This window comes from Artibeus jamaicensis, unplaced genomic scaffold (genome assembly GCF_021234435.1).
Source record: "Artibeus jamaicensis isolate MK-2021 breed Jamaican fruit bat unplaced genomic scaffold, CSHL_Jam_final contig_1998, whole genome shotgun sequence".
NCBI lineage: Eukaryota > Metazoa > Chordata > Mammalia > Chiroptera > Phyllostomidae > Artibeus > Artibeus jamaicensis.
Window position 1 is genome coordinate 3,679,669 of NW_026521407.1, and position 518,910 is coordinate 4,198,578.

Sequence of the window (518,910 nt, forward strand, 5' to 3'; positions counted from 1 at the left end):
GGCTCGGTCCCAGGAGGAGGGGGGGAGATGGCCCCGGGTTGGGCGGTGGGGGGCCAGTGGGGGGCTCGTGGCACTGCAGTGTCTGAAGGACCACGTGCACACCCAAGCTGGTATTTCACGCTGGTGATTTAGGGGAAAGGGCTCAGTCTCTCGAGGCTCCACCCACGGGCTCTGAAAAGAGGGAACAAGACAGCACAGGATGAGCTGACCTGCTCCCAGCCACCACCCAGGGGACGTGTTTGCACTCACTGAGAGAAGTGGGTGCCGGGAACTGTGCCGGACACGTGGAGGAGCGGGATATTTGTGTGCGCGCAGTGGGGGGATGGGGCATGGAGAGTTCCAGGGCAGCCTGAGATGGTCAAGGACCCCTGCTGCCTGGGGTGGGGGTGTGAGTAACAACAGCCCCCCCCCCTTGGAGGTGGCGACACGTTGTCTCCTGATTAAACTTGATTATCTGTCTGCTTTCTGGGTGCCTATGACCCCCACCTGCCCAGAAAACACTGTGTATGGGACGTGGGTATCAGACTGGTCATTTAGCTGGAAGGGGCAGCCCAAGCCACAGGCGGGAGCTGAGCGGCTGTGGAGAGGCAGTGCCCAGCTCGCAGCAGGCACCAGCCCAGACACTTAGTGCCCTGTTTACCCTGGCATGGGCGGCTGGCACAGGTGGGCCTCTCCAGGGAGCAGCCAGAGGCGTAGCCAGCGGGCCCACCCGGAGGCCAGAGGGAGATGGGAAAAGTCTCTGTGGAGCTGGGGGAGGGGAGCATGGAGGGGCCTCTAGCCCAGCTGCACACCGGGTTCTGGCACTGCAGCCCACAGGGCAGGTCCCCCCAAAGTTCAGGGGCCCCTCCGCTGCCCTGCAGGAGGAACTCACACCAGCCTGAGGCCCAGAGGGAGAAACTACCACTGCAAGGGTTCTGGAAGCTTCTTCCAAAGCTCCCCTCAGGAAGCAGGGAGGCTGGAGGTGTAGGAAACCCCAGGACCTTGGAGCCCCAGCCCACTGTGCCTGGATGTGTCCCTAGGTTCCAGGGACCCACTCTCAGCACCCAAAGGCACACGTGGCCTTACTTAAGAGACCACCATCACCCCCCAGTTAATCACTGTGCAGATGCTGTCTCCGCCTCCTTCCCCTATGTACAGACCTTACCCCTCACAACCGCCACTCCCAACACGCACAGAATCTTAGATGTGTCGGACACACAACTCTTCCCAGCTCCCTCCTTCCCCGCTTATAACCCACACTCCAGCAATGAGCTCACACCCATGCACGCACACACCGGGGGCACACGCAAGTCCTCTGCACCGTGCGTCCCCCATCTCGGTGGCACCCCCCACCCCCAAACCCAAGAGAGGGTCTAATGTTTCAGTCCTGAGTTCTCCCTGCCCCTCCTGTCTCTGTCCTTCCTCCCACCCCCTCTGCCAGCCCCTGGCCCCACTCACCTCCCCCTATTATCTGCCTCTGTCTCCAGTCTCCAAGCAAACTCTCAGCCGGGCCCCTTCTTGCCCCAGGCCTCTCCTCTCCCCATCTGTGCGCAGTGGGAACCTCGAAGTCAGAACATCTGGGCAGCTCCTGGCAGCTACCGCTCCACCGCCTGAGGGGACTGGGGGCTCCTGAGGAAAGGGAGCAGCAGCTGGCAGTTGCTCAGGACCTCGCATCCCCCTGCTCTCCATCCCCCTGCCCCCATGGACCTGGATCCCCCACCCTCCCCATTCCAGGCTGAGTCATCCGCACATCTGGAGCCTCTGCACATCTGGAAGAGCTGAAGCCTATGCAGACAGCTCCACGTGGACACCCCTCCTCCATATTCCATCTCACCTCCACCCCCCCTAACAGCTGGGGTCTGGTCCCTCAACTCCCACCTGGGCCAGGCCCTTGGTCACCTGGCAGGCAGGTAGGCACCCCAGTGACAGCCTCTGAGACGGGACATCCATCGGCCTCAGGGCCTCTCCCCAGAAGCAGTAAATGCAGCCACTGGGCGCCCACCGCACCGGGTGGGCAGGGCAGCGCTGGCCTTGGGGGAGGCCAGGCCCCAGACTGGGGAAGGCAGGCAAGCCAGGCACGGAGAAGGCAGTGGTTTGGCGCACAGGCAGAGTGAGTTTATCCTGGCACCTGGCCCCGAAGCCAAACATCCTCCTCTAACCTCGCAGACACATCAAAGCCGGCAGGGAAGGGGCCCTTCTGTAGAGGAAACCTGCAGTCCTGGCGGCCTGACAGCCTGGCTCGGGGCGAAGGACCACCCTGTCCCAGTCGGCAGCCCAGGCTTAGGCTGGGCACGGTGGTCCTGGAGGGGGTCGGCAGGACTACCCCACCCCTCGCCCCTGCCCCTTCAGTCCCCCCCTCCAGAGGGTAGCGATTTACCCTCATGGGGGTGGCACAGCTGGTGCCAGGACTTAGCTGTGGGTCCTAGTCCAGGGCTTCCTCTCAGACCTGCCCCCTCCTACCCTCTAGGCAGGAGAGGCTGATGCGGGGTGCTCGCTTTGTTCCCCACCTGGAAGTGGAGTGTGCACTGAATGGTAGGGGCACCAACTTCAGCCCCCAGGCTGGCTTGTTCAGCACAGGACCTGTGCACGTGGATGCGGGAGGGGTGGAGAGGGGAGGGGGCTCTCGAAGCTCTGGAGCCTAGAAGCTGATGTGGAGTCGGAAGAGAAGAACTGGGCTGCAGGCCACGGGGCCTTTCTCAGGGGACAGCAGGGGCCAGAGGAGGAAGAAGGGCTGCGAAGCGCTAACAAGGGAAGGAGGAGGTGCTAACAGGGCCACTGGGGTGAGGGGGATCCTGGAGCCAGCCCCCTAAAGGCTGGCCTGGAGAGAAAGGAGCTGGGGGGAGGCTGCCACATCAGCGAGGGGCGGGGGCTGCACTGCGTGCATATGCACAGGCCCATGTATGTGCACGCACGCAGACACGCTGCCACGCCCACACATGCGTGCATGCACACAAAGCCAAGTCTGTCCTCGGCTGGGGGCCAGATGATGTGGCTGTTTAGAGGAGCTATGATTTGCGGAAGAATGTGATCTCTGCCCGCCTCGCTTCCCCCGCCCCGCTGCTGGTAGTCATTCTTCGCCTGACTCCCAGGACCCTGAGACGGTCATGGTCACTTCAGGGACATCCCAAGCAGCATCTTCACTGCACTTTAGTCTGGGCCCCCAGGCCCTTCAGAGCCCCTCCCCTAAGTATGACCCACCCATGAAAGGGCTACCTGTTCCACTGGCTGCCCTGAACTCCCAGCTTCTTTGGGACTTGGAAGTTCTTCTTGAAGTCTAGCCACAGTCCGACGACATTTGGATTTGAGACAGAGGAACCCACAGCAGGGTGCAGTGGGGCCCTTTTTCAAGGGGCGAAGAAGAGCAGAAATAGAAAACAGAGGCCCCTGCGGGTCCTCAGCCCATTTCTTCTCTCTGGCTGCAGGGCCCGATCCAGAGTCAACAGTGAGGGGGAGGGGGAGACGGTGGGAGTGGGGCTGCAGAGAGGGGGAGGGGCCGGGAAGCCCTGGGGAGGAGGAGCCCCAGGGGGAGGGGACTAGGGCTGCGGGATTCTCCAGACCCTTAACCTGGTCCTGGCTCTGCCCCTCCCACCTGAGTTGTCCTGACTCTGTTCCATCGGCCGCCCAGCCAGCCAAACTCCACGGCCCAGCCTTCCCCCTGCCTCTCCCCACCCACCTCTCGGAGGTGTTTCCCTCTCCGCGCTGGCTGTGCCCCGGAAACCTACACTTTGGAAGGATAATGGCTCCCAAATGCCATTTTTGTCTCTGCTAAGCCTCGGGAGGGTGAATATTTGTTCGACTCCTCCAACCCGCTCATTAGGATAATAAGCTCCCTGCACTGTTAATTGGCAGGTGGCACGCCTCCCCCCCACCCTCTCAGCCCACAGGTTGGTGGCTCAGACCTGGGGTCAACTCCAGAAGTCACCTCACCACCCTCACACCCATCATCCCAACAATGAGGGGCCAGTGGACTTCAACTTCCAGAAGAATGCTGGGAAGGAGACTCAGACCCTGGTCCCATGCCCAAGAACTTCTATTGGCGACCCAGCATGCATCCCCTCCTCCCCCTGGAAGGTGGACAACGAGCCAAGCATTCCCTGCAGCAGGCCCCAGGGGAGTTGCTCGACCTCTAGGGAGCCATATGCCTCACCAGGAGGGTGCTGCACAGTTCGGAGCGGCAGGAAGCGGAAGAGCACTCCAAACACACAGTGGAGTTGGGGAGTCCACCAGTCAGGAACAGTGCCCCCTCACTGAGTGCTCCACTCTCCACCAAGCACTTTGGGAACTCATGCCCTTTCCTCCTGGGGAAATCTGGCCCCTGACCTCAGGAGGCCTCCAACCAGCTTCAAGTCAGTGACAACAGAGCCAGTGTTTACTTGGAACAAAGCACCATGGGGAATGAAAGCTGAATCAGAGCTGCCCCTGCAGCCTGGTGAAAACATGAGGACATGCACACACATCTTCTAGGGAGAGAGGCCCCGAGAAAACACCCGAGGGAGACAAGCAAGGAGGAGCGGTCACTTCTTGCAGGAAGATCCAAGTCCTGGAAGGCTTTCTGGAGGAGGTGGTATTTCAAGGAGCTGAGCCTTGAAGGATGGGGTGAGAATTTGTTAGGGTGGGGTGTGAGGACCTGTGTTCTCGGTGGAGAGAGCTGCCCTGGCTGAGGAAAGGAGGGAAGCAGAAAGGGTCAGGTGTGTGGATGGAGACCATGGCGGCAGAACAGAGAGTGCATTGCAAGGCCAGGTGCAGGCTGGTCATGAAGGACCATAAAGGTCTCCCTGAGATGGGACTTTATTAAGGCAGAAGTGGGGAGCCTCTGGAAATTAGGGAGCAAGAGAGTGACATGCCCCCCACATGGGCAATGGGGAGACTAGGCTGGAAGCCTTATGAGGATGGTTGTGACAGCCATGGGAGCCACACTGCATGGAAGCAGTGGCAATAGGGACACTTGTGACAAGCAGAGTTCCCAGGTCCCCTGAGTGCTCAGCCTGATGGAGAGGTGGGTGGGTACTCACCATGAGGCCAGCCCAGGCAGCCATCAGCAGGCAGTGGAGGAGCAGAAGAGGGGACAAACCAGAAATAGAGGGAATTGCTCAAATGTCTGGTCTCAGCACCACTGCCGCATCCACATCCAGTTCCCTGTGGCCTGGGAGGAGCAGTCAACACCAAGTCACGGACTGAGGTAAGTAAGTCACCGGTCCTTTCTGACCCGGCCCTTGGTGGGTGCAGAGCACTGAATGGACAGCAGAGGGAGGCAGTGAGCCAGCATTCTGGTGGAAAGCACCCTTCCTCTTCACCTGGCTCATGGGTCTAAGTGAAAGGAAGAGAAGGAGCTTGGGGCCTCTGAGCTATGCCAGGAATGAACCATTTATTGCACCCTATTATTAAATAACATTTATTTACCATGATTGTATCCCCGACACTGAGTGGCTTATTTCATTCCCATCATGACCCTGGGTGACAAAGTAGGTTATCCACCCTCGTGCCATTCACAGAGGAGTTTAGAGAGGCACAGAGAAGTTTAGTTTTGTGACTAAGGTCACACAGCACACCACAGTAAGTGACACACTGACACGACAGAACACTCTCCCTCCAGGCAGAGCTGGGCTAGAACAGAATGTTCCGTGGACTTTGAAATGAAAGAGCCCAGCCCAGAGCTGTAAGTCGTTATGGAAATTGGTGTCTACCACAGTGTGGTGGAGGCAGGCTGTTCCCCATCCAGAGCCCGGGCTGGGCTCAGTCAGGCTGCACTAGCTGCCCCGTGCTCCCCCCCCCCCCGCCCCCGCCACCCCCCATGAGGATTCCTCCATCCAGAGCAGCAGCTGCCTGATGAGGCTGCCTCTGGGTGTGAGGTCTCGAGACCTGTGTGGTTCTGGTCCTGACTCAGCCCCAGTGTCCCGTGTGACTTGGCCTTTCTATCCCTCTGAACTCCAGTTTGCTTCTTTGAGAAGGGGGTGGTGGACTAGCTGACCTCCCAGGCCCTTCCAGCTGGGCCCTTGAAGGATGCACTGACAATCAGCTAATCAGCTCCTTTTTCAGTGAAAGGGCTGAGCCACTATGAAGATGTTTGGACTTCGCAGCTCTTGGGAAACCCCAGATGGAATGTGGTGTTGAATCTAGAGGGGCTCACTGATGCATGAGGCCTGCCGGCCTCCCCGCCCCCCGCATGCCCAAGCGTACACATGCATGCGTGCAGACACTTCCCTCCCACTGCTGGTTCGGTATCGAACAGAAGATGCCGGCTCCATCTAGGGCCCTCCTGCCTTTACACAGGAACAGCGACCGTGTGTGCTCAGTCTGGGGCCCCATTGTCTGGGGACTCCACCCCCACCGGACCTAACCCACTAAGAATGCTGGGGCCCTGGGAGCCATGATGGGTGCTGACAATGGGGGCTCAGTGTTCTTGGCCTGGGCTGGGACCACCCACCTCCAAGCCCTCCCCCCTCCCCACATCTGCAGGAAGGAGCATGGAAGGGCAGTTTGGTGCATGAAAAACACTGGGGACCCAGAGGCAGGTCCCAGAGGCCCTGTGGACTCTGCCCCATGAGACTTGCTTTCCCGTTGGGGAGCTGTGGGCCAGCAGCTGGAGTGGCTATTCCCAAATATCTGTCCTATGACATTTTAGGGATGTGAGTAATCTCGCCAGGCTTAGCAAATAAAAATACAGGACACCTAGTTAAATTAAAAATTTAAATAAACAACAATACATTTTAGTATAAATATGTCTCACATTTTTTATGGGGCATATTTACGCTAAAAAATATTATTCATTGTTTCTGTGAAATTCAAATATGACTGGGTGTCCTGTGTTTTGCCTGGCAACCCTAGATCTGTGTCAGGTGGGCGCCAGAGACTTGGAGGGGAATGAGGCCAGCCTCCTGCCCTTCCACCCACCCCCAGGGCACTAGTGCCTGCATGGTCCCTTCTCCTCAGCTCTCCAAGCCTCCCAGGCCTACCCCTCAACCTCCTCCATGCCTTCTTCAGCACCCCCCTTTCACTCCCCAGCATACCATCTTCCCCTAAACTCACCCATCTCCCTCTCCTCTAAGGGCCGCACCTCTGTGGGGCTCCAGGCCTGGGCACAGTGGCAGGGGGTGTGGCAGAGATGAGCTCCACACGGGGCCTTGAGTGTTGACGCAGTGATGCCAGGGTAAGGATGGGAGGGCCTTGGGAGTCCAAGTTGGCAAGGACTTCACTAATGAGGCAGCAGAATGGGTACTGATGGGAGAAGACTCCGGCGCTCTGCACCAGGTCCCCCTTAGCAGAGGGGCAGGCTGGGTCCAGAGCCAAGTGCAGGGGCATGAGGGAAGAGGTGCCCCCACCCCATGCACATTCCCTTCTCCAATCTGTGTCACCAGGAAATTCAAATAGAGAGGTCATTCTCTAGGGCCAGACCCCAATTCCCCCTGGACCAGGAGACTGGAAGATTCTGTCCTTAGGGGCCAAAAGGGCCAAGAGATGGTGAGAAACAGAGAAAGAGGTGGGAGGGAGAGAGCAGGGAGAGACATACTGGGAGAGAGAGACCAAAAAGTTGATGAGAAAAACTAATATAGAGACACAGAAGCAAATGGAAACAGACAGAGGAAACCAGACTCCTCGCCTGAGAGAAACAGATTAATAAACGCAAGAAAGGAGAAACAGATGGGAAACAGAGGAACACAGCGGGAGACAAACAGTGGAGAAAGCGACAGGGAGAAACTGCACCAGGAAGACGGACTGGGGGAAAAGGGGAGGAGGCCAGGGAAAGTTAAACAAAGAACAGAGATAACGGCACTGGGAGAGATGAGTAACAGCGATAAAGAGGAAGTGGTGAGAGAATGAGATAAAGGGGCTGGAGGAGACGGGCAGTTGTTTCGTACTAACTTGGGGATATTTTCCAGTGCCACAGTCGGACTGAGACACAGCAGGAGCCGTCTGACAGCCTAAGGACTGAGCATCTACTGGACCCCTCCCCGCTTTTTCCAGGCCAAGGAGCAGCACCCATCCACCATCTATTTCCGTTGCGCTCCCTCCCCAGGCGTCGGGGCTCCATCTCTCCAGCGCCGGCAGTGTCTCCACTTGTCTCATCCATGTTCAGGCGTCTTGTTTTCATCTTGCGCCGATCACCCTCGATGACCGCCTCCCACCCCGCCCACCGGCCAGCTCCCCCGGTAGGGCGCTTGGGAGACCCAACCGCAGGTCCCAGGTTCCAGCCCCCACCCATCCTCTGGCTCCCTCGGGTTGAGCAATGCTGCCACCTGCCGGCCGGGCCCGGGAAGCACAGCACGCCTCGAGGGCTGGGGCGCGGCCGCCGGGGGTGGGAATCCCTCCCCCGCCGGCTAAGACCTCCTGCCCCGGGTCTTTCCAGGAACGCGGAGGGAACTGCTCGCCCGCGCGGCACCTCGCCTGGCAGCGGCTCTGCCCCACTTCGAACTCCGGGGCAAATCTCTGAACCTTGGTTCCTTAATTGCCCCTGTAGTCAAAAGGAAGATGTGTACCAACACCTCCTCCCAGAATGTCAAGGGAGGTAGGGAAACACGGTGGTACCAGGACTGTGCGCCTTGTTCTCCTTCCCCTGGAGTCAACCAGGCCGCCTTTTTCTTCCTTTGAAAAACAAACAAACAAAAAACCGGGGTGGGGTGGTGACCCCTTCTCCATTCAACCCCCTCAATCCACTCCAGAACCTCCTGCACTCAACCTCTGCCCGCCCTCTCCCCCACGGCCAGGTGGGACGGGACTTCCCTTCCTGGGAAGGGAGGTACCGGGGGGATCGCTCTGCCTGCACCCCCCGATCCCGCTGAGGGTCGCAGCACCCCCTCCCTTAAGCCTGGGGCCAGTTAGGGTTGGAGCAGTAGTTGGGGTTGGGAAGGGGTAGCTTAACAGTCTTGAACTGACCCCACAATTTTTTTTTTCAATTAATCTCTTCTATTTCTTAATGACCAAGTTCCCTCTCCTTCCCGGCTCCTCCCCGCCCCCAGTCCCGCCCATCCGGGTGCACAGGCTCCGCCCCCATCCCGAGGCGGGACCCCGTAGGTGGAGCGACGTGGGAGAGGTCGCGGCCCCGCCTCCCCCGCCTTTCCCCTCCTCTCCTCACACACGGAAGCTCAGTGGCCCCCACGCCAGGATGTCGGACGCCTGGGTCCTCAGCCTCGTCCCCACCTTGCTGCTCGGCCTGCTGGCCGGCCTCCAACAGGTGAGCGCTTGGGAGGTAAAACTATAGAAGTTTCGGGGCCCGACCCTGGTGGGTCTGGGGCCTGCTTCTGGAGCCGGGTCACGCCCTTCCAATGTTAGGATTTCCTCCTGACTACACGCGACTAGCCACTTTCTTTCTCGTTTTGCTGGGGAGGTAAAGGAGGGAGCCGTGGAGGGAGGCCCTGAAAAGACCGGGCTTCCTTCACCTTGGGGGGCCCGTGTGGTGACACTGGCTTTGGCCCACGACCATGTGTCACCTAGTGCCTGTCTGTGAGTAGGGACTTTGACCCGCATTAGATAGTCCTTCCCGCACCTTCCTCTCCTTCCCACTGCGTCAGAAAGTGGGACGTATCTGGGACCGAGGTCTGGATGTAGGCCAGCCTGTGTCCCCAGCTTTGTCCCCCCAGTGCTGGGTGACCTTGGGGAAGTCCTGGCCTTCTCTGGGTTTTATTTGCATGTGCCCTAGCGGAGAGGAGGCTCCTTAGGCCCTTTCTGGGATCTGGGCTGGGGTTCCAGCTGGTGGGGAGACTTGATCTGGCTGCATGACCCGAGGCTGGGGTGACCTCTGGAATCTGGGATGCTAAGAGTGGACAGGCATGGCCTTATCTCTGACACCTCCAGAGTGATAAGGAGGTTCTACCCAGCCCTGGGGCAGGAGATTATCCTGGAAACCATTGTGAGTCTAGAAGACAGATATTTAACTTCTGCCTGAGATCCAAGGGAAGCGCCAGGCGGGCCTCCTAGAACTGGGCACATTCACAGGACAGGGCTGCCTTGCCCCTGAAGCCCTGGTCCTCCTCAGTCACCAGGCCACCGGTTGGTGCCATCCTACGCGAGCATCCTCTCATTGATTCCTCCCACCCGCTCCAGGGGGCAGCTGCTGCTAGTACCCCCAGTTCACCTGTCAGTACAGTGTTCAGACGTGTCCTGGTTAACAACGGGGGTACGTTCTCAGAAACACGTTGCTAGACGACTTGTTGTGGGAACCTGTGGGGTCCACCTGCACAAACCCAGGTGGCAGAGCCTGCTACACACCTCAGGCTCTGTGTACACCTGTCACTCCGGGCCATCAGCCTGCACGGTGCGCTGCTCTGCCGACTCCTGAAGGCAGCTGTAAGACAACGGTGAATGTTTGTGTGTCTAAACGCAGAAAGGATACAGTCAGGATACAATATAGACCATTTAAAAAACGGCCCCTCTGTACAGGGCACTTACCACGAAGGGAGCTTGTCGGGTGGGAAGGTGCCCTGAGTGAGTCAGTGATGAGTGAGTGTGAAGACCTGGGACACTACTCTGGACTTTCTACACACTGTACACTTAAGCTCGCTAAATACTGAAAAACAACACAAGGTTAAATCAAGCACAAGAGAAAATAAGTCATTCGAGAAACGCAGGCCCCGGCCAGGTGGCTCCGTTGGTTGGAGCGCTGTCCTGGACACCAAAAGGTTGTGGGTTCGATCCCCAGTCGGGCGGGTATGGGGGTCGACCAACAGAGGCTTCGCTCCCTCACCCATGTTTCTCTCTCTCCCTTCCTGTGTCTCTAAAACCAATTAATGTATCCTTGAGCGAAGATTTAAAGAAAAAAAAAAGAAACCCACTAAGTGCTAGATGCAATGAGGCTGCTCTGGTGTAACACAGCCATGATTTGCGGCAAACTTTTGTACGGAGAAAGGATATACCCTAAGGATAAAAGGCGCGGTCTAGCGAATATCACTAACACAGCCCTTTTTTATGATTATCAAGTACAATGTGCCGGCCATGATTGCATGTGCTATATTTTTACATGACTGACAGCGGCAGGTTTGTTCACACCAGCATCACCACAAACATGTGAGTAGTGCCTGTGATGGCGATGACGTCACCGGGCAGTGGGAATGTTTCGGCTCCACCACAATCTTCATGAACCACTGTTACCTACGCGGCCCGTCACTGCCTGAAATTCATTTATGTAGCACGTGGCTGGGAGCTGAGCTTCCCCGACACTCCGCGGGACTCAGGCTCTGGACCAGCTCAGACCAGCCGGCCCTGGCATCGTGGGGCAAGAGAACCCGGGAGGGCTCCTACCCGTCCCAAACAGGAACTCTGCACAAACTTATTAAACCTGTTCGCACCTGTCCTGCTTAGCTGGGGGCCAGGAGAGGGAGGAGGGACAGGGTCTGAAGGGGCAGGGGCTGCCGCCAAGTGTCGACCCCTTGGTCTGTCCCCAGCTCTGCCGGGACCTGTCTGTGCTGTGTGGCCCTCACCCCCTCTGGGCCCATTTGCCCCAGGGATTCATCGCTGCTCCAGCCCCCACTGTCCGGGGCTTGTGAGAAGCTGGCACTCACATGGGACTGAATAGGAAAGGGGGAGTCAGCGCAGCCATTAATTGGCCGTTGGTGGAATTCTTAGCTTTACTGTTGTCATTAGCAACTGAAATGTTATTGAAATATTCAAGGAAAGGTCTAAAGATAGGGTGGCCCGCCCAAAGGTAGCTTCTTATTCTTGAGTGCCAGTTGTTTGTCCCGGGGAAGCTGTGCGGATAGATAACCTCCCATTCCCCACTGCACCCCCATCCCTGCATTCCTCCCCCATCCCGGCCTGGCCCCGGACCCGCCAGGAAGAAAGGAAACCGGCCAATCAATGAATCCATGAATGCTCATTGCCAGTATCGTTGGGTTTTCAACAGTAACGAAACAGACCCAAATCCCTGCCCTGTGGCGTTTACACTCTACCTCAGAAACACACAATTTACAAAATAAAGAAAAATGTGTAGTGTGTTAGATGTGGATAAGAGCTATGTAGAAAAATGAAGCACAGTGAAGGGAAGGGGAGTGGTCAGAAAGGAAGGTGTGAAGCCAGGTTAGCAGAGACCTGGCGGAAGATGTTCCAAGCAAGGCTTACATAATTGCTGTTAATTGGGTTAAATTCTGGACAGATACCCTGGGTGCCCCGCAGAGCTAGTATGGAAGAGGTGGGGAGAGAGGAGCCGGTTCCAGAGAGGAGGGTCCAGGCAGCCTCAAACAGAGAGGACCAGCCCCCCCACCCCCCCAGGCAGGGATCTGAATGAACAGGGCGCAGCAGACCAGGAGGGCCTGGGGGAGAGGGCCTGCCCCTGCATGCAGGTGTGAACAGCCAGGTGTGTTCAGGAAACTCCCAATGGGGGTGTGTGTGCCAGAGAGAGGGTAGGACGGCTGTCAGGGCCCAGGGAACCCCTGACAGGCAATTCCAACAAGGTTGCAGGCGCTCAGATTTTTGTGGGTAGAAACCTGTCTGCCATTTGGGGGCGACTCCGGTGGGCAGCAGGAGAGTCGCTGGCATCCTAGACGGTAGATGTCAGAAGGCATGAGCTTGCACACCTGGGGAGGGGTAAATATGGCATTGGGGGTATGGTGGGGAGCAGAAGGAGAGCTGGGGGCCTCCAGGTGCAGCTGGGGTTCCCATCACTGCCCCAGGGGACGCGGTGGGGTGAGGTGGAGAGCAGGCTTGCAGGGAGATGCTGCTCCACTGGGGATCTGCTGGTGGTCGGGTACCTGGGCAGCATCTGAGTTTGTGTCCCTAACCTCTGCCTCTTCCACAGGCTGCAGCCGAGTGTGGCCTCTTCTTGTAAGTCTGGGGGTTGGCCTGTAACTTCCAAACTCGGGAGGAGACGCCCCATACCTGCCCCGCCTGCCTTCCTGGGAGGGAGCACCGCATGCACCATCTTCCCCCACTCCCCTTCCCGCCGGACACCAGCCTCCTCTTCCCCCACCCGGAGGAGGAGACTCTGCCCCCTCCTGCTCCCCACCAGTCACCCCAGAGGGAGTTTCTCACCTGTGGTCCTTCCGAAGCCTAATCCCCTTCCTTTTCACTGCAGTCTCAGGCCACCTCCCCTCTGAGAGGACCCTGGGAGAGGGGACAATCTGGGTGCCACCTGAATACACAAATGCCAGGAAGCCTGAGCACAGTGAGGGGCGGAAGGGTGGTCTTTGCAGAAGAGTGTCCAAGTCAGCACTGGAAGTGCCAGGAACACCCTCTCCCGCCCCCTTCCTACCCTCTGGGCCCCAGCAAGGGCTCCTCCTCCTCCCCCAGCTCCTGGACACTCCCTTCGCCCCGTCTCTGCACCACTACACTGCCCCCCCACCTGCCCCTGCTGCAGATGAGGAAAGCGAGGACTAGGAAGGAGCGTAACTCGGCAGAAGTGCGCAAGGCCAGGAGTGAGGTGCACCTGGAATCCAGGTTCTGATCCCAGCCCCGGGTTCCTCCCACTAAGCCCAGAGGGCCCCTACCCTCACCCCACAAGGGGCACAGCTCACACCCTGCGTGCAGGGTGCGTCTTGAGGAGGCTGGCATCCTTCTGCCTCCCCACCTCGGTAACAACGGCCTCTCTCTGTCTCCACCCGCAGCGACTGCCCTGAAGGATTCAAATGCTGCGGTGACAGCTGCTGCCAGGAGTACGAGCTCTTCTCTGGCCCCTTGAGGTGAGCCCAGGGCCAGCTCCTCAGTGCACAGCCCCCCCCCACCCCGCCCGGGGGCTTGGGCCACACAGGACAGACTGGGCCTCCTGCCCTGGGGCCGGGGGCAGGTCAAGGAGGCAGGGAGGTGGGGCTGGCTGGCCTGCAGACTCAGGGTGACGCTGGCGGTTCCTCACCCAGGATCTTCATCATCATCTTCCTGATCATTATGCCCATCATGTGCATCTGTGGCCTGGCAAAGCACTTCTGCCGCAGCTGCAGAGAGCAGGAGCGGCACCCCCCAACGGTTCTCGCGGGGGCCCCGGAACGGCTCCCCAGTGCCCCTCCAGAGAGTATGGTGGTGTCCCCTTCTGAGTCACCACCCCCCTACAGTGAGGTGGGTGTCTGTGCTAAACCCTGCTCAGTTCCTCAGCCTTCTGCATCTCCCTGTTGTCTCAATTTTTAGGGCAGCAGTGAGAGTGGGGGGCCTCCTGGCCCCACGACGGCTCTGCAGCTGCATTGGCTCACCCTTTCCCTGGTGTACCACCGGCACATGGGTGGCAATGGCCGCTGCCAGGCCCTAAGGAGACTCTGTGTCCCCTGCGTTCCCTGCAGATTATTCTGAAGCCAGTCCTGAACCTGCCCCCCACGGATCCGCCCCCTCCCTACAGCATCAGGCCTGAAGAATATTCGGGGGTCTCCAGGGGCATCGACAATCCAGCCTTCTGAGCCACCTGCTACCTGGAATCCTGCCTCAGCCACCTCCTCCCTGACACCTCCTGGAGCAAGCCAGAGACACCTCGGACCCCTGAACCGCCTCCGCCCACCCTGCTACATCTCTGGCCTTTCTTGGATTTAACTTATTGCTTTTCCTGCCCCTGCTTCACACCGACTGTCTCTCTTGTCCCAGGGTCTGGGCTGGAGTGACAGTGCCCATCCACCACACTGCACCCCACCCCACCCCACCCGCCGCAGCCCACGTTAGAGGCTGCCAAGAGGAAAATAACATCAACAGTTGGAGTTGATGGACAGTAGAATGGGCTACTTTCAGGAGTGGAGAGAGCCCCACAGCTGGAGGTATACAAATCTCGACTGGATGGCCAGCTCTGAGACGGGAAGGGCGCTGCTATGCCTAGGGGAATTGGACTGCCTGAGCTCTGAGCCACCTCCAGCTCTCCCTGAATGGAGAAGACCCCATTCTACCCCACCCTACCCCCCAACATGTGTACTTACTAAACCAGCTGATTGCTGCTGAGAGTCTGCCTCTGGCTCTGTGGGGAGATCAGCCGGGGAGGAGGGAGGACAGGGAGGAGAGGAACTCGTCACAGGGACAAGAGAGCCCGGGAAGACAGTGCATCCCTGGGCCGCCCTCTGGGAGAGGATGTTTACAGGTACTTTGACCTCCTGTTCCCTGAGGTCTCTGGGTGCTGAAGAGCCTAGACAGGGAGGCAGGGATGGGGTGGGAGGGACCAGCGTGTGCTTCCACACCCTGCCCTCCTGCTGCTGCCCTGGGGGTGGGGAGTGGAAGGCTGGCCTTGTGTAGGGCAGGGCTCCTGGAAACCTGGATTAGCCCCACTCTGGAATCTCCTGGAGAGGAGAGGGCAGATTCCCCTTTTTCTTCCGGTCCCAGGTGGTTGGGGCTGCTGGGTTAACCCCAAAGAGGGAAGAAGCATTCAGCATTGCAGCAGAGTCTGCCCAGGGCACCAGGGATCCTGGCATTGTGCATGAAGAAAGACGCCCCCAGCTGGTGTCTTGGGGCTCAGGCTGGGCCCCTCCTTTGCACACCAACCCTGCCTTGCACTCACTGCTCCCCTGCAGCCCATGAGCTCTGGCCTTCCTCTGCAGGCAGAGGGCAGAGGAGCTGGCCAAAGCTCCTGGGAGGACGTGGTAGACCTGATGCTAGCCAGGATGGCTCCTGTAGGTCTCTCCTCGTCTCCTAGTGATACCCAGCCTTGGGGATCAGGACTCAGGCAGGTGGCAGGGGCAGGGGGGTGGCACGGCCAGCCCTCAAAAGGCCAGGGACAGGGGCTCTCTGGCTAAGGGTTCCTGCTGACACGGGTCCCAGAGGGAGTGAGGTGGTTACAGACAACACAGCCGATGGTAGGAGAATGAGACCAGTCACAGAAGTTTCAGGGGTTTATCAGGGGCATCACAGGGAAGGTCTGTGGGTGCTTTGTGTACACCTGGCCAGCTCCAGCGGGAGAGGCCCTCGGGCTGACGTGGCCCTTGCTGTGGCAAACTCCAGCCCCAGCAGGAGCGTGTTAAGCAATGGGCTTTGCAGACCTGGAGGAGGAGGCCGTCCGCAGCTCGGACTCGGCCTTCTTTCCGTCCGAGATGACACGGGGCTTTCAAATCCTCCTGCAGCTGCTGAGTGGCCTGAAGGCAGGTGGTCCCAAGCGTTGCTGGGACCTGGTGGCAGATATGGCCAGCCCTGTGGCTCTGTCCACTGTCAGTGGGAGTGGACATAGCGTGATCTTCCTGGAGAGCCACCTAGCAGTACGATGCCACGGATGCTCACAAAGATCCTACTATGGGTCTGGCACCGTGCCCGGCACTGGGTTTGCATTAGCATTTTAAATGCAGGTGACCAGGCAATTCCACTTCTCAGAAACCCCTCAGAAGTGCTCAAACACAACAGAGCTAAAAGAGGGGACCGTCACAGCACTCTAGCCAGCGGTCAGCGACCACTGCCAGGGGCGGGCGCCTGCCCCAGGCTCGTCCGTCTTGTGGATGCTGCACAGCCCCAGAAACAAAGACGTGCGTCTACACGCCAACCTGGAACCACATCCTTCATCTGTTATTACAGAGAGAAAGAGGCAAGTTGCAGAACAACAAACACCACACCACGCATGTTATACACGCATTTCCTTTGCGAATGTGTAGAGGTCTAGAAGGATAGTAAACCACGCTTGCCCACCTTCAACGGTGGTTGGCATTGTGGAATGGAGGAGAGGAGCCATGCTTGGTCTTTGTATTCCTACCATAAGCAAGCATGGCTTTTGCAAATTAAAAAAAAAAAAGATTTCTTTAATGGAAAACAAAGGCAGCTGGAGAAGCTGAGGATCAGGACTCATTCTGGGAACTTTGCTCGATTGCAATTCCTGTGTTATCAGCCCTGCTATGAGGAAGAAGCTGGAAGGACCCAGGTGTGTGACACATGTGACAGATATGTGACACCGAGACTAGATCCACAGTGGACCTGGGACAGCCCGGACAGGTAAGGGCCTGTGATGCCCATAGGTGAAACCTACAGAGGCCCATGACCAGCGCTCAGCATGTGTAGGATGTCTGGCTGGTTGGTCTGGTGGATACGCAACTTCACAATGACTGAGACTTCACTCCTTTCGCTTGGTTTAGCAGCCCAAATGCAAGGAGGGAATCAGAAAAGATGGAGTCACTGTGAACAGCTGAATGGGTACCTGAGTGAGCGAAGTAATACACCTGTGCAGGTCTGCTGGCAGACATCTGTAAAGATAGGCACAGCGTGGTTAACACCAAGGAGTTGTTCCTAGTGGCTGTGGACTTGAACATCAGTCTGCAGGGGACTGCCCAGAGGCCTGGGGAGTGCAAGAAAAGCTGTGAGGCATTGGGCATGCTGGGGTGCTGGGGGAGGGCCTTATGCTCCAGGGGCAGAGGGAGGGAGAACGGAGCTCAGCTGTGGTGGGGAGTTTGGGGGACCACACCCACGAGAATCAAACCTCACCCTGGGACTGGGTTTCAGAACTCCAGCTTCCAGCATTTTAGATTCTGCACCCAGCATCTCCTGGTCTGGGTTTCCTGTCTGTACAGTGAAGATGTTTTACCCCTTCCAGCTCTGGTAGGAGGTAGCTCTCCGGTTCCTGAGATGGGAGGGGCAAAGCAGGTCAGAGAGTTCATCCACTCCCCTCAGCCACACTCTCCAATGGATAGACCCGATCTTGTCATCCTGATCAGCTCAGACCTCTGGGGCCCTGAACATCACCTCTGACTCCGGTAGCAGCCCCAAGCCAGCAATTCCCGGAGCCCACTGAGACCTCCAGTGTTGGGAACCGCCCTGCCCGGTTTCAGAAACTATAATCCCCGGTGGCTAAGGCTGAGTAAAGGACCCTAGGACCATAAGCCACTCAGGAGACAAAGCTTATCTTCCTTGTAGGGGCACCGTCTCTGCCCCCTTTCACCTCACCCTGCTTGGCCCTGGGTGGATGACTGGTTAGCCAATGACAGGTAAGATTCCTCAATGGAGGGATGACCTAAGACAGGCTTGGTCATGAAGGGGCCCTCAGGGAAGGACTTAGGAGCTATAGAAAAAGGGGGTGTTAGACCCTCACCCCTTGGCTTTGACACAACCCTACATCTCATTCTGTCTGCCAGAAGTCTCCTAATCTCTTGGTTGCCTTACTTCCCCTGCCTGACTTAAGCCTGAAACAATGCTGGAGGTGGGTGTGACCTTGTGCTGAAAAGGGCTGGTTTCCCAGGGCATTCAGACCTAAGAAAGAATGCATAAAATCCTATGAAACCTACTTTGCTAAGAATGCCCTCAAATTTAAATGATAAGAGTCCAAGAAATCAGTTTGCTTCCCCAAAGTTTCATGGCCCTTTAGCTATCTGACCCTGATGAAAAATAGGCCCTCAGAGTTCTTTGAATGTTATCTATTGAATCATTACTGCCAACAATGATTGATGAGCTTTACCTATACGCCCTGTATTGGGTTGTCCTTGCCTGGACAACCCAATAAAAGCCTGTCCAGGCAAGGGTCAGGCTGGCCCTCTCTGTCACTGAGAGAGACGCTGTGTCATCCAATTTTCTCCAGAGTTCTATAGTTGTGTGAGTTTGTCTCGTCTTGTCCATAATGCTGCGGACTCTGCAGGCCGGTGTCCGCATCACTCCAGGCCACCGGCCTTAGCCCTGTCAGCCCTGTCCCCCCTGCCCTCCTCATCCAGCTCGGAGTCCTGTACCTAGCCTGATAATCCCCCCTCCCCCATGTCTAACTCCTTTACCCTTGTCTCCATCCATCACACTCAGCTGGCAAGCGCCAAACTCCAGTTGAAATCAACTTCTGCTCAAGAACTAGTGCAGCTGTGTGACCAAACTCACTTCAGAATCGAAACTGAATCCCGAGCAGGCCCCCATACCCCCATCACGGCTTAGCAGCTGTGCTCTTTCCCTCTGGAGAGAGACTAATTCACGCCTTCTGTTCTCTTTCAGTCTCCCACAGGCCCGACCTCAACTTCAGCTGGTGAAGGCACCACAGAAGTCAGAGAAAAAAAGTGGATGTAATTTCAAGAGAACCACTCAAACTGCCCCTGAGCCCCACCTCTGGTGGCAGTGGAAGCCACGTCCCACACTGCCAACTGGATCCCTCCCCCTTGAGCCTTCTGAAGACCTCGCTGGTGCAGGTACCTCTGTGTCAATCGTGCCCCCTCATTACTGAGCCTTCACCCTGCGTCCTGCTCAGGAATACACCTTGTCGCCCGTCTTCGAGAAGCCCTCCACTGACGCTGTCACTGCGTCTGCTGTCCCAGTCCCTCCCCCCCGGTCTTATTCCATCTGACCCCCCTCAGCTCTCTGTCCCCATCACGCCGAGAAGTGGCTCTTGCCCATATCACCAGTGGCTTACATCTTGCCGAAGCCAAAGCTCAACCCTCCAGACTCATTTGCTGTCTCTCAGTGGCATTTGACATACTTGGCTCCTGCCTCCTTCATGAAAAACTTTTTCCAGGGACTTGCCTGGTTTCCCTCCTATTCCTGGGCTGTACTTCCTTCGGCTCCTCCCCCTTTCCCTCCCCTCCACCAGCTCCAAACGATAGTTGGCGGGAGGCTTTGTATTTGGCTCTCTAGACTTTATGTTCATTCACTCCCCCGGCGGGTCCCGCCCAGTTCTGTGGCTTCATGGACCATCTCAAATCTTTATCTCCGGCCAAGATTTCCCCCTTGATCTCCAGACTAATATGTTTACCTTATACTTAACTACCTAGCACCTCCACTTGGATGCCTAAGGAGCATTTCACAGCCAAAACTAGGTCTAATTTCCCTCCACCTCACCCCAAATCCAGTCCTTCCCAAGTTGACGCATCATAAATACCTGGCACCACCAGCCAGCTGTTCAGGCCAAAAACCCCAAGTTATTCTAATTTCTCTCTTTCTCTCACCTCCTCGTCCTGCCTCCAAAATGGACTCTACTTTTCACCATTTCACGGTATAGCCCTCAGCGAAGTCCCCAAGAAGTCTAGCCTAGGCTCTCCTAAGGACATCCTAACTGGTTTCCTGTCTCCACGCTTGTCTCATCCTGCCCCCTGCAGTTCATCCTACGTACTGCAGCCAGAGAGGTTTCCCTACAGCAGTGATGTTCACTGTCCTGCAAGGGGCGGAGTGGTGCGCACCAGGAATGTTTAAACCGTGCAATGCCTGACTGTTTAGTCAGGGGCGCTGACCTCTTTTCCCTGAGATTGTCAAGTTAAAAAAAAAAGGGACAACAGCCAACACAACAATAGCCTTCCACTATGAACGAACTAAAATTATACCTGTGCTTACTCAGATTGGCAAAAAACCTATTTTCTGGTGTACCGCAGAATTTTAGTAACTCGTTTATGTGTGCCAGGAGATGAAAAAGGTCGAAAATCACTGCTATGAAGCATAGATAATGCATGTCATTCCCCTGCTTACAGGTCTCTGATGGCTGCCCAGGCGCTTGGAGTAAACCCCAAACCCCTGACCATGGCCCTCGGGACTTACAGGTCGCGGCCCCTCCTGTCTCCTCCCTGCTCACTGCATTCCAGCCACAGTGGCCTGTTCTCCAAGCCTCGGATGTTGCACGTCCGCCTGGCTTGGGCCTTTGATGACTTTTCTGCTTGGAAACCCCCCTCCCCCGCACCCCCACCCACCCACTTATCTCCCAGTATTCACACGGCTAACTTCCCATCACTCCAATTCCAGCCGCCTCCTCCATGAAGCCCGCCCTGGCCACGCTGCAGAGGGCAGCCCCTCTGGTCCCCACTCTGCCACCCGATGCTATTTCATTTTCACGCCAGCTCTGCCACCGCCTCATTTATTTACGTGCTTGCGTGCACACAGCCTGCTCTCCCTCTCTGGACCCATACTCCTCAGGGACAGGGATTTTCCACGGCCACTCTCTGGTCCAGGGTCAAGAACAATGCCTAGCACATGGGGTGCATCACTCTTTGTTGACTCACTCCCAGCGGCCGCCACCGTAGTCATGGCCACCTCTAAAGCAAGGCCCAAAAGTTCCTGCAAGAGAAACACCCAGGAAAGGAGTTTCTCAGGCCCTACAAACGCCCCTCAGTGCCATCTGTTTGATGCCAGTCCCTCGACCCAAAAGGAGTTGTTATGCTTCCTTGTCTTCCCTCCCTCCCTTCCTTCTTTCCTTCTTTCTTTTTCACTGACAACTAAGTGAGCACCTCTCACACATCAGGCATTATTCCAGGACCTGGGTAAAGGAGGCTCCCAAGACAGACACCATTCCTGTGCCTGCCCTTGGAAAGCAGATTTCAATCAAGCAATCGGACAGGGGAGCTGTGGTTGCTGCTGGCCTGGGCGCTGGGAAGAACTGCCCCTGTGGTATTAGAGGACTTTGGTGAGGCCGGGGAACTGCTCTAGATCCTGCCGGCCGACGAGGTCTGCCTGGTGGGGGACGTGGAGCTAGTGCCAGGAGGACAAGTAGACGGACATGAATGCACAAGGAGAAGAGAGCTCACAGCAGAGGGCTTAGCATGTGCAGAGACCCTGAGTATGCAAGGAGCTCAGTGGCTGAAAGACTTAAGGACACCCCTCCCTGCTTCAAAATCCCTAAGATTCTTAACGAGGGTGAATTCACTTCCTACGGCTGTCATAACAAATCACCGCAAACTGGCTGGCTTAAAACAACAGAAATTATTTTCTCTTGGCTCTGGAGGCCAGAAGTCTGCATCAAGGTGTTGACAGAGTTGGTTCCTTCTGGAGCTTCTGAGGGCTGCCGGCCGTCCTGGCTCAGGGCGGCCCCACAACCTCTGCCCCCATCCTCACATGGCCTTTGGCTCTGTGTCTGTGTGTGTTCTGAGGACGCTCGCTCTTCAAGGGGCTTGGGGCTCTCCCTGCTCCAGGGTGGTCTCACCTCAAGATCCTTACCTTAGTTACATCTGCAAAGGCCCTTATTCCAGATAAGGTCACTTTTGGAGGTTCTGGGTGGGTGGACCTATTTTTTGGGGGCCACAATTCAGTCTGCTACAGAGGATATGGCCCTACACATTTCCATCTGGATGGTACCTCAGAGACCCTCTGAAACAGCATAAAGGGTAATTCCTAAACAACTTCTTCTAGAAGATCTCTTTAATAAAAAATTTTAAAAGATTTTATTTATTTTTAGAGAGAGGGGAAGGGAGGGGGAAAGAAAGGGAGAGAAACATCCATGCGTGGTTGCCTCTTGCACACCTCCCACTGGAGACCCGGCCTACAACCCAGGCATGTGTCCTGACTGGGAATTGAACCCATGACCCTCTGGTTCACAGACTGGCACTCAGTCCTCTGAGCCACACCAGCCAAGGCTGGAAGATTTTAAAAGGGAGAGTTCGAATAAATTTGGGAAATGCTGCATACACGTCTCACAGTGGAAGATCACAGTTCACCCTAGCATATCAAAGGGTTCAGCATTCATCGTAAAGAAGCCATCTTACCGTGATTTAAGAAACCAGCTCTCTAGTTTATTTCACCAGAAAACCCATTTTCCTTCTCGTAATCCCTGTGGGATTATGCAGTCCTATCATCATGTAGAAATTAGAGAGAAATGCTTTGTTTTTTTTTTTATAGATGAGATGATAAAGTCCAGAAAAGAGAAGTGACTCATCTAAGGTCACAAAATGGGCAGAATCGGAATGTGGATTTAGAATTCAGTCTGGCCAAGAAGATAGAGATGGAATGGATGAGTGAGTGCCAGGGATGCTGCGGGGAGGGAGCGGGTGTGACCGCAGAGTAGCAGGAGGGAGATCTCCACGGTGATGGGGACAGGTTGGTACCCTGATTGCAGTGGTTGTTGCACAAATCTACACAGGTGATTAAAATAAGACGTAGAATTATATACCCACATTATACCAGTGTCAGTCTGGGGACTTTGATATGCTTCTCCCAACAGTTGCATCTTGTGAAATGTTAACTACTGGGTGTTGCCTAAGACTCAACCGTGGGAGAAACTGGGCAAAGGGGACTTGGGACCTCTGTATGGGCTTTGCAACTTCCTGTCAGTCTGTAATTACTTCAAAACATAACGATTTTAAAAAGTCGGTTAGTTTCCTGCCTCCAGGTTCAAGAGCTTTTTATGTGATTAAAGGTCAATAGAGCAAATTTAGTTTCCGTTTATGTGCCCAGGGCCCATGCAAAGCCCAGTCTGTTGTTTTTTCTGGTTTGCAGTTTATTTAAGCTGCAGTCATTTGAGTGTAGAGGCCTGTAATTAGCACACGTTCTGCTACAGTGGTGATTGCAAAGTTAGATGCGTCTTCTCCTGCCTTCACACCTGCCCGCGGCCTGTGGCCAAGACCCCTGAGCACACAGACACAGGAAGAGGACCTGGGCTTTTGAAATGACAGTTTCTTTAGTCATTTAAATGTGCCTCTGTGGGGCAGGGTTATATGTTTATGTTTATGTCTTTGACCAAATGTAAAATTTCTGTATAGAAACAGGCAACTGGGTAAATTTGGCTCAGGAGCCGTAGGTTGTCAACTTTGCCCCATGTTTCTTCTAAGAGTTTTATACCGTTAGGCCTTACATTTAGGTCTTTGACCCACTTCAAGTTCATATTGGTACAGAATGTGAAGAGTTCAAGTTCATTCTTTTGCATGTGGACATCCAGTTTTTCTAGCCTCATCTGTTGAAAGATGGTCCTTTCCACCTATGGCATGGTCTTGGCAGCCTTGTCAAAAATTATTTGACCAGCCCTGATGGGTGTGGCTCGGTTGGTTGGGCGTTGTCCCACAAGGTGAAAGGTCACTGGTTAGATTCCTGGTCTGAGCACTTGCCTGGGTGTGGCTTTGGTTCCCAGGCCCCAGTCAGGGAGTGCACAGGAGGGAACTGATCAGTGTTTCTCTCCCTCTCTTTCTCCCTCACTTCCCCTCTCTCTAAAACAAATATATAAATAGAATCTTCAAAGCAAATGATTTAACCACATATGTGACGGTTTATCTCTGGGCTCTCTCTTCTATTCCACTGGTCTAGATGTTTGTCTTTATGCCAACATTACACTGTTTGGATTCCTATAGCTTTACAGTATGCTTTGAAGTCAGTTAGTGTGAATCCTCCAGCTTAATTCTTCTTTTTCAAGATTATTTTGGCTATTTGGAGCAACTTGAATTTTAGGATGAAATTTTCTATTTCTGCAGAAAGCATCATTCGTATTTTGATAGGGGTTGCACAGACTGTGGATCACTTCAGGCAGTAGGGACATCTTTTTTTTTTTAAGATTTAATTTATTTATCTTTAGAGGGGAAGGGAAGGAGAGAGGGCAAGAATATTAATGTATGGTTGCCTCTCATGTGTCCCCTGATGGGACCTGGCCTGCAACCCAGGCATGTGCCCTGACTGGGAATTGAACTGTGATCCTCTGCTTTGTAGGCTTGTGCTCAATCCACTGAGCCACACCAGCCAGGGCTTTGGTACGAACATCTTAACAACCCTGAGTCTTCCAACCTGTAAACATGGACATGGGGTGTGTTTCCATTTATGCCGTCCTTAATTTCTCTTAGCATGCTTTATAGTTGTTTTAGTTATGTTTTATTGATTGTGCTGTTACAGTTGTCCCAATTTCCCCCCTTGGCCCCCCTCCACTCAGCACCTCCCACTCCCTCAGGCAGTCCCCGCACCATTGTTCATGTCCATGGGTCATGCATGTAGGTTCTTTGGCTACTCCATTCCCTACACTGTGCGTTACATCCCACGGTTGTGGTGGACTCCGGCCAGCAGAGTCTGCATGTCGTGACTGAAGATGAAAACAAGTGCACAGACTACAGCGTCCTGTGGAGAAAAGGGGAAGGTAAGGTACTCTCTTAAGATGACAGTCCTGTGGCCACTTCTCTCCAGGGGAGAGCGCTCCGACCTTGCCGGGACAGGCTTTTATTGCGTCTCTCGGGTCTTACATCAAAGAAGGATTTATTATCTATTACATGATAATAAATGAATGTTGTTGTCTACATTTTAGGCACAAGCAAGGAAACGAAAATAACAAACGCAGAAGGGAAAGGTGGCGAGCTGATTACGCTCCATCCTTGGGAAAGTTTATACAGCTTTGGAAATTACCTTGAAAACAGACAACAAACATCCACTGTTTCAGGCCAGGGCGAGGGAGTTTTAGCAAGAGCAAGCCAGACAGTCTGGATGCACTTCCTGGGCCTGGTTCCCACGGGGAAACCCGGTTTGAAGGTCTGGCTCCTGCCCACCACTCTGCTCCTGTCGGGTTTCCATTCAGGGCTGAGCCACATTTGCCAGACTTAAAACAAACCTGCTCCCTACACATGGTTATTCTATAACTACCTATTTGTAGTTCTGTTTTGTTTCAGATTTTATTTATTTTTAGAGAGAGGGGAGAGGAGGGAGGAAGAGAGGGAGAGAAACATCAAATCACTCAGTTGCCTCTCACACGCTCCCAACTGGGGACCTGGCCTGCAACCCAGGCATGTGCCCTGACTGGGAATCAAACTGGCAGCCTTTTAGTTCACAGGCCGGTGCTCAATCCACTGAGCCACAGAAGCCAGGACCCCATCTGTACTTCTTAAACCCCTCACCTCTTCACCCTTTGCCCCACATCCCACCCTGCCATCTGACAACCATCAAAATGCTCTCCATATCCATGATTCTGTCTCTGTTCTTGTTTTGCTTAGTTTGTTTTTTAGATTCAATTGTTGATTGATATTGCCATTTTAATGTTTTAGTTTTGATCTTTTTTCCCTTAAATAAATCCCTTTAACATTTTATATAATAATGGTTTAGTGATAATGAACTCCTTTAGTTTTTCTCTTCTGGGAAACTCTTTATGTGCCCTTCAGTTCCAAATTGTATCTTGACTGGGTAAACCAACCTTGGCTGTAGGTCCCTGCTTCCCATGACTTTGAATATTTCTTGCCAATCCCTTCTAGCCTGCAAAGTTTCTTTTGGGAAATCAGCTGACAGTCTTATGGGAACTCCCCTGTAGGTAACTAACTGCTTTTCTCTTGCTGCTATTTTGTACCAGTCTTTCACCTTCTTGGGTAACTTCAAACTATTCCTTCTGATGCTATTATTAATGGAATTGTTTGCATAATGTCTTTCAGACTGTTCACTGTTAGTGTATAAGAAAGGAATTGACCTTGGACATTGCTTGTAGCCATATTTTATTGGATATATCTCCCCAGGCCAGAAAAACAAAATAAAAAGTAAAGAAGTGGAATTACATCAAACTAAAAAGGTTTTGCACAGCAAAAGAAAACATCAACAAAATAAAAAGACAGTTCACAGAAAAGGAGAACTTATTCACCAATACATCTGATAAGGGCTTAATATACAAAATTTATAAAAAACTTAATACTGAAAAAACCCAAACAACCCAATTAAACAATGGGCAAAGGACTTGAAGAGACACTTCACCAAAAAGGACATACAGATGGCCAATAGACATATTAAAAGATGTTTAATGTCACGAGTCATCAGAGAAGTACAAATTAAAACCACAATGAGATACTATCTCACACTTATCACAATGCCCATCATCAGTAAATCACAAACAACAAGTGCTGGCGAGGACGTGGAGAAAGGGGAACCCTTTTGCACTGTTGGTGGGAATGCAGCCTGGTGCGGCCACTGAGGAAAACAGTATGAAGATACCTCAAAAAATTAAACATGGATTTGCCTTTTGACCCAGTGATCCCACTTCTGGGAATATATCCAAAGAAACCCAAAACAACTAATTCAAAAGAACATAAGCACCCCTATTTTTATTGCAGAGTTATTAACAACAGCCAAGATATGGAAGCAGCCCAAGGGTCCATCAGTAGATAAGTGGATAAAACAGCTATGGTGCCCTGGTTAGTGTGGCTCAATGAATTGAGTGCTGGCCCGCGAACCGAAGGGTTGCTGATTCAGTTCCCAATCAAGGCACATGCCTGGTATGTGGGCCAGGTCCCCAGGTGGGGGCATGTGAGAGGCAACCACACATCAGTGTTTCTCTCCCTCTTTCTCCCTCCCTTTCCTTCTCTCTAAGAATAAAAATATAAACTCTTAAAAAAAAAACAACTATGAGACACACAATAGAATAGTACTTGAACATAAAAAAGAAAATTTTACCCTTTGAGGCAGTATGGATGGACCTGGAGAACATTATGCTAAGTGAAATAAGCCAGTCAGAGGAAGACAAATACCATATGATTTCACTCGTATGTGAAATCTAACGAACAAACCGAACTAACAAGCAAAACAGAGACAGACTCATAGAGAGAGTGTGTGGATGGTAGGGGGTGGAGGGTTGGAGCAGAAAGAAAAAAGGACTCATGGACATGGACAGCAGTGTGGTGACTGAAGTGGGGAGTGCGGTATAAGGGGACTTAGTGGTAATGGAAAAAAATTTAAAAATAAAATAAAGAATGTAACTGATTCTAGTGTGTTCATTTTGTATCCTGCTATGTTACTGAATTCATTTAATAGTTCTAACAGGTTTTGGGGGTTTTTTTTGGTGTGGAATCTGTAGGGTGTTCCGCATATAAGATTATATCATCTGCTAACAGAGATCATTTTATTTCTTCTCCTCTAATTTGTGTGCCTTTTATTTCTGTATCTTGCCTAATTGCTCTCACTAGAACTTCCAGTACCGTGCTGAGTAAAAGTGGCAAAAGCGGGCACCCTTGCCTTGTTACTGATTTTAGAGAAGTGTTCAGTCTTTCACCACTGAACATGGTGTTCCCTGTGGGTGTTCAGCATACAGCTTTTATTATGTTGAGGTAGTTGCCTCCGAGTCTTCATTGGTTGAATGTTTTTATCATGAAAGGGTGTTGAATTTTGTCAGATTCTTTTTCTGCATCTAAAAAAATGATCATGTGGATGCATTTCTTTCTACTCTTTTCATGTAATGTATTCCACTGATTGGTGTTGGTATGTTGATGCATCCTTGCTTTCCAGGAATAAATCCCTCTTGGTTGTGGTATATAATCCTTCTGATATGCTGCTCTATTTGGTTGTCTAGTACTGGGTTGGCTTACAAAGTGTGTTTAGTTTTTTTTTTTCCATATGATGGTTCTAGCAGTGCTTAGATGTCTTTAATTTCATTCTAAACAATTTTGTTAGACTGTATTGTGACAGCCGTCATATCAGCATGTGTTAAAAAAGCTCAGCAACATTGGTGAATTTTTGTGCAGCCATTTTAATATTGAAGCTGGAAGAAGATATGCAACACTTTTGGCACATTATGCTTTACTATTTCTTTTTCTTAATATATTTTATTGACTACACTATTACAGTTGTCCCATTTCCCCCCCTTCACTCCCCTCCACCCTGCATACTCCCTCCCACCCACATTTCCTCCCTTTAGTTCATGTCCATGGGTCGTACATATAAGTTCTTTGGCTTCTATATTTCCTATACTATTCTTAGCCCCCCCTGTCTATTTTCTACCTAACATCTATGCTGCTTATTCTCTGTACCTTTTACCCCTCCCTCCCCTTCCCACTCCCCTGTTGATAACCCTCCATGTGATGTCCATTTCTGTGGTTCTGTTCCTGTTCTAGTTATTTGCTTTTGTTTTTGTTTTAGGTGTCGTTGTTAGTAATTGTGACTTTGCTATCATTTTACTGTTCATATTTTTTTCTTTTTTTCTTATGTAAATCCCTCTAAGATTTCATATAATAAGGGCTTGGTGATGATGAACTCCTTGGACTTGACCTTATCTGAGAAGCAATTTATCTGCCCTCCCATTCTAAGTGAAAGCTTTGCTGGATAGATCAATCTTGAATGTAGGTCCTTGCCTTTCATGACTTGGAATACTTCTTTCCAGCCCCTTCTTTCCCTTAATTAAGGTCTCTTTTGAGAAATCAGCTGACAGACTGATGGGAACTCCTTTGTAGGTGACTGTTCCCTGATCTCTGGCTGCTTGTAGGATTCTCTCCTTCATATTAATCTTGGTTAATGTAATTATGATGTGCCTTGGTGTGTTCTTCCTTGGGTCCAGCTTCCTTGGGACTCTCTGAGCTTCCTGGACTTCCTGGAAGTCTATTTCCTTTGCCAGATTGGGGAAGTTCTCCTTTATTATTTGTTCATATAACTTTTACACTTGTTGCTTTTCCTCTTCTCCTTCTGGTACCCCTATAATTTGGATGTTGGAATGTTTAAAAATGTCCTGGAGATTCCTAAGCCTCTCCTCATTTTTTTGAATTCTTGTTTCTTCATTCTTTTCTGGTTGAATGTTCCTTTCTTTCTTCTGGTCCACACCATTGATTTGAGTCCCAGTTTTCTTCCCATCACTATTGGTTCCCTGTACATTTTCCTTTATTTCACTTAGCATAGCCTTCATTTTCTCATCTAATTTGTGACCAAATTCAACCAATTCTGTGAGCATCCTGATTACCAGTGTTTTGATCTCTGTATCTGATAGGTTGGCTATCTCTTCATTGCTTAGTTGTATTTTTTCTGGAGCTTTGATCTGTTCTTTTATTTGGGCCATTTTTTTTTTGTCTTGATGCACCTGTTACATATGCGGGGCGGAGCCTTAGGTGTTCACCAGGGCGGGACGACACATCACTGGGTTGTGACGCTGTATTTGGGGCAGGGGTCCCAGAGGAAACAATGGTGTTTGCTCCACTCTCCAGATTTCAGTCACTTCCCTTGCTTCCCACAAGCAAAGTGGGCCCTTCTGGTGCTGGTTCCACAGTGGGTGAGCTTTTGTATGTTCTAGGACCCTGTGGGTCTCTCCAACAAACTCTCCTAGGAGGCCGGGAGTTTCTCCCACTGCCTCAACCCCCACAGGTGTTTTCAATCAGTGTTTTGCGGCTTTATTTCCCCGTGCTGGGGTCCTGGGTTGCTCTGTCTTTCCCGCTCCCCAGTTGCTTCTCCCGGTTTATCTGCACGTGAATATGGGACCACCCACTTGCCAGGTCCTCCAGCCGCCACTTTGCCTCGAGTCCTCTCTGCCCGGCTGCCCATTTCCGCCTCTCCTACCGGTCTGGGTGAGTGTTTCTTCTTTAACTCCTTGGTTGTTAGACTTCCATACAGTTCGATTTTCCGTTGGTTCTGGTTGTTTTTTGTTTTTAAATTGTTATCCTTTTTTTGGTTGTGTGAGGAGGCACAGTGTATCTACCTATGCCTCCACCTTGGCCAGAAGTCTCTATGCTTTATCATTTCAAGAGAGGTAAAAATGCAACTGAAATGCAAAAAAGATTTGTGCAGTGTATGGAGAAGGTGCTGTGACTGATTGAACATGTCAAAAGTGGTTTGCGAAGTTTCCTGATACTACTGATATTTTGGCCAAATAATTCTTTGCTGTGTGGCTGTGTTATACCTTGGAAGATGTTAAGCAGCACCTCTGGCCTCTACTCACTAGAAGCCAATAGTGGAAGATGGCCAACAGAGTAAAAAATATCCAAATCAATAAAATTATTAGAGAATATAAAAATGTGTCTTTTATTTCATGGAAAAAAAACCCGAATGGACTTTTTGGCCAACCCAATATTTTGTTGAGGATTTTTGCATCAGCGTTCATAAGGGCATCCGTTTGTAATTTTGTTGTAGTGTCTTTGTCTGGGTTTGGTATCATAGTAATACTCGCTCTGTAGAATGAGTCAGGAAGTATTCCTTCCTCTTCAGTTTTTTGAAATTTTTGAGGATTGACATTAGTTATTGTTTAAAGATATGATAGAATTCATCAGTAAACAATCAGCTCTGGTGCTTTTTTTGTCATATTTTTATTAGTGATTCAAGTTCCTTATTAGTCATAGGTCTATTCAAATTTTGTATCTCTTTGTGGTTTAGTGCAGGTAGGTTTTGTGTTTCTGGGAATTTGTCCTTCTCATCTAGATTACCCAGTCTGTTAGCGTACCATGGTTCCTAGTTCTCTCTGATCATCCTTTTATTTCTGTAGAATCAGGAACATGTTCCCACTTCCATTTCTGATTTGAGTCTTCTCTCCTTTTTCTTTGTTTACCTAGCAAAGTTTTGTCAACTCTGTTAATTTTTTCAAAGAACCAACTTTTGATTTCCTTGATTTTTTCCATTGTTTTTCTGTTCTGTTTCATTAATCTCTTGCTCTAATCTTTTTTAATTCCTTCCTTCTGCTAGATTTGAGTTAAGTTCTTTTTCAAGCTCCTTAAGCTGTGACTAAAGTTAGGTTGTTGATTTGAGATCTTTCTTGTTTTTTAATGTGTTTAGAATTATCAATTTTCTCCTTATCACTGCTTTTCCTGTATGCCAAATTTTAATATGTTGTGCTTTCATTTTCAGTCATCTCTATGTGTTTTCTAATTTTTCTTGTGATCTTTTGGTCCACTTGTTGTTTAGGAGTCTGCTGTTTAATTTCCACAAATTGGTGAATTATTCACTTTCCTTCTGTTATTGATTTCTAACTTCATCTCATTGTGGTTGGAGAAGATACTTCTAAAAGGTAGAAGAAATGCTATCTACCTTTTAACACTTATTGAGACTCAATCCATAATGGGACACATAGTCTAACACATACCCTGGATGATTTCCCATTGCACTTGAGAAAAATGTGTACGTTATTGTTGTTGGCCAGGGTGTCTTGTACATTTCTGTTGGATCTGGTTGGCTTGTTGTGTTGTTTAAGCACTATTTCCTTATATATCTTCTGTCTGGTTGTTCTATTCATTCTTGAGATTGGGTATTAAAGTCTCCAGCTGTTATTGTAGAACTGTCTGTCTCTTCAATTTTGTCAGGTTTTGCTTCATATATTTTAATAGTCTGTTATTAAGTGCATGAACACAGAATTGCTGTATCTTCTGGCTATACTGAACCTTTTGCTAATTAATATATAATGTTCTTTGTTTCTTGTAACCTATTTTGATTTAAAGTCTATTTTTTTCTGATATGAGTATAGCTACCTTTACTCTCTCTTGGTTACTATTTGCATAAAGTATCTTATCCATTCTTTCCATTTATTTGTGTTTTTGAATCTCTTGTAGGCAGCGTATAAGTACCTGGTGCTTTTTCATCCATTCGGCTGTTCTCTGTCTTTTGATTTGAGAGTTTCATCCATTTACATTTAAAGTGCTCGTTCATAAGAAGGGACTTGCTTCTGTCATTTTGGTCTTTGTTTTCTGTACATCTTACAGCATTTTGTCTGTCACTTCCTGCAATCCTGTCTTCTTTTGTTTTCAGTTGATTTCTTGTAGTAAAATGTTTAAACTCCATGTTAATTTCCTTTTGTGTATCCTCGATAGCTATTTTCTTTGTAATTACCATGGAGATTGCATTTAAAATCATAAAGTTATGGCACTCTAATTTGAATTTATATCAGTTTAACTTCAATAACATAAAAAATTCTGCTTTTTTTTTTTACAGCTTTGTTTCCATTTCTTTTGGTTGTTCCTGTCACAAAATCACATCTTTACACATTGTGTGTATCAGGCAATAATTCATTTAAATGTATTAGTGTCTTAAATTATGTAGAAAACAAGATATGGCATTATCAGCCAGTGTTACAATAATACTAACTTTTCAACTAATAATATTTTAGTGTATTTGTCTCTCTCTTTTTAAAAAAATTTTATTTATTTATCTTTAGAAGGGAAGGGAAGGAGAGAAACATCAATGTACGGTTGCTTCTGGTGCATCCCCTGCTGGGAACTGGCCTGCAACCCAGTCATTTACCCTGATGGGGAATCAAACCATGATCTTTTGGTTCACAGGCCTAAGCTCAATCCACTGAGCTACACCAGCCAGGGCTATTTGTCTCTTAAATCTTCTAGAAAAAAAAGGGAAGTAAAACCATTGTTACAATATTATTAGCTTTTACAATTGCCCATGTATTTGACTTGAGTAGGATCTTCATTCTCTTATAAGGCTTTGGATCACTGTCTAGTGCCTCCTGCTTCACCCAGGGGGACTCCCTTGGACGTTTTTGCAGGGCAGGTCTAATGGTAACAAATTGTCTCAGCTTTGGTCCATCTGGGAACGTCTTCATTTCTTCCTCACATTCAAAGGGAGGTTTTGCCACATAGAGGATTCCTGGTGAAAAGATTTTTTTTTTCTTTCAGCACTTTGAGTGTTTCAGCCCACTAGCTCCAGCCTCCCAGCTTCCCGATGATGTCTGCTGAACCCTATCGAGACTCTGTTGTGAAGTCACTTCTCTCTTGCTGCTTGAAGAATTTTGTCTTTGCCATTGTCTCTCAAAAATTTGGTTATAAATCTTCCTGGGTCCAGGTGTAGGGCTTTTGGCATCTTACTTGTTGGTCGAAACTCTGGGATAATTATATTTGTGTATTTCATCCCAGTGGGGAGTTTTCAGCCATTATTTCTTCAAATTCCTTCTGCCCCTTTCTCTCTCTTTCCCTTGCACACTCCCACAGTGCATCTGGCCGTCCACTCCATGGTGCTCCACACGTCTCTTAGGCTCCATTCATTTCTTCAATCTTCCTCTTTCTGCTCCTCAGACTCAATAATTTTTATTGTCCTACTGATTCTTTGTTCACTCATTCTTTCTTATGCCTGCTCAAATCTGTTTCTGAATCCCCTTAGTAAAATTTTCATTTTTTAAAAATATTTTAAAATTTATCTCTAGAGAGAAGGGAAGGGATGGAGAGACAGAGGGAGAGAAATATCAATCGGTTGCCTCTCGAATGCCCCCAACCAGGGACCTGGCCTGCAACCCAGGCATGAGCCCTGACCAGGAATCAAACCAGTGACCTTTCAGTTTACAGGCCAGTACTCAATCCACTGAGCCACACCAGCCAGAGCAAAATTTTTCATTTTAATTATTGTAGTTTTCAGCTCCAGAATTTTTTTTTGGTTTCTTTTAAGTTTTCTGTCTCTTTATTGATATTTCCATTGTGTTCATACCTCATTTTCTTGACTTTCTCCACATCTTCCATGAGCTCTTTGAGTATCTTTAAGAAAACTGTTTAAACATCTTTGTCTAGCCCTGGCTTGTGTGGCTCAGTGGCTTGAGCGTGGGCCTGCGAACTAAGGGATCGCAGTTCAATTGCCAGTCAGGGCACATGCCTGGGTTGCAGGCCAGTTCCCAGCAGGGGACACATGAGAGGCAACCATACACTGATATTTCTCTCCCTCTCTCCTTCTCTTCCCCTCAAAAGATAAATGAATAAAATCTTTTTAAAAATCTTTATCTGGTAGATCTGCAATCAGGTGTTTTTTCACAATTCCTGTTCTTATTCCCTGCCTCTTCCCTCCAGAACAGACCACAATTTCCTGTTTCTTTGTGTGCCTGGTGGTTTTGGTTGAAAACTGAACATTTGAATTTAATAATGTGGTAACCCTGGAAATCAGGTTCTCCCCCCTCTCTAGGGTTTGCTCTTTTTGTTATTGCTCTTTTCTTTTTTTCATTGTAAGTCTTCTCTGTGCCAAGGATCAGACTGAAGTATAAACCTCAGGTCTGCTCAGATTTCTTTCTGAGTCTGTGCTTTTCCCTGGGCATGTGTGCTCACCTATTCTCATTTTCTCTGTATATGCAATTGCTTTTGAATGTCCTGGTCTTCAATTCCTGCCTCTCAAAAGGCAAAAAAAGAGAGAGAGAGAGAGAAATGATGAAGGGAAAAGAATAGTGGTCCTTTAAATACCCTGAAATCCACTTCAATGACCACAGGGAAGCGCAAGGGGGCAACAAAAATGGCTCCCCCTCCCTCGGTCTCCACCTCTGAGATCAGAAGCAGCAGTCAGCAGTCAGAACACAGATCCCTGATATTTGGACAGCGGGGTCCTTTTTGCCCACTGTGGTTCTAGCAAGCTGTGTGCAAGCTGCGTGCAAGCAGCTCCAGAAGCATGTGCACAGCTGCCTGCCACCTGGCTGAGGGTGGGGGATGGGTAGCTGCTACTGTGCTCAGAGCTGAAATTCACTGAAAGTCACTGCGATTCACTGTCCTAGCCTTCCTCTGAAAAGCTGCAAGCCTTTCATAGACTCCAGAGTTCCAAAATAGTAACATCGGACAGATTCTGCAACTTCAGTTGTTGTTTAGATGGAGAGACAGGTTTATGGTGCTTCTTATCCCGTCATCTTCCCAGAATTCTCTCAGCAGGATTATATTTTAATTGTATTCGTTTGAGAAAACTCAATAATGTTAGCTGAGATTTGACCAATAATTTATTCGAAAACTTGCTGTAGTTTCCGGTCAACATTTTATCAGAACCAAGGAAGTTAAGAACTTTGATCAGAGGCTCAAACGGAAAATTTCACAATTTGACACAGCAATGGCAGAACTTACACCAACAATGAAACTCTGTATTTGTTATACTGCACAGTTTTTCCATATGCCCGGCCTCCTGGATTTTCTCGAAATTGTTTCTACCTGCCCCTTACCCCTATTCACATAAAGACTGTAAGACTGAGAACAGTCATTTTTCACAAAGTAGCTCTGCCTCTCTGGCCACAGCTGACTAGTTCAGGGCGGGGCCCTGATCCAGTGTAAGCCAATCAGAGCCCTTCCCTGAGACTCTTGGATGGGGAACTCAGTGAGTCTGTCTAATATGTAGACTGCTCAGGTAGCCTGTTAGATGGAGAGCCAAGAGCCTCTGGGGCCCGTGTTGGCTACTGTGTGAAAACAGTGGGGTGAATGAGAAGGAAGGAAGCCAACATTCCCAGGAAAGTGGACAGAGGAGACAGAGAGAAAGTCCTGACGACTGTCAAATACCCAACTCCTGAGGCCCAGCTGCCTTCCTGTAGCCTGGCTACCCCACCATTCTTTGGAAACCAAAAGCTAATACGTGCCCCATTTTGCTCAAGCTACTGTGAGTTAGTTGGTTTATTGGCACTTGCCATCAAAAGGGCCCAGAGTCACCTACTAAACCAACTCCCTCACTTTACAATGAAGAAACAGATTCTGAGAAAGGTTACAATTCCCCTTGGGCTGCAAGGTTAGTGACTGGCTGGGCTAGAACTGTCTCGACTGTTCCGGCTGCAGGGCCCATGTGTTCCAGCTCGGCGGCTGCCACTCAGTGCCACTCAGCATTTCCAAAGCCTGTCAGAGGCTTCCAAAGTCCTCGGCTGGAGGGAAATGCATCTGGGCCTCCCCCTGTCTACAAACCAAGGGGAAGGACGAAAATAGAAGCCCATCTGAACATAACTAGAGACCTGGGATGTGGGAGGTTGGCAGAGGAAATGGAGAATGGGAAGAACAAAGTCGGGCTTGTTCCAGGTGGAAGCTCAAAGGTCGCCACACTCTCTGTAACTGAGCCATCACCCGAGGCTGACGGGGTCACAGGAGATGTTTGCCTCCTTGCAAAACTCTCATGCAGGGTTTAGATGAAACTGAGCCAATAAATACCCTCCCAACCAAAGCTAAAGGGATGTCAGAGACCCCCTCAAGTGTCAGCTGGCTGTGGGTCCCCCAGCTGACTGAGGTCCCACCCCTTCCCTTTAACATAAAAAAAGATGGTTTGGAGGCAAGTCTCGATGCCCCTTCTGCATAGTTGTGCAGTTAAAGGTCCTGCAGCTGACAGTCTCCTGTTCCCTCACTCCACCCTACACACAACCCTTCTAACCTTTCCCCCTCTTCCCAAGCACCAGTGACGGAGTTGCGTGTTTCTGACTTACCCTGAAGGTTTGGAGTAACAGAGAGGGCTGATGGGCCCTGGCGGTTCTGTAAGAGTTTTGGTTCCTCCTGGGCCACATGTCATGTAAGGGTGAAAGAGTGTTCACTGCCATGTAGATGACTCAACAGCCCTGACTGGTGTGGCTCAGTGGGTGGGGCGTCATCCCGCAGACCAAAGGGTTGCAGGTTCCATTCTTGGTGAGGGTTCCAGGTTGGGGCGGGCAAGAAACCGGCGATCTATGTTTTTCTCCCTCTCTTCCTTCCTTCCTTCCCCTCTCTCTAGAAATAAATAAATAAAATCTTAAAAAAGTAAATAGATGATGATTCAATACCCTGAACAGAAATATGAAGCAAGATAGTACCTGTAGCCAAGCAAGAACTTGTCTCCAGGGCAACAGCGTTAGTGGGTCGCGGTGACCTACCACACTCAAAGCAGGTTTTACAACTCTGTGAGGCAACTCTGACAGACTTCCAGGAAGCAGTGGCTGGGGAGGGGTGGTGTGGCGAGCCCCAGGGTGTGGCATAGCTTTACCCAGAACGAGCAGAATCTCGTGGCCACCACCCAGAGACCCAAAAGAAACCACCATGACACCTTCGAGCCCATTCTCTTCATTCGCCCTCGGGGCCTCCCACAGTGAGCAGCCCCAAACCCCACCCGCTGCAGAGCCCGTGCAGAGGGCTACATCTCAAAGTCACACACGCTGTGTGCAGTCATCCCTGCCCTCCAGGCTGCAGCCTCTGCCTCCCCTGCACCCGCCTGGCCGGGCGCTTCCCTGGGCCCTGCCTGCCGCCGGGTTTCTCTTCCTCCCTTATGTTCCCAGAGGCGCCCCCAACGCCAGTCAGCAGCCCACTCTGAAGGGCAATTTAATTCTTTTCATGTAAGACTTTTCATTCGCCTGGGGGCTGGCCTTCCGTGAACAGGCATGCTCTTCAAGGTGTTTTTCCCAATCTGAAGAGTAACTGTCTGCCTGAGTCGGACCAACAAATACAATTCAGAATCCCTAGGAGAAGTTTTCAAATAGCAAAGAGTGTTCCCGCATCTCCAAAACATTCACCTGATCTGTGTGTTTGATTGCTCTACGACCCAGACCCCAAACTGGGACATATATTCTGCGAAAAGCACAGAATCTTCAACATCAGAACTGGCCTAGAAACAAGTATTGGCATCAATTCTAGTTTCCATATACCTTCTTCTCTGGCCTGAAATGGACCCATTCCTTGAGTCTCCTTTACCTGGGGAACGTGAGGAGTCCCCAGGGTAGCTTCTCAGAGCCTCCGTTGCAAGAGAAAACCCTGGGGAGCCCTTTGAATCCTAAGAATGAACCATGAAAATCCAAAGTTTAATGTCAGGAGTGCTTAGCAATCCCTCAGAACTCCTCAGGGACAAAGATCCGTCCCCACAAGGTTCCTCAGAGCTCCCAAACACAACCTGTGTGGCAGGCCACTTTCTTCTTTGCGGCTTCTTTCCTCTTTAGCTGCTATTTGGGACCAGCTCCACCAGGTCCTCTGGACCTAGACCCACAGGTTCACAGTGGGGACCGTTACCATCCTGGTCACGAAGGGTAGAAAGCTGCGGGCTGGCTCCCACCTGCTGCGGTGATCCGTGTCAGGGGCGAAATGCCCGACCTGTGACGAAGGCCTTCTGTTTATTCCTTCCTGACCCAACCAAAATCGCTCCTTGCTGGTCCTCGCTTCTTCACTAAGATTTAAATATTTACCTCCTTGATGGAGAAGAATTGTAGAAATGAATTTCTATAACCAGGAGAGACCGTTTCCACACACTGCCTGCAGCTTTGCAACAGGGCTGAAGGGCGGGCTCCAGACATGAGGTGCATGGGCTGCCGACAGCTTCCCGGACAGAATTCGGGGAGTCCGGGAGCTGAGGTGGGACAGCTATCACGTCTTGATTTTCACAAGATGCTCACAGAAACTTCCCTCCATTGCAAAGGGAAGCCACAAGCCCCGGCACAGTTGGTGTGGCAGTGGGCTGTCACACAGAGGCCACAGATGTCGTTTATCGCCTTGCAGTCGTCACAAATACCTTGAAATATCATTTACATTCAGAACTACTCTAAAATTCAGTTAATTATTAGACTCGCTGCTAGACCTCATTATTTAATATTTTTACAAAGAAGGACATGCATTATTTTACAATCTCCCCAAATATTTTGATCGTTGCGTTTTGTTTCCTTTATCCTGATGTCTTTTCTTTAAGACATTTAAAGGCATTTGTGCGTCATTCTGAGAAGGGGGCTGTAGACTTCCCCAGACGGCCAAAGGAGCTGAGGACAAAAAAAAAAAGAAAGAAATAATAATAAAATTGAAGGATCTCTGAACTCTGGGGAGAGGGTGCAGGCATAAGAATGTTTCTGGGAAGAAATTCTGCTTTTTCTTTTTAAAGCAAAAGCAGTTTGTCTGGAAGGGGCTCCTGCTTTTGCAAAGGCACCTCTGCGTTGTGATGAGGACGGCCCAGGAGGCCCACGCAGCAGCGCTGGCTCAGCTCCTGACACGCCTCCCCTCCTGGTGCTCGCCACCTGCACTGCCTCATCCGTCACGTGGCCCTCAGTGCACTCAGCCTGAGCTGTCACATTCCGGTCTCTTGTCCATTGCCTCCTGTCACTTGGTTTACAGGTATCTGTACATGGATGGCATGTTTCCTCGTAGGCTCCATCCCGTTTTAGTCCAGTGTGTGTCATTGTGGGTCACGAGTCCCCCACGTCAGCTGCGTGTCCACGTCTCAGTTTCACATGTGTGTTCCTTGTTCACTGGGTATGATTTCTCTCAGAGGCCCCAGTGTGTCTGACATGTAACCATCAGGGCAACCCAGGTATTCATTCATTCATTCATTCATTCATCCAGTTGTTCATTCATTCGTGATTACGTTCCTACCTCATGGCAGTCGCTAGTTCAGGCTCTGTGGGTGGGATGGTGAACAGACAAAAGCCCTGCCCTCACAAAGGCAGGACATTCAAGGCAGTAGTAAGAAGTCAATATGCAAGTGAACATTACTCTCATTCCACATAATAATAGGAACATAGTAAGCATAGAAATAAGTCAATAAGCACAATACATAAATAAGTGATATAGTGTGTTAGAAGGTGCTGCGTGCTGTGTGGAAAACGGCAAAGTGAGGGCATCAGGGCTGCGCAGCAGGTTCGACTGTAACGAGGGGGCCAGGTGGCCCCTTGAAGAGCCATTTGAGCAGAGACCTGAAGGAGGCCGTGAAGTGAGCTATGATATCAGGGGGCTGTGTTCTGGACTGAGGGAAGAGGGGGTGCAAAGCCCCGAGGCAGGAGCATGGCTGGTGTGTCGGAGGAACTCCGAGGAGGTCAGAGTGGCTGGGAAGGAGGAAAAGGCTCAGAAACAACAGGGCTGCACCCATCTCCCTCGGTATCAGTGAATTCAAAGCCTCCTCTTTCCCTCAACCTTTGACGTGGGTAGCACACACGTCTGTGACACAGAGTCTGGGGCCTGAACAACGGTCCTGGAAACCATGGCCCACTGTGGCCCAGGACCCTTTAATACATTCTGATGAATTTCATCTCAAGGAAAAAAAAAAAAAGCAAAACCCAACTCCTCTCTGCAGAGAGAGATATGGTGGCTGAGCCAGACAATGAAAATCGTGTCACCCAAGGAAAGCAGAGGGAGGTAGGAAAAAGGCCCCAGCTCTGCCACTTAAGTGGAGGGACAGTGGTCTCCATGTTGGGTCCCACTGAATCTGCTTCCACGAATGTGAAACAGGGCAATAACTGCCAGGACGGCGATGCTGGAATGCCTCCAGCCACAGCAGCCCGGCACACACAGCACATAGTCAACACCCGATTCCTGGCCCTGTGTGCCACGCCCTTCTCCTTTGACCCGGTTGTCTTGAAACTCGAGAGTAACTTTGTGGTTCAGCTCAGGTACTAGTAAGATTTCTGAGTGTTTTTTTGTTGTATTTTTAATCCCAAATTCATCCACTGAGTATACAATCTTCTGGGGGTGGGTGGCTGGGGAGAGCTGGAGCCTAAATCCTAAACAAATAAAAACGGTGTGAATTTGAACCGGCTCAGTTCATCTTGTAACCATTTGAAAGGACATGAAAAAACATTTACAAAAGCCCACTTGTCACCCTCAGGTGGCAGGAGCCTCCTCTGGGACTCTTATCCTCTGCTGCCATCGCCTGGAGAAAAGAGGGACTGCAGGGACACAGAGGGATGGAGACCAATGAGACTCAGCCCCTTTCTCTGCTGACTAGGAGACCTGGGCCTGCCCCGCTGAAGAGGGAGGTAGAGTGGCTCGTGACACTGGTTTCCTGGCCCATTTCAGCACCCTGAGGGGGCTCAATGTCAAAAGAGGGAGGTCTGACCATGACAGATCTAGCGTCAGCTCCTTGCACAAAAGAGAAAATCAAGAGCAAGGCAGTGTGCTTTTCCCAGAGGCCGAACTACACCTTCTGGACAGCGGCAGGATTTGAATCCAGAGCCCTGAGCTCTAGATCCAGGTTTGTTTTAGAGACTGGCTACTCAGAGTGCAGCCTGGGTGTCGCCTGGGAGCTTGTTAGAGAAATGCAGGCCCTCGGGCCCCACTGGAAACCTGCGGAACGGGCCCAGCATCTTAACTGATCCCCAGGCAGTTGGTATGTGCGTCAGAGCTTGTGATTTTTAAACACACTGCCTTCCAACCTCCAACTTCCCTAGGAGGGCTCATTAAAATGCCTTTACAGTATTTCCCCAAATGAAAAACACATTACATTTTCCCCACTTAGAACAGTCCTACAAGCTCACTATAAAAAAATTCAGGCAACAGAGGACAATTTAAAGAGGAAAGCAATAAACATTGTGGTATCTAAACATCTTCCTAAGCATTTCCTATGTGCACTTTTTTTTTTTAACACAAACCAGGTTGTATTTGTATTTCCATACTCTCTTGCAGCTTTTGCTTTTCACTTAAGATCTTATGGATGATTCCTCTTTTGAAATAATAGTTGCTCAATGAGTATTTGCTAGATGAAAAAATTGAGTGAAACAAGACATGGGTGTATCAGTTATCTGTTGCTGCATTACAGGTTATCCCAAAGCTTAGCAGTTTTTTAAAAAACAAACCTTTACGCCCTGGCTGGTGTGGCTCAGTGGACTGAGTGCCAGCCTGTGAACTGAAAGGTCACCAGTTCGATTTCCAGTCACGGCACATGCCTGGGTTTTAGGCCAGGCCCCCAGTTGGGGCCATGCAAAAAGCAGTCAATTAATGTTTCTCCCTTTTCCCCATCTTCTCTAAAAATAAACAGAATCTTTAAAACAAAACCAAATCTTTACTATTTCACACTGTTTCTGAGGGCCAAAATCTGGGAGTGACTAGGACGGGTGATTCCGGCTCCGTGTGTCTCACCACATCACAGTCAACCTGTTGACCAGGTAGGGTCACCTGAAGGCTGTGTCACCTCCTGCTCAGCCGTCACCATCTCTCACCTGACCTCACGCAATAACTATTTGTCCCGTCAGCTGTCCCCACAGCTCTCCCTACCCTCCTCTCAGCTATTTACCCATTTACCCGCCAGAGTGAACTTGGCAAAAGGCAAGTTCAACCCTGTTGCTCCTGCTTAAAAATCTATCTGTGGTTTCCCATAGCTCTTAGGATAAACTATAAAAAAATAAAACAAAAGAAGGTCTACAGGCCCTGGTGCTCTGGCTACTGCCTACATCCCCTCCCTCACCTCCTGGCTTTGTCCCCTCGCCGTCTATGGTCCAGTCACTTTCCCTGCCCTCCCCCTGTTCCAAGCCCTGTCCCTCCTGGAGTCCTCCTGCTGCTGGAAGTCCCCCAGACACATTCACGCATTTCTGTGTGTGCACACGCGCACACATGAGGCTACTTAGTAAACTGCTCCTCTAGCCTACGGTTCCCATCCCCAGGGCCTGGAGAATGGTGGGCCCTCGATAAATAGTTGTCAAACATATTATCTTTTATCCCTCATATTAGTGGCAAATATTTTCCCTGGACGGTAGTTTTCCTCTAACTTTGTTGATTGTTTCTTTAAAACTTCACAGGTTTTACATTTTAATGTAGTCAAATCAGACTGCCTTTCTTCAGGGATTCCCCTTGCTTTATGCTCAGAAATTTCCAGAGGTTTTACAAGAAGAGCAGGCGGCTTACACGGTCCCAAGTGTGAGGAGTTCAGATTGGCAGGAACAGGAAGCCGAGGGCCTGGGTGGAATCGGAAGGCGTTACGTATACACCTGGGCAGGGCCAGCACGGCGGCAGTGGAGGCCTGGTATTCTTGGCCTACCCTTTCCCACAGGGTGTTCACCACCTTCCTAAGGGGTCTGGAGAATTTTAACACGCTGGGACAGGCCAAGGGAAAGCGGGCCAGAGCCTACCACTTGCCAGACACTGGCTTCCAAGGTAAAAGTTAAAGGATGGAGTAGTAATGTTATCAAGCCCAGGCTCTGCTTGTGTGTGTGTGTGCACACACATGCACAGGTGTGTGTGGGAGAGGCTGCAGGCAGAGGGGCCAGTATCTGTGAAGAGCCCAAGGTGGGGTCTGTTCGGGTGTTCTTCACTAAGTCCCCAAAGGGGCTGCAGTCACCTGCTCTCTCATCCAAAACCCATGGATGGGTTGATGAGAGGCTGTTACTAACTGAGACACGTGGACGTGTCCCTGAGGGTCCTGGCCCAGCCTCAGTTTCCACAGAGGACAGGAGCAGCCAACTCTGGTCCTACCATGTCTCTCCACACACCTGCCAGAATGTGGGCACAGCGTGGGTACAGCACCTCAGTTGTCCCCAGAAGCCCATCCACAGGCATCTTTGGCTTGCTGGCTGATGGTCCCATCTGGGCCGTGAGAAGCAGTAGCCTTTGGTGTTCAGAAAAATACCTGTAAACTACAGAAGTTCAAGGGCAGAGTACAGCATGTAAGCTCATGGGGTAGGAATGTCAATAAAGGTGCAGCTCAGGCCTGTGCAGCCCTCAGCCTGGCAAGGTGACATTGGGAGAAGAGTCTCTGTCTTCTGGGGACAAGTCAGAATACATGACAATGTGACTGTGACTCCCAGGAGCCAGGGCCATGTGTTGAGCAAGCACTTTCCTTAACCTCAGGTGGTAGGCGTAACCTTATCCCACCTTACAGACAAGAACCCCGGGCTCTAAGATTCTGTGATTTGTCCAAGGTCACTCAGCTACACACGGGAAGATCCAGATCAGGACCCAGGTTGCCTGGCCCTAGAGCCCTTCAGGGGAACTGAGATGACTGGTGGCTTCCCAGACCCTGGTAGAGGGAAGGTGTCCGTGGGCAGGGGGTGGGCACACATGAGGCAGGACTGTGACCTTAATATCTGGTACCTGGAAGCGGGGCCTGATGTCAGGGGTTTTCATTCTGAAGAGGAAGAGCTACTTGGGGAGGCAGGGAGGTGTGAAGGCGGCTGCTCAGATCTTTCTCAGAAGACAAGTACTTCCCCTGTACCTTTGAAGAGCTGGAAAAGGGCTATTTTGGTACGAGAAGGACTGCGTGGACCCCAAATGAATGGCAGGGAGCTGGCCGGCTAGGTATGGATGGAGCCCGGGCAACCCTGCCACAGTGGCTCCTAGAAAAAGCCATTAGCTGCAAGGAAGGATGATGGGGTTTGGGACGTGTGACAGCTGGGACCAGGAGACTGTCCTGCAGGTGTGACCATGACGGGGTGCCAATCCGGGCTGTGAGACGAATTGGCTTGGTAACAAAGGATAGAGAGAATCACCTCCCCTTGCTTCAGAACCCCTGCTGCCTGCCTGGAGGAGGCGCCCTGGAATGTGGACTGGAGACAAACGTGCGGGGTGAGGCGGCTCAGGGAGGAGGCCGGGAGCCAGAACACAGCCTCTGCTTGTTAACTGCTGAGCTGTACCGTTCCAGGAAGCATTTGTGCGTCTGTGCGTTTCTCTGTGTTTATAAACTTCCCCCCATCCAAGCTGGAATCAAGACTTATTTGGCAAAGAATGTTGTCCTGGACAAGGAGACTGAGGCAGGGACAAGTAGGTGAACTTGTTTCTCAGAGCCCTTGATACAGCTTGTTTGTCCAAGGCTCTGGTATTTTTCTAAGATAAATAATTGGATTGTTGGAACTGTGAAAATGAGCACTTGGGCAAACTTTGGATCACTTCTAGCTTGTAAATCAAGGGGGGCGGTGTCTGTGTCAGTTCAAGATTGTGTATTATAACTGATTTTTAAAGATATTTTATTGATTGTGCTATTACAGTTGTCCTGATTTCTCCCACTTTGACCCTCTCCACCCAGCACCCCCCACTCTCTCAGGCAATCCCCCTACCATTGTGCATGTTCATGGGTCATGTGTACAAGTTCCTTGGCTACTCCATTTCCTATACTGGATTTTACATCCCCACGGCTGTTCTATAACTACCTATTTGTACTGCTTAATACCCTCACCTCTTCACCCATTCCTCCACATGCCTCTCCACCTGGCAACCATCAAAATGCTCTCTGTAGCCAAGATTCTGTCTCTGTTTTTCTTGTTTGCTTAGTTTGTTTTTTAGATCCAATTGTTGGTAGCTATGTATTTCTTCCATTTTATTGTTTATAGTTTGATCTTCAGTTTCTTAAATAAGTCCCTTTAACATTGTATATAATAGTGGTTGGGTGATGATGAATGCCTTTAGCTTTTTCTTGTCTGGGAAGCTCTTTACCTGCCCTTTGATTCTAAATGATATCTTTGCTGGGTAGAGCAATCTCGGCTATACATCTCTGCTTATCATGACTTTGAATGTCTTGCCAATCCTTTCTTGCCTGCAAAGTTTCTTTTGAGAAATGAGCTGACAGTCTTATGGGAACTCTCCTGTAGCTAACTAACTGCTTTTCTCTTGCTGCTTTTAAGATTATCTTTAACATTTGGCATTTTAATTATGATGTGTCTCAGAGTGGGCCTCTTTGCATCCATCTTGTTTGGGATTCTCTGTGCTTCCTGGACTTGCATGTCTGTTTCCTTCACCAAATTAAGGAAGTTTTCTTTCATTATTTTCTTCAAACAGATTTCCAATTTCTTGCTCTTTCTTTTCTCCTTCTGGCACCCCTATGATGTGAGTGTTGGAACTCTTGAAGTTGTCCCAGAAGCTGCTTATAAAAAATTAAATTTTTAAATTCTTTCCTTTTCCTTCTTGCTGTTCTGAGTTGTTTTTGTTTTTTTTCTTCCTTATGTTCCAAATCATTGATTTGATTCTCAGCTTCATCCACTTTACTGTTGTTTCCCTGTAAATTGTTCTTTTATTTTAATTAGTGTATCTTTAATTTCTGACTAGATCTTTTTATGCTGTTAAGGTCTTCATTAAGTTCCTTGAGCATCCTTATAACCAACGTTTTGAATTCTGCATCTGAAAGATTGTTTATCTCCATTTTGTTTGGCTTTTTTCCTGGAGTTTTGATGCGTTCCTTCATTTGGGCCATGTTTCTTTATCTCCTTGTTTTGGCAGCCGCCCTGTGTTTGTTTCTATGTATCAGGTAGAGCTGCTTTGACTCTGTGTCTTGGTAGCGTGGCCTATTATAGTAGGTGTCCTATAAGGTCCAGTGGCACAGCCTCCCCTATCACCCAAGCTGGGTACTCAAGGTGTGCCCTTTGTGTGAACTGAGTATACCCTCCTCTTCTAGTTGAGCCTTGGTTGCTGTTGGCAGATCAGTGGGAGGGATTTACCCAGGCCAGTCAACTGCAAGGACTGGCTGTGACCACTGACCACCAGCCTTCACCCTCTGTAGAGGATCAGCTGTGCAGGGGCAGGGTGGTGGTGTGATGTGGTCTGTAGCTGTCCACTGGGTGCACAGGCTCTGGGGTTTCCTTGATGATGCAGGCTAAGGTCAGCCCCCACCTGTGTTTCGTCTGGGGCCGCCCTTCCTGGGCTATAATGCAATCTGAGATGGCTGCTATTTGTGTTGGGTTTCAGTATTCCCAGGTGAAGCCAAACTGAATCTAGGCTGACTGCTGCTAGTGCCAGGCCTGGAGTTCACTGAAGCCAGGTGTTGCTTGTTTGAGAGGATTTAGGAAGTTGTGCAGCATGAGCCAAGACCAGCCATTCATATGGAAAAGCAGCTCGGGTGGGCTTGTAAGTGGGTGGGGTGGAGTCTCTGGGGATCTCCAAGGTGGGTCAAACAGTGTTAGCCAAGTTGATGGAGTCTCAGATATGATACCAGCTTGCTGGCTCCATGGGTCAGTCTGGGTAGATGTGGTTTCTTTAATTATGTAGTTGTCAGACTTCCATTCAACTAAATTTCTGACTGTTGTTCTATATTTTAGTTGTAATTTTGATGTGGTTGTGCAAAGAGGCAAGCCATGCCTGCCTATGCCGCCATCTTGACTGAAAGTCCCTATATAACTGATTTTATGATAAAGTTGGGGCTTATGTAATTGTGTGTGTGTGTGTGTTGAATGGTTTTCTTTGTAGAAAATAGACATGTAGTCAGGCACTATGATTTTTAACTAGAAGAGACTAGAAATATGACTGTGTATTAATAGAGTTGGTTTTTTTTTTAAATTTTATTTATTTATCTTTAGAGGGGAAGGGAAGGAGAGAGGGAGAGAAACATCAATGTATGGTTGCCTTTCGTGCGTCCCCTGCTGGGAACTGGCCTGCAGGGAACCTGCCTACAACCCTGGCATGTGCCCTGACTGGGAATCAAACCGCGATTGTCTGGTTCGCAGGCCCGCGCTCAATCCACTGAGCTACACCAGCCAGGGAGGAGTTGGTATTTTTTTAATTAATTAATAGATTTTATTTTTTAGATAAGTTTGAGATTTACAGAAACACCGAATGAGAAGTACAGGAAGTTCCTACACCTCCCGCCATCACCTCTCACACCCAGTGTCCCTGTTATTCATATTATTTAAGTCAACATTGGTGCATTATTTTTAACTACAATCCATAGTTCACATTGGGGTTCACCTTTTGTGTTGTGTGCATTCCGCGGGTTTGGACACATGTGTAGTGACCTGGATCTCCCACGACAGTACACAGGGCAGTCGCGCTGCCCTAAAAATCCCCTGTGCACAACCTATTATGAATAGATTTTTAAAAGGAAGATTTTAGACATAAGTGATTTCCTCCTCCACTTTCTTCCAGAACATAGAAGCTGAATTGTGTTCCTTCTCACCCCCGTCCCGCATAAACCCCACTCCATTCCAGGAAGCTGGTCAAAATGGTTCCTCACTGACAACCTCAAAAGAGGTGGCCAGGGAATGCTCGGCACCTTAATGCACGGTGGTAATGGGCGGACCCCTTCAGAATGGTGGGCACGGTGGTCCCTAATACTGTGATGGGAGATAACTACCCAAGGCCCCACCTCAGGGGCCCTGGCCCGATTCCACTCAGCTCATCCCAATGCCCTCACAGCTCGTGGTTGGAAGAAACAGAAACTCAATCTAATTGAACTTCAGCAGAGGCGGTGTAATTGCCCTACTGAGGACCATGCTTAGAGCTGGTTCTGCACCAGGGAAACTCTCAGTGGTGTCCGGCCCTTTGTGATCTGTCTCCAAAGGGCCCCTTGATCTTGCTGAGCCAATGACACCTTTCATCTTTCAATATTTGGAGGTTTGGTCTAAAGGGCTCTGCCTCCGGCTATACAAATACAAAGTCAGGTTCTCACCAGCCCCTCCAACTTTTTATGCCTTTTCTAGTTCAGGGTTCCCTCACCAGTTGCCTTGTCTGGAGGGGCTGGCTCCAGCACGTTATCTCCAAGGGTACTGGTGGGTTCTACCCTAGGGCTGCCAGCTTGCCCTGGAGATACACTGAACGGGTCCTAGTAAACCAAACAAGCAGGACACCTAAGGAGCGATCGTTCTGAAGCAGCTTTACCATGGTCTCTCACAGCCTCCCACTCCTACCCAGCCAGCTCTTCCCATCCTGGCCAAACACCCAGGCAGGCCCCCTGGAAACTCTGGTCATCCTTTCTCTAGTCCCTTCAAGTCACAAAACAGTGTCGCATTAGTCATTAAAAGGTCTAAACCACCAAATAATGGAAACGCTCATCTTCCTCTCAAGGAGACCTCTCTTTAAGTGGGGGGTCTGTCCCAGGAACAACGTGTGTCTAGAGAGAGACAGGGCTGATGACTTCTGCCGGCTTCGGGCAACGACAGGCTTCCTCCCCGTGTTGGGAGCGCTGCCCTCTCCTCTGGCTGCCTCGCTGGAGTGCTGCCTCACCAGGAGCGTGTCCCCACATCCAGAGGGCAGAGCGGCTGGGTCACTGCATCAGTGAGGTCAGAGCCTTCCTGCTCTCTTTCCTCCGTCTGTGCCTCCGAGCCGCACCCCTGGATGGGTCCAAGCCCTCTGCTAGCAGAAGAGAGAGGAAGGAAGGGCTTTGAGAGGTGTCCTCTCCGGAAGCAGATGCTGAGGTGGAGTTTGGCCTGCAGGTCATTTCTGAAGGGGCAGGCTAGTTAAGATCATGTGCTGGTTTGCAGGCTTTAAAAGAGGGCTCTGAGGATGGGGGTGCTGGACAAAACCACCTTCTGTTTTCAGCAGGATTCGAACTTGCAGTAAGGAACCTGGTTGCTTCTGGTGGCCACCTGGAGGGAGAGCCTGACTGAGTAGAGAGAAGACCAGCGGTGGGAAGAGAGGCACTGGTCCCCACCGCAGCCCCTGGGCCGCTGCGTTCAGTTCTACCCATACTGCACCCACACTCTCCTTCTCCATCTAAATCCAACTGAGTGAAGTTGTCTCCTATCGAGTGCGCAGAAGAGGGGGCTAGTGCTCCCTATCCCACCGCCTTACCGGGCATTGGCCAAGACTGGCCTGCGGCAGAGGGAAGGCTTCGGGCATATAACAGGGACAGTTAGGATTTGAAGGGTCCCAATCAATTACCATATTTTTCAGACTATAATATGCACACCCCCAATGAATTTGGGAGGAATAATGGTTGTTAATGCTGCTATTGAGTCCTATTCGCATTTGCATTGGTAAAATATTATGTTATTTGTGTTATTAAATATTTTTGCTTCAAAATTTTGCCCCTATTTCCCTCCTTTGAAATCTAGGTGCGTTTTATGGTCCGAAAAACATGGCTACATTGCATGACCCTCCCTCCCCTGCCCACCCCTGTTCTGAATGAACCAAATGAGAGATGGGCACAGACATTTGGCGGATGGCACTGAAAACATCAGCCTCACTGCGGTGGCAGCTGGAGGAGCTGAGATAAGCAACGAGAGCAGTTTCCTAACCCTGCAACCCAGAATCAGGCCAACTTTGCCCCCCTCAGTGGCGGTGCTAGACATGGTCCTCCCAGTCATGGACTTTCCTGGTGCCAGCTCCTGTGCTGAGGGGAGTGAGGAAGAGGATGGAGAGAGGCCAGCAGGTTCTCTGCAGCGAAGCTCCTTTCATACAGCAGCACCAACATCTCCCACTACCTCCCCTGGAACAAATAAAAACCCCAAGGGAGGGTTAAGTCTAAAGTCCAAAGCAGAGTTATGCAAACTCAGTTTCTCAGCCTCCGCACTGCTAACATATGAGACCAGGTGATTCTTTGTTGTGGGGCTGTCCTGTGCATGGAAGGACATTTATGTGCAATTCCCTAGCACCTCACCACCTCCACCTCCAAACAGGACAAGTGACAATGGCTCCAGACATTGCCAAAGGGCCTCTGGGGGTGAAATTGTCGCAGGTAAAGAACTGCGGTGTTAGTGGGTCAGGATAACAAGAAAAAACAGTTATCCTGATGCTCCAGCTGCAAGAGCTAGAAGAATGCACTGAAATTGGAAAGCAAAGGACCAGAGGCAAAAAGAAAGCGTGGGGAGGTGTATCCCAGAGACAGTTGGGGTGGTGAGGAGTTGGAGGTGATGCTGAGCCCCCAGGGGTTGAGCAGAGAGGAACAAATACAGTGAGTACCTGCGGAACCAATCGGGATGCTGGTTCAACAGGCTGCGGGGGTGAGTCTGGTGCTGGGATCACATACAAGGCATGGGCAGCTCTAGAGATTCCAATGAGGGACAGCGACGCCCGTGTGTCTGGAGAGGCGAGGGCAGGGAACAGCCTCTGGGCTTGAGCTGTGGCCTGTGGCCGTTGGCGGAGGAATGCAGCCACTGGTCCCCCATCCATCTGATCAGACAAACACCTGGCCTCCCCCTCCGCTCTCCTGATGGCACCTGCCAAAGGCCAAACCCAACTGGAAGCTGAGAGGAAAGGGAACCTGGTAGGTACAGTCCACAGGGTCCAGCTTCCCAGAGCACAGAGCAAGGCAGAAAGTGGGTCTGAGGGGCCGGTGGGGAGTGCCCGGCACACGCACCACAGAGAACTTTGCAGAGTTAGAAGCGATGGGTGAAATGTACCCAGAGCCACATGGACGGATCTCAGCAACTTGGTACTGGCAGGGGACAAATGAAAATCGAAATGAGAAATACAATCCAATACCATTTATGAGCATTTAAAATGTGTGCACCTGTAAAATTCAAAATACAAAATAGCAATACTCTTTAAAAAACTCAGTCACTAGCCCTGGCCATTGTGGCTCAGTGGCTTGGAGCACCATCCCGTACACCAGACAGTTGTGGGTTTGATCCCCGTGTGGGGCATGGATGGGAGGCAGCCAATCGATGCTTGTCTCTCACATCAATGTTTCTCTTTCTCTCTAAAGTCACTAAACATATGTATTTTTAATTTTTTAAAATATTTTATTTACTTAGTTTTTTAGAGAAAGGGGAAGGGAAGGAGAGAAGGAGAGAAACATCAGTGTGTGGTTGCCTCCCACGTGTCCCCCACTGGGGACCCGGCCAGCACCCCAGGCATGTGCTCTGACTGGGAATCGAACCGGTGACCCTTTGCTTCACAGGCATGTGAAGCAAATCCACTGTTCAATCCACTGAGCTACACCAGCCAGGGCTGTATTTTAAGTTTTTTAACAAGACTGACTTACTTGAATATTTGTGTATGGTGGGGAGGGGATGGGGAATGGCCAAGGGGGGTGTAGATAAGAAGAATAAATAATTACAAGCAAGACAGGAGCCCGCATGCACAGGAGATGCTAAAGCATCATAAACGGCAGCATACGGTTAACTCAGATTTCTACACCTGAAGTTGAAAAATGGAGAAAAACTAAAAAGGGAGGCAGGAGGGAAGGGTGGGAGCCAGCTGATCCAGAGCAAGGACGAGTGAGCCCGTGGGCAGGCGCTGCTCAGGAGAGCCCGGTGTCTGGTCCAGAGGGGCCCTGGCCTATTTGAGGAAGGAGGCATCTCGGCAGCTTCTCAGAACCTTCTTCACACTTTCATAAAAACAGGTGACACATCAGAAGATTGTACAAGCTTCTCATTTCCCGAAGAGATTCCAGAATTTTAAGGCCACTAAACTTGACACCTTTGATTTGGGAATGAATTCAAGTCCAAAGACCCAAATGGAGCCCCAGCTTTGCATCCAGCCGGGCGTGAATCATCCAACAGATGGTGGGTGCACATTTAGAAGGGAGCCCGGTGAGCCCTCAGCTAGAGAGGCCCCCAAGATGAGCTCTGCCGTGCTCAGATGCCTGCTGCCCTCTCTGAAATGGGCCGCGAGGTCAGGGAATGTGTGAGTGCTGTTCTTTCTGGCAGCAGGGACCAGTTGTGTCTCTAAAAATTTGAGCAATAAGGGGATGGATGGGGTGGAGGAAGCAGCAATTGGCAGAATAGGAAAGCAGAGGCTGAGGTCAAAGCTCAGCTTCTCTTCCCCTTCCCAGGTCTCTCACAGCTTTCCCAAGCACCCTCTTCTTGTCTCTGCTTCTCCGTCTTTGACCTTCCCAGGGAGACGATTCCATTCCCATCCAATGTGGAGGCTCCAGTTGGGTGGTATATGGCTCAGCTGCTATCAGCTCATGCAGGGCCAGCTGGCTCTCTTGATGCACGTGACTATTTTCTTACACATGGCTGGTGGCCACTGGGGTTTTGTGCCTTCCCAGGAGACTCGTGACAGACACCGCAACTCCTACTTTACTGGGCATCATCCTGCATTAGTCCTGTGCCACATGCCAGAACATCTCCTAAGTGATGCTGCCCACGCCGCTCCCCTGGAGACCCAGTTAGTACGGGCTGCTTGGGGGGACAGCCCCACCGATGGCCATGTGCCACGGCCTTCCACCCCTGGCCCAAGTCTCACAAGTGCACCCTCCCGGTCCCTGTCCAGGAGCGGAGCTCAGAAGCCAGACTTTTCTGCTCTAGCCCCCTGTAGACTAGAACCAGACCATTCCTGCTAATGTTTCACATTAGGAAATGCTCAGGTTTCATGGATTCCTACTCAAATACTCTCGTCCAAGCCCTCAGAGGAAGGAGAAGAGTAGAATAAGGCCAAGGCGATGGACCCAGAGGTGGTAATAATTTTGCTCAGCAATGCCCAGGATAACTTGGTGACCAGTGACCTTTTCACTGGTCTGCCTGGTGGGCACAACATGGAAACAAAAGGCAACCCCCCCCCAGGGGCACGGGGCTTGAGGAGCTTCCCACCCTGCCATCTGTGTCACCCTCCTTTAGGGCAGAGGACAGACTTCCAGAACCATGTTCAATCATGACAGTGAAGCTGTCCCCTTTAAGTATGGACTTGGCTGTGGTTTCCAAGTGGATGAAATTTAGGATATTAAGGAAGGAGCCTTCTGTTCTTTTTTTTTTTAAATATTTTATTTATTTATCTTTAGAGGGGAAGGGAAGGAGAGAGGGAGAGAAACATCAATGTATGGTTGCCTTTCATGCGTCCCCTGCTGGGAACTGACCCCTGCAGGGAACTGGCCTGCAACCCAGGCATGTGCCCTGACTGGGAATCGAACCGCGATTGTCTGGTTCGCAGGCCTGTGCTCAATCCACTGAGCTACACCAGCCAGGGCCAGGAGCCTTCTGTTCTTATTGTGCGACTGTGAGAGGTCCCTGCATCCGTGTCACCTGGCCTTGGAGGCTGTCTCTGTTGCTGCCCCACTTGCCAATCTTTCATTCTCTGGCATTACTGAATAGTGTGGATTGTACTGAATGTTTTGTAGAGAAAACTGAGCAGGAGGTTTTTATATCCCTTGCTCGCCCCATAGCAAACTCTTCAGTCTTCTTCTGCCACCCACGTCTTCTTTCTAGTCACTCAGGGCCTCTTCTGACCCTCCCCAGGCAGCTCCTGGCAGTGTTCAGCCCCCCAGTTCTGCTTCCTTCGTCCTGACTCCGTGCTGGGCCTCCCTCCAAGGCTTCCTTCCTTTTATGGAATGGTTTGGCTTCCCTCTGGGCTTCCAACCACAATTCCACACACTCCCCTTCCCATCACATTGCTCAGTAGACCCCATGCACCAAGACCAGCCTTTGGGCCTTCAGACAGCAGGCCTCTGATTGGCCAGTCATGTTCACGTGTCCATCTTTTGGAAGCATCACAGAATGAGCAGCTAAGCAAGGCCCTGGCTGAGTCACCCTGACCACCTCAGCTGCACTGTGATGGGCACTGTGATTGACAGCACCACCCACCCCAGAACTACAGGGAGCTGAGTGCATTTGCTCCCAAAGAAAAAGGTGCTGTTACCAGGAGAGGGCTGATGGGCTCCCAAAACAAAAGCTAGCCTAGCCCTTGAGGGTCCCCTTGGAAGTGGGAATAGGGTTGGGGGAGGGGAGGAAAAATTGCCCTTTTTCCTTTGTAACAAAACAAACATGTTTGGTTATTTTAATCCTGCATTGTCCTCTGTACTGGATCCTGTCACTTACAGTCAAAAGAATCTTGACTGTCACAGAAGCATTGCAGGGAGATGGGGTGGGTGGGGCAGGAAGTCGTTTTTGCATTTATTTTTAGTATTCACGTGTTTTGCCAAAAAAGTGTTTAGGAATTTTAAACTATTTTAAAGTTCATTTCTTTTGCAGGTTGATCTTGACACACATTTAAAGATAAGCTCTGAGTGGTTCCTCTTCTTTTCTCTCTTCCATATACAACTTTTGAATTACTTATTTGTGAACGTGACTTGTTAAAAGAGTTAATTTTGTGGTTTTTCAGGAGGTAAATGGGGCACGACTGACTGCCTGGTGACAGAGACATTGGCTACCTGCCGCTTTCCGGTCCTTGCCACTCAGACAAACTTGTCCTGACCTGGTCCCCACAAGAACGCTTCTTGCTTCCTCTGACGACCTTGCTTCTGTGGTTCCCTTTTAGCTTCCAGCGCTTGTCTGAGCAAGCCTGCTCTTTCACGGGCGGCTGAAAACACTTTATGAAGAGGTGCACTTCCCAAGGGTTAGTAACAGAAAGCACTGTGACAAAATCTAAGACGTGAATATAATGAACATACCATTGCACTTCCTGCTGGTTACTGAAGCAGACATTAAGCAAGACTCATCTTGACTCGTGCATTTAGAATGCACTGTCACAGAAAACTGTCTTTAAATGATAGCCCAAAAAATAAACATAAAAAGCCCCATACCATTTATTATTAATGTGATGCATGTTAAGTCTCTCGGTGGAATGCTAAAAAATGTGCCAATAAATTAGTTCAAGAAATGATGCAAAATTAAATATTAATAAAATGCTCAAACAAACACCAATTATACTGCAGTATAAACTTGTAAATATTTCCATATGTAATTCTAACTCCCTATTCAGGTAGTACTACAACCCCCCAAAAAAGAATCATCATTAATTTATATAGAAATCTTGTTTTTACTTAAAATGTTCCCATTTTAACCTCAGTTTCTATTTGTTTGTTGTTTTTTTTTTTTAAGACAGTAAGCCATGAATGTTTGCACTTGGATTCATAGGTCATGGATATTCTTTTTTTTAAAAAAATAGTTTATTTATTTATTTTCAGAGAGAGGGGAAGGGAAGGAGAGAGGGAGAGAAATATCAATGTATGGTTGCCTCTCATGTGTCCCCCATTGGGACCTGGCCTGCAACCCAGGCATGTGCCCTGACTGGAAATCGAACCTCGATCCTTTGTTTCACAGGCCCACGCTCAATCCACTGAGCTACACCAGCCAGGGAGGTCATGGATATTCTTTATGATGCAGGTGATAGAAAGCCCAATTCACCAGGCTTGAATGAAAAGGAGAATTTGCCTGCATGTTTCAATGAAAAGTATAAAGGAAATGAGGCTTCAGGCAAAGTTTCATGCAGCAGCTGAAAGGAAGCCACCTGAACCTGGTGTCTTTCTGCCTCTCCTCTCAGCCTTCTGCAGGGTCACCCTCCTCCTCCCAGTAGTGGATGCTGAGAGTGCGACCTCTCTATTCCGGTTCAAACCGCAGCTCTCAGTCCTCCAGCTGCAGGGAGAGTTGGCTGTTGACGGCTCCCAGCTGTCCTCCAGGCATTGCAGCATGTTAGCAAACACTCAGGCTTTATTTATTCCCGTGCAATGCTATCCCCTGCCTCGCCCAAGCTTACGTGGCCTCCCAATGACTGGTCCGTGCAGGGCTACAAAGGCTCAGCCCTCTTGTCTAAATTTGAGCCTCCAAGTCTAAACGGCCATCTCAACCCCAGAGCTCCCTCTAGGACCAGCTGAGGCCCCCAGTACAACTGCTTCACACTTCCCCTACTCCCTCTGCTCAATCCTGCTTTTCCTACCTTCTTACTGTTTTCCAAGACCGCTCTCATTCCCAAGACCACTCCCCAGTAGATTTCTGCCACGTAAATCTCCACACAGTCTGTTTCCCAGGGCCAGCTGTGACAGTTGGGGCTCGAAGTGATTTTAGGAGGCACTCTAAAAATAGGTGTTTGGAGCTGGACGGCAGAGCACCGAGAGCCCCTGGCGAGCTGAAGTGGTGCGAGTGTTAAAACTTGTGCTGGGGATGCACGGGGCGGGGAGACGAGTGGGAGGGAAGGCACTGGTGGAAGCAATTCCTAGACATCACGTTAGCGCAGTTCTGGGAAGCAGGAATATAAGGGCTGTGGAATCACAGGGGGGAGGCTACCAAGATCCTGAACCTTCGAGGGTGCCTATTCATCAACTTAAGGCAAAGTGTGAATGACTCCTGGGCAGCATGTAATGAGAGAGTCTCATATTCTGCAGCCGGAAGGCAGAAAAAAACAAGGATCGGGTCTGGGGCTTCACTGTAAGCGAATGGAGGGGCCGCAGCAGAGACGACATGGCCCCGAGGATGACCCTCCTCACCCACCCCGCCCAGGACTCACCGCCTTCCTCAAGAACGCCTGGGCCAAGGAGCCCATGCTGGCCGTGGCCCACAATGCTGCCCCAACTCAGCCCCTACAACACGTAGGCCCTCATGGTCTACCAGGCTACCCCCAACCCCTCCCCGGGGACTCAGGGAGGTTATGGGAACACGACCCACGTGCCCAGCTACCCCCGTGACCCCCAGGGCCCAAGCTTGGAGAACCTCCATTAACAGGAAGGAGTCTCCCTCACTGTGACCCCCAGTAAAAGTGTGAAAACCGGGCCCAGGAATAAAAAAGGGTAATGGTACTCCCGAGAAGGTCAAATTCTCAACCGAGACAAGTCAGCTCTGCCAAGGTCATGTCCCTATAGAGAAGGACCAGGACTCAGGCATGGGTTGAGCGCACCTGGGTTAGTGCACTCAGAAATCCTGAATCTCTAGGTTCCACTGAACCTGTGCAGAACTGCGCTCCCTCCCTGTTAAGAGCTAAAGCTCCCTCCTCCCGGAAGATGATGCAGGGAACGTCTGCTTGGCAAGACAGTATCCATCCCTCTCCTGGCCTCCAGACAAAGAACTAGAGTCAAGTCACAGCTTAACCCGGCCGGGAGGTACTGATCTGTGACTAATGAAGGAACAAGACTGTACTGCCCCTGATGGAGCTACAAGAACCTGCCAACGTGGCGTGGCTGTGGTCCAGGGAGCAGGTCTGAGACTGGATCTTGAGGATGAGGACCAAGGGGGCAGAACGTAAAGGTTGACTGGAGAGAATTTATTAATATGGGAGCACTCCCCTTCGGCACAGGATCTCACCCCCTGGCAAGGAGAAGGTGCTGGGGTGGCTCCCAGAAGCTGGAAATATCAACGGCCCAAACTAAGTGAAGTAGAAAAACCAGAACTGCCACAGCAGCGGTTGGAAGGAGGGACCACCAACATCTCTGAGAGCTGATTGTCAGCTGCACCCTCCGCAGGCCAGGCCTGAGGGCGGGAGGTGCCAACAGTGATGGGGATGCCAGCATCCTGGAGTAGCACGGGCCTGCTCCTCCCTTACTTCCTCCCTCTCCCATGTTTTCCTCCGGGCTAATGTGTGTTCGCACGTCCAAGTGTGTGAATGCATATACACACACACAGACACACACGAATGTAAGTTCCCCGAGCGCAGGGAGTTTTTGCCCATTTTATTCACCATGGCATCTTTGTTTGTATTATTTAAGACATTGTTTTCACTTGCAAACAAACACAAATTTATTTCCTCACAGTTCTGGAAATTAGATGTCCACGAGCAAGATATCAGCAAGGTCCACCTTTGTATCTTTCGTGCCCAGATCAGTGCCTAACGCACAATAAACGCTCAAGAAATTCTGTAGAATGAACTCAGATGAAGTGAATCGCCCTGTCCCCCCTTCAGCACAGAAGCCCATGCTTCTCTGTGCATCGTTGCACGTAAAGACAGCCTGCACGGTCCCCAGGCCACCAGCTACAGAGCTCAGCTAGGCTCAGTCAGGAAACCCAGTGACCTCTGTGAGGACGCAGTGGTCATCAGCGTGCCCTGGCCTCAGCAGCCTGGGGCTGCCAAATGGGCACAAGTCACAGGGGCTTCAGTTCTCATCCCACCCACGCCTCCCAAGTGCTCCCGGGGTCCCTGTGCCCACCCCGTGCCCCAGCCTCACCCCTGCCACTGCTCTGCGGTCTCCGTCCACCCACCACCCACTCCGTCACAGCCTGTCCCCATCCTCCCTCAGGATGACCCTCCTCATCTCCACCACAAAGTAGGAGACTGAGTTCCAACGACTAAAGACTTTACTGGAACTTTGAGGGGAGGGGAAGAAAGCAGAAAACAGAAGCACTTCCTACTGCTTCCAGACGGCCCTCGGCTGGGCCTCTGACAGCACCTGCCCTCAAGTGCGTGATCTGACCTTGGCCACCACTCCTACCTCGTTTCCTCCTGCTCCCTCCTCTTTATCCATCTGAAGGCCCCAGATACTTCTTCCTGCTCCAAGAATACTCCCAGCTTATTCCTGCTGCAGGACTTTTGCCCCCAGACCTTTGCCTTGCTGGCTTCTTCTAGTCTTTACTTGCCCTCCTAATGTTCCCCCAGGAGGCCTCCTACAATAGCCGCCGAGCCCCTCACTGTCACCTCATAGCACCTATCACTGTACGAATCACTCTTATTCATTTGCTTTTGCCTGCGTATCATCTCTCTTCAGTGGACTGTAAGTCCTGTGGGAGCAAGGGCTTCGTTCCACTCCCCACTGTGTCTCAATGCCTGGTGCATGTGTAATGCCTGGCACATAGTAGATGCTCAGTTGAAATCTACTGGATGTTGAATGTGGAACATCCTCTCTACCTGGAGTCCTGGTCCAACATCCCAGGGAGAGGAAAGGTTTCCCTCTTCCCAGCTTGAGGCCCACGTCTGAGGCTCTGGTGTTCTTTTCAGACCCAGCCCTGCCCATCCTGCCTGCCTGGGGGGACTACTGACTATCCTCAGGGGACACCACCCCCCACTGAGGGGGACAGTCTCATCCTTACCCCCAACCAGCCCTGATGGAGTTTCTCAACATCAGGACCTTTCCTAGCGATGTTCGTTTAGGGTCGAAGACCGTTCTGTGAGGGCATCAGTCAGTGGTCTGGTCAAGGTTAAGTTGCCAAATCCAGGATACTTTCTTTTCCTGGTCAAAGTGAAGACGGGATCAGGCCTGTGTGAGCTGTGTCAGAGCTTTGGCATTCCTGACCTGTGAGTGTGTGAACAACACACTCACACGTACATACACACACACATCACATGACACTCAGACCCCTGAAGCCCGTGCCGAGAAGCTCCCAGGCCGGAGACGGACGTCCAGTTCCATGCAAACGTGCACCCATCTGCATCTGGAAGCAGATTACTTACTTCACCTCTGGGCACAGGACGGTCAGCGACTCAGGGTCCTCCGCAGCAAGGACAAGTGGGGACTTGCTGGTCATTCAGCAAACGAACACCTCCTCCTGGTGTTCTGCCCAGAGTAAGGACCAGCCTTGGTACGGAGGTGAATTCAAGCATCCCCCACAACTGCTCTCACTTTTCTAAAGGTAATTTTTTCAGGTCCAGCCATCAGGGTTGCAGAAGGCCTCCTGGCCCCGAGGCCTGGGCCTCCCTGCAGGCCTGCGAAGAGCTTTTCACCTGCATTATCACCTCCAGAGCCCAAACACCCGGGAGGCTTGATTAACTGGGAATGGCACGAGCTGTTTCAGCCTTTCTATGATAATTTTTTAAATGTTAAAAGCATGGCAGATGACTCTTTAAGTGTTTTCACAATCGGAAATCAGAGGGGAGGAGAAAACCTTTTAAAATCTCAATCAAGCAAGAGTGGAACACGTGCCCCAGCTGCTGCAGCAATGCACACTGGTGGGGGGAGGGGAAGTGGGGGGCTGCAGGGGACCCGTGGGGTGTTTGCTGCCTAAAAGCGAGGGCCCAGGAGAAGGGTGACTGAGGAGGCCTTCAAGCTGAATTCAAAGGCGAGGCAGTGCTCACTAGACTGCAGCTGGCGAGTGGCTTAGGGGTTATGCAGGCTTGTGTCTCTTCCACCTGCCACTCCTTTCATGCAGAAGCGTCTGTTTTCAATGCCTTTAATGATCGGAAAACTGTATCGTGGTAACTAGGGGATTGGGTGGGGGTGGTCCAAAAAGCCTGGAATGTAGAATGTTAAGAACAGGAAAAAAAGTTGAGTTTTGTTTTTTAAAGATTTTATTTATCTATTTTTAGAGAGAGGGGCAAGGAGGGGGAAAGAGAGGGAGAGAAACATTGAAATATGGTTGCCTCTTGAACAGCCCCCACTGGGGACCTGGCCCATACCCCAGGCATGTGCCCTGACTGAGAATCAAACTGGCAACCCTTTGGTTCACAGGCCCACGCTCAGTCCACTGAGCCACGTCAGCCGGGGTGAGTTTTTTTGTTTTCAAGTGTTCAAGTAGACATAAGAATTGTGAGCAAAAATTAATTGGGAATTCCTGGCAAGACAATGATGTAGACACTGCTCCTGGGGTCTTGGGTTCTGCTGCCCCTCCTTCCTGTCCCCCCAGCACACTCCCAAAATGGGTAAAGACAAAAGGCAATGACTTACATCAGCACTGGACACTAGCCGTCCGCACCAAGGAAACTCAGTGCTTTCTGCCAGACGGTGCCCTGGCGCCTGGGGTACCAAACAGAAGGCGTCACTGAGAAAAGGCAGGCTGCTCCCAAGGGGTCCAAAGGTCATCAAGAACATGTGGGGCCCTGGCCAGGTCGCTCAGTTGCTTAGAGCATCGTCCCCATACACCAAGGTTGAGGGTTTGATTCCCAGGTCAGGGCAACATACAAGAATCAACCAATGAATGCACAAATAAGTGGAACAACAAATCAGTGCTTCTCTCTCTCTGCCTCCACTCCCCCTCTCCCTCTCTCTGAAATCAATTTTAAAAAATTAAAAGAGAAAAAAAAGAAATCATGACAGTCAGAGTCTCCCATGTCCCCACCCACCCTCCCCCACCGGTTTCTGGAGTGTGGACTCTGTTTGCCTTCCCGCTCCCACGAGCTGCCGAAGACACGCCCTTGAGACTGTGATGTGGTGAGACTATCTGGACTGGTTATGACTCAGTTAAGGTCCCTGCGTGCGTGACTCAACCCAGTTGAAACCTCTACATAAACTTTTAAGATTTGGTGGGTGGGTGTGAGAAAACTAGTCTTGCAGTCGCCTGAGACTGATTTATGAGTTCCCTTGCTTATTAACCTGCCACCTACCAATCTGGCTGCCCCTTTCTTCAATGTCTCTCTGCCCTCTGCCTACCAGGGTGGGTTTTGGATTTCACCCGGGGCAGCTCCAGGCCAGGGTTCTGGCCCGCCCCTTGGGCATCCGTCTCACCCAGCAGGCGAGGCCTGGAGGTCAGAGTGGCCTGAGGATGTTAGGGTGAGGGTGCACCCCAGGCTTCCCTCCCACCTCTGCATACCTGCAGCTTTCGGACCACCCCAAGTGCACTGTGGCTGCTCCACTGGTCCTGCCTGGGCACAGCCACTGAGAAGCCCTGAGAAGCAGCTGGTGAATCCATGAAGCATGCCACACTCCCGCCCAAAAAGAATTCCCCCCAAAACTTTCAGTAACTTAGTTGCAATAATTAAGTCTTCTTGAGAACTTAAAAATAATAAAAACTCCATTTTTTTTTTCTTTGCTAAAAATTCATCCGGGGAGGTGGCGCTAAATCTCCCCACACATGCTGCTCACCCCCTGCTCTCGCAGGGGGTGTCTGAAGAACTTGTTCCCTGCTGTGTCCTGTCAGTTTTCCTCCACTCCTTTGGTCTGAACCTCAACGGCTGAGAAATACTCAGGCAGGAACTTTTATTACCTCCCCTGAACAGGGCTTGGTTTTGTCCTGGCTTGAGTCGTTGAATAGGCGAATCGCTGCATCTCTGTCTCCTGCCAAGGGCGGGGTCATTGGAGACACGTGTCACAGGAAATAGGCAACTGGAGATGAACGTGTCAGGTTTCTCGCTGACCAAGGGGACTGGAGAATGTGGCTTTAGTTCCTTAGACAAATGGGCACCCTTGCGCTTTACCCTTGAACTAGACATATTTTGCCATCAGCCCCTGATACACTGCCCCCTGCAGGGCCAGGCTGATTATTGCCAGGGAAAGAGCAGCCCAGAAAACCCTTCCCCAGGAGCTGAGCCCCCACTCAGGGAGCAGGTTAAGACATTCTTCTGAGGAGGAGGTGACAGAGAGGCCTCCAGCCCTTCTGTGGTCTGAGTCAGCGCCACCCTCAACCCCACCCTGACAGGGAAAAGTGAAACCAAGGACATCAAGATTCGACACCAACAGCCACACTGGGCTGACTTAGACTTTCGTCTGGGAGGCGGTGGCAAAGGAAAGCTCATAGGAGCCTAACTGAGGCAGCTGCCTCTCTGTGGGGCAGGGTGGGGGAGGGAGGGTTCACTGCAGCACAAAAGTTTTGTTTCGTTTTTCAATCAGAACATCCAATTCAAATTCTCAATAAGGTTCCGGGGGACTCTGGAAAAGATCTAGAAACTAGAGGAAATCATACTAAAGGGGCAGAACTCTGAGAGCGAGATGTACAGCAGGGCAGCAGAAACCACAACAGCTGGGTTAGAAGCTGTCACGTCGGCTGTAAATACCAGGGAGGGCCCTGGAGGGAACAACATTAACAAGGGTGAAAACGATCCAGAGATGAGAGGCAGGCAGTCGGGCACAGGGGCTATAACCAGGGAATAACAGGAATTACGGAGAAGAAAGAATAGACACAGCGAAAGCAGTCATCCAAGCCGTAGGGGGGAGAGAACGTCCCGGCACAGAGAAAGAACTCGGCTGGAAACTGAGAGCATGTTCTGAGTCCCAAGCAAAGCTGATGAAAAGAGAACCACATTTAGACACACCATGGTGGAATTCTCAAAATGAAAGCTGTCAACATTTCCGAAACGCGTGCACACACACCCATGCAAACAGGGAACTGAAGGGAGAAAAAGATTTTACTTTTCCTCGCGTGACCTTTGCTCTGTTGTATTTAAACGTCCATATGCATTTCTCTTTTGTAATTTTAAAAACAAGCTTAAATTGGAGGGAGGGATGATAAAGAAAGACCTTACAGACACAAAAGAACAAAGAGCCAAAATGAAAATGACTGTAGACTTCTCACAGAGAAGTAAATGTCGATTTGTTTTACCTGGACTCACAGTTAAAGACATATTTTACTTGAAAAAATACATTTTACTTTGTAAATATATACTTAAACATGATAAAGGAGAAAAAATTAATTCTATGTCTTTTTGGATATTCATGATGCAATAATTAATTATCTTTACAACATTTGATGGACTTTAATATTTCCTCCTCTTGTCTGCATCATTCTATGTTTTCACAAACGCACTCATAGCCCTGGCAGGTGTGGCTCAGTGGATTGAGCACCAGCCCGCAAACCGAAGGGTCACCAGTTCAATTCCCAGTCAGGGCACATGCCTGGGTTGCAGGCCAGGCCCCCAGTTGAGGGTGTGCAAGAGGCAACCCGTTAATGTTTCTCTCTCACATCAATGTCTCTCTCTCTCTTTCTGCCTCCCACTTTCCTTCTCCCTCCCCCCCTCTCTGAAGATGAATAAATAAGGTCTTAAAAAAAATCCTTCTCAAGTACTGTTCTTAAATACATCATGTAAAAATGTCTATTGGGATATGAGAAAAAACATGCAAAAACCCCCCCCCTCACAACTGAGAAAAAAATTCAGCTTGAAGCACTTATTTGGTGGTTTAGGGAAAGAAGAACTTGCATGTATTCACAGAAGGATGAGAATTACTTAGCATTTTTTTGGAAATCTTCTGGCAATATCCTTTAAAAATTGAAATATGCATTTTATCCTACTCTTAGGAATCTATCATACAAAATAAAGACACCAGTATATAAGGATGTATGAACTAAGATGCTTCTTGCAGTGATATGCAGTGTTTGTATTTCATAGCTACTTTCACTTTGTTTTCATCTGCATTGTTTCACAATTTCTCATTTGTCAAGCGGTGTCTTCATTTATCTCTTTGAGCTTTCTTATTTTTAAGTGGTTGCCAGATTAGTTCCCAAATTAATTTCATCCGTGGGTTCATATTTCAGGTGTTCAGTTGCTTGGCTGTCTTCTTTAGCATTTGGTTTCCTCGTGTGCTTTAGAATATTGGTGTACGGGCTCATATGGCAGGGAGTTGATTCTTTTGCTTTGTGCCTTGTTTGGCTCTCTCTCCTTTCTTGTCTGGTGGATTTAATTTTGTGGTGACCACGCCTGTGCCCTAGTCCAGACTGGTCTTGTGATGACAGCTGCAGACCCGTGCTCTTCACTGACGTGGGGGTCTTGGAGACCCCCTCACAGCAGCAGCAGCAGATGTCTTGACCCAACTCTCAATGGCAAGGCTATCTTTCCTCTGTTGCCTCTTCAGTCCACAGTTTTGGCCATAGCTCCTGAGAGCTGGTCAGTTGCCATTTTTTCCCAGCCTTCTTTTTCAAGTGAGAGGTGGCCTCCTTCCGGTCCCTGGATTCAGCCAGGGAGTCTGGCTCCTTCCTCTACTTCATGTGCAACATTTTAGTTCCCACAGTCCCACAGGCCCTTGGCTTTGGCCCTACTCACCAATCTGCTTTCCAGTTAGTTCTCTTTCTTGTCCACTGAGAGGTTTATCCTGTTTTTTAGTCTGTTTCTGTCTTGTTAATGTCTTTTAAAACTTGTACTCAAATTGTTATGCATTTGGAGTGATGAGAGCTTGTCAAAGCACGAACTTTCAACCTTCCTCTCATTAGTGTTTAAGTCATTTTCTACTTTTCGCAGGTACTTCTCGACCTACTAGTGGAAGCAGAGTAGTAGATAGTATTTGGGGGGGGGCGGGGTGAAAGAGCTGAACGCTGAGAGTGTAACACTAAGAATTCAAGTGTGGGACATTTCGTCCGGGCTCAGTGGGCTGGGCAGGGATGTGAACCAGATCAGCAAGAGCCTGTCTGGGCCACTTCTAATTTTGAACTGTCTCCTGACGGCGACCCCCTGTGTCAGTAAGATGATTTGCAGGAGCAGAATGTTCTGAGCCCTGGGCTCTCCTGCAGTCCTGTTGGAAGCCCTGCTGACACCCGCTTTGTGAGGTGGTTGTGCCCACCACAGATTTTGTAGACAATGCAGAGGGCCAGAGAGAAAGCTAATACTGCATAACACGCAGGGGTGTCCAACCCATGGCCCAGGATGGCTATGGATGCGGCCCAACACGACTTCATAAATTTACTTAAAACCTTTTTTTTTCTCATCACTTTTCATTAGCATTTGTGCATTTAATGTGTGGTCCAAGACAACTCTTTTCCCTCCAGTGGGGCCCAGAGACGCTAAAAGGTTGGACACCCCTTATACCATAAGAGCTCTCAGCTGGCTACATAGAAAAACAAACAAGATGTGACCCTTTGGGAACAATTCATACTGTCGACATACAATATAAACAGAATAACAGAAAGAAAAATAAGAGAGATGTAGGTGAGTGCCTAAATTCTTCTCCATAAAAAGAGTCATCAATTTTAATATTGACTCAAAAACAAACAAACAAAAACCAAAAACAATAAACCCACACAATTCTGAATAGACAAACAACCAGGAAGGGGTATAAAAAAAAAGAAAGAGGGGGAGTTACCCAAAAATCAGCTCCTTAAAGGACTTCAGGGTTAGATGCTCTCGCTAGCGAGGCTTTTCTAATGTTTAAAGAACAGCAGTGCCTGTCATTGAATACATTGTTTCAAAACACAGAATAAAGAAAGAATGCCCCTCAGCTTTGGCTGGAAACTGGTACAAGTCTAATTCTCAAACCTGCCAGAAAAAAAAGAAAACGAGCAAAGGAAACCACAGACCAGGGTTTGCAGGCGCAAGTGTCTATAAGAGGCAGAAAGTAAAATAGAGGCTGAATGTGGCTGGGCGTGAAATTACAGGGGAAAGTGGAAGCTACAGGAAATGGAGACTGTGTGTCCCTTATTCAGGAATCCCCGGTCAGATGCTTCAATATCCTGGGCTGGTCACATATACAAGTCCCAGGGGGCACCAGTTTGCAGCTCCTGGTGTAGACGGATCTCTACTGTAAACATAGAGGTAGGAATCCTAAATAAAATACTGGTGAGTCCAACTCAACCTATATTACAATTTTTAAAAAATCTACTATGACCGAGTTACATTTACTCTTAAGGGTTGCAAAAAGGTTTTCATATATAAAAATTATTTTTAAAATTACCCATCGCCTCAATAGATTGCATCAGAAAAAAACCCATATGATCATTTCAGTAGATGTTGGAACTTAACCTTGCAAAGAGCGGAGGCCTGGGAATCCAGAGCTGAGTTGGGTGTGGGCTGGTGGAGGGTGCTTCAAAGGTAGCATCAAGGGGTCAGGGCAGCACCAGGCCCAGCAGACAGCCCTGGAAAGTGTCATTCCAAGGAACTGGACCAAGAAGCAGAAATGAGATAAAGATGAGAAGACAGAGCCTGGGGAGATGCTTGGAGGCACAGACTTGGGGCTTCGCTGCAGGGGCCTCCATGTCCTCTGTCCCGAGCCCAGGTTAAACTCCGGGTGCTGAAAACGCATTTAAAACATTCAGCATCCAGGCCTCATAAAACAGCTCTTAAAACTAAGACTCTAAGGACAATGTCTTCACATGAGAAAGAACCTATACAAAGCAGCTCACTTAAAAAAAAAAAAAAAAGCTTTCCTGTTCTGATTTTCCAAGGAGCCATTTTGTATTTTCAAGACTTTGTACAATAAAAAAGTGAGGGTGAGCACGATGAAAATTATAGGGGAACCTGGAGAGAAGAGGAGACAGTGAGAAGCAATGAACCTTGTAGTTTATATGGTCAAATCTAACTCAATATATTTATGTTGTACCTCAACAACAAATTTGGTTTTTAAAAGTAGTTAAATCTAAATGGATACTGAGAGAGTGGCTGGCAATAAAGTTCAATAAAGACTCCTGCACCTCTACTTCATACCATATATAAAAACAAATTCCAGATGGATTGAGATAGAAGACTTAAATGTAAAACTATAAAATAAAAATTGTGGGAAAAATATACGAGACCATAAACTTCCTCCAAGATCAGGAGATCTACTAACTGGGACAGAAAATGAGAAGCCATAAAACAAGAGGAACTATATTTGATTCCCTCTAAAGTGAAAAATTTTAGAAAGGTCTTATATCAAAGTGCAGTGATAAACTGAGGGAAATTTTAAAAGGGTGAAAACCTCTTCAAATCAATAAGAGACGGACAAATAATACAACAGCAATCCATGAAGGTAAATTCATCAAGTTGGTGAAGAGGCAATTCTGGCAGGAGCAAATCCGGTCAAGAAACCAGTCAACAGACACTCGCCAGCAGAGAACTGTGAGTTAAAAGACCAGGAAGGTCACTTCTCACTTACCAGATGAGCAGAAATTAAAAACAGCGGCAACACCTGTTATTGAAAGGGGTGCAGGAAAACAGTGCTCTCAGACATCGCTGTTAGAAATGTGCACTGTTACAACATTTTGGGGAAGCGTCCTGGCACTAGAACGCTTTGGGGAAGCGTTCTAGCTATTAAAATGAAAAATCCCCTTTGGCGCAGTAATCTCATTCCTGGGACAACGCGCTAGAAATACAGGCGACAGTGCATGGGGGCCTGCGGAGAACCGTGTTGACGACAGCCTCGTAGTGGCGGCCAACTGGAAACCAAGTGCACGGCGCCACCCAGCTTGGGGGAATTTCTAAGCAGGATGGAGAGCAGGGTCTGTAAACATGATCCGACTTTTTAGACGTAGTGACACCCATCCCCTCAAAAGGAAGAAGAAAACCTGTGTGTGTATGAATCGTTGGAGAAAGTGGTGGAAGGAAGGAAGTTAGTTAGGAAGCAAGCCAGCAAGATAGAGGCTGTTAACATGGAAGGGGATGGGAAATACTTGAAACTAAGTCTCTGTATTTGAAAACCATGTTGTAAGGCGACCCCAGCCATGCAGAGTTATGCAAACATATAGAGATGAGGGAGAGGGTGGTCATCAGAATATTGATGATTATCCCTGTGAGTGGGATTGCAGGTGACTTAATTTTTTCCTTGCATTTTTCTATGTTTTAAATGTTATGTAATGAGTATATATTATTTGTATAATCAGTGGAAAACAAAGCTATTTTCATAAGCGGTGGAGGTGGGGAGGAGGGTATTACCACGCAGAGGGTATCGGGTTTCTAAGGGGCCTGATTTAAAGAGCACAGAAGATCAAAGATCGATATTTAATTAACATATCAATTGCTGGCATATCAACCGATGTTTTCCAAATCCCTTAAAGTATAGGTTCGCTTAAGTAGCCAAACTGGCAGCTGAAACATTATTTACAATCCTCCCATTTAACTAGGGCTGAAGAATGGAATGATTACAAATACCAAAGGGGTAGGAGACCCTACAGGAAGTTTTATGTAAGCTGCCCCATCAGCTCTCTGGTACTCCTCGCAGCTTAGAATCCCCCTCACCAAACTAACCCGGCAACTTCCAAGCCCTCTCCTCATCGCTTTCCATTTTTTTTAACCATTTCTTTTTTCCAGACCTCTCTGGAATGGTTCTTAAAGTCTTCATTTTAAATCTTGAGTGTTGGTTTTGCTCTTCTTTTTACTTTCTTCTGGCGCTGGGTGGCTTCCCGCAGCTGGGCGTGCACCTTGCTTTGGGTGAGCACGGCTCTCTCTTCTCCCCTGCCTTCTCTCCATGCACCTCCCAGGTTCAGAGGGGGCTGCGGGTGCTCAGGCGTTGTCTATGCAGAGCTTGGACTTGCCAGGCTCTCAGATAACAATAGGGTTAAAGAAGAAGTTGGGCTTCACCTGCTCCTTCTTTCACATTTATTGAGTGTTGCTGGGTGTCCAATGCCAGGCTAAGGATTCAACAGTGAATGAGGTATGATCAGGGATCGAATGTGGGGAGGGTGCCATTGGTAAAGACGGGGATGGGGGAAACAACTTCTAGTATCTGGCCAAGAGAAAGAACAGTGTGCAAAGGTCTAGCGGTTCTCCAAGTGTGGTACCAGGTGAACAGAATCAGCATCACCTGGGAACTTGCTGAAAATTCTAATTCTCGGGCTCCACTCCCGACTTAACAAAGCTGAAACTCTGGGGGTGGCCCCGGCAATGTTTTATCAATTCCTTCAGGTGATTCTGACGCACCCTGGATTTTGAGAACCGTGGCTCTAATAGAGGCCTGAGTGATGATCTTTAGCTGACGGGCCGAGGAGAAAGGAGGCTTTGTGAGGGCCTCTGATGCCAGTCCACGGGGTTAGACTTTACTCCGTAGCTGCTGCCTCCAGGATCTCGATGAAAGCTGTGTCTGTGTCACTTACACAATCGCTCCCAACTCAGCGTTTCTGGGAGCTCTGGCATTCTCTACGCACCCGGGCGAAGACTGCACTGAGTTTCCCCACCCCCCGAAACACCAGGAGGCCCGCAGAAGAGAGGTCGGACTGCAGACCTCTCCCCACCGCGGAGCCACGGCTTTGCGATCCCAGAGGAGGTGAGCACACACAGGATCTGGAGAACCAACGGAGACAGGAAGGAAGCAGCCCCGGACGAAGCCGGAGTGCTGGAGGCTACAGCACCCTGCCCTAAGCCTAGCGCGACCCAGCCAGCTGCCCTGCGGGCCCAGACCCCGCCCCTGGCCTGAGGAGCCAGGCGATTTGGGACAACGGGTCCCGCCCACGGCCCCGCCTCGGCCCCGCCCCGGCCCAGAGCGCGCCGGCCCGCCTCCCGTGGGGGGAGCCGTCTCGGCCCGCACCCCTGCGCGCGCCGCGGCAGGGTTGCAGGGCTGGGCGCGCGCCCCGCGTCTGGGGCAGGAAGATGGTGGCGAGCGCGCGGGTGCAGAAACTGGTGCGGCGCTACAAGCTGGCGATCGCCACGGCGCTCGCCATCCTGCTGCTGCAGGGCCTGGTGGTGTGGAGCTTCAGCGGCCTGGAGGAAGACGAGCCGGGCGAGGTGCTCTGACGGCCGGGCAGGCAGGCGGACAGGCCAGGCGCGGGGGCGCGCGGGGTCCTGGCAGGGCTAAGGGCTGCCCAGGCTGGGGGAAGTGGGGCATGGGCCGCATGCGTGCCAGACTCTGGCAGCCACCTGGAACTGGGCATCCGACTCCTGGCGGCCTTTCCCAGGAGAACGTGAGGGGCTGTGCGCGGGGTGGTACGTGACCCGGAGGCCCGGACGATAGGCGGGCAGGAGGCCGAAGCGGGAGGAGCGGGTCTCGTTGGGGTGGTCTCCTGCCCCGGGTGCCATGAAGGTCAGGAGCCGGGAGCGGGGCCGGGAGGCGGGGCTGGGCCCGAGCCTGCTCCGTAGTGGGGAGCCCCAGGCCAAACTTTTTGAAGTTGGGAGGGGGCGGGGGTGTGCGCACCGTGGGCGGAGGCGTGAGGCCGGGGGACCCTCAGCTTCGGCGTCTAGAAGCGCGTGACAGGTATAGTGGAGGCTGGTGGTGGAACTCAGTCTGGCAACTGAGGGAGCAGGGAGTGAACCCAAGGGAAAGACCTGGAGTGTCTCTGAGGCGTGGCTTCCTCCATGCCTCGGAGCCAAACCAAGCCATGCCAGGGGTCTGGAGAAACTGCATGGGTCTTCAAGAGGAGATGCTTGAGGGAAATGAGCTGGTGAGTTGACCTCAGGGAACTAGGGAATTGGGGATGTAGACCCCTCTAGCTCCAAGGGAACGGGGACAGCAGCAGCTGCTGGTTTAGCAGAGCACCAGACCTGGCAGGGGCAGACCTACCCTGCGCACTCCGGGGTCCCTGCACCTGAGGGTCTGAGGTTCTGCTGCTCTAGGCTGACCATGGTTTCCGCTGGAGACCCACATATGTCCTCCCCAGTGTGGTCAGGAAGAGTCCAGTAGGATCTGGGGCTATCCTGGAAGGTCAAGGAGGATAGGCCAAATCCTGGCCCTAAGCTGTGGGCCAGAGGGCAGAGCTTCCCTGCGCCCGCCCCACACCCTGGGTTCTGGTGCCTCTAGGGCTCTGAGGCAGGCACTTGACTTGCCATGTTCTCTTGGCCCCTCCACCTGGCAGGGTGAAGGCCAAAGGAACCATGACGTCCACTTTCCCTTCGTGCATCTGGGCAGTCTGGGAGTTCTGGTGTGGGGCCTGGGAGGAGAGCTGTCGTCGCCTGTTTTGGGAGGACCTGGAGTCTGGGATGGTGAGGGGAGCTGGAGCATAGTCACGGGAGACCATAACTTGTGAAGGAGCTGAGGGTGGGGGTGGGGGAGGCTGTCTCTGTGAGGTCGGAAGAGTGAATTTGTTCTGTGGACCAGTATGTAGAAGCAAGAGAATGTTTTGGGTCCAGTGTCAGAAGACTCTGGGCAAATGAGACGTTCTGAGGTGGAATGAGCTGCCCAGGCAGAGAGGGAGCCCTCTGACTCCAGGGTATGTGAGCAGAGGCCAGTGACCTCCGAGGAGGGGCACAGCAAAACCTCTGAGGCTTCTCAGAAGCCAGGGGCCCCGAGCTGCTGCCTGACTCCATAGGCCTCTGGAAAGGCTGAGAGATTGTCCAGGCCTGGAGGCCCCTGCCGCCCTGGGGTGGGGAACTGGGGTGGTTGGGATCCCACCTTCCCACTTCCTCCTGGCAGTAACTGAGAGGGGAATACTGGGCTGGAATGGAAAACGATTCCTAATGATCCAAAGGCTGTGTAGTCCAAGCAGCCACCAGCGCCTGGACCCCTCGGGAGCCACCTCACTAGATCTCAGGGCTGCCAGGCGTAACCTTGGGCTCAGGAAGGTGGGTGCTGAAGTCCGACCACCCCACTTCACTGTCCTAAGTAGTGGTGTGACCACTGGCAAATCACCTGACCTCTCCATGTCCTCATCAGTATCTCCCCTCACGATGGGAATAATAATAGCACCACTCTCGTTGGTTGATTGTAAACATTCAATGAATGATGCCTGTGAAGTATTTGTGGGACTTCCTGGCATATGCTGAGCCATCGATAAATAACTCATTGTTATCTCAGCACTGCACATTGGGAGTGAGGATTCATTCATTCATTCATTCATTCATTCATTCAACAAATGTTTTAAGTTCTACTTGGTACCAGGCAGTGTGCTAATACTGCGCATACAGAAATACACAAATGGTTAGGGTCTCAGCCCACGTGGGCAGGCAGCTGCAGGGAGAGGCTGACAGTTCAAAGGAAACTCATTATAATAACAAGGGGGCTGATTTTGATCAGGGGGTCAGGGAAGGCTTCTGCAGGAAGTAGCATGTGAGCTGAAGGAGCCCGTCAGCCTGGGGAAGAGGTGGGCAGAAGGCCCCGAGTTGTATGGGTTCAGCTGCCTTTGAGGAGTGGAAGGAGGGTGTGTGGTATGTTCCATGGAAGGAGGTTTAAGAGTTAGTGCAGGCACAGTGAGAGGTGAGGGTTTTATTGGAAGTGCAATGGGAAAGCCCCCCACGGGGTTACGCGGCAATGGGATCAGATGTGCATTTACGACGCACGCTCTGCCCATCTCTGGAGGGGGATAGAGTGGAGACCAGGGATGATCGTTAGCATCCGGAGAGCCACTCTCTCGTTTTCAGTGCTTTCACAAACACTGCCTCACCACTTACTTTAAACTTGGCCTGAGAAGTCCAAAGGAGGTGGGGTGTGGGGTAAGTGGTTCTATGTCGTTTCCCCGGCTCAGAGGATTCCGAGGAGGAGCTGCAGAGCCAGGAAGGGACAGAGGACTTCAAACCTCCTCAGTGGGGAGGAGGGGGCCTCAGAGGCCAGAAGGCATCTAGGTCAGAGGACCAGTCCCCACCCTCAGTAATCAGAGGGGACCCTGACCTCTGGCACTCTGACCTCAGGGACAACTGGGGACAGCTCCTCTAGCAGCCATGCTGCAGCCTATACGAACATGCCTGGGTTGGGGCAGGGCTGCGGGCTGGCTGTCCACCAAGGACCCTCTTCTCCCCGCTGCCTCCTAGTCCCCCAGCCTCCTCTGGGATTGTCCTTCTCAGGGTCACTGCTCCGTGCTGCAGTGCAGGGCACCAACAGGCCCATCTCCTCCCACATCCTGCCTCCCACCGCAGCCAGCCTGGCCCTGTGCCCCGGACCCTGCCCTCCTGACCAGCTTCCTGACTCACTGATACTGGCTGCCACCCTGAGAGCCCAAAGCTCCTCTGCCGTCTCTGCCCACCTAAGCTCGAGGATAGCGTTCTCCGGTGTGTGGCCAGGTTGATGTGCACTCAGCTCCATGGAGCTGCAGTCACTGTTCCTGGGGGCTGCCCAGTTCAGGGCGCCTTATCCAACGTGGGCACAGCATGGGGCTTGCGGCCTCCTCCCCACCCAGCCCTCCCTCTTACAGGTGTCTCTTCTCGGACAGGAAAAAACCACTCCCAGCTCTCATTAGGTGCCTCTCAATAGATCAGAGGGCTAACTGGGTGCTAGGCACAAAGGGAATGGGTACTAGGGGGAGGGATGGGGCTCTGGCCCTAAGATGACTATCAGCCTGACATGTGAGGTGCCATGCTCCAACAGAGAAGAGGAAGAAGGTCCTAGGGGGGTGAGGGGCAGAGAAAAACCAATGCAACAGAGTCGAAGTGCCTGAGGGCCTGGGGCTCCTTCCTGACATTTTATTTGTCCAGGTCCTACTCCCCTTCCAGTGATGATAATGGTCAAGTCCTTGCCTACTCCAGGAGCTTCACACACTCATTCATTCAGCAAATATGTACTGAGTGTATAATATTGCCAGACATCCTTCTGGGCTCTCAGTAGCCATCGGTGGACAAAACAACAAAGAGCCCTGTTCTCATGGAGCCTACCTTCTTGGGAGGGGAGAGACACAGAAGAGTACATTTATAGGATGAGAGAAAGTAGTAAGTGCCATGGAGCAAATAAAGCAGAGGACAGGGAGGGCCGGCGTTTTAAACACAGTGTTAAGGTAGGCCATACTGAGAAGGTGCCGTGGGAACAAAAATGGAAGGAGGCCGGAATGAGCTGTGGGGACATCTGGGTGGGGATGTTCCAGGCCCGGGGCAGGCAGGAGCTGGAGCTAGTGAGGTGATCTGATTCCTGCTGTAGCCACCTTCTTGAAGGAAACCCCATCGGGATTTACTGGTGGGCGACTGGATGTGGGTGGGAGGGAAACAAGAGTCAAAGATGATTCCTAAAAGGTTTTGGCCTGAGAAACCTGAAGGACGGAGTCCGTTCGCTGAGCTGGTGGAGTAGGAGCCGGTTAGGGAGGAAGATCCGGAGTTGGCTTATGGACTCGTGGGCTTGACAGGGATATGGAGCTCCCCAGGGAGATGTTAGGAGGGTGGGCAATTAAAAACCTGAAGGTTCAAGGGAGCAATCCAGGCCACATGGAGTTCAGAGACTGAAGAAGATCCCCTACAGAGCCAGACAGGAAGGGCCCAGGGCAGCCTTGGGAGGTAAAGAAGACCCAGCCAGGAAGGCTGATGAGTGGCCATGAGGCAGGAAAACGGGGAGGCCATGCTTGAGGCCAGGTGTGGAGGTTCATGGGGGCCACTGTTGGAGCCAACTCTAGCTGCCTTATTTTGTGCCCTTCTCTGACACAGTTCCCTCCTGAATTTCACAGCTGAGGGAATGTGCTCAGAGCAGGTAGGTGCCTGGGGGCGTGGCCGAGCTAGGCATGGAGCCCTGAGGACTCCAGGGTGGTCACACAGTGCCTTCCGCTTCTCCTTCTCCTCCTCTGTGGCTCATCCACCAGGCACCAACCACATGTCCCCTGTGTGCCAGCTACTCCACTGGGTGCTGGGCACTGAGGAGGTGGGGCTGACGTGACAGTCTCTCCCCCCGCGGCTGTGTCTGCTAGAGGCATGATCAACTTGGTAAATGGGTGGGCTTCATGCAAGGGGATCTTGAAGAGTGGGTGGGCTTTGGTCAGGGAAGGGGGTGTCAAGAGAGGGGGACAGGGCCAGCTGGGGAAGAGGATGGGTATACATGCCTTTCAGGTGTGACTGGGCCACCTCTGAGAAGAAGCAGCAGATGCCAGGAAGCAGGTGTGGCAGCCAGGGAGGCCCACCGCCCAGATTCACCTTCCAGAGAACTCGCAGGGAGAAGCATTCAGTGGCCAGGCTTCAGCAGCGGGCACCTTCATGCTCTGCCTGGCCTTCGGGCCCCAGCCAGTGACGGGGCTCTCGCCCACAGGCAGTCAGTCTTTGCACCTGAGCCCCCATTAGCCAGCCGAGGCTCCCTGCACTCTGTGGTCTGCGGCTCTTCCTTCCTCCCCTCCCTGCTCAGGTGGCAGGCCGGCTGAAGGCTTTGCCTGCCGACTCCTGCTCCCTGTCGTCCACTGGTGGTGCCGCCACTGGAAATCCTGCACTTACCCTGTCTTGGTGGTGTCTGTTTCTGAGGGAACCCAGCCAGTATGGGGTCGCAGGTTTCACCTCTCTCCTCTCCACCAGGAAAGACCCCTTCTCTCAGCTGTGGTCTCAGTGGTGCAGCCTCATGGAAGTGTGATAGGCAGAAGAATGCTCTCCTGTCTCAGCTAAGCCCCGCTGGGAGTGGACACTTACGTCCTCTGCAGGGCCTCTACACCCTTCTCTTGTGACATGTGCGGACATTCGTTTTCACATCTGCTAAAAAAGAAAGTGGTGCTCACTGCAAAGCAGAGAGGAGACGCGCTACCCCGTGATCTGTGTGGTAGTGGGTGTGCTGGTGCCGAGGCACCGTGGAGGGAGGACGGGGAGAACTCCCAGCAGAAGCGCTGTTTGCTCAGAGTCCTCAGATGAACAGAACTTCTCTAGGTGAAGGGTCACAGGGCTTCAAGGCCCGAGGCCAGCAGGGAGCCAAAGGAGCAGGAAGAGAGTGATTGTCCCGGTGACCTGTGTCTGCTTGTCTTTTACAGAAAGGAAGGCAGAGGAAGCCACGGCCACTGGACCCTGGTGAGGGCTCCAAGGACACAGACAGTTCAGCCGGGCGGCGGGGCAGCGCCGGCAGAAGGCATGGGCGCTGGCGGGGCCGCGCCGAGAGCCCAGGTGTGCCCGTGGCCAAAGTGGTACGGGCTGTTACCAGCCGGCACAGAGCTAGCCGAAGGGTCCCTCCCGCCCCACCCCCAGAGGCCCCTGGCCGCCAGAACCTGAGTGGGGCCGCAGCCGGGGAGGTGCTGGTTGGGGCAGCTGGCTTTCCACAACACGGAGACACTGGGAGTGTGGAGGGCGCCCCCCAGCCCACAGACAATGGCTTCACCCCCAAGTGCGAGATTTTGGGCAAAGACGCACTGTCCGCACTGGCCCGGGCCAGCACCAAGCAGTGCCAGCAAGAGATCGCCAACGTGGTGTGCCTGCACCAGGCCGGGAGCCTCATGCCTAAGGCTGTGCCTCGGCACTGCCAGCTGGCTGGTAAGAGACAGGCATGGGTGGAGAGGTGGCAGCCCCAGGGGGTGACCTGGCAGGAATCCCACCCTGTTTCTCAAAGGAGGAAAGCTCAGAGGGGCCCACCTCCCTTGCTAGCTGGTAGTGATAAGGACTGGAAGTGGCAGAGGCGGTGAGGGGCCCCAGGAGCCCTGGGCTCTGAGTCTGGGATTCTTCCTTCGGAAAGCAGGCAGCTCCCTCGTCCCATCTGGCCTCCCCTCTGTGACCTAGGGAGGGGCCTCACGGGCGCCCCTGTTCTCCGCTCAGGTAAGATGAGCCCCGGCATCCAGTGGGATGAGGCCCGGGCCCAGCAGCCCGTGGACGGCCCCCCAGTGCGGATCGCCTACATGCTGGTGGTCCACGGCCGCGCCATCCGCCAGCTGAAGCGCCTCCTCAAGGCTGTCTACCACGAGCGGCACTTCTTTTACATCCACGTGGACAAGGTACCGTGTGGGTGGCCGAGGGGTTCTTCCAAGTGAGCAGAGTAGAGACCCAGAAGGTCACAGACAGACGGGGTTTCTGCCCTGTTCGGGTGGCCCCTAGTTAGGGAAACAGGCCTAGAATAGGGGAACAGCCAGCACAAGGTGACATGTGTGCTCTCCATTCCGTGTCACGTACACTCTTCCCTGGGGTGGGGTGGGGAGGTCATGTGCTGAGGGTCCACCTGTGGCTGCTGAGAATCCCCCACCCCCCACCCCACTAGCGCTCCAACTACCTGCACCGGGAGGTGGTGGAGCTGGCCCGGCAGTATGCCAACGTTCGGGTGACACCCTGGCGCATGGTCACCATCTGGGGCGGGGCCAGTCTGCTGAGGATGTATCTGCGGAGCATGCAGGACCTGCTGGAGGTGCCTGGCTGGGCCTGGGACTTCTTCATCAACCTCAGTGCCACTGACTACCCCACCAGGTATGGCGTGGTGCTCGGGACCTCCAGCTGGGAGGGGCCCATCTGGGTACTTGGGTTAGAGGGTCCTGATAGGCCCCTTCCCCTCCCTCGGGCCTTATTCTGAGATCCACACAATCCAGACATGGTCCCTTCGCCCTGGCCATGTTTTAGGGAAGGGAATGGTGAATGAAGATGGGGAGGAGGAGGAGCCAGAGGGGTATACTGGGGTGCTGGGTCAGCCAGCCAGAGGTGCAGGAAGGACCACCCCAGAGCGTCAACCTGGGGATAGGGCACATGGCCAGAGGCCAAGAGGTGAAGGTGAGGAGCGCTGGAGGGAGTCTGCTCCAGGCCAGTGGCTGAGTGCCAGTGGCCACACCCCATTCCCTCCCCAGGACCAATGAGGAACTGGTGGCTTTCCTGTCCAAGAACCGGGATAAGAATTTCCTCAAGTCACATGGCAGGGACAACTCCAGGTGAGGGGATGGGGGAAGAGGCCCTGACCCTGGGGTCTCATCACAGCCCTTCCCACACTGGGGACGTGGGGCCCCGCCCAGGGTTACGAAGCCTCCAGACCAATCACAGATGGAAGAGTGCTGGTTCCTAGGTGGATGGAACAGCCCGGACTCCACCCTACACAGCCTCCGGCCTTGGCCGGTCTGCTCCCCACAGGTTCATCAAGAAACAGGGCCTGGACCGGCTCTTCCATGAATGTGACTCGCACATGTGGCGCCTGGGTGAACGGCAGATCCCGGCAGGCATCGTGGTGGACGGTGGCTCCGACTGGTTCGTACTGACACGCAGCTTCGTGGAGTATGTGGTGCACACGGACGACCCGCTCGTGGCCCAGCTGCGCCAGTTCTACACCTACACGCTGCTCCCAGCTGAGGTGGGTGACCTGGGCCCTCACCCAGGCCCAGGAGGGAGCTTGGTGGGGTGCCCACAGCTCACCGTCCACCCTGTCCTGCCGCCTGTAGTCCTTCTTCCACACAGTGCTGGAGAATAGCCCGGCCTGCGAGAGCCTCGTGGACAACAACCTGCGGGTCACCAACTGGAACCGTAAGCTGGGCTGCAAGTGCCAGTACAAGCACATCGTGGACTGGTGCGGCTGCTCCCCCAATGACTTCAAGCCGCAGGACTTCCTACGGCTGCAGGTGCACCCCAGGGCTCCTGGTCACTGCCCTAGCTAGGGCCTCACCCCGGCCTTCTGCCAGGGTCAGAAAGCATTCAGGGTGGGCTAATCAGAGAACTAGGGGCCTTCTCCCTCGGGGTTCTTGGGGCTACTGTAGCAGCAGGAGAAGCCCAGAGGCCAATCTCTGGGCAGTGCTGGGAGGGGCCCCTCCCCTGCTGTGCTCTCTGGGACCTGCAGACCCCTTTAGCCTCCTTGCCTCTCCTGCTCCAGCAAGTCTCCAGACCCACCTTCTTTGCCCGGAAGTTTGAGTCCACTGTGAACCAGGAGGTCCTGGAAATTCTGGACTTCCACCTGTATGGCAACTACCCCCCTGGCACGCCAGCCCTCAAGGCCTACTGGGAGAATGTCTATGACGTGGCCGATGGCCCCAGTGGGCTCAGTGATGTCATGCTCACCGCCTACACCGCCTTCACCCGCCTCAGCCTGCGCCACGCTGCCACCACTGCACCCCTGCCGGCCACCCCACTCTGCAGGTGAGACCTCCTGACAGGTCCTCGGGGTGTGCTGACTGGGGGGAGAGCAGTCAGAAAGTCTCAGACATGCCCTGCCACCAGGGAGCCCCCAGTGTAAGGCGGAGGAAAATGCAAATAAAACAAAGATGGCAAGAGCCAGGCACACAGGTGCCGTGGGTGTGAGATTTGGGGCGAAGGAAGTACCTGGGAATGGGACTCCCCAGAGCCCGCTCCCTGGGACTCCAGACCAAATCGGATATGCTGATGGCATCTCCCTTTCTCCCTGCTGAAACCTTCTTAGGTTTGAGCCCAGGGGCTTGCCGTCCAGCGTGCACCTGTATTTCTATGACGACCATTTCCAGGGCTACCTGGTGACGCAAGTGGTGCAGCCCTCAGTCCAGGGGCCAGCAGAGACGCTTGAGATGTGGCTGATGCCCCAGGGGTCGCTGAAGCTGTTGGGGCGCAGTGACCAGGCCAGCCGGCTGCAGAGTTTGGAGGTGGGACAGGTCCTCCCCTTGCTTCCTCCTGACCCCCAGTAAGACTGAGTATAGTGAGAAGACGGGGCCAAACACTGAGGGAGGGGCAAGAACTGGGTTAGGCCTTTCAGGACTGAGTCCGCGGGCTGCTCCTTCCCAGGGACAGCAGCCTTGGCGATGCCTTGTGCGCATCCATGGGTCATCCCTGCGTGCACACTTGGAGGGGACCTCCCACCTGGGGTGCCCAGAGGACATGCCACAGTCACAGAGGAGACTGCAGTTCCACTGTACTGCAGCCTCGTCTTCTAGACTGCAAGGGTTTTCTTCTAGAGGGACGTGGACATTCCATTCGGGCTACTCCTGTCTCCAGGTCTCTCTCAGAGGCCTTCGCTTCGTGTGGGGATGTTCTCCGGGCAGGACTTTGAACCTTACCTCTGCCTTCCTGCCCCACCATTGCAGACCAGGTCAGAATGGGAGCCTAGAACAAATTCTAGTCCAAGATCTTCATTTTGGAGACGGGGAAACTGAGACCCAGAGGGAGACTGTGTGTAGTTCGAGGTCACAGTGCATTAGAGGCGGCATTAGAGTAGAGAGGAGGATTTTCCCCCAGGCTCCTGCCCAGCTGCCTCCCTCCCTACAGGTTGGCACCGAGTGGGACCCCAAAGAGCGTGTTTTCCGGAACTTTGGGGGGTTGCTGGGGCCACTGGATGAGCCTGTGGCCATGCAGCGTTGGGCCCGGGGCCCCAACCTCACAGCCACTGTGGTATGGATCGACCCCACCTATGTGGTGGCCACATCTTATGACATTGTGGTGGACACAGAGACCGAGGTCACGCAGTACAAGCCCCCACTGAGCCGACCCCTGCGGCCAGGGGCCTGGACCGTTCGACTACTTCAGTTCTGGGAACCCCTGGGTGAGACCCGCTTCCTCGTGCTGCCCTTGACCTTCAACCGCAAACTACCTCTCAGGAAAGGTAAGGATCTAGTTCCCAAAGGATGCCCAGAAGCCAGGGAGGTAACCCCAAGAAGCTGACCATCAGAGTTGATTCCCATCACTAGAGAAGGGGAAGGGGGAAAGTAGGGAACTTGACTGTCTGCCCTTTAGCATCCTAGGGCTGTGCTGAGTCAGGTAGACGCGGTTTTGCAATGGAGCTTTGACAGCTGGGCTGTTATTAGCAATCTACTTCCTGAGCCCCAGTCTCATTAAGCGTAAGGTAGGAGTAATGTAACTACCGGAGATCTTCTGGGTGCATGGAACACAAATCCACTCAAACTAGCTCAAATAAAAAAGGGGAATTATTGGAGAATGCAGGGCTGTGCCCCACAGATCCCAGGAAATGTCTCGAGCCTCACTGGAAACCAGCGGTGCTTTCTCTGTCTGGGGGCTTCTTGTGCATCATCCCATCTTCTCTCTGTGCGTTAGCCTCAGGCTCCGGCTTTTTGATACACAATGTATGGCCTCTTAGGGCAACAAGACTGACCGGGGCCTGGCCCCCGGTCCACATTCTTAGGACAGCAAATCTGACGGTATGGCCTGGTGGGCAAGGTCACGTGACCCACCACCACCCACTGGCTGAAGCCAAGGGAGCCTCAAGGCTGCAGGTGCCTCAAGGGGGGGGCTATGTCCCCCAAGTAACTAGTCCCTGGGAGACATTTGATATGAGTATGTGGGTAAAAGTGGCTGGTATGCAGTAGGTGCTCAGTAAGTAGGTACAAGTTTCCTTTCTCTGGCCACAGCCTATCGCAGAGAAGGTGGGTCAGAGTGGGGAAACCCAGAGGAGGACAGACCAGTGGGTGGGCTGCGGCAGACCCCGAGCAGGCAGCTGCACCCTGCTTTCCCAGGACTCACAGCCTGCTGGAGGGGATGAGGGAGGAATGGAGGTCAGCTTTACAGTGGTGGGCACTGGAGCTGAGCCTTGAGTAGGCTGGATTTGCCTGGACAGAAGGGTATTTTGAGGGAACAGAGTCGGTAGGTGTCTGATGCACGAGGGAAACGGTGGAGGGGCACAGGGTGCAGAGGGGTGGCAGGACAGAAGGCTGGCAAAGCAAGTGGGGCCCAGCAGCCGGAGGGTCTGAACAGGAGGCTTCCGATGGCTCTGGACATGGTTGAGAACAGGCGGGGGTGACACAAACCATTATGGGAGAGTTACCCTATTTTCTAAAGTGCCCCAAACCCACTATTCTACTTGATCCTCAAGTTGGGGATTCAGGGACGACTGTCTTGGTTTTATAAAACTAATGGTTTCAGAGGCACAGAAAGTTCTGTGGAGTAGCCCAAGAGCCCAGGTCACTCAGCAAGATGTGACTCAGCAATAGAGTTGGGACAGGAACTGGGGTGCCCAGACCTGACTCCCAGGGTGTGGTCTTCATGGAATCAGTTGGGCCGGGCGTGCTGACGGCATGATCTTGCACCCCCAGATGATGCCAGCTGGCTGCACGCCGGGCCCCCCCACAACGAGTACATGGAGCAGAGTTTCCAGGGCCTGAGTGGCATCCTGAACCTGCCTCAGCCAGAGCCCATGGAGGAGGCCGCCCGGCAGCACACGCTGCTTACGGGCCCCGAGCTCGAGGCCTGGACAGATGGGGAACTGAGTGGCTTCTGGTCTGTGGCTGGACTGTGTGCCACGGGCCCCTCCACCTGCCCTTCCCTGGAGCTCTGCAGACTGACCAGCTGGAGCTCTCTGTTCCCCGACCCCAAGTCAGAGCTGGGGCCTGTCAAAGCAGACGGGCGACTCAGGTAGCAGGGCCCCAGCAGCACCTCTGGAACACCTGAGGAATTGCACTTACAGACAAAGGAGGGGCATCCCCCCACCAACAGGCAAGGACCAGAGGCCCAGACAACACGCCCATCAGCCATAAGAACCTGCACAGATGGCAAGGAAGGTGGGCGCAGTATTTACAACTGCCGGTGGCGCTGCTGGGGACCAGAGAGGGGCAGGAATAGGAGGAGAAGGGCTCCAGCTTCCACACCCTGCTCTTCCAAGCCTTCTCTGATTTTTTTTTTTTAAGAAAAATGGGTGGTGTGGGGAGGAACTGGAAACAAAAGATGTGCAATAGGGCTCAGAGCAGCCCCAGGAAGTGGGCCATGGCTCTAGGGAGCAGCGGCCTGATGGGCCCATCTGCTGTTGCTCTGGAGGTGGGGCCAGCGTCTCTGTCCAGGGCATCATCCCTGGGCCTAGGCCTGTGTGCTCGTGGCTGAGGCTCTGTAAGTGCCCTGCCAGGCTCTGAGGCCCAGAGACCAGGTGATTTGGAGGAGCATTGCAGAGCTGGGCTCTAGTGGGACAGCCTCTCCTCTTGTAGCCAGGGGACCACAGAAGAGAGGGTGGGGCTGGCTCTAGGGCTTTCCAGAATGCCCTGCTCCTTGACGGGAAAGGCAGGGCACCAGGACCTACTGAGAACAATGCAGAGTCTCCCAGGTACCCAGAACTGCAAGCAGAGCCTTGGGCTGCTGCCCCAGAAGGGCAAGGCCGCATGAGCAGCATGGGAAGAAGACTCTGTCGGGGATCTCAGAGGAACCTGAAGCAGCATCGTGCCTGAAGCTCAGTGTGAAGTCTGAAATATGCAACAGAAGAAATAGATCTCTATCTCTTTAAGCCCAGCCTCTGCGTTTTCCCTTCTGGGGGTTGGGAAGCCCTCATTCTTAGGCCTTCATCTAAAGTCTTGGCTGGTACTTGGGCAGGCAGCGGTGAGGTAGAGGTTTCATTCCTAAGAGTGGCAACAGCTTAGATTCTACCCAGGAACCAGAAAGGATGCAAGAACTCATCTAATACAGCTCCGTCTTTTTCAGAGGGGTGGAGAGGCTCAGAGACGTCCTCGTTGCCACCTAGTGGGCCAGTGGGAGAGCCAGTTCAGTTCTCGAGCCCTGACCCAGGACTTCCTCCCCTGCCGCCAGGCCAAGGCAGATGTTGGCTGCTCTCTGGTGTCCCCAGTCCCACTCCCCCAGAATCCCTCCTCACTCTGCTTCCCACCCAGTCCTGAGTGTGGAGCACCCTCAAGAACAGAGGCAATCCCAGCTACAGTCTACTTGATTACCTTTGGAGCTTGTCCCTGTAGGGACAGGAGCAGCAGTGGCTTGGGTCCCTGGCCACTGTCCTAAGACCTGGGAGGGCCATGTTGAAAAGGGTCATCCACCCGCCCTCCTTTTCTCAAGGCCCTTTCCCCCTCCTGCTCTTCTGCCGTTGTCAGCCAGGGCTCTCCGTATCAGTCCTTCAACCTTGCGTCACAGTGCAGTGAGAGTGAAGGGCTCTCCGACCCTTATCAGCCAGGCACACTGGCCTGGCCAGCCCAGCTTGGTGAGCAAAGGGTCCTGCCCTGGCTGCCACGCGTCAAGTTTCCTAATTGCCTGGAGAGGGCACCCCTGACCACCAATAACGGCTTTGGTGTTTTCTGTTTGTTTAGCCACAGTGCTGACCCTGTGGGCAGTATCTCATTTAATCCTCAGAACCCTCTGAGGCAGACACTGTCATTATCTTCCTTTAGCATATCAGGAAACTGAAACGATGAGCCCAAAGCCACAGCCATTACGTGGTGGCAGCAGGTTTCGGATGGAGCAGGCCTCCATGCCCCTCTGCCACTACTGTCTGCTCCCAAGGGCAGGGACCTGACAGCAACAACTCCAGGAAAAGAGTGTTTGGGTTCAGGGGCTAAGGTAACGTTTTTTCTGGCCCCTATTTGAGTGAACGTCGGGAAACTCTGCTCTGGTTCTCTAGAATGTTTTAAAACATCAAATCCTAGGTAAATAAGAAGAAAGGTTAACAACTGGGTTCAGCATATGACAGCCAGACAACAAATATCAGAACATTCAGACTGCTAGCTAAGGGCACACAGACCGGCCTGCAGGCTTACCCTGGGCTGTGGCTATGCTGTGGTTGAGCTAGCACAAGTTTTGGGGCTTATTTTTTGAACTTGGGAAGGACGAGCACTCCCTGGTTCAGTCCCTGCCACTCCCACTCTGTCACAGCAGGTCCTAGTTATTCATTATTGTCACCTGCTGGAACATCTTGTATTTGTACTTTTAGCCCAGTAGACTGTGCTCTTGACTGAGAGTTCTGAGGCATAAAGTGGAAGGCCAGTAATGGTTGGGGTTCAAAGCTCTTGCAGGTGATTCTAATTTGCAGGCCTGTGAGACCTGTAGGTTGGCCTCACCCCCACTGCTCTGACGGCAGGTCTCTGAAAACTAGGGACCAGGCTCCACCACTCCCTCTTCCCCCATCCTCTCCTGTCCAGTCACTGAGGTGTCAAGTGCAGCCACTCCGCCCACAGTGTTTTGCAGCTCCATCATTCTGCAGGGTTAGCTCAGCCTAGAGGCTTGGGCTTTTTGAGGCTTCACTGAAGTCCTCCCCTGGCTGGGCCCCTGGGGTCAAGACCAGGATTCCAGCGAGGCTCAAAGTGGGGTGGTAGTTGGAGAAGGTTGGGCCCTAGAGCTGCATGATTACTTCAGATGGAGAAGGAGAGGCAGGGTAGAGATGCTTTTGTATTTTGTGGCCTGTGTGCCCAATTTCCAGGGCAACCACGGACAACACCGCAGTTCCATTAGCAGTCAAAGCCAAAACCAGACGATAGCCAATGGGCATATGGAGCCTAGTTACCTGGGCCAATGGGAAGTGGGGCAGAGTTGGCCAGGAGGGGATCTGGGATGAGAAGTACAGAGAGCTGAATGAATTGGAGCTCCCCTGGCTGGCTGGCGGCTTTAGCAGAAGCCAAGCCTGTTCTCGGCCACCCCGTTCTGAAGGTTTTAAAGGACCTTCATGGCTGCCAGGCCTGCAGAAGGGAGTGCCACCTATGGGACACTAGGTCATGGCATGCTACTGACCAGGGCAAACGGGTACAGGCAAAGGAGCTGGAGAGCTGCTCACAGATACCCCAGCTCTGAATGAGGCTGCTCCCCTGGGCCAGGATTCCTGAGTTGGGAGGTAGCCCTGGGCAGGGGGTTCTGGGGTGGGGCTGGAGGAGTCAGTCCTGTAGCCCTGCTGGCTGTTCTTGAGGTCACTCAAGGCCCATGCTCCTTCTTGGCACCCCGCTACCGCTGCTCCCCATGCAGAGATCATCATGGAAACAGTCTCCTAGCCACAGTAGGGGCCACTGATGGGTACCTACTGCTGTCCTGCATCACACAGTTGGGGCACTTGCACCCTTGGCCCCTCATCATCAGCCAGAAGCCCTGTTCATCTACAGGGTCACCTAGAGCCAGCCACTTGGAAGAATGCTATTATGGTCTTTGATCCCTGAGGTCCTTGCCACATTGGCACCAATTTCTGTGACGCCACAATCTATGACCGTGGGAGAGGGCTGGCACCAGGAATCTGAGTTCAGATTCTTGAATCCTCCTGCCTCCTTAGATCCACTGTTTCTAAGGTGCCTGCCCCTGTCACAGGGTCCATCCCGAGTCTGTCCCTCTGTAAACTCCCTTGCACACATCACTCCTCCCGTGGGCTGAAGAGACAGGATACAGCCATTCCACTCTCCCTCACCAATCTCTACCTCAGGGAGCTCATGCAGCAGCAAAGATCCTGCACCTCAGCTTCCCCTGCATGTGAAGCTGATACCGGCCCCGGCCAGGTTGTTCCTACCCAGCTTCTGGAGCTGGGATGGTGAGATGAGCTTGTACAGGAGGGCCTCAGCCTCTGCACGGAGTGGTTTCCTCCCTGGGGTTCATCCTGGCCGTCCTGCTACTGCTGCTGCACTGCCGTGAGCTCCAGTGTTGCCAGGTCCTCTACTCCCATCACTTCTTCCAGAGCCCCAGCCAACACACGTGCCCTGGCCCAACAACCCCTTCCTTCCATGCCCCTACCCCAATCCCAACAAAGGGCACCGGCTTTTGTTCAGTATGAAGGGGGCTTTGGAGTCGATTCTTTGGACTCTGCATCTTCCAGCCTGAGTTCCCTTGCGCCCTGGCAACAGTAGGGAAAGGGTTGATAACATCCTGGACAGCCTCCTCCCTGGCAAATGTTAAACAGGACCCAGTGCTGGGAGCTGCTGAGGAAGACAATGGTCTCTCCCTACCTCTCCAAACTGGAGGCTTGCCCTCTCCCCCCAGCTCCCAGGAGACAGACAGCCCAGAGCCTTGGCTTCTGTGTGAGGGGGGAGGTGGCGGCTAAAGTACTCAGTCCTCTCCCCAGGGCTGGGCAACACTCCGGATCCTGGGTACAGAAAGGAAAATAAACCTTCTGACCTGCGGCCTCCCCAGGCTTCGACCACCCCATCCCCCATGACCCCCAACTCTGGGGGTCACCCCGCCCAACTCTGGGCCCGGGACAACATGGAGTAGGGACAGGTTTTCTCACCCCCCCACCCCCAAAGGTCATCAGACACAGCTGCCAAATCGAGAGAATGAGCTAGTGGCCACGAGTGGAATCTCTTCACACCCCAGTGCACTTCAGAAATGCTGGGCGTCTGAACGTTGGGCCCCAGATTCAGTGGACGGAACTAAGGGGATGGGGAGAGGAACATGGAGACAGGAAGTCTGGGCTCTGCTCTCCGACTCTAAATCCGGAGCTTCATTTTGAGTCACCCCAGGACATCATGATCCCCGGGTCTGCCCCCCTCCCTACTTCAGCATGTCCAACAACCAGGACCACAGGTGCCGGTTGAGACTTCCTTCCTGGCCCTTCCACTGGAAGCCAAGCCTCTCAAGGTCTTGGGTGGGGCTGACAACGGAAGATGGCCCCCAGACCACTCCAAACCCAGACATGGCATTCCTGAAGCCCGTCTTTGCTGCCGTTCCTGGTTTGTGATAAACCGAGAACCAGAAAAGAATGTGAGCTTGGCGTGTTTCTCCAGGTGAGCAGGAAGAAGCCCATCTGTCACTCACTCTACTTATTGTTCAATTACAGAGTTCTGCATCCCCCCCCACTCCTCCACCCCCACCCCAGCCGAATCCCCCCTAGAAGGATCTCAGTGTTCTGGGACAGGCGGCACCTTTCTGCCCTGGACAGTGGAGACAGGAAGGGATCTGCCATGTGGCCATTTCTGGGGCTGCCAACCCAGATCCCTCTGAACGTGGTCCGAGAAAAGGAATGTGATAGGGGTGCTTCCTGTTGGCCCCTCCTACCTGCTCCCCGGCTCAGCTTCTGCTTCCCCCTGGGGGATGTTGCTGAAATAACCCCTTCCTCAGAGAAAGTCCTCTCTAGTCATTTGCTCACTCTAACAGGCCTCTTTCCTGCTTGGAGGTTCCCCTGGGTGTGCACTAGAGAACACAAAGAAAGACCAACAAATCAATAGGGAGCTCCTTCCAGGTTTGTCCCCAAATAGCACAGACTCATGACTCCAGCTAACTTTATTTTTGGCCTCAGGTCAGGTCTCCAAAGGGTTTCCCAGCCAGTCACTTCACAGACTTCTTCCTCAGGAGGCTTGTTGTCACCCCAACTCTTGACTTCTGGTACCACCTGCCCGTCCCCTGGGCTCCAGCTGTCCAAGTCTCGAGTATGAGCTCAAAGCATAGCCACCAGTTTGAAGGTGCCCTCAGGCTTGGCAGGAACCACATGGACAAAAGTCTTATAGAGCACAGCCCCCCTGGGCAGCCTGGTGACCAGATCCACAGCCTCCGAGTTGTTGGGGTGGGGCACGTAGACCTCTTTAGTGTAGCGGACGACCCCCTCCTCCAGGGCGTACAGACACTTCTTCTTCCCCAGGCCCACCTGCAACACAGACCTACTCAGCTGTGGGGAAGCCCGGGAGGTGGTCCGTCCTGGGGCCAAAGGGAGGGTTCGGAGAGGTCCTTCTCGGGTCCCTTTCCCACTGCTTGACACTGCCTTGCCTTCTACTTCTTTGCCGTTTCCATGACAGAGGAGGAAAAGAAAATGACAGCCAATCTAGGTGACTGCTCAGTCCCCAAGAGCTGTTAACTAGGACCTGCACCTGTGCAGCTGGCCAGAAGCCCCACTGGGCAGGTTCCCAAAACAGGCCCAGGAAAATACCCCTACTTAGATTTCAAAAATACTGGAGTTATCATAATAGACACTAGTTTAACACACATTTTCATTTATATAGTGATCTACCAAGTTTAGGCTTTAAGGAAAGAGCAGACCAAAGCTATATGGACAATGTATATGTGAAGAAAACAATAATGATATCAGGTGATACTTATATATAGTGCTTACCGTGGGTAAGCACCTTTTTATATTATTAACATATAATAATATAGCCCTTTTATATCCATCAACTCATTTATTTCTCATCTGTTTAGTAGGTACTATTTCTAACTGTTTTTCAGAAAAGAAACACGAGCAAAAAGATTAAATAAATTGTATGTTGTAAACAGTTTTTTAACTGTATATATTCTAGCTTTTTTCTTTTAGAATCTGAGGCTGGATATGTGACAGTTTTCATCCAGGCAGCCCAGCATCGTTTATTATTTCCCCGATTAAAAGGAAGGACTCTGGAGTCAGGACACTTGATTCAAACCCCAGCACTGCTACTTGTCACGTTTGATCTGGGCAAGTTACTTTACTTCACTGAAGCCTCAGTTTTTTCACCTGCCAAGCAGAGATATTAACAACATAATAGGGTTACCTCAAGGATTAAACAAGTGAGCAATTTGAAAGAGATTAGAATAATTGGAATACTCTAGCTCAGAACACGTTGGCTTTTATTATCGTTGTCATTATTTTAGCAAGTCCCAAGAGTTAACGCAGCCAATGTTTCAAGTTCTAAGAGATAAAGCTACATAAATACAACCAACTCACATACAAGTTAGTATTTCTGAAATTATAGTTTACAATCAGTCTTTCTGTTCCCACTAAAATTGCCCAAAAAGGGGTAGGGTGTGGGGGCATTGATAACAAAGGAACTAATTTTAAAGCAATGTGAAGAGTACAGTACAGACTTGTGTTGCTGAAGAACTTTCCTACGTCAGACAGTAATTTCCACTTGCTGAACTGGAATCCCTGCCTGGCATGGACCTAACTTCTGATATACACAATCAGTTCTACTGTAAAGTTCAAGCTCTCTTTCAGCCATCTAGGAACAACTTTATGCAAAGGAGGAATTCTCAGAAATAAAGACAAATGACTAAATTATCATCAGTTTCCCAGGAGTCAGGCATCTTTTCTCTAAGAAGTGGGGGAGTTAGTAAGAAAACCCAGTGCTACTCCAAGTCAAAACACAGGGATTGGAGAGTCAGGCAGACAAGGTTCAAACCCCGCTCCGCTACTCAGGCTCCTCCACTGTCTAAATCTCTGACATCCTACCTGTGAAACGGAGGTAACTGCCTACCTTGCAGGGAAGGAGCAAGGAGTAGATGAGATACCACAGGCACGGGAATCAGCACAGTGCTTGTTAAGCACCCCCAAAATGCAACTGTTTTATTATTACTACTGTGCGTAGAAGCATGGAAAGGTGGTCCCAGAAAAGAACGCGGGTGGGCAGGGCACAAAATAACTTACATGGGCACCGGGGTGCCAGCGAAAGTGGCGCTGAGTCCCCAGGATGTTGCCAGCATGAACATAGTGACCTAGGAGAGAAGTCCACGGTGCACTGACTACAGAGCAGCACAGCAAACTGCTAAGAAAACACCGTGGTGCCCACACTGTCCTGGCCCCAGTGTTGCACAGCAGCCCCTAGGCCTGCCCCTGGAAAAAACCAGCTCCCAGACAGCTCAGCTCAAGCAGAGCCGTCCCCAACCAGCAACCTCTTCTCTCAAGTCACACGCCCAAGGTTCACACTGCCTGCTCTTCCTCAGGCCCCCCATCCCACCTTGGTTTTATCTGACTCTTTAATCTGGAGCCAATGCTCTGGTGAGCTAAGCAGAGAGCACCCAGCTAGGTACTTGCATGCTTTTCCTGCTCTTCAAAGGAATGCCAGGGCACAGGATAGGGGTACAGATGGAAAATGGAAGCCACAGTATACCCTCACCCTCCATTTTCTTGATGCCAAAGCGTTTGCCTGGTGACTTTCCACCGAGGTTTTTGGAGCTACCACCTGTCTTCTTGGATGCGTATCTGACGGCAAGAGCTGCAGCCTGAGGGGGCTTCAGCAGGGCTGTAACTGCAGAGAGAACAGAACTGTTCAGGCAGACTCTTTCTCCGCCTCGGGGGGCCATGTGCTAGTTTGAGATGGGAGGAGGCAGTGGCGGGGGAGGTGAGGCAGCTCCGGGAATAGAATACCACCTAACAGCATTGGTTTTCAGGGAGTGTCTGAAGTCCTTGGCTTTCTCCCACAGCAGGAGAGAAGCAACTCGTTGTACTGTCCAAAAAGTAAGTACTGCATGAGATGTGTGTATGTGTGCTGTGTGTGGCCAGGGGATGAGGGGTGGGGCAGTAAAATATTAATGGGGAAAAAAAACGCCAAAACACCATGTACCTTGGGTCTGGCCACATTTAGCCCTGCTGAGAAGGAACAAACACCACAGGATGAGAAGCCAGCAAGAGGACACCACAGAACTGCTTATTTCAGCCTCACTCCTATCATGCCCTCAAGGCTCCCTGCACTGTGGAGGGGCCAGACCACAGAGCCCAGCAACAGGACATCCAGAGAGAGACTCCTGCTTTGGCCTCAGCCACCACTTCCTTAGCCTTCTACCCCTTCACTGAACACCAGGTACTTGTACACAACAAGGGCAGCTTCTCTAAGGAAGAGAAGGCTCTCACAGTATCGTGGCCATTGCAGGAGGCTGGGCCCTTTTTTCAGCAAGCCCACCACACGTGGGTCCAACCAAGAAAACGGGTACTCTGCCCTGTTAATCTGACCTCTCTATATTCATTCCAACGTGCTCAGTGGCATTTGTTTTAAAAAGGAAAGCAAACTAAAATTCATGCTAACCAAGATGGAAGTCCTTTGCTACACGACAAGCCCAGGGCTGGCGGTCCTTGTTTCCAAGTCTTCAGACACAGCCACAGTTAGTTCATCAAGGCCATGGCAGGTCTAATTGAAACCCTGTGGGTGTCTGGAGCCTGTAAGTTCAGAGTTCCCAAAGCATGAGTTTCTGAAGTTTTAGTAAGAACAGAGACTAACTAGGGCACAGGACCAGAGATAAAGACTTAGGCAGACAACACATGAAATGCCCAGTACGACAGCCTACCTGCATTTCAATAGCTCTTCATGTGTTCACTCACTCACATATTAAGCTCAGGAACTGGGCTTTTGCTTTACCTACATTATCTTATTCACAAATCTTTGCCGTCCACCCTACTCCTCAGTCCTCTCCCCTCTGTAAGTGATGCTACCGCGCAATTTGTCAGGCAGAAATCAGGGAGTCATTGCATATCCCTTCCCTTTACTCTCCTCAAACATCAAGTTCACCAGCAAGCTCTGTGGGTTCTACACCCAGAAGAGAGCTCAAACCCTTCCATTTCCCTCCAAGTTCACTGCCACTAACATTGTGGCTAGATCATCTCTCATTAGGGCTGGTGTTACAGCCTTCCATCTGGTTTCCTCATTTCTATTCCTATCCTCTTTAGGTTTACATAAGTACAAGAGTTTGCTTCTCAAAATTTAAACTTGAGTCAGGCCAAGCTTTCTGTCATCCTTCAGGTCTTAACTTAGATGTTACCTCCTCACAGGGCTCTCCTGGCCACCCAACCTAAACAAGACACACACAAAGACCAACGTGCATGCGCGCACACTTGCCTTCACAGCACCATTTTATTTACATGCTCGTTTATTGGGTTATCCACTAGAAAGAACTGTCCTGGGGATAGAGATACTATGTTTTCTCTTCTGCTGAGAGCCCCACAGTGTTTGGCACAAAGACAGACCTCAATCTGTTGAGTGAACAGATTAACGTTTTGAGCCCTGGTATGTCAATGTTAGTAACCTATATTTTTATAGATGAAAGGAGTTTATCATCACCAAGCCCTTATTATATGAAATCTTAAAGGGATTTAGCTAAGAAAAAGAAGATTAAAAGTATGAAGTAAAATGACAGCAAATTCACAGCTATTAACAACCACACCTAAAACAAAAGCAAACTAAGGAGACAGCTAGAACGGGAGCAGAATCACAGAAGTGAAGATCACATGGAGGGTTAGCAACAGGGGAGTGGGAGGGGGAGAAGGGGGGAAAGGTACAGAGAATAAGTAGCACAGAGGGTGGGGAGAAAATAGACAGGGGGGAGGTTAAGAATGGCATAGGAAATGTAGAAGCCAAAGAACTTACATGTATGACCCATGGACATGAACTAAAGGAGGAGAATGTGGGTGGGAGGGGGTGTGCAGGGCGGAGGGGAATAAAGTGGGGGGAAATGGGACAACTGAAATAGCATAATCAATAAAATATATTTTTTAAAAAAGAAGTGTGCAAACAAAACCAGAGAGGTGAAGCGGCAAGCTCATGCACCAATTGCTAGGGAAGCTGTGTTTCCTCCCCAGGCAGAGGAAGGACACGAGCTCCTAGAACCACCACCCACAGCTCTGCACCCTAGATGTCACGTGATAGGTGACAGCCGTCCCTCAAACTTCGTGGGCTCCGCACACTCCTCCCCACACCCCGCACCAGAGTTCCACGTAGGGAGAGGCCTCCATCCACGTTCCCTGCAAGGTCGCCATGCACCCCCACCACTCCGCCGGTAACAGCCCCACGCCCCCTTACCAGCAGCCCGGGTCCTCAGCGCCAGCGCCGCCGACGCCATATTTGCCGTACACTCGCTTCCGGTCTCAAAAATCGTCTGCTTCTGCTTCCTCTGCTGGAAGATCTACTTCCGGGTCCTGCTTGGCAGTTGAAAGAACGGCGGGAGAAGCTGCAGGTGAGCTGGATCTACCCATGCCGCTGCCGATACGGACGCGGCGGTCAGGGCTGGGCCGGCGAGGCTGGGTTTCCCTCCTGGGCACTGCTCCACAGGGCCTTGGTGGCCTGAGTGTCCTTTGCCACGGGGTGTGGATGAACCGAGGAGGGTTGGTGGAAGAGGAGCGCGCCCTGCAGGGCCCGCCAGTCCCACTCCCTAATTTTGCAGGAGTCTACCGAGGCCCTGCGAGGGTACAGGGATGAGGTCCCTCCCTAGTCATTGAGCCTACTTTATAGAGCTCATACTGTGTGCCAGATACTGAACTAAGCGCTTAGAAGATGCATGGTTTCTTTTGTTTCTCACCATCTTATAAAGTAGGCATTGTCATTATCTTTGTTTTGTTTTGTTTTACTAAAGAAGAACGTGAGGCCCAGAAAATTACACGGCTTATCCTGACTCACACCTCCAGTGTTAGTATGTATTTGTTCACTCAACTTGCTCACGACACAGCAATTGCACACCTAATGTACGTTTGCAAGAGAATCGAAAACACATCCACACAAAAACTTTTACATGAATTTAAATATTTTATTTATTTATTTTTACACAGAAAGGAAGAGGAGGAGAGAAACATCAATGTGTTGCTGCCTCTTGCACGGCCCCAACCCAGGACTTGGCCCACAGCTCAGACTTGTGCCCCGACTGGAAATCAAACCAGCGACCCTTTGGTTCTCAGGCTGGCACCCAATTCACCGAGCCACACCAGCCAGGGCAATGGCAGCATCATTCATAATAACCCAAAACGGAAACAAACCAAATGTTCAGCAAGTGATGAAAAGATAAACAAAATGTGTCATGTCTATGCAGTAGAGTATTATGTAGCCGTAAAAAGCAATGAAGTTCTAGCTAGTGTGGCTCAGTGGATTGAGTACTGGCCTGCGAACTGAAAGGTTGCCAGTTTGATTACCAGTCAGGGCTCATGCCTGGGTTGTGGGCCAGGTCCCAGTTGGGGGCCCATGAGAGGCAACTGATTGATGCATATCTGGCACATTGATATTTCTCTCCCTCTCTCGCTCCCTTCCCCTCTCTCTAAAAATAAAGAAAATCTCTTAAAAGAGAAAGAAAAGCAATGAAGTACTAAAACATGTTACAACATAAATGAACCTTGCCTGCTAAGGGAAAGAAGTCAGTCACAAGAGACCACATAGTGTATGATTTTATTTATTTGAAACATCCAGAACAAGCAAAAATAGATTTGTGGTTGCCAAGGGCTGAGGGGAAGGGAAATGGATGACTGCTTAATGGCTATGGGATTTTTTGGGGGTTGATGAAAATATTCTGGAATTAGTAGTGATGGTTGCACAACCATGTGAATATATAAAGAAACACTGTACTGTATGCTTTAAAGGGATGCATTTTAAGGCATCTCATTTTTTTTAAAGGATGATTTTTGTCATCTCCATTTCAAATGCAAAGATCAGTGTGAGGAGCTGGGGTGAATCTTGGTACTACTACTCCATTAGCATCTTGTATTATTAACCTCCACTTTGTTTATATCTCACCTTGACCTAGAAAGGATTTGAGACTACAGGCATAGGTGTTCTGAGCGCCAGGCTGAGTGTGTTGGGGACAGGTCTCATGTCTCTGTTTCTCTGTATTATATTTATCTCCATAACGCTTGGCCATAGAATACATCTAGTGGACTGAATTGAATGCCACAGCCTGTGTCTCGCCTTTCTTTGTCTTTTAGAGAATTAATTTGATATCACGCATTGATGGCTCTAAAGGAGTTGTCGCTCTCACTGGAATCCAGTGAGAGTGACTCTGAGGAGTTGCCCGGATTTACCTTTCTGAAGAAGAAACCATCTTCAACAACGAGGAAGCAGCCTCAGAGGAAAGAGAAGATTGTGTTGGTCAATACCTCAGATTCCGAGGCCTCCTGTCCTCCATCACCAAGGTTGAAAGATCCACCGCCTATCCCAGATACAGCTGAAACTGTCACACAATCACAGTCAGCCGGGGTGCTAAGCAGTGGAAGTGAGGATGAGGAGCAACTTATTCCCCTGGCCGAGAGGCTCACATGTAAGTTTTTGACCCACAAGCAGCTGAGCCCTGAGGACTCTAGCTCCCCAGTTAAACACATTCTGGATCATAAAAATAACGAAGGAACATCATGTGACAGGAAAAAACAGTGGTCTCCAAAGAGCTGTGATGTTCCTCTCTGTTACACCTCAGAGAGGTGTGCATCAAATAACAAGGACCCTGTGGTAGACAGTGCGTGCCATTGGCCTCCAGCCTACCGAGCTTCCGGCCCTCTCCAGAGCTACAACTCAGCAGTAACAAGAACAAATGCTGAGGTCCCTCCATCTCAGAAGAGAGCCAAGCACAGTCAGGAGGTCCAGAAGAGAGGCTCAAAGGGATGCCAGCCACGGGGACAAGCAAGCCAGAAGGAAAATGCCCTGACACAATTGCAAAGGAAAAAGAAGGCAGCACTGGTCAGCAGGCCGAAAACCCAGAAGCTGGAGGAGTGCTTGAAACACCTGGTTGTGGTGCTGGATCCAGGTCCTCCTAGCATCTGTCTTCACCTTGGGCCAGGGTGCTGCTTCCTGGGCCACCCCTGACCGCCCCTGTCCTGTCTGTTGCAGTGCTTCTACAGACGGATGGTGGGGGCCAGCTCCTCGGAGCGCTGCAGGCCATGGAGTGCTGCTGTGCGATTGAGGCCCAGGCCGTGCCGCGCAGCATCACCTGGAGGAGGAGGAGGGCTGGGCTGGCTGCGGTAGGGCTTTTCTGGCTCTGTCTGCCCTCTCCCACCTGCCCCCCTTATACACATCAGTCAAGGCCCTGGCAGGAATGCAGACCGTACACTCAGGATAATTTGAGGAGGATTTAATAAGGGGCTGTTTTCCAAGGCATGGGCAGAGTACAAGGAAACTACAAAGGACGATGCAGTATTTCAGGGTAATAACAGCATTAACTCAGGGTTTCTCCACCTCAGGTATTGTTGCCATTTCAGGTCATTCTCGTGCTGAGCTGTCTTGCGCATTGTAGAATGTTTAGCAGCCTCCCTAGCATCTACCCACTAGATGCCAGTGGCACTCCTCCCAGTTGTGACCATCAGAAATGTCTCCAGATATTGTAGATGTTCCTTGTGGGAGGAAAATCGCCCTGGTTGGGTACCACCAGATTACCGTAGCTGTTGCCATGCCTAGGCCTGAAGGGGTGAGGGGAGGAAGTGGTTACCAGAATCCAGGAGAGAAATGTAGAGAGGATCATCTTGAAAGAAGCTTGACCTCCAGCAGAGGAGTGTAGAAAATCCTAGGTGACCCTGTTGGGAAGGGGCCAAGGGAAGAAATACCCTGACTCAACTCTCCTCCTTCCCTCCAATCTCCTGCTGGTTTTTCCACAGGCCATTCCCAGCCGGAGAGCGTGTGGACACTGATGTAGTCTGTAGAGAGCGCAGGGTGGGAAGGGGTGGAGAGTGAGTCTGTGGGGCAGAGGGAATGGAATCTGCACAGGCTTCCTGATTCTCAGTGGGCCTTGAGAATAGGTGGGCTTGTGTTTGCATCAGAGCCTGTGGCTTTATTGCTATGACTCTGGGCGAATTATTTGATCACTTTGTGCCTCATGTATAAAATGAGGACACCGTTATCTCCCTTTCATTCCCCACCCCGCCCCCGTGTTTTGGGGACTAAATGAGATAACCAAGCGCTGAGCTCCTGGGTGGGCACAGGGTACATGTTCCCTCCCGGCCCAGGCTCCCCGGGGTACTGTAGCTCCTGTACCTTCCGTCCCTCTCGTCTGTGAATCCAAAATACTCCACCCCAAATTTTCAAGAGTCTAGATGAAACATTTTTTTTTTGCTCCCTTGTTTGATCTCATAATTTTCTCAGTCCATTTCAAGTCACTAATGTTCTTTTATTATCCACCGCCTTTGAGGTACAATATACCAAAGCTGAATAGTTGAGACTGGGGAGGGACAGGATCATAGGTTATTGGTTCTTGCCACCGTGACTTCATTCCAGAAGAAAAAGAATAAAGTGACACGGGCTAGGCTGATGGGGTTGAGTTCCTTCACCCAGAAGGTCTGGGTTTTGCAGGTGGTAAGCACCTGCTGACTTGTCTGCCTCTGCTGGGTTCTAGGTGCCCTGGCAGGATGGAGAGGAGGGCTGGGTAGAGGAGCCGCTGGTCCTGGTGCTGCTCTTGGCAGAGGCGTTTCTGTCCATGGTCCACAACTTCAAGCAGGTGGGCAGAGCTGGAGGGGTGGGCATTGAGGCATGGCACATGGGGGCGGCATTAATGCAGTTTCTGCCCCTTTGTGCAGGGAAGTGCAGGTGGCACTGAGGACGGGAGAGAAACACTTCGGGGCTTCGTAACTGACATCACTGCAAGGACAGCAGGGAAAGCTCTGTCACTGGTGATTGTGGATCCGGAGAAATGCCTCAGGTTTGGATTCGTCCTTGAGATTTAGCATCGAAAGGGGCAGCTCCTGGGCCATCAGGGGTGAATTTATTCATCCCAGATCTGGGTCCCTCTGCCGCAGAGCATCCTTGCCAAGCCCTGTGGGATGCTGTGGTCCAGTCTTCTCATGCTTCTTCTGCTTCAGCTCAGCCTGAAGGCTCCACCCTTCTTTGATTTCCTCCCCTGTTCCAGCACTCCAAATACACCAAGGAGAAGGAAGCAGGGAGTGGCAAACAGAGAACAGGCCAAGAAGAAGAAAACTAAACCACCAGAGGCCAACACAGGGCCCACGGTGTCCAGGGTAGACATAGAGAAGGTAAGAAATCCTGTTGTCCGAGGCAAGCTGGGCACCCACTCTGATCTAACCCAAGTTGCTGTTGAGAAAGAGTGAAGTGTCTGCCGGCCAGTACTCTGCCTTGGTACTGGATGGGAGAGAAGGAGCCAAACAGGAGCCCAGGGGCCGGGGCGCGGCCTCAGTGAACAGGGAGGGGAGAACCCCTTCAGACTAGTCTCACCTCCACTCCAGTCCCTCTGTCTTTGGGTTTAGGCGTTGGTAGATCTGCAGCTACACACGGATGCCCAGGCTCGAGTTGTGCAGAGCTGGAAAGAGCTGACCGACTTTGCATGCACGTTCACAAAGGCTGTGGCCGAGGCACCCTTCAAGTAAGTGCCCCAGCAAATCCCAGCCCCACTGCTGGGTCTCGCTCATCCTGTGCAGCGGTTCTAGGGTCCAGAGATGTCCCTTTCCCCTGAACTGCACTGTCAGTCCATCGTCTCTCAGGCGTGAAGCAGGAGCTGACCTCATGCTGGGGGGTCTGGGGAGAGCCCTCCGGCCCCTGTCCCTTTCAGATATTCTGCTTTAGCTTCTGTGTTTGTGTTCTGCCAGTTGGTGGCAGTCACCAGCTGGCCAAGTTGCCAGGATTCATTACAGGTCAGGTCACAGTGTGATAGGCTCTTGTAAAATGGAATTTTTAGCCTACTTAGCTCAAGGAGTGTTCATAGTCAGAATTTAAAATTAATAACTCAAAGACAATCTAGTCCAAGTCCCTCATCTTCTACCTGAGGGAACTGAGGCCTGAAAAGACTTAAGTTCCTAGCAAGTTGGAAGAAGTGAACAGATGTCACACTGCCAGGAACCCAGTCCCCAACACTTGACCCTGTGCGCTGCCTCTGTGGTTGATGAGCCCATCTCAACATAAAGGATTCTCGTGCTTTTCTGGTACCTTCTCTTTTAGTGAGAAGGACTAGATGTTGCTTTTAAGGGAATCTGCAACTAGTGCTGCTTGGGATCAAAGTGAGCAAGATAGAACGTGTCCACCTCTTCCAAGGTCACTGGAGGTAGAGGTTTAAGTCCCCAGTTAAGGGGACAGGTACAGGACACTAACCAGTGACTCACAACTCTTCATCTGTGCTGTTTACAGGAAACTGCGAGATCAAACTTGCTTCTCCTTCTGCCTGGAGAGTGACTGGGCTGGAGGGGCGAGGGTGGACCGTGCTGGCAGGGGACTTGCTCAGGTCTGGAGACGACAGATTCAGCAGCTGAACCGTGTCAGCCTGGAAATGGCCAGTGCCATTGTGGCCGCCTATCCCTCCCCACAGCTCCTGGTCCGGGTACGCTGCTCCAGGGGTCGAGGCCCAGGGCCCTGTGACCTTAGTGGGACTCCACAGGGTTTTCACGGGTAGCATTTGTGAGGGCCCGAGAGGGCCTTGTAGGTCAACAGTGCAGGTCTGCTGAGATTTGAGTTAACACTGACCCAGGGCGGGAGGACCGATTCTCGTTCCCTGCCCCAGCGGCACCACCCTCTTGTTCATAGATGGGGCATGACCGTGGATGGTGTGGTACTAAGAGATCATTTTCCTCTTTCAGGCTTATAGGCGGTGTTTTTCAGAGCAAGAACGCCAGAATCTGCTTGCGGACATACAGGTGCGCCGTGGGGAAGGCGTAACATCCACCTCCCGCCGTGTTGGACCAGAGCTGTCCAGACGTGTCTACCTTCAGATGACCACGCTGCAGCCAGATCTCTCTTTGGACAGTGCAGACTAAAGCGAGCCCTCGGGGACAAGACAAAAAGCTACAGATTTCCACCTCACCCACCTTGGGACATGACTACAGTGAAGGGATTGAAGTGCTTCCCGTAGCACGGGCCTGGTCAGGTCCGCCTCAGACTGGTAGGTGTCGCGATCTTTGCAGGTCTCCCTTCCTGTCAGCTGGCTGGGATTTCTGCATTTACTTTCACCAGCATTTGGTGCCCCACTCCTGGCAAAAGTCAACTGCCGTGCACAAGCCACCCCTACCCCAGTCTCTGCCCCAGCCAGCCCCCAAAACACAAAGGAACACAGACAGACTGCTCAGACACATGTTTAATAGTTGTAGAAATCCAAAAGAACCTTGAGTGAACTGTCCTCGGCGGACCGACTTTACTAGGCTGGGTGTGCACCAGCCTTGGACACACTGGGGCTGCCTCAACCAGCCGGGGAACGGGTCTGATCACTGTGCCGACTTCTGAATCTCAGTCTCATTTTATGTACTACGTGGTTAGTTTCAATAAAGCATTTGTACCAATGGCTCTGGAGCTTGGCGGAAGACTAAAGGAATGTGTAGTGATACCAAGGAAAGTGGGGGCCTATGCAGCAGAGCTATCCTTGGGGGAGAAAAGTCATTTCTTCCAATATCAGACAGTCACAAGTGGCGGTCCTATCCAACTGGGCCACTATGGCTTAGAAGCTGGACCCATCCTCTTTGTGTCTGGGTCATAACAGGTTCTTGCTCTCCTAGGCGAGAGGCGAGGAGCTCGCCATCTGACCTCAGTGAGTGAGCACTGTGACACGGCCATTCCTGATCCCTTCATCCCACTGTTGTCAAAGATGGAGCAAGGGAGGCCACTGAGCAAGGAAACACCCTGGCGGACAAGAGTGGCGGTCCTGCCCCTACTTGCACTAGGGATTACAGTCCCTGCCCACTGTCAGATGCCATGATGCTACCTGATGCCTTCCCTTCACTGCTTAAGTATAGCTCTAGGTCCAGAATCAAACAATCCTAAGCCTCAGTCTCTATGACACTTGAGTTTTCTGGTTGCCTTTGAGGTATTCAGTCACACTGACTATTAACAGCTGTCATAGACAGCGTGGCTTTGCAAAGGTCTGCCTTGTCTACTGGCAATGGGGGAGAGTTAGTGCTCCAAAATGGAGGTATTTTAGGGAAGCCACATGACTAGGTGCAGGACTGCACAGGGGCTGTCTGAGACCCTCATGGCTGTGAGATTTCTATGTGAGTCATAAATCTGTCTACATGAAAGATTCCACACTCTGGCTGAGATACTCAGTTCTGGTGTGAGTTCCATTCTCTTGGGACATATTAAGGAAGGCAAAATGACAGAAGAGAAAAAAAGGATACCAGACTGGAAGTCCAGCTCTCTCAAACTAACTGGGAAACTGTAAGCAAGTCATGGAAGGCCTCAAGTTCTTATCAGCAAGTGCTCTGTTGGACTGGACAGTCTTTAAGTGTCCCTTTATGAGCCTGAGGTTTTGTGTGGTCATCAAAATGAATGCCTGAGACCCTTAAGGAAATGTGTGCCCCTCCCCTCTGATTTAGGCTAGATTTGCTGAGTATGGTGTTCCCTAGTCCCCAGCAACAACCCGCTGCCTCCTGATCTGCCCTGGCTACCCAGGGAGGAATGAAAGAAAAGGTTTGTGACATACAAAACTATAAACGTAGTGACAGCTGACCGTTTAGTAGAAATGAGCCTTGCCTTCACACGGCTTTGTGTAACAACCAGAAAGGCTCTGCTTCTTCCCCTCTCCCCACCCCCAAGCCCATTCCTTTAGGCATGCAGGTTTTTTCCTCTCCCCACTTCCACTTCTTATTCCACCAGGGAGCCCTGACTAAGGAACAAAGAAGTCCTACAAAGAGGAGGTTCTCAAGTACCAATGAGCAGCCATTTAATGACGGCAGGTAGGTCTGACGCTAAAAAGAGGTTGTGTCCAGCAGAACCCAATTCCATAGGAATCCAAGCTCCAAGGCAGGGAGGCAGCCGGTGTTGAGGACATGCTCACTGCTGAGAATCGGTCTGCAGGACCCACTGGAGGATGTGGTGGCTGCGCAGGCCCCGCACCGCATTGTCGTAGACGGTGTTCACGCTGGCGCAGAGGGGCTGCTGCTGCAGCTCCGTCACCCGGCACACCAGCAGCCCGCCGGCCACACACAGCAGCAGCAGCAGCAGCAGCTTCAGCACAGCCCAGGACCGGGTGTGTTTCCGGGCCGGTGGCTTACGGGACCGAGAGCCGGACTTGGATTCTGGAGTGACAGAGTCACAGTAGACACAAAAGTTCAGTCAGTCGGAGGAGACCCACACGCCCTGCCAAGCTCTGCTAGCCTCCTCCCTGCAGGTGCACGCGTACCCTCTCCTTTAATGAAAGCTCCCCGGGCCTGGAGAGAAAGCTGTTTCAAGAACAGCTGAGCTCTTAAAAACTGTACCATGTGGAGACTGAAATACAAATGCCTTCTCCTTGGGTCTCAAGGGAGACACTCAAAACTGGAACTCATTCTGGACGTCTCACATTGTGTCCACAGTCCCCAGGGTCCTAAGTTCTCCTCGAAGACATGGTGATGGTCAGGCCCCTCGGGACCAGGGCAGGGGCTTGTCAGGAGGCACCGAGCGTGGACACCGAGCACGCTGCACACTTGGGGACACACCTTTGAGATACATTAATGTTGCTGATGTTACTATACAGGGTGGGGGCAGAAGTAGGTTTACAGTTGTAAGTAGGCAAAACACAGTTTATTCTTATAATATTACTAATTATCGTATTATTTTCCTTATGAACAACTGTAAACCTATTTTTGCCTCACCCTGTATAAGGTGCATGTAAAAAGCAACCCTAGAACACTATATACCATATTGTTAAAAGTGATTGCCATTTTCTGATATATAGAGAGATGACTTTTCTAAATTCTCTGCAAAGAACACGTTTATTACCTTTACAATTTAAAAAAGTAGTTTTTGAGATTTTTAGGCAAAATTTTTAAAACCCCAGGACCCACATGTTGAGAACTCGTGATCCTGTCAAGTCGATTTTCCCACTTGATCTTATCACTACTCTGAAAGGAGGCCCCTAGTTTTGCACAAAGAAACAAAAAGGTTGTGAGGTCAGGCAACTTGCTCAAGGCCAGTGAGGGGGAGCAGGGGAGCAGGGCCCTAGCCTGGCAGGTGACCCTCCCTCTGGGGCCCCCTTTGGCCCAGAGGGTGTACAGTCCTCCCCAGTCCATGCAGCCACTTCGCTACACAGATGCCACTGGACACACAGAGGCAAAACTCTAATATGTGTTTTCTATACAACGTGGCTCCCTGGTCCCCTGGTGTTTGAGTGGAGAGTGGTCTGCTCCAACTTGCAAAGGAAACCACAGGCAGTGCTGGCTTTGCTGAGACAGCCAACGCGCTCAGGACACCCCCAGTGCACTTACGAATGACAGGATGGGCTTTGAAGGGTGCGTGACCGTGTGCAATCCTCACCTTTCTTGGTGATTTCAGATTCTAACTCTCGTAAAGCAGCGCGACTCCCTGTTCTGATAATGCTCTCCGCCACGTCGGACCAACACCCCTGCACTTGTGGCTCTGGGGAAACACGCTGCTGGCACCTGCTCCCCAGGAGAGCTCCACCTCCTGGTAAGCAAACCCTCCGAGGTACTCCCAGGCCACTGGGTTTACCATATCTGACTAAGGGGTGCGAGCGCGCTCGCTCACTCATCCACGCCTGAACACGCATGTGAGTCTCCCCACTGTGCCCTGCTGTGGCCTTACAACCCGGGGGAAACTTACTTGGGGCCTGATTTGTTTCCTTCTTGGGTTTCTTCTCCTGCTCTCGCTTGGATGCTTTGAGGGCATCATACTCCTTTCTCCGGCGCTCCTTCTCTTCTGCCTTCTCCCGCTTCCGCACTTCCCGCTCCTGAGCCTCCTTGGCTCGCTGCTTGGCCTCCCGCTTCTTCTCGGCCTCTACACGAAAGTGTGCCCCAGAACGGTTTTTCCCCACACACCTTCCGCTGGGCTTCCCCAAGCGGCTGAAGGTGTGGATTCAGCCTCATTTTCCCTAGGCCATGGGTCACAAACAGTACGTAAAAGGAAGGAGCTGTGTTTATACCCCCCTGAGCCACTCTCAGAGTTTGCTGAGTGGACTCATTAAGAGGTTTCCAGCCACCAGCTGCAGAGAGATTGGGTGCGGTAACAAGAGGGACTTAAGACAGGCGTGGGTGATGTGCTGGGTGCTCCTCTAGAACTAGGTACTGACTCAGAAAGCACAGCAGCCGACAGCCTCATACGGCTCAGCTCTGAGGAGAAGAAACAATGGGGGTGCTGAGTCTATGGTGTTCCTATCCCCCCAAGCTGTGGAAAGAAAGGTGGCTTGAGAAGGGCCAGTAAGAAGAGAAAGTGAACATTCAAGTTCAGGGCTGGAGATGACGGACATGTTCTTCTGAAACAGTGAGACTAACAGTTTGTAGTGTCTACATTTAACTTGTTCCGATTTACTTTGCTGCTCAAGGACGTTTACATGCAGTACCTAACTCACAAATTACTGGATTCCAAAAATGCATTTCCAAATTAGTTATTTGGAAATCTGAAGTACATTCTTCCATAGCCAGAAGGCCACAAATGGTGGCTAAATGTCCTTTTAGGGGCTAAAAGCCTATTCGAACCATCCTGTAGCTGAATAGCAGCACTGTAAGTACGGTAGCTTTCCACTGCTTCTCTGTGAACAAACAAGCTCTAAGTCCCAGCTGGGCATGGAGGACGCCAGGAACACCCTACCCTCAGCCTTGGGAGAACATGCCGTCACGAAGTAAAAGCAGCAGTGGTCAGAGTAAACACGGCGTCACAGGAGCCATGCACGTCTAAGGGGCGGTCATGGCTCGGAGTTCTGGTCTTAGGGACTGCCCGCAATCAGTACCAACACGTCCCTCCTCCAACCACAGGAGTCCTCCAGTAAGGGGCTCAGGAGTCAGCCAGCCAGGCGACAGAGCGCCGGTGTGGCAGGCCTTATTCTAAGTGTTTGAGACACAGCAGTGAAGACAAGCCAGGTCCCAGTGCCTAAGTCACCTACTTTCTAGAGGAGACAAACAAGTGAACAAAGACTAAAAAAGACAGTGATGTGTGTCAGAAAATAATAGATGTGATGGAGAACGATAGGTGGGGTGGCTGTTCTTCTTCAGGTGGTTCGGAAAGGGTTAGGGGTTAACCTAAGGCAACATGTGAGCAGAGACATGAGGAATTACCCGAAACCAACCCTGGAAAGATCTGAGGGAAAAGGAAACCAGGCACAGCTGCAAAGGGGAGACTGTGCTGGGTGTGTGGGAGCGACAGGGGGGCCTGTGTGGGTGAAGTGAACCGAGTCCTCTGTGTGTGGGTATGAACAAGGCTGGGGAGCCTTGTCGGCCACATTACAGAGTTTGAACTTCATTCTGAGTTCAGCTGGAAGCCATTGAAGGGTTCTCAGCAAACAGCAGCATAATTGATCTGTTTTCAAAAGCTCTCTGGGTGCTGCGAGGAGAATGACTTTGCAGACAGGGCACGAGCGTGGCATCAGGACACTGTGGTAGGAGGTGCTACGGCAGTCCACAGGATGGAGGCCTCATTTCATGGTGGCACTGGAGGTGGAGAAGTGCGCACACATGGGACATGCCGACAGGCGGGATGGACACAGGGGTACCAGGAGAAAGGAGCCATGGACAGCTTTCTAATCTCTGGTTTGAGTAACTGCTGGGACAGTGATTTCCTGGAAGGAACACTGTGAGGGGCCGGAAGGGACGTGTTTTAGCCGCGCTTAATTTGAGATGCCTATTAATCCTCCAAGCAGACAGGGAGACGAGCCGCTGAACGTGAATGCGGCTCAGTGCAGAAACCAGGACGGGAGAGGGGTGCGTCAGACAAAGATGACGCTGCCTACTGCACCGCTGGTCACCGCTGCCCTGCCTAGCTCCTCTGCTGGATTCCAGCTCCTGAAGCAGAACCAGCTGCTGGGACCGGGACCCGGGGGATGACACGAGAAGGGACAGCCACCTACCTCGTTCTACTTCCAGCCGCCGCTGCCTCTCTCGCTCCTGGTCCGCCTGCACAGACTTCATGTGCTGTAACACCTGCAAAGGCAGCACGGGGCGCTCAGCCGACTCCGTGTGGCAGTGCAAACGCTCCTCCCAGGACCCCAGATCACCGTGGGCCCGGCAGCCGTGCAGAGTTAATGGAGTGAATCCTCTCAGTGGCCTAACTCAGTGCCAACCTTGGAGAAGAGTCTATGAGCCCGGTTCACTACAGCCGTTGGGGAAAAAAGTTTGTGAACGCGACTGGAATCTGTAAAAATCCTGCCATTTACAGTCTCTGATGTGCAGGATTTCACAGAATTCTCCCAGCAACTCCATGACAAGCAGGGGCACCAGTTCCCCCAAGACGTTTCCCTGACTTTCCTCCTTTGGCTACCTCAGGTTCTCCTCCTCCCGTCCTGGGGAGTTTTCTTATTTAGCTCAGTTGGAAGACTGGGAGTTCCCACGTAGGGACTACTGTCCCGTCTGTAGGCGAGCGCAGAGCTTAGCTCATTCTCAGCACTCGGTACATGTTTGGTGAACCATTGACTGGGTGTCCCTTTACACAGGAAGAAAACAGATTCTGGTGGGATGAACGGGCCCACGCCGCACGGTCAGAAAGCAGCACAGCTGGGAGCTCAGGTCTTCCGAGTTCCCAACCAGAGCCTGTTCCACTCCCTCGTGCAGAGGCTGGAGAGCTGGAGGAGGAAGGGCAGGGCCACTCTGCCAAACACCCACGACCCCCGGCACCCGAGCCCCACGAACCCACCTCCGCTGTCACGGCCGCCCTCTGACTGAGACAGCCTTGGAGAGTCTCCTGACGGGCACGGTGCAGGGCGCGTAAATGGCTTTTTTTTTGTTTAGGTCTGTTTGTATTTTTTAGAAGCTGGGATTCCTTAGATGTAAGGGACACAGCGTAAGCCTGGAGCTCAACACACTCCTGGCCCTGCTGCTTATTTACAGTGTGACCTTAGCTAGTGGCTTAGCCTTTCTGAGCAGATTTTCTCACCTGGAGAATGGAGATAAGGCTTCTCTGGCCTGTTACACAGATTAAATTATAGGACTTGTACTAGCTGCCTAACATAACCCTCGGCATTATAGGGACTCAGTAAATCCTACTGCTTTTTTACTTTATCTTCTTCACTGCATCAATGAAAAAGAGAGGAAAACCTAAACGATTTGAAATTATGAGAGCAAACTATGTTTCACTACCGCACTAGGGACCCTACAGGACAGACAGGTATGCAAATGTAATTACCTTACTTTGTGGACACATCCGTACCCATCGTGACAAGGCTCAGGGCAGACCTGCAAAAGGAGCTCCCTCCAAGAGCCCAGTTTGAAGCCACGAGGAACCCTGTCCTGTAACGCAGGAACCTAACCTCTCTGAAGGGAATCAAGTTTCCTAAAAATTGGCTTTTCAACAAGGAGTTATGGGATCTGGAAGAAGGGAAAGCATGATGGAGACAGGCAGCCCAAGTTCGAAGTCCCCGTGTCGCTCTGAACTCTGAATTTTAAATAAGCACCAACCATGCTGTTGGTTTTAGGGAGTGTACGGCCGACTACATAAAAAGCTGGGAGGTTTAAGAGACGCCCCTTCCCCCCACATCAGGAGTTACTTATCGGAAAACACAGCCAGCTCAGAAATGGGAGACTCCGCCAGTCCAGACCGTAAGTCCTCAGGGGCAGACTGCTCCCTCTCCCAGTCCACAGCAAACAGTAAGTGCTTGGGGAACACCGCTGCGCTAACCAGTTGTTTTTTAACAGGTGCTTTACTGTGTACCAAGATGATCAGTTTCTGGGACTAACCCATGAGCACACGAGATGAGACCCAAACTCGCTCCTGGAGACGAGTGACCTCATTCTGACGGATCCACGCCACCCCGCTGCAGTACCTGAAGGGGCGCTGCGGGAGACAGCCAAGACCCCGCAGGGCTGGCAGCCCAGCTTTGATGACCACACCCACAATGCATTGAGCTGCCGGGCTTTAGGAGGTTATGTGTCAGTGTGGCTAAAGACCTTTGCACTCAATAAAAATTGTTTGTGTAAGTCACAAATTATAACACACTAGAGATTTCATATGGTTCAGTGCAATACTTGTTGAACAAACACGTGGACAAGGGAAAGGCCTGTGCACAGGGAAGGTTTCTCATGTCAGAGAGGTGAATGCCTGCTCCCCAGGTCTCGAGGGCTATGAAGCACAGAAAGCATGTGGGGCAGAGGGAGAGCGGTCCATGGCAGCCACCGTGGTCTCTGAAACAGCCATTGCTCCTGAAGTGACATGTTTTCAGGACAGGATTTTCCTGACCACCGGCACTGTTCCCAGCCAAGGACAAACTGTCGCCTTGGCTACTTGGCTGTCTTGGCTTTGCCGTTGGTTTCTTGTGACAACGGGTGGCATGGATGATGCAACTATGGAAGGAGCTAATGATAAGAGAAGGGCCATGACTCTTGAGTTCTATGGAGACCCATCGTACACACGTTTCACTTACATTAATTCCAGATTTAAAGTTAAGTCCTTTTCATTCACCATGCGCCCTAAACATAGCCAAAGTCGTCTGGTGCTCAGCTGAAGCAGCAGCAATCCATTCTAAAGCCAGTGGGGAAAAGTGACTGCAGTTGGGAGTCTTTGACAGGGGGGTCTAGGAATGTTCTTATGGGCCTCGTGTGGCCTCCTCAAGGTTATTGGCAACGTTTGCCTTCCATGCTGCCTCTTTCCTCACGATGTCAAATGACTCGACTGAAATCAAATGCCAGATCTGCAAAGGATATGTCTGCTTATAGCTATAAACTCACAAATACTCACCAACACCTTTCTGATCAAAATTCCTACAACGGCTGTGACTCAGAAAGGCTGCAGCCCATAGCCCTTTTGTACCATTCAGGTAACGCTGGACAGTGAAATGCTGGACCTCGGAAGGTCCTGGTTCCTTAGGAACTGAAGTCCCGCAGCACGGCAGAGATGGTGCTGTTCTACTACATGCAAAGTAAACATAGGCACAAAGTCCCCTTACTTGCCAGGTTCAGAGTAGACGCGTATCACTGAGACCCTAGCGCTTTCATCCACTCGCAGTGACAGTGCCTTCAGAGGGAGAACAAGAGGAGGCAGAGGCAAGCCCCAGGAGAGTGCGTGAGGGAGACTCGGGGAGCTCCGCGCTTACCTTGCTGGCACACTGCTTACACTGCTTCTCATCCAAGCAGTCCCCTGCCACTTTGGCCAGGACAGGGTCCAGGGGGTTGTCCTTCAGGTCCAGCCACTTCAGGCTCTAAAGGGACAGAGAGGCTGGCTAAGCCTAAGTTCCCACGCAGGGTCCCTCCGAGAGAAACAACACGAGTAGGATGAGAGCCCCTGTGCATCCCAGCCGCAGGCAACGCCGTGTGGCCGCACCTCTAGCAGCCGGCCCTTTGCCACTCCGGGCCGTGAACGTCAGGTCATGAGTCCTTACCTTGAGCTGAGCGAAGCTGACAGGCAGGGTGACCAGTTTGTTGTTGAGGAGGTCCAGGTGCTGGAGGTTGACCAGACGGCCAAAGTCAGCCGGCAGTTGCTGCAGCTTGTTCTTACTCAGGTCCAGCTTCACCAGGTGAGTGAGGCTGCAGAAGTCCGACTAGGACCCAAGGAGAGAACCTCTGAGCCCGGGGCTCACACACCTTGATGGGGCAGTCCCGGACCCCCAAGTCGGAGGCCCCTGTGTGTAAATCCTGACTCTGCATGTTACCAGCTATTCTACCTCAGATGAAAATGGACACAACAAACATCACCCTTGGTGGTAAATAGTGAGCTGTGTCTGCAAAAGGCCAAGCACGAAGTAGGCACAAGGTAAGTGTGCATTGCTTCACCCACAGCTCTCCCCCTCACCTATCCCCCACATTGTTGCCGGAGCGACTGGGGACCCACTCCGTTCTCCCACATCACCCTTCCACAGGAGCTGTCAAAACACAGTGAGACCAACCATCTTCCTAAAAAGATCAAGCACCCCTTGAATCACCGGTGCTATTGTTATTTTTGTCGCACCCCGCAGAGGTGCCCACGAGTGTCCTTTACGTGACTGACGGAATGGGCTGAGGCCCACCCTACCCATACCCTGGCTCTTCTTCAACACAGGCCAAAACACCCCTCTTGTTATTAAGCCTCTCTCAGCTCCAATCTGAGGTGATGTTCCAGCTTCAGCTAACGAGGTACTATCTTGTTCTCTGGGGATTTATTTACAAACGCCAGGGGACCTGCACTGCAAAGGAAGGCAAGACAACTGAACTCAGACTGAGCAGGACACTTAGGAGTGCGGAGTGGCCATGTGACAGAGTACAGCAGGCGTCGGGTGGCCCGGAACTGCTGCCCTTCTCCAATTAGGCACAAAATCCCTCCTGGAAGAAGTGGGAGCTCAGATGCCTTTATCAGTGGTAGACATGGCCCTGAAGAGCGGTAGGACGACGCTAAGACAGTGAGTGAGGTCCAGGTGAATACTGGGAACGGACTAAGGACCCAGTAAAGAAACCACCAACTTCTGAGACTCACTTCCTGAGCCACAGCCCAACAGAGAATGGCAAGGAGTGATGTGGCCAGGGTAATGAATGGGAAAGGCGACAGCGACAACACACTCAGGCCTGACTGTGAGGAGCACTGCAATGGAGCAGAGAGCCTCTGCTTCCCAGCAGAGGCTGAAGGGATGAATGACTCCGGCGCCTACACAGGTGGAGCAAAAGGAGAACCGGTACAAGAAAAATCAAAAGGATTTGACCAGACTGAATGTGATGAGCAAAAAAAGATCAAAAGGATAATGACACAGAAGCCCTGTAAAAATCATACTTTTTCCTGTGCCCCATCAAACAATGCACAAGGAGGCTATTAAGAAACAGATTTCTCCCTGAAATGCAGAGCAGTTTATGAAGGTCTCCAGCCTCCTCTATGCAATAGAGAGGTCAACCAGTTTTCAACCAATAAAATAAGGCAGGAAAAAAAGACAAGCCCAGTAAGTGATTCAGCCAGCATCCCGTCGTTGACTTTAGTTTTCTGTTGCCTGACTTCCCCACTGCTCTGAAGAATGCAGCCCCTACCTGTGCTTCCCTTCCCAAGGAGACGGACCACCCTGCTCTGTCCCCAACACGTTCAGACATAACTGAAGCCGGCCTACAGGCCTACCCTAAAATTACGCATTATGACACAACTCCCCGAAACAGGAAGACGAAGCATCAGGGCTCTAGCAGGGATTGCGCTTGCTTGTCCGTCTTACCGGGAGAGTAGCCAGCTTGTTGCAGGACAGATCCAGTATGGTGGCCTTTGGAAGGGCAGCCTAGGAAAGGGAATGAGAACAAAACACCAAATCAACACATGGAGTGATTCAGTGACATCTGCTAAGGATGCATTTACCAGTTCCCATGATTAGGAAAGGCCTTTAAAAAAGGCACTGAAGTATAATGCTCCTAGGGATGGGAGAGGGAAAATGAGCTGGTCAACCACAACGGAGGAAAGAATGCAAAGAACAGGGGTTTGGCTGTGGAACAGCCAAGGAAAGAAAACAGATTCTTAGACATTCTCCCTCACACTTCTAACATTTTCTTTAGCACCCTTCCTAATTAGGTTTCAGGGCAGGGACTGTGTCTACTATAGCTTTGCAATTTCCATATTCCTTAGTGTGGACCATGTAGGCACTCAATATACATGATGGCTGATTCATGAGTGAACGAGTAATTGGATGAATGAGTGTCAGAGTGAAGGCAAGGCCCCTCCCCCCCATTCTTCTCCATTCTTCCTGGGGTTCAGGACTGGGAGCTCAGCAAAACTGACACTTTTTCTCCCTAGGGGCAATGCCGTGCTGACCAGATGCCTGGAGTGAACGGTGTCAGACATCAGGCCTAAGCCCGGGTGGAAACAAAGCTCCCTCCCTCTCCCTGGGGTGGGGAGGGAGCCAAATACTCAGTTAAGGTCCCTGGGCCAACCCACACTTTCCAATGGTCAGAAAGTCCCAGGAATAAAGTCTGACCACCTAGAAATGTTTTAGATATTGCAGGGGGAAGAAAGCCATTCTGCCGCCTCCATGTATCAGCATTTGCTACCCTCCAAATATTTCACATTACAATCTTACTGAATCCTCACAACCTCTACGAGATGGGAACTATTACCGCCGTTTTATAAATGAGGAAATCTAGGCATAAAAGTTAACTAGCTTGCCAAGGACACTCAGCTCTTAAGCAATGGAGTCGACATATTAACTGGGAATCCAGTGCTAACCTCCATGCTACACAGCCAAGGCGGAGGACAGACTGGGTCAAGTGCCAAAGGCAGTGAGAAAAGTCTACCTCACCCAAAGTGAGGACAGCGAGGAGGGCGCAGGTGGGGACCCCGTGTGGGGAAAGCAGGGGTGAACAATCTCACTCCACTTTGGCCACTAGCTGTGTAATCTCCCACGGGCCACAGGCCTCAGTTTCCTGGGTGGGACTGTGGGAGTAGAGGGGTTGGAGGGATGGACCCCGGGACTGCGGTGCAAGAGACCTTGCCAACCAAGCACTGAGACCTCACCTTCTTCAAGGACACCTCCGGGCTGAGGTGGCCAACGGGGATTGGTGGCTTCCTAGGAAAGCCGGGTTCTGGGCCACACCCCGGTTTACCCAGGCGCCTACCTCTCTCTCAGACCTAGTCATTCATTAATTTGTTCATTCATTCTCCGAATATATCCAGCAACCGCTCCGTGGACTCCTACCAGGGGTCGAGCACCGAGCGGGGCGCTGTGAAGAAACCCAAAATAGGACGCGGGGAGAGTCCCTCTTGGCCTGTACAAAGCCCAATGCTAGACAAGCGGCTCCGACTGACCCCTTTTTCTGGAACTGCGCCAAAGTGACACGTGTACATCCCAGGAAGGAACGCTGGGGCCGGACGCAGACTCCCCGGGGACTTGGTCCCACTCTCCCCCACCTTATTTTAAGACGTGAAAACAAGCATGAAAAAGGAAGCAGCCCCCGCAAGGGCCAGGTGGGCTGGACGCCTGGGCCTAGCGCCACTGTACTGACCAGCTCCTTGACCGGGACCTCGTTCAGGTCGCTGAGGCTCAGGTCCAGCTCGTTGCCGTCCAGCTTGTCCCGGAGATTCCCGCCCTTGCTACCGGCCTTGGTCATGGTGACGCCGGCTGAGCGGGTCCTAGCTCTGGGGCTCCGACCTGCAGGAGATGCCCGAGAAGCCGCTCCTCGGCTCAGCGGACTCGCACCCAACCGACCACGTGTGCGTCCTCCGCCGCCCCAGGTGCGAAACCTCCGCCGCTCAGCCGCCCGCCCGGCCGCACTCCGATCCCCGCGCCTTGCTCCCACCGGTGCGGCCGCGACGACGACGACCACTTCCGTGTCCACGTCACCTTCCTAGGCCACTGAGACGAGCAGGGCCAGAGTGGCCCTGGACGCTGAGGGAGCGCCCTCTCGCGCCTAGGGTTGCGCACTGCAGTCGCCACCAACACCGGAGAGGCGGGGCATCTGGGTTCCCTGGTGACTCTGGGGCACGCCCGGGGACGTCGTCGCTTCCCAGCCAAGAGGCCAAAGGGCAAGGGAATGAGAGCGGAAAGCTCTGGGCTGCATCCCAAACTGACCTTATGAGATCACCCCTATTCCCCTGGACTAGGAGCTGCAAATGTCCTTCAAAAGTGCTTCCTCTACTCTATTTAACAATCTCCAAGTTATCTGGAAAATTCAACCTCTGAATGCCCCTTATCCCCTCCTCATCGCCCCAGACTTTGTCCGGGCAGCCAGCAATTTGGGGCCGGGATTACCCTGAGTCTCTCTTCCTCTCATCCACCTCTACCCAGCTGCCCGGAGGATGTTCTAAAAATCTAGCCAGGGCCCTTCAAACCTCAGCTACCTCGTGGGTATGGATCACTCTCCCACACTGGGCCCTGCCTTCTTCTGTAGCCTCCTCACAAGCACGGGTCCCTGCCTGGGATGCAGCGTAGAGCTCCAGCAGGGGGCCTCCTCACCTTTCTCTCTCCTGCAAGGGCCTGCCTTCTCCGTGCACCGCTGCCTAGCTAACTCCCCCAGTCCTTCAGGGAATCTCCCCAACTACCCAGTGAAGCCCAGACTGAGTTAGGGGTCCCTCCCTGGGGCTCTGACAATGTCCTGTGTGCTGCCTTAGTATCAGAGGTGGTAGTGCTTGGTGACTAAGATAGGGCTTCTGTCACTAGACCAACTGGGTATTTTATCTTGGCTCTGCCCCTTGGTACTTTTGAAACCTTAAGCAATCACCATGCCTAATCTGTGGTTATAAAATAGTGCCTGTTTGGGAATGACTGAATGAGTGAAACACAGGAGGGGTTTGCACTGGCACTTAGTAAGAGCCCAGTAAATATCAGCTATAATTTGTAATCTGTCTTGTGTTATACTTATCTTTGTATGCTTCCACTCTGGATTGTGAGGTGCAGGGATTTTGTCTTTGGATCCCCACTATCCGAGTGTCTGATGCATGATAGTATCTCATTCAGGTGTCTGTTGAATGGATGAATGAAGCACTTCACCCACTCCAAAACTCAGTTTTCTCATCTTTGAAATGGGGATATTAAGACTTATCTCAGAGGGGAAGTGTGAAGACCAAAAGAAGTCAGTGCAAAGGTCTACTCATTTAATAAATTCTCGTGTGTACCCTTCCTGCCCCCAGAGAGTCACTGTGCTGAGCTTTGGGAAATAGACAAGGGCAATTGGGTAGCAAGACATTAGCCCTTGTCAATCTCTAAGCCCTGTAGCATGCATTATCTTATTTGGATGTACATCTTATTTTAATGTACATTAAAAGACTATGGGACGTATTATTGCGTATCTTCTTTTATGAAGGAAGAAGTCGGGGAGGAGGAATGCCTTGTCCTTAGTCATACAGCTGGTTGAGGGGCAGACCCAGATCTTTCGACTCCAAATCCTGTTTTTTCTCCCCACACCCTATTTTCCCTCATCCCCTCCCACCGGAGCCCGCAGTCAACACAAATAACTGCTGTGTAAGGGAGAAAGAACAAGGGCTCTAACACATACAGATAAAATCTGTGTGTAAGTGTTCAGGGCTGTGCAGATATACGTGATAATGTCACTTTGTGTCCTGATTTGCATGTGTTATTTCTCTTAAATCACAGCAGCTATTATCTCCGTTTAACAAAGGAAGTAATTGGGGATCAGAAAGGTCATCTACTTAACTGTTTAAGGACAGTCACAGTGAGTAAGTAAATGCAGTTCAAGAAAGGTGGGTCATACTGATATGGGAAACTTTGAAAAACCTCTGTTTAACCTTTAGTTGCCCAGGCCCCAGGCACCCTAGGAAGAATGATGGGGCTGTCTGGGATAAGTAAACAACAGTGCATTAGCTAGGACTGAGATTAACACCCCTGCTGTTAAAAACTGACCTTCGAATTTAGCCTTTGTCCTCTGCTTCTGCCCCATAGCCAGAACTAACTTCCGCATTCCGCTTCTGTATCCCGCTTTGCTACATAGACAAGAAGACCCTGTAAACTATAAAAACCCCAAGAATCCTTTGTTCGGGGCTCAGAATTTGGACACTGACTCCTCTGGGCCCATGCACGTTAAAATAAACCTCGTACTCCAGAAACCCTCGGCGTCTGGTTGCTTCATTTTCCTGCAACAATACCCACCATGGCAGGAAGGAGGAGCCTTGGAAGAAAGAAGAAACCAGAAAAGGCCCCACAAAGGAGGTGGCACTTAAGTTGGGTTTTGAAGAATGGCTCAGAGTCAGACAAGAAGAGACCCGCAGCCCAGAGAACGGAGGCAGCTGAGCGAGGAATTGACGGCAGCTGTTCACTTTGAGAAAGATTATTTTACATCCCTAAGGCTGTCAACCTGCATATTCATGAGACAGTGAAGCCCGTCATCTGTAGGCGACTTTTTCCTCGGGGATGAGAGCCTGGCTCGGTGGTGCAGCCCCCACACCAAGTGACCCCTGGTGCCTGCACATGGACGCTGTGTGAGGGAGCCCGAGAAGCCCAAGATCAGGACCAGGGTACGAGGCAGCTGTTCTTGGTCAGACCTTGGGCATCAGGTCGGCACTGCGTCTGCTCTAGTGCGATCCTGGCAAGTCTCTCCACCTCTCCTGTGTCTCCCTCTGTAAAATGGGGGTAATCAAATGGGAACGTGTGTCAGGGACCCACAGAGAGACACGTGAGGAGCCAAATAGCACTCTGCGGCCTGAGCCAAACTTCCTGAGGGCAGCTGGCCAGAGGCGGATTGAAATAAAGGCAGATTCGGGGGTCCTTGAAGACAGGAGCCCCCAAAGTACTTTTTAAAACAAAGGATCTCTATTTATAGAGTTTACTGAAAACAAACTTATGTATTTGCTTTAAATAAGTTCACGTGTAAAGTAATATGCGCTGTTCCTGTAAATCAGTCCATGCCCACGTAAGCTTCACGTTTAAAGCAATTACAATTAGAAACCCTCACAAGATTTTTGGTTTTGGTTTTGGATTTTTTCGAATGAGTTTATTTGAGTTGACTGATGGCAAATGCTTGGAAACAAGATGTCACACACTCCCTGTTTTGTTTCTAGAACGAGGTAAAAATGACCTTGAAATGAATATTAGAGGGGAGAATCAAATTAGTACGGAAGGATAAATGTACAATAATTGCTACCAGTTCATGAAATAGAAAAAAATTGCCCTGGCTGGTGTAGCTCAGTGGATTGAGCATGGGCCTGCAACCCACACGATCGCGGTTCGATTCCCAGCCAGGGCACATGCCTGGGTTGCAGGCCGGTTCCCTGTAGGCCAGTTCCCAGCAGGGGATGTACGAAAGGCAACCATACATTGACGTTTCTCTCCTTCTGTCCTTCCCTTCCTCTCTAAAAATAAATAAATAAAATCTTTAAAAAAAAAAAAAAGAAATAGAAAAAAATTGCCGCGCGCTCCTCCTGCCCAAGCAGATAGTAGAACTTATAATAAAATTCAAAATGTCTAGCATTGTCATGGTCAGGTATCGATGGCACAACATACAGGGCCTGGAAACAAATAACAAATGTATATGAATCCTTAATATATAATTAAGATTGCATTTAAAGCCAAAAGGGAAATGGCTGAATCAATCAGAATATGATTAAGTTAAGGATCTCGAGATGAAGAGATTGCCTGAGATTATCCAGGTGACCCTAACTGCAATCCCAAGTGTCCTTATAAGAAAGGCAGAGGCCCTGGCTGTTATGGCACAGTGGACTGAGCACTGGCCTGTGAACCAAATGGTCACTGGTTCAATGCCCAGTGAGGACACATGCCTGGATTGCAGGCCAGCTCCCCAGTTGGAGGTGTACGAGAGACAGCCAAATGATGTTTCTCTTTCACACATGGACATTTCTCTCCCTCTCTTTCTCCCTCCTTTTCCCTTCTCTAAAAACAAATAAAATCTTCTTCTAAAAAGAGAAACAGAAGGAGGGAAGTGGAGGGAACTTGGACACAGCAGAGGAGTCAGCGTGACCTGGGAGGAAGAGATGAGAGTCCTATGGCCACAAGCCAAGGGTTGCCTCACCTGAGAGAGAGAAGGAACAATTCTGCCTTAGAGCCTCTAAAAGGAAACAGCCCTGACAATAGTTGGAGCTTAGTCCCATAAGACTCAGTTCTTCTAATCTATCTCTAGAACTGTAAGCTGCTAAACTTTTGCTGCTTAAGCCACTGAATTCGTGTAATTTATTCCAGCAATAATAGGAAACGAACACACTACTCTTTTCTCTGGGCTGGGAGAACTTCTGCAACATGCCTAGGGTAGGTGCCTGTCCCCTGTGTCCCCTCTCCTGCAGCACTGGTCACACTGCCTGCCACCGTCAGTCTCAGGGTTGGTGTCCTCTCCTAAACAGCAAGCTCCCTGAGGACAGATGTCCTGTCTCATTCACGTCTCCAGACTAAGCACCCAGCATTGTGTCTGGTATTAAGTCAGCAATCAATGAATGTCTTAAACCATGAGTGAGGAAGGGAAGATAAATAAGATTCGTTCTGATTTATCAAGCCACTGGGTCTTTATCCACGACTTTCCAGTTAACCTTAGCTCTCATCTTCGACTCAAGTTAAAAACGAAATCATCCAAAGAAAGACTTTTGTCCCATATTCTTTCCGAAAGCGAGGCTTTCACAACTTCTGGCAGCTGCTGGGATGGTAGCCTGTTTCGTTTTCTGGTGTGAGGCTGTTGGCAGGAAAGGGCTGCTTGCTTAAGGTCACATCTGCCTGTGTCTGCCGCCGGTTATTACTTGTGATCAAAATAATTTCACTCTGCACAGCAGTTCAGAACACATTCCTTATTTCCACTTTCCATCTGAAAGTCAGAAACATTCGTTTTTAGAATGATTTTTATTAGTCTTTTTTTAATTTTTGTTTTGGCTACCGTTTGGGTTTCTTTTGGCACTGGATCTAATTGGCAAAATAGAAGTATTATATTCCAAGTCACTGTCATCTCTTCTTTCAAAATGACAACTTCCACCCTCATCTTCCTCTACTCTCTTTATGTGGCTGTCACAGTCTCTTCCCCCTTCCCCCACACCTCTCCTTCATAACTGCCATGTTTCTTATTACACCACTCCCTTCTCAGACATACAGTGAAGAAAATTCTTTAAAAGGGACATTTTTCACCCTGGCCAGGTGGCTCATTTGGTGAGAGCTTCATCCTGAAACACCAAGGTTGTTGGTTCAATCCCTGGTCAGGGCAGGTACAAGAATCAACCAGTGAATGCAGAAATAAGTGGAACAACAAATCAGTGTTTCTCTCTGTCTTTCTGTCAAAAAAATCAACTTAAAAGACTTATAAAAAAGTAAAAGTGGTGTTTTCCCTAGACTACTTAGAAACAGTCAATTACAACAGAGCTATGAACAATCAGATCAGAGGGTGGACATTTGCTTAAGGTCATTGAGAGAAAGAGGAGCAGAGCTGGATTCTTTCAAGACCTGACTCTGAGGCTGACTGCGGGCACGTGGGAGCCCTTTGCCCTCACTGCTTTAGGGCAGAAACCTCACAAAACACACTAGTCCCTGCACGCAATCAATGGTGCTACTAGGGTGCCTCCCTAGCCCTGTTCTGCGAGCCATTTTCTGTTATTGAGATAAAACAGACATAAGTAAAATTTACCATTTAAAACATCTTCAGTGGCATTAAGTACCTTCGCGCTGCTGTGCAACCAGCCAGCTCCAGAACTTTTCCATCCTCGCAAACTAAAACTCTGCACACACACAGAGCCGTGAGTCCCCAGGTGCCCTCCTGGCAGCCCCTGCCGCCTGTCTCTGTGAATGTGGCTACTCTGGCTCCCTCGTGGAAGTGGGACCACACAATACATATGTCTTTTTGTCTCTGGCTTATTTCACTTTCATATCATAGTGCTTTCAAAGATCACCCCCATTGTAGCAGGTGTCGGGATTGTCTTCCTTTCTAAGGCTGAGTAATATTCTATTGTATGTATACAGGATGGGACAAAAGGAGGTTTGCAGTTCTTCATATTGAAAATAACACAATAATTAGCCCAGGCTGGTGTGGCTCAGTGGATTGAGTACCAACCTGTGAACCAAAGGGTTGCTGGTTGGATTCCCAGTCAAGGCACAGAGCTGGGTTCCAGGCCAGGTCCCCAGTAGGGGGCGTGCAAGAGGCAACCACACATTGATGTTTCTCTTCTCTCTCTTTCTCCCTCCTTTCCCCTCTGTCTAATAATAAGTAAAATCTTTTAAAAGAAGAAAATAACACAATAATTCATACATAATAATACAAGAATAAACTGTGCATCATATACAACAGTAAACCTACTTTTGCCCTGTCCTGTATACCATATTTTGTTTATCCATTCATTGAAGAGCATCTGGGTTGTTTGTCTTTTATTTCTTTTTTCTTTCTTTTGTTTTTCTTTTTGAGAGAGAGAGGAAAGTAGGGAGAAAGAGAGGGAGAGGAACATCAGGTTTTGGGCCGGGTTCCCAGTTGGGGTCACATGAGAGGCCCAAAACCCGGCCACGTGCCCTGACTGGGAATCAAACTGGCAACATTTTGGTCTGCAAGCCAGTGCTCAATCCACTGAGCCACACCAGCCAGGGCTATCTTTTATTTCTTTTTATTTTATCTATTTTAGAGAGAGGAAAGGAGAGAAAGAGAGAAACATTGCATTCACTGGTTGATTCTTGTGTGTGCTCTGACTGAAGATGGAACCCGCAACCTTGGCGTATTGGGACAATGCAGTAATCAACGGAGCTACCCAGCCAGGGCTGTTTGGCATCTCCTGTTAATAGTATTGCTACGAATACTGTTGTACAAATGTCTGTGCGAGTTCCTACCTTCAGTTCTTTTGGGTCCATACCCCAAAGCAGAATTGCTGGATCAAGTGGTGAGCTGTTTTTCATTTTTTGAGGAACTGCCACACTGTGCGCCGCAACAGCAGTGCCATGCCACGTTCCTACCGACGCAGCGCACAAACGCCCCGATTCCTCCACACCCTCACCCCCATTTGTTGTTCTCTGCCCTTCTGAAGAGCCAGCCTAGTGGGTGTGCGCTGGTATCTGCAGTTTGGATTTGCATTTCCCTAGTGACCAGTGATGTTGAGCATCTTTTCATGTGCTCACTGGCCATTTGTATATCTTCTTTAGATAAATGTCTGTTCAAGTCCAGAGGGAATCATTTTGAACTATTTTAGACATTTCTGTTTTATCTTTGTTTGATATTTACTTCGAAACAATATACCTCTTCAGCCATTTCTTGGTTTTTCTGTTTGATAGGTAAAGATTTGCACTTTCATCTCCCCGACTCCTCCTAAACAGTTTTCTTGTTACTTTCTATATACACTGGTTGCCTTTGTAACTTTGAACAACATACTCCTTTATCTCATGTTCCATCCTTGGTAGACAAGAGTTCTTGGCCCCTTGATCTATAAGGTCAGGATGTTTGTCTCCACTCCCCACCTCCTGCCCCTTAGCTCTCAACTGCAGTCAGGTGTGACTTCCAGGTTCCTAGCACTTACAGTTTCCTAACTGTTGTACAAGGTAGTTGTCTGGACTTTTTTCATAGGTTGATCATAAGAATTTTTTAAAAAATCAGCCCTGGCCAACGTGGCTCAGGTGGTGGGAGCGTCATCCCAGGGACTAGAGAGTCGCAGGTTGATGCAGACACCGGCCCACAGTGCCCATGGTGTTATGGATGAGAAACAAGACATTCACACGGACTACCCGGTCCTGTGGAGGAAAAGGGACAGCATGGCTACTCCCTCAAGGGGGGAGCGCCCTGACCCTTGCCTTGACAGGTTTTTATTGGGTTTAATTCACGCAGAAATGAAGGTAAAATTCATTAATCATTATCAGGCAGTAAGGGTCAAACAGTAGATAATGTACGGAGAACTACAAGGGCCTATTCTGAGTCACGGTCTGTTAGCTAAAGGGCTATAAAACTACAGGAACAAACTCATTGCCTGCTCAGACCCTTATCATTTAATTGAGAGCATTCTTAGCAAAGCAGGTTTCACAGGATTTTATGTATTCTTTCTCAGGCCTGATCTCCTGTGGAGCCCGTCCTATCCAGCACAGGGCTGCACTGCCCTCTGGTATTGTTTCAGGCTTAAGTCAGGTCGGGGAAGTAAGGCAGCCAAGAGATTAGGAGATTTCTTGCAGATGGAATTGAGGACTGAGGCTGTGTCAAAGCCGAGGGGCAAGGGTCCATCACCCCCTTTTGCTGTAGCCCCCAAGTCCTTCCCTGGGGCCTCCACGTGATCATGCCTGTCTTAGGTCGTGTCCCCCTGGGGAATCTTACTTGTCATTGGCTAACCCATTGAGCATCGGGGAGCTAAGCAGGGTGAAGCAAAAGGAGCAGAAGCGGAGCTCCGGACAGAGAAAGAAGCTCTGTCTCCTTAGTGGCTTATGGTCTGAAGGTTGCTCACTCAGCCTTAGCCATGGGGGAGTTACAGCTTCTGAAACCAGGCAGGGCAGTTCTCAACATCTCCCCCCCTTTTTGTTTTTGAAGTCAATTGTAGCTGTCAAGCCTGTGAAACCTCCTATTTGCTGTTCCTGGATGCAATCACAAGAAAACAACTTCCATATACATTATTATAAAGCACAACTGAGGATTAAGACAAGGAGGAACCGGAGCGCTGCCATGACCCAAACTCCTAAATTCAGTCCATTGAAAAATGTTGCAAATGCAAGGGGACAAGAGTAGCAGGTCTGGTTACACTTCAATCCTTGGGAGAATTAGCACAGAATTCAGGAAGTTACTTTGAAGATATACAGTAAGTGATTTCTGCCTGAACTCAGGGTGAGAGAGTTTTAGCAAGAGCAAGTCACAAAGCAGCCTAGGTATAATGCAGGCCTGATTTCCCATGGGAGAACTTCTCTACAGGTGTGGTCCTGTGTGCTGACTCACCCCCCACTGGTTTTCCACATAGGTGTTGAGCTACACTTCCATGTCCCATGAAGTGGTTCCCTACAGCAGGTGTGATTCCCAGTCAGGGCACGTGCCTGGGCTGTGGGTTCGGTCCCCATTAGGGCATGTGCGAGAGGCAACAATTGATGTTTCTCATAAAACCACAGGGACCATGAACTGTGTGAGTCCTGCCCAGCGCACAGCAAATGTACTGGGTTCAGGCAGAAAGCACCCTGGGGAGCTATGAGAAATGGATTTGGTTGAAGGATAAGGGAGAAAGTTGAAGGACCTGGATGGCCCACGTGCCCTGTTTCCCATGCCTTCGAAGTAACCTGAGAATTCTGTTCAACATCTAAAACCAAGACTCAGGGACTTAACGCATCTTCACTATCCTTTCTCCCAGACTTCCCCTCCCATGGACCCATGTCTACTAGGACTCTCACAGCTTTGCAGAGATGAAAAATCATTTCTGCTCCTAAAAAAGGGTTTGCAACACCTAACACAAAGGAATGACTCAAAGTGTAGATACAGAAAGAAGGAGAGGATGGCGGAAGAAACTAACAATCACTGAAAACTGGCCGAGTACCACCAGTACTGTACCCCAACCCTCTGCACGAGGCTAACACTATTACCCGTGTCTTAAAGATAGATGACAACGAAGGCTGGAGAGGCTCCAGGACTTCCTCAAAGCCACAAAGCGAGGATGGGCAGAGCCTTGACATGTGCTCACTGTGCTCACTTTGGCCTTGATCAAGTAGCTGAACCTCTCTGAGTCTCAGTTTCTTCACCCATTAAAACACATACACATTCCAAGGCATGCCTAGTCCTTGCATGATGCGTGCACTGGCCTGCAGGGCCCTTGGCGTCATGAATGGAAAATCAAGATAAATTCACATGGACTACCAAGTCCTGTGGAGGAAAAGGGACAGCCTCAGAATGCCCTGGCTACCCTCTCAAGGGGAGAGTGCCCTGACCCTTGCCCAGAAAGGCTTTTACTGTTGTTTTTTTTTTTGCACAGGAGTTCAGGTACAACTTATTAATCATTGTCAGGCAGTAAACAGTAGATAGTACACAAAGAACTATTAGGGCTTCTTCTGAGTCAGGGTCTATCAGCTAAAAGGCTACAAAACTTTGGGAAAACAAACTCATTTTCTGCCCGGGCCTTTATCATTCAACTAAGAGCATTCTTAGCAAAGCAGGCTTCACAGGATTTTACATATCCTTTCTCAGGCCTGATCACTCGGGGAGCCCGCATTCCCAGCACAGGGCTACACTGCCCTCTGTCACTGTTTCAGGCTTAAGTCAGGCAGGGGAGGCAGATAGCCAAGGAATTCTCGAAGACTTCTCACAGACAGAGGATTCAGGCTTTGACAAAGCTGGGGGGTGAGGGTCCATCACCCCCTTCTCCATAGCCCCCCAAGTCCTTCCCTGGGACCTCCACATGATTATGCCTGCCTTAGGTGGTTCCCCTCTTGGGGAATCTTACCCGTCATTGGCTAACTGATCAAGCACTAGGGCCAGTTATGGAAAAAGGAGCAGAAGCGTTGCTCCTGCCAGGGGGATAAGCTTTGTCTCCTTAGTGGCTGATGGTCCAAAGGTAGCTCACTCAGCCTTAGCCATGCGGGGGGTGATTGAAACCAGGCAGGGTGGTTCCCAACACTTGCAGGGTGATTGTGTGGGCCAGACATAACATCCTTGAGGAGTCTGACTTGTGGGAAGTATCCTGAAACTGATGGCTGTGATTCCACGTGTGCATGTCTGGGAAGGCAGAACAAATCCAGTACGTGGGGAGCCAACTCTGCAGCAAAGTTCAAGGATGAACTCATTCCCCTCGTTCCCCAAGAATGGGCCTCAAACCAGCAAGGTAAGTGGAAGGGCCTGCAAGATGAGTATCTACTCCTTACTTCACAAGCCCAGAGAGGGGCCGTAACTTACCAGGGTCACCCAGCAAGCCAGTGTCAGAGACTGCCAGACAGGTGATACCTCAGACTCGGGGTAGTTGCCCTCACATCATGTACCTGGGCTGGGCTATCAGATGCAGTGAGGTCACTCCCAGAGTCATGAGGATGAGCAGCATAGTCTCCTTCCCATTTGAGCCAAAGTTCCCCGACAAGGACTGAGGTCTTCTCAGGCCAGATCCCACCCTGAGCTGTCCCTTCCGTCTGGCCCAACTTTCATCACCACCTCTGGGTCATGAAAAGAGAGGTCATCCTGCCAGGCCTTTCTCCTATTGCTCTCCCTCCCCCTTCTGGGGGAAGGGCCAAGACCCCCCCCAGACAGTGTGGACCTGGCACACACATGTGCCACTCTGGTGCCCCAGTGCCACCTTTTCCAGCCAGGACCAGAGATGGGCAGTCACCTGCCCATCCTGCAGCCACACCTCAGCTCAGAGGACCATAAACGGGGTCTGGAGTCAGAGTGAGTCGCCTTCCATTTGTACCTGCGGCAGCTCACAGACTGTGCCGGCACCGGCAGAGGAGAGATGGAGAAGCAAAGATTGCAGTGCGCCCTGAGACCACCTGCCTGCGCAGGTGGGAGGATGAAGGCAGAGGCCCAGGGAGAGGGATGGCAGGCTGCCCCACGGGAGATGGGAACACCAACTGGCCTCCCTTCCGAAACTCACGTGGGGCCTCTGCTGTTGTCCCAGCGCCCTTCCATCCCCACCCCTTCTCTGCTCTCTGATTCAGTTGGCAGGCCTTAGGAGCCCAATTCTGGGGGCGGGGTGGCGTTGGTTGGAGAGGTGACAGCACGTGACCCACTCGCCAACTGGTCTCGGTCTCATGAAGGGGTGCCTCACCACGGCCCCCGCATTCAGGCTCTACCGGCTCCCCTCTACAGAATTCAACACGATCATGAACCCCCAAACCCAGGTCCCTGTTGGTTGGGAGAGGAACTCGCCTCTGGCTGCAGCCAGGGGCTCTCGAATCCAGAGGGAAATCAGGGTAATCCTTTGAGGGTGGGAGGGGGATGGCCGCGGGTAGCAGAGGAAGGCTTTTGCCCCGCCCTGCCCCGCCCCAAACCGCCCCTGCCCGCCCCGCGCTTCACGCTCTCCACCCCCCTTGGCTCTCTTTAAAAGTTTTCTCGGCCCGGACACTGGCGTAGTGAGCCATGGCTGTCTCCGTCGGGATGCTGCGCCTCTGGAGACTGTGCGCTGGCCCTGGCGGGGTGCCAGGGACGCGCACTGCCCTCTCTCGGGGTTGGCAGGAAGCAAGGTTTCGGGGCGTCCGTCCCCTCAGGTACGGGGCCCGGGGAAGAGAGGGGCCCGGCCAGTCTCCAGAAGTGGGGGGTGGGGGGTGGTTCCTACAGGACTTCGTTGGGGCCCGATCCCACTCCGGCTGGGAGGCCTGCAGCTGCTGCACCTCTGGATGGCACTGGGGGAGTAGGTACTCCGCACCTAGCACACAGTCAATAGTAAATAATGGCCTAATTGTTGCAGATTGAGACTTGGCTGGTGGCTGGCAGTGACCCTGCACTGCTTCCGGGCTCTGATGCAACACTTTAGATTCTCAAGTTCGTAGGCACGCAGAGCGCCAGGAGCGTGGGCCTTTCCCGGTCTAGCAAGAGGGAGAAAGGCAGGAGCAAGGCCTTGGCTCTGGCCCCAGGGCACTGCCTCTGAGCTGGACCCCCTTCGGGGATAAACTTGGGGATTTTCAGCCCGGACTTGCCCATCCCGGCCACTAAACTCAGCAGTCTCCCCTCTCCTCATTACCTACTGACAAACACCGCTTTTGAGCCGTGCAACTTACTGGGACTATTTCCCTTTGTCTTCCGTGCAAAGGATGGGGCAGGGGCTGGAAGGCGGAGGGTGCTCTGCAGCCTCTGCAGCAGCGTAGCGGGAATAACGCTGCCTGCCCGTCAGATTGCTCCTGGGGAAGAGTGTCGCTTAGCAGAGCTGGGCTCCCACTGTTGTGTCCACTGATGGTGTTTACCTTCAGCACCTGGGAAACCTGGACACCACCGAACCTGCCCTGCCACACAGCTGCACCAGGTGCTCAGTCTGGGGTCAGCACACAGTTTTGGACACCAGATCTCAGAGCATGGGCCTGGGCATGGGAGAGGGAGGAGACATCCAAAGAGGCTTCTTAGCTGAGAGAGATAGTTGGTTTAAAAAAATAATAAAAATTTGGGCGGTGGGGATTGGAGGGAGCTATAATCTCCTCTTTTGGCTAAAATTCCAAGATCACAATGTTCTGAACTTGCTTCGAGGTCACTCTACCTAATTTTCTGGGCACATGCAGACTCGAGCCTGGTCAGTAGCTGGGATTCTGGTACAGGGAGCAGGGCTGTCTCCCAGCGTGGTCCCTCACAACTGCCCAGTGCCTCTCTAGGCAAGCTCGACCATTGTGCGCCCCCTTACCCTCCAGGCCCCACCACTGGGCCCCTGGGCGCCCTTTTATACTGAGAAGGCTCTAAGGACAGTTACCCACCAAAGTGTACAAGTTTTGTGATGCTAAATTAGGCCATCTCTGGATACCCAGCAACATTTCTGACCTTTGACTTTTTGTTTGTGTGAACCAAACAGGTCACTCTCCCACAACTGGCCTGCCATTTCAGGGTAAGGGCACCACGCCTCAGAGAAATTCCATGTCGTGAAAAAACCTATTTGTCCAGAGAGAGAAGATTTTGAAATCTTTTGACCTAATTCCTCCCCATCCCTGCCACTCCCACTTTCCCATCCAGAAACCCTCAGGAGTCTCAATCAGTCAACAGACATCCCTAAAGCCATCTGGGTGCTGGGGCTATGGACGCCGGTGGACCCAGTCCTCCGTGGATTTGCAGATTAGTAGGCAAAAACATAAATCCAGGTGACCGTGACTCAGTGTTCCAAGTCAAGCAATGTGCACATTCCTGGACTTCTGTCCTTTGCTCTTTGACCTGGTCCCCTACAGCCCAATACCCAAGCCAGTTAGTTATCAGATTTCCAATTTTACTTGTTAGAAAAAATCAAGGTTCCTCTTGAGTTACAACCCTGGCACTCTACCAATTTGTATAACCCTGGCTCATAACTTAAGCATGGTGAGTTTGTCACTAATGCTACCTACTTGACAAAGGCATGCTCTTCTCAGTCTTTCCTTTGGGTTAGGGTTGAGCCCTGACAACCTTCTGATGATGTCTGTGTAGGGATTCCAACTGATTTGAAAGTGGGAGAGGATCCCCTTCTCGGTAGTCTCTTTCTTGCACTTGCTTTTCTCTCCTGGCCAGTTGCGGAGATAGTAGTCTTGGCCTAGCCACAAGTCTAGTCCTTGGATCTTCTGGACACTCCTATCTCCATCAAAGTCAGGGCCGTCCAGAGCCCTTTTCCCCAGAATGAAATAAGAAGCTCTCCATTGCTCTCCAGATCTCCCGAACCACCAGCAACTTCCCCTTGCCACCATATCACCCCCTTTCCCAAGGAAGCCCCTACTCTGCTGGGGCTTCAGAGGGTCTCGGAAGGAGCAATTCAACACTGATGCCTTGATGAACTGGAGGTGAACAGGCTTCTCCAGATCTCTAACTGGGGGCCTGGTTGCATCCATCTGGGGCAGTAATTTCCAGCCGGTGTGCTGCAAGAATTTTTAAAAGATGCAATACCTGACTATTCAGTGAGGGGCACTGACCCCCTTTTCCCCCTTAGATCGTCAACTAGCAAAATGACAGCAGCTGAAGCAACAATAGCTGTCCAATGAATCAAAAGTATACCAATTTTTTTGTCAGATTGGCAAAAAAGATTTTTGGGAGGGATGCCGCAGAATTTCAGGAATTAGTGTATGTGTGCTGGGAGGTGAAAAAGGCTGGAAAGCACTCGCTGGGGGAGTTGGGGGCACTCGGAGCTGGGGAAGTTGGAGGGAGCAGTGATCAAGCCTCTCAGAACCAGGTATGATACTCAGAGCCGGGGCTCCAGGGACTTGGTGCCAATGGTTGGGGCAGAGAGTAAGTGGCCTTCATGGGCTGCTTGCCAAGGGGATAGCTGTAATTAGAGGGGCCATTATCAGAAACTATGCAATGCTACCCCTACTTGAGGGGATTGTATTAAACCAGGAAGTGTTTTGGATGGGAACCATAGTGATTACACAAGGTCGACTCTTCTCATAATTCCCCAAGGATGATTGACAAGTGATTTGGTAATGCTATCCCTATGCAAGGGATAGGGATAATGGTATCCCTTATACAAGGGGGTCCTGCACTCTGAATGGAACGATAGAAAATGAACTATAAACTTGGCCATTGCAGTCAGTGAATGGTACACCTGGTTTTAGTTATCCTTTCCTGCCTTGCACCAAGTAGGTGTACAATCTACTGTGGAGGGTGCAGTGGTGGATACAAACTTGTTTCACAGAGTTCTTTGCCTTCAAAAGCATCTGTGGGGAAGTCCAAAGACTTGCTGACTTAAGGCAGAAAGGGCACTGCTACACCATGGATGTCAACAAAGCAGGAGAAAATCTGCTTTGTAGAAATAGGCTTAGGAGAGGTGTCCTCAGGAGGCTGGCACCCGTCAGTGATAGGACTGTACTGAGTTTGAAGTATGAAGCCTACAGACTTGTATGAAACCTTGCTTACACTTGAACTCTTGAATCTGGGTATGAAGCCCTCCTCAGCTCCCCGAGATTATTTTACCTATTCAGTCTGCAGACAGAAACTTTAGAGCCAGACAGGTCCAAGTTCCAATGAACCACTTCTAGCTGGTAGCTTTGGCACTGAAGTTGAACTTGACCTTTCCAGTATGTCTTGTTGCAGTGAGAATTTAATGAGGTCATGTACAAACATTCTTAACCCTTGGCCTGGTGCCCAGGAGAGTTTCAGTTCAGTGCAGTGACCCCAAGGCCCACAGCTCAACAGCCTTGTCAGGAGAGGAGGAGGGATTGTGCAATCGCCTAGACCAGGGTGGAGCTGCTCAAGGTTGGTGGGAAGTGCTGTGCTTATGCTTACTGCTAGGATTAAGGGCTACTTTTTTTCTTTTTCCTGATTCTTGCTGCACAAATCAAAAACACTGAATGTCATTTCATTTGTTGAGTTGGCCTTACTAGGAAAAGTTTTAATAAATGACAGGTACCAGCAACTCATCTTGCCCATTGCCTTCCCTTCCTACATAAACAAGTTGTGTTTCTAACTGACTAAACGTGTTTTTCAGACCTGGCTGGCATGCATGCATCTCTTAGCATGGAGTCAGGTGAATGCAAGCCCGAGCCCTACCACTTCTAATTCAGTACGGCCTGGGCAAGTCACGCAGCTTTTCTGGGCCTCGGTGTCTTTGGGAAATAGTCCACTTCAATGAGAAACACACTCTACATTTCTGTAGACATTCTCTGATTCCTAAGGAGACTGGGCTTGGAACCTGATCCCTGAACCCGAGAGGGCTGTGGCTGAAGTGTGCAGCCTTCATACTTAAGTGAAGTGTTACTCTGATTCTCCTCTGTCCTCTGGGAGAGATTGCTGGTACCTGCCATTTATCAAGGGTTTTCACTCTAGAAAACAAAGATCCAGACCTTGTATGTCACTTAGTGATCCCATCAAGGGGCGAGTATCCTGAACCAGCCCTGACTCCTGACTCCTGAGTGCTTTTCCTGGGAGTCCCATCCAAGGGGCCCAAGGGAATGAATGAATGCCTCAGGAGGCAGCATGAATGCCTCCTGATCCCAAGTATTTCAGGCTTCTGAAAATGTCCTCTGTCTTCTTGAGTCTACTGGACTCAATAATTGTCTTCGTGCTTTCTCTACATACGCACAAACACACGTAAACCAACGATTTCATGCTGGTTGCTAAAAATGGAAGCTTCCATCAATGTCGAGTACCTTGGTGAAACCTTATTGAAACTCTGACCACTTGGGAGCTCTTTGTGCTCTGTGTCTTTTGCAGGCCGTAGACTCCTTTAGGGAGGCTATGTTAGGTTGGTGGTAAGATATGGGGCTTTATAGTACAATTACATACAGTAAAATGTACAAATCTCAGACGTACAATTTGGTGAACTTTAACAAACATCTGCACCCATTGCTCAGCACTCCAAGATACAGAACTTGTCCGCCACTGCAAAACAGTGCCATTCAAAAGAAATGTAATGTGAGCCACACAGAGAATGTAAACATTTCTAGCAGCCATATTTTAAAAGTAGTAAGAAGTAGGAAACTTCTTAATTAATTAATTTAATTAATTTTGATGGTATATTTTCTTTAACTTAGTGCAGCCAAAGTATCATCTCAGCATGTAACCAACCTTATAAAAATTGCTAGTGAGATATTTTACATGCTTTTTTTTCCCCCGTGGAATCTTTTAACACTTACAGGATACCTCAATTCAGACTAGGGTCCAGCCACATGTGATGAATGGCTACCATATATGATAGATAGCACACCTTTAGAAATTTCTCTCATGCCCCATTCCAGTCAATTCCCTTCCCCAACTGGAAGCTACCACTGTTCATTTATAATCTCCACAGGTTAATTTTACCTAGTCTCGAATTTTAGAGTATATACTCTTGTGCTTGGCCTCTTTTGCTTAGAAACCATGGGATGCTTTTGGAAGGAGCAATGACCTTGGCAAACATTCATGAAAGTGGGTTATACATTAAGTTATACATTAAACAGCTTAGCTTTCTTTGATTACTGTGGGGGAAAAGGACATGGTCTCATTTGCCCAATATTTTACCTCTTGCCTATGGCAGTAAAAAGGCAAGCTGAGCAGTGGGAGCCCCAGAATAGGTCTTGCAAATGTGTCAAGGGGCTGTCCCAGCCGGGAGCAACGGGACCGTATGGCTTCCATGCCCGCCGAACTGGGCAGCCCTGTTATATACCTTGTAGTCCCCGATATTATATACTCTAAGAACTTGTTTAAATTAAAGTTTTTATTTGAAGATATGAACATTCACATGCAGTTATAAGAAATAAGTTATAGAAACAGATCCCATGTGGTCTTTATCCAGTTTCCCCTAATAGTAACATCTTGCAAAACTGTAGCACAGAATTACAACCAGGGCCCTGGCTGGCGTGGCTCAGTGGATTAGCAACGGGACTGCAAACCGAAGAGGCAACCACACATTGATGTTTCTTTCCTTCTCTCCTTCCCTTCCTCTCTCTCTCTAAAAATAAATCAATTAAAATATTTTTTTAAAGTTTTTAAACTTTTCCCCAGACTCCTTCCCAAATCTTTAAGTTTTTTTTAAAAAGATTTTATTTATTTTTTAGCGGGAAGGGAGGGAGAGAAACCTCCATATGTGGGAGATATATGCATTGATCAGTTGCCTCTCACGCGCACCCACCTGCAACCTGGCCTGCTGCCTAGACGTGTGCCCAGACTGGGAACCGAACCTAGCCCTCAATCTGCTGAGTCACACCAGCCAGGTGTATGTGTGATTTATTTGACTTAGCATAATGTCCTTCCGGTTTCATCCATGTTGTCACAAACGGAGTTTGGCTATTTTCCCCCCAAGCTGGGTTAAAGTTAGAGAGGGAATTTATTGACTTTTGACAGTAGAAAATCCGAAGGTAGTTAGACGACTGTGTTTAGGGATTCAGCTGCCTCAAGATTAAGCTGGGTACTGTGACTTCTCCCTCTGTCTCCTTTTCTCTCCCTGTTTTTTTTCTTGTGTTGGCTTTCTTCTTCAGCAGGTTCTCTCCACGTGGTTGCTCTTGCAACTATCACTTCCGCAAACCCAAAGAAAATAGCGTTTCTGCTTCCCGGTGAGCAAAAATGAGTGCCCTCATTGACCCAGCATAAACAAATCAGGGGGCTTTGGCTAGAAATAAAATAAAGCTTATTCATGGCTCACAGGGTTTGCAAACTGGAAACACGCCTAGGCAATACACAGAGTGTTCTGAAGAGTGCAAAGCTAATGGTCCCTACAGTAAAGATTGAATTCTTGAGAAGAACCAGTCCTGCATTCTAAGCCTCTGGGTTGTTTCAAAATGGTAACCTAGATATCTGTCCAGTGGGCACATGAACATCCTTTAGTCCTTCGGGTGGTAACCAGAGGATTATCAATAGGGTATCTATATAAAACTTTAAGTTCCTGGGCTAGTTAAAGCAAGAATAAAATCATTTTGCCCTAACCAGTGTGGCTCAGTTGGTTGGGCATTGTCCCGCACAGCCAAAGGTCCCTGGTTTGATTCCTGGTCAGGGCACACACCTGCGTTGTGGGTCTGATCCCCAGTTGGGGCCCATACAAGAGGCAACTGATTGATGTTTCTCTCTCTCTCTTTCTTCCTCCTTTCCCCTCTCTCTAAAGAATAAAATAAACCTTAATAAATAAAATATTATTTTAAAGAATAGAATCCTTTCCTCATGCCTCAACCACTTGATTTCAGTAATTCAGCAGCTTGACTGAGGTGACTCCATTTTATTTCTTCACTAATTCCTCATCCTCTACAGTGTGCCTGGGAGGTAGGGATTTGGGGGGCACAGTGTTTCTGGAAGGGTGTCATGGTGACCACTGGAAACCACCTCAGCAGTTCTTTAGGTTTGTCAACCTGTGGACAGTCGTGAGTATGGATGCACAGGATCTTTAAGCCCCGCAAGTCTTGCCTGTTTTCTGCCCCCACACCACAGGAGGCACCTGGCACAGGAAGGCTAAAGCCCAGAGGATAAATCCTGTGTCTTATTTTGGATTCCCCTGGGAAGAAGGACTTGGATGCGGATGGTTTGTTCGTAACCCTAGGAAACAGGAGGGAGCGGGAGGAGGAGAGAGGGAGGGAAGCCAGCATCAGCTGCGTTATTGAAGTCCTCACCCCAGGCAACCAGGGTTTTGCTCCCTGGGACCTCGGGGAGGACCCAGCAGCCTCCCAGAACTGTCCAGCCACAGAAGGGGAGTCTTGAGGAAGTCCCTGAACACACAGACCCCCAAGGAACTGTCCCAGCAGCCAAAACCACAGAGACGCACTGAGGGGACATGACACGGGACACCAAAGGCACTTGTGACAGTCACTCACCCAGCCAGCAGCACAGCTAGGATGAGACCTCAGGCCTCCAACAGCAGCAGGGCGCCTGCTCACTGCCTGCAAGAGCTTCTTCAGCAGTGCCCCGCTCTGTGACTCATTCTCACCCCCAGCGCCAGTTCGTTCTGGGGTCAAGTGTGGGCCACCTCCTAATCTGGGGCATCGTGACCTGCCCTCCTGTGAGATGGCAGGGTTTCCTCTGCTCCCTCTTGGCCAGCACACATTTTTCTCAGGAATTCTCCCCCACAAACCATAAGCAGTGGTTTAGCAGCTGCAGAATTGAACCATCAGGATTGGCTCTCAGGGCCCACACCACCCAGTGGTGGCCCAGAGGTGGCCTAGGCGACTGGGATCTGGCACAGACCCTCTCTGATGGGACCGGAACCCCACTGCACTGCTTCATAGGCCTGGCCAGGAGCACCTGCCACTTAGGGCGAGCAGGTGAGCACACACAGTCCTCAGCACGCGATACCTGGACTTCCAGAGGCCTTTTATGGTTTTGTTTCTTTAATAATTACCGCATTTTTCGGATCATAAGACGCACCTAGGTTTTAGAGGAGGGAAAGAGGGGGAAATTTTTGAAGCAAAAAATGGGGTAAAATATTTAATACCATAAATAACATAATATTTCACCAGTGTAAACGTAAAGGTACATTTGGACTAGAAGATGCACCCCCTTTTCCCTCCCAAATTTGGAGTGCGTCTATAGTCCAAAAAATATGGTAAAACACTTAACTTTTGTAGGGCAGCTTTTGAAGTTACAGGATAACTGAGCAGGTTGAACTAGCGCTTCTCACACCTGCCCCACCCTGGCAGTTTCCCGTTGTTAACATCTTGGCATCAGTATTTGTTACAATTAGTGCATTGTCCCTGATCCTGGACTATAGTCCCTAGTTTAATTAAGGGTTGGTCCCTGTGCTGGACCCATCTATTTTGTGACAAGTGCCCAGGGGCTTTTCTCAAAGCCACGTGATTTGCCCTGGTTTCCTTTTCCAGTATGTTTGCACCAAGGCTCCAGGCTGCTGGCGCTGAGTGGGAACTGCAGAGGCCGGTTGGGGAAAAGAGCCTTCTCTCTGATTACAGACACGCAGTCAGATTCTGGTTTGGATCTCCCAAGGGTGAAGCCACCCCTAAGTTCAATGGCAATGGCTCCTGGGGATGAATGGGGTGGGTCCGCAGTTTCAGCAGTGATCCCTAAGAACCCACCTCCCAGCCGGGTGTGCCAGTTGGTGCTGGGGAGGCCTGGCCCCAGGCAGTGGGGCCCATTTCACCTCTCCCCACAGTTCCAGAGAGGTGGAAGACAGGGCCGCCCTGCCCAGAGGAGGCCTTAGCTACGTCCAGGGCTGCACCAAATCTCATCTGATCGACAAGACCATGGGACAGTGCCTGGCTGCCACAGCACAGAGGTTCCCAAACCAGGAGGCCTTGGTCGTCCTCCATGAGGACATCAGGTTGACCTTTGCCCAGCTCAAGGAGGAGGTGGGTCCTGACCTCAAACTCTTCAAGTGGGCAGGTGCTAGTCCCCAAGCTTCTCTGGCTGAGGGGGGCCACAAGGGCAGCACCTGGCTGTGGGGCAGGGAGCTGGGGATGCCTGGGAACCCCCAGAGATGTCAGGAGATGAGGACAGGGTTGGGGCAGAGGTTGCCCACATGCCTCCTGCATCAGTCACTTCTGGGGCTCTTACTAACTCTGCACATTCCATGCCCCACTCCAGTTCCACTGAGGCCTTGTATCTAGGTGGTTCTGATGTGAATGCCTGGGCTGAGGGCTGAAGTGGGCATCATGGCCCCTTCCTGTTCGCCCACACCTTACCCCTGTGCCCTGTTTCCACCAGGTAGACAAAGCTGCCTCTGGGCTCCTGAGTATCGGCCTTTGCAAGGGTGACCGACTAGGCATGTGGGGACCAAACTCCTATAGTTGGGTGCTAATGCAGCTGGCCACAGCTCAAGCAGGCATCATTCTGGTGAGAAGGGGCTGGCCTGGCACAGCTGGGTACGGAGGGGGGCATCAGGAGGGCATCATTCAAAGGAAGTCTGCTGGCCCCTTGGCCTCAGAATCAAACCAGTGCTTGCATGGGTATTTGGGTAGCTTTCTCCTGAAGCTACCAAGGAGGTCCAGAGGGGCAGGGTGCCACCTCGGTCTACACCATGTTTCTGTGCCTCCTGAGGGATAGAGGGGCAACGAGAGGGACAGGGTCTGCCCAGGACACTGATGTACCCTTGCAGGTGTCTGTGAATCCAGCCTACCAGGCCATGGAGTTGGAGTATGCCCTCAAGAAGGTAGGATCTCTTCCTGATCTGGAACAGGCTTTCAGTTGTCACAGTGGGCTAATGGGGTGAGGAGGGCATGCACAGCCAGGCAATACCCAGAGTCTGCCCCCTTGGACTGCGAGTGGGCAGGAGGAGGAGGTAGTCGGGCAGATGCAAGGCTGGTGTGTGTTAGGGGTGGCGGCACACGCATGTGTCACAGCGGTGGAATGCGAATGGGGGTTAGAGGCATGTGTGTGTTGTGTGTTGGGGTAGCAGTGCATGTGTGCTGGCGTTCAATCCACTGAGCCACACCAGCCAGGGCCAGAGAGAGCAACTTTGAGTGTGGACTCCACATCTCCCCAGTGTGAGGCTCTCTGCTGACTGGTCGGGTGGGGGGGGGCTCCCATTCCACAGGTGGGCTGCAAAGCCCTCGTGTTCCCCAAGCAATTCAAGACCCAGCAATACTACAATATCCTGAAGCAGATCTGTCCAGAAGTGGAGAAGGCCCAGCCAGGGGCCTTGAAGTGTCAGAGGTGGGGGTGTCCCTGGTTGGGAAGGGTACATTATGTGGCATCCTGGCTCCCTCCACTGCGACCCACCCCCAGGGAGGAGGCTGGTGTCTCTGTGCCCCCTCCCTCAGTCCCTGACTCTCTACCCTCCCTCCCCCCAGGCTCCCAGATCTGACCACACTCATCTCAGTGGATGCCCCTATGCCAGGGACACTGCTTCTGGAGGATGTGGTGGCGGCCGGAAACACAGAGCAGAATCTGGCCCAGCTCCGGTACACCGAGCAGCTCCTGTCCTGCTATGACCCTGTCAACATCCAGTTTACCTCGGTAAGGCAGGAGTCTCCATGACCCAAGCCCAGGGTAGCATGCTGACCCCTGCCTGCCCCTGTGACCCTTGCCCTCGAGTGAGGATACAATGGATGAGGTCAGAGTGCAGATGCCTCTCCTGGCCCTGGCCCTAGCTGTTCTCTATACCCTGGAAAACATCAGCAACGGGTGTCCTTGTCACATGCACCCTTCCCCCGGCCCTCTTGTCCCCAGCGCAGGGGCAGATGCACTGGGCCACTATAGGTCAGAGCTGGTGGGGCCTGCTCCCTCATTTAGCAGATGAGGAAATTGAGGGTCAGAAAGGGAATCTTCTCGTGAGCCCCGGAGTCCTCAGAGGTACTGGATAAGACTTTATCTTCCACACTTCTGATCTTATCACCTGGCATCGCACAGTCATGGAATGAATGCATGGACCCAGTCTCCTAACTCCTAGTCCCACAGTCACATGCTCCTCCCTGCAGTGGCCCGGGGGTGAAGGAGGTGGGGAGAAAGAGGCCAAGTGTTATCTGTTTGTCTTGTCAGGGGACGACGGGCAACCCCAAGGGGGCCACCCTTTCCCACTACAACGTCGTCAACAACTCCAGCTTGTTAGGCAAGCGCTTGAAACTGAACCTGAAGGTGAGGGGGGTGCTGGCTAAGACTTACTGGCGCCCTGCATGGGTGGGGCCTTGCTGGGCTCTCCCTGTTGGCCAGAGGAACCAGCGTCTGGAGCTTCTGGCTGCAGGACAGACCTAGCCTCTTGCCTCCCTCTCCAGACACCAGTGACGCCGAGGTTAATTCTGCCCGTCCCCCTGTACCACTGCATGGGCTCTGTAGTAGGCACAATGGTGAGCGTGCTACACGGTGTCCCCCTCATCCTGCCTTCTCCAAGTTTTAATGGCAAGCAGACTCTGGAGGCCATCAGCAAAGAAAGGTGGGCATCAGTGGGCAGCCACCTGCGGGCTCATAAGATCCTCCTGTTCCTCCTCACTCCTGGGACCTGATCCCTCTCCAGGATGTCTTCTTCCCCTGGCCAGGAGAAATGGAGACAGGGCAGTGGGGGACCCCAGGAGAGGACCAGTTCATTTTTCCAAAGAACTTCTCCTGCCCCTTTCCCACAGTTGCAGTCTTGACCCTTACTACAGGTTCAAGGTGGGGTGGCTGAGAAGAGGGAGTTCCATTTGACTTCCAAACCTGATTTTGAGATGCCACCCCTCCTTACACAGAGGCACCTTCCTGTATGGCACCCCCACAATGTACGTGGATGTTCTGAACCAGCCAGACTTCTCCAGTTATGACATCTCAACCATAAGTGCAGGTGGGATGGGGCCGAGGGCGGCCAGGCCAGGATTGGCCCGGGTGAGCTTGATATACACCCAGTCCTTTATTTAGGGGGCAAGAAGGTCACTGTAGGAACGTGGATGGGAGGGAGGCAAATTCCCAGCAACCCTGGGCAGCAGCCCAAGTGTAGGAACAGGTCCAGGGTCAAGGAAGACAGGGAATGTTCTTCCTTAGAAAGACCTGCAGGTAAAGGGGGTCCACTGGGCCTGGAGAAGGGGGCAACTGTGTCAGCCCTCTCTCTGATTCAGGCATCATTGCTGGGTCCCCTGTACCCCCAGACCTGATCCGACTCATCATAAACAAGATGAACGCAAAGGACCTGGTGGTGAGTGGGGGCTGGGGCTGGGGCTGGGGGAGGGAGGCAGGCCAGCCTGGGATGAGAACAGATGTGCAGGAGTGAGGATGAGCCCAGGCCAATCTCCAGAGCAGACCCTCTCAGCCCACCCATCTTCCAGAAAGCAGACTCGAGAAAATGCAATCTGGCCTCATCTGCAGCTGGCGAGTCATGGAGATAGTGCACACCGGGGAGTACCTATTATACATACACACATTTATACTTACAGAAATCTGGGGAAGAAATGCAGCATGGGGGGATATTTGGCAAAGCACCAGTATCCTGCTAGAGCATCCTGGCAGGAAGAGGCTGGCAGAGTTGGAGTACAGGCTTACGACCCTTCCCGGAAACAAGGGGCAGGGCAAGGATCTGGTGTTCGTTTCCAAACGGAAGGGTCAGGGGAGCAGACAAAAGGATGGCCATCCTGATGACCACCTGGTTCCAGTTCTGAAGGACTAAGGGGTCTCAGCAGAAGCTTCTTTGAGAGGAACCATGGCGGAGGGGCCAGGTGTGACGGAGCCTTCACTGTCACGTGGAGATGGTGGAGCTGGGTCCCTGCTGGAGTCCCGAGTCCCCCGGCCAGGACATGTCTAGGTGTGGACAGCTCTGTGAGTCAGCAGAGGCTGTGGAAGAAGGTGGGGTCAGAGGTGGAAAGGTCAGTAGTTTCTCCAACGGAAGGCAGAAACCAGTCCCCAGGACTGGCTGGATCAGGACCTGCGATGAAGCCGGGATCGCTGTCAGGGTTCCCATAACCCAGAGGATGTTGGAGAGGATGGTGGGAGCCCTGGGTGGTGTCATTCCCCCCTTTAGAAGGGGACCCAGGGCTTCCCCTCTGCTCCCTGCGAAACTGGAGGGTCTGCGTGGTGCCCTGCGGGGAGGGAGGACCCTGGGACACCCTCTTCACTTGCCAGAATCTCCACAGAGGGGAACGAGGACCTGCCCGCCCTGTTCCCACCTGTTTACTGGCGGTTGGCTTTCTTGGACCTCTTAGTGGGAAACTTGCAGCTGCGGAAGGCGTCTGTGTCACGGATGTGCTGGCCCCTGAACTTGGTGGGTGAGGCACAAGTGGCATCTGGGCGGGAAGCCTTAGCTTCCAGCCACCTGAAGAGATGGAGAGAAGCCGTGGCGGTGATGCGGGAAGGGACAAGGCTGCTATGGGGCCGGGACTGACTTGGCTGCGGGGTAGTCTGGGAACTGTCATGTTCATTTTATAAATGAAGGAACTCACAGAGCCCTGCGCCTATCCGATAGCGGGTGCAGGACAGATGTCCAGGACATCTTAGCACAGGGCCAGTGTGTCTCCACTGCATCACGGGAGGGCGAGTTCTGGGGGCAGCATGGGGGTGCACTCACCTCCGGAGTCCCCGGAGTTGGCAGGTACACTTCCAGGGGTTGTTGGTGAGAGTGAGGGTCTCCAGGTTGTCGAAGGGGAAGTTGGAAGGCAGCTGGTTCAGGCGGTTGTTCTCCAGATGGACATTTTTCAGCGTGGTCACACCCAGAAAGGCACCGTCGGAGAACTGGGGAGTAAGGTGGGCACAAGTGAGCACCCCAGGCGCAGCCTCTCCCAGCTCGTGGCCCCGGAGGGGCAGGGTCCTTCCCTGGGCGTACGCAGTCACACCTTGAGGAGTGTCACAATACGACTGAGCTGTCTCTGATGATGTGACACAGACAGCCCCGTTTCTGGGATAGCTGGTGTTTCCAACATGCAGGTGGGAGGACAAAGCTAAGTCCCTCGCCCAAGGCCACAGGAGGGAGTGCACAGTAGCTGCGGGACCACACCCAGCTCCTCTGCCCTCAGCACCACACTTTCTGCACAAACACTGCCACTGGGGAGGCGGCCAGAGTTTGGCCCCAGTGGCCCGAGCTGGCGCATGGTGAAGCTGGTCAGTGTTTGGTGGGACGGGCAGTGGGCCCAGGCTCCCCACAGCCCCGAGGCTCTGGGACTTCCCCCAGCTCTGTCCTCACTGCTCCCTCGCTGCCTGCCAGGAGCTATTTGTGGAGCCCACTTGGAGGAGCGGCTGGCCGGGTTGGACAGCGCCAGAGGAAACCTTCTATTGGTGCTCACCTCTTGGCCCAGGCGCCATAGATCCTGCCTGGCCTCCCCTGTCCCAGATCAGTCCCTGTCCAGAAAGGCTGCTCTGGCTCTGGGGGTGGAAGGCACAGGGTACTCTGACTTCAGCTGGGGAGCAGCCAGGCTATGGAAGGGCAGGCTCCATCCATGTAGACAAAAGCTGGCTGCCTACAAGGTATGATTCTGTCCTCGTCTCCATGCCCGTGGCCAGGGAGGGTGTGAAGTTCTCTGGTAACGGGACTGTGCTGACGACCATCTCCCCCATCTTGCCCCAGTGCCTGCCCCAAACTCCTGCTGACACCCTTGTGCCAGAGCAATTTTTCCAGCTCCAAGAAGAGATTCCACCCAGACCCAAGGCAGCACCACCTGGCCGGGTGCTGAGTATCACAAGGGAGGAAGGATTCAATGAGGCTGCAGCCAGGAGATGGGTCTGGGTACTGGAGTGGGCAAAGGGCTGTCAGTAGTCTGGGGGACAGTGAGGCATATTCGGTCTTCCCTACAGGGAGACGCCTGGGGACCTGTGCCAAAGGCTGGCCATGATCTATGGTTCTTGCCTTTGCCCTTCACAGAGTTCTTGGGTGCCATGCCTGCAATCTGGGGGAGCCTCTGGTCCCCGGTCCCCATTCAGTTGAAATGGACCTAGAATGCAGTGGAATATGTATGTGGAGGGGCGGTGGGGGCTGGCGGGTGGAATCCACCAGGGCCTCTAGGGGGCATGGAGGAGGTCTTCCTCCGGTATTTACTCCCCAGCCCCCCCCACCCCTCAGCACACATGCACACCCCCTCCAGGAACAGGGTCTCTTTGTGGGCCCGATCCGCCCAGCTCCCCTGGAAGTCTCCTCAATAAACAAACCTCCCTTTATGGGGTGGTAGGTTTACTGGAGACGGAAAACAGCAGGGGAGGGGCAGGAGGCCCAACAGGAAGAGGTGGCTGCCGCCCACAGCGGGGGTTTCGGGAGAATTGGACCTACCTCCTAGGGGCCATTGGTGGGGCCAGAGCAGCTCCAGCCCCACTTATAAGTAGAAATGCTAGGAGGGCATTGGTTAAGACGAGGGATGGGGGCAGCAGGGCAGGGTGGGAATGTGACAAGATAAAGGACAGAGCTCCTCACCTTGGAGATAGCCAGAGGGACAGAGGCATTTTCAGGGGTGAGAGAGTGGTGCCCAGCTGTGGCCCTGGATTCCTGGGTCTCCAGACAGAGAAGAAGGAGCCAGGGCAGAGCTCTGCAGCCAGGAGCTCACCTTCTCCAGGTTGGTGTTGTCCAGCCAGAGGGTCTCCAGGTATCTGCCGAAGGATTGGAAGGCGTGGTCGGGAATGGTCTTCAGGGGGTTGTGGGACAGCTTCAGCTCCTCCACCACCCGCAGCTTGCTCAGCGCAGCTGAGGGGTAGCTGGACAGCTGGTTCTTGTCCAGGTGGAACTTGGCAAGGTTCTCCACGTCATCTAGGGCCCCAGGCTGCAGGGAGCTGAGCGCGTTTTCCGACAGGTAGAGCCAGCGCAGGTCCTTGGCGCCCTGGAAGGCACCTGCGCGCAGCTCTCGGATCTTGTTGTTGTTAAGTTGCAGGATGAAGAGGTTGACCAGTGGGGACAGCAGCCCTCGGGGCAGTTCGGTCACCTTGTTGTGGTCCAGGTAGAGGTAGGTGAGCTCGGTCAGGTCGTCGAAGGCGCCAGCGCGCAGCACGCGGATGTCGTTGTGGGACAGGTACAGGTAGATGAGCTGCTTGAGGCCGCGGAAGGCGCCGGCGCTCACCTCGCGGATCTGGCAGTGCTGCAGGTGCAGTGACACCAGGTTGGGCGTGCCGCGAAACGAGTTCGAAGCCAGCACGGGGAAGTTGTTGCGCTGTAGGTTGAGCAGTTTGGTCTTCTCTGACACCTTGGGGACCTTCTGCAGTCCCACCTTGTCGCAGATGACGTGCTGCAGGTCGCCGTGGCAGTGGCAGTTCTGGGGGCAGGCGGCCAACGCCGGCAGCAGGCCTGCCAGGAGGCCGAGGCTGAGCAGGAGGACAGGGCAGAAGGTGGCCATGGCAGGACGCCTGGGGCCGGGCTGGAGACAGCGGCGGCGACGACAGAGGGACACGGGCAGCGGGAAGTCCTCGGAGCTCGGGTCTCCCGCCCTATTTATACGGTGGCCCTGACCGCAACCGACAGCGGGAGCCAGCTCCTACGTGGAGCGTCGAGGCCACCGGACTCAACTCCCTCCCGCCCGGCGATGCGCCCCCGCCCTCCACTGGGCGGGGGCGGGGCCCCTCCCTCAGCTGGCAGCCCCGCGGGGCTGGGACCGCGGCCCTCAACCTCATCCCTGCTCTCAGGCCCTGCCTGCTTCTTTAGCTCCTTTCCCCATGCTTCGGGGCGGGAGGGGGTGGGTAGGGGGTGGCTTAGAGCCCAGTGATCGCACCGCGGGGATGGAGGCGGTCGGTGAACGTATTTGTTTGCTTAAGTTCGAGCCTCCGCGGCGCGCTTTGCCCCCCCCCCCCGTCCCCCGCCCCCATACACACTGGGCCCCGTGCCCTGGACCCGGCGAAGGAGGAAGCCAGGCTGGACAGTCGGACGCGAGTCTCGCCGCAGTTGGCCAGCCGGCGGCGCTTTAATGGGGCTCTTGTGCGGCGCCGGCCTGGCGTCGGGCTCCCCCTTCTGGCTAGACGCGCCGCCAGCCCCAGGGAGACGCGAGCTCCTTCCCCGCCCCTGGACTTGCCTGGGGCTCCTTCTACCAGCCTGAAGCTTGAGTTTTCTCTTGCGACCACTCTCTTCTTTTTCCATGGCTGAACACTAACCAGAAAAGTGTGTGTGTGCGCGTGCGCGTGTGTGCTCGGGTTTGCGCGCGCGTGCAGTGGTGGTGGGGGAAAGTGACCCACAGGACTCAAAAACACACCTGAAGGTCACAGGCAGGCAGGGAGTCAGGCAGCTGAACAAGCACAGTCCCACCCCCACACCCTTTTAATCTCCTTAAAATATCCCATCCTCCTTATTCCCATCCCCAGGGTTGTGGCCAGGATGGCGCCAAGATGTACTTGGCAGATGCTACACCTGGGCAGTGGCCCCAGGACTGGGAGGGCTGGCTGGTAAGGGGGCCCAGGCCCTGGCTATAAAGGACCAGCCCCGGACAGCTCCGGTCCTGTGGGCAGCCCTGCCTCGGCTGACCAGACCTCTGTGCCCACTTGCCAGCCACCGCGTCCGGATTCCTGAGGAAAGGGGAGGGTAGCAATCCGGGTCTCCGGGAAACACACTGAGAGAACCCTGGCCAGAAGAGAATATCTTCCCTGCTATCAGTTTCACATCTGGGCTCCTGTTTGTCATCAGCTCAATGTCCCAGCATCTCTGCTCTCGACCCCTGACCTCTACCAGTTGTGCCTCTTTCCCCACCATTCACTTTCCCTTGAGTTCCTTCCAGTCCCTCTGGGTAGCTCCCCCCGTCCCTCTGCAGTCAGCCAGCTCCCTCCTAATATTCTTTCTGGACCCTGTAGATTGCTTACGGAACCACAGAGAACAGCCCTGTGACCTTCTCGCAGTTTCCCGAGGACACCTTGGAGCAGAAGGAAAACAGTGTGGGCAGAGTCATGCCTCACACAGAGGTGAGCCCCAGACCAGGCCCCCCAGGCCCCACCTCCTGCAGAGAGCACTCCCTCTTCCCCAAAGCAGGGTCTTCCCTGGGCCTGGCCTGAGGCTCTCTGTGGGCTGAGGCCTGGGAGGAAGAACTGGGCTGTGGCCGTGAGCGGCTGCCAGCTGAACTTCCCTGAAGCCTCCCTTCCTGTCTGAGGTGTGTCTGTGCCAAGCCCCGTTGTCTGTTGCGGGGCAGCTGGGACAGCCTCAAAGAGGAGCCGAAGAGCAGAGATTTTTTTCCTACACGGGTCTTTCTCTCCCATAGACCCCCTGCCCTCGCGTCAACAGAGCTCGTCTTTTCATTTGGTGTGAACACTGGATTTCCCAAGCTACCAGTCCCCTGGGGTGTCCCTTGCACCTCAAGGCTGACCCAGATCATCTCTCGCTCTCAAATTCCCAACCAGGACTCCTTTCCTTCCCTGCTCCAACACCGGTGCTTTATGCCAGCCCACACCTGGCTTCCCTTGCCTCCTTGTGCCCTCGCGCCTGCGGGTCACTGCCGGTGTGTTCATGCCGCTGCTTCCCCTCCAGCCGATCTTTCCTTCCCTCCTCCCCGGAGTGAGTGTGCTGTGCTGTGACATCCAACAGCCTCACTGCCCCTCTGTGGATGCCCACCTGGGAGGTAGACAGGGCCAGCGTAGTTCTCCCCATTTCACAGACGCAGACACTGAGGCACATAGAGGCTAAGCCTTCCTTTCACGCTGGCTGCGGTTCATTTCTTCACTAGGCTTTCAGATTCTGCCTCTCTGCCACTTCTGCTCACATGGCCCAGCCACACCACCCTCTTTGGTTTCTCTATTTGCTGCTTAATGGGAAGTAAGAGAACGATCCCTTCTCTTCTACACAATTTGTAATTCTCCAGCCTGCCCGATCCCTCCATAGGCCTTCTCCGAGGCAGGTCCTGTCTACTCTGTTTCTTCCACATGCCGGCCTGGGCCTCCCCTCTTGCATGCCCAGCTTAGGTGTCCGGTGATGCATCCACTCTGGCCTTTGTTTCCCTTCCCTGGATCATGCTGGGCAGAGCCAGAAGGGCCTCATTATTGGAGAGAGGAAAGGCAAAGCTCTCACCCATTCCTGAGTAACCCCACTGTATCCTGAAATGAGAGGGTGGGAGACCCTAGCCTGAAGCTGCCCCATCCCAGGCCAAGATCCTGAACCCGAAGACAGGGGCCATAACAGAGCTGAACACACCCGGAGAGCTGTACATCCGAGGGTACTGCGTCATGCTGGGCTACTGGGGTGATTCCCAGAAGACTGAGGAAGTGATTGGACTCGACAAGTGGTATCGGACAGGGTGAGAGTGCAGGGCGGGGTGGAGGCTTTGGCTGCGGAGGGGAAGCCAGGGGTCCTGGGGCTGAGCTAAGAACATCAACAGAGAAGAGGGAGAATATGTGTGTCAGGATGGCCCTTCACAGATTTCATTTCCTCAGTATGTGCAATGGGGGTGATCGAAGCGGCGCACAGGGCCCCCGGAAGGATCAAATGTGGCACTGGAGAGAGCACCGGGACAGCGTGCTGCACCAGTGTCAGCAAAATCAGGGCCGAGATTTAGTTTTAGTCACTCATTTGTTCATGCAACAAGTTCTTATGCACCCGCCACGGGCCAGCACGGTTCTAGACACCAGCGGGCCAAGAGAAAGCAAGACAAGAAGGATCCTACTCTTACTTCTCACATGTCTGGTGGAGCGAGACATATAAATAACATCATTTCAGACAATGATAAAAATGAAGGAAAAAAATAGGATCAGAGGGAAGAAAGTTCTACTAATAGGGAGGGGAACTTCTCTTAGTTTGGGTGGTCAGAGAAGGCTTCCTTAATGTGGAAATGTTTGACCTGAGACCTGAATGATAGAAAAGAAGCCAACCAAGAAAAGCATATGTATAGACAGATGTTGAGAGAGAGAATATGTAGGTATTGTTTCGCTTTTTTTGCCTCCCCAACTAGACTGTAAGTTCCAGGGAATGTCTTCTTCATGTTGGATCATCCAGAGTCTAGAGCAGTGCAAAGCACCTATTAGGTGCTCAATAAATGCATGATGAATGAGTGAGCAAGCCAGCTGGCTGAGGCAGACAGGCAAGAGGCCATTTCTGGCCTTTCCTTACAGAGACACCGCCATCATGGATGAGCAGGGCTGGTGCAAAATCGTGGGCCGCTTTAAGGATATCATCATTCGGGGTGGCGAGAATATCTACCCTGCAGAAGTGGAGAGCTTCCTTCACACACACCCACAGGTGCAGGAAGCTCAGGTGAGGCACCCGGTCCAGGTGAGCCCCCAGGAGCAGGAAACACAGATGGGGCTAGGGATGTCTGATACCTGTCTGTGACTCTGGAAGGTGGTGGGAGTGAAGGACAACTTGATGGGGGAGGAAATCTGCGCCTGCATTCGACTGAAGGATGGAGAGGAAGCCACGCCAGAGGAGATCAAGGCTTTCTGCAAAGGGAAGGTGGGAGCCTCCATGCACCCCCAAACGATAGTGCCCGGTTCTTCAACCCTTTCTCCCTGCCAACCACTGAGCCCACTGCTCCCTTCTCCAACCCTATGACCTTCACCCAGCCTCATGCTGTACCTCCCTCTGGTCTGCAGATCTCCCACTTCAAGATTCCCCGATACATCGTGTTTGTCAACGAGTACCCCCTCACCGTCACAGGAAAGGTATGTCAGGTGAAGAAGACAAGGGAGGGGCGGGGTGGTCCCCCCCTCTGCTTCCCTCAGCAGCAGGTAAGAGTCTGGCAGTATGATGACCAACTATTCGACGTATTCTGGTTTGCCCCAAAGTTTCCCTGGCTTTAGCCTAGGAAACTCCTCAATCCCAGGCACATGCCAACGGTTAGTCTCCCTAGCTGGCAGAGGTCACAAGACTGGCTCTCTCTCGCTCCTTTCTCTTTCCTCCAGATCCAGAAATTCAAGCTTCAAAAACAGATGGAACAGCATCTAAACCTGTAAATGAAGGTCCTGCCTCCCAAGCCCTGCCTGCCCTTCCCCCACATTCCCCTCCTCTGTCTTTGTGATTTGACATAAAGAGCATTTCTGTTTTCTTTGGCTGATCTCTTGCTGGTGTGATCTCTTGGCAGAAGGGAAGGAGCCAGAAGGAGACTAGCACTTTCAAACTTATCAATGAGGGTGTTAAACTCTTTGGTGTGTATTACATACTAATTTAATTTTCACTCCCTTTGGTATCTGATATATTTAAAAACTATACTTATTTCCCTTTCACATTGTCACCAGATTAGTGACAATTAGTCCAGCAAGAAGTGTTCTTTTTTTATAACAGCTTCATTGAGATGTAATTCACATACCGTTTAAATCATGCATTTAAAGTGTACCATTCTCCCTGGCTCAGTAGCTTAGTTGGTTGGAGCCTTGCCCTGATACACCAAGGCTGTGGGTTTGATTCTCCAGTCAGGGCACATATAAGAATCGACCAAGGAATGCATAAATAAGTGGAACAACAAATTAATGCTTCTCTCCTTTCCTCTCTCTCTTAAATCAATACATAAATGTTTACAAATTTTAAAAATCAATTTTAAAGAGCCTACCCTTTCTTTAAAACAAATAAAATGTACAATAAATTTTAAAACAATAAAATTCATTGGCTTTTTGAATATTCACAGGTATGTGCCACTAGCATAACAGTTGATTTTAAGCATTTTCATCTCCCTGAAAAGAAACTCCAAGGGTGTGAGGGGTGAGTGAAGGTGGCAGAGGGTATAGGGGGAATAAATGGTGATGGAAAAAATTCTTCATATGTTTAAAGAAGAGAAACGCCATACCCTTTAGCTATCATCCCCCCTCTTCCTACTCTCTTGTCCCCCCACCAACTCCTCAAGCAGCCCAATTTTAATTGTTATTTTTTTCACCACTGAACCTGTGCTTCTCAGATGGGCAGAGCCAGATAAAGCAGGCCCAGGAAATGTTACTTGACCCCAGAAATAAAAATAGTTCTTCCTGCTTGCAATCCTCACCCCGTCGGTGTCTGCTCCCTTTGCGCAGGCAAACATCCGTTGGTTGCTTCTCGCACGCCCCCTAGTGGGAGCTTGACGCACAACCCAGGCATGTGCCCTAACTTCGAATCAACCAACATCATTTCAGTTTGCTGAAAGGGACCATGCCCAGCCCACTGAGCCACTCGGGTCAGACTCTTTGCTTGTTAGAAAACAAACATAAGTTTAGGATACTCCAAGGGTCAAGGACTTTCTTGAAATCTTCCCAACAACCTTGTCAAGTGGACACTTCACAAATAATGACGCAGAAACTCAGGGCCGCTTGGTGTCCTGAGGAAGGTCAGCCCGAATTGGAACCTGGTTGTCTGACTCCAAAAGCCTGTAATCTTTCAACTTCATGGCACTGTTCAGGGGCCTGCTTTCCAAGCCCTCCACCTGAACTCTGTTTCTCCCACAGTTCCCATCCCTGACTCTCCCACCAGCGACTGTAGATATGAGGGTGATCAGACCCAGGAGACGACAGCCTAACCTCCTGGCCTAGTGGCTTCTCCTGGGGGTTCCTGCCCCTTCGACATCCAGCCCAAGGGTCCTCTCCTCCCATACTGGCTCCAAGACCCTTGTAACACACTGCCCCACAGGACAGAGCAGGCTGTCTTGGTGTCCAGCAGGTGCTGAATTAATATATGTGGCCTGTTGTCTCTTCTTGATTTGCTTCTCCTATCTTATGCACTTGTATTGTGACCTGGTCTTATGTCCCCAGTGCCCAGCTCTCTGCCAGGCACATAAAAAGTGAAGGAATTCACTGAACGAACTAAGAATTCTTAGGTGGGTAAGGGAGCTCGCCTCGGGACAACGTGTCAAAGGCGGGCCGCTTACCACCCCACCTGAAAGGACGGGTGACTGCGGTGAGCACACAGGTGCCCGGCAGGTGGCGCCGTAGACCCGAGGTCCTGGGTCCTCCGGGCAAGACGTCCGACGCCGCTCGGTCACGCAGCCCCTCTTCCTTCCGCTGGGGCGACCCAACCTGTTCAGCTCTGCGCACACCGTGCACTCTGAGTGCGCCTCGGGCTCGGATCGTGCTTGTTGCACAGGCTATCCCGCTGCATTGCGCACCATGACGCTTCCCGGGGTCCGGGCTGGGGCCTGGGCGGCAGCAGCCAAAGTGGCCCAGAGGCGCCGCCGAGCGGAGGGCGCGGGAAGATCGCTGAGTCCTGTGACTCCGAGCCAGCGCGCGGCGCTTTACGTCCACGTGAGTGGGAAGGAGGGAGAGAGGTTCGGGGGCGCGGCCGCGCCGGCCAGAACCTACATAGTGACTTGCCACCTGCCGACTTCCCCCGTCTCCCAGGCGAGGCCTTGGACGGGAGCTGGTGCCCCGACAGTGAAATGTCTGGGTCCAGGGACCTGAAGTCTCTGGTGCTCACCAGCTCAGTGACCCTTGACCATGTGATTTTCCTTCAGAGCTCAGTTTTGTATTATTGAAGTGGGCATAACAATACCAGTCCGACCTGGCTTGGGGGGTTGTATGACTCAGATGACGTAGGCACTGTTGACAAAACTGGAATGGGGATGGGGATGTGTGGGACTGCGCCCTGGAAGTGAACCCAGGACAGCCTGCAGTCACCTCTCTCTCCCTTCAAACACCCTTTGCCTCCAGTGGCCCTACTGCGAGAAGCGCTGCAGTTACTGCAACTTCAATAAGTACATCCCCCGCGGGGTGGAGGAGGCAGCTGTGCGGAGCTGCCTGGTGACTGAGGCTCAGACGCTGCTGCGGCTCAGCGGGGTGCATCGGTGGGTATGGGGGCCAGAGGCAGGACTTGGAGGGAGTGGATGGGACAGGTGCTGCAGGCATCCCAAAGGGCTCACCCAGGTCTCATTCTCTCCACCTTCTTTACCCAGGGTGGAGTCTGTGTTCTTTGGTGGGGGCACTCCCAGTCTGGCCAGCCCCCACACTGTGGCTGCTGTCCTAGAGGCAGTGGCCCAGGCAACTCACCTGCCTGCAGACTCTGAAGTCACGTTGGAGGCCAACCCCACTTCTGCCCCAGCCTCTAGGCTGGCAGCATTTGGGGCAGCAGGAGTCAACAGGTTGTCCATTGGCCTCCAGGTAACCGATCTTATCCACCCTGTCCCAGGGCATCCAGTCCTTCTGTGCTGTCTCTCCTCTGGTTACATTCATTTATTGAGCTCCTTCTGGGTGCCAGGGCCTAGTAGTGCCAGAATGCCAGGGCTTACTGAATGAAAAGTGTCTGGTGACACTTTTGTAACTATGTAATTGTCTGCCTCTGTGCTACACCACAAGCTCTGGGAGGCAGGGATTATGCATGCCTTTCTGTTCATCACAGAATTCCAAGCACCCACCATAGTGCTTGGCACATAGCACACGCTCAAAAAAGATTTGTTACATGATTGGAGATACAGGGGGAGGCAAACCTGTAGTCAGGGCATTACAGCGTGGTATAGGGGGTCTCTACGGGAGGCCTTCAGAGTCCAGACTGAAGGGCATCTCGGTCTGATGAAATCATGAAAACTTTCCTGGAGAGGTGATGTTTGAATGAGGAGGTGAGTTCACCAGGGGAGAGGGTGTGGGAGGAAAAGACACAGGATGTGGAAGAGTCTTGCATGTTTTGGGGGAGCTGTGAGTCACTCCTTATGACTAAAGAGAATGGAAATAAGGAAGCCTTCAGCACCTACTAGGGAGTTTGGGTTTGGCCCGGTGGTGACAGGGAAGCCATTAAAGGTTTTTAAGTAGACAGAAATATATTCCTCTCGGGCTGACCCTTTGTGTTTTCATATCCAGTACTACTTTCCCCACTGCTAATACACGTACCGCTTACCGTAGAATCTGGGGTCAGAGCCTGCCCCTGACGGGACATACGGAAAGGGACACATCATTTCTGAGGTGGTCTGGCCCCACATGCATCTATTTCTTGAGTCTAGTCGTGAAGAAACCTCAGGCAAACCCACCTGCTGAGACTTTTTGTGTGTGTGGTAAGAGCAGGTAACGTGAGACCGATCTAACCTCCAAACGAATTTTTAGTGTACCGTACACACCAACCATTTGTTAACTATGAAGACAATGATGTGTCTAGAGATCTGCTCATCTCTAGAATTTCTTCATTAAGAGACATTTTGAAAAACATCTGGCCTTCGTTCTTCAAAAATGCCAGTGTCATGAAAGACAAAGAAAAGCTAAGGATCTAGACTAAAGGGGACTGGAGAGACGTTGACCGCTCAGGGCAACGTGTGACCCCCGGTGGGGTCCTGGAGTTCGGTGGGAAGAGGAAGTGACTACAGTAGACATGGCTGGGACTTGACCAGATTTGGATATGACTATGTGTTGCATGATGTCATCGTATCCGTGTTACCTTTCCTGAACTCTGTGATTGGATGTGGTTATGTAAGAGAATGTCCTTGTTGGGAACTGCACACTTAAGTAGTTAGGGGTAACAGGGTATAATATTTAAGTTCATTAAATTTAAACAACCAGCGCTTGCTGGTGTGGCTCAGTGGATTAAGTGCTGGCCTGTGAACCAAAGGGTCGCTGGTTCGATTCTAAGTCTAGGGCACATGCCTAGGTTGCCGGCCAGGTCACCAGTAGGGGGCGCACCGTAGGCAACCACTCACTGATGTTTCTTTCCACCTATTTCTCCCTTCCTTCTGCTTTCTAAAAGTAAATAAAATCTTTTAAAAAAATTAAACAACCGTTTGCCAATGTGGCCAGTGGCCACCCTATTCTATTAAAATTATCTATATCTATACTGACCGCGTGCCAGTAAACACTTGGAATGTGATTATTTAAATTTAATTATCTTAAAATTTAAATAGCCATGTGTGGTTAATCCCCACTGTATTGGATGGTGCAGAGGTAGGACATGTCCATCATTGCAGAAAGTTCTTTTGGACAGTGCTATTTTATACGACTATTAGTATGATGTATGATTCAACATTATACATCAATACATGTGTGTATTTATAGAGACAAAGCAAATGCAGCAAAATGTTAGTTGGTGAATCTAGATGAAGGTGCTCATTGAAATATTTTTTTCAAATTTTCTATAGATTTGAAATATTTCAAAATGAAAAGTAAAGTTAAAAAAGACTCTTGGCTTTGGGGCCAGACAGTCCCAAATTTCAGGTCTGCCTTTGCCACCGTATGCCCTTGGGCAGGTTCCGTAACGTCTCTGAAAGTCAGTGTTCTTGTCTGTGAAATGGAACTGCTGTTGAGGGGTTATGAGGATGAATCAGGCATCGCATAAAAATGCTTGGCACGTAGACACCCTTTGGTGAATGGTACACCCTTCATATCGGCTTGACTGTCTGCCTTCCAGCTGCCTGCCCTGCTCTGCATTTTCACCTGTGTCTGTGTCCACGGTTGGGTCAGTCAGGTGTTTTTGTGTCCCCTTGAACTGCCCTGTGCGCTCACTCCTGGCCCTCTCTCCACAGTCCCTGGATGACACTGAGCTCCAGCTGCTGGGGCGGACACACTCCGCTGGCGACGCTCTGCGGACACTGGCAGAGGCCCGGGGCCTGTTCCCTGGGCGTGTGTCTGTCGACCTGATGCTGGGGCTGCCGGCACAGCAGGTGGGGCCGTGGCTCAGGCAGCTGGAGGAGCTGCTGCTCCACTGTGACGACCACATCTCCCTCTACCAGTTGTCCTTGGAGCGGGGCACTGCCCTGTTTACCCAGGTGCAGCAGGGTGCCCTTCCAGCCCCAGACCCCGAGCTCGCTGCTGAGATGTACCAGGAAGGACGGGCAGTTCTTCAGGAGGCTGGCTTCCGCCAGTATGAGGTCTCCAACTTCGCCCGGAATGTAAGTCCTGGGGCCGATGGCTGAGGTGAGGAGTGGACAGGCTAAAGTGTGACCTGGGAAAGTGGCCCCGTGGGAAGAAGGGTCTCTGGTGGGTGCTTTGAAGCCTGAGGTAGGGGGACATTCTAACCAGGAGCCCCTTACCTGAGCAGCAACGGGGTGACCAGCTTTGCTCTGCATTGACTATTCCCTCCCTCCCCACAGGGGGCGCTTAGTACCCACAATTGGACCTACTGGCAGTGTGGTCAGTACATTGGTGTTGGGCCTGGTGAGTCCCCTGTGAACCATGGAAGGGATGAATGACTCAGGAGTGGAATGTCATGGCTGCGTGATCTTGAGCCATTTATTAATCTCTCCGAGCCTCTGTTTCCTGATAACTAAAGTGTGGCAGAGGAAGGAAGGGTGCCTCAGAGCCATTGAGTATGTATTTCGAGGTGCTTAATAACGGCAGGCTGGCACTGTGGTTCTCAGCCTTTAGCACATGTCAGAATTACCTGGAGCGCTTGTGAGAACCCAGATGGTGTGGCCCTACCTCCAGAATTTCTGACTGTGCAGGGTGGGAGGGGGGGCCCAAGAACTCATGTTTCTAATGTATTAGATGCTGTTGGCCCCAGGGATCGCCCTTGGGAACCACTAACCTAACATCTGACAGGCACACAGCATGAGCTAATGTTGAAGTGAGTGTGGTCATTGATGTTACCAGGGGCCCATGGGCGGTTTATACCCCAGGGGGCCGGGGGCTTTGCCCGGGAGGCGCGGATCCAGACCCTGGAACCTGACAACTGGATGAAGGAGGTGATGCTGTTTGGTCATGGTACCCGGAAGCGCTCCCCCCTGGGCAACCTGGAGCTGTGAGCATCTGAGGGCACAGGACTCTCCCCCAGTGTTACCCTGGTGCTCCCCTGCACCCCAAGAACCACCTCCACATGCACCTGTTTGTTTCGTGCCTTGCCATGCCCCATTCTGCATGATCCTCATAAGCCCCCCCATTCACACATCCCAGCAGAGGGTTTGAAGACGGGGAGAAGCACAGGTCTCTTCTCCAAGATCCTGTGATGGTTTCCCTTTCAGGCTGGAGGAAGTTTTGGCAATGGGGCTACGCACAGATGTGGGGATCACTCACCAGGTAAGGGGTCCGGGGGCTCTGGCACACTGCTTCCTCCTGAGCTGTGCATAATCATCTTTCTCTCTCTCTCTTTACACACACACACACACACACACACACACACACACCCTCTTCCCCTCCTGTTCCTCTGGGGATGGCAGCTGGAGGGTGGGCCTTATTTAGTCCAGCCAAGGCCAGGTGGGCAGAATCCACAGGCAGTGCGGTGCAGTGGTGAGAATCCTAGACCAGGGCCACAGAGGCCCAGGGTCTAGTCCCTTCTGCTGCAACCTTGGGCACATACCCTTTCACCTCTCTGGGCTTCGGTTTTCCCAGCTATGTGGGGGAGGAGACTAGATTAAGGGTTTTCACAGGTTTTTAAGTCGCACTGAAAAAAGGTGGGTAGATAGTCAAATGTAGAGTGGCTCTGGGTGAAGTCAGGGCTGTAAAGCCCTAACCATACACTGAGCGGTGGGGTGGCGGTGTGGGGGTCGGGGGGAACCAGAGGAGTCCTGGCTTGCTGGGGGCTGGGTTTCGGCCTGAACGTGGAGTGAAGGTGCCCATGTCCCTGCTGACCCGCCAGCCTGGGCCTGGTGTGTGTGACAGTCACCGACTGAGATCCCTGTCCTGGACCCTTCCTCACCCCCCACCACACCCCCGGACACGTGGCCCGGGGTAGCCCCACCAGCTGCCTACCCTGTGGCCCCTGTACCTCTGACCCTTCTTGTTGCCCCAGCACTGGCAGCAGTTTGAGCCCCGGCTGACCCTGTGGGACATGTTTGGAGCAAGCGAGGAGGTGGACGCGCTGCTGGAGCAGGGCCTGTTGCTCCTGGATCGCAGGTGTGTTGGCGGTGAGGGGGGTGGTTAGGAGTCCCAGGAAGCCCTGGCTACAGATCACACTCCCGGAAGAAGTGGGGAAGACCGACGAGGAGGGGACCGGGGGTGCTGTTGGCACTAACAGACAGTAGGCGTTGAAGTTGGTAAGACGATGCGTTCACACGCGCAGGCCTCTTGGTTTTCAGGGGTCTCCGGTGTTCCTGGGAAGGTCTGGCTGTGCTGGACTCTCTGCTGCTGACACTTCTGCCTCGGCTCCAAGAGGCCTGGCAGCAGAAAACCCCCTCCCCTGTGCCAGGAGGATGACAGATGTCCCTGTATCCCAGGTGGGCTTGGGGCCGCACTGACACTTCAGACGTCTACCCTTGCAGGCGCTGTCTCAGTTCTGGGCCTGGCTTCCTCAGGGGGACCACCTACAGTGAGGTGGATGGGAGGGCCTTTCTGGTCTGGGAACTGGCAGCAGGTGCCTCTCACTAGTGGCCTTAAAGCTAGTCCTGGCTGGCAAGGGGCTCTGAGGAATTGTGCTCTCAGGCTTCCAGCCCCCCCAGCACAGAAGGGTCTGAGGTGTGCTGACCCGCCCTGTGTGTATCCAGCACAGGGGCCTGCTGGACTCTGAGAACGGTGGGCGGTCAGAGCAAGCCTTGCCCCATCTCTTAGGGCAACGAGGATCTGTCTGGGGTATCAGGAGCCGCACAGATCCTCCTGGGTCTCCTCCCCCAACACCCTCTCCCTGCAGCCTTTTCCTTGAGAGAGTGAAGGTGGGGGGCGGGGCACACAGGAAAAGGAGAGGGGAGAAGGATCCAGAAAAGACCCAGAGCCTGGTAATTCTCCCCTGGCCTTTTACTTACAGAAATCACCTGATTTTATTTAAACAGCCTAATAAGACGGTCTGCAGCCTGTCTTAACGATGGTCCTCTCCTTTGTCCCGGCTTCTTCATGGAGTGTGGAACCCTGGTTTGGGGGTAAGAAGCTTAGTTTAGGCCGAGATGTCTTCTTGTTCCCTGACAATTGTTTACCCAGTGAGTTCAGCATCTATCAGTAATGCTTGTCTAAATCAATGATGAGCTTGAGGGTTGCAAAATGTTAGTTTCCGACTCTGTCACTCCAGCTGCCTTCCTTAATCGGCATTTATCCACATCAGAAGAGCCTTCCCCTTTGGAAGGGCTGATACTCTTAACCTAGAAATTGTACGCAGGGTACGTGTCTACGTGAGAGAGAAAGCCGTTCTCCTGTGGAAAGTCTCCGTAATTTCTCATATCTAAGGGCACCATGACACCGAATGTAACTCAGTACACCTGCCAGTGGGGCTGCTGTGGATGGGGTTCCCGCCCCTTAGAAGTGAGCACGTGCATTTCCCGGGTGCCTAGTGGGTGTGAATATCAGTCCTTCTGTGACCCAAGGTAACGGAGTAAGTGTTACTACCTCTCATTTATTCATGAAATATTCAGCAGGCGCTGCTGGTGCGCCAGGCACCGTGCTGGGCGCGCACAGGGGAACAAGACCCGTCCCGGCCCTTGAGGAACTCACCTCCACGCTGACAGATGTGTAAAGAGTTAGATTTCAGGGTTATCAGTAAGGATGAGCGTGAGGACTGTGGATGGCTGCAACACGTCTGGTCCTGAGGGGCTGGGAGCGGAAAGAAGGAGTATGTTTTCCTTACAACCTCCTCTGGCCCTGGGGCCGCTCGCAGGGTGGCCTGTGCTGCTCAGGGCAGCCTGTCCCCAAGCCTTCCCCTCATCTTGATATTCAAGAAGCGAGCACGGGCTGGAGCAAGTGCGCCATCAGATAACCTGGGCCCGCTCGGGTTTCACCCAGCGGCCAGGGCTCGTGCCACCTGAGACACCCAGGCTCCCTGCTCACTGGGCCTGTGCTGACTGCCTGGTCTGGAGCCAGGGCCAGGTGGGGGTGGTATGTACCAGCTTCTGGGACTCAGCCTGGTCCACTCTCTGCAGGTGAATCAGAATCTCCTGGAGGCGGAGCCCAGGAATCTAATTTTTTTCTTTAAAGATTTTATTTGTTTTTAGGGAGAGGGGAAGGGAGGGAGAAAAAGAGGGAGAGAATGGTCAATACGAGCAAGAAACATCAATTGATTGCTTCTCCTATGCACCCCTACTGAGGGCCAAACCCACAACCCAAACATGTGCCCTGACCTGGAGTCGAACTGGTGACCTTTCACTTTGTGGGACAATGCCCAACCAACTGAGCCACACCCATCAGGGCCCAGGAATCTAATTTTTAAAGGCTTCATAAATGGCTCTAATCATTGTCTGCCTTCCACCCTGAGAGGCCGGGGTCAGGAGGGATGAGGGGGACAGAGCTACACGGCTACTTCCCTCTGCATTCTGGCCTTCTTCCACAGCTCATCCTCCAAAGGATCCTACGTACTGAGACTTCAGTTGTTGTCTTTCACCTGTCCTACTAAAACGCTCAGGAACACAATTAAAAGAGGGGACTCGAGCTACTCCGGTGATGAGAGGAATTGGGAAAATGTAATACACCGAGTGCGTGGTCACAGCTTGAAGGAGCAAACCTTCCTCCTGCAAGAGCACTAACAATTCTAGAGCCAAGATTGAGCACCCCCCCACCCCCTGCCAAGCCACGTGCAGTAGGCAGGACAGCAATTGTAATGTTCATTCTACATTCAAAGGGGCTCTAACTTGACTCAAGTTCTTGGCATCCAGACCTTTCTGTTACACCATTATACTCACTGTGGGTTCAGGTGGACTTGACCTCTCTCTAAAACCAGGCAAAATCCTCTCTCTGTTGCCTATGCCTCAGGCTTGAAGCTGCCATTTCGGCCTGGTGCTGGGCAGCTCAGACTCGGCGCCTGTGTTTTCTCTCCTGAAGAGGCTCGAGCAGGGAAACCCCTGTGTCCCATCTCTGTGAGACCATCCACTTCCTGGGACAGAACTGCATTCTGCGAAGAGAAGGACTTAATAAAGTTGCTGTAGACCGAATGTTTGTGCTCCCCAGAATTCGTAGGTGGAAACCTTCCCCCCAAGCTGATGTACTGGGAGGTGGAGCTTTGGCCAGTGATTAGGTCATGAGGATGGAGCCTTCATGAATGGGATTAGTGCCCTTTTTAAAAAAGACCTCAGAGAGGTCCCTCACCTCATGTGAGGACACAGAGTGAAAACACCGAATCTCTCGGCACCTTGCTCTTGTACTTCCTAGGCTCTAGAACTGCGAGAAATAAATGTTTGTTGTTTAAGCCACCCAGTCTATGGTATTTTTGTTACAGCAGTGCAAACGGACTAAGACAAGGATGATTTGTGTAGTAGATTGTATTATCGTTCAAAATGCTTAGCACCCTTCCTCCAGGGCTCCTTCCTGAGGGCCTGTGGGGGCCTTGTTGAATCTGGGAAGGACCAAGAGACTCACTTGTGTGCACTGCCTGTGAGAGCCAGTAAGGGGTCCACCGTCTTCTCTCTATGCCACAGAGACTGCGATGTTCAGATATGGTCAGCCTGGGTCCTAGAGTAAAGATGCTGGGCAGAGGGGCAGTCAACCAGAGAGCCACGAGCAGGGGTGAGACCTTCACATTCACTGTTGTAAACCAGTAGATTCCGAGGGTCTTTGTTATTGCAGCATAACTGAGGCTAAACTGACTGATACAATTTGTAATCCCACCATTCAAAGATTAACCACTGTTAAGATTCTGGTGGATGAGCAAAAATTCTTATGTGCAAATGAACATATTTAGCTATACGGTCTCACAAAAATGAGGTTAATACACATCTTTCTTTGGGGCCTTCTTGTTCTAGATAATATGTGGTGGGCATCCTTTCATGTCAAATTTATCTCTACATCCTATTTTTATTTTATTTTAATTTTTTTCACTGTAATTTATTTTTACATTACCTTTTAGTTCCCTTGCACTCCCCTCCCCCCACCTAAATACCATTTTTTTAGTGTAGCTTCATAAGGTACCACGGCATGGTTATGGCAAAATTTACCAATTCCTTCTTGGTGAAACAGGGTTTAATTTTTTTTATTTTTACAAACTCTGTGATGAACACCATATGTAAATATTTTTATGCAGTGGCTCAAGCACCTCCTTAGGTTCAGGATAAATCCCAAGAAGTGGGGGTTGCTGATTAAGGACACACACCCCCTTTGGTTGGGTGCGCAATAGCAAACTGCCCTCCAGGAAGTAGCTCACCCTCTTGCTAGCTTGCTAGTGTTCTTGATTCTCTAAAACTTTTGTCAGTAGCAAGCACAATCCATTTTTCCAAGAGATTGCAACCGGAAGAGCACTCCTAGCTTCATCATGAGCTAACACACGGCTTCCCTAACTTTGGCAATTATTTTGTCCATCCGATCCCTCAAGTCAGAGAGCAAAGGGGATGCAAACTCTGCGGCCACCACGTAGAAGACTGGACTCGAAGTATTTGCTGGTGTGTTGCCTCTGAATCTCTCTCACCCAGACCCCCCCCTTCTGGCAGGGTCCCAGATCTCCCTTCTATTTTTCTCTCCCTGCTCCCCCTTCTTTTCCTTGCGGAGATTTTTTAAGCCAATTTCTTTTTATTGCACAAACAACATTACAGAAACATTAGAATTCTAAATGAAAAGAAAATCACTCACAATCGGTGTCCCCTACAAATTCAACTGTTTTCCTCTGCTCGTGTTCCCTCCCAGTCCTCGTCCAAATGCGTGCAGGGTCTTTGCCCATTAGTGCTCCTGGCACAGAGCTCGTTCTGCGTTCTGCCCACTCTGCCTCTCCTCCTGCCGTAAACGATTTTCCAGGTTGTTACATGGCCATCATCTTTCTCATTTAAATCGTTGCACAGTGTTCCAATGAGTGAGTAATTTAATGATTATTACCCTAATGTAAGTCGCTTAAGTGGGTCCCCATTTTCCTCTATTATAAATAATGCTGCAGTGCCTGTTTTTATGGCTATAGCATCTTCCTTCACTGGAGCTATTTCCTCAGATTGGTTCCCCAGAGTGAGATAGCGGGGTCAAAGGGCATGAATGCTTTCATCATTCTGGGTGTGACTTGTAATATTGTGTAACAAAGGGTTTTTCTTTTTTTTTTATTTTCCTGCTCAAAAATTATAATGTGTTTTTCTCTTTTACAACTATATCTAGAAAAGAGAAAGATTCCCCTACCTGGAAATTACCATTACTAACATTTGGATAACCATTCCTCCAGACATCTCTTGATGCATAAATATACATATAGATGTAGAAATAAAAATAATTTTTCACAAAAGGGATCATACTTATGTTCCAGTTTTGCAACCTGGTTGGGGTTTTTCCCCCCCCTCCATTCAACAACACGCCCTGGGCTTCTCTAATTGGTTCTGCCACCACCGGCGCCCATGGGCCAGCATATTGTAGCACAAACAGTAATTGCTGTAGGCCAGGCACGTACCCAGAGTGCTGTCTGCATTAGCTCAAGTAAGCTCCACAACAACCCAATGACATCGGTTCTATTATTATCACGCCCATTTTGCAGATGACAAAAACAGGCTCAGAGAAAATGATGGCTCAAGGTCACGTAGCTAGGAAGTGGTGGGGCTGGCACTCACCTTGAGTTCTCTGGGGCTCCAAAACAGAGGCTCCTACAAATAATACCCCAATACATTCTTATTGTAAAAAGTACTGAAAATACATGTAGGCAATACCACAGCATAGGAAGGAAAGTGAAAGAAGAGTTCCACTTCCTCAGAGGTTTGAGGTGTCAGCTAAGTTTAGGCTTCACTGCCTCTGACGAAATCAAAGTAACATAGGTTTAAACAAATAAATTTACATTTGTCCCACACAGAAGTCTGGGCAAAGCATTTTAGGTGCTTTAGCAGGGTGGTCCTGTGCTCATTGGTCAAGAAGAACCCAGACTTCCAATCTTTATGTTCCACATCCTTAGTTTACAGCTTCCATCCCTGAGGTCTCCTTCTGGGCTAACGAGGTCCCTGGGGGTCCAACCATCATGTCTGCATTCCAGGCAGTAGGAAGGAGAAAGGCTGGAGGGGCAACAGCAGGTTTTTCCCCAGTAAATCAGCCCCACCTAAAGAGCTTCCTCCAAAGTCCCCCTGCCCCTTGACATCACCTTGCTTCTAATTGGCCACCTTTTTCCATAGGGGAGGCTGGGAAGTGTAGTTTTAAACTGAGCACGTTGCTGCTTTCCCCCACGCCAATCTCCCACAGTAGAAGGGATGGTTCATTGAAAGCGGGGAGAAGAGATATTGAGGCAATCAGACAGCTCCGCCACTGTATGTATCCTTCCCAGGCCTTTTCTGCAGTGTACACACAGGTACACATGTAAAAGTTGAGTTTAGAAAAAGTCTAATGTATAAATGGTACCTTGTTTTAATTTACATTTTAAAGTGCACCAACCAGATTAAGCATTCTCAATTAAATATTTGTTTATAAATAATTGCATTGTGTGCACATTTAAACTCTTTAGACAATTAAAGCCTTGATGATTTTTTAATTAACTTGAATGAAGTGGATGGATGGATGGAGAGGAGAGATAGATGTTACAGGTACTGACTCTTCCTCTTACTTGCTGCAAGTATTGCTTCCACTATGCTATACTTTTTATCGTTAATGGATTTTTACTTTTTTGGAGGTGAATTTTTTAGAAATTTCAAATATTTATATAGCACATCCATCTTTTGGCTTGTGACTTTTCCATCTGTTCTGAGCTCCAAAGATTTGGTCACCTTTCTGGTTGGCTTTCTTCTCCCAGGAGACATAGTCCAAGGGCAGCAGCCCGGCCCACTGGCTCGAATGTCCACTCTGCCACTCCCTCCCTGTATGACTGCAGGCAGGACACCTGCCCCCATCTGAGATCTAGTTCTCTTGGCTGCTGAGTGAAGGGGTGGGACCAGCCCCAGGCTCCCAGGCCTGGCTCTGCATCGCGGCCCCCCGGGCCTCCATCACAGGCGCGCTTCTGGACATCCCCGCTCAGATCTACGGTAAATCCCTGTGTCCAGGAACCTGCACTCGTGGATGGTCTTCAGGGAGGTCAGACACGTCTCAGAACCTCCAGCCTGTGTCTGAGCTTTCTTCCTGTGCTGGGCTCTCGGAGTGGTGAGCGAGAGGACGGCGGCCGCCCTTGGCCTCTGTGTCCACTGAAGCCAGTGTGCCCCACCCCTTCCTCCTGGGTCACAGCCCACATTTCACATCCAGCCTGAGCAGCAGCCCGTCACCCTGCTTCCTTGGGGGTGGGGGTGAGGTGGGATGGTGGTCAGATTTTGGGGGTATAGCCTGAGGGGCTGCCACAACAATGCCACAGTAATGCCCAGGAGAGGGGGCCAGTGTCACTAGCCAGGTGACCTTAGTTAAGCCACTCACTCTACGAGCCCCAGTAAATGGAGCCCCAGCTCCATTTTCTCACCCATGAAAGCAGGGTCTGTGCCTTCCTCAAGGTTGCTGTAGGGTTGGGGGTCAGGGATGGATGCATGAATGGATGGATGGAAAGAGCCTAGTGCAGTTCCTGGCACCAAAAAAAATGCACATTTGACCAGTGCGGTGGTTATTACTAGTAGTGTTTCCATTGTGATATAATCAGTGCCCTGGGCACGCGAGCTCTGAAGGAGGCGGGTCCCAAACAGGAAATTCCTGGTGCCTGACACACAGAAACGTGTTTCCCTGTGATGCTGAAACTTGGCAGTAGGTAACCTGGGCTTCTGGAAAATTTCCCCCTGGCCCAGTGAAGAACTTGCCGCCTCCCAGCTGGCCGGGAGGGTGTGTGCCACGGGGCAGACTGACAGCCTCCAGACAGCGGCACCCGCCTCTCATGAGCGCTCCTTGCTCTGCCCCATCAGGTCGGACAGGAACGGTCCCATTCCTCAGGTGGCTGACCTCTGCAGGGAGGAGCCACCCCCGCCTCCCTGCCAGACCCCTGACACCTGGGACACACTCCCAGCACCTGCCTTTCCTCTGCCCAAACCTCCGGATCAGGTCTCTCTTGCTGCCCACTGCTCCTCATCCTTCCCTTGACCTTACACCTCCTTACCTCCATTCCCGTTGTCCCTGACCCATCCTGGGGCTGAACCCTCGCCCTTGAACCTGACCAACTTACACAGGGCTCTCTTGCTTGGCTTACTGTTTTTCTAGGGATTCAGACCCCAGCGAGTGGCCAGAACACATTTCTGAGTGTCTTGGCAGCACTGAAGGGGGCAAAGTGGGCAGAGCTTCAGCTGTGGGGGCTGCTTTAGATCATGGAGGAGGTTGCTGTGGAAACATCCCTCCCCCTGGACCCCACACGGATCCTTCAGATTAATTTACGAACACTGAAGAATGAGGTATAAAAACTGCTTGAACAAGGTCTGAAGGTCCAGCGACAGTTCGAGGACCTACTCCCGCACACCAGATTGAGCACAGGAGCTGTGAGCGTGAGTGCTTGTGTTCAGAAGCCAGCTCTGTCTCCTCTTGGCTGCTTGATCTCAGGCAAGGTCCTTGATGTGTCTATGCCTTGGTGTCCTCATCTGTAAAATGGGGGAGCTAATGATATTCTCTACCTCGCGGTTGTTGTGAATATTCACAAAGTTAGCACACATAACTAAAACAACCAGATAAGAATATATAGACCCTGGCTGGTGTAGCTCAGTGGATTGAGCGAGGGCCTGAGAACCAAGGGATAGCTGTTCGATTCCCAGTCAGGGCACATGCCTGGGTTGCAGGCCAGTTCCCAGTGGGGGATGCACAAGAGGCAACCGTACATTGATGTTTCTCTCCCTCTCCCCTTCCCTTCCCCTCTAAAGATAAATGAATAAAATCTTTAAAAAACAAAATGCAAATCATCCCTGGCTGGTGTGGCTCAGTGGATTGAGCACCAGTCTGTGAACCAAGTGGTCAGTGGTTCGATTCCCAGTCAGGGCACATGCCTGGGTTGCGGGCCAGGTCCCCAGTGGGGGTCACGCGAGAGGCAACCATACAATGATGTTTCTCTCCCTCTCTTTCTCCTTTCCTTCCCGTCTCTAAAAACAAATAAAATCTTAAAAAAAAAAAAAGAAAATACAAATCAGAACTACTCCACTCCCACTGGAATACTGGTACTTTTTTCAAAAAAGGAAAATGAGAAATGTTTGTGAGGATGTGGAGAATTTGAACCCTCACGCGTAGCTGGCAGAAATGCCCAACGGCGCAGCTGCTGTGGAAACCAGTCTGGCAGTTCCTCGAAGAGTGGAACACGGACTTACCGTATGACCCAGCCACCCACTCCTAGGCACATACCTAAGAGAATCAGACACATACACACAAATGTTCCCATCAGCATTATCCATCATAGTCACAAATCGGAAACAACCCAATAGCCAACTCATGAATGGATAAATAAAGTGTGATCTAGTTACACAGTGAAATATTATTCAGCAATAAAAAGAGATGAAGTACAGATCCTCGTTCTATGGATGCACCTTCAAAGCATTTTGCTAAGTGAAAGAAACCAGACATGAAAGGCCACCTAATGTATGACTTCATACATACGGAATGTCCAGAACAGGCAGATCCACAGAGACGGGGAGCAGATCACAGTGTGCCAGGGGCAGGGGAAAGAGGGGCGTGGGGAGCGGCTGCTAATGAGTACAAGGTTTCTTTTTGGGGTGGTGGTACCACCTTGTGAATATAGCAAAAAAACCCACTGAACTGTACACTTAAGTGGTCAATTTTATGTTACGTGAATTATATCTCTATTTTTAAAAAGTCAGTACATGTAAAGTGCTTAGAAGGCTACCCGGTCAATGATAAGCACACAGTAAAGTTAGTTGTCACTTAAAGTCCACCAGACTCATGTGTTGGTCCCGATCAGGCAGAAGAAAGAAAATTTAAAGGCACACTGCTGGCCCCGGCCCGGCACCTCAGTTGGCTGGAGTGTCATCCCGGCGTGACAAGCTTGTGGGTTTGATCCCCAGTCAGGGCACGTCCACGAACCAACCAACGGATTCATAAACCACTGGAACAACAAATCGATGTCTTCTCTCTTTCTCTCTCTCTCTAAAAATCGATAAAAATGTAAGTAAATAAAGGTACATTGCTTTTAGAGATTGAATTCACATAATATATGTTCAAGTATTTCTTTGCATGTAGTTTTTTCATTTATTTTCATACTCAGTTTTGATTTTATAGGCTTCATACACATGTGTGTCTACATATGTGATACATATGTGACATAAGCATTCGTTTGTGTGTTGTTTTTACATTTTATTTTCATGATTACTTTAGATCTTTTTAAGGTATGAAGCGGGTTTTTGAAGCTCAAATCGAATTTGTTTTTGAAGCTGCAATTGGGTTGTGAGCCCAGGGCTGCCCTGTGACTCAGCTAATCTCAAGGTCACGCCTGTGATGGAGCAGGATGCTCGCTGACCTTGGGGTTTAAAGATCTGAGATTGATGCTTAGGTTTTTGGTTTTTTTTGCTTACAAGCTATTTGGCCTGGAACAAGACTAAGGTTGCTAGATTTAGCAAATAAAAATATAAATCCCCAGTTACATTTGAATTTCAAATAAAACTATGAATAAGTCCCAAATATCAAACGGGATATACCCAAACTAAAAATAAATTATTCGTTTTATTTGAAATTCAAATTTAACTGGTCATTCTCCATTTTATCTGGCAACCCTGGACACCATCCTTCATTTCTGGGAATGGGTTTCTGAGTAGTACCGTATTTAATTCTCACAACTCCCCATTTTTCCCATAGAACAGACTGACTCAGTGAGGCGGTAAGATTTAGTCTAAGGTCACCCAGCTAGAAAATTAGCGAGCTGGGATCTGAACTTGGGTGTGTCAAGTTTGGTGCGCTCTGCTAAAATCGAACTCACGGCAGATAAGCAGCGATCTACTTCATGATAACGAGGGAGGCCTGAGCGACCCTGGAAAGGGCAAATGATTCCATCAGCTGAGGAGGAATACTAAAAAAGAAAGATGGCGAATCAGGTTTGAAATGGTGTTTATATACCCATCTGTATTAATTTCCTATTGGTACCGTAACACAGTCACACAATCTTAGTGCCTGAAAACAACAGGATTTCATCATCTGACAGTCCTGGAGGCGGGAAGCCTGACATGACAGATGTCAAGACGTCGGCAGAGCTGCACTCCTGTGGGCCCTGCGAAAAAACCTTTTCCTTGCCTTTTCCAGCTTCTAAAGGCCGTGGCCTCCCTGGGCCCCTGGCCCTGTCACTGTGACCTCTGCTTCCATCATTTCCTGTTCTTCTCTGACTCCCATACTCCCGCCTCCCTCTCAAAAGGACCCTTGTGATTACGCTGGGCCCATCTGGATAATCCAGGACAATCTCCCCATGTCAGAATCCTTAGTCACATCTGCGGCGTCCTTTTTTGCCCTTTGTAAAGTAACAAACTCCTGGCTTCTGGCGATGGGGATGTGAATACCTTTAGAGAGCCATTATTCTGCCTTCTGCACTAAGGGAGAAATTATCTAGTGGCTTTGAGTGTTCTGGACTTTAACTCTAACCCCTTTTCATCTGTACAGTTTTCAGAGTACTACACAACCTTTTTCACTTCTTGCATTGATCCTGGGAGGTCGATGAAGGTGGTGGTATTGAGGCCACTCTGTTAAGGGAAGTAGATGAGACTGGCAGGCGTGTGGGATGAGGGCACAGTGCCTGGGTCAGATGGAAGATAGAGACTAGGGCCCAGGCTTTTCATTCAGCATCTTCCCACATCATGCCTGCCACCCCTAGTTCCAGGCCATGTGTTTGCCATGGTAGAATTGGGGCAATTCCTCAGGCACCCCTACAATCTAGAGGAAGAAGCCTCCAAGGTGAACTAGCTCCCTCGGCCCTGATTCTGCCCTCAGCAAGCAGCCCTCTCCCAACCAGGGACAGAAGGGACAGAGAGCCTTCCTTTTCGTGGAGAGCCTCGGCACAGAGCCCCGGAACTTGGTGTCCACCCATCTCAGCGTCATCTCAACAGCAGCCCAGGCAGGTGGGCCCGGAGCCTGTGCTGGAACTCCTGTAAGAGGAGGGTACTCTGATTCTTGGAAAAGTCTTGTAGCAAACCTCCCAAGTAGTTCACAGTTTTGCCCTTGGGTGCTGCACAAAGGGAACCAGGCTCTCCCCCCGCACCCCAGATATGGGAAGGCAGCTGCTTGAGTCTGCCGACACTCCTCCAGGCTTCCCTCCATCCCATCCATCATCGATGGTCTGCATGTGCCTGACACTATTCCAGGAACTGGGATGTAGCCGTGAGTCTGACAGGCAAGGCCCCTGCTGTCCCGGACCTTGTGCTTTAGTGGCAGAAGACAGATCACACAGAAGTATGGGGTAAGAGTTCTGGGCATAGCAAAACAGGGTGAGACAGACAGAGGGTGATGGCAGCTCTGTGAGTGGGGACTTTTGTGCACCGTCCCCACTCTAAGAGGAGGCCGATGTCCTAGGGAGGAGCAGTACTGAGATGCAAATCCACATTTTGCACCAATGTCCCCCTTGCTCCTAACCCCTGCTCTGTGCAGCCTCCAGAAGGGGGAATAAGAGCAGCTGGAGCCCGGGAGGCACTCAGAGTCTGTGCACCATCCCCGAGGCTGAAGGCAGGCCATCTGGGAACAGTGTCCAGGAGCAGCCTGACTCCAGGGCCAACAAGAATGGAAGATTCCTGTTCCGTGTTAGTTGAGCAAGGGTCTAGTAAGGAGGGTAATGGTGTGATGGGTTGTTTAAGAGACACAATGGCTAGATTGAGGGGAATGAACCAATTGTGAAGAGTGAGTCAGGTGTGTGTGTGGGGGTCAGATGTAGGGGGTGGAATGCACACGATAGGGCAGAGGACCAGGTGTGCCAGTGGAGGTGAGACGGAAGTGACAAAATGAACTGGAGGAGGGAGCCAGATGTGAAGGGGTGAGCTGGCTGTGAGGGGCTTGAGAAAAAGCCCAGCCTTGGGCTTCGGAGGGTGTCTGTCCCTGGAAGGGGATGATGCAGCCCGTGCAGGCAACACCCTATTTAAGGAGGCCGTATTAACCTCTGCAAAGAGGAGCCCAGGACATGTTTGGCACCTGGCTGGGTGGAAATAAACAGAGACACGAAGCAATAATTGATGCGGTGTCCTCTGCCTACCCTGCCACCTCCTCCTCCCCGGGCTCGTTGTTGTTGAGCTGGGAGGAGACACCAAACGCTATGGTGGGTAAAGGAAGCTGTTCCCCAAACTTGAACTTGTGTTTTATTCCCCTCCCCTCCAGCCTTGGTTACTGTCATGTCCTCGCGTGGAGTGCCTGCTGCCTGACCTGCCTGTTGAACTCTTGTCTTCAGTGGTCTGCCTCAAATGCTCCTCCTCTAAGAAGGCCCCCCTAATATCCATTCTGCCTTGTCCAAGTTGTGATTAATCACTAGCCTCTGAGCACATACATCAGAGTTAAAAACCCAGACAACCCAGCTCTGTGTCTTAGGCACACTGACCGGGGGAACACACGAATGAACTTCAGAGAATCCCCGGAACTGAATGCAAAATCATGTGCAAAATCAAATGCGCGGATGAATGGATAAACAAAATGTGATATGCAATGAAATGCGATATGCCATGAAAAGCACTGGAGTACTGAATCCTCCCAGCGGCTGTGTAACTTCCCAAAGGTGAAAGGCCCTTTCAAAGCTGAGCACACAGGTTAGTGTTTCATGAGTGTTTGTGGGGTTTAAACACAAACTCTCTGTTAATCTTTATGTGGCCCTGAGCAGGAGGCCACTATGACCTCCACTCTGTAAGTGAGAAAACTGGCTCAGAGAGGTCAAGGGACTGGCCCAAGAACACAGAGCTGGCAAGCAGGCAGAGCTGGGACCGGAACCCAGCTGTCTCTGGCTCTACAGTCAAGGCGACTACTATGGGTTAAACTGTGGGTTGGGGTGAGATATGGGACGGGCTTCCCTGCACCTACAGAGCTTACATTCTCACAACAAGCTTGACAACAGGCAACCACAAAAACACAATAATTCCAGAATGCGTTAAGGCTCTGGGAAAAAAATGAACTGGGAGCATTTATAAAATTGAGATAACAGAGGGGCTGTTTTAAATTGGGGGTCAAGGGCTGAAACCAACAGTGTGAGAAGGAAGGTCGCACCGCTGAGATGAGAGGAATTTGGCTGCTTTGGGAAGTGATGGAAGGCCAAAGGGCTGCAGCGAGAGTGGGCAGGGGAGGTCACCAGGCGCAACTAGGGTACAGGCAGGGGCCGCAAAAACCGAAATCGAAGGGGAGCCCTCCATGGGTTTTCAGCACGGGAGAAAGGAAAGATCCCATGGCGGTTGTGCCGGAGGGCCGAAGGGCAGAGGGAAGGCGGGAGTCGGGGCAGTCCCGGATGCGGCCCGCAGCCACCACGCCCCCTCGCTTAGTGCCTAGAGGGGCGAGGTGGGTCACACCGCCCCTACCCGCACCTATCCCAGCAACCGAGGGCCTCGCCCACTCCGCCCCACCTGGCTGGTGACGTCACGGCGCTGGCCTGCGCTCCCTGTGACGTCACGTTTGGGCCCCGAGGTGTTCTCAGGGTCCGCGCTCGGAAGGAGCTGCTCGCCCTTGGCGGGCGCGAGAGAGCGACCCGATGAAAAAGGTTACTTCCAAGCAGTCTCCGCCCAGGCTGTTCGGTGGGTGCGCGCCCCCGCGCGGGGCGCTGGTTGCTATGGACGCAGCGGCTGCCGCTACTGGGCGCCGGCGGGGTCACGGGGTCGCGGGGGGGTGCCGCAAGGCCAAGTTTTCTCGGGTTCCCGCGGAGTGTGGCCACGTTTAAGACCCGGCAACACTATGAAGCCTCTAAAGAGGGAATCCCGCCTCAGAATACTTACAAGCAGATTCTTGGAGGCCGCAGAAAACTTCAAAGGTTGGCTCTGGCTGCCTCGGGAGCCGCAGGAGAACCCTGCAGGGGCAGGGGGTCTTGGATGGGATTCACGACAGGAGGCCTAAAAGATGGGGGTGACACCAGGAGGGAGGTAAATGTCACCGGGGAATGAGGTAGCGGGCAAGGCGTACTCCATAACCTAAGAGATGGTGAACGAGGAGGAGAATCCAATAAGGGAGGGGCACAGGACACTGGAGCCTTGAGGATGGGGACACAGGAAGTGGGGAACGGACTGAGGCCTCAGGGATCAATTGCTGGGGAGATGGCCTTGGGCAGGAGGGCATAGGAGACTAGTACCTGGAACCACATCTTAAGATAGAAGGCAAAAAGGAGGGTCTCTGTTGGGAATGGGGGTGTGGGGGAAGAGCCAGGAAAGAGTTCGAGAAGGGCCAAGACGTGGGGTCCTTGGGGAAGGAAGTTCAGGAAATAATACAAGCAACATGCTCAGGCGGTGAAACCAACAACCTTGGTGGGATTCTTTGGGGGTGTCACCTAAGAGTTCTGCTAGAAAAAACCCAAGAAATGCTAACTTGGCTAGTTCTGTTTCTGACTGCCTTTTCCCACTACATGCCCTTTCCAGCTAGGTGACACCTGTCCTGCTTGTTTAACCTGGTGGCAGTCACTAGACATGACAGCTTCCTGGCCTCTGCAGCTACCTTGTGGTTGCAGGTGGGAAAGCCCCAGGGTGCCTGACAGCAGACTGACCCCATGGACACATTCCCATTTGCAGCTCCCCCTCCCTCCCATCTTTTTTTTTTTTTTTTTTTTTTGCTGTTTTCGTTTATTGAGGGCCTGATGTGTGTGAGCGCTCTGCTGGGCAACATTCGCATTGGTATCAACCCCAGAGCCCTCAAGAAATTCAGTCTAGCACACTCCTGGAGGAGTGACCAGACAACATAAATGCTGTGATATAGGTACCTGGTGGCATTAAGGAGGCTCAGGGCACCTGACCTGGGCCTTGCATGGTAGCTTTAGGAGGGAAGCTTTCCTGAAACTGTCATCTGTGTTCAACAACAACCACAAAAAGGAGCAGTTGACTTCTCCAGGCCTAGGGAGCAGCATGAGCTGAGGCACGGGACTGTGGACACATGTGACCTTGGTGGCCAGGGCAGAGGTCGTGAGTGCGGAGGAGAGGGAAGGGAGCCAGAGGGGCCTGCGCAGTGGTCAGGGGTCAGCCCGTGAAAGGGCTGCCTGTGCCCTGGCAGGCCCTGGGGAGATGCAGCCGCAGAGTCTCTGTGAAAGCGCCGTGTGAAGAGAGAGCACAGGCCGAGTGCAGCTAATGGGAGCTTAGCCACTTTTCAGCATGGCTGTCTTTAGTGCTTCTGCGTACTGGGAGAGTGCGACTTAGGCTGCAGGATACAAGTTTTAACATTTAAGAGGGAATAAGGAAGAATAGCTGGCCTCCTTCTACAAGGGCAGCCAAGGGCTTTCCTGGCCACTGCTGACCTCGTTTCTGGAGATCTAATCAGGTTTGAACAAATCAAGGAAAGATTTGCTGCTGAATATTTATTTATTTTTAATTTTTTAAATTTACGGATTTGAGAGAGAGAGAGAGAAAGGAACATTGACTTGTTTTCCACTTATTTATGCATTCATTGGTTGCTTTTTGTGTGTGCGGATCCAGTGGAACCTCTGACCAAATGAGCTACCCAGCCAGGGCTGCATATTTTAATAAGGAGACACTGAGTTTATTAAATAACCCTTGAGTAAATAACGTGCACCATGGTGAGGAGGGAAAAAACCCAAGTGTTTAGTTCCTCAAAACATCTCAGGGGAAGCCTCTAACACTCCCTCCCCCATGATACAGCTAATCAACGAATGTAATCTTATAATTTGGAGCAATGTTTCTCCAAGGTCTCTGAGTTATAAACAAAAAGGCAAGCAAATGTTATGACTATAAACCTGTTTAGAGGTTCCAGCCCTTTTGAATCTCAGGTCTTGTTGCTAAGAAACAGGGCAGTCTCCCAGCAGTTCCAGATCCCCCGCCCTCGTCAAGTAAAGCTCAGCCCTGGTAGAGACGGTCCCTCCCTGGGTTCCCCCAGAGCAACCCTGAGGTCAGAATTTCCTGAAGATTTTAATCAACACAAAAAGAGTAACATTTTGATAAAACAAGAAGCAGAGAAAGAGAGTCCAGAGAGACTCTCCGTGTCTCCCTCTCCCCCACCTGCTCCCTCCCTGCCCCAAGTCTAACGCCTTGCTCGTAGCTGTCTATCTACTAACTCCAGCAGAAGTGCCACTGCACCCCCCCCCCCAGCGCGGGGAGCTGGTGTCAGGATCAGGGGAGGAATGCCAGCTGGGTGACTCACCAGGAGCCCCACTCTGCTTGGGTTTCCAGACCAGAGAGAAGGAAATAGCTGGGCCTCTGGCACTTTCAGTGGTGAGACACACTTTGACCCTTCCGAGTCTTCCCCCAGGTCCTAAAGTGACCTCTGTGGGACTGCTCTTCCTCCCTGGCCTCCTCAACTTGCCTCTGCCCATCTAGTCCACCTGTTCACCCTCCCCTGATGAATCACTTTGAGATGCTGCTTTCATTTCATTCTCCTGGATCAAAGCTCCCTCCTGCCAATCGAGGAGGAGCGGAGGCTTCAGCTTTGCTTTACAAAGCCCTGGTGTTCCTCTCATCTCCAACATCACCCCCACCTCCCCAGTGAGCCTCCTGTGGCCCCATGCCTCACAAACGCCATACTCAGCCCCACCTCCACCTTTGCTCCAACTGTGACCCCCCCCCCCCAAAACACCTCTGTCTGCTGTTCCCTCTGTGCAAAGCCTGCCTGCCCTTCAGGACGTACCTTAGCCGCGCCCTCCCCCCCACCACCCCAGTCCTGTGGTTGCTCTTCTGAACCTCTGGTTAGAGCCCTGAGCTGTATGGTCCACATCCATCTGTTCTTGCTTTGATATATCACCAAGCCTGTTATCTGTGCCGCTAATTTTAGGCCCTTGTGTTATGAGTGGTGTGTGTTGGTGCCTGGTGCATTTTCAGTTCCTTGGCAGAAGGAGCCACATTTTAACCTTTTATATCATCTTCTCTATAGTTTATAGCATCTGAAAGGTGCTTGGTAAATATTCTCCAGGGTGAATTGGAGTTTAAAATGTATGTGTGATGTTGCATATTTTATTAACTAAAACACACCATTCCCTAACTGCATATTAAGATAACCTTCTCAGAAAACCCCCAGACCAGAGTTTCCCTGACTGCTTTGGGAGTCTCTAGCAACGGTGAAGTTTTATCAATTCAAACACGACAGTGATACACCCAGCAGTCCAAAGCACAGAGCCGGAGACGTGCAATCCCTTGGGAAGATGCAGAACCAACCAGAGGGATGGACAGAGGAAGCAGATGTCCTGGAAAATAGAAATAATACAAAAATATGTATAAAAGTAGACCTTCAGTTGGTACCAATTCTCTCTTGGGCTGCTACCCGCTTTGGTGACTGTAGCAGGGAGAGGGGAAGTAGAAATAATTAAAAAGATACCTAAGGCTGCACGTGCACACGTGGTGGCGGGCGGGACCAGAGCCACGCGGTTGAGCTGGTGGTGCTGCCAAGTTCCCTCCCGCTGACCCCGTGGCTGAGGACTGAACACTGGCCCACAGGCAGAATTTAGAGTTATGTTTGGAATGATTCTGGCTTGGGGTTTGTTTTGTTTTGGGTTTTGTTTTGTTTTGTTTTGCCTTGCCACCAATTATGTGGGCATTTCCTAAAAAAAGAGTTTGACTTTCATAACCCAAGCGCCGGCTTTGATGTTTTAGTCATATTGCTTCTGAAAAAGCAGAGTCCTGTCAGAAGCCGTGGACCAAACCAAGTTCTGTTTCAAAGTCCCAGGAGTCAGGCAGGACTCGGGTTTTCTTTTGATTATTTTCTGTAGCGCCTTACATCAAACCGTTCTAAGCCAGAGGGTGGCAGACAGGAGGATACCAGCCAAAGAAATGAGATGCATTTGAAACTGTTAACCCAGCTCTGTGGAAGGAAGGCAGGGAGCGTGTCCTCATTGGAGAAGAACTCGCTTCTGCTGCATGAGTTCTCATTGCCATGCCCCCCATGGGGCGTGAGAGAGACCAGCTTAGATCTCTCCACGTTTCTCCCATCCCATGAGCCACTGTTGTCATTGGCTGCAGCATTACTGTGGTAGAAGCCTCGATTCTTGTCCTCAGTCTTGTGCCCCCTGGTCCCTTCCCAAAGACTGAAGTCCTTCCCATGGCTCACTAAACTCTTGGTGATGCAGCTCCTGTTCCCTCTACAGGCATAGCTTCCTACCTCCCACCTCGCTACACTCCAGCTATTTTAGAAACACAGGCTTTGAGTTCCAGGGGTGTGCTCTATTCTCTCTCGCCTCTAGGCCTCTTTTTTTCTTTCTAGGCCTCTTTATGTTAGTCTCTTTAGAATGCCTGTCCCCCAAATCCTTCCCCTTGTCTATGTTCTCTTCATTTTCAGCTCTCAGTTTAAACATCACCTTCTTAGGAAGCCCTCCCTGACTGCCCCCCAAAATTAGGCTGGGACCCCTGACTGCTCCCATACTTCAGCCTGACATCCTTCTCTCCGTGGGTATGTGCTCTTTGAAGCCTGAATCTCTGCCTTATATTCCCCAGACCGTAGCGTGGTGCCTGGCACATAGAAAATACTTAAATAGTATTTATTAAATGAAAGAGCATGAAAGAGATGGTCAGCCATGAATGTTCTGTTTGCCCCCGGAGCATCGATATTTTAACCAGTGTCTTAAGGCACCAGATGCCTCCACCCAGGAGAATGGATTGGTACCAGCAGCGGAGGAGGCTGAGAAAGCATCTTCCCCAGTTGTTTCAAGCCCCTTTGCATCAGAACCACCTAGGGAGTTTTTAAAAATATACAGCCCCCCAGGCCCTGGCTCCAGGCAGGAGCCAGGAAGCTGTATTTGTGAAACTCCCCAGAATATTCTGAGGCAGACATTTGACTAATATTTGGGAACCACTGGTTTAGTCCAGCTTCCTCTTTTTAAAAAATGGAAGACGGAAGCCAAGAGAGGTTCAGTGAGACATCCAGCGTTGTCCAGCTTATAAGCAGCACAGCCCGGAAAGGAACATCATTCTATCTCAATTTTGGCTACAGAAGCCTCAGTCTCTGTGGCAGGCCCAGGGCAATAGGCAGGGGGACCCTGAAGAAAGAACTCCCATTGCCCCAGCAGAGTGCTGACCAGGTCGCCCAGGCAGCTTCTGCTGTCCACCCAGCCAGCCAGATCTGGCCCCCTAACCATGGAGTGGAATCTAGGTCTGTTTCTAAGCATTTGTAACCTTCTGCTTCTCTTCAGAGAAGAAGCGGGCAAAGGTGCCTGAACAGCTCACGCCCCCCATTCAGGAAGAACCTGAGCCTGTCAGCAATATCCTGCAAGGAGATGACATTCTTGCCTTAGCCATTAAGGAGGATGACTTGAAGAAGGTAAGGATGGAGTCCAGGGATTCCTGCAGGAGCCTTTCTGGGCAGCCTGTGTGGTCTAGAACGTTGACCGTGCCCACCATCACTGCTGCTTCCCTGCAGGGGAAGGAGATGATCAGGCATCTTGCTCCCCATGGAGGCAAGAGCCATTTGTCCCCTTTCACAGAAGGGAAAATGAGTTTAAGAAGCAAAGTTACAGGTGTGGATAAAGCTACTAATCCCTAACCCCAGGTTTGACCTGGAAGAGTCAGCCACTTCTCACCTGACTTGTCTGGAGGCATAAAATGTAATTCTTGCTCCTCCAGGACATTAATACGTCTTCTGTCTGTTGCACGGGCATTTCCTCGACAGAACATATGGACAAAGCTGGAGAAACAGATTTGTCAGCTTTCAGGAATTCCACGAAGAACTGGGACAGGGTGGTGGTGTCCCTCCTCCAGATCTCAAGTGGCATTCTCCTGTGTTTTTTTTTTAGCAACACATTCCTCGCTTTATCGAAACAAGAGATAAATCTGTCATTCCCCAGAAATTTATCATCCGTAAACTCAAACCCAAGGATCCTAGGAGGAAGGTCTGCCACTTAGTAGCACATCCTGCTACCACAGATACAGCCACAAAGCCCCTGGACTACTCTGGTATGGCCGGCCTCAGCCCTGGCACCGCTGGTGTCTGCATCCATGGGCCAGCCTGGAAGGAAAGCATGGTCTCTCTCCTTTAGAGAGCAGCCTCCTTGAATTCTTTACATCTGCTAGCTACCACTTGTCTTTCCCCTCCTATTCCCCGCCCTCCAGGCCCAGATGACAGTCTCTACAGCTGTGACCAGATCCTGCCCCACCACATCTTGGGGAGTCTCCAGGACTTTCGGAGAATTGCAGTTGCCCAAGGGAACACCCAGGTTCGTGTGCGCAGAGCCGCCTGCACAAGAGATGTCACTGAAGTCATTTCCATCTCACACCTGGTGGAGTCGCGCAGGCCTGGGGTTAAAAAGACAGTCCAGTTTCTGGGCCCCGGAGTCTGAAGTGATAAGTGACCCTCCCCCAGAAATAGTGAAGCCAGCTTAAGCTAGTTTCAGCTGAAGTCAAGAAGTCACTTCAAGGATACAGAGGTGCCTCAAGGAACTCAAAGGCAATAGTGTGTCTGGCTCAGTTAGACTGAACCCAGGAAGGCATCAGGGCTCCAGGCCCATGCTCCCTAACAGCCTTCTTTTCTCTTCTGCAAGGACTGGCTGCTCCCCTCCTCAGTCCACATGCTGGAGGAAGCCCGGAGCTCCCTGGGCCGCATGAAAAGTCTGTCTCTCTGACTTTCCCATCATGCACTGCTGCTCTTTGTCTCAGTTCCTTCACTTCCCTGGTTCCAGGCAAAAAAATCTCATTACTCGGGAGCTAAGAGGCCTGGGGTCGTATAAAAATGGCTCAGTCACTCTGCAGGTGAAGGCATCAATTAACTTCAATTGTAAAATAGATGCAGGAAAAGATTTTGAGCACAATCTTAGAGCTGAGGTCCCCATTCTGGGGGAGAGGGGACTGACAGAGGTTTCCAAGCCCCCGGTTCTGTGATTTGTTTTCTGTCACTCACAACCTTAGGGTCTTGAAGAGGAGGGACCCTTGGCAGAGTGGGAGGACAGTGGGGGTTTTGGCCTAGAGAATCCCAGCCCCAGTTTAGCGTCTCTCACCACCCCCCACACTCTGACATTGTACTTTCAGCTGGCTGAGCTGATATACACCCCGCCCTCCTCGGTGACCCTCATCTCAGCCACAGAAGAGCCAAAGAAGAAAGCCCCCAAAGAAGAGAAGGCACCCCTCTGGGCCCCAGCCCCTCAGCACAACTTCATGAGAAACTGGCAGCGCAACCTGGCCCTGTGGAAGAGGCAGCAGGAGGCCCTCAGCGGTGAGCAGCGTGGCCGGGCTCCCACCTGGCCTCTCCCGCCCCCAGGCCCCCCTGCTGCGCGTTCTCTCCCTCCACCTGTCCAGAGATGGCTTCAGGCCAGTCACTCGCTCCCCAGTGTTCCTCGCCCAGCGATGGGGCTGAGCGGTGCTGAGCACCGGGCCAGGTGGTTCTGATTTGGTGGAGGGGCCGCATTCCTGGCTCTCACTCTAGAACGCCTGAAGAAGCCTGTTGGCGAGCTGCTGATGCACATAGGCGAGACCTACAGACAGATCCAGGAGGAACGGGAGCTCATCGACCGGGTCCTTCCAACGCAGCACGACGGGAAGGTGAGGGCAGTGTCCCCGAGGGCGCTGTGAGGAGGAGGTCTGGACAGACAAAGGCACGGCTGCTCTGGTTTGCACAGCCGGGGAAAAAACAAATCTGTCTGTTGCCACCTCAAAGGCCTTTACGAAATTATATTATTGGTCCTATTATTGGGTGTTCGGGGACTGGCTAGTTAAGTAATTCGTACTGCGGTGGCACTGGTGTGAATTGAGAAAGATAGCATAGGTATTGAGTTACTAGAATAGTCTTAGTGTTCTCTCTTAAAAGCTGAAACTCCAGCTTTTGGACAACCAGGGCCTGTTGTGTCTGGTATGTCAGTGCCACCCGCACTGTCTGGGGCCAGGTAAAGGCTGAGAGAGGGCATCCTGAGCATAAGGAAGTGCACGCTTCTCTCCTGCCCTCCACGCTGCGGTGAGTCCTGAGAGCGGGCATCTGTAGTCTGCCACGCTCATGTCTCCCAGGCCTGCACACCAGCCTCTCTCCAAGGGGTCCCCACGGTCTGACTTGTCTGCCCTGCCTTGCCAGTGCTCTGAGGAGACCAGTGGGTTCTGGAGTCGACTGGAATACCTTGGAGATGAAGTCACCGGTCTGCTGATGACAAAGACGAAATCTCAGCGTGGTCTCCTGGAGCCAATCACTCACATCAGGAAGCCGCACTCCATCCAGAAGGAGATGGGTGAGGAGCAGGGCAGTGGGTGACCAGCCTAGGAGGGGGGACAGCGTGGCCCTGGTCTGAGACCATGCAGGAATCGAGTCCCATCACCCTATGGAGATCCAGTTCCCTTTCCAGGAAGACAGTGGTAGATAGAACAGGTGGCCGAAGCGAGTGGGAGCGGAGTCTCTCGGATGCACCATGGTGGGTGAGCACCCGGACTATGTCTGAACGGAGAGGTGCTGTAAGTGTAAGCTACGCACTGGTTCGTATGCAAAATGTATCTTATCAATAATTTGTGTATTGTTTACATGTTGAAATGGTATTTTTCATACATTGGGTTAAACTATTACTAAAAATTAATTCCAGCCATTGTTTTCTTTAACGTTTTATTTATCTACTTTTAGAGAGAGGGGAAGGGAAGGAGAAAGAGCAGGAGAGAAACATTAGTGCGTGGTTGCCCTATACATTCTCCCAAATGGGGACCTGGCTTGCAACCCAGGTATGTGCCCTGACTGGGAATCAAACCAGCAACCACCTGGTTTACAAGCCCGCGCTCCATCCACTGAGCTACGCCAGCCAGGGCTCTGCCGTTTCTTTTTGCCCCTTTAAAACACCTAGAGCATTTTACATTATGTGCCTTGTGTGTGTGGGGTGCATGCTATTTCTGTTGGATAGCACTGCTTTAAAGGCTGCCAGGCTGCCTGGGTTCAGAGCAAGTTGTTTGAGCTCTGGGCCTCAGTGTCGACATCTGTAAAATACTGAAGGGGCCGTGAGAGAGGTAAATGAAGCATGATGTGTATTAAGAGGTTCTGGCCCCTTGTTGAAGCCCCAATAGAAGGTAGCTGCTGTTGTCTTTATTATCACCCAAAGAGTGGAAGGTTTGAAAGCTAATTTCCCAGCCGTCCTGCGTAGGATTGCTGAAGCAGGAGGTATTGGACAGGAGGCCTGGAGCCCAGCAGCACAGGGAAGCTGTCTTTTCCCCTTGTCCAGACATGGTGCCGGGATGGGGGTGTTCAGAGCCCCTCGAGAGTGAGGGGAGGGGGGCATGGCAGCAGCCTGCACTGAGGGTCCTTGGGCCCTGCGGTAGGACTGCTGGCCCGGAAGGATGCTCCGTACCGCCACACCTGGGACCGGAGTCTGTTTCTGACCCACCGCCGCCAGGAGCTGCAGAGCATCATGGCAGAGCTGGACTTCACCCAGCAGGTTGGTGATGCCTCCGTGCCCGGTCTGAGGCCCCTCGGGTGGCACCTGTCTTTGGCCAGCCAATCTTCCCTTTCTTGGTCTCTCTGAGGATATTGATGGCCTGGAGGTGGTGGGCAGAGGGCAGCCTTTCTCAGCAGTTACAGCAGAAGACTTTACAGTGTTTGAAAGGAGCCAGAGAAGTTCCTCTGAAGACACAGTGAACATGTGAGTGGGGCCTGGGCCCCAGCGCCAACAGTGTTAGAGGGTGGGCTTCCCTCCCCGAAATCAGAGTGCCTCCATCCCAGCCTCTCAAAGTGACTGCCACCCCTTCCTGCGGCCATCTGCTCCCCCCCAGCCACCAGCTCCTAATGGGGATTTCCCAGACATTCTTTGGCTGGTAGGTGGGTCTGCTCCAGACTCTCCTAGGGCTGTGCACACTCAGCGCCTCAGCAAGAAGGGTCTCTGTGTGTCCAAGAACCTCCCACCTATGGGAATCAGGCAGGACAAGGCTGAGGTCCAGTGGCGCTGATGATACTCCACTGGAGGCCAGGGCAGGGCACCTCTCCAGACTTGCTGGCAGCCATTTCCATGGGCTCTGTGTGGCAAGACTATGGCAACTTCAGGGAAGATGCGTCATTGGTTTTTCTTGCAGAGACGTATTGACCCGTTATCCTGAAGTGGTCCCCATGCCTGTTCTTGGCCCTTCTCTGCTGTTCTGTGGGAAGCCAGCCTGCTGGATCAGAGGCAGTAACACACAGGACAAGGTAGGCCTGCCTGTACCCTCACCCATCTGCTGGATGGGCCTCCCTCGGGTACGGTCTCAAGGTGACTGGCAGTCACAGAGAGCCTGCAGGCTCCCACTTGCGTTTTTATCTGGTCGTGCATTCAGCATGTCTGAAAACGGTAACAGCACCGGCTACCTTGAGCCAGAATAAAATGACAAGGCTGAAAAGAGTGTCACAAGCCACCCAGCTTGTACCTCGCCCCCACGCATATAAACAAGCAAAACTGCTCTGACTGCTGTGGCTTTAAGAATGTTCTAGGCTATTCTGACGCTAAGGTGCATCAGATATAAAATCTGTATTGTCTTCTCTTCTTACTGTTGTTGGCACCTCAGGGCCAGCCACTACTAGGGTATGACGCCACTCTGAGAGTGGCCAGGCCCTGGAGGGACTGCTGTGCCAAACCCAGGAAAGTCCCTGGAACGCTGGGATGAGCCCGTCACCCGAGGCCGGGCCCTCCCTCAGAGACATTCCTCATCCCCCCTCCTTCCCCAGAGGCATGTTGGAATTGCCGTTAGCCTGACCTTCGAAACCCTGGAGGGGCAGAAAGTGTCCTCAGAACTGACGGTGGCCAACAACGGCACAGTGGCCATCTGGTACGACTGGCGGCGACAGTCCCAGCCGGACTGTTTCCAGGACCTGAAGAAAAACAGGATGCAGCACTTCTACTTCAGTAATCGGGAAGGTACCCAGGAGACGCAGCCCTGCTCACCTGGCGGCGCGAGAAGCTGCCGCCTAGCTAGCACCGAGCTCTTCAAGTTGAAGCCCCTCTCCCCGGCCTCCTCCCTTCCATTTCTTCTGTGACGTGTGTCATCTCCTAACTGCTCCTGTTTGTTGGGGGCAGGGGGTGAGCCACCAGGGAGCAGAAGCATTCTAGAGGTTCAGCTACCTATATGCACAAGGTCTGAGGCTAGCCGGCCCGTTTGCCGGGGACTCTCCCCCTTTTAGCACCGAAAGTCCCACATCTCAGGAAACCCCTTAGTCCTGGGCAAAGCAGGGGACGGTTGGTCACCCTGCCTGGAGCTCAGTCACAAGTACCGGTTAGGCTTAGGGCTCCGTTAGTTTTAGACACGCCCGCGTGGGCTTCATGAGCTTCTCCTTGGTGAAAACCTGTGTCTCTGTCCCTCTCAGGTGTGCTTCTCCCTGGAGAAACGAAAACCTTTACCTTCTTCTTCAAGTCTTCGAGCGCTGGGATCTTCCGGGAATGCTGGGAGTTCGGAACTCACCCCACCCTGTTGGGAGGTGCTATCCTGCAGGTCAACCTCCATGCAGTCTCCCTGGCCCAGGACGTTTATCGGGATGAGAGGAAGTTACTGGAGGTAAGGGACCTGGGACCTGGGACCTCGGTCCATCTGCACATCGGATCGGCCACTCTGGTGTGCTTCTTAGCACTGCCTGCAGGGACCTGGTTTCTCCTAGTTACTCTTGCCCAACAAACACTTCTCAGGGCTTTGTGAAGTGAAAGATGCAGGGGGGGGGGGAACCAGAGGAGGGGCAGCTTTGAGCTCTACCGAGTGTGGCTCCCAGGGCCAGAGAGAGAGGAGACTGGGCCTTCAGATGCAGGCTGCAGGGAGCACCTGAGCACAAACACAGGGAGCAGCCCTGCGCCCGGGAACCGTGTGTCTTCGCTGCCATCCGGTACCCTCCAGTGAGGTTGCATTTAACTGGCAAGACTTCAAAACCAGGCAAAATCACAGAAAACAGTTAAACCAGTGGGGCCAGCACCCAGGAGTGAGTGTGAGGCAGGAGCTGGCAATCTGCTGGGCCCCCCTGGGGTCCGCAGCCTGGCTGTCTAGCGAAGTGCTTGGTGGGGCTCTGGAACGCGGCGCCTCCTTACTCACAGTGGTCTCCAGCCACTTTGCAAGCCAGCTCCTTCAGCTGGGGCTCAACCTGTAGTGATCAGAGGCCCCTTTGACAAATGCAGTGTCTGCTTTACTCACTAGCATAGGACTGGCATCTCTCTATAGATGCTCCTGTTTCTGTCATACTGACTGCGCGGCCAAGTCACGTTCTCAGCAAGGCCCAAACCGTGCTGGCCCCAGCCCTGGCCCTTCTTCCTAATCTAAGGAAAATGCTAACGGTGGCCTCCTAGACCTACATGGGGGCAGCTTCCCTGGAACTGGCCCATCTTTTCAGCCTCTTAGGGAACAAGGATGTTTGGGACAACCCAAGGGGTTTGGTGTCTGGGAATAGTGGTGTGTGTGTGTGTGTGTGTGTGTGTGTGTCGCTCTCACACACACACACACACACACACACAGATGACGCAGGGAGGCTCAAAGTTCCCAGGGATCTGGCTCACCTCCCCTCCAGGATGCCACATGGATTGTGAAAGCCTGAGCCAGTCTTATACCACCTTTTCTTCCCCAGAAAGATCTGGCTTCCCACGAGGCGGCCACCATTGTGCAGAGCGTGCTTCGGGAGCTACTGGAGGGAATCCTGACCCAGGAGCGTGCGCAGACCCCCGAGGACGTCTATCTCACGGAGGAGGACTTGTTCCACCGCAGGAATCCTGGGGTACAGGCCGAGCACTGGCCCCTGTGCCTCGTGTATGCCCTGGGTGGAAGGAATAGCAGAGCCCCGATATGCCAGGGCTTGTTCTGAGCGTCTTCCATGAGTAGTAACTCACTGCTTTCTCCTCCCCGCAGCCCTGTGAGATGGGCACTCTATATCCTCACTGTACTCGGAGGGAACCGTGGCCCAGGGAGGTTAAGTTATTTGCCCAAGATAATTTAGGTCCTAAGTGGACACTTGGTGAGAACAGTTTCACAAGCTCCTTCCTTTAAACCCCATATTCCTGGGAAGCTCACGTACAAAAATAGTGCCTGAGGTTGGAGAGGCTCAGGTTGAAGGGGAAGCGGGGCTGCCCTCTGGCCCCCGCCACTCCTGCCGGCTCTTGCCCGGCCCCCTCCACCAGTGCTCTGGAGAAAATGGGGAAACCCACAGCAGACACACGAGGCTGGGTCCCCTGCGCCCGGCCTCCCCATCACGTGTCTTCCCTTGTCTCTGCCGTAGCTGCATTACCAGCACCAAGTGGTGCAAAACCTGCACCGACTGTGGCACCAGTACATGGTCCTGCCCTCCAAACCCGAGGAGGCCAGGCCGGGTGAAGAGGAGCGTCGCGGCCCCAGGGTCCGGGGGGCTGTGACCCAGACAGCCCATTTGGAGAAGGCCCCAGTGAACATGGACTCTAGGACCCCCGTCTCGGAGTCCCAACTGCCCCGGCAGGAGAATATGGCCCTCAGGGACACCCAGGATTCTTTCAGGTCCCAGAAGGGCGGCCCGGGGGCCAGGAGTTTTCAGCAGAAGAGCACCATGGAGGAGAGGCCGGTGGAGGACAGCCCCTGGGAGCTGGAGGGCCTCTCCCCGCCTGAGTGGAACCTCTGCCTGGAGGACTTCAGAAAGGTGCTTCCCTGACCCCGAAGGGGAGAGGGTGGGAGAACAGCTCTGGCACGGCGGCCAGGGAGAGCCCCAGCGGTGCCTCTCGCCCCCGTGGACGAAGACATACAACCTCTGAGGGCCCGGCGAAAACAGTCTCTCGGGTCATCTCTTCTTGTCTCCGTTGCCTAGGCCACTGGGGTGCTGGAAGGGTGCCCTCTCTGACTCCAGCAAACCTTGGGAAAGGGGGTCGAGAGGACGGGTTTCTGAGGGAGGCCCCCAGCTCTCACAGAAGGTGCCCCAGGCAGATTCTCTGTGGCCGTGTCCCCCCTGCACACCCATCCTCACAGCAACACGCCCATGTCTAGAGGACAGAGAGATGCTTGGTGTCCTGGGCAGAAGGGTTGCTCACAGTGCCTCTGACCCCCCCAGGCAGCAATGACGCTCCCTGAGGAGACCCAGAGAGAAGACACCCTAATTGGGCTCAACAGAGAAGCCCTGGAGCTGTGCCAGGAGCAGAGGCCGCTGCAGTCCGACCTCCTGTACCAGATGTGGTAGGTGCCCCGCCAGGAGGGCCAGCCCCCTCTCCCCTGCTTTGTGTCATCGGGCCAGGGCTTCTGAGCAGGCAGTCCTGAGACGCAAGGGGCTGAGCTCCCTTTGAGCTCAGATTGTGAAAAGATGCTGCAAACACTCCATGCTTGGCATCTGCCACAGCTGCCCCTGCAGCTGCCCACTGCCCCCTGCAGAGCCGTCCCCGCACAGTGAGGACCTAGGCCTATTTCTGTCTCCTTGCCCCTTCTCAAAGGAGCAGAAGAGAAACCAGAGGGTAGGTGGTGAGAAGAGGGGCGTAGCCCATGAAAAGCCTTACTTCTCAGTCATCAGCGTGCCTGTCACAAGCCTGGAACTTGCTTGGATAGGCTTGGGGGGATAGGCTGGAGTTTTTTTTAAAGATTTCATTTACTTATTTTTAGAAGGAGGAAGGGAAGGAGAAAGAGGGGTAAAAAATGTTGATGTGCTGTAGAAACATTGACAGGGGACCTGCCCCGCAACCCAGGCATTTGCCCTGACTGTGGATCAAACTAGTGACCTTTCGGTTTGCGGGACCGACCCACTGGGCCACACCAGTTGGGGAAATGGGGGATAGGTTTCTGCAAGGCCCTTAAAACATATCCCCACGAGCCTCATGCTGGAAATCTCAGGCAAGGTCCGCCACAGTTTCGTGCTGGAGTTAAGACTGACCTCGCCTTTGCCCTTGCCCCTGGCGGCACAGTTCCCCAGCTGGAGCCAGGTCTGTCTGAAAGCACCTGCACGAGTGCTGGCGAGGATGCTGGCCGGACGGGGCGCGGCGTCCCCACGGCAGTGCCCAGCACCAGTGTCTTGAAAGGAAAGCATCCAGACCTCTGCAGGCTTTAGGGCAAATGAAGGGCGATGCCTTTTCTCCAGTGTGTCTTGCCTTCTAGTATGCAGCTGTGGCGGGATGTGATTGACAGCCTGGTGAGCCATTCCCTGTGGCTGAGGGTGCTGCTGGGCCTGCCCGAGAAGGAGACCACCTATTTGGACACGCCGGAAGAGCTAGGTCAGACACTGTGCAGCCGTGCCTGCACGAGGTCCTTGCCGTCCCTCGGCCGCAGCCTGTCACGCCCTCCAGTGTGATCCATGGAGTAGGCCCCCCCCACCCTCTCCTCTGTTGCCAAGGTCTAGAGCCCAAAAGTGGCCTAGTGTCACCTTAGTTCCGTTCCCTCAGTGTACCCGTGGAGTCCCAGAAGGGTTGAAGGCTTGCCTGTGCCTGACATGGAGGAGCGGCAGAGCGGGGACTAGAACCAGGCCCCTCGGGCCTGCCCCCAGTCCTGTTCCACAGGGTCGCACAGCTGAGCCAGGGCCTGTGCTCTTAGTCTGTGGGAATTCTCTCGAAGTGGCCGAGAGCACTTTGCTTTTCCCGACTCCTGCCTGTGGGGTTCGCTAGGTCACAGGCCACACTGTCTCCCACTCACCTTCCTCAGATCGAAAATTACCTGTCACGGAAGTGAAGTCGTCTTCCGCGAAAGTTGGGAAGGAGGACCGGAGAGGGGCAGCCCAGGAAAAGAAGCAGTTGGGAATCAAAGACAAAGAAGATAAGAAAGGAGCTAAGCTGCTGGGGAAAGAGGCATGCTCTAGCACAGGGCCTGGCCGGGGCGGGGCTGGGGAGGATGCAGAGGGGCTGCGGCCGGTCACGGTCGCACGCACGATGTCCCAGCTCTCCCCGTGAGCTGCCCTCGAGAAAGTCCTAGACCTCCCTCAGGAGCTACTGAAGGCTATGCATGTCCCATCTCTCCAAGCAGGACCGTTTAAACAGCAAGAAGCAGAAGGCAAAGGATGATAAGAAATCCACGAAACCTTCCAGTGGGGACAGGCTTTTCCTGGAAGACCCTGCCCCTGACAGCACCACCCCTTCTCAGGAACCCATAGATCCCCTGGTCATGGAGAAGTACACCCAGAGGCTGTACACCGAGGTGAGAGCAGAGCCCAGCGCCCAGCCCTCCCCTCCCTCGCTCCTGCCCTGTGCACTTCCCTCCACTCCCTCACTCGTCCCGTTTACTCCGCAAATGATGAGTGCCGACTGCGTCCACGATGGAAGCAGAGCTGCCCTGGTGAAGGGCATCCTCGTGTGCAAGAGACTTCGAGAACAAGGAACACGTCTGGTTTGTCAGATGATGAGCACCCAGGAAGAGAGAGAAATAGACCAGAGCCAGCGGGTGAGGAAGGCCCAGGTGGGGCCGGTGGGCCTCACCGAGAAGGGGGCATCGAACAGAGACTTGAAGGGAGGTGAACGGTAGCCATGCGGACCCGGGAGGAGGGGTGCCCCAGGGAGGAGAAGCAACTCATGTAAGGAGAGGGAGTGGCCATGAGGACAGAGGGCAGACAGGCCACCGAAAGGGAGCAGTCACGTGGGGCTCCGTAGGCCGCGTGAGGACACAGGGATTTTCTGAGCAAAATGAAAAATCAGACAGGGTTTTAAATAGAGGAGCGACATGGTCTGCGTTTAGAAGATCACCTACTCTGGCTACCATTCGGACAATAGACTAGGGGGAACTGAACGGAAACTCTCCTGTCACCCCACTTTCCTGCGCTAGAGGGTGTCTCGGCTGGTGTGCCCCTTGGGGCAACACCACGTGGAGTGGATTTCCAGAAAGTGTAAGGGTTTCAAAGCACTGGGGAGACTTCAGAAGGGTGCATTTTCAAGCAGTGGGTCCTTAGAAACTCATTCTGATGCTGTGTTGGGTTCTCAGTCGTCATGGCTGTTCGCTTCAGAGGGAAGGTCCGCCCATTGGCCAGGCTTTGTCTTCCTCTGGGGTGGACAGCTGGGGACCTGGGACTGCGTTGTGTGGTACCGCTTTGGGTCTCATTTGATCAGAAGTTCCCATTTGCTACTGGTGACATCACTGAGATTTCTGAAGGTCGGCGGGGTCTAGAAAGTTCTCACAGTCTCTGAGGACCCACAGGGTGGACTCTCCCTTGGTTTTCTGAGATTGAGAATGAACTTGCCGAGACCTGTGTGGTCCAGCCCCACTAAGTGTCTTGGAAACATTTCAGTATGAGGATCTGCGATCCTCGGCAAGCTGGCATCCGTGGGGCCAGGGTAGGGTGGGGCCACCCCAGGGGACTAAATGGGCACTGCTCCCTGGCCTCCCTGGAATTGCCCCTGTCACTACACTAGGCTCCAGGGTCCCCATACCTCCTAGGGGCTAGTGCAGGATTACCTCCCTAGACTGGTTTGAAAAATGGAACTATTTGCAAAAACAAAAATTCTACAGAACTTCTCACCACTTTGGTTTTACCCCCTCTCTAGCTGTCTCAGTGTGGAGTGAACACGTCCACTGTTGTAGCGCGGTGGGTGCTCTCGCTTAGGTATTTTTCTGCAGAGCAAACCTTTGCCTGATATTTGTCCTGTTCTTCCAGGTCCATGGGCTGCTGAACACCCTGGTGACCAGCCTGATGGTTCTGGCCGACGAGCTCAGCCCCATAAAGAATATTGAGGAGCCTTTTCGTCTTTGCATTTGACTCGTGTGCCCAAGCAGCCTCGCGGGTATCTGGTTAACAAACAAATCAATAAAGAACCTTTAAGTTCCTACCATTTCCCTCATGCCTTGTGTCTTGAACGCTGCCTCTTGAAGAACTCAGCTTACACACGGCCGGGTCCTCCTGTGCCCCGCCTGCCCTCAGGTCTCCTGCACCCCACCCTGTCCCAGTTTCCGCAGCCGGCAAACATGCGGGGAAACACACCCAGGGAGGGCACGTGTTGGGTGATGAGCCCAAGAGCAAGCTGATGGCAGGACAAGGAATGAGTCAGATGATAGGACAGATAGCGTCACCCTGCGTGGTTCCTGCCTCTGGCTTTCCTTGCCCCACACTTTTGGGGACATGCTTCCTGGAGCCAGGTCTTCTCCAAGAGTCATCACCGGGTATGACAAAGTATGAGACAAGGAAAACTAGAACCCGTGGGACCTGGCTCCTTGACATCCTCCCACTTCAGCTGGGCCCCATCCCAGGGTGTGGGGGTTGTGAGCCCCTCGGGGCTGGATCCCTTTGTCCTCAGCTAGAGGTTCCCATTCTGGCTGGATCCCACTGTGTCATCCCCCTCCTCCTGTCACCCTCTGGCCTCCTCGAGCTACTTTTCTGCTTTAAAACCAGCCTCCGCACCTCATACCCCCCTCGCTCAGAGAAATGTGCAGTGGGTAAGTGATGGCTTGTGGAGAGAAAGGTGCCGTTAGCTCAGACTCTGCACCAGAACTGTTTTCTGGCTAGACTTCCTGTGCGGAGTGGGGTCCAGGCTCCCAGAATCTGAAGGGCAACGTTGCTAATGGTGGGCCCATTGCCTGCTGTGCTGATGGCGGCGGAGGTGTGAGTCAATGCTGAGGGAGCAGCCACAGTCTCCCATCCCCTTGGTTTTGCCTTCAGGGCTTCCGGTGACCTCAGGCAGCCTTCAGTAGAGAGGTTGAGATGGGAGGAGGTTCAGAGAGAGCAGAGCACTTTGTGCTGGAGAGGCAGGGAAAGGGGCTGGGCCTGGAGTCCTGTCAGGGCTGAGGCCCCCGTCAGAGTGGCCCAGGGGGCCAGCTGGAAGCCCACAGGAGGCAGTAACTCTACAGAAGGGCCAGCCCCCGGGGAAAGGTCCTCCTGGCCCAGAGAGGGAGGGGAAGGATAGGGGCAGTGTTGGAAGCCCCTGGCCCTGTTTCCTGTGGAGGAGGCAGGAAGGGTTAACACACTGCAGGGGGGATTGGGCCACCAGCACGTGCTCTCAGGCTCCAGATCTGCAGCAGCTGGGGGCTGCCTGCAGGCAAGCCTCCCACCGCTGAAGGCCCCGCCTGCCTGGCCAGCAGGAAGGGGTTAACACACCCAGCGCTTCCTCCTGTGTCCTGTTACTGCTGAGGCAGACCTGCCCGGCCAGCTGAGCAACTTTCCTCCTGAGTGCTGCCTGCCGGCTGGGCATCCAGGAGACCAGTGGACAAGAGACAGAGCTGCAGCCCGTTTTGGGGACCCTGCCACGCCCTTCCAAGGGGTCTACGCCTCCTTGGCGAGGGTGGGTCTCCGGGACGAGAGTCTGCAGTGGATGGCTCTGGGGAGGCTCCCGAAGCTGTGCCGCCCCCCTGCCGTGCAGGTTGGAGGGTCGCTGCAGAGGCTGCTCAGGGTCCCGGGGCTGGGGCCAAGGGAGCCTGCACCAGAGGTAAGCCGGCCCCTTCCCGGCAGTGGTGGTGCCCCAGTGGAAGGTTGGGGGCTTAGTCTCCCTCCAAGGTTCCAGGGAGAGGGGTGAGGAGAACAGGGTGGTGGAGTGGGTTTATTGTCTCAAGTGGCCCTCCTGCCTGCAGCCCTTCCCTCCCTGCTGCCCTCAGAAAGGAAGACTGGGGGCTCTCGCCATCCTGGAGCCCGGCTCTTTGGAAGCATCCCTCACAGACTCCTGCTCCTCTCTGCCAGCCCCTCCTCCTCCGCCCCTGATGCACCTTCAGACTCAGGCCGTGCTCTCGCCCTACTCTAGTGCCCCCAACACGGAGCTGACTTGAGCTGACAGCCAGAGGGCACTGCCACTTCCCCGACTGTCCCTGCTGGACCCCATGGAGGACAGAGGCCAGCATCTGCCTCAGCAGAGGATGGGAGGGGGTGCCGGCCTGTGTGGCACGCCCAGACTTGGGACAAACTCACCCACGTGACTGGACACATGGGTTCTTTCCATCTCCCTGAACCCCCACTCTGGAGAAAGCATCTGCCTCCTCAGTTCTGATGGGTCCCCCAGTCCTCTGGGCCCTGGGAAGAGCAGCCCCCCTCCCCACAGTAAAGTTCTTCTCGGGATGCTCTTGTAGGAGACAGCTAATACCGGTCCCTCCCAGCTGGTCCCACCCCCTGTTGGCCCTTCTCCCATTCTACAACACCCCCCACCACAGCAGATTCCTCCCTCCTCCTTCCCCGCCCTCCTGCCTCTCCTGCCTCTCCTGCCCCTCCTGCCCTCTCCCCCATCTCTGAACTGGCCTCTTAGGCCCTGCCTTCTCAGTGTCCTTCCCTCCACCTGACAGGGCCTGGCTCAAGGTCACTGCAGTAATTCCATACCCCGCTGCCCAGGCCGCCGCTGCCGCTGCCACCGCCGCCTTATCGGCCGCTGGGTTTCTGTTTCACTCCCTTTTATTTCTGGGCATATTGTGTTCGATAAAACCCTTTGCTTGTAACACCGCTGGCAGAGCTCCCAGCCGCTCCCGCCCGCGTTCCTTCCTCTCCTCCTCCCTCCCTTCCGCACACGCCGGAGCCTCGCCCTGCCCCCTCTTCCTCTCCACCTTGTTCCCTGCAGACTTCAGGTGTTTCTGACCCCTCCCCTCCCCGAGCTCAGGCAGAGGTGTGCAGAGAAGGCCTTGCCATGCCCACCTCCCAGGAGAAAAGTTCAGGCAGGGCTGCAGCGCCCACACCGAGAGCCCCTCCCACTGCCCAGGCAGGCAAGAGGGCCAGGTAGAGCTGCTACGGGAGTCACGATGCCTGACTGGTTCTGCTGGTTTCAGTGGCCAGCTCGGGAGCGGGCTGCGTGCACTTGGGGCGGGCTTTGGGACACAATCGTTTCTCATCTTCACTCCTGCCACCCGCCAGCCCACCACTCAGAGAGGCAAAGGCAGGTCTGAGTCACTAGCGAGGGCGAGGGCAGGAGCTAAACAAGTGTGGGCCAGCGCACCCCCTCAGAAGGCCAGCTGGACAGAAAGGCAGCAGACAGAAGGTAGGCGAGTGCCTTCAGCCAGCACTCTCCATCCCTCCGGGTCTCCCAAGGGACGCCGGAGTCTGGGCAAAGCTCTCCCAGGCACCTGGGCCCTGAAGAAAACTATGAGGCCTGAGGGCCCCCTGAGAGGATCCGAGTGCTGGCAGAACTGGGCGGAGGGGTGAGGGGTAGAACAAACTCCTTTTGACTCCTGCTGAGTCCCAAGGTGGAGCTGAGAGGTGCCCTCCCTGTGGGTGCTGGCATCGGTGGGAGTTCATTGGCGAAGTGGGGGCTCTGCGGGTCCAGCCGTGTGTGCGTGTGTGTGTGTGTGTGTGTGTGCCTTGCCAGTGCGAGCCCACACCAGAGTAGTGGTGATGGCAGAGGGACCCCAGTCTGGGTTTCTGGTAGGGCTCTGGGAGGACACACTTCTCTGACTTGGGCCTGTGTTGACTTTCAGCAGATGGCCTGGTCCTATGGCTGGGGGAGGGCATCTGGCTGCCCCTAACCCCCCCGTAGCTGGGGTATCAGAGTTCTGCCATGTGCCCCAAGCCTTGGTAGGGGGGGAAGCCGAGACCCTGGCCCTCAGGGAGCTTACTTTCTGGCTGTAAAGGTGGGGCTGAGAGAGTAAAGCAATCAGATGAATTAATTTCAAAACTGGTGACGCTGACCATAAGTATTGGATTAGTCTTCTGGGGACCTCGGTCCCAGCTCTGACACCTACATGCCACGTAACTGTGGGCAGGCCGTGGCCCCTCTCTGGCCTCAGCGCTCTTGTGTGTGGGACAGGGGTGGTGGTGGCTGGATTTCTTTGAGAGGCAGCCTCTCCCAGTGCTGCTTCCTCTCTCACCTGGCCCAGCTTGCAGTGTTCCCTCTGAGCCGCCCCTCCCCCACTCCCACCTTGCTGGCTCACGCCTCCTCTCCCTTGCCTTCAGATCTCTGGATTCAGCTCAGCCATCACCGCCTCTGGGGCCTCTCCACTGATTTTCCTGGCTTGGGTGCTGCTGTGCTGCCCTGAACTTTCCCGCTGGGCTGTGGTTGCCTGTGTCCTCCCCTCTCCCCCCGGACTTGGGTGCACCGGGCCTCCGTGTCTGGTTCAGAGAAGGCCCCGGGAAATAGGTACTGAATGAATCAAGCTGCACAATCAATAGGAGAAGAGAGAAAAGTGAGGACTGAGAAGGTGCAAAGGATAGGGCTTAAGCTAGATCCTGGCAGAAAGGGGAGAGGTAGACCAGCAGAAGCTCGGATGGTCGGCGTTCCTGGGGGTCATCGTTGTGTCCCTCACTAAGGGCAAGGACTGTGGTGCGTGTCTGCCTAGGTCTACCCCAAATCCCCAGGTACGAGCTCTGTGGCCTGGGATGAGTCAATCCTTCTCTAAGCCTCATTTTCCTTCTCTGTGAATAGTGATGATAATAATAATAGGATCTTTGTAGTGTGATAGTGAGGATAAATGAAAGTGCAAAGCTGGAAGTGCCTGCTGAAGAATAAGTAAAATAAGACAAATAAAAAGTGCCTGTTGAAGGCTGTTCCTGGCAGCAGGGACACCCTGGACAGACCTTAAGTTGATGAGTGAGCGGTCAGCTAGGTGGGCCATTGCCCCTGAGTTGCAAACCCTCTCTTCCTCAGACCCATGTGGAACCCAAGGACGAAGCCGCCCTGCTGAGAGCACGGCGGCCCATCCCTGGAAACCGTGACCTCACGACGGTGGCCCTCGGCCCTCCACCTCCGGCTGGGGCGGGGGGCGCCCATCTCCAAGTCCCCAGCCATGACGACCTCAGCGCTGCGGCGCCAGGTAAAGAACATCGTGCACAACTACTCCGAGGCGGAGATCAAGGTGCGTGAGGCCACCAGCAATGACCCCTGGGGCCCGCCCAGCTCGCTCATGTCGGAGATTGCCGACCTGACCTTCAACACGGTGGCTTTTGCTGAGGTCATGGGCATGCTGTGGCGGCGGCTCAACGACAGCGGCAAGAACTGGAGGCACGTGTACAAGGCGCTGACCCTGCTGGACTACCTGCTGAAGACGGGCTCCGAGCGGGTGGCCCACCAGTGCCGGGAGAACCTCTTCACCATCCAGACACTCAAGGACTTCCAGTACATCGACCGCGATGGCAAAGACCAGGGCGTTAACGTGCGCGAGAAAGTCAAGCAGGTGATGGCCCTGCTCAGAGATGAGGAGCGCCTCCGGCAGGAGCGGACCCACGCCCTCAAGACCAAGGAGCGCATGGCGTTAGAGGGCATGGCCATGGGTAGTGGGCAGCTGAGCTTCAGCCGCCGCCACGGCGAGGACTATGGCCGCTCTCGGGGTTCCCCGTCCTCCTACAATTGTGAGTGAGCCCTGGGAGCCTGGCTGGGGACAGAGCGGTGGCCTGGGTTCCAATTCTAGCTCTACAACCTCAGAGGGAGGTCGTGCTGATTCAGTGAGATAAGGAATGTAAAGTGTGAGGTGAAATACTTGGTACATAGTAGGTGCTCAACAAGTTAGTGTGAACAATAATGTTAGTATACATTTATTATTATTGTGGATTTGCTGTCTGGTAGGACAGGGTGGTAGACCCGCAGGCCGTGGAGTCTGGTAGCATTTCTTACCTGGCCCCTTCCAGGCCATGTGACCTGGACAGCCACCTCTCTGAACCTCGGCTTCCTCTTCCACAAAGCAGAGATAATCTCATCTGCGATTGTTTGATGTGAGAATTAATGAGACCAGGCCCAGGACTGCCCTCAGCCCTGTGCCCAGACACATGGCACGCACCGCTCCATCAGTGGCGTTCCCCTGTAACCGCCCTAGCTCCAGGGCCCTGTCCTTGGACACGGGAAGGGGGGGGAGTTGTCGAGCAGTTCCCGATTCTTCTTTCCATCCTGGGGGGGGCTTCCCCAATCTGAGATTTATTTAGCATGGCCCACCTTTCATAAAGCCCTTGATGGTGTGCTGTGGGCTGGGAGAGCTGTGACCTTAACTGGAGCCTCTCATCTTCCCACCCCACTCGACCTCAGGCTGCTCGGAGCCCAGCTGGAAGGGTCAGGGAACCTGGGTTCGTCTTGCTGCAGGACCCTGACCAGGCACCCTCAGAGCTGTTTTGTGGGTCTGGAAAGGAGAGAATGGCATCGTCTTGGGGTGGAATGGGAAACATTACAGAAAGTGCCAAGCATGTGGCCTGGCTTCCCGGGGCCCTTGGCTGCCTGTTCTTCTCTTCCCCTGTCTGTCTCTCTCTGAGCCTTGGCCTCCTGGAGGGGATGGGGTGTGGGAGCCCCTGAGTACCCATGGGGTCACAGGAGCCACGACGGTCATTGCAGCTTCCTCCTCGTCCCCCCGCTATACCTCAGACCTGGAGCAGGCCCGGCCCCAGACGTCAGGAGAAGAGGAGCTGCAGCTGCAGCTGGCCCTGGCCATGAGCCGGGAGGAGGCTGAGAAGGTGAGGCCCCCTCCTGGGGCAGCTCAGGAGGCCCCGCCACTGGGCTGGGGTTGGCATGGGGAGGGCGCTGCCAGAGGAAGGAGATGTACCTGGATTCAACACACCCTGACTCTCAGGCTCTCCCACACTGGGCCCCCAAAACCGTAGTCTCACTCCCAAAGACAGCGCAGAGCCTGTCTGTGTCGCTGGGATTGTCCCAGCAGGGTTGCCTGCCTGATTCTGGTCCCCTCTGGCTGGGCCCAGAAAGGTCAGTGAGTGTGTAGTGGGCTGGCTGGGGATGAGTGTGAGAGGGGCCTGCTGCCGCCTCACAGAGGGGGAGGGAATCCATATGCTGACAGACACAGTCATAGGAGATGTGAAAACATGCCGTCACCACCCCGACCCCATCATCGGCTACCTGTTTGTGGGACAGGGACAGCCCCTATACTACCATCCTCTGCCATCACCTCTGTGGATCCAGGCAGACCCAGCAGGAAGCAGGGCTTGGGGAGACTCAGGGGACCCCGAAGAAAAGGATTTTTAAACTGCATCTCAGACCTGGACAGGGAGAGGACCACGCCCACACTGCTGTCTGGGGTGGGCGCTTCTCTCTCAGTCCCACATTCCCTTTTGGCCCAAGAGTGGGAGTGCTGGGCCAAGTTCACCCCTCTCTTCCTCCCTCGCAGCCGGTCCCCCCAGCCTCCCACAGGGACGAGGACCTGCAGCTACAGCTGGCTCTGCGCCTGAGCCAGCAGGAGCACCAGAAGGTAGTGGGCTAAACTCCTGTGCTGGTGCTGGTGCCGGTGCTGGTGCTGGTGGAGGTGCTAACTGGGCACTAACCAGGGTCCTCCTGCTTCACCTGGTGGTCCTGCTGCACCTAACCTCTCGGCCGCCTCCCACCCCACACTTTTCTCAACTCGGCTCAGGTCCTCCCAAGTCCAACCTGGGCTGCCCATGCTCTCCTCACTCCTTCTGTGCCTTCTGCAGGAGGTGAGGTCCTGGCGGGGAGATGACTCCCCCATGGCCAATGGTGCTGGGGCTGCAGTTCACCGTCAGCAGGACAGAAAGCCCGAGAAAGAAGAGAGAAAGGAGGACAAGCTGAAAGCCAGCCAGGTAGGGAGGGTGCTGGGCTGTGTGAGCTGGCGGAGCCTAGGAGATGAACTGAGTTCATATTTGTAAAGAGTGCAGAACAGTGCTTGGTATACAGTAAGCACTATACCTACCTGTTTAATCCATGAAAATGGGGGTGGAAGGGGTGCAGCAGCCCCAGGTTGGGTCCCATACTGCACAGGCTGGTGACCAAGCTGATGGCAAAGTGGGATGTAGAGAATCCTGATTGGAGACCCTTCGAATTGGGTTCTGGATCCGCTGCAGCTTTAGGGTTGAGGCACCTTGTCTGGGCCTTACTTTCCACCTCTGACCTGCTAGGATGATGCACTGCACAGGTACAGACTGGAGGTGGACTCAGGATATGGTGCTAAAAACATCCCAAGCTCCTGTGCATATTTTTCAAGAGGAGTAGGCAGCTGCTGGGAACAAGGCCACCCTCCAAAGCTGTCCACGCTGGGGTTCTCTATTCCTTTTCTGCCAGTTCTGAGTGTTCACTGTGACCAGTTTCTCTTGGACACTGCTTAGGGAGGTAGACTCGTCATATAACCTGCCTTATCACTGATAGGCTGAAGAGCAAGACAGTTGAGGGTGGGCCTGGGTTCTAGCCTGGCTCAGCCTCTGCCTGGCTGTGCGACTTCAGGGCCTGGCAGTTTCCCCTATTTGGGACTCATCTGTAAAGTGGGCTCACCGCCACCTTCCCCACCTACTGCATAGGGCTGTTGGGAATACCAGGCACTAAATGGATGAGGAAACATTTCATAAACGGAAAAGCACCGTGCAGAGGTGAGGGATCGTTAGTAGGTGTTTGTGGAACACGTGAAGGAGAGAATGAGCCGGAGTCAGATGGACAGGTCAGGGCCTGCCCTCCTCTGAGCCATGACTGCCTCTCCTCTCTGCAGTCCTCCATCCTGGACTTGGTGGACATCTTCACACCTGCCCCGGCCCTGCCCTCCACACACTGCTCTGCTGACCCATGGGACATCCCAGGTGGGCATGCAGGGCTGCAAGAGCCCCCCGGGCTGGCCCTAGAGAGCCCCTTCCTTCATGGCTACTTGCTGGCATCCCCTTACCCACAGCTGAAGGCCTCTGGGCAAGTCACCTATGTCTTTGAACCTCAGCTTCCTTGGTGACATGGTGTCACAGAAAGGAAGGGGGAGCACATCTGAAGAGCCCAGCTCATGGGAAATGATCTCAGGAAAGTGTTCTTGTTGCCCGTCATCCTGGCTTTCCTACCACAGCCAGTTCCTAACTGGGAAGGTAGCCTGAGCTGCCCCTGCCCAGGAGACCAGGCTCCTGGGATAACTTGCTAGCTATGGGCTCCTGCTTGCTGGGTGGTTCCAAATTAGTGTCCAGAATCTGTAAAATGGATACATTAGCCCTGCAACTTGGTCTGGGTAACTGGGAAGGCCCTGGGCTGGGGGTAAGGGTCAGACTGGGGTCATGTCTGTGCTGTTCCATTTCAGGTCTCAAGTCCAACACAGAGCCCAGTGGCTCTTCCTGGCCTTCTGCAGACCCCTGGTCTCCGGGCCCCTCAGCAAGCATCCTGTCCCGAAGCCAGCCATGGGACCTGCCCCCTACACTGTCCTCCTCTGAGCCCTGGGGCCGGACCCCAGTGCTGCTTGCCGGAACCCCCACTACAGATCCCTGGGCACAGAACTCCTCCCACCACCAACTCCCCAACACTGGGGCTGACCCCTGGGGGAACTTAGTGGAAACCTCCAACACACCAGGTAAGTGAAGGCCCAGAGGGTGTGGGTGAGGGGCTGAAGGACTTGAGTCCCCCCTCCCTCTGGGGGTGAGGCTGTTAGGAAGGCTGCTGGCTTGGAAAGAGGTCAGTCCAGCACCTGTTCTTTTTGCCAACCCAGCTCATCTCCCTTTTCTTCCTTGGCTAGCTCTAGGTGGCACCTCAACCTTTGACCCATTTGCCAAACTTCCAGTATCCACAGAGACCAAGGAGGGGCTGGAGGGGGCCCAGGCCCTGCCTTCTGGGAAACCCAGCAGTCCTGTGGGTAAGCAGGAGGCAGAGGATGGTGCAGCTCTGGGGAATGAGTGGCCCACCGAGGGCAGGGCTCTGGCCTCTTCCTCCTGCAGAGTGACCAATCCCTCTCCTTACCCATTTGTATTCCAGAGCTGGACCTGTTTGGAGACCCCATCCCCAGTTCCAAGCAAAATGGTACCAAGGAGCCAGATGCCTTTGACCTGAGTGTAATGGGAGAAGCCCTAACCCAGCCTAGCAAAGAAGCCCGAGCTCGCACTCCTGAGTCCTTCCTGGGCCCCTCAGCCTCTTCCTTAGTCAACCTTGACTCCTTAGTCAAGACACCCCAGGCGGCCAAGACCCGGAACCCCTTCCTGACAGGTAGAACACCCCCTGTTCCCTGGCAGGTCTCAACCCTGCACCCCCATCCCCATCCTTCCTTGCAGAGCCCAGCCCTTGCCCTAGAATCTTATTCTTCTTCCCTATTTCTAAAACCCCAGATATTGTACTCCTCCAATTTAGGGCTATGTCCCTGGCCCACTGCAAACCTCCTACCCACTGTCGTTCTGCAGATTTCAGCGCTCCATCCCCCACCAACCCGTTCGGCGGGGTCGAACTGGGCAGGCCGACCCTGAACCAGATGCGAACCGGGTCGCCAGCGCTGGGCCTGGCTGCCGGCCGGCCGATAGGGGCGCCGTTGAGCTCCATGACCTACAGCACCTCCCTGCCCCTCCCACTCAGCAGCGTGCCAGCTGGCGTGAGCCTCCCCGCCTCAGTCAGCGTCTTCCCGCGGGCTGGCGCCTTCACGCCGCCACCCTCCAGCTTGCCGCCACCGCTGCTGCCCACTTCGGACTCAACTGGGCGTTTCCATCCTAATCCCCAGGCCAGCACCAACCCCTTCCTCTGAGCACCTTCCCCACGGCCCACCTGTGCGCGGGAAGCCCCGCCCCCAACGCTAAAGGCGTTGGGTTATGTGCGCCTGGCCCGTGGGAGAGGCGGGGCTACCACTCAGGACCCGCCCCCGGAAGCCGAGACAGGCTGAGACTCCGGCCCAGGGGCAATGCGGACCCTGGTCTAGGCCACCGAAGACTGTTTGCAGCTCTTGAAGCTAAAGAGTGATGGCTGCTTGGGGATGAGACCGCGCTCCCGTAATAAAGACTGGAACCCACGGTCTCAGCTCTCACCAAGTGGACTTTTTGCGGGACGTGGCGGCCAGGTCTGGATTGCTGCGCAAATCACCGGCTGCCGTGGAAATAACTGCTGCACAACGTGGGGGCACAAAAACGCTCCCACTTCCTGCACAACCCCCTCAGACTGGCACTTTCGCTTCCAGGCGCTCCCTAGGCTCTCGTTCATTTGATCATTTTCAGTCATTTATCACACACAGGCGCCAGATTGATTCAATAGCAAGGAACCCATTTATTGAGCACTTACGTGCTACGCACTTTAGACAGATTACTTCATTTAATCCTTGCACAAACCGTCTGAAGTACATAACATTACTCACATTCGGAATTGACTACATAGTTAGTGGGGCCCAGTGCAAAATGGACAATATGGGGCCCCTTGTTAAAAATTGGGTTAAGAATTTAAAAATGGGGGCAGCAGAGCATTAAACCAAGTGCAAACCCCATTTTATAGGTGAGGAAACTGAGGCTCAGGGAGGTTTAAGTCACAAAGCTAGCATGGGGTGGGACTGGGATTCAGTGTCAGTTGGGCTTCATCGGCCTCCAGGTCCCAGCCTCCCAGTAGGTTTAATTCGCAAATGTTGACTGACTGCTGAGAATGAAATGCTGAGCTTGCCTTCAGAGGAACAGAGAATTGCTAAGCCCGCAGCCTCCAGCAGCTCAGAACTCAGCGGGGCAGGCAAGCCAGGTTCAGGAGCCCCCATGTCCCTCGGGTTTACTGCATCACCTGAGATCTGGCTCTGCCCTCCTCTCCTTTCTCAGGGCTGGCAATAAACTCAACCTCAGCCATGCAGAGGGACCCCGCAGGCTTCTGTGGGATCCGAGAAACCAAGGGAGAGGAGGGGGGCCTGATACTTCACCCAGGTAGGGCACCATCGTCACCCTCTCTCCTTTTCTACTCAATGCTCTCAGGTCACTGAATGTGTCCTCAGTGCTCAAGGGGCTGGCCCTGCTGCCAGCTGCACCCACTTTGAGGTGCCATGAGAAAATGGCCTTCCACAGGCCGGAAACACCAAAGTTGGGGGAGACACACAATGCTGCTCCCCTCCCTAAGTCTGGGGTGGGGCAAGAGGATGTTTTGTTATTTTGGAGGGAGTCCTACCATGGCCGTTGAAGGCAGGGTGGACAAGAGCACCTACTTAGGAGTCAGACCGACAGAATTCGAAACTGCTCCAAGATTTGCACATAATAATAATGGTGATGATCACTTAGTAATAAGTGGTTATGCTCCCTGGCCTTGAGTAAATTACTTAACCTCTCTATGACTCTGCCTCCGTTTCCTTGTCAAATGGGAGTTCCTTCTTTATGAGGTTTCTATGTGGCTCCTCCCAGGCCACTGTCCACTTCGCCCAAGGTTCACCCTCTTCAGAGACTAACCAGGAGGAATGAACCTGTCATCGCCCCTCACTGCTGGTTTGCCAGACAGTGCCCAGAGTCCAGCCCCCGTCTGTCTCCATCCTTGGTGTCTGACTACCCTTCACTCCTGCCCTGCTTGGGCTTTCCTCTTCTAAACTGGCTGTCATGTGGACACTGCTTCTCTGACCACCCCCCCCCCCGCAAGAGGTGCTGTTTTGATTGAAGCACAAAGAGGAGGTTGGTACCCTTGCTCCCCATAGCTGCTTCCAGACCATCTTCCTCCCGTAAGCCCCCTCCCTCCCCGAAGGCTGGAGAAACTGGGCCATTCCTGACTCCTACCCACCTGGGGCTGTGTTCCTCATTCTTGCCATGCTTCAGCTGTGGCTACAGTCTGCTCCTTACCCAGATCTTGCTCAATCTCATGTGTCTCTGTCGTCAAGAAGGTGACCTTGCCACCCCTTGAGGTCCCAGCAACCCTCATCCATGGTCACACTCTGGGGAAGGTGTCATCATTCCAGATTCCTCCACGTTCAAGGCAGGCTTCCTGTTCTCTGATCTTACCGCCGCTCCTCCCAGCGAGCACCCATGGGAGCCTCCTTTGCCAACCCTTTTGTCATGCCTCACTCACCTCCTCCAAATCAAGCCCCTCCCCTTGGCATTTGTCATAGTTAGCCCCAGCCATCTTGAAAGTGTCTTTCCCCTCCTATCAAGTGTCCATCCTATCCATGTCCCCTTCCTCCCCCCCCCCAACCCACTCCATCAGTGTCTGCTGTCAGCCTTGCCTCACTGGAACACCATCTGCCAAACCCACCACTGACGTCTGTGTTGCTAAAGCCAGTGGATCCTTTTCCCACCCATCCCAGTTGGCTTCTCTGGAGCCTGACCACACCGACCCTCCCTCCTTGCAAGTCTCTGTCCCATCACTTCTGGGGTACCACCCTCTCCTCGTTTTCCTCGGACACGCTGGCCATGTCCTCCCTTGTCTTTCCTGGATGCTCCCTGAGGTCCTCAAGCCCAGCTCTGAGCCTGCTTCTCTCCTCTCACTGCAGCCTTCCAGGGTGGTCTCTCCCACGCCGGCCCTGTCTTAACAGCAAACGCCCCGATTCCTCTCACCCATCAGCCTCTCCTCTACATTCTGGAGCCCTGTCACGTGTACATGTACATGTCAAGGGCACCTCGAACCAACATGTCCAAAATTGTCCTCATGAACCCCCACCTAAGCTTCTTCCCTGTACCTCCTCGTCAGCAAATGGACCCACCACCCAGCACAAGCCCCACTCTGCTAATCTCTCCTGACACCTCCTTCTCCCTGACCTCCAATGCCGACAGCCTTTCCTCCTTCACAGACGTCCCCTCTAGCTCCACCTCCACCTGGTGCTGACCCCCACCTGGTGCCGACCCCCAGCAGCTCCTCTGGTCCTGCTATGGCCTCCTAACCACTCCTGCTGCCGCTCTTGCCCTTTCTAGCACATTCCCCACTGGGAAGCCAGAGAGCGCTTTCCAAAGTGCAGGGTCGCTCCCTGGACTAAAGCCCTTCCGCATCCCCAGCTTTCTTCTGCTCTCATCAATAACCAAAACTCCTCCCCAACCTTAATCTCATCTACTGCCCCCCCACCCCCGTCCACCCTGCTGCCCCGCTGGCCTGCAGTCCCTCAGCCCTGACTCACTGCTAGGCCCCAGAGCCTTTGCCCATCTCTCCCACCTACTTCCTGGGGACTCCTCATCCTCTTGTTCTTTAATCGCAGCTACATAAATGTGATTTCCTCAGGGAAGTAGTCAGTACTGCCCCCCTTGCTTCTCTCACCAGACGAGTTTCCTTGTTATTCTTAGTCATTGTACTTCTCACCGTGGGGGGTTGTGCATTCATCTGTTGCATTAGCTTCGACCTCCCTCATCAGACAGGAGCCTGGTCTCTCTCTGTCCATCATTGTACTGATCAGAGTGTCTGGCAGGCAGTAGGCACTTCACATTGGCAGAATGTAGCAAAGGAGACAAGTGTGTAAAGTATGTGATAGGACATAAAGTTGGTTCACAATTATTAGCAAGGGAAGGCTTACTGAGTGGGTGGGATTTTAGGTGGGCCTTGATAGGGAGAAGGGCGCATAGGCAAAGCTCACTGGCTGGATGGGCCTCAACAAACCCTACTTTCTGCTCTGGCCTCATTTCTCATTTGTAAAATGAGCAAGGGTTGGAAAAAATAAGCCAAGACTCTGCCATTCCACGGCCTTGGCATCCTTCACAGTCCTCCACGTTGTCCTCCCGAGGCAGCTGGTGTAAGCCCAGGCAAGCCCTCCCACTTTTGTGCACAAACCCGCGTCCTCTCAGGCCCATGTTGTTCTGTCTGCAATCCCGTGTTCGGCCACAGGGCGGCGCTCGGAGACCAGCCACAGGCCCAAAGGGTCAGCGTAGAGCCGCCTGCGGTTGGGTCCTGGCCTAGGCCCGCCCCTCCAGGCCTCCCACCCGCCCTCCCTCCGGTCCGCAGCGCCCCGACCCACGACGTGCAGCAGCCTTGTTAGGCCTCGGGGACCTGGCTGTGCTGCGGTCTCCTGCTGTCCCACGCCAGGCCCGGCCTCGCCCCCAACCGCAGGTACACGCGGGCGGGCTAGTGGGCCACTGCGGCTCGCCCTGTGTCCGGTCACCCAGACGCTGGTCTTCAATGCCTGCTCCGCCAGCCCCTCACGCCTCAACCGCCCCCCTCCACCCCACCCCCGGCCGACCCCACTAGACCCTCGGCAGCTTGGGCAACGGGGCCCTGGCAGTAACGCCCTCCTGCACTCTAGCCCTCTCTTCCACCCTCTGTCCCTTCTGCCTGCAGGGCTGGTTTTCCTGGGACTCTCTTCTGACCTCAGCTCCAGGAAGCCTTCCTTGAACCTCAGTGCTGGGCCGGAGGTCCCTGTGTAACGGCACCCTGGGCCCGCCTGCCACAGTTCTTATTGCTGCAGGGACCTGTCATTATTCAGGCTGCCCTGCAGCATCACCCTCCCAGGCTGAGCCCCTTGATACCACGGTCAGTTTCTGATCCCACCCGCCCCATCCTGGGGGTCTGGTATGGAGCCTGGCCCCACAGAAGTGTCCAGCCAGTGGATGTTGAGTGAGAGAGTCATCTCTGTTGATTTTCTCTCATTGTCCCTAACATGGTCTAGTCCCAGACTGGACTCTTGCCCTGTCCAGCCAATAGGCAGACCCTTCTGCCCAGATCACACACCGAGGTGGGCCAGAGAGACACCCCCAACACTACCACTCTGGGGAGGGGCCCAGTTGGGGGAGAGAATGGAGCCTGAACCAGCATTCTGCCCATTGTGACTCACCCTGACCTCACAGTCATCATCCTTCCCACCGCCAGGTCCAAGAGGTTGGGGGAGACCAGCCTGGCAGGGAGTCCCCAATGAGCCACCTTTCTTCACCCGCCCCAAAACACAAGGGGGAGCACAAGGGCCACGGTCTCCCCCGTGGTTCAGAAAGGTGTGTTGGGCTGAGAGCAGGGGGTTCTGGGAGGGGTGCCACAGGGCAGGATGGGGTGGAGCGGGCCCCTGGAATGGTGGGGGGAGACCCCTGGCCTGACCCACCTGCTTGCGCCAGGGGTAGCTCCTCCCGGGACAAGGACCGAAGCGTGACGGTCAGTACTGCAGTGTCCATGCCTGCTGGAGGGAAGGGAAGCCGCACCAACTGCTCCCAGTCGACGCCGCAGAAGGTCTCCAACCGCCTGATCAGCGAGAAGTCACCGTACCTCCTCCAGCATGCTTACAACCCTGTGGACTGGTGAGTGCCTTCCCGATGCCCTTCCTGGGGCAGCTGAGCTCGCAACCCCTCCTACACCCCGGGCTAGTGAGCGATGCCTCGCCCTGCCCGGCCCAGGTACCCCTGGGGACAGGAAGCCTTCGACAAGGCCAAGAAAGAAAACAAGCCGATTTTCCTTTCAGGTACTGCAACTGCCTTCCCTGGGATGGGGAGCTGAGTGGTGGTCGGTAGGGCAAGGGTCTCCCGGGTCTGGGGCACTCCCAGGAAACCAGAGGTCAGGGCCTCTTCAGTCCAGCTGGGCCCCCTTGGTTGGCACCCCTCTGACCAGTCACTGGTCCCCACGGTGGCTCCACGGCCCGTTCCAGTGGGGTACTCCACCTGCCACTGGTGCCACATGATGGAGGAAGAGTCCTTCCAGAATGAGGAGATTGGCCGCCTGCTCAATGAGGACTTTGTCAGTGTAAAGGTGGACCGGGAGGAACGGCCGGATGTGGACAAGGTGTACATGACCTTTGTGCAGGTGAGTGGTCTCCCCATGGGGGGATTGTCCAGGCACAGGGGCTGCTCCCCTCACCTTCGCCCCCTCTCCACCAGGCCACCAGCAGTGGTGGGGGCTGGCCCATGAGTGTGTGGTTAACTCCCAACCTTCAGCCCTTTGTGGGAGGCACCTATTTCCCCCCTGAGGATGGCTTGACCCGAGTTGGCTTTCGCACCGTGTTGCTGAGAATACGGGAGCAGGTGGGTGTTCGTGGGGTGGGAGGGGGACAAGGGCGAGGGATAAAGGGCCCCCACCCCGGGCTGACCTCCAGGTCCGCCCCTGCCTTGCACAGTGGAAACAGAACAAGAACGCCTTGCTTGAAAACAGCCAGCGCGTCACCTCAGCCCTGCTGGCCCGGTCGGAGATCTGCACGGGTGACCGCCAGCTGCCGCCCTCCGCTGCCACCATGAACAGCCGCTGCTTCCAACAGCTGGACGAGGGCTATGACGAGGAGTACGGCGGCTTCGCTGAGGCCCCCAAGTTCCCCACACCGGGTCAGAGCCCACCCCCTGCCCGCCCCAGCCCAGCCTGGCATTCTGATGCCCATCCGGGTCAATGGCTTTGTCACTAACCTCCTGCTGTCCTTACCCTCAGCTTGTCAGTAGCTCTCCGATCAAGACCTGACTTATAATGCTAGCAGTGACCCCGACAGTGACCTGGTTATAGACTTTGACCCCCTGACCCCAAGCCTGTCAGAGAGACTGCCTGCTATGTGAACTCCTGACCCCAGCCTGGCCAAAGGCCTACTGACCACCCAGATCTGCACCCCCTGTGCCCCCATCCTCTCACCCCCTTTTGGTGCCCACAGTGATCCTCAGCTTCCTGTTCTCCTACTGGCTCAGCCATCGACTCACCCAGGATGGCTCTCGGGCCCAGCAGATGGCCTTGCATACCCTGAAAATGATGGCCAACGGGGGTATTCGAGACCACATAGGGCAGGTGAGTGGGGCTAGGCACTCCCTGCAGGGGGCAGCAAGAGGCAGTGGGCTCAGGGCAGAGGCTGGGGTCGGCCTCCGGACCCACGCCCCGCCTGGTACAGGGCTTTCACCGCTACTCCACGGACCGCCAGTGGCACGTCCCCCACTTTGAGAAGATGCTCTACGACCAGGGGCAGCTCGTGGTGGCCTATTCACAGGCCTTCCAGGTAACCCCTGACCCCAGCCTGTCTGTCTACCCCTAGCTGCCTCTCCCAAGGTCTTCCTGGTGATTTGTGGCTCCCCTTTGGCCTCAGCCCTAATGCCCTTCCACAAGCCCAGTGCCCAGGTTCCCTCTTCGCTTCCTGGGAGAATGCTGACTGCGGTCCCAGGGACCTGGACCTGGACCCAGGCTGCCCCAGGGACCTCTGTTGACAGCCTCCTTCGTCTCCCTCAGATCTCTGGTGACGACTTCTATTCTGATGTTGCCAAAGGCATCCTGCAGTATGTCACTCGGAACCTGAGCCACCGGGTGTGTGTCCACTGAGGCAGGCGGGCCTGGCTGCGGAAGGGCTTGGGGCCTTCATTGCCCAGCGATATGGGGCCAACCAACTCTCCCCTCCCCACAGTCCGGAGGCTTCTACAGCGCAGAGGATGCAGATTCACCCCCTGAACGGGGCGCGCGGCCCAAGGAGGGCGCCTTCTACGTGTGGACGGTCAAAGAGGTCCAGCAGCTGCTCCCAGAGCCCGTGCCTGGCGCCACCGAGCCGCTGACCTCCGGCCAGCTCCTCATGAAGCACTACGGGCTCACCGAGGCTGGCAACATCAGCCCCAGTCAGGTGAGGGCTCCTGGGGGCACGGAGGGTCCTGAAGCTGGACCAGTAGGCCAGGCAAGCGCAGGCTCTCAGACAAGGGCTGTTTTCCTCAGGACCCCAAGGGGGAGCTGCAGGGCCAGAACGTGCTGACCGTCCGGTACTCTCTGGAGCTGACCGCCGCCCGCTTTGGTCTGGAGGTGGAGGCCGTCCGGACCTTGCTGGACACGGGGCTGGAGAAGCTCTTCCAGGCCCGCAAACACCGGCCGAAACCGCACCTGGACAGCAAGATGCTGGCCGCCTGGAATGGTGCGGTGGCCGTGTCTGGAGCCCAGTCCATTTATAGAATTACCCTTCCCAGGCCCCCTGTTGTGTCAGGCAGCTGCCACGAATTCATTTTTCCCTTATCAGTTTAATCATCTCCGAATGGAGGCTCAGAGTTGAGTAACTCGCCCAAGGTCGTGACCAGGGGCTAAGAGCCCAGTCCTGCCTGGTGCTGGAGCCCCAGTCCTACTCGCTCACGGAATTGCTCCAGAGAGGCACTCGGGCTTCGACTGGGGGGGCGGGTTAGGGTGGCAGGGAGGGGACCTACATGGAGGGCGCTGGCCGGCTGCTTGTGACCACTGGCGTCTCTCCCCTCTAGGACTGATGGTGTCTGGCTACGCAGTGGCCGGAGCCGTCCTGGGTATGGAGAGGCTAATCAACTATGCCACCAATGGTGCCAAGTTCCTGAAGCGACACATGTTTGACGTGGCCAGCAGCCGCCTGATGAGGACCTGCTACGCAGGCTCTGGGGGCACCGTGGAGCACAGGTGGGGAGCTGGGGAAAGCTTGTCTCCCACGGCAGCTCAGGCCTGTCTCTGCCCATCTCCTCCTCTCTGGGTAGACTCCAATGCTGGCTCTGCCCTCTGCCCGCTATGAGCTTTTGACCTTCCTGGGCCCACTGGCTCATCCAGGAAGCGGGCTAATGGTACTCCCAGGAGAGGTGGGTTTCTAGTGTTCAATGAAATAACGCAAGAAAAGTGCTTCCTCTGTGAAACTGCCTCTCTCTCCTACCCTGATGCTGCCCCCTCAGCAACCCCCCCAGCTGGGGCTTCCTGGAGGACTATGCCTTCGTAGTGCGGGGCCTGCTGGACCTCTACGAGGCCTCGCTGGAGAGTGCGTGGCTTGAGTGGGCTCTGAGGCTGCAGGACACACAGGACAGGCTCTTCTGGGACTCCCGTGGTGGCGGCTACTTCTGCAGTGAGGCGGAGCTGGGGGCTGGTCTGCCCCTACGTCTGAAGGACGGTCAGTCGGGGTGTGCAGAGCTGGTCTGGTTCCTGGACCCAGCTGGGGCTCCATTTTCCCAGTGGGAGGTGTAGGCTCAGTGTGGTGGTGATGGGTAGGGGCCGGGTCCTCCTGGGTTCACATCTTCACCACTTCTTATTAATCAAATTACTTCGGGCTGGTCTCATACTTCAGAGTCTCAGTATCTTAATATGAGAAATTGAGCTAACATTGGTACTGCCTTTACAGGGGTTGATGTAAAGATTAAGTGAATTATTCTGTGAACATGCTTAGCCTAGTAACTGATGTGCCTGGATTCATATACTGAACAAGGCCAAGTTGGTCCCTCCCCTTGTGAAGCTTTCAGTGTAGTAAGGGAGACAACTAAAAAATAGTAGTACTTAATGCAAAGACGCACGCACAAATGTGTAGTTAAAATTGTGAGTGCCTTGAAGTCTTATAGAGATCTCCATTCTCAGTAGTGCCTACTGTCCCCTGATGTGTCTGGTCTGTACCCACAAGTCCCCAAATGTAAGCTCTTGAGAGCAGGACTCTGTCATTGCTATATTCCCAGGGTCTGGCGCAGGCCCGGCATATAATAGGTGCTCAATAAACATTAGCTGGATGAATGAAAGGCAATGAGAGAGAACAACAGTGGGGTCTAACTCAGCTGGAGGGAGGCCGGAGAAAACCAGTGACATGTCATTTAATCCAGAGTCAGAGGACAAGATGGGGGCCCTGTGGTCACAGAGGAGTTGGGGAGGGATTTCAGACCAAGGGAACAGCCTGTGAGAGGCCGGGAAAGGGCAGCCTGCGCCATGGAGGGTGGAAGCAGAGGCCAGCTTGTGAGGGGAGGGTGCCCAGGTGAGGAGGGGGTTGGCTCCCTGCAGGGTCTCGTAGGCATGGCAAGGAGTGGAAGGCTCTGAGGAGTTCTAAGTGGACTGTGATCTGCTCTGGTGAGATCTACGCTGTGCTCTGATGGATGGTGGAGAAGGGATGGGGGCAGGGGAAACAGCTAGGAGGCTGTTTGTTGATGACATTCAGCCCAGATAAATGCTGGCAAAGGCCCGGACAAGGGAAAAATGGGAGATGGGAGAAGCAGAGGATCTGGGTCTATTCTGGCTGCAGACTCAGCGATCTCAGAGGAATTAGAAGTGGGAGGTGAGATAAAGGAAGGGAGGGGCAAGGAGGATGCCACTCTGGCTGGAGCAGCTGGGTGGTTGGCTGGAGGTGTCAGCAGTGAGACGGGGGAGCCGGGAACCAGCAGTTCATCCAGGGGCAAGGGAGTCGAGTGCGCACGTGGGAGAGCAGAGGAGCAAGAGCTGCTGGTGCTGGCACCCACCCAGACTGGGCCTCGGAGGGTGGGCAGGGACCCTTCTCCATCCCCTCCCCCAGCGACCCTGGCCACAGTCCTGGGGCTGGGACCCTCCCTTATGGCTCTGCCCCTCTTCACTCTGCAGACCAGGACGGCGCAGAGCCCAGCGCCAACTCCGTGTCGGCCCACAACCTGCTTCGGCTGCACGGTTTCACGGGCCACAAGGACTGGATAGACAAGTGTGTGTGCCTGCTGACTGCCTTCTCCGAGCGCATGCGCCGCGTCCCAGTCGCGTTGCCTGAGATGGTCCGAGCCCTCTCGGCCCACCAGCAGACCCTCAAGCAGGTGGGGGGTTGAGGGCACCTGGGTGGGGACCCTGGGTGGGAGGGAAGCTAGGGACGCGGTGGGGGTTTGGGGACATGGGAAGGGGCTCCTGGGGCCGTCCCCCAGAGCACACATCTGTCTGTGTGTGGCCATCTAGGAGTATGTGCGTGCGGGTGTTTCTGCAGGAACACCTGCAAGGGCTGCTCTGTGCAGGTGCAGGAATCTGCAGAGGGGTGTGTCTGAGAGGCCTCTGGCGCAGGCAGGCGCCTCTGTGGGTGCCTGTGGCTGGGGGTCTCAGAGCAGGGGTGGGAGCAGGGGCCCCTATGGTTGGGGGGTCCCTGTGGTTGGTGAAGTGTTTCTCTTCAAGTTTCCGTGTACTGGGAAGTTGGGTCTGCCACTGTGTCTGCAGATATATGCTCACCTGCACGTACATTGCTCTGTGTGTTTTGCTGTGTGTGTGCATGAGTGTGCCGTGTCAAGGTTTGCCTGCTTACCTCAGCACACTCGCCTGTGTGTCTCGCCCTGTGCATGTCTGTGGTTTGTCCTCCTGTGTGCGGTGTCTGCCTCTGTCTGTGCATCCATGATGACTCTGTGTCTCCCTGTGTGCAGGTCTCTGTGTGCGTGTGCTGCATCTCCCCATGACTGTGTCTCTGCCTCTGTGCATGACACCACCACCTTATGCATGCATGTGTGTGCACGTGTGCATGAGCGTGTGTTTCCGCCTGCCGAGCAGTGAGTCTGAGGCAGTGTTCTCAGATGCTGGGGGATGTCGCACTGAGTCCCATTCCTTCTGAGGGATGAACGGGGGTGGAAGGATGATGGGGAAGCCCTAGTAGATCCGGGTCCAGCCCCCCCTGCACCTGACACTTGAGGGCGCCTTGGTGAGAGGGAGCGGGGCCCCTGTGGTTGGTGCTCCCTGAGTGACCTTTCTGTTGTGGCCAGATCGTCATCTGCGGAGACCCCCAGGCCCAGGACACCAAGGCCCTATTGCAGTGTGTCCACTCCATCTACATCCCTAACAAGGTTCGTGCTGTGAGCTCCGCCCCACCCTCTCCCATCGGCGCCCCCAGTAGCTCCCTCTCTGAAGGCCTGGGGAGAGGGAACCCTCCGGGGGCTCTGCCAGTGTCCCAGCCACCCCAGGTGACCCTTTCTCCTCTGCCACTATGCCAGGTGCTAATTCTGGCCGATGGAGACCCCTCCAGCTTCCTGTCCCGCCAGCTGCCCTTTCTGAATACCTTGCGGAAGCTAGAAGACCGGGCTACCGCCTACGTGTATGAGAATCAAGCCTGCTCCATGCCCATCACCGAGCCCAGTGAACTGAGAAAACTGCTGCATCAGTGATTGCCTGGCCCCCCTGGGCACAGCTCTCCCATCCAACAGAGGCTGGGCCCTGCAGAGCCCTGCAGAGCCTGTGCCATCCCTGGGTACCCTGTCACCAGCTCACCTGCCCATCCTCTTGCCCCACCATGGGCATCCACTCACCTTGAAATAAACCTGATGGTGTCCCGTGGTGACCTCAGGGCCTGGGCCTTCCTTGTGAGAGAGGGTCCTTGGGCCCTAGCCTGCGACCCAGCAATCTAGAGCCCCTCCCTCTGGGAGCCCCTGTCTGACCCCTCTGCCTTCTTGAATTCTTCCTTCACTTTCAGAGGTCACCAGGATGACCCCGTCCCCTGGCCATTGTCACTGTGGTGTGGCTATAACTGAGGTCAGGGGACCGGTAATGACTTCCAGGGGTGGAAGTCAGGTGGGGGTATGGACTTGACCAGGAGGGGAAAGGCCAGGTTTTGCCCTCGGGTGCTGTTAAGCCGGGAGCCTGCCCTCCTCTTCCTATTGTCTTGTTTAAAGCTGGGGAAGGGGCAGGAGGATGCTCTATATGAACTTTTATTTTTCATGACATGGCCACATTTGCACACACTCCAGTACACAGCGGGAGCTGCTCTTATCAGGACCAAGGGCCTTTCTTTTGGGGTGTGCATCCAGCCCTCGGCCTGGCCAGGATGGAGCCGAAGGCTTCCTGCAGGATGCCATATTGTCCAGCCCCTGCTCGCACACAGGCCGGGCCGGGGAAAGAGTTTCCTTTCATCTGGAACATCTGTTGAGTTGGAAGTCCGTCTCCAAACTGGAGTTCTTCCTGCTGTGGGGAAAGCTGGTGCCTTGCTGTGACCGCTTCCTGTCCCCTCCATGTTGGAAGATACAAGCCTCGTTCTTGGCACCCATCTCTTCACAAACCCCACTGAGCTCCCACTGTGGGAAGAGGACTAGGAGGTGTGCTTTGGGAAGGGCAGAGGTAGGGGGACGAGGCTGACAGGCGGCGCTGTCTTCCCCCCTCCAGACCTTCAGGGGTCTGCTGAGCCTGAGCATCCTTTTAGCCGCAGCCAAGCAGTGCAGGTACCCAGAAGAAGCTGCGGGGCACCGGTGGAAGGAGGGCACTGCTTGTAGAGATGTCAGCAGTGACAAGGAACAGGGTGCGAAGGAGCTGGGAGGCTGGATTGAGTCACTCCCAGGTCTCCTGAGGACCATGGCCATCCCCTGGACACGGTCACACACAGCCACACATGGTCACTGGGACCAGGGTTTAGCTGGGCCCTCGGTGCAGGCCACCGGCCCATCTGGAGGGGATTAGGGCTTTGGCCAACAAGGTCAGCTGTCCCCTTTCTGGCTGGAACCTGCTCAGCCTTGCCAGGAAATCTGAGGGAGGGCTAGGCAAATGGAGCCTGGTCTGGGGGCAGCGAGGAGGGAGGGTGGAGCGTTGTGAAGTGCAGGTGGCCTTTCTGGCAGTCCCAGCCTTGGTTTTGGAAAGGTCTAGGCAGTTTGCAAAGTCCTCTTGTGTCTGATGTACCATTGACTTTTCATGAATGAGGTGACAAGGTACTTTGGCCTCATACAGATGAAAATATTCAAGCCCCAGAGAGACTGGCCTGAGACCCCTCAGCACATAAGTTCTTTCTGTGGCCTTCAGGGCGCACGCAGTACAGATCACCCAGGCTTCCCCCCCCCCCAGGAGGTGCGGGCACAGCTGTGAGGGAGGGTGCATTTGGTGTCACCTGTCCCTCCTTCCAGTGTTCCTTCTGCTCTGTGTGTCTCCTCTTTCCCTTCTGCTGGTACCAGACAGGCACCTGACACTGGGATTCTGTAAATGGATTCAGAGGAAGGAGGTGGGGCCTGAAAGGGTTAGTTCAGAAGAGGGCAAGTCTCAATGCAAGTCTTGCTCATATGTGGGATTTTAAGTCTGTAGCTTGCCTTCCTCATGTCAGTCCCTCTTGGCTATGCTCCTTGCTCTGCCCGGCAACACTGTCCTGGAGGAGCTGGGGACCAGGGCCATTGGAGGCAGGGCCCTGTGGTTTGGGCAGTCACTTAGGTAATTTCATCTCTCAGAGCCTCGGTTTCTTTATGTCAAAAAAATGGGACAACCACCACCCAACTCCCAAGGCTGTGAGGTGACTAAATGGAACAATGTATCATCGCTGAGCAGAGAGCATCACAGATGGGAAGATTATCTCCATTCCTGAGGAAGCCAGCCAGGCTGTGAGGGAGGCGGAAAGGGGAGACGGCTGGAGGGGCCGCTGGCTGTGCTGCTACCGGGGCGCCCCCTCAAACCCAGAAGTCGTAGAGACCACTTAGGCCTAACTTCTTGGTTGGGAAACAGGGGCCCAAAGGAAGGAATTTCTTGTCCCTCTCATTCCCTCTCTCTGACTGAGGTTATACATTCATTCATCTAACATAGTAGATTTATTAAGCACCTACTATGTGCCGAACACTGCATTAGGCCCTGAGGAGTGAAATGGACATAGCCCCTGCCCTCAGGGAACATAGAACGGAGAGAATGAGATAATCATTTCATCACCACAAATGTAACCATGTAGTCCCAGCCTGGGCAAAGTGCTATGAGGTTCCAGGCTCCTGTTTGGCTCCGTGCCGTGTCCTCAGCACCTTGGCACTTGGGCACCATGAAATTGCTGAAAGAAGGCCACTCTGAGGAGGTGATGTCAGAGATGAAGCTTGGAGGGTTGGAGTTAAAGATGATGTCAAGGATTTCTTTGCTTTTTCTGTGGGTCCTGTCTCCTCTCTCCCCGCCCCACCCCCATTCTGGCTAAACATCCCTGAAGCAGATTATGAGTCCCCTGGTGCCATGAACAGAGACCAGGATGCCTTAGGTAGCAGGTCACCCAGACCCCTAGCCCAGGGAGGTAAATCTGGGTCTCAGTTTGTCCTGATGGTGCCTGTGTCTGCTCCCCTTTCTGCGTAAGTTCTGGAACGGAGTTCAGCCCAGAGTCTTGGGTGGCCTGGATGGTTGATGAAGGTGTTATGCCTGCTACCCCCAGGAAACCTGACCAAGCCTCTCTGGCCTCATTTTCCCCTTACGAAAAGCGAAAAGCGGGTGGTTAGAGTCACTACCTTCTCTAGGCCTCTTGACACCATCCCGGAAGGGCAGGCCAACCTGGCAGACTGCGGACCGGCGGGAGGGAAGAAGGTGTCAGACACACGGAGCCAACCATAAATAGGCCCCTCTCCCAGAAGACCGCTGCGACTTCAAGACTCTGGCTCTGCACACGCAGAATGAGAGCAGAGGCTCCCGCCAGGAGAAAGAAGCACTTAAGGGATCTGCTCATTAGCATGAAATGCAAATGAGCCCGGCCTCATTTGCACAACTCGATGCCTGGATTCGGCGAAAGGACAACCAGGGAGGGATGGCACAGCAGCAGCAATGCCCTCCCCATCGCACTTCCCGCATTCCGCCCGGGAGGGAACTGAGACACCCACCCCAGGCGGCGGGAGGCGCAGGGAGGGGGTGGGGTGGAGTAGGGAGCTGCGCTAGTGGCGCAGCCTTGGGGGAGCCCAGAACGCCGGGGAAGAGAGGGAAGGGGACGGTGCGGGAGGTCATTTAGTCTATTCCTCTGCCTCTCCGCAGTGGTGTACGCGCCCCGAAGTCTTGGGAGGACAACTTGCTTGGTTCGGCCCTATCTTTTGCACAAGTGAAAAAGTGCTTCCCGACCTCTAATCCTCGATTAGAGGATCCTCCCCTCCCCAGCTCACCCAGCGCGCAGCACTCCCGCGGCACTCTGCTCCCTGATACCCACAGCCTTTTGAGGTGGCAGTAAGCGGGAACTGTGGCTTATTGAGCTCGGGACTCGGGAAGGTGAGGCAGGGCGGGGGCTGGGGTCTGGCCGTGCGTGGGCCCGCTCCTTGGTAGGATGGAGCTTTACATACGAGGAGAGCGCCCCGAGAAACGGCCGTCTTGAGGGCAGCCTCCCCCTAACCCATACTGGAACTTGGGAGGGAGAAATTGAAGCACGGAGTGGGGGTTTGGTGAAACTTAGCAGGTTAAGAGTCGGCAAAGCCCAGCTCTGGGCTCCCACCCTCTCCCACACACTTGAAACTGCCCCAACCCCAGGTCCATTCGCTGGAGTTTATCTCTGCTCTGTAGCTGCTCTTGGGGATCCGGGCTCTGGATCCGGCGTAACCTGCTGGGGGCCACGTGTTCCAGAGCCAAGTCCCAGCGTGGGATTCACGCCCTCCATAGGATACCTGGGAGCAGAGGGAATGAAACTCAGGAGTGTCAATGTGAGGTCAGGGTCAGCGGGTTAGGGTTAGGAGACCAGAGTCAAAGTAGTTAGAGAGGACTGGAAGCGGGATCAACAAGCTCAAGAGGTTGCTGGAGGCCACGCCCAGACCTTGCCCACCCCTGCCTTTCCTTGGCTCCGCCTGTTTCCCCAAGACTAGCTCCTTCCAGCCTGATGTCGGGACATCCTGCCCCGCTCTTCTCCTTCCTTAGTCCGGCTCCCGAATTCTACTCCAGAATGGGCGATTAATCCGGTGGCTACCTAGATTTCGCTCTGGGACCCTGGTCACACCCCACATCCCGGGCTGTCTGCCTCCCTTTTTCTCCACGCCCTCCCAGAGCTAAGCCCCGCCTTCCGGCTACGGTCCAATTCAACGGTCTTGGACAAAGGATGCTGGGGGGCTGTCTGAGCGATCCCAGGACCCCGCGCCGAATACTCTGATTTCCCGGGGCTTCCTCCAGAGGAGTCCCAGAGACCCCAGCGGCCAATAGGAAAGTGGGTTCCGTCTGCGTAGCCGTCTAATTGGCTCCGGCTTGCGGGAAAGGACCCAGGGGCAAGGGGAGGGGAGGGGGGCGGTCCTGGGCTTTGGGGTGGGAACGGGATTCCAGCTGTGGTTCTCTCCCGGGGCGCCCCCTCCCGCACTGCCACGGCGATTGGCCAATAGGCCTGCAGCTCGGGGTCGACGGCTGGCGGCGATTGGCTGCGATGCTGGCTGGGGAGAGGCGGGGCCGAGGCTTGAAGTTGGAGTGAGGGATCCAGCTGTGGTGTGCGCCGGGCTCCTAAGCCGCCGCTTTCGCTTGCTCGCTCCGCGTCTCGGCCGGAGAAGGCCAGTGGCGCCGGCGAAAGCTACGGCGGCAGCAGCCACGGCGGTGGCTGCATCCCCGCCTCCACCCCCGCCCGGGACTGCCCCCCACGGTCTCCCCGCCCCTCCCGGACCGTGAGCCCGCCGCGGGGCGGAGGAAGGAGCCGGCCCCCACCCCCTCCAAACCCACCCCCAAAGAGATCCCTCCTCCCCTCCCCCCTCCGTCTTTGGCGCGGAGCCGGGACGATGCTGACCCCTTAGACCTGCTCCAGCTGCGGCGCGGGAAGAGGGGGCGTCCCTCCCCGGACCCCCGCCCTCCGCCCCCCTTCTCTCTTCCCCTCTCGGGGCAGCTTCGCCGAAGGTAGCGCCGAATCGGGCGACCGGAGCCTAGGCGCGAAGCGAAGAAGCCGGAACAAAGTGAGGGGGAGCCGGCCGGCTGGCCCAGGGGGCCCCAGGGGCCCTGGGGAAGCGGGACTCGCGTCGGGAGGTGCTTGCCTGAGACCCGGCGCCCCGCGGGCAGCATGCCCCTGCGGGCTGGGGGAGCTGGGCTGAACTGGCCCTCCCGGGGCCTCAGCCTGCGCCCTAGAGCCCCCCAGATGCGCCCCCTCCGGGGCCCCCCGGTTGCGTGAGGACACCTTCTCTGAGGGGCGCCGCTCACCCCTCTCGAGACCGCCCGGGGCCCCGGTTGGCCAGAGGATGGACGAGGAGGAGGATGGAGCGGGCGCCGAGGAGTCAGGACAGCCCCGGAGCTTCATGCGGCTCAACGACCTGTCGGGGGCTGGGGGCCGGCCGGGGCCGGGGTCAGCGGAAAAGGACCCGGGCAGCGCGGACTCCGAGGCAGAGGGGCTGCCGTACCCGGCGCTGGCCCCGGTGGTCTTCTTCTACTTGAGCCAGGACAGCCGCCCGCGGAGCTGGTGTCTCCGCACCGTCTGTAATCCATATCCTCCGGGCACGACGGCCAGTCTTGGGGTCCGCAGGGGGGCGGGCCGCACCGCCAGAGGGGACCCACAGCCAGGTGAGTCGGAATAGTGAGCCTAGAAGGTGGTAAAATGAGAGGGGGGCTGCTAAGGAGGGGAGGGGGCGTCAGAGGGGGAGCAGAGACGCGAGCAGGTTTGGCAGATACCCCGGCGAACCCCACCTCGGTACACACACCTCAGTTCTCCTTGGGGGGTTGGGATCCAGGCCAGGAAAAGAGAGGAGACGTGCCCCGTTGGTTTGCAGCTGGATACTTTCCAGATGTGGGCAGGGGAGGGTCGTCATCCTCCAGATGTGGGAAGCTTCGGGAGCCTGGGATCTCTACTCCGCCCGCCGCTGGTTAGCGAGCTGGGTTTGGTTTCCGAGTTTGGGGGGTGGGGTGGGGAGGAAGCTGCGGGGACGGGGGAGGGGGGACTGCAATCTCCCGGGTTTCCCTTTTGCCCCCGCTCCAAAGTTTGCTGTGGATTCTAGGGTCTGATTCCCCCCACCCCCACACCTGGTCGTTGAGGCGGAGGGTTTTTTTTACTGACCCAGAAGGAAATGTTGGGGGCGGCGCGGGGACCAGGTCCTAACCCCCCTCCGCCCCCCGCGGGTTGGAGGCACAACAAGGAGATTCCGGCGGCGGCTGATGTCAGGGGCGCAGAATGAGAACAAGATGTGGTGAAGGGGGAGCTGTCTGCCCCCAGAACCGGAGTAGGGACCCTTTCGGCTGGAGTCGGGTGCCAGAATGCCTCCCTTCTCCACAATTCATTTAATGCGGGCTGCTTAAGGTTGGGTTGGGAGTTTTGTGCTAGATTTTTCTTTTTTTTCTTGAGGAGGGAAAGACTGTGGCTAGAGCTTTGGCAAGTGGGGGATGGGATTAAGCCGGTTTAAGTTATCCATTCCCTTTTGCAAATAAAGAGTGTTCCTGTTGGATCACAGACCAGGTATGGGAGACCACAGCCCTTCAAGAAAGTACTGAGGCGGGGGTGGGGGGCGCTGAGACTGTAGGCCAGTTCGGGAAGGAGGACTTGGCTCCACCACCCCAGTGTCTGCTCCTCGGACGGGTCTGTGGAAGGCGAGCCCTGAATTGCGGGGGGGATAGATTTAGCACTGCCCCCTACCTAGCCTCTGCCCAGTTTGGGGTGGTATGGGAGACCCCAGCCCCCTCATCCCCACGGCCTCTCCTCCTAAGCCACTAGCACAAAGCGACGCTTGACTAATGCCAGGCTCCTTGCTCCCGGGCGGGTCCCACCACGGCCGGAAGGAAAGAGGCGAGGGTGCACTGCCATCCCAGGTCTGGACAGCTTCTCCTGGCTCCTTCCTCCCGGCTCAGGGGCTCTTTTAGGCCCAGGGTGGTAGACTGCAGGTCTCCCTCGTAACCCCTGAGAGCCCAACCGGCACTCAGCTTTGGGGAAGTCGGGGGGTGGGGGGAAGCTTGGTGCTGCCCTCACTCTCTGCAGCGCTGCTGCCGCCAGTGCGCAAAGCAGGAATGTGAGCTCGGGTCCCCCAACCCCCATCCTGTACACCCCGTGGGTCTTTAGGAAGCTCCCCTCATCACACCCTCTCTCTGTCCCCTGCCCCTTCTTCCTTTCTCTCTGAGCTGCAGGCAGTGAGAGGTGGGGGCCTCAGAGGTCTAGACCTGCTGAATAGGCTCATCTTGGGCTCTGACTCTTTCCCCGCCTCCGCCCCCTGCCCCCAGGTCCCTTTCTCTGTGGCAGAGATGGCGATGGGGAGGGAACAAATGTCTCTGAAAAGGATGGGCCCTGGGCATTTCTTCTCTCCACCCTTAACTACCCACCTTCTCCATGAATGAGAAAAACCTCAGCCCCAGCCCCACCCCCTCCTTAGGGGTCCAGGGCAGGTGGAGAGATCTCTCCCATTTCCCTCCCCCTCCACAAAAACCTGACCTCTTGGCTAGCGTTTCCCCACCTGCCCTAACTCCGGGTGCTAGTGGGTGATCTGGACGGATTTCCTCCTGGAGGTGTTCTTGGAGGGGGCAAGTGGAGAGGGCTGGAATGAGAGGAGAGGTAGGAGCCCAGTGCTCATCTTCGGTGTGGGGGAGCAAGCTTTCCTCTGGGGTGGGAGTTGGGGTGTGGGGCATGGCATCACTAAGGTCTGGACAAGCCCCTGGGGCTGGACTGGCTGAGGACAGGCCGAGCACAATTTCCTGGCAAGGTGGCTTTGTAGATGTGCCCCCACCACGCCACTGCACCCAAGTGTTGAAAGGGAAACCTGTATTTTTACTGCCAGAGGGGCTCTGAACTGACTCTGGGCCTCAGTGTTCCCCTTGCTGTCTTTTTGGGTTTCTGAAAAGCTTCCCTGATTCCACAAGGTTCCTCTCTGTGCCCCTGAGCCTGAAGGACCTAAGGACACCTCCCCCCCCCCCCAACTCACTGAAGCTAGTTAGAGACTTCTTGGCATTCCTTTCAGGTCTCCTCCTCTCTTAGCTTCTTGAAGAGACCAGGTTTCCTAGAGAGGAGATCTAGACCTAGGTAGAAGGGTGTGTGTGTGTGTGTGTGTGTGTGTGTGTGTGTGTGTGTGTGTGTGTTGGGGAAGGAAGGAGGGCAGCAAAAAGAGGAGGGCCTTGGAAGTTCATGCCTTGGTACTGGGGAGACTTCCAGATAGTAAATGTGGAGTCAGAAGCCGCTCCCCCCACCCCCCCCCCACCGCCAGGTTACGGGGAAGTGTGGTGGACACTCCAGTCTGTGTTTCTTCAAGTGTGAGGGAGCGTGTCGCCCCTCCCTGGAAGGAGATCCTGAGCTTCCCCTCTCCGGCTGTTCTGTCACATCTGGAAGTTTGTGTAGGAGTTTCTCCAAGCTCGGAGCCCAGCACAGCTTTTTCTCATTTGGAAATCACAGGCTGGCATTTGGGATGCTGAGAGGGGGAGGGGGGCCAGAGGGGGAGAGGGGAGCCTGCCAGGAGTTGGGGGAGGAGTAGGGGAAGGCCTGAACGGGCAGGAACCCTAATGGCTTCCAGAAGTGAGTGTGCGTGTGCGTGCGTCTGCGTCACTGTGTGTGTCTGAGTGTGTGTGTCTGGAGAGGAGGGGTACCTGGAATTTCTGGAGCTTTCCTTGCCCCTGTCCCAGGGCCCCAAGTTTGCCTGCTTCTCCTGCCCAGGGAGGGACCGCCATTTTGGTCCTCAGAGGGAGCAGGAGAGGGGTGTTCTTTCTGCCTCCACACCACTGCCTTCCTCCGATTTTCGAACCCAGGGTTCCCCAGAGCGGGTTCTGGAGAGAAGGGCTGGGGCCGGGGAATTGAATCGGACTTGGGGGTGGGGGGCAGAGTACCCCCTGGCGCTCTTTCTGTCCCGGGCCCACTTTCCTTCCGAGCCACACACTCCACGGCACTTTCGGGGGACTCCCCATCACCCGTGGTGCCAGTTGGAGTCATTCCTGGGATCACCCCCACCACACACCCCTCACCCCTTGCCTGCTCCCGCCCCAGCTCTCACCCCACCCTGCCCGCCTCAGCCAGGATGGCGACAGACACAAATGCTCACACACGCAGACATACACACACACACAGTCACAGACATTTGAATCAGATTTCTGGCCTATTTCCTCTCCAAAGACTCCAGCAGGCCGGCTCTCTCGTGTCTCTGCCTCGCGTCTCTGTCTATGGGTGGGGCCGGCTGCCTTTCTTCAGGCTTCAGTTTTCAGTTCAGCTGGAAACCTCTCTCCCCACACACCCACACGCTGGAGCTGGTGGCAGGAGACCACTGGGAAACGGGCGTGTGGGAGTGGGGGATCGGCTAGGGAATCCCCCTTCTGCCTTTGCAGCAGGAGCCTCACTGTCGAGCCCTCGTAGCCCACCCCCAACTCGGGGAATGCTGGGTCCCGTAGACACCAGCCTCTCCACAGCGTGGGTGAGAACAGCACCCCACTTCCCGCCAACCACCAGGAGGCCAGGATTCCTGGGTCCAGGCCCCTTTCCTCCTCAGTGCTCCCGCCTTTCAGCTTTGCACGTTCCTAGCGGGGGACAGGGCAGCCGCAGGGCCTGCATCTCTTCTCGGTCTTGCCCGGAGTCGTGCCCCGGGGCCTCTGGAGGAGCCCCGGCCCTCCTCCCTCCTCTCCCACCTCCCTCGCCCCTACAGCTGCCAGGCTAGGCAAGGGCTCTAGATAAAGCCCCACAGAGAGGACACAGTTGTACAGATAACACGCTCTAGTTCTCACTCCTGGAGGGAGGAGGAGGAGGGATGGAAGCAGGGTCCCTTGCCCTGCCATTTCCTTTTTCTCTGCTTTTGATGGTGGGTTGTGTGGAAAAGAAAGATTCTCCCTCTCCTACCCACCTCCCCCCTTTGGGATCCACTCCAACCCGGACAGTCACCATAGCAACAGTAGACATGTGACTGCACAGGTCTCTCATAGTCACTATGGCAACCAGTGTCCCCCGTTCCCTTGGTTGCCATGGAGATTTGTCACATGTTCCCCCCCAACCTGATAACCTGTGGGTCTCCCCGCTTCTTCCCTGCTTGAGGACTAGACAGCAGCTTGAGTAAGGGGAGTTCATGTGTGAGGGGTCCTTTTAATTACCATGGCAACAAATCCACACCACCTGGTGACACATTCTCCTGTTGTTATGGCAACAGAGGAGCATCACAGTGACATTCAGCTACATTCCCAAGGAAACAAGTCCTACCCTGAGAAAGGTGAAAGACCCCCACCCCATTAATTATCTCTTAATGCAGACTGTCCCCAATTTTTCTGTGCCTTGGTGTATCCGCTGTCCATTTATGTTTACTTGTAGGGAAAGGAGAGAAGTAGTGAGAAGGCGGATGCAGCTGGGAGTAAGCTGAATTGCCAAAGGGGCCCTTGAGAAGCGGCTTCTGTGGTTAAGAGGTGGAGGTGGGGTTATTTGGGGGCAGGCTCTGGCTATAAGAGGCCCCAGTGTGAGCATCTGGGGACAGGAGGGACAGCTCCCCGATGGTATCACTTCTGCACCTCCTCCCTCTCACTCCTGCCTTGGTTATCAGTGTGAAGGTGAATAAGGCAGGAAAACAGAAATGAGGAGATACATTTGGCTTCTAGGCAGGGAGATTGATTGATTCATTGGTTGACTCATTACTTAATCAATTCATTCTTCCCATGTATCAATCACCTGCTATGTGCCAGCACTGCTCTGAGCTTTGCAGGGCATGTGAGGTATGTCAGAGCGCCCCTGCCTTGGCACAGGAGATGAGAGATGGGTGCGCAGAACGACAGGGAGGAGTCAGAGGGGTCGAACAGGTGTCCCAGGAGAACTCCCCGCCCTGCCCTGTATGGGGACAGCGGCCCACATGGGTCCCATCCCTGCAGAGGAGGGGAGGGGGGCTAGCTTGGGGAAAGTGGGCCAGTTCTTGAGAGTGGTTGCGTCCTGCCTTTTCCAGATGATGGCCCCAGGGGAGCTCTCCCCCGTCTCCCTTTTTCCGGGGTGACTCCTGGCTGACCCCCACTCTGGGGAGAGACCCACTGGGCTCTGACTCCACTCAGGAAAGCAGCTCCATGGAAACGGAGCACTCTTTATTCCCACTCCCATCTGCTTACCCCCAAAACCTAGAACTTTTTTTAAAACTTTTATTTTTGTGAGGAGGTGGAGGTTAGGGAAATTGCCTTGGGATGGTTGGGTATCCGATGGCGGGAAGTGACGTGAGTCTGAGGGAAAAGGGCCTGGGCAACAGAGGAGGAGGAGGAGGAAGGCTATGGATGGATTAAGGGAGTCACGGGCCCCGGGCGGGGGGACACGGTCTGAGGTTCGGGACAGACATGGGGTGTGGCTGGGGTCAGCGGGGAAGACAGGCGCTGGGTCCTTGGTCAAAGGCTTCTCACTCCAGAAGTGGGGTTACAACAGGAAGGGCCCTCTCCACCCCACTGTGTCTGGCGTGGCGAGCCACCTGTGAGCTGCCATGACACCCTCCCTCCCTCCATCCCATCCCTGAGGTCTTCTTTCCCCCGACCCCAGTTTCTGCTGCTTGGTCACTTAGCTCTGAGTCTGGTGCCCAGAACCTTCTAAGGTCCAGAGGCCATTTTGCACATTCTCCTGTTGATGGGCTGGAAGTGAGCCCCTTAATAAAGTCTGCTGTGTGGAAAGACTAGGGGTGTTGAAAGCCCCCTCTCGGCCGATCGCTGCAGAACAGAGTCTGTTTTAGTTGGTCTGGGCTGGGGCTTCACGGGAAGCCGCCAGCCGGTGTGAAGGTGGCCTGGTCTGTGAGTGCAGGGTACTGTCCGCTCTGCACAGGCTGGGGGCTCGTGTCTAACGACAGGGCGTGGTGTGTGGTGGGTTCTCCTTATTTAAATGTGTGACTGTCTAGAGGCCATCTGAGGTCTTGGAGAGGCCAGGGGGCTGGTGGTGGGAGAGGCGGCCGTGGGCTGCGCCGCTGTAGTGGAGCCGCGGACCCTCGCGTCTGCTTGTGCCTGTCTGCGCTCAGCCTGGCCATGGCCGCCCCTGTCCCGCGTGCCTGAGCATCAGTACAGAAGCAGCTCTTCCAGATCAGAGGCTTGGGAATCTGTTTCATTCCGGCTTCTCTTGTGACCTTCAGCACGTGCCTTCGGCTCTCTGAGCCTCAGTTTCCTTGGGTCTGGGGAAAATCAATCTACCCTAGATCCCTCACGGGGCTGTGGTGAGCACCCACTGCGGCGTGGTGTGAATGTGCTTGGTAAACTGTAAGGCAGACTCGCTCTGACTTCAGTTTTGTGTCGCACGTTCACATACATTATCTCCTTTGCTTCTCACATCTTCCCGGGGCGGTGGGGAGAACGGGATTCATATTCAGCAGCAAACTCTCAGTGTCTGGCATTTCCATAAGTGTGATCGATTTTATTCCCCAAATGCCTTGTGTAAATAGTCAGAGTATTTGTGGCTTTTCTTACTTTGCAGATGAGGAAGCTGGGTCTGGAGGGGTGAGATGACCAGGGTGGGGCAGGGTCAGGGCCTTCCCACGGCACCTGTCCGATGGGTTTGGGAGGTCAAGAAGCAGGAGGCACTGGGGTGGGGCGCGGGGGCGTGGGCTCAGCTCCAGCCCCAGCCAGCTGTTTCCTTGACCATCTATCTACCTGGTTTGAGCGGATCAGCATGTTGGTCATCCTTCTCAACTGTGTCACTCTGGGCATGTTCCGGCCATGTGAGGACATCGCCTGTGACTCCCAGCGCTGCCGGATCCTGCAGGTGAGTAGTGTGTGTGTGGCGGGGAGAAAGGAGGACGCTCCTGATCTTGATAACCCCGACCCCTTCTCTACAAGAGGCCCTGACCCCACTGGTGGGGTGGGGGTGGGGGTGGGGCACGTCCCCCCCACCCCCTTCTCAGTTTCAGCAGCCTCTCATCCCCACATCAGGCCTTTGATGACTTCATCTTTGCCTTCTTCGCTGTGGAGATGGTGGTGAAGATGGTGGCCTTGGGCATCTTTGGGAAAAAGTGTTACCTGGGAGACACTTGGAACCGGCTGGACTTTTTCATCGTTATTGCAGGGTGAGAGCCTGGGCTGGGGGTGGGCCAGAGAGGGATCAGATCAGTCCCTTCCCCAGGTCCAGAGTCCTAGGCCTGAGCCCCGCCCCCCAGCCCTCCTACAGCACCGTTTCTTTTGGCTCTCCAGTAAGGGTCTGAGGCTGTCCTGCCTGCAGCGCTCCGGCCTGTACTTCTCTGAATCCATGGCCTGTCCATCCACTCACTCCCTCTGCAGGGTCCCTGGGTGGAGGAGGGGGAGGAGTCGGAGGTTGTGCTGCCCCTCTGCAGCAGGATTCCTCATTGACCTCTTTTGACCCCCGCCACGGCCTCAGACTCAAAGGGCCTCCCTTTGGGCCCCTCCCCGCAGGATGCTGGAGTACTCGCTGGACCTGCAAAACGTGAGCTTCTCCGCTGTCAGGACAGTCCGTGTGCTGCGGCCGCTCAGGGCCATCAACCGGGTGCCCAGTGAGTGACCCCTCAGCCCTCAGCCCTCAGACCCTGGATGCAGAATCCCAAGAGGAAATATAGGAATCTCATGCCCCACCCCGACCTGACCACTCACAGGCCTCATCAGGACCCGGCTCAGCGGGGACTTGGGTTCACTGGAGCTCAATGGAGCCCCTACCCCTGGCTAGAGCACTGTACGAATTATCTGGAAAGACCCTCTCTCCTCGTTTTAACCTGATTTGGGGGAAGAGTCTCAGAAATGTCTCAGATGAGCCCTTCTTCAGCTAGATGACCACCTCCTCCCCTGGAATAGGGGTGGAAAGAATGAAGTAGAGAGGATGGCAGGCCAGGAGTGGGTGCAAGGTGCCATCGCCTTTTCTAGCCAGAACAGCCTCTCATGCAATCTGGTTCTCACTGGTGAGACCACACTGGCCACACGAAGCATGACGTCTCCGAAGACAAGGCCACTCTATGCCTCACCCTCCCACCTATATCCCCTTATTCATTCCCACCCCCTTCCAACCCGTTGCAGCAACTGACTGCCGGGACCATTATCTAAATTAAACCGCATTGGTTTCCCGAGCCAATGAAGCTTTGGCAGCTCTAGCTCCCCATACATCCTGCCCCCCACCCTTGCACAGGCCCCCTTTGCAGCTCCTCAACCTAGACAACTGCACCTGGTGTCTGCTGCAGTCCCAAGAGTGGGGTGGGGTGGGGGAGCAAGTTCATGGGTTCTGTGCCTGATGTAGCAGCAGCCCCCTTTGCTGTGTGTGTGTGTGAGTGAGAGAGAGAGAGAGAGAGATACAGCTGCCTCTGGGTGGGCAGAGCTGCTCAGTGTGTCCCCCAGGTGTGGGATGTGCTGGTGTTAACAGGCCCTCCAGAGGACACATGCCTTCGCCTCTTCTCCTGCCCCAGGTGATGCTGGCAGATTTATAGGCTTCTGTCTAACCGCCAGGGTTAATTCCCTTAATGCAAACCCTGAGGAATTGATCTCAGTTGGAGCACTGAGGAGCTGAAGGGGGCTGGGGCTGGAGGAAGGGGAGAGGGACTGACTTGAGAGCCCAGGGCTGCATGGGGCAGGAACAGGGCGGTTGCAGTCACCAAACTGATTAGCTGTCAATTAACTGCCACTTAGAAGCTTTTTCCCTGGATGGGCAGGGGGTGGTGAGCGGCACTTTAGGAGTCAAAACCAGCCATTAGGGACCTGTGAGTCTGACAGGGGCTTGATGGCCTGGGGCTGGTTCAGACCTGTGGACTGGTTGGTCCTAGACCTGGAGTGGTAAGGGGGGACAGCTTCTCTAACAGGACAAGTTGGGTGGCTGGGCAGGGGATGGCTTTCCCTGGAATGGGTGTTGTTCATTGATGGCCACCTGAGAAGTTAGCCTGTGTCCCCTCAGGTCCTGATGTGGGGATCTGGACCACGCAGAGAGTAGACCCAGGGCAGGAGCTGAGAACCATAGTGGAGCATAGGACATCTTGGCCTTACTAGGGGCCTGGATCTCAAATGAGATTCCTGCCTGCTAAGTCCCTCCTGGAGTTCTCTGCCTCAGTTTCCCCAATGACTGCGGAGGCAATAACTTAGAAAGGTCAGCTGACTGTGTCTGGTGAGAGCAGGAATAGGAGGGGAGTGTGTGTGTGTGTGTGTGTGTGGTGGGATTTGGGAGCAGAAAGCCCGGTAGCCTACAGTTAGCTGCTCTGTGATCCTGGACAAGTCACGTCACTTCTCTGTGCTTCAGTCCTCATCTGTAAACTGGGGGTGCCCCCTGTGCCGTGATGATGCTGGGTGGGGTGCAGTGCAGGAGGGTGCTTTGGAAACTGCAGTGACTCTGGTTCGCCCCTGGTGGGCTCAAAAGCTGGTTTGTGTGGGGGAGACGAGAGAGACTGCCGGAAGGGTTGGTGGCTGCAAAGGGCTGCCTGCGGAGTTCGAGGTGTCTGTTGGTCTGCCCTCCAGCGTGAGCCGGGTCGTCTTAGCCTCAGGGGCCCTCTCTGGTGGGCCCCTTCTGGGAGCTCTGGCAGGGCCAGGGTGGCCAGCCTGGCACCCCCAGTGTGGCCTCTGTCCCCCACAGGCATGCGCATCCTGGTCACCCTGCTGCTGGACACGCTGCCCATGCTGGGCAACGTCCTGCTGCTCTGCTTCTTCGTCTTCTTCATCTTCGGCATCGTGGGCGTCCAGCTGTGGGCAGGGCTGCTTCGGAACCGGTGCTTCCTGCCCGAGAACTTCAGCCTGTGAGTGTCGCTGTGGGTGACCTGGGAGTAGTCGTGAGGCTGGGAGTGCTTTCAGTCCCTGTTGCTGTTGACATATGTGTTCTCACGTGAATGGCATGTCTGGTTCTCAACCTTACACACTGAAGTCACTTGGGCAGCCTAAATTTCTGAGGCCTTGATCCCACCCCCACAGATTCTGATTTCATTGGTCTGGGGGTCAGCCTGGGCCTGGGGAGCTTTATAAGCCCCTCCGTGAGCCTGATGTCCAGCCCCATTGGACAACCACTAGTCCAGGATGTAACCTTCCAACATCCCGACTCTAGAGTTTCCCACTCAGTCCTCACACTCCCAGTCCACACTCACAAATCCCCTGGCCTGCCAGAAGCTTGCCCCGACTCTGTTCCCTTTCCGCTCACCCTGCGTGCCTCAGTGCTCTCATCCAGCTCTTCCTTCCCCGGCCTTCCCCTCAGAGAACCCACCCCCCGCCTCATCCTTGTCCCCTCCACAGCCCCCTGAGCGTGGACCTGGAGCGCTACTACCAGACAGAGAATGAGGACGAGAACCCCTTCATCTGCTCCCAGCCTCGGGAGAATGGCATGCGCTCCTGCAGGAGCGTGCCCACCCTGCGTGGGGAAGGGGGCGGCGGCCCACCCTGCGGCCTGGACTACGAGTCCTACAACAGCTCCAGCAATACCACCTGCGTCAACTGGAACCAGTACTACACCAACTGCTCTGCGGGGGAGCACAACCCCTTCAAGGGCGCCATCAACTTCGACAACATCGGCTATGCCTGGATCGCCATCTTCCAGGTGGGGCAGCCTGGGTGCCGGGAGATTCCCCAGGACAGGCTGGAGCGGTTGTTCTCAGGGTGGGGTGGGCTCAGGACCCCTGGAGGAGACTGCAGGATAATTTAGGGGGCCCAGAGTCAGCCTGCCCCTCTGCCACCTCCCTAGGTTATCACGCTGGAGGGCTGGGTCGACATCATGTACTTTGTGATGGATGCTCATTCCTTCTACAACTTCATCTACTTCATCCTGCTCATCATCGTGAGTAATTCCTCAGGCCCTTGAGGGGATGGGGGATTCTGGGGAAGTGGGTTGGGGAAGTCCAGAGAGGGGAAAGCTTGCTTCGGATAAAGTTCTAGCTCTCAGGATGAGTCCCATTAAGACACACACACACACACACACACACACACACACACACACACACACAGCAACTGTCAAGGGCACTCAGAAGGAAATACAAGGTCAAGGTTCAGCTTTATCACTTACCAGCACTTACAACCTTGGGCAAGTCATTCTCATGAGGCCCCCAGCCCCACCCTGGACCTCTGTTTCTTCATTAGCAAAATGGGTGCTTCTCACCCCAGGGTAACACCACCTCTAAAAGTGGCATAGAGTGGTCTTGTTTTTTACCAGGACTAGGAGAGCACTATTGGCACTTTGTTGGGGAGCAGGCAGGAGATGGGAAATATCCTGAAACATCCTGCGAGGCGTTGGTCCACCCCAGGTTCCCATCATTTGGTGTTGGGAAACACTGCGTGATCTCTTGTTCCTTCCAGCTCAGAAGTTCCAAGACGTAATGAGGACAGAAGACAGAGGCAAAAGTAGCAATATTTCATAGTTGAAATCACTACCATTCATAGTTTAACAGTTTCATTGCTACTACTTATAGCTAATATGTATTGAGCACCTACTATGCGCCAGCCCCTGTTCTCAGTGTTTTTTCTGTGCTGGTGCATTTACTCCTCACCACGATCTTGTTACCTTCTCCACTTGACAGACAAGGAGACCAGCATTTCCTCATTTGTCTCACCACATCATGGGCTTTGATTGTACTGTGGGTTAGTCTTGCTGGGTGCAGTGTTACTCCTGCTGTGTGCCATGACAGCTGCTGCCTGCCGAACCTTCGTAGTCCCTGGGGGCGGGTGGCAGGGCTTGGGGCCCCAGCTCTTAAACGAGAACTCCAGACTCCGGAGGGCTTGGTCACCAGGCTCACTAAGTGGCTGGAGCTGAGAACCCAACCCCAGGCTATGGGCTCCAAGCCCAGTCCTTTTTCCACGTCATCAAGAGGCCAGTGACAGAGCCAGACAGACGGACGGATACGGAGAGAAAGAGATTAAGATCTACTCAGGAGTTAGGTCAAGCTCCCGAGAGGGGGAGGCCAAGTAAGGCAGCTCCCTGGGTGAGTGAGGGAGGGTGGGTAGGCCCTGAGAAAGAACGAGTCCTCCCAGCCACCCCTGTCCTGCTTCTGCAGCACTCCCTGGTGGCAGAGTGGCCAGGCTGGGGGCCCGTTCCCACCCCCACCAGTACCGGAGGTGACAAAACCAGTGCTTCTAGGAAGGCTGGTTTTTTTCACTATGCTGCTGGGCTTGGGGGAGGGGCAGGAAGCAGACAGGGAGGTAAGGGGCCTGGTTTCCACCTTCCCACACACCCCCTGAAAAATCTCTCCAAAATGCTCTCTGGAATCACACTAGCGAAGCTAATTATCATAATTACTAGGACACAATCTAGAAAAAATTGCTTTGTCACCATAAATATTCATTTCCTTCATTCCGGATTATTGTCCAAGCAACAACTATCCCAGAATCCTGAGGAACCTGAGGCATGGAGATGGGGATGGGGAGGTGTGGGCAAGTCAGAGCGGCCGGCGGCTGGTCTGCCAGGCTCACGGGTCATCTCATCAGCCAAGTTAGGGGAGGGAAGAGGCATGCCGACATGAGGGTACTGAGGCCCCATAGTGAAGGGTTTCTCACTCAAGGTCACACTGTTAGAATTGGGACCGGAAGCAGGAGGCTGGTGAACGAGGCTTTTCGGCAGCGTCTCAAAGGGCTCCACCCAATGTGAAAACCTCGAGTCCCCGAGATTGCACTCATTTCTCCAGCCTTCTCTACTCTTACTGAGCGTTCAGAGCCTGTGGGTGGGCGTGTTTAGGAGCAGGGAGTCGAGGAGACCCCCTTGCAGGGTAGCATGGGGATCGACAGGGATGCCTTGGCATGCCGTAGAGCTCAGCTCGAGTCTCGCTTTGCCGTGCATTAGCTGAATGAACTTGGGCAAGCTCTTCAACCTCTCTGAGCCTCAATGTCCTCACCTGTTAGAGGAAGATAATAGAAGTATCACCTCTTGAGGTTGTCATGAGAATAAAATAAGATCATGCTTGGACGATTATAGAGCCCAGCCCCCGGCATAAAGGATGCACTTAACCCTCCGTGGCCGGCACTGTAATTCCCTTTTCTTCAGGACGTCTCCTCTCGCTGTCCCCACCCCAACAGGTGGGCTCCTTCTTCATGATCAACCTGTGCCTGGTGGTGATTGCCACACAGTTCTCAGAGACCAAGCAGCGGGAAAGCCAGCTGATGCGGGAGCAGCGCGTGCGATTCCTATCCAACGCCAGCACCCTGGCCAGCTTCTCGGAGCCAGGCAGCTGCTACGAAGAGCTGCTCAAGTACCTGGTGTACATCCTTCGTAAAGCAGCTCGCAGGCTGGCCCAGGTCTCCCGGGCGGTGGGCGTGCGGGCTGGGCTGCTAAGCAGTCCAGCAGCCCTGGGGGCCCAGGAGCCCCAGCCCAGTGGCAGCTGTTCGCGCTCCCACCGCCGCCCGTCCGTCCATCACCTGGTGCACCACCATCACCATCATCACCACCACTACCACCTGGGCAACGGGACACTGCGGGGACCCCGGGCCAGCCCGGAGATCCAAGACAGGGATGCCAACGGGTCCCGCCGGCTCATGCTGCCACCACCCTCGACACCCGCCCTCCCTGGGGGTTCTCCAGGGGGCACAGAGGCTGTGCACAGCTTCTACCATGCTGACTGCCACCTGGAGCCAGTCCGCTGCCAGGCGCCCCCTCCCCGGTCTCCATCTGAGGCATCGGGCAGGACTGTGAGCAGTGGAAAGGTGTACCCCACTGTGCACACCAGCCCTCCACCAGAGATGCTGAAGGAGAAGGCACTTGTGGAGGTGGCCCCCACCTCTGGACCCCCCACCCTCACCAGCCTCAATATCCCACCTGAGCGCTACAGCTCCATGCACAAGCTGCTGGAGACACAGAGTACAGGTGAGAACCTGGGAGGGGGCCTGTTGGTGCCTCTCGCCCCAGGGCCAGGTGGCGTCCCAGGAGGGACCAGGGTCTGCAGTCAGAAGGACTGGGCTCAGATCCCCCCTCTGCCACTCACCACCTTGGGACCTTCAGTCAGTCTTGTGGCTTCTTGGAGCCCTGATTTTCTCCCCTGTTAAAATGGGAATTAGAATTCCCACATTGTAAATAATGATAACCATAACGTAATAAGCACCTGCTACATGCTCTGCTCCGTGCTGTTTGCAATGATACCTAACGGTTGCTGACCAGTTGCTATGTGCCTGCCATGTGCTTTGCAGGCAGAATCCTTTGGGCTCCTCCAAACAGTTGAGGCTAATAAGCCTTCTTACTGATCCCATTTTTCTGATGAGAAAACAGCGGCTTAGAGAGCTCATATGACTTGTCCAAGGTCACGCCATTGGCGAGGGGTAGACCCAGAGCCATCAGGCTCTGAGACCCATGCTCTGTGGAGACCCCCTTGCTGCAAGGCTCAGAGGGGAGATGCTGTGTGAGGCCAGCTCCATGCCTCCCACTAAGCAGACTTGTGAGCATGAGTTTCCTTCCCTCCCCACAGGGACGTGGGGCCTGGTGCCGCAAGCCCTCAGGGGGCTGGTAGTCAGATGAGTAGAACACCCACTCTCAGAGGAAGTGAGGTGCTCGCTGCCTGTGGGTGTCCCCAGGCAGGCAGGGGGGCGGACCCGCTTTTACAGACAGACTCACTGTCGTCACAGCCCAGAGCCTGTGTTTCAGGAAGGATTTGGCACGTGGGAGAAGGTGTATTTGTGGGACGTTACGTGGGAACGTGGGTTGGGACAGGAAGGTGCTATCACAGAGCACAGTGTGAAGTGTTCTGGTGCCAGCTTTCCCACTACCCCGCCACGTGACAGGGGCCGGCTGCACGCACACACGCAGGCTTGTTTCAGCTCCCTCCTGTGTAAAAGGCAGGGCTGGGGCCATCACTGTCCGTGGGTTTTTGTGGACGCCCTCCTGTGTGCAGTTGGAAGGGGAAGCAGAGTTGGATGCCAGCAGCTGGGCCCCTCAGCTTGGTGCCTTTTTGTACCTGGCTTCTCCTGGGTGCTTTCCGAGGCTCCTTTCAGCTCTCATATTCGGTGACTGAAGCTGGATTTAAATGGACATGGAGATCTCAGGATGGGTCACTGTGCATGAGCATGCGCAGCCTGGGGTGTGTGCATGCATGCAAGAAGCTGTCCAGTGTGTGTGTGCTTGCACATGCCTGGTGTTCGTGTGTGTGTACACATGTGTGTTTGACATGTGTGGGCCCATGCATGCACACAGAAGTGATGCTCTTGTCTGGTGTATACTCATGCCCATGTGTACCCATGCCTGGTACGTGTGCATTCTCTGTGCACATGTGTTTGGCTGTACATAATGTATGGTATGCAAATAATATGTGTAATACACAGTACATGTGTTTGTGTACATACATTATCTACCTTGTGTACACGTATGTGCATCTGGGGGTGTATGTGAGCTCATGTGTGTGTGTCTTAAAGGTTCTTTGAAAAGTGCTGCTTGAGCAGTGGCCATGCAGGGCTGGCTTCCTGGGGATGGAGAGGTGATCTGGGTTCCTTACTGAAGGCTCCTGGACATAAAAGCTGCCCAGGACCTCAGAGGAGGTCAGGACTGCCCGCCCGACCCGAGGACAGCAGAGGCTGTCAGTAGGGTGCTCTTGGTGTCAGAGGACGATCTATCGTGTAGAACCGCCCACGCTGCAGGGCGTTCAGCACCCCTGCCCCACTAAGTGCCTCGCACCCCCATCATTTGGAATCACTCTACGTTCCCCCACTCATTTTACCCACCCTCAGAGGGAAGTGCGGCCCCAACTAAGGAACCCTGGAGCCTCTAACTTCTACCCTCCTGTCCCAGGCGCCTGCCAAAGCTCTTGCAAGATCTCCAGCCCTTGCTTGAAGGCAGACAGTGGAGCCTGTGGCCCGGACAGCTGCCCCTACTGTGCCCGGGCTGGGGCAGGGGAGGCGGAGCTCGCCGGCCACGAGATGCCCGACTCAGACAGCGAGGCGGTTTATGAGTTCACACAGGATGCCCAGCACGGTGACCTCCGAGACCCCCACAGGCGACGGCGACGGAGTCTGGGGCTGGACGGGGAGCCCAACTCTGCGCTGGCCTTCTGGAGGCTGGTCTGTGACACCTTCCGGAAGATTGTGGACAGCAAGTACTTCGGTCGGGGGATCATGATCGCCATCCTGGTCAACACGCTCAGCATGGGTATCGAGTACCACGAGCAGGTAGGGCAAGGGCTCAGTCCCCGGGGCCCTCTGCCTCCTCCCGTCCTATCCCTGGCTTTGGCTTCCTCTCCACGCTGCTGGCCTGCATGGCAGAGAGGACGGGAGGGAGATGCAGCAGCGCGTGAGCGCTTTCAGAGGGTGCAAACCAGTGAATGTCATGCGTCTCTGAGTGTGGAAGCTGTCCAAGGCAGGGGCAGTGCCTGAGCTGGGCATGCTCTGCTGGGAAAGGCTCCCCGGAGGAGTCCGGCTCTGAAGGATATGAATGAGCAACTTGCATCAGATGTGGGCAAGGCCTCTTTGGAGGAACAAGTCACTGGAAGAGATTTGGGTCTTTAGAGAAGATATGGGAGGGAGGGGAGGTGTTGGGAGATCCTTTACCATTCACCTGACTCCATAATTAGGGTCAGGATGGACTGGAGGCAGAAGGGGCCTGTGCAGGTAGGGGCGAAGAGTGGAGGGCTGGCGACTGCAGCTGGGTGCAGCTGGGTGCAGCCGGGTGCAGCCGAGGCTCTCCGCTCCTGGCCTGCGTGCTGCGAGCCTTGCTGTGAGCACGGCGCTGGGTGCATGAGAGTGCCTAGCATGGCGAGGGGACTTGAAACCATTGCGTTTGAGGAATTGTTCTAGGAACCAGGATGTTTAGTTGGAAGAAGGGGAGGCTCAGCAGGGGCTGGCGCACTGTCGTCAAATATTTGAAGGGTTCTCCTGTGGAAGAGGGAGCAGGCTTGTTTTGTGGGGTGATGGCGGCCAGCAGTGGGACCTGGGCTCAGGAGGGAAGCTGCCCTCACCCTCAGAGCTGTACAGGGTGGCCTGGGGGACCCACTGACCCCCACCCCTCACATTGACTGGGGGCGGTGGCAGGCACCATGGAGCTCCACAACCGAGTTTGACCACCCCCTCCATTGTCTTCCTTCTGGAAGACAGTCCTTCCCTGCAGCGTGGCCTTTCAGGTCGCCCCCTTGGCTGATTCTTGGAAAGGGAGGGGGGCAGCAGGCAGGTGCTGCCGTCCTTCCACAGGCCCTTCTGTGCTCTTCTCTCGCCTTCCTGGGGCTCAGGGCGGGAACTGGGTCACAAGAGCCTGACCTTTCCTGGCGTGACACCGAAGCTGCGGGCTTGCCCAGCTCCCCCGATTGTGGGTAGAGGCACGTCAAGGCCAGAGGAGTGGACGGGACACCTGAACAGTGGGGAGGAGTAGGGCAACTACAAGGGGATAGGACTGGCTTGCCAGTACCCGCAGGGAGGGAGGAAGTGGGGGCCTGGGTTGAGGCTTGGTCCTTACCAAGGGTGAGGCTGGGTTGAACATAGGTCCAAGCTGGGTCTGGGTGGATACGACATGTTCATTCCTCAGGGGATTGGAAGCCGGCTCCCTCCCCGCTCTGATCCCTGCCCACAGTGTTGTGAGCACGGGGCTCTTACCCCAGTTACCCTGTCCAGCCAGGTGTGCCCAACCCCCTGCCCCTCCCCATCACCGTGACACCATGCTGGCACCCCCTCCTCTTGCCTCAGCGCGCCCGCCCCGCCCGCCAGCCGTCTCTGCCGGATTCCCTCCCTGTGGAGGTGAGAGGCAGGAAGGTGGGCAGGAAGGATGCCAGCTGCAGTGCCAGCAGGTGGGGAGTATGACACTGTGATGGGCGTGTTGCGTCTGGGCGCCTGGGGCGCGGGGGTGGGGACGATTGCCCGCTCAGCCAGCCTCCCTGGGACAGGTGCTTTGCTGTTCCAGGCTGGTGGGGGCAGCGTTTTCTGCTGCCGGGACCCAGAGGGTAGCAACCCCTAATCTCCTTTTACCCTGGCTCCCTGAGCCTGAACCTCAGCCTCTTCTTCCTCATACCAGATCTGGCTGTTGTCAGTGCCTGTCCCTGAGGGTCACCCACTCAGTGTCTTTTAGGGGGGCCAGCGTGCCTATCAGTTTCTACCCAGCCGGATGCTCTTGGTAGAGGCTTTACACTAGAAAGAAGCTGAGTCACAGAAACAGAGGGCAGATGAAGCCACAGCAAGAGGGCTTTCAGTTAGACGTCAAGAAGGACATCCTCTAGGTGAGAAAGTAGAAGTGATCAGTCAGGGGTACCTCAACATCTCCTTGCCCGAGTGTTTGAGGAAAGCAGGGGATGGCCCACCAAACCCTCAGCGGCAAGGAGTCCCCACTCAGTGGTGGCACAGCGTCTGCCCCAGGGAGGGGTTTGTTCCAATACCTGGTTGCTGAGAGCCCCATAGGGTTGAGTGGGAGTCCCCAGCAGGCCAGGCAGATGACTGACTAATGCCCAGCAGGCCCAGGGACCGCGGGGGTGGTGAGAAGTCCCAGAAGCAGCTATGGTCCTGCACTTGCAGGCACTGCGGTGTGAACGTCCCGCCATCTGGGCCCCTAAGGCTGCTGGGAGGGGCAGAGGGGGGCAAGTAGGGGAGTGAAGAGGCACGGGGTGGGGGGAGATGGAGAGAGACAGAGATTTAGATAGAAAACACAGCAGAAGAGAAGGTGAAGGGGGAGACAGCCGAGGCCACAGAGGGCAAGCTGGAGCCCCGAGGGAGTGGGGCATGTATAACACCAGGAAGACAGAGACAAAAGGGACAGCGAGATAAGGGGGTGATAGAGACTCAGGAGGAGGAGACAGAAACAGAGGGAGGCACAGAGACTTGTGACAGAGACAAAGGCGTGGAGAGGAAGCTGAAGACAGAGACCGACCGGGGTGCAGATACGGACAGCTGACTGGGGCAGACGGGGCAGGCCCGGGAGGCAAGCTGAGAGGGAGCCCACAGACCGAGGGAGGAGGATGAGGAGCCAGTTGAGGGAGACAGCTGAGAGAGACAGCAGGCAGAGTGCGGCAGATGCTGACAGAGGCTCGTGGCTTTCCTGCAGAGCCTTTAATGAGGCAATTGTGTCCATTGATCTGGGTATCGATCAGAATGGGGGCACTGGAGAGGCTGTTATGGGGCTTCCCTGGGGGAGGAGCCAGCTCTCTTCCCTCCCAGGTGCTGCTGCCCTCTCACGACTGTCCTCTTCACCGTCACCTACCCTACCCATTGTTCAGTTTTCCTCCTGGGGATGGTGATGCCCTTTCTGCCTGTCTCTACCAACATCTTGGCAGAGGAAGCAGCCATGTTGTCATACCCATCCCCCCCAAGGGAGGCCCCGTGCTGTCCGCACTGTCCTTCTTTTCCATCCACTCAACCCACCAGCTGATTGGAGAACTGGCAGGACTGGTTTGTCCAGAGGGGGCTGGTGAGGATGATAAGGACATAGGACACTGAGGAGGGAGCAAGAATGTGATCTGATGGAGGGTGAGCATATGTGTGCCCCATCCACTAGGGGGCAGTATGTGGAGCAAGGAACTTCTGTGGATTTCCCATGCATCCATCCATCCATTGCACACACATTTCCTGTGTGTCAGGGTTGGGCCTAAGCATTGGCATACTAATAAATGGTTAACAACCAGCCCTTAAGAAAGAAAAAGGAAAAGAAATCCTGATTTGTAGTGTTCATAGCATTTGCCAATTACCATGGTGTAAATGCTTCCACCTCGGCTAATGTTAAGCTACCACTGTGATGTCACTGAGTGTGGATTGGGGAAGAGAGGTGCATGACTAGTTCCTTCCAGCTGGTGCAAGACAGCTCCGGCACACTGCGAGGCCTGAAGCACCTCCTCCTTTCAAAGGGTCACCAACAAGTAAATAGTCATGTTTGCTTGATTAGCACGAGCTTGGAGAGGGATGCACAGAGGTGCAACTGGTGACTCACGCTGGGGAAAGGATTCTGGGAGGGCCCCCGTGCAGGACATGACCTTGGAGCGGAGTTTGAAGGAAGAGTGAGTTGTAGTGGTGAAGAGGGAGGATTGGGGCACAGTGCTGGGGAGGGCCAGGGGCACCAGGCACCAAAACGGAGAGGTTTATAGGGAGTTCAAGGCACTGGGGCTGAAATGGGCAAATGATAAGAGATGAGTTTGGAGAAAACTCAGGGCCAGGTCCTGAGAGGCACAGATGGAGTTTGGATTTTATCCTGAAGGTGATGGGTTTCTAACACAGGGTTTTAGCAGGTCAGTGTGTGCGGAGGTTTGTGTTTGTGGAAGTCACGTGGGGAACAGAAGGGGGGGGACAGGAGGCCAACGAGAGGGCCAATGCGGTGGTCTGGGCAGTTCATCCATCTCTGTCCCTGGGGACAGAGAGGGGAGGGCTGGGAGATCAGCAGGTGGCTGAATCAACAACAGTTTGGTATTTGGGGAGACGAGACAGTGTGACTGGCACCCAGATTTCTGCTTGGGGTGGAAGCACTGGGGCTTGAGAAGACTTGGGCTGGAGGACAATGTGTACAAGATGCCCACAGGACATCCCCGTACCTATCCAGCAGGTGGCTAGAGCTCAGAAGAGAGGTGTCTCAGAACCTGCCTCTGCCTGGTTCTGCACTGGGGCAAGGCCACTCCAGGAGGCTGTGGGTGCCAAGGAGGTCTTGGGGACACAGGAGCTTCCTAATCCTCCTGGTTCCTGGCTCTGGATTGCTAAGGGCGGGGGCTAACCTCATGTTCTAGAAGACAGACAAGCACATGCAGGAGAAGGGGAAGGACATGTGTCTCAGTGGTCTCTTGGCTGCGGAGGAGAGAGAGGGAGGGTCCAGAGATGGTGGCCTTTCAGGCCAGGAGAGGACGGGGCTGGTGATGACTCTGCTCATTGCTCCAACTCAGGCCCGTCCTGTCACTCTGGATGCGTGTCCAGAGAGGGTTTCTATTTATAATTGAGCGAGGTAGGCTGTTCGAGGCGAAGGAAGCTGGGGGTGGAGGTGGGGGTGAGTCCAGAGGTGGTAGGCCTTAACTTTTGGGAGGATTTGAAGACTCCTTTTGGGTTCTGCTGAAGGGGACCCTTTCCCCAGTAAACACATGCATGCATAGACACCCCACCGGTGGCCTTAGCGAATGAGAGTTTTTATGGACACCTTCCACTCCAAACCTATTCCTTGGACCTCCCAGGAGTCCTTTGCCTCCAGGCAGAGGAGGCCTGGCTGAGGAGCTGGGGCTGGGGTCCAAGTAGGACTTGGGGGGCTGATCCTTTTACAGCTGCCCAGGCCCCAGGCTTCCGAAGGATCACCCCCCATAGGTGGGAAGGAGAAGGGTGCTGTTTTGGAGATGGCCAACCAGAGAGGCGCTCACTTTCCTTCAGGCATCCGCTGGCTCTGGGCTCCCCCAGGTCAGCAAACACGGGAGCATCCCCTATGCACAGCACCTTAGAGTAGAATAATAGCATGGCAGAGGTGAGGGTAGAGCCAGAAGCACCCTGAAACTTAGGTTCTGGTGGAAAAGTCATTCTGCTTCAGGGACGATGATGCCAAATGCTGGCAGGGAGGCTTCTGGGGACAGACAGCTGTGCTTACACCCAGGTGGGGGGTTTGGAAGGGCTTCATGAAGGAAGTGGCTATCGAGATGGGTCTTGAAAAATAAGTGGGATTGGCGGCAGCTAGGGCTGGGAGCCTAGAGACCCCGGTGGAAGGGTTAGGGCGAATTCCAGAAGCCCGGCCTGGAAATGCACAGGGGGGCACAGGATACTCTGAAAGGACAGTCATGTTGCCCCCCAACCCCTCCCTGAGGTGTCTGAGCAGAGTTGAAGGAAGCCCGAGATTCCATTAGGTGCAGGCTGGGTTGGGGGAGGGACCAGAGGCTATTTCTGTCGTTCAGATCAGACAGTGAGGGCCCCAAGTCGGAGGTGGCAGGGAGAGGGACGGGTGGGGGAACCCCCGTCCCACTGGCAGGGTCTGCAGCTGGCACCTGCTGCTGGAGGGATGGAGACCGGCCGGAATCCTAGATAACTCCCAGGTTCCGAGACAGAATCCTGGAGAGTGAGGGAGCCGCGAAGTCAGGGAAGGACAGGTTTGGGAGGGGAGGGGAGACGGTTTATTTTGGACGTGCTGCCTTTGAGCTGGCTGTGGGCCACCCTGGGAAGGCTCTCAGGAAGACTGGCTCTTGGGGTGAGGAGCCAAGCCCTTGGGGGAGATTGGTTAGTGTCCTCTACACCCAGTGACAGCTGGGGGTGTGGGAGAGGGGGAGATGGTGGAGCAAGGAGCCAAGGGGAGGGAGTGGGCTCAGGTTCAACTCGGGAATGTTGGCCTGAGAGAAGGGCAGCCCAGGAGGGCAGCAGGTGGCCACCAGCACAGGGTCAGGGAAGTCAGAGCAGGCCGGCCATGAGTCAGGAGGGCTGGCAGCTGTTCTGATGCCGCTCTGGCATCAACTGAGGGGAGGGCTGGGAAGAGGGTCTGTGGAGAGAGCTTCAGAGGTGGGGCCTGGGGTCCAGGGCTGAATGGGCCTGGATTCACATGATGGTTTCTGCTTTCCGGCGGGGAAAGGAGATCGGAGGAGCGCGGGAACCTGGGATAAATGATGGAACAGAATGGGGCCCAGGGGAGCCTGGGGGATGGGAGTGAGATGGAGTTGCAGGTGGAGGAGCAACTGGCTCCCTTCCAGGAGGGGAAGAGAGGAGTCTGCTGCAGGACCAGAGCCGCATGGGGGAAAGAGGGAGGTAGAAGCCAGGCTGGGAGTGGGGACGGGGGCTGAGGAGAGGGCGGGGCTTGGGGCAGCTTCTAGGGGAGAGAGATGGGCATCCAGCAATAGAGGATGGTCAGTAAAGGTGCACAGCAGCCGTGGGGCCCCCAGCAGGGCATCACCCTGTTCAGTCAGCATGCGTTTGTGACTCTAGCAATGCTCAGCAGTCCGCCCACTGCCGCAGCACAGAGGCAGAGGAGGTTGGGACTTGCCAGGGCTGGGGCTGGGCAGGACAGAAGCCCTCCAAGGTTTGCGGCATGAGAAAAGCCTTTAAATGGCCCACCATGGGCTCTGGACCGTGAGGTTGTCCCGGCAGGTGAGGGGCACAGGCCACAGCTCCAGAATTTTAAGTCAAAGGGCTTTGGGTTAGCTATCAGCAAGCTGAGCGAGCACTATAGGTGCTCTGTGCCTGCTTAGCTTGTGTATTTACTTGGGGTAGCTTCGAGGAGCCCATGGGAGATTGTGGGCGAGGGCTAAAGCCTCTCCCCCAGCCCCCTTTGTTGGAGGCGCTGGGGCACCATGGCATTCTAGCAGGCAACATTCCAAGCTGGCGAGTGTCCAGGGGGATGGCAAACAGCAAGGTCACGATCTATATGATGAAACCTATGGCATTTCCTGGAAACCTCCTGCCACACAAGTGTCCCCTGACTTTCCATACCTCCTTGGAAGGAGGAGGAAGAAGAAGAGGAAGGAGGCAATCCCAGGGACCCAGCGACCCTTACCCATCACTCTGGCCGCCTTGGAACAGCCTGTCTGGCTGCGCGGGAGCAGCGGGTGGGACTGTCAGGAGTGAACCGAAGTGTTGGAGTTGGGGAGCAGAGATTTCAGGGTCAGTGGAGCAGGAGGCTGGGAGCTGGGGGTGGGAGCAGCACTTTGGCAGTACTGGGGTGACTCGCACGAGCCCCCGCTCAACTCTCGCCGGGCCGGTCCACCCCCTGGAGCCTGCCCTGCAATGGGCACATGACTGTCTGTCGGGCCTGCTCCCGGCCTCCTGCCCAGACCTCTGCAGTACCCCCTAATTGGTCTCCGTCTCTCCGAGCTGTCCACAGGCTGCCACCACTGCAGCCGGATTAATCTCCTTAACACCTGCTTTGCACAACTCCTCTCCACCTCCTACCGCCATGCGCAGAAGCCTCAGTGGCAGAATGTGGGCAGAGGCAAGCCCAGCCTAAGTCCTGGAGCCGAGTCTTCCGCCAGGCCCTGCCCACCCTGCAGGCTTGTCCCCCACCAGCCCCTCCACCCACTGACCCAGGCAGACCACTTGATTCTTGGTCCCCAGCACGCCCTGCCCATTCCCTCCTCTACACCTTGGCTCACACTGCCCCCAGTGGGGGATGTCCCCCTTAGGAGCTCTCCCCTCGCCTCCTCCCCCCCACTGGCCCACTGACCTCTGGGTGGGAGCTCCTGGGGCACTCCTGGTATTTGCCTCCCTGCATGGTGCCCAGTTACAGCCTTGCAGGCACTCTGTCCTGCCGCGCGTGAGGCCTGCTTCCACGGTCAGTGCCCACAGCACCACCTGAGTGTGGCTCTCGGCTGGATGCATTCACAGGTTTGATTTCCTGTGCTCTTCAGAGCAGTCTCAGCACGAGGTGGTGTTGCCCTGTTTAACAGAAGAGGTCAGTGGAGATCAGAGAGGTGAAGGGACTCACCCTAGGTCCCACAGGTGGGAATTCTCAGGGCTGGCAGGCCTCCTGTGTTCAGCCCCCCTTTTAGCACCAGTGTCATGCACACCGTGGGCACTTTAAGATTAGTTGACAGAGGTGCTGGAGGTGCTTCGGGTTTCAGGGGTGTCCTGGTGTGGGAGCCACAGTTGCTCTAAGACAACCGGATGAGGGAGGGAAAGGGTTGGGACCTGGGAGATGGGAAGTTCACAGTTAGCATCAGCCCGGAGAAGAGCCTGAGGTGTCTGGGTGGGAGATGTTCAGGCTGCCTGGCTTCAACTCACTGAAGCCCCCACTGGGCCTTGACACCCCTGAATAAGAGGAAGGATACAGCCTAGACCTGAGAAAGGGCTTCCTGGCAACTGGTGAGGGTCAGTGGGGGGAGGCTGGTACCCGCCTGATGGGCTGTGTCCATTTGCACGGGCTCTGTGTGGGGGTGGGGGAGGGGTAGCAGCCTGGAAAGATGCAGCGGAAAGCACAGATGCACCTTTCTCAGTGAGCAAAGGGTGTGACCTTTAAATGACCACGTCTTCTGGAGCAGGCCATGCTGTCTAGGAGGCAGGGAGGAAATGACCTTCTGGGAGGAGGGTATTGGCCATGCAGGACCTGTGGAGGGTGCTGCCTCCCCGCCCGTTTGCAGCTGCAGTGGCCGGGATCTGGTCCCTGGGGCCACTGGGTTGCTAAGATTGCGTCTCTGCGCCCTTGTCCTGCATTTGCAGAACATTCTCAGCCTCCAATTTAGTAACTTGTACAGACCTGGATGTCTGGGGGAGGAGGGCTCTTTTCCCACGGATCACAGGGGATCCCAGGCCCTGGGAGGGCAGGGCGCTGCCCCTACGTGTGCCCAGTGAGGGGGTGGAGATGAGAGAGGGGGCAGGCAGGGGGAGCGTGCCCAGCCCTCCTCTCCACCTGCTTCTTCTCCAGTCTCAGAGCTGCCTGGAGGGGTGAGGCGGAGGCTTCAGGCTTCTCTGCCACCCCCTGGAGGGGGACCGGTGCTGTAGGCCTTGGGGAGGCCCTGCACCATCCTTCTGTTGGTGTGTGGGCCCGTCCGTGAGCCCTCGGGTACCGACTGTGTCTGCCTCAGGGGTAACCTTAGGGAGTGAGGAGGACACCCTCCCTCCACACGCCTGGTAGTGCTTGTGCTTTCCGGGCTCCCTGACCGAGTAAATACAAGACAACAAAAGCTCCTTTAAAAACATTTGCTTAATTTGCATCTGGGAGGTGTCACGTGTATGCCATAATACACACAATGTATCTCTGAGATGCTTTCAGGTCATTTGTTCTTTACTCACACGTCTATGTTCATGTGAAGAATAATTTTATGTGCCTTAGAAGAGGCAGTATGTACTCAGTCCATCCAGGTGTCTGGACTCACAGACCCGTCGTGGTCACCACATTTGGGTCCTGCCTGGTATTTATCAGGGTCAGAGTGAGGTGGGACGGGCCCCTCCCTGGCTCTCCCTGCCCTGTGACTTTGAACCAGTCATTCACCGTCCTCCGTCCATCTGTAAAATGAGCGCTGATGGCTGTCGTGTGGGTGGCCTGAGGCGAGACACACAGTGAGCCTGGGACCCCTGAAGTGTCACATCTGCCTGTGCTCCTTGTCTTTATCCAGTCCCAGGACGGATGACTGGATAGGTGGCCGAGCGACGGGGATCCTGGTAGACTGGGCTTGGGAGCACTGAGTGGGGGGCCCGCTCCACCGGGAGGGGTTTGAGCCCTGGGCTTTATGTGTCCCGACAACAGCCCCTGCCCGCCACCTGCACCGCGCTCACCAGAGGCCGTCTCTCTGTGGCCCCATTCACCAGGTCGGGTCGTGGCTCCCTCTCCTGCCCCAGCTCACAGTCTGGGGAGCAGAGACTCGCTCCAGGTCTGCTGGAGCAGCCGGCTCCCTGCCGCACCAGCCCCGATGACAGCCATGCACTCTGGGCAGCGGGCTCCAAGCAGCCATTTGAGGACCTCCAAACAGCCCTCACCTGTTAGTCAGAGGGCCTTTCCTCCCCGTCCTTCCCACCTGCCCTCCAGGCTGCCCATACCGATTGGGGCCACTGAGATGCACTTGGTGGCATATGGCACCTCCGGGAGCCTGGCCCCTTGCTTGGGTGACCTACCTGGGCAGCCAGCTAGAGGAGGCAGCCAGGTAAACGGGGTGAGTTATCTGATGGACTGATGACTTCATTGGGTTATTTATTTGTTATTCTTGAGTAGCTACCATGGACTTTGGGCAGTGGGCAGGTGGGCAGTGGGCTTCGCTCAACCGGCCACCCCCATCCTGAGTCTCCAGCCCACCACAGCCTTCCCTCTCTCCCCAGACGGCTCATTCCCTGTGTGGAGCCGTGGTGCCTTCCCTGCCCTCTGTCTGGGGAGACCCTACTCACCCTTCGGAGTTCATTTCGAGGGCTGGCTGCTGACTAAGGCTTTCCCAGTGTGTTCGTCTTTCGCCTTCTGCCCCTGGACTCCTGGATTTCTGTCTGGATCATTTATTTTGTCGCTGAAGCAGCTGAGGCCTCTTGCGGTTATTCAGCTGCCGTGTGTGTACGACTTGCTTCCAGCCAGCCTCGGAGCCCCCAGGGGGCGGAGAGCGTGGCTGGCGAGTTTTTGCTGCCCCTTTAATATCTGGTTTGTTTTAGGCAGGCAGTGAGCATTTCATTTTCAAAAGAAGAGGAAGGGAGGGAGGTGACTAGTGAGTCGGAATAGCAGATGAGATAACGTTTGTCATTAGTTCCGATGACCTCTTTAGGACACGTCCTTGGTTTTCATTCCAGACCGTGGGTTGGAGCAAAAAGGTAATTTACCTCCAGTGTTTATTTATTTATTTTTAGAGGGAGGGGAAGACAGGGAGAGAGAGAAACATTGATGTATCTTGATCGGTTGCCTCTCGCATGTCCTCAGCTGGGGACCTGGCTGGCAACCCAGGCATGTGCCCTGACTGGGAATCGAACTGGTGACCTTTCGGTTTGCAGGCCAGCACTCACTGCACTGAGCCACACCAGCCAGGGCCGCCTCCAGTGGTTTATGTTTGGCAAGAGAGGTTGAGAATCTTGCTGAAGGTCCCACAGTGCGGTGATAGGCTAGGCTGAGGATTAACCCAGGTGTCCTAGTCTCAGGTAGCAACTCCAGGAGCCTCCTTATCTGTGACAACCCTCCTCGGGGGTTCCCTCCTGTGCATCAGAATGTCCGCGTGTCCATGCATGTGTGGGTACCTGTGTGTTTGTGTGCACGTGTGTATGCATGTCTGTGCATGTGTCTGGAAGAAAGCAGGGTAGCCGACAGTTGTCCAAGAGAAGGTCATTGTAGAGCACGTGTGGCTTTGCATGTGGCTGTGTGACTGGTATGTATACGAGGCCTCGGTGGCCTTCTGGTGACCTGGGCCCGCTGAGCTGACCTGGCAGCACAGGACCAGCTGGGTCTCAGAGCTCCCAGGAGGAGGTGGGCAGGACCCACAGGGCAGGCCCCGGGATCTGAGGTCCAGAGCTGGGAGTGGAGGGTCTCTTGGGACAGCTGCACCTCAGTGTGTTCCTCATGAACCCTTTGGGGGAGGGTCCTCCCCATAAGCCTGAGCATCAAGAACCACCCTGGCCTCCTCCCCCCGCTTGCTGTTCCTGCTCCTTCTCTCCCAGTGGTCCCGTGTTTGGGAGGACAGGGGTGAGGGGCTCAAGGACAAGCCATGGCTGCTTCATACCTGCCCTGCCCTGCCCTGCCCTCCCCTCCAGCCCGAGGAGCTTACCAACGCCCTGGAAATCAGCAACATCGTCTTCACCAGCCTCTTTGCCCTGGAGATGCTACTGAAGCTGCTTGTGTACGGTCCCTTTGGCTACATCAAGAACCCCTACAACATCTTCGACGGAGTCATTGTTGTCATCAGGTGCGACTGCCCCTCCACTGCTGCTCAGATCAGGAACGCCCACAGGGTGGTTCAGGGTGAGGAGCCACGCGGCCCATTCCCCTGGGGTGTAGGGGTCTGGAGTCAGGCCCCGCTGACCCAAGGCCCCACCGCTCCCCAAGGTGGGAACTCTCTGTGTCCGCCATGCTCCGCTCCACCCTGCCCCTCAGCCCTACCCTGCTCAGGAGGAGCTGGGCCTCACTCCTCCTTTGGCCAGGTCCCTCTGCAGTCTCCTCTCCCCACTTCTACTTCTTGTCCTTGGCCCCACGCAGGTTTGGGGCGGGTGAGGACTGGGGAGCTGGCTTTGGAGAGGAGTTGGAGGAGGTGTGAGGCCCAGCCGGTGATCCTTGCTTGCACAGTGCTTGGAAACCATCTCAGACGCCGGCAGCTTGCTTTTCCAAGACCTTGGGAAAGTGCTCTGTCCCTACAGGCTAGGGCCAGGAGAACTGCTTTATTGCTTTTTGGAATTGGCTCTAGATTTCATTAGAAGAGAACAAAGCAAATATTCCATAACTTAATGCTGTTGCATTGGCCGATGGCAGGAGAGGGCAGTGCTCTGCCAGGACGTGTGCTCTCTGGCCTGGCCGGGAGGGTGGAGAGGGCTGGAACTGTCACCCAGATCTCTGCCATCTCGCAGGCTCGCAGGCCGGTCCGTGCCCCACTCTCGCAGGCTACGCTGACCAGTCCAGGGCCCAGGTGCTGCTGACCCCTTGTAAAGGGGGGGCAGGTGGGGGGTGGGCGTGCAGCAGGCTCAGGTTTCCTGCCCGCCTTGCAGCGTGTGGGAGATCGTGGGCCAGCAGGGGGGCGGCCTGTCGGTGCTGCGGACCTTCCGCCTGATGCGAGTGCTGAAGCTGGTGCGCTTCCTGCCGGCGCTGCAGCGGCAGCTCGTGGTGCTCATGAAGACCATGGACAACGTGGCCACCTTCTGCATGCTGCTCATGCTCTTCATCTTCATCTTCAGGTGAGGGGGGGCACCCACCGGGGGAAGGGCCTGAGGGGCGGAGTTGCCGGGGCCTGAGCCTGGCGTGTGACTCCCGTGTCTTTAGCATCCTGGGCATGCACCTCTTCGGCTGCAAGTTTGCATCCGAGCGGGACGGGGACACACTACCGGACCGGAAGAATTTCGACTCCCTGCTCTGGGCCATTGTCACCGTCTTTCAGGTGCGAGGGACCTAGGACAAGATGTGGCAGAGGTGGTGGGGTGAGCCTGGTAAAGGCCCCGACTCACACCCTCTGCCCACAGATCCTGACCCAGGAGGACTGGAACAAGGTGCTCTACAACGGCATGGCCTCCACGTCGTCCTGGGCCGCCCTGTACTTCATCGCCCTCATGACCTTTGGCAACTACGTGCTCTTCAATCTGCTTGTCGCCATCTTGGTGGAGGGCTTCCAGGCGGAGGTAATTCCCTGCCCGCAACTGTTCACTTCCAGGGGGAGTTCACTGCCCAGCTTCAGCTGTGGTGGCCTGGCAGGTTCTGCCTCAGGTGCCCTTCAGATTAGGTGACTAGGGTGGGACACTCTGGGTCTCAGGAAGCCCCTTGGCACTAGGGGAGACAGGGTGATTGTGGGGATCCTTGGGTCCCCAGGTCAGCTGCTGAGTGGGCTTCCCCTTCAAAGTCAGCTAGACCTTTCCGTAAAAAGCTGGACGAGGGTTGGCACATGGTGCGGATGGATGCCTGAGTACAGGCGCTCTCGGGAATGTCTGGGGGGACCCATCCGAGCTGAGGGGTGGGTGGGGCTTGTGTGCAAGTCATCTGAGCTCTGGTCCGGATGATGAAGATGCCGGCAGGGCCCAGGCAGGGCTGAGCTGCCCAGGGTGAGAAATGAGCCCAATTAGCTGCAGGCATGGCAGAGATGAGCGTCCTATTTCCAGCCCAGGCTCCATCACCTTCGTCATAGGCAGCATCATCAATTAATATTGATTTACATTGATCCTGCCCTTGCCATGCTAGGGCACAGCCTCTGCCAGAACGGCTGCGCCCTCCTCCTCTCCCTCAGCTCCGTCCCTCTTCCCACCCAGGCCCAGCTCTGTGCCTTGCACAGGGTAGGTTGACCCAACCTAGAAATGCTCCAGGTTGGACGTGGAGAAGCTCTTGGTCCAGTTCTCTCCGGGTGACCCGGATGGAAACTCCCGCTGCGGCCTGGTCTATAAATACTCGGCACACGGTGGAAAAACAAAATTCTATTTTCCACCTCTTTCCCAGCCTTGGGAGGGAGGGCTGTTCCCGGAGGGCCAGGCTGGTGGGGTGTGGGGACATCTGTCCAGCACTGGCCTTCTCCAGCTTCCATCGTAATTCCATAGTTACCCATTATTGCCTTCCCTCCTGCTGGGTGACAGGGAGGGCAGCTGGTGGAGCCCTGCCTGGGTGACAGCGGGCCTCTTGCAGGAAGGAGGGACCCTGGTGTCTCCCTGCAACAGGACACTGATTTGGTGGTTCCCTGGGGCCTGAAGGGTTAAGGGGTGCCACCATGCCCCCACAAAAGCCAGGGTGTCTCCCCCACTCTCAGCCACTGCTCCTGACCTGTGGGAGGAGGAGCAGGGTGGGGACGTGGTGCTTCAGTCCCTCCCAACCCACAGCTCCTGACTGACAGCTAAGATTCCCTCAGAACAATTTCTGTGGAACCCCGTGGAGGAAAAGGCAAAGCACCCAGGGCCTATCCCCTCCCCATCAACTGGCTGATGGCCATGGCGGCAGTCCCAGGGGCGTCCAGCGCAGCAGCCCCCTCCCACTACTGCCCTTCTCAGTGAGCACCTTGTTGAGTACCGCTGAGCCGGCCTGGTTGCTAGGCAGCAGCAAAGTCTGTGTGTGGGAAGAGAGCAACTGGCCCCAGGGCCTGGCCTGGTCACTTGGGCCCTGCTGGGGGCCTGTGGCTGCCTCAGCCTAAGGGGTCAGCCAGGACCTGGGGCTATACCCTCCTCAGCCTTCAGAGTACGCGTGACTGCTGGAAGGGTCTCACTCCGGGCGCGGTGCCTCAGGTCTGGGGAGGGATGGAGGAGGGATTTCGGGATCCACGTCCCCTCTGCGGCAGTGGCAATGGCAGGGCCATGGAGGGGCCGGACCAGCTGCTCACTGCTCTACATGCGGTGAGCCGACACCTGGGTTGGGTGTGTTCGCTCAGCACCAGTGACCTGGGTACCTCCAGAGGCACCTGCCCTCTCCGGTGCTGAGTTTCAGGGGGCCGCACCTGTGGCTCTGAGGGAGCCCCTCAAACTGGTGGGGGAGGCTGGTTCCTGCCATTGTAATGGCATGAAGCCACCCAACTTTGTGGAGGAAGTGGCTGCCTCCATTCTGTGGAGGTTGTCAGCTGCAGGTCCCCAGGGTGGCCCCTTGCCACCCTGCTGAGAGGTAGGAAGAGGCCCAGGGGACAGAACGGCTGGCTGTTGATTTCCTGACTTGTAGGGGGCAGCGCCCTGAATCCCTGCATATTTATCATCCACACGCTTAATTAAATGAACAGGCAGCAGGCCCTGTGTGAGGCCATTAATTGATATTAAACAACATCCAGGCTGTCTGTCATCCCAGTGTTACCTGTCACTCCCATCCCAGTGGGGGGGGGGCGTTCCAATTGGGGGCAATGCAGGCAGAGATGGGAGTTAGGAGGCCTGTTCTCTGTCCTGACCTGGTCTCCTCCCCAGGCTCTGATTTCCATCCACTCCCCTCCTCCCTGCCCGTTCCGCAAGCCTGCTGCCTCCCAGCCAGGAAGGGGGAGCTGGAGTCTTAGGTCGGAGGCCCCAGTGCACCTCTTACTCTCCCAGTGACGTGCACAGTGTTCTCAACTTCTCCAGACCTCAGGCGCCTCCTCTAAGATCGTGCTGGCGGTACCTGCTTCCCACTTTGCAAGGAAGCAAGCTAGTGTTAATGAAGCGGTTCTGCGGTGCCTCGCACACCCCGGGGAATGGTGGCTGTCATCAGGGTTTTGCCGGTGCTTGATCTCCTTTCCTGCCCTTGTCCCATCCCCATGGCCTCCTTCCTCACCCTTCAGATTCATTCTGGCCCCAGAGCCTGTGGTTGAATCCTGGAAGGCCGTTCTCTCCCTTCCTCCTCCCGCCCCATGTCTTGTTTCCCTGCTGTCGGGTTTGCATCCCTCCCCTTCATCCTCTTTGGACACTGCTGCTCTTTGAAAGCCTGAGCGCCTGTGACCAGCGCCCGTCCCCTGCCTCCCCCTCTCCCTGTAGGAAATCAGCAAACGGGAAGATGCGAGTGGACAGTTAAGCTGTATTCAGCTGCCTGTCGACTCCCAGGGGGTAGGTACGCTATCCTGAGTCGGCATGCCCCCGCCCCGTGCCCCCTCCACTCTACCTCCGTGTCTCTGTGCTCGTGTTCACGCTCGGCTCCTGTGCAACCTGTGGTCGCCGTGGTGGTCATTGGTGTCGTGAGGCTGGCTTCGATTTTAAGTCCCTTCCCCCTTGAGGACATCGAGGAGAGGAGCCTCCTTGCCTCTGCCCCCATCAACTCGCCAAGGGCATATCTGTCCCCGACAAACTGGTGGATGGAGGGAGAAGGAAGGGACTTAGAATCCTCTGTGTGCACTTGTGTGGCACGCTGCGCGTGCGCCTGTGCAAAGGGCCCCCGGGAGTCCCAGCGGCCAGGCCTCGCTGGAGTCCGACCTGTGGCCCCAGACCATGCTCCCCCATCTCGCTCCCTTTCCCCTTGCCCTGAGCCCCTGTTGGAGACACCACCAGCTGCCTCTGCTCAAGACAAGCCTTTGGGCGGACGTGGGGGTAGGGATGGCTCTTTTTGGAATGTGCCAGAATTTTCAACCCCCTCCCCAGTGTCTGGCCCCTTGGCCACCCAGGAAGTCTGGCAGGTGTGTGAGGGCGCACTCCTCCTCCGGCCCCCACACCAAGCCTTGGCCCCGCGGTTTCCTGCACTGGCACCAGGATTCAGGGCGAAGTCGGGGTTCCCGCAGGACCCCACGGTGCTACACATCCCGAGCAGCCCCCTGGAGATCCCACTTGATAATTAAAGGCCTCGTTAGGGACGTAAACTGAGTTAATGAAAATGATCCCCTGAGATGCCAATTATGCAATATTTATGTCCTGATCAAAAGTAGCAATCAAGTATTTTTTAATAACTTCTTAAGGAGAAGTGTGTAATTACTGGGGAACCTACTGACCTGCTAAGAAGGAAGAAAAAACTGTCCCAGAGACAGGGAGAGAGGTAGAAACGGGGCCAGGGGAGGGGCGGGGGCTTGGGCAGGATGGACAGAGAAGCAGAGGGACAGAAGTGGTATCCTGGGGCCAAACTACTCTGTCTGGGGTCTTTCCATTTCCTTCTGGGGTCCTCAGGTCTGAGGCTCGGGGAGGCCAGCCGTGGAGGAAAAGCAAAGGGCACAAGTGGCCTTTGGAACTGAGACTCTAGTGACCACTTCACTCAGGTCCCCAGCTTCCTCTGGCCCATGCCACCCACCCACCCAGCTATCCTCTCTCCCCTCCCTGATTCCTGGAGCCAGCCCAGCCAGGCTGGTTGTGCTGTGGGCTCTGGGGTTAACCGTGGCCTTCTCTGAGGTGTGGTGGGTGGGAGGCAGGGGTGTTGGGGACCCTGGGGAGCCCTGGGCCCCAAGCCTGGGTGTTCTGGTTTACACTGGTGCATGTCTCGTGCCGTGGTCGCTGGTTCCTGTGGCCTCTGTGTAGTGTGTGTGTGTGAAGACCAGGAGACCTCCATCCAGCCCATCGACCCCTGCCCGGCCAGGCCCCTGATGTCCCTCTGCTCCCCCACCCTAGGGAGATGCTACCAAGTCTGAGTCAGAACCCGATTTCTTCTCGCCCAGCCTGGATGGCGATGAGGACCGGAAGAAGCGCTTGGCCTGTGAGTATCCATCCTGGGCATGCAGCCCCTGACCGTGGGCGTGCAGCCCCTGACCCTGGGCGTGCAGCCTTGAGTGGGCTCAGGGTCTCCCTATCTCTCCCCTGCAGTGGTGTCGCTGGGAGAGCACCCAGAGCTTCGGAGGAGCCTGTTGCCACCTCTCATCATCCACACGGCTGCCACGCCCATGTCCCTGCCTAAGAGCTCCAGCACTGGCCTGGCCGAGGCGCTGGGCCCTGCCTCCCGACGCACCAGCAGCAGTGGGTCGGCCGAGCCCGGGGCAGCTCACGAGATGAAGTCACCGGTAGGGGTGCCATGGGTGCCCAGTGGTGGGAGATGTGAGGATGTCATGAGGGAGGAGAGGATGAAGATGGACAGGCAGAGCCGTGGGCTGGACAAGCCCTGGGAGATCCTTCAGGCCTGCTAATGCAGGGGTGTGGAGGAGCCATGGCCTGGGTCCTAATCCCGCTGCCTCTGTTCCCTAACCGAGGGAGACTCAACCGCTGAGCCACTTTATAAAGTGCTGGGGGAGGGGTTGTCCCCACCCCCTTAATACCTTATTATAATAATAGCAAACCCCACCCAGTCACTGATTCTGGGCCAGACACCATCCAGACACTGCTCGTAAACGTTCTAGACACATTTAATCCTCATGGCAACCCTAGGAGGTAGGTACTGTTACTCTCCCCATTTTGGGACCTGCCTCTCAGGTTGTTCAAATGACTTGCGGGAAGCTCCAGAGCTAGTAGATGACAAAGCCAGCATTTTAATTCAGGAGGCTGGTGTCAGGGCCCCTGCTCTGGCCATTATTTTATACTGCCACCAGCTGGTGAGAAGACCTGTCTTATCACCAAGTAAAATGAGGAATCAGTGCTAGTGTCATATGTATTTTACAGACGAGTAACTGAGGTATAGAGAGGTTCAGTAATTTGGCCGAGGTCACACAGCAGGGCAGAGTAAGCTGGGACCTGAATCTAGGCACCTGGCACCAGGCTCCTGCTTACCATGCCTCTGCACCTGGCATGGTGCTGGGGAGGCTCCAGGAGCTGGGGCGCCTGTGGGGGAGGCAGGGCCGTGTGGTTCTGGCTGAGGGCACCCTCTCCTCTGTTCATCCCCCAGCCGAGTGCCCGTAGCTCTCCGCACAGCCCCTGGAGCGCGGCAAGCAGCTGGACCAGCAGGCGCTCCAGTCGCAACAGTCTAGGCCGCGCCCCGAGCCTGAAGCGCAGGAGCCTGAGTGGGGAGCGGAGGTCCCTGCTGTCCGGCGAGGGCCGGGAGAGCCAGGATGAGGAGGAGAGCTCTGAGGAGGAGCGGGCCAGCCCGGCCAGCAGCAGTGACCGTCGCCACAGGGGCTCCCTGGAGCGGGAGGCTAAGAGCTCCTTTGACCTGCCGGACACACTACAAGTGCCCGGGCTGCACCGCACAGCCAGCGGCCGCAGCTCAGCCTCTGAGCACCAGGGCTGCAATGGCAAATCAGCCTCGGGGCGCCTGGCTGGGGCCCCACTGCCCGATGACCCCCCGCTGGATGGGGACGATGGCGATGACGAGGGCAACCTGGTGAGGCCCCTGTGGGCACAGTGACCCCCTCACCCCCAGCCTTGAGTGAGGGGAGCTCTGCCTGGTCTGGTGCAGGGGTGGGCAACCCCTCCAAGCTCAATGGCATTCAGGAAGTCACCATCACACCCAAAGGGTCTCAGGGGTGCCGACCCTGGAGGCTGAGCTTCAAGCACCCGCTTTCGTCCCTTTATTGGCCCTGCTGAGTCCCAGAGCCTCATCACGCCTGGGGCTATGGCTCTGAGGCCCTTGGTGGATATGAATGGTTTCGGGCAGATGTGTATGAATCTTTCATGGCCCTCCCCCTGTGACTCAGAAAGACCCATCACTCATCTCTCCAAACTGATGCCCTTTCCTGTCCCCCTCTCTCATCTGGACCTCTTCACAGCCTCGACTGCACACCCGTCTTTCCCATTCCCCCAGCCCCAACCGCCAGCCTCCACCTTTAACTCTGGGGTGGGTCACAGGGATCCGGGACCTACCTCCCAGTTAGTGGTTAGCACATGAGAAGGAGGGGCCTGTGTCTCCTCATCCCAGGTGTGCCTTTCAACAGACAGCTGTGCTGGCTGCCACGTTGGGTAATTGATGTAGTTTCTAGCCCAGCAGGGAGGGCAGGTGGGGGCGGGGCCGGAGATGGAAATGGGAAGAGTGGAGAGCTTGGGTGAGGGGGACAGGAGTGCAAGGCAGGAGGGGGGATGAGAGGGATGCTCAGGGGACAAGAGGGGGCTTTGAGGGAGGTGGGGAGGTGGCTTCAGGAACACAGGAAGAGATGGAGGGCTGGGAGAAGGTAGATAGGAGTGGGACCCGTGGCGCTGCTGTGAAAGAGTGAGGGGCTGGGGATTGGAAGCCTGGCCCAGCTCACACCCCCGGCGATCTGTCTGCAGAGCAAAGGGGAACGGCTGAGGGCTTGGATCCGAGCCCGGCTGCCTGCCTGCTGCCGGGAGCGAGACTCTTGGTCCGCCTACATCTTCCCTCCTCAGTCACGGTAAGCAGGGGGCATCTGACCTGTCCCTCAACCTCTCCTCTTCATGGGAAATTATCCCGCAACGTCATCCTAGCAATGCTAGAGGTGTCCCAGACATGGGAGTGTGGGGGGGGGGCAGGAGGAGCAGGGGCCTCGGGCAATGCCCCTCACTGCTACCCTGCCTGGCCTCCCGCTCAGCCTTGGCCTCTGTCCTGGAGCAGGTTCCGCCTCCTGTGTCACCGGATCATTACTCACAAGATGTTTGACCACGTGGTCCTCGTCATCATCTTCCTCAACTGCATCACCATCGCCATGGAGCGCCCCAAGATTGACCCGCACAGCGCTGTGAGTCCCTGGGATGGCCCTCGGCGGCTGTCCAGTGCCTGCTTGGGGCCAGGCCCCTCTGGGGTTAGCGAGCTGGGTGGACAAAGAGGCCCAGAAGACACAGCAGGAGGGAGCCAGGGCTCTGCCGCAGGTCCCCCTGATTCCCATCCTTGGAACTGGCACGCCAAGACGCCTCCTGTGTCCCTCTCCTGGCTCGGTCTCCCTTCTCTGATACACCAGTCTAGCCAGGGGAGTGGGCTCTGCTCCTTACCCCAGCTGTCTGCAGATGGCGTGTTCTCACGAGCCATTGCCGTGTGATTGTGAGGTCCTTGTGTGAGTTGGCGAGTGTTGGATGGTGTGAACAGCAAGACTGGCCCTGGCTGGGTGCAGCCATCTTGCTTTCCCTGCTCCTGACAAAGGGTCTCAGGTTCACCCATGACCCCACCCATGATGGGGGCAGAGGGCTGGGGGAGAGAGGGCAGCAGAATGGGAGAGAGAAGTTGCCTCGGCTCCTCTGGTCCTGCCAGGTCCCAAACCAGTAGGTTTTCAGGGATTTTAGGGGAGACATCGGTCGCTTCTGCTTAGCTGTGAACCTGTCAGTCCTTCTCAGAACCAGAGGCCAGAGGCCCAAGTGTCTGGACACCATCTGGGGACTAGCCTCTTTGGGTTGGGCTCAGCTGCTCCGGAAGCTATGTCCCCCAGCCTGGCATCACAGCCCCTCTCCCTGGCGATGATTCTGGTCCAAGAAGGTGGGGTGGGGGGACTTCATTGCCTCTTATGGCATCTTGCACCCCTTGTTTGGAGGTGGCCCCTTGTGCCCCCACCTCGCTGCCTCCACACCATTGTTCAGATCTCAATGCTGCTGGGGCTTCTGGTTTCCATCAGGGTGGGTTCTGGCCAGGCCAGGGTGGGGATGGAAGGAGCCCTGGGCATGTGTAGGGGCCAGCCCAGGAAGAGGCGGATGAGGGAACATAGCACTGGGGACCCCCACCCTGGGGCTGTGAGGGGCGGAACAAGAGCAGATGGTCCGAAGGGCCCCGGGTGCCTCCTGCCCCAGGCCTTGCCGCAGAGCTCTCTGCTGCTGTGACCAGGTCTCCCCGCTCAGCTGCTTCCATCTCTAGCTGTCACGTGCCTGCTTCTCTCTCCCCACTCTCCATGGCTCGCTCTCTGGCACTCTGCTCTTACTGCATCTCTCCAGCTCTCCGCACCCCTCTCTGGGCCACCTGGCAATGGAATCAGCCCACAGACGTCGGTGGAGGGCTGGCCCCAGCCTATGCCCAGCATAAGTGCTGCCCCTGCGGGTACACAGCCTGTCCTCAGGCCCCCAGATTTCTCTGTGGCTCCATTTCTGGGGCACACAGCAGGAGACCAAGTCCGCAGAGCAGGGAGGAGAGGAGAACACGGGGGGGGGGCACAAGAGATCAAGTTAAATCGTGCCCCAGTTTTAAGAAAGACGAAATCGGGATAGGGCCGGGGATAAGGGGCAGGGTTGAAGCACTGTGGTGGGATCACTCCCCTTCCAGGCCTGTCTGGGGAGGCCAGCAGCTCTGTTCAGGGCCTGGAGAGTGTGTGTGTGTGTGTGTGTGTGTGTGTGTGTGTGTGTGTGTGTGTGTGTGTGAGCTGTTGAGGGAGGGCATTGTCTGCCTTGTTGCGGGGGGGTTGCTGTTCTGAGTCAAATGTTGAAAGCAGCCTCTGGCTTCTGTACGCAGAGCGGACCTGGCCCAAGGAGGGGGTCCTGGTGGGAAACACCTGCCCGTTGTCTCTTGCAGGAACGCATCTTCCTGACACTCTCCAATTACGTCTTTACCGCAGTCTTCCTGGCGGAGATGACTGTGAAGGTGATGGGGGGCAGTTGTGTTGGTTTGGGGCTAACTGGTTTCTGGTGGGGGTGGAGAGGATGGGCCATGAGTGGAGGGCAGGGCTGGGGACTGCAGGGAGGCAGCAGTGACAGTGACTGGCAGGTGTCCCCAGGTGGTGGCGCTGGGCTGGTGCTTCGGGGAGCAGGCATACCTGCGCAGCAGCTGGAATGTGCTGGACGGGCTGCTGGTGCTCATCTCCATCATCGACATCCTGGTGTCCATGGTCTCTGACAGCGGCACCAAGATCCTCGGCATGCTGAGGGTGCTGCGGCTGCTGAGGACCCTGCGCCCACTCAGGTGAGCCCCCGCCAGGCATCTTCCTCAGGGACGTCCACAACCAGCCCCCCAACAGTGGAGCAAGAGCCCCACCTGCCCCTGCTTCCTGCTTGTGACCCCCACAGGGAACCCTGTTGTCATTTGGCTTCAGCTGGGGGCTGAGGAGTTTCTGTCCTCTGGCACCCTCCCTCCATGACACTCACCATCTGATGTTCTGCTCAGGGCGACTGGGGGCCTGGCCTTGGGCCGGGCACAATACAAGGGGCCCCAGGCAGGGCCTCACTGCCTTGGGTGGTGCCCTCAGGGGTGACTCTCTGCCCTCCATGGTGAAGTGACAGATCCCTAGACTCCTTTCCCCACTCTCTCCACCTTTATGGTGTTGAGAACAAGCAGGTGTTGCCCACCAGGACCCTCTCCCAGGGGCCACCCACCAGATCTAGCAGGGGATCCACCCTCTCGGAAACACCCCCCCGTGAGGCAGTTGCCCACCATCCCCACTCAGAACGGCCAGAGGGTGGGGACACAGATGAAGACGCTAGAGGTGCTTCCCTCGCTGTGACAATCTACGCCCCTTTCCACCCCTGCCTGCCCCCTGCATGCTCCCTACAAGTGTATGTCCCTGTCCTCATGCCACACGCTGTCCCTGGGGAAGCCCTTGCTGGAGCTGAGCCCCTACCTAGCTCCACCAGGTAACCCTTCGACATCCTGGGGATGGGGGTGGTGGGAGGGTGGGGGGAGTGTGCTTCCTATTTGGGGTTACCGGGGGTGGGAACCCTGACAGCAGGGGTCCCAGAAAAAAGAGGGCTGCTCTGCACAGTCCTCTCTGCTCAGCCCAGAACCCCAGCCTCTTCCCTCAACCAGAGCCCAGGGGACCACTGAGCCAAGACTGGGAAGCAGAGCAGCAGGGCACCGGCCGGGGTGTCGGAGTGGTGGGAACCCCTTTCTCCTCTCCCTCCCCAGGGTAATCAGTCGGGCACAGGGCCTGAAGCTGGTGGTAGAAACGCTAATGTCTTCGCTAAAGCCCATTGGCAACATCGTGGTCATCTGTTGTGCCTTCTTCATCATTTTTGGCATCCTGGGGGTGCAGGTTTGTATGAGTCTGGGGGCCAGCTGTCAGCGAAAGCCTGAGGAGTGGCTTTCCTTTTGCTCTTCAGACGGTGACGCCTGATCTGCTGCCACCTTTATTCCAGAAAGGAATAAATAGGGACACTTCCCTCGAGGCCCAGGGCCTTGGCCTCTTTGCTTCCTGGGCACTTTTCAGAAAACTGGAAGTCTGGAAGAGGGCCCCAAAGGGGACAAGGGCCTCAGAGAGGCTTCTGACCTGTGACAGCCGCGGGCTGCTGTTCCAACCCCTCGATGCACCGCACTCCGGAGCACAGACGCTGGCACCAGCCCACAGTCTGCTCTGGGATCCCCTCCCAGCCTCCCCTGCTTGAGTGGGGTGGGCTGCAGGCCAGGCCTGGGGATCCAGGGCCCAGACAGCTGGGCCAGGTTAGCGGCGTGCTGGCAGGCCGGCGGGTGCAGACCCCAGACGAGGCAGGAAGTGGGGGCTGCAGGGGAAACTTGGCCTCTGGCCCAGGGAGGGAACTTGGCTTTGGAGGAAAAAGAGCGGGAGCTGCTGCCTGCAGGATTCAGCAGGCACCTCTGAGAGCCCCTCCATCCCGTCTTCCCGAGCCCCTGGCTCCAGCTGCTCCAGCTGCAGGGTAGACAGCTGGCTATTGGGGCAGCAGGGGAGCTCCTGGGTGGCTACCCCTCTCCCCCTCCTTCCCTCTGACTTTCTGGGATGTCCTCTCTGCTCTGGGGAGGGGATGGGGGCCATCCCTGCTTTCCTGGAATTCTCTAGCCCCAGGGACCCAGCTGGGGTGCAGTTGCCAAGGCTGTGTGGTGTTTCCCTGCACGCCCAGTGCCCCTTCCCTTCCCTCTCTTCCCAGCCTGCTTGGATGAGGAGAGGAAACCATTGTTGAGCCCAGGCCAGGGCTCTTGCAGTGGCTTTAGGTCTGTCCGTAACAGCCGCCCGGGGCCCCTGGGCCTTTGGTTCCTCAAACCCCTCCCCCAGTCATAGTCATGGCCCGTCTGTGCTGGAGTGAAAGTGAGCTTTTCAGTCACCCAGACCTGAGGTCCAGCCCCTGTCTGCTTTCTACTAGTTACATAACCTTAATGAGTGAATTAACTTCTCTAAGCCTTGGTTTTCCTCATCTGTAGAATGGGGTAAAGACACTTAGCCCCCTCCCCCCATTCAATCAGATCACCCAGCCCCTCTCCCAGACTGTCTCATTCAGTGGGTCTGGGGTGGGCCCGATGATGGTATTTTTAGCACATTCCCAGATGGCCTGATGGTGGTCCGGGAACCCCACTTGGAGAACCAATGGCTCAGCCCCTTGTAGAGAACAAAGGACTGTTCCCTTCAATCTACCCTTCGTCTGTCCCCGCCCCGTGACCCGTCCTCCCCTCGCTGGGGCTCTGCTCCCAGGAACCCGGAGGAAGGGGTGTGTCTGCAGGGGAGGTTCCCTAACTTGACTGATCGCAGGGCTGAGCCCCCCGCCCCTCACCGAGGATGTGCATGGAACTCTCAGGCCCTAGGCCGGCTGCTGGGAGGTGGGGCTGGGGGGTTCTGGGCTTCCTGTGGTCAAAGCTCATGTCTCCCCATCCCCTGGTCCACGTGTGTCCAGCTCTTCAAAGGGAAGTTCTTCGTGTGCCAGGGTGAGGACACCAGGAACATCACCAACAAATCTGACTGTGCCGAAGCCAGTTACCGGTGGGTCCGACACAAGTACAACTTCGACAACCTCGGCCAGGTGAGCGCCAGGCTCCGAGGTGGAGGTGGGAGTAGTGGAGGGAGTCCAGAGAGGAGACAAACTGGTGCTTAATGATGCCCGCAGGGCAATTGGCTTGACCGGGCTTCAGTTTCATCAGCTGGCAAATGGGCCCTAGTGGTGTCTCCCTGGAGGCTCACAGGAAGGATGCAGTGAGACCACGTGTGTTTGCTTGGCACGGTACAGAGCTCAGGCGGACCGTCAAGACCATCCTGTGCTCACTCCATGTTTGCAGAGACGGGGGTGTACACAATGAAGCACTTCCCTCAGTTTTGCCGGCGTGTTTCCCTGACCCGCCCTGGTGTCGTTCCCAAATTTCAGAGGGTGTGGTCTTTCCCACCAGCTCCTCTGCTTTCGTACCAGCTACGGAGCCCTTGGAGGGCTGCAGTATGACTCCGGCCTGACCTCCGAAAGGCTGGGGTCCCCCAGGCTGATGCTGGGAGGTGCTCTGAGGACAGGCGGGTGGTGGTTTGGCCATAAGTTCTGGATTTCAGATGGTCTCCTCTCCTTCTTCTGCTCTCCCCAGGCCCTGATGTCACTGTTCGTGCTGGCCTCCAAGGACGGCTGGGTGGACATCATGTACGACGGGCTGGATGCCGTGGGTGTGGACCAGCAGGTAGGGCTGAAGCAGGGAGGACCCAACTTCGGGGTGAGGTCATTCAGCACAGGCCACCTCCAGGCATGACAGGTGCAGATGCTGGGCAGAAAGAGGGCAAGGCTGGGAAAATGCCGTTGAAGAGGCATTAACTCTTACAGCAGGGGTTGTAACTGGTAGTTGGAGGGCCAAATCCAGGCATGTTTTATTGGCTTTGCAAAATGTTTAAATTGTTTGAATTAGTGGTGAACACTTAACAACTGACGAATTTCCCATGAAAACCCAGACTTGGGCCTGCCTGCTCAAGACAAATCCCAAGATCTGGGAGCACTGGACTTGCCTTCCCTGGGGGCAGGAGTCAGCAGGAACAAAGAAGCCCTTATCCCTTTTAGATAGAGCCGCTCTCCGCTTTGCCATAGTCCCCACTCCTCCCTACGGAACACCGAACCCACGTGGCGGTGGGGCAGCACCGGAGACAGTACCCGTGGTGCTGATGCCTCCTCCTGTCCTTCCTGCCCCTGCCAGCCCATCATGAACCACAACCCCTGGATGCTGCTGTACTTCATCTCGTTCCTGCTCATTGTGGCCTTCTTTGTCCTGAACATGTTTGTGGGCGTGGTGGTAGAGAACTTTCACAAGTGTCGGCAGCACCAGGAGGAGGAGGAGGCCCGGCGGCGGGAGGAGAAACGTCTGCGGAGACTGGAGAAAAAGAGAAGGAGTAAGGAGAAGCAGATGGCTGGTCGGTAGTCTTTCCACATCTCTCTGAGTCCTGCTTGACCTTGGCCTTGCGACTGACTGTTGGGGGTCAGGGGCTGGGGCTGGGGGCAGGGAGAAGATGCCCCTGCCCCCCTCTTCACCTCCTCCCCCCAAGAGCATGTCAGCCTTTATAGACTGCATGAAGCAGACCAGTTCAGCCCCATGGTGGAGGGGGAGCTACCCCCACCCTCGGGGCTCCCCAGGTCTCAGTGTCATACTCCCCAGAGGAGTTATGCATAGCCTCTCCCAGCTCGACTCTCAGAAGAGCCTCATGGGATGAGAACCATGCTCCACTGGCCGAGGCCAGTGTCCAGAGACCAGCCTTGCCCGGCCCCAGGCTGGTGAGGAAGCGTCTTGAACCTGAGCCTGCCTGGTGTCTGTAGCTGCTGAGCAAGGTCTCAGCAGAGGCTGCAAATGTGCAGCAGCAAGAGAAGACCCCAGATCCACTCTTCCTCCCTGTCTCCAGCAGAACTCCCTCACTTCCTGGCTGTCATTTTTTTGGCCAGGCTGTAAAATAAAAAAATCTCCTCCTGGCTCAGAGAAGGTCCGAGGTCACGGGGACTCTAAGCACATGACTCTCTGGCCTTAGAACCCTCAGGTCCCTCACCTGTGATTCCCAACATTTCGCTGGGGGAGGCCCCCCTCCTCACCGCTCCCCACACTCTTCTGCCATGGGTGGGCCGAGACCAGGTGAAAAGACACACAGGTTACAGGAAGGACGGAAGAGATGTGGCAGGTGTAGGAGCCCCTTTGTTCCGTGGTGTCTCCAGGTGTGTCCGCACCTGTCTCCCTGTCTTCGGGGCTCCCGCCTGCCTGTCTGGTACTCAGCAATCTCCACGATTCTTTCTTTCTGTCGCCCACGTTTCTCTAAGTGTCTGTATGTGTGGGTTTCTCTAAGCCTTTGTGTGTCTGTCTCTGTCTGCTCTGCGGGTTTCCCTTCCTCTCTCCACCTTTTCACAAACCGTCTTCTTTACGCCGCTAAGATGTACGCAGTGCCCCGAGTTCTCTTGGGTTTGTTGACATGTGAGTACCACCAAACGGGTGAGGGGCTGCGGTGCCCCTCGCTCCCCTCTGCCCCGGGCTCTAGCTCCTGCTGCCTGTGAGGGCCACCTGGAGTGAGGGGAGAGAATTCGGGGGTGGGGGAGGGTGGGACAGAGCCAGTGAGCCCAGGAGAGGTGGGGGCCGTTCAAGGCAGGTGTTGAGGGAACACCCCTCTCTGGGCAGCAGCGGGTGGTGCAGTTGTCCGTGTCCCATACCCAGATACCTGTGCCCCGGTTGTCCTGCTCAGCCCGGGGGTAGGGTCCCTCTTGGCTCTCCCTGCAGATGTCTGAAGCTGTGCAGGTACCTCACCCGCAGCAGCCATGCTCCCATCCCTGCTCCGTCCGCCCGCCTGTCCTGGCAGTCTGCTGGCTCTGTGGGGTGTCTGCAGACAGATTCTTTCGGCAGGAGGCACTTGTGGCCCTGCCTGACCAGCTGGCTCCCCTTCTGGGGTCTGTAGCCCTCTCAGGTGCTACTGCGGCCAAGGTGCTGGTGGGAGGGGACATGTGTTCTGATGACAGGCTGCCTGCCCTTCCCTGTGCCTCCGATTTCCTTTCCCCGTGACCCTGACGAGTTGGCTAAATCGTCTTCCTCAAAAGTGCTCTGTGCCCCGAGCTTGGGGCTGGCCACTCAGCCACCTGTGCTCAGTGCACCCCATTCATAAACAGAGTGAGGGTCAGAGCCCAGGGGGAGGGCCCTGCCCAGCCCACCTGGTCCGGCCAGTGACCAATGTCGTGTTTCGTTCTTTTAGATCTAATGCTGGACGATGTAATTGCTTCCGGCAGCTCAGCCAGCGCGGCGCCAGGTACTGCGTCTGGGGTTGCGGGTTCCAGGGCGTGGCCCTGGGGTGGTCAGGCCCTGCATGCCCCCAGGCCCGCCTCCTGCTCCCTCTCCACAGCTGATTGGTTCTATCCTCTTGCAAGGGGGTGAGGGTCCCTGGGGAGCCGGGCTTCTGTGTCACCCCGTAGACCAGCGCTGCGCTGGATGGGAGGCGAGGGTCTCAGCTCCCTCCTCCCTCAGACACCTCTTAAAGGACCCACCTTCCCCTCCAAGGCTTCCCCAGCCTGGGCTCCCCAGCCCCCAGCTGCCTCCCCCATTCCTGCTCCTTCTCCCAGGTCACACTGTTCGATATTAGAGCTGCAAATCTCTCCCATCTTCTTTTGTCTGAAGGGGAGACTTTGATCAAGTGAGCAGGATGAGCGGAACAGAAAGGGGAAGGATTTGTTTTAAAAATGTAACAATGAATAATTGAACAGACTCATTAATAGTCAAGTAACCGCGGTGGCACGTCATCGCCACACACAGCAGGAACTGGGACTCAAAGGCCTGAGTTAGCCATGAGCTTCTCCTCAAGACCAAAGATTTGGGAGCGAGTTGGGTCCTTCTCTTCGAGAGCCGTGTCTCTGGGAAGGCCTTCCTGGTCCTGCCCTCCCTGGCTCCTCAGGCCCCTGCTCCTCCCAACAGGGCCCCCAGACGGAGGTTCTGAGATCATGAGAATCTGGGACAGGGCTGGGGACCTCGTCACAGCCTCCGATGTCTCCACACCATGGTTCCCAACCTGTTTATCCCCAATGGCCCCCCTTATCCTCTCCAACAAACCCCACGTTTTACAAGACTGTCTTTGAAGTTAAGAGCACTTCAATAATAACTTTGTTTCACTGTGTTTGCTAATCAAAGGCACATGTAATTGCTAATCAGAGCTTCTGAGCTGCAGAAGGTTTCACACTGGATGATAGCCCAAAAAAAGGACTGTTTTGCCATTAAATTTGTCTGTGGGATCTTAACACAGGCACATGTACAATTTCTTTTAAGCTGTTAGAAATATTGAAAAGAATGTAAGAACCCCCATGTGGCTGCCTTCTCAGCTGCTGGGGGTGTGGGGCTTCAGGCTGGGGACCATTGGGCTGTACCTTTCTTTGCTATTTCGCCTCTCCCAGAAGCCAGACTCTGCCTCCCCCAGAAGCCAAAAGTCCTGTGAACCTTGGGCTGTCTGATCTGTGGGGGCTCAGGGACCCACCCAAGCGGGATCCCCAGAGCCACCATTTGGGCCGTCATCCCTGAGGCCCTAGGCAGATCAATGTCTGCTGTCCCCATGGGGTGAGCTCTGGTGTTTGGCATTGAGAGATCGTCTCTTAGGGGCTCAGGCGTCTCCAGCCAGTTTGTGTCTGAACGGCCTGGGCCTCACGCCTGGGTGCCAGCTTGTACTGCAGACTCCTGATGCATTAGGGGGTGAGGAGAAGGTGGGAGGAAGTGGCCTGCAGCTCTTCCCTTTGTGGGTTCGCCGGCCTGTAGACTGAAGTGTCCACATGTCCATACTCACCGCAAAACACCACCTAGTACAGGGCCAAGCCTCAGAAGCCTGGTAGCTCCCTCGAACTCCTGACACGCCTACTCGATGGTAAACACTCTTGTCACTCTTGTGCCGTACCCCTCTCTGGGGACATTCTGCCGTGCTCCAGTTGGCACACGCAAGTGTGTGCGCTGACTACACATAGTGTGTATTAGCTCTCCAGCGGGTAGTGAGCCCGCGGAGACCCCGAGGAGGGCTCAGATCATCCCCTATCCCTCTGTCCTGGACCTGGCGTCCTTTGTGTTCTATGCCAGGGTTTTTCAAACCTCTGTGTGCATGAGACTTACCCAGAGAACATGTTCTTACACAGATTGCTGAGCCCCGCCCACACAATCTCATGGCGTGGACTGGGGTAGGAGGGGAGCACCTGCATTTCCGATCAGTGCCCAAGAGCCGGCGATGCCGCAGCACTGGCCTATCCAGTTGTGTCACGGGCAGGAAGTCACACCCTCTAGTCTGGGGCTGCAGGAATCAGACACGCCCACAACCTCCCTGCTAGGACCAGGCGCACCCAGTGCCATGCCCAGTGCTGGGGGGGTTGGGAGGTAGCTGGCCAGACTCCAGGGTGAGGCGGAAGGGAAAAGACTCTGGTTATTAGGGGAATGCGCCTGTCTGGACGCCTGGGTCCAGCCCAAGCAGTCAGGTTAGCCCGAGTGACCACTTGGCCTTCAGCACCAGCTCCACTCCCACTGCCACCTGTGTGTGACACCTGCCTCCACTCACCCTCTCTTTTCCCACTGGAATCCAGTGATCAGGCTCAGCCGCAGCAGTGGGGGGTGCAGCCTCTGCTGGGCGAGCCTGTGTCACTGCCTTCCGCCCGCTCCCGGACACTGTTCTCTGCAAGCCCTCTGCCCGGCTGTGCCTGGGGCTCCCAGGGACCTCTACTAACGCACTGTGCCTGCTGCCTTCACTCACAGCCTCACACCCCGCCTGCACCTCTCCTGTGTCCTTGCCCCTGATGGGGAGCTGTGCGGTCCTGGGGTGTCCTTCTCCCCGCTGTCTGACTCTGGGATTTTCTTTTCCTTAAGCGGTTCATTGGGAGAGAGGGAGATGGGGCCAACATGCCAGTGACCATTGGCTCAGTCTGCCCAAGACTCCTCCCTCTGGGCGGGGGTGGGGCTGGAGTGGGCAGTGACCTCAAGTTCTGCTGTGAGCCCAGGTGCTGTTGATAAAACCAAGGTCCAGGGGCCGGTGTCCTCCAGAACCCAACAGCAAGGGCCTTTGGGCAGACACTGCAAGGGCACCCTCTGGGCCGAAGCCCCAAGGCTCTGTATCTAAACTGACCTGGGGAGGGACTCGAGCTGGGAGTTAGGTGCTGGCTCTGTCAATGCCTCGCAGCGTCTGGACAACACGCTTTTTGCTGGCCTCGTTCTTGCCCTCGGTGTTTTAAAACAGAGGGTTGGTCGAGGAGGTGCGGATCAGACCAACCCTGGTACACTTTGGGCCTGCGCTGTCACAGGGGACTTCCAGCAGCCCCCTGGAGGCACCTGCTGGTCTGAGGGGCAGGGTGGGAGGGCGTTTGTACAGACCTGAAGGCCTGGGACTGCATCAGCCCCTGTGAGCAGATGCCCTGCCTCAGTCGTCCTGACTCCCCAGTTGCTCTCTGGGCCACTTGGAGGAGGGGTCCCTGGCCAGAAGCCAGAGGTGGTGGCAGAGGCCTAAGTGGTCCTGGGGCTGCCTACACAGTCAGACTGGAGTGAGAGGGGAGGGGGCCCGCTCCCAACCTCTCCCCGGCATTGTCTCAGCCGATAATGGGGCTAATAAGGAGCTGCTTTTTCTAACCTAATTGTATTCAAACATTTTAGTTAATTCTCCATTCATATTTTAGCATAATGGGATCGGGTGCTCTCGGCACTTATGGAGATTAATGCAGAGAGAGTTCCAGCTGCTAAGGCAACACAGGCGGCTAGCGCCCTCTGGTTCTTGTGGGTACTGAAGGAAGGAAGGAAGAGGCCCCCTTGCCCGGTCCACCCTCCACGGTCACACGGGACGACCCGTGGCCTCAAGTTGCCCCATCCTGGGCCTTTCCCCTCCTACCCTCCTGAGGGTCAGAAGGGTCGCCTGAGCAAACAAAGCCACAGTTGGCTGGCCCACGTCTAAAAGTAAAAGATGGACTAACACACCCTGTGGTGTGCCAGAATGTTCTGGTCCTGCCACCCCTTGGTTGTCCACACCCGAAGGCTGATGCTGGAGGGTGGCATCGGCGAGGCTGAACGCAAGGCTCTCGGGCGCTCTTCTTCCTTCGGCCTTTGGTGGGGGTCCACCCAGGCCACTCTCTGCCTCAGTTTACTTCTCTGGTCAATAGTCCTCTGCATGGGAAAGGACAATTACATTGGAGCTGGCCTGGGCCCGTAGCTTCCTGCTGCCCCTTGAGCCAGCCACCCCGGCACAGGCCTCAGAGGCTGCGGCGTGTGCCGGCTGGCTTTGGCCCTAGACTTCCTGAGGGGGAAGGGCTGTCTGGGACCTGAGGCTGCCCAAGCCTCCCGTGGGGAGCCTCTTTTTTCTCTGTGGCTGCCTGGGAGACCAATCTGTCAACCACCCCTGGGTGACATGTATCCCCAACTTGTCCTGGCCTTTCCTCAGCACTTGGAGGAGGGGCCCCCTGCAATCCTTACCCTCAGATGTATTCTCCCCGCTTGGCAGGCCAACTTTCTGGCACCACGGTTTTTATAACTAAGCGATTCGCTGATTGCGAGAGGAACGCTATGCCTCTGCCAGATCTCAGACAGTGCTTTCAGCCCAGCCTGCGGTCTAACGCCGTCCTGACACCCAGGAGCAGGCTGGGCATCGCCTCATTAGAAACCGGGTGAGTCCTTCAGGTGGGGCCCTCCCAGATCAGCCTGGGATAGAGCAGCGCCCTGTGGCCTCCCCTCTGCCCTCCCTCACCTGAGGATGCTGGAGGCGCAGGCTCCGCCCCCCGCCACTACCCAGAGGCCCTCAGAGGGATCGCGCAGCCTGCCAAGATGACCAGTTTCCAATCTCCGGTTTTATCTCCAAATCCCAGCTCTGTGTAATCTCCTCCGCTCCCCCCTGGTGAAGGAGCAAAAGCTTTCCCTTCTCTGTTGATGGAGTTACCTCTGAGCCTGATAAGGCCAGTTGTTTTTCATCTTATTGATCTGGCCCGGCTGCAGAACACTGAGTCAAGGGTGTTAAGAGGGGCTGATGGATTTTGGAGGCTGCCTCAGGGTGGGGGCTCACCTGGTGTCTAATGTAGGTGGGGAGCTCTGCATGTCCTGACCCCTTCTGCACCCAATGTAGTCAGTAGAACAGACGCTTGGAGGGGCGATGCCAAGAGAGCTCCCCCAGGCCCCTGAGAAGGAAGTAAATGGGGGGCAAGGGTGCTGATGACACTGGAATGTTTCAGCTCGAGTGTTAGAGGCTGGTGGCTGTGAGGGACTGGGTGGAGGGGGCAGAGGGGGCAGGGCCCGATGTCTGCTCTGCTCCCCTCCCCACCCCACCAGAAGCCCAGTGCAAACCCTACTACTCGGACTACTCCCGCTTCCGACTGCTCGTCCACCACTTGTGCACCAGCCACTACCTGGATCTCTTCATTACGGGTGTCATTGGGCTGAACGTGGTCACCATGGCCATGGAGCACTACCAGCAGCCCCAGGTAGGAGCCATGTAGGCCCTGCCTACAACTGGGACCACAGGGGTGAGGCCGGCCCTGCCTGAGCTGGGCTCTCTGTGTGGGTTCCTCTCGTACCCCTCTCGCTACCCTTGGAGGTAGGTCTCAGTTCCACACATGAGGACAGTGCGCCTCAGAGAGATTAGATAACTTGACCCAAGTCACATAGCCTGGAAGTAGAGCACCTGGTTTCTTCACCCAGCATCTTGTTGTCGAGTGTCTGCCCTGTGTGGGGCTCTGGACTTTTGAGGGTAAAGAAGGCAGACTGGGACTAGCCCTTCTGGAGAGTAGGTTCTTATGAATGTCCAGCTCCAAAGCTCACCACTGATCCTGCCGCTTCTCAAGTCAGGAGCCACCCTGACTTGAGCCGCCTCCTTCATTAGCCGCCCTCTGGGCCTCAGTTTTCCCATCTGTAAAATAGGGGTGTTGAACTGGTTGTACACCAGGCCCCTCCCAGCTCTTGCACAGCATGTTTGTCCTGTGGTCTCAGCCTCCCTCCAGGACAGACCCTTTAGCACAAAGCTTGTCTTGTGTGTGTGCGTGAGGACCCACTCTGTGCTAGAGCAGTAACCAGTGGCCAGCCATCAGGGTGAGAACACAGGGGAAAGGGCCTCTTAGGCTCAGCTGTCTCCCAGATCTGGGAGGTACAACGTAGGGGGCAGGTGGCATCCCTGGCCTTACCTGACATGCCCCACCCATCCCTGCCAGATCCTGGACGAGGCTCTGAAGATCTGCAACTACATCTTCACCGTCATCTTCGTCTTGGAGTCAGTTTTCAAACTTGTGGCCTTCGGCTTCCGCCGGTTCTTCCAGGACAGGTAACAGAAGAGGGGTGTGTGGGACTGGGGAAGGATCTAATGCCTGAAGACCTCTCTGGACTCCTGAGTGTCAGCCTCTACTCCAGAACCTACCGAGGGGTGATGGCGGGGTGGGGTGTGTGACATCCAGGGCCCGGGAGACGGGAGGGAAGGAAGGGAATTTGACAAGACAGGGCCTGGGGACACAGGCAGCTGGAAATCAGTGTGGCCTAGACTGGAGCTTAAAAGCAAAGAGGTTGGAGCCAGACTGCCTGAACCAGACTTGAATCCTGGCTCCACCACTTAGAAACTGGTGACCCTGGGTAAGTTACTTAATGGTTCTGTGCCTCAGTTTCCTCATCTGTAAAATGGGAGATAGTAGAATGCACATCATGGAGAGTTCCTATTTGTAAAGCCCTTAAAACGGTGCTTGGCACACAGCAAGCACCATATGAGTACTAAAAAACAAACAAACAAACAAAACGAATAAACAACAGTGAAAAGCAGAGGCTCAAGCTGAAGTCGCAGCCCTGCCTGTGCCACCGACTGGCTAAGTGGGTGGAGACAAGTCAAGCCTTCTCCGCAGGGTGGGGTGGCTGGACTGGCCGGCCTCCACCCTCCTTTTGTAGCCTAAACTACCTCCTCCTCCTCCTCCTCCTCCTCCTCAGTGCCCCCACCCCACACTCAGGGGTCTGTGTCCTGGGCTTTGCAGGTGGAACCAGCTGGACCTGGCCATTGTGCTGCTCTCCATCATGGGCATCACGCTGGAGGAGATTGAGGTCAACGCCTCCCTGCCCATCAACCCCACCATCATCCGCATCATGAGGGTGCTGCGCATCGCCCGAGGTCAGTGCCCAGCTGCCCGCCCACCACACTTGCCTTCCCAGGGGGACTGGCCCTGGGGGAGAGAGCAGGGGTCAGTTTGGTGGCTGGCCGGGGACTGGGTGGCTGTGGGTTTCTGTGGGTCTTTCAGCCTCTGCCAAAGGGGAAGATTGGGGGCTGGGCTGAGGGTGGCAGTGGAGCCGTGGAAGCCTTGCCAGCTGGGGCTGACCATCCTACCTGCCCCAGCCCTGGCCCTGGCCCCACTAGCTATGTGACCTGAGACCCAGAGGGGCCAGCTCACAACTTTGTCCTTTCTGCAGTGCTAAAGCTGCTGAAGATGGCTGTGGGCATGCGGGCGCTGCTGGACACAGTGATGCAGGCCCTGCCCCAGGTAGCTGGGAGGTGGGGGTGGGAGGGGTCCTCTCAGGGCGGGGGTGCTCTCCGAAGGGGTCGGGGCTCAGGGAAGCTGGCCGGGAGACCCAGCGGCGCCGTTTCCATTCCTTTCCTCTTTTCCAGGTGGGGAACCTGGGACTCCTCTTCATGTTGTTGTTTTTCATCTTTGCAGCTCTGGGCGTGGAGCTCTTTGGAGACCTGGGTGAGTCGAGGAGGGGAGGGTGGAGGAGCCACAGCTGGGGACCTAGGGCCTCCTGGCCTAACTCGGGTCTCTCTCTCCTCCCCGCTTCCAGAGTGTGACGAGACGCACCCCTGCGAGGGCCTGGGCCGGCATGCCACCTTCCGCAACTTCGGCATGGCCTTCCTGACCCTCTTCCGAGTCTCCACAGGTGACAACTGGAATGGCATTATGAAGGTGAGAGCTTCCTGCAGTGGGGTACCCCCAGGGCTGGCTCGGGCTCCAAGGAGACAGCCCTATTCCTTGAGCCAAGACTCCTTGGCAAGAGGTGAATAAAAGCAGTGCCCTTCTATTCCCCAAATGCCAGAACACTGTGGGCCTCCATCTCCCCGGGATGTGGGCTCCAGCTCACCCTTCCCAGGCCAGTGTCTAATGCTCCCCTGCCCCCAGACACTGTAGCTCCCAATGCTCTCTGGTGGCCTGATTTCCCATGACAGGTCCGTTCACTGTCCCCCCCAGCCTCACCCCTCTCCCTCCACCTCCCTCAGGATACCCTTCGGGACTGTGACCAGGAGTCCACCTGCTACAACACAGTCATCTCCCCCATCTACTTCGTGTCCTTCGTGCTGACAGCCCAGTTTGTGTTGGTCAATGTGGTGATCGCTGTGTTGATGAAGCACCTGGAGGAGAGCAACAAGGAGGCCAAGGAGGAGGCTGAGCTGGAGGCGGAGCTGGAGCTAGAGATGAAGACGCTTAGCCCGCAGCCCCACTCACCGCTGGGCAGCCCCTTCCTCTGGCCTGGGGTGGAGGGCCCCGACAGCCCTGACAGCCCCAAGCCTGGGGCCCCGCATGCTGGGACCCACGCTGGTGCAGCCTCTCGCTACTCCCTGGAGCACCCCACGGTGAGCACACACCCACACCTGCTGCAAGGGGTGTGGGGAGGGAGACAGCTGGGACAGATGGCCAAGGGCTCAGCGGGGTGGGGCGCATACAGGGAGTGGGTAGCCCAACAGACCCAAGGGCTCCTCCTGGGCTCCTGCAGCCCTACTGTGGTAGGGACCTTCCTGCTGCACCTGGCTGGATGTGGCAAGGCTCGCTGTCCCCTGCCCATCCCCAGAGATGGCAGCCCACACCTACTGCCCAGAGCCACGTATGTGCTGGCTCATCCATCCCGAGCCTCCAGCCCGACCTGGCCTCCCCTTCCTGGCTCTTAGGTTCAAGGCTAAGTCTTCTGTTTCCTTCCTGTTTCTTTCTTACCCTTGCCCAATTACCAAACCCCTTCCCTTTCCACCCTCCACCTGCCCGATTCCATCTCAATCCTTCTCCCCGGTCTTCTCTCCCCTTCTTCCTCTCCCCGTGGGCGCTTATTTCCATTTCCCATCTCTCCTTCCTCCTCCCACCCCTCTATTCCCCGCCATCCCCATCCCTCCTCTTCCCGTCTCTTTGTTGTTGTGTGTGCACGTGTATGTATGTGTGTGTGTGTACGCGTGTGTCCTCTTTCTCCCTCTGTGTCCCTGGTCAATCCCCTGCCACAACACTTTCTGTCACTGCCCCTCTGACCCCTGTTCCCTGACTCTCCGGCGCCCCCTACGGGCTGGTCCTTCCCAGGACAGACAGCTGTTTGACACCATATCCCTGCTGATCCAGGGCTCCCTGGAGGGGGAGCTGAAGCTGATGGACGAGCTGGCAGGCCCATGGGGCCAGCCCTCTGCCTTCCCTCCAGCCAGCAGCGCGGGCGGCTCCGACCCACAGGTTACTGTGCCCGTGCTGTGCCCCCTCCCTTGACCCTGCCGAGCTGTGCCATGCTGTGCCTGCTTCTGGGGAGGTGGGGTGTATCCTGCTCACTGGGTATCTGCAGAAAGAGCAGCCTCAGGGCCTCCATTGAGCTTCGGGCTTGGCAGGAGGCACCCAGGTGTCGCTCAGCCTGAGATCGGTCTCTGGGACAAGTGGCTGGGAGATAGGGATGCTGAGACTGCCCTTCTCAGCGATAGGGTGGATGGGGACAGGTTTTGCAGAGAGCACTGGTTATGAAGAAACTGAAAGAGAAGAGGAGGGTGGAGCAGAAGACCAGTTGGCATTGTGACCTCAGGGAGTGGAGGAAGTGAGGTGCCAGATCCAGGAGAGAAAGGCCTCTAGGGACAGTGCAGGTGGCAAGGGGACCCACCGAGGGACATGTCTTAGGCCACAGTCCGCTTCTTCTCCCAAACCAGCAACCATCGCCCAGTCCTCTGTGCCAGGGCGATGGCTGCTGTCAGACCCAGTGGGTCTGACCTGGTCCTGAGAAGGATCGGAAGGCCCCGGCTGGGCATGGGGCCTGGGGCCTCCGCTGTAACGTAAGCCTCAGCTTCCTCCCCAAGCCCAGCCCTTGCCCACAGTGCCAGGTGATTTCCGCCCCCACCCCAGCCCCATCTAAACATGGATCTTCTGCTTTCTGGGGTCCCCTCTCTCCCTGCGACCTGTCTGGCTGCCCTCGACCCCCTCCATGTGCTGGAACACCGCACCAATCCTCTCCCAGGTCAGAGACTGTGGTAGACCTCAAACGCAGGCAAGAAAACAGGTACCAGCTGGAGACAGAAAAGCCCAGCGTTCCCTAGGCCCTGTTGGGTGAAGGGGCGGCAGGCAGGTTACGGCATCTGATCCTCACAGGGGAAGGGGCCTTGCCTCCAGGGTTCCTGACACTAGGTAGGAATCAGTCTCAGATAGGCCGTAGGGACCTGAACCTGGCTATGACCTAGGGCACAGGTGGCAAACACAAGGCCTGAGGGCCGAATCTGGCCCTCTGCCTTGTTTTATCCAGCCCAACACCTTGTTTCTACCTAGTGGCAGTGTTGAGTTCTCCCGTAACTGTTAAGGAGTAGTTAGTTACATTTACACAGTCCTAAAATTACATGCAGCTCTTTGAAGGCAACCAGGAGGCTGATGTGGCCCCTGGTGAAAATGAGTTTGACACCCCTGACCTACAGTAATAAGAGGGAGAGCAAATCCTTCCTGAGGCCCCCCATCCTGAAGGAGGCTCATGGGCAAAGGGGCTGGGAGAGAAGAGGATGTGATGAGAAGTGATCAGAGCAGCCAGCTCACCTGAGGGGATGACCCCAGCCTCCCTCAGGGTCCTGTAGTTCTGCAGATCCCAGGTGAGACAGCCAGATGGTGTGTCGGCCCACTCAGGTGTGTCCAATTAAAGCTGGCTTGAGGACAGCATCTCCCAGAACCCAAGCTGGAGAGAGTGGAGTGTGGTGTGGAGGAGGGCCCAGGAGGGGAGAAGCCAGAATCTGGGGGCAGGCCGAGTCCTGCCAGGCTTTTGGAAGCAGAGAGACTAGGCAGAAAACAGCCACCAGATTGGCGGCTCTGTCCCCAGCACCCCCTACGCCGCTCTGTCTGTGCTGAGAGCAGAGAGGAGCTTTGCTGGCCTTTCTCCTTTGATTTGATTTTATTCCCTGGTATCTTTATGAGTCGAAAGCCCTCCCCCATTCCGCTCTGCCCTGGGTGGTGGTAGTGTGGGAGGGGCTGTTAGGCTCCTGGGGTATCTTTGGAAAATGTTTCTGTGTCTCTTGCTTTGTCAGTGTTTGCTCTGGCTCTTTGGTGCCTGCCGCAGCCTCTCTGATCAGTGCGGGTTTAAAGTGGGGGGAGGGGAGGAGCGGAGCGCTCAGTTTACTTGGGAAACGGGTGGGGGGAGAGAGAAGGGAGGCCTTTCCTCCCTGTGCTTTGTGAAAGGGGGGAAGAGGGGCTCTGTGTACGTGCGTGTGCGTTGCATGTGTGTGCGTGCACACGCGAGGGTGCACGCTGTCCTGGTTTCTTACGCCTGATCATCTCTCTCCCTGTCTAGATCCCTCTAGCTGAGATGGAGGCTCTGTCTCTGACGTCAGAGATTGTGTCTGAACCGTCCTGCTCTCTAGCTCTGACGGATGACTCTTTGCCTGATGACACTCACACACTCTTACTTAGTGCCCCGGAGAGCAATGTACATGCACAGCCCCTCACTGCCCCCCAGCCTCCCCAGGGGCTGGGCTGGCTGCAGGGCTCCAGATCCCCCCTCCTCTCACTCTGCACCCAGGCCCCCAGCGCAGTGGCACAACCGGCAGGCACCTGGTGCTCCAGGCATTGTGAGGTCTTTCAGGTCCCCCACTGTGGACAAAGAAATTAGATGAAATTAAAGTGGGGCCTGCCTGAGAAGAGCCCAGCGGCAGCAGCGTGAAAGGGTTCATGCAGACACCCAGGAGTGGCCCAGCCCAAAACAGAAGTGGCATCAGGCAGCTGGCCAAGGGGCCTGCCTAGATGCAGAATCCGTCTCTGAGCTTGGAGCCCTGTGCAAGCCAGCCCTCCCCCTCCCTGCACCCCTCCTTCTCACCTGCCCCCCACCCTCTGCCATCCGCCACCATGTAGTGGGGAAAGGTCACATCTCTGCTGCCACCACCTTGCCCTCCTCCACCTGGGGGGCCGTCTCTGTCTCCTCTGTCACTGTCCCTGTGTGTTTCTGTGTTTTGACAGTTGTCCACCCTTGCCCGACTCCTAGCCCCTTCTGACTATGAGCAGCCCCCTCCTCCCTTCCTTCTCCTTTCTCTTGGGACTGAAAGAGGAAACCAGGGCCCCCCCTTCCTCACAGCAGGGCTCTGTGCTGACCACAGGCTGGGGATCCCTAGGGGTCTCGGGGTGGGTGCAGAAGTGGAACCTGGGCTGGGGTGGGGAGCAAAGGATCCAGACCGTCTCAACACAGCCATCCTCAGGCCTGGCGGGGTGCTCAATTGGCTGGGCCCATGTGGGGACCCTACAGCCTCCCTGAGAACTAGGAACAGATTGGGAGATGGAGACATCTTTGTGGGAGCAAACCTTGTCTCCCTTTGGCTGAGGTCAAAGGCTGATGACTGCCTTTCTTTGAAATAGATTTTTTTTAAAAAAACCTTAATCCCCAGTCTGTCTACAAGGGAGGACCTGAGTCCACAGTTCCCGGGCCTTGCCCCCCCCCCCCGTCCCCACCAGTACTAGCCAGCCCTCCCCCATTGTGTAATTAAAAGGGAAGCGGGGAGACAGGTGGGGAAGCCGCTGTGACATCCCCTAGTGTTCATCTGCCATTCAACCCACATTAACTCAGCCCATGCTCAGTACTGTGTGCTGAGGCTGCCTTAAAGAACGGGATGGCGACTTAGCCTGGACTCTGCAGGCAGTTCCCAGCTGCCAAGTCTCGGGCTCACTGGTGGCGGTCCTCCCTCACTCCCCAGTCCCACCTCCCCAGCAGTGGGGGATTAGGGGCTGCAGCAGATGGGGGGATTAGGGGGCTGCTGTTAGCTTTTGATCCTCAGGTGTGGTTCTTCAGCCCCTCTCCATGAGGCCCTGAGAATGAGCTCTTGAACCACCTGCAGGGCTGGGGGCTGGGGGCTGCTCTCACTCCCCTGGACACTTCCCCACCCCTCCGCCATCCCCACCGGGAGGTTCCAAGGTTTGCCGTGTGGATGGTTTTCCAGGGGCAGGGCCTCCCCCCACCTCCCTCCTCCCCGTGTGTGGAGGCCTCCTCCGTGTGTCTGCCCCTTCTGCCCAACACACTCATCCCATCACCACCTTGTCCGAGAAGGGGATGGGGCCAGGGCCTTGGGCGGTGGTGGAGGGGGGCTGTTGCTTTCTGTTGTCCAGCGCTGCCTCAGTTACCCAATCTGGATGCCCCCTCTTCCTCCCGCCCCCCTCCCCTGTTTCTTTCGCAGATGGTGCCCCACCCGGAGGAGATGCCCATCACGCTGGGACCAGACCTGCTCACTGTGCGGAAGTCTGGGGTCAGCCGGACCCACTCTCTGCCCAACGACAGCTACATGTGCCGGGATGGAAGCACTGCCGAGGGGTCCCTGGGACATAGGGGCTGGGGACTCCCCAAAGCTCAGTCAGGTACTGGAACTGAGAGCAGATCAGCTGGGCTCATACCGGGGACCACTTCCTTGACCTGGGAGGGAAGTGAGGCAGTGAAAGAGATTGTCTCCTACTTCAGTGGAGCACCCCCAGCCTGAAAGGGGGCACCCAGCCCCTGCCTGAGGGAGGCAGCTTCCAAACCAGGGTGAGGGTTCTGTGATAAGGGTGGATGGAGGCCCGGGTTAGGGGAGGGAGAGGAGAAGGGAGGGGACTCAGGTGGGAAGGAGACTGGTTGACCTTTCAGCTTTTCTCTGTCCTCCTTCCCCCACATCCCGCCCCCCCCCCCAGGCTCTGTCTTGTCTGTTCACTCCCAACCAGCAGACACCAACTATATCCTGCAGCTTCCCAAAGATGCACCCCATCTGCTGCAGCCCCACAGCGCCCCCACCTGGAGCACCATCCCCAAGCTGCCCCCTCCAGGCTGCTCCCCTTTGGCCCAGAGGCCACTTAGACGCCAGGTGAGCAGCTGCGAAGAGGTGGGTGTGGGCTATGGGCCGGCCTCTCTGCTGCGAATCCTAGTTGCCACTTTTCATTCTCCCAGCAAACATTCACTATGAGCCAGTGACGTGCCACCCTAGGTACCCAAGACACGGTGCCAGACAAAGCAGGAGTGGGCCATGCCCTCTTGGAGTTGCACCCTCCCTTGTTTTAGTGAGGAGGCCTGGAGCCCAGGGACGCTGGAGAAGTTGGAGATAGAGCCCAGGTCTCTAACTCCCTTTCCTCATCTCAGAGCTGCCTCCCTATTCTCTGTACGACTAGGCCTAGCTAAGAGGCCCGAGGCACACTGTAGGGGCCTGCGTTCCAGGGCCCACAGTCCAGGGGCACAGAGCACAGGCTCCTGTAGCCAGATGAGGCTTGTGTGCCCCCCAGCGACAAGCCCACAGCCCATGCTCTGTGTGCCCTTACGTGTACACAGGGCCTCATGGGGATCCGCTCAACCCTACCCTCATCCCTCCTGCAAGTATTCCCTGAGCAGCCTGCATGTGCCAGGCCCTGCCCTCCAGGACTCAGGGTCTGAGAGCGGAGACATACACCCTTCAAACCTTTCAAGTCACAGCACTGGGATGTTTATGTGCCTGGGGTGGCAGGGCACAAAGAAGAGGGAGAGGTCCACTGTATTTGAGGGTGGGGATTCCCAGCTACTAGGTCACACAGGACCTGAGCCCGTGAAGTTGAGGGGTGCTAAAGGCCCAAAAGCCTAGGCAGAGGCAGGGAGGCCTGAAGGAGCCAGCTGGGGAGCAGAGCTGGCCCGGTGTTTTCTTGTGTCCCCAGAACTGGGAATTGCAGGCTTAGGGGGCAGTGGGGGAGGCTAGAGGACAGAATGCACATGGCCCCCATCGCCTAGCAACAGCGAATATTGGTAGCCCTGTTTGGGGTGATTCTGCAGCTCCCTGGAGGTGGGGGGAGAGGTGGGAGGCGAGGGCTATCTGGCTTGAGTGGTGGAACAGTTTATGGGGGAGAGGAAGCCCCCAGGCTGAGCCTCCCCCTGCCCCACCCTATACAGGCAGCAATAAGGACCGACTCTCTGGATGCTCAGGGCCTGGGCAGCAGGGAGGACCTGCTGTCAGAGGCGAGCGGGCCCTCCCCACCTCTGGCCCGGACCTCCTCCTTCTGGGGCCGGCTGAGCACCCAGGTGCAGCAGCATTCCCGCAGCCAGAGCAAGATCTTGAAGCACACGCACCCGCCAGTCCCCTGCCCAGGCCCAGAGCCCACCTGGGGCAAAAGCCCACCAGAGGCCAGGAGCAGCTTAGAGCTGGACACGGAGCTGAGCTGGATTTCAGGAGACCTCCTGGCGGTCGGCAGCCAGGAGGAGCCCCCGTGCCCGCGGGACCTGAAGAAGTGCTACAGCGTGGAGGCCCAGAGCTGCCGGCGCCGGCCCACGTCCTGGTTGGAGGAACAGAGGAGACACTCCATTGCTGTCAGCTGCCTGGACAGCGGATCCCAAGCCCACCTGGGCCCTGGCCCTTCTAGCCTCGGGGGGCCGCCTCTTGGGGGGCCAGGGAGCCGGCCCAAGAAAAAACTCAGTCCGCCCAGTATCTCTATAGACCCCCCAGAGAGCCAGGGCGCTCGGCCCCCACCCAGCCCTGGCATCTGCCTCCGGCGGCGGGCTCCGTCCAGCGACTCCAAGGATCTCTTGGCCTCTGGCCCCCCCGACAGCATGGCTGCCTCGCCCTCCCCAAAGAAAGACATGCTGGGTGTCTCCGGTTTACCCTCCGACCCGGCAGACCTGGACCCCTGAGTCCTGCCCCACTCTCCCACTCACCTTCCTCCACTGGGTGCCAAATCCTAGCTCCTCCTCCTGGGCTATATTCCTGACAAAAGTCCCACGTGGAGACCGAGGAGGGGCTCCTCCCTGCCTCAGCGGCGCTGGGCACTGGCGAAAGCAGGACTTCCAGAGAGGGCTGGAGGCGGTGGCCCTGACCACCCTGGCTCCCGGTGGAAAGAGAGAGGCCCAGTGTAGCTGAGGTTCCCGACACCAGGAGCTGTTGGGAGAAAGCAATACGTTTGTGCAGAATCTCTATGTATATTCTATTTTATTAAATTAATTGAATCTAGTATATGCGGGATGTACGACATTTTGTGACTGAAGAGACTTGTTTCCTTCTACTTTTATGTGTCTCAGAATATTTTTGAGGCGAAGGCGTCTGTCTCTCGGCTATTTTAACCTAAAATCACCAGTCTAGTTATATTCCCTCTTCTTGCAAAGCACAAGCTGGGACCGCGAGTGCATCACAGCCCTGACGGTGGCCCGTCCTCCGCGGAGAGCGAGAACCATTTTGGAAACTGCAATGTAACTTATTTTCTCCTTGAACCTCGTCATCATTTTCTGTAGGAAAAAAAAAGAGAAAAAGAAAAAACCAAGATTTTACAAATGAAATGGAACCTTTTTATATATACATACATACATATCTATATCTATATAATAAAGTAATTTTCCAAAATAAAAAGTTAATCACGGTGCAGAGTAAAAGCACAAGGGACAGTTAGGCTCGTCCAGACGGCCTTGGAGAGGGACTCCTGGGGGCGGAGGGGGGGCAGGGGGCGGTCCCAGCTGCCTCTGCGTGTAGGTGTGTGAGTTTGTGAGTTTGGATGTGGATGAGTGTGTGGATGAATGGATGCGTATGGATGTGTCTGTATAAATGCATGTGCGTGTGTGTAAAGGAGTGAGTGTATGTGTGTTAGTGCATGAGTGAGTCTATAAATGGGTGTGTGTATGTGTGCACATGTGAGTATATTAGTGTGTGTGTGTTCGTGCCTGAGGGTGAGAGAAGCCATGTGTCTCTCCCCCAGGGCTGCTGCAACCTTTCAGTCCCCCCACCCCCACCCTGGAGCCAGGGAGGAGGGGAGAAGCCCCCCTTTGAGGGGAAGCCCGGGCAGATAAGATGCTCCGACTTCTATCAGAGCTTTATCACTTCCTCCGAGCCAGGCAGCTCTGTGACTGTAATTCCAGATTAACTCTTATTTCTGCTGACAGCTATCAGCCTCGCATTGAAAGCTGGAAATCGGCATAATGAAGCTGTTTTAGTTAATGAGCCAACTGAGGCCAGGAGAGGCAGCTTCGGCTGTCAGAGCCTCTGGGTTTTCTTTTCAGGCTTCGGCAGGGGTGACCTGAGTGGTCTGGTCTCCAGCCTCCCACTTTGGGGGCAGGGAGTGTGGCACTGGCCAGCAGGGCTGGCCCCCACCCCCAGGAGGGCAGGCAATGGGATTAAACTGTATAAACAGCAGGCTGCTGTGCCCCACCCCCCAGATCGAGGGGGCCTCGGCCAGGTATCCAGAAGTGACCTCCCAGTGGAAATGGTAGGGTCAGGAAGCCAGGCCACTGAATAGGGAGTCGGCCCCTGGGGGGTGATGAATAAGTACCTGAAAGGTGATTACGGGGCCTGCTGCTGCCTGCCCCATGGGAACCAGCCGGGAGGACGGAGGGAAAGGAAGAAAGAGAGAGGTGGAGGGGCTGGCAGCGTGGCCCAGAACCTCCTTTCTGGTGCTACCATGGGCAATATTCTCTTCTCTGAAACCCTGGTGCCAAAAGGCAGCGCCGCAGGCACCAACCACAGGCTCAAGCAGCCTGTTCCCTGCCAGCCCCCCACAAACACCACCCCACACCCACTCCCCTGGACATGCCCAGCACCTTCAAACCCCGGGATTCTTGAAACCTCACAGCAGCTGGCAGCCCCCCTCACAGCCACCACTGTCTTAACCTGGGACCGGAGGGGTGAGGGTGAGACTTGGGTGGGGGTGGGGGAGGGCCCGACTGCAAGGCCTTGAAACCGGAGGCTTTTATCAATCTCATGTTTCTGACCTCGTGTTTCCTAACCTGGACAGGAGTGATACCGCTCCTTACAGCCAACACCTGGTTTGAGCCTTCTGGGGTCTGACCCGAACACAGATTCTTTCTTCTCTGTCCTCCCTGGGTGGGCAGAGGGGACGGTGCTTGTATGTAAAAGCAGCCATTTTTTTCTAAAGCAAAACTGTATAAAATTTCTAGTTTTGTTGCCTAGGCTGGCAGATTAAGCTTTTATATTTTTATAGAATTCTGTAGCTGTCTATTCCTTAGTAAGGCTGGGGGATTTGGGGAGGGGGTTCTGGGCCGTTTTTTTCTTCTAATGGTTGGAGGATTCGGGTCAAGATAAAGCCAGAGCTGCCACTCTGCCCCTCCATTCTAGCCCAAGACCCCCACCCTCACAGAGTCAAAGTGCATATCTGGCGGGGGAGGGATTGTGGCATCTCCCCTATGTAAAGACTTTACGGATGATCGAAATTGCTGTGTCCTATTAAAAGGGTTTTGAAATGGAAATGATGACTTCTGGATCTTATTAACAGTAGTAATAATAACAGCGATGCTACCCTCACGATGCTTGTCTGGGTGGTTTTTTGATTCTGCGCCTGGGCACGGGGGCGGGGGGGGGGGGGGTCTGAGGAGGCTGGGGGTGGGGAAGGGTTAGTGGAGGCAGCAGGTCTTGGATTAGGGCCCCAAGGGGATAGGACTGGAACCGGCCAGGAACTTCAGGGACGTGGGGCTTTTGGAGGTAAGAACATCTACCCTGGCACTTCTGCTCTCAGTCTCCTCCTGGGGAGTTCAGAGGAAATTATGTCAACAGCTGAAGGGTCCCGTCTCAGGCTTGGCTGCTTATGCTTCCTCTACCCCCAGACTCCAGGAAAAGGTCTGCCTGAGTGTAGGGGGACTGGGAAGAGGAGTGAGCTGAGTTAGCGCTAAAAACAAATCTAAGGCTCAGCTGCAGTCTCTCACTAGCTCCTCACAACATCCCGGCCAGGGAGGGACCATTGTTCTCATTTTCCCATGAGGCTTTGGATTCAGAGACATTAGCCCAAGGTCACATGGTCAAGAATGGCAGAGTTGGTATTTTTTTTGTTTAATTGTCACCCAAGGATATATTTATTGATATTAGAGAGAGAGAGAAACATTGATGTGAGAGAGAAACATCACTTTGTTGCTTTCCGTATACACCCTGGCTAGGGATTGAACCTGCAACCTACGTATGTTCCTTGACTGGGAAGAGAGGAGAGAAAGAGAGGAAGAGAACAGAATATTAATCTGTTGCCTCTCACATGCCACCAGCTGGGGACCTGGCCCACAACTCAGGCATGTGCCCCGACTTAGAATTGAACTGGTGACATTTTGGTTTGCAGGCTGGTGCTCAATCCACCGAGCCACACCAGCCAGGGCACAACAACACTTGTGTTCATAGAAATGCACACATGAAGTCCCAGCTTTGCACACTCAGAGACTTAGAGAAGCCCACAGCCATCCACCTTGCATGGAGAGAGAGGTTAAACCACAAAAAAAGCTATCTGTAAGCACAGGTGTTTGGCCAAGGGCTGGCCAAGGCTGGCTCTGCAATCACCCTGTTGACCAGAAACCACCTTTCCTCGACATCATGCCGCCCTTGAGCCTCAGGGCACCTCTTTCTCCTCCACCCCTTTGTCTCCCCCTGCCCCACCTGGACCTCTCCCACTTTCTAAGCGTTTTTTCCCTGCATCGTCACTCCTAGTCCCCGCCCACCACAGCCTGGTGCCCACGCCTCCTGTCTGCTCTCCTGGGCCAGCCGAGTGGCCCCACCTATGGGGCCGGTGATGGCAGTGGAGGGAGGGCATCAGGCACCAGAAGCAGAGCAAGTAGGTCACCTTCACCTGGTGCCAGTGCACCCAGTGCTTCCTCTCCAGAGGGGCCGAGCCAGGAAGAGGACACCAGCACAAAGGGACACCTTCCATGGAGAGGTGCTCTGCATACCATGCCCCCCAAAAGAGGAAACAGGCTCACGAGGCCCAGTGAAGGACTTGTCTGTGTGCGGAGAAGCCCCGCCATTGGAGTGCTCAACCATGGTGCCCAGGGATCCCTGCTTAAGTCCAGGGGACCAGGACAGTGGTTGCCAGGAGGAGAATTAGCTCAAAAGTGAGTTTAGGCCCTGGCTGGTATAGCTCAGTGGATTGAGCACTGGCCTGCAAACCACAGAGTCACTGGTTCGATTCCCAGTCAGGGCACATGCCTGGGTTGCGGGCTAGATATCTAGTAGGGGGCACGAGAGGGGCAATCACACATTGATGTTTTTCTCCCTTTCCTTCTCTCTCCCTTCCCCTTTGTCTAGAAATAAATTAACAAAATCTTTAGAAAAAATGTACCATTAACAACAAAAAAAGTGAGCTTAGTTGTTGGCTGCTGCCTTCCTTCGAGGGCACAGCAAGGCAGACCAAGGAGGTGATACCAGGTGGTGGGAATTCTGCAAGGGAACTTGAAACTCTGTGCGTCTTAGCCCTGGTCCAGGTGTGGGAACTGCTGACTGTGGCCTGTGGAGCTAATGAATTCTTCTGGCCTTGGAAAGTCCCGAGTCGGGCACAGCAGCCAGCGCTCACACGTATGTCAGCTCGGATCGAGCACAGGCTGTGGGCGGAGAGGCAGCCTTGCTGAGGCTGAGTGGGATCTGTGTGGCCCCCGCCAGCCCGGGGTCCGGAGGTAACAGGAGGGAAGGCGGAGGCTGGAGTTTGGGAACTGGAGACACTAGGGGCTAAAAGGAATCAGGCAATGATTGGAGGAGAGAGCTAGCAACGCACCTTGGCCATCCCCCCTCCTTCCCTGCTTAGTAGTTCCCACCTGACTCTCCTTTGTAGCATTTCCTGTCCCTGGGTCTCCCTGTCCCTGCCTCGCTCGGCTTTCTTCTCTCTGCTGTCATTCCTGCTCAGAGCTGTACCTTGCAATCATTTTATCTTTCCATCTCCCTGCCAGGAAATCCCCGGCGCTGGGTTCCCCTGGGATGTTCTCTGGCAGGGGCGGCACAGCAACGTGCTCTGTCCTGCCTGGAGCTGCAGGTACCCAGGGAGGGGGAAGGGGAGCTGGGGCACATCAGCTGGGGTAGGTTCCCTCCCTCTTTCTGCTGCAGCCCAGCCCGCGAGGTCTCTATTGACTCTCTTCCAGTGCCTCCAGCTAGAAACATCCTGGTTCTGAAAACTCAAAGGCAGAGTGGACAGCGCCCACCGCTGGGACTGTGCCTAATACCACAGCAGTCTCACTACCTATGACTTCCTAGGATATGAGATGCTTATGTTAATGATGAACAGCACCAGATATTAGACCTCGGGCCTTGAGTTAAGAATTCAGGCGAAGGTTTATTTAGAAAGTCACAGAGGTAGAAGAAGTGAGCCAGCGGGGTTGCATGGGCTCAGAAAACAAGTCACACGAGCGAAAGAAGGATGCTTGGAGTTTAGGGGAAAGAAGGGCAAAGAAAATGTTCCTGGGTGAAGATGGGGAAAGGCAGGGATACATTTCAGAGAGAAAGAGCTGGGCTATTGTCTTTTTTTCTTTAATCCTCACCCCAGGATATATTTATTGACTTTATTTATTTTATTTTATTTTTTAAAAGATTTTATTTATTCCTCTTTAGAGGGGAGGGGAAGGGAAGGAGAAAGGGAAAGAAATATCAATGTATGGTTGCCTCTTGCGCATCCCCTGCTGGGACCTGGCCTGAAACCCAGGCATGTGCCCTGACTGGGAATCGAACTGCCATCCTGTAGTTCACAGGCCTGCTCTCAATCCACTGAGCTACACCAGCCAGGGCCTGACTGTATTTATTTTTTAAAGATTTAATTTATTTATTTTTAGAGAGAGGGAAGAAGAGGAATAAAGAGAGGGAGAGAAACATCAAGTGGTCCTTTCCCACAGGTGCCCCAACTGGGGCCGGAACCCAAAATCCAGGCTCGTGCCCTGAATGGGAATCAAACTTCGACTGTTCTCTTTGTGAAACAATGCCCAACCAACTCAACCAACCAGCCAGGCTGGGTCCTTGTCTTAAGGACTTCTATCTGGAGATCTCAGGGGAGGATCTCAACAGACCATTCATTCATTAATATCCCAGAGGGTCTCCTCAGGGTCTTGGCCTCCACGGATTGGTTGGAGCTGGGGCAGGGAGGTCATTCATTAGTCTTCACAGCTGGTCCAATGCCAGCCCTGGCTTTGCTGATTTTCCGGGGCTGCAGCTAAAACACAGCTGAAGCCTGGAGGTTACCTCTAGTTTCACCGAAACTCTGTCTCTATGGTCAGCTTCCCCGAGGCCTCGTTTCTAAGATTATTTGATGCAGGGCAGAACCTCACTGACTTGTGCACTTAATGTTTAAGGGAGTGGTCGTGCAAGGGCTTGAATGGGAGTCTTATGAGGTTAGTCTCCCTCCAGCTCCCTTGTTCCTCCTCCAAGGGAGTCTGTTGCGTGACTAGGGAGGAAAGGCCAGGGGAGGGTCTGAAGCACAGGACCAGTGATATGCAGGGGGAGAAAGGTCACCTTGGGGGCCAGGTCCTAAAATACTTGTTTTCCCAGTTTTGCCTGCTGCTAGGTACCTGGGGCTTTCTGACCTGTCCCTGGCCTGGCCTACCATTTCTTTCCTTTTTTTTTTTTAAGTTTAAAAAATTTTTTAAAATTTATTTTTAGAGAGAGGGGAAGGGAAGAAGAAAGAGTGGGAGAGAAACATCAGTGTGTGGTTGCCTCTCATGTGTCCCCCACTGGGGACCTGGCCTGCAACCCAGGCATGTGCCCTGACCGGGAATCAAACCAGCAACCCTTTGCTTCACAGGTCTGTGCGCAATCCACTGAGCTACACCAGTCAGGGCTCATTTCTATTCTGCTCATATCTGCCTAATCGCCTACTGTGTCACTGTTGAGTCCGTCAACAAACATTTCCTGAGGACAGATTCTGCCCGGTATTGGGCTGGGTGCTGGTACAGGATAAAAAAGACGGCTCCTGTCCTTAAGACGGCCACCACCTTCTGGAAGAGGTAAGCGAGACAATCCCTGCGTACAACACAGGGAGGAAGGGCTGTAAGGAGGAAGGGTTCCTTAGCCCAGGATTGGGGTGAGGGAGGTTTAAGGAAGGCTTTAGGGGGCGGGGCTTGAGTGAAATCTTCAAGGATGGGTAGAGTTTTCCAGGTGCACACAGGGAGGTGAGGCACAGGGGGCAGCATAGCTCAAGTAAGCCCGAAGGCGGGCTGGGGGCATGATCGCAGCAAGGGCTATGGATACAGCAAGTGCATCCTGCCAAGGGGACTGCGGGAAAGAGCCGGCATTCAGGACACGTGGAGCACATCCGGCCTCTGCCACCATAAGACATTTCGAGGCCTCCATTTTCTTGCTCTGGTGAGAACAACCAAAACCATAATGTCCTAGGAATATTGTGGTTATTATTCAAGGGCTGTGTGACGGGAGCCACATTCCATGAGGGGCCGGGAAGGACGAACCCTCAATGCCTCAAGGGAGCTGGGAGAAGGCGAGGATGGCTCAGGGCTCCCACCATGATCTTGGAGGTTAACGGCTGGAGAAGGGCTCTCCACTGGCAACGCGAGAAGCCTGGGGCCAAAGGAGATGGTGTTGCAGCCTCAAGGCTGAAGACAGAACCCAAGGGCCTGACCCCACACCAGAGCTCTAACCAGTGGACACCCTGGCCAGCTCTGGTGCTAGTTCTTGAGTGGGAGCTTGGGCTGATCCTGCGTTCCCCATTTCAGGAAGGAGGACTGCTTGGGGAACTTTCCTTCTGAATGGCCCTGAGCCCCTGGCCAGCCCCATGGTTTCTCTGGTGCTTTAGAGAAGAAACAGGAGAGGAGAGCGAGAGGCAGGGGAGGCTGATGGGTAGACCAAGATGAAACAGGGGTAGGAGGTGCTGGTGAAACCAAGACCAGGGTGAGGGGAAGGGTTGAAGGTTGACTGCTAGTTGTTCAGACCATAGAAGCCTAGATCACTTGAGCTAGGACAGACCTGAGATGGCATCTGGTTCGACTTGTTGAAGAAACTGAGTCCCAGAAACATCAAGGGATTTGTTGAGGTCACACGGCATACAAAAGGCACGGCCTAAGGCATAGAGGGGGATTGTGGGTAACTCGGTCCATCCTTGCTCTTGGGCGCCTCTCAGACTGGCAGGGAAGACAGACTCTTCACAACTAATATAATCCAAGGCACATCGGGACAAGAGTGTGAAACCTCTGTGAAGTCTTTGATTCAGAGTAAGGGGAGTGATGGAATGACTGGAAGAGAGAAGAGGGGCAGACAAAGAGCTAAGACTTGCCCAGCGGAGGGAAGAGGTCCCTGTCCCACTGGCTGGGAAGGGGGAGCTTTGTCCACCCTGCTGGCATGCCCCAGTTCAGATCTCTGTTCTGATATGATAGCCTACGGCCTCAGAGACTTCCTTCTGGCGACTTCCTGCATGTCCAGAAGAACGGGTGGGGCTGGCTGCTGCTGTGATATCTTGCTGATCACGCCAAGGAAGAAAATACTTTCTCCTGGGAACAAGTGCCACCCTGGCTGGTGTGACTTGGTAAAATGAATGCCATCCTGGAAACCAAAATGTCACCTGTTTGATTCCGAGGGAGTGCACATGCCTGGGTTGCAGGCCAGGTCCCCAGTAGGGGGCGCATGAGAGGCAACCACACATTGATGTTTCTATCTCTCTCTCCCTCCCTTCCCCTTGCTCTAAAAATAAAATAAATAAAATCTTTAAAAAAAAAAAGAACATATGCCAAGGAAGGAATCACCAGGGATGAACCTGGGCAGATGCCATGGACAGGAACACGGTTGGGGAGGTGAGGGCAGGGGAGAGAGGGACCTGGAGAAAGAGCTGTGGAGAGAAGGCAACGGTTCCTTCTCAGCCCTGAGAAGGGATAGTGAATTGGCTTTCTGAGATCCTGTTAGGAAAGAGAAGGTGACTGGGGGAATGAGGAATGAAGGGAGGGAGGGACCCCAGCATGGCCAAGCTGGGGCAAGAAGAAGAAGGCTGCTGACCCCAAACCCATTTTTCAGATGGGAAAGTGGAGACTCATCCTTAGGAGGAGGGCGCTGGTATGGTCTCTTCCTGGGGCCTCACCTGCCCATCCTCTACCCTGACCCGGTTGAAGTGGAGGAAATTAACACATGCTGGGTGCCTACTAATCGAGCCTGCAATGTGCTTGATATTTTATGTACTTTTCCTGTTTAATCTTAAAAGTAACCCTATCAGGTAGGTACTCTGATTACCCCTGTTTTCCAGAAGTGCAAATGGAGGCACAGAGTGATGCTAAACCATACACCCAAGATCAGGGAGCCAGAGGACCTCAGGAAAGCAACAATTTAAGGGAATCTGGAAGCCCCCATCTGGTTGATGCCAGAACCCCTGCCTGTCCCCTTCTCCTCAGGTACAAGTGCACACACACGCACGTTATGTTTGTGTGTCTGCTGGCTCTCCAGAAACCTGTGCGGAGAGGTAGCTGTGCAGAGAGGATTGTCTGGGAACACAAGTCTTCCCATTTTACAGATAAGGAGACTGAGCTCCAGAGATGAACGTGACCTTTTCAAGGATCTATTCCCAGAGAGTCTTGCTAGGTCCCTCTCAGGTCTCAGTGACTCATCGGCCCCCACAGAGCTGCGCATGGTAGGAGTGGGCGTGAGCCCCTTGAAAACAGACCCTGTTCTGGTCCTATCAATCTCAGTACTTGGAGCGGCATCTCTCCCTTGTGGCTCAGTGGGCACAGTGGCCACTGTGTCAATGACCTTCCCCCACACGCCTCGCCTAAAGTACCTCCCAGAGCTTCAGGTTCAGCGGAGTTCTGTAACAATTGCTGGGACGAGAGAATTAATTAGATCCAAGGGCCTGAGGGTAGGGCTTGGCGGGGCGGGGATAGGGGGAGCTGGGCGGAGTGAGGGGCGGAGGATGCTTCCGGCCCGCCCACTGTATCCCAGGTTGCCGTGCGACTGACTGCTCTTGTCTTTCTCGCTGCCGCAGCTGAGCCTTGGTCTGATGGATACTTTGTGCGGCTCCGGGGAGCTCGGCTCCAAGTTCTGGGTAAGGAGGAGTCCCAGGACCGAGGTCACACACCAGTGAGCCCCTGAAAAGGCACCGGGGCGGGGGCCGTGCGATGACGGGAGGGGGTCTGATCTCGCGCCCAGAGCCGGATGCCTAGAGGCAGGCGGGACTAGACCTGCTCTGCCCTTCCTCCGTAGCGTGAAGGAGCTGGGAAAAGCGAGGCACTAGGTTCTCCTGGCACAGCCAGTGGCGTCCCCGGAATCGCAAGATGCTCCCACTTGCTGCCTTGCCCCGGTCCCCCTCAGGGGCTGACCGCAGGGTGCAGAGGGGCATTTCCCCATTAACCACGGTCCTGATGACCCTGCACTAAAGCTCAATGAAGCACTCCTACACCTCCCCTGTAGTCCAGGGCGCTCCGAGTTGTTCAGCCAGGTACTTTTGCAGGTTTGCTCCGCTGCACTCTGCCGTCTTTTAAAAGGGTTCCTGCCACCTTCTCTTCTGGGAACACAGGCAACAGGAGAGCAGGTGGCCCTCACTGCCCTGGCCTGGGGAGGGAGAGGCAGACCTCACTCTGGAGGCAGGCGCGTGCACATACAAGGATCCCAGAATTCCCTGGTGTGGAAGAAAAGGAGCCACATATTAACCTGACAAGCTTAGGGGAGGCCAGCAAGGCACCCTTGCAAACTCAGAGACTTAAAGTAACCACAATGGATGGTCTAAAATTAAAACTTACTAACTAAAAGCAGTTCATGGCCGGTAGTCACGTCCGAGGCCAGAATTTTTCCCTAACAAAGGTCAACCTTTAACTAAGCCTGTCTACTGTCTTTTCACATCTATGGTAACATACCTTTGGAATGTTAAGGTAACTTCCCTTTTCCCCAAACTCCTTGGGCACAAGCTGAGACCACAAATCCCCCAGGTTGTTATTGTTATGTTAATTGTTGACTGTTAACTATCCTTTACCCACCTATGTAAAAGAGGTATGTGTCTGTCATTTTTCCTCTTATTCAATCCCAGAGGTCCCCCCCACCTCTACTTTCTCCCACCTCCCTAATCTATCACCAGTGGACTTCATTTAACCCCCCTTGTGGCTTCTCCTTTGATTCTAATGTATAAAATAAGGTGCTAAACTGCCATTCCCTGGAGCATTTCTCAGTCCATTGAGATGTTGCTTCCCGGAGATTGTCGTCAGTTTGGTTCAAATAAACTCGCCAAAAAATTCTCTACAGGTTTAAATGTTTCTTATGGACTGATACACCAGCCCCTTTCTCAGACATCAGGGTGCTTTCCAGGCTGCCGACTGCAGCCCCCAGCCCAGCTCAGGGGGCATCGACTGTAGACAGCCCAGTGCCTGCCTGCAGTTTTCAAAACCTCCTCACAGTAGCGCCCTTGATCCCATGGCAGCCCTGGGAGGCAAGTGGTAGTGTCTCCATTTTGCAGCTAGGCTCAGACTTAAAAGGCTTGTCTGTGGTCCTCCTGCATAGGCTGGTCCCAAATCCAGGGCCTGGAGTATTTGTACACATATGCTTAGCGTGTGTGTGCCCACAGGCATGTACATGTGTGCATGCACACTAGTGTTTAAGCAGTCAGAAACCCGCTTGTGGGCTGTGTTTGGAATGGGCTGTGAGGGTTACACGGAGTTTTGAAACCTGCGGCAATGGAGCACCTGTAAAAAAATATCTTTGGGGAATTTCTCTTTTTCTCTGGGTCACTGAAGGGCTAATCAGATTGTGTAAGGTTTTTGAAGCTGCCCTCTTGCCCAGCCCTACGTGAACACCATCCGGCATCCAGCCTGGACTGGTTACTGGTCACCAGAATCTGGAGGCTGCACCTTTTGCTCATGAGTATACAGTTGACCGGTGAACAATGCAGGGGTCAGTGGTATCCACCGCCCATGCAGATGAAAATCTGTGCATAACTTAAGTCGGTCTTCTGGATACATGAATTCCCAACCACCAGGTGACCCTCAGACAATGTGGGCTTAAACTGCGCCATTCAATTGAATTGAGTGGGTCACGTGAAAATAATCTATCAATGGACCCTTGAAGTTCAAACCCCTGTTATTTAAGGGTCAGCTGTATTTTCTTTCACCGTCCACTTGAGCCTGGCTGGTGTGGCTGTGGCATGGGCATGATGTCTGGGAGACCAAGCAGAGGGCTTGCGCATCAAGGGGGTAGATGTGTCCAAGCCTCAAGTGGGAGGGCCCTCTGTTCCTGGGTGGACAGTTGACCCTGAGAGCTTAGGACTGTATAGAGACAGGCTTCAAGGAACTTGGAGTTGGGATACTCAGGATTCCCTTCTTGTTCCAAGCTTAGATTTCTTTTGGCTCCACCCTTTCATGATATTGGAGAACTCAAGAACTCAGCGCTTGGGAGCTTGGAGGAGTTAGCCCAACCCCTCATGGTGGACCTGGGGAAACTAAGGGCCAGGGAGGGAACGGGCTTGTCAAGGTCGCACAACGATCAGTTGCAGGACTGCGAAGCAGGACACCTGAGATGTGGTTCCAACTTTGCCATTGCCTGACTGTGCACCATCCGGCTTCTAGGCACCCTTGTCCCTGAACTTCGTGTGGCTCTGAGCTGTTACCTCCTCAGGGTCCGTGGGAGTCAGCGCATCTATATTAGGTCTCAGGGATGTAGTCCATGTGGGGCATCTGCTTGGATAACTCAAGGGACAAGCGAGGTGACTGCTCGTCTTCCTCACCCCAGTCTCCAAACACCCTCCATCTTCCAGTTAATCTTCTTGGCTCTTGAAAGTTGTTCCAGGCTGCACCCAGTGTGGCTCGCAACTCAGGGTGGGATAGTTAGAAAGCAGAAGGTTCCCAGCTCATCCTTGGAGGTTTGTGCGGCTGAGACGAGGGAGGAGCTGGGGCCCTCAGGGCTGGAGCTAGAGCCTCAGTTCTAGCTCAGTTCCCCCAAAAGCCTGGATCACCTGGCTACTCTTTCAGTGGGGTGCTAGTTTGCATTTCATTTGCATTGTGTATGGTTCAGGTATACCTGCCCCTGAATCTTTTTTTGTTTAAAGATTTTATTTATTTATTTTTAGAGACGGGGAGTGGGGGGGGCAGGGCGGGGAAGGGAGGGAGAAAGAGAGGGAGAGAAACATCACTGTGGTTGCCTCTCACGTGGCCCCCACTGGGGACCTGGCCTGCAAACCAGGCATTTGCCCTGACCAGGAATTGAACTGGCCACCCTTTGATTCACAGCCCGAGCTCAATCCACTGAGCTACATCAGCCAGGGCTGAATCTCTTATCTTAGGAGCTTGGGGTTGACCTACCTTGTGGGAAATAGTTCAGGGCAGCCAGGAAGTTCCTGAGCCTGGAATGAAAAAGCGGGGTGGGGTGAAGGTGGGGTGGGGAGGCATGGTTTAGGCCCTCTGAGCCACTTGGCTCTTTTCACTAGGTTAGTCTCACAGCCGCAGTTTCTCCACCTGGGAAACGGGGAAATAAGCCATTTCCCAGCCACCTCACAAGATTCTCGTGGAGATCAAAGGAGACAGAATGTGAAATGATACTGAGAACTGAAAAATTATGGCTGACGGGTCAGGCTATTCCTGGGAAGAGGAGTGAAGAGAAAGAGAAACGAGGTTAGAAGGGAATGTCAGATCTGGCAGGACCTACGAGAAAGGGGCTGGAAGGGCCACTGGGCCAGGGGCCCCCTTTTCAGCTACTTGCTGGGGGTTTTGTAACTTCAACCCTAGATGAACCTGAGGGTAGCAGGCTTGAAGGGACTCATGACCCCTGGACATATGTACGCACACACCATGTACCGGATGAATGATTTAGCTATTTTTTTTTTTAATCTTTCTCTTATCTCTACCTAGTCTGGGTCAGATTACCAACATCTCTGAGGGAGACTTGGGAACAGAAATAAATTCCAAAAGAATGAACTATGACCAAACTGCCCAGGGCTCGTCAAGCTAAGGATACCTCTAGGACAAAGGAGATAGGGTGTTCCTTTGCTGCACCCGGTTGCCCCTTGCCTGGAGGATTGCTCTCTGTTCGAGCAGCACCCAGGTGGTGAAGACAGTATATAGAGAAGGGCCCAGGACTGCTACCCTCAGGAGGTCCTGACCTGTTGCAGAATCAGCCTTGATCTGACGGCCCCAGGAAGCTCCTGGGAGACTGATGATGGCTCAGAAATCAGAAGATTCTGCCCAGGAGAGCCATCTGGAAATGGCAGTGATTGCCTGATGAGTAGTGACTCCCCCATCACTGGGGGTATGCAAGCACATGGTTAGTGACCACTTGGTAGGGATGGTGGAGAGATGATTCAAATCAAGGAAGGAGTTGGGGGTCCCACTCTGAAGTTGTGTGGCCAACTGGGAAGAAGGAAGATGTGGCCAGTGAGAGGTTGGCCAGGCCCTCCTCTCATTTTCCAGACCTCCCTTCCCCTGGCGCTCTCCTCACTTTAGACTTGGAATTTACCTAATGGCAGCTCTTGGTAGAAACCTGTGGGTCTCTTACTGCTCAAGTGCCAGCACCTCCACTGTTCCCTTGACTGATTACCCACCCTGGGGAGGGGCAAAGCCCTAGTCACTCAGGGGCTCAGCCCCCCCACATCTCCTGCTCTGCTCCAACCTGCCCCATTCTGTCACTCACTAGCCTTGTGACTTGGAGCAAATCTCTGTCTCGGGGCTCCAGCTGAATTTAGGTGGGCTCTGGGGCTCTGTTCCAGTCTAGTTGCCCACTCTGGGAGTCTGAGCCTCAGGCTTGGGAAGGGGGGAGTGGCAAAGCCATGATCAGGGCCTTCTGAACTCTCTGGCTCCTGGGTATCACTGTGTTCCCAGGCTCTTCCTCCTGGGTGGCTTCCTGGTCTGAGTAGGTGACCCCTGGAACTTATGAGTAATGGATAAGACTCTGATGTTGAAACCGGAAAAGACACCGCCTGTCACGTGCCAAACCCAATAGGCAGAGACAGGGATTGAATCTTTATGGGCCCTTTATTCTCAGATCGCTGTTGATCTCATGCCGTAATGCAGGGGTGTCAAAACTCATTTTCACCGGGGGCCGTATCAGCCTGGCAGTTGCCTTCAAAGGGCCAAATGTAATGTTAGGACTGTATAAATGTAACCACTCCTTAACAGTTAAGCAAGAGCCCGGCACTGCTGCTGGGTAGAAACAAGGTGCCAGGCCGGATAGAACAAGCTGGGCCCGTGGGCCTTGTGTTTGTTTGCCACCTGTGCCCTAAGGGACTCATCTTACATTTTCTTTCCAAGCCAGCATTTTTTTAAAAGATTTTATTTATTTATCTTTAGAGGGGAAGGGAAGGAGAGAGGGAGAGAAACATCAATGTATGGTTGCCTTTCATGCGTCCCCTGCTGGGAATTGGCCTGCAGGGAACTGGCCTGCAACCCAGGCATGTGCCCTGACTGGGAATCGAACCACGATTGTCTGGTTTGCAGGCCTGTGCTCAATCCACTGAGCTACACCAGCCAGGGCCCAAGCCAGCATTTTTTTTATAACAGGAACAAAGTGTGGTGAGGGGGTTTGAAATTCAGGGAAAATTAGATGAAAAACTGCAGTATTCTTGCCCTGGGCAGTTCGCCCGTTCCCAGGGGTGGGTGGTCCTCCCTCTCTCCCTGGAACACAATGGCCCGGATGCCTCCACTTGTCCCCAGGCTGCAGTGTTTTGCCGTCCTGCCCCAGGAGGTCGACTGTCTCTCCCTGGAGCCTGTAGTTTCTGAAACAAAAGCTTAAACAAACTCATTACTTACTAGGCTTATAACTATTTACCTTAAACTCTAATTTCCCAACTCTTGAGTACCCTATCAATGGCTCTGAAATAAAGACCGTGACATCCGAGGCTATGGGAAGCTGGCAGTGGCAGGGCCCCTGAGGTGGCCAGTGGGCACCCAAGCTCCTCCGTCAGGAACCAGTCTTTCCTGCCAGGCCAGGGCTCTTAGAACCTCCTTCCTCCATCCCCATCGGGGACGGTGAAGTTGGTACTGGATGCCTTTGACTTCTGAGCTCCTGGCTTCTGGCGGGAGGATTTGGCCCCCGTGGTCCCGGGCTGGCTTCTCCCCACCCTGCTGCTCTCTCACTCACAGAAGGAAGTGAGGGAACTTTGCCAAGCCCATCTGCTGGCTCCTAGACGGGGAGCACCAGGCCAGCCCCCAGGGAGTCCCAGCAGGGGACCGCGGGCTCAGCCACCCAGGAGGCAGTGTCAGAGTGCCTGGGCTGTACCCACCCTACCCTGCTGGGACTGTCCCAGAGGCAACAGGTAGAGTCGGACCCCTGAAAGGGGTTGAGACTGGGGTGTGCCGCTGCTGCATGGCTGGGTCTCTCCCCTCTTTGACCTGAGGCTCATTCCCACGGGGGTCGGTGCTGGGGGAGGGGACTGACTGGGGCTTACTGCTCAACTGGATTTCTCCTCCTAAGTGGATATCCAAATGTGTAGTGCAGCGGTTCCCAGAACCTCAGCCAGTCTGTCACTCTGTGGCGGGATGGCAGCCCTCGCCTCAGCTCTGCGAGAAGAGCCTAAGCAAGGAGGTGCTTTGGGGGGGTCGGGGGGTGGCTACAAGGCTGAAAAGAGAGTTTTCATGTTTCTGGTGACCTGGACACATATGTCCTATCCCCAAGGTGGGATGTCCTGCTGGAGCCGTATAGGGTATAGAGAAAAGACTGTAGAACTCTGTGATTTGGGATGAGACCGGAGCTGGACGGCCCGGGTTCGAGTCCTCACATCGGCCCAGGTCGAAGGCTGGGACCTGTCCCTTTCCAGCCGTGGGTCTCGGCTGCTGTGAACATTAAATGATAATCCTGGGCCCTGGCTGGGTGGCTCAGTCAGGTGGAGCATCGTCCCGTGTGCCAAAAGTTTGGGGGTTCGACCTCTGCATGTTTGATCCCCCAGTTGGGGCACCCATGGGAGCCACCGATCAATGTTTCTCTCATGTCGATGTTTCTCCCTCCCTTCCTCTCGCTTTCAAAATCAATCCTCGGGTGAAGAATAAAAAAGAGAAACCTGGGACAAAGCAGTGCTGAAATAACCGAAGTTGTGGGCTGGCACTGCCCCTTTCAGAAGCTGCAGGGCCAGCCAGACCTATGAGCTCTAGGCTGGCCGCCCCCCTCCCCCGCTGCCGCCCCCCCCAGGCCCTTCCTTCCAAAGGCCGCTGTTTCAGCCCCGGTAGGTCAGTGAGTGTGAACGGGGATGGGAGCTGCGCCTGGTCCCTTCTGCACCTTCATTTCCGCTGAAATAAATGAACTTGTCAATTGGTCTCTTCTCCCTCCTCCCCCTCCCCCCGCCCTGCCAGAATTGAGGAAGTCATTACTCTTCTGTCAACAAGTCTGGGGTGGCTGGGAGCCTGGGAGGTCACTGACAGAGCCATGGCCTAGCTGGGGCAAAGGGGCCTGGGGTCCTCACGCCCCCCTGCCTTTACTTGGGTCTGTAGGGATTTCAGCCTTAGTGCCCCTGAAGGGGCCCCCGCGTGAGGTCCTTTGCAGGCACCAGAACTTACCGGATCCATCCTGCTGTTTAATCCCATTGTTCAGGAAGCTGTTGTTGCTGTGGGAGCTGTGTGGGTGACAGCTGTGACAGCCGTGGAGTGACAGAGAGGAGTAGGGACGTGAGGTCAGAGAGGTGCGGGGAGGCAGATAATGAGGGTGTTGAGATCCACGTGGGGACTTCGGCTTTCACCAAATGAGCTTTGAACTAGTGCAGTAACGAGGCAGCGTGGTCTGGCTCAGATTTCATTAAGATCTGCCTCTCGCTGCTGCGCCCGGAGAGATTGCCAGGGCAAGTGGCAGGCGGGGAGGCAGGACGCCCGGGGCAGGGGCTATGGCAGAAGTACAGGTGGGAGAACGGGGCACAGGGAAGTGGTAGGATTCTGCGTCCATCAAGGAGAATGAGCTGAAGTTGCCTTTTTGTAGATAAGAACAGTTGAATAATAGCACTCTCGTCTAGCTCTGTCTGATCGTTTGAAAGAGTGATCAGGATGTGAGGGAGGGTTGAATGTGGCGCGTGAGAGGCAGAGAAGAATTCAGGATGACTCCAAGGATTCTGGCCTGGGAGGAGGAGAGAGTCGCCATTCATCAAGGCGGGCAGGCCGGAGAGGAGGGGAGGGGATGGGCGGGCGTTCTGTGCTGGACTTGCTGTGCAGGTCATGTCCCGTTGGCGTCCTCGCTCTGGAATAAGTAGTCTAGGTCCGTAGGCGTGGATGGGTACCCGCTGCCTTCCGCAGAGGGCTCTGCCCTGTTGAGAGGTGTTTATCTGAAGGAAAGAAGCCCAGGCTGGACTTCCCAGTGGATCAAAGCGACCACCTGAGTCCTCACACCCCCATCTCTTCATTTTTTTTAACAAATGGGCCTTCTTTTTTAAAATTTTTTATTTATTTATTTTTAGAGGGAGGGGAAGGGAAGGAGAAAGAGTGGGAGAGAAACACCAGTGTGTGGTGTCCTCTCACGTGTCCCCTACTGGGGACCTGGCCTGCAACGCAGGCATGTGCCCTGACTGGGAATCACAATGGTGGCCCTTTGCTTCACAGGTCCATGCTCAGTCCACTGAGCTACACCAGCCAGGGCTGCATCTCTTAATTCTTTAAAAATTTAAAGATTTTTTAGAGAGAAAAAAGGGGAAAGGCGAACCACCCGACGCGGCCCCTAAAATATTTTATTTATTTATGCTTAGAGAGGAGACAGGAGGAAGAGAAGCATTGATCAGTTGGCTCTTGCATGCCCCCAGCTGGGGACCTGGCCCATGACCCAGGCATGTGCCCTGACCAGGGATCGAACCAGTCACCTTTGAGTTCGCAGGCCAGCACTCAGTCCACTGAGCCACATCAGCCAGGGTCGCCCATCTCTTGATCGTTGCCACAGTGCAGGTTGTCTGTGCAACCAAAACTGTGTCCCCACAGCCTCTTGCTCCATCACCTGCTTTCCCAAGTGTTGCTCTGTTTGCATGAAGCTACTCCGCTGTCCATTCACTCCCCCGTGGGGAGCTGCCCACGCCATCAGGTTCTCCCACTGTGACTCACACATGGAGAACGAGGTTCAGAAACATGAAGGGACTTTCTCACAGTTCCATGGTTCAAAAGTGGCAGCCCACACAGGGTGCTCTGTATCAGGGTTAGGTTCTTCTTGTAAGGGCCACTCTCCACGTGCCTCAGAGAGCCATCCCCAGACTTGCACACCCCTGCAGGGATTCCCCATCATGCCCTTGAACTGGGGTTCCCTTGTCAATCGATGCATGGACCATTTCTGGGCGCCTCCTGCATACGTGGCCCTGGGCTGGGGGTTGGAGGGTGTGGGAGGTGTGGGAGAGGAGTTGGAGCAGGGCTGGTGTCCATCCTCGAGGGCTCACATTTCTGTAGGAGAGAGGATGCATTCACAGACATGGGGGGCACGGCGTGGGGAGAAACCCCAGTTTGGCATCACAAGGCCTGGGTGCCCGTCTCAGATCCCTGCTGCCGTGTGGTCTGTTTGGCACCTGTTGCCAGAGCAGGTGAAGCCTGCTTTCTCTTCTGCGAGCTGAGCCTACTGCTGTTCTTCCTCTCTACTTCTGGAAGTTGTTCCAAATCAGCCAGCCAGTCAGTGACCACGTAAGTGCTGTAATAAAGTGTCACTGAAACAGAAGGGGTCCTTATCACTCTCTGGTAATAATCACTTACCTGCCTGTCAAGGCCATGCATACCAAAAGGCTTCCGTAGGAGGCGAGACTCAGGCTGGGCCCAGAGAGGTGGGCCATGCACTGCAAGCTAGGATACGTATCAGTCTGCATTGGGCGTGGCCTTGGACCGGCTCCTGGATGGAAACTGAGTGGGTGGGATTAGTGGGCCTGCTGAGCTGAGAGCAGGGTGGGGGACTGTCCGCCAACAGTAAACTGGGTACAAACACGGGTCCATTCACACAGTAGCCCACCCTGTACAGCAGTCGGGACTGGGTGTGCCCACTCACACTCAGCCCCAAGGATGACACCCACAAGCGCAGTGTGAGTGAAAGAAACCAGACATGAAAGACACATCCTGTAGTCTCTCTAGGAGGATCCCAAATGTGCAGAATTAATCCACGTGGTTAGGAGTCGGAGTGAAATTGAAGAGTGAAAGTAGGCTGAGGAAAGGAAGGCAGGGTATGCGGGTCTCCGTGAAATATTTTCTTACAGTGGAATAATTCTAGCATGTAGATAGTTAAATAGTTCAAATAGATAGATAATTCAGGGTCAGGAGAAGGCCTCAAATGCCCTAGTAATAAGCTGAGACTTTGTCTCTTAGGCAGTAGGGAGCCAGGGAAGGTTTAGAGGGAGAGTAGAGATTATCCTTTTGTTCATTCATTCATTTACTCAACAAAAATGTAACTTATTTAAGCTGACTTTTTTTGGCTGAGCGCCTACTATGTGCTAGGTACTGTTCTAGGTACCTAGGATACATCAATCAATGAAAGACTTTCCTTTAAGGGACTTATATGCTGGTAGGACGAAATGAGAAGAAACCTAGTAAACTAGTACATAACAGGAACATGTGGGAAGGTGGCAGGTACTACATAGAAAAGAAAAAACAGAGAAGGGCAAGGAGAGTGTATTGGGGGTGCTGGGGTGGGGTACAGGTGGCAACCTTAAACGGGGCTGGTCAGGGCAGACCTCGCTGAGAAACAAAGACTGCCGGACATCTGGGGGAAGAACGTCTCAGGCAGAGACAGCGAGTGCAAAGGCCCTGAGCCCGGTGTGTTCAGAAAACAGGTCCCTGGCAGGGATGATGCCGGAGGGGCAGCGAGAGAGGTCGAGGGTCGGTGGGAAGAGGCTCCGCATAGGCCGTGGTAGGCAGCTCTGGTGGGGTGTGTCAGGCGGAGATGTCGGTAGGCAGTTGAATGTAGAGTTGGGGATTTAGAGAGCAGTGGGGTGGGAACATAGACTTGGGAGTCATTCGTGCGTAGATGGGACTCAATGAGGCAGCCAGGGAGGTGGGAGCAGATGGAGAAGACAGAGGAGTGGAAAGGACTGAGCCCCCGGCACTCTGACATCCAGCGGGGGAACCAGCAAAGAGACTTACTTAGAAGGGGAGATGGAGGAAGAAGGGGGAGGCCAGGGGAGTGTGGACAGGGACCAGGACCCCTAGGACACGAACAGGAGAGACCAGAACCCCATGGAAATAGTTCGAGAAGAGGTGAGGGACCATTCCTGGGGCCAGGTGGGAGGGGCCGGGTGGGAGATGTTCTCCTCCCAAGGTTGCCCGTGAACAAACCAAGGTGCGGAGAGGTGAAGATTTAGCCTCTTGCCCAAGGTCACACCACCTGAAAGAGGTGGAGCCAGTTGTGCTGAACTGTGCAATAAACGATATACACGTGGTCGAAATGCATGCACTTTAAGTATTAACAGAAATTCTGTGATGTTTCTGCATGGCAAGGACGAGGAAGCTCAAGAGGGTGGGCTATGAGAGCAGTACAGCCTCACCTTCCAAAGCAAAAGAAAATAGTGATTATAAAGTACTAGTAAAGACAAATTGCTTAAAATGTGGAAGTAGATACCGGAAAAAAGCTAGCATATTTTACCCCTAAACTAAGGGCGGGGGAGTGATGAGGCAGGGTACTATTTTCTTTTTCACAGTTTGACTTTTTAAATTATGTGCAAATATAACTTTGACAATAATAAAAATGATAATTATTTACATTTTTAATTAGAAGGTAGGGGATTAACCATTGTAAACAGGTGTCTCCAGGTGGATGAGATCGTGGGTGGTCTTTTTTCAATTGTTTATATTTTCTGAGCTTTCTATAACAAATACCTAATTCTTTGCAAAAAAGGGAAAGAAAGATTAGTTGATTTCGGGTCTTGGAGGAAACAATCTCAGTACAGTATGTGTTTGAATGTATTCCCCCATCTTTCCCAAGAAAGTTCTTAGAGTTATAGTCAGAGACAAGGGAGGGGGGTGGCTTGTCTGGACTCACTGGGCCCCCAGGCCCTCGGTGCAGGACCAGGGCAGCTGCACAGACTGAGGTGGCTGGCGCCCTAGGCTCAGTGACTTACAAAGCTGTCTCCCATCCCATTGGGCCTTGGAGCTTACACCCCACAGTGAGGTGGGTGGGGTGGGGGATGACCTTCCCCATTTTCAAACAGAGGCATGAAATCTCGTGGAAATTTTCTATCCTTTCTTGGAAGAGGCAAAGAGAGGAAGTGGCCTCTTCACCCATGTGCACATGTTGTTTTGATAAAATAAAAAATTACTTAGGGGAAAAAAAAAAGAGTAGAAATCCAGAATGACAGAAAGCAGACCAGTGGCTGGATGGCTATGCAGGGCACGGGGAGCTCTCGGAATGATGGACATACTCTGCACCTTTACCTGCCAATCGTTTTGCAGGGTGTGCAACTGTTACCCCATCGGATTGTGCGCTTTCAATGGGTGCAGTTTATTGTGCTTAAATGATACTGCAGTTGAGAGAGAGAGAATATGGGGAAACGGGGACAACTGTGACCTCCGCAGAGGGCTCACACCTGGAACCACACCTGATGGTTTGCCCACTTACCCTCTGACCCCGTGGTGCGTGGAGCGTCTCTCCGGCCTCGCCACTTCCCTTGAGGGAGAGGCCAGTTCCTGAGAAGGTGGCCACAGCACTGAATTGTGCCCTCTGTCCCCAGGACTCCAATCTGTCGGTGTACACGCACAACCCAGACCTCACTCCGTGCTTCCAGAACTCCCTGTTGGCCTGGACCCCCTGTTTCTACCTGTGGGCCACCCTGCCCTGCTACCTGCTCTACCTTCGGCGCCACCACAGAGGCTACATCATCATCTCCCACCTCTCCAGGCTCAAGACGGTCAGGGCTCAGGGCTTGCCTTCGGGTGGGGGTGGGGTGCTTTTCTTAATGAATTCCTTCCCCCTCCCTCAGCAGCTGGACAAGCTTCCTTAGCCTCACCAGCTGGCCCTGGGGCCATGGCAGCTTGCCAACTGGGTTTGCAGCCAAATGAAATATTCCCTTCTTGGGGTGGTGCAACCGAATTTTCCATCAAGGTTTTCCCACCCTTAAGAAACTTCCTACCAATGCCCAGCCCAGCTCTCAGGGCTGGGCTCAGGCAGGTCTGGTAGCCTCAGGAGCAGGGAGGAATTGTCCCTTCCTCTGGGGACACACCCTCCAACATGCGTCTTGTTTGTAGGCCGTGGGCATCCTGCTGTGGTGCGTCTCCTGGGCCGACCTCTTCTACTCCCTGCATGACCTGGCCCACGGCCAGGCCCCTGCCCCCATCTTCTTTGTCACCCCCTTGGTGGTGGGGGTCACCATGGTCAGTGTGGGGCCCGGGAAGCTGAGTCGAGGAGGGTCTGCCATGGGTGTGGGATGGTGATGGGGGACCCATGGGTTCCGAGGAGAAGACTGGACACCTGGGCGATGGGAAGGAGATGGGGGTGACCCCACAAACATCCAGCCATGCGGGATGGGGAAGGAACGGGGGCAAGTCCAGATGTGCATGCCCTGGCCCAGCTTCCCCTGCCCTCCCTGCACAGCTGCTGGCCGCCCTGGTGATCCAGTATGAGCGGCTGCAGGGGGTGCAGTCCTCGGGGGTCCTCATCATCTTCTGGTTCCTGTGTGTCATCTGTGCCATCGTCCCCTTCCGCTCCAAGATCCTTTCAGCTGTGGCAAAGGTAAGGGGAAAAGGGCACCTGCTCAGTCCAGCCCTGTGCCCCTAGGGGGTCACCTCAGGGCTCGAGGTCACTGCTGGGTCCCGGGCTCCTCCCCTCTGCCCCTCTGGAGGTTCAGTCCTCTTGTGTCGTTCTCTCCTTGCTGTATCTTCTGGGAAGCAGAGTGGGGCGGGGGCGGGGGGAGTGCTCAGGCTGAGCGCCACTGTAATTCCGGAGAATGGGGCCATTGTTGGCTATTTACGGGAGTGCAGGGGGCTGTTCTGTAGCCACCACCAACTGCAGGGTCCGGTGGGGTTTTCCAAGGTCTGTAGTGAACGTGTGTTTGCAGACACACGTGGATAGGTCTGGCTTACCCGGACTTTCCATGCCATCGTTTTCCCCTTTCTTCTCACCTGTCTCAGTTCCTAGCCTTCCTTTTGATCTGCATTGAGGCTGATGGTGGGGAGTAGGAACACTGAGGGTCAGGCCAGTGTCTCCCCATTTCTCCATCTCAAGGGGAGGTAGTCAAATATACTCATGAGAGCACAGCCTTGGAATAATGCACTTATTCTGTGTGATCCTGGGCAAATTCCTTAGTCTTTCAGAGCCTCGTTTTCTCAGGTGTACACTGGGTGTCAGAGGCTTCCTACCTTGTAGGGGTGACAAGGGGGTCAGACAAGGCAATGAAGGCAAGCCCTTGGCACAGTGCCCGACATAGGGCAAGTCCCCACTGAACAAACAGTGGCCCCCTATGACCCCACCCGTCTCAGAGGAGCCTGAGGTTCTGCAGCTCTTCCCGGTTGTCCCCGCAGGGCAAGATCTTGGACCCCTTCCGCTTCACCACCTTCTACATCTACTTTGCCCTGGTGCTCTCCGCCTTCATCCTGTCCTGCTTCAGGGAGAAGCCACCATTGTTCTCCCCAAAGAACGTTGACTCTGTGAGTTTTCCGTGGAGGCCGGTAGGAACAGAGGCTCCACGCCCACCCCTCGGCTAGCCCTTACCTGCATTCCCCCATCCCTCCCGGTCCCTTCCATTCCCGGATCATCTCTACAATGTGCCATCTGGGGCTTGCAGCTGGAAGGCCAGAGGGCCTCCTCCCTCTACTCTGCCTTGAGAGGGGGGGCATTCCTGACTTCTCCCTTTCCACTCACTCTCACCTTCTAGAACCCCTGCCCAGAGGCTGACGCTGGCTTCTTCTCCCGCCTGACCTTCTGGTGGTTCACAAAGTGAGTTGGCTCCCCCTCCAGCCTGGGCGAGAGGGAGGGGTCAGGAGACAGGGGTCAGGGGAGGAAGGGGAGCAGGCTGGAAGTTCAGGGGCCTGAGGAGCTGGGCCTGGCTGGCCCCTCTGCTGCAAACCCCAGCCTCAGCCATGGGGCAGAAGAGGATGGGGAAACTGTTTAGGCTGGAGGCTGAGTGCAAGGGCCAGGCGTGGCCCCGCCCTGACCCCAGGCCACAGGCCAGCCCTGCATCTATCTAGCAGGTGGCTCTCAGGTGTCCAGGAGAGGCCCAGGGTCTAGAAGAAAACCATAATTAGTTCTACACTTCTATCACCTCCTTGGCCACCTGTCAGAGAGGCTTGAGCAGGATAATTGTGTCCCTGACCTGGGCGACAGCTCAGTAACTGTGCAGCACTGAAGAGGAACCCAGCCCGCATGACTTTCATTACCAGGGCCCAGGGGTCAGTGGGGCATCTGGGGAAGAGGGAGAGAAGGGGCCTGAGATGGAACTTGGGGTGGGAGGCAGTGGCTTCAGCTTGTTCTCACTGTGGCAAATAAAGGAGACGCCTCCCTTAACCACAGCACCCTAGGGAGACCCTCCTTTCTGGAGACCTTGGTCCCAGCTCCAGGCTGCTAAACTCTGATTCCCATTTGGGGCCATCTGCCTGCCCCAGGTTGGCCATTCTCGGCTACCGGCGTCCTCTGGAAGAGAGTGACCTTTGGTCCCTGAACAAGGAGGACTGCTCCGAGGTGGTGGTGCAGAGGCTGCTGGAGGCCTGGAAGAAGCAGCAAAAGCAGGCAGCACGGTGAGTACCCCCCCCCCCCGCCCCGCCCCAGTGCCCACGCCTCTCCACCCAGTCCCTGCATGCACCCAGGTCTCCTGCAGGGGAGGCTGCTGACCAGGGAGGGTTGCAAGGCTGGGGGTGGGGAGAAGAGCAAGGGTAGGGGGTCCTGAGGTGGGAGGCTCAGGCCTGGGTACGGCGGCTCTCCCCAGCTGTCCTGAGGCCGGAGGATGGCTGCCGCTTTTGCAGCACTTACTCCACCCAAGGCGTGGCCCTGAGCACAGAATGAACCTGGTCTCCAACCCCCCTACAGTGTGTATTCTGCTGTCCCCTTGTTGCAGAAGGGGACACAGAGGTTCACTTTGGGTTCAATGCTACACCCAAAGTCCCCCGGTTGGTGGTGGCACAGCAGGAACCCACACCCAGTTGTCTGGCTCCCCTGCCCTTACCCTGCACCACCCTGCCCAACGTGGAGGTAGATTCCAGGGCCTCCCCTCAGGAGGAGCAGGGCCTCTAGTCCTGCCTTGTCCTGTCTGAAGGCAGTGGCTGGAGAAGACAACTCTCCAGCCAAGGAGCCTTCCCACGGGCAGCCTCCCTGTCAAGGACCCCACCCCTGGCTCACTGGCAGCCACGAGAGATGGAGCTCTGAGTCCTCCTTTCCTCCACCTCTGACTCTGGGGCTGAGCCCCCACCAACCCGGGGCCCGGGACTCCAGTGCCTTTTCAGTCAGGCGTCCCTGACACCAGCTGGCTTTTGGAGGAGAGGAGCCTGGCCCTTGGGCTTAGTCAGCAGTGTCTTCGCTTCTACAGTGTGGAGCCTCTGGGAAGCCCCATGGCTCCTGTGTCTTCCCGGCACCCCCCCTCTGGCCCTCCACATCACCTCTACCCCCTCCCTGTGCAGCTCCCTGTGACTAAGCCACTAGCCTTCCCCGCCTGTGTGTCCCTTCCCTCACTGCATCCTCCCTGGGGAGGTCGGGCCAAGCCAGAGGTGGGGGGTTGCCTCAGAGGTGGGTTATAGGCCTCAGATGTCAGACACCGCTTAATACCCTCTGGCACAGGAGGACAGAATCTCTTGTGGAATTTACCTGGAAAGTCGTGTTGTCCATCCTCCTGCCCCGGCCCCCAGTCCTGAGAGCCCAGAAAGCAGTGCCCCTCTCCTCCCCACCCATCCCAGGCACTTGGCTTCACGGGCCCATTACCCACTGCTCCTTCCTTCCCAATCGGACACAGGGTCGCAGTGGCTTCTGGGAAGACAGTCTCCAGGGAGGACGAGGAGCTGCTGGGGGGCCGGTCCAGGCCCCGGGAGCCCTCCTTCCTGAAGGCCCTGCTGGTCACCTTCGGCCCTGGCTTCCTCATCAGCTCATGCTTCACGCTGGCCCAGGACCTGCTCTCCTTCGTCAGTCCCCAGCTGCTCAGGTCTCCGCACGATTCCCCTTGCTGCAGCCCTCCCCTGGGCGGGGCGGTGGCTGGCTGTCCCTGAGGACTGAGCCCAGAGGAAGGGACAACATATAGTGAAAAGAGTCCCAGACCAGGAACTGAAGGGACTCTGTCCACTTTCTGTGTGCCCTTTGGCAGTGGCAGTGGCAATGGCTCTGCCTCCTTGTTTCTCCATTCATATCCAGCTTGTCTTTACCATATTACGTGCCGGACTCCCTTGTGGATGCGTTAAAGAAAGAACAAACATTCTTTCTTCAAATCCCACAGAGAAGTGTCCCTACTCCCATTTTACAAACAAGGAAGCCGCAAAACTAAATTTTTTTAAATAATAAAAACAAGTGAGGAAGCGGCAACTCAGAAAGGTGAAGTGACTTACCCAAGGGCACACAGCCGATAAAGTTGGATTTGAGTCCAGGGCGCTGAACTGCAGCTACACAGCACTCTTCCCAGATGACAGGCAGGCTCTATCATTTGTCATAGGAGTGGCTTGAGTTCTCAATAGAGGAGGAGGAAAGAGCGCTACCTAGCAGCTGAACCACTAGCTCCTTGCCACTCCATTCATGCTTTTGTTTATTCAATGACTGTTGAGCCCCAGGGGACCGAAGAGCTATGGTCTTAATGTCTTGTGGGGGAAACCACTGGGTGAGTCCATTAGGGCACAGTGCTGGCGGAGGTACTCAGGTGTCTGGACCCCAGGAGGAGTACAGAAGCCAGCTTGGGAAAGAGCATGATATGTTTCCCAGCCAGGGAAAGTATAAAATTTGGAAGCACAAGCAGGGGTTAGTTAACCAGGGGAGGAAGGAGGGAAAGGGGCAGCCGAGCCAGAGTCACAAAGGCCTGAGACAGCAGGAGTCAGGAGATCCAGGCATTCCTGATGGCCGGGAGGGATGCTGGAGGGAAGCATGAGCAGAGGGAAAGGCAGAAAGACAAAGGGAGAGGGGAGAGTCAAGGAAATTCTTGAAAGATTTGCAGCCAGGGAGGGGCAGCTGGTTTGTATTTTGGAAGGATCCCCTGCCAGCAGTTTGGGGGATAACAGAATAGGGGGCCAGATGAAAGTGGGTTGACCAAGGCAGATGGGAGCCCAGGCCAGGAGTCAGACAGGATTCAGAAGCAATGCTGGAGATGAGGGGTGTGCCAGGAGAGGGAGGGGTCAAGGGCGACTGGAGGATGATGGATGTTTTGCTGAGATGATGAACTCAGTGGGAGGAGGGGGCTGGATAACAGACAAGGTAGTGAGTTGAGTCGTGACCACATGGTTCTGTAGTTCAGCTGGGTCCCCCAAGATGAGACTGCCATCCAGACGAAGGTCACATTTCAGAGCCATTGGTGGAAGCCCAGGGTCTCATATCTGTGGCTAAGCTTTGCCAGGTGGGGGCCCCAGATAGAACCTTGGGGAGTTCTGACAGGTAGGGGGTGGGCAGAAGCCTGGCGGGGAGGGGCCAGGGATGGAGGAGCAGGGCGCTTGCAAGATGGCCAGTAAAATGGAGCCCGAGGAAGGCCACAAGGATTTTGTTTGTGACTTTGCCAAGAACAGAGACTGGGACAGAGGGAAAGGCCCTGAGAGCAGGGGGTCTACAGGGGAGACGGGGGCCACAGAGGTCTAGAGACTTCCCGTATAGAAAGATGCATTCATTTCCTGTGGCTGCTCAACAAATTGCCATGAACTGGGTGGCTTAAAACAACAGCAGTTTGTTCTCTCCCAGCTCTGGAGGCCAGAAGGCTGAAACGAAGGTGTCGGTGGGGTCGGTTCCTTCTAGAAGTTCTGAATGGGAATCTGTCCCTTGCCCCCTAGCTTCTGGTGGTTGCCGGCAGTCCTTGGCATTCCTCAGTTTGTAGAGGCGACACTCCTATCTCTGCCTCCTCCTTCTCATGGCCCTTTCATGAGTGTATCTGTGTTTCTATGCAAATCTCTCCTTCTCTTATAAGGACACCAGCCATTGGATTAGGGCCCACCCTAATGATCTCATCTTAACTTGATTGATTATGTCTGCACAGACCTTCTTTCCAAATAAGATCACATTCACAGGTACCAGGGTTTAGGACTTGAATGCATATTTTTGGGAGGCACATTCAACCCCCAGAAGGAGAGGCCTGGCTGTGACTATAGAGGTAGATCCACATGGTCAAGGCAAGGTGTGTCCCAACGTGGAAGAGAATTGGTCATGTCAAAGGAAAAGGTACAGAGCTGCCAGCAGAAACGAAGCTATTGAAGATCAGGAGCAAGGGGGGCGATGATGGAGCATGTTCCCGAGGAGGTAGATGGGATCCAGAGCTTAGCTGGGCAGGGTCAGGCCAGGAGAGCTGGAGGGACATGTCTCCTCAGGCAGCAGAGAGGGAAGGAGGCAAATGTTGGAAGGGAAGTTTGTGGTTGGCGGGGAGTTCATAATAGGTGAGTCAGGTGGGAGGACTTAGTGGGTAGCCACTCAGAAGGTAAGAGAAGAGAGATAAAGAGGGTGGTGGAAGACAAGGGGAGGGAGGGCCCTGGGCCAGGTCACCAGCTAGGGCTGGAGCCAGCCGATGTTGGAGAGGATGGATTTGAGGGGCGAGAGCCTATGTGGTCATGCAGTATGCTCTGAGCCCTCAGCAGTCCAGGAGAAGGCACAGGAAATTCTAATCAAGAAACATGTAGTATTACTTCCTGCCATGTGGTCCCAGCAGGCAAGAAAGGCAGGCAGATGAGGCTGGGGGTGAGAGTTCTAGATGGGAGGTGTAGCGGGGGCTGTGGCAGACAGAAGAGGAGGTGAAGGCAGCAGGGAGCAAGGAGGGAGGGTCAGGGTCTTGAGGCAGTACTGGGCTGGGTCCCCCTGGGTGGGGATGGGGAGGAGGGTTAGCAGTCACCACCTGAGAGGTTTCAGAGGAGGGGGCAGAGTGGAGGCTGAGGGTGAAAGGGGAGGGGAGCAGTAGAGGAAGTACCTAGGGAATGCCCCGCCCCCCCATGCTGACCTTCATGCCTCTCTCCTGCCCTTGCAGCATCCTGATCAGATTTATTTCAAACCCCACAGCCCCTAACTGGTGGGGCTTCCTGGTGGCCGGGCTGATGTTCATGTGCTCCGTGATGCAGACACTGTTCTTGCACCAGGCTAACCGTTACATCTTTGTGATGGGGTTGAGGCTTCGTACGGGGATCATCGGTCTCATCTATAGGAAGGTTGGCTGGTACAGGGCTCTGGGGGCCGGGGAGGCTGGCCCTGGAGAGCTCTGGACAATGTCACTGGCCCAGTTCATCACCCGCTGTCCACCTGCAGGCTCTGGTCATCAGCAATTCAGTCAGACGTGAGTCCACCGTGGGGGAAATTGTCAACCTCATGTCAGTGGATGCCCAGCACTTCATGGACCTCACCCCCTTCCTCAACCTGCTGTGGTCAGGGCCGCTGCAGACCCTCCTGGCCATCTACTTCCTCTGGCAGGTGACTCTCTGGCCCCTTCCTCTATCCTTGACCTTGCTGGGGAAGGGAAAGAGAGGGTTACTACTGGTCAGCAGAGGTGCATCATTGTGGACACAAGTGCTTCCCCAGATGGTGGGGTGGGAGTCAGGACTGCAGGCATGCTGATGCTGGTGTGTGCAACCGAGACTTCCCAGCCTGGGTGACTACCCTTCGCCAAGGTCCCAGGGGAGGAAAGAGGGACTAAGAGGCAGGGTGTGTGTGACTGCCCGTCACTGTGTCTGTATTTGCCCTCTTGTGTGTCCGGACACCCCTCCATGCCTGCCTGTTTGTGCCTGTTTGTCATCACTATTGGATGGCTGACAGCCTCTGCAGATGTTTTGGTCCTTTTGGCTTTCTCTACATATCTACTTTTTGCTGCCAATCTGGCTGATCGTAATCAATCGCTTCCCGTCCATCCCCATGTGTCAGATCGATAAGCCTCTGTCTGTGGGGTTCCATCTACATACACACTGGTTTAATATGTGCTTTCTAACCACCTGTGCCTCCTCAGAACCTGGGTCCCTCTGTTCTGGCAGGAGTCGCTTTCATGGTCTTGCAAATCCCACTCAATGCAGTTGTGGCCACGAAGACACATGCTTTCCAGGTGGGTGCTGTCACAGGTACACAGGCGCTCTGCCTGGAGTGCCTGGCCAGGTGCCTAGGGAAGGGTATTCACTATCCTGGGGCCCCTTGGTTATTTTGTTTACTAACAATGGGTGGGTACAAGTTACTTTCACAAACACTAGCTCACTCTATCCTCATAACAACCCTGAGAGTGTTTTAGAAACATTCTTTTTTTAAAAAAAGATTTCATTCATTTATCTTTAGAGGGGAAGGGAAGGAGAGAGGGAGAGAAATATCAATGTATGGTTGCCTCTCCTGTGTCCCCCAGTGGGAACTGGCTTGCAACCCAGGTATGTGCCCTGACTGGGAATCAAACCATAATCCTTTAGTTCACAGGCCTGCACTCAATCCATTGAGCTACGCCAGCCAGGGCGAGAAACATTCTTATGTTGCATCTGAGGAACCAATGCCCAGAGAGATTATGGCAGTCCAGAATCAGGCAGACCTGGGACTTAAATCTGCGTCTTCTGGTCTAATAGGAGTTTTTTCTGCCACACTGCACTGAGTGTGAATAGCCAGTCACCCAGTCCTTTTTTCTGCAAACATTTATTGAAGGCTTCAGTAGCTTCCTCCTGCATACAGAATGAATGACAAAGTCCCTAGGTCCACATACCAGGCCTCTGCTCACCTTGCAAGCCCGCACGCCTTGTGGTATGGCCAACTTTCAGCCGGTCTCGTCTTCTTACTTTTCTGCAAAGCACTGAGCTTTGCATACCTCTGGGCCACCATTCCCTGGAATACTCTTCCCTTCCTTGCCTGCTCAACTCGTTCCCTTGTCTCACCTCCCAACATAAACTCTGATTTCCTAGACTCTCACAGAATCCTATGGTTTCCCTCAGGATACACACGCTGATTTGTTAAGTATTTATTTAAATAACTGTTCACTTCCTACCTGCCTACCCATCAGACTGTCAGCTTCATGATGACTGGAGCCTTGTTTGAGCTGGTCATGCCTATCTATCCCATGCCTAGCACGTGGCCCGGCACACAGTAGGCACTCAATAAACAGGGGTCGAATGAATAAGTTTTATTTGGCGTGCTGCGTCCTCGATTAGGGTCAGGAGGCTGGCAGTCTAATTGGGGAAGTATCCATGTACTCTGGGGACAAAACGGAAGTACAGTGTGCCTTAGAGACCCAGGGAAGGGGGCAGAGGATGCTGCCTGGGAGGGACCATGACACTGGTGCCAAGGTTGGAGCTAGATTTTGTTGGGGGTGAGGGGAGGCTGAGCTGGGCCTTCCGGGCTGAGGCGCAGCACAGGCCCTGCAGCTGCAGTGTGTGCCCCTGTGTGGGGAACTATGAGCCCCCGAGGGTGGAGGTCTGTGGAGCGGAGCAGCGGAGCGTGCCACTACTACTCTCTCTGCAGGCAAAACAAATGAAGTTCAAGGACTCACGCATCAGGCTGATGAGTGAGATCCTGGGTGGCATCAAGGTGCTGAAGCTGTATGCCTGGGAGTCCAGCCTCTTGCAGCAGGTGGAGGGCATCCGGCAGAGTGAGCTCCGGCTACTGCGCCTGTCTGCCTACCTCCTTGCCATATTCATCTTCACCTGGCACTGCACCCCCTTCCTGGTGAGGCTCTCCTACCAGGGCTCCCACCTCCCACCTCCCACCTGGGCAGGCCAGGCCTCTGGGCCCAGCATATTCCACCCTGACATTCACCCCTACCGCTGCCCAGGTGACCCTCATCACCCTTTGGGTGTACGTGTCTGTGGACCCAAACAACGTGCTGGACGCCGAGAAGGCCTTTGTGGCTGTGTCCCTGTTCAATATCTTAAAGAACCCCCTCAACTCACTGCCCAGTTTAATCAGCGGTCTGACTCGGGTAACTGCAGGTGGGGCTGGGGGTTCTGCTGGAGGAGGGCAGGTTGTTGGGGTCACTCAGGGTCAAGAGATAATCAAGGAGAATTACTGGAATCAGGAGAGGGCCATCTAGCATTAAGAAGAATTGTTCAAAGTTGAATGAAGTCATTAGAATCAGGGGTCATTTGGGGTCAGAGGATGTCAGGTGGGGTCCCTGAAAACCTGAGTTCTGGAGGCAACCTCCTCTTACCAACCTGTACTCTGTCTTTGGCAGTGGGAGCCAGGGAAGAATTAATCCTACAAGGGGCTCCCAAACCAGTGTCTTGGCCTTCGGGCGGCTTGACCACACCCAGGAAGCTGGGGGCTGTCAAGTGTAAGAGGGAATGGAGGGGGATAGAGAATGCATGGCTTCCAGGGCTGACTCACACCCTCCTGCAGACCAGCGTGTCTCTGAAACGGATCCAGCATTTCCTGAGCCAAGATGAACTTGACTCCCAGTGTGTAGAAAGAAAGACCATCACCCCAGGTCCAGACACCACTACCTGGGCTGCTCTTGAAGCAGCCCCTGCTCCAAAAAATCCCTGTTCCAAGCTTTTATCTTTCCTCTTGTGACCCCTCTTTTTCTTCTTCTTTCATATCTTCAATTCTATGTCTGCCTTTGTCCTCTCTGGCTCTCTGCTCTCTGTTCCTTCATCCCTCTCCAAGCCTCCCCCACTCTCCTTCCTTCCCCAGGCCTCCCCATGCCCCTGTCCCAAGACTTCCTGCCCCCTTTCCTTGTGTGCCAAGCTCCCCTGCCTTCTCCCCTTGACCCCTTCCCTAGGGCTTCCCACCCCTCTCCTTCCCAACCTCCCCTAGGGATCCTGTCCCCCCTAACCCTGTATACCTTGACTCTTCCAGGCCATGCTGTCATCATAGAAAATGGCACCTTCACCTGGGCCCAGGACCTGTCCCCAACCCTGCACAGGTACCAGCTTCTCCTGTGCCTTCTGAGCTCCCTAAAGTGGGCCAAAGTTCAGATCAATAGCAAAACCTGCCCCTGACCCTTACTCCCAAGTGTCTGCCTAGAAAGTAGGAAGAGCCTCAATTGCCAGGGTTGTATCTGGGAGGGAAAAGGGCTTGGGTCTCCAGGTGGAAGGTTGGAAATCAAAAACCTGATCTTTGTCTTTGACTGGGCTCCTGGTCTCCCAGCTTAGACTTCCAGGTGCCAAAGGGGGCACTGGTGGCCGTGGTAGGACCCGTGGGCTGTGGAAAGTCCTCCCTGGTGTCTTCCCTTCTGGGAGAGATGGAGAAGCTGGAAGGCAAGGTGTATATGAAGGTGAGAAAGGGAGGGACTCCTGGGAAGGGAAGCTCGGTGAACCCCAAGGTAACTCTGGGGTTTTCCTGTGGCCAGGGCTCCGTGGCCTATGTGCCCCAGCAGGCCTGGATCCAGAACTGCACTCTTCAGGAAAATGTGCTATTTGGCCGAACCCTGGACCCCAGTCGCTACCAACAGGCTCTGGAGGCCTGTGCGCTGCTAGCTGACCTGGAGGTGCTGCCTGGGAGGGACAAGACAGAAATTGGAGAGAAGGTACGTGGTCCCCACCCATGCTCTGGGGAGTCAGCATATACAGCTGCCCATGGTAAACCAGCCCAGGTCCATGTATGCACTCATTCACTCATTCACACATTCATGTAATACCATGCCCAGCTCTGTGCTTAGGCGCTGGGGAAACGGATCTGTTGCTGGGGGTGGGGGAGCCAACCTGTGAGCAGGTGGGGGCTGAAAAATTCCTGCAGGTCAGGCTGAAGGCCTCTGCAGGGACAGGGAGGGCAGTGAGGGGGAAGTCTACATACGGAAAAGCATCACTTTGGAGCTGCATCTTAACAGCTGAGGAAGAAGGGCTCATCATTCATTCATTCATTCATTCATTCCTCAGATTTTATTACACACCTATATCCCAGACAGTACTATACAGTAGTGAGTACACAAGTCTTAAAATCTCTGCCTTTTTCTCTCCCTCTCTTTCTCCCTCCCTTTTCCTGTCTCTGAAAATAATAAATAAAATCTTAAAAAGAAAGTGCCCTGGCCAGCCTGTCTCAGTGGGTTGAGCATCGCTCCACAAAGGGAAATGTCCTTGGTTCGATTTCCAGGCTGGACACATGCCTGGGTTGTGGGTTTGGAGGGACAACCAATTAATGTTTCTCTCTCACATCAGTGTTTCTCTCTCTCTTTCTTCCTTCCTCTCCTCTAAAAATAATGCATAAATAAAAATATTTAAAATCTCTGCCTTCAGATAGCTTACCTCCTAGTACAGGGGGAATGATAAGCAAGATAAATAAATATGTAATATATGAGATAAATGCTAAGGGGGAAAGAATGGAACAGAGAAGAGATATAGGTCTATGTACAAGGCTATATTGTTAGGGGGCCTTGGGAAAGCCTCACTGAAGATGGGGAAGGAGGCAGTGGGCCACTTCTGGGGACATGGAGCCTTGCCTGGGAGAAAGGCCCCCAAGAGGCAGAGAGAGCAACAAGTGCAAAGCCCCTGAGGCAGAAGTGTGATTGAAGCATTTAAGGACCAGCAAGGAGGCCACTGTGGCTGGGGTGCAGTGAGCAGGGGTAAGGGGAAGAGCCGAGCCCAGCGAGGTGTCCAGGCAGCCATTTCCCATGCTGCCTTGCAGGCCACTGGCAGGGCTGGCTTTACCAAGAGGGATGGGAAGCCTTTGAAGGTGTGAGCTGAGGAAGGTGGGTCGACTAGTTAGGAAGGGGCGGGAAGGTACAGGGCACGGCAGAGCCTGGAAGACCTTGGTTAAGGTTTTGGCATTTACCCTAAAAACCATGAGTTATCAGTGAAAGTTTTTGGTTTTTAGTTTACTTATTTCTTTTTAATTGCTGCAAGATGTGCTTATGCAGAATTTACAGTCACCATTCTTTAAGCACGCAGGTCAGTGGTGCTGAATACATGCGCATTGTTGTACAGCCCTCCGTAACTCTGCTCATCTTGCAGAACTAAAACCGTGTGCCCTTGAAACAGTAGCTTCCCATCCTCCTCTTTCCCCAGCTCTTGGCGACCAGCTTTCTACTTCCTGTCTCTATGTATTTGATTCCTCCAGGCACGTCATATAAATGGAATCACATAGTGTGGTATCTTTTTTTGGTGACTGGCTTATTTCACTTAATATAAAATCCTCAAGGTTCATTCATATCATAGCATGAGTCAAAAGTTCTTTCCTTTTTAAGGTTAAATAATGTTCCGTTGTATGCGTACACCACATCTTGTTTATACACTTGTCAGCGGACACTTGGGTTGCTTCCCCCTTTGAGCTGTTGTGAAAAAGGCAGCTGTGAAGATGGGTGCGCAAATACCTCTTGAAGACCCTGCCTTCAGTTCTTCTGGGTGCATACCCAGAAGTGGAATTGCTAGATGATACAGTGATGCTGGGGGTTTTTGTTTTTTGTTTTTGTATTTTCTGAGGAACTGCCATCCTGTTTTCTGGAATGGCTGCACCATTTCACATTCCCACCAGCAGTACACAAGAATTGCAACTTCTACACACCCTGGCCAGCACTTGTGGGGGGGGGTTTGGGAGTGGGATGGTGTTCGTGTTTTTGACAGTGGCCATTCTGATGGGCGTGAGGTGGTATCTCACTGAGATTTGGATTTGCATTTTCATAGTGATCAGTGAGGTTGAGCATCTTTTCCTGTGCTTATTGTCCATTTGTGTGTATCTTCTTTGGATAAAGGTCCACAGAGTCCTCTGCCCATTTTGTGATCAAGTTTGATGTTTTCGTTGTTGAGTCGCAGGAGTTCTTTATATATACAGCAAGCCCTCAAATAACATCATTTCATTCAGTGTCATTGCATTATAACTTGGTAACATGCTGTAGGAACTTAACTCTTATTTATATCAAATATATCGATTGGTTTCATTATGTATCATTTAACTTAAGTCACAGTGAGTTACAGTAAGTGAGGACTTACTGTGCTGGACTTTAACCCCTTATCAGATATATGAGTTGCAAATATCTCCAATTCTGTAGGCTGCCTTTTCACTCTGTTGTGCCGTTTGGTGCACAGAAGTTTCCATTTTTATGTGATCCCACTTAATCTATTTCTACTTTTGTTGTCTGTGCTTTTGGTGTCATTAGCCAGAAAGTCATTGCCAAATCCAGGGTCATGAAACTTTTCCTCCATGCTTTCTTCTAGGAGTTTTAGCACTTTTGTTTTTAATACTAAAGATTTCAGTGTACATTCCCTCCAAACAATGACATTCCCTTACATAACCATAGATGAATTGTCAAAATCCAGAAATTTAATGTTGGTACAATATTACTATCTAAGTCACAGTCTGTACTCAAATGTCATCATTTGTTTCAGTACTGTCTTTTTTTAGCTATTTTCTTTCCTGGGCTAGGATCTAATCCAGGATCATGAGTTGCTTTTACTTGTCATATCCCTTTACTCTCTATCAATCTGGATAATTCCTCAATTTTTGTCTTTTAGGACGTCGACACTTTTGAAAAGTACTTTGTAGAATGTCTCTCATTTTGGACATAGTTAGATTCAGATTATGTTTTTTGGGGGGGAAACACCAATGATGTAAGGTTGTGTCCTTCTTGGTGCATGCTCTCTGGAGGCAGGTGAGGTCACTTGGTAGCTTATTAACAGTGTGAACTTTGACCACTTGATGGAGGCAGTATCTTTCACTGATCATTTTATTTCAGGACTTTCATTGATGATTCTCGCCTGAGTCAGTGTTTACTATGACATTTGCCAAGTGGTAATTTTCTACCTCCATTCATTCTCTAGTTATTAGTTGGCATTTTACTCCAAGAAAGAGCTTTCTCCTCCTTCCCCTTGTTCACTTATCCATTAATTTCTTTCTGTCACATGGGCTCACAGATTCTTGTTTGATCCAGTGGGTTATAATTCTGCACCATCATTATTTATCTTGATGTTCAATTTGTTAGTGCTGAGCAGGGGCAGCTGTAGGCCTGCTCCGGCTACAGTGTTGGGGGGTCCCAAAGGCACAGGCCCCAGTGAGGAGGCTCTCGTGGTGGTTTGGGGGATGATGAAGGCCCGAGCCTGAGCAGAGGACATGGGGAAAGTAGGAGTCCAAGGTTCTAGGAACCTAGGGAAGACCTGCCCATCTATGATGTGACTTCTTCTCCTTTCTTGGACCCATGCTGACCTCGCACACACAGAAACCCAATTAAGTACCCAGCACACAGTAGGCGCTCAAGGGAGATGTCAAATACAGGCATGCCCACATGCCTCAGTCACTACACCTGATTCTTGCCAGCAGATCCCACTCCATCCCACATTTGCCCTCCCCAGGGCACCTGGGGTCTCTTAGGGCACCCCAAAGAGTAGGGCTCTGTTCCAGAGGAATGAAGGAAGCTGGTGGGAGGAAGGCAGGCTACACCTCTGGGGTCTGCCCTCTGGGCCGGCCCTGCTGCTATCTGCATCAGTTTCTCCATCATGGGTTTAAGGAGAGATCTTACCTCCCCTCTGGCACCTGAGCAATCTCAGGGTTGATGAACTTGGGGCTTGATGCTGGGGTTCTGTCCTCACTTTGGACCTTAGTAGTTCAGGACTATGGACAAAGTCATCAACATCTTGGGCTTTAATTTTGTGATCTAGAAAGTGGGGCTAATGGTACCTCTCTGGGAGGACTGACTTGAGGACCAAATGGAGTAATCTCTGTGAATGTCATCTGCAAACTGTGTGGGTGAAGGAAGATTCAAAAGTCAGTTAAGGGCCTCCTTGGGATTCCCAGCCCCCCAGAGCATGATGGCGGCAGGCCAGGGAGCCAGTTGGGCAGGGTGATGGAGCAAAGGGAACAGGATGTCCCCACGTGTCCCAGGTGGACTCTGAGAGCCATCACCCGTTCTCCACAGCCTTACAGCTTCACAGAGACAGGACCAGGCATATGAAATGTGAATTTAGAGGTTTATCTTGCTGAATGACAGTGGATGGGGCCTTTTCCCCCCTGTGCCTGTCTGACCCCCCTTCTACCCAGTACCTACTTCCCACCTCTCTCCTCCATACAGGGCATTAACTTGTCTGGGGGCCAGCGGCAGCGAGTCAGTCTGGCCCGAGCTGTTTACAGTGATGCCGACATTTTTTTGCTGGATGACCCACTGTCGGCTGTGGACTCCCACGTGGCCAAGCATATCTTTGACCAAGTCATTGGACCAGAAGGTGTGCTGGCAAGAAAGGTGAGGCCTCCAGGAGGCTAAGGGACTAAAGGGAGATCTAGGGCCCTGGGAGAGAACTGGTGGGAGGCCAAGGGGTTTGGGTGAGACCTGAAGGTGTGGAAATCTGAGAAGCGGAAGGAGGGGATGGGTGGCTAGGGAAACCCATGTGGAAATCACAACCCAAATGCACTGAACCAGCTGCGGTGAGCAGGGGGTGCAGCCCCGATGCACCTGTCCGTACAGCCTGGCACACCGGCACCTCACACTCACTCCGTGGCCCTGTGCCTGTTATGGGGGTGTGTGCTGAGGGCGGTGGGGGTGACAGCATGCTGCCTTCTCCCCAGACACGGGTGCTGGTGACGCACAACCTCAGCTTCCTGCCGCAGATGGACTTCATCATAGTACTAGCTGATGGGCAGGTGTCTGAGGTGGGCACCTACTCAGCCCTCCTGCAGCGCAGCGGCTCCTTCGCCAACTTCATCCACAACTACACACCTGATAAGGGCAAGGAACACCCGGAGGAGGACAGCAGGACTGGTATCCCTGGCTTTCCATATTCCTTTGTCCCCTGTCTTGGCTGGGGAGGGCATCTCTGAGTAGCTGTGGACAGTCCCAGTGTTGTACAAGGCGAGTTCTGGGGCTCCTGGACCCTCTGTGGGTGGTCAAACATCACCAGGAGGGAAAGGGATCAGGATGTAGTCCAGCCCCTCCTCCTCCTCTTCTCTGCCTGTGCCACCTTGGAGCAGCAGCTCATTTCTCAGAGCCTCGGTTTTCCCATTTGTCAAAAGGGCATAGGGCCCAGGCCCAGCTTGTACAGCCAGGCCGTCTCTTAAATGAATTCTCTGGCGCATACGTAAGCCCTTAGCAATGTCATTTATTTATCAACAAATATTTATCGAGCAGTGACCGTGGCCAGACACTATTCTAAACACTGAGAGAACAGCAGACAAACAGACGAATCCCTGTCCTTACTGAACATACTGAAGTCCCTGGGCTTGGGAGATACCCCTGCCCCGCTGGCCCCTTGTTGTCCGGTCCCTGCTCCCCAACCCCAAACTCTGGGCTGCCTCACTGGCCTTCTCCTGGGTTTTCTTACCTACTGCTCCCTGGACAGCCCGTGTGTCCGGCACACCTCCCCAGCACCCTGTCCCTTGCTGACTGCTTGACACACGTCCGTTTCTTTAATTCTCACAGTGACATGATGAAGTGGGTGCTATTATTATCCCCATTTTAATGCCTGCCTTCAGTCGTGCTGTGCGGAAGGAGGATTTCGGCTCAGCCAGTCTGTCCTCAGAGCCCAAGCTCCTGACCCTTGCGTCTAAGTCCCCTTCTCCATTGCCCCCGATGGGAAGTTTTCCTTCTTTTCTAACCTAAGCCTTTCTTGCTGCCCTTTTCTTTTCCCAGCACAAAGTTGGTCACTTATTTTTGTCATTGTCCTTACTGCCCTTCCAGCCCTTGTCATCTAACTTATCTCACACTTGTCCTTTCAGGCATCTTCACTGGAGTAGGAATGGGGGCTCACAGGGAGCCAGCTGACCTCTGCCTTTTTCCTCCCACCCCCTGCAGCAGCTTTGGACAATCCTGAGGATGAGGAGGTGCCGCTGACTGAAGACTTGCTCAGCAACCACGCAGACCTGATGGACAATGAACCAGTCACGAATGAGGTCCAGAAACATTTGAACAGGTAGGCTCCTGAGAGCTCTTGGCCTCCTGCAAGGCTGTGTCCAGACTCCCCGTGCCCTGCCAGGTGGGGTATTCCCCGGACACTTGTACTCCAGGCCTCCGCTGCTGCCTACGTCCTCCACCGGGGGCCCTGTCTTGTGACCTCTGCTGCGGGCCTGACCAGCTGCCTCCACAGGCAGCTGAGTGCCATGTCCTTGGACGAGGAGGGCCAAAGTCGGTCTCTGCCCCTGAAGCCCCTTGGCTCAGCAGAAAAGATAGTGCAGGCAGCCGAGGTGGAGGCAAATGGGACACTGATTGAAGAGGAGAAGGTGGAGGTGGGCAAGGTGAGTAAGGTGGACTAGGTGGGCTGGATAGGGTGGGCAGGTCCCCAGCAGTCCTGGAGCTCACAGGATTCTTCTGTCCCTGACCACCATGGCCATGCAGGTGAAGTTGAACGTGTTCTGGGATTATGCCAAGGCTGTGGGGCTCTCCATCACACTGGTCATCTGTCTGCTGTACGTGGGTCAAAGTGCAGCTACCATCGGAGCCAGCATATGGCTCAGTGCCTGGACCAACGAGGCTATGGTGGATGGCAGACAGAACAATACCTCCCATAGGCTGGGTGTCTATGCTGCCTTGGGAATTCTGCAAGGTGAGGCTGCAGAAATACCTGGAAGGGGCTCCAGTGGTCCCCTTTTCACCTCTGAGCTGCTGAGTCCCCCAAACCATGCCCTTCTCTCCACCATCCCAGCCATTGTCCCTTCTCAAAGCCTCCCTAGCCCACAGTAGCGGTCCCCCTGCCTCTGAGCCTGCCTCTGCGCACCTGCCACCGGTGCCAGATGAGCCAGCACCCCCTGCCTCCTCCGACAGGGATCCTGGTGGTGTCGTCGTCCATCGTGATGGCAGTGGGCTGCACTCGGGCCTCGCGCTTGCTTCACCAGGTGCTGCTGCACAACAAGATGCGCTCGCCACAGTCCTTCTTTGACACGACACCCTCGGGCCGCATCCTCAACCTCTTCTCCAAGGACATTCATGTCATCGACGGGGTTCTGGGCCCCACCATCCTCATGCTGCTGAGTTCCTTCAGCACCTGCGTCTCCACCCTCGTGATCATCGTGATCAGCACGCCGCTCTTCACTGTGGTCATCCTGCCTCTGGCTGCCTTCTACATCTTCGTGCAGGTGCTCAGGGGGCGGGTGGGCGTGGCTGTCAGGAGGGCCGGTGCTCCTGTGGGTGGGACCAGGGGTGGGCTGCAGGGAGGGCAGGCCCAGGCACTTCGCAGCTGGGTTTGGTTAAGGACAGTAGTCCGTTACCTTCCCTCTTTGAAACTCATTTTTCTCACCTGTAGAATAGGGAGACTCATAGGGTCGCTGGTAGGATGAAATTAAGTCCTTGTGAGTCGTGGCTGGCTCCAAAACTTCTTCCTGCGGGCTATTTTTTTTAATAAAATATTGTTCACAGTTTGAGACACATTATCTTTTCCTTTGCTTTATACATTTCTAAATATGTATGTGTAGGTATGTTTTAAAGATGTGTTGATGACTTTCAGTATAGACAACTGTAAAAGGCGTTTGTGTTGCCGGGCCCCTGTCCTGCCATGAATGAATCAGTAGATGAAGGTCCGCACCAGGTGGCCAGAAGCCCCTGTGTGCAGAGACCGTGATGTGGGCTGCACTCCGTGCTGGGACGGGGGACTCTCAGACGCACATCGGGCACCCCTCTGGCCATGTCGGGGTCCCCAGGGTAGAGGAGGGGAGTGGGAGGCAGAGCCGTGTTTCTGTGGGGCTGAAGCTTGAACAACTGGATTGGGTCATTGAAGGAGGAAGAGGCTCTTTAAGAAAGGGCATACAAAATTATCTTATTTTTGCCAATTTTGCAAAAACATTTGACTGTGTGAGCACACTGCTAAAGCCCCTAAGTGGAGCGAGGCACATTCACTGACTTAGAAGGCCAAGCAAGGTCTGTACTATAATCCGGGCCCCTCAGGGAGTGAGGGGGGTCAGGAGCTGAGAGGGAATCAGGAAAGGATTTGTGGGCAAAGTGGCCAGCTTTTCAAGCTCCTCCTGAGCAGCGCCAAGCAGAGGAAGAGGGTGGAACGAGTTCAAGGAGCCATATCAGGCCCCTACGTCTTAGATTCTTTCGTGCCGGGGAAGGAAGCAAGGCCTTATGGGGGAGTAGGGATGGGTGGGAGGAGGCCGGATGGGTTCAGAGGGTATGCAGGACTGAGCTGGGGTTCCATGGTCCTGACCCCAAGCTTTTCCTCCATCAGCGCTTCTATGTGGCCACATCACGGCAACTGAAGCGGCTGGACTCTGTCAGCCGCTCACCCATTTATTCCCACTTTTCGGAGACGGTGACTGGCTCCAGTGTCATCCGGGCCTATGACCGCATCCAGGACTTTGAGGCCATCAGTGATGCTAAGGTGGACAATAACCTGAGGCACGCCTACCTCAGCTACTTCTCTAACAGGTCAGAAGCCTCCTCCCCACCCCAGGAACCTCCAGGAGCTCCCATTAGGGTCTCTGCAGGAGAGACCCTGGTGTTCTGGGTTCTAGCCCCTCCTTGCCCCTAAGCAGAGACCTGCCCCTTCCTGCACCTGCCCCAGTTCCTCCTTGTCCGATCCCTGCAGGTGGCTGGGTGTCCGAGTGGAGTTCGTGGGGAACTGTGTCGTGTTCTTTGCTGCACTCTTCGCCGTAATTGGGAGAAGCAGCCTGAGTCCAGGGATGGTGGGCCTTTCTGTGTCCTATGCTCTTCAGGTATGCAGGGGTCTGGACCCCAGGGCAGGGCCACCACTGGGGCAGAGGCCACACAAGCATCGAGGTGTCACCAGGATCTCCGGAGCACCTCAAGGTGCCCACTGTGGGGACCAGTCACAGGTTTCACTCTCCAGCATCGTGAGCTCACAGTCAAGCAGGGAGAGACAGTCCCACCAACAGGGGATTGTGATGCTGAGTGAGCAGGTCTTGTGGAGGGAGGAGATTCTCCACTTTGGGGAGTTGGAGAAGTTATCTTGGAGCTTGGCCCTAGCACACAAGCAGGGCTTGTCCTTTCTGTGCACAAGGTCTAGAAGGGCCATCCTGACAGTTCCTGGGGCAGAGAAGTGTGGGGCTGGAGTACACCTCCCTTCAGATGCTTGCAGAGAAAGTCCCTGAGCTAGAGGGTGGGCAGGTCAGTAACCGCAACTGGAATTTTGTGAAGCAAATCACATTTTCAGCACCTTGGGAGGCTCAAGTCTCGAAAGCTCTAGTAAACAAAGGACAGCCCAGGCAGATCAGTCTGCTCAACCTTCACGGTGCACGTGAACCACCTGGAGATCTGGTTGCAGCTCGGATTCCAATTCAGTAGGCCCAGGATGGGGCTCGGGGTCCTGCATGTCTATCAAGACTCCTTGCTCCGCAAAGCGTGGTCCAGGGACCAGCTGTGTCAGCATCATGTGGGAGCTCGTCAGAAATGCAGGACCTCAGCTTCGACCATAGGCCTGCTGAATCAGAAGCAAGGTTCTGCTGGGAAGTCTTATATATAGTAATGTGTGGGAAACTCTGGCCAAGGGGGCCCTGGGTTGAGTCTGCATTGTCCCTGCCTGAGGTGCAGTTGTGACTAGAGCCCCAGGTGGCACTGCTGTTGGCTTGCCCAGGCCCACATGGGTCATTGACAGAATAGGAGCATAATCAAGGAGCCACTGGGTGAGGGGAGAGATCACCCTATTTATGACCCAGTCCCTTTGGCCAGGTGACATTTTCTCTGAACCTGCTGATACGAATGTTGTCAGAGTTGGAATCTAACATTGTGGCTGTGGAGAGAGTCAAGGAATACTCCAAGACGAAGACTGAGGTGGGTACTGGGATGGGCCCGGGGTTGGGGGAGTCTGCAATAGCTGGGGAAGGGTGCTCAGTAGCCCACCGTCCTGATGCCCCAAAGCCATCTTCTCAGGCGGCTCCTTATCCATTCATTCATCCATTCAACCCTTACTGAGTGTCAACCAGAGGTCTATGGTGAGGTGCAGAGGTTTCCCAGTTGGGCAAGACAGGGTCTGCCCTTCAGCAGATGGAGTGGCAGAGGTGAGACATACTGCAGGGTGCTGGGGTGGAAGACCAGAGCTCGGGCGATGCACCCAAAGAGGCCCATTCAGCCGGGGTGACCAGGGAGGTGGCATCCAGCCAAGATGTCAGCCTGGTCAAAGGAGCAGTGGCAGGGCACCCTGCCCTTTGCTGAGGAAAAGGAGTTGGCCTCCGCAGGGAGATTTCTCTATTCACGCTCTCCCATGGCCGCACCCTGACCACTTCGTGCCCAGAAGCCGCATCGTCCAGGAGATCTCCATCAGACATCCCCATTTAGACCACCCATCCCGTCCCTCCCAGCTCGCATATTCCAAGCCCTCCAGCATTACAGTACCTTGTCCTCACTGGGACTCCCAAGCCTGTCACCTGCCTTTGTCCCTCTGTCCATCAGCTCATCTGGCCTGGACTCTGTGCTCCAACACCAGTGCCCTCCAGTCCCTTGCCCTTCTCTCTCTCTCTCTGCTGTCCTCACCTACAAAACCCTACCCCGGTGAGCCCACCCGTCTGCCTTCTGTATGCCGGCACGCAGCAGTGAAAACATTTGGAAAAAATCTCTGATTTCACTTCAAGTTTATAACCACACACCACTGCTGGGTATTCCTACTTTGCTTCTGCATGAGTTCCACTTTCAGAAAGATTTGTTTTGAACCTTCTTTCCCCAAACCCCCACATCTCGTTCCTCCTGTGCCCAGCCACCCACCTTGTCTGACATGCCGATGAGAAAACAGGCTGTAAGATGTGAACTCCCTCAACCTCCCAGACTTGCTATTGGTCCTTTTGCAGTCTTCTTCCTTTCTCTTTTGATAGCAAATGGCCCTCCTCATCTCAAAGCCACCCCCCGCCCACTTTTTCACATGGCCACTCAAGGACTTCACTTCCCCATGACACCCTCCACCTCCTGTGTCACCTGTCTTGCCCCCTCTGTTGGATGATTCCCAGCCACATGCAGAAATATGCTATCATATCTTCCATTCTAGACACAAGTTGACCCTTCCCTCCTCCTCCATCCTCCTGCCCCATTTCTCTGCTCTTCATGTCCAAGCTTGTTTTAAAAAATGGTCTACAGGTGCTCTCCTCATTATCGCTTAACTCAAGGTCCACCCATGTTGTCACAAATGGTAGCATGTGATCCTTTCTGGAACTGAGTGGTGTTCCATGGTCTATACCGTATTTTGCTGTATATAATGCGCACCCATGCTTTTGCGCACATTATATACAGGATTATTATGCCCATGTTATGTAAGCATCATGCCCATGTATAATGTGCATCCTTATTTTTCCCCAAAAATTTTGGACAAAAAGTGCACATTATACATGGCAAACTACAGCATGTGCCACATCTTCTTAAGCCAGTTACCTATTAAGGGACACTTCGGGTGCTTCCTTGTCTTGTGAAAGATGCTGCAATGACCATGGGGGTGCCTGTATCTTTGCAAATAAATGGTTTCCAATTTTGGGGGTAGATATGGTAACTCTATTCGTAACATCTTTAAAAGATTTATTTATGTGTTTATTTATTTTTAGGTGGAGGGGAAATGGGGGAGAGAGAGGGAAAGAAACATCAGTGTGTGGTTGCCTCTCACGAGGCCCCTTCTGGGGACCTGGTCTGCAACCCAGGCCTGTGCCCTGACTGGGAATCAAACCAGAGACCCTTTGGTTCTCAGACCGGCACTCACTCCACTGAGCCACAGCAGCCAGGCTCTATTTTTTGAGCAACCTCCATACAGTTTTCCATAGCGGCTGTACCAGTTTACATTCCCACCAGCAGTGAATGAGGGTTCCTTTCTCTCTGCAGGAGAAAGAGAAAGGGACCCTCTCTATGAGGGTCCCTTTTTCTCACCCTTGTTATTACTTGTGTTGTCGATAACAGCCACTCTAACAGGTGGGAGGGGGTATCTCGTTGTAGTTTTGAGTTGCCTTTCCCTAATACTCGTGAAGTTGAGCATCTTTTCATGTGCCTGTTTGACCATTTGTATGCCTTGTTGGGAGAAGTGTCTGTTTAGGTCCTTCCAGTTTATTTTAACACCCTTCCAACTAGTCGTTCTGTTTCCACTCTCCCCTCTTCCTTCACCTGGTAGCAACCAAAGGGGTCCTTGAAAAACATCAAATCATGTCATTCCTCTGTGCATGGCCCTCTAATGGCTCTGCATCTTAGAGTAAAAGATCTTAGTCCTTAAAATGGCCTTCAAAGCCTTACATCATGGGGCCACCCAATACCTGTCCCTTCCCTCTCACCTGTGTCACTGTTCTCCAGAACACACCTGGAGGCATTTGCACTTGCCGCTCCCTTTGCCTGACAAGCCCTACCCCCAGATATTTACTTGGCTCGTTCCCTCACTTCCTTCAGGTCTTTATTTATACATCACCTCCTCCAGGAAGGCTTCCCTGACCACTCTGCACAGAACAGCAACACCAAGCACTTCTTAGCACTCATCACCTTCTTATATTATGCAGATTTTCCTCTTTGTCAATCATATGCCCCTGTACCAGGATTTAATCCTCAGGGGAGCAAGGGCTCTGTCTCATTCACCACTGTGACTCCAGTGCCTGTCACGTTGTGCACAGTCAATAATAATGAATGGTGAAAGGGGGTCTAGGTCAGGGAAGGAGGGACAGCTCCAAAGTGAGCTGAGAGAGAACAGGAGAGGGTGGGATGGGAGGGTTTGGAGCAGCAGGTGGGGAATAAAGGCAGAGGGTAAAAGATTCACTGAACCACAAAGTGGGCCACAGAGGCACCGGTGACGCAGGTGAGGAAGGAGGGAGCCTTAGGAGACAGGGAGGCTGAAAGTGGGAGGGGCCAGGCTGGTGGAGAGGTGCCACCCTAATGCAGAATCCATCTTCCCCCATGCCAGGCCCCCTGGGTGATAGAGGGCAGCCGTCCTCCTGCAGGCTGGCCCACCCAGGGCGAGGTGGAGTTCAGGAATTACTCTGTGCGCTACCGGCCGGGCCTGGATCTGGTGCTGAAGAACCTGAGTCTGCACGTGTGCGGTGGCGAGAAGGTGCGTGTGGGCTGGGCTCGTGCCTGGGATGTGGCTGTACCCCTCGTGGGGACTGTGGGCCTTTGGGAGAGCAGATGCTCCGTCCCAGTTGTCTGCTTGGCCTCTCTAGGGGAGTCCAGGAGATGTCCCCACTGACCCCATGCTTGCCCCTGATTGCCCTTCCCCACCACCTCCAGGTAGGAATCGTGGGCCGCACTGGGGCTGGCAAATCATCCATGACCCTCTGCCTCTTTCGCATCCTGGAGGCCTCAGAGGGTGAAATCCTCATCGATGGCCTCAACATAGCAGACATAGGACTCCATGACCTACGTTCCCAGCTGACCATCATCCCTCAGGTAGGACCCTGACATGGACTGGCCACACTGGCCAGTGATCCCGGAGGGCAGACTCTATCCCTGTTCTGCAGCTTGAGGTCCAAGCCTGGCTAGAGAGCCAGGCTGTAGGAGCAGAGCCACAGATCGGCCACCTGTTACGGATCTGGAAGGGTCAGATGCGCCCTGGCCCTGTCAGACCCTGCCCTGCAAGCCCTGGGGCCAGCAGACAGAGCCAGAACCGTAGGACCCCTTCAGCACCCCACTCCAGAGACGTGCCGTCCCGGCCTCCTTGTTCTCGGCTCTGAATTACATTTCACTTTTTCTGGCTCCTCTGGGGTTTCTTTTTTCTGCTGACTGGACACTTTGGAGTCAGATTAGCTCTCAGGTCTCTGCTTTAAGCGGAGGACATTATGATTGGCAAAGCTGAGGTTTATCATTTCCCCACAGGCGTATTCTGTCTCCTCGGCCATTGCCTCCCTCCTGGAAGGCTGAGGACAGAGTAGGAATGCTTCCACCTCAACTCCCGTTATTTTTCCCTGCCTCTGGGGCCTGTGGCTCCTCGAGGGGACCAGGCTGCTTCCCTCTAAGACCTTGTTGTATTCCCAGGAACCCATCCTATTCTCGGGGACCCTGCGTAAGAACCTAGACCCCTTCGGCAATTACTCCGAGGAAGACCTATGGCATGCCTTGAAGCTGTCCCATCTGCACACATTTGTGAGCTCCCAGCCAGCAGGCCTGGACTTTGAGTGCTCCGAGGGTGGAGAGAATCTCAGGTAACGGCTGGGAGTGGGCGAGTCAGAAACAACACCCTGCCGAGCCAGGGGAGTTGGCACCAAATGACCCAGAGTCCAGGCCAGCCATCTCTCGTCCTCCCCACTCCCACCTGAGCCTGGGTGCGGGGGGTTTCATTTGTCTTGAACATACTTCGCATGCCAAGCGTGGTGCACCAGCTCACTGACTCCTCCCACAAGCTCCAGAGATGGTCCGTCGTCCTGCTTGGAAAATGAGGAAACTGAGGCAGTCCCAGAGTCACGTATGTGGGAGAAGGCATGCCTGGAATTTGAACCAGGTCTGGGAGATTCCAAAACCCTATTCAGAGTCTTATCCTGTAGGCTTTCAATGGCGCACTGTCATGGGGTTTGTGGGGGTGTGGGCTGAACCTGCGGAGCAGGTGCAAGGAAACCTACAGTGCTTTCGGCAGAGCATAGCTATTGCCCAAGATGGACGCAGTCTCGTCTGTAATTTATGAATGGGCAATGGGCGCTCCCTAGGCTTTTCTTTGCTTTCTTACAGCCGTAGATTTTACATGTCCAGCCCTGGGGCTGTGCATCAAGGAGAGCCAGAAGTCTCTGCTTACTGAGTCTTAAGGCTTCAGAGGCCCACACCAGTGTTGGCTGTGTGACTTTGGGCAAGTTGCTCAACCTCTCTGTGTCTCCTTTTTCTTTCACTTTAAAATAGGAAGACTAACAGTCCTAAACATTTTTGCACCATGCCGCCCAGTAAAAATTTAACGGGAGCTATGTCATGCGTAATTAAAATATTTTCTAGTGGCCACATTAAAAAAAAAAAAAGGAAAAAGAAACAAGGCAAAGTACATTTTAATAGAGTATTTTATTTAGCCCAATATATTGAAAATATTATTTTTTCAACATGTAATTGACATCAAAGTTATCAGGGTGGTTTATAGTTTTTCTTACTCAGTTTAAAATCCCATGTATATTTTTTGATCAACCACACACCCTGGTCCAGGCGACATGCTCGAGTGCTCCATGGCCACAGTGACCAGTGACTGCCATGTGGACAGAGCAGTCGTAGGGTCGTTGTGATTAATAGAAGGGACTTAGCCAATATACACTCCTGAGAAATTTAGCTGTGCTTCTTTATTCATGTTATCCTACTTGGTTCACACCCATGGACGCTCTCCAGACCTCAAAGACAGAAAGAAACAAAAACCTTTACATTTGCTCCGGACTTAGTAGTGCTCGCCACGCTTTGGCCCCCACTCTCTCGTTTAATCTTCACGGCAGTCCTGTGGGCCAGAAATGAGGCTCCACAGCGTGCAGTTATTTGCCCAAATCTGCTCAGCCAGCAAGGGGAGGAGGGGCAGGAACTCAGGCCCGTGGGATGTTTTGCCCAGATCTCTTTTTACTGCACTATAGCCACCCGTGGGATGCCCCTGCCTTGTAAGACTGACTGTGCATTTTAACAGGATTTTATTTCCACGGCTGTGTTGAGGGTAGCTGGCAGACAAGCCTAAGCAGGCAGAGCCTGCGCCCCAGAGTTGTTTCGGGGGCCATTCTCCTGTTCCTGCCGGCCATTAGCACCACCCCCAGAGCACCCCTCCATCCCATGCACGCCAGGCTCTGAGACAGAAAACTGGCTCCCCTCCTCCCTCACTGAGCTTGTTGCCTCTTTAAGTAGAACCTGTATCCTGCACCAGTCCCACCATAAATCAGCCCTGAATTCTATCTGGCGGCTCATTCTGCTGCCAAAACCTTCATTAGTTGCGGGAATGGGCCAGGGAGAGAGCCTGGCCTTCACTCCGGCTGTGGTGACTCACCCCTTTGGGAAGGGCTGAGGTATTTGTCCTTGGGCGTGGGGATGCTGCAGCCTCTGAGGCTGGGAACACAGCCTTGCTTTGTTCACTGGCTCTGGCTCCCAAGGTAAGAGGTTGAAGGTGTGCATCCTGCCCCTGCTCCACCTCCCTAGCGACTGGACGACTGGACACAGGGAGTCCCCGGGGTCTTTCCCTGCCCTGTCCCTTCTTCCCACAGCCCTGGCCTGTATTTCCCAGGGGGCTGGGAGATGACTTTGAACTGTGTGATGTGAGGCTCAGCAAGATGGCATGATGTGTGCAAATACCTGGGAAGAGCCGTTCAAGTGTGTTCTCACTAAGGCGCAGATGACAGAGTGAAGCGGAAATGTCATGGAACTGATTGAGGACTGAGAAGGGGGACGAAAGCAGAGAAAGGGAGAGAAAAGGGGAGGCCGCGTGTGCCAGAGGCAGACGGAGATTTCATTGTTGCTCAGCGCTGAATCTGCCCTTGAGGCCCCTCATTCATCCTGCCGAGTCCAGACCTCCACTCGACTCCCCTTCCAGGAGGACAGTGCTGAGGGGACATAAAAGAGCTTAGACAGAAAGCCAGTCCTGGGCCATTGGAAAGGAGTGGGAACAGAAACAGTCGGGAGAGCGAGGGCCAGGGGCAGGTTGGGGCGCCCAGTTGGAGATGTCTGCCTTCTCTGTTCTCAGTGTGGGTCAGCGGCAGCTCGTGTGCCTGGCCCGAGCCCTCCTCCGCAAGAGCCGAATCCTGATTTTGGACGAGGCCACGGCCGCTGTTGACCTGGAGACTGATGACCTCATCCAGGCTGCCATCCGCACCCAGTTTGAGAACTGCACGGTGCTGACCATCGCACATCGGCTCAACACCGTCATGGACCACACTAGGTGGGACACTGGAGCCCAAGCAGGAAGGGACCCGGTGGGGTCACCCGGGCCACTGGGGAGAGGCAGGCCGATGAAGGTCATCTGGACATGGGAGAGATGTGTGGCCTTGGGCAATTTGATAAACTTCTCTGAACCTCTGACTCTCAGGGTTATAGTAAACTGAATCGATGAAATGAGACCCCGGGAAATGCCAGTTTCCTCCCCAGCTCCTTACCGTAATGCTCCCTAGTACCGTTTTCTCAGAGGATCAGGGAAGGGGCCTTGTCCTCGGCATCTTAAGGCTTCTTTGGGCAACAGTGCATTCAGCCCCAAGGAAATACAGTGACCTATTCCCTCATTGTGCCCAATGTCAGAGTGTGGTGTTGGAGAACAGGGGAGGGGCTGGGTGACTCAGAAGCCTTGGGGAAGGGAGCTGGCATTGGCCCAGCAGGCTGGCCCCCCTGGAGACATGGAGCTCAGAGTGAGAACCAGGAGGCAGGATGCGGCCACAGACCCACGCTGAAGGAGGCAAGAGTCCACAAACAGGCCTTCATTCACAAAATACCCACAGGGCATGCAGACGCAGGGACGGGCACGGATGTGGCAATGGGCACCCCTTGTTCCTCTCTCCGAAGTGTCCCCACACAGCTCCCAGCGGCTTGCGCACCAAGCTGAGACTGCCCTGTGCTATGATCTGTAGGTTCCACCCATCCCACTCCCCGCTCACATCCAGGACCCACTGGGAGAAGAGAAGGGAGGATGGGCAGGAAGTGCTGGGCCCTGGGTCCAGATAAGGGGCAGGGCTGGGCTGAGAGGGTGTTTTCAGGCCCAACAGGAAATGGTTTTCACCAGCAGCCCTATGGGGAGAAGGCCCGAACCTACCAATGGGGTGCGGCATTGTTTATTCTAGTGGGCCTGACAGAAGCTAACCAAATAATCACACAACCGAACGTGTAATGAAAGCCTACAGGAAGGAAGCAGGTCTGTGGGAAGGGGGCAGGGCAAGAAAGCCAATTTACCCAGGGCAGGCGGGATACCTTCTTTCCCGAGGAAGGGAAGCCCAGCCAGGCCCTAAGGGATGAGGAGGAGTTGGGAAGTTGAGGAGGCGATGGAGTAGGGAGGGAGCTGGAAGTGTCAGGCAAAGGACACGGCCCATGCAAAGCCCTGAGGTAGGAAGGCACATGAGGCTGGAGTGCAAGGGGTGAAGAGGGCAGTAGAGCCAAAGGTGAAGGGGAGAGAGGGGCAGGCCCAATTACGCTGTACTTCCAGGACCAGCATAAAGCACCCCATACCCTGAATGCAGTGAGGAGCACCAGAGAGGCGGGCAGTCTCCTGGGCACAGGATGAGAAGTGTTCAGGCAGTGATGTCCACAGACACAATCCTTCCCAGGACATGCTTTGGGCACCCCGTGGTGGTGGTGGGGGGCAGTGTGGTGTATACCCTCCCGGCCAGGGGCATCTCCCCAGGCTTGGGAGAGCCCTTTGCACTCCCAAGAGCCATTGGGAAGGTTGGGAGAATGAGGGCCGGGGGCACTCCTGCCTCACCCTGGTGGCCAGCCTGTTGGCCTTGTACCAGGTGCACCCTGTGATTAGTCAATTCGTGGGATAGTCGAATGCCAGGCCTATGGTATGTATGTGGGTGGGGGGCGATCGGCCCATCGGCAGCAGCCAGGTTTGCAGCCGAAGCCCCAGATTCCCGTGTTGGGCTTACTGCAGCCCGGCCTCCTGCTGGGTGCCTTTGTGAGCTGGCACAAAGCAGATGGAAGCACACAGGGCCCAGCACACAGGCCGTGGCTCCCCACGCACAGTCCTGTGACCCCAGCTAGGGGAAAGGCTCATTAGGGAAGGTTTTCAGATTCCTGACTTGCAGAGATGAATAGGAACCTTGTGTTTGATCCCAGAAACTGCCTTATCTGCCAGGAGAGCAAATGGAGCAGCTAAAATAACCAGCCTTGCAAGTGTGCACATGTGGCGTAGTGGCCGTGGTGGGTGGGTTGGCTGAAGTGGGACGGTTGGCATGTCACTGCGGGGCCTGAGAGGTACCCAGAAGGGCAGGGTTGGGCTGTGAGGCCAGGGCTGGGCTGACAGAGACCTGACTGCTCCTTTTCTTTGGCTAGGGTCCTGGTCCTGGACAAAGGGACAGTAGCTGAATTTGATTCTCCAGCCAGCCTTATTGCAGCCAGAGGCATCTTCTACGGGATGGCAAGAGACGCTGGGCTTGCCTGAAACATATTCCTGGGATTTCCTACTGGCTGGAATTTCCTGTTTTTCTTCAGAAAGGGAAAGGACACCAACTATGTCTGCAGGGTGGACTTGATAGCAATTGCCAGGAGCATTTGCTAGATTTTTGCTCTTTGAAGCACTTCTCAGGATAACCACATTAAATGCCTCAGACGAGGAAGTGAGGCCCAGGAGGTGCCTGACATGCCCAAGGTCACAGATGGTTTGAGGCAGAGCCCAGACTAGTCCTGGGTCTCCTGATTCCGCGTCTCGTGTTGTTTTCCCACTGTGGTGCTTGCAGACATTTCATGGAATGACCTCCGTATCCCTGTGTGATTCATTGTATTTTCTAATCTGCAGGGTTTTTTGTTTTGTTTTTGTTTTTAAATGAAGCTTTTTCCTCCTGGAACAGAAGACTGCCAGGTCAGACTGTCCCTAGGAACCGAGTCCAGTACTCTGGAGTGCTGCCCTGAATCCACTAAAAATGGAGCACTGGTGTAATGAAGGTGGCTTGCGATATATACTTCGATGTAGGCTCTGTCTGCCTGGCCACAGGGGCCAGGACCAGGACCTCTGGGACAGGTGGGGAGGAGGGGAGAGAGGCGGAAATGGACTTTCATACACATCCACATGGCTGGAATTTCTGAAGACTTCAGACCCAAGAGCTTTGGGCTGGAAACACTGTCTTCACAGCCAAAATTCAGTGGGTTGTTGCCAGCAGTTCCTGCTCTGCTGTGCAGATACTATAAAAAGGTGAGAAATAAAGCCCCTGAAACCTGACCCGAGGCCTCTTGGGAACACTGCCATGAACACCTCCACGCTTATGTCATCCCTCAGACCTCTAAGCCTACTTCCCCAGGGGCTGAAAAGCGTGTGGTGCTTTATTTCCTTGCTCCTTCAGCCGTCTGTTCCAGACAGGTCCCCATAACCAGAGAGGCCTCCGAGTCATTCATCTCCCTCAGTCCGGTGAAGCTGAGCGTGGGGGGAGCACAGAGCGGCCCAGAGGCCGCCCTGCCCTGACGACCCCAGGCTGGTAAAGGAGATGGGGGTGAATTAAATTTGTATTCTCCAGCAAGCCGCTGTTTATTTTCTACCAGCCAGTCTGCCTGAGACCTTATCTTTGGATTGGATCTCTTCTCTTTGTTACCTTCCTAAGTTTTCTGGTCTCCTCTCTCATTTCTTCAGTCTTTATTCTTGATGTGATGTGACGACGAGCCACAGGGGACGGTTTTTCCTTCCCCCACTCTAAATGGTTTGCCGTGTAGGTGGAGATGGCTCCTCTGATCTGGTTTGCCGTGTGCGGCGGGTCAGCCTGTGCTGCAGGACCATTTGTTAAAGGTTAATCACTTTTTTTTTGGGGGGGGCAGGCTCTTTTGGCTCAGGATGTTTTATGAGTGTATGGAAGAAGACCTCCATCCCTGTGATAAAACAAGTATGAAAGCACAGATGCCCAAATTATTCTTCCTCTGCTTGGTACTAAGAAAAGGTCGCTGCTATATGCTCCCTGATTTATTAGACCAATTTGGCATGACACCTGCTTTGTGAGGCTCTAGCTGCCCTAACCCAACAGAAACGCAGATTCATTCAGCGCCATTCTCAGCTGAGGACCCGAGGGTGGAAAGCTGTTACTTCCTCTCTGGTCTTGGGAGTTTGCTTCTGAGCTCACCGAGGACCTGACAGGTGCTGACAGCCCAAAGGAGAGGCTCAGTTGTGTGGAGTAAATAGGATAATAAAACACTGTGGTTGATAGAGGATGACCTCCATCTAGCTGGCCCAGCGACTCCGGGGAGATGAAGCTGACGGCTGTGAACCGGGAGGAAAGGCACTGCACAGGTATCTGGCTGGCGCCACTGACGGGGCCTGAGCACCACAGCCGCAGCAGGATGGAGGTGGGGTGGTCTCTTCCATTCTTCCTCCAGAGCGGCTTGCCCCTGGACTGTGTGACAACTTGTGCCCCCTGCGATGGGAACGCAGTGCTCTTTGGGAGGCCGGTCACAATGAAAAACTATGGGCTTGGTCAGTTAATATTTAATTTTAATAATACTTGTTATATTGGAACAGTCAACAATGCACAAAGAAGTTATCTTCAGTGAATGTTTACACACAGTGTGAACACATGCTTTAAATATGCAGTGGAGGAGGAGGGGTGAATTCACAGTTAACAAAGCTAAAAAAAAATCTTTGTTATAAATTACACAAAGCATATAAAAATATTTCTCTGAATGCATAGATTTAGACTTTAAACTCACCCATAGGCAACTGCGTGGTCTCACCCTGCTGCCACCTGCAGGAGCTGCGGGACTACGGAGGACTTGATACAGAAGAGAGACCGGTGTGGGGTCCATGTCTCACCCGAGACGCCACGCTCCCGGCTCCCAGGGTTTCTTACACCCTGGAAATGCCCTGGGTGAGTCCTCTGTAGGCCGCCCCCAGCTGAGGGCCCCCGCTGCTTCTGACCTCTAACCGATCTGGATGGCTGAAGGGTTTTAACCCCAGTGATTTAGACATGAATTAATACTAAACTGATCTCCTTCAAGATAGAACAAATCTTAATTTTATCATTAAACTAACTTTTTTTTTCCAAAGGTAAGGGGAAAAAAAGGTTAGTATGTCTAGATAAGCTAGCTTCTGATTGGTTGGAACACAGGGGAGGTTTCTTCAAAGTACTTCAGAGAAAGGGAGTAGTGAGTAACCTTCACTCCGCACGTAGACACTGTACAAGGGTAAGTCGCCACCAGTAATTGCTGGGACCCAGCTGAAGTCACTGAACAGAGTGACTCCACGAAGCTGGCCTTGAAAACACCGCGACCTCAGCTCGGCATCTGGGCGGCAGCAGGAGGCCGTCATCTTAGCGCCACATTCTCTTCCCCTGACATCTTCTGCACATTCTCTCTCAAGCCACGTTCCAATAAACTTAACACCGGAGGCTGAGTTTCTTTGGACACTATAGGCACTATGGGAAAAACCTTCTTAAGACAGCAGGGGTGCCCTGCAACAGCTTCAAAGGCCTGCTCTCCAGCCTGTCTGTGTGCTCGTCCTTATTTCTAAAGTTAAACTGTTTATTTCAACGAGACAGTGGCTTTTCTTTTCACATTAATGACACTGAAGGAAAGGAGAAGAATCCTTGAAAGCATTCTTTTAAAAAATTCTTACGCCACGTTTGAGAGTTTAATCAGGTGTGTATTTGGTTTTTCCAGGGTGAACCTGGCAGACTCCCAATTGACTTTGGCAGGGATGGTAGTGGATTGGTGGGGATCGTGGGGGATCCTAAGATCAAACAATTTATTTACAAAAGCAAAGATTTCAGAGCTGTAAAAATCCTAGTAATTTCAAAATAACCTTTATCTTTGATATAAAAATAAGTATGTTAACTCCTTTAGTTCAGTTTCCCACAATAACCTCTAAAACAGCAACAGGTTCAGTCTCAAAAACTGCTCTTCATTTCTAATGGAAAACGAAAGTGCAGAACATGGACAGGCAATGTTTGTGCTCTTCTCATACAAGTAAACCCGGGGATGGCAGGAATAACTTCAGTGGAAAAAAAAAAAAAAGTGGTTGCTCTTTTGGAAGGCATCGGAGAGCCCTCTAGTGGCCACAAAGGGGAGTTAATGCAGAGATGACTGTCGCGATGGCTGGCTGGAGGGAGACAAGGGAGAAGCAGTCATGAGTGTTTACAAAGGAAAAAGTGCTGGAGGGGAAGCTCTTTTGGTTAACAGCCTATTTACAATTAGGTAATTGTATTCTTAAATACTTTGAACCTGAGTAACATTTATAAATATGTTATATGAAACCTCGCAGCCACAAGTCGCACTGAAACCCATTTGTCCAGTACCTGTGTTTCCCCAGTTTTCCTCTAGAATCAGTTCGCAGTTCAGGAGAGTCGTGAGCATGCAACACAAAAGAAGCGCACCCCGGCCCTTCAGGCGCACTGTCAACAGGAGTGACCAGAAACCGGCTTCGCTCCATCTCAGCTTCTGCTTAGACAACTCTCTTAACATGCTACGCGTAAAACACTGGGTACAGAACCGGCAGCTTCTGCCTCTCCAGACCACTTTGCTGTCACAGCTTTGAGCAACAGGTTTATTGTGCACCAAGAGGCGTGGGAGAATGGCACCACTGCTTGGGGGTCAGGGGCTTCCTACCTTGGCAGAACAATGTCAGTATGTACTACTCAGTGGCACCGGGGGCCTACGGGGCACCCAAGGCATGTAGATCGATGGCTTGTCCTTGGCCCAGAGGGGTCGAGCACTGTCACAATTCTCTGTGGTGAGAGTGCCTGCTGCATCAGTAAGTCAGTTTGGAAGCTCTCCTGTTGTAGCAAGGCCTTTCAGGCAGTGTGGATGCAGCACTTCTGAACAGAAAAGTATTTTCACTTATCGTTAGGACCAGTTCCAGCTCTTGGAAATCTTGGAGTCGAGCAACATCTTTGTCCTGAAACAGAAATAGGCTAATCAGATTAAGAGAAGCCACTTGTCTCTATATATTTGGTGTGCTGTGTTGAGTTGATACCAGTGACTTGGCTCATTTTAAAACCTAAGCAAAAAAAAAAATCCCTGTGGCAGGCTGTCAGTGATAGTACAGAAAAGTCCCCAGGGGCGCGAGCTGGGTTGGGACATGCAAGCCCTTACCAGCAGCTGCTATACAATCAGCAGACCTTGAAGGGAGAGGCAATGCAGGATCAGTTTTACTCGGCTGCTCTGAGAAGCCTATTCAGAAAATTCCCTCTGGTATCCTTCAACTTTCAAAAATGCAATGTCTACAGACCCAGTAGAGGGAAAGAAAGCTCAATGATTACATTTGGGAAACCACCCTTTCCTCCTTTTCTACTATCTATTCATTTCTTCAACTATGACTCACATAACCAAGAAGGAAACTGAGTATTCTCCAAATGCAAAAAGCAACCAACCACGCATGCTTAACTGATCTTTCCTTACCTTTCTTACCAGAGTATTGGGCAACTTTCTGATCTTCTCCACCTGATCTGGGTTAACACCCAGCTCACAGCAACTCACTCTGAGCAATTCTTGGTAGGTGAGCTCCTGTCGGTCCAGCTCGATTTCAATGAAATCATTTTCTCGAAGAGATGGGTTTTGAATCCGTACCTTGAGTACCAGCTCTAGAAAAAAAAGAGGGAGACATGTTAATGAATGGTACTGGCATAATCAGTTTATGTAACTTAAGATGTTTCCCAGAAGATGGTTATACTTAGTCATGTCTGTGCCACCTGGTGAGAAAAACTAAGCGCCATCAGTAAGATTCCCTCATGCCCAATTCTGGCTTTGCTGGCACAGTTTCCTGCATTGTCTTCTCTACACCTAAGACTGTGTGTGGTTCACAAAGTAAAAAGGGGGTGGCGGTGGGTTGGGGGAGGGACAGCAATCCCAACTATATAGAGGATAATTTATTTCTGCTGCTAAAATTATGAAGGTAAAGGCTTAAGGATGGGTTTGGGAGTTGAACTACATGTAAGCAGGAGAAGGAGAAGAGAGATAAAAGATATGGTATATGAATTACTCTGAAAAGATTTGGCAATTGTGGATCTAAAGATATTTATGAAATATGAAATTATTTGCATTAAATACAATAAAGGGCAAAAAAGCCATTAATAAAAATTAAAAGTCTAATTATAATTTGAATACGGGACACCTTAATAAGGAAGGAGTTTTGGTTTGGGGAGTAAACATCTTGCTGTACAAGGAAGTAAGGTAGTGCTTGCCCTGGCCCAAGTGGCTCAGTCGGTTAGAGCATCCACCTGATATGCCAAGGTTGAGAGTTTAATCCCAGGCAGGACACATGCAAAAATCAACCAATGAATGCACAAATAAGTGGAACAACAAACCAGTGTTTGTTTCTCTCTCTCTAAAAATCAATTTAAACACAAGAAGTAAGGTAGTATGCCAAGAATAATGGGACATGTCCAAGGGACACAGAAACTGGCTTGAAGAAGCTCCCTCTGGGCAAGTGTGGCATAACCAGGACATCAAAGTAACAGCAATGAATTCTAATCCAATAAATAGGAATCTATGAGTCTACGCTGATATAAATGGAGAGGGGAGAGCCCTTCTTTACAGTAGAATACCAACTAATAAAGAATGGCAGGAAATCTATTCTACAAAATAATTGACCTACACTCTTAAAAAAATGAGAAAATTTTCCAGATCCAAGGGGACTAAAACAACGTGATAACTAAAAGTTGTCAGTGACCCTGGCCAAGGGGCAGCAGTGGGGTCAGTGAAAATAGATCCAAGGCATTGTTGGGACACCTGACAAAATTTAAACAAGGCCTATGGATTAGAGAGCAGCATTATATATCAAGGTCACCTTGCCTAAACCTGATCATTGCACCGTATGTAATTATGTTAGAGACTCTCCTTACTCTTAGGAAATACACACACTGTTCAGGGTAAAAGGGCAAAAGGTTTTAATAAATAATCTGTGAATCTGAGTAAAGAGAGCTCCTTATACTAGTCTTGCAACTTTTTAATAAATCTGTAATTACTCAAAATGAGTAAGTAAACCCCATACCTCCCCCAAACCAGGAAGTAACGCACTAGAGCTCTGGATATTGTCTGCGCATGTGCAGAGGCTGTTTGCTGGCGCGGGGTTACCTTGCATATTAAATGGAAATGCTCCGGTGAAGAAAAATGGCTGGAATGCTGGCGCTGGTCCTGTATATGTCCCATTTTGAGGCTCCATGGACACCGGTGGCTTGGATGGGACAGAAGAGAACAGAGATCGACTCTGACTCACTGGTGGCTGACAAACAGGACCTGGTTTTGTGCTTTCTGGTGTTCTGAGGATGGCGGAGGGGGCAGACACATCCCCATTCTGAACCAGTGCCAAAGAGGGGTGGTCCCGTGGAAAAGCCCCTAGCAGGGGCGGCTCTTCAGGGGGGAGCAACGGAGGAGAGCCATCTGCAGGGGGTGAGGCAGGAGGCATGGAGGGGCCCCCATTCTGCAGCTGGGCCGAATCTTCTGCCAAAGGGGTGTAGATAAAAGGGAAGGCTGGGTTAGCCAAATAGTTGGGAACGAAGGGCAGTTCTGACTCCTTCTTCATCTGGGGGAGGTTGTCGCCATCATCATCATCTTCCACTTCAAAAGAAGAAAACACAGAACCATTACATAGCCCTTTAAAAATTACCGAGAAAAGGGTGTCTTGTGAAAGCTAGTGTCCTTTGGTATATGGTAAGTACTTTGGTCAGTGTTTCGTGCCTCTTCAAGCCAGAAGAAAAAGAATATTTTATCAGGTTTATGATTATCATTTCTATCATCTTAAATTTTACAGATTGAAAAAATGAAACCTTACAATGCCTACCTTTCCAGCAACAACACAGAAGTACCATCTCGGCACAGTAATACCATCTTTGCTTTTACGAACAGACTGCTTGTTTGAATGGCACCAAGAACTCAGCCAATACCTCAAGTCTTAAATCAGTTTGACAAAATCCAAAGCTGCCCCCAAACACTGACTCACCTCCCATTATCTTTCTGATGTCTCTTCTCGATGTTAGCTGGGCCGGCATTTCTCCTTTTGTGGTGAGAATCTCTTTGTCCGCTCCAGATTTTAACAGGTAAGAGACCACCTGGCCATGATTACGTTTACATGCCCAGTGTAAACAGGTCCTGTCCCAGAGAAAAGGGGGAGGGAAAGAGTGATGTCTAAAGAAGAGCAATGACTTGGAATTTAAAATTCTACACGATAGTAAATAAATATACGTGAGAGTTCAGCTAGAATCGGGAAACCAGGCTGGTAATCTCCACTTTTTTTCTTTTCAGAAAGCAGATGATCAAGATATTTAGTGTGCTTAAAATTTATTTTTGAATTTCATTTCTGGCCCTTGGGAGGAACTAATTTATCCTCGGAGCTGGAATTTCAGTGGCCTCCAGGAGGCTGACAGGCTGGCTGGCTGGATAACTCCAGTGGTATTGCTGAGTGTTCCCCTATCAGCATTGCGCATTAGGTTGTCCCAACCTCTTTAAAATACTTCTTTATAGTGCCACATTCCTTTTTTAGAGACTATTGACGCTTGCTTCATATGCGCCAGTTTCTTGAAGATTCAATATTATCAGGCAAATAACTGTCTCTTATCCAATAAGTTTGCTCTGACACTAAAATGATTATCACTACAAAAGACATTACTGTTTAAATCTCAGTAGCTTACTCCCTTTTCCTCTTTTTCGTTCCTTCGCACTCACAAAACAAGGGTTTCCAAATTTTCATTTTTTAAGAAGCTGGCTTCTCATTCTCTCCAGAAGGCTACAAACATACCTTCATCTGCTTAGATGTAGGGCACCACACAGACCTTAATTTCTAACACATTTTAAAAATGTACATCGACGACCAAAATGTCAAGAACTCTTCTACCATACTAGACTCAGTCCAGTAAAACTAATTATTTAAGGTTGTATGCATACGGGCCATGCATGCACTGAAGGGCAATCATTTTAACACTTGCTAGAAATAGAATTAGCATGCCAGCAAAAACTCCGTTTTAATAAATGAAAGGATTCAGAACTACTAAATTCATTCCCAGTTGTCAAAGCTGAATGATATTAGGGAAGGAAAAAACCTTTTTCCCAACTCTGTTTTGAAATGTCCCCATTTGCCGACTCTAATTGAACTGAGATAAATATCCTCAGAGCTTATAGACAAATACAGGTATGGCAAAGACTAGAACATATGTTCCATAGTGAGGATTAGGCCACTCACCTGGGAAATGTGATATCTAGAAAGGTCATTTGGTTTTTAGGAAAAAGCTGATTTTACCCTGGGTACCCTAACATTTATGGCTTATAGAAGGCTAGCTTGTCTGGCTGGCTGGGAACAGTCCTGCTGATGTTTCAGAGTGACATTCCACCAAATTATTCATTAGAATTTTATTATTCAGGTGTCTCGACGGTGCACTGTATGACAAAATGACTGCCCATGTGGGGAAAATAAAGGAAGAGTCCGGATCTAGACTTCTACAGCATAGGCTCCATGAAGATAAGGAAGTATCTGCTTGGACAAACAGGTGCTTAATGAACACTTGCTGAATGTATGAACCAAGGGCAAGGTAGATGTCCCTAGGAGTAGAAAGAGCCAAGGCATACTTGATTCTAGGCAAACTGCAACCAAGAGTGTGTTTGTGTGTGGATGTCTGTAGCATAGGCTTGAAAAGTAAATAATTGTAACAAGCTGGGAAGTATTTCACACCAGAGGCCCTGGGCATCACTTGGCAGTGCTGAAATTGTGGTTACTGAGCAGCTATGAACCGAAAGCAATAACCATCCTGCTTTTCTACGCTAGAGAGTAAGTTTTTCAAGGGTAATCTTCCTACCCTGTTAGCCAGCACACTGCTTATAAAATAAAGCATGGATATAATGCTTTCCATGTTGGACATTGGTCTCAAAGCAATGCATGTATTAACTTATTTAATCCTCTAAACAACCCATGAGTTAAGTACTATTATCAGTGTTCCCTCCATCTCACAAATGAAGAAAATGAGGCAGTCAGCAAACCAAGAGGCAAAAGAAACAGTATGCTTGGTGGTTATGAAGTGTCGTTAAGTGTTATAGGGACAATAAAGCAAGAAAAGGAATTAGGGGATGCCAGAATGGAGAAGAACATGGTGTAATTTATTTTATTTCCTTGTGATGCCTCTCCCTCCCCAGCTTTGAGATACAGTGGTGCAATTGTAAATTGAGGTCCAAGGGAGGCTTGGCCAGGTGACATCCAAGCTAAGACTTGAAGGAGGTGAGAGAGCAAAAGCATTTTAGATTGAAGGAAGTGAAACCACAAAGGCATTGAATCAGGGTTGTGCCTTATGTTTCAAGAAAAGCAAGGAGGCCAGTGGAGCAGAATGAAGAAAGCAAAGGGGTAAATGTAGAGAGGCACAGAGGTAAGGAGACAGGATCAGGGGACAGGATCAGGGGACAGGAGTAGAGACTGTAGGATCCTGTGGCTTTTATTCAGTGTGAGATGGGAGCCATGAAAAGGTTCTGAGCAGAGTGAAATGATCCAAAATACGTTATAAGTTAGCATCCCTCTGGCTGCTGTGTTGAAAAAAGACCATCAGGCACAAGGATGGAAGCAAGGAGACTAGTCAGGAGGTGACCGCTACGATCCAGGTGACAGACTGATAGTGGCTCTGCCCCAGAGGTGTAGTAGTGGAGCCACTGAGCAGGGGGCAGATTGTGATAGTAGCTGAAGGTGGACCTGGCAGAATTAGCAGGATGGCTGGGGGTGGGCTGCAAGGATGGCCAGAGCATGGGTCCTGGCTGGGGCTCCTCGGATGCTGCAATGAGGAAGACATCAAGGAGCGGGCTTGGGGCAGTTAGGGGGTGAGAGGAGACCAGGAATTCAACCTTTGACATGTTGAATTCATGGTGCCTATTAGATATCTGTCCTACTAACCCCTCAGGTTAACTGAGCACTGTTAAAAAACCAAAGTCAACAGAGTAAACCTGAAGATCTAATTGGCTTATTAATTTATGAATTGGGCACCATCTCATCTAGCGAACAGAAGGGAGCTCCAGGAAGTTGTATAGAATGGAAGGTTTTTGTTGGCAGAAACTGGCCAGGACAAGGAAGTTATTAGCATAAGGCAAGAAAGGATTTTTTTTTTCAGGTAGTGCACTTTTCTTTGGGGGCAGCAGGAGTCTTATTAGGTAGATAACCTCACTAGTGTTAATCAGGAAACTCCTGCTTTGATTGGTTTAAGGCCACATTTCTGGGAGAGGCTGCAAATGCAATAAAGTCTTGGCTTGTTGTGCTTGGGGCCTTGGGCCGGTAGTTCCTTTTTTTAACAGCACCTATTATATGGCCACATTACAGTTAGGAAAGGGGTTGGGGTCCGATGTTGGGTTCACTTTCCAGCTCCGCTAGTTATTGTAAGTTCTATAATTTACAATAACTTACTTAATCTTTCTGCAGAAATTATTTCATCTTTCTAGGTCTCAGTTTTCTCATCTCTAAAATGGAGAGAATAAAAGCTATGTCTCTGGGTAGCTGTGAATAAAATGTGTAAAGCGCTTAGAACCTTGTTTGTGCTACCAAACAAGCTCAGTAAATGTTAGCTATTTATATTATGCTTCATCTCATTAAAAGGTCACAACACTTCTGAAATAACTGGAAAATGAAGTGACTCCAGGAGGCTCCACTAGGCAGGAATGGAGATGAACCTGCAAGAAATGACCAGGCTCAATACTGCCTCCCAGTGCCAGAACAGTGATTCACAGCTCGAGAACCACCCAACAATGCTCAAAAAATAGAAACACGCTGAACTGCAAACTTGTTTGCACACACTTTTAAACAAAACAGCAGTATCTCCTGTTTCCTGGCTTTCTCAAGTGCTACTCAGGCTTTTTTCTTTTAGAGTAAGGAGAGAAATAGAATTGTGAGGAGTCAGAAAATTGTGGTTCTGGTCCTGGCATCATATTGATAGCTGTGTGACCTAGGGCAAGTTATTCTCTGGAGCTGACACCACCTGCAATGTCCCTTTCGGTTCCAAATGTATGATTCCACTTAAAAAAAAAAAAAAACCACTTGCAAATTCACTTTAAGTCTAAGCTAGCAAAATAAATGTAAATGTGAAGAGCGCGGATTATACCACATTCAGTAACTTGACACTAAAATTTTGACCACCAACACATCTAAAAATGAGACTCCTTAGTTAAAATTGGGGTGGACTCAATTGCAGGTAGGCATCTAAAGCCTTGGATCAAATTCTCTATCTGAAACTGTAACAGGAAAACAAAGCAAAACTCTCTATAGCATAAACGAAAGAATGCGTCTTCCCTCAACAGGCTGCTGTAGGCAGCAGCAACCACTGCTGCAGCGAGAAAACAAAGCAGAAGTGATGCAAGTGATTTTTTTTCCTGATCTTGAGAAAAGAAATCGTGCTAGTTTATAAGATTCACGTTTGCTCAGTTGCTTATGGTTTTTGCTCTACAGATATGTTGTTCTTCAGGAGCACCTATGGCAAAATAATTCAACACTTGAACTGGGGTGAGCTCCAAATTAGCCGGAGAACCAAAGCCAGCACCGTTCAGGCGAAATTAGCCAGGGGATGCGGGGGGGGGGGGGGGGCGCCAGGGGTCAGGTGGGCGCTGCCGGGGGAAGCCCACGTGGGCCAGGATTTAGGCAGGTCGTGCGCCTGACTACACCAGGTCGGGGGCGGGGGGGCCTGGACTAGCCTCAAGAGCGCACAACCTTAGAGGCCCCAGGCGCCAGGCCACGCCTTAGCTGGCGTCGCGGAGGTCACGGGCGACCGCCCCACGCTCCGGCTGGCTGCTGTGACCCTGGTCTTTCCCCGCTCCCCACTTACCAGCCGTTGACCTCATTTTGGGAGTTCACATCCACCCCGCTCTCCACCAGTTTCTGCACCTCCCGAATGTCCCCCAAGGCCGCAGCCTCCCGCAGCCTCTCTTGCTGCTCCTTCTGCTGTAGGAGAGCGCTCATCTTCCCCTCGGCCCCAGGCCCCCGCCCGCGCCGCCCCGGGCCTGTCAGCGCCGCCGACGCCGCGACCCGCCCCGGGCCATGGGGATAGAGCGCTGGGCTCGCCCGCCCTGCTCACGCCGCCGCCCGCTGCTCCCCTGTTATGCAGGCCCGCAGGCCCAAGCCTCCTGCCTGGCCGCACCTCCCGCTGGCCGGCTCCGGGGGACCCTATTCAGAGTGACAACACTGACCCAGATATTTTCCGTTCCTACCCTCAGTCCGGGCGCTCGGGCCGGCTGTTTATGTAACTGCTGCACAATACGATCCGCCGTGATTCATGGACTATTTTTAGATCTCCCCATCCCACAGCTTCAAGGGAGGACAGACACATGGAAAGAAAAGAAAGCATATGTGAAAGCCAGAAAAGCCTCTGGCGCAGGCTGTTTACCAGGCATCAAAAATAATCGGTGGTTTTTTTTTCCCCCCTTCCAGTTCGTTTGGCTCTTTTTCCTTATCAGAGCCAGCCTTCGCCCAGCAGGATGGGGAAATGAGCTGAAAACCATCCTACTATTATAGGCCCATTATTGCAGAGGCAGATTACACTGTCTTTTTTCTTTTGACAGGGCTTGGGACCATTCAGTTCGAATACTTATTTCCATGGTTGTTGTTTTACATCTCATTTCTTCTAACAGGGATTTCTTTTAACTTTAAGGGGAAATATTATTATTGTGCCTAGAGTCTTTAAACTGTAATTTATCACTGCTTATAAGTCAAAATTAAGGACTCTTCACGAAGGTCATGTAAAGAAAAAAGAAAGAACACCAAAGAGGCTTTTTTGGAGCTGTCCCGGTCCTGATGGCAGGATCTCCAGGGAGAGCTATGGTGTGCATATAAACAGCATTTTGCCTCTTTGCCTAGTCAGTCTAGTGAGGTTCAGAGTCTGGTTGGCACTGAAAAAAAAAATATTGTTTTGCTGAGCTCAGGTGCCTCTGAGAGATTTTCCAATGTGGCATGGAATGGAACTTGCAGATGGGGTCAGGAGGATTAAGGAAATAACCCTGCTGTGAAAAGGAGGAAGGCCTGAACAAAGAGAGGAGATGAAATAGGAAGGGACAAATCTAGGCCTGGAGTTTTCATTTCCCTCTCTTGGGGCTGCCCAGGTCCTGCCCGGCAAGCATTTTTCTTGCTACTGTTTAAAAAAGCCACCATATCTCTGTTTATTATGATTAAGTAATCCACATAGTACACAGTGCACACCAGGTGGTGCTGAATATCAATCAACGAACTGCGAATTTAAATTGACCCCCAGGGCAAATTGGAACTCTGAGCTTACATTTTTCTTTGTCCGTCAATTTAAATATTAGTTCTCAGACTCAGCGTGGTAATTCACATGCATGAGACTGAAATTGGGTCCTTTAACACAATTTGAATGATGTGGAAGTCGGTAGTAGCATCTTAAAAAAAAAAAGCAGTGTTAAAAAATTGGTCATGACTGCACTCAAAAGCCTGTGAGTTCTTGTTATAAGAATTTGTTTGTCGAATTTCCCTTCCTTAAAAGGATTATAGAATGTGCCCTCCAATAACATTCACTGTTGAGTCAGTGAATGTTAATATCTTCTTAAACTCATCCTCTATTTAGCTATGACTCCTTTTTTTTTGCTTGTTATTCTCACATATAAAAACAAAAACAAAAGCAAAAACTTTCTCTACAAACGAAATCTCTAATCTTGCCATAAGTGAATGCAAGCCAATGGCTATTTCATTGCTTCGTTTATTCATATTTTGTCTTATCTCTAGGGAATTATCCAATTCACTGGGTTCATTAATCAGGCATCTTTTGCTGGGCGTTGATCTAGTCACTGGAAATGCTGCTGTAAACAAATCAGAGTCCCTGACTTCAAAGAACACACAATCTGGCAGGGGGGAGGACGCAAACAACAGAATGTCATGAATATTACAATAGAAACAGTATGGCATATGGCATAGTGGTTGTGAGCAAGGAGATTTAAATCAGATTGCCTTTGTTCGTATCCCAGCTTTGCCTTTCATATAATCTTGGATGAGTTACTTAATCTTTCTGTGCCTCAAATTCTGTATCTGCAAAATCGGGATGATAATAATAGCGCCTATTTTGCAGGACTGTTCTATGGGTCAAATGAATGAATATGTGTAAAGCCCGTACATTGGGAACACTTAATGGATTGTAGGTATGTGCCAACAAATGAAGTCAAGGAAGAGTCCCTGGTAGGATGGAAAGGCGATAGTGGTCAGAAAACAAGGGTAGTACCCATGTTTCTGGCCAGGTAGATAATACTGCTATTTACTGAGATTGGAACAAAGAATGAAGAGAAGGTCTCAAGGATAGTGATGAGTTCACCTTTGAATCTGTTGAATTGAGCTTTCTGAAGACCTTTAATTACTACTATTATCAACACATTGCTAGGCACTATGCTAAGTGCTATACATGAATTATCTATGAATTACCTTATTTAGTACCCACAACAATCCTATAATTATCGTTATCATTATTATCTGAAGCACAGAGAAGTAAGTAACTTGCCCAATGCCATGCAGCTTAGTGAAGGAGCAAGGATTTTTTTTAATTTAATTTAATTTTAATTTATTGATTTGAGAGAGAGAGAAGCATCAGTTTGTCATTCCACTTATTTATCCATTCATTGATTGCTTCTTGTATGTGCCCTGACTGTAGATCAAGCCTACAACCTTGCACATCAGGACGATGCTCTAACCAACTAAGCTACCCAATCAGGGCAGGAAGCAAGGCTTTGAACTCAAGCAGTTAGACTCCAGAGCCTGTGCTTTCTTTTCTGACTTTCATTTAAGTGGAGATGCCCAGTAAAGAGTTGTATATATGAGTGCGACCTTTAAGAAGGAGTTCTGGGCTGGCGATTTGGATTTGGCTGTCATCAGCAAAAGGTGTTAGCTGAAGTCATGGGAATGGAGGAGGTGGCCCCAAGACAGTGTATTGAGTGCTGAGAGAAGACAGCCAAAAATAGAACCCCAAAGAATACCCAACATTTTAATGATAGACAGAAAAAGGAGAAATCCTCAAATGAGACTGAAGAGGAGCAGTTGGAATAGTAGGAGGAAAAGCAAAGAAGTAGGAGGGTTTGGAGAAAGGAGGGTGATCCACAGGGTCAAATGCTGCAGCAAAGAAGACAAAGAAAGGACTAAAAAGTATAGAATGGGTTTATCCACAGGGAAATTGCTGGTGACCTTGGAAAGGAAATTTGCAATGGAGTGGTAGGGATGGCAGCCAGAAAATCAATAGGGTTAGGAATGAACTGGAGCTACCTCCCACATGTTATATACTATGTGGGAATCTGGATATACAAGGATGAATGAGAGATGATGCCTGACCTAAAGAAACCCTTGCCTAGTTCTGTAGGCTAAAAGTCCAAGATCAAAAGTCCAAGATCTTGCTGCATCCTCACATGGTCTTTCTTTTGTTACTCATCCCTGCTTTCTCTCTGTGTGTCCAAATTTCCTCTAAAGACACTGGTTAGATTGGATTGGGGCACACTCTAAAGGCCTCATTTTAACTTAACCACCTCTCAAAAGGCCCTGTCTCAAAATAGAGTCACATTCTGAAATACTGGGGATGAGGCCTGGAATTCTTTCCTGTCCACTTTCTTGGCTGGAGCTGTATCATCTTTTAGGTCTTAAGTCATTTCCACAGAGAGGCTTCTTGTTTACTTTTGACAGAGCCCTGCTTTTTCCCTTCATCATAATAGCTAATGATTAAATGGTTTCAAAATGTGTTGGGCCTGTTCTTCACACCTTACATTATATCAATTCATTTAATATTCACAATAACAATAACTTTGTGTGTGTAGGGGACTATTATTATTATTATAAGCCCCATTTTTGCTGTTAGAGAAAGAAAGAATGGCAGAGCTGGGATTACTAACCCAGGGGATCTGAGTGTGTAGCATCCATACCCTTACCACGATTTATATTGACATATTTGATATTATTTCCTTAGTGACTGTCTCCCTCACTAATCCTCAAGGTCTGCAGGAGCAAGGACTGTGTCTGAAAAGTTCACAGCTTAGCAACAAGCTTCAAGAACTTACCTGGCACATGTTAAGTACTCAGGTAACTGTTGAATAAATGAATCTATCTATACATATATTTAATATATTTTATTAATTATGCCATTACAGTTGTTCTATTTCCCCCCTTCATTCCCCTCCACCCTGCACACCCCCTCCCCCACCATTCCCCCTTTAGTTTATGACCACATGTCTCAATTTCTTTAGATTCTATATTTTCCATACTATTCTTGCCCTCCCCCCTATCTATTTTCTACCTACCATCTATGCTACTTATTTTCTATACCTTCTCCTTCTCCCACTCCCCTGTTGCTAACCCTCCTTGAGATCTTCATTTCTATGATTTTGCTCCTGATCTAGCTGTCCTCTTAGTTTGCTTTTGTTTTAGGTGTGGTTCTTAATAACTGTGAGTTTGCTGTCCTTTCACTGTTCATATTTTTTATCTTATTTTTCTTAGGTAAGTCCCTTTAACATTTCATAAAATAAGGGCTTGGTGATGATGAACTCCTTGAATTTGATCTTATCTGAGAAGCACTTTATCTGCCCTTCCATTCTAAATTAAAGCTTTGCTGGATAGAGCAATCTTGGATGTAGGTCTTTGGATTTCATGACTTGGAATACCTCTTTCCAGCCCCTTCTTGCCTGTAAGGTCTCTTTTGAGAAATCCATTGACAGTCTGATGGGCACTCCTTTGTAGGTGACTGTCCCCTTAGCTCTTGCTGCTTCTAGGATTCTCTCCTTCATTTTAATCTTGACTAATGTAATGATGATGTACCTTGGTGTGTTCCTTCTTGGGTCCAACTTCTTTGGGACTCTCTGAGCTTCCTGGATTTCCTGGCAGTCTATTTCCTTTGCCAGATTGGGGAAGTTCTCCTTTATTATTCGTTCAAATAAGTTTTCCACTCATGGCTGTTCCTCTTCCCCTTCTGGTACCCCTATAATTAGAATGTTGGAGTGTTTAAAGATGTCCTGGAGGTTCCTAAGCCTCTTCTCCTTTTTTTGAATTCTTGTTTCTTCATCCTTTTCTGTTTGGTCATTTTTTCCCTCTTTCTGGTCCACTCCCTTGATTTGAGTCCCAGTTTCCTTTCCATTACTATTGGTTTCCTGTGTATTTCCATTCATTTCAATTAGTTTAGCCTTCATATGTTCCTCTAATTTGTGACTAAAATTAACCAGTTCTTTGAGCATCCTGATCACCAGTGTTTTGAACTGTGCATCTGAAAGTTTGGCTATTTCTTCATCACTTAGATTTATCGGCTCTGGGGCTCTGAGTTGTTCTTGAGCCATGTTTTGATCTGTTTGTGCCTGTTATGTATGAGGAGCAGAGCCTTAGATGTTCACCAGGGCGGGGCCACCCAGGTCTCTGGTTTGTGACTCTGTATGTGGGGGCGGGGTCAGAGAGAAAAAATGGCGGTTCCCTTCCGGCTGCTGGGGCCTGCTCCATCAGTCTCACTGCTGGCTCCCTCACTGGTTTATCTGCGTGCGAATGTGTGACTGAGATCAGCCCTCAGTGGGTCTACTGCCTTGCGCCCTCAGTGGGTCTGCCCGCTTCTCCACACCTGGTATCCGCCACAGCTGTTGGCGCACCTGGGTCACGTGCCTGGGTAGGTTTGGTGGGTCTTTCCTGCCCAACCCCGCTCTGCTGCTGGCTCTGCCCCTCTTACCAGTTTGTCTGAAGGGTTTGTTGTTGTCAGACTTCCATGTAGTTTGATTTTCTGTGGTTTGGCTGCATTTTTATTGCTAAAACTTTGTTGTTTTTAAACTTAGTTGTGTGAGAAGGTGCAGTGCTTCCACCTACGCCTCCATCTTGGCGGAAGTCCCCTGAATCTATATATATTTTTAATTCAAGACTGGGAGGCATAAGGTACAGGACTGAATCCTCATACTCTGCATGACTGTAGAAACTGCCTTATGGTAGCCTTGATTTCCCACCCTGTGAATCACAGGAATCTGGGTGGGAGGACCAAACCAGGAAGAAGACACTCAGGAGCAGTCTAATAAAACGAGTCTGGCCCTGGCCCTGTAGTTCAATTGGTTAAAACACATTATTGAAAGCACATTTCAATATGCCAAGGTTGTGGGTTGGGTCCCAGTTAGGGCACATACAAGAATCAACCAATGAATAGATATAAAAGTGGAACCACAAATGGGTGTCTCTTCCTCTCTCTAAAGTCAATTTTTTAAAAATGGGCTCTGAATATGGAATGTTTCTTCCACTGGAAGATGGCAGGAAGTGTGCTGCATAGGACAAAGGAATACACCACTATTCCCTCCATTTTGGAGCGGTGTCAGAGCTTCGGGACCTAGCCTCCTATTTCTCTTTGTGAAAGAGCTCGAAAAGACCCTTGCTCAGGTGGGCTGAATTAGCTTGCTGCTTAGCCTTTGGTTCCGCTAGGCGCGGAGTAGGGCGGTGCCACTAGGCAGGGGCGGAGCGCTGCCTGGCCCACAGGCCACGCCCCTGGGCCCGCGGAAGTGGGCTCAACCTCTCCTTCCAGACTTGGGCGTGCCCCGTGGGCGCACGCGCGTGCACGGCATGCTGGGAAAGCGCCCGCGTAGCGGCCATTTTGTCTTATCGGTTCTTTTTTAGAGGAGGATATTTCGGCCCGCGAGCCGGCCGAAGAGGTGGGCGACGGTGTCGCCGGTGTTTTCTTAAGAGGTGCCAGGGCTGGTGGGAGTAGCCGCCCGAGAGAAGCACCATGATTTCGGCCGCGCAATTGTTGGATGAGTTAATGGGCCGGGACCGAAACCTCGCCCCGGATGAGAAGCGCAGCAACGTGCGGTGGGACCACGAGAGCGTAAGTCCCGCGGGCCTTGGGCCTGTGCCCGGGTGCCGTGGGGGAGGGGAGCAGCGCGGGCTTGGGCCCGCCGTGCCCGCTGCGCGACTTGGTGCCAGGGCCAGAATCAGGACGCTGTGGAGTGTCTCATCCCGTGGTCAGCGTGACTTGGGAGCATGGCCGGGGAGGGAGGAGTCCGCCGTATCCTGGAATAAGGGATGATTTGTTTTTGTTGTTTTAGTATCGAAGAAGCGTAGAGTGCCCTTAGCAGATTTGAAAAGGACCTTAATGAAGCAGGCAGGGAAACGCGAGAAAAAAAGAATTGTTTTATTATGTCAAAGGCTCCAGAGTTTTCACTTTATAATGAAGTAGGGAAAAGGACAAATTTTTCCCGTTATTTGGGTTGAACGTCGTATTCAGACCGAAGATTCTGGCTGGGATTAGTGGTAAAAGTAGCAGTATATTATTTCAGTAATGGTCCAGTTTCTGAACGGACGCTTATATGGGGAAATAAATCTTTTTGTAGAGTTTATACGCCAAGATTTACAAATATTGTTTGATAGCACTACGTTCTACTAAGCCCTTCATGGAGATGGTTGTCAAGGCTTTTTTCACAAAAACTTACTTGGTTCTCTTAACCCTGTGAGTAAGGGTGAATATTACAATTCCAGTTTTACAGAAGAGGCTCACCCAAGATCTGTGGGCAAGTTAAGTGGCGAAACTTAATCTTTGTGATCCTTTTCACTTTCAACAACTCTGTGCAATTGGTTCTCTGAAAATACCGTAACGTATTTCAGGTGTTTTGTACCTGCAGCATAACGTTTATTTTAGGTCTTAATCTCACTTGGTTTGCGGTTAAATCAAACAACTTGGTCATTTAAAGGCAGTTGTTAATCAGAACATGGAGGAATATTAAACAAATACACATTTTACTTTAAAAATTAGTTGCTTTGGTCAGAGTAAAATCTTTTTGCAATGCATGAAAACAATATAGTGCTGCCCGAGTCCTTTCAGCGCCTTAAAAGATAAGTGTTGTGTTTAAAGTAATTGGGATGCTACCTGATTCCGAAGTAGTATGAAGAGTATGGTAGAATTCATTGAGTGGGGTCAGATTCACATATTTGGCATTGACCTCAAGGGAGGTGAAGCTTTGGAAAAGTTTGTCGGTTTTTAATTTTAATTTTTTAACTTTTAACAGCAGTGTGTGGTTGCCTCTCACGTGGCCCCCACTGGGGACCTGGCCTGCAACCTAGGCATGTGCCCTGACGGAATCGAACTGGCGACCCTTAAGCCCGCGCTTAATGCACAGAGTTATACCAGCCAGGGCAGTTTGTCCGTTTTTAATATTTCAGGTCCCCACCCCCACCCCGCCATTTGTCTATATAGGAGACAGTAATTTTGTTTCTTGTCTTGACCTTTTTTGTGGGCATTTCTTTGTCACAGTGAAGTAACTTTTTTTTTTTCCATTTAACTCAGTAATCTTTTCACCTAAGGTTTGTCCAAAAAGAGCATTATGATTTAATTGTTGTGCAAATAGGACATTTACCAATTTTGAATCAAAGAGAAAATTGCTTTTGATTGCCTCATCAACTGGAGCAGCTCGTTCCTGTGCTTCCTTGGTTTTCTGAACATGTGTTGTGGAGAAACTTTGTTTTCCTGGTGGTATTTATTGCCACATTGCATTATGTGTTACGGGTTTATAACATTAGCAGTGAGGCTCTCAGAATAGCAGTTAGGTTTTATGTTATCTCAGCTGTAATAAATCTGCTTTCCTTTCAGTTTTAGTGCTGCTCCCAAATTTAAACTTCCAGTGCTTGTCACCAAAATATTTTATGCCTTTAATGACAGATTGCACTTCACTTTAGATTTGGGAATTTAAAAAAGTCAGTTACTGGTATTTTAGATTCAGGGCTGCAGAGAAGGGTTGGCATTGACTAGGAACAAAGTACATGGCCTCTTCTAAATAAGCCCAAATTACTGTAGGATATAATAAGATGGGGAAGTTCATGGAGTCACTTGCGGATCATTTCCATATTTTATGCTGTTGGCATTTAGTGCTGAAATCTTGGGTAATGGACAGCCCCAGCATATATTGTGACCTGATACTTAAGAATATTTTTGTATTCCAATTATATCTGAATTTTTTTTCTATGCAAGACTTGCACTAGTTAAGGAAAAGCAATTTCAGCGGGGTGGGGTTCTTTTGTTTAACAGTTGAAATGGAAACTTTAGTGTTAAATGTAGTTCCAGGACATCTGTGTTGGACTTGTGGAATTTGTTTAAAATGCAGATTGTGCACTTCACCCCTGTTCCCATTCTAGTTCAGTACGGGCCGGGGACGGCCTCAGAAATCTGCACATTTTAAAATGGACACTTCTACTGCTTCCTGACCCACCTCTTAGTCCTGGGTTCTTAATTTTGAGTACTAGGGCTTGGAAAGCTCGTTTTTAAGTGAAGGATGTATTTGTGATACAAATTGTTGACCTTTCATTTGTTTATAATGATGCATATATAAACCACTATTGAAGTTGAATCTTGGAAAGTACCTTTCTGAGGTTAGTATTAACAGGCATTTCCAACCTCTTTGCAGATTGCTCTGGATCTGAGAGAAAGTGGTTTTCAGCTGAAGTGAAATGTTCCAAGGGTTCAGTGGCACACCTTTCTGCCTCCTTTGTTAATGTTGTACTCCTTGAGATTATTATTAGTATGTTGAATTAAGCAGTTTGTTTTGCTTTATTAAGTCCTAACCAACCACAACAACGAGAAAAGCATGTGATTTTAACTGCCTAGTGTGAGCACCTTTCAGTTAGTGTCCATGTGAGAAAATTTCAGCGTTTGCCAGAGAAGGCGCTAGAAGTTTGTTACCCATCTAAATAGGTAACAGGACTTTTGTAGTTCAGATTGAGGTTTCTACATTGTAGCTCTCAACCCAAACGTGAAATTGTATAAGTATTGGCTTAACTTCGATTCTAATAACCTAAAATGAGATTTCTTTCATCATTTATTACATTCAAGTATGCTCTCTATTCACTGGAAATTTAATGATTTATGAAGGGAATTGAATTAAACATTCTTTTCTAAAATTCTCAGAATATTACCCAATATTGTCATCGACACTGGAAGTTATTTAGAAAAGAAAAAACCTATTGCTTCTCATCCATTTTGCTAAGGTCAGGTGTAGAAAAGAAAGCAAGGCTTCTGCCCACACTTTCATTTTTGAACTTTTAAGTATTTTACTGATTTTAATTAAGTCACCAACTGTTCTTTCTGTTGGAAATGTAGGTATTTCCTGCCCCGTCCTATAATACATGGTATCAGGCTTCTTAGAAGTGCCAGCAGTGTTAATATGTGTATTTAACTGCTGTTTGCCTTCTCTCCCCAAAACATAAACAAGTAGGGTGAATGGTATAATGAACTTTCCATGTACTCGTACCCAATCTAACCTTATCAACACATGGCCAATTTTATTTTCTCTATATTCCCTGCTCCTTTCATTATTTTGAAGAATTCTATTACTTACACCTTAAGTGACCTCACTGTGTATTTCTAAAATACAAAGCCTAAAAAAAAAACCCCACAGTACTTTTATCACACTGAAAGTGTTGAGGTTTTCCCTTAATATTTGATTGCTTTAGCAGAAGTGTGTGTGTACTTAATTATCATTAGATTTGATTTCTTTACAAGGGAAAAAAGTAGCTGAAGTTAGTAATGCAGTGCTTTTATTTTGTGAAATGTTTACTTTTTTTATTTGTTACTTGTAAGTTGGGGAAATTCCTGTATTCATTTAATCAACAAACGTATTTCACTTTGCAGCTGTAGTAGCATAGTATAGATGACAGCACTTGGCCCGAGAGAGCCACCAGTCTGGTGGCAGATATGAAGGAATAAGTGTACTTTTATAGCATGATGTGGTGGTAAGTGCCACGGTGGGAAAAGGGTGTATGAGAGGTGCACCTGACCCAGACTGGGGTACTCGGGAAAGGCCTCTTAAAATGACCCTTAAATACTGGGACCTAAAAGATTAGTAAGAATTAGCCCGAGGGAATAGTAGAGAAGACGGATGTTACTAGAGGCTAGAAAAATCATAGCCCTGATAAAGGTGGTGTCATAGCTGGGGCCCTTGTTTGTTTTCATCGAAGGGATGGGGCATGTGGATACATGGGCAGGAATATGGTTTGGAGTGTTTTTTTGTTTTAAGTTTCACTAAAAGTTGGGACTCAATTATATTGGGAAACAGTTGAAGGTTTCTAAGCAGCAGAGAGATTTTAATTTCTAGCTACTGTGCAAAATTGATTAAAAATTTTACCAAAAGTTTGTGGAGGCAGTGAAGACTGACCTGTGATTGCAGAGGTGTGTGTGATCGAAGGTGTGGAAATGAATGCGCAGTCGTGGTGTAGCTGAGAGAGGAGACTGGGGCTTACTTAGGATGGAGTGTTTTTGTTATGAATTCTTACATTATAGTTTTTCTCTTCTGTATTTTATCTTTATTTAAAAAATCAATTCTTCTAGCTAAGAAGAAACTTTTTGCTTCTAGCCTGTTGTAGTCTGTTAAATCAGCACTTTCAACTTTTTTCATCTGATGGCACACATAAACTAATTGCTAAAATTCTGTGGCACTTGGCACACCCAAAAATATATTTTTTGCTGATCTGACCAGACAGCCTGTTGGCTATTGTCATTTTTATTGGACAGCCTAAGGGAAAAGCTGTCGGCCCCTGACTAGTCAGATATGGGTTACATGTTTTTTTATTTTTTACTTTTTATTTATTTTTATTTATTATTTTTTTTAATCAATGTATGGTTGCTTCTGGTGCATCCCCTGCTGGGAACTGGCCTGCAACCCAAGCGTGTTCCCAGACATGTGCTCTGGGAACATGTGCCCTGACGGGGAATCGAACCACGGTCTTTTGGTTTGCAGGCCCGTGCTCAATCCACTGAGCTACAGCAGCCAGAGCTGAATTATATATATATTTTTTAATTCTTGCATCACACTGGTTGAAAATCGCTGAGTTAAAATTATTTATGATGGAAGTGACTAAAGAAAGGTAATGAAAGGTGGTACTTTTTTTCCATTAGTAAAGTTTCCAGGTATTCCTGGATTTTAAATGAAAAAAATGTATATGACAGTTTAAGTCCCTATCATCAAAATACTAGGTTGACTGTAGGCAACATGGTAGGTTTATTTTACTAAATTTTATGGGCACCTTTATCTTAGGGGGGCACGGGGAGAAAGAAATATGGACATGAGAGAGAAACACAGGCTGGTTGCCTCTCTTATGCGCCCCCAACCTGGAATTGAACCGTAACCTAGTGCGTTCCCCACTGGGGGACTGGGGATGGAGCCTGCAGCCTTTCTGTTTACAGGCCCACATACCGCATACTGAGCCACCTGGCCAGGGCCCACCGTGATGCATTTGAAATGGGGGTAGATTACCAAAAGCCAACTGAATAATACGTTATCTTTATGACTGTTTATAAAGTGGAACTTGGTATCTGGTGAAACCAATTACTTAACGAGGTTATTAGTAACTTAGAATATTAAAAGAAGCTCTTTAAGTTATCCACAGGATTTTAGCTAGGAATCTGTACTTGTAGATGTTTGTAAAGACATTGGTATGTGGTTTAATGATGTGAGGGCTTTACTATTTGTAAATAATATATAGCCAGTCTGACCATCGGGGTGAAAAACTAGCCAGACATTTAACTGGCTTGGGGAAAGCAAAGTAATGCAGACAGAATTGAAAATACTTGGTTTGCTCAGGGAGAAATACACTGCTTACTGTTGGAATCAAGTAGAAATAGGAAGACAGAAATATTCTTAGTGTACTTTTGTGATTGGAAGTGGTCTAAATTGATGACCAGAACTGATAGTGCCTTGAAAAAGTAAATACCAAAATATAGGGCTGTTTTTTGTGAAGGTGTAAGTTTTAGCTAACATTCTCTTATTAATATATTTGGAGTTGCTTTTACTATTTTCTTTTCCTTCTGAGTTTAGGACCATTAAAATTATTTATGAAAGTAAACGTGCTTGCTTGTTATAAAACATTAAAATTGAACATAGAAGTAAATGGTGAAAGTCATCCTGGCCTCCCATCCCCATAGCCAGATCCCTGAAAAATGTTAAAAATTGGTATGTTTTCTGATCTTTCCTAATAATTTACAGATACATATATTGCACCTGTAAGTGAAAGTTGTCATAGGTACACTAATATATTGAAGAACTTTGAATTATTCTGTGGAATCTTTTGGTTGGTATAGAAACCTACCTTAATTTAATTAACTTTTTGTTTCCTGGTGGATATGTAGATTATGTCTAACCCTTTTGCCATTACCAACCAAGCTGCAGTGAGTTTTCTGGTACATACAGCTGAGTCACTTGTAGGATAGGTTCCTAGAAAGATAATTACTAAGTTAAATGCACATTTTATGCTTTGGTGGATGCTCCCAAATTGTTCCACAGCCCTCTCTTGTGTGGAATGTCATTTTCCCAACACTATCTAATGTCAGATATATTTTAATTTTTTATTTGACTTTGTTTAATATAAGGAAAACTTACAACTAAATTTTTCTAGTCAGAGTTCCAAGATGGACTGTATTTCTGCATTCCGTTAACAAGTAGTGAATTTACTAAAGTATGCTATTGGGATTGACCTCTTCTGTCACTAGTGTTGCCTTAAATGTATCAAGAGGGTAAGTCAGGAGAATTCTCCCCAACTGGCACCTTTGGGTGTCAGATCATAAAGTCTTGCTGAATAAAAGATTGTGTTAATATTTTTAGTTAAACATCATCCATCCCTGGGGAGGGTGAAAAGAAGCAGTCTAAGTAGCTACAGTTTATTGGATAGAAATTTACAAATATTTTGATGTACCATCACATTATAGCAGTATCATAAGGAGAGTTGGAGTGGAAATAGCACACAGAACTGTGTTAAGAAAATGGGTTCTAATTTAGATTCTGTAAGTAGCTAGATTCTTTCAGGGCAGGTTATGTGATTTGGTCTCTTGTTTTCTTGTCTCAAACTGGGTGATTAGGTTAAATTATAGGTAGCACTGCTTAGCCCACAGGCTGGTCTACATAGTGCCTAAAAACTTGTTTTGTTTTTTTTTAGTGTTGGTTAGTATTTTAGAAATCAGACTCACTTGTCTGTTTCTCCAAATTTAACATACATAGTTTATTTTTTTTCTAAAGATTTTGTTTATTTTTTGAGAGGGGGGAGGGAGAAAGAGAGGGAGAGAAAAGAGAAACATCGATGTGTAGTTGCCTCTCATGCACCCCCTACTGGGGACCTGGCCTGCAATCCAGGCATGTGCCCTGACTGGGAATTGATCTGGTGACCTTTCAGTTAGGCTGGCAATCAACCCACTGAGCCACACCAGCCAGGGCTAATTGTCTTTATGACTTTAGATTTTCTGGACACTGCTTATGGAACCACATTGCCCTTGATTCAAACAAGTATAAAACAACTGACCTTTGAGATAGAGAAAGCAATATTTCATGTTTAACATGTACTTCTAAGTGTCTGGAAAGAACTCTCAGTCTTAAATTTAACATACCTTTTCTTTTTATATGTCATACACTTATAACTCATCCAGGAACAATGAAATTGTTAGGGAGTTATTTTATAACAATGAAGGGAGTTATTTTTTATTTTTGCTTACCAGGTTTTGGTTTTCAGAGTTACAGAATTAAATATAGGATAGTATTAGAACACAGCTGAAGGAGTTACAAAAGCACCAGTGGGAGAGAATTAGAAGTTGGTTTCATGTTAAGTTCCTATACCATAAGAGCCCATCAAGAGTCATTTGGTAGCCCCTGTCTGGTGTTGCTCAGTGGGTTGAGCGCTGGCTGGCAACTTGATTCTGGGTCAGGGCATATGCCTGGGTTGTGGGCCAAGTCCCCAGTTGGGGGCGTGTGAAAGGCAACTGGTCAATGTTTCTCTTGGACATTGATGTTTCTCTCCCTTTCTTTCTCCCTCCCTTTCCCTTTCTCTGCAAAAATAAATTTTGAAGATTCACTCACTAGGTTTGGTTGTCATGGCTTGGTTGGAGCATCTTTCCCAAAAAATGGAAAGGTTGTAAGTTTGGTTCCTAGTAAAGGCACATACCTAGGTTGCTGGTTTGATCCTCTAGTTCAGGCACCTACGGGAGGCAACCAGTCAGTACTTTTCTCTTGCATCTTTTTTCCCTTCCTCTCTCTTTAAGTGCTATGAAAAAATGTCCTTGAGTGAGGTTTTTTTCTTTTCTTTTTTAAGTCACTCAGTAAAGTGCTGGTATATATGAAAATAACCAATACATTTTAGGGCAGGTTACAGGATCTCTCAAGTGGAAAGACTGAACCAGATTGCTTTAAATGAGTATTACTTGTAATTTAGGTAGTAATTCCCAAATCCTAATCTGTAAAGTGGTTCTGGTCTTTGACATAATATTAGAATGCTTAGGACAGTGTTAACTTTTTTAAGTAAAAAAATCAGTATTCCATATTTTTCTTCCCATATTTGCTGTCGCTGTTGAGGGGGTGGTTAGTGATTTTAAAAGCTGGTGACTCTTTGTCAGTCTTACCTGCCTTACTGAAGTGCAGGGGTCTGAGGGGTCAGGGGTCACTGGTTGACCTAATGCGGTCCAACACATGAAGTTGTGGTTACCTTACTTGGTTGAAAGATGAAGATCCAGAAATGAGAAAATAGTTATTTGACACCTTTCCCAATATAGTTTTAAAACTGAACAATTTAAAAAGTTTAAGTACCTTTGTTTTTTTTTACTAGGTTTGTAAATATTATCTGTGTGGTTTTTGTCCTGCGGAATTGTTCACAAACACCCGTTCAGATCTTGGTAAGTGAATTTACATGTAATGTATCGAATTTGTGACTTTAAAAAACTGGTACTTTATAATTCTGAAAAGCTTTCTTTTAAAAGATTTGTTGACAAATTAGTTTCTTTCCTGGCTTAGAATTTTGAATGTATTAGTAAATGTCAGCTTAGTTAAATATACAATACATGTCCATTTACATTTACTCCTAAATCCCCTCCACTAAAATGAAAATTTAAAAACAAAAAAAGATGTAAATGGAAGAGGAGATAACATTAGAGATGTCAACAAATTTTTGGAAGATGACAAGTGAATGGAAGAGTAGCAGCAGACTCAACAGAGCAGAGCAACCTGTACCCTAGAAGCCTACAGAATGGGATGTTAAACAGAAGCAAGTGTTTCTGATCAGCAGAACCCTGGACAGGCTCAGAATTTGGATGCATCAAAGTACCATAGAAGGCAGTTTAGTCATGGGGCAAGATGACAGATTAGTGAAGGGTTTCTTAACCTTGACATTTGACATTATGAGCTGGGTAGATTTTCTTGTTTTAGGGGTCTGTCCTGTGTTTTGTAGGATGTTTGGCAGCATCCCTTTATCTGCTAGATGCCAGTAGTACTCCCCCCACCCCCAGTTGTGATAGCCAGAAATGCCTCTAGGCAATGCCACATGCCCTGGGAAGGGGGGGTGTGCATAATTCCTCTCTGTAGAGGACCACTAGTTTAGGTGACCTAACTCTCAAACCTGTGCATGTAGTGATTCTCTCTCACCCCTGTATCCCAGGAAACTAGAGGGTTACTTTCTGGAGAAATTAGACTAAAGAGACTCTAGGTCAGCTGAACCACAGAATGTAAAAAAAATAATTGAGTGACTGTGCTCCCGAAGGTGGTACATAGCTAGCATTGTTTTAGAATCATAAAAGAGAAGCTAGTTGGTTAAGCACAATGCTTGCCCTAGAGCATTAGGAACTCAGTAGGGCATTAGGGCTAGAGGAGTCTACATATTGGGATTCAAGACACAGCACAGGGCAGTAAAGAATAAAAATGAGACTGTAAGAGATTAATTGAGTCTATATTCTTAATAGTGGGGTTTTCCCATTCCCTCCTCTGCCCTGTTCCTAGAAGGATACAGCCAGATGTTTTTCCCCAGGCAGAAGAGAAGAGGATTCTTTAGAGAAAGTGAACAGTTCCAGAGAAGTGATCTACAGGTACTGACCCTTGGGGAGTCTCCTAAAAGAAAGTCATGCTGCCACATTTTCCAATAGTAAAGCTCATAGTAGTTGACAAACTCTGCACATCAGCTTCCAGTCAGATTGTGGAAGTATTTGCCAGCCAAGGACACCAATCAGACATTTGAAGAAAACCTTCAACATGAAAGATTAACCAAAACCAACAGTAAAAAAAATGTAGTGAAGTTAGAGATAATGGGATAAGCAGAAGAAAAGTTTTAACTAAATTTAGTATCAGAGAAATAAGAGAAGAAATTAGGAAGAATAGGATGTTATATAAAAATGGAACTTCTGAAAAACCAAAAAGAGCTCTTGAAATTAGAACTGGAGAAATCTGAAATAAAATCAGTGGAAAGTTTGAGAATAAAATCAAGGAGATTTGCTGGACTATTGGGTAATCAGACAGAAAAGATTAAAATGTCGGCCTAGCACTTTTGATAACTGAATAAGAGTCTAGAAAGAGAAAACAGAAGGAGGAGAAAATTGTAATATGCAGTACTGTTAGTCTCTAGATTGATGTGCTCTTCAAGTGCTCAGCACAGTGAGTGAACAAGATCCCCACCGCGATACACCATTGTGAATTTCAGAACACCCGGGGTGGGGGTGGAGCACACAGGACTGAATCAGAATGGCCTCAGATTTGTCAGTAAACGCTGGAAGCTTGAAGACTTTGGAGAAACTCCCTGAGGATTCTGAGTGGAAAATCTTTTACCTAGGTTGGCTGTATAGCCAAACATGAAAGTGGGTGTGACAAGACAGATTTTCAGACATGCAAGGCCTCAACAAATTTATCTCCCATGAACCTTTTCTCTGGAAACTTCACCAACACGTGGGCATAAACCAAGAAGGAGAAAAACAAGAGATCCAGTAAACTGTATTCAATACAGACCAGAAAAAGAATATCTCAGGATGACAACTCTTAGTGAGCTTAGAAAATAAGCAGCCCAGATTGAAGATGTCAGAAAGCTCCTGGAAGAAAATGAAGCCAATTTTCTGATGTGCGATGAATTTTTTTTTTTAAGATTTTATTTACTTATTTTCAGAGAAGGGAAGGGAGGGAGAAAGAGAGGGAGGGAAACATCAATATGTGGTTGCCTCTCACACATCCCCTACCAGGGACCTGGCCTGCAACCCAGGCATGTGCCCTGATGGGGAATTGAACTGGTGACCCTTCTGTTTGCAGGCTGACGCTCAATCCACTGAGCCACACCAGTCAGGGCTGTGTGTTGAATCTTGAGAGAAGTTAGTATTCAGATAGTTTCTATAATTGAGTTAAAGGGTTTGCAAGGAATTTGGAAATAAATAGAAAACTAAATAAATGAAAAATTCCAGCAAAGTATGAAGTGTACTCAAAGTGTCATCATAATGTACCTTTTGTTTAGCTTGGCAGTTGATAGTACTTGCATAGTCAAAGTATAAACATTGGATATGTATTTAACCTAAAAATTTGTTGGCCAATATAAACCAAGAGAAAGTAAAATAAGTACAGAATTTGTAAATATGGAGAACTTATCAATATCCAGAAGAATAGCTAAAAGGGTTAAAATTGGTAGCCTTTTAGAGCTGGGAAGGGATGAGACTAGGGTTCGGTCATGTACTATTTGACTTCATGTGCAGATACTCAAAACTAGTGCCGTGTTGGTGGTTCAGACCGGTGGTTTTTTGTCAGGTTTGTTTGGGGGGGGGGTTGGGGGAGCAGTAAGGAACCATTTTCTCTTTCTTCCTACTCCCTCTTTTCTTAACATACAGTTGCTCTCCATTGTACTGATCTAGAAGATTAATTTTGTTTGCTCATTTGGGCCCTTTGCTCTATGATTCTGGTTGGCACAGTTCAGGTGTCTGCATACAACCTACTCAGATAATACAATTGATCTTTTCTCTTTTTCTTTCTTTCCTTTTTTTTTAAGCATTTTCTTTTTGGCAAAAATTGAAAAGTTGTTAAGGTCACCAATACTTCGTATACATTCATATTTTGCATTTTTTTTCCTTCAGGTCCATGTGAAAAAATTCATGATGAAAATCTACGAAAACAGTAAGTTGAGGGTGTTTTGGGAGGGGTGTTGGTCATTCCCCCTCCCCCCACCCTTTTCCTCTCAGTCATTATTTGGTTTCTAGGTGACAAGGATTGAAGAAATAATGGAATTAGTGTAAAATGAATGCCTGATAGAGGTCCTGTTCGTTAGCTGGGGTGGTAGAAAGTCGTACAGTAGCTTCAGCAATGCTTTGTCACTGCTGCTTTGTTCACAGCCCCGATTTTACAAATGAGACTTATCCAGGGCACAGACCCACTGTAGTGATGGAGCTGGTGTGGAAGCACCTGCATTTCCTGACTGTAAAATCCATGTGCTTAACCAAACATAATGCTAAATGCTACCTTCCCCTTCCCTGTACCAGGAGCGGGGACAGCTAGAAGTTCACTTCTTAAACATCTCCTTTACCCTTTAGCCTAAATGTAACTGTCCTTGAGACAACTAGTTAAGATAGAGTATGTGAGTTATACTGGGTAAAGATTTGGAAAATACAATGCTTGTTTATTTTCACTTTTATCAGGTATGAGAAGAGTTCTCGTTTCATGAAAGTTGGCTACGAGAGAGATTTTCTGAGATACTTGCAGAGCTTACTTGCAGAAGTGGAACGTAGAATCAGACGAGGCCATGCTCGTTTGGCACTATCTCAGAACCAGCAGTCCTCTGGGGTGGGTATGAAATTAATTTACACTCTTTGTGAAGTGTCCTTGATCTCTGGGGACCTGTCTAGTATTGAAACTTGTGTTCAAGTTCATTCATTACGTGTTCTTTCAGAATGACATAAGACTTTAAAAGGCATTTTTCCTCTTTATTTGTTAATATTCTGTTAATATTGATTTTGCCAATTATAAGGTTTTTCTCTTTAATATCAGTAACTGACACTGCAGTCAACTAACAGAAATTGAAGATAACTAAGTTATTATCCTTGTGATTTGACATTTTAATTATTAAATAAAAATATGTATGGTTTGTGAGAGTTTGAATATTTTTGTTTTTTATTTTTTGATAATACATTTTATTGTTTTCAATAGGCAGCTGGCCCAACAGGCAAAAACGAAGAAAAAATTCAGGTTCTAACAGATAAAATTGATGTACTCCTGCAACAGGTAAGAATTGTGTGCATTACTGTCAGAAAATACTTGGAATAAACACTTAACCAAAGAAGAAATAAACATGGCTAATAAATATATGTAAAGGTGCTCAGTGCCCTTCAGGAAATACTAATTAAAACCACAAGAAGATGTTGTACCTCTATACAGAATAGCTAAAATTAAAAGACTGACCATACCAAGTGTCAGTGAAGATGTGGGCAGATTGGAACTGTCATAGGCTGCTGGGGGATGTAAAATGGAGTGACCGCTTTGGAGAAGAGTTTTTCTGTTTCTTAGAAAGTTCAAAGATATACCATGAGCCATTTCACTCCTAGATATTTGCCCAAGGAGAATGAAAACATGTTTATACAAAGAGTTGTATGAATGTGTATAACAGCTTTATTCATAGTAGACAAAAACTCTAAATATTGGAGACAAATCAAATGTTTATCAACAGGTGAATGGGTAAACAAAGTGTGATGTATCCTTGCAGTGGGATATTACCCAGTGGTACAAAGAATAACTACATGTAACAGTATGGGTGAATTTTAAGATAATTAGGCTGAATGAAAGAAGCCAGGCGCTACCCTTCCCCCAAAAGTACATAGTTCCACTTACATAAAATTTTAGCAAACGCAAAGTAATCTATAGTGAAAATAAGTAGATCAGTGGTTGCTTGGGGGGAAGTATTACAGAGGCATGGGGTAACTTTTGGGGGTGATGGATGTTTTCATTATTTAGATGGAGGTATTAGTTTCATGGGTATCAAAACTTCCCAAAGTCGTGTACCTTAAAATGAGCAACTTACTGCATGCTAAATACACTCTCTTAATGCTATAAAAGTCAAAAGGGTAAACTAAACACAAAGAGGATTCAGTGAACAAAACCAAACAAAAAGACCCCAAATAACCACACTAACGAAGCATGGTGGAGAGGGGGAGATAGCCGGCTAGTCTGGTTAGAAAAGGAGTTTTGAATGTTTTGGGCTTTTTTTTTTTAAACCTTTCTTAGATTGAAGAATTAGGATCTGAAGGAAAAGTAGAAGAAGCCCAGGGAATGATGAAATTAGTCGAACAGTTAAAAGAAGAGAGAGAATTGCTTAGGTCCACAACATCGGTGAGTAGCATCCTCATTTTGATTTACCCAGGCTGCTGTGAATTACTAGGACCTAAACCTATTTGAGAACTATAAACAATTTTCTAGTGCTCTGAGTCGAGAGTCAGCAAACTTTTTTTTTTTTTTTTTTTTGAGGGGAGGAGAGGGAGAAAGAAAGGGAGAGAAACATTGTCATGTGAGAGAGATACCCCCTGGCTGCCTCTCGCACACTCCCAACTGTGGGACCTGGCCGGCAACCCAGGCATGTACCCTGATCAGGAATCAAACTGATGATGTTTGGGTTCACAGGTTGGCACTTAATCCACTGAGCCATACCAGTTGGGGCCAAAATAAATATTTTAGATGTATAAGCCACTCTGTCCTGGGGCAGCTACCTACCTCTGCCTTTATATTATGAAAGTGCTTTAGACAATACATAAACAAATGGTTGTGACTTTGTATCCAATAAAACTTTTATTTGTAAGAACTAGCTGGCATCTAGCTGTTGGCTTGCCATCTGGTGCCTTATATCTTGAGTATTCATTTGGACCTCTTATGGACCAGTCAGAATAGCTAAAATTAAAAGACCCATCCCAAGTGTTAGTGAAGATGTGGGCAGACCGGAACTGTAATTTTTGTTTATTTTTGTTATAATAAACTACTCAGTACATGTTAATCTTTAGTATTGGTATACTCTTAAAATACCTTATTTTTTAAAACTTAGAGAATGTGCCCTGGCTGGTGTAGCTCAGTGGATTGAGCGCGGGCCTGCGAACCACACGATCGCGGTTCGATTCCCAGTCAGGGCACACGCCTGGGTTGCAGGCCGGTTCCCTGCAGGCCAGTTCCCAGCAGGGGACGCACAAAAGGCAACCATACATTGATGTTTCTCTCCCTCTCTCCTTCCCCCCCTTCCCCTCTAAAGATAAATAAATAGTAAAAAAAAAAAAACTTAGAGAATGTGTATGGATATTGATGGTAGAATATAATTGGTCATTGTTTTCCAACTGTTGAATAGGATATGTTCAGGCTATTCTATCTATTAATAGGATATGCTCAATTCTATTAATGATTTTGAAAAACATTTTTAATATGGAGGTGATACCTTAGCTTGTTCAACCTAAGCAAGAAGTGAATTTAGACTAAAATAGGTAGCTTTCTGAAAAATAGTTTAACTTTTTCAAGGTGGTGCAGGTAATTCAGTGGTTATAGTTGAGTGATGGGGACTTGGCACTTCCTGGATGAGATGAGAAGTTGGTTACTGATGTCCTTGACTCTCCAAAGTTGGCCAGGTGCTGCTCAGTATTGTGGCTGGGGGGAGTGGAGAGAAGCAGTTCACAAAGTCGGAAATCTATTCTACATGTTAAGTACTCCTTGGGATCTGTTTTTTTTTTCTCTTCCTCAGACATTCTTATAACTGATTTATCATTTTAGACCATTGAAAGTTTTGCGGCCCAAGAAAAACAAATGGAAGTTTGTGAAGTATGTGGAGCTTTTTTAATAGTAGGAGATGCCCAGTCCCGGGTAGATGACCATTTAATGGGAAAACAGCACATGGGCTATGCCAAAATTAAAGCTACTGTAGAAGAATTAAAAGTAAGTTTCTTTTAAACATGATTTTAGCTGTGGCTAATGCTGTATTTTATTATGTCTAAAAATTAATTACATAGCTATAAACCTCTTACTGATATATTTGCTAGTTTGCATTCTTTGAAGCAGTGGATAATCCCTATAAAATTTTGCAAGTCGGTTAGACTACCAAAGCACTTTATTTTCTTCACTCTTTGGTGCCAGGAATTTGGGAACATTCCTGAGCATTTAGTCAAGTGGTGATATCTTGTGTACGTATGTGGCGTTGGTATTTCCTTTTAGAGCACAGTGGGAAACAACAAGGCCCTTGGACCAAATCCCACGCTCCGCCTTGTTTTATCCCTCCCGGCACCTTGCTTGTACCTCATGGCAGTGCTGAGCTCTTCCTTAACTGTTAAGGAGTAGTTACACTTATACAGTCCTAAAATTACACTCGTCCCTTTGAAGGCAACTGCGAGGCTGATGTGTCCCCCAGTGAAAGAATTTGACACCCATTTTAGGGCATAAAATTTCATAAATTGTCTACAAATTCTTCATAGTAGGTAACCATTGTTTGACGTTGTATTTAAAGGTCATAAACATAACTCAATAAAAATTGAACTTGATTTCCTTAGGAAAAATTAAGAAAAAGAACTGAAGAACCTGATCGTGATGAGCGTTTAAAAAAGGAGAAGCAAGAACGGGAAGAAAGAGAAAAAGAGCGGGAGAGAGAAAGGGAAGAAAGAGAACGGAAAAGACGAAGAGAGGAGGAAGAAAGAGAAAAGGAAAGGGCTCGCGACAGGGAGAGAAGAAAGAGAAGTCGTTCACGAAGTCGACACTCAAGCCGGACTTCTGACCGAAGATGCAGCAGGTCTAGGGACCATAAAAGATCACGAAGTAGAGAAAGAAGGCGAAGCAGGTGCGTAGAACATGTGACGTGAGACTGTGCTTGGTACACAGTGAGTGTGCAGTAAACTAGACAATTGCTGGTGTTACTCCTTGCTACCTGAGATGGTCTTAACAGTCATTAAGCACTGGGGTGGGTTGTGAAAGTTGAATCAGTGAACTAGTCCACCTTTAAGGCAAATACTTTGCTGTTTTCCCCCAGTCTGGCGAGGTTTGATGCAGTCTCGCTAGGGACTGAGTGTACGACATGGTCTTTCAAGTGCTGCTTTTCTCATTGGTCCTAAAAAGACATTCAGACCATACATTACTATAGTTAAGGTTACCTACTTTTGCTTTGAACAAAACACAAAAACATGAAATTAACTTTACTGTTTAATTAGAGTTGTGGTTCAAAAAGGGGGTCATCAAGAGCATAATAACTATTTTTTTTATTGAAGTTAAAAAGATTTTCAATTCTTAAAATTTCTAACATAAATGTAGATTGTGTTCATTTGCCTTTTAAAGCTGAGTTTTAATTTAATCTTGTTTTTTCGGTGGTATATAATTCTCAATTTTTTCTTATTGTAATATCAGCTGAAATTGCTTTCCTTTTATTTCAAATTATTAAGAAGTAGAGATCGCCGAAGAAGCAGAAGCCATGATCGATCAGAAAGAAAGCATAGGTCTCGCAGTCGGGATCGAAGAAGATCAAAAAGCCGGGATCGAAAGTCATATAAGCACAGGAGCAAAAGTCGGGACAGAGAACAAGATAGAAAATCCAAGGAGAAAGGTTAGTTTATGTGAGAATTTTATTTACTAAGAGATTGTTTCACACTCTTGTTTTCTTATTCATCTTTGAACATAAGTAGAGCTCCATTTCAAGTTCTACTCCTTTTCACGTAACAGTGAACACAGTTCAGTGGGAGATGGGCATTATTTTCTCCTGCTCTGATTTGTGGGAATGACAGTTGGCCTCGTAGAACACATTAGTCAATTGATAATCGGAAATTTTATCGTCTGGATTCTTCCAAGTATTGCATTACTTTTCAGAGTTTTTAGGCTGTAGAATGTTAGCTTGGTTATTGGTAGCATTTTTAAAAATCTGTAGTGTTCCATAATAATGTATTGCAGTATAAATGTACATTGTTGCATTGGTTCTCATGTGTAACATTTTATTCAGTAATTAACTTCTAAGAATATCTTACGTGTGTCTTCACCATGTTTTCTACTTAAACATCATGCTGTTTCCCCTCTGCCTTTTTTCTTTGGTTTTCTGTGCACAGTAGCTGGTTTACCGTGCACTGTTACTGGACTTTCTCATTTTGTCTTTGGCATGTTTTCACAAGGATATTCCCACCCTGTAACTTAGCCTTTACTGAGCGATCATTCTTTTACTCATCAGTGTCTTCTTCCTGCGTTTCCTTCAGATTATTTGAGCATCTTTCATTTTTGTGTTAACTGGGATGTTCTGCTTTGCATGAATTTTAGGAATGAGAGAAAGGGCCCATTCCTAATTTTCTGGGCTCTATTTCTTCCATCCTATTTACTTGTCTGTGTCCATGTTTGATCATCATCCTAATATGTGTGCTGCTGTTTGAATTTACTGTACTGGACTTTTATGTGATACACATTTGTTTTCTTTTATGAAATTACCCTGTGGTGATTTGGGGGTTGTTGGGGGCGCAGGCTCAGGTTTTTGCTAGATCGAGTAAGAAAACCAGCAGTACAAACATTTTTTTGTCTTCTGCTTTTATTTTTCCTTAAATAAGTGCCCTTTTAAAAAATGTTTTTCTACAACATGGAGCAAATGTTAAAAAGTAGGAGAAGGATAGTTTTTAAAAACTTACTCTCACAAGCTGTTTTATTTGCCATTTAAGTTTAGAAATTACTTCTAAATTGATTCAAAAGGCTATAATGGATTTACTGGTTTTTCATTAGTTTTAAGAAAGTTTCACCCAACATTTATTGTTAGTTTTTATTGTTGACTGTTAACAGATATTCTCTATTCCTCCCAACATTTTTGCAAGACTTTCTGAATAATGTATTTTTGGGGTGAAGGGTCAACTCTTAAGGGGCAGATATTGATGTCAGAGATCAAATTACTTATTCTTTGAGAACTAAAGCTCTTTAAATAGTTACGTTGGTTCTCAGGGACAAAAGTTGGCTAGCTTTCATAGCTACCTGCAAACAGAGCTGAGCAATAAATGCCACTGGCCTGGCTGAAAAAACAGCTGTGTTTGTGTAATTTCTGGATAGGGGGGAGTCTTGAATTGCTTAGCTATAATTCTAATTGTAGTAACAACATCATGGAATGTTAATAACACTTAGGTAAAATAAGATGCGGTGTGTGCCCACCCTGGCGTGTAAATGACCGAAGGCCCGAACTTTGAGACCTTGTATGAGCAGCAGCAAACATTTGATAATGGTGATGAGTATGAGGGAGTTCTACTGCCGGTGCTGTGATGAAAGCACTTTGGTCTAACTCTGCAAGTGAAAAGTGGTTTCTCACACAGACCTGTTTTTCTTGCCACCAACCAGCTTAGGGTGCTCTCTTTGTCAAGAGAGTTTCCTTTCTTAATCCGTAGCCCTAAAATCCACCACACTTGTGGATGTCCTTAGGACTATTAAGATCTACCATATTTACATAGGGCAGAAGATAAGATTATTGGACTGACTACTAGTCCTCTACGGGGCAACAAGACGACTCTTCCTCATTGGAGCTACCTGTGCACCGGAGAAGCCCATAAGGCACAAAGGGAGGACTTTCCCACCAGGTCAGTTAGAGCACACTGTACTGGCACAGTTCTCATGAGTGGACAGACAGATGTGAAGCAAGTCCTACAGTCAGCCACTCCGGCATCCCTGTGTGCATTCTGCAGGTGTTACGGGCTGAATATGCTCCGTCCCATGAGATCTTCAGTTCTTACGTTCTTTGAGTGTCCCCATCCAGTGTTTTGTTTTTATTACCAGTACTCTCCCAGTTATTAATGTTATGTCTTAATATCTTTGTCCAGATTCTGTAGATGATTCTTCTCTTAAAATGTCTGTCTTATGAACTGCTCTGCTAGACCAGCTATATTTATTTAACTTAGTTGTAAGGAGAAAAAGGTAATTTTTCCAGAAAGTGTGTAGTTTAACATTTTCTGTAGAAATCTTTTGTTAGCAATACTTGGAACTAGAAAGGCTAGAGTATACTTCTTCTGTGTACCATTTTTTGCCTCTAGTCTGAGGCTTCAGCATTCCAGAGAAAACAGTAAAAGAAAAACATCACGCTTCACTTTTTTCATTCTTTATTTGTAGCTGAGTTGAACTTTAATTTCTCCTTTTGGAAAAACAACTCTGAAACAGCCTGTATATTACTTAGCAAAGCATAAAAGTTCAGTACTCCGATTGGGATTTAAGATCCACTTTGATTGGGATTTAAGATCCACTTTCTTTCATCGGCCTGGTCCCTCTTGGGCACTCAAATATATAGATACATAAGTAATCTTTTGCATTTAAAAAGATAGTTGGAGAAACATGCCTATTAAAAGGTCAACTTTTTTCACCTTTTGTGATAACTATTTTTATCTTTTTAACTTAATAAATTTATTTCATGTGAACACAGCTTCTGTGTACTGTCTTTCATATCTTTCCCATTGCTTTTGGATTTTTTTTACCCCAAATAAAATTTACTTAAAATTTTAGATTCTGTGGTGATTTGAAGTTGCCTGTACTTTAGTTTCTTGCTAGTTTGAGAGAATTTGCCCACTCTTTTTACCTTTTGCTTTCTCTGATTCCCCGCTCCTCCATAATTAGAGATTTGTAGTCTCTAATAGATTAACCAAACTGTTACTTGCAGTCTGTGGGAAATGATTGTCTTTTTACCTCTCCATTGTTTCACTTTTCAAGGTGTTATGCATGTTTTGTATTTTACTTTAAAATCCATGATCAATGTCTTCTTTTATGGCAGAAAAGAAGGGATCTGATGATAAAAAAAGTAGTGTGAAGTCCAGTAGTCGAGAAAAACAGAGTGAAGACACAAACACTGACTCAAAGGAAAGTGATACTAAGAATGAGGTCAATGGGACCAGTGAAGACATTAAATCTGAAGGTGACACTCAGTCCAATTAAAACTGATCTGATAAGACCTCAGATCAGACAGAGGTAAGTGTATTGTTTCTCACTTTGATTAGGGCTTTTTGTTACTGTTTGACAGTGCAGCGTAAGTATGCACAGATGAAGATGGAACTAAGCCGAGTAAGAAGACATACATCTTCTGAAGGAAAAGACAGTGTAGTCCTGCAAAACATTTTGAGGTACATTGTTTTGTCTCAGCTATTTTGTAGCAGACTCGTGCCCCATTAGTGTGCCTCTTTGGAAATTACTGCCCACATTTGTAATATAGTCGCCATTGAAAAGTTAATTATCCTTTTTTTTTTTTTTTTTAGGGATTTTGCTGTCATTTCTTTTTTTTTTTTTAATAAAAAGGTTGAACTGTTTTTTTTTTCTTTTTGGTAATAAGTCCATCTTGTGTTGGTACATTGGCAGAGACATATGCTTTAAAAACTTAAATATTTCTGAGGCACATGTTGGACTACTTTGTTTTAATTAAACTGCTAGTTATTTCTTTGTCAAGGATGTTTCTAGTTTTTTGCTTTATTGCCTTGCATTCTAATGCAGTTTGTTCTGTAACTCGAGAGCCAGTAGCATTGGATTGATGGAAGTGTAGGGTTTATGAATTATTGCAGCTGACTACCATACCTCACACAGCGTTGGTGTTGTGAGCGGCCCATGAAAAGCCAAATTAAAAATCAAGGATTCAGTCAAACTAAGCAGGTACTCATGCCAGGTACTCCTTTCTCTACCCACATCCATGTTTGAATGCTATTGCCTGTGATCTTTACGCTTAACTGTTGTGTATCTTTTTTGTTCTTTACAAGAAGCACAGAGGGGTTTTTTGTGTATTGCGTGAAAATTTATAAATCAAATGTTAACAGAATGGAATTTTTTTTCAACTGTATGTAGGGATGCAGTGGTGCCCAGAATTAGATTTCTTTAAAGAATTTTAAATACAATAAGCACTTCATATTATTCGCCTTGTTACATTCAATGCAATTCTCAAGTCTTTAAGAGGTATGTGCTTAATATTTCCTACGGTGTAGGAGAATTTGTCAGTCAGCTATAGGAATACAGGAATAGTCACTGGCTGATACATTTAAAGCAGCCGTGAATAGCAAGAATAGACTTCTTCAGTGTGTGAAATAAACAAAGGACTGATGAACCATATAGAATGAATTTGGGTTTTTTAAGAACTATTAAAAGTCAGGTTTTATAAGAGTTCTTAAAACCTGTAAACTTCATTCTTTGGGCTAGTGGAATGGGATAGAATATTCCTAATGAAAGGAAGTATCACTTAGTTGATTTGTTGATGGCCTTCCTTTTCGAGGGCAGCCATGTGAGGTGATGTCTGTGTGCACATTCCCACGTAGGCACGCACACACGGGCACACGCGTTAAGATCACGCTGATGCCTCGACAATGAAAAAGGATACAAAAAGCACTCCATGTCCATATATTATTAGCAGTTAGTGACTGGGCCAACACTTAGTCATAAAAGTTTGCTTTTTACATGTTGTCTAATTATCATTTTTCCCCAAATTTTGCATTATAGGACTACTGTTCGAAGATTTTTGGAAGAAAACTGAAAACTGCATAAAGTGAAGACCGACATTAAAATGAGGTGAAAGAAAACTATAGTGGCATAGAAAAAGCTCAGTTAGTTGTTTGTTTGTTTGTTTTTTTATTAAAAATTAATTCAGGACTGATGTGACCTACCAGATTTCAGAACATGTGTTAATATCATATATATGCCGCTGAAAACTTAGGTCATGTGTCATATTTTTTTTCTTTGAGACTTTTTAAGAAATATTACCTAAACATGTGGCTTGCTCAGTGTTTAATTGCAAGTTTTCATTCTTGGACTCTGAAAACGGGGTTAAACGTTCGTATTTGTGTGAATCAGACTAAGTGGGGTCCCATTTTTACAGCTGCTATGCCTATATAGCCTTTGGATTTAGAAGTGAAAATAAAGTATCTCTGACTTTCTGTTACAAATTTGATTGTCTCTGTCATTGACAAGTTTTAGTATTAATCTTTTTCTAATAAAGGTATTGACTCTGAACTAGTCCCTTGTTTTAAATATAAGAGGTACACCGTCACTAGAGGTGTTTGGTGTACCATTTTACCTGGTTCTGTTTTTACAGAATTTCCAGTTTAAATGTTTTTAATAATGGTGCTTCAATTTGGGGTAGTTATGAATAAATTTGAATTTTGCTTTTAAATAGCAAAGATGTACAGTGAACTAGAATATATTTTTACATCCCTGAAAGGTATCTTTAGTAGAAAACACAAAATATTCTTCTGGTGAACAGTATGATTCTCTAGCAGGGACACAATGATGTAGAAGAGCATTCGAGACCTTTTAACTCGTTTTTGGTCTTTAAATCCTGTTCCAAGATTTCTTTTCCCCGATCTTGTCAGGTTACGAATGTCTGTCTCTCTGTGGAATGTGTGATACGTGCACCAAGGAGTTTTGACCAGTAAACTGGCGGTAAAGCAGATGGTTTTCCCCCCGTTTGTCGCATGTGGCAGATGTGGTGGCAAGTTTCTACCGAGAGTCCCCTTTGTAAAAGACTGTAAAAGTGCTACCTCCAGCTACATATATCATAGCAGTACTTTGTAATTTATCACTTTCCAATATGCCATTAGTGTATAGGTAAAGAAATTGCATGAGCGGGTTAAATGACTTACCCAAGGCCGCCCAGCTCCGTGTTGGAGCTGGTGCAGCAGCACAGGGAATCGGGGCCTCCGCCTCGTCGCCACCTCGCCGTTATGCTGCTGCGTTCAGTCAGGAGGCATGGCGAGCTGCTCGGGATTTACTAAATGCTCTCCACCAAACGTTGGAAAACAACAAAGCTGCCAGTTCAGAGGCTCTGGGAGACTCTCCTTTGAGGGCAGTGCTTGTAGTTGAAGGTGCAGCAGGTGGGCTGTGTCTGAGTGTCAGGTGGCTCGTGTGCAGAGGGAGAAGAGTTGGAGAGACAGTCTGATGCAGCCGGCCACCCACCCCCCCCCAGCATTGCTCTGCGTGGTTGGACAGAACCGCGGCTGTAGGAATACAGAATTTAAAGTGATGACTTACCATATTCTGTTAACTAATTTTTAAGAAAAACAGAAGTTTGCTGGAGTATTAAGGTATTAAAACACCAGATTTCTTCTTTTCTGCCTCATCTGGAATTACTAGCTAATTTATCTGAATGATGTACACAGTAAATCAGTTCATGAAAAGTCTTCATCTTTACAAACACTTAGATCAATATTGACGTTATGTGGGATTTGAGGGGGAGGCCTGGCTCCTTGAAGCATCCACAGTTTACCAGGCTCAAGAGGAAATGATTCCTAGTAATCAAATGCATGAGAATCCCATATAGAGAGGCTCTATAAAAAATACACATTTCTGCCTTGCAGACCTGAAAGTTGTTAGTTGGTTAATTTGTATTTCCTCTTTGAAAAGGCTGTAAGGGGAGCCAATTTTTATTAATCAGAAGACTACTTGATAAGATTGGAATCAAAACAGTTTCTTTTTATTTTGGAAATTTTAAGGCATATATACATAGTAGAACCAGAATCGTTAACCTCTATTAAAACTCATCACCAGTAAGACGCAGTGGTCAGTCCTACTTTGGTAGTGTGTATCCCCTACCCCTACTGTTTTCAGGTCTCGGACATAGCATTTAATCTGTGAATATTTCAGCATGTATCTCTGAAAGATACTGACTTAACAGTTCACTGATTAAAGTAAATGGGGTGAACTTTCAGGTATCCAGTCGTGAACTGGAGTCTGGTCTGGTAACTTGCTTTTGCCGTGCCTCTCGAGAGGACCTAGTCACGGAGCCCCCTGCTCTGGCATCCTCCCCGCTGCCACGCAGGGTGTCTTCCGTGTTGTATCCTATCCCCTTGGTTAAGACTTTTTTCTTAAGACAAATCGCATGCATTCATCTGTCAGTTTGAATTAAAACCCATTTCTTACCTTCTTGGGCTTATAACCAACTAGTCACATGGCCCGGTTGAGGTATTTACGTCCTTCCCTCACACCGCCACTTGCCAGCAGGAGGTGTCTCTGGTTCCCTCCGTATAAGTAGTGTTACAGAGGGCAGCCAACCCCACAGCCGCAGTCTGAGGGCACTTCGGCCACGTACTCGTTGAAGTCGGCCGTCTTCTGATTAAGTTTCTAGAGATGCTAACATTGAACCATCTAGCATAGAAGTTTGGGCACTTGTGTCCATTCTATGCGTTTAAAATGCATTGTAGATGAGCTGTGCGAATGTTTTCAAACTTTTTTCTAAAATGCATGAAATGGAAAATATACTTGAGAATTTACTGTGTACATTTACTGTGGAATGGAAATTATTTGGGTTTTTAAGTTTCAGTTCAGACTGATTTTTAGTTGTTTATGGAAGAACCCCAGTTGACTACTTTTTTAAAAGTTGTATTAATATGCTTGTACATGGTTAAACAGTAGAAAAATAAAATTTTAAAAAATTCTAAAAAAAAAACAACAGTACATCACTGGCATTGTTCAGTGATCCATGTCTTCCTTCTCCTGCCCCTTTCTTCCTCCTCTCCAGGGCTGCGGCTGTCAGCTGTTACTCTTTCAGGGGGTGTTTGGTGGGGAGGTGGGCCTCGGGGGCTGTAGCATGTGTGTATAGCATAGACTTTTTTAAAGTATGTGATAGTGAACCACATGTACTGAGTATTGCTGTTCCACTCATATTTTGAAACATAGGAGGCATAAAGTATATTTCAAGTAAACCGTTTTTGAGAAGTAAATGTGCTTTTCGTTGTTGTATCAGAGTTTTAATTTTTATTTTTGAAATGAAGTTTGAGAGTTTTATAGTTTCTTTTTCTTCCCCCTCATGCACCGCGAGTAAAATCAGTTGTCAACAGATGTGAGAATGTTGGGGAACAGTGGGAAACTGTTTGACGTAAGTGGCTGTGCCGTAACTTCTCTTGTGGCTCTTCATCCCCCGTACTCCAGAGGAGCTCTAGGGGCGGGACACGCGTGTGTGCCAGGAGATGGACGTAAAGTGCTGTGACAGTAGTGTTTGTAATAGGAAGAACAGGGGAAAACTGGAAAGACCCCAGATGCTCATCAGTAGTTGACCAGCGGGTCAACACTGTGCTGTGTTCCTGCAATGGACTTCATGGAGGTCAGACTCGAAAACAGCTACACGTGGGGACATGGATGAAATCTCTGGTCAGAAAAGCAAGTTACGGAAGAACACGTCCACTAGGGTTCCATTCGCGTGAAGGTCAACACCAGGCTGTGTTTACATGGTACATGGGAGAAACACACGGCAACGCTGAACAAGAAATTCATTGTCATCCTTGGCGCTGGCAGGCGCTGAGCCAGGGAGCAGCCTGCAGGGGGACTGGTGGCAGAGCTCCGCCGCTTCACGCTGTCTGTCTGGTTTTGTTTGTATGCTGTTTCTTAATAAAATTTCAAGTTAAAGGGACAGGTTTTGGTGAAGGTAGTGCCTAATAAAATGTTATACACAACGTATTTCATGGAATGAACCCTCTTTCCGCGTGTATGACCAGTTTAAATCGTAACTGTTTTCTGAGTGCCAAATTTAGGGTCTTAACTGTAGTTCTTTAAAGCTGGGAACAACCCGTTTCTCACCTCGATAGAATTTTTACTTGGGTGTCAGCAGAGGAGCTGACGCTCTTGTGCAGCTATTGAAGCAGCTTCCAACGACGTTTTTTCTCAGGTGTGTGCTGGTTCTGGGAGGGGAGCTGCTGGGAACTTGCTCCTTTCTGACCTGTTCTTCTAGTAGGGGTACCACGAAGTGTGAGATGTGTGTCAGCTGGCAGCGGCCCTCTGACTCCAAACAGGTCCCTGCAGGGTGAGCGCAGGTCATAACTATCAGTTTGTGTTGAACAGCCCTGACTGCTGTGACTTGGGCGCCAGTCACTCCACTGTAACAGGTTGGAAAAGACCAAGATTTCTAGGTGGTTCCCTGTTTTATTTTAACCTTAAGTATATGTTAGGAAACTGCAGGGGTGTCCATCCTGTGTCCAGAATGGCTGTAATTGTGGCCCAACACAAAGTTGTAAGTTTGCTTAAAATGTTGAGATTTTTTTGTGATTACATGTTGTGATGTAATAAATGCGTGGCCCAAGACAATTCTGGTGTGGCCCAGAGACACCAAAAGGTTGGACACCCCTGTAAGAGCATTCTGGTGATTCATGCCAGTGCCTTAAAAGTCTTAAAATGGCCCTGGATAGTGAGGCCCCGTGGATTGAGTGTGGGCCTGCGAAGCAAATGGTTGCCAGTTCGATTCCCACTCAGGGCACACTCTTGGGTTGTGTGGGCCAGGTCTCCTGTAGGGGTTGCTTGAGAGGCAACCACACACTGATGTTTCTTTCCCGTCTCCCTCCCTTCCTCTCTAAAAATAAATGAGATCTTAAAAAAGTCATAGAATGACAAACTTCCAGTGGAATTGCCCTTACCAAATTAAGTTTTCATAGTCTGGGTGATGGGAAACTGGAATTACTGCTCTTGCGGCACCTCACAGTTTCATTAATCTGCAGCCTTAAGACTTCATGTTTATTATAGAAAGTGAAGTATTTTGGCACAGGCTGTGTATAACAACTTGGTTTTGAATTAGCTAATCCTTGCACTGATTATATTGCTGCCCTTGCTGATCTTACGTAATTAAACTGCTAAGCAAAACCTGCGTATGTTCTGCTAGAACTGTAAGCTTGGCTCCCAACAGCAATTTTTCAAATTCTGCCATGTTTGTGGAAAGATAACCTAAAACCTCACTTTTGCACGATCATGATTTCAGGCTAAATAATGTTACCAACACTGAGCCCCTGCCTAACTTTCAACACTGAAAATACCTGCAGAAAGTGGCACTTGGGGGAATTAACCCATCCTTCCGCAGCACAGTCCTCTGTACGACTGAGCACTGTGTGGAACTGACTGATGCGGAGCCCCGTTGTCCTTTTAACAATGTGCCTATATGTAAGGGCACTGAGTGTGGAGGTGCTCCGACTCGGAGGCCTGTGGAGGCCTTGCCCATTGTGTCCTCGGCTTGCCTTTGGATGTACTTCCCAAATCATCTCACCAAGGTGACAAATTGTACTGACTCCAAAGGAGGCCCAGGATCACTGGCCAGCCAGTGCAGCCAAGAGCATCACCCTGATACGCCAAGTTGCGGGTTTGATCCCTGGTTCAGGCACACAACCAGAATTAACCAATGAATGTATCAATAACTGCAATAAATGTTTTCCCCTCCACCTTCCTCTGTAAAATCAAACTTTTTTAAAGGCCTTACACATACTGTGCAAATTGCAGGTTCAGGTCTCAGGTTCACTCATTGCATTCCAGGGAGTGGTACACACTGCACCCATAGTATTTAAAACGTCTACTTTCTGGCTGACCAGTGTGGCTCAGTGAGTTCAGCATTTCGTCCTGCAAATTGAGAGGGGTCACTGGTTCGATTCCTGGTCGGGGTGCATGCTTGGGTTGCAGGTTCAGTCTGGGGTTGGGGGGTGTGTGTGAGAAGTGATCATGTTTCCTCCCCTCTCTCCCTTTGTCTCTAAAAATAAGTCATAAAACTTGCACTCATTGGACGGTTTGGTGAGACAGGTGTTCATGCGATGCCTTTGTGCCCTTTCCCCAACCTTAAATCTGAACTATCCAGAATTTGAAGATGAGGGATGACCTATTTCTTGAGCCGGAGGAGACAGTAAGGCATCGGGCCTGCCCAGAATTCCATGGACTGCAGGAATAAGGGATGCGGCAAGAAGACCATGTGCTCTGGGTTAAAGTGGGAGTTGTTGGCCTGTTGCTGGGTTTCTGGAAGCTCCAACGAAATGTGTGGCTCTGTATCTTTGAGAAGCCACTGTGCGGAGCTGCACTTCCCTCCCACTACGGGCTCCTACCACGCCCTCTGGGCTTAAAGGTGAGAGGCAGGCCCTGGGAAATGGATAATTCTCCGGCGTTTGGGGCAGAAAGAGTCTTCAAACTTACTGTCCTAAGAGGGAGTAGTATTGACTGAAGTGGAGAAAGCCATTGCTGAGTTTGAGTTTGCAACCTGGGGAGGGAGTGGAGACCTCACCTACACGGGTGTCATCAGTTTTGGTATCACCCAGATCAGTTGGCGGCTGTGGACTGGACCTTCCTGTATATTCACCTGAAAAGGTGTTAGAACAGGAAGGAGTGGAGCATCAAATCGCTGCCAGATCTGCCAGTGAAACGGGGGCCGATCTCCACTGCCTGCCCTGCAGCTCCTCCTCAGGGGAAAAGCAGTAATTACTTTCAAGCTTGAGGAGTAATTTTCCTTAATCACAGCCCAAATCATCCAAAGGAGCTGAGACAGTATTTTTAAGTGGCAAGTAACATGGGGAAGAAATGTAACCTGTGTGCTTAGAATTCTCCTTAAATATTTTCAGCACTGGGTGCTTTGTGTCCTCGCTTCTTTAGCAGTTACGCAGAAGAGTTCCTTTTTAAGGAGAAGTTTCCGGAAGGGAGGGTAAGGGAGGAACACAACAGAATACTCAGTCTCCGTCCCCCAGTAGGTCAAAAGCCTACCCTGCACAAGGCCGTGTGCTCAATAAACCCAGGAAATGATTAAAACGACAAACCCCAGGTGGTCTCTGTCCTGGCGTGTACAAGCTAACGAGAGACATACTTATCAAGTGGCCCCAAGTACATGTGGAACTACAGCTGTGTGTGGGCAAGACACACCGTACAGTGAAAACCTGGGAGGGCGTCCAGAAAGGAGTCTGCAGCCTGGTGATTTGAACTGGCAATAGAAGGATGAATCAGCTTAACTCGATCCAGAAGGAAGAGAAAGAGAAGAGCTTTCCAGGACCCAGGCAGGACCCCATGTCGGGAGGGGCAGTGGCACTTTTGATGAGAAAAAAAGGCTCCAACATGGCCATACGGACAGTGCAACGATGCCGGCAGCAGCTGGACGGAGGGAGAGCTGACTCGTGCTGTCCGTGAGATGAGATTCACCAGGTGTGAAATACACACTGGGTTTTGGTGTGTAGGTCAAGTGGATAGGAAATTCACCTGTTTTTACTTTTTTAAAAAGAGGTTTATTTTTAGAGAGAGGGGGAGGGAGGGAAAAGAGAGGGTGAGAAACTTTGACTAGAGAGGAACGTGGGTCAGTTGCCTCCCACATGCCCCGCAACCCAGGCCGCCTGGGGATCAAAGTGGCGACCCTTTGGTCTGCAGGATGACACCTGACCAACAGAGCCACACCAGTCAGGGCTGCCTTTTTTTTTTTTTTTTAAGATTTTATTTATTTCTAGAGAGAGGGGAAGGGAGGGAGAACCCTGGGGACCTGGCCCACAACCCAGGCATATGCCCTGACTGGGAATCAAACCAGCAACCTTTTGGTTTGCAGGCCAGTGCTCAATCCACTGAGCTACACCAGTCAGAGCTGCCTTTTGCTTTTTTAATGTGACTGCTAGAAATGTTTTACATACATGGCTTATGTTGTGTATTTGTTGGAGAGCCTTGGTCCAGATGAAAGGCTTGTGTTTTTATTCTAGAACAGTCCCATGCTGTTAGGCAAGTTACAGCAAGGGGACTGTGGTGATCAGACTTGCATTTTGGGATTTTCTTTCGGGGAGCAGGTGTGTGTGTGTGTAACAAACAGTAACCTTGCCGTCTTCAGAAAACAACTGTGGGATGTACACATTCCAATTTCAGACAATGAACTGGGAGCTCAGAGGTTAAGTGACTTGTTAAGTCTGCTTCATTAGTAAATGGCAGGACCTGGATGTGACCGTGGCCAGCTTCGCAGTTGGTGCAGCCCAGCACACAAGAAAAACGCAAAGCCGCTTTTCACAAGCCGCCCTGCTAACCCCGGGCTGATGGCTGACCCTGAAGGAGTTGCAGCCTCCCCTGCGTGAAGGGGCCGGCACCTGGCGGGAGTGGGGGGTGAGAAGCCCCCACCTTCCTGTGCTCGGGTGCCTCAGACCGAGTCCTGCCGTTCCTGTCTCGTTCCTGTCTCGGATTCCTCAGCTCACTGCTCTTGCACAGGCTCTCCACCAGGGAGGGACCGAAGGTGACAGTGGAGTGAGGGATGCTGGCGGAAGTCACAGGGGTCCTGGGGTGCGGAGGGGACAATGGGCTGGGCAGGGACCACACACAAGACTTCACTCACAGAACAAACTTAAGGATAAAGTTGTTAAAAATGTTAAGACCTTGACCACAGAGCATCCAGTCCCAAGTGCCAGCGATGGGGCCTTTTTGAATGTGGTGCCTACGCCAGTAATATTCAACCTGGGCGCCACAAGAATTTTTAAAACATGCAATATTTATTTTTAAGTTTAATTATTGTTCAAGTACAGTTTTCTGTTTTTTTTTTTTTGTTTTTTTTTAAGATTTTATTTATTTGCCCTGGCTGGCGTAGCTCAGTGGATTGAGTGCGGGCCTGTGAACCAGAGTATCACGGTTCGATTCCCAGTCAGGGCACATGCCTGGGTTGCAGGCCAGTTCCCAGCAGGGGACTCATGAGAGGCAACCACACATTGATGTTTCTCTCCCACTCTTTCTCCTTCTCCTCCCCTCTCTCTAAAAAATAAATAAATAAAATATTTTTAAAAAAAACTAAAAAAAAAAAGATTTTATTTATTTATCTTTTTTTTTAGAGGGAAAGGGAAGGAGAGAGGGAGAGAAACATCAATGTATGGTTGCTTTTTGTGCGCCCCCTGCTGGGAATTGGCCTGCAGGGAACTGGCCTGCAACCCAGGAATGTGCCCTGACTGGGAATCGAACCTCGATTGTCTGGTTTGCAGGCCCGTGCTCAATCCACTGAGCTACACCAGCCAGGAGTTTTCTGTTTTTTACTCTCATCCCAGCCCACCCCCCCGGTGCCCCCCACTCCCTCCCATTTCCACCCCCCCTTAGTTGTTGTCCATGTGGCCTTTACTAGTTCCTGTAAAACATGCAATATTTAGTTAGGGGCACTGATCCCTTTTCCCTTGGATTGTCAAATAAAATGACAACAACCGACCAGTGTGAATGAATCAAAATTATACCTATTTTGGGGGTCAGATCAGCCGACCAAATATATATCTTTGTGGTGTGCTGTGGAATTTTAGTCGTTTATGTCTGTCACGAGATGAAATGGGTGAAAACCACTGCCCTACACATTGCTCTGATCTTGGGCCCAAGCCACGCCTTTCCCACGCTGCTGAATGCCTCCCTGGAAATAAGACACTCCTGCCCCACTCAGCGCCCCCAGGACTCAGGATCCTCAGAGTCTGGTCTTCACCCTTCCGTCCGGGCCATGGAGGGGGCTCAGCTCCGGGGCCCCTGCAGCAGCTGGGCCTCAGCCCCCCAGAAACCCAGCACAACTGCCCCACCCCATTACGGCTCATCTGACACAACCTCCCCAATGCCTGGCCCACCTCGTTGAAGAGCATTGTACTCTCCGATTAAGCCGTTAGATTAGGCTATCCTATGGATGGATGCCCTCTGAAAGCATGCCCTCTGACCAAGCAGATTTGGATCTGAATTTTTTTTGTCTGCCACTTAGAAGCAGGGACAACTTGGACAAGTTACTTAACCTGTCTGAGCCTTAGTTTTCTTTTAAGATTTCATTTGTCAGACTTCCAGCCAAGATAGAGGTGTAGGTGGAAATGCTGTACCTCCTCGAACAACCAAAATTGAGGACATGAAAGATTTAGAAGCAAAAACACAACCAGAGCTCTGGCTCAGTGGATTGAGCGTGGGTCTGCGAACCAAACAACCACGGTTCAATTCCCAGTCAGGGCACATGCCTGGGCTGCAGGCCAGTTCCCAGCAGGGGATGCACGAGAGGCAACCATACATTGATTTCTCTCCCTCTCTCCTTCCCTTCCCCTCTAAAGATAAATTAAAAATATTTAAAAAATAAAAATAAATAAAAGACTTGAAAAACGCAGAACAGACAGAAAACCAAAGTCTGACAACAACGAACTATTCATCCAGAGCAGTAAGAGGGACGGAGTCAGTGGCCAGCAAGAGGGTCCTGGCAGGAAGAGGTGGCGGTTGGCAGAACAGGGTGCGGGGAGGGATCGAGCAGACCCAGTGAGGTATGCGAGGTGCGAAAAGTGGCTGGCTGACCACGGACACACATTTGCATGCAGATAAACCAGGTGAAAAAAAGGGCAGTGAGACAGACTGCGCAACCCAGGGCCCAGCGATGGGAAATAAAGCCTAAAAGCACTGATTGGAAAAACTTTCTGGGGTTGAGGTACCAGGAGAGGCTCCCAGCCTCACAGGAGAGTTCGTTGGAGAGACCCACAGGGTCCTAGAACATACACAAGCCCACCCACCCAGGAACCAGCACCAGAAGGGCCCAATTTGCTCATGGGAAGTGGCAGAGGGGACTGAGATCCAAGAGAGAAGAACAAGCACCATTGCTCCCTCTCTGACCCCGCCCCCACATACAGCATCACAACCCAGCAACCTGGGTTGCCCCACCCTGGTGAACAACTAAAGCTCCACCCTTCATACATAACAGGTGTGAACAGACCAAAACATTATGGCTCAAGCGGAACAGATCAAAGGCCCAGAGCCAATACTTCTAAGCAACCAAGACCAACCTATTGTATGCACAGTTCAAAACACTGGTGATCAGGATGCTCACAGAACTGGTTAATTTTAGTCACAAATTAGAGGAACAGATGAAGGCTAAACTAATTGAAATGAAGGGAAATGCGCAGGAAACAAATAATAAAGGAGAATTTCCCCAATCTGGCAAAGGAAATAGACTTCCAGGAAATCCAGGAAGCTCAGAGAGTCCCAAAGAAGTTGGACCCAAGAAGGAACACACCAAGGTACATCATAATTACATTAGCCAAGATTAAAATGAAGGAGAGAATTCTAGAAGCAGCAAGTGTTAAGGGGGCAGTCACCTACAAAGGAGTTCCTATCAGACTGTCAGCTGATTTCTCAAAAGAGACCTTACAGGCAAGAAGGGGCTGGAAAGAGGTATTCCAAGTCATGAAATCCAAAGACCTACATCCAAGATTGCTCTATTTAGCGAAGCTTTCATTTAGAATGGAGGGCCAGACTTCCGCCAAGATGGAGGCATAGGTGGATGTGCCGGTGCCTTCTCACACAACCAAGATTAGAGAAAACTAAATATTAGCAACAGAAAACACAGCCAGAACACGGAAAATTGAACTTTTCGGAAGTCCGTTAACAACAAATTCTTCAACCTGACCGGTAAGGGGCGAAACCAGCGGCTGGCGGAGCAGGGTTGCACAGGAGGTCTCGGTCAGACGGACTCAGGCCTGCGGAATCCAGGCGCAGGGTCGGACCTAGTGAGCGACCGAGCGAGCGACCAGGCGAGCGACTGCGGGGGAGACAGCGGAGCAGCGGGGCTGCGTGTTGACTGAGGTCGCGCATTTTGCGCGGGTGGACAGGCGAGGGAGTGGGCGGTTGGACCGGGGCCCAGCGGATCCCTGCGGGAAGCGGCAGTGGAGGATACTGCCATTTCCCTGCTCTGACCCCACCTCCACATACAGCGTCATAACCCAGCGACTCTGAGTGGCCCGGCCCAGGTGAACCACCTAAGGCACTGCTCCTCCGCACCCAGCTGTGAGAATCGACAGAGGGGGTCGCCATTTCCCCGCTCTGACCACGCCCCCACATACAGCGTCACAACCCAGCGACCTGGGAGTCCAAGGCTCCGCTTCTCACACTTAAAGGGCGCGAACAGACCAAAAATGTTGCAAGAGGATCTCAGAGCCCCAGAGCCCATAGATCTAAGCGATGAAGAAATAGCAAAACTCTCAGACGCACAGTTTAAAACACTGGTCATCAGGATCCTCACAGAACTGGTTGATTATAGCCACAAATTAGACAAATATATGAAGGCAAAACTAATTGAAATGAATGGAATTGCACAGGACACCAATAGCAATGAAAAGGAAACTGGGACTCAAATCAATGGAGTGGACCAGAAGAAAGCAAATAATGGCCAAACAGAAAAGAGTCAAGAAGCAAGAATTCAAAGAAATGAGGAGAGTCTTAGGAACCTCCAGGACATCTTTAAACGCTCCAACATCCGAATTATAGGGGTACCAGAAGGGGGAAAGGCACAGCCACCAGTGGAAAACTTATTTGAACAAATAATAAAGGAGAATTTCCCCAATCTGGCAAAGGAAATAGACTTCCAGGAAATCCAGGAAGCTCAGAGAGTCCCAAAGAAGTTGGACCCAAGAAGGAACACACCAAGGCACATCATCATTACATTAGCCAAAATTAAAATGAAGGAGAGAATCCTAGAAGCAGCAAGAGCTAAGGGGACAGTCACCTACAAAGGAGTCCCCATCAGACTGTCAGCAGATTTCTCAAAAGAGACCTTACAGGCAAGAAGGGGCTGGAAAGAGGTATTCCAAGTCATGAAATCCAAAGACCTACATCCAAGATTGCTCTATCCAGCAAAACTTTCATTTAAAATGGAAGGACAGATAAAGTGCTTCTCAGATAAGATCAAATTCCAGGAGTTCATCATCACCAAGCCCTTATTATATGAAATGTTAAAGGGACTTATCTAAGAAAAAGAAGTTAAAGAAACATGAACAGTGAAAGGACAACAAACTCACAGTTATTAACAACCACACCTAAAACGAAAGCAAACTAAGAGGACAGCTAGATCAGGAGTGGAAACATAGAAATGAAGATCTCAAGGAGGGTTAGCAACAGGGGAGTGGGAGGAGGAGAAGGGGGGAGAAGGTACAGAAAATAAGTAGCATAGACAGTAGAGAGAAAATAGAAGGGGGGCAAGAATAGCATGGGAAATATAGACTCTAAAGGACTTGAGACACATGGTCATAAACTAAAGGGGTGGGGATGAGGGGTAGGGTGGAGGGGAATAAAGGGGGAATAGAACAACTGTAACAGCATAATCAATAAAAAATTAAAAAAATAGAATGGAGGGCCAGATAAAGTGCTTCTTAGATAAGGTCAGGTTAAAGGAGTTCATCATCACCAAGCCCTTATATGAAATGTTAAAGGGATGTATCTAAGAAAAAAGGAGTTAAAAATATGAACAGTGAAAGGACAGCAAACTCACAATTATTAACAACCACACCTAAAACAAAAACAAAAGCAAACTAAGTGGACAGCTAGATCAGGAGCAGAGCCACAGAAATGGAGATCACATGGAGGGGTAGCAACAGGGGAGGGGGGGAGGTACAGAGAATAAGTAGCATAGATGGTAGATAGAAAATAGACAGGGGGAGGGCAAGAATAGTGTGGGAAATGTAAAAGCTAAAGAACTTAAGACACATGGACATGAACTAAAGGGGGAATGTGGGTGGGAGAGGGTGTGCAGGGTGGAGAGGAATGAAGAAGGGAAATGGGACAACTGTAATAGCATAATCAATAAAATATATTTTAAAATATTTTATTTGTTTATTTTGGACAGAGGAAGAGAGGGAGAAAGAAAGGGAGCGAAACATCAGTGTGTGGTTGCCTCTTGCACGCCCCTTACTGGAGGAGACCTGGCCAGCAATCCAGGCATGTACCCTGACTGGGAATTGAACCAGTGCCCATTGGTTCTCAGGCTGGCACTCACTGAGCCTCATCAGCCATGGCTGAGCCTCAGTTTTCTGATCTGGAAATGGGATTAATAATCTCCACATCACAATAAAATGGAACAATTATAACAATATGCCGTAATATAAGATATGTGACTGAGGCAGTAGTAAATAAAATAAGGGCTACCTGAACACAAGCATTGAGACTCCTCAGCAGGTGGGTCTGACGGCCAAGACAGCTGAGTGGCTGGTGTGTGTGGGGGGGGGAGCATGCGCAGTGTGGGTGTGCTGGACAACGAGGGCAGTTCCTGTCCGGCAGGACCAAGTGGCATGGTGGGAGATCCCATCACACTCAGAACGGCACGCAGTTTAAAACTTATGAGTTGTTTATTTCTGGAATTTTCCATTTCATACCTTACAACACTGGTTGCCCACATGTAACTAAAACCGAGGAAAGCCAAACAGTGGATCCAGGGGGAACTACTGCAGTTCCAGAGTCGCTCATTTGAAAGAAAAACGGGTTCGCCAGGTTTGTACACATTTGCATTTTTGGATTCTTCCCAATTTTTGTGTACACACACACGCACAACAAAAACATCGACATGTTATATATAAAACGTTAACTTGTTATATTTATAAATATAAATTTACATTTATATTTAGAGACATGTCTTTCAACCCTTCCAGCCCCATTTTGATCTTATCTGTCCCCTGTAGGAAACTCATCTCCTTAAGTTTCTGACTTATCCTTTCAGTGTTTCTTTTTGCAAAATTAAACAGAGAGACGTTTGTTTTCTCATTATTCCTATCTTACAGAAAAGGTAATGCATCTCCGTATCCCCCAACAGTATGAGCATCTGTAGGTTTTGGAGACACTGCCCACATTCAGGTATTCAGCGTGCTTCTAATGTGTTGCCATTACAAACAATGCTGCAATGAATAATCTTGTGCCTGTGTATATTTTTAATTGTGGGAGGCATACATTCTGGGTGAATTCCTAGAAGCTGGATTGACGGGTCGCAAGGCAAACACGCTGATACTCGTGTGTGCTACATTTCTCCGTTTCTGTTCAGCCATTTCGAGTTCCCAGCAGTCGTGCCCCCCCCCCAGCACTTGGGGAGCACGTGATTCCCCACAGCCTCCCCCAGAGAGTATGTTGTCAGGCTTTGCCCATCAGATAGTAAGAGGTGGTGTGTTAACAGGTAGTTTTTATTATTATCAAGGCATGGTGAGGCCAGCCGGTCAGGAGAGCTGACACTGGAAAGACAGTTTGTTGCTCACAGTTCCCAAGAGGAGGGGGATGTGGCAGGCCACCTCATGGGGACTGTAGGGGGGAGCACGGGGTGGGGGCAGTCAGGAGGCAGAGGCAGTGAGGGGAAATGCAGACAAGAGCCTTTGTTTCTCGGAAAGAGTGAATGAGACAGTGTAATGGGCTAAGCACGTCTAGCGTTGGCTTGTTGGAAAGATATCCCTGGGCTCCGGGTTAGAGGAGCTGCCCCTCGTGGTCTGGCTTTTGCCCTGGAGTTGATCAGGGCAGGCAGATAGGGGCCCAGCGGGTAAGAGCTTTGTAGCTCTGTTTGAATTCTTGTATCATTTTAGCTTTATCACTTAGAAAGCCTTTTTTAGGTGTTGGGAAAAAATTCTTTGCAGGTCCCTTGGGGCCTGGGGCAGAGACGCTGGCCATCTCTGGGCTATTTTTCTTTCTGGACTGTGTAGTGAAGGGCCTGGGAAGGTAGAGACGGTGTGTCTCTTCAGAGCAAAGGGCAGTGTGATGAAGGTAATCTCTCTCTCTGAGGCAAAGGTCAGGCAGGCCTGCTGCCTGTTGCAGAAGATGCTGGTTCCCTAAGCTTGAGGTTCCTCCTCTGCAAGCTGTTTTAGTATTATTCCTTTTTGCAAGTATTTGCACATATTACTTTGAAAGGAAGATAAAATACTTCTGATGGCTGAGAAAGATAAGTGGTGAGACTTCTGCCAAGATGGAGGCATAGGTGGAGACGCCGTGCCTTCTCACACAACCAAGTTTAGAGACAACTAAATATTAGCAACAGAAAACATAGCCAGAACACGGAAAATTGAACTTTTCGGAAGTCCGTTAACAACAAATTCTTCAACCTGACCGGTAAGAGGCGAAACCAGCAGCTGGCGGAGCGGGGTTGCACAGGAGGACTCGGTCAGACGGACTCAGGCGCGCGGAATCCAGGCACAGGGTTGGACCTAGTGAGCGACCGAGCGAGCGACTGCGGGGGAGACAACGGGGGAGCGGTGCTGTGTGTTGACTGTGGTCGCACATTTGTGTGCGGGTGGACAGGCGAGGGAGTGGGCGGTTGGACCGGGGCCCAGCGGATCCCCGCGGCAAGCGGCAGTGGAGGACGCTGCCATTTCCCTGCTCTGACCCCACCTCCACATACAGCGTCATAACCCAGCGACTCTGAGTGGCCCGGCCCAGGTGAACCACCTAAGGCGCTGCTCCTCACCCAGCTGTGAGAAACAGCAGAGGGGGTCGCCATTTCCCCGCTCTGACCACGCCCCCACATACAGCGTCACAACCCAGCGACCTGGGAGTCCAAGGCTCCGCTTCTCACACTTAAAGGGCGCGAACAGACCAAAAATGTTGCAAGAAGATCTCAAAGCCCCAGAGCCCATAGATCTAAGCGATGAAGAAATAGCAAAACTCTCAGACGCACAGTTTAAAACACTGGTCATCAGGATCCTCACAGAACTGGTTGATTATAGCCACAAATTAGACAAATATATGAAGGCGAAACTAATTGAAATGAATGGAATTGCACAGGACACCAATAGCAATGAAAAGGAAACTGGGACTCAAATCAATGGAGTGGACCAGAAGAAAGCAAATAATGGCCAAACAGAAAAGAGTCAAGAAGCAAGAATTCAAAGAAATGAGGAGAGTCTTAGGAACCTCCAGGACATCTTTAAACGCTCCAACATCCGAATTATAGGGGTACCAGAAGGGGGAAAGGCACAGCCACCAGTGGAAAACTCATTTGAACAAATAATAAAGGAGAATTTCCCCAATCTGGCAAAGGGAAATAGACTTCCAGGAAATCCAGGAAGCTCAGAGAGTCCCAAAGAAGTTGGACCCAAGAAGGAACACACCAAGGCACATCATCATTACATTAGCCAAAATTAAAATGAAGGAGAGAATCCTAGAAGCAGCAAGAGCTAAGGGGACAGTCACCTACAAAGGAGTCCCCATCAGACTGTCAGCAGATTTCTCAAAAGAGACCTTACAGGCAAGAAGGGGCTGGAAAGAGGTATTCCAAGTCATGAAATCTAAAGACCTACAACCAAGATTGCTCTATCCAGCAAAACTTTCATTTAAAATGGAAGGACAGATAAAGTGCTCGGGGTCTCAGATAAGATCAAATTCCAGGAGTTCATCATCACCAAGCCCTTATTATATGAAATGTTAAAGGGACTTATCTAAGAAAAAGAAGTTAAAGAAACATGAACAGTGAAAGGACAACAAACTCACAGTTATTAACAACCACACCTAAAACGAAAGCAAAGTAAAAGGACAGCTAGATCAGGAGTGGAAACATAGAAATGAAGATCTCAAGGAGGGTTAGCAACAGGGGAGTGGGAGGAGGAGAAAGGGAGAGAAGGTACAGAAAATAAGTAGCATAGACAGTAGATAGAAAATAGAAGGGGGGGCAAGAATAGCATGGGAAATATAGACTCTAAAGGACTTGAGACACATGATCATAAACTAAAGGGGGGGTAATGGTGGGGATGGGGGGGTAGGGTGGAGGGGAATGAAAGGGGGAATAGAACAACTGTAACAGCATAATCAATTAAAAAAAAAGATAAGTGGTGCAGAATGGCCCCATGGACACCCTCCCCACACACACACACACACACATACCCGTGAGGTGTGGAGAAGGCAGCTGAGAGCCCCTGGCGCCCCAGAAGGCCAGCTGTTTTGGGCTGACCCAGGCCTGAGGTTGCCATGAAGAGTGGGACTGAGACCCACCCTCTCTCCTGTCCCTGTGGTGAACGTAAATGCCGGGGCCAGGCCAAAGTGGGGTGGCGAGTTGCTCCCACAGACGCTTGCTGCTGGGACGTGGGACGAGTCACACTTCGTCCTTAGCCGGACCTGCTGAGTACGTGGGCTGAATCAACGGAGAGGAATTCACACTGGCTTCTAGGATCCGAGGCCCAGCTACAAACACAGTTTGGCTCCGTAAAAAAGAGGGCAACTCTGGGAGGTGGGGGCCGTGGTTGGAGGAAGAGTCCTGATCTGGTAGGCGTAAGCGTGGGGCCCCTGGCAGTTTGCTGAACTTCGCCCTGAGCCTCGGTTTCTTCATCTGTACCAGGGGTGATGATAATGATACCACCTGTTCTACTTCTGGGGACGGTTCAAGGATGGAAAATACAAAAACAGTGTTCTGTGAAGTAAAGCTCTGTACCTGGCCGCTGTTGTCATCGCTTGTTAGAATCCTGGTGGCCTTAGAGCAGCCAATTCAGAGGAGGACCACTAGGGGGCAGGAGAGGACGGGGGCTTCCGTTTCTTCAGGGACAAGTCTCTAACCCGAGACCTTTCACCTGCGCGCCTTCCCTTCCCTCGCCTCTTTTTTGTTCCCTTCTTGCCCCGGAGGGGAAGGAGGTGGGCGAGGCAGGGTGGGGTGCTCTTGTGACCCTATAATTTTTTTGTTTGGTTTTGGACTCAGCACAGACATGCTGACTGTTGACCTCATTACTGTGCTTGAACTACAAGGGTGGGCGGAAGAGCAGTCGGGGTGGTTGCGCGCATTGGGGATTTGCATTTAGAATGAAGGGAACAAAGGCGAGTCCAAGAGCTTAATTTGGGCTGGCAGATTAGCTGGGTGTCACAGAGCCACGCCCCCCGACAAAGTTTAAGCAGGTGCGAATACCACCCACTGGCCTCCTCCGGATGTGATTGCAGCTGGTTTGGTTTCTCCCGGGTTGGGGGTGTGTTCCTCACCCAGGAGATTCGGGCAGACAGGCAGCTGGGAAGAGCCCTTCGCTGAGTCCCATCACCTGCCCTTGGAACCCTGCTGCTTTGAACTCTGTGATTCTCCCTACCCTGCCTCCTTCCTTCCCATCTGTATCTATGAGCTTGTTGGTGTTACACTATTTGTTGTTTTATTTGTAAAGTAATGTAATGTCACTGGTAAACAAACAAACACACAAAAGTCAAATCCTCAAAAGCCTGAAAGATAGAAAATGAAGTTCTCACCCTGGCTGCTGTGGCTCAGTGGGTTAAGTGCCAGCCTGTGAACTAAAGGGTCACCAGCTCGATTCCCAGTCAGGGCGCATGCCTGGGTTGCAGGTCAGGTCCCCAGTTAGGGGCCGCGCAAGAGGCAACTGATAGATGTATCTCTTGCACATCGGTGTTTCTCTCCCTCTCTTTCTCCCTCCCTTCCACTCTCTCTAAATAAATAGATAAATAAAAGAAACAAGAAGAAAATGCCTTTCTCCCAGTCCCCTCCCAGGAGCACCCACAGTGGCAGAGGCCCCTTCTGCCCATTCCCTGCTGTGTGCCCAGCACTAGAATAGAGTGACACCTGGCAACACCGGTGCCCAACGTTTGCTGAACAGATGAAAGAGCGACATGTGGATGAGCAGTTTTGTATGACTTTTCTGGTACCTTTTAAAATGTGTTTATGTGCTTACCAGCATAACTATATTCAGAAAAAATATGGGATCGTGGTGTAAATGTGGTTCTGAACTTCCTTCTGAATTGGGGGCGGGGGGGCTCCATGTTACTTTACACCAGGATTTCTCAACTTTGGCACTATTGCTATTCAGGGCCTTTGCTATTCCAGGGTGTTGAGCAGCATCCATGACCTCTCCCCACCAGATGCCAGGGGCATCCCCATCATACGAAAATAAAAATGTCTCCAGATGTTGTCAAACGTCCCTCTCACAGGCCCCCCGACTGGGGACCTGGCCCGCAACCCAGGCATGTGCCCTGACTGGGAATCAAACCGACAACCCTTTGGTTTGCAGGCTGGCACTCAATCCACAGAGCTGCACCAGCCAGAGCAGTAACAGCTTTATTAAAATGTAATTCATGTGCATAAAACGTACCAGTTTTAAAGTGTACAATCGGGTGGTTTTTAGCACACTTACAATATCGTGCCACCAAGACCACTGTCTTACAGCAGAACATCCCCATCACGGCAAAGGCGCCCTCTCCCCACCAGCCCTCACCCCTCGCCCTCCCTTCCAGCCCCTGGCAACCACTAATCTACTTTCTGCCTCTGCGGGTTTGCTCGTTCTGGACGTTTCTTATCAATGGAATCGTGCAACGTGTGGCTTTCGTGTCTGGCTCCTTTCACTCGGCAAAATGTTTTCAGGGTTTATCCATGTTGTATCATGTATGACACTTCTTTCCCTTTAATTCCTGAATAACTTCATTGCGAGGATACGCCGCGCTTTATTTATGCATATTCATCAGCTAGTGGATATCTGGGTTGTTTCCACTTTGGGGTTGCTGAGAGTTATGCTGCTATGAACAAGGACAAGTTTCTTCTCCTTGTATAAGTGTTTGTGTGGACACGTGTGTTCTCATCTCTCTCGAGTGTACATAGAGGAGCAGAATGTCCAGGTCATAGGGTCACTGTGTGTGTAACATTTTTGAGGGCTTGCCAAACTTCTCCAAAGTGGCTGCAGCAGTTAATAATCTTACTCACAATGCACAGGAGTTCCAGTGTATTCAGAGCCTCCCCAAGATTTGTTAGCACCTGCCTTTTTAAAAAGATTTTATTTATTTTTAGAGAGAAGGGAAGGAGAAAGAGAGGGAGAAAATCAATGTCTGGTTGCCTCTCGCAAGCAATCCAGGCCCGCAATCCACGCAAGTGCCCTGACTGGGAATTGAACTGACAATCCCTGGGTTCGAGGGCCTGAGCTCAGTCCACTGAGCCACACCAGTCAGGGCAGTAGCTGTCTTTTTAATTTGATAGCTACACCCATCCTAGTGGGTGTAGAGTGGTCTCTCATTGTGGCTCTGAGTTTCCCCAATGACTGATCATTTTCAGCATATTTTCATGTACTGATAGGATTTGTGTATCTTCTTTGGAGAAATGTCAGCTCAAATCCTTTGCCCATTTTAAAATAGGGTTGTCTTTTTATTGTTGATTTGTAAGAGGTTTGTTGTTGTTTTTTTTACATATTGTGATACAAGTCCCTGATCCGGTAGATGACTTGCAAGTATTTTCTTCCATTTTATGTGTTGCCTTTTTACTTGCTTGTTGTTCATGTTTTCATGTTACTTGGTGCACATTTTGTCTTCCGAGGTGCTGAAGAAGAGTAAGATTAAACGGCGTCCTGGTAGTTAAGAGTTTTGAGATGGCCTCTGTCCCACATAATTCTTCCTGAGTTGAATTCAACTTTTTTTTTAAATTCAGCTTTGATCTTCAGGTCATGACCTCGGTTTCCTTTCGGTTCCCATGTGCCTGTGTATCTTCGCCCGTTTTTAACTGTATACCATCATCTCCCGCATGTCTCTCCCAAGCATTTGGCCACCGCTCAGTGAAGGTTCATTTCCTCCCTTCTCTCTCTCCTGATGCAGCGCTCCTTCCCAGGATGGACTCTCCAGGAGTGGTCTCTGCCGTCCCTGGGCTGAGCTCCTGAGTTGGGGTCGCGCACCACACGGGGCCCCTTCCATCTCAGCACACCTCTGTGAATTTTGCCTTTTTCCACCCAGGGCCCTTGGCGGAGCTGAGCAGAGCCCCTGAGCTGCCATTCTCCTCATGTCCACCAGGGGCCGCCTCGCTCCTGCCTGAGTTACCTCCAGAACCTTGCACTTCAATTAATCTCCTTGGCGAAACCTCCCATCTCTCCCAACACCACCTTCGGGCTTAAAGCCCCAGAGCCCTGTTCCGGTTTACCCACCAAGCCCGTCTTTGCAGTCACCGCCAGCTGAGCTGTGGGACATCAGCTCAGGGCATCCTGGTGCCCCTATGCAATACTTCCGTGCCTCAGTTTCCTCGTCTGCAGAATGGAGATAATTTTCCATCTACTTCAGGAACAATAGAGTTTAGCCGGGTGCCTGGCACACAAGCAAGGCTTTACCACGGCTCCAAAGTCCTGTAGTGTCTCACGCCACAACTCTCCCAAAAGCTGTCCAGGCCCCAAGAAGTCCCGTCTACGCTCTGTTCTCTTGGGAACGATGGTGGCAGGGTCCTTGGGCTGGGAGTCCTCTGCAGCTGGTACAAACCTCACAGTCCAGAGAGGCAGATGTGTGGACATTTGCCAAAACTGACTTTCATCCCCTTCTCAGTTTGCCCTGTTGCAGGGTGCGGGGGCACGCTCTTACAGAACTCGGGGTTTCCTGGGTCAGGGCTGGCTTTGCCCGCCTTTCTCCCCAGGGTTCCAGCCAGCACTGTCCATAGGGAGAGGGGGCTCCTGCTCTTGGTCACGCTCACGTTCTCCACTGGCTTCCGTACTCATGGTCTCCAGCCTCGCTGGCCATTATTTGCTGGCGTCTGTCCATGCCAGAGTCCACCCCGCTGTGCCCACACCTGCCAGCACTCACCCGGAGGGCCCCTTGGCCACCCCGCCTCTGTTTTTGCATCATTCCTACTGCCCTCCACCTCTTCTCGCCCCAGAACCCTCTCCCAGACATCGCTTTTTCTATTTCTAAAGATTTTATTTATTTATTTGAGAGAGAGAAGAGAAGGGAGGGAGAAAGAGAGGGAGAGTTCAAGACACATGGATGGTTGCCTCTCACATGCCCCCAACTGCAGACTGGGCCCACACCCCAGGCACGTGTCCTGACCAGGAATCGTACCAGCAACCCTCTGGTTTGTAGGCCGACATTCAGGCCACTGAGCCTCACCAGCCAGAGCTCTCAGATAGTTCTCTTAGGGGAGGGGCTGTCTCAGGCCTTCTCTGGCCAGATAAGCCACACTACCACCTCTGCTCTACATGTAAACACATGCAGGGTATTCCAAGAGGGTGGCTCCATGCACCCTCACCCAGGAAGCAGCTTCTCTGAGCTTTCTGGTGTCCCCTCTCCAGCCCAGAAAATGGGATGGGAGGTGGCAAGAGAATGCTCGTGTGTGCTTCCTACTGTCACTGAGGCAAAGGCCCCAACTTGGAGCTCAGGGTTGCAGACCCGGCTCCTCTTGCCTCTCTCCACTTTTCCTGGAACAGCTCTTCTTGTTCCTGGGGACGTCTTTGATGCCATCTCTGTCGGGGTGGAGAGGGATGGCATTCTAGGAAGAAAGCCCGGTGGTGTTTCCAGATCTCAGGCGGCCACACCTTTTCCCCTGCTCTCGTGTGCTCTGAGTGCAGGCTGACGCACAGCCGTGGTCCCACCCCAGGGAAGCTCTGGGCTCTGGCTAATGTGTGGGGTGGGGCCGAGGGTGCCAGCAGAGGTTTCCTAAGGGCTGGGGCTTGGCCCTGTGGGAGGGTAGACGAGTCAGAGTTCCTGGTTGCAAACAACAGAAAACAACTCTAGTTAACTACTGCCTGAAAGGAATTTTCTGGAAGGATAGGTGGCCCACAGAATCATAGGGTAGGCTTAGAGAGACAGACTCATCAACTGGGTGAGAACCCTGAAAGCTGTGAGTTAGCACCGCAGGCCGGGATGAGTGAGGCTGGGCTTGTGACATCACAGCCACACCTGCCCCTTGGTGGTGCCTGCTGGGCCCCTGACACCAGAGGAGTGACGTCTCATGGTCCCAGCTTCTCCGTGACCCTCCCTCAGCGTCAAAGTCCCGGGCAGAATGGGCCCACGTTGAGTGCTTGAGCTCTCTGCAGGGCTCTGGGAGAAGCAGTCCGTGGGAAACTGCCTCCCACCATTTAGGGATTCAGCCCCTCCCCCGGGTGTTTGGATGCTAAGCAACCAGAAACAACACACGTCTCTCTCGTTTTCCTGAACAGGCATTTGCCGGAGCCGTTTCAAACCTGCCTCATCCCGGTGGTCTGGTACCTGAAGTGCTGCTTACTTATCTCACTGGAAGAACTTGTGAAACACAGCGAAGTCGTGTAAACAGACTAAGTGCTTCTAGATGCTTCTCGCACCAGCCTTCCTTCCAAGCCCGGCATTTGGTCACGCAGTGTGCCAGGCACTGAGCTCAGTGCTTTGTGTCAATGATCTCGTGGGGTCACACCCTTGAAGTGACTGGCATTTTTCCAAGGAGGAAACTGAGGCCAGATGGCTCGGTCGCTTTCCCAGTTTATTAGAGGGAAAACTTGAACTTGGGCAGCCTGATTGCGGAGCTTGGTCAGCAAGGCGCCCTGGTCTCTGGTAACCCAGTGGGGACGACATTAAACGCTGGTGGTAAACACGGGGCAGGTCCATCACTGCAGTGAGCACCGGAGAGGGGAAGGGCAGGGTAGTAAGAGAAGGAGCAACAGAGACTGGGAAGGATGGCCACCAAGCAGCCCCCAGGACCAAACCCAGACTCCCCAGAAGGACCCCAGCCCGCTTCGGTTTCTTTTTGTCCTCCAAAATGGCTGCAGTGTCATCAGGAGGGGTGGGAGGAGTGGACCCACAGTGACCTTCAGGGGTCTTCAGGAAGGGCTTTGCCTTGTACGAGTCCCTGGAGGCAGGCTGCCTCTGTGAGATGGCCTGGTTGTCAGCCTCCGGGAACGAAGGATCTCGGACAGACAGGACAGGTAGAGATGGAGAGGTGGGGGGCAGAGCAGCGCGGCTCAGCCCACAGCAAAATTCCTCTCCCAGGGTGTAGAAAGGGGCTTTCCTCATACTGGTTTGAGAGCTCTGCTATGCAAAGAATGTTCTTTGTGCTTCCTGGTGCTTTTATCCTGCAAAGAATGGGGGAGTGGAACACAGCTCCTAAACCAGCGTTTCCGTCTGGATTCTCCCATTGCATAGGGGGCTGACCTCAGGAGGTGTCAGCAAGCAGTTCCTTACAGGGAAGCGACTGAGGCCGACTAGAATTTGAAGAAGCTGCCTCAGTTGTATGCGAGCTTCAGGGGTTAGGAGGCTAAGACAAGAGCTGGGAAGGTACAGGGAAGAGAGGGGGAGATCTGCAAGACTCTAAGTGCAAACACCCTTAAAGAGGATTGGATATGGGGTGGAGGGATCGGGAAGGGCCTGGGCCATCCTGGGTTTCTGGTTTGGGAGCTTGAGTGAATGATGAACAAATAAGTAGCAAGTGAACTGTGAACCACGGGAAGAGAAGCAGGTTGGAAGGAACAGAGAAAAGGGCTTGAGTTCTATCTGAGGACATGAAGTGTGAGAAGTCTGGCACTTTGTTAGAAATACGGTTCTGGCGCACGGACGCGTGCGTGCTAAGACAGAAGTCGCCAGGGCCTGAGCCGCTGGCCTGTGTGAGCCGCGCCATCTCCATTGCGACCGAGCGAGCCTCTCGTGGCAGCAGGAGCAGGGCCGCAGCCCTGCTCTGTCCCCTTCTCCCTGCTGCCTGGGTGCTGACATCCAGGTCGCCCTCGCAGGCCATGCATCAAAAATGGCACAGCCTCAATCCGTCTGCCCCTGTAGGACTGTAAGAAACAGGGTCCCTAATCCCTCGTGCCCATCTCCCATCCTGCCTTTTTTCACAAGGAAAAACAAAAAACTTCCAGTGTGTTTAGGAGATAAAATTTGGGAGTTTCTTCTACATGCCGGTGTTGCTTTAACTAAGACAGACGTTAGTACGAGGAGTGGAGCGTTACAGTGATGAAAATCTAAAATGTATGGTCTGGCCCTGGCCAGTGTGGCTCAGTTGGTTGGAGCTTCATCCTGTAGACTGAAGGGTCACGGGTTCGAGTCCCAGTCAGGGCACATGCATAGGTTTGATTCCCCAGTTGGGGTGCGTGCAAGAAGCAACCAATCGATGTTTCTCTCTCTCACAAAATATTCCTGTGGAGTATTATTACCCATTTTACAGATGAGGAAGCTGAGGTACAGAGATATTCAGGTTATATTTGATATAGGAAAGACTGTATTGAAAAAAATAATAGGCAGTTTTTTTTTGCTTTATATGGAGTGGCCAGACAAGGCCCACAGAAAATCCGTTAGCACAGAAGCCTGAAAGGGGTCTGCTTAGTGTCCTTGGGACCTTTGTGTGACGAGTGGGACAGTCAGCACTGTGGAGTCCTTGAGCTCGGTAACAGTCTTCAGCTTTTCTCCTTAGCACAGAGTACGCATGCTACTTTAGTAACCCCAATCCTTCTTTTTGGGGCCAAGGGAATTGCTTGGGACGCTGTTTCCTTCTAAAGAAGAGAAAACAAAAGAGATTCCTATCATTGTCATTCTGCACTTCTGGTCTCAGAGGGAGGACGCACACTTTCTGACGTCACAGCTTGTTATTCTGACGTCACAGCTTGTTACGGGGACCAGGTGGGGAGGCTGCTGATCAGACTAAGATCGTCGTACCCGGTGGGGGGTCCACCCTGGAATGTCAATACCTGGTTTAGTGTGGGAGGTGCCCCAGGTGGACACGGCGGGCCCCAGAGGTCTACATTTGGGAAACCAGGGCCTCGGGCCCGGCTGGCTCCGAGGCGCTGCCGCCCGAGCCCGTGACTCCTTCGAGGCCACGGTGGGCAGCACCCAGATAGGTTCTCCAGGCGGACATGTTCTCCCTGCAGCGTCCCACTGGGTACACATGACATGAAGGGGCACCCCACAGCTGAGGGCTGATCGCCGGGTGCCGAGCTGTCCGAGGAATACCTGGAAAGCGGTCCTGCGTTCCTGAGCCCCAGGTCTCCGTGAGGTGGCACGTGTCCCGAACGCCTGCTCTGTGCAGACTTCAGCTCCATGCAGTTTGTCCAGAAACTCAAAGTTCAGTGCAACACCCGGGACCCCACGGCGGCCCCACGGCGCCGTTGCGCGGAGGCAGTGGCGGCCTGGGCAAAGCTGGAGTGCGCCCCCCACTCCGCCCCGTTTTCTATATGTCGGAGTGCTCCTGGCCTTGGGGTGGCAGAGGGCCGACGTTGCCACATTGGGGTTTTTTTGGGCTGAAAGGGACAGAAATCCAATAGGAAGTAGCTTAGGCAGAAAGAAGAATTTTCCGGAATCAACCAACAAACCGCAGGAAAGCCTTGCTCTCAGGCGCAGTGGCGTCTGAGACCCGCACCCCCGTGGGGTTCTCATCTCTCAGCTTTCTCTCCCCCCACGCGGCTTTTCCGCTCCCTGCAGACTCAGTTCCTCCGCCCGCGGGAAGCACCAAGAGCTGCGGAGCCCGGTCTCAGACAGGACTCTGGGACGGCACTGCAGCCCCCTCGGACCACGGGGCTGGAAGAAGGGAGAAGCGGTCCCGAGAGAAGGCAGAGCAGCAGGCGGACGCGCACTGGGGAACCTGGTTTCCGGGACACCGTTCTCCCTGCGTTCGGGACTGAGGCCAAGCCCTGCTTGGTTTGGCAGAGAAGCACATGGACTGGAGGCCGTGCTAGCTGCCCCACCCGGGGGTGGCGGAGGCAGGGTGCCCTGTGTGGGCCCTGCGTTGCAGCTGCGAAGAGACCCAGATGTCCCCGCACTGTTGAGTGGAGAAACCAAATGTAGTACATACAGACAATGGCATATTATCCAGCCATAAAAAAGAATAAAGTGCTGATACACGCTATTACATCAATGAACCTTGGAAACATTATGCTAAGTGAAAGGAGCCAGACAAAAAATGCCAAAATGTATCATTCCAGAATAATAGGCAAGCCCATGGAGCAGATTAGGGGTCGCCAGGGGCCGGGGGTGGGGAAACACAGATAGACCAGAACTAGATACTGATGTTAGTTGCACAACATTATGAATGTACTCGATTCCCCCGAGGTGCACATTTTTAAAGGGCTAGAATGGTAAATGGTAAAATTTATATTGTGCATATTTCGTCACAGTAAGAAGAGGAAGAAGATAGGCCTCCTTCAGAGGCATTCACGAGCCACAGGGCCTATCACAGGGTGAATGTGGAGCGGGGTAGCGGGCGCGTCATGTGGCTGGGCCTTTGTATTCCCAGAAGGCTTTGCGAGGAGTGCTCCCTCTAAGCAAGGTCGTCCAGGGGGCAGAGCAGAGAGGTCCTGGCAGGCCAGTAAGGCTCTTGCACAGCCTTGCCCTGATGCTCGGTTCCTACACCACGGCACCTGCATGAATGGATCACGTATGCAAGTCCTCGAATGACCTGAGGGCGGCGCTGTCCTAGTCTCTGACATCCAAAAAGATTCAAGTCTATAGATTAACAGTGCGTGGGAGGCTGGATCACAGTTCTTGGAGAAATCAGGCCCTAAACCTTGGACCTGTAAAAATGATCTCACAAGGCACAAAAAATGATTTAGACTTTGAGATGGTGAGATTACCAGGATGGGCTCTGAATGCCCCACGGAGGAGGAGAAGGCCGTGTGGCCAATGCGGCAGGGGCTGGACGGATGGGGCCTGGCAGCCAGGAGCCCAGAGATGCTGCAAGAGGCAAGGAATGGATCCCCCCAGATCCTTGCCCAGAAAAACTGATTTCGCACTTCTGGCCTCTGGAGTATGAGAGAATAAATTTCTCTCGTTTCAAAGCCACCAGGCTTGGGGTGATGCGTTACAGCAGCTGCGGGGAGACATTACACAGTGGCACAGAGTCGCTTGCCATTAGACTGTAATTAGTAGAATATACTGTCTCATTGCAAATGCAAAATTAATGTAATTTTGCTGCAAAAGTTCTGACATCTTACATCACTCAAAACCACATCGATTTTTTTAGTGCTTTTACGGGCAGAGAAATAAAATATTTTATTGCTTGTGTGTGTGCACGAACAGTACTACCTTAATAAATGTAATAAATGTAACATTTAAAATATGCCCCAGTTTTAGAAACTCTGTTTTATAGATTTTGGGAAACAAAACAAAACAACCAACGGACTGGCAGCCTCTGGGAAGAATATGGCCTTGGCCTGGGCCTGAGAGAGGCCCCTACCACCTGAAGACCCATTTGAAACTGGTGCACCGATGACTGTCGCCGAGTGTCCTGTGCACCCCGAGGGACTGTCCCACAGGGCCTGGCTGGGCTCCTCCTGCCACAGCCGCACCGCCAGCCCATGAGGACCCTTCTCGGGCTCTTTGCAGCCACACGAGTCAGCAGCCCTCTCGCTCTCTGTCACTTGCTCCCCTCATCTATCACACGTGCCCAGTTCTTCAGCTTCAAAGTTTCTGTCAGTCGCCCGGGTGGGACCAGGGATCTGCAAAGCTGCTGGGAGAACCTCTCGCACACCCCAGAGTGAGAACCTCTGCCCTGGGTGTCGGAGGAGGAAGATGCCTAAACTTTGTGGACCCCAGCGGGTTCTCAAGCCCAGAGAGGCCGTCGGGTGAATGGTGCTGTGGAACCGGGCCTGGAGGGGCCCTTCCTGGCTGGCGGCACCCACTGCTGTCTCGGACTAGGGTGCCGAGACTCGACACCATTCTTCAGTTCACCGGATCCCTTCTCTCAGCCGAGGGAACTTGGTAGGATCCTCGGGGCCAGAGTCTGCACGTGGGGGTGAGGGGAGGATGGGGGCTTGTGTCTCTCCAGCAGCTCGCTGTGTCCGGGCCGGAGCTGCCGTCCGGACTGCGGGAGAAGAGGAAAGAGCCGAGCCTGCAGGGAAATGAGGTTGAGCGTCGGGGTCTGGTGGGGCGAACAGGGATTGAGAAACCGGGAAGGCGAGGCAAGGCTGGTGGCTCCGAACAGAGACCGTGGGGTGCCTGGCTGTCCGGAGGCCTGCTTATGAATCGCACTTGCAGTGTGGTCCGCCAGCAGCATTAGCGCTTTCAAAGGCAGGGTTCAGACTGCCCGCTCTGCTTCCCAGTCCTCCAGGCTCGGGGGTGAGATGGAGGAATTCTCAGTTCCAAGTGGTGCTCCAGGGGGTTCTAGTGCCTGTGCCCAAAGGGGTACATATGTGTGTATGTGTGCTTGCCTGTTAAAGCACATGTGTGTACACATGTGTGGTCCATGTGCAGGCGTGTCTGTATGTGTGCAGGTGTGGGTTTGTGTGTGTGTTTGTGTGTGTGTGTGCTCCTGGGTGGAACTGGGGGAGCCAGTGACGGGCTGGATCCTGGTGGAGGGGACGAGGACAGTCAGGATGCCTGATGGGTGTTGCTGGGGACTTGGTGACTATAGAAGGTTCCAGGAGACTGACGGACCTGCAGTGCACACGTGCCGCTGTAGTAGTCACACGAAGTGACCAGGGGCCGTTTGGGTCTTAACTCCAAACCCTTTTACCAAAGGGCCATCGCAGCCCAGCAGAGGCACCTGAGAGGACGCCCCTCCTGGCCAGCTTTGGGACCAGCCCCCGGGGGCCCTCCTCTGCTCTGTCCCTGCACTACCCCTGGCCGGAGGGGGAGCTGTGTGGACCACCCTGACTTGTGGCAGGAAGAGAACAACTTTCCAGTCCAGGGGCAACTAAAAAGGTCTCCCCATTGAGCAGGGAGCCATCAGCTCCGACTTAATTCTCTGCCGCTGCCCCCTCCCTGCAGCAGCAGCCCCAGCTTACCCGCTTCGCGCCCAGTGTGTACCCCTGGCACCTCTGTTCTGGGGGGCTTCACTGTGGCTCCCCCTGCAGGAGTCCAGCAAGGAAAGGGGGACTGTGAGGGCAAAACCAGCGTGGGGTGGGGGCTTTCGCTAGCGGTGAGGGACAGCCACTGCTGCCTGGATGCACAGAGCCAACAGGGACCCGAAGGTCACAGGGGAGAGCGACAGAGTGGAGAGCAGAAGCCACCAGCAGAACAGTGACTCAGCGAGCAACAGCCTGAGGGAGAGAAAGCCTGGAAGCCTGGAAGGAGGGCAGCCCTTCCACACCAGCGGACGCAGGTTCAGCATTTGTCTTTTCTGCCCCTCCTGACCGGCACCCCTGGCTCCCAGGATAGGCTCTGCCATGTGAATTTTAACTCAATTCGAAACATTATCCTTTTTTTCAAGAAGAATTTGTGGAGCATTGACTTTGTTCCATGTACTGTTAAATGTCATGGGGCCATGCTAATGAGGGAGATGCACAAGATGCCGACCCCTCGGAGCATAAGCTCTGGTAGCACGTGGGGACCAGACTTACAGTGGTACAGTAGAGCTTGTCACAGAAGAGGTGGCTGGTAACTCTTTGTTAAATATAATGCAAATGGATACAGGAGCTCCTAGGTGGCTTATGTAGCCCAGTTTGAGAATCATGGTAGGCTTCCTGGAAGAAGTGGCATCTAAACCAAGCTGTGCTGGTCTGTACTCGGTGGGTGTGTGTGGAAAGATAAGTTCCCCACCCCAGTGGGATGACGACAAGTTTCACCAGTCCGCCAGGTGATTCTCCCTTGTGCCGGGCTCGGGATGCACTGTAAGACCTTCCTGGGAGTTCACGCCCAGAGAAGAAGCCTGTGGTTTCTGCAGACGGTGCAGGTCTGCCTTCCAGCTGCGACTCGCATCTCCTCTCTGAGTCCATTCAGCAGAACCCACTAGAGGGGCCTTTTCTGTGAGCTACGCCTACACAATTTCTTTCTTTCTCTCTTTCTCTTCCTTCCTTTCTTCCTTCCTTTCTTCCTTCCTTTCTTTCTTCCTTCCTCCCTCCTTCCCTCCCTCCCTCCCTCCCTCCCTCCCTCCCTCTCTTTCTTTCTTTCTTTCTTTCTTTCTTTCTTTCTTTCTTTCTTTCTTTCTTTCTTTCTTTCTTTTCTTTCTTTCTTTCTCTCTTCTCTTTCTTTCTCTTTCTTTCTCTCTTTCTTTCAACAGAACTGCACCCTATGCCAAGCACCATGCTAGGCGTGGAGATACAGTGGTGACTAAGACATGGTTCCTGCCTTCAGAGGCCTTGAAGTCTGGCTGGAGGGGCATCAGAGTCCAGTGGGACAAAGGAGACAGGCAGGATGAGCAGGGTGGTTTCTCCGGTCAGAGAAGCAGGAAGCAGTGACTTTTTATTTACTTATCTTAAGAGGGGAAGGGAAGGAGAGAGGGAGAGAATATCAATGTATGGTTGCCTCTCGTGCGCCCCCTGCCGGGAACTGGCCTGCAACCCAGGCATGTGCCCTGACTGGGAATCGAACCATGGTTGTTTGGTTCGCAGGCCCGTGAGCAGTCCACTGAGCTACACCAGCCGTAGCTTCTCTTTTTCTTTCTTTCTCTCTCTCTTCTTTTTTTTTTGAGAGGCAGAGAGCTAAACCAGAGCATTGTAACTTGGTCATAGGCATTTTAGCATTCCAGATTTTATTTTCATTCATAAGTCAAGGAATAAAAATAATAAACTCATTTCTGGAAATGCTGCGGAGGTCTCTCTTAGGCCAGAGAGAAATGTCTTCCTTAGTTCGTCCACTTTGGAAATGCATAGGCAGGTCACACGTAGATAAAAGGAGGAACTGTTAGAAGAAGCATGTTAAGATTCTGGAATGGCTCCTGCGAAAGCCAGGAGGCAATGCTGAATCAGCTTCCAGTGTGAGATGACATCTGACTTGCGGCCTCTGGGGAAGCCAAGGTGTTTCTGGGTGTCTCAGACTCTGCAGAGGCGACTCTGAAAGCTACTGGTGCGTGTAGGCTAGGGAAAGAGGTCGCCCAGGGCCGTGGCCGGAAACCCTGGCTGCACCTTCAGAATCACCTGGGATCTTTTAAAGCTGCCACATCTGGCCCCAGTCTATTGACTCTGATTTAATTAGGGGAGCGTCCAGGTGCTGGTACATTTTAAAAGCTCCCCAGCTGATCCTAATGTGCAGCCAGCGTTGAAAGCCCCTGGCTGTGAGGGGGAGGGGTCACAGATGCAGCCTTGACATTGGGGCAATGTCTGGGGAAAGGAGAGGGGAGGAGCTACCAGGGACGTGCATGGGTGGAAGCCAGGAAAGGAGCATTTTATAAAAACAGGTCAACATGTCACGTGCTGCGCAGAGATGGAGAAAACCAGGACTGGATGTGTCATTTAGGGCCCTGCCGACCACCGGTGGCTTTAGCAGCAGGCTGTCTTGCACAATGAGGCGTGGGAAGCTGATCAGAGCGTGAGGAACAGGGAGATCTGAGTGGGACTTGGGAGATGAGGACGTGGACTCAGAGAATGCAGGCTGCCTAGGCAGGCGAGGGAAGAGGCGGGGTAGTCATCAGAGGGGCCCGTGCCATCAAGAGAATGATTTTGTTATTCGTCTGGGATGGGAGAGACTTGAGTGTGTCCAAACACTAATGTAAATCATCCAGCTGAGAGGAGGAGGGGCGTGTGTGGGAGAGAGAAGGATAAGTGATGGGATCGGGTCCCTAAGACGATGGAAGGGGAGAGAAGTGTGGGCACCCAACGCACCGGCGGCGGCATTGACTGTAAACCAGAGAGACACCACCTTCGTTGTAACAGGATGGAAGACGGAGAGGATGGGGCAGGAGCCAAAGGGCGGCTCATCTTACTGGGTGGGCTCCAAGAACATTCGTTCATCCCTAGATCACTCGTGGATGGAGTGACTTTTCTTGACACACACCCTCTCTCCGTTTCCTCTTTTCCTTGAAAGCAGCCTGGCCCCTTTTCTTTCTTTCTTTCTTTCTTTCTTTCTTTCTTTCTTTCTTTCTTTCTTTCTTTCTTTCTTCCTTCCTTCTCTTCTCTTCTCTTCTCTTCTCTTCTCTTCTCTTCTCTTCTCTTCTCTTCTCTTCTCTTCTCTTCTCTTCTCTTCTCTTCTCTTCTCTTCTCTTCTCTTCTCTTCTCTTCTCTTCTCTTCTCAAGGCAACCAGGTCTCACCACAGACCCAGTCATGGTGAGCTGGTGGGGCCTGGCTGTCCTCTCTTCCTGGTCATCGTCTCCATCGGGTGTTGGGCTAGTCACCCAGCGCTGACCCCATGGCTCCGGCCCTGCAGAGGGAGCTGGGAGGTAAAGCCTGCCCGGAGCTTGTGGCCGGAGCTCGCTTCCCCATCCAAGTCTGTCTTCCTGGAAGTCTCTGCAGTGGGCAGGCACTCAGACACCGCGATCGATGAACGCCGTGCTGTGCTGTGGGCCCGCGTCTGCTGTGTGTGCTCTCCCTCCCTGTGGAACCCCGACAGGAGGGGGATTAGGCACGGAACCCCCTCACCCCAACACTGTAATGCCCTCTAACCTCAGGGGTGGGGTCTTTGCCTCTCCGACCCTTGCATACCTGAGGCAGGTGGGCAGATACAAGATCACTGCCTGTGGGTCGAAACCTGAAGGTGTGGAGGGGCGACTCCCCTGAACAGGCGTCTCCTGCTCCACCTTTCACCTTCCAGCCTCACTCCCACTTCCTTGCTGCTGAGACCAAGCTGGGAGGAAGTGCCTCTCAAATCTTCTTGGGGAAGCCCCTGCCGGCCCTCCACCCCACTAGTTGAGCTCGGTGTTAAAGGGGCACCTTCCCCCCAGCCCCTCACTGGCAGGAAGTCCTCTTGGTGGCTCCTGACCAATGGCCCATTTTCTAGCCCTATTCCTTGTCCGGCAGTGTCTCCAACCGTCTCGCTGTGAAGGGGCGTTAGCTTCCCACCACTTACCCGAGAGGCCCAAGTACTGACACAGTGGTCGGGTCTCATGCTTTCTATTGGATGTGAGCCGGAACACTGCCTCGCCAAGAGAGCTCCCTCCGTGTCTTCTCTTCACTTAGCCGTGTATTGGGTTTGTTTGGTTGGTTTGTTTTCTCAAGTCTCTACCCTAACACTTGCTAAAAAACAACCCACAGTGCAAAGGAAACATGTTTTTAAATTTTTTAAAAAGATTTTATTTATTTTTAGAGGGGAAGGAAAGGAGAGAGGGAAAGAATATCAATGTATGGTTGCCTCTCGTGGGTCCCCTGCTGGGAACTGGCCTGCAACCCAGGCATGTGCCCTGACTAGGAATCGAACCTCGATAGTGTGGTTTGCAGGCCTGCGCTCAATCCACTGAGCTATACCAGCCAGGGCAGGAAACATGTTTTTAAACAGAAGGTTAAACGAGGGCCTCCCCCCTGGGTCAGGGGCTCTTTCTGAGTTGAGTCCCACGTGGATTTGTGTGGACCTGCTCCTCTTCAGTCCCCCTGGCTGTCTTTGGTCCCTCAAGTGTTCTGGGACACCGCCCACCTCACAGCTTTTGCTTGTGCTGTTGCCTCTTTGCCTGGCTACTTGTAACCCACCCTTCGGGGCTTTGGGTGGACATCTCTTCCTCTAGAAGTCCTTCCCTGACCCCTGCTCGATGCTGAAAGCAGGGCTCTAACCCTCAACACGCTTCCCTGGACCCGAGCCGCCCAGGTGTGCAGCGTCTCCTCCCGCTGACTTCCTGTCCTTCGCAGGTGAAGGAAATGGGCGGGGCGAGGAGGGCGGCCTGGCACTGTTGCCTGGTGTCAAGCCCCTCTCTATCTCCTTTAGGCACCCTCCAAATCCTGTCATTTATATTCATGTGTGTATTTAGCTAGTATCTGTAACCTGCACTAAATTTCAAGTCCATGACAATGGAGGTCACAACTGACTTATTTTCCACCAACTCCCCAGTTCTAAGTATAGAACAGGACACACAATAGCTCCTGAAAAATGCTTGCTGAGTAAGTTCGTGCGTCATCAATCGCCCTCGGGTTTGGGATGTTAGATCGGTTGGTGGTGCTTTCATCTGAGCTCGTCCTCTGGGCCCCTTTAATGACCTTGCGGCAGGCACAGACGGTTCCGTCTCACACTCTGAAGGCGACTCAGCAGCATCCTTGTTTCCGACTTCTGATTATGATTAGCTGAGTGGCTAAAACAGACCTCCATACCGTCTCTACATGCCTCTTCCACCTACACATTGCTTTGTAACAAATTCTCCAAAAGTGAGTGACATCAAACATTTTAGTTGCTCGCGATTCTGTGGCTCAGGAGTTTGGGCAGGGCTCAGCCAGCGCCTTCTTCTGCTCGGTGTGGCGTTGTCCGGGATACTCACTCCGCCACACTCAGCGGGTGGCTGCTCTGGAAGGCCCAAGAACAGGCACGCGCACTTCCCGCACCGCACCACGCTGCTCCTCCGCGTATCCCCCCATCGGCTCCTCTCCAAGCAGCTAGTGTCTGTTTAACTTCAAGTTCCAGTTGTTCATTGACGGGATAAAGAAAAGCAATCGACTTTTGTATATTACCCTTGTGTCCTGCCTCCTTAGTCTTGTGATGGAGACAGCAGAGGTCCCCAAATCCCTGGCCCTTTGTTGTCCCCAACCTTCCCAAGTGATCTGCAACTTTTGGAACTCTGAAGACGGCACCGCGCGGAGAAAGAGGAACTATTATCTTGTAAAACTTTTGTTTCAGGCGTGCATTTGAATATGTGTACAGAATCGCCATGAAAAATAGATTTCTGACGATGAGTTATTGTCAAAACCTTTGAGAGCTCCTACCATAGAGGAGCTTCTTTCTCCAAGAATCACCAGTTAAAGGTGGGCTTAGCTCAGCTCAGACCCTCCTTCGGCACCTGCCTCCTAAAACTTTGTCAAACACCAGCAGCTGTGTTGCCCTGTGGGGCGGAGCCAGGCTTCCAGCTGCGGAGTCCGGTTCTCAGTTGCCCTGGCCACCAAAGCTCTGCTGGGTGTCTTTCCTTTGAGATCATCTTGACCATCGGTTTCTGTTCAACAGTAAACAACAAAGAGAACACCCTCCAGGGAAGCAATTAACTGAGTTGTTTGGGAGGACCTCAAGGGGGGAGGTCGTGGTGGTTGTGCTAATTAAGCACTGACCCCTGGCCTTCTGGATTAGGTAGAATGAGTCCACAGGGCTGGACAGGGTTGATAAGCCCCCTGGTTCACTCACTGGGCGGAAAAGTCTTCACTGCGGTCGGACGAGGGCCTGGCCTCTGAGTCACTCAAAACCTGTGGTCCTTTCTCCGTCTCAGCTGCTGGGAGGACGTTGTGATGACACCCAACAGTCAGATTTGATTCTCCTAAGCAAGGGCTGCCCTACATGGAAAATTTCTTTTTCACTTTCTGGGGCAGCCGTCTATCCCTTCTCACCCTCTTGCTTCACCTCCTTCCCTGCTCCTCCCCTTAGTATATAGCGTGATTTTCATTAAGGGAAATGAGTGGAGGGCAGTCTCTAGCCTGCCAGTCAAAGCTTCCAGCCATTTCTCTGCCAGCCTTGCAGTCACCTCAGGACACAGGCCAGGTCTGCGTGTCCTCTGCTCTCCGTTGCCCTCTCCAGCCTCAGCCCACGAGCAGAGGGGCCTGCCTCCCTCTCTCACGTGGGACAGGAACCCATGGCCACCTGAGCGTGCTCCACTCCGGGCACAGTGGCCTCAAAAGAGGCTTCCTGACCTCCTACCCCTTGCTGCTTTCTGTGCCTGATGCTTACCAACGTTCAGAGGCTCACTAGCAAAGTCCAGCCTTAAAATTAAGGCAGAACTCAGCACAGCATATGAGCCCCTCAGGGTCTGGCCACTGCGTCCCTTAGCCACCTCAGCCACTGGCTACTTTTCCCTCTTTCAGGGCTCCAGCCACGTCAGCCTCGCCTTTGCCCTGGCTAAGACTCTCCTCATCTCAGTTAGACACTGTTTCCCCTGCTTGGCTCACTCTTCCCTCCACATATGCCCTGGCTTTTTGGATTTCTTCCTGAAATGCATCAGGTTTAACTGAATACTTGTGTACACAATGATCTGTTCTGTACCTTGCTATCCACCTAGACTGTAGACCTTCTGAGGGCAAAGACTATAGCTCAGAAATTTTCCACCTTTTTCAGCCCATGGCACCCATAAACTAATTACTAAAATCCTGCAGGACACCAAAAATACAGATTTTGCCAATCTGACAAAAATAGGTATAACTTTGATGCATTCACACCAGTGCCTATTGTCCTGTCCTGGCGGTTGTCAATTTTTTATTTGACAATCTAAGGGAAAAGAGGTCAGTGGCCCTGACTAAATAGTCATGTATTGCATCTTTTAAAAACTCTTATGGCACACGTGTTGCAAATCATTGCCATAGCTGGTGATTTGTATCACCAGTGCCGGGTACGATGTTTGGCACATAACAGGTATGAAATAAACTTTTGTTGAGTGAATAATGATTGAATGACAGCTCTCTTTCCCTGGGGCCGACCCAGCATCCCCTAAATTTGTCTCAGTGTTTGGTATGCTGTGAATTGTACAGTGATATACCTTCCCACCGAAACATTCTTTCCATCACTTGCCTCGGTATCTGGGGCTCAGCCTTGGCCCAGAGTTGGGGCTGTAGACTTGAATTCATCCCCAAAGCTCTGGCCTCACTTGACTCTAGCCTCCCTTCTTTCTGTTGGCAGTGAAAACAGCACCAGGTGTTGGACTGGTGGAGTCAGACCCGACCCTGGACAGCGACCTTGGTAGTTGAGTTCTGGCTAAGAAAGAATTCAGAGCGAAGACTCAAACTATACGAGAAAATTTATTTAGAAAGTCGCAGAGGTAGAAGAAATGGACTGTAGAAGAAATGAGGTCAGGAAACAAGTTACAGAGGAAAAAGGAAGGGCCTTGGAGCTTAGGAGAGAAAAAGGGAAAGCACCGGAGGAAAGAAAAGGAGGCGGGGAAAGGCTCAGGCTCCCTCCCACCAGGGAGGGCCCCACTGGGTCCTCTGTCTGGACGGTTCTTATTTGGAGGCCCAGGGGAGGATCCCAGTAGAATATGCATCAGCTTTCCAGGTGTGTCGTTTGAGGGTCATGGTCTCCACTGATTGGTCGGCACCAGGGCTCATTAGTCAATGCAGCTGGTCCTGATGTCAGCCGTGGGGTCGATTGTCTGGTTTTGTTGCTTTTTTTGGGTCTGGAGCTGAAACACAACTGAGGCCTCAAATAGATATATTTGAGGTTGGTCAGAACCTCATTGTCCTGGGGGATTAATGCTTAAGGGGTATTCTCCAGCCCCCCATTTGTTCCCGGTCTAAAGGAGTCCAACCCACATGACTGGCAACATGCCAGGAGAGGAAAGGTCAAGGTGTCTAAACTGCATGCATGACCAGCAATGTGCTAGGGGAGAAAGGGTTATCCTTGGAAGCAAGGTCCTTGTTTTCCAGTTCTGCCTGTTGCTAGACACCTGGGGCTTTCTGCCCTGGTGACCTTCTGTACCTGGTCTATTATCCTTGCTCTGTTCATGTCTGTCTAACTGCCTCCCACACTTCCTCAGTGAAGGGCTCAGTTTGTGAGATGTTCACTGTCAATTTAGGAGAATTCAAGATCCCTTCCCAGGTACTTCTTTTGTGCTGCTTCTCACCTGGGATTGCAGTCATCATCAAGCTCTGTTTCATGAAGCTGATCACATCCTCTATTGTGCAGAGCACCCTACCAACTTCTTCCAGGGGCTGTGGGGCTGGCTCAGTCCAGCTTTATTGTAGCTTACTGATATCTCACAAAACCACAGAGATCTCTGAGACTTCTCATCCATCTTTACCTAGTATTATATTGTCCTACACATGAATTGAGTCTGATTCTAGAAGCAGAAACCAGTTCACAGTGCAGAGAAGACTAGGGGCTGCAAAAATGAGGTACCATCCTAGCCAATAGGTCCTAGAGGAAAGTTGCTCTGGCAGATGCTGTGAATTGCCTGCCCAAAAGCCAATCACAGCTCTTTTCTTCCTTGTTGCAAAGTTAGAACCATCACCTTTTCAGACTCCCTTGCAGCTAGAGTCATGTGACACAGTCTTGGCCAGTGCATTATGGTTGGGAGGCTCTCAGAAGGTCTTCCCTCCCTGAATAAACAGACATGGTTCTGGGGGCGTTGGCACTTCCCCCGGACCTGGATCGGGAAGGAAGAAGTATCTAGGGGGGCAGCCACCAACAGTATTAAGGGAAAAAGCCACATGCTAAAGGTGACAAAAGAGAAAAAAGAGGAGACAGGGCCCTAAGAAATTAACCAATTGTTTTTGTTCTGTGAGAAAAAAGTAAACTAATTATTTAAGCCACAGCTTCTCCGGGTTTCTGTTACATGCTGCTGAATACACTCCTAATTGAGTTATTTTTGACTGCTTATTTTTAACCCTCAGGCTCATTGGACTCTTCCTGCCAACACACCTGTGCCCATGCCATTCCCTTATCTAGCGACCATGGTAGACTCCCATCTATAGCCATCTCCTCTGGACCATTGTCTCAGTTTACTTGCACCAATGCCAACTGCAGCACTTACCTTGCAGCTTAGAGCCACACTTCATCTGCCAACTCACCCTGGGCCTTTGTCGCCCTTCACTGCATCTGGTGCCTGAGGTTCTGTTGCTGGCCAACTCTGGGTCCCTGGCAAAGAGGCTTGGGTTTCCTGAGGTGTAGATGGCTCACCTCTGGCATCTGGAGTGCCCTTCCAGCACTTTTTCTGGTCTCATTCTGCAGTGGAGTTTCTTGGACACTGTGGGCAGAGAGAATGGCCTGAACAAAAGTATGGGGTGACCCACTGTTCTGGTTTGCCCAGGACTAAGGAGTTTCCTGGGATGCAGGAGCTTCAGTGTTGAACCCAGGGTGTCCCAGGCAAACCTGGACAGCTGGCCACCTTATTGGTGTGTTTGGAGAACATCAGAGATTCTGTACTGGTAGCGCATGCAGGGTGAGCAAGGAGGCTGGAGAGGTGGCCGTGGCAGATCTCAGAGGGCTCTGTGGGCCATTTGACCCTGACCAGGAAGGGCCACTGAAGAGTTTCAGGTAAGTGTATTAGTTTCCTGGGGCTGCTGGAACAAATTATTGTAGACTTGGTGTCTTAAAACAATAGAAATGTGTTCCCTCTCACTTCTGGAAGCCAGAAGCCTGAGATGAAGGAGTCAGCTGGGCTGCGCTCTCTCCAAAGGCTCAAGGGGAAAATCCCTTTGTTGCCTCTTCCAGCTCCCGGTGGCTCAGCCACTCCCAGGCTCGTGGCCCTATCACTCCATTCTCTGCTTCTATCTCCACACAGCCTCCTCTTCTGTGTCTCAGATATACCTCTGCCTTTCTCATAAAGACACTCGTCACTGCAATTAGGGTCCTCTTGGATAATCTAGGGTGATCTCTTTTCAAGATCCTTCCATCTGCAAAGACCCTTTTCCCAAATAAGGTCACATTCACAGGTTCTGGGGGTTAGGACATAGACATATCCTTTGGGGTCCTCCACTCAACTCACTGCAGCAGGGAAGCAACCTGTTTGGAATCTGGAAAAATTCCTCTGGAAGCAGAGAGGAGCAGAGCTGAGGAGGGCACCTTCAGTGGCTAAGACACCCCAGGAGGGCCGGTGAGAAGCTGAGGGAGGCGTACCTGGAGAGCAGCGTGGTGGATGTGGCGGATCCCACCGGGCACCTTGCTCCCACCTGTCCACGGGGCGCCCTAGCCTTCTCCAACTGCCATAGTCCGGGCCTTGCAGACTCCAGGCTCCTTCTTGCCCAGAGTGGCTGTCAGGCCCAGGGATGGGCATATCGCCGTTGCCTGCCTAATGCTGAGTTCTGGTGCCCTGTCCTGGGACTAACTAGTCTCTCACCTATGGCCAGCACCAGGAGTACTCACCCCAGCCCTTCGAGGCACGGTCTCCTTGACAGGATCATCCATTCATCGCACATACGCTGGCAGGGTGTGTGTCCTCTGCTGGAACCGGGGACCAGATACAGCCCCTGCCGCCAGGAGCTCACAGGCCACTCTGGGCGATAGACAAGGAGAAAGTCACTTCAACACCACGTAAACTATGCCTGATGTGCCACAAGCAGTCCCACCAGGGCTGTCGGGCTGCCCTGGGCCCACTGAGGGCCTCGAACGTGGATTTTCTACATCACCCTCCACCTGGTTTGTACCCATCAGCACAGATAGGTCCCGACAGCATGGCGCTGAGTGTTTAAACCTTGCCACAGGTCGGTAACCCAGTGTCAGCTTTTTGTTCTGTTTTGCTTTTTCATTTTATTCGTTTATTTAGATTTGATTTTAGAGAGAGGGGAAGGAAGGGAGAGAAAGAGCGATTGGTTGGCCCAGCCTGGGGCTGAACCCTCAACCCAGCCACGTGCCCCGACCATGAACAGCACTGGCGACCTTTCGGTGTGTGGGACAACAGCCAAGCAACTGAGCCGCACCATCTGGGGCATCACTTTAAAGACTATACCAAGACTTCCCCAGTGAGAAGTGGCCTGGGACGTCCTCAGCCTCTGAGGTCAGGGCGGCCTCCTAGCAGACACAGCTTCTAAGATGGGCTGGGAAGTAGTTGTCCAGGAGAAGACAGGCCTGGCCTGCCGCAGGGAGTGTCCGTGGCAGACGACAACGTCTGTGGGGCGGGGGCTGAAGGGGAAAGAGTGTGTGCAGCGATCGCAGATCGAAAGGGCAACATAGCAGGTCCCAGAGCGTGAGAGAGGGAGGAGCAACAGATAAGACTGGAGAAGTAAACTGAGGCAGAAGTTTGTGCTGGTCCAGGTCAAATGCTTCGGCCTTCATCTCCAGTGTGTGGGGGAGCCGTCTTTAAGCCAGCAGACCAGAAATAAATGTCGGTCAAGAACAGGCCTATTTGTCATCCCCCCTCCCCTGACACTGTTGTACATTCTGTACTGTAGACATGGGTGTTTGGGATGCATTTGTTTTTAGAGAACATGTGCCCGTTGCTCAGCAGCTCGTGAGGGAGCAGGGAGACCCAGGAATCCGAGACCTTCTCATGTCTCTCTCATCTCAGGGGCGCGAGCCATCAGGCAGACAGGGCGGGAGCTCCGGTGTGGAGAGCTGAGTACCCAGGGGAGGCGTCCAGCGTACGGGAGGCCTGCATGGGAGGGAGGCCGGCCACTATTGGTGGTGGTCCTGCTGAACTCCCAGGCCTGGGAAAAGGGGAACCAGGGCCCTGGTGTGCCCGCCCCCAGCAGAGGAGAGCCGAGGAGCTGACACCGGCCGCATCCCTGCAGCCTTCTAACTTCCTCTCTCCCGTGTTTGCCTTGGCCCAGAGCGGCTTGGGGCTGCTGGAAGCAGACGCCATCAGGGCAAAGCTGGAAGAATCAGGACATGGAGTTGCAGCAGAGGGGGCTGAAAGGGGCCTCAGAGGGGGATGCTGTGGTGGTCACACTGCGGGTTGACGGCAGACCACGAGGAGAATCCAAACCCGGGAGTCCTGACTTCTGGTATGGTGCCCAACTCAAGCACCATGGAGCTTCCCAAGTGGGTGGGGGGCTGCCATGGGGCTGAAATCCACCGAGCAGCTAGATACCCACCTTGCCAGGAAGGCTTCTGAGGATGGGAGGTGTCCAGAACTGTGCTGAACCAGCAGGCATGTCTCCAGCACTCGCTTCCTAACACAGGAAGGTTCAGACGCTGCAGTCCAGCTTCAGCGGCCAGGCCCTGAGGCCCAAGGCCCCGGACCACTCCCCACCACGGCCAACCCCGGGACTCTCAGATCCTGACTCAGTGCTGCCTCCCCCGGGGCTCAGCGTGGACCCTCCCGTGTCCTGCTCTGCACAGATGCTGCTGGGTCACGTGTCCCACAGCTGAAGGCCTCCCCCGTCCGTCCCCCTCCACCATCTGCTGAGGCCCCATAATTATTCCAAGGCCTGGTGCCGTCTCACTCAGAGGGGAGAGTTCACACAGCCCTGTAATGTAACCCAGGCCTGCCGCTGCTCTGGCAGGGGGTCCCCAGCTGGGTAATGAGCAGCCAACTTTATTGAATTCCCTGGCTTGGGTCTGACTAATCACTGCCCTTAGCCGAGGCAGCCCAGGCCTTCTGAGACCCATCTGGGCACCCTCACTAAGGACTCCTCCCCAGACCCTCAATCCCTGCTTCTTAAACCCTTCCTCCTCTCCAAATACGTTTAAAGGACAGGATTGGGGCAGGGAGACTCCCAGGGTATCGGCCTCTCCCACCCATTTAGGAGAAAGCATGGCAACCTCCAGTCTGGCGGCCCCAGCAGGGTGAACTAGAACGGGCTGCAGCTCCCACCCCGCCCCGTCTCCTAAACCTGCTGACTTCCCTCTCACCTCTCCTTCCCCGTGGCCCGGGCCCCAAGGAGGGAGGGCCTTGGCTGTGTTGGGGGCCAGGCCTTTCCAAGGAGAAGTGTAGGAAACCACTCTCTCTGCTCTGTGTTCTATACCCCCTCCTAGAGCCAAGACCCCCCGAGTCACGGCTGTGAAACAGGAGCCCAGGCCTCTCTCCCTCCTTGTGCTCCCAGTGCGTGTAAGAGTCCAGACGGTGTGTATTTGGCTGTCACGCTCTTATACGTTGGTTCTGGGGCCAAGACCATGCCCTCTCTGTGAACAAGGACTGCATGTACCCAGAACTTAGCACATAGTAGGTGCTTTCAAAAACATCGAGTAGGAAAAGAGGGAGGAGATGCTTCCAGAGGTAAGACCTTTGGACTGTGCACCAGTGACGTGACACGTGAGACGCGGGTGTGGCGTTTCCGTGGGTCCCTCCGCGTCCCCACCCTGTGTGTGGCCGAGGTCTCCAGAGCAGAGAGGCCTGGACGGTTTGGGGAGTGGTGTCAGCTTCATTGTCCTTTCCAGGCCCTAGTGGCTCAGGCGTTGTTAGATTAAGAGTGAATCTAAGGTCAAGGGTCACCCAGAGTTCACGGTCAGGGTGACTTTCTGCCTGCTGCACTTGGATTGGGCCTTGAAACTACCCTGGAGGGTGTGAAGGGTCAGTGGTCCCTCTGCTTTTCAACAGTGGTGTGGGCTGGAGGCTCTTCTGAGGTGAAGTGGGAGCCCAGCCCCCTTTCTGGCTGAGCTGTGACCGCTGTCCTTGAGGAGAACGCAAGGGAGGGACACCCCCACGGTCAGGCCCACCCAGCTCAGGCTCCACTCCCCAGAGACCGGCTGGTGGACGGTGAGAGTGGGCGCCCAGGCCCGCACTTGGTCCCAGAGGGTTGGTGAGGGTGGAGTCCACACCGCCCACCAGAGAAGAGTTTGAGGGAGACAGAATCAGACAGAGCCCAGTCCAGGGGACTGCGAGAGGGAGGGGCCCAGGAAGAAGAGACTTCAAAGAGCCTCCAAAAGAGCTTATAAACAGGCCGGGCTGGCAGGGGGCCAGCAGGGGCCTTTCTGGAGGGGCTGGAAGCTTGCTCAGGCTGTGTGAGGAACACAGGATGGGGGTCTGGGAGAGGAGGCCACCAGCCCCTGGGGTCCTTCCTGGCAGGCCCAGCTAATGCCTCTGTGACTCAGTTTCTTCTGGTACACCGGAGCTCACAGCAACCTCTTCGGGGCCCCCCCCCCCCCCGCCGGGGCTGGCAGGAGGGTCAGTGGCGATGATGTTGGTGAAAACGCTGTGTGGGCTCCAAGCTCTGATCAGATGTTGTTTATTATTCCGAGCTGTGTTGTGGTGGGAGGCTTGGAAGGGCTGGGAGGGAGAGCTGTGGAGTTCTGGGGCTCCCTCTGCTCCAGCGCTGTTTCAAGCGCCATTCTCAAAGCAGAATGGCCAGGAGCGGTGCTCTGGGGCAGAGAGGCGGTGGCTCTGGACCGGGCTGAGCGGGGCAAGGGCTACTCCATCACCCTGGAGCGGCAGGCCAGGAGGACCGCTGCCCCTGCCCTGCTGCCTGCCCCTCCCTCTGGCCTCTGCTCTGTGTCCCTCCTTCTCTTCCCCAGTCCTCCCCACTATGCTCTCAAGTGACTCCCCAGAAATCAGCCTCTTCTCCCAGGAGACTCGTCCCAGCGTAATGGGGCTGTGACAAGTTTCCTAAGTCCTGCTTGGAAATGTGTCACCGTCCATTTCCCTTCGTGATGTCAAAGAGGGCTGCACAAAGTGCGTTCACCAGGCGTGTGGGGAGGCCCCACTCGGAGCAGCTGGAAGGTGGGTTTATGAAATTACAGGGAATTCAAAGCAGCCGGCGCCGCCCGCTGTCTGGCTTCATCACTGGGACCGGCCTCAGAGGGCAGTTCATTCCAGTAATTTAGAGGATTAGGGGCTGACACCCTTCATTAGCTCTTTGACATAAGCAGGAAAGACAGATCTTGCAGAGTGACCCGCACGCACGAGGGGCAGGAGTTGGCTCAGGTGTGGAGAAAGCAACACACCACCCGGGAGGGAGGAACCGGGTCTGAGGGCAGGGAGACGGTCCTGCTGCCTTTTCATCGCCAAATCGGATGCACAGTAGCCCTGCCGGGGAGAGCAGCCCCAGAGCAGTGGAAGGGCCTGGGCTCAGGACTCAGCGTCCCCGTCTGCAAATGAGCGCACTGCTGGGGACCTTCCGGGTCCCCCTGGCTCTGACCCATGCTATGCCCATTCCATCCCCCATTCTGGGACATAGCAGCTCAGGTACTGCTCCCCAAATCCTTTACGGTTTGACCTTGAAAAGGTGCCTCTCTCTTCCGGGGATCTGTCTCCACATCTCTCATCCTCGGGAGATCAAGTGACCAAGTCAAAAACACTCAGCCTGTCCCCTTTACAGTGGCATTTTAGATTGGAGCTATTTCCTGCCACTCAGGGGAAACATCGCCTCCACACCCAGCAGCTTCTGGCTCTTTCCCCAGCCCCCTCCACAAATACAGCCCCCGGTGCTTCACAAAGGCTTGTCCAGCCCATACAAAGTAGAGTTGGGGATGTACCTTGACGGCAGTTCTGACGATGGTGGGGGTGGTGTTGGGGGGGTTGGGGGGTGGTTTCCAGAGGTCCCTCCCCCCCACCCCGCAAACTGGTGTCCCCATTTCCCGAATTAATGGTGGAGTCACTCAGCTGTGCAACCCTGGTGAGCTGTTTAGCTTCTCTGTGCGTCCTTTCTCCAACTCGAAAATAAAGGAACGGTGTGTTGTGAGGATTAAATGAGATGCCGTGTGCAGAGAGCCCAGTAAATGCCAGCAATTAGTGTTGCTGTCACTGCTCACCATGGGTCACCTTGGGCAAGTCCCCCGCTCTCTCCAGCCCTGAGCCTTCTCCTTTGTAAAGTAGGGGGGGCCGAGAAAACCGAAAAGTGTCTGGCGCCCCCAAGGAGCTCACCGAACACAGCCATCGAGCCTTTGCACCGGCAGCTCGGCTGCCCAGCGCCCTCCCAAGACACCCGTAGGTTTTCTTGGAGCCACGAGCGTGTCCGTGGAGGAGCGAGGAATGCGATTCGTCCCGGCAGCCGGGGAGCCGGAGCGTATCTGGCATGTGTGTCTGGAATGATTTGGGGAAAATGCACTGGAGTTGGAACTTGACACACGAGCTGCCCAGGACGGAGGGATAGGGAGCTGCTGGTGCGCACGCCCCCCACCAAGGGACCTGGTGCCGGGGTGGGAGTCGGCTTACACGGGCCACTGCTCAGGCCCGCCCTGCAATGGCCGTGAACTTGTTGTTTTTCCACGTCATTTGCTCTCAAATGTACCATCCGGCCTGGCGATGCTAACCCTGCGGCAGCAGGTCCCTCCTTGTAACAAGCGATTGTGTGTTCTTCGGAGGTGGCCGAGGGGAGGAGGGGGCCGGCGGAGGAGGTGGGGGAAAGGGAAACAAACCGCTGCCTCACAGTGAGCCTGCGTGTCCTGGAGCCAGCTCCCCCAAAGCACATGCCATTTCTGGCCCTTGAAGGGGTTAAAGGCCTCCTGGAGTCAAAAACAAGCAGGTGTCCCACCGTGCCAGATACGCCGCCTAAACTGCTTCCAGCTTTTTTTTTTCCCCTTCTGCAACAAGTCTGTGATCAGCCACGGGACAGAGGAGCCGGCAGCCTGCCTGTGACAGGCGTCAGGTTAGCTTGCTCCCACTCGGGTGGTGCCCAGGGGATAAATCCAGGCCGGGCCCCTGCTGGGGCTCCTCTCCCCGCACACTCGGGAGAGGGGATCTCCTTGCAAAACCTTTCTTTTCTCTGAAGCCGCACAGCCCAGCGGGCTCCACTGACTTGGTGCAGGCAGCCGCGGCCCTACCAGCAGCAAGGAGGCCTGCCGGCGGGGCGGTGAGGGCAGGTGTCTGCGGCCCCCGAGGAGAAAGCCCTGGTGGGCCCCAGCCCCTGGCAGCGTCACGGGGGAGATCTCTGGCCGCTGCAGACCGCACCATGTGGGCCCTGGGGTGCCACCAGTTCCGGTCCCGCTGGGGGCAGGTGGCAGTGCTGCTGCTGCTGCTCAAGGTGCCCCCGAGAGGCCTGGCCCTGCCGCCCATCCGCTATTCCCATGCTGGCATCTGCCCCAACGACATGAACCCCAACCTCTGGGTGGATGCCCAGAGCACCTGCAAGCGGGAGTGTGAGACAGACCAGGTGAGTGGGGATCCGGAAGCCTGAGCTGGACGGCAGGCGTGTGTTCGTGAGGGAGAGTGGGAGCCGTGGGGTGGGGACAGGCCCCAGGCCACATGGAGGTAAACGGGGTGTGGTGTGTGTCTCAGTCTGAGGCCCAGAAGAAGAGATGGGGCGTTCAGGTTCCTCAGGGATGGAGAAGCCCTGAATGTCTGGTCTCCTGTGGGCTGCAGGCTGCTCTGGGCCAGCCCACTGATAGGTGAGAAGAGGCCCTCAGGGCCGTGCAGTGAGCAGCACAAGGCTCCACTGCCAGGGCCGGGTTTGGAACTCACATCGGTCTGGCACAGAGCTGCGGCTTCCGCCAGCCTCCAGACCACCTCCCAGGGCGTCTAGACCCTGACACTGGGAGCAGTCCAGGCTGACGCGAGGGTGGACAGGACGGCTCTGTCTTTGTAGGCTCCAGCAGGGGAGCAGATGGGGTTTGGACCTGCTGGAGTTCTAGGTGCCCCTTCCATGCTCATCAGAGCAGCAAACAGGATGGGCCAGTCCCACGGTGATTCTCTCCTGGCTCCTGGGTCCAAGGGCCATTCCTGCCTCTTTCCCCAGCAATCAAGAGCCTGCTGGTACCTGGTGCCCACCAGGCACAGGCACTTCCTTCCAGCCTGGACAGCTCCTGGGGCTCTGGGCTGGGTCGGGCATCACCAGGGAACAAGAGAGACCCTGGTGCTCCCTCTGCTGAACTCACGGAACATGCAGGAGAGCATGGGGTCCCCCTAGAGAGGGTGGCCTCCACCTCACAGTGCCCGGGGAGCAGGGGTGGGCAGGTGGGGGTGGGCAGGAAGATGGAGAGGAGGGAGGGGTGGCAGAGCGGTCCCATCTCGCTCACCGAGGCTGCGCTGTTAGTCGTTAGTCAACTGCGTTTGCAGGGAAACCTGTTTCACCTGACCAATCAGGTGGGGCCTGGGGGCCGTGAGTGAGACGCCTGCTGAGCTCATGAGCCTTGGGAGGAAGACACCTGTGCAGGGCTGCAGACTCGGCCTGTGGGTGTGTTCTGCGCCCTCAAGGAAAACTGTTCTAAGGATCTAGGGTTTCTGGTGCCCAAAATACCCTCCTAATGGTCCCTGAAGACCCAGACTTTCATGGCCTCTGAATCCTGAGAGCTTCCAGGGCCAGAGCCTCCTAGGGACTGAATGGCCCTCTGGCGGAGGAGCAGACTCTGCGCCCCAATCCCCTGCTGCGCTCAGTCCCCCACTGGGTCTTTCTCCCTCAGACCCCAGCTCTGAGATCAGCCCACCCCTGTCTAGAGCCTCCCCCGTGAGGCCTAGAAGCTGATGCCAAGTGAGGGCTGCAAAACAAAGTCCCCATTCTGAGCCGAGAGGGGAAAACAGTAAACAAGTTGGGGAGGGCAGGCCGGGTGGGGGCTCTCTCCCCCTCTGAGCTGATGTGGAATGTCAGGGGCTGAAAGGAAAGTCGGAACTGCAAGAGGCCAACCCTAGTGGGGAGCAATGCACAGAGCCCCTGCCAGGGGGATTAGGAGCAGTGCCTGCCAGCCCTGTGGGTACTGGGGTTGTTACCGAAAACACCACGTGAAAGTCCTGTTTGTGCCGGCCCCAAGCACGCTGCTCATTTCGAGGAATTAAACTAATGCCTGTCGTGGCTCCCCGGAGAAGCCGAGGGAATTATAGCCTTGCAAGTCCTCTGACGGCCTTGCTGAACCTTTGCCGCCCAAGGGGATTTTTCTCTTGTTGACTTCCCCGTGAAATGTCCCCTGGAGCTGGGCCTGGTGCCGTGGGCCTGTCCCACCGGCCCGTCCTTTCAGCCTTGACCGGATGTGGACCCTCACCAGAGCGGCTGCGTCCAGAGTATTTGGGGACAACCTCAAACGTCTGTCCCCGCGGTGCCCCACTTTTCCTTCTCAGCGTTTGCTGTGGTCTCTTCAGTTCGGCCAGGGCACCCTCACCCCAACGGGAAAAAGACAAAAAGGCATTTGTTCCTACACGGACCTCATCTCTGGGCACAAGGTGACGTATGTGACGTAGAAGAAAAAAACCTCCTTTCAGACTTTCGTCTGCCTGGAGCTCGAAGCCCTTTTCTACCACGTCCCAGCCCCGGGCACCTGGCATCAGCCCTCTGAGGCTCTGCATTCTCAGCTGTAATATTGTAGTAAGAACAATCCCCCTCTGGGAGGGATGTGGCCAGTCTCTTCCCACACCTCCAGCTATGTGACCTGGGACAAGTTACCTAATCTCTCTGTGCCTCAGTTATCCTCTGGGAAGTGAGGATAATGGTGTATCCACCTCAGAGGCTTGTGATGAGCATTAAACAAGTTGACCCATGTAAACGTTCTTAGGAGAGGGCCTGGCAAATAAATCGTAGGTGCCCCGTACATGTCAGCTGTTATTATCAAAAACATTTTGCTCACAACGGATGAGCACGTACTGGTTCCCTGCCGCACACGCGGTGCAGTAGGGCGGGGGAAGCTGGCCTTCTCTTCCTTCCCTTTGCTCAGGCCTCTCGATTTGGCTCTCTGCAGGAGTGTGAGACCTACGAAAAGTGCTGCCCCAACGTGTGTGGGACCAGGAGCTGTGTGGCAGCCCGCTACATGGACGTGAAAGGAAGGAAGGGCCCGGTGGGCATGCCCAAGGAGGCCACGTGTGACCACTTCATGTGCCTGCAGCAGGGCTCGGAGTGTGACATCTGGGACGGCCAGCCCGTGTGTAAGTGCAAGGATCGCTGCGAGAAGGAGCCCAGCTTCACCTGCGCCTCCGACGGCCTCACCTACTACAACCGCTGCTACATGGACGCCGAGGCCTGCTCCAAGGGCATCACGCTGGTCGTGGTCACCTGCCGCTACCACTTCACCTGGCCCAACACCAGCCCCCCGCCGCCGGAGACCACCGTGCATCCCACCACAGCTTCCCCGGAGACCCCCGGGCTGGACATGGCGGCCCCGGCTCTGCTCACCCACCCTGTGCACCAGTCGGTTTCCGTGGGGGAGACGGTGAGCTTCCTCTGTGAGGTGGTGGGCCGGCCCCGGCCCGACATCACCTGGGAGAAGCAGCTGGAGGACCGAGAGAACGTGGTCATGAAACCCAACCATGTGCGTGGCAATGTGGTGGTCACCAACATCGCCCAGCTGGTCATTTATAATGCCCAGCTGCAGGACGCTGGCATCTACACCTGCACAGCCCGGAACGCTGCCGGCGTCCTGCGCGCTGACTTCCCACTGTCGGTGGTTAGGGGCGGGCAGGCTGCAGCCACCGCGGACAGCAGCCCCAACGGCACGGCTTTCCCCGCTGCCGAGTGCCTGAAGCCCCCCGACAGTGAGGACTGTGGCGAGGAGCAGACCCGCTGGCACTTTGACGCCCAAGCCAACAACTGCCTCACCTTCACCTTTGGCCATTGCCACCGCAACCGCAACCACTTTGAGACCTACGAGGCCTGCATGCTGGCCTGCATGAGCGGGCCGCTGGCCGTGTGCAGCCTGCCTGCCCTGCAGGGGCCCTGCAAGGCTTACGCACCACGCTGGGCCTACAACAGCCAGGCGGGCCAGTGCCAGTCCTTTGTCTACGGCGGCTGCGAGGGCAATGGAAACAACTTTGAGAGCCGGGAGGCCTGCGAGGAGTCCTGCCCCTTCCCCTGGGGGAGCCAGCGCTGTCAGGCCTGCAAGCCGAGGCAGAAGCTCGTCACCAGCTTCTGTCGGAGCGACTTTGTCATCTTGGGCCGAGTCTCTGAGCTGACCGAGGAGCCTGACTCGGGTCGCGCCCTGGTAACCGTGGACGAGGTCCTGAAGGACGAGAAGATGGGCCTCAAGTTCCTGGGCCGGGAGCCGCTGGAGGTCACTCTGCTTCACGTGGACTGGACCTGCCCCTGCCCCAACGTGACGGTGGGCGAGACGCCCCTCATCATCATGGGGGAGGTAGACGGTGGCATGGCCATGCTTCGGCCCGAGAGCTTCGTGGGGGCGTCCAGCACCCGTCGGGTCAGGAAGCTGCGTGAGGTCATGCACAAGAAGACCTGCGAGGTCCTCAAGGAGTTCCTGGGCTCACACTGAAGCCCCCCCTCCCCTGGTCCCTCCCTGGCCCTCTCCCACCTACCCACCCTGACGCCTCTCCGAGAACTGGGCAAGGTCACATTTGACAGTCTGAGGCCAGCAGAGGAATATCCATCAGAGGGTCTTGGATCAACTTCTATTCTTTGGGCTCAATAAGGGGTTCATCTCTTTTTTAGCTGAGGGAGACAAAAGAAGTCAGTAAACACTTGCAAATTATCCCTGACGACCAACCCGCTTGGGCGCCATTATCCTCTCCTTGCCGGCCACCGCTACCCCTGGCTCTCCCAGCCTCCCAGGCACTGAGCGATCTAGAGGGAAGGGGCTGCATGGTGGAACCATGCAATGAACTGGTTTGCAAAAGGCATGGTGGGCAGAGAAAGGAGGGTCTGGGGACTCAGGGGACAAATTCCCCGCAGCCCCCTAGATGGCTCTGAGCAGAGATCACTTCATGTGGGGAGTCATGGGAAGGGGGAAGCAGGGGGCGTGGTCTGCCTGGCACCCAGGTGGTGCTGAGCGGAACGCAGGTAGTCAGGTGCCCTCGGGTGGTGGGTGGTCAGGTGGCACTTTGATCAAGTTGCCCTGTGGTCTCTGAGGCCACCAGCAGGATACATGTTTCTCATGTCCCCTTGGCTTTATCGATTGGCTTGTGGCTTGTTGATTTGTTAATTCAGTTCTGTTTGGTCCAACTCAACAGACATCTTCTGGCCATTTAGCAGGTGCCAAGTGCTGGGGCCACAGAGAGCTGTCAGCCACTGCCCAGCTCACAGGCCAGCCCCAGCCGCCCCCCTCCCCCGTGGCAGACCCTGGGTGTCCCTCCCAGCCATCAGATGGTCCCATTTGACAGTCCGTATGCGTCTATCTGTCACTGGCTTCCTTTAAAATGAAGCAGATAGAAGCCCCAGGATCTGTTTTGGTAGGAAGAGAAAGAAAGGAGAAGGAAAAGCAGGCAGGGAGAGGGCCGGGGATGGAAGGAGAAGGGCGGGAGGGTCGGCAGGCTGGGGAAGGGAAGGAATGCTGCTCGGTGCTCCCATCTGGTGGCAGCCTCTGGCAGGGGACAGCAGGTCTGGGGATGTGGCAGCCAGTCGCCGATTTTTCTGCTTGGACTTCCGGTGCAGCTCCGGCCGCCCACCCCTAGACAGAGGATTCGGGAAACCCACCGGCAGCTCTAGCCCCGCCCCCTAGTCCCTCCTCAGCCCTTCATTCTGCCCATGCCCCTCCCAAACTGAAGGTCATTGTGGGGTGTCCTCATTTCTTCCTCAGACGTAGGGAGGAAGATACCAATTAAAAGCTAATAGTATCAACAGGCCTTCGTGTGTGATTCATTTGAGCTAATATGTATGTGTGGGTGGAGGGGGAAGTGGGTGGTGTCATTGGCTTTGGTGGCCGTGCAGGAGGGAAGTCTGGCCGAGGGGACCGCGTTTGGGTCACAGAGAGACACTGCTACAGCTCAGCCTACTTCACGGCTCCCAGGCCCCTTCGCCGTGGTGCTCTGTGAGTTAGGCACTTGGGCCAGGCGACTTTCTGAAGAACACAGAGGCAGGAAGGTGTGGGCCTCCGGCCTTGTACCGCAGTCCCCTGCCCCATCAGGACAGCACGGTGGACTAGAGGCAGGTGGAGGGAACAGAAGTGGGGCGGGCTGCCCAGCTGTGATTCCCCAGGGAACCTGTGGGTGAAGCCGGGTCCCAAAGCCCTGCCTAGACTCCAAGTTTTGTAGGGTGTGGCTCGGTTTCCAGGATGGGGATAGCAGCACCTTTGGTCTCAGCTGCTTGTGGCTACACCCTTGCCCTGGAGGTGTGTTCAGGAGCCTGTAGCCACAGCTTGTCTGTCCCCGAGGTTGGGAGCCAGCGAAGCACAAGAGACACCTGTCCCCGGTCCACATCCCTGGGTGTTCCGGGCCACAGCCCTGAGGAGGCCTCCAGCCCTAGTCCGGCCTGGCCCAGCCCTCCCTGGAATAATTCCCTGCAATAAAGAGGGGCCAGGGTAGAGAAGGCAAGTTGCTTCCTGAGAGGGAAGAGAGCCCGGGGGGATGGGAACTTCTCATGGCCTTTGGGAAATCGCTGAGCATAAACTTAGGTACTGAGGACGAGGGAGGGGAGGACTCAATTCCTCGCTCACCCACAGAGGCTCGGAGACATTCCGTTGCATGGGCTTCTAGGTCGAGGCGCCCTGATAAATAGCACACAGCTTAGAGTCTGAGGCGGTAAATGTCAACGTGCCAGCACCTGTCACCTCCCCTCTTCTCCACACTTGCGTGGCTGTGGGGCCTGAGACTGTGGCTCCCTGAGGCAGATGTAGGGTCTGGGGAGTCCGATCTCAGGGCTCCTCCTCACCGGTTCACCATCCACCAACAGCCCCACACCTGGGGTCCCCGCCATACTCCAACCCCAGCCGGGCAGAGCGAGAAAGCCCAGCCTGTGGAGTCAGAACCCCCTTGTCTGAATCTGCCCTCTAATACTTATTCTCTGCCTCCCTGAGCCTCATTTTCCTCGTGCACAAAACAGAGGGTAGTAAGAACTCTTCACAGAGACTTGCAGAGCTCGACCCCTTTAACCTTGTCACATGGGAAAGCCCAGGAAACAGAGTCTCCCAGATGGCTGCCTCCGAACCCTCCGCCGCAGCTCCCGGGCCGAGAGCAGACGCCCAGGATCTAAAGTGTCCGCTTGTCCTTCTGGGCCTCAGGTTCCTCAGGTTCAGTGACCACACAGCTTCGTCTCTCTTATTGGGTTGCTCACAGACCACACTCAGATGGATCATCCTCCACGGGCTGATTTGGGGTTCAGAAAATATGGGCTGTCAGGGAACGGGTGTTTTAGAATCTATCAGTACTTTGGACGCCCTACATGGCATTGATTTTTGTGTTCCTGACACTAAGCCTGAATCTCTGTCCTGTGTTGGCGAGGCCTGATGTGATGACTGGCATCTAACAGGTGGTTGATAAAACTGAGCTGTGGGGGGCTCTGCCCGCAGGGCCCCTCCACCAGCTGCTACGGATGAGAATAAGTCTACCAAGACATGATCTGCTTGGGGAAGAAAGGTGGCCGATCTCTCAAAGGAGAAGGACCAAGAGCCTTTTCCTCAATGGGCTTTTACTGGGTTTATTTTGCATAGGAATACAGGTAAGGATCAAACAATAGATAACATACAAAGAACTCTGAGGGCCTATTTTGAGTCAGGGTCTGTTAGCTAAAGGGCTACAAAACTTTGAGGAACAAACTCACTTCTTTCTTGGACCCTTATCATTTAATTGAGGGAATTCTAAACAAAGCAGATTTCACATATTCTTTCTTAGGCCTGATGGCCCCAGGAAACCTGCCCTTTCGCACAGGGCTGCGCCCACCACCAGCATTGTTTCAGGCTTAAGTCAGGCAGGGAAGGTAAGGCAGCCAAGAGATTAGGAGACTTCTCAAGACAGAATGAGGACTCAGGCTGTGTGAAAGATGAGGGGTGAGGGTCCATCACCCTGTTTCTCCATAGGCCCCCAAGTCCTTCCCTGGGGCCTCCACGTGATCATGCCTGTCTTAGGTCATTCCCCCCTTGGGGAATCTTACTTGTCATTGGCTAACCCATCAAGCATCAAGGACTAGGCAGGGTGAAGTACAAGGAGCAGAGGCAGCGCCCTGCCAAGGAGATAAGCTTTGTCTCCTTAGTGGCTTATGGTCTGAAGGTCGCTCACTCAGCCTTAGCCATGTGGGGGGCTACCTCTTCTGAAACCAGGCGGGAAGGTTCCCAGCAATGAGCTGGATTCCCAGGGCCTGGTTGTCAGGCACCCTGGGGAGGCCCTCGCCCCCCGTCTGGGAGATTTGCCCCAGCCTGGACCCCAGGACACGTGGGGACTGAGCCCTCCTTCAGGTCCAAGGCTGGACTCACCTGTTTTCCTGTCTACACTGGACACCTGCTTCTCCCTTCCTTGCACCTGATGCCCTCCCACCCGCACCTGGCCACCACCCCTTCCAGTCCACCTCTGTTTGCCTCTTCAGTGGCCTGGTCTGGCACCGCTGTCTCCAGACCAGCCCCAAAGCCCCTGGGCAGGACAGCTCGGCTTTTTGCACCCTCTGCCTCTCTGGCCTCCTAGGACACTTTGCTCCATTGTCTGGCCAGCTGCTCCATAGTCTGATGTCACCCCCTGGACAGTGGGGCCAGAGAGCGGAGACCAGGGGCGGAAACTATGAGGGAAGGGACAGAATAAATACAGAGCCACATGGTGACTTCCTTAGGCTGGGAGAACACTGCGTCCAACTGTCCTGTTACAACATCAACACTGAGGGGCACTGACTATGTGACAGGCGCTGGACATCATGTCTTGTCATCGGCAGCACAAGTGGATGAGACAGGATGCTATTTTGTAGGTGGGAAAACTGAGACTAGGGGATAAGACACTTGCCCAAGATTGCCCAGCTGCTAAATGGCAGAGCCAAGATTCGAACCTTGGCAGTCTGACTTCAGACTTCTTAATGCTCCTGTTACACTCTTCTCAGTGTGTGTGTGTGTGTTTCTCTCTCTCATGCACACACACCGGGCTGGGCAGCGTGGAATCCCATCAGGACCCCGAAGATCTCCAACGTGCCTGCCTCCCGTCAGCCACACACACAGCGCCCCAGGGCTGCCTGGTGACCTTGCCACATGACATGGTGTTTCTGTCACACACATAAGCAGTCATGGCCTGGATTCCTGGGTGAGACATCAGCCTTATGCTTACTCATCCTTCAAGACTCAGCTCCTTGGGGAAGCTGCCCCCGGTGCCCAGGCTCTGCAGACATTCTCCTACCAGTCTCGGTCTCCCTCCATGTCTGCGCGGACCTCAAGCCAGCACCGCTGCTTAGGGGCTCCAAGAGGTGTGTGGGCCCAGCTCCCAGAGCTCGTGGCAGCTTCGCTGAAGGGCCCCGGACCCAGGGCCTGCTGCCCGGCCACAAGGCTGGGATGGGGCTTCTCTGGGGTCGCCCCGTTTCCCAGGCCCATTTCCTGATTGCATCTCCTCCGTCTCCTCCCACCTCCCGAAGGAGCCTGAAGCCGTCCTCCTGCTGGAGGAATGTGTGATTAACATAAGCAGGGTAGGTGACAGGGCTCCTGGGCCCTATTTTTGGCCGTGGCCTCATTCTGGAATGTGCCCTGAGGTCAAGTGACACTCCTCTCTGGCTACGTGGGGAGGGAGAAGGAGCAACTCACCGGGGGCCATCTCCTGCAGGAGGGGTCAGGCGGGCAGGTAGACAAGCCCACCAGCCCTCTCCTTCCCGCCTCTTGGGCTCCGGAGCCCTGCAGCACTTCAATGTCAGGGTCGGGTGGGAGTCTGTGTCCGCATCCCAACTCACGGACTCACCTCGGGACACAGCACTCGGGGCGCCAGCAGCTCCCTGACCACCCTCCACCCTGCTCATCTGAGGAGAAAACAAGACTCAGCTCCCACACTTCCCGACAGACCTGCCCGAAGCATGTCTGTTGGGGTGCAGTGGGGTGCTCGGGTGGTTTTTGTCCTTTTCAAGTCTTGAGGATACAGCCAGAGGCCTGGTAGGGTGACAAGGGGCCCGTCTTGATCACGTTTTCTGTCTTGCCATGAGGGACGCAGTCAGTTTCATCAAAGGGTGGTGACTGTTTTGTCCTGTGCGTGAGCAACCAGGAAGCAGAGAGGGGGCCTGGCGAAGACCCTCAGCAGGAGAGAAGCACAGTGTCAGAAGGAGGAGAGCGCCCTGGCTGGTGTGCCTCAGTGGACTGAGTGCTGATCTGGGAAGCAGAGGGTCCCAGGTTCGATTCCCAGGCAGGGTGTGTGCCTGGGTTGCAGGCCGGGTCCCCAGTAGGGGATGTGTGAATGGCAACCACATGTTGATGTTTAAGGTCTAAGAATTATTTTATGGTCATTGCTGCCATGACTGAATTGTATAAGTGTTTAAAAAAGAGGCACCAGATATTCCAGGCTGTAGGGTTCCCAGATCCCCTGGGTCCCCAGGGTGGGGGGCAGTGAGGAAGGGTCAGGGCCAGGAAGGAGCATGGGCCCTTGCATCAGGCAACCTGGGCTGGTGCTCAGATCCTGGCTCCACATGTGACTTTGGGTGAGGGAACCTCTCTGTGCCTCGGTGTCTTCATCTGTGAAGTGGAATGATAACAGTCCTATAGTCCTGGGCTCGGTCGCTCTGTTTCTTGGGGATGATGAATATTGCATGCTCCCGCCCACAGTTAGAATAAGAACCAGGAGGCAAAAACAAGACCCTCTCCCCAAAGACCCCCTTGGCCAGAAAATGAGAACAGTTGTGATCTCCTTCGCTGATGAAGGGGGGAGTCCTGGATGAGGTTTCTAGAGAGGAAAGGAGAGGGCAAGGGCGCGGGGAGCCAGGGAGACCACGGTTGGCGACCAGCAGGCAGAGACAAAGGGTGGGCACGGGGCGGAGATGGGCCACCTCTGAGACCCCCACGGAGGCCCTCAGAGCATTTCTCCACCCTCCATTCCGGCTCCAGTATCTCAGGGCCCAGAGCTCGGCTCCCAGTGGTCCCTCATTTCACACCACTCCTCCTGTCCCTGCACCTCAGGGGGTGACAGAACAAAGGGGGAACAGCCTCAGGGTCCCGGTGTGACCCATAGCTCAGACTCAAAGCCATGCTCACAGTCACCGCAACCAAGTGTCCTGGGGCCTTACTAAGAGGAGAAGCTGGTGTTTGGATGAGCAGAATGCAACTTCAAGGAGACTTGCTCAGATGAGGACCCACCCCCCACCTCAGGCCTCCTAGAAGGCGGGTACCCTCTACCAGTGAGGTGTCCGGGTGGCAGCATTAATCACATCCATTACTAATAGCTGGCAGCACCTAATAGGTGTTCTTTAAATACTTACAACCCTGTGAGGTGTATACTATGCACCTCCATTTGATATCCTCTCCGTTTTAGAGATAACGATACAGGCTCAGAGAGGTTGAAACTTTGCCCCAAGCCCCTGACTGAGCAGGAAACCTGGCCTAACCCCCTGCCCCCGCCCCCCAGAGCAGCGAAGTACCGCTTTGTCTCACTTCTGCTTCCTTCCTTCTCCTGGGCAAGTTTTACTGCCCAGGATTCTCCTGAAAATACTTGGTTTAGGCCAGCTGACCTTCCCTAAGTGTGCTGAGGTCAAGTCCTTCCGTCTAAGCCACAGGCAGAGATACAGAGATAAACAGAGACAAAGGCAGAATCCAAGGCCTCAAGGCTCAGGAGTGTGGAGAGAGTCCCAGCTCTTGCAGAGAGGAAAGAGGACTGTGCTCAATGCTTTCTCTATGTCCCATAATCCTCACACGACCCATGACAAGTAGCGTTTTTCGGAGGCTGAAAAGCTTTAACAGGGCATCCCCATTCAAGGGCGAGCTTGGGATGCAATTCAAAGTCAGACCCCCAATCCCATATTCTTCTTTTCACAGGGTTACCGTGTATCTTTTGATTTGGAGGCTCAGTGAAGCCCCTGTACTACATAGACCACTCCTACTTAGTTCTCAGCAGTTACCAAAAAGTCTGGAGGGACAAAAGTCTGGAGACATCTGTCCCTGCTGGTGGAGTTGAGGTGAGACATGGATCAGACGCTGGTGTTTTCATTTTCAAAGCAAGATCCGTGCATTGTACAGAGCGGCGATATCCTCTGAATGGTCCCAGGTCACGTGAAGGGGCTTGGCCAGCTTGTGGCAGTATTTTCCGTGGATGACACAGTTCTCGACCACCAAGGAAATTTAGGGGAGCCCAGGGAAGGCCCAAGGGAAGTGTCTCAGGAGCAGAGTTCTTTGGGGCCATTAATTTTTGGCTTAGAGTTCCCTCCAAAGCCTACCCTCCAGAGCCTCGCTTTTTGATTTATGTTCAAAATGGAAAGACATTTTAAGCACCCAAAACACCAAACTGGAAAACAGAACAATTGAATTCTGAAGACTTGTTCCCTTGGCCAAGAACAGAGTGTCGGGGGCGGGGGTGGTGGTGGTGGGGACAGGTGAGAGTGAGCTGGGAGTGTCTGAGTTTGTGCTGTGAACACACACATTCCACCAACACCAACTTCTGAAAGGGCGCTTACCTGCTGCAAAAAGTTGGGTCTCTAAAGGCAGGAAAACAAATGAGATGACCCCTAGAGGGAGCTTCTAGCCTGAGGAGGTCTCCAGGACAAGCATTAACTGAAACTCTGTCTTGAAAGATGGAACTAGAGCCTGTCTCTCCCTCACCATCACCTTGGCCTTCTCACCTGACCTCCCCACCCAACCCCTGGGTTAGATAAATGAGAAACTTCTCTCTCATCACGTGTCTGTACAAATCTTGGAACAATGCGAAGAAAAAAAAAAGGCCAAAGGCAAAGGCAGCTTCTCCTGGGAGTGACAACCAGCCCAGAGCTTCTCATTCTGATTCCTCTGCTATTCCCTCGGGGTCAGCAGCCCGCATCCTCCCCGCTGTGCACTCGGCAGATAAAGAAAAAGAAGAAGGACCAAGTTTCTCCTCCACTGGGGCTGGCGATTGGAGGGGCCGTGCTTCCCCCAGCGATCCACCTTTAACTCCTCCCCCGTCCAGATCCCCTCAGAAGGGCCTGATTGCCACCCTTTCTACTCTCACCTCCTCACTCTCTTGTATATGGTTGCTGGGGCCTGTGTGTTATCTTCTGCTAGAATGTAAACTCCTTGAAAGGCCCCAAAGGTATATGTACCACCACCAGTTCCTAACCCAGTAGTTGCTCACTAAACGTTGAGTGAATGAATACAGGGCTTGTCTTTGTTTTTTTTAAGATTTTATTTATTTGTTTTTAGAGGGGAAGGTTGGGGGAAGGGAGGGAGAAAGAGAGGGAAAGAAACATCAATGTGTGGTTGCCTCTCTCGCATCTCCTACTGGGGACCTGGCCCACAATCCAGGCCTGTGCCCTTGACGGGCAATCAAACCGGGGGCCCTTTGGTTCACAGGCCAGCACTCAATCAGTCCACTGAGCCACACCAGCCAGGGCCACGGCTTGTTTTAAATGATACCTCACTAGGGACCTGTATAGAATCTGACCCTAGAGCAGCTGCAGGTCGACATCACTCTCTCTGAGAGTTCAGTTATGGGAAGTTCTTGTCAAAGAACCTGAGTCCCCAGGCAGCAGCTGCGATGTGGATAAATAAAACAGCCATGTGGCCCTCAAGCTCTCGAATCCTATTCCACCCTCTTTTTGCAACAGACATCTCTTCCCTACTGGTGCCTGATATTAAAATAATAAGTTTGGGGTTGCTGAGTAAATAACCGTGTACAGGACCACGCCGGGTGTTCTGGGGAGAGAAAGTTGGCACACAGTTCACTGTAGATAACTTCTCCTAAACAATCAAGTGTGGCTCCTCTTCTTTTTTAAATAAAGATTTTACTTATTTACTTTTAGACAGAGGGGAAAGGAGGGAGAAAGAGAGGGAGAGAAATAGCAGCGTGTGAGAGGTACATGGATTGGTTGCCTCTCCCTTACATTGCCCCCAGCTGGGCACCTGGCCTGCAACCCAGGCACGTGCCCTGACTGGGCAACCGGCAGCCTTTCTATTGGCAGGCCTGCACTCAGTCCACTGAGCCACACCAGCCAGGGCAGGTGTGGTTCTTTTATAAGGCCTTCCTATTGAGGTCAACCAAAGGAGCAGGCTATGAATGGTGAGGACCATGGACTTTGGAAACAGAATCCCACAGTTCCAACCCTGCTCTTTTGGCTCTATTAGCTCTATTGGCTATAACTCTGTCAGAAGCTCTCTGCATTCATTTCCTTATCTGTAAATGAGAAAAAAATAGCACGACCTCAGAAGGTTCTTAGGAAATTTAAGTGAGTTAAAATATGTGTTTAGAACAATATCTGGCACATAGTGAATACTGTGTAAGTATTGTTATTGTGCTTCGGAGGTTGGTTATTTCCTCTGGCTTCCCTAAGACTTTGTGCTAATACAAAAATCACAGGCAATCAAATAGGCAGCGTGCGAGGAATGGGCGCATCTCCCTGCCTTCCAAAGTCCGGAAGGAAACATGCAGTCATCAGAAAAGCATGGCGCACCTGGAGGAGGGGGACTTGTCCCAGGTCTCGGCATTTCTGCCAAGCCTCCACTAAGGGGAACTGATCCCCAGGACATGTGCCCCAAGGTAGTGTATACAGAGGCCCCCTCCTCTACTGTTCCTTTCCCAGACCGCAGAGGAAGGGCGGGGAAAGGAGACACACCCCAGCCCCCTTCCCCTGCTGTCTGACCCTTGCCCAGAGGCCCTGGGGACAGGAGGTCTGGCCTGGGTCATAGTACCCCTTTTACACAGAACACGGACAGTTCTTTTAGCTTTTGTGGTCCAGATGATGAATAAGAGTCTCCTTCCAAAGAAACCCCACATTTCTTCCTAAGCTGCAGAGAAAATGTTTCCTTTCTTTCCTACAATCTTATGTAAAGTTCAGAAAGGTGAAATTCCCCCAGGTAAACCGTGGAGATACCTGGGTTGCTCCCAGAGTCTTTAGGTAAAGGGTCTCTGGTGACGCCTTGGTGGCTGGAAAGGCTTCCCAAGGGTGGCAGCCATCCTAGGCATTGGATTGAAATGGTTTGGTGATTCCCATCATGGTTCCTGGCAATAGAGTGGGCAGAGAGTGAGTGATCGGGGCTCTGCTGAACTTCAGAACGCCAGGTAGTTTATAAAACAAGGAGAGTTCTTTTGGGGAAGAGCTCTGAGGCTGGTAGGCAGATCCAGAGAACCAGAGGACTGGCACGCTCATTTCAAAACAAACCACGTCCCACCTTCATCCTTTCTAGAAACGACTTTATGGATGGTGGGGGGCTGGCAAGGAAAAGCCCTCTGAAAGGAGTCCCTCCGTTTAGTTCAAAACAGAAAAAGGCCTGTGGCTAGAACTACCGAGCAGACGTCATAGGCCATCTGGACACCAGACTAAAATGGGCAATGTTTGGAGGGTCCCATTTCTTAAACCACATGATGGGAGCATTTGGTGTATCCAGAAGTCATCAATTTGTACCCGTTTGCTAGGAACCAAGCTAGACTGATGTCAAGCCTGTGCCCGTCACATTCCTTTCTAGCTGAAAGGAGTAAACAGTTGTTTTAAATCTGAATCTGCTCTGGGGGCAAGCCTTCCCCGCAGCCCCCAACGGCACCATGGGAGGAAGAGGCCAGAACTCAAGAGTTGTAGAAGGGCTTGTAGAGAACCAGCGTGTAAAAATAGCTGCGACTTGATGGCTGGGAAGGAAGTTTATGTTTGACTTTAACATTCAGTACAAAAAGAAAAAAAAAAACCCCCAAAACAAAGCCCATAAAAGCAATGTCTAACTTGCTTTATAAATGTGGTTTTTCCACAATAATTCTTGAAACACCGGTGAAGTGTAGAGAGAGAAGGAATGCGACCCACAATATACGCCAAGGTTTGTCTAAAAATATTTCACACCTGTTCTCCGTTCTGTACACTGGTCATGTTTTATCAGTGAAGTAACGCACTCACAGTGCCAGACGAAGTGTGTTTTTCCTTCTAAGTCCTCAGTGTTTTCTCGTCTGTAAAGCAAACCTCCTCCTCTTTTCTACTTGCACTAAAACAAAGGTGGCACCATTACCCACATGACATCCGCCACCACGGCTGCCTTTGAACTACTCCTATTCTGGAGCCAGGTTTATTTAAATAGGAACCACCATTTCAATACTTTTCGCCACAGCAGAGGCGCTTTCAACAAACATTTTTGGCTGCTCCTGAATGGAGCATCAACTTGGACGTGGGGTTTAAATAAATTTGATTGTATGAAAAAGAATGCTGAAATACTGGCTTCCTTACCAGTGCCTCAAAACTAGAATTACAAACTCCATGGTATTACCAAAACACAAATAGGATAGCTTTTAGGATACTGCTGTAGAATTTTTACTTAATTCCGTTGGTGCCAATAATAGACTGGACAACAAAATGTTGACATAATACTGATGCAGACCCCAGCTTGCAGGGTGGGGTCCGCCACATTGTGGATGAGACAGGAGAAATTCACACGGACTACCGAGTCCTGTGGAGGAAAAGGCCATGTTGGAGACAACGTGGCTTTTCTCTCAAGAAGAGAAAAAACCTCGGCCTGTGCCTTTACCAGCCTTTATTTCTTTTCTGGGCACATTACATGAAGGTCCTCATTTACTATGCACAGGTTGCTTTAGGTGGTTACCTTTTACAGAAACAAAGGAGCCGATGCCGCTAATCACATCACAGAAGAAGGATATTTGCAAATGCAAAGGGAAAAGTGGTTGAACTGGTTATACTCATCCTTGGAAGGTTTAGCATGGATTTTAGGAAGTTATAGTAAGTACTTTCTGTCTCAATTCAGGGTGAGGGAGTTTTAGCAAAAGCAGGTCTCATAGCAGTCTAGTTACAATGCAGCCCTGATTCCCCTTGGAGGAACCTATCCGTGGGCGTGGGTCTTACCTGGGCCCATGCCATGCAGAACAGTCTCCTATAAGTTTCCCCCTTGTTTTTCGTTAGGACTGCTATAGACCCCACAAAGCTTGCTACTTGCCCGGTCTCTCACAGGACCCTGGGAAAATAATTTGCAAATGTGTCAAAGTACACAGAGCATTATTACAATCAGTAAGCAGCCAGCAGTTCCAAAGACCCACATTCTAAGATTAAGCCCATCAATCATTGTCTAGCAGTAATGATCAAATAGATAACATTCAAAGAACTCTGAGGGACTATTTTGAGTCAATCAAATAGTTAAAGGGCCATAAAACTTTGGGGAAACAAACTCATTTCAGGCTGGGACCCTTATCATTTAAATTGAGAGTATCAGCAAAGTAGGTTTAGTAGGATTTTATGCATTCTTTCTTAGGTCTGATTGCCCTGGGAAACCCGCCTTTTCCAGCACAGGGCTCCGCCCACCTTCTGTATTGTTTCAGGCTTAGGTCAAGCAGGGGAAGTAAGGCAGCCAAGAGATTAGGAGACTTCTGGCAGACAGAATGAGGACTCAGGCTGTGTCAAAGCTGAGGGGCGAGGGTCCATCACCCCTTTCTCCATAGCTCCCCAAGTCCTTCCCTGAGGGCCTCCTCATTATCATGCCTATCTTAGGTCAACCCTCCCTTAAGGAATCTTACTCGTCATTGGCTAATGGACCAAGCGCTGGAGGCCAGTTATGGAAAAAGGAGCAGAAGCGGTACTCCTGCTTATGGAGCTTACTCCTGCAAAGCAGATGAGCTTTGTCTCCTTAGTGGCTTATGGTCCCAAGGTCTCTCACTCAGCCTTAGCCAAGGTGGGGTTACAGCTCCTGAAACCAGGCAGGGTGGTTCCCAAAATAACACAGTTACAGTCATCATTTAATTTTCTGAATTCACAGGGCAGCAAACATGGGCAGAATTCTGGACTTCCTACCTTCTGAATACTGTAAGCCCTGAAGAATATGTTCCATTAATTCAGTGACAACTCTGCAGAGCAAGGTGACTAGTTTCCTGAAGAAGTACATTGGTATCACTATACCCATTTGCAGACCAAGAAACTGAGCCATCTCAGTTGAATGACTTAACAGGTGTAAAGACGAAAGTAGACCCATAATTTCAAGTAGCCTCTGGACATGAGCTGCCTCCTGGTTAAAAGTTTTCTTCTAAGGTTTGCCCGATAGTGAGGTGATCTCAAAGCTCCACTCACAGATTATATGTTGAAAGCAAGTCTTCTAAAATATAAATCTTAAAAAAAAGAAAAAGAAATACAATATAAATCTTAAAACTCAAGTATTGCCCTGGCTGGTGTAGCTCAGTGGATTGAGCATGGGCCTGTGAACCAAACGACCTTGGTTCAATTCCCAGTCAGGGCACATGCCTGGGTTGTAGGCCAGTTCCCAGCTGGGGACTCATCAGAGGCAACCACACACTGGTGTTCCTCTCCCTCTCTGTACCCCTCCCTTCCCCTCTCCCTAAAAATAAATAAATAAATAAAACATTAAAAAAAACCCCTCAAATATTGAGAAATGATTAGTAGTAGATTATTATTTATAAGGTAAATACCATTAATGAGAAGATTTTTATAGCCCAATCTAAACCTCCAAAAGCCCAGCTAAGGGTTCATTCATATTCCATCCAATTAAATGCGAACTAGCCCAAAATCTAAATAGTAGGCATTTAATATAACAAGATTTAACCCATAGAGAAACTTCAGAAATTCTCCTGAACAGTTTTTAAAATGGGTTTTTCTGGTTACTGTACAGCTTACATGTGTTCGAAACTAATAGCAACTTTAAAGGGAATGCAAGTTCATCCCGATGGCCTGTGCTTCTAAAATGTGACAGTTTTTATTTTAAACTAAAATAAACTGTGATTTCTTCAAGAAAGGCTTTCAGAACCAGTTCAAAATAAGATGTCATTTGGTTTCCTTAATGTTTTAGAATAAAAGCAAGGAGACCATTTAGCACAACATCTATACATATAGAAATCATGTATTACAAAGGTGCCTGAATATACCTTTTTAAAGTAACTTAAACCAGAATTCTGGCCAAGATGGAGGCACAGGTAGACACACTGTGCCTCCTTGCACAACCCAAAGGAGGACAACAATTTAAAAACAAAAAACAATCAGAACTAACAGAAAACTGAACTGTATGGAAGTCTGACAACCAAGGAGTTAAAGAAGAAACATTCATCCAGACCAGTAGGAGATGGGCAGCCAGGCAGAGAGGACTCACAGCAAGAGAACTGGGGCAGGCAAGACGGCAGCCGGCCAGCAGGCAGCAGCGGGCAGACCAGGTGAGGTGGCGGGTTGCGGACTAGGCAGTCCCACATTTGCACGCAGATAAACCAGGAGGAACAACTGAGGAGCAGGATGGTTGGCACAACCCAAGGTCCCAGCTCGGGGAAATAAAGCTTTAAAACACCAATTGAAAACACCTGTGGGGGGTTGAGGTGCCCGGAAAGACTCCCAGCCTCACAGGAGAGTTCGTTGGAGAGACCCACAGGGTCCTAGAACATACAAAAACCCACCCACCTGGGAATCAGAACCAGAAGAACCCACTTTGCTTGGGAAAAGTGGAGGAAGGGACTGAAATTTGGCAGAGAGCGGAGCAAGCATCATTGTTCCCTCTTGGACCCCTGCTCCACATACAGTGTCACAACCCAGCAACTGGGTTGCCCCACCCTGGTGAACACCTAAGGCTCTGCCCCTTATACATAACAGGTGCCTAGAGACCAAAGGGGGGGAAAAAAAGAAAGAAAGAAAGAACAAAGCACCAGAAAAAATACAACTAAGGAACAAAGAGATAGCCAACCTATCAGATGCACAGTTCAAAACACTGGTGATCAGGATGCTCACAGACTTAGTGGAATTTGGTCACAAATTAGATGAAAAAAAATGAAGGCTACACTAAGTGAAATAAAGAAGAATGTACAGGGAACCAATAGTGATGGGAAGGAAACTGAGACTCAAATCAACAGTGTGGACCAGAAGGAAGAAAGAAACATCCAATCAGACATGAATGAAGAAACAAGAATTCAAAAAAATGAGAGGCTTAGGAACCTCCAGGACATCTTTAAACGTTCCGACATCCGAATTATAGGGGTACCAGAAGGAGAAGAGGAACAGCAACAAGTGGAAAAGTTATTTGAATAAATAATGAAGGAGAACTTCCCCAATCTGGCAAAGGAAATAGACTGCCAGGAAGTCTGGGAAGCTCAGAGAGTCCCAAAGAAGTTGGACCCAAGGAGAAACACATGGACCAAGGCACATCATCATTACATTAGCCAAGATTAAAGTGAAGGAGAGAATCCTAGAAGCAGCAAGAAAAAAGGAGACAGTTACCTACAAAGGAGTTCCCATCAGACTGTCAGCTGATTTCTCAAAAGAGATCTTACAGGCAAGAAGGAGCTGGAAAGAAGTATTACAAGTCATGAAATGCAAGGACCTACATCCAAGATCGCTCTATCTAGCAAAGCTTTCATTTAGAATGGAAGGGCAGATAAAGTGCTTCTCAGATAAGGTTAAGTTTAAGGAGTTCATCATCACCAAGCCCTTATTCTATGAAATGTTAAAATAACTTATCTAAGAAAAAAAAGATAAAAAACATGTACAGTAAAATGACAGCAAACTCACAATTATTAACAACCACACCTAAAACAAAAACAAAAGCAAACTAAGCAAACAACTAGAACAGGAACAGAACCACAGAAATGGAGATCACATGGAGGGTTATTAACAGGGGAATGGGAGGGGGAGAGGGGGGAAAAGGTACAGAGAATAAGTAGCACAGATGGTAGGTAGAAAATAGACAGGGGGAGGTTCAGGATACTAAGGAAATGTAGAAGCCAAAGAACTTACATGTACGACCCATGGACATGAACTTAAGTGAGGAAATGTGGATGGAAGGGGGTGTGCAGGGTGGAAGGGAGTGAAGGGGGGAAATGGGACAACTGTAATAGCATAATCAATAAAATATATTTTTTAAAAAGTAACTTAAACTAGCCCTGGGTGATGTAGCTCAGTGGATTGAGCATAGGTTGCAAACCAAAAGATTGCTAGTTCAATTCCCAGTCAGGGCACACACCTGGGTTGCCAGCCAGGTCCCCATTAGGGGGCGTGTGAGAGGCAACCACACATTGATGTTTCTCTCCTCTCATTCTCCTTCCCTTTCCCTCTCTCTAAAAATAAAATCTTTTTAAAAAGTCAAATGTTTATAATTTTACTTGGATGTGACAGAGCCACTAAATTTACAGTCCTTTAGTCTGAGGGACTCATCTTATGGTTATAAATGAGAGAAGTAATTTACACAATTAAGAAAATCAACAAAATTAGAGCATTTTTAATGATATGTAAAAATACTTCCAGACAGCCCATGATTATAGCTGATGACCTCACCAGAGATATAAAGTATCTTTCTCATATTACCACGACTTCTGAGCATGGCTAAGTGCCTTCCACTGGACTCTTCCCATTAACTCTCTTGTGAAGATTCTACAAGTCATGTGGCTACTACACCAAAAATGATCTTATTGCACTGACTTCAAATCAGAACAGGAACTAATCTGAGGGGACAAATCACTGAGCTAAAGAGCATAACTCTGGAACCAGACTCTGAATCCGAATTCCAAGCCCACCGCTCACTGGCCCCGAGATGGTGGGCGCGTCAAAGCTGGGTCTCAGCTCTGCTTCTGCAAACTAGGTTAGAAAGGTACATGGTACATAGTAAAGTGCTACGCAAGTATTTGGAAACTGAATGCTTTAAATAAAAAAAAAAGTAAACATAAAAAGGACTTCAACATAGGTGCTGTACTAATTTTCTTTTTTAAATTTACTTATTTAATTGTTCAAGTACAGTTTTCTGTCTTTTACTCCCATCCCAGGCCCCCCCCCCTCCTGCTCCCCACCTCCCTCCCAATTTCACCCCACTTAGTTTTTGTCCATGTGTCCTTTATACTAGTTTCTGGTGCTGTACTAATTTTCCAAACGTACGTAAAGACATTGATCCTTGGTTCTTTAAACACGAGTATCTTAACACAAAAACTGAACAACTAGGATCTCAAGAGACCTCCTGGGCCAAATTAAGCATTAACCGACTGGCGTACTAAACAATAAAAACGTGTTTTATTCAGCAATGGCAATTTTACATACTTGTCTTCTAATAAGGGTTTGTAAAATATTTTTTAAAAGATTTTATTTAGTTTTAGAGAGGGAGAAGGGAAGAAGAGAGGGATAGAAACATCAATGTGCGGTTGCCTCTTGTGCATCCCCTGCTGGGAACTGGCCTGCAACCCAGGCATGTGCCCTGACTGGGAATCGAACCACAATCCTTTGGTTCAAAGGCCCGCGCTCAATCCACTGAGCTACACCAGCCAGGGCTAAGGCTGTTTTCTGATCTGATCTTGTACTAGGGTTGTGATCCTGCTTCTGACAAAAAGCATGCATTCTAGCCAAGTAAAGATATATGTTTGACGTGCCATGCTTATGCCATTTTCTGTTTGTGTAGGGAAAGGTGGTGAAGGAAGCTCTCCAAAAAGCATTTTACTTCATTAGCTTAAGTATGTCCAGAGAGATACTTTTTCCTATATGTTAGTGATATTTTAAAATCACCTAAGTCCTAAAGATTTGCTAGATCAATGCTCTCAGTTAAAGTGCCAGTACATAAGACATCTACATGAGAATGAAATGAATACCAACAGCATCAGAAAAACATCTTAAACTCAGGGCAACTGTAGTTTCACCTTCAAAAGCTAAGAAGCATAGTAAATACTGTCATTATCTTTAATGGGCATTTTGACTGAAGGCCTACATTTGCCATCTCATAGAGGTTGGAGGTATTTAAAGGGGATTTAACAATACATGTGATTTTATTTTATTTTTTTTAAGATTTTTATTTATTTTTAGAGAGGGGGAAGGAGAAAGAGAGGGATAGAAACATCAATGCATGGTTGCCTCTTGCACACTCCCACTGGGGACTTGGCCTGCAACCCAGGCATGTGTCCTGACTGGGAATTGAACCAGGGACCCTTTGGTTCGCAGGCTGGCACTCAACCACTGAGCCACACCAGGCAGGGCAATACATGTGATTTTAGAAAAGATGGTCAATAAAGGAATAGTGTAAATCCTGAGCTACTTTGTAGCATCATCTTCTTTACCCATCGATGAGCCATGCAATCTACAAGGCAGCACTTTGGACACTAGGGCAAGGCCATTCTGAGGCTGCCACAGTATCCACAGTTGCAGAAGTCAAAAAGATAGGAAAGACCTATGGAGATGTAACTCATCAAACTCTCAACCAAGTCTCCACACAGAGAGTCAAGTATGATGGCATGAGGGGAGAAAAAGATTTGGGATTAAGATGTCAGCTTTTCTAAGGTGTGCTAGACAAAGCACCTTTAAAAAATTTTCCATTCCTGATGAGCAAAAAAAGAGAAGAAAACCACAGCCTTTGTTCATTCTTTAAAACAAAGCAAAAAAAGTCCTCAAGGACAGCGAGCTCAGATCAAATTATTTGTTTTCTTGACCAACCAGGATTAAATTTAGTTGGTTCTTTTCAAGTGCCAGATGAACATATTGGATTGGCCAAAAAGTCTGTTTTGTTTTTTCTGTAAAGGACACATTTTTCCTTTTCACCAGTAACTTTATTGATTTGGATATTTTGAGTATGTCAGCTATCTCCTGCCATTGGCTTCTTGTGGGCAGAGGTCAGGGGTGCTGCTAAACATCTTCCGGTGCATAAGCCAGCCCCACTGCAAAGAATTATCTGGCCAAAGCGTCAACAGTACCAAGAAACTTCACAAACCACTTCTGACACATTCAATCCGTCATAGCACCTCCTCCATACACAGCATCTTTTTTGTTCGTTACATTCTTACCTTTCTTGAAATAATAAAGCATAACACACTGAAAATGTTTCGTGTTTTCGTCCATCTTCAACATTAAATGGCTGCATAAAAATTCACCAATTTTGATGTCTTTTTTAAAGATGATGTGGCAGCTGTCACAATACAATCTAACAAAATTGTTTCAAATGAAGTTAAAGACAACTAAGCACTACTAGAGCCATTGTACGAAAAAAAGCACCTTTTTTGGCCAACCCGATATGTACCAATATGAAATTTCTCTAATATTTTGTCAATACATACATTCCTAAGGTCTGATATTCTTACAGGAAGTTCTATGATTTAAAAGCTAAATATATATAGTATTCCAGACTGTTTCAAACTCTAGTGCATATCTACTGACCAGCTGCCTTATTCTGATTTTCAGGGGGGGAAAATGTTAATTTCAGCCTTTCTTCATTTATAAAAAGGCAGTTTTCTTCCCGGTTAAGCTTATGGGAACTTCAACCAAAGTCTCTACCAGGAAACAGTGCTCAGAGCCATTATCCTGCTTCTTCTTTTATAGTTACTCAAACTTTGTGATTGCAAAAGCACATAATCCATAGTGTGGGCCGACCAGATCCCTGCCGGTCCCACTCACTGTCCCGATACTTCTTCACAGCCTCATTCTGTCCACTGCAGGACAAAGGGCTCACCATGGAGCTGACAGAACAGCTTAGCTGTTATTTTCAGTGCTTTGTCTCCTTAAAACTTTTTACTGCTCTAAATGGCATGGGTGACAGACAAAAGGGTTTTGTAGACTGGTGTCCAAAAAACTCATTTGACACCAAATTTATTTCACTAGTAACCCAGACAGACAATGCTGGTTTCTTACTATAAAAGCACAGAAAACATTATTTTTCTTCCCATATATTTGTGTCAACACTGCATCAATAAACACTGAAATGACTCATCATTTAAGTAGTCTCTCCCAACTCATCAGTTTTAAAAAAACTCCATCCTCAACAAGCCACTAAAATTTGACACATTATGGATGGGTAACCTTTAATTCCCACCCATCCCAAACCAGAACGTTTGCTATCCAATTTGCAACAACAAAAATTTGCAAACTTTTTTTGCAGGATAAATGCACACAAATGCTAACATTTTAGCAACCTAATCTTGAATAAATTTTGATCATAAATTCTCCAGCTACATACAATGAGTAAACTTTAAATAAAAGGATTAGTAAACAGACCTAAATCTTCTTTTTGAAGAGACATCAGCTGCTTTGTCCAAACAAATTTTATGAGCTGTTCTTCTCCCGTACAGAAACAGAAAAGTGATCTAATGGTCTGTCTCCACAGACATTTCAAAAAAAGTCCTCTCCGATTACGAGAATATCATCACCTGACTCTCCTAGATGTCAGCATAATACCACTGTTTAAAACTTGCTATAAAATCAGGATGACTGACTAGCCTTTGCACACCAACCCTATCATGGGGAGAGAGAGATGGACTGAAGAGAGTTGCTAAAAAATAAAGCTGCCCCAAGCACTGGTCAGGCTGTGGAGTTTCTATAGGACACCTTCTCAGGCAGCAAACCACCATCTGGGGCACTTGCGTTCCCTTATTCCTTTGTGATCCAATCAGTCAGACCTTTCCGCATCATCAGCACTGACGTCATAACTCCAGACCCAGATCTTTGGCAAAGCTTAAAAGACCACAAAAAAAGCTCTTTTAATTTTAAAGAATTTTAATACAAACTTAATATAAACTATTTCAGTCCCTCTTAACATGTAAGACACTGACTCAAAATACTTTTATACCATTTTTTTCAAGTATTGCACAATATAGGTACAAAATTAATATTTACGATTACATCTTCCTCCATAATATATAGCAAAAATTTTAAACCTTTAACAGAAAATACATTTTTTTGAAAAAGCAAATATTCGTACGTTTTTCATTCCACCACTAAAGGAATCTCCTGTACACAATTTTGAGAATAGTTGATGTCTTTAAGATGGACACTTTACAGTTTCAGTAAAAAAAATACAACATGAAGCTGCGGCTGTCACAGATCACTGTAGTAAAAAGATATAAATGCCATACCGTGTCGTAGAAACAATATATATATCCTCTGATATTTTACAAACTTTGTACTAAATTAAATTATACAATTAGAAAAGACCAATAAACCCACTTATTAGTGCCAATTTTTTATAAAAAAAAAAATCAGCCATGTCCTTGCTCTATCTTAAATACTGTAAGAGGCCATATCTGAGAGTATACTTTAAAATATACAGTCAGTATAAAATAACTTTGTGCTTGGTTGGCAAATGAAAAAGGATGCATGTTTTATTTTTGTAACCAAGCTTGAATGTATCCTTACTATAAGCTTAAAAAAAAAAAAAATCTCAAGGAGGTGAAAAAAAGTCCTCCTTGGGCCCGAGCATTTTAACTTGTACTTTTAACATTTATGATACTTTTTTTTTTTTTTTCCGTTTTTTAGTTAGCCATAACTGGCTGGAATTGCTGGTTCGAATACTGCATGTTATTTAGACTAAAATTCAAGCCATCTACAAAAGACTTCTCGTTGAGGCCTCCATAGGCTGCAAACACATCAAAGGCATTACTGTACTGGAGAGGACTGAGGTTCAGGGGGCTGTCACCTGGGAACATTCCATTGGTACTACTACCTTGACCCTGCATATTAGGAAAAATAAATTCCTTGGCATTAGGAGAAAGAGCAGAGGTTTTCTGCTGTGGCTGCGGCTGTGGCGGCGGCGGCGGTGGCTGGGATGGCTGCTGCTGTTGCTGCGGCGGCTGCTGCTGGCTACCCAGGCCGAGCCCATACAGAGAGTGCATTGAGGAAGAGATGGCTTTCTGCTTCAAGAGGTCATTCACATTCAGGCCAAGGTTGATAGGAGAAGTACGTGCAACCTTGTTGCTGCGGCCACTATTCTTCATTTTGGTGGAGCCAAACTTGGTGGCAGCAAAAGTGGCAGTGGTAAAGGTTAAAGGCTGAGTGGACCGGGGCATGAAAGTAGGGCTTACAGCAGCAGAGTGACCAAAGGGAGGCGACGGAGAGCTGGACACTGATGAGGCTGGGTCACTTATGGGCATAAAAACCTGGGCCTCTGGGTTAAAGCTGTTTTTGATCTCTTTATCCAACTCACATCCATTTTCATTATTATCATCCACATACAGCACCTTCACTGGTCCCTTTTCACCAATTTGGTAAGAAACCTCAAATGGGTCGATCCAAACGCTAAGATCCTGAGGCAGATTGCCACGAACATCATCAATGTCCAAACCACTCTCTTTGGATGCTTGTTCAATCACTGGGTCCACTTTCTCCCCTACGTGTATACATCTAAACCCTGATCCTTTGTATGGCTTTTCAGGATACCAGTGCCCTTCATATTTCTTCTTAAGAAGTCTTTCAAGCTCTTCACCAAAAATGTTGACGCGTCTCCTGGGAAGCTTATTGTACAAATATGAAATGATAAAATTTAGTGCTACTTGGATTTCAAGCTGCATAGCTGCTATGCCACAAAATTAGATTTGTGTTTCAACTTCCCCACACACACACACGCAAAAAAAAAAAAAAAAAAAAGTGTTCAGTTTGTGGCAGAGAAACAAATTTTCATTCAAAGTGCTGGTATTAGTAGATTATGCTTCACCTTGAGTGGTCTTGTTCCTTAAAGAAAACAAAACAAAAGCAAACATGTACAAATAAGAAAAATGTTAAGTCCCACAGCCTGTTTTTACCCCCAGAATAGTTTCACTTTTTAAAAAGTCTAACAGGCTACAAAGTCTGAAAAATATAATCAGCAAAAATTAAAGAAACATACAATAGAAAATTGTTTATTAAAGTTCAAGGGAAAACAGAACTTACAGTGAAAACAATACTTTAATGCTATAATTTTGTTTCTGAATAGAGTTCTAAGAATAAAAATATCTCCAGAATATATAGTGTATTCCTTCTTTTTTTCCCTCAATTCCCACAAGAATATTTACTGAAAACTACACTCAGTATATCTAGCAACCTACCTCCATACAGTTATGCATTTTGGAAGTTGGTGGTATTTCTATTCATTATTTTAGAAGTGAATTCTGTATTTCAGTTCTTTTTGGATATATATTGTACTGCTTAAATCTCCTTTATTGTTAAATATTTAGAAATTTGAGAAGTTAGAATATTGTAATTTCCAAAGTACATTATCCTAGAATTAAAGGTACTAAATACTAAATTAATAGCCATTCTAGTGAATGATAATTATGAACCACATTACCCTACACAGTTGAGGTCTTACATATATTAAGAGCACACAAGCTTCTTTGTGCTTTTTCTTTTCGATGGATATTTTTCTAAATACGGGAATACCTCTTCGGCAGCAAGTATAACAAAAGCAACAATTCACGTCCAAACTCCATTTATTAATCTGTTTAACGGGCAGAGTTTCTGAGTTTTATTCTGATTTTCAAAACCACCTCCCTCCCTCACCATAAAAGAACAGCCGGTGAGCCTGTACGATAAAGGTCGACCTTTAAACATTTGCTGGATCAGCACTGGGTGGGGATAAGAAAAGATCAAGGGCAAACAGAAGATATTTGCAAAGGAAATCTATTTGTACACTGAAGTTGATTTAAAAGGACATTTAAAAATCAAGCTGGTAGTCAAACATCTGTTCCATTTTTCATATTCGTGGTGACAAAGGGAAAAGACTCCCCGGCTGTCCCCAAACTACAAACACTTTCCATGCCAAAAGCCTGAGTGCCGACGAAGGCAGCTGGTTAAGCCAAATTACTTGAAGGTGCAGGCTAGCAAAATTCAGGCTGGGTGGAAGGTAGTTTTAAAGGAACGCCTTAAGATAGGAGTGTGAAGAATTACATAAACAGCCAGTTGGCTCTCATTAGATTTCTGCTCACAGCCTTCGGAACCCGAGCGCTAGCTACAGCAGCAGCAGCAGAGGCAAGAGGAAGATGGGGAGGAGGAAGAGAGTACAAGTCTCGGAGGAGGAGGAGGAAGGGTGGGGAGAGAAGGAGGACAACGAGAAATGAAAAAGCAACCACTTGGGGCCAGGCACCAGAGCAGGTCGGGGAGCCGGCCGCCCCGGGTCAGCTGCTCCCCTCCCCCCAACGTAACTGGACCCGCTGTTCCCCGCCCCGAGGCTCCTGGTACCCGGCCAGCGCCCAGGGAGCACGGGTTCCTGGGCACCATTTCGGCCCCGGCAGCCTGGGTCGGTGGACCCCAGCGTTACCCTTGAGCTCGCCGCTTCTTCCGAGCGCCCCAATCCCCCGATTGCCGTCAGCTCGCCTCGGGCCGCCCTTCCCCGGTCACCCAGGTCGAGCCCGACGTGACCGCCGGCCCTGCCTCCAGCTCCCCACAGCACTAGCGTCCCTTGAAGCCACCTCCAGCCCAGCGTCTGGAGTCGCTCCCCTCCGTGCCAGGGCCGAGACGCAGCCATCGCTGAGCCCCCAGAGGGCCTGGTGCTCGAAGCCGCTGCAGCCCCTCCTCCTCCTCCTGACCCCACCCGCCACCCCCAGATACTTACAGGCTACTTCCAGGAGGCTTCCACCACAGACCTAGCCGCTGGGCGGGGGAGAAGGGGCGTCAGGGCGGGGGCACGGCAGGCTCGACGGCGAGCTGGTTGAGTGCACAAAGATGTGGCCGGGCGGAGAGTGCGGAGCACAGTGGCCTCGGTGCTGGCCTCAGGAGGTCACCCCTCTGACTCTGGGTGGCGAGGACGGGGTCAAGCAATCACGCTTCCTTCTCCACACAACCCGGTGCCCGGCCCAGCAGCCCTGGAGTGCACCCACTTTAAGCCCGGCCAGAGCTTCGCTCTTTCTGCCGCGGCGCGCGCCCCGCCTCTCATTTTATATCCTCTTCCCCGCCCCCCAACCCTCTCCTGTACGGGTGCGCGTGCGCCCTTTTGCGTCACACAGCCCTGGGCAGTGTACCCAATCCCCGCCTTACCACCCTTCGTAGGACGCCCGCAGGCTGGCTCCGCCCCTGCCTGGCCCCCTAACGCCATTGGCCAAGTCTCTCCTGCCCAGGTTCTGACAAACGGCGTAGGACCGAGTGAGTAAGGCCACACCCCTCGGGTTCCAGAGTGACCAATGATAAGGCAACCTTGTATCTTTGTGGGCGGGATTAACAAAAAAGTTGGAAAGGGATTGGGGGAAAGACATGCCAGTAGGAATGACAGATGGGGTGGGGCAGCTGACACTCGGTTTAGGGGGAGAGCGCAAGGGAGAAGGGGGAGGGGAGGGAAGCAGGTGGCCGAGCGGCGGGGGAGTACTGGGAGGAGAGTCCAAGGCACCAAGAGGGAGGGGAGAGTTTACAGAAAGTGCCCTACCCGAGTGGGACTGTGGCCGAGGAAAATCCCACTCGTCGACAAGTTACCTAATCGGTCTCCAGTGCACCCAGGAGAAAGAAGGGCGAACTGTGACAGGGACTCGTGCACACGATTAATTGAATATTAATCACCTCAGGGGCCTAAGCCAACTGCCATCCAGACAGTGACAACTACAGAACCCAAAGCTGCCGTGTCAGGCAGGGGGGTGGGGAAGGGAGACCAGCAGGCCACACCTCCTGCCCAGGTGACAGTTTAACTGCCTCTGCACCCCACATCAGACCTCCCGGTGCTTTCCAGCAGCAACTGGGACATAAGGGTGGTATGAGAATAATTCGCATTTTATTCCAAATGTCCCAATCCAGGTCACCCGGCCAAATTGCGAACGTATCTAAATATATGTATATGCATCTATTTCACATGCCTACTTTCACACAAATACGCATAATAAACACGGTGCCTTCCTTTAAGTGAGAGTCTCAAATTATTTTTGGTTGAAATATGTCTGGGTAAATAGGGAGCTAAGAGAGAGAGTCAAGGGGGGAGGGTGAGCGCCTTTTTTCACAACCTGCAGCAGAGAAATACACGAAGTTGACGTTGGGAGTGGAACCGAGAGTCCCTCTGGGCTAAAAATATTACAGGTAGCAACCACGCCTGATTGGCCACGCGTCTCCCTTAGCAACCAGGCGATTGGCTGTCTGGTGTCCTGGAGACCGACGTCAAACTCGCGCTTCGAAAAGAAGAGAGAAAGTCTAAGCTGGGGGAAGGGTGAGAGGAGGAGAGAAGGAGCAATGAATGAAACGCCCAAAGCCTAGCCTTCCCCTCTTCCTTCTCTTCTGCGCTCAAAGAGAGATTCCAGGAAAAACACAGTTGGGGAACGGCTTTTCCCTCAAAACTGTGGGGCCTGCATTCTCAACCTGTTTTAGGAAGTTAAACTGAAACGCAGAGAAGAGTGGTGTGTCGGCGGAGCCGGCTGCGTAGACCAGCTGGGGCAGAAACCCGCTTTACGTGTTAAGCCTCGAGTCTTTGCGCTTTGTGCATGCAAAATCTGGATGTAGCCTGTTTCTCTGCCCTGACTCTCGTCGTGCACTTTTGCCATCTCTCCTCCCCCTTTAGAAGGAACTGAATTGAAAATGGGTATTTCTGAAGTCTCGATGTGTGTGAGCGGGGGAGGGAAGATGGGTGTGTGGAATGAGATGAGAGTGGGGGTGGTCAGGTGACCGATTTAATGTTTGTTGTACAGATTCCTAAAACCCAGGCAGCGTTTTATAAGGACACAGAAGTTTAACTGGATGACTCTTTACATTTTGAGTTTTTAGTGTTTGGACTTGTTTTTAGTTGTAAACAAGGAAAGTGGGATTTGATTGTGAGAGCATGGGAGTATTTTAAAATTAAGACGTCCCTTCCTTTGCATCAAAGAATTTTATAATATATTAGTTGTTCACTGTTTTCTTATTTTGCCCATTTATATTTTCTGATGTTATCTATAATGAACATTAATTCCATTTGGTATAAAAGCTGAAGTACTTTTAATTTTATCATCAGTTGAGCACAGAAATTGCAAGAAACTAGGTAGGATATTTTGGGAACAGCTTACCAGCTTACCAAGAGAAACGCTTGATTTTTCATGTGCTCCAGAGCATCATTTATCTTGCCATTAAGCAAATATTTCTGTACCAAACATCCAGAATTCCAGGACCATGTGTCGGGCCGTGTGTGTCTTGCTTTGTAATTTGGAAAATATATCACTATAATTAGAGGAGCATAGTAGGCTCCACTGACATGAAAATGTCTAACTGAAGATAGACATTTGTCAAACTTATGTATAACTTTCAAGACTTCTTTAAAGGAAGGCAAAATTCTCTTTTCTGAATGCCCCCTGGGATCTGTAATCCCGAGTTTAACACATAAGGGCAGCCTTCTGATGGGTACTGATTAAATATTAATGGCAGTAATTAGAATTTTTAAATCAGAAATTCAGATGTCAGAAATGTATGAGTTACTGGGGCTCAGCCCCAGGATATGAGAGAGTTTCAAACCAAATAAAAATATAAACACGTACGTACACTTTGAGAACCCACGGTGTACTGGAGAAAGTACTCAGGAGCAGGTCTTGGGACATCTGAACTTCACCTGTTTTCTATCATTTTCAGTTCTCTCATCTATAAAAACTGTTGGAATAAATAATCTCTTTCAATGAAGAAATCCATATGTAAAACTCAATGTTCCTAAAGTAGGTAATAGAGTTCTTTTTCATATATAGATTACAAATAAAAGGGAAACCAGATGCATAGCCTTCTAACATTGCCTGTCACAAGTATAAAATTCCCTTTATCCAAGTTTTGCAGTTTAAAGGACTCCCCCCACCCCACACATGGCTTATTACTATCTAACATTTACTTTGGAATGGTGTGGGACTGCTAAATGGTTATTCAGATTTTTGGAGAAAAAGAAATTCGATGTTAGCCCCCAGGTGGTACCCCAATCAGCAGATATCCCTCTCTCTGGGCTTGTGATAGTGACTGGAAATCTCAGCCTTTCGCATCCTGGCGCTCCACCCAATTCCTAGTGCAGCGTCTTACACGGAAGGTAACGATCGTTTGGTAAAGGAATAAGTTCCAGTATCATTGGAAATTACAGTTCCTAAAATTGCCCCGAATTATTACCTCATTCATATAGACCAACACAGCCCACCTTGATTTCTGAGAGATATGTCCTAAACTTGCTAATTCTCATCCTGTTTTCCTTATAAACTGAGTCAGGCTTACAGGAGAATCACCATCCCATTGTGTACTTACTAAGGCTCATTTCTTTTTCGAAGGAATCAATTTTTTACCTTTATTTGAAAATTAGGCAACATCTAAATGTATTGCTGTTCGTATCACTCTTATTATCCATTTCTTTTAGTCATGAACCTCAGCATGCACATTTTAAACACTGTTCATAAGGAACACTTGCAAACTAATCACTGAGTTATCAAAATTCAAGTAAACCAATTCTTTCCTAAACATTTCTCAAAGGAAGGCACACACTTATGACTGAGTAAACCTCAGGGTGCTTTCCTGTGGCTTCTCCTACGGGTTAGTGGTGGATGGCTATAGAGTCTCCAAAAGAAAGAGGAACACAGACTTTGCAATTAAAAGGTAACTGAATATGGTAAACAAACCCATTTCTCTTTGGAACAGGCAACTCAGCTTGGTCTGATAGAAAACCTTGTTATAACTTGGTCAATCCCTATCATCCTGATGAACAAAAATCCAAACCAAAGCTTGAAATTTCTTTTCATGAGCCAAGGATGAGGATTTTGATCTCAGCTGGAGATTACAGTCGCAGATTCTAGGAGTGATAGAGTTCACAATATTCTAAGTCCAAAGGACATTAAAGTCTCTGTGAGTGAGTATTATTAGAGTGCTTTAAATATATGGATTCTAGACTCCATCTATTGTGCACTGCGCTGAGGAATATGGAAAGGGTTCTATTAAAATGATACATAAATTTAAAGCATAGAGTACAGATCTTATTATGTAGCTCTTCTGGCTAAAATAGAATTATAGCATATATAAAATTTCTATTTTATAAAATAGACACATGGTCCTGCAATTCTGAAGATTATATACAGAGAGAGAGAGAGAGAGAGAGAGAATACATATAGGTAGATATGCAGAAATACAGATATAAAGATACGGATATATGCCAATTGCAGCAGACGCTGTTGCCAGCTCACCTATTTCCCATGCCCCATTTCCTTCCCCTTGTCTTCATGACTGAAGAGCCTATAAAAGCTAAATCATGTTTCCCCAATTTTCACTGCAGTAGGGGTGGCATTGTGACACTATTCTGCCAGTAAGACATAAACAGAAGTCAGATCTGATGGTTGTTGAGAAAGCTTTGCTTTCCATATCAAACAAGTTTGTTCCAGGTACTATAAACTGTGCAACTAACTATCCAAAACTTAGTGGCATAAAACACCCACAGCGGGATGGGTGGCTTGTCTCTGCTCCACACACAGTGTCTAGAGCTTGAGCTGGGAAGACTCAAACACCGAAGAACCCTCTGGAGCAGATTCGTCTAGTAGAAAGCTCTGCAATGATGAAAATATGTGGTCTCTGTGCTGTCGCTGTGAGAGCCACTAGCCACGTGTGGCTACTGAGCACTTGACATGTGGCCAGTGTGACTGAGAAACTGAGTGTTTATGTTCCTGAGTTTTGATTAAATGTGAATTTAAATAGCTACATGTGGCCAAGCGGCTCCTGAATTGGGCAGCAGGGATCCGGAGGCTTCTTCACCGACCTGTCTAGCACCTGGGCTAGGATGACCCAAAGGCTGGGCTCAGTTGGCACTGTCGACTGGAGCATCTGGACTCTGCCTGTGGCCTGGGCTTCTGGAGGCTCAGCAGCTGGTTCTGAGAGGAGACATCCCAAGAGGGTGTTTCTGGAGAGTGAGCATTCTAAGAAAACCCTGGATAAGCAGCTGCCAAATTCTATTAGTCAGACTAATCATAAAACTGCCTAGATTTAAGAGGAAAGTGCATAGACCCCCTTCCCACCCCTCAAGGGAGCAATGTCAAAGAATTTGGGATCATTTTTTAAAATCACCACTGAAACACTTCTACCCCTTTCCTGCCTTCACGTGGATCTTATGGCGGCTGCGGCAGCAACCTTCCTTACAACCGTAAGAAAAGGCAAGGCAATCACAAGATAAGGGCTGTAACCAGCAGTGGTAACTGGTCCAGGTCTCGTCTTTTTAAACCACATTAAGTACTGAGTGACTTACAGCTGAATATCTTCCCAACAAAAACACAATGTACATCTTTTAAGGAAACCTGAACTTGATTCTTAAGAAAACAAAATACATTTTTTTTTCTGATCTAAACTATCAGGGCTTCTTATTTATCACAAAACCTAGAAACGCTCATTGTGGGAAACTTGGAAAACAGAAATAAAGAAGAAAATAGCAATAATCTTTTAATCTCACCATGCAGTGATAACCATTATAAGCAACTGCTCCATTTCTTTCTGAATGAGTTTCCACAGGATGCGCAGTTTTGTACCCTACAGTTCATTTAGCCTTACATTATGTTTATTTTCACTTGACACTAAGCATTATCATAATCGTCATTTTCAATCACTGTACTCTATAGTTTAGAATAATTTATTAAATCATTGCTCGGAATGTAGGTTGCTGAGAATTTCTCTGCATTAAAAACAATAATATTTAACAAGCATTTTAATTTATGTCTTTACTTCTATCTACACTGAAATTATCCGGTCAAAGGAAGGGTTTTTGTTTCTGTTTAAAGCTCTTAATGATGATCCCCCTTCCAGGAAGATGGTTCCGCTTTATAGCCCCAGTGCATAACCCTGACTACCTCACTACAGCCCAACCACCTTGTCCATTTGCTAAGATATTTTTTCTATTCTTGGCTAATTTGATAAGTAAAATGGCATCTTTTGTTGTTTTAACTTGCATTTCTTTGATTATACGTAGAATGCACATGTCTTCCCATATTTATCAGCTCCTCGTATTACTCTGTCAATGAATTTTCTATCCACACTTTTCTCCACATTCCTACTAGAGGTCTTTGTGTTTATCTCTTTAATTCATGTGAGCATCTTACAGATCGTGTGCCAGATGTGGCTGGACAGGATTCTGATCTAAACCTCCACTCTAGAAGGTGTTCAGCTGTTTTAAACATGTGGTTTTGATGCCTAGAACCTTGACTTCCAATCTATTTAACATGTAACATTCAGCCTGACTCAAAGTTATCAACCCATGCTCTCTGGTTATCGCTGGCCATGAGTGGGTATTCAAATTTACATTTAATTAAAACTCAATAAAATAAAAATAGGTTAAACAAATCGTTGTAATGATCTTTATGCAGGCCTCTTTCTCCTTGATCTTTCTGCCACATTTCACACTGTTTGCTGGTTACTACCAGAAACATCCCCTTTTGGCTTTGCAAACTTTTGTGTTGACAAAGAATGTACCCAGCGTGGCTCCCACGATCTCAGCTGTGGCTGAGCCTTGAAAAAGTATAAACTTGCTATTAGAGGATTTGCATTTGAGTCCTGCTGGGCTTGCTGCCTTAGGTCTCGACACCCATGTAATATACAGATGCACTAATTACCCTCTGAGCTGTGCGAGAAGGAAATGAGAGGATGCCTGTCAAAGGCTTTGTGAACTGTAAAACCCACATAGACGTTAATGTTTTCTTCACTCTTATCCCCTCCTCTTCTCTCCTCTCCCTGCCTTTCCCCGCCCCTTCACTGCCTTTGCTTCTCATATCAGATGGAAATTTCATTTAACTCAAATAATAAAATATGGGAAATTGCTTTAAACCATAAATAACTGCTGTTAACACTCTCTTCTCTCATATTGTGTCCCCCACCCTGTCGTTCTCATCTTCAAAATGTCTCTCAGGCCCTGGCTGATATGGCTTAGTGGATTGAGCACCAGCCCGTGAACCAAGAGGTGGCTGGTTTGATTCCCAGTCAGGGCACACACCTGGGTTGCAGGCCAAGTGCCCAGTTGGGGCTATACAACCCATCAATGTATCGCTGGCACATTGCTGTTTCTCTCTCTCTTTGCCTCCCTCTCTTCCCCTCTCTAAAAGTAAATAAATAAAATAAAATCTGATCAAGATTTAAAATAAAGTGTCTCTCAAAATCTCATGCTTCAGTATTTTAGACTGTTATCTAATGCTTAGGTTATCTAACTCTCCATGTGTTTATATTCTGTGTCCTGTGTTGGATTGAGAATGCAGCTAACCCAGCCAAAACGTGGGGGAAACCGCATCCTGTCCCGCCTCTACCTGGGCTTTTTGGCTACAGAATGTCTAAGCTTGGGTCCCCAAAAGGGCACAGCCCGAGCAAGGGGCTTTGGTGGTGTCACTATAATGGTGAGTGGAATCCCAGGAATCAGGAGCAAGGGATGAAGGGAATAAAACAGCAAAGGAGGGAGAATCAATCCAATTTTGCATCCCGAAGCCAGCTACTGCAAAGAATAATTGTTTGATTCCATGGACCAGTTCTCCAAGAAACCACTTAAATTGCATCCTGGGAGAATCCAATGGTTCCTGTCTCTCACTGGTCCAAGGATTCATATCATGAGATGCTGACTCTCCCACACGTTTGGGTTTTGGATATTTGAAGACAAGTAAGGTCCTGCACCTCAGTGTCACCTGGGGAGTCCTGAGGCAGGAGGCAAGCGACACCGTGTGAGGTGAGGAGCTGCATAATTGTGCCCACGTGGAGCTAGCTGGAGCCTGCACAGATCTGGTCCCGGCAGTGGCAGCTGGAAAAAGAGGAGGCGAGGCCAGAGAACTTGAACTGGTGCCTAACAGGTATCAGATACTCAAGCGCTAATAATAAGTTCCTTTTTGGCTCAAGCCAGTTGGGGCTAGGTTTCTACACAGGCAATCCTGGGTTCACAACCCCCATCCCCCCACTCCCTGAACTGCTGTAGCACCCACTGTCTGAGCTGTTCACTTTGGGATGGAAGTGTATGCTGCCGTTTGAGTTATTTAACTACATGGCATTGGTGTATGTCCTGTCTCTCCAAGAGGTCTATCTTAGCAGGGCAGTAGCTTCTACTGTTCTTCCTCTGAATACAGTCCTCCCTTGGTGTCCCTGGGGGGTTGGTCCCCATATCCTTTTTAGATACAGAGCATCCGGGGATGCTCAAGTCTCTTATATAAAATAACATAGTGTTTCCATATATCTTGTGCCCCTCCTCCTGTATAGTTTAAAGAACCTCTAGATTATTTCTAATACTTAATATAATGTAAATCGTTATACTATATTGTTTAGGGAATAATGACAAGAAAAAAAAGTCTGTACATGTTTGGTACAGACTACCATGGTAGGCCTAACTATACAGTACGCATCAGGGACAAAGTAACTTTATTTTTCAGATATTTTTTAATATCTATTTTTTAAAAGATTTTATTTATTTATTTTTAGAGAGAGGAAGGGAGGGAGAAAGAGAGAGAGAGAGAAACATCAATGTGTGTTTGCCTCTTGAGCGTACCCTACCGGGGACCTGGGCTGCAACCCGGGCATGTGCCCTGACTGGAAATCGAACCTGCGACCCTTTGGTTTGCAGCCCATGCTCAATCCACTGAGCTATGCCAGCCAGGGCTATGTTTCAGGTATTTTTGACCTGCTATTGGTTAAATCTGTCAATGCAAAACCCGCTGACATGGAGGGCCAGCTGCATTCGGCTGAGCTGATTTTTCAAGTGTCATCAAACCCAGCATTTTGCTATTTGATCATTTCCATCCCCGTGTACTTTTACCCAGTATACACTGGGTTTTCTTCAACCTGTTAAATTTGATCATTTTGGCCCTGGCTGGTGTGGCTCACTTGGTTGGGCTTCACTCTGTAAACTGAAAGGTGGTGCATACCTGCGGGTCCCCAGTTGGGGCACCTGTGGGAGGCATGTTTCTCTCTCACATCGATGTTTCCCTCCCTCTTTCTCCCTCCTTTTCCCTTCTCTTTAAAATCAATAAGCATGTCCTTGGGTGAGGATAAAACTAACTCGGAATTTTTTAAAAATGTATCATTTGGGCAGTAGTTACACAATGGATCACCAGATAATTTTACATGCTCAGTGGCAGTCAGATTCTAAAGTTAAATCATTGTTCTTCTATTCTCAATATGGCTCATATAAAAAATGTTAAGTGACAGGTAGAATAGCTCCAGGAGATTTGATAGTGACCAAACTAGGAACTCCAAAAGTTCAGAATGGAGGAGAGAACCAGTAGAAGGAAAGAATTAAATTGTAGGAAAGTTAATACATTAATTAGATAAAAACTAAAGATTGAATAATAGGCTGTAATCAGCGTCTGTGTCCCCACAGTGCTTTCCAAGGGTAGACGTTCCTTTCAAACATCCACAGAATAGTTTAAAATGGCCTGTGTAATGTATCACCATGAAAATTTACATAAATTCCCCAAAGTAGAAGTCTTATGATCTGAACTGTCCAAAGAACATGGACACCAGAAGTTAACAACAAATATAGCCAACAAAAAACTCCCCACATAACTATTTGCTTTCAATTTTAAGGTACTTTTTGAAATAGCTCTTATTTTCAAGAGGACATCAAAACTGAAATGTCGCATAATTTGTAGTGAAGTAGGAAATCAAACCTGAAACAAAAGATTAATTTAGAATAATAGTAATGTGGACACTATATATCAAATTCTTATAGAGTGAAGATAAAGTGATAACTGGAGACATATTGATTACCTTAAACACATTTTTAGAAAATGAGAAAAACTGAAGCTAAGTTGTCTAAGTATTCAGCTCAGGATGCAATAAAAAGAGAAGCATAGAAGACCCAACCAAAGTAGAGTACAGGAATTAATAAAGATAAAACTGAAATGGATGAAACGGCAAACATCAGACATCCATAATCAAAAGCTGATGATTGATCAATAAAATAGATAAAGTATTTAGAAGTCTGATTAAGGAAAAAGGATTCAAGCTGATAATTTTAGCAATAAGAAGAGTACATGATTATAGAGAAACTGGTTATTAAATAATCAATACAACTGGATTAAATCTAGATTAAATTGACAATTCTCAGGGAAAGTAGAAATTATCTCAATTGACTTAAAAGATGTAGTAGCAGACCTAAATAGACAACCAACATTAGTAAAAAAGTTAGTTTGCGATCCAGTCACAGAAAAGAAGCCAGGCCAGGGTGGTTTCATGGTGAGATCGTACAGACTCATTCCATGACCCTGGCATAATGCTGAAAGCAATGCAGACACACTTCGAACAACACCAAAACAAATACAAAACGAAATGAAATCCAAAGGCAAAATTTGTTATAAACACAGATTTTTAAAATCCTAAATGAAATATTAATTAGCCTATTGAATCAATGTATTAAAAATAATGCAAGGATGATTCAACATTAAACTATTTGTTAATAGAATTCACTACACTAACACACCAAAGAGGAAGAAAATAATCCCTTCAATTGCTCTTCCTCTCCTTGGGAAAAAAAAAAAAGCATTTGATAAAATCCAATGCCTATTAATGATTGGAGAAAAGTTTTCTCAACTTTTAAAGTGAAGTTGAGAAAAAAACCTTAGGACTTCCGGCCAAGATGGAGGCATGGGTAGACACACTGTGCCTCCTCACACAACTGAAATAGGGACAACCACAATTTAGAAACAAAAAACAACCAGTACCAACAGAAAATTGAACTGTGTGGATGTCCGACAACCAAGGAGTTAAAGTAGACACGTTCATCCAGACCAGTAGGAGGGGCGGAGTTGGGGGGCCAGCTGGAGAGGGTTCCCAAGCGGTGGCTGGTGGACCCAGCAAGGCGGCGGATGGTGGAGAGGTGAGTGTGCAAAGTGGCTGGCAGAACGGGGTGGTCCCACATTCACTCGCAGATAAACCAGGTGAAACTGGGGAGCAAGACAGACCTCGCAACCCAAGGTCCCAGTGCGGGGAAATAAAGCCTCAAAACACCAATGGAAAACACCTGTGGGGGTTGAGGTGCCAGGAAAGACTCCCAGCCTCCCAGGAGAATTCATTGAAGAGACCCACAGGGTTCTGGAACGTACACAAACCCACCCACCTGGGAATCAGTGCCAGAAGGGCCTATTTTGCTTGGGGGAAGCGGGGGAAGGGACTGAAATTTGGCAGAGAGCGGAGCAAGCACCTGCCCCACACACAGCGTCACAACCCAGCAACTGGGTTGCCCCACCCTGGTGAACACCTAAGGCTCTGCCCCTTATACATAACAGGTGCCTAGAGACCAAAAAAAAAAAAAAAGGCTCAAACAGAAGAACAGATCAAAGCACCAGAAAAAAAATAAAACTAAGTGATGAAGGAATAGCCAACCTATCAGATGCACCAGTTCAAAACACTGGTGATCAGGATGCTCACAGACTTAGTTGAATTTGGTCACAAATTAGATGAAAAAATGAAGGCTACGCTAAGTGAAATAAAGGAAAATGTACAGGGAACCAATAGTGATGGGAAGGAAACTGGGACTCAAATCAACGATGTGGACCAGAAGGAAGAAAGAAACATTCAATCACAAAAGCATAAAGAAACAAGAATTCGAAAAAATGAGGAGAGGCTTAGGAACCTCCAGGACATCTTTAAACATTTCAACATCCAAATTATAGGGATACCAGAAGGGGAAGAAGAAGAGCAACAAGTGGAAAGTTATCTGAACAAATAAAGAAGGAGAACTTCCCCATTCTGGCAAAGGAAATAGACTTCCAGAAAGTCCAGGAAGCTCAGAGTCCCAAAGAAGTTGGACTCAAGGAGAAGCACACCAAGGCACATCAGAATTACATTAGCCAAGATTAAAGTGAAGGAGAGAATCCTAGAAGCAGCAAGAAAAAAGGAGACAGTTACCTGCAAAGGAGTTCTCATCATAATGTCAGCGGATTTTTCAAAAGAGACCTTACAGGCAAGAAGGGGCTGGAAAGAAGTATTCCAAGTCATGAAAGGCAAGGACCTACACCCAAAATTGCTCTATCCAGCAAAGCTTTCATTTAGAATGGAAGGGCAGATAAAGTGCTTCTCAGATAAGGTCAAGTTTAAGGAGTTCATCATCACCAAGCCCTTATTACATGAAATGTTAAAAGAATTTATCTAAGAAAAAGAGGATTAAAAACATGCACATGTGAGCAAACTCACAATTATTAACAACCACACCTAAAACAAAAACAAAAGCAAACTAAGTGGACAGCTAGATCAGGAGCAGAGCCACACAAATGGAGATCACATGGAGGGTTATCAATAGGGGGTAGGAGGGGAAGAGAGGGGAAAAGGTACAGAGAATAAGCAGCATGGATGGTAGGTAGAAAATAAACAGGGGGAGGGTAAGAATAGCATGGGAAATGTAGAAGCCAAAGAACTTATAAGTGTGACCCATGGACATGAACTAAAGTGGGGAATGTGGGTGGAAGGGGGTGTGCAGGGTCGGGGGGAGTGAAGGGGAAAAATAGGACAACTGTAATGGCATAATCAATAAATTATATTTAAAAAAGAAAACCTTTATAAAGTTTTCATCAGAAACCTATAGCATATGTTATACTTAAAAAGGAAGTAAAGCATTTTCTTCAAAATTAAGGATTGAAACTATTTGAGCTGATACTGTTGTTAGTATTAAATGAGCCTGGAGTACCCAGCCATTATAATAAGAGGAGAAAAGGAAATAAAAGGAGTACATCAACAAGAGAAGAGACAGAGTGGCATTATTTATAGATGACATGATTATTCATACAGACTATATAAGACCACTCCCTTAAAAATGATGGCAGCCTATGAAAGAGTTGAACAAGGTGATACATTAGAATGTAAACAATCGATAGCTTTCTTATACAACATCAATAACAAGGAAATGTGCCCTGGCTGGCATAGCTCAGTGGATTGAGCATGGGCCTGCGAACCACACCATCGCGGTTCGATTCCCAGTCAGGGCACATGCCTGGGTTGCAGGCCATTTCCTGGCAGGGGACTCATGAGGGGCAACAACACACTGATGTTTCTCTCCTTCTCTCCTTCCCTTCCCCTCTAAAGATAAATAAATAATAAAAATTTAAAAAAGGAAATATAAGAAAAAGGGTATTATTTACATAAATAATAAACACTACAAAGCACTTAAGGAACAAATATTAATATATAATATACAGAACTTATGAAGAAAACTATGAAACTTTATTGAAGGACATACAAATATAGACTATATGGAGAAATAGCTTATACTGTAGTTGAAAAAAAAACAGCATTAAAAAGATATTCATTCTGCCCTGGCTGGCATAGCCCAGTGGATTGAGTGTGGGCTTGTGAACCAAAGGGTCGCTGGTTCAATTCCCAGTCAGGGCACATGCCTGGGTTGTAGGCCAGGTTCCCAATAGGGGGACGTGTGAGAGGCAACCACACACTGATGTTTCTCTCCCTCTCTCTCTCTCTCTCTTACCCTCTCTCTAAAAATAAATAAGTAAATAATCTTTAAACATTATCTTAAAAAAAAAAAGATATTCATTCTCTTCTATTCCAGCAAGACTTTTAATGGATTTGCCAATTCCAAATCTCATCTGGAAGAGTAAATATACAAGAATAGCCAAGAACATTTTGAAAGAATCCTGAGAAGAACGCCTCCTTTTATATGTCAAGACATACAACAAAAATATCAAAGATATAATAATAAAAACTGTCATATTGCCGTGGGAATAACTCAGTGGGTGAGGAAATGGAACAGAGTCCTGAAGTGTACCCTGAATAAATAGGAACTTTGTTTATAATAATAACAGCAACACCATTTGTGCGGGGAGATGGTACCGGGACAACCGGCTACCAGATTTAGGGGGAAGAAGTTGTATCACAACATACACAAAAATTCCCAGTGACTTACAGGTCAAAACATTTCTAAAGCCTATATATCAATCAGAGATAAATATAAAAATAATTTTTTAAATTTTGAATTGGGCAAGCCCTACTAGGAAAGGCTCCAATCCTAAAAGCTATAAACAAAAGATTAATGGGTGGACTAGAGATAAACTAGCTTATCTGGTAACAGATGAGCAGATAAACATTTCTTTGAACAACTAAAGAAACCATAAACACATTAAAAGATACAGGGCCAACAGAGAGAAATTGTTTGAACAAAAGGCTAGTATTATTCATAATATTATAAAGAACGTCTACAAATCAACAACTGAAATATACATAAACCCAATGGAAATTGACCAATAGTAAAATGGGATCAATTCACTGAAGAAAAATAGTACAACTTTGTAATAAACACATAAAATGATGATCTCACTAATAACATGGGGAAAAATGAAAACGATGAGATATTTTATATTGTCCACTGATTTGATAGAACTTCCTAAAAACTGCTAGTTGTTAGTGTTGAGCAAAGCTGGAGGGAAGGGGCTCTCTAACAGAGTTTTTAATTTGTTAAATAGGGGTGGAGGTGAAAATCAGTGCCATTTTTTAGCGAGAGCAGAAATGCTCACATGTGTGCAGAAAGATCTATATTTAAAGATATTTTAAAGACTTGCAGTTTAGAATTACAAAGGAAATGGTAGCAACTTAAATGTCCATCAATAAAGGGAAGTTGAATAATTTTAATGCATCTCGTACTTTGACATCGTTGATGAGATGGAGTCATACTGGTAAGGGAAGATTATCTGTACGAGAGGTTGTTCTCCATGCTTTACATCAATTTAATGCTCACGGAAACCCTCTGAAGAAGATACCGTAATTTCAGCTGTTTTGCAGATGAGGGAACTGAGGCGCAGCAGGCTAAGTCATTCATCTGGGACCATCTGGCTGGTAAGTGGCAGAGCTGGGACTTGAACAGCAATAGGCTGCCTCCCTAGTCTGTGGCTTGACCATGACCCTAAATCATGCTTGCCCTTATGATTATGATACACTGGGAAGAAAAGCAAACCACAGAAAAATATGGAACAATCTCATCTTTATTTTTTTTAATGTTTTTTTTAACATTTTATTTATTTATCTTTAGAGGGGCAGGGAAGGAGAGAGGGAGAGAAATATCAATGTATGGTTGCCTCTTGTGAGTCCCCTGCTGGGAACTGGCCTGCAACCCAGGCATGTGCCCTGACTGGGAATCAAACTGCAATTCTTTGGTTTGCAGGCCCATGCTCAATCCACTGAGCTACACCAGCAAGGGCTGAACAATCTCATCTTTATTAAACGTGTTTTTGTGCATAGGAAAAGGGATCACATTTGGTGAGGGGTAGCTTTGAGGGCGGGTGAAAAGGCATTTCATTTTGACTTTATTCTTTATATATTGCTTGAATTTTTCACAGTGAGAAGTTACTTTTGCAATTAAAGATAATATATTAAGCCCTGACTGGTGTGGCTCAGTTGGTTGGGCATCCTCCTGCAAAGCGAAAGGTCGCTGGTTTGATTCTAGGTCAGTTCACGTACGTGGGTTGTGGGTTCGGTACCCCATTGGGGCGCGTAGGAGAGGCAACTGGTCAGTGTCTCTCACATGAATGTTTCTCTCCCTCTCTTTCTGCCTCCTTCCCCTCTCTCTAAAAATAAATAAATAAAATCTTTAAAAAATAATAATATATTATTAAACATATTTTAATATTTACTATATAACATAATTTACATATTTGAATTATCTTTCTATTTGGAGTCTACTTCTTTGTTTATACAGTGTTTGTTTCCAAAAGCTTCCTCTAGTGCAAGCTACTATCTGGCAATACTGAGAAGAGAATGCTCGCACCCCATCTATTTTGCCCGCATTCCAAAAGCATCTATTAACCACTCTGGAAGAGATCTGACGTTCGTGCATTTTGAAATACCTATTTGTTATAGGAATTCTGTAGACGATCCAGTTAAATGGCTTTAAGTCAACACCTAGCAGACTCCCTAATAGAGTTTGCCCTTTTGTTCCCAGCATCTGGATTTCCCTTTCACAAGCCCTTTGTAAGAGGCTGTGCTGATCGCAGTGGGTTATAAGACTGATAAGCCCCAGGCTATGGGAGCAACAGACACTTCCCAAGCCAGCAACAGGGGAGCCATCTTGGGTACCCCCTCTCGCTCCCTTATTTCCAGCCTGCCACTGAGTCCATCAGTCTGATCTCCTACCTGTTGACTTAGCCCATCCACTGTGGTCCAGGCCATAGACACCTCTTCCCTGGACTGCTGTGCCAGCCTTCTACTAGTTAGAATTCACTTCTGTCCCCACTGTTAACCCACCCTTTGTAAAACCCCACCACTGAGGGATGAGTCTTTATAAGAAGCAAATCGGACATATTCCTATGATCCCGCCCCCCGGGGTAAACCCATCAGTGTCTCCCGTTTCTCTTAGAAGGGAGATCGAAACCCCCACTGCCGTCTGCCAGGCTCCGGGGGACTGGGTTCCTGCTGGCCTGTCCCGCCACCGCAACCGGAGCTTACACAACTTCCTCACCCTCTTTCACTTCCTCAAATTTGCCAGGCTGCCTCCCACTTTGCCTGGGCCTCTCACCGCACGCACCCTTTTAACCTTATTAACCTCTACTACCTTTCAGCTGTCATTTCACTTTTCTGGGGGACGCTGCCCAGGTCCCCACCAGCACAGTGAACCCCTGTTCTTTATCCCCAGGACTCCAATGTAGGTGTTCACTCACCGGCTGTCTGGAAGGCTGGGAGGTCCAAATGGGAAGGATCTGTGTTTAGTATGTTTCCCGCAGCTATCCCTCGAATCTAGCACGGAACCTGGCTCACGCAGGTGCTCAATGAGCACTTGTTGAATGAAAGAATGAATAAATGATCCTGCTGTATTACCAAACCAATTAGATAAGGCAGCTGGGGCACGTTGGGGCATATTGGGGCATGTTGAGGCTGTTTTCACCTGGGAGGCGGGGCAAGCATCACAGAGCAGAATCAGGCCTTGAAGGCGGCAGGGGTAAAGGACATTCCAGGCTCGGGGCCTGCGGAAGCCTGATGGTTGTGAAGTCAGACACAGAGAGGCAGAGGTGAGACTACAGCTGCGGGTGAGCCCAGCTGGGAAGAGCTCTACATACCAAAAAAGGATTTGAACTTTACTCTGTAGGTAAGGGGGAATCTGGGAAAGTTGTTAGGCAATCTTTCTCCACTCCCTTTCTTTTTCCCTCTGTGCTTCCCTGCTTTCTTTCCTTCTGGAGACTGGGAGCAAAGTCTCTAAGTGCCAGACAATATGCTTTTGGTTGGAAAGGAAGTGAGGAAGGATTTGGAAGGGACAAGTGCTCAGTGGACCCCCTTTTCCTGGCCCTGTCCCCAGATGTACAAAGCCGAGCCAGAGTCGTAGAAAAGGGAGAGACACACCCCATGGCCACCACATGACCCAACATGTTGTCATCTTTGGAATCCCTGTTTATTTTTCCCTCTAGTACTGTTTTGAGTTCAGGATTGTTTTGTTTCGCCACAGAACAAGGTTGGATGTGCCTTAGAATCTCTTTGAAATCTCTGCATTGTCAACCAGCTAGTCTCCTCTGAGTAAGATCTCTCCCGCATACTCCTCATCTGGAAAGGCAGACTTTTAACAGGTGAGCCAGAAGCTGATGAAGGAAGTAGCCACGATGTGGCTTCTGAGGAGTGGGCAGGAGTGTCCCTGGCCATAAGTGTGTCCTTGATAAGGGCCTGCAATCCCATTGTTAGAACTCGATTCCTTTGAAGGTACACGAGCCCCTGGGAGGAATAGCATCTTAGGTAAATCCTGACCATTTACCAACTCTAGCAGCTAGCTCTCAGGGCCCTGCTATATTCTCTAGGGTCCAAGGTTGTCTCAGTCAGCTGTTGCTGTGTAACAGATCACATGACTTACTGTTTCTCGCTGGGCTGTGAGTTGGCTCTGTGGGTGGTTCTGTTAGTCCCACCTGCAATCATTCATGCAGCTGCAGGCATCTGATTTGGGCTGGAAGGTCCTGCATGACCTCACCCCCACGTCTGGCCATTGGTGCTGGTTTTCCGTTTTCCAAGTGACCTCTCATCCCCCATAGATTCACTGAATTTCATGAAGAAATGATTCTCTCAAGAAATGGAGGTTGATGGTAGGAGCTGAAAGACTCCTTTAGGCATAGACTCCAGAATTTGCACAATGGTATTTCTGCAACATCCTATTGGTTAATAAAAAAAAAAAATTCATGAGGCTAGTCCAGAGTCAAGGAGATGGCAAAACAGACTTAACCTCCCTCGGTGGAGGAGGAGCAACATCACATTGCAAGGGGTGTGGACACAAGGAGCTGTGATTCACTGGGGCCATTATCCTAACGATCTTCCACAGAGGCCTGAACATGTATGAAGTGTTTGCTTCAGGGCAGCGGGCTGGAGGAGTTGTAAGTCCCTATTCTTTGCCAGCATCTACTTCCATGATCTTGCCCAGTATTCTGTTATCTTTTGCCAGAAAGGCCATAGCCTACAAATCCAGTTTGCTTGCCTCCACAGGGCCCGTCGAACTACGTATTGCTACTTGGCTGACCGTCCTGAGTTGTTAAAGCATGTCCTTCACCAGGCCCAGGGACGTGCTGGTAAACTGGATGGGTTGGTGGGAGTGATCTGCAGCATTTGCCAGTGTCTGTGGTATAAATACTCATACTCTGGCCAATTTCAAGCCGCCAATGTAATGTCACTGAATGAGGAGTCGGGAATAGAGATACATACAAATTTTTAAAGATATTATTTATTTTTTGAGAGAGGGAGGGAAAAAAAGAGATGGAGAGAAACATCGATGTGAAAAAGAAACATCAATCTATTGCCTCTCATATGCGCCCTGACCAGAATTGAACCGGCGACCTTTGGCTTTGCAGGATGATGCCCTGCTCATGGAGCCAGACCAGTCAGGGCTGGAGATACACAATTCACTCCTGGCCCTATACAAGCTAGCTCCACACTTTTTCCTTATCTCTGGAATTTTCTAGAAAAAGTAAATATATATTTTTTTAAAAAAGCAAAATCTTTCTTGGTGCCAAAAGAATAAAGTGCAGTAAGAAGATAGAGTCTTGTCTTAAAGACGGGGAATTCCGCAGGTATGACGCAGGCCACGGCAGCTGTGGAAACGAGGCGGAATCTAACACGCCCAGTGACATCTCTGCGTGGGCATGGACAGTATGTGGAAGGGCGTTCACCTGAACAATAGTGATTATTCCTGGAGGTAATGGCGGATGAAGGTGAGAGACCAGTCCTGATGTATTTCTGTGCCATCTTCATATTTATATAGTGAGCGTGCGTTTGATGTGCAGTTAAATAATTCAATCGAAATAAGTGCTCACAGTCTCATTGAACTTTGCAGACTCTCTGACGCAGGCACACGGAATCCCAGATAAGTTAGGACATTTGCACAGGTGGGGGCACCACCAAGACTAGAACCAGGTTCCTGACTTCTGATTCAGAAATTCCTCCCTATGCCCTTCCAGCGGCCCCACCTTCAGTTACCAGTGAGGAAGACAATGACCATTCTACCACCAAAAGCCTGTGGAAATCCACAGGGACTGGCCCTGGGAGGCTGCACACAGATCGGAAGACAGGCCACTGGGAGGAGCGTCCATACTTGGCAAGCCAGCAAAAGACAGCAGCACAGAACTGCTTGCGGATGAACCCCATGACTCCCCTAGAAAGTCTGACCCCCCCCAACTTGTGCCATTTAGCAGTGAAGAAAAGCAAGTTATGGAAGAAAGATCCTCCTACCCAAGGGACTCTTCTTGGAAACTTCATCACTGGTACTAAACCGGTTGGTTGAAAATTCTTTTTTTTTTTTTGAGAATTTAGTGTTTGTTTGATTTGTTTTCCCCTTTTTCTTGTGCCTGTTGCTTAAACAACCTTCGGACTTCAACCAAGTAAGTACAAGGCCAATAAAATGCAATGCAAAAGCAAGCGTCAGTGAATTAATGAAAATAACACACAGAGGGCACCCTTATCTTGCAATGGGAGGAGGAGACGTTGTTGTTCGGCAAAGGTCTTGCCTTGTTTGGGATGACTGTGGGAGGAAGGCTGGGAGAACAAGCCCCTGCTGACCAAGACAGATAGGACAGTGAAGGAGAAAAGCCTTCTCTGAAAACAAAGCGAGGTGGTGGCCATGCCGACTGTCCTTCAGCTCAGAGCTGTGTTCAAGGATGAACGGGATGTGTTGAGGAGCCAGGCGAACCCACAGGGGCCGAACCATCCAGGCCCTTGGACATGAAACGAGTTCAGCCCAGCCTTCAGGCTTTGTAGAAACGTTCTATATCTTCTACTTCATTTCTAGTCCCCTGGGTGCGCCCCGCTCCCTGTGATGCTGAGGGCTGCTTGAAGGCAGCATCCAGACCTCACCTGTCTTAGTATCTCTCAAAGTGCCTATCACAGTAGCACATTCTTGGCAAGTGGGCAGTGAATGTGTGTTGAGTGAAGGAATCACATTTAAGGCAAGAGATATATTGTGCATGGACTTTATTAGTTGGGTTTTGAGGAAGGGCGGGGAATTGGAGATGGGTAGGAAATAAAGGATCCAGTAAAAGATCATCAGGCTGTGTCCCCGACTCACGGAGCTTACAGACAAGCCCAAGAGACACTTAGGAGTTACTTACCTGTTTCGCTCCTTGCCCTGGGGCCTATTTCGTTTCTACAGGTTGTGGACCTCAGTCTTCTGTCCCTAACCCCGATAGGGCCGCACTAGGCCAACCACAGGAGAACAGAAGAACGTGGGTGGGAAAAGCACTGGGTCCACAGTGCAGTGGCTGGTTTAGGCTCTTACATTCCAATCAGGTCCTCAGAAATCGAGGACAAGGGCCAAGGCTGAGGTCCAGGGGTGGAGAGAGGGCAGGGTGTCCACAGGATGGGCAGGAGCAGGAAGAGCAGAAGGCAGATTTCAGCCAAGGCCTTTAACGAGTGCAAAAGATCAACCTGAAGGAAGCAAGTTCAGGTGTCAGGTTCAAAGGGCGAGAGGAGGGCTGTCAGTGGGAGAGGACCCAGGTGGCCCTGGAATGGAGTGGGAGCAGGCTGGGCCAGAAATGAGTGACTTGGAGTGTCAGCACAGGACGTCAGAGGTGCCAGCTGTGAAGGTGTGGATGGCTCGGGTTAGCACAAAAGCTCTGGACCAGCACAGACAGACAAGTTGCATGTGATCATACAGCCCTTGTCATGTTGCTTAAAACAAAGCACCTCAAGGTAGCTCTGACCCCAGAGAGGAGAGCGCTGAGTGTGAACGCATCCTAAACTCTTCTGTACCCATCCGCGCTGCTCCAGGACACGCTTTCCCCCCACCAGCTGTACACTGAGAAAAAAAGACAATGCCCGTGAGCATTCTGTAGAGTAAATTTCTGTTTCTGATTTAAATGGCTGTCTAGCCTCAGATTTATGTCTGCCTCACTTCTGGTGATAAAATGGCTTTTCTTTTATGAAGTCACGGTGATGGTAGTGATGAGCTTTTCGGTTGTGTGAATGGCTTCACTGGGCTAAATCAAAACGCTGGCAATATTGGTCCTCAGCTTTATGGGGTTGCAGTCAGGAATAATAAAGCATCATTGAATCCCAGTCTGGTTATTTCTGCTCTAAGAATTGAAATCCTGTCCCCAAACCCCAGACTCTGGCTGCCAAAATAACATCATCATCACCATCATCATCATCAACAAAAACAATAACGACACCACGGCACGTGTGGAGCCTGCACTTCTCCCCACCGTGTTTTGACGTCCTGCCCACCCACATAAAGCCAGTATCTGGACCTGGCCCTTCCTACACTGACCTAGCCCACTGTCAACTGAACCCCAGGTCTTTTTTTATACTCACCGGAGGACATGCTTACTGATTTAAGAGCGAGGGGAAGGGGTGGGAGAGAAAGAGGGAGAGAAACATCACTCGGTTGCCTCTCCCATGCGCCCAGCTGGGGAACGAACGTGCAGCCTAGGTGTGTGCCCCGACTGGGAATCAAACCCACAAACATTTTGCTTTATGGGATGACGCTCTAACCAACTGAGCCATACCAGGCAGGGCTGAACTCCAGTGCTGATGGCTCTCCTACTACCTGTTTCGTGTCTTCACCAACTCCAGCCACTTAGAAAGTAAAGTTCTGCCTCCAAATCTCTAGCCAGTGGCTGTGTCTCCACGCCCTGGTGCCCAGTCCTCCTCCCCAGACCCTTTCACAACTGCCTGGTTGAGCCTCCTACCAGATCCTCTGAACGCCGAGCACCAGCCCCAGAAGGACAGCCACCTGCCGCCCAACTGTTGGGCCCAAGCTAACAGCCTGTCCAGCTGTGTCTGCCCCTCCTTGGCCCTCAGCCCACCCTCTCACTGATCTGACTTTACTGCTTGCTTCCTGCTAGAATGTTCCCCGAACAAACACTCCACCACTGTTTCTGGTTTCTGGGAATAGCCCTCATCATGCCTCCTCTAAATAAAGCAAACCTTGAATCAAATACTGTGCTTCCAAGCCTAAACTCGTTGCTTTCATAAGCCTTTACCTGCCTAACCCTGTGCACTTCGCCATCACCTTGTGAAGCAGCTACTATTGTTATCTCCATTTTCCAGATGAGCAAACCAAAGCCCAGAGAGGTAAACTTATTTGCCCAAGGTCACGCAGCTAGGAAATGGCAGATATGAACTCTGAACCCAGGTTCTAGAGGCCTATCCCTTAACTGCCACACTGCCTGGCTTCTCTCTAAAGCCCTGGGAAGTTTGGAATCAGATGAGTCTCTTTGGCTTACGAGCTCCACGACTGTGGAAAGTCACTAATTCCCGAGTCTCTGCTCCTGCATCTTCCACGGTCCTGTAGGGCTCAACGCTCGGCATGCAGTGGACACAATCATGGACCCTGCCCTTTCCTCCGTTAAAACCCTGGCAGAGCATAAACAGGTCGTGAGTGGGCCCTAGGTGTTTCATCCAGTCCTCTGGAAATGTCAGACACAAATGAGAAGAGTAAGTTCTGTTTGTAAAGCATTTTGTGGCTGAAGGAGAAGGTGAATGTGATGCTCTGAAGCGTGGGGTCCGGAGTCTGGCAGCCCAGGTTTAAGTCTGGGCTCCACACCTGTATGTGATTTGAGGCAAATTTCTTAACTTCCCCACGCCTTGGTATTCTCATCTTTAAGGAGGACGATAGTCCTAATAACCTGTATCTTACGTAGGGTTTCTGCTAATTACAGAGTTAATATATGTATGTAAGGCCCTTAGAACATTGGCAAGCACACACAAGCTCTTCATGACGGTGCACTGTTAGTCTCTGGGGATATGGCGACTGGCCGTTACTACCATTTTGCAGTAAAAAAAAAAACTAAGATTCCAGTGGGTCGGATGGCGTTCCGTACAACGCAGCTTTAGCAGAGTGGATCAGAATTGGAATCCAGACCCTCTGGTGAAAGACCTGGCCGCTCCTCTGTTTCTTCCAGTACTTTCTGATTTCATTTCTGGTGCGACTGCTTTCGGCTGTGATTCCCCGGCCCCCACTTTCTAACCTCACTAACCCACTCCTGCAAGAGGCAGGCTCCTCCTCCAGGCATTGCTGGCCTTCCCGGGCCCATTCAGCAGCCGTCCACCTCCACCTCCACGCTAGAGCGCTGCAGAACACCGCTGTCAGCGGGGAGGGCGTCTACCTCCGTCAGGTGCCTAATTATGCAAACCCCAGACACCGAAGAGAAGGGGAGACTGCGGCCTGCCAAGGATGACTGATGAGGCTGGCTGCTTCTATCTCCCCTACTGTGCGGTCCAGAGGCATTGCCGAGGAGGAGCTCAGCCCACCTATCTCAGTTGCTTTGTTGCAGATGCTGGGGTGAGGAAGGCTGCACCGGGGTTAATACAATTCTCCGGTGACTCATCCGAGGAGAGGCCCTGTGATGGATCGTTAAGCTGTCTTAGAACTTATTTCAAGCCCACGCCCCCAGGATGAACACTCTCAGTTTGTTTATCGGGTCTCCAACAATAGGCCACATTGTCCTTCCCCACAACTTGGTTACACAATCTTTCCCCTTGTGCCTCTCAGCCACCTACTGAAAATCTGTCTGCACACTGAGTACGCGCTCCCTTTACCGAGCGCTCGGCTGGCGCCTCATCTCATCTTTGGGGGTGTGCTTACTGCCTTCTTGACGAGCTCAGCTCCGCTCACCAGGGTCCCCCTAACATGGAGGCACTCAGTCTCCTGTCCCGAGCCTCCCCCTGCCAAATCTCCTCACCCTCGCCGACCCCAAACTGGGTCTGGACCTCTGAATTACCCGCCTCCTAGTGCCTGGTGGATGTCCTGGATCGCAGGATTCCCTTTCCATCCCCTTTGACCCGGTTCCCCTTCTGATTCTTGGGCTGATTTTTTCTCATTGTTTAATTATTTTAAAATACATATAAATAGCTCACGTTTATTGTAGAGAGAAGAATACAAATCACCCATCATCCTGCCACCCTGAAATAGTCTCTGTAAACATTTGGGGGTCCATACTCTTGGACCTACGTCCTCACATTCCGAAGTTTATCTCTGTGCCCTCTCTGGCTTGTATGTGGATCTCGACTGTGGAGTCACCTTCCTCGTGGTCTCAGTGTAGCTGCCAAATGTCTTCCTGGTATTTGTGGAGTAGTCCCCTCCTGGCCCCTCCTGCCGATACTCCACATGGCCTCCTGAGTGAGCAGACCAAGACACTAAGGCCACCGGGTCATTCCTCTGTTTGTGGCCTTCCACAGCTTACCCTCACCTTAGGGATAAAATCAAGATGCCCCAGCCTCGAGATGTGAGCCTGGCTTGCTCTTCCTGCCTCTTCACTTGCCTCCCCGCTAAGGGTGTTCACTCTCTGCCCTGGTCAGGATTCCTCTTCCTAGAGTGGGACTGCTCTCGGCACCCCAGGATTTTTGTATCTGCTGCTTCCACTGCCTGGCCTGAGCGTCCTTTCCCCGTCCTTCGTCCAGATAAGTCCTGCTCTTCCTTCAAGACTTGGTTCCAGCATCACCTCTTCCAGAAGCCTTCCTTAACTGCCTCGCCTCCAGTCTTGTCTCATCTAAGTTCAGTGCTTCCTCTCTGGGAAGACCCAACATGTCACCTATAGTAATTGACACAACTAAAAATCTGCTGTCTTGTCTCTCTCTCTCCCTCAATAGACTGTGAACTCTATGAGGGCAAGTACTGGTTTGTTTGGTTTTTTTTAACTCTGTTTTTCTAGCCACCGACAAAACATCCAGCCCACAGTATACACTCAGTTTAAAATTTTTTTGCTGGGCCCCGGCCGGTGCGGCTCTGTTGGTTGGAGCATTGTGCTGTAACAGAGGTTGTGGGTTTCATTTCCGGTCAGGGCACATACCCTGCAGGTTTGATCCCCAGGCCAAGGGAGTACAGGAGGCAACCGACTGATGTTTTTCTCTCTCATTGATGTTTCTCTTTCTCTTCCTTCCTCCCTTTCTCTCTCTCTCTCTCCAAGCAATGAAAAAATGTCCTCAGGTGAGGATTAAAAAAAATTTTTTTTTGCTGGTTAGAATGTAAGAATGAGAAATATACCTGTAGCAAACCTATAGTATTCTTGCTCAAGAAGTGAGCATTTTTATTAGATCCTGGTATAGCTCATATTTCAACATTAAATGAGACTCTGAGATTGTACACACCTAGAATCACGATGCTTTACATTATGTAAATCATCCCATTTAATATCATTTCAACTTCATAGCATCCATGTGAGATAGGAATTATTTTCACTTTACAGATCGGTCAGATTCAGGGATACAGCAGCATCTTAAAAACAGTAAACAGCAAGATCAGAATGTGAACCAAGTTCAAAATCAAGATTGTCCTCTAAAACGATGATAGGGATTCAATCGTTTTTAAGGTTTTCGGATGCAGAAGTTTGTTTCTCCATCTGGATCCTTGTAACTTAACAGTCAAATAGTCACCAGTTCACATCTGTCTCAAAGGTAACCAGGAAGTTTATGAATAAACTGTGGCTTGATGGGTGAGTCTCTTTCCTGCTGACATTCAGCACCACCGTTGTCACCACATGGCTCAGGTCCTATGCTTTCCTGTCCCTCATCTCACAAGGGTGATAAACTTTCTCCAGTCACCTTTCCTTAACCAAACACTTCCTGCCCAGTCTGAAGAAATGTTGAATTGCAATCCACAAATAAGGCACCGCCAATCCAGGGGACATAGTGGGTACCTTGACCTGTCTTTGATGTCATAACTGAAGGACTCTGACACTGAAAGTCCTTTACGGGTGGAAAACTGTCTTGTTAGACTCCATAGGCTCTTGTTCACTCATTCATTCAAAAAACATTTATGGAGGGTCTAATAATCAGAGTTAATAATAGTAGCTAACACTTACCCAGAGCTTACTCTGTGAGAGGCACAGCTCCACACGCTTTAGAAGTAGTAACTCGTTAAATCCTCATTGTTGAGGATTCCCACAGGCAGGAACTATTATTATGACAGATTTATGAATGAGTAAACTGAGAGACAGAGAGGGCAAGGAACTTGCTGTGTCCAAGGCCACACAGCCTATGGCATACCCCCACCTCCCTGCACACGGCTCCCTGCCAGCTTTCCGTACGTAAAAGTAGGACACAGGCTCTGCTCTTGGGGAGCTTATTGCTCATACAAAAGACACAAAAACTGCAATACTCTGTGATCCTCCAGTGTGCTGGAGACACGTGCAAGATGAAATGACACACAAGAAAAGGATGTTTGATGGCTAGTTGATGACATCATGGAGGAGGAGACATTTCAGCTGGGTCTTAAAGGACTAGTATGAGTTCAATAGATTGGAAAGGCTGGGTTTGTAGTGGAGGGTAACTTTTGAAGAGAGAAGAGAAGATGCAAAACATGGAGGCAGAAAAAGAAGAACTTGCTTGAACAACAGTGAGACGTTCCAAGGGACTGGCTCATGAGGTCCACAGGGAAACGCGACAAGCAATAGGCTGGAAGAGTAGGTTGAGCCAAATTGTGGAGAGTCTAAGGGAATTGTACTTTATTTTGTGAGAAATGGAGAGTTATTGAACATATTTTAACAAAGTAGTGGCAGGATTAGATTTGAGTTATGCCTGTGAGCAATGAGGAAGATGGAGAGATAGATAGAGAGACAGTTAAACAAGGGAAGCCAAGAAATCAGTCAACCAATTCCTGTTTGGAATTAACCAGACAAAAACAAACATTCCCCCTAAGAAGCCATTGGTTGGAGAAGTATTTTAAGAAGTAGAGTCGACAGAACTTGAGGACCCTAAAGCTTCCCACTCGGGCCTTGGGTAAGTGGACTGGCACTCACCGGGTAGAGGGCACCCAGCCCCCAGTCAGACACGGGCCTGCCCTTGCAAAGCCCACAGTCCAGTGGGTGAGGCAGACAAGGAAACAGACAATTACAATACAAAGACCTACGCGGGCCACCCACAGAGCCCAGTCCCTGGCATCTGAGGGTGATGTCAGAGTCGAAGCAGCACTCATCTCCTCTCCACCCTTTTGATGGTCACTCTATCTCCCCTTCCCTCGGGTTGTCCAGTTGTCTTCCCCGGGGCAGAGGCCGCGAGTCTGGTGTGCCTATTTGGGGTTGGCAGGGCCGGAGCCAGGGCACAGATCCTATTAAAACATGGCAGGAACTGGGCGTCCCAGGGTTTTAACCATGTCAGTGCCTGTCCAGGAAACGCCACTAGGACAGAATAGAAACCCCTGGTCCGAAGGGCCGGGGCTCGGGAGGCAGGGCCCAGAGTTCGGAGTTGGGCAGGTGGGAGGCCAGGACAAGCCAGAACGTGCAGGACGATTGCTGCAAACCCGGGGTGGGGGCGGGGGGACTGCTATTTCCCCTAATGGGCTGGCACACACACACACACACACACACACACACACACACACACACGCTGCATGGGCTCTGGAGGCTGCCCCAAAAGGGTCAGGGGTGCCTTTCCCACACACTGCAGAGAAGGGGCTGGCCTCCCACATAAGCCACACCCATTCACCTAGGTGTGCTGCGGATTGCCAGGAATGAAGGTTTATTCTTCCTGGTTGTTTCAGCAAGAAGCAAGTTGCAGGAGACAGAGGGAGGCAGCCAGAGAGGAGCCCAAAGCACCAACAGCAGGGCCTGGGAGGAGAGGGCTGCCCACCCGCCACTCTCCCTCTCCAGTTGCCTCTCTTTACAAAGACAAAGGAATGAACCGGGTCAGCAAAGCTGGAGGCTGTGTTTAAGCTGTTCGTGCTGCTGAGCAAAGCAGGCAGTGCCTGCTGGATCAGTTGGACACCCACAGAATTCAGGGCCCCGCTCAGGACAGGGCATGCACACCAGGTCAGCCACAGGGGAAAGGAGCTGGGCAGAGAAGAAGATAATGGGAAATGGGAGACCTGGTGCACAGGAAAGACAAGAGACTGGGGAGGGAGGATGGAAGTCAAGGCTCAGTTTCCCGTCTGTGCTTCCTGCAGCTCTGTTCGCAGCAGCCTCGTTCCACACAACGGCTCCTTGGAAAGGCCGAGGAGGAGGGCGGGAAGGCTGCATGGGGCACCCCTGCCCACCACCTACGGAGTGTGGAGCCTGACAGCCCCTGATGGGAGATAGCAGGTCACTGAGCCCTGGAGCGAAGGGAGGCGCCCGAGGAAGGGAGGGGCCTCAGGAGGAGAGTGGGCAGCTGCGGCCCGTGATCCTTACCCCTTGGCAGCTTTGCATCGATCATTTGTTGCTGTCTGTTTGTTGTATTAACTTTAATTCGTAACTGGGTTGATCGGCAATTGTTCTTCCTGGAGCGTGCAATTAGGGTTATAAATAAAGCCAAGTGGAGAGTCTGGGTGACCAAACAGTGCCTTCTGTGCTGTGATGATCTCAGGGCCCTGCCCCGACCCCTCCGGAGCACCCTCCCTGGAGAACCCATTTTCTAGAAATAGTCTTGCTGCTTCACGGGCTCAAAGGAGAAGCTGAGGTCTCAGGGAATCCTCACACTTCATTGTTTGGAAGGAATCAAGCTTATAAACCTTGACCTTCTAGGGACCAATTAGCTCTGGGTATTAATGGTAGGAGCATTTAAAAAACAATTTTTTAAAATTTGATTTTAGAAAGAAAGGAAGGGAGATAGAGAGAAATATTGACTTGTTGTTCCACCCATTCATGCATTCATTGGTTGATTCTCATTTGCACATGCCCTGACCGGGAATCAAACCCACCCCCTTGGAATATCAGGACGATACTCCAACCAGCTGATCCACCCAGCCAGGGCCAAGGAGCCTTTTAAATTTAGAGCCCACAGCGCCATGTCCATCCCAGAAGTCACTGCTTCTACGTGAAACCTTCCTGGGCAGTGCGTACATTCCTTCCCACGCGTTCCATCCGGGCTGGACCCTGAAGCCCCTCAGGTCTGCCCCCTTCTCTCCGCGCCCACTGTCTACCCTCACATGCCCATCTTTGCTTGGTCTAATATCTGTCCTCTACTATCTTCAATCTTGAGCATCATTGTGCCATTCTAGAATTGCAGATCATTTTGAGCAGGAACCGTATCTTTGAGCTTTTTTTAAGGGCCATCCAAGGGCCATCTGCAGAAAACGCTCGGTGGGAGAGGCGCTGCGCCACGCCTGGCTGAGTGTTCACACCAGCACTGCCCGACAGGACGCTCCGTGGCACAGGAAGCCTCCCAGTTCTGCACTGTCCGCCGTGGCAGCTGCTAAGCCACGTGTGGCTGTGGATCACTTCAAATGTGGCTGGTGCAAGCAAGGAGCTAAAATCTCACATTTATTTCACTTATTTCTTTTATATTTAAATAGCCACACGTATTGCCCAGGCTGGTGTCGCTCAGTGGATGGAACACCAGCCTGCAAACCAAAGGACACTGGTTCAATTCCCAGTCAGGGCGCATGCCTGGATTGTGGGCCAGGTTCCCCGGTGCCGGGTGTGCAAGAGGCAACCCACACACTGACATTCCTCTCCCTCTCCTTCTCCCTCCCCTCCCCTCTGTCTAAAAATAAATAAATAAAATCTTAAATAAATAAATCGCCACATGTGGCTAGTGGATACCATCTTGCACAGCACAGGTTTGGAGTAAGGCAATTTAGAATAAATGTTAACCTAAAGAGACACCTTCCTGTACCAAATTCAACACTTCACAGCTATACTGCAATCTTTGAATTAAGTGGATACTAACAGGAATAACGAGAAGGGGCTAAATGCTATTTGGATAGCTTAAAGTGGAGCCACAGTGCAGGTTCATCATCCTAGTGAAGGCCATGTTAGCTGTGGACTCACTCAGACCATGCGGGCATTGGCAGGATCGCGACAAGAAATGCTTTCTGAGGAATCGGCATGTGAAATCGGTGAAGTGAGCTATTCCCGGGCTGGGTGGCGGTATTTTCCCAAGCAGGGGGGGACAGTTTCTTAGGTGCCCTGCTATCTGAGAGCAACGACAGCCCAAGAGTCTTACAATGAAGAAGACTGAATTTATCCCGAAGGAGGCAGGGGTCGGTCCCACCCCCAAACTTCAGAACAGGGGCAGGACTGGCTAGGATAGGACCAGCTGGGCAGATGCACCAGGCTCCTGGTTTTTTTTTTTTTAATCTTGCTCCAGTGGAAAATCCTTCCCTGTGTACTTTCCCATGTCTGGGCAATTAGTGAGCTATCTCAACACAAAAGGCAAGCTTCGTCCTTTCTCTCTGGGCCGCAGCACCCTTTGGAGTTGTTAGGGGGTCCCGGCACTGTGTGATGACTGGCGACAGAGTGGATGCATGCGGCGGGGAGCTGGGCTGGGACCCTGGCAGCAAAACAGCACAGTTCTGTGGCTGCACACACGGCCTGCTCAGGTGTCGGCGTGCGCTGGGGCGAAGGCAGGACTTAGAACAGAAGCGTCCACTGCCCCAGGCCCAGCCGGTTTTACCCTGGGCTGGGCAGGGGGATAGGTGCAGAGGGTAGGCGGGGGGGGAGGCAGGGTGGGACTCCGGAGTGGCAGTAGCTCTGTTTAAAGACACTCTCACAGGATGGTAAGAACGAGCAAAAGGAAAATAATTACAGTGTTTTAGCCAACAATGCATCTGCTTCAACTCAGGTATAAATAGATCCTTAAGCTCTGCTCTACCCAGCACAGCCACTTTAATCTTAACCAGAAGCAGCCACTGGGGGTGGGGCATGGGGGTGGGGCGCGCAGGAAGCCTTCTCTGGCGAGGCTTCCTTCCCTCCGAAGCACCAAACCGCCTTACAAAACCTGCTCAGTCCCTGGGGAAGGGAAAAGGCCCAGACGTAGGACAGGAAGGGCTGCATTCACAGTTCCTTCCTGCCCGTACAGTGTGAAACGGTGCAACCATTCTGGGAAACAGTTCTTAAAGAGCGCAACACACGCTCATCATAGAACCCAGAGAGCCCACTCCCGGTGCTGAGGCGGGAGAAACGAGGCCGTCCGTGCACACAAAGACACACGCCGTGTCCATAGCAGCTTTATTCATAGGAGCTGCAGACTGGACACAGCCCGATGCCCAAACTCAGGGACCGGGCAAGCAGTCACTGATCCACCCCACTTACTCAGCAGCACAAAGGAACAGACGCCCGGAGACAGGGTGACAGGGCTGGGACCTGAGATTCATACGCTGAGTGAGGAAAGTCGGACGCAAGAGTACACACTTGTACGGCAACACATGAAACAGGTAAATCTAATTGCTGGGGACAGAAGGTGGATCAGAGGCTGCCTGTGGCGGGGGAGGGGTGGGCATTGGCTGAGAAGGAGGCCCAGACGGAGCCTTTGGGGGCGATGGGAATGTTCTATGTTTATTGTGGTAGATACATACGCATTTATAGCTCATTAAATAGTACATCTCAAATGGGTACATTTGGCTGTATATAAATAAAGACCTCGATAAAGTTGATTTAAAAAAACAATTCCCTTCCAAGGGCCTGGTTGGGTGTGCCGGAGCCTCTGTCTTGTCAGAGGTGGCCGCAGGACAGCCGGCACCCCCTGGGACCCAGCACCTTTCGGGGAAAGCCAGTCAAGGACTTGGGAAGCCTCCGAAAGGCCCAGTGATACTGCCGAGCTGGAAAAACGGCTCCCCAGCGGCCTGGAAAAGGCCCCCTGCCTCTGGCCCTCGATCCTGAAAAGGCTGGAATTTCTGGCTGAACAGGAAGGCCTGGGCGCAGTCCCTGGGCAGCTCTGCCTCAGCTCCGGGCAGGGCGCCCAGCCATCCCTCATGTAGGTGCCGCTTGCTGCGCAAGCGCAGGACCCAGGGGCTCGGGACAGCCCCCCCCCCCCCCGGGGGCAGAGGCGGGAAATAGACAGTGGCTTCTGCCCACAGAACAAGCTTGCAGGGGAGGGAAGCAACACCCCAGCACCCACCCAGTTCCCCAAACAAGCTCTGGGTCAAGTTACCTGGAGCCGCACGGAGACCTTGACTGAGCCTGGGGATGGTTTAATAGCCCCAGAGAGAGCCAGGGAGTCGGTGACAGGACAAGGCATGGGCTTCGAATGGGACCTTGGACTCTTAGCCCAGTGCTCTTTCCCCCACACCAGACTAGGTTCCCAGTCTCTCACTGGGGGGAGGAATTTTTCAGAGGGTGGCTTCCAAGCAGAGCTCTCCTGGGCAGGGCCTGTGATACAAAGGGACTGTCTGTCCCTGTAAATGGTGGCCCACGGAGAGGCTGCTGCTGCTGCTGCTGCTGCTGGTTTGTCAGAGTGCAACCCTGACCCCCAGGTGTGCACCTCGCCTTTGCCCAGTGTCTGAGACCAGAGGAGCCGAGGCCGAGGCGCTCCCTTCGGACCCTTCCCATCTGCAGTCCAGGGCCCTTGGGGACCCAGCCAACCCTCAGTGGGATCCCAGAGAGGGTGGGCCTGAGACCACATCTGGCCTTTTGGGCCACACGGGGTCCTCTGGGGTCTCGGGAGCCCCACCTCTGCCACTCTGTCCAGTTCTGTCCCTGTCTCTGCCTCTCTGTCTTTGTCTCCCCTCCCCCATCCCTGTTGTCACCTGCACCTGTTTTTCTGCCTCCCTCAATCTCTCTAATCCACAGGCTGTTAATTCCCAAGGGTCCCCCTTCCTTATCTCCTAGGCAGCTGCTGGCCCTGGCCTGGAGGGACAGAATTGGTTAGAGCTTTCCATCCTCCCACCTGCTGCACTCCCAGCAAACTCCCAGCAGCAGAGCGCCAAGGAGAGCCCAGGGTGACGGATGGCTCAGGAACCTGGGGGGCCTGGCCCCCCCCGCTGTGGGGACCCCCCCACATGATGTGGCCCCATGATGTGACCCGAAGGTGGGCAGTCGCTCCTGCCCCTCAGTTCTCTCATTTGCAAAATGAGAGCCTCTGAACTTTTGAGTGTCTCGGCCCACGCAAACACACAAGCGCACAGAGGCCATGTTTTCAAAGTTGAGGGCTATCAAATTACATTTATTCAGTAATGATTAATTCAGAAGCCGACTTCGTAGAGAACAAAACCGACCAGAGCTTCTGAGCAGCACGCCCCGGTTTTGTTTCACATAAAACAGGTTTCCGAATTAGTAATGACCAAATAATTGTACATCTAGCATGTTCCCCGCTATAATTCCAGCAAAGAAACTTGACATTTTAGTTAAGCCTGTGTAGCCTTCACTCAGATAAATGTTCTGGGTTTTTTTTTTTTTTGAGGCTTTTGGAAAGATAAAATCAACTCCAGGTCTCTTCCCTCTTGCTCCTTTCTGGCCTGGGGTAGAGAGCAGAGAGCCTAGGACTGGCGGTCCTTAACATCCCTTCTATTGCCGGGTTTGTAGGCTTGGGCGTGTTCTGTTGGCCAGCACATCAGTCACTCACTCATTGGGCACACTGGTCCCGCCTACCAAGGTCTGGCCTCCCGTCTACTAACAGAGAAGACGACCAGCAGGTTGGAGCCTGTGCCCCCAGACTCACCCCCTGCACAGACCCTTCTGCTGCTTACCTGGCAGCCTGACCCACAGTTAACACCAGAATTCAGGGCTCATGCTAGTGGAAGCAAGAAGGGGCCAGGACGAGACACTCAGGACCTTCCCAAGGGAAAGAGTCCAGGTGCCTTGGCAAAGAGGCTGCACTTGGGCACCAACGCTGCTCCTCCGGCCGTCTCAGGGGTTTAAACCAAGTGCAAGGAGAGCTGGTCCCTTCGCCCTTTGTCAAGACCCCCTCTCACCCCACAGAGGGGAAGCAGTTCCAAGAGCGTCCCTTCCCTGCCATTCTCTTTCCCTCTCTCTCTCTGTTCCCCACCCCTGCACCCCAGGCTCCCCCGGAACAGGTCAAAGACCCCGAGCTGGGCGGGTTCCCTGGCGTTCAAGTCTGGGCCCTATCTTGTGACTTCCATACCTGTCACCCCTTCTCCCAACTCCATTCCCTGCAGGACACTCCACCTGGATGTCTTAGGGGAGCCTTGGATTCGGCCTGCTCACGTCACCATCACCTCACTGCTCCCCCTCTGGCGTGGTGGTTGCCCCTCAGGCTGGGTTCTCCGGCTGAAGGTTAGCCACCCGTCTCCCAGGCTCTGAGTTCTGACCCCAGGAATCGTCACCCCAGACCCCCCTCTCTTGGTTCCAAGATCACCAGGTGAGGGATCCAGGTGTGAAGGGTTGTCCCCTCCTCCCATAACCTTCCCCACCTTCTCCTCATCCCTTCTGGGCCAAGGTGATGGCCATCCCATCCTCCCATCCCCACCCCCACACTGAAGCCAGAGAGGGTTTTTTCCGCTTTGCTTGTAATTGGTCCCTTCCAGCTTTGATCAAAACCTTTAGTGAGTGCCGTGCAGAGACTCAGCCTGTGAAGACGGAGAATGCGGAGAAATGTAGGGGATAACTGAGGTTTTCAGAGGGGGGATGAGGAACCAACTGGTCATCAGACTCAGAAACAGGAAGTGGCTGGCTCAAGGTTCACCCGGCAAGGCTCAGGGGACAGAACCGCTCTCCCTCACCCGCAGACTGGCTGCTCCCTCGGGCCCTTGTTGGATGCTGTACTCAAGCCACACAGAGCTTACCCTGTGCCTTAGACTTCTGTGGCCTTTGTTTTCTTCCTTTCTCTCTTCCCCCACCTCCACAGTTAGATACCTGCCCAAGCCCAGCTCAAATGCTGCCTCCTCCAGGAAGCCTTCCCTGAATGCTTGTTCTGACACACCTCTCTCACATCACTCAGCACTCTCAAACTTCAGTTAGCATTATTCCTGCGCGTGTCCTGTAGGAGGGGCAGGACTTGTCAGACATACCTTCATGTCTCCGAGAGCAGCGCCGGTCCTGTCGCACACGCTCGACAGGTATTTCTGGAAGAAATTATCCTTGTGCTTCTTGTAGTTATGAATGGTTGGCACTGACAGAGCCCTCCTTTGAGTCAGCCACTGGGCAGAGCGTGCAAGTCAGAGCACATGCATCTATCTTCACAGCAGCCACAACAACTAGCCCCATTTCTCAGATGGGGAAACTGCATCTCAGAGGGAATAAGTAGCTCGCTGCTACTGGGTCTTGCTGCTGAAAGGGGGCAGAGGTGGAACCCGGTCCCAAGTGTGCCTGACTCTAAAGCCCAGACCCAGCCTCGTGATCCGTGGCTTGGGCTGGCCGAGAAGGACTCCAAGGGCCCCAGGTGGCCCTTTACCCTGGTGACCCCTGTGGCCCGGGGCCGGAGGGCAGAGGTTTCTCCGGGTGTTACAACAGGCTCTGCTCAGACGGGCTCCGCCCACGACCCTGGTGGTTTAGGTCCTGCCCTGGGATCCCCACCTGGCCAGGTGACAAGAGCTTCCCAGGGGCCCCCAGCCGCAGAACACTAAGTACCTTTGCACGCAACCTCTCTTTGTCCCCTGCTGGTGACGGCAAAGGGGGCGGGCCCAGGGCAGCGTGGTAAGATGGCAGCAGTTTGCCTTGGAGGGATTTGCAGGCTCTCTGTCCTGTTGCCTTTTCACTTGGGGTTTCCTGCTGGCTGACCCTCAGGCCCCGGCTAGACACTGGGGGTTAACCCTTTCCTAACCAAGAGTGGCTCCAAAGCACTGCAGAGGGGACTTCAGGTATTTAGGGGAGAGTTGGAATGGAGGTGGGGGTTCTCCTGGCTCGTGAAACTTGGACTGACCTCCATACAGCGCGTCCCCACAAGAGCCCGTGGTGTTTGCACCCATGGGGTGTCCCCAGTCACATAGCTCTGTGGACAATGTGCCGTCTCCCATACGTTCTTGCCATCCCCGAATCCCTGTGCCTCTGGTGCCTGCTGCCACTTGGACGCCGCCCTGGGAAGGGGCCTGTTCACACTCACCCCCACCCCAGGGCTTCACAGAGATCAGCTCACTGGACCAGCATGGGCACCCCGAACTGTCCCACTTGGTGGGTGAAGACGCCAAGGCCCAGGCGGGTCTGAGACGCCCAGGGTCACAGGATGAGTGCAGGAGTCGCTGGGATTTACACTTCGGTTCATGTGGATGCAGCTGCCTTTGAACCCTTTCCACCCGCCGCAGCCCGGAGACCATGCTCTGTCCCCTGCGCAGGCACAGAGCCCACTGTGTCCACTGCCCTCAGCTGCCCAGGTCTGGCTGTCCCCAGGGAGCAGGGAGAGAGCTAGGCTGGCTCGGAGAGCAGCCAGGGACGGGGACACTGGGGTTTGCTGCAGCGTCAGGGCCATGCTGCCCAGGTCCCCTCATTCCTGCTTCTTGTGACCGAGGGCGGCCTGATCGCCCTGAGCTTCAGGCTTCTCTTTTGTGAACCAGGAGCTAAAAATACCCATTTCTGGGGATTCTTGTGAGGATTACAGGAGAGAATGGAGCCCAGTGTTCCGTACAGAGGCACAGGGTCGGTGCTCCACAAGACCTTGCCACCTGCCTGTGACCCGGGTGAGGGCAGGGTGGGGCGGCCCCAGTGACGAAAGGGCCCAGAAACCCACAGGAACCTTCTGTGTCACGGAGACTGACAGCCCAGGCAACGGAAGTAACCAAACAGGCAGAAAAAAAAACTTTTAAATTTTGGCTGAGGAAAGGCAACAGTATAATTACCATCATTTATAAAAACTGCTTCCCATTAATGCCTAATTCCCATGAAGCGCAACAATGATTATCTCATTAACTATGTGTCAAATTAACTTTGTTGCAGGTTTTATTTGATTAAAAACAGTGAACTCTCAAGACGGAGGCTCACTCTTCATCGTCTGCGGTTTTTGGAGCACAGTCCTCTGGTGACGACTCTTCTAGATGAGGAGGCACATTTCCAGAGAGGTGTCTTATAAAATGCAGTTGTTTTGACTCCTCAGAGCAAAGTGAACCGGGGCGAGGGAGTGCCCCCTTTGGATTTGCCAAAGCCAGCGATGAAGGGTGAAACGTGTCAATCTTTTGAAAGCTCTGGGGACTTTTGCATTATCTGAGTGTTTTACTAGGTGCATTTGTATTATTTGGTAGTAGCGGAGGGTGCTGGGTGTTTTTCCCCCAAACGCTGACAACTCCGAAGTCATTACATCCAGGATTCCATTTCCCCCATGGCAAGAAAAGGTTGCTATCTGTCACACACACTTAAGCGCCTGGCATTTTTCTCATTTTCTGATAGGCGCTGCTGCCCCCCCTCCCCCTACTCCTCACCCCTACCTTCACAGAGAAAAGCTGCTGGCTGACAGATCCCAGCTGCACAGAGAGATAGCTGAGAATTTCCAATAGGGAAGTGTCATGCTTTGCCAGCTCCGGGGAAGACAGAATAATTGGCTGGCATCACAGACCTGCGTGATGGTGCAGGAGAAGACAGATCTGGCAGGGGTCCCCCAGGGGTGGGCTGGACATCTCCCACAATGCCAGACTGGAGACTTGCTGGGTCCAGAGAGCTTCAGGCTCTTCAGTGGCCCCTCTTGCCCCTAGGAGCCCCAGAGCACGCCTGCTGCCCGGTGGGAGTCTTTGCAGTCCACCCTGGACCACCAAACCCTTCTCCCCAAGGTCAAGTGGTTGGGGCGGAGGGGTGTTCAAAAGGAAAAGGAAAAGCCCATCCCCAGTACTCAACTCGGTTGTGGCAGGAAAGATGGGTGGGGCAGAAAAGACCCCTGTCCTCCTCACTGAAAAGGGAGCCCGGAGATCTGGAAGAGGGCGCTCACTCTAACCTGACTCCCCAGCTCTGTGCAGGCTGCGGGGAGAATGGAAATGCCAGGTGGAGACAGTCTACTCTGACTCAGACTTGGCTCTCAAGGACAGAGACAAGGGCGAGCTTGGATCTCGGAAGACCAGGCAGAGGAGGGAGGGTCTCAGAGAGGAGCCCCTGACGTGTGCGGAGGGGGCGCTTGCTTGTTTCATCCCTCCTGATCACTGCCAGCGCCCACACAGAGCTCTGAAAGGAGCCCCCAGCTCCGGGCCCCTGGGGCCCCTCCTCCTCCTCCAGCCCCAGGTCCAGCTGCTCTGCCTTTGGCTGCTGGTCATAAGACGTCGGGCAACGCTGTCCAACAGAAACATAGTTGCCAGCACACACATAATTCGGATTTTTCCAGTAGTCAACATTTTTTTAATCCTCACCTGAGGATGTTTATTGATTTTAGAGAGAGAGAAACACCGAGGTGAATAACATCCATTAGTCATCTCCAGTACGTACCCCAGCTGGGGAATCAAACCCACAGCCCAGGTGTGTGCCCTGACTGGGGATTGAACCCACAACCTTTTGGTGCTCCAACCAACCGAACCACCTGGCCAGGGCTAGCGGTCACATTTTTAAAAAGTGAAAAAAAGACAGGTAAAATTAATCTTAGGCAGATGTTTGGCTTAACCTAGCCCATCCAGAATATTATCATTTCAACATGTAACCGATACAAAAATTAATGAGATCTTGTACCGTCTCTTTTGTACTAAATCTTCAAAACCCCCGGTCTAGTTCACTCGTGTCCACCCCTCGGTTTGGAGGAGCTCCATTCCCGGTGCTCGGCCGCCGCCCACTGCCGGCTCCTGGTTGCCTGTGGGGCCTCGGGGCTTCCCCTGTACCCTACCACTCCCCAGGTGGGCGGTCATTGGGCTTCCTGAGAGGCTCCATTCCAGACCCCTTTGCCTTTCCCAGACCCAGGAGCAAATTGGCCTTTGGGGCTGGGTGGCCAGCTCCCTTCCCTTTGTCTAAGAAGGGAGGCCTGTGGGGAATCGGAGAGCTCTGGGCCAGGCACCAGAAGGCTCTGCCACTCAGCCTGCTGTGCGACCTGGAGCAAGTCACCACCCCTCTCTGGGCCCTATTCTCATTCTCTGTCAGGGGAAGGGTTTCCATTTGTGACTTCCAAACAGAGAGGTGATTATGGACAGGAACCTCAGACAGAAGCCCCTGGTATAAGTTAGAGGAGAGAGGCCTGCTCCGTTTGAAGAGCGTGAGCAGCTTGGGCACTGCCTCCTCCCTCACCCTCCCTGGAAGCCCTGGAGAACTGGGTGGAAAACCCTGCACCCAGCGTTGGTCCCCAGCCCATGTATTCACACTTCATTGTACAAACACGCAAAACTACACTGTAGGTTGCTTATGGATCCCTATATATAAGAGTATAAAAATACACATGTGCTAAAGCCGTGACTTCAAGTTAGTAGCCTCCTCTGAAAGGGGAGGAAGGAGTTGGGTTAGGTATGGAATTTTGGTTCTTACTGACATTTAACTTTTTGACCAAAGGAGACCTAAAGAAAATATAGCAAGATGCTAACATTTGTTCAAGCTTAGTGGTGGGCATGTAGCTACCTGAGACATTACTCTGTACTTCTCTGCATGTTTGAGCTATTTTTTAACCTTTATTTATTTATTTATTTATTTATTTCAGAGAGAGGGGGAGGGAGGAAGAAAGAGAGGGAGAGAAACATCAGTAGTTGTGCCCCAACCAGGGGTGAACCCCGAAACCCAGGCTGGTGTCCTGTCAGAGAGTCGAACTGGTGACCTTTCCGTTTGCAGGATGGCCACAGTAGCCAGGGCTCTTTGAGCTATTCTATAACTTCAATTTATTTAAAACTTTAAGAAGGGTAAAAGTATGTAATCTGTTGTCACTTCAGGCATAGAATTGCGGGGGGGGGGGCGGGTAAAATAAAACGTAAGCTCCTCTCTCCACCCTCCGTCAGCTGCCCCATAATCCGGAAGAACCTTCCTGCTCTGCTAGTCCAGGGGTCCGAGTGCTGACCTGACCAGGGGCGGGGTTTTCTGGGGAGAGGGAGCAGAGCCAGCCAGGTATCCAGTAAGCATTCAATAGCATCGATTGTACCTATAGAGTATCAGATATGGGGGCCCTGAGGGGAGGAATCCAAATGGGAGACTTGACCTTGATGTTGGCTGTGGGAGGGCAGAGGAAGGAGACTGGGAACTGCCCCCTCCCTGGTTCCCATGTCCCCCCAGTCTGTAGACTTTGGGGACCTCCCTCTCTTCGGTTCTCCATGAAGCTCCCATCCCAGCCCACCTCTCCCATGCCCCATGGGTTGCTCTGAATTGTCTGGCCAGCCTGGGGGACACTGCCTACTCACCCCTTAGAATGTCTGCGCGTTTCCCCCCAAAGCCCCCATCTCAGCTTCTCCTAGTGGCCCCTCCCCCCATGTCCCCCCATGTCCCCCAAAGCTCAGAAAGGTTAGAGGGCTTGCCGAGGTCACCGTGCTGGGCTGGGCATGGCAGCAGGTGGAGAGAGGGCTGTGGAAGGGCAGCCATGGACCAGGTGCAGTGGGGCCATTTCATCCCGGCAAACAGGCCCTGCTGGTTTGCCGTCTGTGGAGTTTGCCCCCCTTTCCCGTGGGCTGGTTAACTGGTAACTTGCCTTTGGCCGTGTGTGAAAAGTGACAGGGAAGGGGCCACCAGCTCAGACAACCAGCCAGTGTGAGACTCAGCTGGCTTGGGGTGCGGGACTGCGAGGGAAGCTTCTTTCCTTTATTCTGTCTTTTTTTCTCCAGCATCTCTTCCTTTCTGACATCTTCCAGGCGGATGAGTAAGAGCGAAGGGGGTGGAAATGGTAATAACAGAGTTTCCCAGCCATCAAGGGCCTTTCATCGGGATGTTGCTTAACCGAGAGCCTCTGCACCCATTTTACAGGACAAGCCATGGAGGCCAAGAGGAGTGTGACCTCACTGTGAGTCACCGGCCTTCCTGGCCCAACGCGGACCCGACTCCATGTGACTGAGCCAGAAGGGCAGAGCTGGCCGGGCTGGGGGGTGGGGGGACGGGGAGGCTTTGCCTCCCAATCGCTGGTATTTCCAGCTGAGTCAGATGTCCTTGTCAGCCTTCGATCCCCTCGATTGTGTGATGGGGTGGGGGCCGTCCTCCCTCTGTTCAGCACTTTGCCCCGTGACCCAGCAGGCACGTGGGCTCTCATCGGCCCCCACCACAGCCTTCTTTGTAAGCAGGGCCGGTTTCACAGACAGCAACTGAATCAGCGAGATCAGGCCCTCGTTGAAAGTGTCGCGGGTCAGCCTGAGGGAGGCCAGGCCTCTGGACGCCAGCCCAGACACAGGCTGGCCTGCGGCTGCCGAGCTTGCGACAGACCTGCTCAGAAATCCCGGGAGAGGAGCCCGGGAGGCCGTGCTTCTGGTCTGAGCGCAGGTCTGCTGAGGGCTGAGGACCCACAGGGGTTTGTCTTGGAGAGGACAGGCACTTGGAGAGGGAGGACCCAGGACCCCTCAGGGGAGAGCGCGGTGTCCTCCCCCTCAGCAGCTGGCTCCTGCTCCCCCGGGGCCGCTGGACGCTGTGCCTGGGCCAGAGGTGCTCTAAGGAGGAATTTGCACAGTCAGTGGGCGGCGGAAGCCAGGGTCACGGGGAGAGGGCCAAGGACAGCAGCCCTCGGCAGGCCGCAGCTGGGGTGCTCCCCACCCCGAGGCTGACTGCTTTTCCTGCAAAACCATCGTTGAAACAGGTGCCTGGCTGAGTTGAGCATGCTCAAGCCAGAGTCAAGAACTGAGCCCCCAGAGTGTTAAAAGGCCTTCAGCCAGCTCTGGGAGCCTCACTAAGACGGAGTAGGTGGCCAATGAGCTCCGCTCCGCCCCAGTGTGTTCTGGGAAAGGGACACTAGGCCTCAGGCCCAACGCCGGGCCGGCCCTCCTGTAGGGAGGGGGCCAAGGGAAAGCCTGTCACCTCGTGAGGAAGGAGAGATCCTCCTGCCAGGTGCTCCCAACCTTTGACCAATTCCTCCCTCCGATTGGGACAGCTGTCCCGGAGTCCCAAGTCCCACCACTACCCTTGGACAGGGCCAGACCACTGCAGAAGAAACTGGGGTGCTCTCCTGCCGGGGAGAGTGTGTCTCAAGCGGGCACCACGTTCCGCTGCGGGGGCCTTGGACTTCTACCTCAGAAGGGCTGTTCCTTCTCCCCACACCTTCCAGACTTCCTATTCCCACAGGCCTGTCTCCTCAAGGGCACCCTGGTGGGCGACTCACCACCCCCGGGACACGGGACTGCAGCCGCTCTTACAGAACCGGTTTGCAGACAAACAGTGGCAGGTTGCAGTCCAACTGAGCAGAAGGCTATAGCCTGGTGAACACAAGTCAGTTCAAGGCCACCGAGGGTGAAGTGTCTGTGGGGACCCTGGGCCTGGCCAGGGCTTGCATGAGATAAGCTCCTCCCCCTGCTACCCCGGGGTTGGAGGGGCCTTGCACGGGGCCCTGGAGAGTTTCCTTTTCTTCCTGAGCTCCTAGCAAGGCTGCTGGGCAGCACAGCGCCGCCCCCCCCCCCAGTAGCAGGCCCTGGCCCTCCCCCCTCCCCGGGAGGAGGGGAGTCCGGAGGGGGAGGAGAGACAGAAGAGGGGCTGCAGCCTTCCCAACACGAGCGCGGCACACTGAGGTCCGAATGGCTGTCTAGAACTCACAGGAGCCTCCCGAGAGGTGGACGTGTGACCCAGGTGGGGAGTCTGCCCTCCCCCAAAGGGAGCTGAGGGCCCTCAAGAGGTCTCCTGGGCTAGAGGGAGGCCTGGGTGTGAGTATCTGGGTGAAAGCTGAGCATAGTCTGGCAAAATGGGGGGCAGAGCGTAGGCTGAGCCTCTGTGGGTAGAAAGAGGCCTTAGCAGTTCCTTTGAACATTGGGGGACGTGAACAGGCTGGAGGGGAGAGAGTGGAAGGGGTGGAGATATGTGCTGGATGGGCAGCAAGCTCTGAGGGGCCTGAGTCCTCTTAGAATTGCCCTTGGCCATGGCTGAGGCCCAGGGAGGGCTGGGGGCACTGCTGGAGACCAGAGCGAGCCCCTTAGCCAGAGCTTGGGACAGGAAATGACTGAGGAAACCTTCCGCACAGGCCGCCCAGACCCTGAGAAGAGCCCCCAGGACGGAGGCAGCAGAGAGGAAGCTGGTGTGGCCTTTCTCGTCCACCTCCCCCCCCCCCCAACCCCCTCAACCCAGCACACCTGGGTGGACTCCAGCCTAAGTTCCACTGATCTCAGGCAGTCATACCCTCTCCCACCTTGTGCTTCTAAAGGTTAGTTTCTGGCAGCAGTTAGAGTGACTCCCTCTGTGTGAAGGACAGAGGTGGCGCCACCCCAGGGCTCCACACTGGGCACAGGGCACCCTTGTCAACATCCATCATAATGCAGGATTTGACTAGGCCAGTCACACCAGCTCCCTGGGCCCCCAAATCCTCATCAGCAAACCCAGGGCATGAAACCAGAACACTCCTGAGCCACCTCCGGGGCCCCCCAGTTGCCCCATTCTGCGACTCTCCTCACCGCATGGCACCGCTTCACCCTGCCCTCACCCAGGGGGAGTGGATGGGTAACTGTGCCCTCTCCCCCCTAATCCTCAGCTCCTCTCCTGGATCCCACCCACATCAAGGGGTCCCAGCAGTCGGGGGGCTCCCCTGGAAGTAACCCGAAGCTGACTCTCACCATCAGAATAGGTCTTCACAATTTACTATGCACTTGTCCACATGTGTGACTTTGTTTCACCCTCTGCAAGGCAAGTATCATTAGCTCTACTTTATAGACAAACAGTCTCGGGCCCCGTTGCCTGCTTAAAGTCACCTGGTGAGTCAGAGGCAGGGCTGCGTTTTGAACCCAGATTTGCATGGGGCTTGTGACCAGGGGAGGCCACCCCAGAATCAAGCGGGGCCCCTGGGTCACCCTCCTCCTGAGGCTGCAGTGGGAACACCCAGGCACCTCCATTTAGGGCTTGGCTCTGCAGAGCCCCAGCCTGGTGATGTCAGCATTGCCATGGAAACTCCTTCCCAGCGTAGGCAGGACCAGCCTCCCCTTGCAGTTTCCCTTTGTGTGGACTTTGCAATGTGTTGCCAAGGCAGTGGGGCCTGCTGGGCGGGTTGGCAAGGGGTGGGGAAGGCAGACCAAAGCCCACACCGCATCCCAGCAACCAGCAGCTCACAACAAGGCCCCGGCGTGCTCTGGGGAGGGTGGGGCCCAGGCCAGGTCTCCTGAGCTGGTGGCCAAGGCCTTGAGGTTGGGGAGACCCTGCATTCCTGCTCAGGACCCCTGCCTGGGAACAACCCTTTAACCTTTTTAGTTCTGTGTTGGGGTGCTGCCACCTCTGAAACATCTGGGTCTTGTGAAAAGGCAAATCTAGGCCCACCACAGACCTGCTTGGAAGGGGCCGAGGAAGAACTGTGGCTTAGCCGCGTCTCCAGGTGTGTAGTCAATTTTGAGAACCATCGTTGGGGGGGGGGGGGGGTGAGGTTTATTGAACAGCTAGATACGTCAGGCCCCTCTGCCTAATTCGTCTTGCGACCCCAAGGGGGGAAGGTGAGCAGAGGAAAGCTGTTTGGGTTTGTTGTTGTTTTATCCCCATTTCACGGTGGAAGATACGTAAACTCAGGGAGGTTAAGTCTGTGCTTGTTCGCAGTCACCCAGGTAGGCGTGGCAGTCGGGATCCAAACCCAGGGTCCGAGGCCCTTCCCTGGGGCCTCCTGTTGGCGGGGGCCGGCTGCACCGGCCGGCTGCACTGGCCGGCAGCCTGGCTGCACCAGCTTCCTCCTCCTGCTGGTTTTCCAGGAAGAATCCTGCAGCACCTTTGTGGAGTGGGCCAGCTCTGTCCGGAGCCTCCCACTAGTTCCCAGATCTCAGGGGGGGCGAGCCAAGGTGGGTGAGCCAGCCACCATCTACCCACACACCAGGCCCCTCCCAAGGGCAGGGTGAGCCCTGCCTAGTGAGGAAAACCATGCCCTTCCCCCACTCCGCCCTCCTGCCTACCCTCCCCTGTGCACTGCCTGCCCCAGCCTCCTTACTCTCTTGAAGGGCTCCTGATGTCCCTGGTCCCTCCCCCTGCCAGGGTGGGGCTGGCTGCTGCCCCACTCCACAGAGATTTCCCCCACCTCCTTGGAAGCTTCCAGGAAGAGAAACTCCGTGACCTTTGCTGGCGTCTCAGAGCCTCTGTTCTCCCAGCTGACAGCTTCCTGGTGTCCGACCTCCACCCCCACTGCTGTCTTTGAAGACTGGTTCCTTCAGCTCTGTCCCCTCCGTAACCTCTGAGCGTGCTCAGGGCGGGGAGCCCCCCCTTCCTTTCATCTGGGGTTCTGTTCTGCCTGGAACTCCAGGAGCAGACTGAGACCCCAGCGGAGTTCGAGCTTGACTTCTGCACCTGCGTCTCCTGCCTATTCAAAGTCAAGGTCAACAAACACCAGTGACGTTGGATATGGGCTGAATACATGCCAGGGATTCCAGGAACTGGACAGTGAATGGCGACAGGACTTCTCAGTCCAGGGCTGGGAGCGCCTGAAGCCAGCCAGGGCTCTGGCCCCAACCGTTCCTGGGCCCTGCCTACTATTCTTTCATTGAACAAGTATTTCCTGAAGTCTGTGCTACACACTAGAAAATATTTTTTTAAAAAAAAAGTCTCCAAACAAGCCAAAAAAGATGGAGAGGGATAAAAAAAGAACACAAGCCCTGGCTGGTGTAGCTCAGTGGATTAAGCACGGGTCTGTGAACCAGACAACTGCGGTTCGATTCCCAGTCAGGGCACATGCCTGGGTTGCAGACCTGTTCCCAGCAGGGGACGCACAAAAGGCAACCATACATTGATGTTTCTCTCCCTCTCTCCTTCCCTTCCCCTCTAAAGATAAATACATAAAATCTTTTAAAAAATGCCTTAAAAAAAAAAAGAACACAAGATACCTGGGATCCCTGCCCTCATAGAAGAATAAAATCTAGCTGTAATTCACATTTACCATCCCTTTGGAAGACTGAGAAAGTACACTCCCTAACAGGGGTCCTCTCTAGCTGGTGGCATCGTGGGTGACTTTTAAACACCTTTGCCATATTTTCTGTACCTTCTCTTCTGCAAGATACAAGTTTTGTAAGCAGAGGAGTCCCAATAAACATGTGTGTTTCTTGGGAACTTCTTAAAAGGCACCCTGTGGAGAGGCTCGGGGCCTGGCGGACAGCCAGGCCCATCCACTCGACTGTCCCTTCTCCCGCCTGGGGCATGCCCAGGCAAGTCCATGCAGTCCTCCAGCCCCACCTCTGTCGCTGAGTGACACTGGGCTCAGAGCCCCGGCCAAGGGGCCCTTGGAGACTTTGACCCCAACCCAAGAGTGCAAAACAGCCCAGGCACCGGAGGGTAATGAGTGGGCAAGTCCCACCACAGGCCACCAACCTCCTCCCTGGCCCGGCCAGCCTGCGGGAACAGAGGGGAGAAATGGGGGTACGGCTTCCTTAAAGAGGAGCCCTGCTGTGACCTTGCCCCCCCCCCCCCCAGTTTAGTCATCTGGCATGGGGACAATAATGCTGCTTGCTTGGGCTGTCGAGGGAATTAAATGAGACGACTGGTCCCCTAGAGGGCACCTGGCACAAAGCAGTTACTCAGCAAACGCTGCTGAACAGGTGGGGGAAGGTGCAAGCTGGCTCCTCTCCCTCTTTGGGTTGGAAAGGCTCCCCACTCTGACGTTGGAGGTGTAAAACGTGCTGGCCTTCACAATCTGGGCGAGACGCTGCCTCTGGTCCCTAAATGCTCCAACGCAGGCTGCTGCAGGAAGCCCACGGCCGGGGCCGGCAACGGCCGGCTCTCTGCCATCCCTCCCCGGGCCCTGGGGCCCCGGCAGCCCCTGCGGAGGCTGCCACGTCCGCTCCCACCACACCCCGGAGAGTAGCCACAGGAATGAAAAGGATTGTGGCTGTTTTGTGGGAAGTTCAAACATTTCAAAAGCCCTGTGAAGGCTGGGACGATCTGTGGGCTCTCACATATGTTCTAAATCTTAGTGTTGATCTTCCTAAAATAACACCTTTGCATTTTATCAGGCCTCTTCTGGAAAATGGTTTCCTACAAAAGGGAAGAGCTTAGTGGGGAGAATCTCGGGCCCCTGGGCTACCCCTGGGTCACACCCAGGGTGTCACAGCGTGTTCTGTGCGGACTGCATTTCCAGGCACCGGTGAATTTGGGATTTGGGCAACAGTAAGGCATTGCGTTTGTGCCAGCAAATAAGGTGAGGCCTCTCTGGAAGCAGGAGGGGTCCGCTGTGCCCTGTGTTGCGGAGAGAGGGTCCACCAGAGCTGCGGGCTGGGGATTCTGGGTGGGGGGCCAGAAACACCCCCTTCCCGATCTAAATGGATTAGGATTTCTAGCTGCTCTCCCCATCAGCAGCCCCTGTGTTTCATTCTCTCGCCAGCCATGATCCAGGTCAGGCAGAGCCGGTCGTGATTACCATTGCAAGCGGAGAAGCTGAGGCCCGGAGTGGCTTACCGGAGGTGGCGCCGGGGCCGAATGCTGGTCCTAGGAGGTAGGGCCGAGTGATAGCATATTTCCCAGGGGCCATGTCTTATCACATCTCTCCCAGGAGACTCTGTGGCTACTGTGGCTAGTGGGATTACTTTCCCTGGGTAAATTTGAGTTTTTAATCATTACACAAACCCCACGTTCAGACCTGAAAGACCCAAGTACAGCCTGTAACCCACAAGCACACTCTGTTGTATTTTCTCATGATTCCTTGCAGTCATTGTTCATAGGAAAATTCTGTTTCGTTGCCTCTGAGACAAATACACATTTTTCACATTCCTAAAAGACAATGCATTTTGCCCAGGCTGGTGTGGCTCAGTTGGTTGGAGCATGGAAGTGTCGTCTCATAGCTGAGAGGCTGTGGGTTCGATTCCCAGTCAGGACATATACCTAGGTTTTGGGTTCCATCCCTGGGCCGGGCGCATGTGGAAGACAGCCAGCCGATGTTTCTGCGTGTTCCTTCCTCTCTTTCTAGAAAGCAGTGAAAGACTGTCCTGGGGTGAAGACTTAAAAAAAAAATAAAATAAAATGCATTTTATAATTGATGTATGCCCATAATATGCCTGTATTTTTTTGCTCACCAAACCTCCTCCCCAACAAAACTCTTGGTAAGTCTCTTGTGTCATAGAATCAAGGAAATAGAACAGGTCATTTTGCAGAGATGTAATAAAATCATCCATGTGATCTGCCTCCCACACCATACACTTCCCTTTAGATGCCTCAGCAGAGGTTTTAAAGAAAGTTCAACCAGCCCCGACTGGATAAGACCCAGTATTTCCTAATCCCTGGCCAGCTGGCCACCCCCACGCAGGGCACTTGGGCTATGCAACTAATTTCAATACCAATCAAAACAGCAGGAGGACGTATGTGTACGACAGGGCTCTAAAAATTCCAAAGGAAAAAGGGAAGGGAAGAAACTTCTGCTTAGTGAGCACCTACTAGGTGCCAGCCTTGTGCTGGGGAATGAGGAGGGCTTCAGGCCCCAGACTGTAAAGAATGGGTTGCTGAGCAATGCCTCCGTCAGAGTGGGGATGCTTTCCGATTGAATAAGGGAGAACAGCCCAACCTGTAGAGTTGCCTGGACCTGGGAGATTAATCAACGAGAGTAAAATTTTTTTTTCAAAAATTGTTTTTAAAGAAAATACGTCTTGTTAAGCTGGTTGTTTTCGGATGTGTCAGATTACTGACAGGCACCACCTGTGCCTCACACCTCCTGAGTCTGAGGTGATGAGCCTCCGAAGTTTACGGAGAATCACCGGGAGGGTTGGTTAAGCCACAGATTGCTGGGTTCCCGCTCCCCACCCCCTTCCCGAGGTGCTGATTCAGCTGGTCGAGGGCGGAGTCTGAGATTTGCATTTCTAACGAGCTACCCGTGATGTGCATGCTGCTTCTGCCAGTGCGGATTACCTGAGGAGCTTTTTAAAATGCTGCTGCCCTGGCCTCCCCCAGGTTACAGCCTGGTTATCAGGATTGTCACAGCTCCCAGGGGACCCGCAGGTCCTGCCCACACCGAGAGCCGCTGGGGTTCCTGGGAAGAGCCAGCAGACATGATGAAGGATCCCGGGGTCAGACAGATTCCTTAGATTTCACAGACAACCTATTCAGGTTCCCCTGATCGGGGCCTGCCAGGCAGTTGGTCTCTGAGGGTCGGAGGGAAGCTGTTCTGTGCAAGCCAAACGTCCACACCTGCATCTTTGAAACCGAGTAAACTGTTTGCTGATGTTAATGTTTCTTGGATCTGAACCTAGCCGGCTCCCTCGACTTCAGTGCTTTCCTCCTCGCCTTTTCTCATGGCCCACCTGTTGGGACACATTCCTGGAACTTTGAGCAAGGCTCCTCCAGCCTGCACCACACTTGGCTGCCACCCGCCCCTGCCCAGCCAATTGGAGCAGTGCGGCCAGCCTCCAGGGTGCACACCGCATCCCTCACCACCTCATCCAGCCTCACGGACTTAGTGATGACCTGGTCCACATGCATGCATGCATTCATTCATTCATCTGACACATTCCACGGAGCACGTGTGATCACTACACCTCCTCCCCAGGTGTTAGATTAAACATCGAATGAGCTGCTGGACATCTCCACATGGACCTGCCACACGCTGCAGAAAGGCCAAATCATACCCACTCCTTCTCCAGGGCCGTCTGAGCCGCCACCCCCGATAGACACCGGGAGCTGCTCCTGACATTCCAAGCCAGGCACCCGGGCCTGACCACTTATTTCCTAAATGTTTCTCACATCTCAGCCCTCCCACCCTTTTTTGAGATGCTCCCCCCCCAATTTTCCTTCCTAGGCTTCTGCCTCCTCTCTGATCTATCTGCCTCCCATCTCCCCCTCCTCTTCCCCATCCTCCTGGCTGCGGTCCCTGGAGGCTCCACCTCCCACCTCCACCTTCAGTGGCTCCCAAGTGCTCTCCTGTCCCTCAAGGCTCCATGATCAGGGGTCTCTGATGCCTGCCCAGCCTCATCTCCTCCCCTCTCTGTCTCCTGCTTCAAAAGGAGGCCCCCGAATGACATCATTCTGTTTCTCACCTCTGGGGCTTACTGGTCCTACTCTTCTGCCAGGACCAGCTTTCCTTCACACCTCGTCTCTTACCTGGGCAGCCCTTACTCACCTTCCAAAGCCGGTTCAATGTCACCTCCCCCAGGAAATCTTTTCAGACCCCACCCAGACCAGATTACAGACTCCAGCTCTGCTCCTACATTACGGGGGCATGACTCCATGGTTGTGCTTACCACATTATATTATAATTATCTGCTTGTGTGTCCAGCTTTGCCATTAAGTTGTTAGTTTATTGGGGGCAGAGACTGTGCTTATTCATCATTCTGCTCCTCCATGTGTGATGCCTGGCTTGGAGCAACCCCCTCCTCAGACACGATTGCTTCCTAACAAATCACCCTACAATTTAGAGGCTTAAACTTGCTCTTCTATTTTGCTCATGGTTTTGTGGGCCTGGAATCTGCAAAGGTCTCGGGCAGGGAGGGGTCTGCCACGAGCCGCCGTCCTCTGAGAGCTCGTCTGGTGGCCCATGGACGTGGCTGCCGTGGATGCTGGCACTTGGCTGCAGGCCTGCCTGGTCTTTCGAGTCCAGTGCTACACGTTGGTCTCTCGGGCATGGCTACTTCAGGGTAGTCAAACTTCTTCCCTAGCCTGGCTTCCCCCACAGCAAGGACCCAAACAGAGCCAGAAGAAAGCTGCCTGGCCCTTTCTGATCCAGCCTTGGAAGTCAGGCAGTGTCACTTCCACTGCGTGCCACAAGTTACAGCTGTGTCCTTAAGGTCAGCCCAGATTCAAGGGCAGGGGACAGAGGCCCCACTCTTCAATGGGAAGAATGTTGAAGAATTTGTAGACATGCATTAAATCCACCATAGCCCTCAACAGGTTTGTTGGATGAACGGATGCCAAATTACCCCCACCTACTCTGCCCCACAAGTACCTAGCTCTTTCCTTCCTGCCCGCCTCTCCTGCACCAGTGTGATACCACCAGCATAACTGAGAACTGGCGGGCACAGCGGCCTGGCGGTGAAAGAACCACAGGCTACCCAACCACAGCTCCTGCCCCCACTGCCTGCTGCCAGCTGGCATGGAAGGTTGGGGCCCGTGCATCTCTGGTCCTGGGCTTCAGTACCCCATTCAGATAACAAGGCGTTGGGACACTCACTCTCTAAGACCCTCCCTGCTGCAACCGTGGGCACGCCCCTTCCGAACTGGCTTTACGAGCAGGAGGCTAGAGGTGGAGTCGGGCCTCCGCCTCCCAGTCTGCCCCCAGCCTTCCTTCCTTTGCGGTTTGTTTCCTAATGACACAAGTACCTTCTGGTGTGAGAAACTCAAATAGTGCAGGAGTGTACAGAGCAGATATGAGTTTCCCTGGACGTTCCTTTACTCTCTGCCACCCTCCAAAGGGGACCGTCCCCATCAGGGCAGTGATCACCCGTGATCACGAAAGTATCTACTACTATTGAGCACATTACAGATGCAGAGAGAGAGAGCTTGGCTGGGCATCTGTGGTGTATTTTTACTTTTAACATAAACGAGGCCACACTCTTCATGTTGTTCTGTATCTTGTCCTTTTCACTTAATTCTGTGTCCGGGTTACCGTTTCCCATCTGAACGGAGGGCTCACCCCAGCCATTGGGCACTGCCGCCCAATATCTCCGAGTACGCGCTGCGGAGTTGCCCGCCCATTCTCTTCCTCCTCCAACGTTCTGGCGGTCGCCGGCTCTCCGGTACGTCACACCATCCCGCAGTGGCCGTTCCCGGGCCGTGTCAGTGCTCCCCGGGCCTGCCGAACACGCCCGTTCTGCTCAATGACCTGGACCGAGAGCCTCTCTCCAGGCAAACCGAGTCCAAATCCCGAGTGCAAGTTCTGAGCTGAGTGGCCTGCGACGACTCGAGCCCTCGGAGGGCTCGGGCGCTCAGCGAACTAACTACAGCGCCCACCGCCCCCCGGCGAGGCTGGCGTGGCGGGCGCCCGCGGCCCGGCAGGCGGCGCAAAGGCAGAGGCCCGGAGCGGCTCGCCGCGCCGCGGACGGGAGCCGCTTATGTAACTGGGCCGCTAATGCAGCTTTCCTCGTCGATGGGACCCAAATTAAAAGAGGAAATTATTCTCCTGATGCTCAACTCGCCTAATCCCCATCTGTCTCTCCCTTGGTCCCCCGCGCTCGCATCCAAAGGTCTTGAACGCGCTCCAGATTTCTAATTTGGTTTGCTTATGCAACCAAAAATATGATGGCCGCGGTTACTGGGGGTGATTAAGTCTATATTCAGGGCTCTAGGCACAAGAAATAAAAACGGCAGCGCCAGGGTCGCGCGCCTTGTTTTTTTTTTCTTTCCTTTTTTTTTTTTTTTTTTTTTTTTTAGTTCCTCGGAAGCTGGGGCAGCTCTGCAGCCACGCGGGCGGCCGCAGGCGGGACAGGCTGGGTCCCACCGTCAACAGCGCCCGCCGGGGAGCAGGAAGGGAGAGGCGCAGACCAGGGGAGGCTGTGGAGGCAGCCGCAGGGGTCCTCTCCGGAGCTCAGCCTCCTCTCTGGTCTTCATTCTCACGCTCTGATTCCCGTGTGCCAGGCGCAGGAGCCCACATTTGCCGCCGGTGCCCCCCCCACCCCAGATACGTGGGAAGGTGTCTGTGACACCGCTGATTTTGCTGGGATAGCGAGCACGTCTGCCAGTGCGGAGTTGTCAAATGCATGAGGGGAACCTTGACACTCGGGGATATTGTGCAGCTGATAAAAAAAAAACAAAAAAAGCAATGGGGCAGACGAAGATGTATCGATGCAGATCAAATTAAATTAAATCTTGCAGAAAGCAAGTCACAGAAAAGCACAGAGTATGGTTCTACATGTGTTTTTAAAAATCCATCACCCCGCCCTGGCTGGTGTAGCTCAGTGGATTGAGCGGCGGCCAGCGAACAAAACGACCACGGTTGGATTCCCAGTCAAGGGCACATGCCTGGGTTGCAGGCCAGTTCCCAGCAGAGAATGCACAAGAGGCAACCATACACTGATATTTCTCTCCCTCTCTCCTTTCCTCCTCCTCTAAAGATAAATAAATAAAATCTTTAAAAAAATTCATCATGGATGGGTACCTCGAACTGTTAACATGGCTGCCTCTGGCAAGGAGAGAGACTTTCCGGTTTTACTCTCCGTCCGTACTGTGACTGGCACAAACAGTTGCAGAATTTTAAATACTTGCTTTCCGTGTTGCCAGAAGCGTCCCCGACACTAATTCTCTGGGGGCGGTCAGGAGTGGGACCGGCTGGAAGGCAACTGCTGCTCTCCCTGCCCCAACCCCACACTCCCCCGCCGGGGCTTCAAGGTGCCTGACCACTGTGCTTAGGCTCTCACTGCCCGAAGTCTTGGGGCCAAGGAAGGGCTGGGCTCCTGACCTGGCAGGGAGAAGGCTGAGGGGCTTCTTCTCCCAGGGGGTCGGCTCCGGGGGCCGAGTCTCCCTTACACCCACCGCTGGCTTCCTCCGCCCCGAGGACCAGGTGGAAGGAGGCCACAAGCTCCGAAGGAAAAGGCCTCAGCCACTTGTGGAGAACCGGCCCCCGCGGGCAAGGCCGAGGCTCCCAGGAAGTGTTGCCCAAGCCTGGTACCCACTCCTCCAACAGGCCCAGGCTGTGTCCACACAGTGCCCACCAGCCAGACATTTGGAAGTGTCCACTTGGTGGCCAGAGAAGAGGCAAGGAGGCTGTGTGCACACAGGGTGGCGAGGGCACTGCACGCCGCACACGTCCCCAGGGGTGCGCTGGTTCGGGACCCATTCAAATCAGGCTCCGCATAATCCCAGGAAACCTCTGGTGGAACCAGCGTAATCAGGCTCTTCCTGTGTTTGGGGTTCTCCAGGCCTTCACTATGCTCGGGTACGCAGAGCTTCCCCACTTGGGAATACCAAATGCGGCTGTAACCAGAAACACAGTGCTCAGGGGCCCTCTCCAGCCAGGTGCTCCCTCAGGCCCGGGGACTCCACACCGATGCGCCAGGGAGGGTGGGAGACAGGCATGGGGGCAGGGCGGTGCAGGGCCGTCCCAGGCAGTGTTGGGAAACCGAGGAGGCACAGAGTTAAATAGAAGGGGGAATGAGAAAAGCAGGGCGATCTCGTCTGTGAGAGATTAAAAACCGCCCTGCCCCTGAGGTGCGTGTGCCAGCTCACCTGCATGCAACCAACGCCCATCTCTTTTCCCAGAGCTTGAGCCCTGGGCACGTGCACATATGCACACATGGCAAGGACACACACACAAGCTCACATCCATGTGTATTCATGCAGAATGCACACCTGTGCACCTGTCCGAGCTGCCCCACAGCTCCTCACACAAGCACATCCTCTCATGCCCACTCACACCAACCCACTCACATTCAAGCAGGCTCACCTCACAGAAGAGCACACGTCCAGGCACACGTCCAGGCACACGTCCAGGCACACGGCCAGGCACACGGCCACTCAAACCCATGTGCCCAGGCAACGCCACATCAGCTAACCCACAAAAAGGCAAGCACATGAAAGACACCAAAACACCAACAAAGGTGCACATACACTCACACACTCACACACACTCACACACACACTCACACACTCACACAAGAGCACAGCACCCCACATACAAACACCCACTTGTGTACACACACGGGGGCATGCGTGCCAGTGAGCACAGATGCCGGCCTCTGGAACACAGATGCCACAGAGAACACGCCTGTGCCCACACTCTCGTGCCCTCACACACCCAGTGGTGTCTGAGGCAGAGATTCCCGCTTCTTCTTGTGAGTGAGGCCAGGGCGGGTGTGCAGCAAACACGCGGCTGAGAGGGACTCGGAAGGGCTCCCAAAGCACATTCAGCAAACGGTTCACAGAAGGCCTGTGTCCTTCGCGTATTTTTATCTTTAGCACTCACATGTCTAGCAGAGTCTGGGTGGCTCTGAACTGCTACCAGGAAGGAGGAATGACAAGTGGCTGGATTTTAAAACAGATGGCCTCTGGGTGCAGAGGAGGGGTGCCTCTTACCTCACCCCCAACCCCACCCCAACACACACCACGATGTCCCCTTTTCCAAGAAATTACGTTCCCCAGAAGCCTTCCCCAGCTGCCCCCTTCCTACCAGGAAAATTGCCCAGCAGGCCAGGTTCCCCAGCCCCCACCCTGGTGCCCAGTTGAGGGTCTGACTGCCCCGGCCTGAATCTGTCCCCACAGTGAGGAGCTCAGCTCTCCAGAGCACTTTGAACCCTGACCGCCAGCCTGGGGTCTGGCTGTGGCCCCCCAAACATGGTGCTCAGATGGTGTTTTCCACTCTGCCTGAGCTGGCAGAAGGTCTGGACATGGGCCCCCGCCCTCCGGCTGGTCGCAAACAAGCTGGTGGATTTCAAAAGCTATTTAATCCCTGGGTTCTGACGCACCCAGTTCACCACCAGGCAGGATCCAGTGCCCGCAGATCCGATGTCAGAGGGCGGCCCTGGCACACTGCCATCCTTCCTGCCCACAGGCAGTGGGCAGAGCCGACAGACACAGAACCTTCGCCTCTTGAGTCCCAACCATTTGGTTCACGCTAGGCCTGCAGACATCAGCACCTTCTTCAAAATGACGTTGTCAAAGAATAACAACACGGACAAATAATCAGGAGCTCTCAAATGAAGATAACAAATAAGCGAAACAGTGCAAGCTTGTGTTTATTTTTTTAAAAATAATAAATGCATTTAGGCGAAGGAGAAAAACCGGAAAAACGAACAATGACTATGTTTACACATTTATCATTTGACAAGTATTTATTGAGCACCTACTGCTTGTCAGACCATGCTGGGCACTGGAGGCCAAGTGAAGAGGGGAGCTTTGCACAGTGGCAGTGTCGTAGCCACTGAGGTTCATCGAGGCGTGATTACTGCTAATTGGAACAGTAAGAAGGCAAAACCCTTAGGGGTCTCACATGCTGGGACAGTACCAAGTTCAATGCCGAGTATGCTAAATGGTGAGAAGCACAATGGAAAAAGGATTATGGGGGGTTAAAAGGGGTTGTAGTTTTTAATAGATTTTTTAAAAGCAGTTTTAGTTTTACAGAAAAAAAAGAAGATAATAGACTTCCCCCAACACAGTTTCTTCTGTTACTGACATCCTATATTATAATGGTCTATTTTTATGATTGATAAACCAATATTGATACACTATTATTAACTAAAGCCGATAGTTTATTCAGATTTCCTTTGTCTACCCAATTCCTTTTTTCTGTTCCTGAGTCCCGTTCTGGACACCACGGCCTACTTAGCTCTTGTCTTCTTGGGCTCCTGTCTGTGACGGTTTCTCAGACTCGCTTTTGATGACCTTGGCAGCCCTGAGGAGCCCTGGTCAGGTGCTTGGCGCTGGAATTTGCCACATGGTGTTCTCATGATCAGACAGGGGCTATGGGCTTCTGGGAGTTAAATCACATTTGCATCATGTATCATATGTCAAGGGCACATAACATCACCATGATGTGTGCCTGTCCGTGCTGACCTTAGTCACTGAATGAATTAGTGTCTGTCAGGTGTCTCCACGGTAAAGTTAGCCCCCCGCCCCTCTACATACCGCCCTCTTGGGGAGGAAGTCCCTGGCAGCCCACACGTGAAGGGTGACAGCTATGCTCCCCCCCCTCTATCCAGGATGAAGCGTCTACACAAATTATTGGGAATTCTTCTGCACGAAATAGTTGTCTCGCCCTGACTGCTGTGGCTCAGTGGGTTGGGTGTCATCCCGCAAACCAAGGGGTCACAGGTTGGATTCCCTGTGGGGGTACTTGCCTAGGTTGCAGGCTGGTCCTGGCTGGGGGCAGGTGAGGGGTGGTGATGGATTGATGTTTCTCTCTCACACATCCACGTTCCTCCCCCGCTTTCTCCCTCCCCTTCTGCCTGAAAATAAATAACATCTTTAAAAAAAAAGACTTGTCTTCCCCCGGTTTATTAATTTAGCCAATCACTGTTTTATAACGGACTCATGGATATTTATTTTACATTTGGGTTGTAATTCAATGATACTTTATTCTATTGCTCAAATTATTTCAGCTTAGGCTGCTGTGAGCTCTTTCTTTGGCTCCAGTGCCCCTTTGACAAGCCCCGCCCTCCAAATTTTTTTGTCCAATGAATGGATGACCGTCTTGCACCTCCGAGAGCACCCTGGGACCGGCTCAGACCGTCTTTCTCAGGTCCAGCCAACTTGGCTCTCAGAAGCTTTTAGGCCTGAGTGAATGCTGCTGAAGATGGAAAGGAAATCCATCAAAACCCCACAGAACGGATCACAGCTTCCCCCAAATCCGCCCCTTCCCTCTGTGAGGCTGAAACCCCACGGCTTCCTGAAGCCTCCTGCTCCCCGTGCCCCAGAGCCGGCCAGGAGCAGCTCCCTCCAGGACGCCTAACCATCTCCTTAGTCCCCTCCTTCTCCCATCCCACTGCCCAGCTTCTTATCAGCCCAAGGTCCCCAGATCTCTGGTCTTCACTCTTGTCTCACCCAGAGTCGGTCTGCGCAGGGATCCAGAGAGACCTTGCTCACGAGTAACCCTGACCTCCTCTCTGCTTAACCCCTCCCTGTTTATGGTCCTCAGGCCACAGCCCAAAGTCCGGACGTGCCTGCCTGGCCCCACTGCGCCCCAGCAGCACCTCCCAGGTTTCCCTGCCTCTGCAAGCTGCTCTCAGGTCAGGCCCAACACCTGCAGCCTCCCATCTCTGGCTGTGCGTGATTACACTGAATGGTGTTGCTGCCATCCCCGCCTCCCATTCTGGGTCCTCGGGGTGTGGCCTGGCTGGCTGGAGGCCTGGGCCTCCGTGTGCAGTCCTGGGTGCGTGGGAAGCCTGCCGGGCTGTTTGGAGTTTATGAGAGTGGTTGCTGTGGGCGAGGGGTCACCAAGGGAGGTCAGGAAGGATGCTGAGGACTCGGTGTTTCCCCGGCACCACCGCCGCTGACCTGGCCGAGCCTCTCAGGGCACACGCCCGGTGACCATTTGGTTGACTGGGCAACTCGAAGTAGTAACCCCAAGTGATTTTTTTTTCTTTCTGTATTTTCCAATGCTTAAAAATAATGCACAGCCCTCATTTTTTTAGAATGAAAAACAAAAACTTCCCTTGAAAAAACATTCTTATTTAATGTTGATTAAAATATTTCTCTGTTGACTACAGAGAAGTACTTCCTGAGTCTTCCAAAGCTGAACAGAGGCACACCCCTGGCCCACAATCCCTTCTGAACACAGAGACACGACAGGAATGGGTCCCTATGTTCATGTCGGACGGGAACTACAACCTCCACAAGGGCGCCATTCACCACAGCCAGGACCTGGAACCTTCCCCAGCGTCCGTCCACCATGGAACAGGGAAAGCGTTAGGACAGAGCCATGTGAAGGCGAGCTACCAGCAATGAGGACAGCCGGCCCCTGTGTGAGTGAATCTCACAAACGTGATACCGAGCAAAAGAAAGCAGCCAGCAGAAGAGCACGCGGTGCGCGGCTCCGACCGGTACAGCTGGAAGCAGGTGGGGGCAGGGCGGGGGCAGCCTAGGAGGCGAGGAGTCAGCAGAGAGGTTAACTCTGGTGGTCCTAAGGGAAGGGGTCCATGGGCTCTCTGGGTGCCGGCGAGGTGCCATGTTCTGACCTGAGTGTCAGCTCCATGGGCCGGCCTAGCCTGCGCCAATCCATCCAGCGATACTCTTTGATTTACACAGTTTTCTGTGTGCATATTTAACTCCAATAAAATAGGTAAGATGGGGAAAAAAGCATCCTGGAGCAAATTAACTCCACCCCTTTCTAATGTCCAAAGGGAGGTGGAATGCAGGTGTCTGGGGTCCCTGGGTTATGTCCTGAAGCCTCTCAGTACTCGGTCCCCACCTCCGTGCTTCACCTCCCCACCCCCACCCACCCAGCAGAAGGCAGGGAACAGGGCACCTGCTTCCCCACTGGTGGCCAGGGAAGCCCAGGGGCCTCCTCCAACCTCGCACCTCACCCCCAGAGGTCACGGCGCTGGGGCTCCAGGGGTTCAGGTTGCAGCAGAAGGGGACCGGGGACCGGGAGGGCAGTAATCCATCCTACCCTGGCCACCGAGGGGCGCGGCCCCAGCGCCTCGAGGTTATTTATAACCTCGGGTCGCCTTACCTCCTGACCTTCAGCTGGGGCCCAGCAATCCGCTGCGATTAGCATCTCACCACCCACAGCAAACAAACAGCTCTCTGTGTGCCCTCCCTGCCGGCCTCCCTGCAGGGCCCTGCAGGAAGCAGGATGTTGACCCAGAGGCAGCACCCTGTGGCTCCCTGGGGTGGACCCAGCCACGTGTGAGTTGGGGGAGGTGGGTGCGGTTGGGGGAAGGTGTGAGAACTACTCTTGTTCTGTTGCTTCCCAGGTTGAAAACATTGGTCTTCTGTGGCAGGAAGTTATGTTTACAATGCAGGGCTCCCCGGCCTGGGTCTGCCCACACGAGTGTCCTCTTCGAAGCCAGCAGGGCGGGGGCGGTGCTGGAAACTGGACACACTCACCCTCAGGCATGGTCCCAGGAATCACACAGGACACGCTGCATTCTCCCCAGCTCAGCCCCTCCTTCCTGGATGGCAGCCGAAGCTCAGGGGGGCAGTGACTGGTCCAAGGTCACACAGCCACCTATGGCGGATTCCCAGCTCCAGGTGGATGGGAAACAACCGGATGCCAGGATTCCTGGTTATGGCCCAAATGAGCCATTGTAAAAGGAGGCTGGAGAGGGGGGATGGGCCCATTCATTCATCCAACATGTTTTGCTGAGCATCTACTAGGTGCCAGGCACCCTTCCGGGCAGAAATCCTTACCTTTGTGAACTGACAGTCTCAGGAACAGGGTCAGTTCCAGGAGCCTGGAGTCCCTGGATGGAACCACATTCTGGGCAGTGGCCCAGGGTCTTGAGTCCCAGGAGGCAGACTGAGGTAGGGAGCAAGGCGCTGGCTGCGGGCATGTCGGGGACTACCGCCTTGGGCGGAGGATTCACTGTGGGCAGCCGAGACCCACTAAGGGTTAACATCCCAAGCCCTTTAAGACTTTTGTCCCAACAGTGGTCACCCGCTTCTGCAGTTTCCAACGACCTTGCACCAGGGCAGACCGTGAAAGCCTCATGCAGCACCCAATCTTGGCAGTCATCCTGGAGGAAGCCCAGGGACTGAGACCGGCTGAGGGCCAGTTCTGCCCGGTGCACGGAGGACCAGAGTTAGGCGGTTTGAAGAGGGCAGCGGCGAGGGAGGGAGGGGTCTGGACACTTCCTTCCTCTTCTGCCAAGCGCTCGGACACTTTGAATGAAGCGCCTGGGAGAACTTCAGCTGTGTGCAGGGACCACCCCCCTGCCCTCTCTGGGCCACAGTTTCCGCCTATAAGAATGAAGGGGTTGGCCAGGGTGATCTCAGCCCTGGGACAGCGGTCTGGGGACTCGGGGACTTGCCCACAGTCCAAGTCTGCCTCAGCCCCAGAGCTCCAGGGGCACAGGCCGGGGGGTGGGTCAGGAGCGGCCGACGCTGAGCGTGGATGGCTCGCTGCTGCGGCCAGCAGCGCATGCCAGTGGGTGAGGAAGTGCCGGCTACACGTGTGCTTGCGAAGGCGCACAGGACGTGCTTGCAGCCACGTACAGGGAGGAGCGTGCCCTTGTGGGTGGGTGGCTGGTAAAGAATCATGCACCCAGGAGGGAGTGTGTATCTTGGTGTGTGTGTAGGACTGTTTATGTTTTGGGGAAAGGAGGTAGTGTGCGTACAAGTGTGTACTGTGTATATGTGGGGGGGGCCATACATGTTTAGGTCCAGGTGTGTGTATGGAGGGGTGCATGTGTTGGGGGAGGGGCTTCAGAAAGACCAAAGGTTCGCTCTGCAAGCCCCCTCTGACCACATGGTCAGTGTGTGGCTGGCGGGCCCTGACCAGTCAATGAACTCCGGCTCTGGAAGAGTCAGCGGCTTTTCCAACCTCTTTGCCAAATGGCATGTCAGCACGGGCCTGCCAGGCGGGCAGGATGGGAAAGGTGGCAATGACCTCATGATAGCTGGCTGCCGAGCAGCTGGGGGGAGTGGGGAGGGAGCCAGGGCCTGGCCGGGGCAGGGAAACCTTCCCCACTGGCCCCTGTTGGGGGTGAGGCCTGGGGATCCACTCTGGGTGGGGAGGCATCGCAGCCACAGGCTCACACTTCCTGGGGTCCCCCTTGGTTTTCGGGGCACTGAGCACTCCCCAGGAGCTTTCACAAGTGATCCCATATGAGCTTACAGTGACCCCGTGAGGTAAGGACTCTTCTCCCTATTTTGCAGATGAATAAACTGAGGCTCAAAGAGGCAGGGGGACTGTGTGTCTGAAGCCCGCACAGCTAGAGCGAGTGTGGACCCGGCCTGCAAACGTGGGCTCCGTGTTTCCCCCTCTGCCCTGCAGCGACAGTGGACAGGTGGCGAGTAGTTCTTAACACTCGCTCCTCTGAACGCCTTGAAGTGGAGGCGCCGGACTTTGTCTGGATCCTTAGACCTGACGCTCCTTGTCCCACCAAAAAGGGCCTCTTCCTGGGGGTTGCGGGGCTTCCATATACTTCTCTACAACGCGGGGGGAGGTGGACATCAATGCCGCTGCCACAAGGGGGTCGAGACAAGGCAGCAGGAGCTTTGACCAATGTGAGACCCTTCCTCCAAACACCAGCCAGCGACTGGGCCCCGTCTGGGGCAGAATGCCCTGGTCCGGGCCCGGCCACCCTGCCTAGTGGGGATCAGGCTTGCTTCGCCCCTTGTGCATTTGGAGAGGCCCCAAGGTCACAGACCTGGGGTGACAATGAGCACTGTCCACACCCAGGAGCTGAGATCAGCTTTTGGGGTGCCCTTTGTTCAGCCATTTACTAGTTTCCTATGACAATGGTAATAATAACTACCCCTGCCCAAGCTTTATGGCTCACAAAGCACTTTCACAAACCTGCTCCCGTCTAACCCTCCCCCTGGCCCTTTGATGAGGAGCTGATGTGCCCATATTATAGAACTAGACACTGAAGCTCGGAGGGGGAGGGAAATGCTGGGGCAGCCTCAGATCTCACGCAGGGCCCGGAGGTGGTCCCAGGTCCCCAGTCCCTGTCCAGAAGCCACCCCCCCAGCAGCAGCCCTTCTCGGAGGAGTGTGCGGGGGCCTGTGAGACGTCTCAGGGCCGGGCCCCCACCCGTGGGTCAGCAGTGTGACCCAGGAGCAGTGAGAAGACCGCTCCCCACCCTCCCCTCCTGCAGACAGTGGGGGTGGGGTGGCTGGAAGAGGGAAGGAGGCAGAAGTGGCCGCTGCCTCGGCAAACTGGACAGAAGGGGCTGCGGAGGGGCTCCCCCTGGCCGCCCTGGGCCTTCGGCCAGGCGGGGGAGTGGAGGGCACCGGCAGTTCCTGGAACAGGAGCCCACCGATGGGGTGCCCAGGGCCAGCTGTTGCCGTGTTCTCACCTGCTTGTGGCAAAAAATAAACAAACAAGCAAACAGCACAGTGAGGTTTTCATAAAGCTAAAACCGTGCAATCAGAACTGTGCCCCCGCCATGGGTTTTCAACTGTGTGTGTGCACACACACCTGTGTTTAAAAGGGCCTTTCCTTTGACACTTCCTTTCAAGGTCCTTAACTCAGCAAAATGAAAAACTGGTGACCGTGTCAGATCCTAAGTTGTTTTTGTAAAAATAGTAGTGAACCGAGAAACTGAAAGACTGAAAACTGCGGAGCCCGCTCCTAGTTCTCAAGGGGCGCCCGGCAGGGAAGGGGTTGTTTTTAGCCGAGGGGTGATATCTGAGTAGCTGGAAAAACCCAGGGGAAGAGGGGGCGAGGCTCCCATCCCCCAGCCCCGGAGCCCAGGCATCCCCCGGAAAACCTGAGCAGAAGGAACCACGGAGGAACCTACCCGGGGATTTTGAGAAGGGCCTCAGGGCCCAGTCTCTGAGCCGCACACCCGCAGCCTGGTCTCTGACGGGGAGCCAGGAGGAAATGTTCCCTCACACCTCCCCCTGCCTTCCCCAGAGCCCTCAAGGCTGGTTCCAAAATAGCCCAGGCCCTGGAGGAGACGTCATAGGTCAGGCTGCCTGCCCGCCCTCTGTCAGAACAGGCTGGTGTTGCCATCGCCAAATATAGAGGGACCCGGGACACGGAGGAGGAACAGGGCCTGTGGTGCCCCATGGGCTTCTCAGTGCCTAACCCACCCCCACCCCTTCTGAACACCCCCTAAATCTGATGGCCGGGACTGCACCCATGTCCCACCCAACAGGCCATGACAGAGCTGGACGCTGGCCTGAGGGGGCACCAGGCCTGAGCTGGGGGAGAGCCTGGTGACGCCCCGTCCTTCGGGAGGTCTCGGAGCACTTTTATAAGCGTCAGTTTCCTCGGGATGCTCCAGAGACCGGGAGCAGAAAGGACCCAGGTGCCTCCCAGGTGCAACTACTCTTGCTCACCCTCTGTTCTTCCCAGCAAGACCGGGGCCCTGAGCCTGGCATGTGGGAGGTGGCGCAGGGCAGGCAGCCAGGCCTAACCCCAATAACTGCTGGTTGAATCGAATTGCAAATAATGAGTCCTGATTGCCAAGGTCGCCTCCACCCTCCACTCCCAGGAATTAAAAGTCAAAGGGCAGAGCTGCTGACGCAAATGTCAGGGGAGACTCGAGGTTTGGAACGGCCGGGATCCTTCCCTCCAGGCTCTGCCAGCCACCAGCAGTCCCCAGCCTCCAGAGCCCGGGCCACGGAGCTGTCCCCCGGGCTGGTCCCCAGCACACACTCGGAAAAGAGGCTCCACTCCCTCTCCCTCCTCCCTGTTCCCGGGTCAACAGAAACCCCTTTGAAATGGCGTTGCCGGTACCTGGGGGCGGGGATCAGCCGCTCAGCGAGTGGTGAGACCTCCCCGCCTCCTTCCTTTTATAAAAAGGGAGTTAGAATCCTCTGCCCGCCCTGCCAGGGGTTAGCCTGGCTCTGTACAACCCGCTGTATCCCCCTGGGTCTACCCCACGGCAGGCACTCAAGGAGAAGCCGCACCGAGGTCTGTGCACCAGTGGTGCCCCCCAGCGGTCAGTGGGGGACTTGAACTTGGGCCAGGGCACTGGTTGCTGCGGACCCAGCCCTGTGGCCTGGCCTTCCAGGGCCAGGTTTGGGGATTTGATTTTGGTAAGGCGGTTGTTGGCAGTTGGAGGTACTTTTTTATGTGCTGAATTTTCCTAATCGCACTGGATCCTGGCCTACATGTCCCACTAGTAGCAAATCCATTTCAACAGGTCTAAGAATGCACTTGTCATCTGCTCCCCCCAAACCTGCTCCTCCTCTAGACTTCCCTATTTCTATTAATAGCACCCCCTCCCAACCCCGGGCTCCAAGCCTGAGTCATCGACTCCTGCCCAAGCTGTCCTGGGTGCCTGGTCCCGCTCCTATTTGCTCTGCAGGTCACCCTTCCGATGCTTTCCTTGGTACTGACTGCCATCTTGTACAGTCAGCTGGCTTCTCACCTGAGCTACTGCCCTCCTCAGCAGTGCCTCTGGGTCAGACCTGGGTGCTTGAATGGCCCCCTCCACTCACTGGCTGTGTGACCTTGGGCAAGTTAGTTAACTTCTCTGAGCTCAGCCTCCTCAGCTGTAAAATGAGGATCATAATTACAGCCCCCATCTCACAGAGCACTGCATGAACTCGATGGGTGTAAAAGCGGTGTCACACAGGACTCCGTGCATGTCCATCACTAGAAATCCTCCAGCCCATGCCCTCCACTCACGGACTGGGGACGAGCATGAGAGCTCACAGCTGGCACCGAGTTCCAGGTGTCCTTACAACGTGCTCCAGAGCAGGTGAGGTGGAAGTTCTTGGAGTTGAAGTTCCTTCACCACTGCCTCATCATCACGTTCTAGAACCCAGAACCCAAGGTCGCCTCCAGAGTTCACTGGGCCCACCCCCTGCCTCCTGGGGCCGGTATGTCAGGGTGAATGCCGAGGTCGTTCAGCCACCGTGAACATCTGGCATGAGACAGCTGCCAGTCACGTCCAGTGGCCATGAGTCAGGGCGACCCACCTGCCAGGCGATGACGGAAGTTCAGCACGTTGGCCCGGCACCGCTGCCCCCTCGAGGCTGCTGGGCACGCAGGGGCGCGGCCACGCATCAGAGTCCAAGAAGGGCAGGCACCTCCTCTCGCAGCGGCTCCACCCTCACTGACATCCCTCCGCCAGAGCACACGGACCCCACCTCCAGGCCCCACTGGCCTTGCGTGGGGGTCGGGAGGTGGAGGGCTGTTGACTTAGCGGCTTTCCTTCCGGGTCTGTGTTCGCTGTAAGCAGATGTTCTCAACAGTGACTCCGTGAATGAGCACCTGGTGACCGATGGCCGGCGGGAGGCTTGCTCTAGGCAGAGATTTTCAAAGGGGACGTTTCCCTACAAGAGGCAGCAGCAAGAAAAGCAGGTGATCTAGGTCCCTGGACGCCCGTTTTCTAAGACACCCATTGTGATAGGGTCAGTTTTGCTCTCGGGGACATTTCTCGGCACCTGGAGACATTTTTGGTTGTTAAAACTGGGGCGAGGGGTAAGGGTGTCCTATTGGCATTTAGTGGGTGGGGGCTGAGGATGGTGCTGAATATTCTCCATGCCCATTCTCCAGACTACGCAAACCCCGATAATGCCGAGGCGGAGAAACCCCGTCTGTGAGCCCTCAGCCCAGGGGAGCCCCTGCCTCACAGCCGCCTGAAGGATCGAGGGCAGCGATGCTGGTGGGAAACCCTGCACTGGGTCTAGCTCATGCTCCAGCTGGCAAAGGACCTTTCTCTCCTGAGGCCTCTTCTTGGCCCGACACACCCAGCTGGTGGGTGGGAGTGAGTGGAGTAGGTACATACTGTGACCACCGCGGGAGAATTTTCTGAGATGTTCTTGGTATTTCCACCCCACCGCAGCCTGGCGCAGGTTTCCTGGAATAGGCCAGCTGCTCGCCCATCAACCCTTTCAACCAAGAAGAAGCAGGGTCTGTAGGGAGAAGCCTGCCCTCCTGGGAGGTGCTTTCTGTGGGGAGCTGGGAGCTCCCCGTATGGACTCCAACAGGCCTCCCCGCCATTCACCCATCACCCCTTTCACCTGCATCTGTGGGGCAGAGAAACCGAGGGTTGGAGACAAGCTCAAGGTCTCCCCACAGAAGGCCACAGCTGGCAGGAGGGTTTGTCTGGCAGCAGCCCTGCCCAGAGGTGGGAGATGGCCGAGATCACCTCTGGAGGTGGTGGGGGGCTGGCTGACAAGCCCTCCCAGCTGCTCAGCTCAGCAGACACCTGGTGCTCCTTCAGCCTCAACAACCGTGGGCTCAAGTGTCTTCTCTCCAAAAATCGCCCCAAGTCAGTCACCGCCTTCCCCCTGGGACGGGGGCTGAGGTGCCCAGATCAGAGTCCCCACCCCCTGCCCCAGCCCCAGCCCCAGCTCCTCTTGACCGGTTCACCCAACTCACTTGTAATTGTAGATCATTGGATTATGGTCCCAGGCGGGTGGGAGAGTCAGGCCAGTGGACCAGGCTGGGACCCTGGAGCCCTGGGTTGGCGCTGCCTGTGGGGTCACGGTCACGCCACCTGCTGTGGGTCACAGTCTCAGGCGCCTGTCTCATGGGAGACACTACCACCTCCCAAACCTCCGTGACAGGGTCAGACTGGGGTGGGGGCAGGGCTCCTGTCTGTGTCTGGAAACCCAGTCTCTACAAGCCCAGACTTGCGGCTGTTTCTGGAAAAAAGCAGCGGCGGTGGGGGAAGGGCCAGAGCCGAAGCCGAGGCGGAGAGGACCGAGGGCCGACCGACCTAATGAAAGGCCCGCACCAGCCTCAGAGAGATGGAGGACAGGCTGGTGCCGCCAGAGGGAGGGGGCTCAGGACTCCGCGGCAAGGTGAGGGGATTAAATACGAACCGGTGCCCCGGCTGGTGTGGCTCAGCGGACTGAGTGCTGGCCTGGAAACTACAAAGCCACAGGTTCGATTCCTAGTCAGGGCACATGTCTGGGTTGCAGGCCAGGTTCCCAGTTGGGGGCGTGTGTGAGAGGCAACCCGATGTTTCTCTTTCTCTCTGCCTTCCCCTCTCTCTAAAAGTCAATAAAATCTTTTTTAAAAAAGAACAAACTGGTAAGTAATCACAGGGACTTGAGTCCGGCCCAGAGAATGTAGTCGATGGTACTATAACAGCTGTATGACGTCGGCTGGGCACTGACTTACGAGGGTCATTTCCAGGTTATGTAATGTCCACCCACCATGCTGCACACCTGAAACTAACTCGAAGGAGTAATAAAGTCTAAAGTGTAAAGCAGTTTTAATTGAAACATAAAAGTAATAATAAAAGGGACTGAGTGTCCAGGTGGGGCTGCCCCCTTCCGAGAGAGACTCTTCGTGGGGGAGACACGTCCGCTTGATGGGAAGTTTCCTCCTGACGGGAGACATGTGATGGTACCTTTTCTTCTCCAGCGTAGTTCTGCTGGGGGAATGGGGGTGCTGAGACCGCACACCTCCCTCTGGACCTCCCCGTCCCACCTTCCCTCCTCCCCAGGGATGCTCAGGGGCTGGGCCATCCTGCCTCCTCCTCCTCCTCCTCTGGCTTCTCCTCCGGCTTCTCCTGCAGGGGCTCACAGGGCGCTGGGCCCGGCGGGCTTCCTGTCCGAGGCGTGACCCCATCAACTCTCAAAGTCTCAAAACAGGGCGCACTAGACCCGCTCGCTGGTGTCCTGTTGCCTTCGCTGTAATACAGGAGAACGCTCCCATTTGCCTATTTTCCTTTTCCAGTGACTCGGGCCGCGTGAAATAAAATGTTCTGTGGTTTAAAGCCCATCCCAGGAAACTCTGGCGGGAAGAAGTCGGGAAACTTGCTGGTGTGGAGAGCAGCAGAGCGGTGTCCTGGGCGCTTCACTCATCCGGGCGCTCGACAGAGGTTCGTCAGCTGAGTTCTGGGTCAGGCCTTGTTGTGCTTTGCGCTTTGATGCTAGAGAAACAAAGTGTTCAAAACTTCTAATGGCCCACAGGTTTGGTACAGAGAGATGTGGAAGGGAAGAAACTCGAAAATAATGTTCCAGGTACACCGCTGGCATTCGCGGAAGTCAGCTTTCACTTTATATTTTGAAATAACGACACAGCACTAATCGTGTCCGAGCCCGACACCATGTGTTCCCATTGTCATTCTGAACAAAAATCTTGCTGGGTCCCCACCTTGGTTTTCCAGGGCTCTTCTGGCATCAGAACAACGGGAGCAAGAACGAACGTGAAACCCCAGACTTTCCTTAAATAGCAATGCCAGGGCCTGCGTGGAACGTGCGCCGGTGCACACACGGTCTGCAGTGTTCCTTCAGCACACGTGGCTCCTGCTGTTATCACTGGGCAGTGCTGTGTGCTTTAAAAAATATATTCAGCACGTATTTACTGAGATAAGCACGCCTAAGTGTCATGAAGTGTATATATATATAGCCTCGCGTAATGAATAGTTTAAATTCAGGTAGTGCAGAATTTGAAATCTAACATTGAGTAGACTTAGTATTAGGTAGTTTAAAGGGGTAAAAGCATCAATCCGAAACCTTCTTAATAAATAAATCCCATTGCGTGACTTCCACGTGCTGTGAAAGCAGGGCCCAGGTGTGTATCTCACTCCCCGTTACTGACTCAGTGCCGAACCTGGCAGTTGTTCAGTAAATATTTGTGAATGGGATGAATGAAAGGAGACTTGGGTGGGGAGAAGCTTCTATGGAAAGCAGTCATGAACTTGGAAAAAAAGAACCAGACTTCAGATTGGCTACGAGGGTACATTCACTTTGAAAAAACCCACTGAGCTATCACCACCCCCGGGACTTCCATGTGACCCCCATGTGACTTCTGGTTCACCTTCTGTTTGAAATTCTTTCTGTTCATTTTCTTTCAAGGCACCAAAATTCTCTTCTGAGCGTCTCAGGAGAACTACTTCTGACGAAGGCGAAGCCGGTGTTGCCATTCATTAGGTTTGGAGTCCCGTCGAAGGCTTCGGCAAGATCAGCGTGGCTGAGCTCACAATGTTGTTCACAGCACAGCAATATACTTCTGCCCCTGTCCCGTGTGCCTAAGTTGGTTGGGGGTCATCCCAAAATGCAAAAGGTCGCCCGTTAGATTCCTGGTCAGGACACGTGCCTGGGTTGCGGGTTGGGTCCTCCCGGTCAGGGCATGTACGAGGCAACTGATCAATGTTTCTCTCCCTCTTTCTCTCTAAAAATGAAACCTTACAAACAAATTCCAAGTGTTACACTGAAGCAGCATCTCCTAACTGAATATGCAGTTATATTGTGCATCCAAGACGTGATCCCATCCTCTGAAGTCTGGGCCCAGGCCCTGGGAGAGGCTGGACAGCCCGGCCACGGCTCACCAAAGGCTCCTCGCAAGGACGCCTTCCTTGCCATCCCTCTGGCTGTTCCAGCTCCCATGCAGCTTCCCTGTCATTTTCGATGCCACCAACCTTCTGACGTCTCCACCCCCACACCGAGCTTCTCTTCCAGGCCCCTCCCTTCCTCCACAGCTTCACGCTGGCCCTCCCGCTGGGGGGATGGGGCCTGTAGCTTTTTGCACAGGAGGCTGGGCAGGGATGAACCTCTGAATGGTGCGTGGGTGGTCCCACAGACCGAGGGACGGGAGCTGTGTGCAGGGCCTGTGAGCTCGAGTTGGAGGAGCTACACCCACCTGAGGGCCTGGGAGCAGCCCTGAGCCCTCTTGGGCCCTGAGCTCCCTGGGCTTGAGGATGGCAAATGCTGCTGTGAGCTGCCCTCTTCTCCAGGCCTGTGTGTGTGTTTGCAGGTGGGCACCTCCGTGTGCTGACCACAGGGCCACCTCTGGTCTACGGCTCCCTGCCCACCCGGGTTGGCCTCAACCCCCCCCCCCCCCCAAGTTGGCCAGCCTCATCTCCCTCCTTGGGACCCTCACTGGTCCCATTAATGTGTTAACATCTCACTCGCTCCCTTAGCCATCAAGAGAATCCAGCAGCGTGTTGCAACGAACTCTGGTGATGGGGGTGGGGTAACAAACTGTAATCGCCACTCTTTGTTTCTAATGTTTAGAATCATGGGGTGGCAAAGCATCCTAGAACTCAGCTAATCCAACTCGCCATTTTACAGAAGAGAAAACTGAGGGCCAGAGAGAAGACAGCCTAAAGCTCGTGCCTACTTGGAGCAGCTTGGGACAGGGGGTCTGAGTTTCCCGGCTGGAGGCCAGGTGTCTGGACGCCCGGGAGTGCAGCAGCCCCTCCAGGATTAGCCGCAGCGGCAGTGTGTGGGCGAGGAGACTGGAGGGTGGACTTGGACTTGGAGATTTATTCCAGTCACATCGAGTCTCTCCCTCTAATCCTCACCCCCTCCTTTTTCCTTTTCAGCAGCAGTTACAAAAGCCAGGAAATAAACGTGGATTGATGGCCTATAAAGGGCTTAGTTAGTGCTGTGACCCACTGAGTTATGTAACTCATTTATTATCGGACTTGGAGATGATGTTTCTATTGAAGCAACTCACTGAGCTGATCCTGTGACATTTCCTTTTGCCTTGTTCAGAGGTGGATGGCGAAGAAGTTCCTCTGCCGCTTCAAAGACCAGAAATAGGGGTGGAGCCGCTTTCAGAAGCTCCCTTCTCTAATCCCTCCGGTTGATGTTTCTCTCACTCCTACCAACCCCTGCTTACCTCAGCCTCTGGACCACCTGCCTCCCTCCTGGGTCCCTGGGCTGTAGGCCACCTTGTTGAGGATGCTGAAGAAAGTCGTTGTCCCCACTCCTGGTGAGTGAAGGAGTGAGGACTCAGGGCCGTGAGGTGGCCGAGGAGAGAAAGCACTGACCCAAGAGTTGAGAGTTCCAGTTCATTCTCAGCTGCTGAACAGCTGCTCTGGGCCTCCGCGTGCTTGTCAGTCAAGTGTCCTAGTTCTTCCTCTCTGCAGGGAGACCAACGATAGGCACCGTCCTTGATCTGGTCTGGCCTGCCCTTGCGGGGGGGGGGGGGGGGGGGGGCAGGGGGGTGACGGCCCAGGGAGGATGAAGGGGAGGCGGAAGGGGCTGGCCGACTTCGGGTGCTAACACCGACACGTCGCCCCCTTGTGTTCAAAAGGGAGCAGAGCCCAGCCTCTCTTGAGCAAGGCTGCTTTCTAAGCAAGCTCCCTTCGGGGTCCCCTGCCTCTTTTCTACTCTGGGAAAAGGTGGTCTTGGGATGCTGAGGATCTCCCTAATTGTCACCTCTCAGCCCTTCTCTTCTTTCCCCAAGTGACAACACAAGGGCCCTATGGGGAAGCTCTCTCAAGGCCCAGATGACACCCTAAAGCTGCCTTTTGGTGACTTTTCCCCAGGTTCGAGATCGAAAAGGACATCCAAGGGAACTGCAGGCCCAAAGAACTCAGTCTCTCCTAGTGAAGACACATTCCCCCCATTCATGGAAGGTGAGGGCTGGATGCCTTAGGGACAGACTTGTGCTTCAGACAGCTGGTTTGTACCACATGATTCAAGCTACACGCATTCCCTCCATTAAGGGGCTGGTTGGGCTACTGGTTCCCACAAACCAAACTGCAGGGACACAGCTAAGCCACCCTCAAAGACAAGACTTGTTTTTTGAGACGCTGACTTTGGGCTCTTATCACAGGCTCTTTGAAGAAAGGGCTGTCAGCTTGAGGCCCCCAAAACACAGTCTCAATATGGGCTCAGTAAGTGCTCAGCTGGGCAGAGCCCAGGACTGGCCCAGCCTCTCCATCAGCCAAGGCCCCCTGGGAGCACCTGCACGATTACTGCTCATCGCCTGCCAGGATCCTCCAGGAAAGGCAAACGCTTGCGATGCCTCCAAGC

At 52.1% G+C, this 518,910-nt stretch overlaps 17 protein-coding genes and 2 long non-coding RNA genes across 66 annotated transcripts; 14 read left to right on the forward strand and 5 right to left on the reverse strand.

The window, feature by feature from the left end:
* Window positions 1-9,007: 9,007 nt before the first annotated feature.
* Window positions 9,008-14,813, forward strand: TMEM92 (transmembrane protein 92). 3 transcript variants are annotated; one of them, XM_053673198.1, is made up of 6 exons: window positions 9,008-9,148; window positions 12,704-12,729; window positions 13,195-13,341; window positions 13,509-13,583; window positions 13,758-13,953; window positions 14,172-14,813. In XM_053673198.1, exons 1-6 carry the CDS (start codon window positions 9,080-9,082, stop codon window positions 14,283-14,285), a joined length of 627 nt encoding a protein of 208 aa, XP_053529173.1. In that variant the 5' UTR covers window positions 9,008-9,079; the 3' UTR covers window positions 14,286-14,813. The 3 variants fall into 3 exon arrangements, with proteins under 3 accessions (XP_053529173.1, XP_037005903.2, XP_037005904.2); XM_037150008.2 differs by lacking the exon at window positions 13,195-13,341 and having other exon boundaries at window positions 9,011-9,148; XM_037150009.2 differs by lacking the exons at window positions 9,008-9,148; window positions 12,704-12,729 and having other exon boundaries at window positions 12,738-13,341.
* A 54,697-nt stretch (window positions 14,814-69,510) lies between these two features.
* On the forward strand, window positions 69,511-82,665 carry XYLT2 (xylosyltransferase 2). Of its 5 annotated transcripts, none has more exons than XM_037149916.2 (11): window positions 69,511-69,728; window positions 75,566-76,058; window positions 76,338-76,513; window positions 76,774-76,976; window positions 77,348-77,428; window positions 77,625-77,841; window positions 77,930-78,106; window positions 78,355-78,617; window positions 78,898-79,093; window positions 79,443-80,046; window positions 81,491-82,665. In XM_037149916.2, the coding sequence occupies exons 1-11, from the start codon at window positions 69,594-69,596 to the stop codon at window positions 81,811-81,813; spliced, it is 2,868 nt and encodes a 955-aa protein (XP_037005811.2). In that variant the 5' UTR covers window positions 69,511-69,593; the 3' UTR covers window positions 81,814-82,665. The 5 variants fall into 5 exon arrangements, with proteins under 5 accessions (XP_037005811.2, XP_053512862.1, XP_037005813.2 ...); XM_053656887.1 differs by lacking the exon at window positions 81,491-82,665 and having other exon boundaries at window positions 79,403-79,536; window positions 79,713-80,022; XM_037149918.2 differs by lacking the exon at window positions 81,491-82,665 and having other exon boundaries at window positions 79,443-79,536; window positions 79,713-79,881.
* Window positions 82,666-87,329: 4,664 nt separating this feature from the next.
* Window positions 87,330-92,661, reverse strand: MRPL27 (mitochondrial ribosomal protein L27). The gene is made up of 4 exons (XM_053657545.1): window positions 92,597-92,661; window positions 89,924-90,055; window positions 89,455-89,522; window positions 87,330-87,708 (listed from the first exon to the last, which is right to left on the reverse strand). The coding sequence occupies exons 1-4, from the start codon at window positions 92,634-92,636 to the stop codon at window positions 87,502-87,504; spliced, it is 447 nt and encodes a 148-aa protein (XP_053513520.1). The 5' UTR covers window positions 92,637-92,661; the 3' UTR covers window positions 87,330-87,501.
* A 52-nt stretch (window positions 92,662-92,713) lies between these two features.
* EME1 (essential meiotic structure-specific endonuclease 1) lies at window positions 92,714-107,273 on the forward strand. 5 transcript variants are annotated; one of them, XR_008389966.1, is made up of 12 exons: window positions 92,714-92,750; window positions 94,480-95,291; window positions 95,375-95,505; window positions 96,870-96,971; window positions 97,051-97,172; window positions 97,380-97,503; window positions 97,735-97,850; window positions 98,609-98,798; window positions 99,055-99,356; window positions 102,716-102,850; window positions 106,800-106,923; window positions 107,020-107,273. XR_008389966.1 is itself a non-coding variant. In XM_037129620.2 (9 exons), the coding sequence occupies exons 2-9, from the start codon at window positions 94,505-94,507 to the stop codon at window positions 99,229-99,231; spliced, it is 1,749 nt and encodes a 582-aa protein (XP_036985515.2). In that variant the 5' UTR covers window positions 92,714-92,750; window positions 94,480-94,504; the 3' UTR covers window positions 99,232-99,535. The 5 variants fall into 5 exon arrangements, 2 of the variants coding, with proteins under 2 accessions (XP_036985515.2, XP_053512565.1); XR_008389965.1 differs by having other exon boundaries at window positions 106,800-107,273; XR_008389964.1 differs by lacking the exon at window positions 106,800-106,923.
* LRRC59 (leucine rich repeat containing 59) lies at window positions 99,531-112,595 on the reverse strand. Its single transcript, XM_037129624.2, has 7 exons — window positions 112,255-112,595; window positions 110,481-110,540; window positions 108,699-108,857; window positions 108,414-108,518; window positions 105,240-105,312; window positions 103,004-103,177; window positions 99,531-101,481 (listed from the first exon to the last, which is right to left on the reverse strand). Exons 1-7 carry the CDS (start codon window positions 112,357-112,359, stop codon window positions 101,237-101,239), a joined length of 921 nt encoding a protein of 306 aa, XP_036985519.2. The 5' UTR covers window positions 112,360-112,595; the 3' UTR covers window positions 99,531-101,236.
* A 12,051-nt stretch (window positions 112,596-124,646) lies between these two features.
* ACSF2 (acyl-CoA synthetase family member 2) lies at window positions 124,647-145,917 on the forward strand. Of its 4 annotated transcripts, XM_037129613.2 has the most exons (18): window positions 124,647-124,805; window positions 133,467-133,571; window positions 133,754-133,949; window positions 134,305-134,433; window positions 134,696-134,749; window positions 135,134-135,252; window positions 135,390-135,555; window positions 136,078-136,173; window positions 136,311-136,468; window positions 136,761-136,852; window positions 137,124-137,200; window positions 140,838-140,915; window positions 142,741-142,848; window positions 144,019-144,170; window positions 144,982-145,123; window positions 145,211-145,321; window positions 145,462-145,530; window positions 145,771-145,917. In XM_037129613.2, the coding sequence occupies exons 1-18, from the start codon at window positions 124,678-124,680 to the stop codon at window positions 145,819-145,821; spliced, it is 2,031 nt and encodes a 676-aa protein (XP_036985508.2). In that variant the 5' UTR covers window positions 124,647-124,677; the 3' UTR covers window positions 145,822-145,917. The 4 variants fall into 4 exon arrangements, with proteins under 4 accessions (XP_036985508.2, XP_036985509.2, XP_036985510.2 ...); XM_037129614.2 differs by lacking the exon at window positions 140,838-140,915; XM_037129615.2 differs by lacking the exon at window positions 133,467-133,571.
* A 1,882-nt stretch (window positions 145,918-147,799) lies between these two features.
* On the forward strand, window positions 147,800-156,773 carry RSAD1 (radical S-adenosyl methionine domain containing 1). Of its 9 annotated transcripts, none has more exons than XR_008389819.1 (11): window positions 147,800-148,068; window positions 148,474-148,607; window positions 148,716-148,920; window positions 151,260-151,625; window positions 151,827-151,890; window positions 152,326-152,473; window positions 152,694-152,748; window positions 153,461-153,564; window positions 153,747-153,884; window positions 154,434-154,520; window positions 155,007-156,773. XR_008389819.1 is itself a non-coding variant. In XM_037129634.2 (10 exons), the coding sequence occupies exons 1-9, from the start codon at window positions 147,934-147,936 to the stop codon at window positions 153,862-153,864; spliced, it is 1,329 nt and encodes a 442-aa protein (XP_036985529.2). In that variant the 5' UTR covers window positions 147,800-147,933; the 3' UTR covers window positions 153,865-153,884; window positions 154,434-156,773. The 9 variants fall into 9 exon arrangements, 5 of the variants coding, with proteins under 5 accessions (XP_036985529.2, XP_053511789.1, XP_053511793.1 ...); XR_008389820.1 differs by having other exon boundaries at window positions 155,583-156,773; XR_008389821.1 differs by having other exon boundaries at window positions 155,918-156,773.
* An 11,210-nt stretch (window positions 156,774-167,983) lies between these two features.
* On the forward strand, window positions 167,984-186,039 carry MYCBPAP (MYCBP associated protein). 2 transcript variants are annotated; one of them, XM_053673155.1, is made up of 19 exons: window positions 167,984-168,089; window positions 173,621-173,748; window positions 174,221-174,380; window positions 174,537-174,640; window positions 175,449-175,632; window positions 175,843-175,958; window positions 176,482-176,632; window positions 177,699-177,814; window positions 177,903-178,018; window positions 178,446-178,557; window positions 179,071-179,260; window positions 179,707-179,894; window positions 180,943-181,089; window positions 181,588-181,977; window positions 182,383-182,504; window positions 183,411-183,526; window positions 183,951-184,093; window positions 184,269-184,439; window positions 185,887-186,039. In XM_053673155.1, exons 1-19 carry the CDS (start codon window positions 168,047-168,049, stop codon window positions 185,986-185,988), a joined length of 2,799 nt encoding a protein of 932 aa, XP_053529130.1. In that variant the 5' UTR covers window positions 167,984-168,046; the 3' UTR covers window positions 185,989-186,039. The 2 variants fall into 2 exon arrangements, with proteins under 2 accessions (XP_053529130.1, XP_053529129.1); XM_053673154.1 differs by lacking the exon at window positions 167,984-168,089 and adding an exon at window positions 168,235-168,322.
* Window positions 186,040-187,366: 1,327 nt separating this feature from the next.
* Window positions 187,367-198,074, forward strand: EPN3 (epsin 3). Of its 6 annotated transcripts, XM_037129650.2 has the most exons (11): window positions 187,367-187,648; window positions 190,084-190,267; window positions 190,775-191,475; window positions 192,443-192,561; window positions 193,227-193,307; window positions 193,528-193,653; window positions 194,550-194,637; window positions 195,114-195,380; window positions 195,543-195,659; window positions 195,779-196,006; window positions 196,198-198,074. In XM_037129650.2, the coding sequence occupies exons 3-11, from the start codon at window positions 190,914-190,916 to the stop codon at window positions 196,530-196,532; spliced, it is 1,923 nt and encodes a 640-aa protein (XP_036985545.2). In that variant the 5' UTR covers window positions 187,367-187,648; window positions 190,084-190,267; window positions 190,775-190,913; the 3' UTR covers window positions 196,533-198,074. The 6 variants fall into 6 exon arrangements, with proteins under 6 accessions (XP_036985545.2, XP_036985543.2, XP_036985547.2 ...); XM_037129648.2 differs by lacking the exon at window positions 190,084-190,267; XM_037129652.2 differs by lacking the exon at window positions 190,084-190,267 and having other exon boundaries at window positions 192,473-192,561.
* Window positions 198,075-201,533: 3,459 nt separating this feature from the next.
* SPATA20 (spermatogenesis associated 20) lies at window positions 201,534-208,549 on the forward strand. The gene is made up of 16 exons (XM_037129637.2): window positions 201,534-201,630; window positions 201,748-201,927; window positions 202,024-202,088; window positions 202,272-202,426; window positions 202,501-202,644; window positions 202,737-202,938; window positions 203,253-203,383; window positions 203,484-203,588; window positions 203,816-203,890; window positions 203,988-204,197; window positions 204,287-204,479; window positions 204,814-204,982; window positions 205,246-205,457; window positions 206,897-207,096; window positions 208,018-208,098; window positions 208,246-208,549. Exons 1-16 carry the CDS (start codon window positions 201,554-201,556, stop codon window positions 208,414-208,416), a joined length of 2,370 nt encoding a protein of 789 aa, XP_036985532.2. The 5' UTR covers window positions 201,534-201,553; the 3' UTR covers window positions 208,417-208,549.
* A 5,418-nt stretch (window positions 208,550-213,967) lies between these two features.
* On the forward strand, window positions 213,968-275,764 carry CACNA1G (calcium voltage-gated channel subunit alpha1 G). 6 transcript variants are annotated; one of them, XM_037129643.2, is made up of 36 exons: window positions 213,968-214,376; window positions 221,423-221,534; window positions 221,702-221,835; window positions 222,179-222,276; window positions 224,325-224,484; window positions 224,972-225,272; window positions 225,417-225,509; window positions 227,735-228,518; window positions 230,427-230,803; window positions 242,687-242,838; window positions 243,632-243,817; window positions 243,903-244,017; window positions 244,100-244,255; window positions 248,582-248,666; window positions 248,774-248,967; window positions 249,783-250,217; window positions 251,099-251,199; window positions 251,400-251,523; window positions 253,272-253,340; window positions 253,474-253,658; window positions 254,598-254,724; window positions 256,307-256,432; window positions 256,977-257,066; window positions 257,571-257,784; window positions 259,591-259,644; window positions 264,651-264,802; window positions 265,526-265,635; window positions 266,327-266,460; window positions 266,757-266,827; window positions 266,953-267,031; window positions 267,123-267,244; window positions 267,556-267,909; window positions 268,616-268,759; window positions 272,698-272,875; window positions 273,185-273,354; window positions 274,401-275,764. In XM_037129643.2, exons 1-36 carry the CDS (start codon window positions 214,135-214,137, stop codon window positions 275,133-275,135), a joined length of 6,963 nt encoding a protein of 2,320 aa, XP_036985538.2. In that variant the 5' UTR covers window positions 213,968-214,134; the 3' UTR covers window positions 275,136-275,764. The 6 variants fall into 6 exon arrangements, with proteins under 6 accessions (XP_036985538.2, XP_036985539.2, XP_036985540.2 ...); XM_037129644.2 differs by lacking the exon at window positions 268,616-268,759; XM_037129645.2 differs by lacking the exon at window positions 268,616-268,759 and having other exon boundaries at window positions 257,571-257,763.
* A 9,347-nt stretch (window positions 275,765-285,111) lies between these two features.
* Window positions 285,112-330,861, forward strand: ABCC3 (ATP binding cassette subfamily C member 3). Of its 5 annotated transcripts, none has more exons than XM_037129596.2 (31): window positions 285,112-285,202; window positions 297,725-297,901; window positions 298,239-298,364; window positions 298,585-298,722; window positions 299,511-299,636; window positions 299,864-299,925; window positions 300,591-300,722; window positions 301,928-302,113; window positions 305,105-305,282; window positions 305,380-305,541; window positions 306,071-306,163; window positions 307,549-307,752; window positions 307,859-308,005; window positions 308,422-308,509; window positions 308,881-308,947; window positions 309,172-309,298; window positions 309,374-309,550; window positions 314,018-314,185; window positions 314,509-314,701; window positions 315,731-315,848; window positions 316,023-316,170; window positions 316,271-316,478; window positions 316,697-317,007; window positions 318,096-318,295; window positions 318,456-318,582; window positions 319,556-319,657; window positions 322,737-322,883; window positions 323,060-323,218; window positions 323,804-323,970; window positions 326,448-326,642; window positions 328,739-330,861. In XM_037129596.2, the coding sequence occupies exons 1-31, from the start codon at window positions 285,158-285,160 to the stop codon at window positions 328,845-328,847; spliced, it is 4,587 nt and encodes a 1,528-aa protein (XP_036985491.2). In that variant the 5' UTR covers window positions 285,112-285,157; the 3' UTR covers window positions 328,848-330,861. The 5 variants fall into 5 exon arrangements, with proteins under 5 accessions (XP_036985491.2, XP_053511815.1, XP_053511818.1 ...); XM_053655840.1 differs by having other exon boundaries at window positions 300,591-300,721; window positions 301,921-302,113; XM_053655843.1 differs by having other exon boundaries at window positions 300,591-300,721; window positions 301,921-302,113; window positions 315,734-315,848.
* A 2,046-nt stretch (window positions 330,862-332,907) lies between these two features.
* On the reverse strand, window positions 332,908-341,454 carry ANKRD40 (ankyrin repeat domain 40). Its single transcript, XM_037129601.2, has 5 exons — window positions 341,149-341,454; window positions 336,315-336,463; window positions 335,450-335,932; window positions 333,776-333,957; window positions 332,908-333,272 (listed from the first exon to the last, which is right to left on the reverse strand). The coding sequence occupies exons 1-5, from the start codon at window positions 341,280-341,282 to the stop codon at window positions 333,126-333,128; spliced, it is 1,095 nt and encodes a 364-aa protein (XP_036985496.2). The 5' UTR covers window positions 341,283-341,454; the 3' UTR covers window positions 332,908-333,125.
* A 6,425-nt stretch (window positions 341,455-347,879) lies between these two features.
* LUC7L3 (LUC7 like 3 pre-mRNA splicing factor) lies at window positions 347,880-370,969 on the forward strand. Of its 7 annotated transcripts, XM_053656132.1 has the most exons (13): window positions 347,880-348,129; window positions 356,871-356,937; window positions 360,133-360,172; window positions 360,691-360,835; window positions 361,199-361,273; window positions 362,270-362,374; window positions 363,788-363,949; window positions 364,558-364,841; window positions 365,437-365,597; window positions 368,760-368,900; window positions 369,006-369,105; window positions 369,560-369,625; window positions 370,460-370,969. In XM_053656132.1, exons 1-12 carry the CDS (start codon window positions 348,031-348,033, stop codon window positions 369,582-369,584), a joined length of 1,404 nt encoding a protein of 467 aa, XP_053512107.1. In that variant the 5' UTR covers window positions 347,880-348,030; the 3' UTR covers window positions 369,585-369,625; window positions 370,460-370,969. The 7 variants fall into 7 exon arrangements, with proteins under 7 accessions (XP_053512107.1, XP_036985501.1, XP_053512102.1 ...); XM_037129606.2 differs by having other exon boundaries at window positions 369,560-370,969; XM_053656127.1 differs by lacking the exon at window positions 369,560-369,625.
* A 37,793-nt stretch (window positions 370,970-408,762) lies between these two features.
* On the reverse strand, window positions 408,763-413,528 carry LOC119037455 (uncharacterized). 2 transcript variants are annotated; one of them, XR_008390082.1, is made up of 5 exons: window positions 413,306-413,528; window positions 412,700-412,863; window positions 411,639-411,768; window positions 410,345-410,520; window positions 408,763-408,968 (listed from the first exon to the last, which is right to left on the reverse strand). It is a non-coding gene; the product is annotated as an uncharacterized LOC119037455 (long non-coding RNA). The 2 variants fall into 2 exon arrangements; XR_005080197.2 differs by lacking the exon at window positions 408,763-408,968 and having other exon boundaries at window positions 410,185-410,520.
* Window positions 413,529-417,507: 3,979 nt separating this feature from the next.
* On the forward strand, window positions 417,508-423,551 carry WFIKKN2 (WAP, follistatin/kazal, immunoglobulin, kunitz and netrin domain containing 2). Of its 3 annotated transcripts, XM_053673401.1 has the most exons (4): window positions 417,508-417,736; window positions 417,860-418,240; window positions 420,136-420,237; window positions 420,750-423,551. In XM_053673401.1, the coding sequence occupies exons 2-4, from the start codon at window positions 418,040-418,042 to the stop codon at window positions 422,268-422,270; spliced, it is 1,824 nt and encodes a 607-aa protein (XP_053529376.1). In that variant the 5' UTR covers window positions 417,508-417,736; window positions 417,860-418,039; the 3' UTR covers window positions 422,271-423,551. The 3 variants fall into 3 exon arrangements, with proteins under 3 accessions (XP_053529376.1, XP_053529368.1, XP_036985559.2); XM_053673393.1 differs by having other exon boundaries at window positions 417,508-418,240; XM_037129664.2 differs by lacking the exon at window positions 420,136-420,237 and having other exon boundaries at window positions 417,508-418,240.
* Window positions 423,552-443,675: 20,124 nt separating this feature from the next.
* TOB1 (transducer of ERBB2, 1) lies at window positions 443,676-447,299 on the reverse strand. Its single transcript, XM_037129646.2, has 2 exons — window positions 447,012-447,299; window positions 443,676-445,153 (listed from the first exon to the last, which is right to left on the reverse strand). The coding sequence occupies exon 2, from the start codon at window positions 444,991-444,993 to the stop codon at window positions 443,959-443,961; it is 1,035 nt and encodes a 344-aa protein (XP_036985541.1). The 5' UTR covers window positions 444,994-445,153; window positions 447,012-447,299; the 3' UTR covers window positions 443,676-443,958.
* Window positions 447,300-478,370: 31,071 nt separating this feature from the next.
* On the forward strand, window positions 478,371-486,759 carry LOC119037443 (uncharacterized). Its single transcript, XR_005080196.2, has 3 exons — window positions 478,371-478,814; window positions 481,494-481,696; window positions 484,204-486,759. It is a non-coding gene; the product is annotated as an uncharacterized LOC119037443 (long non-coding RNA).
* A 2,977-nt stretch (window positions 486,760-489,736) lies between these two features.
* LOC128626244 (uncharacterized) lies at window positions 489,737-492,461 on the forward strand. Of its 3 annotated transcripts, XM_053657691.1 has the most exons (4): window positions 490,116-490,465; window positions 491,500-491,620; window positions 491,836-492,071; window positions 492,262-492,461. In XM_053657691.1, the coding sequence occupies exons 1-4, from the start codon at window positions 490,261-490,263 to the stop codon at window positions 492,459-492,461; spliced, it is 762 nt and encodes a 253-aa protein (XP_053513666.1). In that variant the 5' UTR covers window positions 490,116-490,260. The 3 variants fall into 3 exon arrangements, 1 of the variants encoding a protein (XP_053513666.1); XR_008390166.1 differs by lacking the exon at window positions 491,836-492,071 and adding an exon at window positions 489,737-489,897 and having other exon boundaries at window positions 490,286-491,620; window positions 492,228-492,314; XR_008390165.1 differs by lacking the exons at window positions 491,500-491,620; window positions 491,836-492,071; window positions 492,262-492,461 and adding exons at window positions 489,737-489,897; window positions 490,790-490,868 and having other exon boundaries at window positions 490,286-490,465.
* The last annotated feature ends 26,449 nt before the right edge of the window (window positions 492,462-518,910 follow it).

Bases quoted from the DNA above. Each gene is read 5' to 3' on its own strand.
- TMEM92 (XM_037150009.2), top strand. From the start codon at position 13,049: ATGCCAGGAAGCCTGAGCACAGTGAGGGGCGGAAGGGTGGTCTTTGCA. The intron at 13,342-13,508 runs GTTCTGATCCCA...CTCCACCCGCAG, and splicing joins GAGGTGCACCTGGAATCCAG to CGACTGCCCTGAAGGATTCA. The intron at 13,954-14,171 runs GTGGGTGTCTGT...CGTTCCCTGCAG, and splicing joins CACCACCCCCCTACAGTGAG to ATTATTCTGAAGCCAGTCCT.
- XYLT2 (XM_037149916.2), top strand. From the start codon at position 69,594: ATGGTGGCGAGCGCGCGGGTGCAGAAACTGGTGCGGCGCTACAAGCTG. The intron at 69,729-75,565 runs GTGCTCTGACGG...TGTCTTTTACAG, and splicing joins AGGAAGACGAGCCGGGCGAG to AAAGGAAGGCAGAGGAAGCC. The intron at 80,047-81,490 runs GTAAGGATCTAG...TTGCACCCCCAG, and splicing joins CAAACTACCTCTCAGGAAAG to ATGATGCCAGCTGGCTGCAC.
- MRPL27 (XM_053657545.1), bottom strand. From the start codon at position 92,636: ATGGCGTCGGCGGCGCTGGCGCTGAGGACCCGGGCTGCTG. The intron at 89,523-89,923 runs GTGAGGGTATAC...CTTCTCTCCTAG, and splicing joins TGGCATCAAGAAAATGGAGG to GTCACTATGTTCATGCTGGC. The intron at 87,709-89,454 runs GTAAGTTATTTT...TCTGTGTTGCAG, and splicing joins GCTGGCACCCCGGTGCCCAT to GTGGGCCTGGGGAAGAAGAA.
- EME1 (XM_037129620.2), top strand. From the start codon at position 94,505: ATGGCTCTAAAGGAGTTGTCGCTCTCACTGGAATCCAGTGAGAGTGAC. The intron at 97,504-97,734 runs GTAAGAAATCCT...CTTTGGGTTTAG, and splicing joins CCAGGGTAGACATAGAGAAG to GCGTTGGTAGATCTGCAGCT. The intron at 97,851-98,608 runs GTAAGTGCCCCA...TGCTGTTTACAG, and splicing joins GTGGCCGAGGCACCCTTCAA to GAAACTGCGAGATCAAACTT.
- LRRC59 (XM_037129624.2), bottom strand. From the start codon at position 112,359: ATGACCAAGGCCGGTAGCAAGGGCGGGAATCTCCGGGACAAGCTGGAC. The intron at 103,178-105,239 runs GTAGGTGGCTGT...ACTTTCGTGTAG, and splicing joins GCGGCTGGAAGTAGAACGAG to AGGCCGAGAAGAAGCGGGAG. The intron at 101,482-103,003 runs GTAAGTTTCCCC...CTGTCACTCCAG, and splicing joins GGAAACAAATCAGGCCCCAA to AATCCAAGTCCGGCTCTCGG.
- ACSF2 (XM_037129613.2), top strand. From the start codon at position 124,678: ATGGCTGTCTCCGTCGGGATGCTGCGCCTCTGGAGACTGTGCGCTGGC. The intron at 136,853-137,123 runs GTGGGATGGGGC...TCTCTGATTCAG, and splicing joins CATCTCAACCATAAGTGCAG to GCATCATTGCTGGGTCCCCT. The intron at 137,201-140,837 runs GTGAGTGGGGGC...GTTGTTGTTAAG, and splicing joins TGAACGCAAAGGACCTGGTG to TTGCAGGATGAAGAGGTTGA.
- RSAD1 (XM_037129634.2), top strand. From the start codon at position 147,934: ATGACGCTTCCCGGGGTCCGGGCTGGGGCCTGGGCGGCAGCAGCCAAA. The intron at 151,891-152,325 runs GTGAGTCCCCTG...TGATGTTACCAG, and splicing joins GTACATTGGTGTTGGGCCTG to GGGCCCATGGGCGGTTTATA. The intron at 152,749-153,460 runs GTAAGGGGTCCG...TTGTTGCCCCAG, and splicing joins ATGTGGGGATCACTCACCAG to CACTGGCAGCAGTTTGAGCC.
- MYCBPAP (XM_053673154.1), top strand. From the start codon at position 168,247: ATGAAGCCTCTAAAGAGGGAATCCCGCCTCAGAATACTTACAAGCAGA. The intron at 181,090-181,587 runs GTACAGGCCGAG...TCTCTGCCGTAG, and splicing joins TCCACCGCAGGAATCCTGGG to CTGCATTACCAGCACCAAGT. The intron at 183,527-183,950 runs GTCAGACACTGT...CACCTTCCTCAG, and splicing joins GGACACGCCGGAAGAGCTAG to ATCGAAAATTACCTGTCACG.
- EPN3 (XM_037129650.2), top strand. From the start codon at position 190,914: ATGACGACCTCAGCGCTGCGGCGCCAGGTAAAGAACATCGTGCACAAC. The intron at 193,654-194,549 runs GTAGGGAGGGTG...TCCTCTCTGCAG, and splicing joins ACAAGCTGAAAGCCAGCCAG to TCCTCCATCCTGGACTTGGT. The intron at 196,007-196,197 runs GTAGAACACCCC...GTCGTTCTGCAG, and splicing joins CCGGAACCCCTTCCTGACAG to ATTTCAGCGCTCCATCCCCC.
- SPATA20 (XM_037129637.2), top strand. From the start codon at position 201,554: ATGAGCCACCTTTCTTCACCCGCCCCAAAACACAAGGGGGAGCACAAG. The intron at 201,928-202,023 runs GTGAGTGCCTTC...TGCCCGGCCCAG, and splicing joins GCTTACAACCCTGTGGACTG to GTACCCCTGGGGACAGGAAG. The intron at 202,939-203,252 runs GTCAGAGCCCAC...TGGTGCCCACAG, and splicing joins CCCCAAGTTCCCCACACCGG to TGATCCTCAGCTTCCTGTTC.
- CACNA1G (XM_037129643.2), top strand. From the start codon at position 214,135: ATGGACGAGGAGGAGGATGGAGCGGGCGCCGAGGAGTCAGGACAGCCC. The intron at 248,968-249,782 runs GTAGGGGTGCCA...TTCATCCCCCAG, and splicing joins CTCACGAGATGAAGTCACCG to CCGAGTGCCCGTAGCTCTCC. The intron at 267,032-267,122 runs GTGAGTCGAGGA...CCCCGCTTCCAG, and splicing joins GGAGCTCTTTGGAGACCTGG to AGTGTGACGAGACGCACCCC.
- ABCC3 (XM_053655840.1), top strand. From the start codon at position 285,158: ATGGATACTTTGTGCGGCTCCGGGGAGCTCGGCTCCAAGTTCTGG. The intron at 314,186-314,508 runs GTGAGGCCTCCA...CCTTCTCCCCAG, and splicing joins AAGGTGTGCTGGCAAGAAAG to ACACGGGTGCTGGTGACGCA. The intron at 323,219-323,803 runs GTAGGACCCTGA...TTGTATTCCCAG, and splicing joins AGCTGACCATCATCCCTCAG to GAACCCATCCTATTCTCGGG.
- ANKRD40 (XM_037129601.2), bottom strand. From the start codon at position 341,282: ATGAGCGCTCTCCTACAGCAGAAGGAGCAGCAAGAGAGGCTGCGGGAG. The intron at 333,958-335,449 runs GTAACCCCGCGC...TTTTTTTTCTAG, and splicing joins ATTTCCATTTAATATGCAAG to AGCTGGTACTCAAGGTACGG. The intron at 333,273-333,775 runs GTAAGGAAAGAT...TTTCTGTTTCAG, and splicing joins CCAATACTCTGGTAAGAAAG to GACAAAGATGTTGCTCGACT.
- LUC7L3 (XM_037129604.2), top strand. From the start codon at position 348,031: ATGATTTCGGCCGCGCAATTGTTGGATGAGTTAATGGGCCGGGACCGA. The intron at 360,173-360,690 runs GTAAGTTGAGGG...CACTTTTATCAG, and splicing joins GATGAAAATCTACGAAAACA to GTATGAGAAGAGTTCTCGTT. The intron at 361,274-362,269 runs GTAAGAATTGTG...AACCTTTCTTAG, and splicing joins TTGATGTACTCCTGCAACAG to ATTGAAGAATTAGGATCTGA.
- WFIKKN2 (XM_053673393.1), top strand. From the start codon at position 418,040: ATGTGGGCCCTGGGGTGCCACCAGTTCCGGTCCCGCTGGGGGCAGGTG. The intron at 418,241-420,135 runs GTGAGTGGGGAT...TTTCCTTCTCAG, and splicing joins GGGAGTGTGAGACAGACCAG to CGTTTGCTGTGGTCTCTTCA. The intron at 420,238-420,749 runs GTGACGTATGTG...GGCTCTCTGCAG, and splicing joins ACCTCATCTCTGGGCACAAG to GAGTGTGAGACCTACGAAAA.
- TOB1 (XM_037129646.2), bottom strand. From the start codon at position 444,993: ATGCAGCTTGAAATCCAAGTAGCACTAAATTTTATCATTTCATATTTG.
- LOC128626244 (XM_053657691.1), top strand. From the start codon at position 490,261: ATGACTGAGGAAACCTTCCGCACAGGCCGCCCAGACCCTGAGAAGAGC. The intron at 490,466-491,499 runs GTTAGTTTCTGG...TAACCTTTTTAG, and splicing joins CCCACCTTGTGCTTCTAAAG to TTCTGTGTTGGGGTGCTGCC. The intron at 491,621-491,835 runs GTGTGTAGTCAA...GCTTGTTCGCAG, and splicing joins TGGCTTAGCCGCGTCTCCAG to TCACCCAGGTAGGCGTGGCA.